The sequence below is a fragment of the Toxorhynchites rutilus genome, chromosome 2, assembly GCF_029784135.1.
Source record: "Toxorhynchites rutilus septentrionalis strain SRP chromosome 2, ASM2978413v1, whole genome shotgun sequence".
NCBI classification, from domain to species: domain Eukaryota; kingdom Metazoa; phylum Arthropoda; class Insecta; order Diptera; family Culicidae; genus Toxorhynchites; species Toxorhynchites rutilus.
The window spans coordinates 172,137,026-172,713,741 of record NC_073745.1 but is presented as its reverse complement, the minus strand read 5'-3'; the positions used below and the strand labels follow the sequence as shown (position 1 = coordinate 172,713,741).

At 40.3% G+C, this 576,716-nt stretch overlaps 2 protein-coding genes, 1 long non-coding RNA gene and 2 other non-coding genes across 8 annotated transcripts; 3 read left to right on the top strand and 2 right to left on the bottom strand.

Moving 5' to 3' along the window:
• Window positions 1–22,113: 22,113 nt before the first annotated feature.
• Window positions 22,114–22,268, top strand: LOC129772128 (5.8S ribosomal RNA). The gene has a single exon (XR_008742571.1). It is a non-coding gene; the product is annotated as a 5.8S ribosomal RNA (ribosomal RNA).
• Window positions 22,269–26,979: 4,711 nt separating this feature from the next.
• On the top strand, window positions 26,980–27,134 carry LOC129772116 (5.8S ribosomal RNA). Its single transcript, XR_008742570.1, has one exon. It is a non-coding gene; the product is annotated as a 5.8S ribosomal RNA (ribosomal RNA).
• A 4,905-nt stretch (window positions 27,135–32,039) lies between these two features.
• On the bottom strand, window positions 32,040–33,582 carry LOC129766395 (uncharacterized). The gene is made up of 2 exons (XM_055766920.1): window positions 32,098–33,582; window positions 32,040–32,048 (listed from the first exon to the last, which is right to left on the bottom strand). The coding sequence occupies exons 1-2, from the start codon at window positions 33,580–33,582 to the stop codon at window positions 32,040–32,042; spliced, it is 1,494 nt and encodes a 497-aa protein (XP_055622895.1).
• A 94,502-nt stretch (window positions 33,583–128,084) lies between these two features.
• LOC129771922 (organic cation transporter protein) lies at window positions 128,085–550,915 on the top strand. Of its 4 annotated transcripts, XM_055776067.1 has the most exons (12): window positions 128,193–128,210; window positions 234,964–235,076; window positions 250,734–250,888; window positions 292,386–292,540; window positions 293,324–293,454; window positions 419,524–419,636; window positions 484,006–484,131; window positions 484,191–484,359; window positions 484,418–484,743; window positions 484,798–484,932; window positions 549,609–549,766; window positions 549,845–550,912. In XM_055776067.1, the coding sequence occupies exons 3-12, from the start codon at window positions 250,750–250,752 to the stop codon at window positions 550,055–550,057; spliced, it is 1,665 nt and encodes a 554-aa protein (XP_055632042.1). In that variant the 5' UTR covers window positions 128,193–128,210; window positions 234,964–235,076; window positions 250,734–250,749; the 3' UTR covers window positions 550,058–550,912. The 4 variants fall into 4 exon arrangements, with proteins under 4 accessions (XP_055632044.1, XP_055632041.1, XP_055632042.1 ...); XM_055776069.1 differs by lacking the exon at window positions 234,964–235,076 and having other exon boundaries at window positions 128,085–128,210; window positions 292,389–292,540; window positions 549,845–550,915; XM_055776066.1 differs by lacking the exon at window positions 234,964–235,076 and having other exon boundaries at window positions 128,085–128,210.
• A 22,693-nt stretch (window positions 550,916–573,608) lies between these two features.
• Window positions 573,609–574,629, bottom strand: LOC129770290 (uncharacterized). Its single transcript, XR_008742086.1, has 3 exons — window positions 574,579–574,629; window positions 574,083–574,519; window positions 573,609–574,026 (listed from the first exon to the last, which is right to left on the bottom strand). It is a non-coding gene; the product is annotated as an uncharacterized LOC129770290 (long non-coding RNA).
• Between the last annotated feature and the right edge of the window lie 2,087 nt (window positions 574,630–576,716).

Sequence of the window (576,716 nt, the reverse complement as noted above, 5' to 3'; positions counted from 1 at the left end):
GTTAGGCAACGATGTTGTCTTGTCGATGTCCTCACGAAAAAAGAATGTGTCTCACCACCAGAATATCGCTTAAGTATGCTTTTTGTGTGTGATTGAATCGAGAGAAGGTGTGGTTTACGATGGCAATTTGGAAGGCAAACTAGAGGGGAATGAACTCTCTGAGCTCGGAACTTTCGGCGACTGAGCAATAATCGATTGCGGGCGCATACAATATTGGATACGGAAATATCCTACTGATGGGGAAGAATAATCTTCTGAAGCTATCCTGTTAATTGCGATTGATTGAAAAACCACAAAACCAAATGTATTTGGTCACAGTGTTACATGGATAGAAAACATTCAATTAAACTCTTTCACATGAATATATTTTGAAAATTCCCAGAGGAACTGGCAGATTATTTTCAGTAACGATTAGTTATTTCCATATTTCCTCGATACTGGAAGCCCACCAGTGGTTAATGCCAACTCGATAACCACCTGTTAATAGCACTTGATTGAAACATATTTGGTCACAGTGTTACATGGATAGAAAACATTCAATTAAACTCTTTCACATGAATATATTTTGAAAATTCCCAGAGGAACTGGCAGATTATTTTCAGTAACGATTAGTTATTTCCACATTTTCCTCGATACTGGAAGCCCACCAGTGGTTAATACCAACTCGATAACCACCTGTTAATAGCACTTGATTGAAACATATTTGGTCACAGTGTTACATGGATAGAAAACATTCAATTAAACTCTTTCACATGAATATATTTTGAAAATTCCCAAAGGAACTGGCAGATTATTTTCCAGCAATGATTAGATCTTTCCGGAACTTTCTCGATGCTGAATGGCATCCTAACGGAAAGAGTTCTGCGCGTGTATGTGTCGATCCTTCGCCGTCCACCTCCTCCAGCACGTTAGGCAACGATGTTGTCTTGTCGATGTCCTCACGAAAAATGAATGTGTCTCACCATCAGAATATCGCTTAAGTATGCTTTTTGTGTGTGATTGAATCGAGAAAAGGTGTGGTTTACGATGGCAATTTGGAAGGCAAACTAGAGGGGAATGAACTCTCTGAGCTCGGAACTTTCGGCGACTGAGCAATAATCGATTGCGGGCGCATACAATATTGGATACGGAAATATCCTACTGATGGGGAAGAATAATCTTCTGAAGCTATCCTGTTAATTGCGATTGATTGAAAAACCACAAAACCAAATGTATTTGGTCACAGTGTTACATGGATAGAAAACATTCAATTAAACTCTTTCACATGAATATATTTTGAAAATTCCCAGAGGAACTGGCAGATTATTTTCAGTAACGATTAGTTATTTCCACATTTTCCTCGATACTGGAAGCCCACCAGTGGTTAATGCCAACTCGATAACCACCTGTTAATAGCACTTGATTGAAACATATTTGGTCACAGTGTTACATGGATAGAAAACATTCAATTAAACTCTTTCACATGAATATATTTTGAAAATTCCTAAAGGAACTGGCAGATTATTTTCCAGCAATGATTAGATCTTTCCGGAACTTTCTCGATGCTGAATGGCATCCTAACGGAAAGAGTTCTGCGCGTGTATGTGTCGATCCTTCGCCGTCCACCTCCTCCAGCACGTTAGGCAACGATGTTGTCTTGTCGATGTCCTCACGAAAAATGAATGTGTCTCACCACCAGAATATCGCTTAAGTATGCTTTTTGTGTGTGATTGAATCGAGAGAAGGTGTGGTTTACGATGGCAATTTGGAAGGCAAACTAGAGGGGAATGAACTCTCTGAGCTCGGAACTTTCGGCGACTGAGTAATAATCGATTGCGGGCGCATACAATATTGGATACGGAAATATCCTACTGATGGGGAAGAATAATCTTCTGAAGCTATCCTGTTAATTGCGATTGATTGAAAAACCACAAAACCAAATGTATTTGGTCACAGTGTTACATGGATAGAAAACATTCAATTAAACTCTTTCACATGAATATATTTTGAAAATTCCCAGAGGAACTGGCAGATTATTTTCAGTAACAATTAAATATTTCCACATTTTCCTCGATACTGGAAGCCCACCAGTGGTTAATGCCAACTCGATAACCACCTGTTAATAGCCGCGCGTGTATGTGTGTGTAGCGATGTCTTCCCAGGGAACCGTTTGTGGCATCACTCTCCTCCTGATAGATTCCCTTCTGGCCTAGGGTGCACAAACAGGCTCTTGGTGACACCGTTCATCCGCGCTTTCATGATAAATAAAGAGCTTCACCGCAACAGCGACAACATGCTCCAATCGCTGTTCAATTAGAACTGAGTGGATTTCCGAGCGCCGCTCGCTTATATACCGATTGGTGATTTCAATAGCCTGTTTTGAAAGCAATTTTAAGACTATTGAAACAAGTTTTTGGATCAAAAAGTAACAAGTATATAACGCGTAAACATTTTATCTTTCGAATGAAGTGTTTATCATACCATTTCGTTCAGTTGTTTAGGAGCTATTAACGCTCAAAATCTCGGTCTCCGGCGTAACGCTTTCGTTTTCGAAACTTTGATTTTACACCCCGGTATAGAAATGAAAGACGTAGTCCTACGTCAAAAGTCTGTAGTGTGCGGGGGCATAATGCATAGACGTAAGTATGAGCTTCCCCATCTCACATTCTAATAAGATTAATGGGTTTCCAAGTGGGCGCGCTACATACGGATACGAATGATTTCAATAACCTGTTTTCGAAGCTATCATTAAGCTATTGAAACAATTTTTCGACTCAATAAATAGCAATCATATAACTCTTGGACATTTTATCTTTTGTATGAAATGATTATCATACTGTTCCGTTGATCCGAAGCATAATGAATCACGCTTAAAGAAGGAATGGATTTTTTCTTGGAATTTACTCTGCAAAAATAATACCCTTTCCCAACAATTGAAAACGACAAACGGTAAACAGTTTAATTTCTTCGATATGGGGATATATTCACTACATCATGTCATGCGCTTATCCGAGCTGCTTTCGTGGTGCCTTACCACTAGAGATGTGCCATCCGCTCATGAGCTGTTCCGAAGAATCGACTCTTTGAAGTGAGTTGACGCGGAACAGCTCGCAAAAAAAATCAAACAGCTTTTCAGCTCACTTTGATGATGATGAAGGAGAGAAAAGAGCTGTAGAATTGAAGAGAGTGTGTGAGCTGTAAGATTCAAATGAACTGACCGTCTCTCGCTCTTCGTGTTAAGACATCAGTTTAGTTTCATTTGTCCCTCGTCTTTTCAACTGTTATATTCGCGTTGACGGCATTGAGCTTTGTTTACCAGTTTAGAGGGCGCCAAAAATAATAATTGGCTCTCAGGCAGAATGAACACGTTTTTAAAATTCAAATTATTAATGAAAATTAACTTCTGTGTATCAAATGAGTATTCTATTTCAATGAAAAACACTTTGTTTGCAGGCGGTGCAAAAATCTCATAAGATTTTTTTTTTTTTGAAGAAAACTTTCTATTGTAATGTAAAGCCTCAGTAAAAATGTCGGAAATGTTGTACTCGCCGAGTCTGTTGTAAATAATAGTCTGGAATACGTGTTTCAAGTAATTAATTTTCATTTTATTTATTATATCAACAGGCCTTTACATTAGTGCCCTAATGATATCTAAATCTAATTTAAATCTAAGTCTAAATGAAGATTTTATTAATGTCTAAGAACTACGAGGAACATTTTTTTGAGAGTTGAGCGAGACAGGTGAAAATCGAACGATGAAAAACATCGGTTTAGCACTCGACACATACTCGCTACGGGCTCGTTGTGCCCGTAGTTTGTGCAGGAGTGAGGGAGACGAATAAAAGTGTAGTAGCGTAGGTTTCGATAGCAAATGTTGAAATTGATCGTTTGAAGAAGGTCGGGACAGTCGATATTCGTGAGAATCAGATCCGATATAAAAGTAGCCTTAGCTACGTCTCTACGTACGCTCAGTAGATCAAGTCCAATTAATTTACAGCGGTTCTCGTAGTGAGGAAGATTTGAGGGATCATTCCAGGGCAGATTACGTAAAGCGAAACGAACAAATTTACGCTGGATCGCTTCGATGCGCTGAATACCGTTTTGATAGTAAGGCGACCATGTTATGCAAGCATACTCGAGAATTGAGCGAACCAACGCACAATAGAGTGCCTTGATGCAATAAACGTCTTTGAATTGTTTCGTGACACGAAAAATGAATCCGAGAGTTCTAGAAGCTTTGGCGGTGACGTAAGATATATGATCCTTGAATGTGAGTTTACTGTCAATGATGACTCCTAGATCTTTGATTGCTACTACACGGCTTAAAATCACACTGCGCAATTTATATTCATAAACGACAGATGAACGTTTCCTCGAGAAGGATATAATGGAACATTTTTCAGGATTCAAAACCATTCTATTGTTATCACACCATTCAGCGAAAATTTCAAGCTGCTGCTGCAGGTACACTGCGTCATTAAGACAATTGACGGGCCAAAACAACTTGAAGTCATCGGCGTAAGAGAGTTTGTGGCACTCCAAGCAAAAGTTAACGTCGTTCAGGTACAGAAGAAAAATGTAAGGGCCAAGATGACTACCTTGAGGAACACCCGATGATACTGGAAACGGAGAAGATACAGTGTCACCTATTTTCACTGACATCACACGGCCAGTCAGGTATGAACGTAACCAGTTCAAGAAGTTGCCGTGGAATCCGAGACGTCGGAGTTTAGCGACCGCTATTTCGTGGTTTATTTTATCAAACGCAGCTGAGAAATCTGTATAAATTGCATCAATTTGTTGACGTGACTGTAGAGAGCGAGCGATGAATGAGGTGTACAGCACCAGATTTGTTGAGGTAGATCGCTTGGGAACGAAACCATGTTGTTGATGTGAGATGTAACTACTGCATGCATGGGAGATGAATTCCAAAACTATGAGTTCAAATAACTTAGACACCGAACAAAGGCTGGCGATTCCTCTGTAATTCTTGACATTTTTCCTGCAGCCTTTTTTGAATACTGGAAAAACGAAAGAATTTTTCCATGCTTTTGGAAAATTTCCACATTCCAGTGATCGAGAAAATAGCGAACTTAGTGGCGACGATAGACTACCAGAGCACTTCTTCAACACAATGGAGGGGATACCATCTGGCCCCGGATTTGTAGAATTTTTTATTTCGCGACAAGCTAATTGTACTCTGCTAGGGCTAATGGTAGTGAGGGCGCAGACAGATGGCAGATGAGTTACATTTCTTGTTGCTTTGAAAACTTGATCATTGTTGAGATTTTCGCTAACGAAAACACTGTTAAATTGTTCCCGAAACAGCGCACATATGCTTTCTCTGTTTGAGGCCTCAACATTATTGTGTGTCATCACAGAAGGTAGTCCGAGCTCCTTTCGCTGTTTATCTACATATTTCCAGAATTCCTTTGGACTGAGTCGTAGATTACTTTGAACGCGAGTCAAATTAGCACCAAATAAAATGTTGTTCAACCACTTGTAATTTTTGTTGGCGACAGAGTAGCGTTTTCTCCAAAAATCAGTTCGGTATTTTGAATATTTTTTCAAAGTAAGTCGTTTCTCTCTTCGAAGACGCTTCAAATGATAGTTTGTCCATGGAGGATGAGGAGGATCCTTAATAGTTTTCTTCGGAACAAACTGGTCAATTGCATAAAGAAGTACATGCGACAAGGACATTGCGGCTCCATCGATGTCGCGGTCGTTCAGAATGTCACTCCAGTCGATAGTTGAGAAGAAACGATTCATCATTGCGAAGTTTGATTTACGATAATTATAATATGTTGATTCGATTATGTCTGTAAAAACGAGCGGTGACGATTCATGTAATGAAACCAGCAGTGGTGGGTGATGATGACACAATTTAACAAGAGTAGATGGAGCTGAAGTTATTGTTGTATTGTGGACCATCTCTAAATTTACGAAGCATAGATCGAGAATGCGGTTGTTGTTGTTGTATATTCCGTTCATCTGATATAAACCAGCAGTACTATAACTGTCCAGTAGACGTTCTGTCATACGATGCATAGAATATGGTGTGAAAAATTTCATTTGAATTTTAACATTTTCAAACTGGCTTCGTGGCTATCGAGTTTGGGACCCAAATTGAAAGTTGGCACTGACAACTGAGCTGAAGAGCTGTTCATAAAGAACAGCTCATTTAGATGAGCTGATAGGATCAGAGCTGTTCATCATGATGAGCTGATTTGCACACCTCTACTTACCACCGAAAGACTAACGAGCTGTCTGCTTAGTCCCGATGAAACGAGTTCTCGCGGTGCGAGAGTAGAGTAAGAAATGAACGAAAGCAAGGGAAGCGACATTTTATAAAACATAAAAGTATCGAATGTAAACCCCACCCTCTTTATTATATGAGCTTACTGTATACTTACGAATATAATAAGGGTGGGGTTTAGATTCTATACTTTTATGGTTTATAAAATGACGCTTCCTTTGCTTTCGTTCATTTCTTACTCTACTCTCGCACCGTGAGGACTCGAGCTCGTTAGTCTTTGGCAGACAGCTCGTTAGTCTTTCGGTGGTAAGGCACAAGAAGCCACATCGCTATCGACCGGGAACTTTGCGTGAAATTCGTCGCTATCAGAAGTCGACCGAATTGCTGATCCGCAGCTACCTTTGCAGCATTTGGATCGTGGAATTGCTCAGGACTTCAAAACCGACTTGCGCTTCCAAAGTTCCGCGGTTATGACGCTGCAGGAGGCTTATTCGAAGATACCAATTTGTGTGCTATCCATGCAAAACGCGTCACATCATGCCCAAGGACATCCAGCTGGTCCATCGTATCCAAGGAGAGCATGCTATATTAGCTTAGCATATAATCAACGGCCCTTTTCAGGGCTCCAAATTTGATGGATTAGAGTTCACAAAAGTTTTTTACAGGCCGAACTGAAAGGAGCATTTAGCGAAAATCGTGGCTTCGATAATAATTCGTTACAGATAGGTGCCATGGATATGGATTTCATAATGAAGAATATGAAATACATGACATGATGTAGTGAATATATCCGAAGAAATCACTTTGGTGAAACTGCATTTTAAAATTATTTGTGTACGAATGCCGCAATCGATAGTCGACTCTAACTTGCGCTGGGTAATTTCCTCGGAGGACTCGATTCCTCCTTTGAGCATTAATAATCTCTTTCTTCTTCTTTCTTTGTTTTTAAGAGGCTTTAAACTTTGCAGTTCATTCGCCTCTACACATAATCTCTTTCTGGCAAAACGATGTGGTATGAATCACATTATTTGAATGAGAGAATGAAGAAGTTTTCTGCCAATTTCCTTCAACCTTCAAACATATCTTTCTCCCGTTTGTCGTTTTCGCGTTCGCTAATCCATTCTCACAACACCCATTTCTCGTTTGCGAAATTGTTGAGTAAACATTGCTTGCCAGTGCGCGTAGAGCGGGAAAGACGTGGTCTTACGTTGATCGCACTTGATTGAAAAAATCCAAAACGAAATGTATTTGGTCGCAGCATTATATGAGTAGAAAGCAAATAATCGCTCGAAAATGACTTGACGTTCATCAGCGCTTTCATGATAAACGAAATTAGCTTCACAACAACAGCGACAACATGCTCCAATTGCTGTTCAATCATAACTGAGTGGGTTTACGAGCGGCGCTAGCTTATATACCGATTGGTGATTTCAATAGCCTGTTTTGAAAGCAATTTTAAGACTATTGAAACAAGTTTTTGGATGAAAAAGTAACAAGTATATGACGCGTGGACATTTTATCTTTCGAATGAAGTTTTTATCATACCATTTCGTTCAGTTGTTTAAGAGCTATTAACGCTCAAAATCTCGGTCTCCGGCGTAACGCTTTCGTTTTCGAAACTTTGGTTTTACACCCCGGTATAGAAATGAAAGACGTAGTCCTACGTCAAAACTGTATCGACGATGAGCGGAGTAGGAGGTAAAACTTACCTCAGCCTTACGGCAGAGAAAAACGATGGAAAGATAACAAGAAACCCCTTCTTGATATCAAAAACGCTATCAAAACTAACAAAAGACATATTAGAAATAAAGTACATAAAAAGAGACACAAGCTTTCTGATTGTTCTAGAGAACAACATAAACGCAGAAAAGCTACTAATGCTTAAAAGCTTAGTAAACGGAGAAAAGATAAAAGTAGAATACCACAAGAACCTGAACATTTCAAAATGTGTGGTCTACAGCGAAGAAATGATGGAAATGGAAACGAAAGAGATACAAGTTGAGCTAGCAGACCAAGGTGTGCTAAACGTACACAGAATCACTAGGAAAAACGAAAAGAGAGAAACGGTTAACACGCCTCTTCTTATCATTACGATCAATAGATCAGAGCCTCCGGAGCATCTGAAATGTGGTCTACTAAGACTTAAAACTAGACACTATTTCCCGAAACCAATGCAATGTTTTAAATGCTACAAATATGGGCATACACAGAAAAAATGCCAAAGAGAAGAAGCAAGGTGCAAAAAATGCTCGAAAGACCATATCAACGCATCTTGTGAAGAACCACCATATTGCATCAATTGCAAAGGGAATCATGGGCCTGAAACTGCCCATTTTACAAACGAGAGAACGATATACTAAAAATTAAAGTATCAAGAAACATACCATATGGGGAAGCAAAAAGAACGTACGTAAACACACAAAGACAAACAAAAAGTTACGCTGATGTAGCCAAAAGCCAAGTTCAACAAAGATTGGTGGTAAACAATGAGGTCATAAACGAGAATAACGCTCTTAAGGCCCAGATCCAAGAACTGAAGCAACAGATAGAAGAATTGAAATCAATCATTACAGAGATGCAGAAGAACAACATGATAAACAAAATTGTTCAAAACGAAGCCGATCTGATAAAACCTTCAACCAGCCATAGCGCTTCTGAGGGCATGAGAACGAGCGAACCTAATAACAAAGCGAACAAAAAACAGAAAAAGAGGAAAGAGAAAAGATCCTCTGACTCCTCGCCTCCGTCAAGGAAAAACAAGAAAAGCGGAAACTTTTCCGATTCCGAAATGTCACAAAGTGACACAACGGAGCTATAGTGAAACTTTTAATATTCCATAATGAGCTATCACAAATTCACAAACGAAACACTAATACTACAATGGAACATCTTTGGCTTCCGAGGCAGACTACACGAGCTAAAGCTACTAGTAAACGAACACTATCCATCCATCATTGCACTTCAAAAAACAATGGTACCCAAAATACCGCAAAATGTACTAGGTGGTCAATATGACTGGAAAATATACAATGATCACAGTCACCCAAACAAAAACGGGGTTGCATTGGGAGTACTCCACGACGCACCTCATAAGTGGATAGATGTAAGTGGGATCGATAAGGTGCAAGTCGTAGCAGTAACTATACACCTCCCACTAAAACTTACGATCGCAAACATATACATATCGCCACACTATACAAACATATGAAAGGGCCATAATTGCAGAAATAACACACATTGCGAGACAACTCCCACAACCGTACATACTAGTGGGCGTTTTCAATGCTCACAACGAAAATTGGGGATCATACAAAAACGATACAAGAGGCAATCTCCTCCTTGAGGAGACAGATAAACATCGATGGAAAATACTAAACGAAGGTAATCCGACTAGGATGCCCCCAACCTCTGGTAAACCATCGGCAATAGACCTGATGATAGCCTCGCATAATTTGCCCAACAGCTATTTATGGAGAACTGACGCAGACACAAGAGGAAGCGACCACTTCCCTATTTTACTACAAAAACATGGCCAAACAGTAGTACACCCTACCAGAAGGCAGGATTACGCACACATTTCGACGAAATTGAAATCTTGGTATCCAACAAAAAACCGAAAATACTAATATTGGTTGAAACACACTTGACGGTTTCAACCGATCTAAATGGATTCAATGTAGCTGGGTATTCAATGGTAAATTGCTTGTCGAGATCTGTACATACTGGAGGTGTATCTATGTACATTTCGAACCTTATGAAATTTAAAGAAATCTATAATGATACATATGGGGACAATTGGTTTCTAGCTGTAGAAGGAGGATGGATGCAAAATGGCTGGGATATACGCTGGCATATACCATTCGCCTAGTAGTAGCGATAGGGACTTTTTAGAATTTCTGGAAGATTTGTGGCTGCAACACATTCAAATTCATGAACAAAAGAGAATAATCATTACTGGTGATTTTAATATTGATTGGGCCGAACGTAAGAAAATCTCATGAATTGAAAGCACACATGCCGCTGGATTCAAACAGAGAATTAATGATCACACCAGAATAACAAGGACAACTTCGACGACTATTGATTTAGTTTTTACTAATTTTGACGATGGTGTTATCGAGATTCTTCATGACAGCAAAATCTCGGATCATGAAACAATTGGTATGATCTATAACTTCTCTGATGTTGAGTTTATCGAAATAAAGGACAAGTTATATAAGTGCTGGAACAATTATTCGAAACGCAAATTGGAATCTGTTTTACAGAACAAAATAATGCCGATTGGAGAACACTCCTCTCTTCATGATGTTGCAAAAAATCTTGAGGAAGCACTTTGCTCTTCAATGAAAAAGATATTGACCCCTAGAGGATCGGGCATTCCAGCACAAAGACAGAGCGGAGACAAAGCTTGGTATACCACTACGCTAGCTTCCATCAGAAGAAAACGGGATCGTTACCTAATAATAGCTAAACGTACAAACAGTATTAAATATTGGGACATGTACAAAGTATGGAGAAATATTTATGTACGTGAACTAAAGAATTCCAAAAATAAATTAATTCAAAGTGAATTAATGGCAGTTCAACATGATCCAAAGAAGCTGTGGAAAAAAATAAAAGATTTGTGTAATCCATGCGGAAGTAAAGATATCGACATTGAATTTGACGGTAATACAGAATGTAATTTCATAACAGCTGAAAAATTGAACAAATTTTTCACGTCAAGTGTGGAGGAAATCCACAATGGTATTGTGCCTCCTACAAATCGACTAAATCTTGCTTTTCCTAGTTTGTCTTCACAATGGAGATGCTTTAGAACCATCAGTATGGAAACACTGAGGAAGGTTGTGATGGATTTAAGAAACTGTGCGGGTGTTGACGATATCAATAAAACGGTATTAGTAGATGCATTTGATTTAATCAAAGAGAATCTACTATATATAGTAAATGAGTCGATGATTCGAGGTGAATGCCCACATAGTTGGAAGAAATCCGTTGTCATACCGATTCCAAAAAATCCGAAATCGACCAAACCAGAAGACCGTAGACCAGTTAATATATTACCAATGTACGAAAAAATCCTAGAAATCGTTGTCAAAGATCAACTTCTGGAACATATAACGGAAAATGAAATACTGGTAGATGAACAGTCTGGATTTAGGAAAAACCACTCTTGTGAAACGGCTCTTAATTTGTTGCTTCTAAAATGGAAACAGGCTATAGAGGAGAAGAAAGTTATTTTGACGGTATTTATTGATTTGAAAAGGGCCTTCGAGACAGTAGACCGGTGTAAATTGATAAAACTACTTTCCAGTTATGATGTAACTGGACCTGTATTGACGTGGTTTGAAAACTACTTAAGCGGGCGAACACAAATCACTATTTATAGGGACAGTAAATCATCGGCGGGATCAGTGAATCTGGGTGTGCCTCAAGGAAGTGTTCTGGGGCCGTTACTTTTCTTGCTTTATATCAATGACATCAAACAGGTGTTAAATGACAGCGACGTGAATTTGTTCGCTGACGACACAGCTATATTTGTTGTGGCAGATACATTGCAAGACTGTTACAGAAAAATGAATCTTGAACTACAAAACTTAGATGACTGGTTAAAATGGAAAAAATTGAAATTAAATATAAGTAAAACGAAATACATGGTAGTGTCGACACGCAGTCTTGATAGTGGCAATCTAAGTATAAGTATAGATGGGCAACCCGTAGAAAGAGTATCATCAATCAAATATCTTGGCGTTATTCTAGACGAAACGCTGCTTTTTGAAGAGAACATTAATTATACTATAAAGAAGGCAGCTCAAAAATATGGAGTGCTTTGTAGAATAAATCGTTTCTTGACTTTTGAAAGCAAAATAACGATCTACAAAGCGCTGATCGCTCCACATTTTGATTATTGTGCATCTGTACTATTTCTTGCAAATAAGAGACAGATGCAAAGAATGCAAATGTTGCAAAACAAGGCTATGCGCCTGATATTGAGATGTGATCGACGAACTCCGCGGAGATTCATGCTAGAATGCCTACAATGGATGTCAGTCAGTCAGCGTATTAAATATTGCACGCTCACGTTTATATACAAAATGACTAATAATATGACGCCGAATTACCTACGAAACACTATAATGTATGGAAGAGACATGCATCGATATAATACAAGACAAGCAAGCGACCTCAGAACCATGAACTTCCGAATGTCGTGTACCCAAAATTCAATTTTTTATAAGGGATATCGACTGTATAATACCTTACCCAATGAGGCAAAGACAGCAACAAGCCTTCGAATGTTTCGTAGTATTTGTAAAGAGTTTTTGAAACATGATTTAAATTTTTGACCTGGTGTGTAATCAATGTTAGTATGTAAGATGACGAAGCTATAACGGATTAATTTTTTTTTTGTTGTGCTTTTGTCTTTTTTATCATTAGACTATGATGATGGTGGTATTTTATTTGTTTGTACTCGTTTTTAATTAATTAATTTTTTTTTTATACATTTCGAGTAGTCTACAACAGTTTGAGCATCGTGCACGTGAAACAGCATAGAGAAGCTTAACATTGAGCATTGGCTAAAAAAAATATTCTGTTTTTAAGAAAATCATATTCTAAGGGATTGACAGTGGAAATTGCGAACAAGCTAGGTATAGCTCAACCGGAATTCTTGTAAATTTTTCTTTTTTTTACAGATGATTGACGAGATCTTTCTGTGTTGTGGCAGATCTCATTGCAGATTCTGATTGAAGCGATTATACCCCAATTTGAATGAAGGGCCTGAAGTATCGGCTGGAATTAGGCTTAGGTTTGCTCAGCTGTCTGGTCTCGAAAACGATTAACAGATTCAAAGCTGGTATAGATATAGGTATTAGGTTCGATTCCTGATCGGTCAAGGGTCTTCCCGGATTGGAAATTCTCTTGACATGCCTTGGAATATCTAGCGTTCATATAATGCCTTTACTTGCTCTTTCGAGTGACAATCTATGTATATGCTCTTAACTAATATACTGGTTTTGTTTGTATTATAAAAGAAATCCATATATATATATATAGTTATCAAAAAAAATTCGTCCAGCTCAAATCGTTGTAAGAAAATAAAGTGGGACCGTCATCATTATTACATAATGAATAGAGTACTGTTTTAGGTGTAGGTGCATGTGTGTGTGTTTTTTTTATCTTTAGACTATGATGATGATGGTATGTTGTTTTTATTATTTTTTTTTTCTTCAATTTTTAATAATTTTAGTTATTAGATTAGTTTAAAAATAATTGTGAAGTCTACAAGAGTTTGAGCATCGCGCGCGTGAACCGGCATAGTAAAATTTGAAATTGAACATTGGCAAAAGTGATTTTTTTCTTTGTTTTTGTTTTGTTTAATAAGATCGATCCATTCCAAGGGATTGAAAGTGGAAACTGAAAAGAAGCTAGGGATAGCTCAACCGGAATACTTGTAAATTTATCCTTTTGACAGATGATTGACGAGATCTTTCTGTGTTGTGGCAGATCTCATTGCAGATTCAGATTGACGCGATTATACCCCAGGTTGAATGAAGGGCCTGAAGTATCGGCTGGAATTAGGCTTAGGTTTGCTCAGCTGTCTGGTCTCGAAAACGATTAACAGATCGTTGTCGGGTATCCAGTAAAGCGGGATTTCCTTTGTAAATTCAAGGCTGGTACTGACATAGGTATTAGGTTCAATTCCTGATCGGTCAAGGGTCTTCCCGGGTTGGAAATTCTCTTGACATGCCTTGGGAGAGTTACTGGGCCTGAAGTGTCGGCTAGAATTAGGCTCGGGGTTGCTCAGCTGTCTGGACTCGAAAGCGATCGCATTAGTAGATCGTTCTCGGGAATCTAGTAAAGCGGGAAATCCCTTGTAAATTCATGGCTAATTCTGATATAGGCATTGGGTTCGATTCCCGATCGGTCAAGTGTCTTCCCGGATTGGAAATTTTCTTGACATGCCATGGAATATTTAGCGTTTAGATAATGCCCTTACTTGTTCTTTTGATAAACAATCTATGCCAGTGGTACAACCGGACCGTTTTTTGTTTTTAACTAGCTTACTGGTTGATTTGATATTACAAAGAAACTCCAATTATCCACAAGATAACTCGTCCAGCTCAAACCTATGTAGGGGAAAGAGGTGGGACCATCATCATTTATATATAAGAAGGAAAAGATGGGTAACAGAAGCAGCTAACTGGAACAAATATGAGAGTGAAATCGAACGTGCCTTAACAGGTATAGAAAGTATAGACCCCACGGGACTAACAGATATCATAACAACTGCAGCTAGCAAAAGCATGAGGAAAACAACCGGCTACAAGCCAAAGAGAGAGGTCCCATGGTGGTCCAAAGAAATCTACCAGGTGATAAAAGACCGAAGAAAAGCCCTTAGAATACTCAGGAACTCCGATCCTTCCTCTGAAGAATATAGAGAATACCTGAAAAAGTACAAAACCGAGCGCTCAAGAGCAAGACACATGATAAAAGCAGCCAGAAAAAAGAGCTGGGATGAATACCTCGCTAGTATCTCTCCCAGCACAAGTAGCTCCAGCATGTGGGCAAAAGTACGTGCATGCAAAGGAGAACGCAGATCCGAAAGACTCATACTGAATGTGGGGCAAGAGATAACTGATGACTCCAGCATCATTACCAATGAATTTGCTAAACATTTCTCATATATGTCATCCAATGATATATACGAATCCACCTTTAAAACACTAAAAGAGCATAAGGAGAAAGTGGTGAACATCCAAATATGTGAGAGAAATGAAATATATAACAGAGACTTCAACATGAGCGAACTATTACTAGCTCTGAATAGTGCTACTGGCAAAGCCCCAGGAGCGGATAACATAACGTATACAATGCTACAAAACCTCACAATTTTAGGAAAAATAGCTCTCTTGCACACCTATAATAAAATATGGCAAACCGGCAGAATACCGAACGAACGGAAAAAAGGTTTAATCATACCAATTCCAAAACCTGAAAACAACTCAATGAGTACAGACGGATACCGACCCATCACCCTGCTAAGCTGCATGGGAAAAGTACTCGAAAAAATGGTAAATAGAAGGTTGATAGATGAACTAGAACAGAACAACCTATTAAGCGACAAACAACACGCTTTTAGGAAGGGCAAAAGTACCACCACATATCTAGCCCAATTAGAAAGAATAATTGATACTGCATGCAGAGAGAATGCCCACATAGATATGGTTTCACTAGACCTATCAAAGGCTTTTGATAGAACCTGGAGACTCCCTATTCTCAAACAACTAAAAGCATGGGGATTCGATGGCCGAATCTTAAATTTCGTGAAAAACTTCCTGGAAAACAGAAAAATACAAGTCTTCTGCAAAGGAGCATGGTCAACTACCAACAACCTCCAAAACGGTATCCCACAAGGGTCTGTCATGTCCACAACATTGTTCCTAATAGCAATGGAAAGCATCTTCGAAAGAATACCCGATAATGTGACACTAGCAGTGTATGCTGATGATATCACCCTAATCAGCTACGGCGATACACCTGGCTGGAACAGGAGAAGGACACAAAAGGCATTGAACACCATACAATGCTGGGCCAATGAGAGAGGCTTCACGATAAACCCCAGAAAGTCAAAACTGCTACACATATGCAAAAGAAGACATCACCGAAAAGCTCCAACACTATACTTGGAAGAAAGTCAAATCTTACTATAAATAAAATCGCTAAAAAATAAAGCGCGGTCGTCGTGAACAGTCGTAAACGGTCGTAAATGTTCGTATTCTTGACGTAAACACAAACATAGTGAGAGAGTGAGCAGTGAGCAGCTGCGATGCGTTTTTTGTGTGAGAGAGTGTGTGCGTCTGCGTGTGTTCGTTTGCGTGTACATTTGCGTGTACATTTGCGTGTTTGTGTGTGCGTGTGTGTGTTTGCATGTACGTGTGCGTGTGCGTTTGCGGGAGTGTGTGTTTTGGTTAGTTGATTGGTTGATGTAATCAAAAACAGTGTGAGAGAGTGAGCAGTCAGCAGCTGCGATGCGTTTTTTTGTGTGTGAGACTGTGCGCGTCTGCGTGTGTAAATGTGTTCATTTGTGCGTGCATGTGCGTGTATGTGTTTGTGTGTGCGTTTTTTTAGAGCAGCGAGTAGAGATTCCCCCTGGGAATAAGGCAACGAGTAGAGGGCTTGGTTTTTGTGGGTGCGATCCCCACTCGACGTCTGGGTTAACCCTTCCCAGATAAGGCTGGTAGAGCGTTCCTCACCCCTTTTTTTTATAGAGGTGAGGAACGCTCTACCAGCCTTATCTGGGAAGGGTTAACCCAGACGTCGAGTGGGGATCGCACCCACAAAAACCAAGCCCTCTACTCGTTGCCTTATTCCCAGGGGGAAGAGGGCTTGGTTTTTGTGGGTGCGATCCCCACTCGACGTCTGGGTTAACCCTTCCTAGATAAGGCTGGTAGAGCGTTCCTCACCTCTATAAAAAAAAAAAAAAAAAAAAAAAAAGGGAGAGTATGAGGAGTGAAGAGAGAGTAGAGAGAGTGGAGAGAGTAGAGAGTAAGGAGAGTAGAATGAGTAGAAAGAAGAGAGAATAGAGAGTAGAGAGAGCACAGAGTAGAGAGTAGAGATAGTAGAACTTGAGCTTGAGCTTGGGTAGACTGTACAATTCGTAGTTGCTCTCCGTGATTGACCTGATAGTAGAGAGTAGAAAGTAAAGAGAGTAGAGAGAGTAAAGAGTAGAGAGAGTAGAGAGTAGAGAGAGTAGAGAGTAGAGAGAGTAGAGAGTAGAGAGAGTAGAGAGTAGAGAGTAGAGAGTAGAGAGAGTAGAGAGAGCAGAGAGTAGGGAGAGTATGAGGAGTGAAGAGAGTGTAGAGAGAGTGGAGAGAGTAGAGAGTAAGGAGAGTAGAATGAGTAGAAAGTAGAGAGAATAGATAGTAGAGAGAGTAGAAAATAGAGAGAGTAGAGAGAGTAGAGAGATGAGAGAGTAGGGAGAGTAGAGAGAGCTCAGAGTAGAGAGTAGAGATAGTAGAGAGTAGAAAGTAAAGAGAGTAAAGAGTTGAGAGAGTAGAGAGTAGAGAGTAGAGAGAGTAGAGAGTAGAGAGAGTAGAGAGTAGAGAGAGTACAGAGTAGAGAATAGAGATAGTAAAGAGTAGAGAGAGTAGAAAGTAGGGAGGGTAGGAAGAGTAGAGAGTAGAGAGTAGAGAGTAGAGGGTAGGAAGAGTAGAGAGTAGAGAGTAGAGAGTAGGGAGTAGAGAGTAGAGAGTAGGGAGTAGAGAGTAGAGAGTAGAGAGTAGAGAGTAGAGAGAGAGAGTAGAGAGAGTACTGAGTAGAGAGTAGAGAGAGAGAGTAGAGAGAGTACTGAGTAGAGAGTAGAGATAGTAGAGAATAGAGAGAGTAGAGAGTAGGTAGAGTAGAGAGTAGAGAGTAGGAAGAGTAGAGAGTAGAAAGTAGAGAGTAGAGAGAGTAGAGAGAGTACAGAGTAGAGAGTAGAGATAGTAGAGAGTAGAGATTAGAGAGTGTAGAGAGTAGAGAGTAGAGAGAGTAGAAAGTAGAGAGTAGAGAGAGTAGAGAGAGTACAGAGTAGAGAGTAGAGAGAGTAGAGAGTAGAGATAGTAGAAAGTAGAGAGTGGAGAGAGTAGAGAGTAGAGAGAGTGAAGAGTAGAGAGAGTAGAGAGTAGAGACGGTACAGAGTAGAGAGTAGAGATAGTAGAGAGTAGGGAGAGTAGAGAGAGTAGAGAGAGTAGAGAGAGTAGAGAGTAAGGAGAATAGAGAGAGTAGAAAGTAGATAGAGTAGAAAGTAGATAAAGTAGATAGAGTAGATAGAGTAGAGAGAGTAGAGAGTAGAGAGTAGATAATAGAGAGAGTAGAGAGTAAAGAGATTAGAGAAAGTAGAGAGTAGAAAGAGTAGAGAGTAGAGAGTAGTGAGAGTGGAGAGAAAGTGGAAAGTTTAAAATAAAGAGCAGAGAGTAGAGAGAAGAGAGAACAAAGTATAGAGTAGATAGTAGGAAATGAAGAGTAGAGAGTTGAAATTCAAAGTCAAAATTGGAAGAGCAACAATTGATCGCAGAGAAAGAGTAGATGTTCGACACATAGAGATATTTGGACCAAAAAAGAAACATTGAATAAAAGAAAAGAAAATAAGTTGCGAGAGTCTGTTTGAGTGCAACAGCAAAGCTATTCCAATGACTTTGCGGTAAACTTATTAAAACATAGAATTGGGCCGCTAGTACCACAAGAAAGAAAGTTAAAACTGCTAGGTGTCACCATAGACTCCAAGCTCACGTTTAAACAACACTGCGCAGAAACCAAAAAGGCCACACAAAGCTACATAAAAGTGCTAAAAATAATAGCAGGGAGATTCAAAACTAGCAATCGAGTCACGCTATTAAAAGTTGTAAATGCAACTATACTCACCAAAATACTCCATGGAGCTGAGTTTTACACAAGAGGTGGAGAAAAGGTAATGAAAGCCTTAGAACCCATCTATAACAACGGCATAAAAATAGCATCTGGGGCTTTCTGCACCAGCCCAGTATCGTCAGTATACGCAGAGTGCGGAGAACTCCCCCTCAAATACCAAGTTGCAAAAAATATATGCATCAAGGCGACCCAACTGAAGGAAAAATTCAGCTTAGAATAATGGGAAAACCTCCCCCTGGTAGAAAAAGCCAAAAATAGCTTCAAAAGCCTCACCAAAAGAGAACTACCACAAGTTGCAACAACCACAACAACAGATCACAGAACATGGATACACCACTGTCCTATTATAGACTGGAAACTCAAAGCCAACGTTCGAGCGGGCTGTCCAAAAGACATTGCCAAGGCAAACTTCAGAAGTTACATACAAAACCACCAAGAAAAGAACTTTACCTACACAGATGGCTCAAAAACAGAAAGCGAAGTAGGATACGGTGTAGTGACACCTAGCACAGGCATAAGCATAAATGGCAGAATACCGAACCAATGCAGTATTTTCTCTGCAGAGGCGTATGCACTACTAAGAGCAACGCAAAATACCCATGAAAACGCAATAATATTCACAGACTCAGCAAGCTGCCTGGCAGCAATGGAAAATAGAGACTGCACACACCCTTGGCTGAAACAAGCCAAGTTAGAGGCTTTCAATAAAAGAATCCGATTTACTTGGATACCTGGGCATACAGGAATCCGAGGCAACGAGGAGGCTGATAGGCTAGCCAATGACGGAAGACACAAACAAATCGAGGAGCAGGCTATACCCAAAGAAGATGCCATAAGATGGATAAAGGAAGAAATTAAACAAGAATGGAACAGAGCATGGATTCAGTGTAGGGACCATAAGTTGAGAAAAATTAAAAGTTCCACTGAAAAATGGATAGAAGCAGAAAACCCGAGGGACCAAAAGATCATTACCAGACTAAGGATAGGTCACACTTGGATAACTCATAACACAATCATGAGCCAGAGACATCAGGATACACCCACGTGCGAAACCTGCGGTACCGACCTGACAGTAGAGCACATCCTAGTAGAATGCAGGAAATATGAAACAGAAAGAAGGAACCACAATCTAGAGGACAACATCCAAACGGTGCTAAGGAATAATGCTGAGAGCTTAAAAAGAACCATAAACTTCATTAAAGAGTGCAATCTAACAAAAATGATATAAATTACACAGAATAGAAGGTAGGTTCACCAAAAGAACACTCAAAAAATAAAAACGAGTATACAGAGCAAAAAACGCCCGCTCACTTGGTGATTAGGAGATTAGGGATGTAGGGAAAAATAAAAACAAAGAGAAACATAGGCGAATGACAAAGCAGAAGCTAGGTATTTTTCTGTAGCTTTCAATTTGTTAAAGCCTAATAAATATATATACACACACACACCTCGGTCCTAATATTCATTGGTTTGTAACCGGATCCGGAGGTAATGATTAACAGAAGTAGTTGGGGGCATTAGTACTACGGCGCGAGAGGTGAAATTCGTAGACCGTCGTAAGACTAACTAAAGCGAAAGCATTTGCCATGGATGCTTTCATTAATCAAGAACGAAAGTTAGAGGATCGAAGGCGATTAGATACCGCCCTAGTTCTAACCGTAAACTATGCCAATTAGCAATTGGGAGACGCTACTGTATGGTGCTCTCAGTGACTTCCGGGAAACCAAAATCAGGTTCCGGGGGAAGTATGGTTGCAAAGTTGAAACTTAAAGGAATTGACGGAAGGGCACCACCAGGAGTGGAGCCTGCGGCTTAATTTGACTCAACACGGGAAAACTTACCAGGTCCGAACTTATTGAGGTAAGACAGATTAATAGCTCTTTCTCAAAACTAAGGGTAGTGGTGCATGGCCGTTCTTAGTTCGTGGATTGATTTGTCTGGTTAATTCCGATAACGAACGTGACTCAATCAAATTAACTAGAACGCTATCAGCAGTCAGACGTAGAAGCTGTCGTCCGGTTGTGATGTGTGCGTGTGGGGTTGGCTTTCGGGTCGGCTTCCGCGCGCGCTCGCTGGCGCAGTGTAGTATGACCTGATGACACGTCAACTCATCGAGGTTGACTTCTGCTTAATGGAACAACTTGTGTTAAGCAATGTGAGATTGAGCGATAACAGGTCCGTGATGCCCTACGATGTTCTGGACTGCACGCGCGCTACAATGTGGGCAGCAGCGTGTACCCTATTCCGAGAGGAACGGGAAATCACTGAAATGCCCACGTAGTCGGGATTATGGACTGAAACGGTCCATATGAACTTGGAATTCCCAGTAAGTGCTGGTCACTAGCCAGCGTTGATTACGTCCCTGCCCTTTGTACACACCGCCCGACGCTACTACCGATGAATTATTAGGTGAGGCCTTTGGAGGCGAGTAATTTGCTGGCTCCTCGAGGGCTGCATTTGACACGCTGAAGTTGACCGAGCCTGGTTATTTAGAGGAAGTAAAAGTCGTAACAAGGTTTCCGTAGGTGAACCTGCGGAAGGATCATTATTACGTCTTATGATGACCTTTGTCAAACAGAAGACCGAACGCGTTGGGGTCTTGGTACATAGACACGCGTTACCCAGTGGTTGTTTTGCGAGGACTAGGAGTGGCGCCGTACTCGTACCTTTGTTGTGCGAACGTACGTTCCCATTAAAAATGCTCTCCTGGCGAGTCCGTTATGTTTCAATTCATACAACAAACCCTTTCATCTCGGTCTTCAGATCGATAAAAGGATTTACACTCCCTTACTGCACTAAAGGTATTACTACTTGGATGAAGGGCCGGGGCCTTCGAACTTTCATCCTATTGTAGGGGCCATACCTTGCAGTGTGTGCGCGGCTCGAAACTACTAGACCCGGCGTTATAGAAGGTCTCAAAATGAACGCCATCCTCTCATCTGTTGGACTAGGTGCGGTGTCTCGTACTTCGCATGTGCGCATATGAACGTACAGATGCCCCCTGGCGAGTCCCCATACTAGTGAGGTGGAAATGGAAGGAAAGGGTTGATCGTCTCGGTCTTTGGATCGATGATGGGATTCCCATTCCTTACTGCACTAAAGGTATTACTACTTGGATGAAGGGCCGGGGCCTTCGAACTTTCATCCTATTGTAGGGGCCATACCTTGCAGTGTGTGCGCGGCTCGAAACTACCAGACCAGTCGTGTGGGAAGGTCTCAAAACATAAGCCACACCGTAGCGGTTCGAAAAAGCTGAAGGTTAAGCCGATCACACCGTCTTTGGACCAATGATGACAAAAATACGTCCCAAGTGATGAAATCCGGCGTGATGTTCATTCTGCAAGTGCGATGAGTTCTAAGAACCCAGGAGTGGCCTGTACATCGTATGTTTACATGCGAACGTACTCTCCAAGTGTGTGTTTCAAATTTCAACCCGTGTTTCAATTTCAATAAATCCATATACAACAAACCCTAGGCAGGGGATCACTCGGCTCGTGGATCGATGAAGACCGCAGCAAATTGCGCGTCAGAATGTGAACTGCAGGACACATGAACACCGACAAGTTGAACGCATATTGCACATCGTACAATCATTGTGCGATGTACACATTTTTGAGTGCCTATATTTACCAATTTAACTATATGCGCTGCTTAGGTAGCGCATATGCGTAATGGTGTTTTTCGGCCTTCAGTGGTGGAAAAACATTGAAGATAGTCAAACGTGCAAAGGCCCCGGCGCACGGCTTGATGAACACACGTCCCAAGATGAAAGTCTTTGTGTGTTCCATCTTCTCCATACATGAGATAGTTCTTATAGGCCTCAAATGATGTGTGACTACCCCCTCAATTTAAGCATATTACTAAGGGGAGGAAAAGAAACTAACAAGGATTCCCTGAGTAGCTGCGAGCGAAAAGGGATGAGCCCAGCACGTAGAGGTGATGCGCGTTTGCGTGTCCACCGTGTTGCGTGGCACCTGGACACCTGAGACCTCCTACAAACGATAGGTTTACAGGCTGGGAGTTGCGAGTTGCAGAGAGGTGTACATTTCGATCCTCTCAGACTACCCTTGCTTGGAGGTTGGCCTTGTACGTGTACGGTTGTTGTGTTTAAAAGAGAAGTCCTACTGTAGCTTAGTGCTGCATGTGGTGACTTCTCTTTTTTTTATTTAAACATTTTCGGGCGCTTGAAGGTCCATGCCGAGTGTCGGAGATAGGCATGTGGATGGGGTACGTGTACGGTTGTTGTGGTTAGAAGAGAAGTCCTACTGCAGCTTAGTGCTGCATGTGGTGACTTCTCTTTTTGACGTAGGACTACGTCTAACCGGAAGATATAGGGGGTGAAATGGAAATCTAGGCACTGAACAAGTAGGAAAAATGCAAGATTTGGAACGCTTATAACTCGAGCATTTCTCAATAGATCGCAAAGGTTTTTGCATCAATTGATAGGAAATATATCTACGCATCTATCATTACGAATAACATTTCATTTTTCTTGAGATAAATAATTGAATAATTGTGAAATATCAAGCATTGTCAAAATGCACTATGTGCCCATTTTTGATTGGTCCATTTTGTGCTCCTCAAATCGTACCGACCAAACCGGGCAACCAGAGCAGCAACGAAATAGAATGAAGCACGATTGGAAAGGAAAAAGAAAAAATGAACGAAACATTGGTCGCAGTCTCACACATGTGTAATTCTCGAGCCAGCCAGCCAGCTTAAAAATCCCCGCTCCGCTGCCGTAACGATCATTCTCATTCAAACCGTACACCATATCGGTTCGCATCACAACACATCAACAAACCAACCCAAGCAGCCATGTCTGGACATGGTAAAGGAGGAAAAGTGAAGGGAAAGGCAAAATCCCGTTCGAACCGTGTTGATCTGGAGTTCCCCGCAAGGGTAGCTAGGCCGAGCGCGATAATACCAGAGCTCCAGTCCACCTAGCCGGCGTTATATAGTTTCGGCCGCTGAAGTGATCGAGTTGACTGACAAAGCTGCTCGTGACGATAAGAAAACCTGTATTCAGAACAGACCACATTCGGTTCGGTGGACATCAAGACAACAACAGGCAGTTGCAGCGAGTGGCTAACGCAATCGCAAAACGGCAGCATGTAGCAGAAGAAAAACGTTTGTTCTTTATACAAACTGCTTTGGTGGCAAATCCAGAACAAGGCGGCATCGATGGCGTTCGAAAAGGTTTTTTTCAAAACCACGAGTACAAAGTTTTCTAAATTGGAACCATTCCACAAAACAAGGCGCTTTTCAGGGCCATTAAACCTTCCAAAAAAGAGTTTAGGAAATACAGTTCAATGCTTTCTAAAACAATATCCAAAATAATAATAAAACACAAATTGATTTTTTCATAATTTATTTGCCAGGATATGATGAGTATGTGAATTTGGCAGTTGTTCTGAGCTTATTGATTTTCACCAATTCTTAAATTGCTTCTAGATTGATAGTACAGTAATTTACACTTATCTCGACATTTAGCTAATTGGACGGACCTACAGATGCGACATATTTAGTTGGACATTTTTGTAAACATAAAGTTCGGGGTCCAAATTATGATAAAAGAATCCGATTTACTTGGATACCTGGGCATACAGGAATCCGAGGCAACGAGGAGGCTGATAGGCTAGCCAATGACGGAAGACACAAACAAATCGAGGAGCAGGCTATACCCAAAGAAGATGCCATAAGATGGATAAAGGAAGAAATTAAACAAGAATGGAACAGAGCATGGATTCAGTGTAGGGACCATAAGTTGAGAAAAATTAAAAGTTCCACTGAAAAATGGATAGAAGCAGAAAACCCGAGGGACCAAAAGATCATTACCAGACTAAGGATAGGTCACACTTGGATAACTCATAACACAATCATGAGCCAGAGACATCAGGATACACCCACGTGCGAAACCTGCGGTACCGACCTGACAGTAGAGCACATCCTAGTAGAATGCAGGAAATATGAAACAGAAAGAAGGAACCACAATCTAGAGGACAACATCCAAACGGTGCTAAGGAATAATGCTGAGAGCTTAAAAAGAACCATAAACTTCATTAAAGAGTGCAATCTAACAAAAATGATATAAATTACACAGAATAGAAGGTAGGTTCACCAAAAGAACACTCAAAAAATAAAAACGAGTATACAGAGCAAAAAACGCCCGCTCACTTGGTGATTAGGAGATTAGGGATGTAGGGAAAAATAAAAACAAAGAGAAACATAGGCGAATGACAAAGCAGAAGCTAGGTATTTTTCTGTAGCTTTCAATTTGTTAAAGCCTAATAAATATATATACACACACACACCTCGGTCCTAATATTCATTGGTTTGTAACCGGATCCGGAGGTAATGATTAACAGAAGTAGTTGGGGGCATTAGTACTACGGCGCGAGAGGTGAAATTCGTAGACCGTCGTAAGACTAACTAAAGCGAAAGCATTTGCCATGGATGCTTTCATTAATCAAGAACGAAAGTTAGAGGATCGAAGGCGATTAGATACCGCCCTAGTTCTAACCGTAAACTATGCCAATTAGCAATTGGGAGACGCTACTGTATGGTGCTCTCAGTGACTTCCGGGAAACCAAAATCAGGTTCCGGGGGAAGTATGGTTGCAAAGTTGAAACTTAAAGGAATTGACGGAAGGGCACCACCAGGAGTGGAGCCTGCGGCTTAATTTGACTCAACACGGGAAAACTTACCAGGTCCGAACTTATTGAGGTAAGACAGATTAATAGCTCTTTCTCAAAACTAAGGGTAGTGGTGCATGGCCGTTCTTAGTTCGTGGATTGATTTGTCTGGTTAATTCCGATAACGAACGTGACTCAATCAAATTAACTAGAACGCTATCAGCAGTCAGACGTAGAAGCTGTCGTCCGGTTGTGATGTGTGCGTGTGGGGTTGGCTTTCGGGTCGGCTTCCGCGCGCGCTCGCTGGCGCAGTGTAGTATGACCTGATGACACGTCAACTCATCGAGGTTGACTTCTGCTTAATGGAACAACTTGTGTTAAGCAATGTGAGATTGAGCGATAACAGGTCCGTGATGCCCTACGATGTTCTGGACTGCACGCGCGCTACAATGTGGGCAGCAGCGTGTACCCTATTCCGAGAGGAACGGGAAATCACTGAAATGCCCACGTAGTCGGGATTATGGACTGAAACGGTCCATATGAACTTGGAATTCCCAGTAAGTGCTGGTCACTAGCCAGCGTTGATTACGTCCCTGCCCTTTGTACACACCGCCCGACGCTACTACCGATGAATTATTAGGTGAGGCCTTTGGAGGCGAGTAATTTGCTGGCTCCTCGAGGGCTGCATTTGACACGCTGAAGTTGACCGAGCCTGGTTATTTAGAGGAAGTAAAAGTCGTAACAAGGTTTCCGTAGGTGAACCTGCGGAAGGATCATTATTACGTCTTATGATGACCTTTGTCAAACAGAAGACCGAACGCGTTGGGGTCTTGGTACATAGACACGCGTTACCCAGTGGTTGTTTTGCGAGGACTAGGAGTGGCGCCGTACTCGTACCTTTGTTGTGCGAACGTACGTTCCCATTAAAAATGCTCTCCTGGCGAGTCCGTTATGTTTCAATTCATACAACAAACCCTTTCATCTCGGTCTTCAGATCGATAAAAGGATTTACACTCCCTTACTGCACTAAAGGTATTACTACTTGGATGAAGGGCCGGGGCCTTCGAACTTTCATCCTATTGTAGGGGCCATACCTTGCAGTGTGTGCGCGGCTCGAAACTACTAGACCCGGCGTTATAGAAGGTCTCAAAATGAACGCCATCCTCTCATCTGTTGGACTAGGTGCGGTGTCTCGTACTTCGCATGTGCGCATATGAACGTACAGATGCCCCCTGGCGAGTCCCCATACTAGTGAGGTGGAAATGGAAGGAAAGGGTTGATCGTCTCGGTCTTTGGATCGATGATGGGATTCCCATTCCTTACTGCACTAAAGGTATTACTACTTGGATGAAGGGCCGGGGCCTTCGAACTTTCATCCTATTGTAGGGGCCATACCTTGCAGTGTGTGCGCGGCTCGAAACTACCAGACCAGTCGTGTGGGAAGGTCTCAAAACATAAGCCACACCGTAGCGGTTCGAAAAAGCTGAAGGTTAAGCCGATCACACCGTCTTTGGACCAATGATGACAAAAATACGTCCCAAGTGATGAAATCCGGCGTGATGTTCATTCTGCAAGTGCGATGAGTTCTAAGAACCCAGGAGTGGCCTGTACATCGTATGTTTACATGCGAACGTACTCTCCAAGTGTGTGTTTCAAATTTCAACCCGTGTTTCAATTTCAATAAATCCATATACAACAAACCCTAGGCAGGGGATCACTCGGCTCGTGGATCGATGAAGACCGCAGCAAATTGCGCGTCAGAATGTGAACTGCAGGACACATGAACACCGACAAGTTGAACGCATATTGCACATCGTACAATCATTGTGCGATGTACACATTTTTGAGTGCCTATATTTACCAATTTAACTATATGCGCTGCTTAGGTAGCGCATATGCGTAATGGTGTTTTTCTTCGGCCTTCAGTGGTGGAAAAACATTGAAGATAGTCAAACGTGCAAAGGCCCCGGCGCACGGCTTGATGAACACACGTCCCAAGATGAAAGTCTTTGTGTGTTCCATCTTCTCCATACATGAGATAGTTCTTATAGGCCTCAAATGATGTGTGACTACCCCCTCAATTTAAGCATATTACTAAGGGGAGGAAAAGAAACTAACAAGGATTCCCTGAGTAGCTGCGAGCGAAAAGGGATGAGCCCAGCACGTAGAGGTGATGCGCGTTTGCGTGTCCACCGTGTTGCGTGGCACCTGGACACCTGAGACCTCCTACAAACGATAGGTTTACAGGCTGGGAGTTGCGAGTTGCAGAGAGGTGTACATTTCGATCCTCTCAGACTACCCTTGCTTGGAGGTTGGCCTTGTACGTGTACGGTTGTTGTGTTTAAAAGAGAAGTCCTACTGTAGCTTAGTGCTGCATGTGGTGACTTCTCTTTTTTTTATTTAAACATTTTCGGGCGCTTGAAGGTCCATGCCGAGTGTCGGAGATAGGCATGTGGATGGGGTACGTGTACGGTTGTTGTGGTTAGAAGAGAAGTCCTACTGCAGCTTAGTGCTGCATGTGGTGACTTCTCTTTTTGACGTAGGACTACGTCTAACCGGAAGATATAGGGGGTGAAATGGAAATCTAGGCACTGAACAAGTAGGAAAAATGCAAGATTTGGAACGCTTATAACTCGAGCATTTCTCAATAGATCGCAAAGGTTTTTGCATCAATTGATAGGAAATATATCTACGCATCTATCATTACGAATAACATTTCATTTTTCTTGAGATAAATAATTGAATAATTGTGAAATATCAAGCATTGTCAAAATGCACTATGTGCCCATTTTTGATTGGTCCATTTTGTGCTCCTCAAATCGTACCGACCAAACCGGGCAACCAGAGCAGCAACGAAATAGAATGAAGCACGATTGGAAAGGAAAAAGAAAAAATGAACGAAACATTGGTCGCAGTCTCACACATGTGTAATTCTCGAGCCAGCCAGCCAGCTTAAAAATCCCCGCTCCGCTGCCGTAACGATCATTCTCATTCAAACCGTACACCATATCGGTTCGCATCACAACACATCAACAAACCAACCCAAGCAGCCATGTCTGGACATGGTAAAGGAGGAAAAGTGAAGGGAAAGGCAAAATCCCGTTCGAACCGTGTTGATCTGGAGTTCCCCGCAAGGGTAGCTAGGCCGAGCGCGATAATACCAGAGCTCCAGTCCACCTAGCCGGCGTTATATAGTTTCGGCCGCTGAAGTGATCGAGTTGACTGACAAAGCTGCTCGTGACGATAAGAAAACCTGTATTCAGAACAGACCACATTCGGTTCGGTGGACATCAAGACAACAACAGGCAGTTGCAGCGAGTGGCTAACGCAATCGCAAAACGGCAGCATGTAGCAGAAGAAAAACGTTTGTTCTTTATACAAACTGCTTTGGTGGCAAATCCAGAACAAGGCGGCATCGATGGCGTTCGAAAAGGTTTTTTTCAAAACCACGAGTACAAAGTTTTCTAAATTGGAACCATTCCACAAAACAAGGCGCTTTTCAGGGCCATTAAACCTTCCAAAAAAGAGTTTAGGAAATACAGTTCAATGCTTTCTAAAACAATATCCAAAATAATAATAAAACACAAATTGATTTTTTCATAATTTATTTGCCAGGATATGATGAGTATGTGAATTTGGCAGTTGTTCTGAGCTTATTGATTTTCACCAATTCTTAAATTGCTTCTAGATTGATAGTACAGTAATTTACACTTATCTCGACATTTAGCTAATTGGACGGACCTACAGATGCGACATATTTAGTTGGACATTTTTGTAAACATAAAGTTCGGGGTCCAAATTATGACCCCACATTGAAAGTCAACACTGTACCACTATCATCGAAAATGTTCAATTACAGGTTAAAATTACCTCCAATCCGATACTGAGTGGTGGTAATGCGACGTGCCATTGAATGTAATTTACTGTAAAATATGTCAGAAGCTGGATGGGAAGAAATTTTCCAACTGTGAAAGCTGTGGCGAGTGGCAAATGCAATCGCTAAAAAGGAAGGTTTAGCCGAACAAGATGGGGATATCGAGTGACAACAAAACAATAAACTCTTTAGATTGAAGATAATTTTGTGATCCTGAAAAGGACCCTTTTAAGCCTGCATGTGAATCCAACGAGCGAACAAATCGTAATGAATGTATTTTTTTGCCATCGCTCCCTTTTAACGCTCATTCGTTCGTCTCGTTGGAGTCGCCCCTCTGGCTGAGTCTGCAGATTTGTCTCTATCCTGTGAGTGTGTACCGCTAGAGTATAAAACACGCGGACCCCAAAAAAATATCTTATTTTCTTTCAAACCGTAAACCCGTAAATCGGCATCGTGGACGTAACAAAGGAGGACAAGTTAAGGGAAAGGCAAAGTCTCACTCGAACCGTGCAGGTCTCCAGTTCCCTGTTGGTCGCATTCACTGATTGCTCCGCAAGGGTAACTAGGCCGAACGGATTGGTGCCGGAGCACCAGTATACCTAACAACGATTATAGAGTTTCGGCCGTCGGAGTGCTCGAGTTGGCTTGCAAAGCTGCTCACGACAATCAGAAAACCCGCATCAAGAACAGAGCAGCTTCGGTTCGGCGCTCATCAAGGCAACAATTAGTTTCAGTGAGTGGCAAAGTGTTTCTCCGACACGTCGTATTAAATGTAATTTACTGAACAGCATGTCACAAGCTGGATGGGAAGAAATTTTCCAAATTTGAAAGCTGTGGCGAGTGGCAAACGCAATAGCTAAACAGGAAGGTTTAACCGAACAAGATGGGAATATCGAGTGATAACAAAAACACAACACCAAAGGTTCTTTTCAGAACCATCAACATATTCATAAAGAGTAAACAGTAAACTAATCCATTTTTCAGGTAGATAGGTAGGTATTCACGTAGGAGAAGAAAATAAAACAATATATTTAAAATATATATTTAACAAAAGCTGTCCCCTTTGTATAGTCCTACGTCACTCCGGTTATGTCCCCGACATTACCCACCCGTCTTTTTTTTATTAAAAAAATTTCGGATGCCTGAAGGCATGTGGATGGGTCACATTCGACTGCAACGTGGTGCGTGAGCGATGATATGTGCGGGTAGTCACACTGATCGCGCATAGGATGGCTTCTATTGATTTGTTTCAAAAGAACCTTCCTCGAGGTGCACGAACTTTCTCAACACTTGAGATGCCGTATGATAGACTTAAGATAGGCATGTGGATGGGTCACATTCGACTGCAACGTGGTGCGTGAGCGATGATATGTGCGGGTAGTCACACTGATCGCGCATAGGATGGCTTCTATTCATTTGTTTCAAAAGAACCTTCCTCGAGGTGCATGAACTTTCTCAACACTTGAGATGCCTTATGCTAGACATAAGATAGGCATGTGGATGGGTGACATTCGACTGCAACGTGGTGCGTGAGCGATGATATGTGCGGATAGTCACACTGATCGCGTATAGGATGGCTTCTATTGATTTGTTTCAAAAGAACCTTCCTCGAGGTGCACGAACTTTCTCAACACTTGAGATGCCTTATGCTAGACATAAGATAGGCATGTGGATGGTGTGTGGTTCGATGGTGGACTGTATATGGTTGGGGAGGAGGCAAAGATGCTCGTGACCTTTCCTCGGTTTAACTGGATAGCTGGTGATGCCTCACGCATGCGACAATCACAATCGCCGGGAAGTAGCTGGCTGAAAAGCTACGTGCTGCGAAACTTTCCACTCGCTGATCTACGCTGACGACCACTCTCGTTGAATCAGCTGCTAGATAGAAACTCTCAAACACTGTGAAATTCAATACACGGAATGTTGTCTTTTATAATACACTTTATTTACATTGCCCTAACTTAATCTAAAATTATACTAACTTATTCTAGACTAAAAGAGAAACACTTGTAAAAATACTGTTCGAGCTAAAGACACTTTGGCACTGTAAGATAAAATTTGATGTGAGAGCGTCTCACTGGCTGAAACACCATATTTCGTTTTTCGCTATCGTACAGTTCCTAACATTGACTATGAAATCTTTATCTTGATGGATTGTAAGTAAGAAGCGCTCGTCATAAGGTAACAATTTTTGCAAGTTCATTCCGCTGGAATTGAGTCCATTTGGTTGTGTTTGAAATATATTCGCTTTTTCTGTATCATTGTAATCAAATAGGGTGTCGTTTATGTAAAAATTCCCTTCGATGACATTCGCTGGTAATGGATGCTTTTTCTTCCCTTTCATGTTCTTCAGAGATGATTGAAAAATGGAACGACTCTTCTCATATTCGTGATATGCTTTTGTAAAATGTAGCTTGCAATTTTCTTCTTCAACGGTAGAGTGCGTACACTGCTATCTCCTGGACTTTTTGTAAATTTTCTCCAAGAGAATCTGAGCTCACAGTAAGAGCGTGTAGTGTTATTATGTTGTGATTGTAATTATTAAATCGACCACCTACTAGCCATCCTAGTTGTGAGTCTTGAAGACTGGGAAGGTTGTCCGCTAGTCTAAGAAAGCCTGGTTTCATCAAATCATGGAACCAATCCATTCCGATAAGTAGGTCTATCTTATTTGATTGATTAAAGTAGGGATCTGCTAATTGGATTCCTGTGGGTATGTTCCAATTCTCAGTCGTGAAATGAATAGCCGGGATGTTGCCGGTAACCTTTGGCGTGATAAGTCAATCCAAATTGAACTCAAAATTAGTGCAATGTGATCGAATTTGAACAGAACACTTCTGCTTCACAAGCGACCTAACATTACCGATTCCAGCTATGGGAACATTCACTTCTTCTATGTTAAGATTTAAATTATTTTGGAGTGATTGCGAAATGAAACTCACCTGTGAGCCACAATCCAACAGGGCACGGCATTGATGTATTTGCTGATCTCGATCTAAAACTTTGACTAAAGCAGTGTATAACTCCACTTGGCTGACTGGGTTTGACCGTGTATTGGACAGGGCTGATGTTACTGTGGACTGGCATGCAGCATTCTCTTCAAAGGTTGTTGTCGGTTCCACTGCGACACTGGTTTGGGAAAGTTGTCTCTTATCAACATTGCTCTTCGGTACAGTTCCGTCGCTATGAAGCAAGGTGTGATGTTTCCGTTGACATTTGATGCACGTTCTTTTAGATGGACACTCTATTACTCGATGGCCTCGACGTAGGCAGTTAAAACAGCAATTCCTTTCCTTAACCTTCAGCAGACGTTGACTCAATGTAGAACTGTTGAATTCCGGACACTTGTAAGATGGATGGATGTTACTGCAGAAATCACATTGACTTTGTTGCACTGCAGGAGAATTCGCTGAGTTGAAACGCTGAATCGAAGGTTCTTCCGAGGACGGGTTCGAATAAATGCGCTGCTGCTTGAATTTAATTTCTTCGGTTGGCTGACATCTTTCCAAAATTGACACTCGATCTTTTAAAAATTGTACTGTTAAGTCAAAATTTGGTAGTTCACCTCGCCGTATGGTCGCCTCCCAAAGTTTCTTCGTCTCGTCATCAATGGATTGTGCTAACAGATAAACAGCAATTTGCTCTGAAACACCAGTAAATTCCTGTCCAAGGAACTTTAAATTCTCCACATGGTTGCTGAAAGTTTCAACTAATTTTTGCAGCTCACTATAATTTTCTTTCACTATTTTTCGCATGCTTAACAACCCGCGAATATGCAAATCGATCAATCGCCGCTTGTTCTCGTATCTCTCCTCTAGCAGTTGCCAGGCTCTGTCGTAGTTTCCTTCGTTTAGCGTCCTGGCGTCAATCAATTTGGCAACTTCTCCCACTAGAGCCTTCTCTAGATGATACAGCTTGATGCGAGGAGGCTCATTGCTTCGATCCACTACATCTCGGAACATTATTTTAAACTTCTCCCAGTGCTCATATCTGCCGTCGAATGTTGGTATGACACGTGGAAGCGATTGCTGAATCACTAATGGCGGCGGATTCATAATGGGTTGTGAAGCAGCTGGTTGTGTTTGTCGCTCTAGCAACATTTCTAATTTCACTGTCACTTCGTTGTATATTTCCTCGAATTGCACATATCGATGATCAATTTCTTCTTGCTCCGACGCTGGGCTTCCACTCACTATTTGCTGATGATAACCGTCAAAGTCGTTATTCGCTGCTTCAACTCGTTTCATCCACACTTTGACTTGTTGACTGGAAATTTCCTTTTGCTCCACTTCTGCTTGTTGAAGGAGATGCATGATCCTTGTTATTTTTCCTTGCGCTGCCCCGCAGAGCGCTGACAAAGCTTCGATGCTGCTAGCAACTTCTGCAGCTGTACTGTCGTTTTTCACTGGTGTTCTCTTCGTGGGCATTTTGCTCGTTGTTTGATTGTAAGTTTACTTCACAAATTGTTCAAATACTCTCACTCACTTTAGTCTATTAACGCTTCACTGTTTAAATTCCGTGTTTGATTTCACACTGGTAACTGATCTTCTTCTCGGAGTCTGCTTCTATCCGGTTCGAAGGACCAGTTTCTTATGTGTGGTTCGATGGTGGACTGTATATGGTTGGGGAGGAGGCAAAGATGCTCGTGACCTTTCCTCGGTTTAACTGGACAGCTGGTGATGCCTCACGCATGCGACAATCACAATCGCCGGGAAGTGGCTGGCTGAAAAGCTGCGTGCTGCGAAACTTTCCACTCGCTGATCTACGCTGACGACCACTCTCGTTGAATCAGCTGCTAGATAGTAACTCTTAAACACTGTGAAATTCAATACAGGGAATGTTGTCTTTTATAATACACTTTATTTACATTGCCCTAGCTTGATCTAAAATTATACTAACTTATTCTAGACTAAAAGAGAAACACTTGTAAAAAAACTGTTCGAGCTAAAGACACTTTGGCACTGTAAGATAAAATTTGATGTGAGAGCGTCTCACTGGCTGAAACGCATAGTTTTATTCAACGGTAATGCTGCAATAGCGATGGACAGCATTTTTATCTCTTGTGTTGTTGCCGTTATTGCGCTATGTAATGCACGTGCGCTGCTGGAAGGGGAATCAAAGAAAAGGGGCGTTTGTTCCTTATGAACATGTACAGACATGTTTTCTCTTGCGGTTTCTCTTTTCTTCAGTCGTGAGACTGAACAGATGGGTCACATTCGACTGCAACGTGGTGCGTGAGCGATGATATGTGCGGGTAGTTACACTGATCGCGCATAGGATGGCTTCTATTGATTTGTTTCAAAAGAACCTTCCTCGAGGTGCACGAACTTTCTCAACACTTGAGATTTCTTATGCTAGACATAAGATAATCATGTGGATGGGTCGTATTCGACTGCAACACGGTGCGTGAGCGATGATAGGTATGGGTGGACATATCATTCGCGTGTAGGATAGTAGATGCTGAGCAAATCATAAATTTTTGAAACAGCCCAATAGATTTTACCAAAGAAGTCGGTTTCTTTCAGAAACGCAATTAAATTGGTTTCTTGGGTCTCGTCTCTACTGAGGATATCTCGGAGACTCTGACCTATGTTGTGTCGGACTCGAGCATCTTTGGTATGTTGACATTCAAGTATAAGATGGCTAACGGAAACCGGAGCTTCGTTGCAAGCACATTGGGGTTTTTCGGCTCTGCAGAACAAGTGTGAGTGGGTGAAGTTAGTGTGCCCAATTCGAAGACGGGTAAGGACTTGCCTTTCCCTACTATTGAGACGGTCCTCCCAAGCGAGAGTGGAATTTTTGATTTTATGAAGATGAGTGGGACGGCTGTTTATCCAGCCTATGTCCCAACTTTCACGGACTTGCTGTTTTACCCAGCGGACAATGTCAGATGGAGGACAGGGCATGTCTGGGGGTTCCATTTTGCTGCCCTTGCCGGCCAATATGTCGGCGGCTCTGTTTCCGCGGATTCCTGAGTGACCAGGAACCCAGCAGAAGGAGATGTTTTTATCTGAAGCAGCCTCTTCTGTTTGCTTAATCCATGGGTGTTTGCTGTTTCCACTTAGAAGGTCATGGAGACAGCTAGCTGAGTCGGAAAATATTGTGGTAGGAAGGAAATCATGGGTGCATTCTTGGGTAGCTATTAAAACACCCTTAACACCCTGTCCCCTCCACGGCTGAAGGTGCCTATTCCGTAAAGGATTTGTGGGACTAACCAAACATTTACAACATTTAGCAGCGTCTTTCTATGACCAGAGGCTAGGTTGCCTGCGATAGCCTTGATGATGTTCAGTTTCTTTCTGGTGGCTATTTTGGTCTTTTGGGAATGTGATAGGAAGTTGAGTTTCTTGTCGAAAGTAACCCCTAGTATTTTCAATGTCCTCATTGTAGGGATCGGGATTTTGTTGAGCTGAAGATAGGTTCTCCTTCTGAGAGCTTTTCCAATATGTATGTGTTTGGATATCTCCGGGCAAAACTGGGCTCTAAAAAAAACCTGTTTTTAGAGCCCAGTTTTGGATGGAGTCTAAGGTTTTTTGAAGCCTCTTTCTCTGAATTAAGCCGAAGCAGCTCGTAGAGATAAGAGTGATGTCATCTGCATAGACTATGATCTTTATATGGTCCGGGATAATCTCGAATAGAGATTGCATGGCAATGTTGAAGAGGGTTGGTGAAAGTGCTGAGCCTTGTGGGAAGCCGTTTTCTGGGATTTTTAGAGAAGATTGGTGGTTGTTAATAACGGTTTTGAAAGACCGGTTTTCTAGAAAACTTTTAATGAAGAGACCTAATCTCCCACGAATCCCCCAGTCGAAGAGGCTTTTCAGCACTGGGTACCTCCATGCCCGATCGAAGGCCTTGGATAAATCCAGGGAAACAATATCAATGTGGTGTAGTTTTTCAGTTGCGTCGTCTAGGATTTTTTCGATTGCTACAAGGCAATCTTCTGTACCTTTTCCCGCACGGAATGCGAATTGTCTGGGATCAATCAGCTTATTTGACTCTAGAAAAGTCGTTAAGCGTCGATTGATCATTTTTCCATGACTTTCCCAACACAACTTAGAAGAGTGATTTGGCGGAAATTGTCAAGAAGATGGTTGTTCATGTCTGGTTTCGGGATACAGATCATTAAACCCTCTTTCCAGCAACTGGGGAGGGTTCCACTGTCCCAGACTTTGTTGAGGAGCTTCAGAAGTGCTTTTTTCCCGAGATGGGGTAGATTCTTAAGCATAGGGTAGCTGATGTCATCAGGTCCTGTGGATCCTTGTTTGACTTTGTTCAGTACCCAATCGAGCTCTTTGAGGGAGAGGTTTTTGTTGAAGTCAAATTCCACATCGGTATGAAAATCGATGGGAATTCTTTCGCATTCCGTTTTGTGAGTTAGAAAGGTATGGTCGTAGTTTTGATTGGAGGAGGCGGAAGCAAAGAAATCTCCAAACGCCTCGGCGATGATTTTCCGGTCATTGGTGTATTGACCGTTAATTAGAAGATTATATTCTTTGCTTCTTTTCTTTCCATGAAGCCTGCCAATCTTACTCCATAACTCCTTTGTTGACGCGTTGGGATTAATTTCGCTGACGAATTTAACCCAACTGTTGTGCTTGGCTGTGTTGATAGCAGTCTTAGCTTCTTTGCGAGCCCTTTGGAACTCTGTAAGCAGAGTGGGTCTCAGTGGGCTGTCCGGATGGGCCTTTCTTAATTTGCGTAGGGCCTTACGTCGACCTTTGATCGCTGCCTTCAGCTCAGGCGACCACCATGGGACACATTTCCTGCCAGGGATGCCACTGGTTCTGGGGATATGCACCATTGCAACTTCTAGGACAACTTTGGAGAATTCCTCGGCTGCCCAATCTCGTTTAGTGGAGAGGCGGTTTTCAATGTCAAACTGATAGCCAGCCCAGTCAGCGTATTCAAATTTCCATCTTGGCCTTGTTGAAAACTCTGGAGAAGTTTGGCCGAAGGAAGTGAAGATTGGAAAATGATCGCTTCCGCAAGTATCATCGTGGATGTTCCAAGAAAGTTTTGAAGAGATTTTGTCTGATACTATGGTGTGATCGATGGCTGACGTAGTACCAGAATAATGGATTCTGGTGTGTTGGCCGTTGTTAAGAAGGAGAAGAGAATGGTCCGATATGAAATCCTCAATGATAGATCCTTTTCGATCGAGGTATGCACCTCCCCAGGCGTATGAGTGGGCGTTGAAATCACCCATAAGCATGATTGGGGCGGGAAGTTGGGCGAACAGATGGTCCAGTTGTCCGCGTAGAGTGTTCGGATCGGAATCATTAGTGATGTAGATGCTAACGACGGTGATTGGAAAGGGGTGTTTAATGCGCACTACCACTGCCTGAAGGTCAAGAAGAAGATCATGTGGAGTGCCATCCTTGATTGCGATTGCAACTCCGTGTTTTGAGGGGTTGGGACCCTCTTTGAAGTATGTGATGAACTTTGGGATGAAGTGTTTGTTGAAATTGTTTGGTGTCATAGTTTCTTGAAGAGCTATGACTGTGGGATTAGAGCTCGAAATAAGAATTTTTAGTTCTAAAATATTTTGTCGGATACTTCTGATGTTCCATTGTATCCCGAATTTCTGTGTTGGAGTGAATGTGTTGGTGTTTTTAACTCTAATTCCTAAGTCTTAATTGTGTGTATGTTTGAACTATTCAAAGAGAATTAGTTCGATGGTCCTTTACCCTTGGAAAGAGAAGCTTTCTTTGAGGTATTGGTGTTGTTTTTGTTTGGTGTAGAAGTCTTTGGAGTGTTTGTTGCGTTTGTGTTGTTTTTTGTGTTATTTTCTTCTCCTACGTGAATACCTACTTATCTACCTGAAAAATGGATTAGTTTACTGTTTACTCTTTATGAACATGTTGGGGGTTCATAAAAGAACCTTTGGTGTTGTGTTTTTGCGTTTTTTTTTACAAACTTCTTTTGGCGTATGCACATATCGTACAATCAAAATGATGGCTGTGATAGGGAATGCATAGGTGGTCATCAGCTCATTCACTATCATATATTTCACTATTGAGCACATTACCGTACCTTAAACTGTGGTTTCGGAGACGAATGAATTGTAAGATTTGTAGTCTCCGCAAACAAAGTAAATAAAAATGAAAAAAAACTGTGGTTTTGGAGACGAACTCTACGATCTGTCGAGAAATAAACGAGCTATAAGCGTTCTGAAAAACCAACAGTAAATACAGGGACGGATGACCTTCGGATTAAAGTCATTTATATTAAGAACAGAGCAGCAGGAACTACATAGCTCATCATGTTGCTCCTTAGTTATTTTTCTATACAATGCAGATGTAACGTCAGTCAATTTTCAACATCAGTTATCAACCAAAGAAAGCAGTTCATGCTACCGAGAAAATTCGTTAATGCCATCCTGCATACAATGTGTTGTAATTTGAAGCCACTTTTAATTCGGAAACCATATATGGGTTTGTGAAAACTGAATGATCAATTTAAAAGACCCCAACCATCAATAAGTTCAAAAACACGCATAAACAAAATAATTCAGTTCATATTATATGTCATATTATGTCACTTTAGAATGCATTGGTATTGTAAATAACTTTTAATAACTCTTCTTTGAATGGTTTAATGGCCCTGAAAAGCGCCGTGTTTTACGGAGGCTGGTTTTGCCACCAAAGCAGGTTGTATAAACAAACTTTTTCCTTCTTCTACCAGCTGCCGTTTTGCGATTGCGTTTGCCACTCGCTGAAACTAGTTGTTGCCACCGAACCGAATGTGCTCAACTCGAGCACTCCGGCGGCAGAAATTCTATAACCGTTATTAGGTATACTGGTGCTACGGCACCAATCCGTTGATGCGGTGAGATGTGAAATGATGCCATACAACCACACTGATTTACGGTTTGAAAGAGAATGATATATTTTTCAGCGGATCCGCGCGTTTTGTACTTTGGCGGTACACGCTCACAGGATAGAGACAAATCGGCAGACTCAGCCAAAGGGGCGAGCCAACGAGACGAACGAATGAGCGTTAAAAGGCAGCGATGGCAAAAAAAAAATACATTCATAGAGGCGAATGAACTGAAAAGTTTAAACCCTCTTAAAGCCAAACAGAAGAAGAAGAAGAAAATACATTCATTACGATTTATTCGCTCGTTGGATTCAGATGCAGGCTAAAAAAGGTCCTTTTCAGGATCACAAAATTATCTTTAATCTAAAGAGTTTATTGTTTTGTTATCACTCGATATCCCCATCTTGTTCGGCTAAACCTTCCTGTTTAGCGATTGCGTTTGCCACTCGCCACAGCTTTCACAGTTAGAAAATATTTTCCTATCCAGCTTGTGACTGTGACTGTGAGTTACTGTACAACATAAATTATATTTAATGCGACGTGCCGAAACACCACTCAGTGTCGCATTGGAGGCGATTTTAACCTGTAATTGAACATTTGCGATGACAGTGGTACAGTGTCCACTTTTAATGTGGGGTCAAAATTTGGACCCCGAACTCTATATTTACAAAAATGTCCAAATAAATATGTCGCATTACAGGTCCGTCCAATTAGCTAAATGTCGAGCTAAATGTAAATGACTGTACTTTCTATCTAAAATCAATTTAAGAATGGGTGAAAATTGAATAATCGGGAAAGTCCCCAACCATCAATAAGCTCAAAACAACTGCCAAATTCTCATACTCAAACAAATTATCTCCTGGCAAACAAATTATGAAAAAATAAATTTGTGTTTTATTATTATTTGGGATATTGTTTCAGAAAGCATTGAACTGTATTTCGTAAACTCTTTTTTGGAAGGTTTAATGGCCCTGAAAAGCGCCATGTTTTATGGAATGGTTCCAATTTAGAAAACCTAGTACTCGTGGTTTTGAAAAAAAACCATTTCGAACGCCCTCGATGCCGCCTTGTTCTGGATTTGCCACCAAACTTTTTTGTATAAAGAACAAACTTTTTTCTTCTGCTACCTGCTGCCGTTTTGCGATTGCGTTTGCCACTCGCCACTCGCTGCAACTGCCTGTTGTTGTCTTGATGTCCACCGAACCGAATGTGTTCTGTTCTGAATGCGAGTTTTCTTATCGTCGCGAGCAGCTTTGCCAGCCAACTCGATCACTTCGGCGGCCGGAACTATATAACGGCGGCTAGGTGGACTGGTACTAACGCGCTCAGCCTAGCTACCCTTGTGGAGCAATTGGTGAATACACCTACGGGGAATTGCAAACCAACACGGTTCGAGCGGAATTTTGCCTTTCTCTTTACTTTTCCTCCTTTGCCATGTCCAGACATGGCTGCTTGTGTTGGTTTGTTGATGTGATGTGATGCGAAACGATGTGGTGTACGGTTTCTATGAGAATGATCGTTACGGCAGCGGAGCGGGGATTTTTAAGCTGACTGGCTGGCTCGAGAATTATGCATGTGTGAGACTGCGACCAATGTTTCGTTCATTTTTTGACGTGGGACTACGTCTAACCGGAATATATGGAGGGTAAAATGAAAACCTAAACACAGAACATGCAGGAAAAAATGAAAGATTTCGAATGCTTATAGCTCGAACATTTCGTACTGGATAGGAGAGATGTTTGCATCACTTGATAGGGAATATTTCTACGCATCTATCGCAACTAACAAAATGTTGTTTTGACGTATGACTACGTCTTTCATTTCTATACCGGGGTGTAAAACCAAAGTTTCGAGAACGAAAGCGTTACGCTGGAGACCGAGATTTTGAGCGTTAATAGCTCTTAAACAACTGAACGAAATGGTATGATAAACACTTCATTTGAAAGATAAAATGTCTACGCGTCATATACTTGTTACTTTTTGATCCAAAAACTTGTTTCAATAGTCTTAAAATTGCTTTCAAAACAGGCTATTGAAATCACCAATCGGTATATAAGCGAGCGCCGCTCGTAAACCCACTCAGTTATGATTGAACAGCGATTGGAGCATGTTGTCGCTGTTGTTGTGAAGCTAATTTCGTTTATCATGAAAACGCTGATGAACGGTTTCACCAAGAGCCTGTTTGTACACCTAAGGCCAAAAGGGAATCCATCAGGAGGAGAGTGATGCCACGGTTCCGCTTGAAACATCGGAGCAGCCGCCACACACACACACACACATACACGCGCGGAATTCTCGTTGCTATCATCGTTGCTGAAAAATAATCTGCCAGTTTCCCTGGGAATTGAAAAATACATTCATGCGAAAGAGTTTATTTTAATGCAACCAAATACATTTGGTTTTGTTATTTTTCAATCAATCGCAATTAACAGGAAAGCTTCTGAATATTTGTTTTCCCCATCAGTGGAAATTTTCGTATCCAATATTGGATGCATAACATGAAAAACGGAAAATGTTTCACATCGCGAAAATCAAGTCATTTTCGAGCGATTATTTGCTTTCTACTCATATAATGCTGCGACCAAATACATTTCGTTTTGGATTTTTTCAATCAAGTGCGATCAACGTAAGACCATGTCTTTCGGCAATTTATTAGAGGTGCAATGAATCTTTAGGAATTCCCGCTCTACGCGCACTGGCAAACAATGTTTACTCAACAATTTCTCAAACGAGAAATGGGTGTTGTGAGAAAGGATTAGCGAACGCGAAAACGACAAACGGGAGAAAGATACGTTTGGAGGTTGAAGGAAATTGGCAGAAAACTTCTTCATTCTATCATTCAAATAATGTGATTCATACCACATCGTTTTGCCAGAAAGAGATTATTAATGCTCAAAGGTGGAATCGAGTCCTTCGAGGAAATTGCCCAGCGCAAATTAGTGTCGACTATCGATTGCGGCATTCGTACACAAATAATTTTATAATGCAGTTTCACCAAAGTGATTTCTTCGGATATATTCACTACATCATATCATGTATTTCATATTCTTCGTTAAGAAATCCATATCCATGGCACCTATCGGTAACGAATTATTATCGAAACCACGATTTTCGCTAAATGCTCCTTTCAGTTCGGCCTGTAAAAAACTTTTCTGTACTCTAATCCATCAAATTTGGAGCCCTGAAAAGGGCCGTTGATTATATGCTAAGCTAATATAGCACCCTCTCCTTGGATTCGACGGGCCAGCTGAATGTCCTTGGGCATGATGTGACGCGTTTTACGTGGATAGCACACAAATTTGTATCTTCGAATAAGCCTCCTGCAGCGTCATAGCCGCGGAACTTTGGAAGCGCAAGTCGGTTTTGAAGCCCTGAGCAATTCCACGATCCAAATGCTGCAAAGGTAGCTGCGGATCAGCAATTCGGTCGACTTCTGATAGCGATGAATTTCACGCAAAGTTCCCGGTCGATAGCGATGTGGCTTCTCCACCTATCGTGCTACTGGTGCGCTTATCCGAGCTGACTTAATGTGCCTTACCACCGAATGACTAACGAGCTGTCTGCGAAAGACTAACGAGCTCGAGTCCTCACGGTGCGAGAGTAGAGTAAGAAATGAACGAAAGCAAAGGAAGCGTCATTTTATAAACCATAAAAGTATAGAATCTAAATCCCACCCTTATTATATTCGTGAGTATACAGTAAGCTTATACAATAAAGAGGGTGGGGTTTACATTCGATTCTTTTATGTTTTATAAAATGACACTTCCCTTGCTTTCGTTCATTTCACGGTGCTTCTGACATTCAACCGAGACGGTCATGTTTGTAGCGCCCCTTTGAAAAGAGTAGCGAAAATAGAAGTTTTCTCCTCATACAACTGGTTCTATGCTAAAGGAAATTCCTTGAGGCTCTAATCAGTCCTAAATAAAGTTTTCTCCCACAGGTGTACAAGACGAGGACAAGGAGGAGGCCACCGAATAGCCTAGACGGTTGGTGGCTTTCGATACCGTCAGTTTTCACTGCCCCTAGCGTCGGTCCCTGTTTTTGGCGCGTTTTTTTGACGTAGGACTACGTCTAACCGGAAGATATAGGGGGTGAAATGAAAATCTAGGCACTGAACAAGTAGGTAAAAATGCAAGATTTGGAACGCTTATAACTCGAGCATTTCTCAATAGATCGCAAAGGTTTTTGCATCAATTGATAGGAAATATATCTACGCATCTATCATAACGAATAACATTTCATTTTTCTTGAGATAAATAATTGAATAATTGTGAAATATCAAGCATTGTCCAAATGCACTATGTGCCCATTTTTGATTGGTGCATTTTGTGCTCCTCATATCGTACCGACCAAAACGGGCAACCAGAGCAGCAGCGAAATAGAATGAACCCGATTGGAAAGGAAAAGAAAAAATTAACGAAACATTGGTCGCAGTCTCACACATGCGTAATTCTCGAGCCAGCCAGTCAGCTTAAAAATCCCCGCTCCGCTGCCGTAACGATCATTCTCATCCAAATCATACACCACATCGTTTCGCATCACAACATATCAACAAACCAACACAAGCAGCCATGTCTGGACATGACAAAGGAGGAAAAGTGAAGGGAAAGGCAAAATCCCTATGCCGAGCGCGTTAGTACCAGTGCTCCAGTCCACCTAGTCGGCGTTATATAGTTTCGGCCGCCGAAGTGATCGAGTTGGCTGGCAAAGCTGTTCGCGACGATAAGAAAATCCGCATTCAGAACAGACCACATTCGGTTCGGTGGACATCTAGACAAGAATAGGCAGTTTCAGCGAGTGACGAGCAGAAGATAAAAGTTTGTTCTTCATACAAACTGCTTTGGTGGCAAATCCAGAACAAGGCAGCATCGATGGCGTTCGAAATGGTTTTTTTTTCAAAACCACGAGTACAAAGTTTTCTAAATTGGAACCATTCCATAAAACACGGCGCTTATCAGGGCCATTAAACCTTTCAAAAAAGAGTTTACGAAATACAGTTCAAGGCATTCTAAAATATTATCCAAAATAATAATAAAACACAAATTGATTTTTCATAATTTGTTTGCCAGGATATGAAGAGTATGAGAATTTTGCAGTTGTGCTGAGCTTATTGATGGTTGGGGACTTTCTCGATTATTCAATTTTCACCAATTCTTAAATTGCTTCCAGATTGAAAGTACAGTAATTTTAGTTCGATAATTAGCTAATTGGAGTTTTGTAAACTCTATGAGGGTCCAAATTATGACCCAACATGTCCCAAGCTGGATGGGAAGAAATTTTCCAACTGTGAAAGCTGTACCACTGTCATCGCAAATGTTCAATTACAGGTTAAAATCATCTCCAATGCGACACTGAGTGGTGCTTCGGCAAGTCGCATTAAATGTAATTTACAGTACAACATGTCCCAAGCTGGATGAGAAGAAATTTTCCAACTGTGGCGAGTGGCAAACGCACTCGCTAAACAGGAAGGTTTAACCGAACAAGATGGAGATATCGAGTGATAACAAAACAATAAACTCTTTAGATTAAAGATGATTTTGTGGACCTGAAAAGGACCCTTTTTAGCGTTTGCTTCCTTCTCCTTCTTCTTGTCGGTTTCCGAGATATTCTTCTGCGCCGTGCCGAACTTTTTGGCGGCTTTTCCACTATTCCACTAGTCTTCGGTGCCTTCGTGTTTGTTAGAAACACCTGCATGTGAATCCAACGAGCGAACAAATCGTAATGAATATATTTTTTTGCCATCGCTCCCTTTTAACGCTCATTCGTTCGTCTCGTTGGACTCTCCCCTTTGGCTGAGTCTGCTGATTTGTCTCTATCCTGTGAGCGTGTACCGCTAAAGTACAAAACGCGCGGATCCGCTGAAAAATATATCATTCTCTTTCAAACCGTAAATCAGTGTGGTTGTATGGCATCGTTTCACATCACATCGCATCAACAGATTGGTGCCGGAGCACCAGCATACCTAATAGCGGTTATAGAATTTCGGCCGCCGGAGTGCTCGAGTTGGCTTGCAAAGCTGCTCACGACAATAAGAAAACCCGCCTACAGAACAGAGCACATTCGGTTCGGTGGCAACAATCAGTTTCAGCGAGTGGCAAACGCAATCGCAAAACGGCAGCAGGTAGAAGAAGGTAAATGTTTGTTTATACAGACTGCTTTGGTGGCAAAACCAGCCACCGTAAAACACGGCGCCTTTCATGGCCATTAAGCCATTCAAAGAAAAGTTATTAAAAGTTATTCACAATACCAATGCATTCTAAAGTGACATAATATGACATATAATATGAACTGAATTATTTTGTTTATGCTTGTTTTTGAACTTATTGGTGGTTGAGGTCTTTTAAATTGATCATTCAGTTTTCACAAACCCATACATGGTCTCCGAATTAAAAGTGGCTCCAAATTACAACACATTGTATGCAGGATGGCATTAACGAATTTTCTCGGTAGCAAGAACTGCTTTCTTTAGTTGATAACTGATGTTGAAAATTGACTGACGTTACATCTGCATTGTATAGAAACATAACTAAGGAGCAATATGATGAGCTATGCATTTCCTGCTACTCTGTTCTTATTTTAAAGGACTTTAATTCGAAGGTCATCCGTCCCTGTATTCACATTGATTTTTCAGAACGTTTAAAGCTCGTCTATTCCTCGACAGATTGTAGAGTTCGTCTCCAAAACCTCAGTTCTTTTCATTTTTATTTATTTTGTTTGCGGAGACTACAAATATTACAATTCATTCGTCTCCGAAACCACAGTTTAAGGTACGGTAATGTGCTCAATGAACTGACGACCACCTATGCATTCCTTATCACAGCCATCATTTTGATTGTACGATATGTGCATACGCCGAAAAATGCCCGGCGTTGAACATTTAATGAGTACAAAGCCTTCGGAAAAAAAATCAAGAATCAAATATAAGACAGTGAGAAAAAAATGAGAAATTTTTTACAAAAAAGACGGGTGGGTAATGTCGGGGACATAACCGGAGTGACGTAGGACTATACAAAGGGGACAGCTTTTGTTAAATATATATTTTAAATATATTGTTTTATTTTCTTCTCCTACGTGAATACCTACCTATCTACCTGAAAAATGGATTAGTTTACTGTTTACTCTTTATGAATATGTTGATGGTTCTCAAAAGAACCTTTGGTGTTGTGTTTTTGTTATCACTCGATATTCCCATCTTGTTCGGTTAAACCTTCCTGTTTAGCTATTGCGTTTGCCACTCGCCACAGCTTTCACAGTTGGAAAATTTCTTCCCATCCAGCTTGTGACATATTGTTCAGTAAATTACATTTAATGTGACGTGCCGGAGAAATACTTTGCCACTCACTGAAACTAATTGTTGCCTTGATGAGCGCCGAACCGAAGCTGCTCTGTTCTTGATGCGTGTTTTCTGATTGTCATGAGCAGCTTTGCAAGCCAACTCGAGCACTCCGACGGCCGAAACTCTATAATCGCTGTTAGGTATACTGGTGCTCCGGCACCAATCCGTTCGGCCTAGTTACCCTTGCGGAGCAATCAGTGAATGCGGCCAACAGGGAACTGGAGATCTGCACGGTTCGAGTGAGACTTTGCCTTTCCCTTAACTTGTCCTCCTTTGTTACGTCCACGATGCCGATGCCGTACAACCACACGGGTTTACGGTTTGAAAGAAAATAAGATATTTTTTTGGGGTCCGCGTGTTTTATACTCTAGCGCAATTTAAGAATTGGTGAAAATCAATAAGCTCAGAACAACTGCCAAATTCACATACTCATCATATCCTGGCAAACAAATTATGAAAAAATCAATTTGTGTTTTATTATTATTTTGGATAATGTTTTAGAAAGCATTGAACTGTATTTCCTAAACTCTTATTTGGAAGATTTAATGGCCCTGAAAAGCGCCTTGTTTTATGGAATGGTTCCAATTTAGAAAACTTAGTACTCGTGGTTTTGAAAAAAACCATTTCGAACGCCCTCGATGCCGCCTTGTTCTGGATTTGCCACCAAAGCAGTTTGTATAAAGAACAAACTTTTTTCTTCTGCTACCTGATGCCGTTTTGCGATTGCGTTTGCCACTCGCCACTCGCTGCAACTGCCTGTTGTCTTGATGTCCACCGAACCGAATGTGTTCTGTTCCGAATGCGGGTTTTCTTATCGTCGCGAGCAGCTTTGCCAGCTAACTCGATCACTTCGGCGGCCGAAACTATATAACGCCGGCTAGGTGGACTGGTGCACTGGTACTAACGCGCTCGGCCTAGCTACCCTTGCGGGGAACTCCAGATCAACACGGTTCGAGCGGGATTTTGCCTTTCCCTTCACTTTTCCTCCTTTACCATGTCCAGACATGGCTGCTTGGGTTGGTTTGTTGATGTGTTGTGATGCGAACCGATGTGGTGTACGGTTTGAATGCGAATGACCGTTACGGAAGGAAGGTATTGTATTATAGAGACTTTAAACTTTTGCAGTTCATTCGTCTCTAGCCTTGAGAAAGGCCCTTTGAAAACTCTACTCTACTCTACTCCAGCGCTACCACCTCCGCCCTCTTGCCTTGAGAAAGGCACTCGATCCCTCGCCGTCCAGCTCGTCCAGCAACGATGTTGTCCAGTCGGTGTCCACACAAAGAATGATCGTTACGGCAGCGGAGCGGGGATTTTTAAGCTGACTGGCTGGCTCGAGAATTACGCATGTGTGAGACTGCGACCAATGTTTCGTTAATTTTTTCTTTTTCCTTTCCAATCGTGCTTCATTCTATTTCGCTGCTGCTCTGGTTGCCCGTTTTGGTCGGTACGATATGAGGAGCACAAAATGGACCAATCAAAAATGGGCACATAGTGCATTTGGACAATGCTTGATATTTGACAATTATTCAATTATTTATCTCAAGAAAAATGAAATGTTATTCGTTATGATAGATGCGTAGATATATTTCCTATCAATTGATGCAAAAACCTTTGCGATCTATTGAGAAATACTCGAGTTATAAGCGTTCCAAATCTTGCATTTTTTCCTACTTGTTCAGTGCCTAGATTTCCATTTCACCCCCTATATCTTCCGGTTAGACGTAGTCCTACGTCAAAAAACGCAAAAACACAACCAAAAGGTTCATTTCAGAACTCCCAACATGTTCATAAAGAGTAAACAGTAAGCTAATCCATATTTCAGGTAGAGAGGTAGGTATTCACGTAGGAGAAGACAATAAAACAACATATTTAAAATATATATTTAGAATAAGCTGTCCCCGTTGTATAGTCCTACGTCACTCCGGTTATGTCCCCGACATTACCCACCCGTCTTTTCAGCTCACTTATATATACCCCACATTATTATTACTGGTTACTTATCTCTGGTGGTGGTTTTCATTTTCAGCTGGTGTTTGATCCTGGATTGCAGAGTGGTGGTGTACCCGCACTACCGTTTCTCCGGTGCGGGGGCGCACCCCCCAGCAGCAGTACATAGTGTTAGTGATATTTTAACAGTTTTGACGTAGGACTACGTCTTTCATTTCTATACCGGGGTGTAAAATCAAAGTTTCGAAAACGAAAGCGTTACGCCGGAGACCGAGATTTTGAGCGTTAATAGCTCCTAAACAACTGAACGAAATGGTATGATAAACACTTCATTCGAAAGATAAAATGTCTACGCGTTATATACTTGTTACTTTTTGATCCAAAAACTTGTTTCAATAGTCTTAAAATTGCTTTCAAAACAGGCTATTGAAATCACCAATCGGTATATAAGCGAGCGGCGCTCGGAAATCCACTCAGTTCTAATTGAACAGCGATTGGAGCATGTTGTCGCTGTTGCGGTGAAGCTCTTTATTTATCATGAAAGCGCGGATGAACGGTGTCACCAAGAGCCAGAAGGGAATCTATCAGGAGGAGAGTGATGCCACAAACGGTTCCCTGGGAAGACATCGCTACACACACATACACGCGCGGCTATTAACAGGTGGTTATCGAGTTGGCATTAACCACTGGTGGGCTTCCAGTATCGAGGAAAATGTGGAAATATCTAATCGTTACTGAGAATAATCTGCCAGTTCCTCTGGGAATTTTCAAAATATATTCATGTGAAAGAGTTTAATTGAATGTTTTCTATCCATGTTACACTGTGACCAAATATGTTTCAATCAAGTGCTATTAACAGGTGGTTATCGAGTTGGCATTAACCACTGGTGGGCTTCCAGTATCGAGGAAAATGTGGAAATATCTAATCGTTACTGAAAATAATCTGCCAGTTCCTTTGGGAATTTTACAAAATATATTCATGTGAAAGAGTTTAATTGAATGTTTTCTATCCATGTTACACTGTGACCAAATATGTTTCAATCAAGTGCTATTAACAGGTGGTTATCGAGTTGGCATTAACCAATGGTGGGCTTCCAGTATCGAGGAAAATGTGGAAATATCTAATCGTTACTGAAAATAATCTGCCAGTTCCTTTGGGAATTTTCAAAATATATTCATGTGACAGAGTTTAATTGAATGTTTTCTATCCATGTAACACTGTGACCAAATACATTTGGTTTTGTGGTTTTTCAATCAATCGCAATTAACAGGATAGCTTCAGAAGATTATTCTTCCCCATCAGTAGGATATTTCCGTATCCAATATTGTATGCGCCCGCAATCGATTATTGCTCAGTCGCCGAAAGTTCCGAGCTCAGAGAGTTCATTCCCCTCTAGTTTGCCTTCCAAATTGCCATCGTAAACCACACCTTCTCTCGGTTCAATCACACACAAAAAGCATACTTAAGCGATATTCTGGTGGTGAGACACATTCATTTTTCGTGAGGACATCGACAAGACAACATCGTTGCCTAACGTGCTGGAGGAGGTGGACGGCGAAGGATCGACACATACACGCGCAGAACTCTTTCCGTTAGGATGCCATTCAGCATCGAGAAAGTTCCGAAAAGATCTAATCATTGCTGGAAAATAATCTGCCAGTTCCTTTGGGAATTTTCAAAATATATTCATGTGAAAGAGTTTAATTGAATGTTTTCTATCCATGTAACACTGTGACCAAATATGTTTCAATCAAGTGCTATTAACAGGTGGTTATCCAGTTGGCATTAACCACTGGTGGGCTTCCAGTATCGAGGAAAATGTGGAAATATCTAATCGTTACTGAAAATAATCTGCCAGTTCCTTTGGGAATTTTCAAAATATATTCATGTGAAAGAGTTTAATTGAATGTTTTCTATCCATGTAACACTGTGACCAAATATGTTTCAATCAAGTGCTATTAACAGGTGGTTATCGAGTTGGCATTAACCACTGGTGGGCTTCCAGTATCGAGGAAAATGTGGAAATATCTAATCGTTACTGAAAATAATCTGCCAGTTCCTTTGGGAATTTTCAAAATATATTCATGTGAAAGAGTTTAATTGAATGTTTTCTATCCATGTTACACTGTGACCAAATATGTTTCAATCAAGTGCTATTAACAGGTGGTTATCGAGTTGGCATTAACCAATGGTGGGCTTCCAGTATCGAGGAATATGTGGAAATAACTAATCGTTACTGAAAATAATCTGCCAGTTCATCCATGTAACACTGTGACCAAATACATTTGGTTTTGTGGTTTTTCAATCAATCGCAATTAACAGGATAGCTTCAGAAGATTATTCTTCCCCATCAGTAGGATATTTCCGTATCCAATATTGGATGCATAAAACCTTGTGCCTCCAACGTAACGCTCTCGTTTTCGAAGTTCTCCAAATATTCATTCATTCAGAATGAATTCAGATTCAACTTCATACAAATGATCTCTATATCAACGAGAGTCCTACGTCACCCTTGCGGTTATACCATAGATATAACCCACTTCCTGTTTTTCTTTAAACCTCATAGACATTATAGTAGTGTTTCATTGTATTAAAAGTAGTGTTTCTAGTGAAATTTAAAAAACTTTTTTGAAACAAGCTCCGAAACTGTTGAGCCTTTTCTTTTTTTTTTATTCTGCATTAGTGCCATTTTTAGTGTGTATCTCTACATCAACCCCCCTGGCTGTACCTCCCGGGTATAGCCAGCCTCTACCATGGCTTCCAGCAGTGCCGGTAAGTCAACAAACCTTTATAATGGCGTGCCCACCACACGCACCTCTCCTCTCTGGGCCGACCCCTTATGTGGGGAGCTCCAAATTTTATTGCTCAAAGCAACTGGCAAGAATACTCTACCATCAAACCCTTTCGTTGTTTCCAAAACCATCCAAGCTGTTACGGATCGCGATTTCAAGGACGCGAGACCACAGCGCGATGAGAACAATAATTTGCAATACGTGATCCATATTCGTAACAAGGAATATGTAGATGCGCTCCTGGGTATTAAGTCATTAATTGACAAAACCCCTGTGGAGATAACTTATCACCCTACCTTGAACCAGCGCAAATGCGTGGTATCCTGTAGGGATGTGATAGATATGGCAGAAGCTGTACTTTTAAAAGAGCTTGCTGACCAAAGAGTTATTGCGATCAAAAGAATTTCCCGTATGGACCCAACTAAGAAGGAATTAATTCCAACTCCAACCCTGATTTTGACCATCAGAGGTACTGTAATCCCGGAATATATTAACTTTGGCTTTATCCGCGCCCCCACGCGCAATTTTTATCCGAATCCTATGCAGTGCTTCGGCTGCTACAAATTCGGACATACTTCAAAAAAGTGTAGAACCAAGATCCAATTATGCCGAAACTGTGGACAAGCACACCCAGAACTAGGCAATGAAGAAACAGCCAAGAACTTCATTTGCAACGCTCCTGCCTTCTGTGTAAATTGCAGTGGCAACCACCCTTCTACGAATAGAAAATGCCCCGCATGGGTTGCAGAGAACAATATTACCAAAGTGAGGGTAGACCAAGGAATATCGTACAAGGAAGCCAAACAAAGCTACCAGACCAAAGTTAATGGATCCTCGTACGCAAGCAAAGTCCAAGAGAGACTTAACTTAATCCAAAGCACGGGATGCAATCGCTGTAAGTGCAACTGCACGCAGCCCAACCCTACCCCAATCATCCAAACGGTTTCCACACCGATAGTTAACCAGCCAGACACTGAATATACCATCTCCACTTCCGATTCCGAAACTGATCCAGAAATTCCCATGGAAACTGAATCAGCAAAATTAAATAAACGTAAAATCAAAAATTCAAAAACTTCAACTTCAGATGATTTGAAATCATCTGAAGATGAAAATTTCCGCGTTAATGATAAAACAAGGAAAAGATATAAAAACCAACAACCAGAAATCTCTCAACCGGCCGCCCCACAACAGGCCGACCCTCAACCATCCACTTCATACAAAACAGTACCCAATACGAATCGAACAATACCAAATTATTTAAAATTTGACCCTAGACTGAAGACCAAGACTTCCAAAGGTAACAAACAGTCAAAATAATTTCTGATATACCTCCTTCCAAATTAATTAAACCCTTCAAGAGCCTCCATAACATTTCTTAAAATTCAACACTCCACACAAAAACAGTAGACCTGTTGTCCAAGATTCAACATCCAACCGAAAACTTGCCATTCAATGGAATTTGCGTGGGCTTAGTAGGTCAATGGATGAAATTAAATTAATGTTAGCTGAGGAGAAACATCTCCCACTAACACTTGCATTCCAAGAAGCCAGAGTGACTAAGATTACACCCGATTTTAACCTTTCACTACAAGGTAAATACAAGTGGTACTTCCGTGAGGGACTTACCTCACGCCAGGGTGGAGTATGCCTCGCTGTTTTGAGCCATCTCCCACATACCCTCATCCAAATTTCATCACAGTTACAGATATGCGCAATCCAACTCACGGGACCGTTACGGTTAACCCTCGCTTCTATATACATTTCCCCAACGCATAGTAACAGTAATTTGGAAGCAGAAATGAACAATGCCATTCAACAATTACCACACCCTTTCATAATCATGGGTGATTTTAACGCCTACCATACTGTATGGGGTGGCCAAAGATGCAATTTAAGAGGTAAAATTATTTTAAAAATCGTTGAACAACTTAACCTCATCATCCTGAACGACTTCCAACATACTCGTATGGATGAACACTCTGGCTCTACTTCTTCAATTGATTTAACGATTACCTCATGGGACCTAGCGCCCAGAGTCAGATGGTGTGTCGATGATGATCTAAGAGGAAGTGATCATTTTCCCATTCACATCCGAACACTGACCAGTAATCCAAAAATCCTCCTGCGAAGGAGATGGTTGTACCAATTTGCCGACTGGGATGGTTTCGAATCAACCATTTCGCATCTGTTACCTGCACAGGGTAACTATTCAGTAGAGGAGTTTTCCCAAGCCGTTTTCGCAGCTGCGAAAGCTAATATACCCCGCACTAGTGGTATCTCCGGCCGGAAGGCAGTCCCATGGTGGAATAATGATGTCAAACAGGCCATTAAATCCAGAAGAAAAGCGCTGAGGAAGCTTAGAAGACAACTGGACGGTAGTGAGACAAAAGTACTTGCCCTAGCTGATTTTCATGATAGCTTTTGCCCTCAGACAACTTCTAGTGAACTGTGGAGCAAGGTTAATGCAATCAGTGGCAAAAAAAGATCGCGAGGCTATTCCATTATGATCAATGGTACCACTACCGATGATCCCGGAACCATTGCTGAACATTTAGCTGACCATTTTGCTAGTACTTCTGCCACCTCCAACTACAAAAGCGACTTCAAAGCTCGTAAAACTGCCGCGGAGACTACAGAGTTTCCCTCGGACTCAGGGGAACCTCATATTTACAATATCAGGTTCTCTATGAAAGAAATGTTGTGGTCCATTAGTAAGTCCAAAGGCAAATCAGCCGGACCAGACGAAATAGAATACAGCATGTTAAAAAAATTACCTTTCCACGTCAAAACGTCGCTGCTCCAAATTTATAATAACCTTTGGGCTAGCAAATGTTTCCCCGACTCATGGAAGGAAGGGCTAGTCATCCCCATCCCTAAACCGATGGAGAAAAAACCACTAGCCACTAGTTTTCGTCCCATCACCCTTCTCAATTGCCTAGGTAAGGTCTTCGAGAGAATGATCAAACGGAGATTGATGACGAACCTTGAAGAACGTCATCTCCTGGATCCTCGACAACATGCTTTTCGTCAAGGCAATGGTACCAACACGTATTTCAGCCAACTTGATCAACACCTTCACGTGATCACGCGAGACCACCTCCACGGGGAACTCGCTCTTTTGGACATATCCAAAGCCTACGATACAACCTGGAGATATAATATCTTGGAACAACTCCATCAATGGGGTATCGAAGGTAATTTGTTCGAGATAATTCGCAGTTTTCTACAAAATCGTAGCTTCAAAGTTCTTCTCGGAGGAGTCACCTCCACCAGTAAACTGCAAGAAAATGGAGTGCCACAGGGTTCTGTGCTATCGGTTGCTCTTTTCCTGATAGCGATGCAATCATTATTTGATGCCATACCCCAAAATATTGACGCTTTGCTATACGCAGATGATATTCTGCTAATTTCAAAAAACCCATTCCCAGTACTAGCAAGAAGAAGACTTCAGGAAGGAATTTCGTCTGTTAATAACTGGGCGAATTCCGTGGGATTTAGGATCTCAGCTGAAAAATCTCTAGTTCTTCATTGCTGCAACAATAAGCGTCACAGGAAAAAACTACGTTCTTATCTTCTGAACGGTAGTTCCATTAAACGAGTCAATTCTGCACGAATTCTCGGTGTAATGGTGGACAAAAAACTCACGTTCAATAAACATATAAAGAGTACAATATCGGACATTAAAAACCGCCTTAACTTAGTTAGCGTTATAAGCGGTCGAAGCCGAACAGGATCCCGCAAAACTATCTTCAACATTGGAAGAAGCTTAGTCTATTCCAAACTTACTTACGGTATTGAACTCTTCAGCCGTGCCACCTGGAAAACGCTTGAAGAACTGAGGCCTAGCTATCAAAAGATAATAAGACTAGCTTCAGGGGCCTTTAGAACTAGCCCAAGTAAAGCGTTACTCGCTGAGTCAGGCAATTTACCCTTCAAATTGTTCCTCACGAGATTCTACAGCACGCGCGCGATACGAACGCTCGAGAAACATCCAACATTTGAATCCTCTCTTGTGAGAGTGAATAACTGGTTGCAGGATACATGCCGAACCACTCTTCCAACGATTGCACCAATTCCCATTATTAACCTTCGACCATGGTATAAACGGGAACCTCAGATTGATTGGTCAATTAAAAACTCTGTGCGAGCTGGTGAAAACAGCAGTATAGTTTTGGCCATTTTCAACAACCACATCCACAGTAAATACCTTTTTCACCACAAGATCTTTACAGATGGATCCTTTGATGGTTTACAAGTAGGTATAGGCATTTTTGCTAATAACCTGCAAGTTAAGTTCCAACTCCCAAATATCTGTTCGGTATTTTCAGCTGAATTAGCGGCACTTCTTATCGCTACATCAAAGTGCGAACACAACAGAAAGACGGTTATTTTCACCGATTCTGCTAGCGCGCTTCTTGCTCTTGAGAGCGGAAGTAGCAAACATCCATGGGTACTCGCAATTGAAGAGAAAACTGCCCAAAATGATATCACCTTCTGCTGGATCCCAGGTCACTGTGGAATCCGCGGTAACGAAGAGGCTGATCGCCTAGCCAAAGAAGGGAGAACATCCGAACTATGGAGCACAAGCGTCCCATCTGATGATATAACCAGATGGGTTAACTCATCTCTGATGACGTGCTGGGAGAACGAATGGAACATCTGCAGAGATACTTTTTTGAGAAAAATTAAAAACACTACCCATCCTTGGATGGATAGAAACCAAAGATCTTTTCAAGTATGTCTAACACGTCTTCGTATTGGACATACCAAATTAACGCACAGGTTCTTGGTTGAAAAAACCGAACCACCCATTTGTAATACCTGTAACGTCAGGCTGACCGTAGAACATTTTCTACTTGTCTGCCCACGTTACAACCTTATGAGAACTAAGTTTCAGATAGCTGACAACCCAAGGACAGCCCTAGCAAGAGATAACTTGGAGGAGGACAAATTACTGCATTTCCTGAAGGAGACGGATCTTTTGGAGCTTATTTAACCACTATACAATTATTTACTATATGTTACAGACATAACCACATCATTCATACTAACACCTAATGCTTGTGAGCTAATATATGTGTTACCAACGTATTACATATGTTAGGTCACACACATTTTATTTATAAAAAAAAAAAAAAAAAAAAAAAATTAATATATATATATAAAAAAGTACATTGGTGGGCTTCCAGTATCGAGGAAAATGTGGAAATATCTAATCGTTACTGAAAATAATCTGCCAGTTCCTTTGGGAATTTTCAAAATATATTCATGTGAAAGAGTTTAATTGAATGTTTTCTATCCATGTTACACTGTGACCAAATATGTTTCAATCAAGTGCTATTAACAGGTGGTTATCGAGTTGGCATTAACCAATGGTGGGCTTCCAGTATCGAGGAATATGTGGAAATAACTAATCGTTACTGAAAATAATCTGCCAGTGAAAAAATTAATATATATATATAAAAAAATGTAAAAAATTTATAATTCTCAAATGGGGATCAACACTAGGGTAGGAGCCTACCTGTTGGTCTCAAATGTTCCTATCTCACGCCTCCACGAAGATCATATGACGACATTTTTAGATCGGGCGTGAACTGGAAACACACACCTGGTCTTGGCTCCGAGAACGGGTGTCGAAAGTGGCTAAGTGAGGGGGTGCGAGCGAGTCAGAGCGCTATATCTCTCCCGGGGAAGGCCTCCCGGGTCATGGAGGCCTTGCCAACCCGCTGTCTCCCGGGCAAACGAGATACACCCAGACAATGGAGCTAAGGTCAAGACGAATACTACGAATGCGATCACCCGAGGAGGGTCCCCGAACTGGAGCTGGTCCTGGAACGGGCGTAAGAGCGAGCGGCCAGCGGCTGGAGGGCGATGTGCAAGAGCGGGCCACCAGCCGGGTTCAACCCGAAGAGCTACCGCCACACGGAAACAGCAGCCATCGACATCACCAACGAAACGCTGCGCCTACGAGGCGTGTTGCGACTGTCAGACGACAGTCGTCCACACTTGTGGGTACTACTAGGCGACGGATCATGTGGACACACGAAATGAACGAATTCGTGATCCGCGCCTATTACATCTGCACTGCTTTGGAGACGGACATGAGCGGTCGCCCTCGAATACTCGCAATGTTCGAGGAAGCGTATCCAGAGTTCGTCGGGAGGCTTGACCAAAACGCGATGAACGCGAGGCGTAGAGCGATTGTACGCAACAATATGCTCTCCCAAACGCAAGTCGACGAGATCAAGCAGCAGGTGCAGAGAGAACTAAGCTCCAGAACAAGCAGAGCAAGCGATGTGTCGAGACTAAAAAAAAAAACAAAAAACAAAACAAAAAAATTAGTTAGATATGTAGTTAGATATCACAAACCAAACACACCCACACACACACTTAGACACACACTCACAACAAAATACACAGATTTTAATTTTTTGTAAAAAAAAGGCTCCTTTCCGACATACGAATTCAAATTTTGCGTGGATGGCACACAAGTCAATTAACATCTTTTAATTACCATATAATTCACTTTCAGCTTCCTGGGCTAGACATCATTTCTCATTTTATTTTCTTTCAGCGTGTTTGATATAATTATTTCTTATTTCTACTACCAGGTGACCAAATATGCCTCCCATTACTAACGTACTTCTCTTCCAGCATATGTTATACAATTATTACATTATATACATGATTTACCGGAAACGAGAGCAGAGGAAGCATGCGCGAAATTTGATTAAAAAAAACAGGAAGTGGGTTATATCTATGGTATAACCGCAAGGGTGACGTAGGACTATCGTTGATTTAGAGATCATTTGTTTGAAGTTGAATCTGAATTCATTCTGAATGAATGAATAAATGAATATTTGGAGTCCTTCGAAAACGAGAGCGTTACGTTGGAGACACAAGGTTTTATGCATCCAATATTGGATACGGAAATATCCTACTGATGGGGAAGAATAATTTTCAGAAGCTATCCTGTTAATTGCGATTGATTGAAAAATCACAAAACCAAATGTATTTGGTCACAGTGTTACATGGATAGAAAACATTAAAATAAACTCTTTCACATGAATGTATTTTTAAATTCCCAGAGGAACTGGCAGATTATTTTCAGTAACGATTAGATATCTCCACATTTTCCTCGATACTGGAAGCCCACCAGTGGTTTATGCTAACTCGATAACCATCTGTTAATAGCACTTGATGCAAACATATTTGGTCACAGTGTTACATGGATAGAAAACATCAAAATAAACTCTTTCACATGAATGTAATTTTAAATTCCCAGAGGAACTGACAGATTATTTTCAGTAACGATTAGATATCTCCACATTTTCCTCGATACTGGAAGCCCACCAGTGGTTTATGCTAACTCGATAACCATCTGTTAAAAGCACTTGATTGAAACATATTTGATCACAGTAATACATGGATAGAAAACATCAAAATAAATTCTTTCACATGAATGTATTTTTAAATTCCCAGAGGAACTGACAGATTATTTTCAGTAACAATTAGATATTTCCACAGTTTCCTCGATACTGGAAGCCCACCAGTGGTTTACGCTAACTCGATAACCACCTGTTAATATCACTTGATTGAAACATATTTGGTCACAGTGTTACATGGATAGAAAACATTCAAATAAACTCTTTCACATGAATGTATTTTTAAATTCCTAGAGGAACTGGCAGATTATTTACCGGATCATTCTCGATGCTGAATGGCATCCAAACGGAAAGAATTCCGTGCGTGTATGTGTGTGTGTAGCGGCTGCTTCGATGGTCACTTTCTCTTCTCCTGAAGGATCGGCTTCTCTGTGCTCCTCACAGTTTCAAATAAACTGCTTGCGTTTCAGGGCAGATCTCGATCCTTCGCCATCCAGCACCCTCAGCAACGATGTTGTCTTGTCGATGACCTCACGAAAAATGAATGCGTCTCACCATCAGAATATCGCTTAAGTATGCTTTTGGTGCGTGATTGAATCGAGCGAAGGTGTGGTTTACGATGGCAATTTGGAAGGCAAACTAGAGGGAAATGAACTCTCTGAGCTCGGAACTTTCGGCGACTGAGCAATAATCGATTGCGGGCGCATACAATATTGGATACGGAAATATCCTACTGATGGAGAAGAATAATCTTTAGAAGCTATCCTGTTAATTGCGATTGATTGAAAAATCACAAAACCAAATGTATTTGGTCACAGTGTTACATGGATAGAAAACATCAAAATAAACTCTTTCACATGAATGTATTTTTAAATTCCCAGAGGAACTGACGATTATTTTCAGTAACGATTAGATATCTCCACATTTTCCTCGATACTGGAAGCCCACCAGTGGTTTATGCTAACTCGATAACCATCTGTTAATAGCACTTGATTGAAACATATTTGGTCACAGTGTTACATGGATAGAAAACATTCAAATAAACTCTTTCACATGAATGAATTTTTAAATTCCTAGAGGAACTGGCAGATTATTTTCCGGATCTTTCTCGATGCTGAATGGCATCCAAACGGGAGGGAAGGAAGGAAGGTCTTGTATTAGAGAGACTTTAAACTTTTGCAGTTCATTCGTCTCTAGCCTTGAGAAAAGCCTTTTGAAAACTCTACTCTATTTAATCCAGCGCTACCACCTCCACCCTCTTGCCTTGAGAAAGGCACTCGATCCCTCGCCGTCCAGCTCGTCCAGCAACGATGTTGTCCAGTCGGTGTCCACACAAAGAATGCCAAACGGAAAGAATTCCGCGCGTGTATGTGTGTGTGTGTGTGTGTGTGTGTGTAGCGGCTGCTTCGAGATCTTCCCGGGGAACCGTTTGTGGCATCACTCTCCTCCTAATGGATTCCCTTCTGGCCTAAGGTGCACAAACAGGCTCTTGGTGACACCGTTCATCCGCGCTTTCATGATGAATGAAGAGCTTCACCATAACAGCGACAACATGCTCCAATCGCTGTTCAATTAGAACTGAGTGGATTTCCGAGCGGCGCTCGCTTATATACCGATTGGTGATTTCAATAGCCTGTTTTGAAAGCAAATTTAAGACTATTGAAACAAGTTTTTGGATGAGAAAGTAACAAGTATAGAACGCGTAGACATTTTATCTTTCGAATGAAGTGTTTATCATACCATTTCGTTCAGTTGTTTAGGAGCTATTAACACTCAAAATCTCGGTGTCAAGCGTAACGCTTTCGTTTTCGAAACTTTGATTTTACACCCCGGTATAGAAATGAAAGACGTAGTCCTACGTCAAAAAACCCAAGGCCTTTCTCAAGGCTAGAGGCGAATGAACTGAAAAGTTTAAAGCCTCTTTAATTCAACATCATCATCATCATTTCGTTCATTTCTTACTCTACTCTCGCACCGTGAGGACTCGTTTCATCGGGACTAAGCAGACAGCTCGTTAGTCCTTCGGTGGTAAGGCACCACGAAAGCAGCTCGGATAAGCGCACCAGTAGCAGGATAGGTGGAGAAGCCACATCGCTATCGACCGGGAACTTCGCATGAAATTCGTCGCTATCAGAAGTCGACCGAATTGCTGATCCGCAAGCTACCTTTGCAGCATTTGGTTCGTGGAATTGCTCAGGACTTCAAAACCGACTTGCGCTTCCAAAGTTCCGCGGTTATGACGCTGCAGGAGGCTTATTCGATGATACCAATTTGTGTGCTATCCATGCAAAACGCGTCACATCATGCCCAAGGACATCCAGCTGGCCCATCGTATCCGAGGAGAGCGTGCTATATTAGCTTAGCATATAATCAACAGCCCTTTTCAGGGCTCCAAATTTGATGGATTAGAGTTCAGAAAAGTTTTTTGCAGGCCGAACTGAAAGGAGCATTTAGCGAAAATCGCGGTGTCGATGATAATTCGATACCGATAGGTGCCATGGATATGGATTTCATAATGAAGAATATGAAATACATGACATGATGTAGTGAATATATCCCCATATCGAAGAAATCACTTTGATGAAACTGTTTACCGTTTGTCGTTTTTAAGTGTTGGGAAAGGGCATTATTTTTGCTGAGTAAATTCCAAGAAAAAATCCATTCCTTCTTTAAGCGTGATTCATTCTGCTTCGGATCAACGGAACAGTGATAATCATTTCATACAAAAGATAAAATGTCCAAGAGTTATATGATTGCTATTTATTGAGTCGGAAAATTGTTTCAATAGCTTAATGATAGCTTCGAAAACAGGTTATAAAATGACGCTTCCTTTGCTTTCGTTCATTTCTTACTCTACTCTCGCACCGTGACGACTCGTTTGTTTGGGACCAAGCAGATAGCAGGTTAGTCTTTCAGTGGTAAGGCACACGAAAGCAGCTCGGATAAGCGCACCAGCCGCAGGATAGGTGAAGAAGCCACATCGCTATCGACCGGGAACTTTGCGTGAAATTCATCGCTATCGGAAGTCGGCCGAATTGCTGATCCGCAAGCTACCTTTGCAGCTTTTGGTTCGTGGAATTGCTCAGGACTTCAAAACCGACTTGCGCTTCCAAAGTTCCGCGGATATGACGCTGCAGGAGGCTTATTCGAAGATACAAATTTGTGTGCTATTCACGTAATACGCGTCACATCATGCCCAAGGACATTCAGCTTGCCCGTCGAATCCAAGGAGAGGGTGCTTTATTAGCTTAGCATATAATCAACGGCCCTTTTCAGGGCTCCAAATTTGATGGATTAGAGTTCAGAAAAGTTTTTTGCAGGCCAAACTGAAATGAGAATTTTCGTTTGGATGCCATACAGCATCGAGAAAATTCCGGAAAGATCTAATCGTTGCTGAAAAATAATCTGCCAGTTCCCTGGGAATTGAAGAATACATCCATGCGAAAGAGTTTATTTTAATGTTTTCTAATTATATGGCGAACACAGCGACCAAATACATTTGATTTCGTAATTTTTCAATCAAGTGTAATTAGCTGGAAAGCTTCTGAAGATTATTCTTTCCCATCAGTAGGATATTTTCGTATCCAATAATGGATGCATAACATGAAAAACGGAAAATGTTTCGTATCGCCAAAATTATATAATTTTCAATCGATTATTGCTCAGTCGCCGAAATTTTCATACTCAGAGAGTTCATTCTCCTCTAGTTTGCCTTCCAAATTGCCATCGTAAACCACACCTTCTCTCGATTCAATCACGCACGAAAAGCATACTGAAATGATATTCTGGTGGTGAAACCCATTCATTTTTCGTGAGGCGTCGTGCACAAATTACGTAACGCGATAAGGGGAGAGGGGTTAGATGTTGCGTTACTTTCTGTTTATTAGAGATAGGAAATTGCGTTACGAAAGGGGGGGGAGGTTCAAAATCCGGATTTTTGCGTTACGTAATTTGTGCACGACGCCTGAGGACATCGACAAGACAACATCGTTACTGAACGAGCTGAACGGCGAGGGATCGAGGTATTCATTACCTGGCTTGACCTGACCTGAAATGCAATCAGTTTGTTTTAACTGTGAGGGAGCGCAGAAAGGCCGATCGATCAGAAGGAGAAGAGAAGGTGACCAAGAGAGTATCAGCATCGAAATACGGTTCCTCGGGAAGACATAGAAGCAGCCGCCACACACACACACACATACACGCAACTCTTTTCGTTTGCTGGTTATCGAGAGGAAACCTGGAAAGAAATGATCGTTGCTGAAAAATAATCTGCCAGTTCCCCTTGGAATTGAAAATTACATTCAAGCGAGTTTATTTTAATGTTTTCTATCCATATAATACTGCGACCACATACATTTGGTTTTGTGATTTGTCAATCAAGTGCAGTTAACAGGAAAGCTTCTGAAGATTATTCTTCAGAACAAGGTTTTTTGTATCCAATATTGGATGCATAAAACCTTGAGTCTTCAAAGTAACACTCTCGTTTTTGAAGTCACCCAAATATTTATTTATTCATTCATTCAGGATGGATTTAGATTCAACTTCAAACAAATGATCTCTAAATCAACGATAGTCCTACGTCACTCTTGCGGTTATACCATAGATATAACCCACTTCCTGTTTTTGTGTGTGATTGAATCGAGAGAAGGTGTGGTTTACGATGGCAATTTGGAAGGCAAACTAGAGGGGAATGAACTCTCTGAGCTCGGAACTTTCGGCGACTGAGCAATAATCGATTGCGGGCGCATACATTATTGGATACGGAAATATCCTACTGATGGGGAAGAATAATTTTCTGAAGCTATCCTGTTAATTGCGATTGATTGAAAAACCACAAAACCAAATGTATTTGGTCACAGTGTTACATGGATAGAAAACATTCAATTAAACTCTTTCACATGAATATATTTTGAAAATTCCCAAAGGAACTGGCAGATTATTTTCAGTAACGATTAGATATTTCCACATTTTCCTCGATACTGGAAGCCCACCAGTGGTTAATGCCAACTCGATAACCACCTGTTAATAGCACTTGATTGAAACATATTTGGTCACAGTGTAACATGGATAGAAAACATTCAATTAAACTCTTTCACATGAATATATTTTGAAAATTCCCAGAGGAACTGGCAGATTATTTTCCAGCAATGATTAGAACTCTTCCGGAACTTTCCCGATGCTGAATGGCATCCTAACGGAAAGCGTTCTGCGCGTGTATGTGTCGATCCTTCGCCGTCCACCTCCTCCAGCACGTTAGGCAACGATGTTGTCTTGTCGATGTTCTCACGAAAAATGAATGTGTCTCACCACCAGAATATCGCTTAAGTATGCTTTTTGTGTGTGATTGAATCGAGAGAAGGTGTGGTTTACGATGGCAATTTGGAAGGCAAACTAGAGGGGAATGAACTCTCTGAGCTCGGAACTTTCGGCGACTGAGCAATAATCGATTGCGGGCGCATACAATATTGGATACGGAAATATCCTACTGATGGGGAAGAATAATCTTCTGAAGCTATCCTGTTAATTGCGATTGATTGAAAAACCACAAAACCAAATGTATTTGGTCACAGTGTTACATGGATAGAAAACATTCAATTAAACTCTTTCACATGAATATATTTTGAAAATTCCCAAAGGAACTGGCAGATTATTTTCAGTAACGATTAGATATTTCCACATTTTCCTCGATACTGGAAGCCCACCAGTGGTTAATGCCAACTCGATAACCACCTGTTAATAGCACTTGATTGAAACATATTTGGTCACAGTGTAACATGGATAGAAAACTTCAATTAAACTCTTTCACATGAATATATTTTGAAAATTCCCAAAGGAACTGCCAGATTATTTTCCAGCAATGATTAGATCTTTCCGGAACTTTCTCGATGCCGAATGGCATCCTAACGGAAAGAGTTCTGCGCGTGTATGTGTCGATCCTTCGCCGTCCACCTCCTCCAGCACGTTAGGCAACGATGTTGTCTTGTCGATGTCCTCACGAAAAATGAATGTGTCTCACCACCAGAATATCGCTTAAGTATGCTTTTTGTGTGTGATTGAATCGAGAGAAGGTGTGGTTTACGATGGCAATTTGGAAGGCAAACTAGAGGGGAATGAACTCTCTGAGCTTGGAACTTTCGGCGACTGAGCAATAATCGATTGCGGGCGCATACAATATTGTATACGGAAATATCCTACTGATGGGGAAGAATAATCTTCTGAAGCTATCCTGTTAATTGCGATTGATTGAAAAACCACAAAACCAAATGTATTTGGTCACAGTGTTACATAGATAGAAAACATTCAATTAAACTCTTTCACATGAATATATTTTGAAAATTCCCAAAGGAACTGGCAGATTATTTTCAGTAACGATTAGATATTTCCACATTTTCCTCGATACTGGAAGCCCACCAGTGGTTAATGCCAACTCGATAACCACCTGTTAATAGCACTTGATTGAAACATATTTGGTCACAGTGTAACATGGATAGAAAACATTCAATTAAACTCTTTCACATGAATATATTTTGAAAATTCCCAAAGGAACTGGCAGATTATTCTCAGTAACGATTAGATATTTCCACATTTTCCTCGATACTGGAAGCCCACCAGTGGTTAATGCCAACTCGATAACCACCTGTTAATAGCCGCGCGTGTATGTGTGTGTAGCGATGTCTTCCCAGGGAACCGTTTGTGGCATCACTCTCCTCCTGATAGATTCCCTTCTGGCCTAGGGTGCACAAACAGGCTCTTGGTGACACCGTTCATCCGCGCTTTCATGATAAATAAAGAGCTTCACCGCAACAGCGACAACATGCTCCAATCGCTGTTCAATTAGAACTGAGTGGATTTCCGAGCGCCGCTCGCTTATATACCGATTGGTGATTTCAATAGCCTTTGAAAGCAATTTTAAGACTATTGAAACAAGTTTTTGGATCAAAAAGTAACAAGTATATAACGCGTAGATCTTTCTTTTTTATCTTTCGAATGAAGTGTTTATCATACCATTTCGTTCAGTTGTTTAGGAGCTATTAACGCTCAAAATCTCGGTCTCCGGCGTAACGTTTTCGTTTTCGAAACTTTGATTTTACACCCCGGTATAGAAATGAAAGACGTAGTCCTACGTCAAAAAATTATCAAACGATTATTTTATTTTACATTTCCCTCTGAAGTTTACATCCCAAAAGTGTACATACTTCTCGAATCTCGAATTTGCTTGAAACTGGGAAGTTCATTCGCTTCTGTGGCTGCACGATTTTCCCAGGTTCCTAAGTTTAGAAGATGATGTTAGGACAGACATATTCCACTCTGCACAAAGGCAAGCGAGGACAAAAGTACTCGCAGTTTGCATTTATTTGCAGAGCCGATTTCCCCAGAAACCACGGTTTTGAAGTCTGTGTTAGGGAAACACATTTCAATCGGAACAAAAATACCCCCGATTTGTATGAATTCGCAATGCCGATTTCCCCACGCTTCATGGATTTGAAGTCTGTGTTAGGGAAACACATTCCAGTCGGAACAAAAATACCCCCGACTTGCATGAATTTGAAATACCGATTTCTCCAGGCACCTTGGTTTAGAAATCTCTATTAGGGAACACATTTCGGTGGGAACAAAAGCTCCCCCTACTTTCGTGTGTTCTTTTTCTTCTTTTTGGCTTTAAGAGGGTTTCAACTTTTCAGTTCACTCGCCTCTAGGCTCTTCGTGTGCTTGCAATGCCGATTTCGCTGCTTGGTTTAAAAGTCTGTGTTAGGGAACATTTTTCGATGAGAACAAAAGTCCCCCTACTTTCATGTATTTGCAATGCCGATTTCCCCAAGGCTGCTTGGTTTTGATGGCTGTGTTAGGGAAACCGTAAATCGGGCCAATCAAAACCATTCAGTTAGGGCGTTTAGATAACGCCTAATATTTTACAGTTATTCAATTGTTTATCTAATGAAAAACAGGAAGTGGGTTATATCTATGGTATAACCGCAAGAGTGACGTAGGACTATCGTTGATTTAGAGATCATTTGTTTGAAGTTGAATCTAAATCCATCCTGAATGAATGAATAAATAAATATTTGGGTGACTTCAAAAACGAGAGTGTTACTTTGAAGACTCAAGGTTTTATGCATCCAATATTGGATACAAAAAACCTTGTTCTGAAGAATAATCTTCAGAAGCTTTCCTGTTAACTGCACTTGATTGACAAATCACAAAACCAAATGTATGTGGTCGCAGTATTATATGGATAGAAAACATTAAAATAAACTCGCTTGAATGTAATTTTCAATTCCAAGGGGAACTGGCAGATTATTTTTCAGCAACGATCATTTCTTTCCAGGTTTCCTCTCGATAACCAGCAAACGAAAAGAGTTGCGTGTATGTGTGTGTGTGTGTGTGTGGCGGCTGCTTCTATGTCTTCCCGAGGAACCGTATTTCGATGCTGATACTCTCTTGGTCACCTTCTCTTCTCCTTCTGATCGATCGGCCTTTCTGCGCTCCCTCACAGTTAAAACAAACTGATTGCATTTCAGGTCAGGTCAAGTCAGGTAATGAATACCTCGATCCCTCGCCGTTCAGCTCGTTCAGTAACGATGTTGTCTTGTCGATGTCCTCAGGCGTCGTGCACAAATTACGTAACGCAAAAATCCGGATTTTGAACCTCCCCCCCCTTTCGTAACGCAATTTCCTATCTCTAATAAACAGAAAGTAACGCAACATCTAACCCCTCTCCCCTTATCGCGTTACGTAATTTGTGCACGACGCCTCACGAAAAATGAATGGGTTTCACCACCAGAATATCATTTCAGTATGCTTTTCGTGCGTGATTGAATCGAGAGAAGGTGTGGTTTACGATGGCAATTTGGAAGGCAAACTAGAGGAGAATGAACTCTCTGAGTATGAAAATTTCGGCGACTGAGCAATAATCGATTGAAAATTATATAATTTTGGCGATACGAAACATTTTCCGTTTTTCATGTTATGCATCCATTATTGGATACGAAAATATCCTACTGATGGGAAAGAATAATCTTCAGAAGCTTTCCAGCTAATTACACTTGATTGAAAAATTACGAAATCAAATGTATTTGGTCGCTGTGTTCGCCATATAATTAGAAAACATTAAAATAAACTCTTTCGCATGGATGTATTCTTCAATTCCCAGGGAACTGGCAGATTATTTTTCAGCAACGATTAGATCTTTCCGGAATTTTCTCGATGCTGTATGGCATCCAAACGAAAATTCTCATTTCAGTTTGGCCTGCAAAAAACTTTTCTGAACTCTAATCCATCAAATTTGGAGCCCTGAAAAGGGCCGTTGATTATATGCTAAGCTAATACAGCACCCTCTCCTTGGATTCGACGGGCCAGCTGAATGTCCTTGGGCATGATGTGACGCGTTTTACGTGGATAGCACACAAATTGGTATCTTCGAATAAGCCTCCTGCAGCGTCATAACCGCGGAACTTTGGAAGCGCAAGTCGGTTTTGAAGTCCTGAGCAATTCCACGAACCAAAAGCTGCAAAGGTAGCTTGCGGATCAGCAATTCGGCCGACTTCCGATAGCGATGAATTTCACGCAAAGTTCCCGGTCGATAGCGATGTGGCTTCTTCACCTATCCTGCGGCTGGTGCGCTTATCCGAGCTGCTTTCGTGTGCCTTACCACTGAAAGACTAACCTGCTATCTGCTTGGTCCCAAACAAACGAGTCGTCACGGTGCGGGAGTAGAGTAAGAAATGAACGAAAGCAAAGGAAGCGTCATGTTATAACCTGTTTTCGAAGCTATCATTAAGCTATTGAAACAATTTTCCGACTCAATAAATAGCAATCATATAACTCTTGGACATTTTATCTTTTGTATGAAATGATTATCACTGTTCCGTTGATCCGAAGCAGAATGAATCACGCTTAAAGAAGGAATGGATTTTTTCTTGGAATTTACTCAGCAAAAATAATGCCCTTTCCCAACACTTAAAAACGACAAACGGTAAACAGTTTCATCAAAGTGATTTCTTCGATATGGGGATATATTCACTACATCATGTCATGTATTTCATATTCTTCATTATGAAATCCATATCCATGGCACCTATCGGTATCGAATTATCATCGACACCGCGATTTTCGCTAAATGCTCCTTTCAGTTCGGCCTGTAAAAAACTTTTCTGAACTCTAATCCATCAAATTTGGAGCCCTGAAAAGGGCTGTTGATTATATGCTAAGCTAATATAGCACGCTCTCCTCGGATACGATGGGCCAGCTGGATGTCCTTGGGCATGATGTGACGCGTTTTGCATGGATAGCACACAAATTGGTATCATCGAATAAGCCTCCTGCAGCATCATAACCGCGGAACTTTGGAAGCGCAAGTCGGTTTTGAAGTCCTGAGCAATTCCACGAACCAAATGCTGCAAAGGTAGCTTGCGGATCAGCAATTCGGTCGACTTCTGATAGCGACGAATTTCATGCGAAGTTCCCGGTCGATAGCGATGTGGCTTCTCCACCTATCCTGCTACTGGTGCGCTTATCCGAGCTGCTTTCGTGGTGCCTTACCACCGAAGGACTAACGAGCTGTCTGCTTAGTCCCGATGAAACGAGTCCTCACGGTGCGAGAGTAGAGTAAGAAATGAACGAAAGCAAGGGAAGTGTCATTTTATAAAACATAAAAGAATCGAATGTAAACCCCACCCTCTTTATTGTATAAGCTTACTGTATACTCACGAATATAATAAGGGTGGGATTTAGATTCTATACTTTTATGGTTTATAAAATGACGCTTCCTTTGCTTTCGTTCAATTTAGAGGCGAATGAACTGAAAAGTTTAAAGCCTCTTTAATTCAACATCATCATCATCATTTCGTTCAATGGTGCTACTGACACTCGACCGCAACGGTTATGTTTTAGCGCCATTCTAAAAGAGAATAATAACTATAGAAGTTTTCTCCTACAACCGAATGTATAGCTTTTTTCAAAACTGATTTCGGTCCTAAATATAGCGTTTTTTTCAGCAACAGTTGTCCGGATACCAGGAAAGGAGGAAGCAGCCGAGAAGCCCCCAACGGCCATTCAGGAAGTTGGTTCGGTCGGATTGGCCACTTTGACCGGCAGTTTTCACTGCCCCCTGCGTGTCCCGCTGTTTGTGCCCGTCTCATCAGCTACGTTTTTCCTGCCAGTGACGCGCGATTTTGGCGCAATTTCTACTCATCAATCATCAGCAGCTCAGGAGGTGTGAAAAGAGGTTTTCTTCGCTTCGTCGCTTCGAACCGCTGCGGCGATTGCCCTGCCGTCGGCGGTATCCGGTCCCTTCCCCGCTACCCCACTACCATTTGGTGGTGTATTAGGAGTGGTTCTTCAACACGATCGGTGAGTGACCAAACCTTTCTTAATACCAGGAGTTAGTGAGAGATAGGACGCCCAAAGGGTATAGGTTAAAAATTTTTTTTACTACATATCCCAAATTGATTTTAATTTAACTGACATTTAAAAAGTGATTTTTTCCAAGTGTTTTTAAAAAAATAGTGTTTTTCCGCCAAGTGATTTCGGTGTTTGTTCTTGTGACTGCGTTGGCATTGTCCCCCGCCGTTACTGTCCTCCGCCGTTTTCGTCCCCCGTCGCACGTCGTATGGTCTACTTTGGTTAGTGAATATTTTACGACTTTTTCGCCGGCTACACCTGGGTGTAGCTAGGCAACAAAAATGGCTTCCAGTAGTTCCGGACCTCCAGGAGGCCGGGCTACAAACCGTTACCGTGGAAGACCAACCCAACGGACCAGTCCATTTTGGGCTGACCCACTGAGTGGTGATCTTGAAATTCTTCTATTACGGGCCACAGGGGAAGATACCCTCCCCTCGAACCCCTTTCTTGTAAGCAAGACAGTTGCCAAGGCAGGATCCTTAGAAAGTGCAAGACCACAACGAGACGATAAAAACCGAATTCAATATGTACTCTCAGTAAGAGAAAAGGATGTTATCGAAAATTTACTTTCAATTAACAAGCTAATTGATGACACCCCAATAGAAATTATTTACCATCCGACTCTAAATCAACGCAAATGCGTTGTCACCTGTCGTGAAGTTCTAGATTTAAAGGAAGACGAATTGTTAAAAGAACTAGCCGATCAAAAAGTGATCGAGGTAAAGCGTATCACCAGGAAAGAAAATGATTTGATTATAGCCACACCAACATTAATTCTGACCATTCGTGGAACTGTTGTTCCTGAATATATAAATTTTGGATTTCTTCGAGCAGGGACTAGGAATTATTATCCAAACCCCATGCAATGTTTTAAGTGTTACCGCTTTGGGCACACAACAAAACGGTGCAGACGAAATACTCCACTCTGCAAAAACTGTGGAAAAGAACACAAAATAAATATTTCCGGAAACAAAATTTGTAAATCCCCTGAATTTTGCGTCAACTGTAAGGGTGATCATACCTCATCCAACAGGACGTGCCCAATATGGGTAAGAGAAAACAACATAACCAGAATAAGAGTAGATGAGGGAATATCTCACAACGAAGCTAGGAAAAAGTATGACCTCCAGAACAATGGAATAACCTATTCCAGTGTGCTGCAGGACAGACTTAATACCATTCAAACAACAGTAGATGGCTGCACTCAATGCAAATGCCAATGTAATTCCGCTAGACCCAATCAGGATAATAGCCAATCCATTACTTCAGGCAATGAAACGGAAAGCTCGGTAGATGAATCTGAAGAAGATTCCGAAGAATCAGAAGAAGAAGAAATGGAAGAACCAAAGAATATAGAATCTGAAGAGGATAGACAGGACATGCAAACCGAAGAGGAATCAGATAATCCAATGGAATACATTGAAATTAGGAATAAAAATAAAAGGAAAATCTCGAACAAAGGAATATCTTCTGAAGAACATAAGTCTTCTGATGAGGAAAACAAGCAAACCAAAGAAGTCCAACGAAAACGGACAAGGAACGAACAAACAAATCAAATAAATGGAAGAAACAACACACACACACACACCAACAATAAACACCCACATAACAACAATCAACAATCACATGCTAACACTCTATACCACTCCACTCCAAATAAAAATAACACTAACACAAATAACACACACACCAGGAAAGTTTCCAGCCCTCCAAAGGGTAATAATAAAAACAAATAAATTATTACTTCTATTACATAATTTTAACCTTTAATCTGCAGTATTTTTATATCAATCAACATTATTTTAGTTAAACCGAACGGCCCGGAGTTGCCGTCCACCTTATTCTTGAGGGAGGTAGGATGGACGGCGGCTCCAGCCCTCGATCTCTTGATACTATTTACCATACTTTTCATAAAATAATTCATTAATCGAAAGACCTGGAGTCACCTTCCGCCTTATTCAAGAGGGATGGGACGGAGGGCGGTCTTCAGGCTTTCACTTATTCATATTATATTTAATCGGATTATTTCTTTAAATAACTTTCATAATCGTAGGACCGGAAACCGACTCTCACCTTATTTTTGAGATGGTAGGGTGAGCGGCGGTTCCTAGTCTAATATTATATTTTCTCTAAAGGTCGGGAGTTGTCCTCCATTTCACTCAGTGGGATTGATGGCGAAGACTCACGGTGGAACACATATTAATCACATGCCCTAAATTTAATGCTTCAAGAATAAAGTTTCAGGTTGCAGACACCATAAGGACAGCACTATCGGACGACGCCGTCGAGCAAAAAAGGACCATCGAGTTCCTAAAGGATACAGGTTTATTCGATCAGATCTAATGTCAAATTACTAAATCTACCTATACTGATAAAACTACGTTTGTTTTCTCTTCTAATTTCAGCAAAAGATGAGCAGGTTTTTTACGCCCTTTTTAGAAGCGAGCTCGTCAAGCACACTAAAAGGGGCTTTTTCCCTGCTCCATTTGTTTGGTTGTGTTTTTGGCCCCAGAGCCGTGTAGGGTGCGGCGTTACGACATACATCCATAGCGGTTACTAGGACTGAGTCGAGCGAGAATAACGAATTTTGCAATAGTTTTTCTTAGTTTTCCTTTAGTTAAATTTCCCGCCCTCAAGGGCAAGAGACGAATGAACTCTCAGAGTTTAAAGTCTCTCTAATTCAATACCTTCCTTCCTTCCTGCTTTCGTTCATTTCTTACTCTACTCTCCGCACCGTGAGGACTCGAGCTCGTTAGTCTTTCGCAGACAGCTCGTTAGTCATTCGGTGGTAAGGCACATTAAGTCAGCTCGGATAAGCGCACCAGTAGCACGATAGGTGGAGAAGCCACATCGCTATCGACCGGGAACTTTGCGTGAAATTCATCGCTATCAGAAGTCGACCGAATTGCTGATCCGCAGCTACCTTTGCAGCATTTGGATCGTGGAATTGCTCAGGGCTTCAAAACCGACTTGCGCTTCCAAAGTTCCGCGGCTATGATGCTGCAGGAGGCTTATTCGAAGATACAAAGTTGTGTGCTATCCACGTAAAACGCGTCACATCATGCCCAAGGACATTCAGCTGGCCCGTCGAATCCAAGGAGAGGGTGCTATATTAGCTTAGCATATAATCAACGGCCCTTTTCAGGGCTCCAAATTTGATGGATTAGAGTTCAGAAAAGTTTTTTACAGGCCGAACTGAAAGGAGCATTTAGCGAAAATCGTGGTTTCGATAATAATTCGTTACCGATAGGTGCCATGGATATGGATTTCTTAACGAAGAATATGAAATACATGACATGATGTAGTGAATATATCCGAAGAAATCACTTTGGTGAAACTGCATTATAAAATTATTTGTGTACGAATGCCGCAATCGATAGTCGACACTAATTTGCGCTGGGCAATTTCCTCGAAGGACTTGATTCCACCTTTGAGCATTAATAATCTCTTTCTGGCAAAACGATGTGGTATGAATCACATTATTTGAATGATAGAATGAAGAAGTTTTCTGCCAATTTCCTTCAACCTCCAAACGTATCTTTCTCCCGTTTGTCGTTTTCGCGTTCGCTAATCCTTTCTCACAACACCCATTTCTCGTTTGAGAAATTGTTGAGTAAACATTGTTTGCCAGTGCGCGTAGAGCGGGAATTCCTAAAGATTCATTGCACCTCTAATAAATTGCCGAAAGACATGGTCTTACGTTGATCGCACTTGATTGAAAAAATCCAAAACGAAATGTATTTGGTCGCAGCATTATATGAGTAGAAAGCAAATAATCGCTCGAAAATGACTTGATTTTCGCGATGTGAAACATTTTCCGTTTTTCATGTTATGCATCCAATATTGGATACGAAAATTTCCACTGATGGGGAAAACAAATATTCAGAAGCTTTCCTGTTAATTGCGATTGATTGAAAAATAACAAAACCAAATGTATTTGGTTGCAGTGTTATATGGATAGAAAACATTAAAATAAACTCTTTCGCATGAATGTATTTTTCAATTCCCAGGGGAACTGGCAGATTATTTTTCAGCAACGATGATAGCAACGAGAATTCCGCGCGTGTATGTGTGTGTGTGTGTGTGTGTGGCGGCTGCTCCGATGTTTCAAGCGGAACCGTGGCATCACTCTCCTCCTGATGGATTCCCTTTTGGCCTTAGGTGTACAAACAGGCTCTTGGTGAAACCGTTCATCAGCGTTTTCATGATAAACGAAATTAGCTTCACAACAACAGCGACAACATGCTCCAATCGCTGTTCAATCATAACTGAGTGGGTTTACGAGCGGCGCTCGCTTATATACCGATTGGTGATTTCAATAGCCTGTTTTGAAAGCAATTTTAAGACTATTGAAACAAGTTTTTGGATCAAAAAGACGGGTGGGTAATGTCGGGGACATAACCGGAGTGACGTAGGACTATACAAAGGGGACAGCTTTTGTTAAATATATATTTTAAATATATTGTTTTATTTTCTTCTCCTACGTGAATACCTACCTATCTACCTTAAAAATGGATTAGTTTACTGTTTACTCTTCATGAATATGTTGATGGTTCTGAAAAGAACCTTTGGTGTTGTGTTTTTTTTATCACTCGATATTCCCATCTTGTTCGGTTAAACCTTCCTGTTTAGCTATTGCGTTTGCCACTCGCCACAGCTTTCACAGTTGGAATATTTCTTCCCACCCAGCTTGTGACATGTTGTTCAGTAAATTACATTTGATGCGACGTGCCGGAGAAACACTTGCCACTCACTGAAACTAATCGTTGCCTTGATGAGCGCCGAACCGAAGCTGCTCTGTTCTTGATGCGGGTTTTCTGATTGTCGTGAGCAGCTTTGCAAGCCAACTCGAACACTCCGACGGCCGAAACTCTATAATCGCTGTTAGGTATACTGGTACTCCGGCACCAATCCGTTCGGCCTAGTTACCCTTGCGGAGCAATCAGTGAATGCGACCAACAGGGAACTGGAGACTTGCACGGTTCGAGTGAGACTTTGCCTTTCCCTTAACTTGTCCTCCTTTGTTACGTCCACGATGCCGATGCCGTACAACCACACGGGTTTACGGTTTGAAAGAAAATAAGATATTTATGATGATGATGTTGAATTAAAGAGGCTTTAAACTTTTCAGTTCATTCGCCTCTAATAAGATATTTATTTGGGGTCCGCGTATTTTATACTCTAGCGGTACACACTCACAGGATAGAGACAAATCGGCAGACTCAGCCAGAGGGGCGAGTCCAACGAGACGAACGAATGAGCGTTAAAAGGGAGCGATGGCAAAAAAATACATTCATTAAATCTAACAAATAAATTGGCGTATGTATGTGTATGCATCTATAAACATATAACATACAAAAATATTAAAACAAATAAAAATATATAAACATAAACATCTTCCATATATAACTCACAAATTAACTTTTTCCAGCATATGCAGCAGTACTACATAATCAAACAGCATACCTTTTAAACATATTATTGTTTTGTTTACTAAATTCTAACCACACTAATTCATACTTATCCAGCATTTTACTAACACCATTAAATTCAACTACATTTATAAATCATCCAACATCACATCATTCCTTCCCACTCTATCCCACCCCTTTTCCTTACCTTTCCTTTCCTTATCCTCCCCACCTCCCCCTCCCCCTACATTTCCTTTTGATCTAGAGCTAGGTTCTACGATGCTTTGTCGCTGCTTTGGTACTCAATAATAACAATACAATTACGTTACAGCTCATATTAAACATCTTATATGGCATAGGATCCTTTCCTACCTTCGCCCGGTTTTACATCTGAGCAGACAGGTCCGCTGAATATGGTTTTTTTTCTTTTTCACCAGCCTCCTCAAGACTGGTGCTCAATGGCTCTTCTCAGAGCTAGAGGCGAATGAACTGAAAAGTTTAAACCCTTCTTGAAAGGCGTTAACGTTCCCTGTGGAACTTTTGCCGTCTCAACATATGCATTAACTAGCATCATTCATTAATACTTAGTTGAGATCTCTTAAGCCAAATAACACGCCTTGAATGTATTCCGAGGGGCAAGCTCTAGAATACGCGTGACCACAGTGCAAGTCGGAGGAAATTTCATTGACGAAAAATCCTCCGGCCAGAACGGGAATCGAACCCGAACACCCGGCATGATAATGTGAGACGCTAACCACTCGGCCACGGGTGCACCTAGTTTAAACCCTCTTAAAGCCAAAAAGAAGAAGAAGAAGAAAATACATTCATTACGATTTGTTCGCTCGTTGGATTCACATGCAGGCTAAAAAGGGTCCTTTTCAGGATCACAAAATTATCTTCAATCTAAAGAGTTTATTATTTTGTTATTACTCGATATCCCCATCTTGTTCGGCTAAACCTTGCTGTTCAGCGATTGCATTTGCCACTCGCCACAGCTTTCACAGTTGGAAAATTTCATCCCATCCAGCTTGTGACATATTTTACAGTAAATTACATTCAATGGCACGTCGCATTACCACCACTCAGTATCGGATTGGAGGTAATTTTAACCTGTAATTGAACATTTGCGATGACAGTGGTACAGTGTCGACCTTCAATGTGGGGTCATAATTTGGACCCCGAACTCTATGTTTACAAAAATGTCCAACTAAATATGTCGCATTACTGGTCCGTCCAATTAGCTAAATGTCGAGATAAGTGTAAATTACTGTACTTTCAATCTAGAAGCAATTTAAGAATTGGTGAAAATCAATAAGCTCAGAACAACTGCCAAATTCACATACTCATCATATCCTGGCAAACAAATTATGAAAAAATCAATTTGTGTTTTATTATTATTTTGGATATTGTTTTTGGAAGCATTGAACTGTATTTCCTAAACTCTTTTTTGGAAGGTTTAATGGCCCTGAAAAGCGCCTTGTTTTAAGGAATGGTTCCAATTTAGAAAACTTAGTACTCGTGGTTTTGAAAAAAAAACCATTTCGAACGCCCTCGATGCTGCCTTGTTCTGGATTAGCCACCAAAGCAGATTGTATAAAGAACAAACTTTTTTCTTCTGCTACCTGATGTCGTTTTGCGATTGCGTTTGCCACTCGCCACTCGCTGCAACTGCCTGTTGTCTTGATGTCCACAGAACCGAATGTGTTCTTTTCCGAATGCGGGTTTTCTTATCGTCGCGAGCAGCTTTACCAGCTAACTCGATCACTTCGGCGGCCGAAACTATATAACGCCGGCTAGGTGGACTGGTGCACTGGTACTAACGCGCTCGGCCTAGCTACCCTTGCGGGGAACTCCAGATCAACACGGTTCGAGCGGGATTTTGCCTTTCCCTTCACTTTTCCTCTTTTACCATGTCCGGACATGGCTGCTTGGGTTGGTTTGTTGATGTGTTGTGATGCGAACCGATGTGGTGTACGGTTTGAATGAGAATGATCGTTACGGCAGCGGAGCGAGGATTTTTAAGCTGACTGGCTGGCTCGAGAATTACGCATGTGTGAGACTGCGACCAATGTTTCGTTCATTTTTTTCTTTTTCCTTTCCAATCGTGGTTCATTCTATTTCGCTGCTGCTCTAGTTGCTCGTTTTGGTCGGTTCAATTTGAGGAGCACAAAATGGACCAATCAAAAATGGGCACATAGTGCATTTTGACATTGCTTGATATTTCACAATTATTCAATTATTTATCTCAAGAAAAATGAAATGTTATTCGTTATGATAGACGCGTAGATATTTTTCCTATCAATTGATGCAAAAACCTTTGCGATCTATTGAGAAATGCTCGAGTTATAAGCGTTCCAAATCTTGCATTTTTTCCTACTTGTCAGTGCCTAGTTTTCCATTTCACCCCCTATATCTTCCGGTTAGACGTAGTCCTACGTCAAAAGTAACAAGTATATGACGCGTAGACATTTTATCTTTCAAATGAAGTGTTTATCATACCATTTCGTTCAGTTGTTTAAGAGCTATTAACGCTCAAAATCTCGGTCTCCAGCGTAACGCTTTCGTTCTCGAAACTTTGGTTTTACACCCCGGTATAGAAATGAAAGACGTAGTCCTACGTCAAAAGCATACTTAAGCGATATTCTGGTGGTGAGACACATTCATTTTTCGTGAGAACATCGACAAGACAACATCGTTGCCTAACGTGCTGGAGGAGGTGGACGGCGAAGGATCGAAACATACACGCGCAGAACGCTTTCCGTTAGGATGCCATTCAGCATCGGGAAAGTTCCGGAAGAGTTCTAATCGTTGCTGGAAAATAATCTGCCAGTTCCTCTGGGAATTTTCAAAATATATTCATGTGAAAGAGTTTAATTGAATGTTTTCTATCCATGTTACATTGTGACCAAATATGTTTCAATCAAGTGCTTTTAACAGGTGGTTATCGAGTTGGCATTAACCACTGGTGGGCTTCCAGTATCGAGGAAAATGTGGAAATATCTAATCGTTACTGAAAATAATCTGCCAGTTCCTTTGGGAATTTTCAAAATATATTCATGTGAAAGAGTTTAATTGAATGTTTTCTATCCATGTAACACTGTGACCAAATACATTTGGTTTTGTGGTTTTTCAATCAATCGCAATTAACAGGATAGCTTCAGAAGATTATTCTTCCCCATCAGTAGGATATTTCCGTATCCAATATTGTATGCGCCCGCAATCGATTATTGCTCAGTCGCCGAAAGTTCCGAGCTCAGAGAGTTCATTCCCCTCTAGTTTGCCTTCCAAATTGCCATTGTAAACCACACCTTCTCTCGATTCAATCACACACAAAAAGCATACTTAAGCGATATTCTGGTGGTGAGACACATTCATTTTTCGTGAGGACATTGACAAGACAACATCGTTGCCTAACGTGCTGGAGGAGGTGGACGGCGAAGGATCGACACATACACGCGCAGAACTCTTTCCGTTAGGATGCCATTCAGCATCGAGAAAGTTCCGGAAAGATCTAATCATTGCTGGAAAATAATCTGCCAGTTCCTTTGGGAATTTTCAAAATATATTCATGTGAAAGAGTTTAATTGAATGTTTTCTATCCATGTAACACTGTGACCAAATATGTTTCAATCAAGTGCTATTAACAGGTGGTTATCGAGTTGGCATTAACCACTGGTGGGCTTCCAGTATCGAGGAAAATGTGGAAATATCTAATCGTTACTGAAAATAATCTGCCAGTTCCTTTGGGAATTTTCAAAATATATTCATGTGAATGAATTTAATTGAATGTTTTCTATCCATGTAACACTGTGACCAAATATGTTTCAATCAAGTGCTATTAACAGGTGGTTATCGAGTTGGCATTAACCACTGGTGGGCTTCCAGTATCGAGGAAAATGTGGAAATAACTAATCGTTACTGAAAATAATCTGCCAGTTCCTCTGGGAATTTTCAAAATATATTCATGTGAAAGAGTTTAATTGAATGTTTTCTATCCATGTAACACTGTGACCAAATATGTTTCAATCAAGTGCTATTAACAGGTGGTTATCGAGTTGGCATTAACCACTGGTGGGCTTCCAGTATCGAGGAAAATGTGGAAATATCTAATCGTTACTGAAAATAATCTGCCAGTTCCTTTGGGAATTTTCAAAATATATTCATGTGAATGAATTTAATTGAATGTTTTCTATCCATGTAACACTGTGACCAAATATGTTTCAATCAAGTGCTATTAACAGGTGGTTATCGAGTTGGCATTAACCACTGGTGGGCTTCCAGTATCGAGGAAAATGTGGAAATAACTAATCGTTACTGAAAATAATCTGCCAGTTCCTCTGGGAATTTTCAAAATATATTCATGTGAAAGAGTTTAATTGAATGTTTTCTATCCATGTTACACTGTGACCAAATATGTTTCAATCAAGTGCTATTAACAGGTGGTTATCGAGTTGGCATTAACCACTGGTGGGCTTCCAGTATCGAGGAAAATGTGGAAATATCTAATCGTTACTGAAAATAATCTGCCAGTTCCTTTGGGAATTTTCAAAATATATTCATGTGAAAGAGTTCATTTGAATGTTTTCTATCCATGTAACACTGTGACCAAATACATTTGGTTTTGTGGTTTTTCAATCAATCGCAATTAACAGGATAGCTTCTCAAGATTATTCTTCCCATCAGTAGGATATTTCCGTATCCAATATTGTATGCGCCCGCAATCGATTGTTGCTCAGTCGCCGAAAGTTCCGAGCTCAGAGAGTTCATTCCCCTCTAGTTTGCCTTCCAAATTGCCATTGTAAACCACACCTTCTCTCGATTCAATCACACACAAAAAGCATACTTAAGCGATATTCTGGTGGTGAGACACATTCATTTTTCGTGAGGACATCGACAAGACAACATCGTTGCCTAACGTGCTGGAGGAGGTGGACGGCGAAGGATCGACACATACACACGCAGAATTCTTTCCGTTTGGATGTCATTCAGCATCGAGAAAGTTCCGGAATGATCTAATCATTGCTGGGAAATAATCAGCCAGTTCCTCTGGGAATTTAAAAATACATTCATATGAAAGATTTGCAATTAATTTTTGGTGTTGTGTTTTTGTTATCACTCGATATTCCCATCTTGTTCGGTTAAACCTTCCTGTTTAGCTATTGCGTTTGCCACTCGCCACAGCTTTCACAGTTGGAAAATTTATTCCCATCCAGCTTGTGGCATATTGTTCAGTAAATTACATTTAATGCGACGTGCCGGAGAAACACTTTGCCACTCACTGAAACTAATTGTTGCCTTGATGAGCGCCGAACCGAAGCTGCTCTGTTCTTGATGCGGGTTTTCTGATTGTCGTGAGCAGCTTTGCAGGCCAACTCGAGCACTCCGACGGCCGAAACTCTATAATCGCTGTTAGGTATACTGGTGCTCCGGCACCAATCCGTTCGGTCTAGTTACCCTTGCGGAGCAATCAGTGAATGCGACCAACAGGGAACTGGAGACCTGCAAGGTTCGAGTGAGACTTTGCCTCTCCTTAACTTGTCCTCCTTTGTTACGTCCACGATGCCGATGCCGTACAACCACACGGGTTTACGGTTTGAAAGAAAATAAGATATTTTTTTGGGGTCCGCGTGTTTTATACTCTAGCGGTACACACTCACAGGATAGAGACAAATCGGCAGACTCAGCCAGAGGGGCGAGTCCAACGAGACGAACGAATAGCGTTAAAAGGGAGCGATTGCAAAAAAATACATCATACTGATTTTAACCTCCGACCGAGAAGGTCGATTTATCTTTCAGCAGCTCGGAGTTTTGGCGTTTCTGGACAGCGGACTGGGACGTTCCCCCTGGCGATTGTGGAAGGAGATTTGTTGCAATAAGTTTTAAGGTGACAGCAGAAGGAGAGCGGGAAAAGGCAATAGCTCGCTTCGACCGTGGAGAGCGGGCGCTCACCGGCTTGCCGGAAAAAGCGCGCGCTTTTTCGGCGTCACCGAAGCCACGCCCCCTTTTTCTTTCGGGCAGTGTTGCCAGTTTTATTGTAGTGTAGTGAATCTTTATTATTAAATAAAATCTAAAAAGAAAAACACGCATACAAACAAGTGAAGTGACGGAAGCAATTATTACATTAAGTGTGATTTGCAATTTTTCCGCAGCTATTGGTGGCTTTTCAAAGTGCTTTATTAGAACAAAGTTTAATTTTCTGGGAAAATACCCCTTAGTGAAAATCCCCCAATAAGGAATTTCAGTGATTTGATATTCGTACCTGCTGACTATAACCTAGGTATAGTCAAGCAGAAGCATGGCTTCAAGTAGCTCCGGGCCTCCGGGAGGCCGGGCTACAAATCTCTATGAGGGCAGGCCCACCGAAGCCACCGCTCCACTATGGGCGGACCCCTCGAACGGTAATCTCCAAATACTGCTTCTGAGAGCTACAGGAGACAAGGTGCTTCCAACAAACCCCTTTACCGTTAGCAACACAATCAAGGCAACGGTAAAAAAATTCAACAGCGCAAAACCGCAGCGAGATGACCAAAAGAAACTACAGTACATCTTGACAACTAGGGACGAGGATACAGTCGGTAAGTTACTTTCTATTACCAAACTGATCGACAATACCCCTGTAGAAGTGATCTTCCATCCAACACTAAACCAACGCAAATGCGTTGTTACCTGCCGCGAAGTTATCGACCTTCCTGAATCCGAACTGGTGAAAGAACTCACCGCTCAAGGTGCGATCGGCGTAAAACGCATCACCAGAAAGGACAACAACATTGTTGTGCCAACGGCAACTCTAATTTTGATCATTTGTGGAACGGTTGTTCCCGATTTCATTTATTTCGGGTTCATTCGAGTCGGGACTAGAAATTTTTATCCCAATCCCATGCAATGCTACAAGTGTTACAAATTTGGATATACGAACAAGCGATGCAAGCGCGAAAATCCGCTTTGCAGAAACTGCGGCCAAGAACACCCGGAACAACAAACAGAAGCAAACAAAGTATGCAATGCTTCAGCTTTTTGTGTCAACTGCCAAGGGAACCACTCCTCTTCCAGTAGGAATTGTCCCGTATGGCAAAATGAAAATAAAATTACCAGAATCAGAATCGATAATGGAATTTCACACAAAGAGGCAAAGGAACAGTTTCAACTTCAAAACAATGGCTCTTCATTCGCAAGTGTTCTGCAAAACAGACTCACCAACTTGCAAAAGCCAGCACCCACATGTAACTGCAAATGTAACTGCGCCTCGGCCGCTTCGGCCACTTCTAGTCGCGAAAGCACCCCCCCAATTGACACTACATTCGATACAACCATGACAGATTCAACAACTGGTAGTTCATCAACTGAATCCGAAAGCGAATCAGTCATTTCTATGGATACGTCTGATGTTCCAAACAGATCAAAAATCTGAAGATGAGACCCAAACAAACAAGGACAAGAAAAGAACTAAGAATGAACAAAGACAGACACCAACAACAAATAACAATACAACCCCAACAGAAAACAACAACAACAACAACAACAACACACATCAAACAAAAAACAACAATAACAACAACAGCAACGCACATTCAACAAAAAACAACACAAACACAACAAACACTCCAAAGACTTCTACACCAAACAAAAACAACACCAATACCTCAAAGAAAGCTTCTCTTTCCAAGGGTAAAGGACCATCGAACTAATTCTCTTTGAATAGTTCAAACATACACACAATTAAGACTTAGGAATTAGAGTTAAAAACACCAACACATTCACTCCAACACAGAAATTCGGGATACAATGGAACATCAGAAGTATCCGACGAAATATTCTAGAATTGAAAATGCTTATTTCAAACTCTAATCCCACAGTCATAGCCCTTCAAGAAACTATGACACCAAACAACTTCAATAAACACTTCATCTCAAAATATATCACATATTTCAAAGAGGGTCCCAACCCCTCAAAAAACGGAGTTGCAATCGCAATCAAAGATGGCACTCCACATGATCTTCTTCCCATTACCACTGATCTTCAGGCAGTGGTAGTGCGCATTAAACACCCCTTTCCAATCACCGTCGTTAGCATCTACATCACTAATGATTCCGATCCGAACACTCTACGCGGACAACTGGACCATCTGTTCGCCCAACTTCCCGCCCCAATCATGCTTATGGGTGATTTCAACGCCCACTCATACGCCTGGGGAGGTGCATACCTCGATCGAAAAGGATCCATCATTGAGGATTTCATATCCGACCATTCTCTTCTCCTTCTTAACAACGGCCAATACACCAGAACCCATTATTCTGGTACTACTTCAGCCATCAATCTCACTATAGTATCAGACAAACTATCTTTAAAACTTTCTTGGAACATCCACGATGATACTTGCGGAAGCGATCATTTTCCAATCTTCACTTCCTTCGGCCAAACTTCTCCAGAGTTTTCAACAAGGCCAAGATGGAAATTTGAATACGCTGACTGGGCTGGCTATCAGTTTGACATTGAAAACCGCCTCTCCGCTAAACGAGATTGGACAGCCGAGGAATTCTCCAAAGTTGTCCTAGAAGTTGCAATGGTGCACATCCCCAGAACCAGTGGCATCCCTGGCAGGAAATGTGTCCCATGGTGGTCGCCTGAGCTGAAGGCAGCGATCAAAGGTCGACGTAAGGCCCTACGCAAATTAAGAAAGGCCCATCCGGACAGCCCACTGAGACCCACTCTGCTTACAGAGTTCCAAAGGGCTCGCAAAGAAGCTAAGACTGCTATCAACACAGCCAAGCACAACAGTTGGGTTAAATTCGTCAGCGAAATTAATCCCAACGCGTCAACAAAGGAGTTATGGAGTAAGATTGGCAGGCTTCATGGAAAGAAAAGAAGCAAAGAATATAATCTTCTAATTAACGGTCAATACACCAATGACCGGAAAATCATCGCCGAGGCGTTTGGAGATTTCTTTGCTTCCGCCTCCTCCAATCAAAACTACGACCATACCTTTCTAACTCACAAAACGGAATGCGAAAGAATTCCCATCGATTTTCATACCGATGTGGAATTTGACTTCAACAAAAACCTCTCCCTCAAAGAGCTCGATAGGGTACTGAACAAAGTCAAACAAGGATCCACAGGACCTGATGACATCAGCTACCCTATGCTTAAGAATCTACCCCATCTCGGGAAAAAAGCACTTCTGAAGCTCCTCAACAAAGTCTGGGACAGTGGAACCCTCCCCAGTTGCTGGAAAGAGGGTTTAATGATCTGTATCCCGAAACCAGACATGAACAATCATCTTCTTGACAATTTCCGCCCCATCACTCTCCTAAGTTGTGTTGGGAAAGTCTTGGAAAAAATGATCAATCGACGCTTAACGACTTTTCTAGAGTCAAATAAGCTGATTGATCCCAGACAATTCGCCTTCCGTGCGGGAAAAGGTACAGAAGATTGCCTTGTAGCAATCGAAAAAATCCTAGACGACGCAACTGAAAAACTACACCACATTGATATTGTTTCCCTGGATTTATCCAAGGCCTTCGATCGGGCATGGAGGTACCCAGTGCTGAAAAGCCTCTTCGACTGGGGGATTCGTGGGAGATTAGGTCTCTTCATTAAAAGTTTTCTAGAAAACCGGTCTTTCAAAACCGTTATTAACAACCACCAATCTTCTCTAAAAATCCCAGAAAACGGCTTCCCACAAGGCTCAGCACTTTCACCAACCCTCTTCAACATTGCCATGCAATCTCTATTCGAGATTATCCCGGACCATATAAAGATCATAGTCTATGCAGATGACATCACTCTTATCTCTACGAGCTGCTTCGGCTTAATTCAGAGAAAGAGGCTTCAAAAAACCTTAGACTCCATCCAAAACTGGGCTCTAAAAACAGGTTTTTTTTAGAGCCCAGTTTTGCCCGGAGATATCCAAACACATACATATTGGAAAAGCTCTCAGAAGGAGAACCTATCTTCAGCTCAACAAAATCCCGATCCCTACAATGAGGACATTGAAAATACTAGGGGTTACTTTCGACAAGAAACTCAACTTCCTATCACATTCCCAAAAGACCAAAATAGCCACCAGAAAGAAACTGAACATCATCAAGGCTATCGCAGGCAACCTAGCCTCTGGTCATAGAAAGACGCTGCTAAATGTTGTAAATGTTTGGTTAGTCCCACAAATCCTTTACGGAATAGGCACCTTCAGCCGTGGAGGGGACAGGGTGTTAAACACCATTCAACCAATTTACAATAAAGCAATTAGGCTCGCAATTGGCGCTTTTCCCTCCAGTCCTACTCTTGCTGTAATGGCAGAAAGTGGGCAACTTCCCTTCACCCACCTGGTAACAAAAGCCATCACCAATAAAGCCATCCGTCACTTGTCACTCCCCGAAAGCGACCACAATGTCCCATTAATACATAGGGCTAAAACATGGTTCAAAAATCTCACGAACAAAGATCTTCCCGATATATGTGAACGTTCATCTGCGACGGGAAGAAATTGGAACATCAAACCGCCGAACATTAACCTTGAACTTCTCAAGGCAGTTCGGGCGGGAGACCCTTCTCCAAAAGTCAAAGCCTGCTTCAATAACCTCGTTGCATCCAATTTTCAAATTAATCACCAGGTATACACAGATGGTTCAGTCAATGCCGATGGAGTTGGATGTGGAATTTTTGAGAGTAGATACACTGGTAGCTTTTCTCTTCCACCGCAATGCTCCATCTTCAGTGCGGAAGCTTTCGCCCTTTTAATAGCTACCCAAGAATGCACCCATGATTTCCTTCCTACCACAATATTCTCCGACTCAGCTAGCTGTCTCCACGATCTTCTGAGTGGAAACAGCAAACACCCTTGGATTAAACAAACAGAAGAGACTGCTTCAAATAAAAACATCTCCTTCTGCTGGGTTCCTGGTCACTCAGGAATCCGCGGAAACACAGCCGCCGACATACTGGCCGGCAAGGGCAGCAAAATAGAACCCCCAGACATGCCCTGTCCTCCATCTAACATTGTCCGCTGGGTAAAACAGCAAGTCCGTGAAAGCTGGGACATAGGCTAGATAAACAGCCGTCCCACTCATCTTCATAAAATTAAAAATTCCACTCTCCCTTGGGATGACCGCCTCAATAGTAGGGAAAGGCAAGTCCTTACCCGTTTTCGAATTGGGCACACTAACTTCACCCACTCACACTTGTTCTGCAGAGCCGAAGAACCCCAATGTGCTTGCAACGAAGCTCCGGTTTCCGTTAGCCATCTTTTACTTGAATGTCAACATACCAAAGATGCTCGAATCCGACACAACATAGGTCAGAGTCTCCGAGATATCCTCAGTAGAGACGAGACCCAAGAAACCAATTTAATTGCGTTTCTGAAAGAAACCTACTTCTTTAAAATCTAAATCGAAATACTAAATACCTTGGAAATTGCTTATTAAAGTTCGCCACTTTACAGTCATGTATGCGTGTTTATGTGTGTATACACATGTATGTACGGGTCGGAAGGAAGGAATTCATACATGTATATACACGCATTCAATAATAATAAATAACAAATAATATAATATATACTTTCATACCCACATCTATCTTCCATCCATTACATTATACTTTAATCAACTTCCTATTCCTACAGCCACACTCACCAAGGAGGATAAATTCATTAAATAAACCTCTCCATTTTTCAGCTCTACTATATACCATTAAATTCAAAACCACTATATTTTATTATCTATTCAAACTGTATTTCATTTCATTTCACCCCACCCCACACCCACTCCTCCCCTCTTTCCTTCCCATACCACTCCCACCCCCTTACACACCACTAATCCCTCCCAAATCCTTTCCACTCCTTTCCTTCCTATCCTCCTGAGAAGGGCCTTTCTGTTTTTGACGTAGGACTACGTCTTTCATTTCTATACCGGGGTGTAAAATCAAAGTTTCGAAAACGAAAGCGTTACGCCGGAGACCGAGATTTTGAGCGTTAATAGCTCCTAAACAACTGAACGAAATGGTATGATAAACACTTCATTCGATAGATAAAATGTCTACGCGTTCTATACTTGTTACTTTCTGATCCAAAAACTTGTTTCAATAGTCTTAAAATTGCTTTCAATACAGGCTATTGAAATCACCAATCGGTATATAAGCGAGCGCCGCTCGGAAATCCACTCAGTTCTAATTGAACAGCGATTGGAGCATGTTGTCGCTGTTGTGTGAAGCTCTTCGTTTATCATGAAAGCGCGAATGAACGGTGTCACCAAGAGCCTGTTTGTGCACCTTAGGCCAGAAGGGAATCCATCAGGAGGAGAGTGATGCCACAAACTCTTCCCCGGGAAGATCTCGAAGCAGCCGCTACACACACACACACACACACACACACACACACACACACATACACACACATTTGGTATTTGTGGTATTTGTGTGTCCCAGGTTCACCGCAAGACGCGAGGGGCTGCCTGCCCTTCATGCCGGGAACATAGTAGAGAAAATGTGTCGCGACGAGGGCACCTGGAACGCTGTGAACAGTGTAATCATACACATCATGTCCGAGCTACAGCGGAAGTGGAGGGCCGACCAGCGTAGTAATAACCCCTGACCATAGAAGAGGAACAAATGCGAGGGCTGTTACAAAGTGTAGTACCCCACGAGAATCGTTGTGACGGAGTGCGCGTTATGTTGGAGGGCACTGCCTAATCGGCGCTCCGTTGGGAAGAGAAATCCTGCGAGGGTGGCTGTGACGGGGCGCGCGTCAAGTTGGAGGGCGCTTCCTAATCGGTTCACGTCTCGACAGGTGAGAAACCCCGCGAGGGTGACTGTGACGGGTTGCGCGTCAAGCTGGAGGGCAATTCCTAATCGGTACACGTCTCGACGGATAAGCGGAATCTGGAGAGCAGGGTCAAGAAAATGCTGGCAATGCCTGTTGGTGGATTGAGAGAGGAACATTGCGAGGGTCGTTTCGGCGGAGCGAGAGCCTAGGAGAGCATCATCAAATCGGTGGGTACCCCCACGAGAGTTGCTGTGACGGAGTGCGCGTTATGTTGGAGGGCACTGCCTAATCGGCGCTCCGTTGGGAAGAGAAATCCTGCGAGGGTGGCTGTGACGGGGCGCGCGTCAAGATGGAGGGCGCTTCCTAATCGGTTCACGTCTCGACAGGTGAGAAACCCCGCGAGGGTGACTGTGACGGGTTGCGCGTCAAGTTGGAGGGCAATTCCTAATCGGTACACGTCTCGACGGGTAAAAGGAAGCCTGTGCTGCGGATGTGCGTGGCGGAGTACAACGGAAACGTAAATGAGATGTATAGAGAAAAAGGGAAGGATCAACGCTAGTTAGCGTTGAAAACTCGTGAAGTGCATGAGCACAGCCGCCCCCTGAAGTAGTCGCCTAGATGTGGTCCCGGGGGGAATGAGGCTACGAGTAGAGGGCTTGGTTTTTGTGGGTGCGATCCCCACTCGACGTCTGGGTTATCCCTTCCCAGATAAGGCTGGAAGAGCGTTCCTCACCTCTATAAAAAAAAAAAAAAAAAAAAAAAAAAAAAAAAAAACACATACACACACATGGCCGTGGAGTTGCCGGCCTAGAATAGCACTTCGGGTCTTGGTCCCTGTCCCTGTCGTATGAGGCGACTAATCGGGTGACAACGCGAGTAAGGGCGCGGTAAAGCCTATTGGAGATTGCACGGGGGAAATACCGTGTACAGGAGCCACGAAAGGAGTGCCAAGCACATCAGGATTGACGCCAGTAAGATCCTGATTACGACATACTGGTTACGACATAGAAAACGGACACGATACGGAAACGATTTCAACACGACGCTAAAGGCTGACAGTCGTACTATCCTGTTCCCTGAGTAAGGAAGGGTGACACCGTCCTGAAATGGCGTTTGGGCTAATAGTGCGGTTGCCCCCGTCCCGGTAATAACTTGGCAAGTCTTCGGGTACGTTCGATGCTCGTCTAGGCCCAGGCACTAGGTACTAGGCGTCAGATGTCACATTCCTGACTTGCGCTGATCTGGCTCTGAACACGGTCCCCATGAAGGACCGTGTCAACCCCTGCATGGCCTCACTGCTTGCATAGATAACCATGGGATCACTGGTAGCGACTATGTACAACGAGCGGAGATAGCGGCCCGAAGTTGGGACCCAGAAAAATATGAATAGTTGCAATAACACACCAACAAACGATGGAGAGGAGAATGTGTTCGCGAGAAGCGGACGAATGCTGAGGTCACCTGTCACTCGAGTAGCCACAACGAGTACAAGCAACACAAAACCACAAGAAGTGTTTGCCGCCCAAGCATTCCAAGGAGATCTTGGCTCCGTACAGAGCCAGTTGTTTACGCTGACCTCAAGCGCATCCCAAGAAGGGCAACTTGGGAGGCTCAGCATCACGGACGTTAGGAAAAAGGTCAACGAACTTTACGAGTTCGTAAAGGACAAAAACAATGTCCACTTAAAAATAAAACATCTGGTGACGAGCATCAGATCGGTCGTCATGGTTGCTGAACGCGAGCATAAGGAGCTGCAGATGAGAGCAGAGGGTGCTGAAAAGGCTCTGCTCGAGGCGAATGAGAAACCCGTCGAGATACTTGAGACGCCGAAGGGTCCTCTGAACACACGATCGGACAAGCGAAGGAGGGACACCCCAGGAGAAGAAGAAGAGCTGAAAAAGGCCAAGAACGATCTGAGTAACGCGAAAGGAGGTGAAAGCAGTGAATGGCGTACTGTCGATAACCAGGCAGAAAAAAAGACGGGTGGGTAATGTCGGGGACATAACCGGAGTGACGTAGGACTATACAAAGGGGACAGCTTTTGTTAAATATATATTTTAAATATATTGTTTTATTTTCTTCTCCTACGTGAATACCTACCTATCTACCTGAAAAATGGATTAGTTTACTGTTTACTCTTTATGAATATGTTGATGGTTCTGAAAAGAACCTTTGGTGTTGTGTTTTTGTTATCACTCGATATTCCCATCTTGTTCGGTTAAACCTTCCTGTTTAGCTATTGCGTTTGCCACTCGCCACAGCTTTCACAGTTGGAAAATTTCTTGCTATCCAGCTTGTGACATGTTGTTCAGTAAATTACATTTAATGCGACGTGCCGGAGAAACACTTTGCCACTCACTGAAACTAATTGTTGCCTTGATGAGCGCCGAACCGAAGCTACTCTGTTCTTTATGCGGGTTTTCTGATTGTCGTGAGCAGCTTTGCAAGCCAACTCGAGCACTCCGACGGCCGAAACTCTATAATCGCTGTTAGGTATACTGGTGCTCCGGCACCAATCCGTTCAGCCTAGTTACCCTTGCGGAGCAATCAGTGAATGCGACCAACAGGGAACTGGAGACCTGCACGGTTCGAGTGAGACTTTGCCTTTCGCTTAACTTGTCCTCCTTTGTTACGTCCACGATGCCGATGCCGTACAACCACACGGGTTTACGGTTTGAAAGAAAATAAGATATTTTTTTGGGGTCCGCGTGTTTTATACTCTAGCGGTACACACTCACAGGATAGAGACAAATCGGCAGACTCAGCCAGAGGGGCGAGTCCAACGAGACGAACGAATGAGCGTTAAAAGGGAGCGATGGCAAAAAATACATTCATAGAGGCGAATGAACTGAAAAGTTTAAACCCTCTTAAAGCCAAAAAGAAGAAGTAGAAGAAAATACATTCATTACGATTTGTTCGCTCGTTGGATTCACATGCAGGCTAAAAAGGGTCCTTTTCAGGATCACAAAATTATCTTCAATCTAAAAAGTTTATTGTTTTGTTATCACTCGATATCCCTATCTTGTTCGGCTAAACCTTTCTGTTTAGCGATTGCATTTGCCACTCGCCACAGCTTTCACAGTTGGAAAATTTCTTCCCATCCAGCTTGTGACATATTTTACAGTAAATTACATTCAATGGCACGTCGCATTACCACCACTCAGTATCGGATTGGAGGTAATTTTAACCTGTAATTGAACATTTGCGATGACAGTGGTACAGTGTCAACTTTCAATGTGGGGTCATAATTTGGACCCCGAACTCTATGTTTACAAAAGTGTCCAACTAAATATGTCGCATTACATGTCCGTCCAATTAGTTAAATGTCGAGATAAGTGTAAATTACTGTACTTTCAATCTAGAAGCAATTTAAGAATTGGTGAAAATCAATAAGCTCAGAACAACTGCCAAATTCACATACTCATCATATCCTGGCAAACAAATTATGAAAAAATCAATTTGTGTTTTATTATTATTTTGGATATTGTTTTAGAAAGCATTGAACTGTATTTCCTAAACTCTTTTTTGGAAGGTTTAATGGCCCTGAAAAGCGCCTTGTTTTATGGAATGGTTCCAATTTAGAAAACTTAGTACTCGTGGTTTTGAAAAAAACCATTTCGAACGCCCTCGATGCCGCCTTGTTCTGGATTTGCCACCAAAGCAGTTTGTATAAAGAACAAACTTTTTTCTTCTGTTACCTGATGCCGTTTTGCGATTGCGTTTGCCACTCGCCACTCGCTGCAACTGCCTGTTGTCTTGATGTCCACCGAACCGAATGTGGTCTGTTCCGAATGCGGGTTTTCTTATTGTCGCGAGCAGCTTTGCCAGCTAACTCGATCACTTCGGCGGCCGAAACTATATAACGCCGGCTAGGTGGACTGCTGCACTGGTACTAACGTGATCGGCCTAGCCACCCTTGCGGGGAACTCCAGATCAACACGGTTCGAGCGGGATTTTGCCTTTCCCTTCACTTTTCCTCCTTTATCATGTCCAGACATGGCTGCTTGGATTGGTTTGTTGATGTGTTGTGATGCGAACCGATGTGGTGTACGGTTTGAATGAGAATGATCGTTACGGCAGCGGAGCGGGGATTTTTAAGCTGACTGGCTGGCTCGAGAATTACGCATGTGTGAGACTGCGACCAATGTTTCGTTAATTTTTTTCTTCTTCCTTTCCAATCGTGCTTCATTCTATTTTGCTGCTGCTCTGGTTGCCCGTTTTGGTCGGTACGATTTGAGGAGCACAAAATGGACCAATCAAAAATGGGCACATAGTGTATTTTGACAATGCTTGATATTTCACAATTATTCAATTATTTATCTCCAGAAAAATGAAATGTTATTCGTTATGATAGATGCGTAGATATATTTCCTATCAATTGTTGCAAAAACCTTTGCGATCTATTGAGAAATGCTCGAGTTATAAGCGTTCCAAATCTTGCATTTTTTCCTACTTGTTCAGTGCCTAGATTTCCATTTCACCCCCTATATCTTCCGGTTAGACGTAGTCCTACGTCAAAACGCAAAAAACAGAAGGAGAAGAAGAAAAAAGTTGAGCAGGAAAAGAAGAAACTCGGACCTCGAGTGGAGCGAATCAAGGGCGATGCTTTGATCGTTGAAGTGTCAGCAGGAGTATCGTATGCAGCTATCCTTCGGAAAGTGAGAGACGATCCGGAGTTGCAGACACTGGGCGAGAACGTCGTGAAAACTAGGCGCACGCAGAAAGGCGAGATGCTCTTCGAGCTTAAAAAAGATCCAGCGGTTAAGAGCTCCGCTTTCAAACAACTCATTGAGAAGTCACTAGGGGAGGAGGCGAAGGTGAGAGCTCTCTCTCAGGAATCAACCATCGAGTGCCGGTATCTGGACGAGATCACGACTGTTGAGGAATTGAGAACTGCGTTACAGTCACAATGTGACCTTGGCGATGTGCCAATGACAATCCGGCTGAGAAAGGCATACGGTGGGACACAAACGGCCTCGATACGGCTCTCGAAACAAGCTGCGAATAAACTGGTGGAGAAGGGTAAAATAAAAGTGGGGTGGTCCGTGTGCCCGATGAAAGCTCCCCCTCGTATGGCCAAGCAAATGGAGAGATGCTTTCAATGCATGGGCTTCGGTCACCAGGCGAAAAACTGCGGTGGTCCTGACAGATCGAAATTGTGCAGGAAGTGCGGGACGGAAGGTCACGTTGCTAGAGACTGCACCAAGCAACCGAGGTGCATGTTGTGCAAGGAGGAGGACGGAAACGACCACGTCACAGGTAGCTTCAAATGTCCGGCGTACAAAAAGGCGATTGCGGGTTCGCAGTAATGGAGGTTACCCAGCTCAACCTCAATCATTGCGACATAGCACAGCAATTGTTGTGGCAGTCAACAACTGAAACTAAATGCGACGTTGCAATGATCGCAGAACCGTACCGAGTTCCTCGCGATAACGGAAAATGGGTGGTGGATAAAGCAGGGATGGCTGCAATACTAGTGATGGGAAGGTACCCCATCCAAGAAGTGGTGGAAAGCTCACAGGAAGGTTTCGTGATCGTCAAAATCAACGGAATCTTCATGTGTAGTTGCTATGCACCCTCAAGATGGTCAGCGGAGCAGTTTCACGAGATGTTGGACGTACTCACGGATAAGGTCAGCGGCCGCAAACCAGTCATCATCGGAGGAGACTTCAACGCCTGGGCTGAGGAGTGGGGAAGCAGATGCACCAACGCCAGGGGGTACAGCCTACTAGAAGCCTTCGCAAAACTAGACGTCACACTTCTGAACGAAGGCACTAGCAGCACCTTTCGAAGGGACGGCCGCGAATCCATCATCGATGTAACTTTCTGCAGTCCATCACTGGCGGCTAATACGAAGTGGAGAGTGTCGGAGGGATACACACACAGCGACCACCAGGCAATCCTGTATAGTGTCGGCCAACGGAATCCCGCAGCGGTACGGAATACAAAAACCTTTGAGCGGAAGTGGAGGACAAAGGTTTTTGACAAGGAGCTTTTCGTCGAAGCACTACGCATAGACAGCAGAACTCTTAATCTGAGCGCCGACGGGCTGACAGGAACATTGGTGAGGGCATGCGATACAGCGATGCCGAGAAGACTGAACCCGACGAATGAACGACGTCCAGCCTACTGGTGGAACGAGACACTCAGCATCCTCCGCGCTAACTGTCTACGAGCCAGAAGAAGAGTCCAGAGGGCACGAACCGATGTAGAGAGAGTGGAGCACCGCGCGTCTTTCCGAGCGACCAGAGCCGCCTTGAAACGAGAGATACGTAGGAGCAAATCGAACTGCTATAGGGAGCTGTGTCGAGACGTCGACGCAAATCCTTGGGGTGAAGCATATCGAATCGTGATGGCGAAATTCCGTAGTTCAACGACTCCCATGGAATTATGTCCGGAAAAACTCGAGGTCATTGTGAATGGACTCTTTCCGCAGCACGACCCACCGACGTGGCCACCCACACTGTACGGTGAGGACGAAGCAGAGAACGCACAAGTCACCAACGAAGAACTCATCGCGGTGGCAAAAGGTCTAAAGTTGAAAAAAGCACCCGGCCCCGACGGAATCCCCAATGTGGCCCTGAAATCGGCGATCCTTGCTTTCCCCGACATGTTCAGGGTGGTGCTGCAGAAATGCCTGGATGACGGTCTCTTCCCTGCGGAATGGAAGATACAAAAGTTGGTGCTGCTCCCGAAACCAGGAAAGCCACCTGGAGATCCAGCGTCGTATAGGCCTATTTGTTTGTTGGATACTTTGGGAAAGCTCTTGGAAAGGGTTATTCTCAACAGACTGGTGAAATGCACGGAGGATGACCACGGATTGTCGAAAATGCAGTTCGGGTTCCGGAAAGGAAAGTCGACAGTGGACGCTATTCGGACAGTTATCGAGAAAGCTCAGGTCTCGCTTAAACAAAAACGAAGAGGCGACCGTTACTGCGCGGTGATTTTGATTGACGTGAAGAACGCCTTCAATAGTGCCAGCTGGGAGGCCATCGCCGAGGCGCTACACAGATTGAAGGTTCCTAGCTACCTGTACAGGATACTGAGGAGTTATTTCCAGAATCGGATCCTGGTATACAACACAGACAGGGGACAGATAGTGAAGAATATCTCGGCGGGAGTTCCACAAGGCTCCATCCTAGGTCCTACGCTTTGGAACACGATGTACGACGGTGTTCTAAGGCTGAAGCTACCCAGAGGTGTGGAGATCGTGGGCTTCGCGGACGACATCGTAACAACGGTAATCGGCGAGACGCTTCAGGAGGTGGAAATGTTGGCGACTGAGGCTGTAGACATGATCGGTAGTTGGATGGACAGCGTAAAGCTCCAGATGGCACATCACAAAACCGAGGTGCTGTTAGTGAGCAATTGTAAGGCAGTGCTGCGGGCAGAGGTATCGGTCGGAGGACATACCATCGTTTCGAAGCGGGCGGTGAAGTACCTCGGAGTCATGATCGACGACCGGCTGAACTTCAACCAGCACGTCGACTATGCATGTGGGAAGGCGTCAAAGGCCATCAACGTGGTGGCGAGGATCATGCCAAATAGCTTTGGCCCAAGCAGCAGCAAGAGGCGTCTCTTGGCAAGTGTATCTTCGTCGATACTGAGGTATGGTGGCCCTGCCTGGTTGGCGGCTCTGGAAACCCACCGAAATCGGAGGAAGCTGAACAGCACATTCCGACTCATGGCCATGCGAGTCGTAAGTGCTTATAGGACCATTTCGACAGAAGCTGTGTGTGTAATCGCCGGAATGATTCCCATCTGCATCAATCTGGCGGAAGATAGCGAGTGCTACAAGCGACGGGAAAGCAGAGGTATCCGGAAATTGATGAGAGCGGAGTCGTTGGACAAATGGCAGTATGAATGGGATACGGCAGAAAATGGTAGATGGACGTACAGGCTGATACCGGTACTTTCGACCTGGTTGAACAGGAAACACGGTGAAGTTAACTTTTACTTGACGCAGTTTCTGTCTGGGCATGGCTGTTTCAGGCAATATCTACACCGGTTCGGGCACGCAGTTTCACCCCTCTGTCCGGAGTGTGGAGATATGGAGGAAACACCGGAGCACGTCGTTTTTGTCTGTCCCAGGTTCACCGAAAGGCGCGAGGGGCTGCCTGCACTTCATGTCGAGAATATTGTGGAGGAGATGTGTCGCGACGAGATGATCTGGAATGCCGTGAGCAGTGCAATCACACAAATCATGTCGGAGCTGCAGCGAAGGTGGAGGGCTGACCAAAGTGCTGACAACGTCCGACGGTGAAAGGTGAACAACGGCGACGGCTGTTGCAAGAGATGGTACCTCACGAGAGTAGCTGTGACGGGGTGCGCGTTGTGTTGGAGGGCACCACCTAATCGGCTCTCCGCTGGGAAGAGAAATCCTGCGAGGGTGACTGTGACGGGGCGCGCGTCAAGTTGGAGGGCGCTTCCTAATCGGTGCACGTCTCGACAGGTAAACGGATACTGCCGCGGAGAACAGCAAAAGGCCTACCTGACAACGCCTGATCGTGGCCTGGATGGAGGAACACCGCGAACATTTCGAAGGAACGAGCATCAAGGATGAAGCCACGATCAAAATGGTGAATACCCCACGAGAGTAGCTGTGACGGAGTGCGCGTCAGGTTGGAGGGCACTGCCTAATCGGCGCTCCGTTGGGAAGAGAAATCCTGCGAGGGTGACTGTGACGGGGCGCGCGTCAAGTTGGAGGGCGCTTCCTAATCGCTTCCTGTTGGTCTCAAATGTTCCTATCTCACGCCTCCACGAAGATCATATGACGACATTTTTAGATCGGGCGTGAACTGGAAACACACACCTGGTCTTGGCTCCGAGAACGGGTGTCGAAAGTGGCTAAGTGAGGGGGTGCGAGCGAGTCAGAGCGCTATATCTCTCCCGGGGAAGGCCTCCCGGGTCATGGAGGCCTTGCCAACCCGCTGTCTCCCGGGCAAAGGAGATACACCCAATAAAATGGAGCTACGATCACGAAGAATAATTAGAATGCGATCACCCGAGGAGGGTCCCCGAACTGGAGCTGGTCCTGGAACGGGCGTAAGAGCGAGCGGCCAGCGGCTGGAGGGCGATGTGCAAGAGCGGGCCACCAGCCGGGTTCAACCCGAAGAGCTACCGCCACACGGAAACAGCAGCCATCGACATCACCCAAGAAACGCTGCGCCTACGAGGCGTGTTGTGACTGCCAGACGGCAGTCGTCCACACTCGTGGGTACCACTAGGCGCCGGATCATGTGGACACACGAAATTAATGAATTCGTGATCCGCGCCTATTACATCTGCACTGCTTTGGAGACGGACATGAGTGGTCGCCCTCGAATACTAACAATGTTCGAGGAAGCGTATCCAGAGTTCGTTGGGAGGCTTGATCAGAACGCGATGAACGCGAGGCGTAGAGCGATAGTACGCAACAACATGCTCTCCCAAACGCAAATCGACGAGATCAAGCAGCAGGTGCAGAGAGAAATAAGCTCCAGGAACAACAGAGCAAGCGATGTGTCGAGACGAAGTTCAGTACGGCTGAGCAATTCATTCGCGAGTGGGGCACGCGAATCAGCACCAGTGGAGGCCACAGTACAACAACCCCCTGAGCCGGAAGACCCACAGCCAGATCAACAACTACTACGCGATCTGGTCTTCCACTACGACGAGGCGATCTCACAGTTCCGCGACACAGACCCATTGTCGCGCCCCAGGATCCCGAAGTTGCAGCATTCCCGCAGGCTGACAAGTGCAGTAAAGCTCATGAACGAGCACGTTCTTCCGCTGCACTTGGTTGATGCTGAGAACATGGAGGAGTTGCAACTGAAAGTTTACTGCGCTGCTGTGGCGACCGCCAAAAGTTTAGGATACCGTAATAGGCCAAGAGGCGGACTGCTCCAACATCTCCGTGAAAGGCGTGAGCCTCCATGGCGAAGGAGATTGGAGCAACGGATCCTAAACAAGCGCGCCGCAATTGGAAGACTGATGGCGTACAAAAGAGGCAGCAGATCGGTGAAATTATGTCGCCAAGTTGCTGTGATCGTGCGGCCTACTGAACTTCGCCAGCTGGGAGCTCACCAGCTGACGGAAAAACTCGACACACTGGTACAGCAATTGAGCGTCCTTACAAAACGGCTGAAACGTTACTCTGACTCTGCAAAGCGCCAGGAACAAAATCGGATGTTCAGAGATAACGAGAAAGCGTTCTACGACCACATTAGCGACGAGAAGCCCGACTACCGCGAAGGTTTGCCAGATATTAGCGATGTGACGAACTTCTGGGCTGGTATTTGGAAGACCCCAGTAGAACATCGCGACGGGCAAATGTGGTTAAGACGGGAGGAGGAGAGTTGTGGTGAAATTGGAGAGATGCCAGCTATCATCGTCGGAGAGAACGATGTCCGCGAAGCCTCGCGGTACCTGAGGAACTGGGCAGCACCGGGCCCCGATGGTGTTCAGAACTTCTGGCACAAGAAGCTGACCGTCGCACATCCAAAGATAGCTGAGTGCTTCAACAAGGTGCTACGTGACCCACACAACCTTCCTGAATTCGCCACCCGTGGCGTCACCTTCCTCCTCCCGAAAGACAGCAACACATTGAACCCATCAAAGTACAGACCGATAACGTGCCTATCGAGTCTGTACAAAATACTGAGCAGCATAATTACCGCCAAAGTTTCTGCTCACTGCGAACAGCATCACATCATCGCAGAAGAGCAGAAAGGATGCAGGAAAAATACGCATGGCTGCAAAGACCAGGCCATCATCGACGCAGCCATAGTCGGCCAGGCGGTTTATAACCAGCGGAACCTAAGCATGGCCTATATCGATTACAGGAAGGCTTATGACTCCATACCTCACTCGTTTCTTGTCCGGGTATTGGAGCTCTACAAAATTGATCCCTTCGTCGTTAGGTTCCTGCAGCATGCGATGAGGCAGTGGAGTACGTCTCTGCACCTCAGTGATGGGGAAAATGTGTTGCAGTCTAGAACGCTGCAGATAAAGAGGGGGATATTCCAAGGCGACTCTTTCAGCCCGCTTTGGTTTTGTCTGGCATTGAACCCCCTCAGTAGGACGCTCAATAGAAACGGTCATGGCTATAAAATAAGGTATGGCGACGGCGCCCACGAAGAAGTGACCCATACCTTCTACATGGATGATCTCAAGGTCTACGCTGATTCACGTCAGCGTCTAGGTGTAGCTATCCGGGTTGTCGAAGACATAAGCAGGGACATTTGCATGGAGTTCGGCCTCGACAAGTGCCGCTGTGTCCATCTGCTGAAAGGGCAGCTTACCGAATCCGGAGGTTACGAGGTCTATGACGGCGAGTTCATAAGAGACATGGTTCGTGGCGAATCCTATAAATATCTTGGATTCCGACAGCTCACCGGGATTCGCCACTCCGACATCAAGACGGAGCTGCGAGACAAGTTCTTGAGTCGAGTGAACTGTGTCCTGAGGACTTTCCTCAACGCGGGGAACAAGGTACGCGCGATCAACACATTCGCGGTTCCCCTGCTGACCTTCAGTTTTGGTGTAGTCAAATGGAGCAAAACTGACCTAGAGGACCTTGAGAGGAGGATGAGGAAAGCATTTAAAGAGGCCGGAATGCACCATCCTCAATCGGCACTGGAGAGAGTTTCACTGCCACGCAAAGAAGGGGGACTTGGAATAGTCGACATATCTGCACTGTGTGTTGCCCAGGTACGACAACTGCGCGAGTACTTCGCAGAACGCGCCAACCAAAACGCGCTATACCGGGCTGTCTGCGCCGCCGACAGAGGATACAGCGCTCTGCACTTGGTGCAAGCGGAGTACCAACTCAACTGCAATCTGCAGACAGTGGAGGAGAAGATTGCAGCTTGGAAGCAGAAGGCAGTGCATGGTGCCCACCCCCATCAACTGGACCGGCCACACGTCGACAAGGCCGCATCTAATCTGTGGCTAACGCGTGGTGAACTCTCTTCAGTAGTAGAAGCCGACATGATAGCCATCCAGGACAGGATAATGCCGACGAGAAACTGCAGGCGGTACGTCTGGCATCAAGACGTTGATGACATTTGCCGGATGTGTCATCAACCAGGTGAAAACATAGAGCACATTATGGGAGGCTGTCCCGTTTTGGCCAACGCAGCCTACACCGAGCGCCACAACAACGTGGCCCGTATTGTTCATCGACAACTGGCGCTCCAATGTGCTCTACTGGAAGACAACGTACCAAACTACCGGTACCTGCCTGCACCTGTCCTGGAAAATGACCGTTTCAAGCTGTACTGGGATCGCACTGTTCTGACCGACCTCTCGATCCACCACAACCGGCCAGATATAATGGTTTACGACAAGAGCGACCGCAAAGTCACCATCATCGATGTCGCTATTCCACTGAACCAGAATCTGGAGGAGACCCACGGTCGCAAAATCTGCAAGTACCGACCATTGGCAGTGGAGCTCAAGGAACTGTGGGGGCTAAGGGAGGTCCCAAGAATTGTTCCAGTCGTTCTCTCTGGAACTGGAATTGTCCCGAAGACACTTCTGGAAGCGCTAAAGGTGTTGAATATGGAGAAGGAATTGGCCGGCATCCAAAAGTCGGTCATCCTTAGCACCTGCGCGATTGTCCGACAATTTCTCGGTCAGGACTGAAACAGCACGAGCATGCAGATACGTGCATTCCGCAGAGCCTAGTCCCCCTTTGGCATTCAGAAGCCCGGGGGCAGGTGAAAATTCTGGCTAGGTTCGCCTAGTTAAGAAGTGAGATAAGTCTGCCAAAAAAAAAAAAAACACACACACATACACGCGCGGAATTCTTTCCGTTTGATGCCATTCAGCATCGAGAAAGATCCGGAAAATAATTTGCCAGTTCCTCTGGGAATTTTCAAAATATAATCATGTGAAAGAGTTTAATTGAATGTTTTCTATCCATGTTACACTGTGACCAAATATGTTTCAATCAAGTGCTATTAACAGGTGGTTATCGAGTTGGCATTAACCACTGGTGGGCTTCCAGTATCGAGGAAAATGTGGAAATATCTAATCGTTACTGAAAATAATCTGCCAGTTCCTTTGGGAATTTTCAAAATATATTCATGTGAAAGAGTTTAATTGAATGTTTTCTATCCATGTTACACTGTGACCAAATATGTTTCAATCAAGTGCTATTAACAGGTGGTTATCGAGTTGGCATTAACCACTGGTGGGCTTCCAGTATCGAGGAAAATGTGGAAATATCTAATCGTTGCTGAAAATAATCTGCCAGTTCCTCTGGGAATTTTCAAAATATATTCATGTTAAAGAGTTTAATTGAATGTTTTCTATCCATGTTACACTGTGACCAAATATGTTTCAATCAAGTGCTATTAACAGGTGGTTATCGAGTTGGCATTAACCACTGGTGGGCTTCCAGTATCGAGGAAAATGTGGAAATATCTAATCGTTGCTGAAAAGAATCTGCCAGTTCCTCTGGGAATTTTCAAAATATATTCATGTTAAAGAGTTTATTTGAATGTTTTCTTTCCATGTAACACTGTGATCAAATACATCTGGTTTTGTGGTTTTTCAATCAATCGCAAATAACAGGATAGCTTCAGAAGATTATTCTTCCCCATCAGTAGGATATTTCCGTATCCAATATTGTATGCGCCCGCAATCGATTATTGCTCAGTCGCCGAAAGTTCCGAGCTCAGAGAGTTCATTCCCCTCTAGTTTGCCTTCCAAATTGCCATCATAAACCACACCTTCTCTCGATTCAATCACACACAAAAAGCATACTTAAGCGATATTCTGGTGGTGAGACACATTCATTTTTCGTGAGGACATCGACAAGAAAACATCGTTGCCTAACGTGCTGGAGGAGGTGGACGGCGAAGGATCGATACATACACGCGCAGAACTCTTTCCGTTAGGATGCCATTCAGCATCGAGAAAGTTCCGGAAAGATCTAATCATTGCTGGAAAATAATCTGCCAGTTCCTTTGGGAATTTTCAAAATATATTCATGTGAAAGAGTTTAATTGAATGTTTTCTATCCATGTTACACTGTGACCAAATATGTTTCAATCAAGTGCTATTAACCGGTGGTTATCGAGTTGGCATTAACCACTGGTGGGCTTCCAGTATCGAGGAAAATGTGGAAATAACTAATCGTTACTGAAAATAATCTGCCAGTTCCTCTGGGAATTTTCAAAATATATTCATGTGAAAGAGTTTAATTGAATGTTTTCTATCCATGTTACACTGTGACCAAATATGTTTCAATCAAGTGCTATTAACAGGTGGTTATCGAGTTGGCATTAACCACTGGTGGGCTTCCAGTATCGAGGAAAATGTGGAAATAACTAATCGTTACTGAAAATAATCTGCCAGTTCCTCTGGGAATTTTCAAAATATATTCATGTGAAAGAGTTTAATTGAATGTTTTCTATCCATGTAACACTGTGACCAAATATGTTTCAATCAAGTGCTATTAACAGGTGGTTATCGAGTTGGCATTAACCACTGGTGGGCTTCCAGTATCGAGGAAAATGTGGAAATAACTAATCGTTACTGAAAATAATCTGCCAGTTCCTCTGGGAATTTTCAAAATATATTCATGTGAAAGAGTTTAATTGAATGTTTTCTATCCATGTTACACTGTGACCAAATATGTTTCAATCAAGTGCTATTAACAGGTGGTTATCGAGTTGGCATTAACCACTGGTGGGCTTCCAGTATCGAGGAAAATGTGGAAATATCTAATCGTTACTGAAAATAATCTGCCAGTTCCTTTGGGAATTTTCAAAATATATTCATGTGAAAGAGTTTAATGGAAAAGAGGAAAATGTGGAAATATCTAATCGTTACTGAAAATAATCTGCCAGTTCCTTTGGGAATTTTCAAAATATATTCATGTGAAAGAGTTTAATTGAATGTTTTCTATCCATGTAACACTGTGACCAAATACATTTGGTTTTGTGGTTTTTAAATCAATCGCAATTAACAGGATAGCTTCAGAAGATTATTCTTCCCCATCAGTAGGATATTTCCGTATCCAATATTGTATGCGCCCGCAATCGATTATTGCTCAGTCGCCGAAAGTTCCGAGCTCAGAGAGTTCATTCCCCTCTAGTTTGCCTTCCAAATTGCCATTGTAAACCACACCTTCTCTCGATTCAATCACACACAAAAAGCATATTTAAGCGATATTCTGGTGGTGAGACACATTCATTTTTCGTGAGGACATCGACAAGACAACATCGTTGCCTAACGTGCTGGAGGAGGTGGACGGCGAAGGAGAACACATACACGCGCAGAACTCTTTTCGTTAGGATGCCATTCAGCATCGAGAAAGTTCCGGAAAGATCTAATCATTGCTGGAAAATAATCTGCCAGTTCCTTTGGGAATTTTCAAAATATATTTATGTGAAAGAATTTAATTGAATGTTTTCTATCCATGTAACACTGTGACCAAATATGTTTCAATCAAGTATTGTATGCGCCCGCAATCGATTATTGCTCAGTCGCCGAAAGTTCCGAGCTCAGAGAGTTCATTCCCCTCTAGTTTGCCTTCCAAATTGCCATTGTAAACCACACCTTCTCTCGATTCAATCACACACAAAAAGCATATTTAAGCGATATTCTGGTGGTGAGACACATTCATTTTTCGTGAGGACATCGACAAGACAACATCGTTGCCTAACGTGCTGGAGGAGGTGGACGGCGAAGGAGAACACATACACGCGCAGAACTCTTTTCGTTAGGATGCCATTCAGCATCGAGAAAGTTCCGGAAAGATCTAATCATTGCTGGAAAATAATCTGCCAGTTCCTTTGGGAATTTTCAAAATATATTTATGTGAAAGAATTTAATTGAATGTTTTCTATCCATGTAACACTGTGACCAAATATGTTTCAATCAAGTGCTATTAACAGGTGGTTATCGAGTTGGCATTAACCACTGGTGGGCTTCCAGTATCGAGGAAAATGTGGAAATAACTAATCGTTACTGAAAATAATCTGCCAGTTCCTCTGGGAATTTTCAAAATATATTCATGTGAAAGAGTTTAATTGAATGTTTTCTATCCATGTAACACTGTGACCAAATATGTTTCAATCAAGTGCTATTAACAGATGGTTATCAAGTTGGCATTAACCACTGGTGGGCTTCCAGTATCGAGGAAAATGTGGAAATATCTAATCGTTACTGAAAATAATCTGCCAGTTCCTTTGGGAATTTTCAAAATATATTCATGTGAAAGAGTTTAATTGAATGTTTCCTATCCATGTAACACTGTGACCAAATACATTTGGTTTTGTGGTTTTTCAATCAATCGCAATCAACAGGATAGCTTCTGAAGATTATTCTTCCCCATCAGTAGGATATTTCCGTATCCAATATTGGATGCATAAAACCTTGTGCCTCCAACGTAACGCTCTCGTTTTCGAAGTTCTCCAAATATTCATTCATTCAGAATGAATTCAGATTCAACTTCATACAAATGATCTCTATATCAACGAGAGTCCTACGTCACCCTTGCGGTTATACCATAGATATAACCCACTTCCAGTTTTTTTTCTTTTTCCTTTCCAATCGTGCTTCATTCTATTTCGCTGCTGCTCTGGTTGCCCGTTTTGGTCGGTACGATTTGAGGAGCACAAAATGGACCAATCAAAAATGGGCACATAGTGCATTTGGACAATGCTTGATATTTCACAATTATTCAATTATTTATCTCAAGAAAAACGAAATGTTATTCATTATGATAGATGCGTAGATATATTTCCTATCGATTGATGCAAAAAACCTTTGCGATCTATTGAGAAATGCTCGAGTTATAAGCGTTCCAAATCTTGCATTTTTTCCTACTTGTTCAGTGCCTCTATTCACCCTCTATATCTTCCGGTTAAACGTAGTTCTACGTCAAAATCGCCTCCAATGCGACACTGAGTGGTGATTCGGCATGTCGCATTAAATGTAATTTACAGTACAACATGTCCCAAGCTGGATGGGAAGAAATTTTCCAACTGTGGAAGCTGTGGCGAGTGGCAAACGCAATCGCTAAACAGGAAGGTTTAGCCTAACGAGATGGGGATATCGGGCGATAACAAAACAATAAACTCTTTAGATTGAAGATGATTTTGTGGTCCTGAAAAGTACCCTTTTTGACGTAGGACTACGTCTAACCGGAAGATATAGGGGGTGAAATGGAAATCTAGGCACTGAACAAGTAGGAAAAAATGCAAGATTTGGAACGCTTATAACTCGAGCATTTCTCAATAGATCGCAAAGGTTTTTGCATCAATTGATAGGAAATATATCTACGCATCTATCATAACGAATAACATTTCATTTTTCTTGAGATAAATAATTGAATAATTGTGAAATATCAAGCATTGTCCAAATACACTATGTGCCTATTTTTGATTGGTCCATTTTGTGCTCCTCAAATCGTACCGACCAAAACGGGCAACCAGAGCAGCAGCGAAATAGAATGAAGCACGATTGGAAAGGAAAAAGAAAAAAATGAGGGAAACATTGGTCGCAGTCTCACACATGCGTAATTCTCGAGCCAGCCAGTCAGCTTAAAATCCCCTCTCCGCTGCCGTAACGATCATTCTCATCCGAACCGTACACCACATCGTTTCGCATCACCTCACATCAACAAACCAACACAAGCAGCCATGGTTGGATATGGCAAAGGAGGAAAAGTGAAGGGAAAGGCAAAATCCCGCTCGAACCTTGATCTGGAGTTCCCACTCGTGTTGATCTGGAGTTCCCCGCAAGGGTAGCTAGGTAGCTAGGTGCACCAGTCCACCTAGCCGGCGTTATATAGCTTCGGCCGCCGAAGTGATCGAGTTAGCTGGCAAAGCTGCTCGCGACGATAAGAAAACCTGCATTCGGAACAGAATACATTCGGTTCGGCGGACATCAAGACAACAGGCAGTTGCAGCGAATGGCGAGTGGCAAACGCAATCGCAAAACGGCATCAGGTAGCAGAAGAAAAAAGTTTGTTCTTTATACAAACTGCTTTGGCGGCAAATCCAGAACAAGGCGGCATCGAGGGCGTTCGAAATGGTTTTTTTCAAAACCACGAGTACTAAGTTTTCTACATTGGAACCATTCCATAAAACAAGGCGCTTTTCAGGGCCATTAAACCTTCCAAAAAAGAGTTTAGGAAATAAAGTTCAATGCTTTCTAAAACATTATCCAAAATAATAATAAAACACAAATTGATGTTTTCGCATTACATGTCCGTCCAATTAGCTAAATGTCGAACTAATTATAGATTACTGTACTTTAAATCTGGAAACAATTTAAGAATTGGTGAAAATTGAATAATCAGGAAAGTCCCTAACTATCAATAAGCTCAGAACAACTGCCAAATTCACATACTCATCAAATCCTGGCAAACAAATTATGAAAACATCAATTTGTGTTTTATTATTATTTTGGATAATGTTTTAGAAAGCATTGAACTTTATTTCCTAAACTCTTTTTTGGAAGGTTTAATGGCCCTGAAAAGCGCCTTGTTTTATGGAATGGTTCCAATGTAGAAAACTTAGTACTCGTGGTTTTGAAAAAAACCATTTCGAACGCCCTCGATGCCGCCTTGTTCTGGATTTGCCGCCAAAGCAGTTTGTATAAAGAACAAACTTTTTTCTTCTGCTACCTGATGCCGTTTTGCGATTGCGTTTGCCACTCGCCATTCGCTGCAACTGCCTGTTGTCTTGATGTCCGCCGAACCGAATGTATTCTGTTCCGAATGCAGGTTTTCTTATCGTCGCGAGCAGCTTTGCCAGCTAACTCGATCACTTCGGCGGCCGAAGCTATATAACGCCGGCTAGGTGGACTGGTGCACCTAGCTACCTAGCTACCCTTGCGGGGAACTCCAGATCAACACGAGTGGGAACTCCAGATCAAGGTTCGAGCGGGATTTTGCCTTTCCCTTCACTTTTCCTCCTTTGCCATATCCAACCATGGCTGCTTGTGTTGGTTTGTTGATGTGAGGTGATGCGAAACGATGTGGTGTACGGTTCGGATGAGAATGATCGTTACGGCAGCGGAGAGGGGATTTTAAGCTGACTGGCTGGCTCGAGAATTACGCATGTGTGAGACTGCGACCAATGTTTCCCTCATTTTTTTCTTTTTCCTTTCCAATCGTGCTTCATTCTATTTCGCTGCTGCTCTGGTTGCCCGTTTTGGTCGGTACGATTTGAGGAGCACAAAATGGACCAATCAAAAATAGGCACATAGTGTATTTGGACAATGCTTGATATTTCACAATTATTCAATTATTTATCTCAAGAAAAATGAAATGTTATTCGTTATGATAGATGCGTAGATATATTTCCTATCAATTGATGCAAAAACCTTTGCGATCTATTGAGAAATGCTCGAGTTATAAGCGTTCCAAATCTTGCATTTTTTCCTACTTGTTCAGTGCCTAGATTTCCATTTCACCCCCTATATCTTCCGGTTAGACGTAGTCCTACGTCAAAAAGGGTACTTTTCAGGACCACAAAATCATCTTCAATCTAAAGAGTTTATTGTTTTGTTATCGCCCGATATCCCCATCTCGTTAGGCTAAACCTTCCTGTTTAGCGATTGCGTTTGCCACTCGCCACAGCTTCCACAGTTGGAAAATTTCTTCCCATCCAGCTTGGGACATGTTGTACTGTAAATTACATTTAATGCGACATGCCGAATCACCACTCAGTGTCGCATTGGAGGCGATTTTGACGTAGAACTACGTTTAACCGGAAGATAAACATTTTCTTTCTAAAAACTTTCTAAAACATTATCCAAAATAATAATAAAACACAAATTGATGTTTTCATAATTTGTTTGCCAGGATTTGATGAGTATGTGAATTTGGCAGTTGTTCTGAGCTTATTGATAGTTAGGGACTTTCCTGATTATTCAATTTTCACCAATTCTTAAATTGTTTCCAGATTTAAAGTACAGTAATCTATAATTAGTTCGACATTTAGCTAATTGGACGGACATGTAATGCGACTTATTTAGTTGGACATTTTTGTAAACATAGAGATCCAAATTATGACCCCACATTGAAAGTCGATACTGTACCACTGTCATCGCAAATGTTCAATTACAGGTTAAAATTACCTCCAATCCGGCACTGAGTGGTGGTAATGCGACGTGCCATTGAATGTAATTTACTGTAAAATATGTCACAAGCTGGATGGGAAGAAATTTTCCAACTGTGAAAGCTGTGGCGAGTGACAACAAATCGCTAAACAGGAAGGTTTAGCCGAACAAGATGGGGATATCGAGTGATAACAAAACAATAAACTCTTTAGACTTTTTGTGATCCTGAAAAGGACCCTTTTTAGTCTGTATGTGAATCCAACGAGCGAACAAATCGTAATGAATGTATTTTTTTGCCATCGCTCCCTTTTAACGCTCATTCGTTCGTCTCGTTGGACCCGCCCCTTTGGCTGAGTCTGCCGATTTGTCTCTATCCTGTGAGTGTGTACCGCTAGAGTATAAAACACGCGGACCCCAAAAAAATATCTTATTTTCTTTCAAACCGTAAACCCGTGTGGTTGTACGGCATCGGCATCGTGTACTCATCAAAGGAGGAAAAGAGAAGGGAAAGGCAAAATCCCGCTCGAACCGTGGTGGTCTGCAATTTCCCGTAGGTGTATCCGCCAATTGCACCGGAAAAGGTTGCTAGGTCGAGCGCGTTAGTACCTGTGTACCAGTCCACCTAGCCGGCGTTATATAGTTTCGGCCGCCGGAGTAATCGAGTTAGCTGGCTTAGGTGCTCGCGACGATAAGAAAACCTGCATTCGGAACAGAACACATTCGGTTCGGCGGACATCAAGACAACAGGCAGTTGCAGCGAATGGCGAGTGGCAAACGCAATCGCAAAACGGCATCAGGTAGCAGAAGAAAAAAGTTTGTTCTTTATACAAACTGCTTTGGCGGCAAATCCAGAACAAGGCGGCATCGAGGGCGTTCGAAATGGTTTTTTTCAAAACCACGAGTACTAAGTTTTCTAAATTGGAACCATTCCATAAAACAAGGCGCTTTTCAGGGCCATTAAACCTTCCAAAAAAGAGTTTAGGAAATAAAGTTCAATGCTTTCTAAAACATTATCCAAAATAATAATAAAACACAAATTGATGTTTTCATAATTTGTTTGCCAGGATTTGATGAGTATGTGAATTTGGCAGTTGTTCTGAGCTTATTGATAGTTAGGGACTTTCCTGATTATTCAATTTTCACCAATTCCTAAATTGTTTCCAGATTTAAAGTACAGTAATCTATAATTAGTTCGATATTTAGCTAATTGGACGGACATGTAATGCGACTTATTTAGTTGGACATTTTTGTAAACATAGAGATCCAAATTATGACCCCACATTGAAAGTCGACACTGTACCACTGTCATCGCAAATGTTCAATTACAGGTTAAAATTACCTCCAATCCGGCACTGAGTGGTGGTAATGCGACGTGCCATTGAATGTAATTTACTGTAAAATATGTCACAAGCTGGATGGGAAGAAATTTTCCAACTGTGAAAGCTGTGGCGAGTGACAACAAATCGCTAAGCAGGAAGTTTTAGCCGAACAAGATGGGGATATCGAGTGATAACAAAACAATAAACTCTTTAGACTTTTTGTGATCCTGAAAAGGACCCTTTTTAGTCTGTATGTGAATCCAACGAGCGAACAAATCGTAATGAATGTATTTTTTTGCCATCGCTCCCTTTTAACGCTCATTCGTTCGTCTCGTTGGACCCGCCCCTTTGGCTGAATCTGCCGATTTGTCTCTATCCTGTGAGTGTGTACCGCTAGAGTATGAAAGCTGTCCCCTTTGTATAGTCCTACGTCACTCCGGTTATGTCCCCGACATTACCCACCCGTCTTTTATGGTTTGCTTCCGAATCAGCAGTCGGAAAACGTTCTTTATTTGGAGTTGGTATACTTCTTCACCGCTTTGGTACCTTCGGAAACCGCATGTAAGTTCACCGGGCAGCAACAGACTGATTGCGATCTGAATTTCCCACGCCTTAATGGTTGACCGCTTATTGTAGTGGATCAGAAGCGGGGCTTCCGCTATGATACGCTCAAAGATGCATTGACGAAGCTAATGACGCTCATCGCCTTCGATGAGAAACCGGTGTCGGAATGATCCTGATTCAGCACCTTATGATGTAGATAGCATATGATTCCTTCTCCTTCTTCTTGTCGGTTTTCGAGATATTCTTCTGCGCCGTGCCGAACTTTTTGGCGGCTTTTCCACTATTCCACTAGTCTTCGGTGCCTTCGTTGTTTGTTAGAAACAACTGCATGTGAATCCAACGAGCGAACAAATCGTAATGAATGTATTTTTTTGCCATCGCTGCCTTTTAACGCTCATTCGTTCGTCTCGTTGAACTCGCCCCTTTGGCTGAGTCTGCCGATTTGTCTCTATCCTGTGAGCGTGTACCGCTAAAGTACAAAACGCACGGACCCGCTGAAAAATATCTCATTCTCATTCAAACTGTAAATCAATGTGGTTGTATGGCATCGTTACACATCGCATCGTATCACATCAACAAAGCAACACAAGCAGCAACGTGGACGTGTGGACGTGACAAAGGAGGACAAGTTAAAGGAAAGGCAAAGTCCCACTCGAACCGTGCAGGTTTGCAGTTCTCTGTTGGTCGCATTCACTGATTGCTCCGCAAGGGTAACTAGGCCGAATGGATTGGTACCGGAGCAGCAGTATACCTAACAGCGGTTATAGAGGAAACTCTGTGGAAAACCGCTGTGAGAAATATATTTCGGCCGCCGGAGTGCTCGAGTTGGCTTGTAAAGCTGTTCACGACAATAAGAAAACCCGCCTACAGAACATACCACATTCGGTCCTACTCCGGTTATGTCCCCGACATTACCCACCCGTCTTTTGACGTAGGACTACGTCTTTCATTTCTATACCGGGGTGTAAAATCAAAGTTTCGAAAACGAAAGCGTTACGCCGGAGACCGAGATTTTGAGTGTTAATAGCTCCTAAACAACTGAACGAAATGGTATGATAAACACTTCATTCGAAAGATAAAATGTCTACGCGTTCTATACTTGTTACTTTCTGATCCAAAAACTTGTTTCAATAGTCTTAAATTTGCTTTCAAAATAGGCTATTGAAATCACCAATCGGTATATAAGCGAGCGCCGCTCGGAAATCCACTCAGTTCTAATTGAACAGCGATTGGAGCATGTTGTCGCTGTTGTGGTGAAGCTCTTCATTTATCATGAAAGCGCGGATGAACGGTGTCACCAAGAGCATGTTTGTGCACCTTAGGCCAGAAGGGAATCCATCAGGAGGAGAGTGATGCTACAAACGGTTCCCCGGGAAGATCTCGAAGCAGCCGCTACACACACACACATACACGCACGGAATTCTTTCCGTTTGGATCGAGAAAGATCCGGAAAATAATCTGCCAGTTCCTCTAGGAATTTAAAAATACATTCATGTGAAAGAGTTTATTTGAATGTTTTCGATCCATGTAACACTGTGACCAAATATGTTTCAAACAAGTGCTATTAACAGATGGTTATCGAGTTAGCATTAACCACTGGTGGGCTTCCAGTATCGAGGAAAATGTGGAAATATCTAATCGTTACTGAAAATAATCTGCCAGTTCCTCTGGGAATTTAAAATTACATTCATATGAAAGAGTTTATTTTAATGTTTTCTATCCATGTAACACTGTGACCAAATACATTAGGTTTTGTGATTTTTCAATCAATCGCAATCAACAGGATAGCTTCTGAAGATTATTCTTCCCCATCAGTAGGATATTTCCGTATCCAATATTGGATGCATAAAACCTTGTGCCTCCAACGTAACGCTCTCGTTTTCGAAGTTCTCCAAATATTCATTCATTCAGAATGTATTCAGATTCAACTTCATACAAACGATCTCTAAATCAACGATAGTCCTACGTCACCCTTGCGGTTATACCATAGATATATCCCACTTCCTGTTTTTTTCAATCAAGTACTATTAACAGGTGGTTATCGAGTTAGTATTAACCACTGGTGGGCTTCCAGTATCGAGGAAAATGTGGAAATATCTATATAATACATTTGGGTTTGTGATTTGTGAATCAAGTACAGTTAGCAGGTTAGCTTCTGAAGATTATTCTTCAGAACAAGGTTTTGCATAGGACTACGTCTTTCATTTCTATACCGGGGTGTAAAATCAAAGTTCAGCGATTGGAGCATGTTGTCGCTGCTGCGGTGAAGCTCTTTATTTATCATGAAAGCGCGGATGAACGGTGCCACCAAGAGCCTGTTTGTGCACTCTAGGCCAGAAGGGAATCTATCAGGAGGAGAGTGATGCCACAAACGGTTCCCTGGGAAGACATCGCTACACACACATACACGCGCGGCTATTAACAGGTGGTTATCGAGTTGGCATTAACCACTGGTGGGCTTCCAGTATCGAGGATAATGTGGAAATATCTAATCGTTACTGAAAATAATCTGCCAGTTCCTCTGGGAATTTTCAAAATATATTCATGTGAAAGAGTTTAATTGAATGTTTTCTATCCATGTAACACTGTGACCAAATATGTTTCAATCAAGTGCTATTAACAGGTGGTTATCGAGTTGGCATTAACCACTGGTGGGCTTCCAGTATCGAGGAAAATGTGGAAATATCTAATCGTTACTGAAAATAATCTGCCAGTTCCTTTGGGAATTTTCAAAATATATTCATGTGAAAGAGTTTAATTGAATGTTTTCTATCCATGTTACACTGTGACCAAATATGTTTCAATCAAGTGCTATTAACAGGTGGTTATCGAGTTGGCATTAACCAATGGTGGGCTTCCAGTATCGAGGAAAATGTGGAAATATCTAATCGTTACTGAAAATAATCTGCCAGTTCCTTTGGGAATTTTCAAAATATATTCATGTGAAAGAGTTTAATTGAATGTTTTCTATCCATGTAACACTGTGACCAAATACATTTGGTTTTGTGGTTTTTCAATCAATCGCAATTAACAGGATAGCTTCAGAAGATTATTCTTCCCCATCAGTAGGATATTTCCGTATCCAATATTGTATGCGCCCGCAATCGATTATTGCTCAGTCGCCGAAAGTTCCGAGCTCAGAGAGTTCATTCCCCTCTAGTTTGCCTTCCAAATTGCCATTGTAAACCACACCTTCTCTCGATTCAATCACACACAAAAAGCATACTTAAGCGATATTCTGGTGGTGAGACACATTCATTTTTCGTGAGGACATCGACAAGACAACATCGTTGCCTAACGTGCTGGACATACTGATTTTAACCTCCGACCGACAAGGTCGCGTTTTCTTTCAGCTCGGCAGTTTGGCGTTTTGGACAGCGGACTAGGACGTCTCCCCCTGGCGATTCCGAAGGAGTTAACTTTAATTATTTTTAAGTGGCAGCAGAAGGAGAAGCAGATAGCAACGGCTAGTTTCGACCGTTAGGAGCGGGCGCTTGCCGGCAAACCGGAAAAGCGCGCGCTTTTGCGGCGTCACCGACGCCACGCCCCCTTTTCCCTTTGGGCAGTGGTGCCAGTTTCTCTTCTAGTATCGTAGTGATTTTTAACATAAACAAAAAAACTAAAAAGAAAACACGCATTACGGACGGTGAAGTGACTGAAGGAAAACAAATTCAAAAGTTTATTCCCCTAAATTGTTCGCGATTATTGGTGGTTTTTGTAAGAGCTCTATAAAAAAAGTGACAGTGTTTTTCTAGATAATATCCCAAAGTGAAAAGCCCTCATAAGTGTTCTCTCCTTTAAATAATAAATCGATCTGTCGGCTATACCTAGGGGGTAGCCGACAACAGCATGGCTTCCAGTAGCTCCGGGCCTCCGGGAGGCCGGGCTACAAATTTGTACGAGGGTAAACCTACCCAACGTACTGCTCCAAGGTGGGCCGACCCACTGAACGGCGACCTACAGATCCTGTTACTTCGTGCCACAGGAGAGAACGTGATCCCGACTAACCCGTTCGTCGTGAGTAAGACGATCGCCAACGCTGTAGGAAAGAAATACTACACAGCGCGACCGCAACGGGACGACAAAAAGAGGACGCAGTATATCCTTACGGCCAAGGACGAGGATATAATTGGTAAGCTCCTTTTAATCAACAAATTGATCGATGAAACCCCTATCGAAGTAATTTACCACCCTACTCTAAATCAACGTAAATGCGTTGTTACTTGCCGTGATGCCATTGACATCAAAGAACCTGAACTAATTACAGAGCTTTCCGATCAAGGTGTGATCGATGTCAAGCGAATCACCAGGAAGGAGAATAACATTGTTATCCCAACCGCTACTCTCATTTTGACAATTCGTGGAACTGTTGTTCCCGATTTTATTAACTTCGGATTTATTCGGGCTGGGACTAGAAATTTCTATCCCAACCCAATGCAATGTTTCAAATGCTATAAATTTGGACATACGAGCAAGCGATGCAAACGCGAGAACCCGCTTTGCGAAATTGTGGACAGGAACATCCAGAACAAAAGGATGGAATTAAAACCTGCAACGCTTCAGCATTTTGCTTGAATTGCCAAGGGGACCATTCCTCTTCGAACAGGAAATGCCCCGTATGGCAATCTGAAAACAATATAACCAAAATCAGAATCGACTATAGTATCTCCTATAAAGAGGCGAAAGAAAAGTTCAACGGTCAAAATAACGGACCAACTTTTGCAAGTGTTCTGCAAGACAGACTCTCCAACTTGCAAAAGCCCACACCCAGCTGCAATTGCAAATGTAACTGCGCCTCGGCCGCTTCGGCCTCTTCTAGCCGCGAAAGCACACCCCCAATTGACACTACAATCGATACCTCAATGACAGAGTCGACAACTGATAGCTCAACAACTGAATCCGAAAACGAATCAGTCATTTCAATGGACACTTCTGATGTTCCAAACAAAAATAAAAACAAAAGAAAAATAACTAAAGGATCATCCTCAGAGTCAGATCAAAAATCTGAAGATGAGACCCAAACAAACAAGGACAAGAAAAGAACTAAGAATGAACAAAGACAGACACCAACAACAAATAAAAATACAACCCCAACAGAAAACAACAACAACAACAACACACATCAAACAAAAAACAACAATAACAACAACAGCAACGCACATTCAACAAAAAACAACACAAACACAACAAACACTCCAAAGACTTCTACACCAAACAAAAACAACACCAATACCTCAAAGAAAGCTTCTCTTTCCAAGGGTAAAGGACCATCGAACTAATTCTCTTTGAATAGTTCAAACACACACACAATTAAGACTTAGGAATTAGAGTTAAAAACACCAACACATTCACTCCAACACAGAAATTCGGGATACAATGGAACATCAGAAGTATCCGACGAAATATTCTGAAATTGAAAATGCTTATTTCAAACTCTAATCCCACAGTCATAGCCCTTCAAGAAACTATGACACCAAACAACTTCAATAAACACTTCATCTCAAAATATATCACATATTTCAAAGAGGGTCCCAACCCCTTAAAAAACGGAGTTGCAATCGCAATCAAAGATGGCACTCCACATGATCTTCTTCCCATTACCACTGATCTTCAGGCAGTGGTAGTGCGCATTAAACACCCCTTTCCAATCACCGTCGTTAGCATCTACATCACTAATGATTCCGATCCGAACACTCTACGCGGACAACTGGACCATCTGTTCGCCCAACTTCCCGCCCCAATCATGCTTATGGGTGATTTCAACGCCCACTCATACGCCTGGGGAGGTGCATACCTCGATCGAAAAGGATCCATCATTGAGGATTTCATATCCGACCATTCTCTTCTCCTTCTTAACAACGGCCAACACACCAGAACCCATTATTCTGGTACTACTTCAGCCATCGATCTCACTATAGTATCAGACAAACTATCTTCAAAACTTTCTTGGAACATCCACGATGATACTTGCGGAAGCGATCATTTTCCAATCTTCACTTCCTTCGGCCAAACTTCTCCAGAGTTTTCAACAAGGCCAAGATGGAAATTTGAATACGCTGACTGGGCTGGCTATCAGTTTGACATTGAAAACCGCCTCTCCGCTAAACGAGTTTGGACAGCCGAGGAATTCTCCAAAGTTGTCCTAGAAGTTGGAATGGTGCACATCCCCAGAACCAGTGGCATCCCTGGCAGGAAATGTGTCCTATGGTGGTCGCCTGAGCTGAAGGCAGCGATCAAAGGTCGACGTAAGGCCCTACGCAAATTAAGAAAGGCCCATCCGGACAGCCCACTGAGACCCACTCTGCTTACAGAGTTCCAAAGGGCTCGCAAAGAAGCTAAGACTGCTATCAACACAGCCAAGCACAACAGTTGGGTTAAATTCGTCAGCGAAATTAGCGTCAACAAAGGAGTTATGGAGTAAGATTGGCAGGCTTCATGGAAAGAAAAGAAGCAAAGAATATAATCTTCTAATTAACGGTCAATACACCAATGACCGGAAAATCATCGCCGAGGCGTTTGGAGATTTCTTTGCTTCCGCCTCCTCCAATCAAAACTACGACCAAACCTTTCTAACCCACAAAACGGAAATCGAAAGAATTCCCATCGATCGCAATGCTCCATCTTCAGTGCGGAAGCTTTCGCCCTTTTAATAGCTACCCAAGAATGCACCCATGATTTCCTTCCTACCATAATATTCTCCGACTCAGCTAGCTGTCTCCACGATCTTCTGAGTGGAAACAGCAAACACCCATGGATTAAACAAACAGAAGAGGCTGCTTCAAATAAAAACATCTCCTTCTGCTGGGTTCCTGGTCACTCAGGAATCCGCGGAAACACAGCCGCCGACATACTGGCCGGCAAGGGCAGCAAAATAGAACCCCCAGACATGCCCTGTCCTCCATCTGACATTGTCCGCTGGGTAAAACAGCAAGTCCGTGAAAGTTGGGACATAGGTTGGATAAACAGCCGTCCCACTCATCTTCATAAAATCAAAAATTCCACTCTCCCTTGGGAGGACCGTCTCAATAGTAGGGAAAGGCAAGTCCTTACCCGTCTTCGAATTGGGCACACTAACTTCACCCACTCACACTTGTTCTGCAGAGCCGAAGAACCCCAATGTGCTTGCAACGAAGCTCCGGTTTCCGTTAGCCATCTTTTACTTGAATGTCAACATACCAAAGATGCTCGAGTCCGACACAACATAGGTCAGAGTCTCCGAGATATCCTCAGTAGAGACGAGACCCAAGAAACCAATTTAATTGCGTTTCTGAAAGAAACCGACTTCTTTGGTAAAATCTAAACCGAAATACTAAATACCTTGGAAATTGCTTATTAAAGTTCGCCACAGTCATGTATGCGTGTTTATGTGTGTATACACATGTATGTACGGGTCGGAAGGAAGGTATTCATACATGTATATACACGCATTCAATAATAATAAATAACAAATAATATAATATATACTTTCATACCCACATCTATCTTCTATCCATTACATTATACTTTAATCAACTTCCTATTCCTACAGCCACACTCACCAAGGAGGATAAATTCATTAAATAAACCTCTCCATTTTTCAGCTATACTATATACCATTAAATTCAAAACCACTATATTTTATTATCTATTCAAACTGTATTTCATTTCATTTCCAGTATCGAGAAAGTTCCGGAAAGATCTAATCATTGCTGGAAAATAATCTGCCAGTTCCTTTGGGAATTTTCAAAATATATTCATGTGAAAGAGTTTAATTGAATGTTTTGACGTAGGACTACGTCTAACCGGAAGATATAGGGGGTGAAATGGAAATCTAGGCACTGAACAAGTACGAAAAAATGCAAGATTTGGAACGCTTATAACTCGAGCATTTCTCAATAGATCGCAAAGGTTTTTGCATCAATTGATAGGAAATATATCTACGCATCTATCATAACGAATAACATTTCATTTTTCTTGAGATAAATAATTGAATAATTGTGAAATATCAAGCATTGTCCAAATGCACTATGTGCCCATTTTTGATTGGTCCATTTTGTGCTCCTCAAATCGTACCGACCAAAACGGGCAACCAGAGCAGCAGCGAAATAGAATGAAGCACGATTGGAAAGGAAAAAGAAAAAAATGAACGAAACATTGGTCGCAGTCTCACACATGCGTAATTCTCGAGGCAGCCAGTCAGCTTAAAAATCCCCGCTCCGCTGCCGTAACGATCATTCTCATTCAAACCGTACACCACATCGGTTCGCATCACAACACATCAACAAACCAACCCAAGCACCCATGTCTGGACATGGTAAAGGAGGAAAAGTGAAGGGAAAGGCAAAGTCCCGCTCGAACCGTGTTGATATGGAGTTCCCCGCAAGGGTAGCTAGGTCGAGCGCGTTAATACCAGTGCACCAGTCGCCGCCGTTATATAGTTTCGGCCGCCGAAGTGATCGAGTTGGCTGGTAAAGCTGCTCGCGACGATAAGAAAAACCGCATTCAGAACAGAACACATCAAGACAACAACAGGCAGTTGCAGCGAGTGGCGAGTGGCAAACGCAATCGCAAAACGGCAGCAGGTAGCAGAAGAAAAAAGTTTGTTCTTTTTACAATCTGCTTTGGTGGCAAATCCAGAACAAGGCGGCTTCGAGGGCGTTCGAAATGGTTTTTTTTTTCAAAACCACGAGTACTAAGTTTTCTAAATTGGAACCATTCCATAAAACAAGGCGCTTTTCAGGGCCATTAAACCTTCCAAAAAAAGAGTTTAGGAAATAAAGTTCAATGCGTTCTAAAACATTATCCAAAATAATAATAAAACACAAATTGATGTTTTCATAATTTGTTTGCCAGGATCTGATGAGTATGTGAATTTGGCAGTAGTTCTGAGCTTATTGATAGTTGGGGACTTTCAAGATTATTCAATTTTCACCAACTCTTAAATTGTTTCCAGATTGAAAGTACAGTAATTTACAATTAGTTCGACATTTAGCTAATTGGACGGACATGTAATGCGACTTATTTAGTTGGACATTTTTGTGAACATAGAGATCCAAATTATGACCGCACATTGAAAGTCGACACTGTACCACTGTCATCGCAAATGTTCAATTACAGGTTCAAATCGCCTCCAATGCGACACTGAGTGGCGCTTCGGTACGTTGCATTGAATGTAATTTACTGTAAAATATGTCACAAGCTGGATGGGAAGAAATTTTCCAACTGTGAAAGATGAGGCGAGTGGCAAATGCAATCGCTAAACAGAAAGGTTTAGCCGAACAAGATGGGGATATCGAGTGACAACAAAACAATAAACTCTTTAGATTGAAGATAATTTTGTGATCCTGAAAAGGACCCTTTTCAGCCTGCATGTGAATCCAACGAGCGAACAAATCGTAATGAATGTATTTTTTTTTTGCCATCGCTCCCTTTTAACGCTCATTCGTTCGTCTCGTTGGACTCGCCCCTCTGGCTGAGTCTGCCGATTTGTCTCTATCCTGTGAGTGTGTACCGCTAGAGTATAAAACACGCGGACCCCAAAAAAATATCTTATTTTCTTTCAAACCGTAAACCCCTTGTGGTTGTACGGCATCGGCACCGTGGACGTAACAAAGGAGGACAAGTTAAGGAAAAGGCAAAGTCTCACTCGAACCGTGCAGGTCTCCAGTTCTCTGTTGGTCGCATTCACTGATTGCTCCGCAAGGGTAACTAGGCCGAACGGATTGGTGCCGGAGCACCAGTATACCTAACAGCGATTATAGAGTTTCGGCCGTCGGAGTGCTCGAGTTTGCTTGCAAAGCTGCTCACGACAATCAGAAAACCCGCATCAAGAACAGAGCAGCTTCGGTTCGGCGCTCATCAAGGCAACAATTAGTTTCAGTGAGTGGCAAACTGCTTCTCCGGCACGTCGCATTAAATGTAATTTACTGAACAATATGTCACAAGCTGGATAGGAAGAAATTTTCCAACTGTGAAAGCTGTGGCGAGTGGCAAACGTAATAGCTAAACAGGAAGGTTTAACCGAACAAGATGGGAATATCGAGTGATAACAAAAACACAACACCAAAGGTTCTTTTCAACCCTCAACATATTCATAAAGAGTAAACAGTAAACTAATCCATTTTTCAGGTAGATAGGTAGGTATTCACGTAGGAGAAGAAAATAAAACAATATATTTAAAATATATATTTAACAAAAGCTGTCCCCTTTGTATAGTCCTACGTCACTCCGGTTATGTCCCTGACATTACCCACCCGTCTTTTCTATCCAGGTTACACTGTGACCAAATTTGTTTCAACCAAGTGCTATTAACAGGTGGTTATCGAGTTGGTATTAACCACTGGTGGGCTTCCAGTATCGAGGAAAATGTGGAAATATCTAATCGTTACTGAAAATAATCTGCCAGTTCCTCTAGGAATTTTCAAAATATATTCATGTGAAAGAGTTTAATTGAATGTTTTCTATCCATGTAACACTGTGACCAAATATGTTTCAATCAAGTGCTATTAACAGGTGGTTATCGAGTTAGCATTAACCACTGGTGGGCTTCCAGTATCGAGGAAAATGTGGAAATATCTAATCGTTACTGAAAATAATCTGCCAGTTCCTTTGGGAATTTTCAAAATATATTCATGTGAAAGAGTTTAATTGAATGTTTTCTATCCATGTAACACTGTGACCAAATATGTTTCAATCAAGTGCTATTAACAGGTGGTTATCGAGTTGGCATTAACCACTGGTGGGCTTCCAGTATCGAGGAAAATGTGGAAATATCTAATCGTTACTGAAAATAATCTGCCAGTTCCTCTGGGAATTTTCAAAATATATTCATGTGAAAGAGTTTAATTGAATGTTTTCTATCCATGTAACACTGTGACCAAATATGTTTCAATCAAGTGCTATTAACAGGTGGTTATCGAGTTGGCATTAACCACTGGTGGGCTTCCAGTATCGAGGAAAATGTGGAAATATCTAATCGTTATTGAAAATAATCTGCCAGTTCCTTTGGGAATTTTCAAAATATATTCATGTAAATGAATTTAATTGAATGTTTTCTATCCATGTAACACTGTGACCAAATATGTTTCAATCAAGTGCTATTAACAGGTGGTTATCGAGTTGGCATTAACCACTGGTGGGCTTCCAGTATCGAGGAAAATGTGGAAATAACTAATCGTTACTGAAAATAATCTGCCAGTTCCTCTGGGAATTTTCAAAATATATTCATGTGAAAGAGTTTAATTGAATGTTTTCTATCCATGTAACACTGTGACCAAATATGTTTCAATCAAGTGCTATTAACAGGTGGTTATCGAGTTGGCATTAACCACTGGTGGGCTTCCAGTATCGAGGAAAATGTGGAAATAACTAATCGTTACTGAAAATAATCTGCCAGTTCCTCTGGGAATTTTCAAAATGTATTCATGTGAAAGAGTTTAATTGAATGTTTTCTATCCATGTAACACTGTGACCAAATATGTTTCAATCAAGTGCTATTAACAGGTGGTTATCGAGTTGGCATTAATCACTGGTGGGCTTCCAGTATCGAGGAAAATGTGGAAATATCTAATCGTTACTGAAAATAATCTGCCAGTTCCTTTGGGAATTTTCAAAATATATTCATGTGAAAGAGTTTAATTGAATGTTTTCTATCCATGTAACACTGTGACCAAATACATTTGGTTTTGTGGTTTTTCAATCAATCGCAATCAACAGGATAGCTTCTGAAGATTATTCTTCCCCATCAGTAGGATATTTCCGTATCCAATATTGGATGCATAAAACCTTGTGCCTCCAACGTAACGCTCTCGTTTTCGATGTTCTCCAAATATTCATTCATTCAGAATGAATTCAGATTCAACTTCATACAAATGATCTCTAAATCAACGATAGTCCTAGGTCACCCTTGCGGTTATACCATAGATATAACCCACTTCCTGTTTTTCGTATCCTATATTGGATGCATGAAAACTTGAGCCTCCAACGTAACGCTCTCGTTTTTGAAGTCCCCCAAATATTCATTTATTCTTTCATTCAGAACGGATTTAGATTCAACTTCAAACAAATGATCTATAAATCAATGATAGTCCTACGTCACCCTTGCGGTTATACCATAGATGTAACCCACTTCCTGTTTTTTATTGGTATAGATAGAAGAAGATATAGGAGTGTGTTCCATTTCCAGTTGCGAATAAAGATCAATTTCGATAGCGCAAACATCAAATGGACTAACAGCACTTGTCACTATGTAATTGTGAAACATATGGGAATTGATTTTCCGAATTTTCCCTTTTTGCTTCAGAGTTTTCCGAAAATTTTCAATTGTCATTTCAAACTCACATCCCAAATTGTGCTTGATTAGTTCTCGGATTATGCAGAAGTTTGCGTTTCGTTCGTATGGCAGCTTCTCTTAGAGAGGGAGGAGGAGTGTATTCACCATAGAAACGTTTCGTGCCCCGTAAAGCCTTCACATGCCAAATTTGGTTTCATTTGCTTGATAAATTCTTGAGTAATGCATAAATTTGTGTTTCATTTGTATAGCAGTATAGGGGGGTGGAGAGTCCAACCACCATAGAAACATTTACTGCATCCTAAAACCTTCAAATGCCAAATTTGGTTTCATTTTCTTTGTCTAATTCTCGAGTAATGCAAAAAAAAAATATTTCATTTATATGGCAGTCCACTCTTAGAGAGGGGGGTGGAGAATCTAACCACCATAGAATCATTTATTGCACCCTAAAACCTTCATATGCCAAAATTCGTCTCAGTTGCTTGATTAATTTTCGAGTAATGTAGAAATTTGTGTATCATTTGTATGACAGTGCCCCCCCCCTCTTAGAGGGGGAGAGGGGTCACAAACTATCACGAAAACCTTCCCCGGCCCCAAAAACCCCTACATACCAATTTTCATGTAGATCGGTTCAGTAGTTTCTGAGTCCACAAGAATCAGACAGACAGACAGACAGAAATCCATTTTTATGTATATAGATTCATTCGAAAATTCATGACTTTAAAACGAAAAAAAATACATCTCTGATTTATGGATATGTTATTGTAAAAAATCCTCAAAATATAAAAACTAGAAGTGAGTTATATCTTTGATATAACCGCAAGGTGGACGTAGGACTAACGTTGACTTAGCAATAAATAAGTAACAAGCATATAAATCTTAGACATTTCATCTTACGAATAAAGTGATTATCATACCACTTCGTTTAGCCGTAAAAGAATTATTAACGCCCAAAGAAGGAATCGATTCCTCCTTAGAAATACCCAGCGCAAATAGTACCCACTCCCCAAGCCCCGACAGTTGGAATCATCGTTGATCCGGGGCAGGATTATTAACCCTTGAGAAGGAATGGATTCCTCGGAATCACACAGTAAAAATAAGACCCCCTTTCCAACTTCCCAATAACGGCGATCGATTGCAGCATTCGTAAACAAATATTGATATGTAATATAATATCCTTCATTATCAAATCATAGTCAATGGCACCCATCGGTATCGAATTGTCATCGATACCGCGGTTTTGCTAAATGCTCCGTTAGGTCCGACTGCAGAGGAGAAATGTATTTGGAAAACGACAAACGGAGAAAGAGATGTTGGAGGTTGAAAAGAGATTGACAGGAAACTTCTGCATTTTATCTTTCGAATAATGTGATTATCATACCACTTCGTTTTGCCAGAAAGAGATTATTAATGCTTAAAGGAGGAATCGAGTCCTCCGAGAAATACCCATCGCAAATTAGAATCGACTATCGATTGCGGCATTCGTACACAAATAATTTTATAACGCAGCTTTCATAAAAGTAATTTCTTCGATATGGTATAATATCCACTATCATATACTTCGTATTCGTCATTATCAAATCCATAGTCAATGGCGTCCATCGGTATCGAATTATCATCGACATCACCATTTTCGCTGGGCTGTAGCGTAGTCCGTGGCTGTAGCGTAGTCTCGTGGTGCAGCCTGGGTAACGCTAAATGGACTATTCGGGCCCCTAATTCCTCGGTGTGCAGTAACCGTGCCAATGGATGAATGGCGGAGGGGGCGATATAAGTACGGAGTCGTTAACGGTACCTGTGGGGTACTAAGGCACCCCCCACAGTAATGTTGCCCTTACTGTGTTACTGCAGGGCTCTGGCACAGCGGACCGGTGTTTCCCTAGCGACTCGTGGGTCCTTGTATGAGTTCAGCCAAACCAAAACCTAAATTCAATAAGAAGAAGACTATCTATCCCCACATGGTAGATAGTAGTAGTGCGTTAACAAGTTTGGTGTGCGGTACCACCTTTCTGGTCCTAGAGGCCAAGAATGAGGAAGGGCTTCCTCGGAATCCTTTCACAATAAGTAAGTCCACTTCCCAATCGCGGCGAAATGCTTGCTACTGCAAGTATATAACGATATATGGATGCGTGGCACCATCCCTAGAGTGTGGAAGACTGGAATCGTAATACCTTTACACAAGTCCAATGAGAAAACATCTAGTGTCAGTGGCTATAGACCCATAACGTTACTCAGCTGCGTGGGAAAGGTGATGGAAAAGATGGTTAACAGAAAACTGACCGAGGCGCTGGAAAGGGAGAAGCTCTTGGACGAACGGCAGTTTGGATTCCGCTCTGGTAAGGGAGTCGAAAGCTATCTAGTAAACTTGAAGTATGCCTCCATTAGCATTTCAAGCCCTCACATTTTAGCACCTGTGCTCTCTTAGACATTACTAAAGCTTACGACCAGGTGTGGCGACGCCATATTCTGGCAACGCTTGCGAACTGGAGTTTTGCGAGAAGAATGATGGCATACCTTGCTAGCTTTCTAACCGAGAGAACTTCCAAAGTAGCAGTTGGGGATTGCCTCTCCAGCGAGAAAATTGCCGAAAACGGAGTTCCCCAAGGTGCAATCCTATCGGTCACTCTTTTCCTGGTAGCAATGAATTCGATTTCATTCCTGATGGAGTGAAGGTTATCCTCTATGCAGATGACATACTTCTAATATCATCAGGCTTAGTACCGAAATCCAGCAATCGATTGCAAAGCGCAGTCAAAAGTGTATCGATGTGGGCAGAGGAAGTTGTTCACGATTTCTAGTGAGAAATCAAGTATTTTGTCAATAAGACGACGGGCTAAGGGTGCACAAAGAGCTCCTATTTTTATGAATGGCAAAGCTATCCCAGAGGAATACAACGCTACACTCCTCGGAGTTACTGTTGATAGAAACTTGAATTTCAAGCTCAATGCAAAACTGGTCAAGAACTGGCGGATCACCTGAACGTTTTAAAAACGAATCAAGGAAGGCTGAAGGCAGCCCACGAGACTCCCTCTTGAATATTTCCAAAAGCTGGACTATCCCACGACTGGTGTACGGTATCATCCTCGCTAGTAAAGCGGATAAATATTTTTAAATGCTGGAATCAGCCTATAACAGCGGAATTCGCATAATCACGAATGCGTTTTACAGTAGTCCTATTAAGAGTTTACTAGCTGAAATAGATTCGAGATGGTATGTGTGCAGAGGATGGTCCATGCGCTAGTCAGGTGGAAAGAGTGCCCAGCCAACCTATCGCTTGATACCCCATACGGGGTAAGTGCCAGGCAAAAATATCAAACCCTAACGGGGGAGATACTGCCTCGCCCCATGCGGTTAAGTCGATGCTATCCTAGAGCCTGGGATGCCGTTCCTCCCACCATTAGCTGGAGGATAAAACGGTTCGTTACGGCTGGGGATTACTCCCAAAAGGTGCAAGCAGTGGTGAACGAGGCCCTACGTACCGACTTTGCTAACAAACGCATTGTCTATACTGAAGGGTCCATCACCGATGACGCCTCAGTCATTACTCCTTACTCGCCTTACGCTTTATTCAACGGTAATACTTAGATTAGCATGAGAGTTCCCAATGAGTTTAGCATCTTCTCGTGCGAAGCTCTCGCAATTAAGTTGGCATTAGAGAGCGTCACCGATGCTAATAGCGTCGTTGTTTGTTCGGATTCGGCGAGCGTCCTCAAAGCTGTAGAGGGTGGTAATATCAAACACCCCATCATTCAAGAAATTGAAGAGCAGCTGAGAGGAAGTAGTTCGATCCTATGTTGGATTCCGGGTCACACCGGGACCCGGGGAACGAGGAAGCCAATCGGCTTGCTAACGAAGGGCAGAGAGGTTCCATTACCAGTATGGGTATACCTGGTAAGGACCTCATTAGAAGGGCGAACCTTTTCATTCTCCTCACTTGGAAGGCGGAATGGAATTGTGAAAGGAACCTGCAGTTTCGTAGAATCAAAGCATCAACCGGCAAATGGAAGGACAAAGCCAACACGTATCAACAGCGAATTCTCTCGCGTCTTCGCATCGGGCATACGTGGTTGACTCATAACTTCCTAGCAAAGAAAGAAGAGCCCCCTACCTTGCGGCACCCGCCTGACAGTGGGGCATATTCTAACGGAATGCATGCGGACTGTGGACCCTCGTAGGAGGTACGGCTTAACCGGTGGCCTAGATGTCGTTTTGCAAAACGACTCACGGAAAGAAAGAGACACTCTGGATTTCCTTAAAGAGGCTAACCTGATTCAGTACATTTGACCCGGCAATCAAACTTGAACGCATACACCCTGGTAGCATGTACCAGGGTAATCAAAAAGAGGCGCCTGCGCCCACCTGAAATGATTACCTACAAGTACTGTGTAACTTTGAGTTGTTGCTCCGGTGTGTAAAGGGGGAATAAAGAGATGAACGACTGTCATACAGCTCAAAGTCTCTATAATTCAAAACAACAACAACAACCATTTTCGCTAAATGCTTCTTTCAATTCGGCCTGCAAATTTTTTTCTGAACTCTAATCCATCCAATTTGGTGTCCCTGAAAAAGGCCGTTGATTATATGCTGAGGTACTAAGATAATAGTGATGAAAGCGAAAGCGCGGCTGTTTAAGCACGCTCTCTTCGGATACGACGGGCCAGCTGGATGTCCTTGGGCATGATGTGACGCGTTTTGCGTGGCATAGCACACGAATTGGTATCTTCGAATAGGCCGACTAAATATGTCTCGCTTGCCTCCTGCAATGCCATGGCGGCGGAAGTCCTGGGCAATTTCACGAACCAAACGCTGCAAAGGTAGTTGGCGGATCCGCAATTCGGTCGATTTCTGATAGCGACGAATTTCACGCAAAGTGACGGTTCCCGGTCGGTAGAGATGTGGCTTCTTCACATCGCTTTTTCAAGCTACTTTCGTGGTGCCTTACCACCGGTAGATTTACGAGCTGTCTGCTTGGTCCCAATGAAACCAGTTCTCACTGTACGAGAGTAGAGAGTAGAGAGTAGAGTAGAGGTAGAACTGAACGAAAGCAAAGGAAGCGTCATGTTTTATACCTATTCGTTCGGTTCAACTGCAGAAGAGAAATGGAATTGGAAAAGAAGACCATAATGCTGGAGAAGAGGTATTAACGTTCAAAACCTTGAAACCAGCGTCACTCTCTCGTTTTCGAAACTTTGAACTTACAACCCGGTACAGAAATAATAGACGTAGTCCTACGTTAAAAACTAGTTCAAAGTCATGAATACAACAAAAAACAAATACAATCAATTATTATAAAAGCAAAATCTTCTCAAAAAAAAAACTAATTGGCTTCAGATTGGCTTCGGTACAGAAATAAAAGACGTAGTCCTACGTCAAAAACTATAGCGCCCTCTAGTTCAAAGTCATGAATACAACAAAAAACAAATACAATCAATTATTATAAAAGCAAAATCTTCTCAAAAAAAAAAATTATATGTAAATCGATTTAAATTGGTCCAGTGGTTCAAAAGTTATGAATTTTCAAAAAAGATAATTTTTGGGAAACAGGCGAAAAAATGGATTTTTCGAACCACTCTAAAATGGAAATTGGCACCCTATTGAAAAAATGAAAAACTGCGGGTTTAATATTTTGCGATAAAGAACAAATCTGCAATGTATATAATATATATACATGAGTTGAATATAGTGAACTCGGTTACTCGTCGAAAAATTCTCATTGCGTAGTTTAATTTTCAGAATTTGACCTTCATTTTCCAAAAAACATGGCATTAAGTTCTACGTCAATGAATTTTAATGCTACACCACATTGGCTCCCGAATAAAGTCAGCAAAGGTTTACTTTAATTATCACCTTATTCCGTATTAACCGTCAACAGAGTTTATTTGATTTTCCTATTTGCAGTTCTGTATATTCGTTGACTGAATTTATTTATTTACAAGCACTTTTCAAGCGATTGTAGTCTTCGATAGGTTTTTTCGAGAAGAGGTTGATAAAAGTAAGTGCTGAACATTCTACAATCATCATATCTCTCAATATTCCTATTCTAAATATATATTTTTTATTTTATATTTATTTGTGTTTAGTCATAACAGTAAATTGTTATCGAGGCATTATGATTTATTTGTTCAAAGAAGGCTAGTTTAGTGAATGTTTTAAGGAAGTAGCTTACAGCTGTTTGTATCAAATTTACTTGACATAAATCACACTTTCGAAGTACATACGTACGAAGTGGAAACGTAACTTTTTATCGTCGTCGTGTGAAGAAGAAGCATTTGTGGATCATCAGAAGATTCTTTGGTGTCGGATTTGTCTCAATATGCACATTTGTTGAAACTCATCCACTAACTATTTTCCAATTCATCAATTTCAATTGCATGTAATGCAAATGGTAAGAGAAACGATTAGCATGATTAAAGAATTGTATGTATTGAGCAATCATGAAAAGCGATTTAGAAAACCACACTAAAAATTGTATGTGTTCAACTTGTGCATACTAAGTATCACATTACCACAAATGTTTGACGTGGAATTTGCAGTGTTCTCTGTTAGTGAATATTATTGCCCATTTTCCTTTGTCATGCTACTTTGGTTGTTGTGATATCTATTGGATTATTTAAAAAAAAATAGAAAATATATATATTTAAACAATATCAATATTTGGATTAAACTTTCTATAGTAAAAATCAATCATGCATAGAGAGCAATTCTACGCCAAACCAGCAGAAAAACAGCAAATTTTGATGCTACCCTCTTATATTTTATTGAAACTTGGTACATATGATTTAAGCTACTTAAAATTACAATTTTTATTATCATATGATCAATTTTAAATCGTATTTAAATAAAATACGATATTTGACAAAGTTTTTGGGAAACTAATCAACTATGTAGGAAAAATAATATTTGTTAACTGTTAAAACTGCTCAAAAATCTAACTCAAAAATTTAAATATTTTTAAATTCGATATTTTTAAAATATATTTTTATTGTTAAACCCTTCCAATTTAACAAACATTTTTGACATACTGTGGCGCCGTGGTAAACTCACTAAAATGGAGATATGTAATCGTGAAATTCTGACCATTTAAGAAAAGTAACGCAAAAAACGGAATTTACATGCGATTTTACATGTCCTTCTTTGTTTTTAAGAGGCTTTAAACTTTGTTCCTAGGACAACCGTTATGGTTCGTTCTATCATACGCAGGCAACCCGGTATTCTATCGATGCACGAGCCGAGGCCGTCATGCTTACGAGACTCCTCCACCTTGCGTTCCACCATCCGGTGAGTGCATCACATGCACCCTTTATTGGTGTTATCGTACCTCACTTACGCAGGCAACTCGGCACACTATCATATGCCCCTCTTGCCCTGATACATTTTTGAAGCAAATTTCATATTGATGCATTTTTATATGAAATTCATTCCATTTTCCTTAGAGATGAATTTGCCTTTGGCTGAAAATCTCTTTAATAAAGAAAGAAAAAAAAAACAGGAAGTGGGATATATCTATGGTATAACCGCAAGGGTGACGTAGGACTATCGTTGATTTAGAGATCATTTGTTCGAAGTTGAATCTAAATCCATTCTGAATGAATGAATAAATGAATATTTGGGGGACTTCGAAAACGAGAGCGTTGCGTTGGAGGCACAAGGTTTAACGCATCCAATATAGGATACGAAAAACCTTGTTCTGAAGAATAATTTTCAGAAGCTAACCTGCTAACTGTACTTGATTGACAAATAACAAACCCAAATGTATTATATGGATATTTTATGGATAGAAAACATTAAAATAAACTCTTTCGCTTGAATGTAATTTTCAATTCCAAGGGGAACTGGCAGATTATTTTCCAGCAACGATTAGATATTTCCACATTTTCCTCGATACTGGAAGCCCACCAGTGGTTAATACTAACTCGATAACCACCTGTTAATAGTACTTGATTGAAAAATATTTGGTCACAGTGTTACACGGATAGAAAACATTCAAATAAACTCTTTCACATGAATGTATTTTTGAATTCCCAGAGGAACTGGCAGATTATTTTCCAGCAATGATTAGATCTTTCCGGAACTTTCTCGATGCTGAATGGCATCCAAACGGAAAGAATTCTGCGCGTGTATGTGTCGATCCTTCGCCGTCCACCTCCTCCAGCACGTTAGGCAACGATGTTGTCTTGTCGATGTCCTCACGAAAAATGAATGTGTCTCAAAAAAGGAAGGTCTTGTATTATAGAGACTTTAAACTTTTGCAGTTCATTCGTCTCTAGCCTTGAGAAAGGCCCTTTGAAAACTCTACTCTACTCCAGCGCTACCACCTCCACCCTCTTGCCTTGAGATAGGCACTCGATCCCTCGCCGTCCAGCCCGTCCAGCAACGATGTTGTCCAGTCGGTGTCCACACAAAGAATGCCTGAAAATGAATTTGTCTCACCACCAGAATATCGCTTAGGTATGTTTTTTGTGTGTGATTGAATCGAGAGAAGGTGTGGTTTACGATGGCAGTTTGGAAGGCAAACTAGAGGGGAATGAACTCTCTGAGCTCGGAACTTTCGGCGACTGAGCAATAATCGATTGCGGGCGCATACAATATTGGATACGGAAATATCCTACTGATGGGGAGGAATAATCTTCTGAAGCTATCCTGTTAATTGCGATTGATTTAAAAATCTCAAAACCAAATGTATTTGGTCACAGTGTTACATGGATAGAAAACATTCAAATAAATTCTTTCACATGAATGTATTTTTAAATTCCCAGAGGAACTGGCAGATTATTTTCAGTAACGATTAGATATTTCTACATTTTCCTCGATACTGGAAGCCCTCCAGTGGTTAATGCTAATTCGATAACTATCTGTTAATAGCACTTGATTGAAACATATTTGGTCACAGTGTTACATGGATAGAAAACATTAAAATAAACTTTTTCACATGAATGTATTTTTAAATTCCAAGAGGAACTAGCAGATTATTTTCAGTAACGATTAGATATTTCCACATTTTCCTCGATACTGGAAGCCCACCAGTGGTTAATGCTAATTCGATAACCATCTGTTAATAGTACTTGATTGAAAAATATTTGGTCACAGTGTTACATGGATAGAAAACATTCAAATAAATTCTTTCACATGAATGTATTTTTAAATTCCCAGAGGAACTGGCAGATTATTTTCAGTAACGATTAGATATTTCTACATTTTCCTCGATACTGGAAGCCCTCCTGTGGTTAATGCTAATTCGATAACTATCTGTTAATAGCACTTGATTGAAACATATTTGGTCACAGTGTTACATGGATAGAAAACATTAAAATAAACTTTTTCACATGAATGTATTTTTAAATTCCAAGAGGAACTAGCAGATTATTTTCAGTAACGATTAGATATTTCCACATTTTCCTCGATACTGGAAGCCCACCAGTGGTTAATGCTAATTCGATAACCATCTGTTAATAGTACTTGATTGAAAAATATTTGGTCACAGTGTTACATGGATAGAAAACATTAAAATAAACTCTTTCACATGAATGTATTTTTAAATTCCAAGAGGAACTGGCAGATTATTTTCAGTAACGATTAGATATTTCCACATTTTCCTCGATACTGGAAGCCCACCAGTGGTTAATACTAACTCGATAACCACCTGTTAATAGTACTTGATTGAAAAATATTTGGTCACAGTGTTACATGGATAGAAAACATTAAAATAAACTCTTTCACATGAATGTATTTTTAAATTCCCAGAGGAACTGGCAGATTATTTTCAGTAACGATTAGATATTTCCACATTTTCCTCGATACTGGAAGCCCACCAGTGGTTAATACTAACTCGATAACCACCTGTTAATAGTACTTGATTGAAAAATATTTGGTCACAGTGTTACATGGATAGAAAACATTCAAATAAACTCTTTCACATGAATGTATTTTTAAATTCCCAGAGGAACTGGCAGATCATTTTCCAGCAATGATTAGATCTTTCCGGAACTTTCTCGATGCTGAATGGCATCCAAACGGAAAGAATTCTGCGCGTGTATGTGTCGATCCTTCGCCGTCCACCTCCTCCAGCACGTTAGGCAACGATGTTGTCTTGTCGATGTCCTCACGAAAAATGAATGTGTCTCACCACCAGAATATCGCTTAAGTATGCTTTTTGTGTGTGATTGAATCGAGAGAAGGTGTGGTTTACGATGGCAATTTGGAAGGCAAACTAGAGGGGAATGAACTCTCTGAGCTCGGAACTTTCGGCGACTGAGCAATAATCGATTGCGGGCGCATACAATATTGGATACGGAAATATCCTACTGATGGGAAAGAATAATCTTCTGAAGCTATCCTGTTAATTGCGATTGATTGAAAAATCACAAAACCAAATGTATTTGGTCACAGTGTTACATGGATAGATAACATTCAAATAAACTCTTTCACATGAATGTATTTTTAAATTCCCAGAGGAACTGGCAGATTATTTTCCAGAAAAGATTAGATCTTTCCGGAACTTTCTCAATGCTGAATGGCATCCAAACGGAAAGAATTCCGCGCGTGTATGTGTGTGTAGCGATGTCTTCCCGGGGAACCGTTTGTGGCATCACTCTCCTCCTGATGGATTCCCTTCTGGCCTAGGGTGCACAAACAGGCTCTTGGTGACACCGTTCATCCGCGCTTTCATGATAAACGAAGAGCTTCACCACAACAGCGACAACATGCTCCAATCGCTGTTCAATTAGAACTGAGTGGATTTCCGAGCGGCGCTCGCTTATATACCGATTGGTGATTTCAATAGCCTGTTTTGAAAGCAATTTTAAGACTATTGAAACAAGTTTTTGGATCATTTATTATTTTTTTTTATTTGGATGGTTATATCTATGATACAACCGCAAGGTTGACGTGGGACTACCTTAGGTTAGCAATCATTCGTTTCAATTCTTGATTGAATGAAACAGTTTCCAAATTCAATTGAATTCAATGCTTTGTGAGTAAAAAGATTGTATATTGCCATGTAAGGTCAATCATGCATTGTGATAGATTATGTTCTTCGTTACAAGTAAATTTAATGTCATACCTTTTACGTTTGGTATGATGCCTAGGACAAAATATATGTACGGAAGAACTATCAAACGATTATTTTATTTTACATTTCCCTCTAAATTTTACATCTCTCAAGTGTACGTACTTCTCAAATCGCGAATTTGCTTGAAACTGGAAAGTTCATTCGCTTCTAGTGTCTGCACGATTTTCCCAGGTTCCTAAGTTTAGAAGGTCGTGTTAGGACAGATATATTCCAGTCTGCAGAAGGCAAGCGAGGACAAAAGTACTCGCAGTTTGCATTTATTTGCAGAGCCGATTTCCCCAGAAACATTGGTTTTGAAGTCTGTGTTAGGGAAACACATTTCAATCGGAACAGAAATACCCCCGACTTGTATGAATTCGCAATGCCGATTTCCCCACGCTCCATGGATTTGAAGTCTGTGTTAGGGAAACACATTTCAGTCGGAACAAAAATACCTCCGACTTGCATGAATTTGAAATGCCGATTTCCTCCAGAACACATTTCGGTGGGAACAAAAGCTCCCCCTACTTTCATGTGTTTGCAATGCCGATTTCTCCATCGCTGCTTGGGTTTGAAGTCTGTGTTAGGGAACATTTTTCGTTGAGAACAAAAGTCCCCCTACTTTCATGTATTTGCAATGCCGATTCCCCCAAGGCTGCTTGGTTTAGATGGCTGTGTTAGGGAAATCGTAAATCGAGCCAATCAAAACGAGGCAGTTAGGGCGTTTAGATACCGCCTAATATTTTACAGTTATTCAATTGTTTATCTAATGAAAAATAACATTTTGTTAGTTGCGATAGATGCGTAGAAATATTCCCTATCAACTGATGCTAACATCTTTCCGATCCAGTGAGATATGTTCGAGTTATAGGCATTCGAAATCTTGCATTTTTTCCTGCATGTTCTGTGTTCAGGTTTTCATTTTACCCTCCATATATTCCGGTTAGACGTAGTCCCACGTCAAAAGTAACAAGTATAGAACGCGTAGACATTTTATCTTTCGAATGAAGTGTTTATCATACCATTTCGTTCAGTTGTTTAGGAGCTATTAACGCTCAAAATCTCGGTCTCCGACGTAACGCTTTCGTTTTCGAAACTTTGATTTTACACCCCGGTATAGAAATGAAAGACGTAGTCCTACGTCAAAACCCTTTCTAAATCCGTAATCGCAGAAGCCTCCTTGATGACGGAATCATCAACGGAGTCGGAGACGGAGTCACAAGCAACACTTTCATTTAAATTTTGCGACATTTTTCGAAACACTGCACGTTCGTATGGGACACAAACAATTGGTTGAAAATGGATTTCAACAGCACAGTTTGTAAACATCACTATCCTCGGCTAGGTCTGCGTCGTTATTTGGATCATCATAAATCACTTCCGGCCGGCCAAATGCAATGCCTTTATCTCATTCGCTGCCATTGTTCCATTGCATTCTACGTAGAGTTCTCTCCATGCTATCCACCTTCTTCCTACGGTCGAAGAATCTCTTATTTCGAATGGCTGAATACATTTTACATTCGTTTACTGGATGTCTGCATTTGAATTAAACATTTTAAGGACCGGGAAGAAATCTGTAAGACATACGCCTGGGACCGCACTGTTTTTCCAAATTGTTTACAAGCCTTACAACTCAATCGCAGAAGCTTTGTGGAGCCGCTAATTCAGTTTTGTTTACATTACTTGATCTATGGTTAGAAGGATTTGACCGATTACTCGCGGTTTACTCGAGGTTAAGGGACTTGTGTGAAGTTGCTTGCTTTGCTTGCAAGTTTTGAAGAGGCTTTAAAGTTTTCAGTTCATTCGCCTCTATGTGTGAAGTTAGTGGATGAAAGTTCAGTGGATAAAGGTTTTTGTTGCGTGCAAGTTTGTGTTCAACGTCTGGCTGGATTCAATGAATAATGAATTATTTCAGTTGAAATAAATTTATTGTTTTTCAAATAACAACCTTCAAAATCATGCTCATTAGATAGAGAATTGAATCATTCATCTTTCCACATATTTTTGACGTAGGACTACGTCTTTCATTTCTATACCGGGGTGTAAAATCAAAGTTTCGAAATCGAAAGCGTTACGCCGGAGACCGAGATTTTGAGCGTTAATAGCTCCTAAACAACTGAACGAAATGGTATGATAAACACTTCATTCGATAGATAAAATGTCTACGCGTTCTATACTTGTTACTTTCTGATCCAAAAACTTGTTTCAATAGTCTTAAAATTTCTTTCAAAACAGGCTATTGAAATCACCAATCGGTATATAAGCGAGCGCCGCTCGGAAATCCACTCAGTTCTAATTGAACAGCGATTGGAGCATGTTGTCGCTGTTGTGTGAAGCTCTTCGTTTATCATGAAAGCGCGAATGAACGGTGTCACCAAGAGCCTGTTTGTGCACCTTAGCCCAGAAGGGAATCCATCAGGAGGAGAGATATGCCACAAACTGTTCCCCGGGAAGATCTCGAAGCAGCCGCTACACACACACACACACACACACACACACACATACACGCGCGGAATTCTTTCCGTTTGGATGCCATTCAGCATCGAGAAAGATTCGGAAAATAATCTGCCAGTTCCTCTGGGAATTTAAAAATACATTCATGTGAAAGAGTTTATTTGAATGTTTTCTATGCATGTAACACTGTGACCAAATATGTTTCAATCAAGTGCTATTAACAGATGGTTATCGAGTTAGCATTAACCACTGGTGGGCTTCCAGTATCGAGGAAAATGTGGAAATATCTAATCGTTACTGAAAGTAATCTGCCAATTCCTCTGGGAATTTAAAAATACATTCATGTGAAAGAGTTTATTTGAATGTTTTCTATCCATGTAACACTGTGACCAAATACATTTGGTTTTGTGATTTTTCGATCAATCGCAATTAACAGAATAGCTTCTGAAGATTATTCTTCCCCATCAGTAGAATATTTCCGTATCCAATATTGGATGCATAAAACCTTGTGCATCCAACGTAACACTCTCGTTTTTCGAAGTCCCCCAAATATTCATTCATTCAGAATGAATTCAGATTCAACTTTAAACAAATGATCTCTAAATCAACGATAGTCCTACGTCACCCTTGCGGTTATACCATAGATATAACCCACTTCCTGTTTTTTTTTGACGTAGAACTACGTTTTTCAGGAAGGGTGCCAAATCAGAAAACCGGTCACGTTTTTATGAAATAAAGTTAACGTTAATAACTATTTTCACTGTGAACGAATTCTCATGACTTGTAATCCAATCGAATCGGAAATTTTCTAAGATTTGTTTGATATGCTATAAATTACAATTCGCTAATCTCTAAACGGTTTAAATTCATGAAAACTGGAAGAACTTCCTTTTTTCCCATAACGATTCTGCCGATTTGTGTGCTAACCCTACCCGTATTTCGAATGCTTATAACTCGAACATTTCTTAACAGATCGGAAAGATGTTTGCATCAATTGATAGGAAATATTTCTACGCGTCTATCACGATAAATAAAATATTATTTTTCATGAGATGAACAATTTAATAACTGTAAAACGTCAAGCGTTATCTAAACGCCCTAACTGCCAAGTTTTGATTGGCCCGATTTACGGTTTCCCCAACACAGACTTCAAAATCGATGTACCTTTGGAAAACCCCTCTGCAAATATATATGCAAGTTGCGGGTATTTTTGTTCCCACCGAGCTGTGTTTCTCTAACACGGACTTCAAAATTAATGTGCCTCGGGGAACACTTCGATTTTAATGTATTTTGATGTTTTTAAACGTAGAATTAGGAATATTAGGTAGTATTTAAGATTTGTCAGTCTGTGAGACGTTTTTTTTTATTTTTTATTTATTTATTTACCATCTTTGGTCACAGACCACACAGACTATTTAGACATTCTTAATTCTATCATTAAAAACTAGTCTACTTATGTTGAAATCAAAAATATCGTGCACATCGTTAAAAAGCCTACAGCATCTATCTAGCGGATTGTTATATCCGTATGTAGTACGGTGCCCTTGAACTCTGAGAAAGGAAGTGCTTCGGAGTTGGCGGTTCGGAACGTGAATATTAATATTTTGCAGTATGCTGCCGCAGTCGATGTTGTTGCTTAGTACGTCGTAGATGAACAGCCTTTGCAGAAAACTACGCCGGCTCGACAGAGTTTGGAGTCCGATGAGCGCGCATCGATGTTCGTAAGGCGGTAGATTGTCGGGATTTGTCCATGGGAGCCGCCGTAATGCACTTCTTATAAAACGTTTCTGGATTTTTTCGATACGTGTTACGTGCACACTGTGATACGGGGCCCAGATCTGCACTCCATACTCTAATACGCTGCGAACCAGAGAACAGTACAGTGACTTCATGGCATGTACGTCGTCAAATTGCGCTGTATTTCTTCTCAGGAAGCCAAGCATGGAGTTTGCTTTAGTGACTGTCATCGATATGTGCTCGTTGAATCTCAATTTCCTGTCTAAAAGTAGCCCAAGGTCCTTGATAGAGCATACTCTCACAAGCGGTGACTCATTCATCGAATATTCGAACGTGACCGGTGTTCGACTTCGGCTGAAGGTGATGATTTTGCATTTGGCTGGGTTTGCCAACATTCCGTTCATCTTACACCACGATGACAAGCGTTCAATATCAGCTTGCAGAGCCAGGCAATCAACCGTCGTCTTGATAATGCGGTAGAGTTTTAGGTCATCTGCATACAAGAGCTTGCAGCAGCTTAGGTGGTCGCATACATCGTTTAAAAAAAGTATAAAGATGAGAGGACCAAGGTGACTACCCTGAGGAACCCCGGACGGTAGTTGAAACGCATTCGATGTGGCATCGTGAACCTTCACGAAAGCTTTCCTGGACGAAAGGTACGATTCTATCCAGCGAACAATCCACGAAGGAAGACCGAGGCGGCTCAGTTTTGTGATAGCGAGACCATGCGGAACTTTGTCGAACGCCTTGGAGAAATCGATATACACGGCATCAACTTGACGACGCTTCTCGATGGCACCAACCAGAGTGTTAGTGAAGGTCATCAGATTGGTAATGGTGGAGCGTTTCTTCATAAACCCGTGCTGAAATTCCGAGATTAACGATCGGACTGCCGTGTACAGCTTATCGTGTAGCAGTCTTTCCAGGACTTTCGCCAAACAGTCCAGTATCGAGATTGGACGGTAGTTTTCCACGCTGTGAATGTTTCCAGATTTGAAGATCGGGGTTATGGATGCTAGCTTCCATGACTCAGGGAAGACGCCGCCAAGAAGTGATCGATTGAAAATAAACTTCACAGGGATGGTCAATGATGCAGCACAATTCCTAATGAAGGAAGGTGGAATTCGATCCGGACCAGGACCTTTCGAGGCGTCAACAGAAGAGAGGGCTTTGAAAATATCGTCGTGGCTGAAGGTGATTTGCTGTAGACGAATATCAAAACTCGGCAAGTTATCGATGTATTCCTGCGGAGTCGGAGCCTGATCGACTTCGTAAACGGTTTAAATCTAAGACGAAGTGAAATAAATAATAAACTGGCACTGGTGGACTGGAACTGGATTCGTCGCCATCACGGATGTAGCACTGGCACTGGGAGGACTGGAATTGAATTCGTCGCCACCACGGATGTAGTAGCTAAGCTGGCAATGGAGGGTTGGAACTGGACTCGTCGCCACAACGGATGTAGTAGTTAGCTGGCACTGGGAGGGCTGGAACTGGACTTGTTGCCACCACGATTGTAGTAGCTAGTTGGTATTTTGAGGGCTGGAACTGGACTCATCGCCACCACGGATGTAGTAGCTAGCTGGCACTGGGAAGGCTGGAACTGGACTTTTCGTCACCACGGGATGTGGCAGCTAAACTGGCACTGGGAGGGTTGGGACTGGATTCGTCGCCACCAAGGATGTAATAGCTAAGTAAATTACTATTACTAAAATTACTGTACTTTCAATCTAGAGGTAATTTAAGAATTGGTGAAAATCAATAAGCTCAGAACAACTGCCAAATTCACATACTCATCATATCCTGGCAAACAAATTATGAAAAAATCAATTTGTGTTTTATTATTATTTTGGATATTGTTGTAGAAAGCATTGAACTGTATTTCCTAAACTCTTTTTTGGAAGGTTTAATGGCCCTGAAAAGCGCCTTTTTTTATGGAATGGTTCCAATTTAGAAAACTTTGTACTCGTGGTTTTGAAAAAAAAAACCATTTCGAACGCCCTCGATTCTGCCTTGTTCTGGATTTGCCACCAAAGCAGATTGTAAAAAGAACAAACTTTTGACGTAGGACTACGTCTTTCATTTCTATACCGGGGTGTAAAATCAAAGTTTCGAAAACGAAAGCGTTACGCCGGAGACCGAGATTTTGAGTGTTAATAGCTCCTAAACAACTGAACAAAATGGTATGATAAACACTTCATTCGAAAGATAAAATGTCTACGCGTTCTATACTTGTTACTTTCGGATCCAAAAACTTGTTTCAATAGTCTTAAATTTGCTTTCAAAACAGGCTATTGAAATCACCAATCGGTATATAAGCGAGCGCCGCTCGGAAATCCACTCAGTTCTAATTGAACAGCGATTGGAGCATGTTGTCGCTGTTGTGGTGAAGCTCTTCATTTATCATGAAAGCGCGGATGAACGGTGCCACCAAGAGCCTGTTTGTGCACCTTAGGCCAGAAGGGAATCCATCAGGAGGAGAGTGATGCCACAAACGGTTTCCCGGGAAGATCTCGAAGCAGCCGCTACACACACACATACACGCGCGGAATTCTTTCCGTTTGGATGCCATTCAGCATCGAGAAAGATCCGGAAAATAATCTGCCAGTTCCTCTAGGAATTTAAAAATACATTCATGTGAAAGAGTTTATTTGAATGTTTTTTATCCATGTAACACTGTGACCAAATATGTTTCAATCAAGTGCTATTAACAGATGGTTATCGAGTTAGCATAAACCACTGGTGGGCTTCCAGTATCAAGGAAAATGTGGAAATATCCAATCGTTACTGAAAATAATACGCCAGTTTCTCTGGGAATTTAAAATTACATTCATGTGAAAGAGTTTATTTTAATGTTTTCTATTCATGTAACACTGTGACCAAATACATTTGGTTTTGTGATTTTTCAATCAATCGCAATTAACAGGATAGCTTCTGAAGATTATTCTTCCCCATCAGTAGGATATTTCCGTATCCAATATTGTATGCGCCCGCAATCGATTATTGCTCAGTCGCCGAAAGTTCCGAGCTCAGAGAGTTCATTCCCCTCTAGTTTGCCTTCCAAATTGCCATCGTTAACCACGCCTTATCTCGATTCAATCACGCACAAAAAGCATACTTAAGCGATATTCTGGTGGTGAGACGCATTCATTTTTCGTGAGGACATCGACAAGACAACATCGTTGCTGAGGGTGCTGGACGGCGAAGGATCGAGGTCTGCCCTGAAACGCAAGCAGTTTGTTTGAAACAGTGAGGAGCACAGAGAAGCCGATCCTTCAGGAGAAGAGAAGGTGACCATCGAAGCAGCCGCTACACTACACATACACGCACGGAATTCTTTCCGTTTGGATGCCGTTCAGCATCGAGAAAAATCCTGAAAATAATCTGCCAGTTCCTCTAGGAATTTAAAAATACATTTATGTGAAAGAGTTTATTTTAATGTTTTCTATCCATGTAACACTATGACCAAATACATTTGGTTTTGCGATTTTTCAATCAATCGCAATTAACAGGATAGCTTTGGAGGATTATTCTCCCCCATCAGTAGGATATTTCCGTATCCAATATTGGATGCATAAAACCTTGTGCCTCCAACGTAACGCTCTCGTTATCGAAGTTCTCCAAATATTTTGACGTAGGACTACGTCTAACCGGAAGATATAGGGGGTGAAATGGAAATCTAGGCACTGAACAAGTAGGAAAAAATGCAAGATTTGGAACGTTTATAACTCGAGCATTTCTCAATAGATCGCAAAGGTTTCTGCATCAATTGATAGGAAATATATCTACGCATCTATCATAACGAATAACATTTCATTTTTCTTGAGATAAATAATTGAATAATTGTGAAATATCAAGCATTGTCCAAATGCACTATGTGCCCATTTTTGATTGGTCCATTTTGTGCTCCTCAAATCGTACCGACCAAAACGGGCAACCAGAGCAGCAGCGAAATAGAATGAAGCACGATTAGAAAGGAAAAAGAAAAAAAAAGAACGAAAAAACATTGGTCGCAGTCTCACACATGCGTAATTCTCGAGCCAGCCAGTCAGCTTAAAAATCCCCGCTCCGCTGCCGTAACGATCATTCTCATTCAAACCGTACACCACATCAGTTCGCATCACAACACATCAACAAACCAAACCAAGCAGCCAAATCTGGACATGGCAAAGGAGGAAAAATTAAGGGAAAGGCAAAACCCGCTCGAATCGTGTCGGTCTGGAGTTCCCCGCAAGGGTAGCTAGGCCGAGCGCATTAGTACCAGTGCACCAGTCCACCAAGCCGGCGTTATATAGTTTCGGCCGCCGAAGTGATCGAGTTAGCTGCCAAAGCTGCTCGCGCCGAAAACAAAACCCGCATTCGGAACAGAACACATTCGGTTCGGTGGACATCAAGTCAACAGGCAGTTGCAGCGAGTGGTGAGTGGCAAACGCAATCGCAAAACGGCAGCTGGTAGCAGAAGAAAATAGTTTGTTCTTTATACAATCTGCTTTGGTGGCAAGTCCAGAACAAGGCGGCATCGAGGGCGTTCGAAATGGTTTTTTTCAAAACCACGAGTACAAAGTTTTCTAAATTGGAACCATTCCATAAAACAAGGCGCTTATCAGGGCCATTAAACCTTTCAAAAAAGAGTTTACGAAATATAGTTCAATGCTTTCTAAAATAATATCCAAAATAATAATAAAAAACAATTTGATTTTTTCATAATTTGTTTGCCAGGATCTGCTGAGTATGTGAATTTGGCAGTTGTTCTGAGCTTATTGATAGTTGGGGACTTTCCTGATTATTCAATTTACACCAATTCTTAAATTGTTTCCAGATTGAAAGTACAGTAATTTACAATTAGTTCGACATTTAGCTAATTGGACGGACATGTAATGCGACATAATTAGTTGGACATTTTTGTAAACATAGAGATCCAAATTATGACCCCACATTGAAAGTCGACACTGTACCACTGTCATCGCAAATGTTCAATTACAGGTTAAAATCGTTTCCAATGCGACACTGAGTGGTGCTTCGGCACGTCGCATTGAATGTAATTTACTGTACAACATGTCACAAAGCTGGATGGGAAGAAATTTTCCAACTGTGAAAGCTGTGGCGAGTGACAACAAATCGCTAAACAGGAAGGTTTAGCCGAACAAGATGGGGATATCGAGTGATAACAAAACAATAAACTCTTTAGAATGAAGATAATTTTGTGATCCTGAAAAGGACCCTTTTTAGCCTGCATGTGAATCCAACGAGCGAACAAATCATAATGAATGTATTTTTTTGCCATCGCTGCCTTTTAACGCTCATTCGTTCGTCTCGTTGGACTCGTCCCTTTGGCTGAGTCTGCCGATTGGTCTCTATCCTGTGAGCGTGTACCGCTAGAGTATAAAGCGCGCGGATCCAAAAAAAATATCTCATTTTCTTTCAAACCGTAAACCAGTGTGGTTGTACGGCATCGTTTAGCATCGCATCGCATCACATCATAAAAAGAAAACAAGCAGCAACGTGGACGTGTTGACGTAACAAAGGAGGACAAGTTAAGGGAAAGGCAAAGTCTCACTCGAACCGTGCATGTTTCCAGTTCCCTGTTGGTCGCATTCATTGATTGCTCCGCAAGGGTAACTAGGCCGAACGGATTGGTGGCGGAGCACCAGTATACCTAACAGCGGTTATAGAGTTTCGACCGTCGGAGTGCTCGAGTTGGCTTGCAAAGCTGCTCACGACAATCAGAAAACACGCATCAAGAACAGAGCAGCTTCGGTTCGGCGCTCGTCAAGGCAACAACTAGTTTCAGCGAGTGGCAAACGCAATCGCAAAACGGCAGCAGGTAGAAGAAAGAAAAAGTTTGTTTATACAGACCGCTTTGGTGGCAAAACCAGCCACCGTAAAACACGGCGCTTTACAGGGCCATTAAACCATTCAAAAAAGAGTTATTAAAAGTTTTTCACAATACCAATGCATTCTAAAGTGACATAATATGACATATAATATAAACTGTTTTGTTTTGTTTATGCTTGTTCTTGAACTGGTTGGGGTTTTCACGTAGGACTACGTCTAACCGGAAGATATAGGGGGTGAAATGGAAATCTAGGCACTGAACAAGTAGGAAAAAATGCAAGATTTGGAACGCTTATAACTCGAGCATTTCTCAATAGATCGCAAAGGTTTTTGCATCAATTGATAGGAAATATATCTACGCATCTATCATAACGAATAACATTTCATTTTTCTTGAGATAAATAATTGAATAATTGTGAAATATCAAGCATTGTCCAAATACACTATGTGCCCATTTTTGATTGGTCCATTTTGTGCTCCTCAAATCGTACCGACCAAAACGGGCAACCAGAGCAGCAGCGAAATAGAATGAAGCACGATTGGAAAGGAAAAAGAAAAAACAGGAAGTGGGTTATATCTATGGTATAACCGCAAGGGTGACGTAGGACTATCGTTGATTTAGAGATCATTTGTTTGAAGTTGAATCTGAATTCATTCTGAATGAATGAATATTTGGAGAACTTCGAAAACGAGAGCGTTACGTTGGAGCCACAAGGTTTTATGCATCCAATATTGGATACGGAAATATCCTACTGATGGGGAAGAATAATCTTCAGAAGCTATCCTGTTAATTGCGATTGATTGAAAAATCACAAAACCAAATGTATTTGGTCACAGTGTTTCATGGATAGAAAACATTAAAATAAACTCTTTCACATGAATGTAATTTTAAATTCCCAGAGGAACTGGCAGATTATTTTCAGTAACGATTAGATATTTCCACATTTTCCTCGATACTGGAAGCCCACCAGTGGTTAATGCTAACTCGATAACCATCTGTTAATAGCACTTGATTGAAACATATTTGGTCACAGTGTTACATGGATAGAAAACATTCAATTAAACTCTTTCACATGAATATATTTTGAAAATTCCCAGAGGAACTGGCAGATTATTTTCAGTAACGATTAGTTATTTCCACATTTTCCTCGATACTGGAAGCCCACCAGTGGTTAATGCCAACTCGATAACCACCTGTTAATAGCACATGATTGAAATATATTTGGTCACAGTGTTACATGGATAGAAAACATTCAATTAAACTCTTTCACATGAATATATTTTGAAAATTCCCAGAGGAACTGGCAGATTATTTTCCAGCAATGATTAGATCTTTCCGGAACTTTCCCGATGCTGAATGGCATCCTAACGGAAAGAGTTATGCGCGTGTATGTGTCGATCCTTCGCCGTCCACCTCCTCCAGCACGTTAGGCAACGATGTTGTCTTGTCGATGTCCTCACGAAAAATGAATGTGTCTCACCACCAGAATATCGCTTAAGTATGCTTTTTGTGTGTGATTGAATCGAGAGAAGGTGTGGTTTACGATGGCAATTTGGAAGGCAAACTAGAGGGGAATGAACTCTCTGAGCTCGGAACTTTCGGCGACTGAGCAATAATCGATTGCGGGCGCATACAATATTGGATACGGAAATATCCTACTGATGGAGAAGAATAATCTTCTGAAGCTATCCTGTTAATTGCGATTGATTGAAAAACCACAAAACCAAATGTATTTGGTCACAGTGTTACATGGATAGAAAACATTCAATTAAACTCTTTCACATGAATATATTTTGAAAATTCCCAAAGGAACTGGCAGATTATTTTCAGTAACGATTAGATATTTCCACATTTTCCTCGATACTGGAAGCCCACCAGTGGTTAATGCCAACTCGATAACCACCTGTTAATAGCACATGATTGAAATATATTTGGTCACAGTGTTACATGGATAGAAAACATTCAATTAAACTCTTTCACATGAATATATTTCGAAAATTCCCAGAGGAACTGGCAGATTATTTTCCAGCAATGATTAGATCTTTCCGGAACTTTCCCGATGCTGAATGGCATCCTAACGGAAAGAGTTCTGTGCGTGTATGTGTCGATCCTTCGCCGTCCACCTCCTCCAGCACGTTAGGCAACGATGTTGTCTTGTCGATGTCCTCACGAAAAATGAATGTGTCTCACCACCAGAATATCGCTTAAGTATGCTTTTTGTGTGTGATTGAATCGAGAGAAGGTGTGGTTTACGATGGCAATTTGGAAGGCAAACTAGAGGGGAATGAACTCTCTGAGCTCGGAACTTTCGGCGACTGAGCAATAATCGATTGCGGGCGCATACAATATTGGATACGGAAATATCCTACTGATGGGAAAGAATAATCTTCTGAAGCTATCCTGTTAATTGCGATTGATTGAAAAACCAGAAAACCAAATGTATTTGGTCACAGTGTTACATGGATAGAAAACATTCAATTAAACTCTTTCACATGAATATATTTTGAAAATTCCCAAAGGAACTGGCAGATTATTTTCAGTAACGATTAGATATTTCCACATTTTCCTCGATACTGGAAGCCCACCAGTGGTTAATGCCAACTCGATAACCACCTGTTAATAGCACATGATTGAAACATATTTGGTCACAGTGTAACATGGATAGAAAACATTCAATTAAACTCTTTCACATGAATATATTTTGAAAATTCCCAGAGGAACTGGCAGATTATTTTCCAGCAATGATTAGATCTTTCCGGAACTTTCCCGATGCTGAATGGCATCCTAACGGAAAGAGTTCTGCGCGTGTATGTGTCGATCCTTCGCCGTCCACCTCCTCCAGCACGTTAGGCAACGATGTTGTCTTGTCGATGTCCTCACGAAAAATGAATGTGTCTCACCACCAGAATATCGCTTAAGTATGCTTTTTGTGTGTGATTGAATCGAGAGAAGGTGTGGTTTACGATGGCAATTTGGAAGGCAAACTAGAGGGGAATGAACTCTCTGAGCTCGGAACTTTCGGCGACTGAGCAATAATCGATTGCGGGCGCATACAATATTGGATACGGAAATATCCTACTGATGGGGAAGAATAATCTTCTGAAGCTATCCTGTTAATTGCGATTGATTGAAAAACCACAAAACCAAATGTATTTGGTCACAGTGTTACATGGATAGAAAACATTCAATTAAACTCTTTCACATGAATATATTTTGAAAATTCCCAAAGGAACTGGCAGATTATTTTCAGTAACGATTAGATATTTCCACATTTTCCTCGATACTGGAAGCCCACCAGTGGTTAATGCCAACTCGATAACCACCTGTTAATAGCACTTGATTGAAACATATTTGGTCACAGTGTAACATGGATAGAAAACATTCAATTAAACTCTTTCACATGAATATATTTTGAAAATTCCCAGAGGAACTGGCAGATTATTTTCCAGCAATGATTAGATCTTTCCGGAACTTTCCCGATGCTGAATGGCATCCTAACGGAAAGAGTTCTGCGCGTGTATGTGTCGATCCTTCGCCGTCCACCTCCTCCAGCACGTTAGGCAACGATGTTGTCTTGTCGATGTCCTCACGAAAAATGAATGTGTCTCACCACCAGAATATCGCTTAAGTATGCTTTTTGTGTGTGATTGAATCGAGAGAAGGTGTGGTTTACGATGGCAATTTGGAAGGCAAACTAGAGGGGAATGAACTCTCTGAGCTCGGAACTTTCGGCGACTGAGCAATAATCGATTGCGGGCGCATACAATATTGGATACGGAAATATCCTACTGATGGGGAAGAATAATCTTCTGAAGCTATCCTGTTAATTGCGATTGATTGAAAAACCACAAAACCAAATGTATTTGGTCACAGTGTTACATGGATAGAAAACATTCAATTAAACTCTTTCACATGAATATATTTTGAAAATTCCCAAAGGAACTGGCAGATTATTTTCAGTAACGATTAGTTATTTCCACATTTTCCTCGATACTGGAAGCCCACCAGTGGTTAATGCCAACTCGATAACCACCTGTTAATAGCACTTGATTGAAACATATTTGGTCACAGTGTAACATGGATAGAAAACATTCAATTAAACTCTTTCACATGAATATATTTTGAAAATTCCCAAAGGAACTGGCAGATTATTTTCAGTAACGATTAGATATTTCCACATTTTCCTCGATACTGGAAGCCCACCAGTGGTTAATGCCAACTCGATAACCACCTGTTAATAGCACTTGATTGAAACATATTTGGTCACAGTGTAACATGGATAGAAAACATTCAATTAAACTCTTTCACATGAATATATTTTGAAAATTCCCAGAGGAACTGGCAGATTATTTTCCAGCAATGATTAGATCTTTCCGGAACTTTCCCGATGCTGAATGGCATCCTAACGGAAAGAGTTCTGCGCGTGTATGTGTCGATCCTTCGCCGTCCACCTCCTCCAGCACGTTAGGCAACGATGTTGTCTTGTCGATGTCCTCACGAAAAATGAATGTGTCTCACCACCAGAATATCGCTTAAGTATGCTTTTTGTGTGTGATTGAATCGAGAGAAGGTGTGGTTTACGATGGCAATTTGGAAGGCAAACTAGAGGGGAATGAACTCTCTGAGCTCGGAACTTTCGGCGACTGAGCAATAATCGATTGCGGGCGCATACAATATTGGATACGGAAATATCCTACTGATGGGGAAGAATAATCTTCTGAAGCTATCCTGTTAATTGCGATTGATTGAAAAACCACAAAACCAAATGTATTTGGTCACAGTGTTACATGGATAGAAAACATTCAATTAAACTCTTTCACATGAATATATTTTGAAAATTCCCAAAGGAACTGGCAGATTATTTTCAGTAACGATTAGATATTTCCACATTTTCCTCGATACTGGAAGCCCACCAGTGGTTAATGCCAACTCGATAACCACCTGTTAATAGCACTTGATTGAAACATATTTGGTCACAGTGTTACATGGATAGAAAACATTCAATTAAACTCTTTCACATGAATATATTTTGAAAATTCCCAAAGGAACTGGCAGATTATTTTCAGTAACGATTAGATATTTCCACATTTTCCTCGATACTGGAAGCCCACCAGTGGTTAATGCCAACTCGATAACCACCTGTTAATAGCCGCGCGTGTATGTGTGTGTAGCGATGTCTTCCCAGGGAACCGTTTGTGGCATCACTCTCCTCCTGATAGATTCCCTTCTGGCCTAGGGTGCACAAACAGGCTCTTGGTGACACCGTTCATCCGCGCTTTCATGATAAATAAAGAGCTTCACCGCAACAGCGACAACATGCTCCAATCGCTGTTCAATTAGAACTGAGTGGATTTCCGAGCGCCGCTCGCTTATATACCGATTGGTGATTTCAATAGCCTGTTTTGAAAGCAATTTTAAGACTATTGAAACAAGTTTTTGGATCAAATAGTAACAAGTATATAACGCGTAGACATTTTATCTTTCGAATGAAGTGTTTATCATACCATTTCGTTCAGTTGTTTAGGAGCTATTAACGCTCAAAATCTCGGTCTCCGGCGTAACGCTTTCGTTTTCGAAACTTTGATTTTACACCCCGGTATAGAAATGAAAGACGTAGTCCTACGTCAAAAATGAGGGAAACATTGGTCGCAGTCTCACACATGCGTAATTCTCGAGCCAGCCAGTCAGCTTAAAAATCCCCTCTCCGCTGCCGTAACGATCATTCTCATCCGAACCGTACACCACATCGTTTCGCATCACCTCACATCAACAAACCAACACAAGCAGCCATGGTTGGATATGGCAAAGGAGGAAAAGTGAAGGGAAAGGCAAAATCCCGCTCGAACCGTGGTGGTCTGCAATTTCCCGTAGGTGTATCCGCCAATTGCACCGGAAAAGGTAGCTAGGTCGAGCGCGTTAGTACCTGTGTACCAGTCCACCTAGCCGGCGTTATATAGTTTCGGCCGCCGGAGTGATCGAGTTGGCTGGCAAAGCTGCTCGCGACGATAAGAAAACCTGCATTCGGAACATAACACATTCGGTTCGGCGGACATCAAGACAACAGGCAGTTGCAGCGAATGGCGAGTGGCAAACGCAATCGCAAAACGGCATCAGGTAGCAGAAGAAAAAAGTTTGTTCTTTATACAAACTGCTTTGGTGGCAAATCCAGAACAAGGCGGCATCGAGGGCGTTCGAAATGGTTTTTTTTCAAAACCACGAGTACTAAGTTTTCTAAATTGGAACCATTCCATAAAACAAGGCGCTTTTCAGGGCCATTAATCCTTCCAAAAAAGAGTTTAGGAAATAAAGTTCAATGCTTTCTAAAACATTATCCAAAATAATAATAAAACACAAATTGATGCTTTCATAATTTGTTTGCCAGGATTTGATGAGTATGTGAATTTGGCAGTTGTTCTGAGCTTATTGATAGTTGGGGACTTTCCTGATTATTCAATTTTCACCAATTCTTAAATTGTTTCCAGATTGAAAGTACAGTAATCTACAATTAGTTCGACATTTAGCTTATTGGACGGACATGTAATGTGACTTATTTAGTTGGACATTTTTGTAAACATAGAGATCCAAATTATGATCCCACATTAAAAGTCGACACTGTACCACTGTCATCGACAATGTTCAATTACAGGTTAAAATTACCTCCAATCCGACACTGAGTAGTGGTAATGCGACGTGTCATTGAATGTAATATACTGTAAAATATGTCACAAGCTGGATGGGAAGAAATTTTCCAACTGTGAAAGCTGTGGCGAGTGACAACAAATCGCTAAACAGGAAGGTTTAGCCGAACAAGATGGGGATATCGAGTGATAACAAAACAATAAACTCTTTAGACTTTTTGTGATCCTGAAAAGGACCCTTTTTAGTCTGTATGTGAATCCAACGAGCGAACAAATCGTAATGAATGTATTTTTTTGCCATCGCTCCCTTTTAACGCTCATTCGTTCGTCTCGTTGGACCCGTCCCTTTGGCTGAGTCTGCCGATTGGTCTCTATCCTGTGAGTGTGTACCGCTAGAGTATAAAACACGCGGACCCCAAAAAAATATCTTATTTTCTTTTAAACCGTAAACCCGTGTGGTTGTACGGCATCGGCATCGTGTACTCAACAAAGGAGGAAAATAGAAGGGAAAGGCAAAATCTCGCTCGAACCGTGGTGGTCTGCAATTTCCCGTAGGTGTATCCGCCAATTGCACCGGAAAAGGTAGCTAGGTCGAGCGCGTTAGTACCTGTGTACCAGTCCACCTAGCCGGCGTTATATAGTTTCGGCCGCCGGAGTGATCGAGTTAGCTGGCAAAGCTGCTCGCGACGATAAGAAAACCTGCATTCGGAACATAACACATTCGGTTCGGCGGACATCAAGACAACAGGCAGTTGCAGCGAATGGCGAGTGGCAAACGCAATCGCAAAACGGCATCAGGTAGCAGAAGAAAAAAGTTTGTTCTTTATACAAACTGCTTTGGTGGCAAATCCAGAACAAGGCGGCATCGAGGGCGTTCGAAATGGTTTTTTTCAAAACCACGAGTACTAAGTTTTCTAAGATGGAACCATTCCATAAAACAAGGCGCTTTTCAGGGCCATTAAACCTTCCAAAAAAGAGTTTAGGAAATAAAGTTCAATGCTTTCTAAAACATTATCCAAGATAAAAATAAAACACAAATTGATGTTTTCATAATTTGTTTGCAGGGATTTGATGAGTATGTGAATTTGGCAGTTGTTCTGAGCTTATTGATAGTTGGGGACTTTCCTGATTATTCAATTTTCACCAATTCTTAAATTGTTTCCAGATTGAAGGTACAGTAATCTACAATTAGTTCGACATTTAGCTTATTGGACGGACATGTAATGTGACTTATTTAGTTGGACATTTTTGTAAACATAGAGATCCAAATTATGATCCCACATTGAAAGTCGACACTGTACCACTGTCAACGCAAATGTTCAATTACAGGTTAAAATTACCTCCAATCCGGCACTGAGTGGTGGTAATGCGACGTGCCATTGAATGTAATTTACTGTAAAATATGTCACAAGCTGGATGGGAAGAAATTTTCCAACTGTGAAAGCTGTGGCGAGTGACAACAAATCGCTAAACAGGAAGGTTTAGCCGAACAAGATGGGAATATCGAGTGATAACAAAAACACAACACCAAAGGTTCTTTTCAGAACCATTAACATATTCATAAAGAGTAAACAGTAAACTAATCCATTTTTCAGGTAGATAGGTAGGTATTCACGTAGGTGAAGAAAATAAAACAATATATTTAAAATATATATTTAACAAAAGCTGTCCCCTTTGCATAGTCCTACGTCACTCCGGTTATGTCCCCGACATTACCCACCCGTCTTTTTGACCTAGGACTACGTCTAACCGGAAGATATAGGGGGTGAAATGGAAATCTAGGCACTGAACAAGTAGGAAAACTGGAAGTGGGTTATATCTATGGTATAACCGCAAGGGTGACGTAGGACTCTCGTTGATATAGAGATCATTTGTATGAAGTTGAATCTGAATTCATTCTGAATGAATGAATATTTGGAGAACTTCGAAAACGAGAGCGTTACGTTGGAGGCACAAGGTTTTATGCATCCAATATTGGATACGGAAATATCCTACTGATGGGGAAGAATAATCTTCAGAAGCTATCCTGTTGATTGCGATTGATTGAAAAACCACAAAACCAAATGTATTTGGTCACAGTGTTACATGGATAGAAAACATTCAATTAAACTCTTTCACATGAATATATTTTGAAAATTCCCAAAGGAACTGGCAGATTATTTTCAGTAACGATTAGTTATTTCCACATTTTCCTCGATACTGGAAGCCCACCAGTGGTTAATGCCAACTCGATAACCACCTGTTAATAGCACTTGATTGAAACATATTTGGTCACAGTGTTACATGGATAGAAAACATTCAATTAAATTCTTTCACATGAATATATTTTGAAAATTCCCAAAGGAACTGGCAGATTATTTTCAGTAACGATTAGATATTTCCACATTTTCCTCGATACTGGAAGCCCACCAGTGGTTAATACCAACTCGATAACCACCTGTTAATAGCACTTGATTGAAACATATTTGGTCACAGTGTTACATGGATAGAAAACATTCAATTAAATTCTTTCACATAAATATATTTTGAAAATTCCCAAAGGAACTGGCAGATTATTTTCCAGCAATGATTAGATCTTTCCGGAACTTTCTCGATGCTGAATGGCATCCTAACGAAAAGAGTTCTGCGCGTGTATGTGTTCTCCTTCGCCGTCCACCTCCTCCAGCACGTTAGGCAACGATGTTGTCTTGTCGATGTCCTCACGAAAAATGAATGTGTCTCACCACCAGAATATCGCTTAAATATGCTTTTTGTGTGTGATTGAATCGAGAGAAGGTGTGGTTTACAATGGCAATTTGGAAGGCAAACTAGAGGGGAATGAACTCTCTGAGCTCGGAACTTTCGGCGACTGAGCAATAATCGATTGCGGGCGCATACAATATTGGATACGGAAATATCCTACTGATGGGGAAGAATAATCTTCTGAAGCTATCCTGTTAATTGCGATTGATTTAAAAACCACAAAACCAAATGTATTTGGTCACAGTGTTACATGGATAGAAAACATTCAATTAAACTCTTTCACATGAATATATTTTGAAAATTCCCAAAGGAACTGGCAGATTATTTTCAGTAACGATTAGATATTTCCACATTTTCCTCGATACTGGAAGCCCACCAGTGGTTAATGCCAACTCGATAACCACCTGTTAATAGCACTTGATTGAAACATATTTGGTCACAGTGTAACATGGATAGCGCGTGTATGTGTGTGTAGCGATGTCTTCCCAGGGAACCGTTTGTGGCATCACTCTCCTCCTGATAGATTCCCTTCTGGCCTAGGGTGCTCAAACAGGCTCTTGGTGACACCGTTCATCCGCGCTTTCATGATAAATAAAGAGCTTCACCGCAACAGCGACAACATGCTCCAATCGCTGTTCAATTAGAACTGAGTGGATTTCCGAGCGTCGCTCGCTTATATACCGATTGGTGATTTCAATAGCCTGTTTTGAAAGCAATTTTACGACTATTGAAACAAGTTTTTGGAACAAAAAGTAACAAGTATATAACGCGTAGACATTTTATCTTTCGAATGAAGTGTTTATCATACCATTTCGTTCAGTTGTTTAGGAGCTATTAACGCTCAAAATCTCGGTCTCCGGCGTAACGCTTTCGTTTTCGAAACTTTGATTTTACACCCCGGTATAGAAATGAAAGACGTAGTCCTACGTCAAAAAGATTGTTCTTTATACAAACTGCTTTGGTGGCAAATCCAGAACAAGGCGGCATCGAGGGCGTTCGGAATGGTTTTTTTCAAAACCACGAGTACTAAGTTTTCTAAATTGGAACCATTCCATAAAACAAGGCGCTTTTCAGGGCCATTAAACCTTCCAAAAAAGAGTTTAGGAAATAAAGTTCAATGCTTTCTAAAACATTATCCAAAATAATAATAAAACACAAATTGATGTTTTCATAATTTGTTTGCCAGGATCTGACGAGTATGTGAATTTGGCAGTTGTTCTGAGCTTATTGATAGTTGGGGACTTTCCTGATTATTCAATTTTCACCAATTCTTAAATTGTTTCCAGATTGAAAGTACAGTAATTTACAATTAGTTCGACATTTAGCTAATTGAACGGACATGTAATGCGACTTATTTAGTTGGACATTTTTGTAAACATAGAGATCCAAATTATGACCCCACATTGAAAGTCGACACTGTACCACTGTCATCGCAAATGTTCAATTAGAGGTTAAAATCGCCTCCAATGCGACTCTGAGTGGCGCGTCGGCACGTCGCATTGAATGTAATTTACTATACAACATGTCACAAAGCTGGATGGGAAGAAATTTTCCAACTGTGAAAGCTGTGGCGAGTACGTCAATCTATCTAGCGGGGCAAAGTGCATCGATCTGAACCATATTATGCTTTTTGGAAAGCTTATGCAACGTACCATAGCGTACCTCCGTGGATTTTTAACGTACCTCAATAGTTTCGGAGTTATATAACTTTTTAAGTGCGCGCTGGAGTAAATTTTGATCGTCCATAACTTCTTAACGGCTTGACACAGAAACACCGAAATAGCAAATATCGAATGTACCAAAATTGTACTTTAAGAAAATGTGTGGGTTTTGTAACTTATTTCAAAAATTAACATACTTCTCTTATTAAAAATTCTGAAAAATCTTCATATGCGTTATATGACTACAGATTCGGATTCCTTGTCAAATTCTAACCGGATTTCATGTATATATGTCTATACTTAAGTGAAAGTAACAGTATTCATGATTAAAATATGTTGTACTCTTGAAATATTTCAATTAGGCAATTGAATTAATCTAATTTGTAATGTTTTTAATCGACACGCTCACAAGACGTTAGATTAGATCAATTCTAATGATTTTCATCCTGTTCTGTGCAATATCTCCGAATTCGTCGAAAAAATATTTTTAGAGACCCGTTTCGACATTACAATTTCATTCTGGAGACCAATTGGTATTTATATGATACACTCAAGAAAAGCTCATTGAACTGCACATTCGAAGCAGGAAAACTAACGATAGATTATCCGCAAACAGAATTGATATGTCACGTACAACGTACCTTCCTAGTTTTCGCAGAAATGTGTATGCGAACTTAAAGATTATTCATGAAATATTTCCATCAAATATACCATCTAGTATTTCATACTGAGTTGTTAGAAAAAAGCTCATCAATTTTTATGTTCGAGGCATAGAAATTTACGTTAGATCATCCCCAATCAGAATTGGTATGTCACATGCAACGTACCTCGCTAGTTTATGGTGAAATTTTTTATTGAACTTATAGAATTTCTATGAAATTTTTCCACCAAATATATCATCTAGTTTTTCATATCGAGTTGTTAGAAAAAAGCTTCTCGATTTATATGTTCAAAGCATAGAAATTTACGTTAGATCCTCTACAATCAGAATTGGTATGTCACATGCAACGTACCTCGCTAGTTTTTGGTGAAATTTTTTTTTGAACTTATAGAATTTCTATGAAATTTTTCCACCAAATATATCATCTAGTTTTTCATATCGAGTTGTTAGAAAAAAGCTTCTCGATTTATATGTTCAAAGCATATAAATTTACGTTAGATCCTCCCCAATCAGAATTGGTATGTCACATGCAACGTACCTCGCTAGTTTTTGGTGAAATTTTTATTTGAACTTATAGAATTTCTATGAAATTTTTCCACCAAATATATCATCTAGTTTTTCATATCGAGTTGTTAGAAAAAAGCTACTCGATTTATATGTTCAAAGCATATAAATTTACGTTAGATCCTCCCCAATCAGAATTGGTATGTCACATGCAACGTACCTCGCTAGTTTTTGGTGAAATTTTTTTTTGAACTTATAGAATTTCTATGAAATTTTTCCACCAAATATATCATCTAGTTTTTCATATCGAGTTGTTAGAAAAAAGCTTCTCGATTTATATGTTCAAAGCATAGAAATTTACAATAGATCTTCCCCAATCAGAATTGGTATGTCACATGCAACGTACCTCGCTAGTATTTTTATTTGAACTTATAGAATTTCTATGAAATTTTTCCACCAAATATATCATCTAGTTTTTCATATCGAGTTGTTAGAAAAAAGCTTCTCGATTTATATGTTCAAAGCATAGAAATTTACAATAGATCTTCCCCAACCAGAATTGGTATGTCACATGCAACGTACCTCGCTAGTTTTTGGTGAAATTTTTATTTCAACTTATAGAATTTCAATGAAAATTTTCCACCAAATATATCATCTAGTTTTTCATATCGAGTTGTTAGAAAAAAGCTTCTCGATTTATATGTTCAAAGCACAGAAATTTACATTAGATCTTCCCCAATCAGAATTGGTATGTTACATGCAACGTACCTCGCTAGTTTTTGGTGAAATTTTTATTTGAACTTATAGAATTTCAATGAAATTTTTCCACCAAATATATCATCTAGTTTTTCATATCGAGTTGTTAGAAAAAAAACTTCTCGATTTATATGTTCAAAGCATAGAAATTTACGTTAGATCCTCCCCAATCAGAATTGGTATGTCACATGCAACGTACCTCGCTAGTTTTTGGTGAAATTTTTATTTGAACTTATAGAATTTCAATGAAATTTTTCCACCAAATATATCATCTAGTTTTTCATATCGAGTTGTTAGAAAAAAGCTTCTCGATTTATATGTTCAAAGCATAGAAATTTACAATAGATCTTCCCCAATCAGAATTGGTATGTCACATGCAACGTACCTCGCTAGTATTTTTATTTGAACTAATAGAATTTCTATGAAATTTTTCCACCAAATATATCATCTAGTTTTTCATATCGAGTTGTTAGAAAAAAGCTTCTCGATTTATATGTTCAAAGCATAGAAATTTACAATAGATCTTCCCCAATCAGAATTGGTATGTCACATGCAACGTACCTCGCTAGTTTTTGGTGAAATTTTTATTTGAACTTATAGAATTTCAATGAAATTTTTCCACCAAATATATCATCTAGTTTTTCATATCGAGTTGTTAGAAAAAAGCTTCTCGATTTATATGTTCAAAGCATAGAAATTTACATTAGATCTTCCCCAATCAGAATTGGTATGTCACATGCAACGTACCTCGCTAGTTTTTGGTGAAATTTTTATTTGAACTTATAGAATTTCAATGAAATTTTTCCACCAAATATATCATCTAGTTTTTCATATCGAGTTGTTAGAAAAAAGCTTCTCGATTTATATGTTCAAAGCATAGAAATTTAAGTTAGATCATCCCCAATCAGAATTGGTATGTCACATGCAACGTACCTCGCTAGTTTTTGGTGAAATTTTTTTTTGAACTTATAGAATTTCTATGAAATTTTTCCACCAAATATATCATCTAGTTTTTCATATCGAGTTGTTAGAAAAAAGCTTCTCGATTTATATGTTCAAAGCATAGAAATTTAAGTTAGATCATCCCCAATCAGAATTGGTATGTCACATGCAACGTACCTCGCTAGTTTTTGGTGAATTTTTTTTTTGAACTTATAGAATTTCTATGAAATTTTTCCACCAAATATATCATCTAGTTTTTCATATCGAGTTGTTAGAAAAAAGCTTCTCGATTTATATGTTCAAAGCATAGAAATTTACATTAGATCTTCCCCAATCAGAATTGGTATGTCACATGCAACGTACCTCGCTAGTTTTTGGTGAAATTTTTATTTGAACTTATAGAATTTCAATGAAATTTTTCCACCAAATATATCATCTAGTTTTTCATATCGAGTTGTTAGAAAAAAGCTTCTCGATTTATATGTTCAAAGCATATAAATTTACAATAGATCTTCCCCAATCAGAATTGGTATGTCACATGCAACGTACCTCGCTAGTTTTTGGTGAAATTTTTATTTGAACTTATAGAATTTCATTGAAATTTTTCCACCAAATATATCATCTAGTTTTTCATATCGAGTTGTTAGAAAAAAGCTTCTCGATTTATATGTTCAAAGCATAGAAATTTACATTAGATCTTCCCCAATCAGAATTGGTATGTCACATGCAATGTACCTCGCTAGTTTTTGGTGAAATTTTTATTTGAACTTATAGAATTTCAATGAAATTTTTCCACCAAATATATCATCTAGTTTTTCATATCGAGTTGTTAGAAAAAAGCTTCTCGATTTATATGTTCAAAGCATAGAAATTTACGTTAGATCCTCCCCAATCAGAATTGGTATGTCACATGCAACGTACCTCGCTAGTTTTTGGTGAAATTTTTTTTTGAACTTATAGAATTTCTATGAAATTTTTCCACCAAATATATCATCTATTTTTTCATATCGAGTTGTTAGAAAAAAGCTTCTCGATTTATATGTTCAAAGCATAGAAATTTACAATAGATCTTCCCCAATCAGAATTGGTATGTCACATGCAACGTACCTCGCTAGTTTTGACGTAGGACTACGTCTTTCATTTCTATACCGAGGTGTAAAATCAAAGTTTCGAAAACGAAAGCGTTACGCCGGAGACCGAGATTTTGAGTGTTAATAGCTCCTAAACAACTGAACGAAATGGTATGATAAACACTTCATTCGAAAGATAAAATGTCTACGCGTTCTATACTTGTTACTTTCTGATCCAAAAACTTGTTTCAATAGTCTTAAATTTGCTTTCAAAATAGGCTATTGAAATCACCAATCGGTATATAAGCGAGCGCCGCTCGGAAATCCACTCAGTTCTAATTGAACAGCGATTGGAGCATGTTGTCGCTGTTGTGGTGAAGCTCTTCATTTATCATGAAAGCGCGGATGAACGGTGTCACCAAGAGCCTGTTTGTGCACCTTAGGCCAGAAGGGAATCCATCAGGAGGAGAGTGATGCTACAAACGGTTCCCCGGGAAGATCTCGAAGCAGCCGCTACACACACACACATACACGCACGGAATTCTTTCCGTTTGGATCGAGAAAGATCCGGAAAATAATCTGCCAGTTCCTCTAGGAATTTAAAAATACATTCATGTGAAAGAGTTTATTTGAATGTTTTCTATCCATGTAACACTGTGACCAAATATGTTTCAATCAAGTGCTATTAACAGATGGTTATCGAGTTAGCATTAACCACTGGTGGGCTTCCAGTATCGAGGAAAATGTGGAAATATCTAATCGTTACTGAAAATAATCTGCCAGTTCCTCTGGGAATTTAAAATTACATTCATATGAAAGAGTTTATTTTAATGTTTTCTATCCATGTAACACTGTGACCAAATACATTAGGTTTTGTGATTTTTCAATCAATCGCAATCAACAGGATAGCTTCTGAAGATTGTTCTTCCCCATCAGTAGGATATTTCCGTATCCAATATTGGATGCATAAAACTTTGTGCCTCCAACGTAACGCTCTCGTTTTCGAAGTTCTCCAAATATTCATTCATTCAGAATGAATTCAGATTCAACTTCATACAAATGATCTCTAAATCAACGATAGTCCTACGTCACCCTTGCGGTTATACCATAGATATAACCCACTTCCTGTTTTTTTTGGTGAAATTTTTATTTGAACTTATAGAATTTCTATGAAATTTTTCCACCAAATATATCATCTAGTTTTTCATATCGAGTTGTTAGAAAAAAGCTTCTCGATTTATATGTTCAAAGCATATAAATTTACGTTAGATCCTCCCCAATCAGAATTGGTATGTCACATGCAACGTACCTCGCTAGTTTTTGGTGAATTTTTTTGACGTAGGACTACGTCTAACCGGAAGATATAGGGGGTGAAATGGAAATCTAGGCACTGAACAAGTAGGAAAAAATGCATGATTTGGAACGCTTATAACTCGAGCATTTCTCAATAGATCGCAAAGGTTTTTGCATCAATTGATAGGAAATATATCTACGCATCTATCATAATGAATAACATTTCATTTTTCTTGAGATAAATAATTGAATAATTGTGAAATATCAAGCATTGTCCAAATGCACTATGTGCCCATTTTTGATTGGTCCATTCTGTGCTCCTCAAATCGTACCGACCAAAACGGGCAACCAGAGCAGCAGCGAAATAGAATGAAGCACGATTGGAAAGGAAAAAGAAAAAAATGAACGAAACATTGGTCGCAGTCTCACACATGCGTAATTCTCGAGCCAGTCAGTCAGCTTAAAAATCCCCGCTCCGCTGCCGTACCGATTGTCGCGACCGTCAATATTATCCATTGTGATCAATGGATAGGCTTCAAATATGAAGCCTCAGTCCAGAAGTTTCTTTGCTAGCTACAGCGGGGAAAACTCTTTAAAACCCTTTCTGCAGCTAGCTAAAACGTGGGTGCCAATCACGTAATGCGATGTTGATTCTCTTCCACACTGCGACACTCTCCCGGCTCAATGGAAGCGCGTTCTCAAGCTATCAGCGGAGAGAGAGTGCCATGTCCAATGTTCAGCTCGTGATGTTACTGCTGCTGCTACCGAAGTAGACCGATGCGAGGCTAAGCTCGATTGTTGGTTGTCCGGATAAACTTCGATGTCCGCTGCTACTGCTGCTCCTGCTGCTCCTGCTGCTGCTGCTGCTATTGAAGCAGACCGATGCGACACCTAGCTCGATTATCGGCTGCTCGGGTTAGCTCCGTTGTTCACTGCTGCCACTGATGCTGGTATTTCTTCCTGATGTTGCTCGTATCACGTCCGTTGTAAGAATGCCTGCTGCGCGGAGGCGCTCGCGCTTTTATAGCCTGGCTCATCTTTTTCTTACATATGATTGGTCTATAGTTCTCATGGCATGCTTCTTATGTTTCTTTATTGTTATTGTTATTATTATTTATTCACTCTATTCTGTACTCTACAATCCTTCTCACCCCTACTCTTCCATAAATCAAATATTATTATATTTTTATTTATTGGAATTTGTTTTGTTTGTTTAAAGAAATGCAACTGTAATATGCTAACAAATTGAAATCATTCCAAGTTTTCCAGCATAAGCCATATCATTGCACTCATATATCTCATTTCAAGATATTCCTAAATGCGTGTAAGAGAAAATTGTCGTACCTTATTATGCATGTGAAAATATTTCTTTACGAAAATTAAAGTGAAGAAAATATTTCTTTACGAAAATTTTCAATTCGTATTGTTCAATTTAAAGACTAAAAGTAGATTTATTCTTCTTCTATTTATTATAAAATTCTTGTTCTTCCACAACAGGAACTTTTTGAAACAAATCTGACTACAATCTTCTTTTGCTCATACAGCCCAAATTTGTCAAGATTTAAATCACTGAATCTCCAAATTACTCTAAACTTCTCCACAATATAAAATTCGCATTCCCCATTTACCTGATTCTGATCTTCACGATTGTTGAAGCATTGGAAACTCAAAATCTTGATTCCAGCAAAAAACCGAAGTTTCGTCAATGAGTGACAAAATTTCCAGTCCAAGAAAACTTTTGTTGTTTTTTTTACTCCCACTCAAAACTCTCGGCAGTCGCAAAACAGGCCGACACTCGTTGATAAATCCTTCCGCATTTCCAGCAATTCGAAGTGAAATCGCAATTGGTACTGCTGCTGCCAATGTTTCGCATCGACCATGAACCTTGCGAAACTTTTCCTCGTTTCTCTTTTTAATTTCCCGGTGTCGTATTTCTACATATAAGAACCATCATCGTTTCTTGCTTCACCCAGTTAATGTGGGTTAAAACTCTTGTTCCTTCACAAGAGGAACTTCTCGAAACAACTCTGACTGCAATCTTCTTTTCCTCATACAGCCCAAATTTGCCAAGATTTAAATCACTGAATAGCTAGTTGCAATATTCAATCCCTAAATTGCTCTAACTGCTCCACAATATAAAATTTGCATTTCCCATTTACCTGATTCTGATCTTCGCAATTGTTGAATTATTCTTTGTGTCTAATAAGAAGTAAAATCGCGACGTTGGTTCTCTGAAGAATCCTGTTCCTTCTTTTTTGATACAATGGTCCCGATAAAAAATACAATGGCTCGGTTATCTGTCTTTTTTCGTGGAATTCTATCTAATCTTTGTGAACTCTATTTGATGCTGTTGTTGTCAATGCCTGTCCTTGACCATGAACCATTTTGGAACCCTTCCTCGTTGCTTTTCCAATTTCTTGGTCCCGCACTAAACCTATTAAATAATTCGTTATACCTTGTTTCAATCAGTAGGTTGAAACTATCATTCTTCCATAGCAGGGGCGTTTTGATCTGGCTACAACCTTCATTTCTCATCCTGCTTATATCTGTCAATATCTGTCAATCACTGAATAGCTAATTGCAGTATTGGATCTTAAACATCGTCACAATGCTCTAAACATCTGCACAATATACGACGCTTGGTAATAAATCCTTCCGCACCTTCCAGCGATTATAAGTAAAATCACGACGCTGATTTTCTGTGAAGAAAACTCTTTCTTCTCTTTCAATAACATGGTTCATGGAATGCTATCTAATCATTGTGGAATATATTTGATACTCCTGCTATCAATGCCTCTCATCGACTATTAATCGTTTGAAGCTCATTCTCGTCGGTTTTCCACTTCCTTCATACCGTACTAAATCTGTTAAATCACTAGCTGACCCGACGAACTTCATCGCACTTGATGATTTTTGATATGAGTGTATATTCGAACATTCATTCACATCTTGGGTATATTCCCAGTACTATTCATTAATATATCTTGGCAATTATACAATCTTCTCTTTTTATAAACTTTCTAATACTTCTACCAACATCCGTTATTATAATTCTTGCATTTGCAAAAAAATAGCTTTACTGGGATAAATATATGATACGGAAAAATACATTTTCGTTCATAATTTTTCTTCAAAGTGCGTTATTTCGCCTGAAATCATTTTCGTAAATACGAATTTCAATTGGTCTACATAATGTTACTTCAGAAGAAATTAATTTTTCTCATTTCAGAGTTTTCCGAAAATTTTCGATTTTTCACTCAGTAACAATGTACAATGTAAGGGCAGTGATGAACATAAAAGTCAACAAAATGAAAGCAAAATCGATCGATTTCTTCCTCAAGTTTTGCGTTTAACAACACATTTGGCGATCTACTTTATTTATATACTATCTGACCCGAAAATGATTTTTTTTATGAATTCTTTCGAACATTCACGTTTTCTTACCAAGCGAACGGTCGTTGGTTCAATCGCAGAACTCTCCCTTGATTGATCTTTACAATTTACATACACTATAAATTTCCTATTACTTCTACCAAAATTCGTCATTATAATATAAATTCTTTTTCAGACGAAACTTAATTAGACTAAGCTCAATGTCATTGTGGAACATCTCAGAATTAATTTTTCAAACATTCTCTCGAAGCTTTTAAAAATTCAAAACTTTTCTCACCATAACATTGATCTCTGGACAGAGACGAATACAACAAAAAAGACGGCTCAAATCGAACCATTCCTTCTTCAGGTTTTGCGCTAACAACACATTTGGCCTTCCATTTTTATTTATATATATTTATATATATATTTATAAGACCATTTATACCTTCGAACAAAGATCAATTTCGTTAGCGCAAACATCGAATGGATCAACAACGATTATCATGATGTAATTTTCGAACATAAGGGTATTCAATTTTCCAATTTTCGACCTTCCTACGAGGTTTTCCGGAAAATATTCGATTTTTCTCTCCACTATATTGATCTATGGGCCGATACAAATGCAACAAAATAAAGACGGCTCAAACCGGTCCATTTCTTCGTCGGCTTTTACGCCGCAACATATTTGGCCTTTCATTTTTGTTTATATAGATATAGAAGTTATGAGAGTTCGTTGGTTCATCTGTAAATCCATTCCCACTTTCGAACAAAGATCATTTTCGTTAACGCAAACATCGAATGGCTGACAACGCTTATCACGATGTAATTGTAAAACATATGTGAATTCAATTTTCTATTTTCCTTCAGAGTTTTCCGAAAACAGACAGAGACGAATACAACAAAATAAAAACGGCTCAAATCGGGGGATTCATTTCTCGGGTTTTACGTTTAACATCCCATTCGACGACTCATTTTCATTTATATAGGTTCCTTGGTCTCGTTTCCCAGTTCCAATGTGCTAAAACTCTAATTCTTTCATAACTGGAATCTTTTAGAACATATCTGACTACAGCCTCCATTTCCTTATCCAGTTTATTAATTCAATGTTTCGGCGCAGAAGCCAAAGCTGAACCAATGTGAAGCTGCTTTCAGAGGTGCTTTGATTATTCCCATCATCATATACAGAATTTTACTAATACAATAGAGCGATTTTCCATCGGATCATCCTAGTGTGGACGTAGCTTCGCCGGAGCTCCGTCTGCAGCGATAATAAGCTTTAATTATGATACGAGTATTTTTTTCTAATACTTCAATGCTCGCTTGTCAAAGTAAGTATATCTGTATACTGAGGAATCCATCATAACGTCGCAGTTACATGAAAACAAATAGTCTTTTTCTTTCTATTTTCTTTATTCGTCTTCTTGAAACTCCGTCCATTTCCATCGGAGCTCAACTTCAAATAAATTAACTTAAAATACTCATAGAAATTCGTCCATCTCCACCGAATTTTTGTTTCTTCCTCTTGGAACTCCGCCTATTTCCATCGGAGCTCAACATCAAATAAATTAACGTACTTTTCGGGAGCTAAAAGTCCGTCCAATTTTGCGCCATTGTCGCGACCGTCAATATTATCCATTGTGATCAATGGATAGGCTTCAAATATGAAGCCTCAGTCCAGAAGTTTCTTTGCTAGCTACAGCGGGGAAAACTCTTTAAAACCCTTTCTGCAGCTAGCTAAAACGTGGGTGCCAATCACGTAATGCGATGTTGATTCTCTTCCACACTGCGACACTCTCCCGGCTCAATGGAAGCGCGTTCTCAAGCTATCAGCGGAGAGAGAGTGCCATGTCCAATGTTCAGCTCGTGATGTTACTGCTGCTGCTACCGAAGTAGACCGATGCGAGGCTAAGCTCGATTGTTGGTTGTCCGGATAAACTTCGATGTCCGCTGCTACTGCTGCTCCTGCTGCTCCTGCTGCTGCTGCTGCTATTGAAGCAGACCGATGCGACACCTAGCTCGATTATCGGCTGCTCGGGTTAGCTCCGTTGTTCACTGCTGCCACTGATGCTGGTATTTCTTCCTGATGTTGCTCGTATCACGTCTGTTGTAAGAATGCCTGCTGCGCGGAGGCGCTCGCGCTTTTATAGCCTGGCTCATCTTTTTCTTACATATGATTGGTCTATAGTTCTCATGGCATGCTTCTTATGTTTCTTTATTGTTATTGTTATTATTATTTATTCACTCTATTCTGTACTCTACACCGATCATTCTCATTCAAACCGTACACCACATCGGTTCGCATCACAACACATCAACAAACCAAGCCAAGCAGCCATGTCTGGACATGGTAAAGGAGGAAAAGTGAAGGGAAAGGCAAAATCCCGCTCGAACCGTATTGATCTGGAGTTCCCCGCAAGGGTAGCTAGGCCGAGCGCGATAGTACCAGAGCACCAGTCCACCTAGCCGGCGTTATATAGTTTCGGCCCCCGAAGTGATCGAGTTAGCAGGCAAAGCTGCTCGCGACGATAAGAAAACCCGCATTCAGAACAGAACACATTCGGTTCGGTGGACATCAAGACAACAGGCAGTTGCAGCGATTGGCGAGTGGCAAACGCAATCGCAAAACGGCATCAGGTAGCAGAAGAAAAAAGTTTGTTCTTTATACAAACTGCTTTGGTGGCAAATCCAGAACAAGGCGGCATCGAGGGCGTTCGGAATGGTTTTTTTCAAAACCACGAGTACTAAGTTTTCTAAATTGGAACCATTCCATAAAACAAGGCGCTTTTCAGAGCCATTAAACCTTCCAAAAAAGAGTTTAGGAAATAAAGTTCAATGCTTTCTAAAACATTATCCAAAATAATAATAAAACACAAATTGATGTTTTCATAATTTGTTTGCCAGGATCTGACGAGTATGTGAATTTGGCAGTTGTTCTGAGCTTATTGATAGTTGGGGACTTTCCTGATTATTCAATTTTCACCAATTCTTAAATTGTTTCCAGATTGAAAGTACAGTAATTTACAATTAGTTCGACATTTAGCTAATTGAACGGACATGTAATGCGACTTATTTAGTTGGACATTTTTGTAAACATAGAGATCCAAATTATGACCCCACATTGAAAGTCGACACTGTACCACTGTCATCGCAAATGTTCAATTACAGGTTAAAATCGCCTCCAATGCGACACTGAGTGGCGCTTCGGCATGTCGCATTGAATGTAATTTACTGTACAACATGTCACAAAGCTGGATGGGAAGAAATTTTCCAACTGTGAAAGCTGTGGCGAGTGGCAACAAATCGCTAAACAGGAAGGTTTAGCCGAACAAGATGGGAATATCGAGTGATAACAAAACAATAAACTCTTTACATTGAAGATAATTTTGTGATCCTGAAAAGGACCCTTTTTAGCCTGCATGTGAATCCAACGAGCGAACAAATCGTAATGAATGTATTTTCTTCTTCTTCTTCTTTTTGGTTTTAAGAGGGTTTAAACTTTTCAGTTCATTCGCCTCTAGCTCTGAGAAGAGCCATTGAGCACCAGTCTTGAGGAGACTGGTGGAAAAAGAAGAAAAAACCATATTCAGCGGACCTGTCTGCTCAGATGTAAAACCGGACGAAGGCAGGAAAGGATCCTATGCCATATAAGATGTTTAATATAAGCTGTAACGTAATTGTATTGTTATTAATTAGTACCAAAGCGGCGACGAAGCATCGTAGAACCAAGCTCTAGAACAAAGGGAAAGGGACGGAGTGGGGGGGGGGGGTGAAAAAGGAAAGGAATGGTAAGGAGAAGAGGTGGGATGGAGTGGGAAGGAATGATGTGATGTTGGGTGATTTATAAATGTAGTTAGTTTAATGGTGTTATTAAAATGCTGGATAAGTATGAATTAGTGTGGTTAGAATTGAGTAAATAAAATAATAATATGTTTGAAAGGTATGCTGTTTGATTATATAGTACTGCTGCATATGCTGGAAAAAGTTAATTTGTGAGTTATATATGGAAGATGTTTATGTTTATGTATTTTTATTTGTTTTAGTATTTTTGTATGTTATATGTTTATAGATGCATACACATACATACGCCATTTTTGTTAGATTTGTAATTTTGTACATAAACCTGTGCATGCATGCGCATGTACATGCATACATATATATATACATTTTATTTACTTATATCTACATGTATATGCATACGCGGCGGTGAAGTGACTAACTGAAATAAGAGTGTATTTTAGATTTTACCAAAGAAGCCGGTTTCTTTCAGAAACGCAATCAAATTGGTTTCCTGTGTCTCGTCTCTACTGAGAATGTCTCGGAGACTCTGACCTATATTGTGTCGGACACGAGCATCTTTGGTGTGTTGGCATTCTAGTAGAAGATGCCTAACTGAAACTTGGGCTGAGTTACATGCGCAAAGTGGTCTTTCGGTTTTCTTCATTAGGTGTGAGTGTGTGAAAAAAGTGTGTCCAATTCGAAGACGGGTTAGCACCCGTCTTTCTTTGCTGTTGTTTTGATCAAACCAAGGAAGCGTGGTATTTTTGATTTGATGGAGATGGGTGGGAGGGCTATTTAACCAGCCTATGTTCCAGCTTTCGCGAATTTGCTGTTTGACCCAGCGAACTATATCAGTTCGAGGACAGGGTATAACTGGTGGTTCCATTTTGCTACCCTTACCGGCCAGTTTGTCTGCGGCTGTGTTTCCGAGGATTCCGGAATGACCAGGAACCCAACAGTAGGAGATGTTTTTTTCTGAAGCAGCCTCTTCTGTCTGTATTATCCATGGGTGTTTACTGTTTCCACTGAGCAGGTCTTGAAGACAGCTGGCTGAATCGGAGAAAATTACCGTAGGAAGGTGATCATGGGTACACTCTTGTGTAGCTATTAATAGAGCAAAAGCTTCCGCACTGAAGATGGAGCATTGCGGTGGAAGAGAAAAGCTACCGGTGTATCTGTTCTCGAAAATTCCACACCCAACTCCATCGGAGTTAACAGAACCGTCTGTGTAGACCTGGTGTTTGTTTTGAAAGTGAGTAGCCGTGAGATGGTTGAAGCAGGCTTTAATTTTTGGTGGAGGGTCGCCTGCACGGACAGTCTTGAGAAGATCAAGATTCACGTTCGGCGGTATGACGTTCCATTTTCTTCCCGTGGCAGTTGAAAGTGCACATATATCGGGAAGGTCTTGGTTCGTGAGGTCTTTGAACCAATTTATAGCTCGAATTACTGATGGTGCATTGGGGTCATTGTCAGGAAGTGAAAGTTGTCGGATGGCTTTGCCTGTGATGATTCTTGTTACAAGGTGTTTGAAAGGCAGATGACCACTTTCCGCCATAACAGCAAGAGTGGGGCTTGTGGTGAAGGCTCCTGTTGCTAGCTTTATTGCTTTGTTGTAGATGGGTTCAATGGCGTTGAGTACTCTGTCCCCACCACGGCTGAAGATGCCTACTCCGTAAAGGATTTGGGGGATCAACCAGATATTGATGATTTTAAGCAGTGTTTCTCTGTGTCCAGAGGATAAACTTCCTGTAATGGATTTGAGGATATTCATTTTCCTGCTGGCGGCTTTTTTGACCAATTGAGCATGATGTAAAAAGTTAAGCCTGGTATCGAAGGTTACGCCCAGTATTCTTAGTGTTCTCTTCTGAGGGATTTCGGTTTGATTAAGCTTTAGGGCGGATTTCTTTTTGAGTGTTTTGCCAATGTGAATGAATCGGGATTTTTCTGGCGAAAATTGGAATCCTATGTGTTGGGCCCAGTTTTGTATGGAATCAATTGTACTTTGAAGTCTCTTTCTCTGTGCTAGCCCAAAGCCACTGACAGAGACAAGAGTGATATCATCAGCATAAACAAAAATGTTTATACTGTCGGGAATTAATTCAAAAATAGGTTGCATGGCAACATTGAAGAGTGTTGGAGAAAGGACTGAACCTTGGGGAAACCCGTTTTCAAGAATTTTCAATGAAGACTTGTGATTGTTGATGATTGTTTTAAAGGTTCTGTTTTCCAGAAACCCTTTGATGAAGAAGCCTAATCTACCACGAACCCCCCAGTTGAAAAGATTTTTCAGAACTGGGTACCTCCATGCTCGATCGAAGGCCTTGCTAAGATCGAGTGATACAACATCTGCGTGCAGATTACTTTCAGCGGCGTCGTCTAGGACTTTTTCGAGAGCTACGAGGCAGTCTTCTGTACTTTTACCCGCGCGGAAGGCAAATTGTCTAGGGTCGAGCAGCTTGTTTGACTCTAAAAAGGTCGTTAAGCGCCGGTTGATAATTTTTTCCATGATTTTACCGACGCAACTCAGAAGGGTAATGGGACGGAAGTTGTCCAGCAGGTGATTATTCTTGTCTGGTTTAGGCAGAGAGACCATTAGGCCCTCTTTCCAGCAATTTGGGAAAATTCCACTGTTCCATACATTGTTGTAAAGTTTTAAAAGAACTTTTTTCCCAAGATAGGGTAGGTTTTTCAGCATTGGGTAGCTGATGTCATCTGGTCCAGTGGAGCCGCGTGTTGTTTTGTTTAAGGCCCATTCTAGTTCTTTGAGGGAAATAGTTTTGTTGAAGTCAAAATTTGCGTCGGTGTTAAAATCAATGGGGATTTTTTCGCATTCTGCCTTGCGGGTTTGGAAGGTGGTATCGAAGCTTTGGTTGGATGAGGTGGAGGCAAAGAAATCTCCGAAAGCCTCTGCTATAGTTTTCCGATCATTTGTATAATGACCGGCAATTAGAAGGTTGTATTCATTGTTCCTTTTTTTGCCATGAAGCCTGCCAATTTTGCTCCATAATTCCTTTGACGACGTGTTAGGATTAATATCATTGACGAATTTAATCCAGCTGTTATGCTTGGCTGTTTTAATAATAGCTCTAGCATTGTTGCGAGCCCTTTGGAATTTCTCTAGCAGAGTGTGCTTAGATGGGTTATCCGGGTGGGCCTTTCTTAGCTTGCGTAAGGCTTTTCTTCTGTCTTTGATGGCTGTATTTACTTCAGGTGTCCACCATGGGACGCATTTTCTACCAGGATTTCCGCTGGTTCTAGGAATGTGTCGTATTGCAACCTCAAGGACGGCTTGGGAAAAGTCCTCGGGTGTCCAATCTTGTTTGGCTGAGAGGCAGCTTTCAATGTCACATTGATAGCCAGCCCAGTTTGCATATTCAAATTTCCATCTAGGCCTTGTTGAAACTTCTGGAGAAGGTTGGCCAAGGGAAATACATATTGGGAGATGATCGCTGTTGCAGCAATCATCGTGAGTGTTCCATGAAAGCTTTGAACAAAGTTGAGGGGATATGATGGTGAGATCTATGGCCGAAGAAGAGCCAGAAGCAGAATTGATTCTGGTGTGTTGGCCGTTGTTCAGAAAAGTGAGAGTATTATCGGAGAGAAAATCCTCTAAAATGGACCCTCTTCGATTGAGGTATGAGCATCCCCAGGCATACGAGTGAGCATTGAAATCACCCATAAGGAGAACTGGGGAGGGAAGTTGGTTGAGAAGATGTTCCAGTTGACCCCGTAGAGGAGCCACATCGGACGTAGGAGAAATGTATATGCTGGCTACTGTGATTGGAAACGGAAGGTTTATGCGTATTGCCACTGCTTGTAGAGCGGTGTTAACGGGGAGAAAATTGTGGGGGGTGCCGATTTTTATTGAAGTTGCAACCCCGTTGAATGAAGGGTTGGGTCCTTCTTTGAAATAAGTGGTGTAACCTTTGATAGAATCTTTGTGAAAATTTTTCTGCGTCATAGTCTCTTGAAGAGCTATGATTGTGGGATTATATTTATAAATTAATGTTTGTAATTCCGGAAAATTTCTTTGGAGACTTCGAATGTTCCATTGAATAGCTAGTTTGCTCGTTGAAGTGAATGTATTGACGAGTAAGGTGGTTCTTATTTCCCCTTTGAAGGGGTGCTGTTCTTTCCGGATTTCTTGTCATTTTTGTTTGGGGTGGAGGAAGTTAGTGTTTTTGTCGTTTTCTTGTTGTTGTTTTGTGTGTTGTTGTTTTGTGTATTGTTATTGTGTGTGTTGTTGTTTTGTGTGTTGGTGTTTTGTGTGTTTTGGTTTTGTGTGTTATTTTGTGTGTTGTTTTTTTGTGGTGTGGTTTCCGTTGATTTCTGATTGTTTCGTGTCTTCTTTCTTTGTTTCTCTTTATTTTGTCGAAGTTCATCTTCCGAGGTTTTTAGCTCCTCTGAAGATGTGTCTTTGGAAGATATCTTCCTTTTGGTTTTCCTTGGAGCCTCAGAGATTGCCATAGAAACATCGGAATCATATTCTGATTCGGTGGTCGAGGTATCAGATTCGGACATAGTAGTGTCAACTGTGGATGGAGTACTTTCGCGACTTGTTGCCGGACTGTTTTCAGCTGAAACGCAACTACATTTGCACTTGTTGCAGCTAGCAGTCGGTTTTTGAATAATATTTAGCCTGTCTTGTAGGACACTTGAATATGAAGGTCCATTATTTTTAATGTTGTAAAGATCCTTGGCTTGTTTATATGAAATGCCTTGATCTATTCTAATCTTGGTTATTCCGTTTTCTTTTAGCCATGTTGGGCACTTCCTGCTTGAAGAGGAGTGGTCCCCTTGGCAATTAATGCAGTGGGCGACATCGTTACATATTTTAATTTCTGTGCCATGTTCTTTGCCGCAATTTCGACAGAGTGGATTCTCGCGTTGGCATCGTTTCGACGTATGTCCAAAGCGGAAGCACTTGAAACATTGCATCGGGTTCGGGTAAAAATTCCGAGTTCCGATGCGAAGGAATCCAAATAAAATTACTTCTGGGATCACTGTCCCACGAATGGTAAGAATAAGGGTAGCTGTGGGGATAACTATATTGTTTTCCTTCCTAGTGATCCGCTTAACTTCGATCACTTGTTGGTCGGCAAGTTCAGTGAGAATTACTGATTCAGGTATTTCAATCACTTCACGGCATGTGACAACGCATTTGCGTTGATTTAATGTTGGGTGATATATTACCTCAACAGGTGTTTTATCGATGAGTTCATTTATTAAGAGGAGCTTACCGATGGTGTCCTCGTCTCTGGCCGTTAAGATGTACTGCGTTCTCTTCTTATCGTCCTTTGATGGTCGGGCGTTGTTTTTATCAAAATCTTTCACGAAATTGGCGATGGTTTTGCTCACAACAAATGGGTTGGATGGTAACACATGATCTCCTGTAGCACGCAAGAGTAAAATTTGAAGATTACCGTTCAGAGGGTCAACCCACTCTGGAGCGGTACGTTGAGTCGGCTTTCCTTGGTAAAAATTTGTAGCCCGGCCTCCCGGAGGCCCGGAGCTACTGGACGCCATGATATTGCCTAGCTACACCCTGGGTATAGCCGGCAGAATGGTTTCGGTTTACACAAACCTCACAAAACACTATTCGGATGTGTGCGATAAAACGTTTAACACACTCAATGGAGAAAAACGAAATAGCCCAAAACTGATTAACTGTAACGCGAAAATTTGGAAAAAACGTACTAAAATTTTTCAGTCGTATACACTTTCAGTTCAATCACTTCACCGTTGTAATTCGTTTGCGTATATTCACGCTATGTATTATTTGGTTCTAAACACTAAAAGAGGCACTATGAGGGTAGCGTCAGTGACGCCACGAAAGCGCGCGCTTTTTCCGGCAAGCCGGTGAGCGCCCGCTTTCCACGGTCGAAACGAGCTGATGCCTTCTCCTATTCGCCTTCTGCTTCCACGCCAAATGAATCCGCTTCAAAATCGCCAACGGGAGACGTCCCAGTCTGCTGTCCAAAACGCCAAAACGCCGAGCTGAAAAAGACGACCTTCTCGGTCGGAGGTAAAAATCAGTATGATGAATGTATTTTTTTGCCATCGCTCCCTTTTAACGCTCATTCGTTCGTCTCGTTGGACCCGCCCCTTTGGCTGAGTCTGCCGATTTGTCTCTATCCTGTGAGTGTGTACCGCTAGAGTATAAAACACGCGGACCCCAAAAAAATATCTTATTTTCTTTCAAACCGTAAACCCGTGTGGTTGTACGGCATCGGCATCGTGTACTCAACAAAGGAGGAAAAGAGAAGGGAAAGGCAAAATCCCGCTCGAACCGTGGTGGTCTGCAATTTCCCGTAGGTGTATCCACCAATTGCACCGGAAAAGGTTGCTAGGTCGAGTGCGTTAGTACCTGTGTACCAGTCCACCTAGCCGGCGTTATATAGTTTCGGCCCCCGAAGTGATCGAGTTAGCAGGCAAAGCTGCTCGCGACGATAAGAAAACCCGCATTCAGAACAGAACACATTCGGTTCGGTGGACATCAAGACAACAGGCAGTTGCAGCGAGTGGCGAGTGGCAAACGCAATCGCAAAACGGCATCAGGTAGCAGAAGAAAAAAGTTTGTTCTTTATACAAACTGCTTTGGTGGCAAATCCAGAACAAGGCGGCATCGAGGGCGTTCGGAATGGTTTTTTTCAAAACCACGAGTACTAAGTTTTCTAAATTGGAACCATTCCATAAAACAAGGCGCTTTTCAGGGCCATTAAACCTTCCAAAAAAGAGTTTAGGAAATACAGTTCAATGCTTTCTAAAACATTATCCAAAATAATAATAAAACACAAATTGATTTTTTCATAATTTATTTGCCAGGATCTGGTGAGTATGTGAATTTGGCAGTTGTTCTGAGCTTATTGATAGTTGGGGACTTTCCTGATTATTCAATTTTCACCAATTCCTAAATTGTTTCCAGATTGAAAGTACAGTAATTTACAATTAGTTCGACATTTAGCTAATTGGACGGACATGTAATGCGACTTATTTAGTTGGACATTTTTGTAAACATAGAGATCCAAATTATGACCCCACATTGAAAGTCGACACTGTACCACTGTCATCGCAAATGTTCAATTACAGGTTAAAATCGCCTCCAATGCGACACTGAGTGGCGCTTCGGTATGTCGCATTGAATGTAATTTACTGTACAACATGTCACAAAGCTGGATGAGAAGAAATTTTCCAACTGTGAAAGCTGTGGCGAGTGGCAAACGCAATAACTAAACAGGAAGGTTTAACCGAACAAGATTGGAATATCGAGTGATAACAAAAACACAACACCAAAGGTTCTTTTCAGAACCATCAACATATTCGTAAAGAGTAAACAGTAAACTAATCCATTTTTCAGGTAGATAGGTAGGTATTCACGTAGGCGAAGAAAATAAAACAATATATTAAAAATATATATTTAACAAAAGCTGTCCCCTTTGTATAGTCCTACGTCACTCCGGTTATGTCCCCGACATCACCCACCCGTCTTTTTTTTAAACTTATAGAATTTCTATTAATTTTTTCCACCAAATATATCATCTAGTTTTTCATATCGAGTTGTTAGAAAAAAGCTTCTCGATTTATATGTTCAAAGCATAGAAATTTACAATAGATCTTCCCCAATCAGAATTGGTATGTCAAATGCAACGTACCTCGCTAGTTTTTGATGAAATTTTTATTTGAACTTATAGAATTTCTATGAAATTTTTCCACCAAATATATCATCTAGTTTTTCATATCAAGTTGTTAGAAAAAAGCTTCTCGATTTATATGTTCAAAGCATAGAAATTTACGTTAGATCCTCCCCAATCAGAATTGGTACGTCACATGCAACGTACCTCGCTAGTTTTTGGTGAAATTTTTTTTTGAACTTATAGAATTTCTATGAAATTTTTCCACCAAATATATCATCTAGTTTTTCATATCGAGTTGTTAGAAAAAAGCTTCTCGATTTTTATTGTTCAAAGCATAGAAATTTAAGTTAGATCCTCCCCAATCAGAATTGGCATGTCACATGCAACGTACCTCGCTAGTTTTTGGTGAATTTTTTTTTTGAACTTATAGAATTTCTATGAAATTTTTCCACCAAATATATCATCTAGTTTTTCATATCGAGTTGTTAGAAAAAAGCTTCTCGATTTATATGTTCAAAGCATAGAAATTTACGTTAGATCCTCCCCAATCAGAATTGGTATGTCACATGCAACGTACCTCGCTAGTTTTTGGTGAAATTTTTTTTTGAACTTATAGAATTTCTATGAAATTTTTCCACCAAATATATCATCTAGTTTTTCATATCGAGTTGTTAGAAAAAAGCTTCTCGATTTATATGTTCAAAGCATAGAAATTTACAATAGATCTTCCCCAATCAGAATTGGTATGTCACATGCAACGTACCTCGCTAGTTTTTGATGAAATTTTTATTTGAACTTATAGAATTTCTATGAAATTTTTCCACCAAATATATCATCTAGTTTTTCATATCAAGTTGTTAGAAAAAAGCTTATCAATTTTAATGTTCGAGGCATAGAAATTTACGTTAGATCATCCCCAATCAGAATTGGTATGTCACATGCAACGTACCTCGCTAGTTTTTGGTGAAATTTTTATTTGAACTTATAGAATTTCAATGAAAATTTTCCACCAAATATATCATCTAGTTTTTCATATCGAGTTGTTAGAAAAAAGCTTCTCGATTTATATGTTCAAAGCATAGAAATTTACATTAGATCTTCCCCAATCAGAATTGGTATGTCACATGCAACGTACCTCGCTAGTTTTTGGTGAAATTTTTATTTGAACTTATAGAATTTCAATGAAAATTTTCCACCAAATATATCATCTAGTTTTTCATATCGAGTTGTTAGAAAAAAGCTTCTCGATTTATATGTTCAAAGCATAGAAATTTACAATAGATCTTCCCCAATCAGAATTGGTATGTCACATGCAACGTACCTCGCTAGTTTTTGATGAAATTTTTATTTGAACTTATAGAATTTCTATGAAATTTTTCCACCAAATATATCATCTAGATTTTCATATCAAGTTGTTAGAAAAAAGCTTATCAATTTTTATGTTCGAGGCATAGAAATTTACGTTAGATCATCCCCAATCAGAATTGGTATGTCACATGCAACGTACCTCGCTAGTTTTTGGTGAAATTTTTATTTGAACTTATAGAATTTCAATGAAAATTTTCCACCAAATATATCATCTAGTTTTTCATATCGAGTTGTTAGAAAAAAGCTTCTCGATTTATATGTTCAAAGCATAGAAATTTACATTAGATCTTCCCCAATCAGAATTGGTATGTCACATGCAACGTACCTCGCTAGTTTTTGGTGAAATTTTTATTTGAACTTATAGAATTTCAATGAAATTTTTCCACCAAATATATCATCTAGTTTTTCATATCGAGTTGTTAGAAAAAAGCTTCTCGATTTATATGTTCAAAGCATAGAAATTTACATTAGATCTTCCCCAATCAGAATTGGTATGTCACATGCAACGTACCTCGCTAGTTTTTGGTGAAATTTTTATTTGAACTAATAGAATTTCAATGAAATTTTTCCACCAAATATATCATCTAGTTTTTCATATCGAGTTGTTAGAAAAAAGCTTCTCGATTTATATGTTCAAAGCACAGAAATTTACAATAGATCTTCCCCAATCAGAATTGGTATGTCACATGCAACGTACCTCGCTAGTTTTTGGTGAAATTTTTATTTGAACTTATAGAATTTCTATGAAATTTTTCCACCAAATATATCATCTAGTTTTTCATATCAAGTTGTTAGAAAAAAGCTTCTCGTTTTATATGTTCAAAGCATAGAAATTAACAATAGATCTTCCCCAACCAGAATTGGTATGTCACATGCAACGTACCTCGCTAGTTTTTGGTGAAATTTTTATTTGAACTTATAGAATTTCAATGAAAATTTTCCACCAAATATATCATCTAGGTTTTCATATCGAGTTGTTAGAAAAAAGCTTCTCGATTTATATGTTCAAAGCTCAGAAATTTACATCAGATCTTCCCCAATCAGAATTGGTATGTCACATGCAACGTACCTCGCTAGTTTTTGGTGAAATTTTTATTTGAACTTATAGAATTTCTATGAAAATTTTCCACCAAATATATCATCTAGTTTTTCATATCGAGTTGTTAGAAAAAAGCTTCTCGATTTATATGTTCAAAGCATAGAAATTTACATTAGATCTTCCCCAATCAGAATTGGTATGTCACATGCAACGTACCTCGCTAGTTTTTGGTGAAATTTTTATTTGAACTTATAGAATTTCAATGAAATTTTTCCACCAAATATATCATCTAGTTTTTCATATCGAGTTGTTAGAAAAAAGCTTCTCGATTTATATGTTCAAAGCACAGAAATTTACAATAGATCTTCCCCAATCAGAATTGGTATGTCACATGCAACGTACCTCGCTAGTTTTTGGTGAAATTTTTATTTGAACTTATAGAATTTCTATGAAATTTTTCCACCAAATATATCATCTAGTTTTTCATATCGAGTTGTTAGAAAAAAGCTTCTCGATTTATATGTTCAAAGCATAGAAATTTACATTAGATCCTCTGCAATCAGAATTGATTAGTCACATGCAACGTACCTCGCTAGTTTTTGGTGAAATTTTTATTTGAACTTATAGAATTTCAATGAAATTTTTCCACCAAATATATCATCTAGTTTTTCATATCGAGTTGTTAGAAAAAAGCTTCTCGATTTATATGTTCAAAGCATAGAAATTTACGTTAGATCCTCCCCAATCAGAATTGGTATGTCACATGCAACGTACCTCGCTAGTTTTTGGTGAAATTTTTTTTTGAACTTATAGAATTTCTATGAAATTTTTCCACCAAATATATCATCTAGTTTTTCATATCGAGTTGTTAGAAAAAAGCTTCTCGATTTATATGTTCAAAGCATAGCAATTTACATTAGATCCTCTACAATCAGAATTGATTAGTCACATGCAACGTACCTCGCTAGTTTTTGGTGAAATTTTTATTTGAACTTATAGAATTTCAATGAAATTTTTCCACCAAATATATCATCTAGTTTTTCATATCGAGTTGTTAGAAAAAAGCTTCTCGATTTATATGTTCAAAGCATAGAAATTTACGTTAGATCCTCCCCAATCAGAATTGGTATGTCACATGCAACGTTTTTGGAGAAATTTTTATTTGAACTTATAGAATTTCTATGAAATTTTTCCACCAAATATATCATCTAGTTTTTCATATCGAGTTGTTAGAAAAAAGCTTCTCGATTTATATGTTCAAAGCATAGAAATTTACAATAGATCTTCCCCAATCAGAATTGGTATGTCACATGCAACGTACCTCGCTAGTTTTTGGTGAAATTTTTATTTCAACTTATAGAATTTCAATGAAATTTTTCCACCAAATATATCATCTAGTTTTTCATATCGAGTTGTTAGAAAAAAGCTTCTCGATTTATATGTTCAAAGCATAGAAATTTACATTAGATCTTCCCCAATCAGAATTGGTATGTCACATGCAACGTACCTCGCTAGTTTTTGGTGAAATTTTTATTTGAACTTATAGAATTTCAATGAAATTTTTCCACCAAATATATCATCTAGTTTTTCATATCGAGTTGTTAGAAAAAAGCTTCTCGATTTATATGTTCAAAGCATATAAATTTACGTTAGATCCTCCCCAATCAGAATTGGTATGTCACATGCAACGTACCTCGCTAGTTTTTGGTGAAATTTTTATTTGAACTTATAGAATTTCTATGAAATTTTTCCACCAAATATATCATCTAGTTTTGACGTAGGACTACGTCTCTCATTTCTATACCGGGGTGTAAAACCAAAGTTTCGAGAACGAAAGCGTTACGCTGGAGACCGAGATTTTTTTCATATCGAGTTGTTAGAAAAAAGCTTCTCGATTTATATGTTCTAAGCATAGAAATTTACGTTAGATCCTCTCCAATCAGAATTGGTATGTCACATGCAACGTACCTCGCTAGTTTTTGGTGAAATTTTTTTTTGAACTTATAGAATTTCTATGAAATTTTTCCACCAAATATATCATCTAGTTTTTCATATCGAGTTGTTAGAAAAAAGCTTCTCGATTTATATGTTCAAAGCATAGAAATTTACAATAGATCTTCCCCAACCAGAATTGGTATGTCACATGCAACGTACCTCGCTAGTTTTTGGTGAAATTTTTATTTCAACTTATAGAATTTCAATGAAAATTTTCCACCAAATATATCATCTAGTTTTTCATATTGAGTTGTTAGAAAAAAGCTTCTCGATTTATATGTTCAAAGCACAGAAATTTACATTAGATCTTCCCCAATCAGAATTGGTATGTCACATGCAACGTACCTCGCTAGTTTTTGGTGAAATTTTTATTTGAACTTATAGAATATCAATGAAATTTTTCCACCAAATATATCATCTAGTTTTTCATATCGAGTTGTTAGAAAAAAGCTTCTCGATTTATATGTTCAAAGCATAGAAATTTACGTTAGATCCTCCCCAATCAGAATTGGTATGTCACATGCAACGTACCTCGCTAGTTTTTGGTGAAATTTTTATTTGAACTTATAGAATTTCTATGAAATTTTTCCACCAAATATATCATCTAGTTTTTCATATCGAGTTGTTAGAAAAAAGCTTCTCGATTTATATGTTCAAAGCATAGAAATTTACGTTAGATCATCCCCAATCAGAATTGGTATGTCACATGCAACGTACTTCGCTAGTTTTTGGTGAAATTTTGTTTTGAACTTATAGAATTTCTATGAATTTTTTTCACCAAATAGATCATCTAGTTTTTCATATCGAGTTGTTAGAAAAAAGCTTCTCGATTTATATGTTCAAAGCATAGAAATTTACGTTAGATCCTCCCCAATCAGAATTGGTATGTCACATGCAACGTACCTCGCTAGTTTTTGGTGAAATTTTTTTTTGAACTTATAGAATTTCTATGAAATTTTTCCACCAAATATATCATCTAGTTTTTCATATCGAGTTGTTAGAAAAAAGCTTCTCGATTTATATGTTCAAAGCATAGAAATTTACGTTAGATCATCCCCAATCAGAATTGGTATGTCACATGCAACGTACCTCGCTAGTTTTTGGTGAAATTTTTTTTTGAACTTATAGAATTTCTATGAAATTTTTCCACCAAATATATCATCTAGTTTTTCATATCGAGTTGTTAGAAAAAAGCTTCTCGATTTATATGTTCAAAGCATAGAAATTTAAGTTAGATCATCCCCAATCAGAATTGGTATGTCACATGCAACGTACCTCGCTAGTTTTTGGTGAAATTTTTTTTTGAACTTATAGAATTTCTATGAAATTTTTCCACCAAATATATCATCTAGTTTTTCATATCGAGTTGTTAGAAAAAAGCTTCTCGATTTATATGTTCAAAGCATAGAAATTTACATTAGATCTTCCCCAATCAGAATTGGTATGTCACATGCAACGTTCCTCGCTAGTTTTTGGTGAAATTTTTATTTGAACTTATAGAATTTCAATGAAATTTTTCCACCAAATATATCATCTAGTTTTTCATATCGAGTTGTTAGAAAAAAGCTTCTCGATTTATATGTTCAAAGCATAGAAATTTACAATAGATCTTCCCCAATCAGAATTGGTATGTCACATGCAACGTACCTCGCTAGTTTTTGGTGAAATTTTTATTTGAACTTATAGAATTTCATTGAAATGTTTCCACCAAATATATCATCTAGTTTTTCATATCGAGTTGTTAGAAAAAAGCTTCTCGATTTATATGTTCAAAGCATAGAAATTTACATTAGATCTTCCCCAATCAGAATTGGTATGTCACATGCAACGTACCTCGCTAGTTTTTGGTGAAATTTTTTTTTGAACTTATAGAATTTCTATGAAATTTTTCCACCAAATATATCATCTAGTTTTTCATATCGAGTTGTTAGAAAAAAGCTTCTCGATTTATATGTTCAAAGCATAGAAATTTACAATAGATCTTCCCCAATCAGAATTGGTATGTCACATGCAACGTACCTCGCTAGTTTTGACGTAGGACTACGTCTTTCATTTCTATACCGGGGTGTAAAATCAAAGTTTCGAAAACGAAAGCGTTACGCCGGAGACCGAGATTTTGAGTGTTAATAGCTCCTAAACAACTGAACGAAATGGTATGATAAACACTTCATTCGAAAGATAAAATGTCTACGCGTTCTATACTTGTTACTTTCTGATCCAAAAACTTGTTTCAATAGTCTTAAATTTGCTTTCAAAATAGGCTATTGAAATCACCAATCGGTATATAAGCGAGCGCCGCTCGGAAATCCACTCAGTTCTAATTGAACAGCGATTGGAGCATGTTGTCGCTGTTGTGGTGAAGCTCTTCATTTATCATGAAAGCGCGGATGAACGGTGTCACCAAGAGCCTGTTTGTGCACCTTAGGCCAGAAGGGAATCCATCAGGAGGAGAGTGATGCTACAAACGGTTCCCCGGGAAGATCTCGAAGCAGCCGCTACACACACACATACACGCACGGAATTCTTTCCGTTTGGATCGAGAAAGATCCGGAAAATAATCTGCCAGTTCCTCTAGGAATTTAAAAATACATTCATGTGAAAGAGTTTATTTGAATGTTTTCTATCCATGTAACACTGTGACCAAATATGTTTCAATCAAGTGCTATTAACAGATGGTTATCGAGTTAGCATTAACCACTGGTGGGCTCCCAGTATCGAGGAAAATGTGGAAATATCTAATCGTTACTGAAAATAATCTGCCAGTTCCTCTGGGAATTTAAAATTACATTCATATGAAAAAGTTTATTTTAATGTTTTCTATCCATGTAACACTGTGACCAAATACATTAGGTTTTGTGATTTTTCAATCAATCGCAATCAACAGGATAGCTTCTGAAGATTATTCTTCCCCATCAGTAGGATATTTCCGTATCCAATATTGGATGCATAAAACCTTGTGCCTCCAACGTAACGCTCTCGTTTTCGAAGTTCTCCAAATATTCATTCATTCAGAATGAATTCAGATTCAACTTCATACAAATGATCTCTAAATCAACGATAGTCCTACGTCACCCTTGCGGTTATACCATAGATATAACCCACTTCCTGTTTTTTTTGGTGAAATTTTTATTTGAACTTATAGAATTTCTATGAAATTTTTCCACCAAATATATCATCTAGTTTTTCATATCGAGTTGTTAGAAAAAAGCTTCTTGATTTATATGTTCAAAGCATATAAATTTACGTTAGATCCATGCAACGTACCTCGCTAGTTTTTGGTGAATTTTTTTTTAAACTTATAGAATTTCTATTAATTTTTTCCACCAAATATATCATCTAGTTTTTCATATCGAGTTGTTAGAAAAAAGCTTCTCGATTTATATGTTCAAAGCATAGAAATTTACAATAGATCTTCCCCAATCAGAATTGGTATGTCACATGCAACGTACCTCGCTAGTTTTTGATGAAATTTTTATTTGAACTTATAGAATTTCTATGAAATTTTTCCACCAAATATATCATCTAGTTTTTCATATCAAGTTGTTAGAAAAAAGCTTCTCGATTTATATGTTCAAAGCATAGAAATTTACGTTAGATCCTCCCCAATCAGAATTGGTATGTCACATGCAACGTACCTCGCTAGTTTTTGGTGAAATTTTTTTTTGAACTTATAGAATTTCATTGAAATTTTTCCACCAAATATATCATCTAGTTTTTCATATCGAGTTGTTAGAAAAAAGCTTCTCGATTTTTATTGTTCAAAGCATAGAAATTTACGTTAGATCCTCCCCAATCAGAATTGGTATATCACATGCAACGTACCTCGCTAGTTTTTGGTGAAATTTTTTTTTTAACTTATAGAATTTCTATGAAATTTTTCCACCAAATATATCATCTAGTTTTTCATATCGAGTTGTTAGAAAAAAGCTTCTCGATTTATATGTTCAAAGCATAGAAATTTACAATAGATCTTCCCCAATCAGAATTGGTATGTCACATGCAACGTACCTCGCTAGTTTTTGGTGAAATTTTTATTTGAACTTATAGAATTTCAATGAAATTTTTCCACCAAATATATCATCTAGTTTTTCATATCGAGTTGTTAGAAAAACGCTTCTCGATTTATATGTTCAAAGCATAGAAATGTACATTAGATCTTCCCCAATCAGAATTGGTATGTCACATGCAACGTACCTCGCTAGTTTTTGGTGAAATTTTTATTTGAACTTATAGAATTTCTATGAAATTTTTCCACCAAATATATCATCTAGTTTTTCATATCGAGTTGTTAGAAAAAAGCTTCTCGATTTATATGTTCAAAGCATAGAAATTTAAGTTAGATCATCCCCAATCAGAATTGGTATGTCACATGCAACGTACCTCGCTAGTTTTTGGTGAAATTTTTTTTTGAACTTATAGAATTTCTATGAAATTTTTCCACCAAATATATCATCTAGTTTTTCATATCGAGTTGTTAGAAAAAAGCTTCTCGATTTATATGTTCAAAGCATAGAAATTTACATTAGATCTTCCCCAATCAGAATTGGTATGTCACATGCAACGTACCTCGCTAGTTTTTGGTGAAATTTTTATTTGAACTTATAGAATTTCAATGAAATTTTTCCACCAAATATATCATCTAGTTTTTCATATCGAGTTGTTAGAAAATAGCTTCTCGATTTATATGTTCAAAGCATAGAAATTTACAATAGATCTTCCCCAATCAGAATTGGTATGTCACATGCAACGTACCTCGCTAGTTTTTGGTGAAATTTTTATTTGAACTTATAGAATTTCATTGAAATGTTTCCACCAAATATATCATCTAGTTTTTCATATCGAGTTGTTAGAAAAAAGCTTCTCGATTTATATGTTCAAAGCATATAAATTTACATTAGATCTTCCCCAATCAGAATTGGTATGTCACATGCAACGTACCTCGCTAGTTTTTGGTGAAATTTTTATTTGAACTTATAGAATTTCAATGAAATTTTTCCACCAAATATATCATCTAGTTTTTCATATCGAGTTGCTAGAAAAAAGCTTCTCGATTTATATGTTCAAAGCATAGAAATTTACGTTAGATCCTCCCCAATCAGAATTGGTATGTCACATGCAACGTACCTCGCTAGTATTTTTATTTGAACTTATAGAATTTCTATGAAATTTTTCCACCAAATATATCATCCAGTTTTTCATATCGAGTTGTTAGAAAAAAGCTTCTCGATTTATATGTTCAAAGCATAGAAATTTACAATAGATCTTCCCCAATCAGAATTGGTATGTCACATGCAACGTACCTCGCTAGTTTTTGGTGAAATTTTTATTTGAACTTATAGAATTTCAATGAAATTTTTCCACCAAATATATCATCTAGTTTTTCATATCGAGTTGTTAGAAAAAAGCTTCTCGATTTATATGTTCAAAGCATAGAAATGTACATTAGATCTTCCCCAATCAGAATTGGTATGTCACATGCAACGTACCTCGCTAGTTTTTGGTGAAATTTTTATTTGAACTTATAGAATTTCAATGAAATTTTTCCACCAAATATATCATCTAGTTTTTCATTTTGAGTTGTTAGAAAAAAGCTTCTCGATTTATATGTTCAAAGCATAGAAATTTAAGTTAGATCATCCCCAATCAGAATTGGTATGTCACATGCAACGTACCTCGCTAGTTTTTGGTGAAATTTTTTTTTGAACTTATAGAATTTCTATGAAATTTTTCCACCAAATATATCATCTAGTTTTTCATATCGAGTTGTTAGAAAAAAGCTTCTCGATTTATATGTTCAAAGCATAGAAATTTACATTAGATCTTCCCCAATCAGAATTGGTATGTCACATGCAACGTACCTCGCTAGTTTTTGGTGAAATTTTTATTTGAACTTATAGAATTTCAATGAAATTTTTCCACCAAATATATCATCTAGTTTTTCATATCGAGTTGTTAGAAAAAAGCTTCTCGATTTATATGTTCAAAGCATAGAAATTTACAATAGATCTTCCCCAATCAGAATTGGTATGTCACATGCAACGTACCTCGCTAGTTTTTGGTGAAATTTTTATTTGAACTTATAGAATTTCATTGAAATGTTTCCACCAAATATATCATCTAGTTTTTCATATCGAGTTGTTAGAAAAAAGCTTCTCGATTTATATGTTCAAAGCATAGAAATTTACATTAGATCTTCCCCAATCAGAATTGGTATGTCACATGCAACGTACCTCGCTAGTTTTTGGTGAAATTTTTATTTGAACTTATAGAATTTCTATGAAATTTTTCCACCAAATATATCATCTAGTTTTTCATATCGAGTTGTTAGAAAAAAGCTTCTCGATTTATATGTTCAAAGCATAGACATTTACAATAGATCTTCCCCAATCAGAATTGGTATGTCACATGCAACGTACCTCGCTAGTTTTGACGTAGGACTACGTCTTTCATTTCTATACCGGGGTGTAAAATCAAAGTTTCGAAAACGAAAGCGTTACGCCGGAGACCGAGATTTTGAGTGTTAATAGCTCCTAAACAACTGAACGAAATGGTATGATAAACACTTCATTCGAAAGATAAAATGTCTACGCGTTCTATACTTGTTACTTTCTGATCCAAAAACTTGTTTCAATAGTCTTAAATTTGCTTTCAAAATAGGCTATTGAAATCACCAATCAGTATATAAGCGAGCGCCGCTCGGAAATCCACTCAGTTCTAATTGAACAGCGATTGGAGCATGTTGTCGCTGTTGTGGTAAAGCTCTTCATTTATCATGAAAGCGCGGATGAACGGTGTCACCAAGAGCCTGTTTGTGCACCTTAGGCCAGAAGGGAATCCATCAGGAGGAGAGTGATGCTACAAACGGTTCCCCGGGAAGATCTCGAAGCAGCCGCTACACACACACACATACACGCACGGAATTCTTTCCGTTTGGATCGAGAAAGATCCGGAAAATAATCTGCCAGTTCCTCTAGGAATTTAAAAATACATTCATGTGAAAGAGTTTATTTGAATGTTTTCTATCCATGTAACACTGTGACCAAATATGTTTCAATCAAGTGCTATTAACAGATGGTTATCGAGTTAGCATTAACCACTGGTGGGCTTCCAGTATCGAGGAAAATGTGGAAATATCTAATCGTTACTGAAAATAATCTGCCAGTTCCTCTGGGAATTTAAAATTACATTCATATGAAAGAGTTTATTTTAATGTTTTCTATCCATGTAACACTGTGACCAAATACATTAGGTTTTGTGATTTTTCAATCAATCGCAATCAACAGGATAGCTTCTGAAGATTATTCTTCCCCATCAGTAGGATATTTCCGTATCCAATATTGGATGCATAAAACCTTGTGCCTCCAACGTAACGCTCTCGTTTTCGAAGTTCTCCAAATATTCATTCATTCAGAATGAATTCAGATTCAACTTCATACAAATGATCTCTAAATCAACGATAGTCCTACGTCACCCTTGCGGTTATACCATAGATATAACCCACTTCCTGTTTTTTTTGGTGAAATTTTTTTTTGAACTTATAGAATTTCTATGAAATTTTTCCACCAAATATATCATCTAGTTTTTCATATCGAGTTGTTAGAAAAAAGCTTCTCGATTTATATGTTCAAAGCATAGAAATTTACGTTAGATCCTCCCCAATCAGAATTGGTATGTCACATGCAACGTACCTCGCTAGTTTTTGGTGAAATTTTTTTTTGAACTTATAGAATTTCTATGAAATTTTTCCACCAAATATATCATTTAGTTTTTCATATCGAGTTGTTAGAAAAAAGCTTCTCGATTTATATGTTCAAAGCATAGAAATTTACAATAGATCTTCCCCAATCAGAATTGGTATGTCACATGCAACGTACCTCGCTAGTTTTTGATGAAATTTTTATTTGAACTTATAGAATTTCTATGAAATTTTTCCACCAAATATATCATCTAGTTTTTTATATCAAGTTGTTAGAAAAAAGCTTATCAATTTTTATGTTCGAGGCATAGAAATTTACGTTAGATCATCCCCAATCAGAATTGGCATGTCACATGCAACGTACCTCGCTAGTATATGGTGAATTTTTTTATTGAACTTATAGAATTTCTATGAAATTTTTCCACCAACTATATCATCTAGTTTTTCATATCGAGTTGTTAGAAAAAAGCTTCTCGATTTATATGTTCAAAGCATAGAAATTTACAATAGATCTTCCCCAACCAGAATTGGTATGTCACATGCAACGTACCTCGCTAGTTTCTGGTGAAATTTTTATTTGAACTTATAGAATTTCAATGAAAATTTTCCACCAAATATATCATCTAGTTTTTCATATCGAGTTGTTAGAAAAAAGCTTCTCGATTTACATGTTCAAAGCATAGAAATTTACAATAGATCTTCCCCAACCAGAATTGGTATGTCACATGCAACGTACCTCGCTAGTTTTTGGTGAAATTTTTATTTGAACTTATAGAATTTCAATGAAAATTTTCCACCAAATATATCATCTAGTTTTTCATATCGAGTTGTTAGAAAAAAGCTTCTCGATTTATATGTTCAAAGCACAGAAATTTACATCAGATCTTCCCCAATCAGAATTGGTATGTCACATGCAACGTACCTCGCTAGTTTTTGGTGAAATTTTTTTTTGAACTTATAGAATTTCAATGAAAATTTTCCACCAAATATATCATCTAGTTTTTCATATCGAGTTGTTAGAAAAAAGCTTCTCGATTTATATGTTCAAAGCATAGAAATTTACATTAGATCTTCCCCAATCAGAATTGGTATGTCACATGCAACGTACCTCGCTAGTTTTTGGTGAAATTTTTATTTGAACTTATAGAATTTCAATGAAATTTTTCCACCAAATATATCATCTAGTTTTTCATATCGAGTTGTTAGAAAAAAGCTGCTCGATTTATATGTTCAAAGCACAGAAATTTACAATAGATCTTCCCCAATCAGAATTGGTATGTCACATGCAACGTACCTCGCTAGTTTTTGGTGAAATTTTTATTTGAACTTATAGAATTTCAATGAAATTTTTCCACCAAATATATCATCTTGTTTTTCATATCGAGTTGTTAGAAAAAAGCCTTCTCGATTTATATGTTCAAAGCATAGAAATTTACGTTAGATCCTCCCCAATCAGAATTGGTATGTCACATGCAACGTACCTCGCTAGTTTTTGGTGAAATTTTTATTTGAACTTATGGAATTTCAATGAAATTTTTTCATCAAATATATCATCTAGTTTTTCATATCGAGTTGTTAGAAAAAAGCTTCTCGATTTATATGTTCAAAGCATAGAAATTTACAATAGATCTTCCCCAACCAGAATTGGTATGTCACATGCAACGTACCTCGCTAGTTTTTGGTGAAATTTTTATTTCAACTTATAGAATTTCAATGAAAATTTTCCACCAAATATATCATCTAGTTTTTCATATCGAGTTGTTAGAAAAAAGCTTCTCGATTTATATGTTCAAAGCATAGAAATTTACATTAGATCCTCTACAATCAGAATTGATTAGTCAAATGCAACGTACCTCGCTAGTTTTTGGTGAAATTTTTATTTGAACTTATAGAATTTCAATGAAATTTTTCCACCAAATATATCATCTAGTTTTTCATATCGAGTTGTTAGAAAAAAGCTTCTCGATTTATATGTTCAAAGCATAGAAATTTACGTTAGATCCTCCCCAATCAGAATTGGTATGTCACATGCAACGTTTTTGGTGAAATTTTTATTTGAACTTATGGAATTTCAATGAAATTTTTTCATCAAATATATCATCTAGTTTTTCATATCGAGTTGTTAGAAAAAAGCTTCTCGATTTATATGTTCAAAGCATAGAAATTTACAATAGATCTTCCCCAACCAGAATTGGTATGTCACATGCAACGTACCTCGCTAGTTTTTGGTGAAATTTTTATTTCAACTTATATAATTTCAATGAAAATTTTCCACCAAATATATCATCTAGTTTTTCATATCGAGTTGTTAGAAAAAAGCTTCTCGATTTATATGTTCAAAGCATAGAAATTTACATTAGATCCTCTACAATCAGAATTGATTAGACACATGCAACGTACCTCGCTAGTTTTTGGTGAAATTTTTATTTGAACTTATAGAATTTCAATGAAATTTTTCCACCAAATATATCATCTAGTTTTTCATATCGAGTTGTTAGAAAAAAGCTTCTCGATTTATATGTTCAAAGCATAGAAATTTAAGTTAGATCATCCCCAATCAGAATTGGTATGTCACATGCAACGTACCTCGCTAGTTTTTGGTGAAATTTTTTTTTGAACTTATAGAATTTCAATGAAATTTTTCCATCAAATATATCATCTAGTTTTTCATATCGAGTTGTTAGAAAAAAGCTTCTCGATTTATATGTTCAAAGCATAGAAATTTAAGTTAGATCATCCCCAATCAGAATTGGTATGTCACATGCAACGTACCTCGCTAGTTTTTGGTGAAATTTTTTTTTGAACTTATAGAATTTCTATGAAATTTTTCCATCTAGTTTTTCATATCGAGTTGTTAGAAAAAAGCTTCTCGATTTATATGTTCAAAGCATAGAAATTTACATTAGATCTTCCCCAATCAGAATTGGTATGTCACATGCAACGTACCTCGCTAGTTTTTGGTGAAATTTTTATTTGAACTTATAGAATTTCATTGAAATTTTTCCACCAAATATATCATCTAGTTTTTCATATCGAGTTGTTAGAAAAAAGCTTCTCGATTTATATGTTCAAAGCATAGAAATTTATAATAGATCTTCCCCAATCAGAATTGGTATGTCACATGCAACGTACCTCGCTAGTTTTTGGTGAAATTTTTATTTGAACTTATAGAATTTCATTGAAATGTTTCCACCAAATATATCATCTAGTTTTTCATATCGAGTTGTTAGAAAAAAGCTTCTCGATTTATATGTTCAAAGCATAGAAATTTACATTAGATCTTCCCCAATCAGAATTGGTATGTCACATGCAACGTACCTCGCTAGTTTTTGGTGAAATTTTTATTTGAACTTATAGAATTTCAATGAAATTTTTCCACCAAATATATCATCTAGTTTTTCATATCGAGTTGTTAGAAAAAAGCTTCTCGATTTATATGTTCAAAGCATAGAAATTTACAATAGATCTTCCCCAATCAGAATTGGTATGTCACATGCAACGTACCTCGCTAGTTTTTGGTGAAATTTTTATTTGAACTTATAGAATTTCTATGAAATTTTTCCACCAAATATATCATCTAGTTTTTCATATCGAGTTGTTAGAAAAAAGCTTCTCGATTTATATGTTCAAAGCATATAAATTTACGTTAGATCCTCCCCAATCAGAATTGGTATGTCACATGCAACGTACCTCGCTAGTTTTTGGTGAAATTTTTTTTGAACTTATAGAATTTCTATGAAATTTTTCCACCAAATATATCATCTAGTTTTTCATATCGAGTTGTTAGAAAAAAGCTTCTCGATTTATATGTTCAAAGCATAGACATTTACAATAGATCTTCCCCAATCAGAATTGGTATGTCACATGCAACGTACCTCGCTAGTTTTGACGTAGGACTACGTCTTTCATTTCTATACCGGGGTGTAAAATCAAAGTTTCGAAAACGAAAGCGTTACGCCGGAGACCGAGATTTTGAGTGTTAATAGCTCCTAAACAACTGAACGAAATGGTATGATAAACACTTCATTCGAAAGATAAAATGTCTACGCGTTCTATACTTGTTACTTTCTGATCCAAAAACTTGTTTCAATAGTCTTAAATTTGCTTTCAAAATAGGCTATTGAAATCACCAATCAGTATATAAGCGAGCGCCGCTCTGAAATCCACTCAGTTCTAATTGAACAGCGATTGGAGCATGTTGTCGCTGTTGTGGTAAAGCTCTTCATTTATCATGAAAGCGCGGATGAACGGTGTCACCAAGAGCCTGTTTGTGCACCTTAGGCCAGAAGGGAATCCATCAGGAGGAGAGTGATGCTACAAACGGTTCCCCGGGAAGATCTCGAAGCAGCCGCTACACACACACACATACACGCACGGAATTCTTTCCGTTTGGATCGAGAAAGATCCGGAAAATAATCTGCCAGTTCCTCTAGGAATTTAAAAATACATTCATGTGAAAGAGTTTATTTGAATGTTTTCTATCCATGTAACACTGTGACCAAATATGTTTCAATCAAGTGCTATTAACAGATGGTTATCGAGTTAGCATTAACCACTGGTGGGCTTCCAGTATCGAGGAAAATGTGGAAATATCTAATCGTTACTGAAAATAATCTGCCAGTTCCTCTGGGAATTTAAAATTACATTCATATGAAAGAGTTTATTTTAATGTTTTCTATCCATGTAACACTGTGACCAAATACATTAGGTTTTGTGATTTTTCAATCAATCGCAATCAACAGGATAGCTTCTGAAGATTATTCTTCCCCATCAGTAGGATATTTCCGTATCCAATATTGGATGCATAAAACCTTGTGCCTCCAACGTAACGCTCTCGTTTTCGAAGTTCTCCAAATATTCATTCATTCAGAATGAATTCAGATTCAACTTCATACAAATGATCTCTAAATCAACGATAGTCCTACGTCACCCTTGCGGTTATACCATAGATATAACCCACTTCCTGTTTTTTTTGGTGAAATTTTTTTTTGAACTTATAGAATTTCTATGAAATTTTTCCACCAAATATATCATCTAGTTTTTCATATCGAGTTGTTAGAAAAAAGCTTCTCGATTTATATGTTCAAAGCATAGAAATTTACGTTAGATCCTCCCCAATCAGAATTGGTATGTCACATGCAACGTACCTCGCTAGTTTTTGGTGAAATTTTTTTTTGAACTTATAGAATTTCTATGAAATTTTTCCACCAAATATATCATTTAGTTTTTCATATCGAGTTGTTAGAAAAAAGCTTCTCGATTTATATGTTCAAAGCATAGAAATTTACAATAGATCTTCCCCAATCAGAATTGGTATGTCACATGCAACGTACCTCGCTAGTTTTTGATGAAATTTTTATTTGAACTTATAGAATTTCTATGAAATTTTTCCACCAAATATATCATCTAGTTTTTTATATCAAGTTGTTAGAAAAAAGCTTATCAATTTTTATGTTCGAGGCATAGAAATTTACGTTAGATCATCCCCAATCAGAATTGGCATGTCACATGCAACGTACCTCGCTAGTATATGGTGAATTTTTTTATTGAACTTATAGAATTTCTATGAAATTTTTCCACCAACTATATCATCTAGTTTTTCATATCGAGTTGTTAGAAAAAAGCTTCTCGATTTATATGTTCAAAGCATAGAAATTTACAATAGATCTTCCCCAACCAGAATTGGTATGTCACATGCAACGTACCTCGCTAGTTTCTGGTGAAATTTTTATTTGAACTTATAGAATTTCAATGAAAATTTTCCACCAAATATATCATCTAGTTTTTCATATCGAGTTGTTAGAAAAAAGCTTCTCGATTTACATGTTCAAAGCATAGAAATTTACAATAGATCTTCCCCAACCAGAATTGGTATGTCACATGCAACGTACCTCGCTAGTTTTTGGTGAAATTTTTATTTGAACTTATAGAATTTCAATGAAAATTTTCCACCAAATATATCATCTAGTTTTTCATATCGAGTTGTTAGAAAAAAGCTTCTCGATTTATATGTTCAAAGCACAGAAATTTACATCAGATCTTCCCCAATCAGAATTGGTATGTCACATGCAACGTACCTCGCTAGTTTTTGGTGAAATTTTTTTTTGAACTTATAGAATTTCAATGAAAATTTTCCACCAAATATATCATCTAGTTTTTCATATCGAGTTGTTAGAAAAAAGCTTCTCGATTTATATGTTCAAAGCATAGAAATTTACATTAGATCTTCCCCAATCAGAATTGGTATGTCACATGCAACGTACCTCGCTAGTTTTTGGTGAAATTTTTATTTGAACTTATAGAATTTCAATGAAATTTTTCCACCAAATATATCATCTAGTTTTTCATATCGAGTTGTTAGAAAAAAGCTGCTCGATTTATATGTTCAAAGCACAGAAATTTACAATAGATCTTCCCCAATCAGAATTGGTATGTCACATGCAACGTACCTCGCTAGTTTTTGGTGAAATTTTTATTTGAACTTATAGAATTTCAATGAAATTTTTCCACCAAATATATCATCTAGTTTTTCATATCGAGTTGTTAGAAAAAAGCCTTCTCGATTTATATGTTCAAAGCATAGAAATTTACGTTAGATCCTCCCCAATCAGAATTGGTATGTCACATGCAACGTACCTCGCTAGTTTTTGGTGAAATTTTTATTTGAACTTATGGAATTTCAATGAAATTTTTTCATCAAATATATCATCTAGTTTTTCATATCGAGTTGTTAGAAAAAAGCTTCTCGATTTATATGTTCAAAGCATAGAAATTTACAATAGATCTTCCCCAACCAGAATTGGTATGTCACATGCAACGTACCTCGCTAGTTTTTGGTGAAATTTTTATTTCAACTTATAGAATTTCAATGAAAATTTTCCACCAAATATATCATCTAGTTTTTCATATCGAGTTGTTAGAAAAAAGCTTCTCGATTTATATGTTCAAAGCATAGAAATTTACATTAGATCCTCTACAATCAGAATTGATTAGTCAAATGCAACGTACCTCGCTAGTTTTTGGTGAAATTTTTATTTGAACTTATAGAATTTCAATGAAATTTTTCCACCAAATATATCATCTAGTTTTTCATATCGAGTTGTTAGAAAAAAGCTTCTCGATTTATATGTTCAAAGCATAGAAATTTACGTTAGATCCTCCCCAATCAGAATTGGTATGTCACATGCAACGTTTTTGGTGAAATTTTTATTTGAACTTATGGAATTTCAATGAAATTTTTTCATCAAATATATCATCTAGTTTTTCATATCGAGTTGTTAGAAAAAAGCTTCTCGATTTATATGTTCAAAGCATAGAAATTTACAATAGATCTTCCCCAACCAGAATTGGTATGTCACATGCAACGTACCTCGCTAGTTTTTGGTGAAATTTTTATTTCAACTTATATAATTTCAATGAAAATTTTCCACCAAATATATCATCTAGTTTTTCATATCGAGTTGTTAGAAAAAAGCTTCTCGATTTATATGTTCAAAGCATAGAAATTTACATTAGATCCTCTACAATCAGAATTGATTAGACACATGCAACGTACCTCGCTAGTTTTTGGTGAAATTTTTATTTGAACTTATAGAATTTCAATGAAATTTTTCCACCAAATATATCATCTAGTTTTTCATATCGAGTTGTTAGAAAAAAGCTTCTCGATTTATATGTTCAAAGCATAGAAATTTACAATAGATCTTCCCCAATCAGAATTGGTATGTCACATGCAACGTACCTCGCTAGTTTTTGGTGAAATTTTTATTTGAACTTATAGAATTTCATTGAAATGTTTCCACCAAATATATCATCTAGTTTTTCATATCGAGTTGTTAGAAAAAAGCTTCTCGATTTATATGTTCAAAGCATAGAAATTTACATTAGATCTTCCCCAATCAGAATTGGTATGTCACATGCAACGTACCTCGCTAGTTTTTGGTGAAATTTTTATTTGAACTTATAGAATTTCTATGAAATTTTTCCACCAAATATATCATCTAGTTTTTCATATCGAGTTGTTAGAAAAAAGCTTCTCGATTTATATGTTCAAAGCATAGAAATTTACATCAGATCTTCCCCAATCAGAATTGGTATGTCACATGCAACGTACCTCGCTAGTTTTTGGTGAAATTTTTATTTGAACTTATAGAATTTCAATGAAATTTTTCCACCAAATATATCATCTAGTTTTTCATATCGAGTTGTTAGAAAAAAGCTTCTCGATTTATATGTTCAAAGCATAGAAATTTACATTAGATCTTCCCCAATCAGAATTGGTATGCCGCATGCAACGTACCTCGCTAGTTTTTGGTGAAATTTTTATTTGAACTTATAGAATTTCAATGAAATTTTTCCACCAAATATATCATCTAGTTTTTCATATCGAGTTGTTAGAAAAAAGCTTCTCGAATTATATGTTCAAAGCATAGAAATTTACATTAGATCTTCCCCAATCAGAATTGGTTTGTCACATGCAACGTACCTCGCTAGTTTTTGGTGAAATTTTTATTTGAATTTATAGAATTTCAATGAAATTTTTCCACCGAATATATCATCTAGTTTTTCATATCGAGTTGTTAGAAAAAAGCTTCTCGATTTATATGTTCAAAGCATATAAATTTACGTTAGATCCTCCCCAATCAGAATTGGTATGTCACATGCAACGTACCTCGCTAGTTTTTGGTGAAATTTTTATTTGAACTTATAGAATTTCTATGATATTTTTCCACCAAATATATCATCTAGTTTTTCATATCGAGTTGTTAGAAAAAAGCTTCTCGATTTATATGTTCAAAGCATAGAAATTTACGTTTGATCCTCCCCAATCAGAATTGGTATGTCACATGCAACGTACCTCGCTAGTTTTTGGTGAAATTTTTATTTGAACTTATAGAATTTATATGAAATTTTTCCACCAAATATATCATCTAGTTTTCCATATCGAGTTGTTAGAAAAAAGCTTCTCGATTTATATGTTCAAAGCATAGAAATTTACGTTAGATCCTCCCCAATCAGAATTGGTATGTCACATGCAACGTACCTCGCTAGTTTTTGGTGAATTTTTTTTTGAACTTATAGAATTTCTATGAAATTCTTCCACCAAATATATCATCTAGTTTTTCATATCGAGTTGTTAGAAAAAAGCTTCTCGATTTATATGTTCAAAGCATAGAAATTTACAATAGATCTTCCCCAACCAGAATTGGTATGTCACATGCAACGTACCTCGCTAGTTTTTGGTGAAATTTTTATTTCAACTTATATAATTTCAATGAAAATTTTCCACCAAATATATCATCTAGTTTTTCATATCGAGTTGTTAGAAAAAAGCTTCTCGATTTATATGTTCAAAGCATAGAAATTTACATTAGATCCTCTACAATCAGAATTGATTAGACACATGCAACGTACCTCGCTAGTTTTTGGTGAAATTTTTATTTGAACTTATAGAATTTCAATGAAATTTTTCCACCAAATATATCATCTAGTTTTTCATATCGAGTTGTTAGAAAAAAGCTTCTCGATTTATATGTTCAAAGCATAGAAATTTACAATAGATCTTCCCCAATCAGAATTGGTATGTCACATGCAACGTACCTCGCTAGTTTTTGGTGAAATTTTTATTTGAACTTATAGAATTTCATTGAAATGTTTCCACCAAATATATCATCTAGTTTTTCATATCGAGTTGTTAGAAAAAAGCTTCTCGATTTATATGTTCAAAGCATAGAAATTTACATTAGATCTTCCCCAATCAGAATTGGTATGTCACATGCAACGTACCTCGCTAGTTTTTGGTGAAATTTTTATTTGAACTTATAGAATTTCTATGAAATTTTTCCACCAAATATATCATCTAGTTTTTCATATCGAGTTGTTAGAAAAAAGCTTCTCGATTTATATGTTCAAAGCATAGAAATTTACATCAGATCTTCCCCAATCAGAATTGGTATGTCACATGCAACGTACCTCGCTAGTTTTTGGTGAAATTTTTATTTGAACTTATAGAATTTCAATGAAATTTTTCCACCAAATATATCATCTAGTTTTTCATATCGAGTTGTTAGAAAAAAGCTTCTCGATTTATATGTTCAAAGCATAGAAATTTACATTAGATCTTCCCCAATCAGAATTGGTATGCCGCATGCAACGTACCTCGCTAGTTTTTGGTGAAATTTTTATTTGAACTTATAGAATTTCAATGAAATTTTTCCACCAAATATATCATCTAGTTTTTCATATCGAGTTGTTAGAAAAAAGCTTCTCGAATTATATGTTCAAAGCATAGAAATTTACATTAGATCTTCCCCAATCAGAATTGGTTTGTCACATGCAACGTACCTCGCTAGTTTTTGGTGAAATTTTTATTTGAATTTATAGAATTTCAATGAAATTTTTCCACCGAATATATCATCTAGTTTTTCATATCGAGTTGTTAGAAAAAAGCTTCTCGATTTATATGTTCAAAGCATATAAATTTACGTTAGATCCTCCCCAATCAGAATTGGTATGTCACATGCAACGTACCTCGCTAGTTTTTGGTGAAATTTTTATTTGAACTTATAGAATTTCTATGATATTTTTCCACCAAATATATCATCTAGTTTTTCATATCGAGTTGTTAGAAAAAAGCTTCTCGATTTATATGTTCAAAGCACAGAAATTTACGTTTGATCCTCCCCAATCAGAATTGGTATGTCACATGCAACGTACCTCGCTAGTTTTTGGTGAAATTTTTATTTGAACTTATAGAATTTCTATGAAATTTTTCCACCAAATATATCATCTAGTTTTCCATATCGAGTTGTTAGAAAAAAGCTTCTCGATTTATATGTTCAAAGCATAGAAATTTACGTTAGATCCTCCCCAATCAGAATTGGTATGTCACATGCAACGTACCTCGCTAGTTTTTGGTGAATTTTTTTTTTGAACTTATAGAATTTCTATGAAATTTTTCCACCAAATATATCATCTAGTTTTTCATATCGAGTTGTTAGAAAAAATCTTCTCGATTTATATGTTCAAAGCATAGAAATTTACAATAGATCTTCCCCAATCAGAATTGGTATGTCACATGCAACGTACCTCGCTAGTTTTTGGTGAAATTTTTATTTGAAGTTATAGAATTTCATTGAAATTTTTCCACCAAATATATCATCTAGTTTTTCATATCGAGTTGTTAGAAAAAAGCTTCTCGATTTATATGTTCAAAGCATAGAAATTTACGTTAGATCCTCCCCAATCAGAATTGGTATGTCACATGCAACGTACCTCGCTAGTTTTTGGTGAAATTTTTTTTTTGAACTTATAGAATTTCTATGAAATTTTTCCACCAAATATATCATCTAGTTTTTCATATCGAGTTGTTAGAAAAAAGCTACTCGATTTATATGTTCAAAGCATAGAAATTTACAATAGATCTTCCCCAACCAGAATTGGTATGTCACATGCAACGTACCTCGCTAGTTTTTGGTGAAATTTTTATTTCAACTTATAGAATTTCAATGAAAATTTTCCACCAAATATATCATCTAGTTTTTCATATCGAGTTGTTAGAAAAAAGCTTCTCGATTTATATGTTCAAAGCACAGAAATTTACATTAGATCTTCCCCAATCAGAATTGGTATGTCACATGCAACGTACCTCGCTAGTTTTTGGTGAATTTTTTTTTTGAACTTATAGAATTTCTATGAAATTTTTCCACCAAATATATCATCTAGTTTTTCATATCGAGTTGTTAGAAAAAAGCTTCTCGATTTATATGTTCAAAGTATAGAAATTTACAATAGATCTTCCCCAATCAGAATTGGTATGTCACATGCAACGTACCTCGCTAGTTTTTGGTGAAATTTTTATTTGAACTTATAGAATTTCATTGAAATTTTTCCACCAAATATATCATCTAGTTTTTCATATCGAGTTGTTAGAAAAAAGCTTCTCGATTTATATGTTCAAAGCATAGAAATTTACGTTAGATCCTCCCCAATCAGAATTGGTATGTCACATGCAACGTACCTCGCTAGTTTTTGGTGAAATTTTTTTTTGAACTTATAGAATTTCTATGAAATTTTTCCACCAAATATATCATCTAGTTTTTCATATCGAGTTGTTAGAAAAAAGCTTCTCGATTTATATGTTCAAAGCATAGAAATTTACAATAGATCTTCCCCAACCAGAATTGGTATGTCACATGCAACGTACCTCGCTAGTTTTTGGTGAAATTTTTATTTCAACTTATAGAATTTCAATGAAAATTTTCCACCAAATATATCATCTAGTTTTTCATATCGAGTTGTTAGAAAAAAGCTTCTCGATTTATATGTTCAAAGCACAGAAATTTACATTAGATCTTCCCCAATCAGAATTGGTATGTCACATGCAACGTACCTCGCTAGTTTTTGGTGAAATTTTTATTTGAACTTATAGAATTTCAATGAAATTTTTCCACCAAATATATCATCTAGTTTTTCATATCGAGTTGTTAGAAAAAAGCTTCTCGATTTATATGTTCAAAGCATAGAAATTTACAATAGATCTTCCCCAATCAGAATTGGTATGTCACATGCAACGTACCTCGCTAGTTTTTGGTGAAATTTTTATTTGAACTTATAGAATTTCATTGAAATGTTTCCACCAAATATATCATCTAGTTTTTCATATCGAGTTGTTAGAAAAAAGCTTCTCGATTTATATGTTCAAAGCATAGAAATTTACATTAGATCTTCCCCAATCAGAATTGGTATGTCACATGCAACGTACCTCGCTAGTTTTTGGTGAAATTTTTATTTGAACTTATAGAATTTCTATGAAATTTTTCCACCAAATATATCATCTAGTTTTTCATATCGAGTTGTTAGAAAAAAGCTTCTCGATTTATATGTTCAAAGCATAGAAATTTACATCAGATCTTCCCCAATCAGAATTGGTATGTCACATGCAACGTACCTCGCTAGTTTTTGGTGAAATTTTTATTTGAACTTATAGAATTTCAATGAAATTTTTCCACCAAATATATCATCTAGTTTTTCATATCGAGTTGTTAGAAAAAAGCTTCTCGATTTATATGTTCAAAGCATAGAAATTTACATTAGATCTTCCCCAATCAGAATTGGTATGCCGCATGCAACGTACCTCGCTAGTTTTTGGTGAAATTTTTATTTGAACTTATAGAATTTCAATGAAATTTTTCCACCAAATATATCATCTAGTTTTTCATATCGAGTTGTTAGAAAAAAGCTTCTCGAATTATATGTTCAAAGCATAGAAATTTACATTAGATCTTCCCCAATCAGAATTGGTTTGTCACATGCAACGTACCTCGCTAGTTTTTGGTGAAATTTTTATTTGAATTTATAGAATTTCAATGAAATTTTTCCACCGAATATATCATCTAGTTTTTCATATCGAGTTGTTAGAAAAAAGCTTCTCGATTTATATGTTCAAAGCATAGAAATTTACGTTAGATCCTCCCCAATCAGAATTGGTATGTCACATGCAACGTACCTCGCTAGTTTTTGGTGAAATTTTTATTTGAACTTATAGAATTTCTATGATATTTTTCCACCAAATATATCATCTAGTTTTTCATATCGAGTTGTTAGAAAAAAGCTTCTCGATTTATATGTTCAAAGCACAGAAATTTACGTTTGATCCTCCCCAATCAGAATTGGTATGTCACATGCAACGTACCTCGCTAGTTTTTGGTGAAATTTTTATTTGAACTTATAGAATTTCTATGAAATTTTTCCACCAAATATATCATCTAGTTTTCCATATCGAGTTGTTAGAAAAAAGCTTCTCGATTTATATGTTCAAAGCATAGAAATTTACGTTAGATCCTCCCCAATCAGAATTGGTATGTCACATGCAACGTACCTCGCTAGTTTTTGGTGAATTTTTTTTTTGAACTTATAGAATTTCTATGAAATTTTTCCACCAAATATATCATCTAGTTTTTCATATCGAGTTGTTAGAAAAAAGCTTCTCGATTTATATGTTCAAAGCATAGAAATTTACAATAGATCTTCCCCAATCAGAATTGGTATGTCACATGCAACGTACCTCGCTAGTTTTTGGTGAAATTTTTATTTGAACTTATATAATTTCATTGAAATTTTTCCACCAAATATATCATCTAGTTTTTCATATCGAGTTGTTAGAAAAAAGCTTCTCGATTTATATGTTCAAAGCATAGAAATTTACGTTAGATCCTCCCCAATCAGAATTGGTATGTCACATGCAACGTACCTCGCTAGTTTTTGGTGAAATTTTTTTTTGAACTTATAGAATTTCTATGAAATTTTTCCACCAAATATATCATCTAGTTTTTCATATCGAGTTGTTAGAAAAAAGCTTCTCGATTTATATGTTCAAAGCATAGAAATTTACAATAGATCTTCCCCAACCAGAATTGGTATGTCACATGCAACGTACCTCGCTAGTTTTTGGTGAAATTTTTATTTCAACTTATAGAATTTCAATGAAAATTTTCCACCAAATATATCATCTAGTTTTTCATATCGAGTTGTTAGAAAAAAGCTTCTCGATTTATATGTTCAAAGCACAGAAATTTACATTAGATCTTCCCCAATCAGAATTGGTATGTCACATGCAACGTACCTCGCTAGTTTTTGGTGAAATTTTTATTTGAACTTATAGAATTTCAATGAAATTTTTCCACCAAATATATCATCTAGTTTTTCATATCGAGTTGTTAGAAAAAAGCTTCTCGATTTATATGTTCAAAGCATAGAAATTTACGTTTGATCCTCCCCAATCAGAATTGGTATGTCACATGCAACGTACCTCGCTAGTTTTTGGTGAAATTTTTATTTGAACTTATAGAATTTCTATGAAATTTTTCCACCAAATATATCATCTAGTTTTCCATATCGAGTTGTTAGAAAAAAGCTTCTCGATTTATATGTTCAAAGCATAGAAATTTACGTTAGATCCTCTACAATCAGAATTGATTAGTCACATGCAACGTACCTCGCTAGTTTTTGGTGAAATTTTTATTTGAACTTATAGAATTTCAATGAAATTTTTCCACCAAATATATCATCTAGTTTTTCATATCGAGTTGTTAGAAAAAAGCTTCTCGATTTATATGTTCAAAGCATAGAAATTTACGTTAGATCCTCCCCAATCAGAATTGGTATGCCACATGCAACGTACCTCGCTAGTTTTTGGTGAATTTTTTTTTGAACTTATAGAATTTCTATGAAATTTTTCCACCAAATATATCATCTAGTTTTTCATATCGAGTTGTTAGAAAAAAGCTTCTCGATTTATATGTTCAAAGCATAGAAATTTACAATAGATCTTCCCCAATCAGAATTGGTATGTCACATGCAACGTACCTCGCTAGTTTTTGGTGAAATTTTTATTTGAACTTATAGAATTTCATTGAAATTTTTCCACCAAATATATCATCTAGTTTTTCATATCGAGTTGTTAGAAAAAAGCTTCTCGATTTATATGTTCAAAGCATAGAAATTTACGTTAGATCCTCCCCAATCAGAATTGGTATGTCACATGCAACGTACCTCGCTAGTTTTTGGTGAAATTTTTTTTTGAACTTATAGAATTTCTATGAAATTTTTCCACCAAATATATCATCTAGTTTTTCATATCGAGTTGTTAGAAAAAAGCTTCTCGATTTATATGTTCAAAGCATAGAAATTTACAATAGATCTTCCCCAACCAGAATTGGTATGTCACATGCAACGTACCTCGCTAGTTTTTGGTGAAATTTTTATTTCAACTTATAGAATTTCAATGAAAATTTTCCACCAAATATATCATCTAGTTTTTCATATCGAGTTGTTAGAAAAAAGCTTCTCGATTTATATGTTCAAAGCACAGAAATTTACATTAGATCTTCCCCAATCAGAATTGGTATGTCACATGCAACGTACCTCGCTAGTTTTTGGTGAAATTTTTATTTGAACTTATAGAATTTCAATGAAATTTTTCCACCAAATATATCATCTAGTTTTTCATATCGAGTTGTTAGAAAAAAGCTTCTCGATTTATATGTTCAAAGCATAGAAATTTACGTTTGATCCTCCCCAATCAGAATTGGTATGTCACATGCAACGTACCTCGCTAGTTTTTGGTGAAATTTTTATTTGAACTTATAGAATTTCTATGAAATTTTTCCACCAAATATATCATCTAGTTTTCCATATCGAGTTGTTAGAAAAAAGCTTCTCGATTTATATGTTCAAAGCATAGAAATTTACGTTAGATCCTCTACAATCAGAATTGATTAGTCACATGCAACGTACCTCGCTAGTTTTTGGTGAAATTTTTATTTGAACTTATAGAATTTCAATGAAATTTTTCCACCAAATATATCATCTAGTTTTTCATATCGAGTTGTTAGAAAAAAGCTTCTCGATTTATATGTTCAAAGCATAGAAATTTACGTTAGATCCTCCCCAATCAGAATTGGTATGCCACATGCAACGTACCTCGCTAGTTTTTGGTGAATTTTTTTTTGAACTTATAGAATTTCTATGAAATTTTTCCACCAAATATATCATCTAGTTTTTCATATCGAGTTGTTAGAAAAAAGCTTCTCGATTTATATGTTCAAAGCATAGAAATTTACAATAGATCTTCCCCAATCAGAATTGGTATGTCACATGCAACGTACCTCGCTAGTTTTTGGTGAAATTTTTATTTGAACTTATAGAATTTCATTGAAATTTTTCCACCAAATATATCATCTAGTTTTTCATATCGAGTTGTTAGAAAAAAGCTTCTCGATTTATATGTTCAAAGCATAGAAATTTACGTTAGATCCTCCCCAATCAGAATTGGTATGTCACATGCAACGTACCTCGCTAGTTTTTGGTGAAATTTTTTTTTGAACTTATAGAATTTCTATGAAATTTTTCCACCAAATATATCATCTAGTTTTTCATATCGAGTTGTTAGAAAAAAGCTTCTCGATTTATATGTTCAAAGCATATAAATTTACATTAGATCTTCCCCAATCAGAATTGGTATGTCACATGCAACGTACCTCGCTAGTTTTTGGTGAAATTTTTATTTGAACTTATAGAATTTCTATGAAATTTTTCCACCAAATATATCATCTAGTTTTTCATATCGAGTTGTTAGAAAAAAGCTTCTCGATTTATATGTTCAAAGCATAGAAATTTACAGTAGATCTTCCCCAATCAGAATTGGTATGTCACATGCAAAGTACCTCGCTAGTTTTTGGTGAAATTTTTATTTGAACTTATAGAATTTCATTGAAATTTTTCCACCAAATATATCATCTAGTTTTTCATATCGAGTTGTTAGAAAAAAGCTTCTCGATTTATATGTTCAAAGCATAGAAATTTACGTTAGATCCTCCCCAATCAGAATTGGTATGTCACATGCAACGTACCTCGCTAGTTTTTGGTGAAAATTTTTTTTGAACTTATAGAATTTCTATGAAATTTTTCCACCAAATATATCATCTAGTTTTTCATATCGAGTTGTTAGAAAAAAGCTTCTCGATTTATATGTTCAAAGCATAGAAATTTACATTAGATCCTCTACAATCAGAATTGATTAGTCACATGCAACGTACCTCGCTAGTTTTTGGTGAAATTTTTATTTGAACTTATAGAATTTCAATGAAATTTTTCCACCAAATATATCATCTAGTTTTTCATATCGAGTTGTTAGAAAAAAGCTTCTCGATTTATATGTTCAAAGCATAGAAATTTACAATAGATCTTCCCCAATCAGAATTGGTATGTCACATGCAACGTACCTCGCTAGTTTTTGGTGAAATTTTTATTTGAACTTATAGAATTTCATTGAAATTTTTCCACCAAATATATCATCTAGTTTTTCATATCGAGTTGTTAGAAAACAGCTTCTCGATTTATATGTTCAAAGCATAGAAATTTACATTAGATCTTCCTCAATCAGAATTGTTATGTCACATGCAACGTACCTCGCTAGTTTTTGGTGAAATTTTTATTTGAACTTATAGAATTTCAATGAAATTTTTCCACCAAATATATCATCTAGTTTTTCATATCGAGTTGTTAGAAAAAAGCTTCTCGATTTATATGTTCAAAGCATATAAATTTACATTAGATCTTCCCCAATCAGAATTGGTATGTCACATGCAACGTACCTCGCTAGTTTTTGATGAAATTTTTATTTGAACTTATAGAATTTCTATGAAATTTTTCCACCAAATATATCATCTAGTTTTTCATATCGAGTTGTTAGAAAAAAGCTTCTCGATTTATATGTTCAAAGCATAGAAATTTACATTAGATCCTCTACAATCAGAATTGATTAGTCACATGCAACGTACCTCGCTAGTTTTTGGTGAAATTTTTATTTGAACTTATAGAATTTCTATGAAATTTTTCCACCAAATATATCATCTAGTTTTTCATATCGAGTTGTTAGAAAAAAGCCTTCTCGATTTATATGTTCAAAGCATAGAAATTTACGTTAGATCCTCCCCAATCAGAATTGGTATGTCACATGCAACGTACCTCGCTAGTTTTTGGTGAAATTTTTATTTGAACTTATAGAATTTCTATGAAATTTTTCCACCAAATATATCATCTAGTTTTTCATATCGAGTTGTTAGAAAAAAGCTTCTCGATTTATATGTTCAAAGCATAGAAATTTACATTAGATCCTCTACAATCAGAATTGATTAGTCACATGCAACGTACCTCGCTAGTTTTTGGTGAAATTTTTATTTGAACTTATAGAATTTCTATGAAATTTTTCCACCAAATATATCATCTAGTTTTTCATATCGAGTTGTTAGAAAAAAGCCTTCTCGATTTATATGTTCAAAGCATAGAAATTTACGTTAGATCCTCCCCAATCAGAATTGGTATGTCACATGCAACGTACCTCGCTAGTTTTTGGTGAAATTTTTATTTGAACTTATGGAATTTCAATGAAATTTTTTCATCAAATATACCATCTAGTTTTCCATATCGAGTTGTTAGGAAAAAGCTTCTCGATTTATATGTTCAAAGCATAGAAATTTACGATAGATCCTCCCCAATCAGAATTGATATGTCACATGCAACGTACCTCGTTATTTTGTGGTGAAATTTGTATTTGAACTTATAGAATTTCTATGAAATTTTTCCACCAAATATATCATCTAGTTTTTCATATCGAGTTGTTAGAAAAAAGCTTCTCGATTTATATGTTCAAAGCATAGAAATTTACGTTAGATCATCCCCAATCAGAATTGGTATGTCACATGCAACGTACCTCGCTGGTTTTGATGAAATTAGCAAAGTGCTTTGGATTTCCAATATTCATCAGCGCCGAAGATTTTACGTAGAAATCCAAAATCTCTACGACAAACTCAACGATATATAGACGACGCAGATCTGATCAGCCGTTCTCCTGTGGTGATGATATGTTATACGTACGTGGGAAGAAACTTGTTTTATAAATAAAGATAAAAGATTTTTTGGGTCAATAAACTTATTTATTTCAATCTGTTAAAATATAATTAAATCCTAAAGCTAAAAAGCACTTACAAATAACTATTATACTAAAGTAGAACTACGATGAGGATTATAATAACTTAATGCTAAAATTAACTAGTTCCTGATAACTAAAACAGTAAATTAATTGAGCTACACTAAAAATATGAGCTAGAAGGATAGAGTGATTCGCTAATGTCATTCAATGGTTCTTTATACTAAAGTATACGAAAGATTTTAAGGTGATTGTATATCAGTAAAATTATTTGACTTGCTCTGAAGTAATCATAACTAAAATAAAAAATAAAAGAAACTAATATAACAATAAAACCTGATAATATAAATAATAATAGAAACATTAAAAAAAAGAAAAAAGAAAAAAAAACACTGATTCACCTTTATTGAGTGAATCAAAGGAATAGAGATTTATTATTTGAACGAAAATAATCTCAAAGTGTTACTATTAACTTTGAAATGTAACTTACGGAAATTTGAAAATCTCCTTTATTTTATAAATTTCTAGTATATATGAGCAGAGCAGGGTTAATATTTTTGAATGTTCGTGAAGGTTTTTTCCGCAAGTCATCAAACACTTCCCACTTTCCATTCGGTCTTGCTAAGAATGAAATATAATGTCCAATTTCATTCTTTTGCATTGGTAAATCAAAATGGACGACACCCCGTAATTTGAAGAGATTATCGCAAAGCACAACTTCTGATTGAATATCGTTAATGGTGATATCCTTATAAGAATTCATTGAATCAGGTTTTGACAATCCACAAATAATACATTGTTACAGAAAACATGTGCTTCCATGTGAGCCTTACATTCATTACAAGTTTTTTCAGGAATTGAAATAAAATTACTTATATTTGTTAAATTACGATCTTCATCAAACACTTTTATAAATATTGGAAGAAATTTCAAATCTATACTTTGCTCAAAGTGACATTTGAAATGCACAGATATTGAGGGACTCATCTTTATTTTCTCTGCCAAATAACAAACATTAGTCGCACAGGATACTTGTGTGAGAAAGGGCCTGGCCGGGTAAGGGAGTAAAAAGTGCCCCCAAACCAAATCACTAGCTGTATGGCAAATATAGTAAAGGATATTAAATAAGAAATTTTGGTGGTTTATTTGAACCCCTATGTGGTTTGACGTAGGATCTATAGTGAAAAACGTACTTTTCGTTAATTTCACGCCATCCTCAAAAGATCCGAGATAAAAATTTGAAAAAAATACTGAATGTGCATCTTACTACGATGTATCAAAAAAAATTATCAAAAAAAAATTTCATCAAAAATTTTAGTACTAAAAAAAATAATGAAATCTTGAAAATTTTTTTTTTGGGATTTAGAGATTCAGTACTACTCTAATTCATATTTTAATGTGTTTCTACGGCTTTTCTAGATATGTGTGATTTTTTTCAGATTTTTTTCAGTGTTGCGCGGTATCAAAAAATTTTTTTTTTATGTTTCCAAAGAGTGGTTAGGTAAGGGAGTAAAAAGTGCCCCCAAACCAAATCACTAGCTGTATGGCAAATATTGTAAAGGATATTAAATAAGAAATTTTGGCGGTTTATTTGAACCCCTATGTGGTTTGACGTAGGATCTATAGTGACAAACGTACTTTTTCGTGCATTTCACGCCATCCTCAATAGATCCGAGATAAAAATTTGAAAAAAATACTGAATGTGCATCTTACCACGGTGTATCAAGAAAAATTATCAAAAAAATAATTCATCAAAAATTTTAGTATTAAAAAAAAATTATGAAAATTTGAAAATTTTTTTTTGGGATTTAGAGATTCAATACTACTCTAATTCATATTTAAATGTGCTCTTACGGCTTTTCTAGATTGATAAATATCGTCAAGCTGTTTTTTTTTAAATATCTAATAATAAAAATAAAATAATAAAAAAGAAAAATACACAGTACAAAAAAATGTTATAGATTTTCTGGCATTTCGAAATTTTGAAAAAAAATATAACTTTGAGACCACAAATTCGATTTGTTTTTTTATTTTAATCTTTCAATTGAAAACCACGAATACAATAAAATAATCGATTTCAAAAAAATAAAAATAATAATGCAGACGATGAAGAAAATTATTTTGTGTCACACAATGCTCTTAAAAATTCAGGAAAAATTACGCCACATGTAGAAAAAAGACACATACGAACGCATTTAAATAAAAATTTGAGCAGGAGTGGGTCTCAAAGTTATATTTTTTTTTTCAAAATTTCGAAATGCCAGAAAATCTATAACATTTTTTTGTACTGTGTATTTTTTTTCATTTTATTTTTAGTATTAGATATTTGAAAAAAAAAAACAGTTTGAAGATATTTATAAATCTAGAAAAGCCGTAAGAGTACATTTGAATATGAATTAGAGTAGTACTGAATCTCTAAATCCAAAAAAAAAATTTTCAAAATTTTAATATTTTTTTAGTACAAAAATTTTTGATGAAATTTTTTTTGATAATTTTTCTTGATACACCATGGTAGGATGTACATTCAGTATTTTTTTCAAATTTTTATCTCAGATCTATTGAGGATGGCGTGAAATAAACGAAAAAGTACGTTTGTCACTATAGATCCTACGTCAAACCACATAGGGGTTCAAATAAACCGCCAAAATTTCTTATTTAATATCCTTTACAATATTTGCCATACAGCTAGTGATTTGGTTTGGGGGCACTTTTTACTCCCTTACCTAACCACTCTTTGGAAACATAAAAAAAAAATTTTTTGATACCGCGCAACACTGAAAAAAATCTGAAAAAAATCACACATATCTAGAAAAGCCGTAGAAACACATTAAAATATGAATTAGAGTAGTACTGAATCTCTAAATCCCAAAAAAAAAATTTTCAAGATTTCATTATTTTTTTTAGTACTAAAATTTTTGATGAAATTTTTTTTTGATAATTTTTTTTGATACATCGTAGTAAGATGCACATTCAGTATTTTTTTCAAATTTTTATCTCGGATCTTTTGAGGATGGCGTGAAATTAACGAAAAGTACGTTTTTCACTATAGATCCTACGTCAAACCAGATAGGGGTTCAAATAAACCGCCAAAATTTCTTATTTAATATCCTTTACAATATTTGCCATACGGCTAGTGATTTGGTTTGGGGGCACTTTTTACTTCCTTACCCGGCCAGGCCCTTTATTCGATTCAGCGTTTTGTTTATGTAAATCAAGCAGAACTTCATTACGAAGTTTTCTAGCAGGGGCTTTGAAATCATTTTCTTTTATGAATAAGAGTAATTCTGCAACCGGTATAATTAACTCATTATGCATATTGATATCCCAATCAATCATCAATGATAAAAGTATTTGCGCTAATGAATCGAATGCGCAAGTGTTGCTAGTTAAAATAACCTTATTTTTATGTGATGTTTTGCCGCCATTTGTAAGAAACGGGATATCTAATAGTTTCTCTGGCCCATGATACAGATTCTGTGGCTCTAGAATACTGTAAGCACTTCTACGTCGTCTGCCTCCATCAATCTCTGCCCTCCCTCTCCAGTTTTCAACAGATTCCATTTCTTCGAATCCGATTTCTGCTGTTGCTCCTGTAACATTATCCACAATCTTGCATTTGTCTGGGGACATATGTTTATCACAAACATTTTCTGAACCTTTATTCGTAGACTCCGAGTCACGTGATTCAAATACTTCTGAAGATGCTTTCAATTATTAAAGCGGATGAAAAGTCAACTACTATTTCATGATTATGTATTTATGTTTTGACTAGAAGCTAAGAAAATACGATCAGTAAAAAAGCAGTAATTTCGGAAACACACTAACTCGTAGCAAATTCAAAACGAGTATGAAGATTTCTTCTGAACATGCCATGCTTAAATATAAACGAAACGGTTGAAAAATAAATAGAAAACAAAAGAATACTGAACAGGTCAAATTTCACAAATGAATCGGGAATTCCTATATGAATGAATGGAATTTATTTGTCGCCTTTTACATAGCTGCAAAAAAGAACGGCAATATCCGGTTTTACCCTTTACAGGTAGATTAAGTTATACCCTTATTGGTGCATTGGATCTAATCAATTGGTATGGCATTTACCTGGTTCCAGATAAACACATTTATTAACTTCTCGTCGATATCCTAAAAATGTATTCAATGTGTGGTTTAAAAGGAAGTATAAGTTTTCTGTAATATCATGGATTGGATGGATTGCCAATAAAATGATTAATTTTGTTTGACTAGAGTTGATGCTTTTAAATTTTAGAAATTACATGTCTTCAAATGCTTCTCACTTCCCATTAGCAATGAGAAGTGAGAAGCATTTGAAGACATGCAATTTCTAAAATTTAAAAGCATCAACTCTAGTCAAACAAAATTAATCATTTTATTGGCAATCCATCCAATCCATGATATTACAGAAAACTTATACTTCCTTTTAAACCACACATTGAATACATTTTTAGGGTATCGACGAGAAGTTAATAAATGTGTTTATCTGGAACCAGGTAAATGCCATACCAATTGATTAGATCCAATGCACCAATAAGGGTATAACTTAATCTACCTGTAAAGGGTAAAACCGGATATTGCCGTTCTTTTTTGCAGCTATGTAAAAGGCGACAAATAAATTCCATTCATTCATATAGGAATTCCCGATTCATTTGTGAAATTTGACCTGTTCAGTATTCTTTTGTTTTCTATTTATTTTTCAACCGTTTCGTTTATATTTAAGCATGGCATGTTCAGAAGAAATCTTCATACTCGTTTTGAATTTGCTACGAGTTAGTGTGTTTCCGAAATTACTGCTTTTTTACTGATCGTATTTTCTTTGCTTCCAGAAAATAAGCTCAACGTAAATTAGATTTTTATATCATATTTTCTTTGCTTCCAGAAAATAAGCTCAAGGTAAATTAAATTTCAATACTACAAAAATGAAGGGTTTTAAATGGAATGAAGTGTATGCAATTTTCCAAAACTTCAAAAAAGACACGTCAATCTATCCAGCGGGGCAAAGTTTATCGATCTGAACCATATTATGCTTTTTGGAAAGCTTATGCAACGTACCATAGCGTACCTCCGGGGATTTTTAACGTACCTCAATAGATTCGGAGTTATATAACTTTTTAAGTGCGCGCTGAAGTAAATTTTGATCGTCCATAACTTCTTAACGGCTTGACACATAAACATCGAAATAGCAAATATCGAATGTACCAAAATTGTACTTTAAGAAAATGTATGGGTTTTTTAATTTACTACAAAAATTAACATACCTCTCTTATTAAAAATTCTCAAAATTCTTCATATGCGTTATATGACAACAGGTTCGGATTCCTTGTCGAATTCTAACCGGATTTCATGTATATATGTCTATACTTAAGTGAAAGTAACAGTATTCATGATTAAAATATGTTGTACTCTTGAAATATTTCAATGAGGCAATTGATTTAATCTAATTTGTAATTTTTTTTAAATCGACACACTCACAAGACGTTAGATTAGATCAATTCTAATGATTTTCATCCTGTTCTGTGCAATATCTCCGAAATCGCCGAAAAAATCTTTTGAAAGACCCGTTTCGACATTACTATTTCATTCTGAAGACCAATTGGTTTTTATATGATACATTCAAGAAAAGCTCATTGAACTGCACATGCGAAGCATGAAAACTAACGACAGATTATCCGCAAACAGAATTGGTATGTCACGTACAACGTACCTTCCTAGTTTTGGCTGAAATTTGTATGCGAACTTATAGATTTTTCATGAAATATTTCCATCAAATATCAAATATCAAAGCTAATCAATTTTTATGTTCGAGGCATAGAAATTTACGTTAGATCATCCCCAATCAGAATTGGTATGTCACATGCAACGTACCTCGTTAGTTTTTGGTGAAATTTTTATTTGAACTTATGGAATTTCTATGAAATTTTTTCATCAAATATACCATCTAGTTTTCCATACTAAGTTGTTAGAAAAAAGCTCATCGATTTTTATGTTCAAGGCATAGAAATTTACGTTAGATCATCCCCAATCAGAATTGGTATGTCGCATGCAACGTACCTCGTTAGTTTTTGGTGATTTTTTAATTGAACTTATGGAATTTCTATGAAATTTTTTCATCAAATATACCATCTAGTTTTCCATACTGAGTTGTTAGAACAAAGCTCATCGATTTTTATGTTCTAGACATAGAAATTTACGTTAGATCATCCCCAATCAGAATTAATATGTCACATGCAACGTACCTCGTTAGTTTTTGGTGAAATTTTTAATTGAACTTATGGAATTTCTATGAAATTTTTTCATCAAATATACCATCTAGTTTTCCATACTATGTTGTTAGAAAAAAGCTCATCGATTTTTATGTTCAAAGCATAGAAATTTACGTTAGATCATCCCCAATCAGAATTGATATGTCACATGCAACGTACCTCGTTAGTTTTTGGTGAAATTTTTAATTGAACTTAAGGAATTTCTATGAATTTTTTTCATCAAATATACCATCTAGTTTTCCATACTAAGTTGTTATAAAAAAGCTCATCGATTTTTATGTTCAAGGCATATAAATTTACGTTAGATCATCCCCAATCAGAATTGATATGTCGCATGCAACGTACCTCGTTAATTTTTGGTGATTTTTTTACTTGAACTTGTGGAATTTCTATGAAATTTTTTCATCAAATATACCATCTAGTTTTCCATACTAAGTTGTTAGAAAAAAGCTCATCGATTTTTATGTTCAAGGCACAGAAATTTACGTTAGATCATCCCCAATCAGAATTGATATGTCACATGCAACGTACCTTGTTAGTTTTTGTTGAATTTTTTATTTGAACTTATGGAATTTCTATGAAATTTTTTCATCAAATATATCATCTAGTTTTCCATACTAAGTTGTTAGAAAAAACAGGAAGTGGGTTATATCTATGGTATAACCGCAAGGGTGACGTAGGACTATCGTTGATTTAGGGATCATTTGTTTGAAGTTGAATCTAAATCCATCCTGAATGAATGAATAAATAAATATTTGGGTGGCTTCAAAAACGAGAGCATTACGTTGGAGGCTCAAGGTTATATGCATTCAATATTGGATACAAAAACAGGAAGTGGGTTATATCTATGGTATAACCGCAAGGGTGACGTAGGACTATCGTTGATTTAGAGATCATTTGTTCGAAGTTGAATCTAAATCCATTCTGAATGAATGAATAAATGAATATTTGGGGGACTTCGAAAACGAGAGCGTTACGTTGGAGACACAAGGTTTTATGCATCCAATATAGGATACGAAAAACCTTGTTCTGAAGAATAATCTTCAGAAGCTAACCTGCTAACTGTACTTGATTGACAAATCACAAACCCAAATGTATTATATGTAAAAACTCTCTCTTTAATGTAATTTTCAATTCCAAGGGGAACTGGCAGATTACTTTCCAGCAACGATTAGATATTTCCACATTTTCCTCGATACTGGAAGCCCACCAGTGGTTAATGCTAATTCGATAACCACCTGTTAATAGCACTTGATTGAAACATATTTGGTCACAGTGTTACATGGATAGAAAACATTCAAACAAACTCTTTCACATGAATGTATTTTTAAATTCCCAGAGGAACTGGCAGATTATTTTCAGTAACGATTAGATATTTCCACATTTTCCTCGATACTGGAAGCCCACCAGTGGTTAATGCTAATTCGATAACCACCTGTTAATAGCACTTGATTGAAACATATTTGGTCACAGTGTTACACGGATAGAAAACATTCAAATAAACTCTTTCACATGAATGTATTTTTGAATTCCCAGTGGAACTGGCAGATTATTTTCCAGCAATGATTAGATCTTTCCGGAACTTTCTCGATGCTGAATGGCATCCAAACGGAAAGAATTCTGCGCGTGTATGTGTCGATCCTTCGCCGTCCACCTCCTCCAGCACGTTAGGCAACGATGTTGTCTTGTCGATGTCCTCTCGAAAAATGAATGTGTCTCACCACCAGAATATCGCTTAAGTATGCTTTTTGTGTGTGATTGAATCGAGAGAAGGTGTGGTTTACGATGGCAATTTGGAAGGCAAACTAGAGGGGAATGAACTCTCTGAGCTCGGAACTTTCGGCGACTGAGCAATAATCGATTGCGGGCGCATACAATATTGGATACCGAAATATCCTACTGATGGGGAAGAATAATCTTCTGAAGCTATCCTGTTAATTGCGATTGATTGAAAAATCACAAAACCAAATGTATTTGGTCACAGTGTTACATGGATAGAAAACATTCAAATAAACTTTTTCACATGAATGTATTTTTAAATTCCAAGAGGAACTAGCAGATTATTTTCAGTAACGATTAGATATTTCCACATTTTCCTCGATACTGGAAGCCCACCAGTGGTTAATACTAACACGATAACAACCTGTTAATAGTACTTGATTGAAAAATATTTGGTCACAGTGTTACATGGATAGAAAACATTAAAATAAACTCTTTCACATGAATGTATTTTTAAATTCCCAGAGGAACTGGCAGATTATTTTCCGGATCTTTCTCGATACTGAATGGCATCCAAACGGAAAGAATTCCGCGCGTGTATGTGTGTGTGTAGCGGCTGCTTCGAGATCTTCCCGGGGAACCGTTTGTGGCATCACTCTCCTCCTGATGGATTCCCTTCTGGCCTAAGGTGCACAAACAGGCTCTTGGTGACACCATTCATCCGCGCTTTCATGATAAACGAAGAGCTTCACCACAACAGCGACAACATGCTCCAATCGCTGTTCAATTTGAACTGAGTGGATTTCCGAGCGGCGCTCGCTTATATACCGATTGGTGATTTCAATAGCCTGTTTTGAAAGCAATTTTAAGACTATTGAAAAAAGTTTTTGGATCAGAAAGTAACAAGTATAGAACGCGTAGACATTTTATCTTTCGAATGAAGTGTTTATCATACCATTTCGTTCAGTTGTTTAGGAGCTATTAACGCTCAAAATCTCGGTCTCCGGCGTAACGCTTTCGTTTTCGAAACTTTGATTTTACACCCCGGTATAGAAATGAAAGACGTAGTCCTACGTCAAAAACCTTGTTCTGAAGAATAATCTTCAGAAGCTTTCCTTACTGCACTTGATTGAATAACCAGCAAACGAAAAGAGTTGCGCGCGTGTATGTGTGTGTGTGTGGCGGCTGCTTCAATGTCTTCCCGAGGAACCGTATTTCGATGCTCTCTTGGTCACCTTCTCTTTTCCTTCTGATCGATCGGCTTTTCTGCGCTCCCTCACAGTTAAAACAAACTGATTGCATTTCAGGTCAGGTCAGGCCAGGTAATGAATCCCTCGATCCCTCGCCGTTCAGCTCGTTCAGTAACGATGTTGTCTTGTCGATGTCCTCAGGCGTCGTGCACAAATTACGTAACGCTAAAAATTCGGATCTTGAACCCCCTCCCCCCCTTACGTAACGCAATTTCCTATCTCTAATAAACAGAAAGTAACGCAACATCTACCCCCTCCCCCCTTATCGCGTTACGTAATTTGTGTACGACGCCTCACGAAAAATGAATGGGTTTCACCACCAGAATATCATTTAAGTATGCTTTTCGTGCGTGATTGAATCGAGAGAAGGTGTGGTTTACGATGGCAATTTGGAAGGCAAACTAGAGGAGAATAAACTCTCTGAGTATGAAAATTTCGGCGACTGAGCAATATCGATTGAAAATTATATAATTTTCGCGATACGAAACAATTTCCGTTGCGCGCGCATACAATATTAGATACGAAAATATCCTACTGATGGGAAAGAATAATCTTCCGAAGCTTTCCAGCTAATTACACTTGATTGAAAAATTACGAAATCAAATGTATTTGGTCGCTGTGTTATATGGTTAGAAAACATTAAAATAAACTCTTTCGCATGAATGTATTTTTCAATTCCGAGGGAACTGGCAGATTGTTTTTCAGCAACGATTAGATCTTTCCGGAATTTTCTCGATGCTGTATGGCATCCAAACGAAAATTCTCGTTTCAGTTTGGCCTGCAAAAAACTTTTCTGAACTCTAATCCATCAAATTGGGAGCCCTAAAAAGGGCCGTTGATTATATGCTACGCTAATATAGCACGCTCTCCTCGGATACGATGGGCCAGCTGGATGTTCTTGCGCATGATGTGACGCGTTTTGCATGGATAGCACACAAATAGGTATCTTCGAATAGGACTCCTGCAGCGTCATAACCGCGGAACTTTGGAAGCGCAAGTCGGTTTTGAAATCCTGAGCAATTCAACGAACCAAATGCTGCAAAGGTAGCTTGCGGATCACCAATTCGGTCGACTTCTGATAGCGACGAATTTCGGTCGGCTTCTTAATCAGTACGGAGAGGTATGCATGTGCGCACATTACACCGATTCCGTTGGGTCGGTGTTTGCACCAGTAGCCGATCCGACCAAACTGTCGGCTGAAGAAAAGTCTGTAGTGTGCGGGGGCTCTAATTGAAGTGTACAGCATAATGCATAGACGTAAGTATGAGCTTCCCCATCTCACATTCCAATAAGATTAATGGGCTTCCAAGTGGGCGCGCTACATACGGATACGAATGATTTCAATAACCTGTTTTCGAAGCTATCATTAAGCTATTGAAACAATTTTTCGACTCAATAAATAGCAATCATATAACTCTTGGACATTTTATCTTTTGTATGAAATTATTATCATACTGTTCCGTTGATCCGAAGCAGAATGAATCACGCTTAAAGAAGGAATGGATTTTTTCTTGGAATTTACACAGCAAAAATAATGCCCTTTCCCAACAATTAAAAACGACAAACGGTAAACAGTTTCATCAAAATGATTTCTTCGATATGGGGATATATTCACTACATCATGTCATATATTTCATATTCTTCATTATGATATCCATATCCATGGCACCTATCGGTATCGAATTATCATCGACACCACGAATTTCGCTAAATGCTCCTTTCAGTTCGTCCTGTAAAAATCTTTTCTGAACTCTAATCCATCAAATTGGGATCCCTGAAAAGGGCCGTTGATTATATGCTAAGCTAATATAGCACGCTCTCCTCGGATACAATGGGCCAGCTGGATGTCCTTGGGCATGATGTGACGCGTTTTGCATGGATAACACACAAATTGGTATCTTCGAATAAGCCTCCTGCAGCGTCATAACTGCGGAACTTTGGAAGCGCAAGTCGGTTTTGAAGTCCTGAGCAATTCCACGATCCAAATGCTGCAAAGGTAGCTGCGGATCACCAATTCGGTCGACTTCTGATAGCGACGAATTTCACGCAAAGTTCCCGGTCGATAGCGATGTGGCTTCTTCACCTATCCTGCTGCTGGTGCGCTTATCCGAGCTGCTTTCATGTGCCTTACCACCGAAAGACTAACGAGCTATCTGCGAAAGACTAACGAGATCGAGTCCTCACGGTGCGAGAGTAAAGTAAGAAATGAACGAAAGCAAAGGAAGCGTCGTTTTATAAACCATAAAAGTATAGAATCTAAATCCCACCCTTATTATATTCGTGAGTATACAGTAAGCTTATATAATAAAGAGGGTGGGGTTTACATTCGATACTTTTATGTTTTATAAAATGACACTTCCCTTGCTTTCGTTCATTTCTTACTCTACTCTTGCACCGTGAGGACTCGAGCTCGTTAGTCTTTCGGTGGTAAGGCACATGAAAGCAGCTCGGATAAGCGCACCAGCAGCAAGATAGGTGAAGAAGCCACATCGCTATCGACCGGGAACTTTGCGTGAAATTCGTCGCTATCAGAAGTCGACCGAATTGGTGATCCGCAGCTACCTTTGCAGCATTTGGATCGTGGAATTGCTCAGGACTTCAAAACCGACTTGCGCTTCCAAAGTTCCGCAGTTATGACGCTGCAGGAGGCTTATTCGAATATACCAATTTGTGTGTTATCCATGCAAAACGCGTCACATCATGCCCAAGGACATCCAGCTGGCCCATCGTATCCGAGGAGAGCGTGCTATATTAGCTTAGCATATAATCAACGGCCCTTTTCAGGGCTCCCAATTTGATGGATTAGAGTTCAGAAAAGTTTTTTACAGGCCGAACTGAAAGGAGCATTTAGCGAAAATCGTGGTTTCGATAATAATTCGTTACCGATAGGTGCCATGGATATGGATTTCTTAATGAAGAATATGAAATACATGACATGATGTAGTGAATATATCCGAAGAAATCACTTTGGTGAAACTGCATTATAAAATTATTTGTGTACGAATGCCGCAATCGATAGTCGACTCTAATTTGCGCTGGGTAATTTCCTCGGAGGACTCAATTCCTCCTTTGAGCATTAAGAAACTCTTTCTGGTAAAACGAAGTGGTATGAATCACATTATTTGAATGATAGAATGAAGAAGTTTTCTGCCAATTTCCTTCAACCTCCAAACATATCTTTCTCCCGTTTGTCGTTTTCGCGTTCGCTAATCTTTTCTCACAACACCCATTTCTCGTTTGAGAAATTGTTGAGTAAACATTGTTTGCCAGTGCGCGTAGAGTGGGAATTCCTAAAGATTCATTGCACCTCTAATAAATTGCCGAAAGACATGGTCTTACGTTGATCGCACTTGATTGAAAAAATCCAAAACGAAATGTATTTGGTCGCAGCATTATATGGGTATAAAGCAAATAATCGCTCGAAAATGACTTGATTTTAGCGATGATGTTTCACGTTTTTCATGTTAAGCATCCAATATTGGATACGAAAGTTTTCCACTGATGGGAAAAAAAATATTCAGAAGCTTTCCTATTAATTGCGATTGATTGAAAAATCACAAAACCAAATGTATTTGGTTGCAGTGTTATATGGATAGAAAACATTAAAATAAACTCTTTCGCATGAATGTATTTTTCAATTCCCAGGGGAACTGGCAGATTATTTTTCAGCAACGAGAATTCCGCGCGTGTATATGTGTGTGTGGCGGCCGATGTTTCAAGCGGAACCGTGGCATCACTCTCCTCCTGATGGATTCCCTTCTGGCCTTAGGTACACATACAGGCTCTTGGTGACACCGTTCATTAGCGCTTTCATGATAAACGAAAATAGCTTCACAACACAGCGACAACATGCTCCAATCGCTGTTCAATCATAACTGAGGGGGTTTACGAGCAGCGCTCGCTTATATACCGATTGGTGATTTCAATAGCCTGTTTTGAAAGCAATTTTAAGACTATTGAAACAAGTTTTTGGATGAAAAAGTAACAAGTATATGACGCGTAGACCTTTTATCTTTCGAATGAAGTGTCTATCATACCATTTCGTTCAGTTGTTTAAGAGCTATTAACGCTCAAAATCTCGGTCTCCGGCGTAACGCTTTCATTTTCGAAACTTTGGTTTTACACCCCGGTATAGAAATGAAAGACGTAGTCCTACGTCAAAAAACAAAAAGGCCCTTCTCAGGAGGATAGGAAGGAAAGGAGTGGAAAGGATTTGGGTGTGATTAGTGGTGTGGAAGGGGGTGGGAGTGGTATGGGAAGGAAAGAGAGGAGGAGTGGGTGTGGGGTGGGGTGAAATGAAATGAAATACAGTTTGAATAGATAATAAAATATAGTGGTTTTGAATTTAATGGTATATAGTAGAGCTGAAAAATGGAGAGGTTTATTTAATGAATTTATCCTCCTTGGTGAGTGTGGCTGTAGGAATAGGAAGTTGATTAAAGTATAATGTAATGGATAGAAGATAGATGTGGGTATGAAAGTATATATTATATTATTTGTTATTTATTATTATTGAATGCGTGTATATACATGTATGAATTCCTTCCTTCCGACCCGTACATACATGTGTATACACACATAAACACGCATACATGACTGTGAAGTGGCGAACTTTAATAAGCAATTTCCAAGGTATTTAGTATTTCGATTTAGATTTTACCAAAGAAGTCGGTTTCTTTCAGAAACGCAATTAAATTGGTTTCTTGGGTCTCGTCTCTACTGAGGATATCTCGGAGACTCTGACCTATGTTGTGTTGGACTCGAGCATCTTTGGTATGTTGACATTCAAGTAAAAGATGGCTAACGGAAACCGGAGCTTCGTTTTTGGGGTTTTTCGGCTCTGCAGAACAAGTGTGAGTGGGTGAAGTTAGTGTGCCCAATTCGAAGACGGGTAAGGACTTGCCTTTCCCTACTATTGAGACGGTCCTCCCAAGGGAGAGTGGAATTTTTAATTTTATGAAGATGAGTGGGACGGCTGTTTATCCAACCTATGTCCCAACTTTCACGGACTTGCTGTTTTACCCAGCGGACAATGTCAGATGGAGGACAGGGCATGTCTGGGGGTTCTATTTTGCTGCCCTTGCCGGCCAGTATGTCGGCGGCTGTATTTCCGCGGATTCCTGAGTGACCAGGAACCCAGCAGAAGGAGATGTTTTTATTTGAAGCAGACTCTTCTGTTTGCTTAATCCATGGGTGTTTGCTGTTTCCACTTAGAAGATCGTGGAGACAGCTAGCTGAGTCTGAGAATATTGTGGTAGGAAGAAAATCATGGGTGCATTCTTGGGTAGCTATTAAAAGGGCGAAAGCTTCCGCACTGAAGATGGAGCATTGCGGTGGAAGAGAAAAGCTACCAGTGTATCTACTCTCAAAGATTCCACATCCAACTCCATCGGCACTGACTGAACCATCTGTGTATACCTGGTGGTTGATTTGAAAATTGGATGTAACGAGGTTATTGAAGCAGGCTTTGACTTTTGGAGAAGGGTCTCCCGCCCGAACTGCCTTGAGAAGTTCAAGGTTAATGTTCGGCGGTTTGACGTTCCAATTTCTTCCCGTCGCAGATGAACGTTCACATATATCGGGAAGATCTTTGTTCGTGAGATTTTTGAACCATGTTTTAGCCCTATGTATTAATGGGACATTGTGGTCGCTTTCGGGGAGTGACAAGTGACGGATGGCTTTATTAGTGATGGCTTTTGTTACCAGGTGGGTGAAGGGAAGCGCCAATTGCGAGCCGAATTGCTTTATTGTAAATTGGTTGGATGGTGTTTAACACCCTGTCCCCTCCACGGCTGAAGGTGCCTATTCCGTAAAGGATTTGTGGGACCAACCAAACATTTACAACATTTAGCAGCGTCTTTCTATGGCCAGAGGCTAGGTTGCCTGCGATAGCCTTGATGATGTTTGTGTCTCATCACCAGAATATCGCTTAAGTATGCTTTTTGTGTGTGATTGAATCGAGAGAAGGTGTGGTTTACGATGGCAATTTGGAAGGCAAACTAGAGGGGAATGAACTCTCTGAGCTCGGAACTTTCGGCGACTGAGCAATAATCAATTGCGGGCGCATACAATATTGGATACGGAAATATCCTACTGATGGGGAAGAATAATCTTCTGAAGCTATCCTGTTAATTGCGATTGATTTAAAAACCACAAAACCAAATGTATTTGGTCACAGTGTTACATGGATAGAAAACATTCAATTAAACTCTTTCACATGAATATATTTTGAAAATTCCCAAAGGAACTGGCAGATTATTTTCAGTAACGATTAGATATTTCCACATTTTCCTCGATACTGGAAGCCCACCAGTGGTTAATGCCAACTCGATAACCACCTGTTAATAGCACTTGATTGAAACATATTTGGTCACAGTGTAACATGGACAGAAAACATTCAATTAAACTCTTTCACATGAATATATTTTGAAAATTCCCAGAGGAACTGGCAGATTATTTTCAGTAACGATTAGTTATTTCCACATTTTCCTCGATACTGGAAGCCCACCAGTGGTTAATGCCAACTCGATAACCACCTGTTAATAGCACTTGATTGAAACATATTTGGTCACAGTGTTACATGGATAGAAAACATTCAATTAAACTCTTTCACATGAATATATTTTGAAAATTCCCAGAGGAACTGGCAGATTATTTTCAGTAACGATTAGTTATTTCCACATTTTCCTCGATACTGGAAGCCCACCAGTGGTTAATGCCAACTCGATAACCACCTGTTAATAGCACTTGATTGAAACATATTTGGTCACAGTGTTACATGGATAGAAAACATTCAATTAAACTCTTTCACATGAATATATTTTGAAAATTCCCAGAGGAACTGGCAGATTATTTTCAGTAACGATTAGATATTTCCACATTTTCCTCGATACTGGAAGCCCACCAGTGGTTAATGCCAACTCGATAACCACCTGTTAATAGCACTTGGTTGAAACATATTTGGTCACAGTGTAACATGGATAGAAAACATTCAATTAAACTCTTTCACATGAATATATTTTGAAAATTCCCAAAGGAACTGGCAGATTATTTTCCAGCAATGATTAGATCTTTCCGGAACTTTCTCGATGCTGAATGGCATCCTAACGGAAAGAGTTCTGCGCGTGTATGTGTCGATCCTTCGCCGTCCACCTCCTCCAGCACGTTAGGCAACGATGTTGTCTTGTCGATGTCCTCACGAAAAATGAATGTGTCTCACCACCAGAATATCGCTTAAGTATGCTTTTTGTGTGTGATTGAACCGAGAGAAGGTGTGGTTTACGATGGCAATTTGGAAGGCAAACTAGAGGGGAATGAACTCTCTGAGCTCGGAACTTTCGGCGACTGAGCAATAATCGATTGCGGGCGCATACAATATTGGATACGGAAATATCCTACTGATGGGGAAGAATAATCTTCTGAAGCTATCCTGTTAATTGCGATTGATTGAAAAACCACAAAACCAAATGTATTTGGTCACAGTGTTACATGGATAGAAAACATTCAATTAAACTCTTTCACATGAATATATTTTTAAAATTCCCAAAGGAACTGGCAGATTATTTTCAGTAACGATTAGATATTTCCACATTTTCCTCGATACTGGAAGCCCACCAGTGGTTAATGCCAACTCGATAACCACCTGTTAATAGCACTTGATTGAAACATATTTGGTCACAGTGTAACATGGATAGAAAACATTCAATTAAACTCTTTCACATGAATATATTTTGAAAATTCCCAAAGGAACTGGCAGATTATTTTCAGTAACGATTAGTTATTTCCACATTTTCCTCGATACTGGAAGCCCACCAGTGGTTAATGCCAACTCAATAACCACCTGTTAATAGCACTTGATTGAAACATATTTGGTCACAGTGTTACATGGATAGAAAACATTCAATTAAACTCTTTCACATGAATATATTTTGAAAATTCCCAAAGGAACTGGCAGATTATTTTAAGTAACGATTAGATATTTCCACATTTTCCTCGATACTGGAAGCCCACCAGTGGTTAATGCCAACTCGATAACCACCTGTTAATAGCACTTGATTGAAACATATTTGGTCACAGTGTAACATGGATAGAAAACATTCAATTAAACTCTTTCACATGAATATATTTTTAAAATTCCCAAAGGAACTGGCAGATTATTTTCAGTAACGATTAGATATTTCCACATTTTCCTCGATACTGGAAGCCCACCAGTGGTTAATGCCAACTCGATAACCACCTGTTAATAGCACTTGATTGAAACATATTTGGTCACAGTGTAACATGGATAGAAAACATTCAATTAAACTCTTTCACATGAATATATTTTGAAAATTCCCAAAGGAACTGGCAGATTATTTTCAGTAACGATTAGTTATTTCCACATTTTCCTCGATACTGGAAGCCCACCAGTGGTTAATGCCAACTCAATAACCACCTGTTAATAGCACTTGATTGAAACATATTTGGTCACAGTGTTACATGGATAGAAAACATTCAATTAAACTCTTTCACATGAATATATTTTGAAAATTCCCAAAGGAACTGGCAGATTATTTTAAGTAACGATTAGATATTTCCACATTTTCCTCGATACTGGAAGCCCACCAGTGGTTAATGCCAACTCGATAACCACCTGTTAATAGCACTTGATTGAAACATATTTGGTCACAGTGTAACATGGATAGAAAACATTCAATTAAACTCTTTCACATGAATATATTTTGAAAATTCCCAGAGGAACTGGCAGATTATTCTCAGTAACGATTAGATATTTCCACATTTTCCTCGATACTGGAAGCCCACCAGTGGTTAATGCCAACTCGATAACCACCTGTTAATAGCCGCGCGTGTATGTGTGTGTAGCGATGTCTTCCCAGGGAACCGTTTGTGGCATCACTCTCCTCCTGATAGATTCCCTTCTGGCCTAGGGTGCTCAAACAGGCTCTTGGTGACACCGTTCATCCGCGCTTTCATGATAAATAAAGAGCTTCACCGCAACAGCGACAACATGCTCCAATCGCTGTTCAATTAGAACTGAGTGGATTTCCGAGCGTCGCTCGCTTATATACCGATTGGTGATTTCAATAGCCTGTTTTGAAAGCAATTTTACGACTATTGAAACAAGTTTTTGGATCAAAAAGTAACAAGTATATAACGCGTAGACATTTTATCTTTCGAATGAAGTGTTTATCATACCATTTCGTTCAGTTGTTTAGGAGCTATTAACGCTCAAAATCTCGGTCTCCGGCGTAACGCTTTCGTTTTCGAAACTTTGATTTTACACCCCGGTATAGAAATGAAAGACGTAGTCCTACGTCAAAAAACGAGTGGGTAATGTCGGTGACATAACCGGAGTGACGTAGGACTATACAAAGGGGACAGCTTTTGCTAAATATATATTTTAAATATATTGTTTTATTTTCTTCTCCTACGTGAATACCTACCTATCTAACTGAAAAATGGATTAGTTTACTGTTTACTCTTTATGAACATGTTGGAGGTTCTGAAAAGAACATTTGGTGTTGTGTTTTTTCGTTTTTTTACAAACTTTCTCAATTTTTTCTCACTATCTTATAGTTGCTTCTTGATATTTTTCTGAAGGCTTTGTACTTATTAAATGTTCAACTCCGGTCATCTTTTGGCGTATGCACATATCGTACAATCAAAATGATGGCTATGATAGGGAATGCATAGTGGTGCTCAGCTCGTTCACTATCATATATTTCACTATTGAACACATTACCGTACCTTAAACTGTGGTTCCGGAAACGAATGAATTGTAAGATTTGTAGCCTCCGCAAACAATGTAAATAAAAATGAAAAAGAACTGAGGTTTTGGCGACGAACTCTGCGATCTGTCGAGAAATAGACGAGCTATAAGCGTTCTGAAAAACCAACAGTGAACAAAGGGACGGATGACCTTTAAAATTAGAACAGAGCAGCAGGAAATACATACTAGAGGCGAATGAATTGAAAAATTTAAACCCTCTTGAAGCCAAAAAGAAGAAGAAGAAGAAAGAAATACATAGCTCATCATGTTGCTCCTTAGTTATGTTTCTATACAATGCAGATGTAACGTCAGTTAATTTTCAACATCAGTTATCAACCAAAGAAAGCAGTTCTTGCTACCGAGAAAATTCGAGAATGCCATCCTGCATACAATGTGTTGTAATTTGAAGCCACTTTCAATTCGGGAACCATGCATGGGTTTGTGAAAACTGAATGATCAATTTAAAAGACCCCAACCACCAATAAGTTAAAAAACAAGCATAAACAAAATAAATCAGTTCATATTATATGCCATATTATGTCACTTTAGAATGCATTGGTATTGTGAATAACTTTTAATAACTTTTCTTTAAAAGGTTTAATGGCCATGAAAAGCGTCGTGTTTTACGGTGGCTGGTTTTGCCACCAAAGCAATCTGTATAAACTTTTTCCTTCTTCTATCTGCTGCCGTTTTGGGATTGCGTTTGCCACTCGCTGAAACTAGTTGTTGCTACCGAACCGAATGTGTTCTGTTCTGTAGGCGGGTTTTCTTCCTATCCTCCTGAGAAGGGCCGTTTTTTTGGGTTTCGGAACACACCATTCGCTTGAAATCTAGGTCACTTGTGCTTCGTTACCGCTTTGGTCCTCGGATCAGTAAATATTTACTTTCCTTTACAGCATATATTAAATGAGGGGCTTAGAATGAAAGGGGTGTAAGTGATTTGATCGATTTCTCTACATCGACTCTCTCTTTCCCACATTCCGTTTTGCCTGCCAAGATCGGGTCGATGAAATGTCAACAATCGACCTCAAATGCTGCCACCTTGCAATCGAGTTATCAACCTTTCATATGCATTCATCGAACAACTTGACGCCACTTTTTCGCCAACATGTGCAAGGCGTCGACCTGCTTGCAGCGCTGCTTCCAGCACTGCTTGCTGCATGTTTGTATTGGTTTGTTATTGAAAATGAAAAGGAAATACATTGATCGATTTTAATCATTTTATTGAAAAATAATAATAAAGATCCATGTATAATAAAAATAAGGTATATAATGGAATCGGTGCATCCGGGTTGTCTGGATTGACGATTCAAATCCGACTGAGTACATTGATGAATACCTCCTTGCCCATGATGACACAGATATGTGGCTGAGGAGGATTCTTCAATGTGCGTGAAGCACGAGATCTCCGATGGGGAAAATTGCTCGAAATACTATCGATGGCCAGGTCCTGCTGCTGTTGCTGTTCCCCGGAATAGCACCCTGGACTTAAAGTATACTGCTGCGGGAAAGCTGATGCTGTTGGCTGGTGTGACAGAAGTGGAAATAAGCAATGTGGTGATGAGGGAAATCATCTTTCTCATTCGCCGATTGATTGAGTCGGATGTATTCATAGCTGAAACAAAATAAAATGATTAGTACGTGAAAAGCAGAAATGAATTCCCTACTCACCAGTTGTATGATCCGAATAAAAATGCGAACATTAAAATATCATGCGATTACGTTCGCTAACCTCGCCTATTTTCATTCTACTATACTACGGAATCAGTGCATTCGGGTTCCTCCGGGGTGGTAATTCAGCTGAGCAAGTTGATAAATATCTCCTTGTCGTTGAGTTTTCGTATCTGAAGAGGATTTTTGAATGTGCGCGAAGCACGGAACCTCTAATGGGGAAAGTTCTTCGCGATACCATACCATGGTAAAATTCTGCTGTTGCTGAAAATCGAGCGGACAGATCTGATGGGTGATTTTTTGTTTTTGGTTTCCCTTTTGCCAGTCCCCTCTGGTTTTATTGTGGCTCTTCACTGGGCTAGAGGCGAATGAACTGCAAAGTTTAAAGCCTCTCAAAAACAAAGAAGAAGAAGAAGAAGAAGAAAATACATTCATTACGATTTGTTCGCTCGTTGGATTCACATGCAGGCTAAAAAGGGGCCTTTTCAGGATCACAAAATTATCTTTAATATAAAGAGTTTATTGTTTTGTTATCACTCGATATCCCCATCTTGTTCGGCTAAACCTTCCTGTTTAGCGATTGCGTTTGCCACTCGCCACAGCTTTCACAGTTGAAAAATTTCTTCCCATCCAGCTTGTGACATGTTGTATAGTAAATTACATTTAATGCGACGTGCCGAAGCACCACTCAGTGTCGCATTGGAGGCGATTATAATCTGTAATTGAACATTTGCGATGACAGTGGTACACTGTCGACTTTCAATGTGGGGTCATAATTTGGACCCCGAACTCTATGTTTACAAAAATGTCCAACTAAATATGTCGCATTACTGGTCCGTCAAATTAGCTAAATGTCGAGCTAAATGTAAATTACTGTACTTTCAATCTAGAAGCAATTCGAGAATTGATGAAAATTGAATAATCGGGAAAGTCCCCAACCATCAATAAGCTCAGAACAACTGCCAAATGCACATACTCATCATCCTGGCAAACAAATCATGAAAAAATCAATTTGTGTTTTATTATTATTTTGGATACTGTTTTAGAAAGCATTGAACTGTATTTCCTAAACTCTTTTTTGGAAGGGTTAGTGGCCCTGAAAAGCGCCTTGTTTTATGGAATGGTTCCAATTTAGAAAACTTAGTACTTAGGTTTTGAAAAAAAACCATTTCGAACGCCCTCGATGCCGCCTTGTTCTGGATTTGCCACCAAAGCAGATTGTATAAAGAACAAACTTTTTATTCTGCTATCTGCTGTCGTTTTGCGATTGCGTTTGCCACTCGCCACTAGCTACAACTGCCTGTTGTCTTGATGTCCACCGAACCGAATGTGTTCTGTTCTGAATGCTTTTCTTATCGTCGCGAGCAGCTTTGCCAGCCAACTCGATCACTTCGGCGGCCGAAACTATATAACGGCGGCTAGGTGGATTGGTGCACTGGTACTAACGCGCTCGGCCTAGCTACCCTTGTGGAGCAATTGGCGAATACACCTACGCGGAACTAAAGACCAACACGGTTCGAGTGGGATTTTGCCTTTCCCTTCACTTTTCCTCCTTTGTCATGTCCAGACATGGCTGCTTGTGTTGGTTTGTTGATGTGATGTGATGCGAAACGATGTGGCGTACGGTTTGGATGAGAATGATCGTTACGGCAGCGGAGCGGGGATTTTTAATCTGACTGGTTGGCTCGAGAATTACGCATGTGTGAGACTGCGACCAATGTTTCGTTCATTTTATTTCTTTTTCCTTTCCAGTCTTGCTTCATTGTATTTCGCTGCTGCTCTAGTTGCCCGTTTTGGTCGGTACGATTTGAGGAGCACAAAATGGACCAATCAAAAATGGGCACATAGTGCATTTGGACAATGCTTGATATTTCACAATTATTCAATTATTTATCTCAAGAAAAATGAAATGTTATTCGTTATGATAGATGCATAGATATATTTCCTATCAATTGATACAAAAACAGGAAGTGGGTTATATCTATGGTAAAACCGCAAGGGTGACGTAGCACTATCGTTGATTTAGAGATCATTTGTTTGAAGTTGAATCTAAATCCATTCTGAATGAATGAATAAATGAATATTTGGGAAACTTCGAAAACGAGAGCGTTACGTTGGAGGCACAAGGTTTTATGCATCCAATATAGGATACGAAAAACCTTGTTCTGAAGAATAATCTTCAGAAGCTAACCTGCTAACTGTACTTGATTGACAAATCACAAACCCAAATGTATTATATGGATATTTTATGGATAGAAAACATTCAATTAAACTCTTTCACATGAATATATTTTGAAAATTCCCAGAGGAACTGGCAGATTATTTTCAGTAACGATTAGTTATTTCCACATTTTCCTCGATACTGGAAGCCCACCAGTGGTTAATACCAACTCGATAACCACCTGTTAATAGCACTTGATTGAAACATATTTGGTCACAGTGTTACATGGATAGAAAACATTCAATTAAACTCTTTCACATGAATATATTTTGAAAATTCCCAAAGGAACTGGCAGATTATTTTCAGTGACGATTAGATATTTCCACATTTTCCTCGATACTGGAAGCCCACCAGTGGTTAATGCCAACTTGATAACCACCTGTTAATAGCACTTGATTGAAACATATTTGGTCACAGTGTTACATGGATAGAAAAAATTCAATTAAACTCTTTCACATGAATATATTTTGAAAATTCCCAAAGGAACTGGCAGATTATTTTCCAGCAATGATTAGATCTTTCCGGAACTTTCTCGATGCTGAATGGCATCCTAACGGAAAGAGTTCTGCGCGTGTATGTGTCGATCCTTCGCCGTCCACCTCCTCCAGCACGTTAGGCAACGATGTTGTCTTGTCGATGTCCTCACGAAAAATGAATGTGTCTCACCACCAGAATATCGCCTTAGTATGCTTTTTGTGTGTGATTGAATCGAGAGAAGGTGTGGTTTACGATGGCAATTTGGAAGGCAAACTAGAGGGGAATGAACTCTCTGAGCTCGGAACTTTCGGCGACTGAGCAATAATCGATTGCGGACGCATACAATATTGGATACGGAAATATCCTACTGATGGGGAAGAATAATCTTCTGAAGCTATCCTGTTAATTGCGATTGATTGAAAAACCACAAAACCAAATGTATTTGATCACAGTGTTACATGGATAGAAAACATTCAATTAAACTCTTTCACATGAATATATTTTGAAAATTCCCAAAGGAACTGGCAGATTATTTTCAGTAACGATTAGATATTTCCACATTTTCCTCGATACTGGAAGCCCACCAGTGGTTAATGCCAACTCGATAACCACCTGTTAATAGCACTTGATTGAAACATATTTGGTCACAGTGTAACATGGATAGAAAACATTCAAATAAACTCTTTAACATGAATATATTTTGAAAATTCCCAGAGGAACTGGCAGATTATTTTCAGCAACGATTAGATATTTCCACATTTTCCTCGATACTGGAAGCCCACCAGTGGTTAATGCCAACTCGATAACCACCTGTTAATAGCACTTGATTGAAACATATTTGGTCACAGTGTTACATGGATAGAAAACATTCAATTAAACTCTTTCACATGAATATATTTTGAAAATTCCCAAAGGAACTGGCAGATTATTTTCCAGCAATGATTAGATCTTTCCGGAACTTTCTCGATGCTGAATGGCATCCTAACGGAAAGAGTTCTGCGCGTGTATGTGTCGATCCTTCGCCGTCCACCTCCTCCAGCACGTTAGGCAACGATGTTGTCTTGTCGATGTCCTCACGAAAAATGAATGTGTCTCACCACCAGAATATCGCTTAAGTATGCTTTTTGTGTGTGATTGAATCGAGAGAAGGTGTGGTTTACGATGGCAATTTGGAAGGCAAACTAGAGGGGAATGAACTCTCTGAGCTCGGAACTTTCGGCGACTGAGCAATAATCGATTGCGGGTGCATACAATATTGGATACGGAAATATCCTACTGATGGGGAAGAATAATCTTCTGAAGCTATCCTGTTAATTGCGATTGACTGAAAAACCACAAAACCAAATGTATTTGATCACAGTGTTACATGGAAAGAAAACATTCAAATAAACTCTTTAACATGAATATATTTTGAAAATTCCCAGAGGAACTGGCAGATTATTTTCAGCAACGATTAGATATTTCCACATTTTCCTCGATACTGGAAGCCCACCAGTGGTTAATGCCAACTCGATAACCACCTGTTAATAGCACTTGATTGAAACATATTTGGTCACAGTGTAACATGGATAGAAAACATTCAATTAAACTCTTTCACATGATTATATTTTGAAAATTCCTAGAGGAACTGGCAAATTATTTTCCGGATCTTTCTCGATGCTGAATGGCATCCAAACGGAAAGAATTCCGCGCGTGTATGTGTGTGTGTGTAGCGGCTGCTTCGAGATCCTCCCGGGGAAGAGTTTGTGGCATCACTCTCCTCCTGATGGATTCCCTTCTGGCCTAAGGTGCACAAACAGGCTCTTGGTGACACCGTTCATTCGCGCTTTCATGATAAACGAAGAGCTTCACCACAACAGCGACAACATGCTCCAATCGCTGTTCAATTAGAACTGAGTGGATTTCCGAGCGGCGCTCGCTTATATACCGATTGGTGATTTCAATAGCCTGTTTTGAAAGCAATTTTAAGACTATTGAAACAAGTTTTTGGATCAGAAAGTAACAAGTATAGAACGCGTAGACATTTTATCTATCGAATGAAGTGTTTATCATACCATTTCGTTCAGTTGTTTAGGAGCTATTAACGCTCAAAATCTCGGTCTCCGGCGTAACGCTTTCGTTTTCGAAACTTTGATTTTACACCCCGGTATAGAAATGAAAGACGTAGTCCTACGTCAAAACCTTTGCGATCTATTGAGAAATGCTCGAGTTATAAGCGTTCCAAATCTTGCATTTTGTCCTACTTGTCAGTGCCTAGATTTTCATTTCACCCCCTATATCTTCCGGTTAGACGTAGTCCTACGTCAACAGACGGGTGGTAATGTCGGTGACATAACCGGAGTGTCCACACAGGGACAGCTTTTGCTAAATATATATTTTGAATATATTGTTTTATTTTCTTCTCCTACGTGAATTCCTACCTATCTACCTGAAAAATGGATTAGTTTACTGTTTACTCTTCATGATCATGTTGGGGGTTCTGAAAAGAACCTTTGGTGTTGTGTTTTTGCGTTTTTTTACAAACTTGATTCTTGATTTTTTTCTGAAGGCTTTGTACTTATTAAATGTTCAACGTCGGGCATCTTTCGGCGTATACACATATCGTACAATCACAATTATGGCTGTGATAGGGAATGCACAGGTGGTCATCAGCTCGTTCACTATCATATATTTCACTATTGAGCACATTACCGTACATTAAGCTGTGGTTTCGGAGACGAATGAATTGTAAGATTTGTAGTCTCCGCAAACAAAGTAAATAAATATGAAAGAGAACTGAGTTTTTGGAGACGAACTCTACGATCTGTCGAGAAATAAACGAGCTATAAGCGTTCTGAAAAACCAACAGTAAATACAGGGACGGATGACCTTCGGATTAAAGTCGAAACGAAACATTAAAGTATGAAAAAATCAATTTGTGTTTTATTATTATTTTGGATATTATTTTAGAAAGCATTGAACTGTATTTCGTAAACTCTTGTTTGAAAGGTTTAATGGCCCTGATAAGCGCCTTGTTTTATGGAATGGTTCCAATTTAGAAAACATTGTACTCGTGGTTTTGGAAAAAAAATAGTGGGTTATATCTATGATATAACCGCAAGGTTCACGTGGAACTACCTTAGCTTAGCAATCATTCGTTTGTATTGATTAAATTCTTGATTGAATGAAACAGTTTCCAAATTCAATTGAGTTCAATATATTTGCTCTGTGAGTGAAAAAAATGAACAAATGCCGTGTAAAGTCAATTCATTTATTGTGATTGATTGTTCTTCGTTACAAGTAAATTTAATGACGGACCTTTTACGTTTGGTATGATGACTAGAACAAAATATATGTACGGAAGAATTATCAAACGTTTGATGAACCAGCCTAAGGCTGAAAATCTTTCAAATAAAGACAAAAAAAAATTATCAAACGATTATTTTATTTTACATTTCCCTCTGAAGTTTACATCCCAAAAGTGTACATACTTCTCGAATCTCGAATTTGCTTGAAACTGGGAAGTTCATTCGCTTCTAGTGTCTGCACGATTTTCCCAGGTTCCTAAGTTTAGAAGATCATGTTAGGACAGACATATTCCACTCTGCACAAAGGCAAGCGAGGACAAAAGTACTCGCAGTTTGCATTTATTTGCAGAGCCGATTTCCCCAGAAACCTCGGTTTTGAAGTCTGTGTTAGGGAAACACATTTCAATCGGAACAAAAATACCCCCGATTTGTATGAATTTGCAATGCCGATTTCCCCTAGGCTGCTTGGTTTTGATGGCTGTGTTAGGGAAACCGTAAATAGGGCCAATCAAAACGATGCAGTTAGGGCGTTTAGATAACGCCTAATATTATACAGTTATTCAATTGTTTATCTAATGAAAAACAACATTTTGTTAGTTGCGATAGATGCGTAGAAATATTCCCTATCAAGTGATGCAAACATCTCTCCTATCCAGTACGAAATGTTCGAGCTATAAGCATTCGAAATCTTTCATTTTTTCCTGCATGTTCTGTGTTTAGGTTTTCATTTTACCCTCCATATATTCCGGTTAGACGTAGTCCCACGTCAAAAAACCATTTCGAACGCCCTCGATGCCGCCTTCTTCTGGATTTGCCACCAAAGCAGATTGTATAAAGAACAAACTTTTTTCTTCTGCTACCAGCTGCCGTTTTGCGATTGCGTTGTCCACTCGCCACTCGCTGCGACTGCCTGTTGTTGTCTTGATGTTCACCGAACCGAATGTGTTCTGTTCCGAATGCGGGTTTTCTTATCGTCGCGAGCAGCTTTGCCAGCTAACTCGATCACTTCGGCGGCCGAAACTATATAACGCCGGCTAGGTGGACTGGTGCACTGGTACTAACGCGCTCGGCCTAGCTACCCTTGCGGGGAATTCCAGATCAACACGGTTCGAGCGGGATTTTGCCTTTCCCTTCACTTTTCCTCCTTTACCATGTCCAGACATGGCTGCTTGGGTTGGTTTGTTTATGTGTTGTGATGCGAACCGATGTGGTGTACGGTTTGAATGAGAATGATCGTCCGGCATACATACATACATAAAATATAAATTTATTTCCATATTCAATTTACAGATATTTGTTTTACATTTTAAGAGATTTATCACGTGACATTCCACCTTTATTTCTCTGCCTAATTGATTTGTTCGAAATTTTATAAACCATTTGGTTTCGTCATTCTTGAGAATACTATCTCTGTCAATTTGCTAAATCCTAACTAACCTAACTAACCTAATTATATATGTTTCTGATTATCTCAAACTCAGATAACTGGGTTTTCGCTTTAAATATTTCTGTGATTTTTATTATTCTGTCCGGAAGTGGAACTATCTTAGCTTTTTCATGAATTTCTGTTGTACTTGTTCTCATTGGCAGATTTAGAGCCATTTTGATTATTTTATTTTCTAAGCGTTTGAGTTTTAGTTTGTGTGTAAATGCACATATGCTCCAAACTGGAGCGGCGTAATCGATTAACGGAATAAAGACTTGTTTGACTATCAATATTTTGTTTGCTGTATTGAGTTTTGATTTTCTGTTGATCGAAGGATAGAGTCTTTTGATAAGAATATCGCATTTATGTCTCAGCTCATCAACATGTTTGTTGAACAATAATTTTGAGTCTATTCTTCTTCTTCAATGGCACTAACGTTCCTAGAGGAACTTCGCCGTCTCAACGTAGTATTACTTGCGTCATTTTTATTAGTACTTAGTTAAGATTTCTATGCCAAATAACACGCCTTGAATGCATTCTGAGTGGCAAGCTCTAGAATACGCGTGATCACAGTGCAAGTCGGAGGAAATTTCTTTGACGAAAAATTCCCCCGACCAGAACGGGAATCGAACCCGAACACCCGGCATGTTAGTTATGACGCTAACCACTCAGCCACGGGTGCACATTTTGAGTCTATTATTAGTCCTAAATATTTCACAACATTAGACCATTCTAATACAACGTTGTTAATTATAATTCTTTCTTCTGGTTTAGGATATAATCTCGGGGATGGTCTGTATGGGAATATAATAACTTGTGTTTTGTTCGCATTAATCTTTATCTTCCAGCTTTCCAGGTATTCACAGAATATTTCCATACCTTTTTGGAGTTTCTTAATTATTGGCTTTGTTATTCTTCCCTTGCACAGTATAGTCATCTGCATACATTGAGAGTTCACACTCAGGTAGAGGTGGAATATCCGCGGTGAATAGTGAGTACAGCACCGGGCCCAGCACACTTCCCTGAGGTACTCCTGCCGTTACTCGGTATGAATCTGATAGTTTTCCATGTATTATTACTTTAAAACTTCTACCTGATATATAGTTTTCAATTATTTTCGTCAAGTATAGTGGAAAGTTCATCATCATCAATTTGTGTACTAAACCCTGATGCCACACATTGTCAAATGCTTTTTCTATGTCAACTAGTACCATTGCTGTAGTTTTTGATAGTGACTTGTTTCTCTTCATTATATTTGTCACTCTAACCAGTTGATGAACTGTTGAGTGGCCTCTTTTAAAACCGAATTGTTCTGCTCTTATAATATTATTTATTTCAATGTACTCCGTCATTCGCTTCAAGATGATTTTTTCTAGGATTTTGCTGATGTTAGAAAGTAGACTAATAGGTCTATAACTTTTTTCTGATGACGGATCTTTACCCAGCTTAATAATAGGAATCACTTTGGCCTCTTTCCAGTTCTTAGGAAAGTATCCTAGGTTGAGGCAAGAGTTGAATATTGCAGCTAATACTTTATACATTTTTTCGCTTATCTTTTTCAATACAATGTTGAATATTCCGTCAAAGCCTGGTGCTTTCATATTTCTAGTGGATTTTATAATTTTTTTGACTTCATCTGCAGTTACTTTCTGATTTAGTGGTAGGTTACTGTTTGTACGTTTTAAGGTGTTTATTGATTCTATCACTAATCCTTCATAAGGGCTGAAAAAACTTTCGCCGAGTTTGTGAGAATTACATATATGATTCGCTATAGCATTGGCCTTTTCATAGGGAGTCACTAACGTTAGATTTCCTGTAATTAATGGTGGAATTTGCTGGGGCTTGTTTTTCATTATTTTTGTCAATTTCCAGAATGGGTTGGAGCTTTTCTTCAGGGTAGCTACTGTGTTTGCAAATTTATCATTTCTAATGTTATTCATACGGACATAAACAATCTCTCGGAGCCTATTAACTAGTTGTTTGTATTTATTATTTCGGGTTCTTTGAAATAGTCTTTGATATGCATTTCTTTTTCCGATTAACAATTTTGTAAACCTGTCAATTTCAACGTACCTCGCCGTTACTGGAACCTGCCTTGTGTATCTTATCACCGCATTCTGGAGCGTCGTTTGGATGATGTTAAGCGCCTCTTCAATGTCTTCAGTCGTTTCGGGGTTGATCTCCTCATGAATGCAGTTATCTACGTATCTTTGAAACTGCACCCAGTTAACGTGATGAAAATCTCTCCGGAATTTTACGTCTCGTGTATTTACTGCTTCGCCCAACATCACCACCACAGGATAGTGATCTGAGCCTAGGGCTACGATTGATTCTGGATCACTTACTGGACACGTCAGGTTGGACAGGAATATATCGAGCGTAGTTGCGAATCCTTTTGACGACACGTATGTCGGTGTTGGAGAGTGGAGCACTATGTAATGTCCTTTATCTATTTCTTCTTGCAGCAGTTTGCCATTTGTGTTATTTCGCGTATTTCCCCAATTAACATGCCTGGCATTAAGGTCTCCCCCAACAATAAAGTTACCTCCTCCTGTAGTTATCTTCCTCAAGTCCTGCTTCAGGATTCTTTTTTCCCCATTTCTCAAAATTGCTTGCTTGTTACAGTAAACAGTGACTATTTTCATTCTTCCATTGCTGGTATTAACGGTTATTCCAAGAGCTTCAATCAGAGTGGTTTGAAAGTGAGGTAACATTTCGTATGAAATTGTATTTTCAATTACTATAGCCACGCCCCCACCTATGGCATGCATTCTATCAAGTCTCAGTACGATGTAGTCGGGAATCATAAATTTTTCATTTGGTTTAAGGTGGGTTTCTGTCACCAACGCTATTTGTATCTTATGCTCTTTAAGGAAGTGTGCGAACTCTATCGTTTTCGATCGAATCGATCGAGCGTTCCATGTGACTATTCGGAACAGATTATCGTCCATATTTAATGATGAACATTCCTAGTGTTTCAATTTGTTCTAGTTTGGTTTTGCACCCACCTAGTTTCTGTGACATTTCTAGGAAAATTTTCACTAGTTCTTCTGGGGAAAAGAGGCTTGTACCCGCTTGGTGATTCCCAGCCCAGTTTGATGGTTGTGCACCACTCTGATTATTATTTCCACTCACCTGGAATCCCGGTATCGTTGTCATTGTTCGTGGAAGATGGGGGAAGTCATTCGTCTCCAAATTTGGTGCCTTCGCGTGTTTGCCAGGTTGGCCATTAATTGAAGCTGCTTTCCTGATGTTGATGTATTCCTCTCGTTTCTTACACATTTTGTCTGTCGCCTTATGGTTTTCACCGCAGTTTGCACACTTGGGTGATTTCGTGCACCCATCCTGCCGGTGTGATCCACCACAATTCGTACACTTTGTTTTCATGAAACAATTTCTTCCACCATGTCCAAAATCCCCACAGTTCAGGCACTGAGTGACATTATTTCTTGCCCGGTAGGGCTCCCATTTAATTATCACTTGGAACAGAGCTTTCAATTCACGAAGGGACTGCATATTAATTGTTCCACTTTTAATATGAACAAGGTACAGTGTATCCTTATACATTCTGACTTCTTTCGCGTGTCTGGTCATTTTGTAAACCTTAATCACTTCCAGCTCATATCTTTTCAGTTCATTCTCAATTTCTTCTACCTTCATGTCTGGGAGCCCTCGGAGCACTACTTTATAAGGTTTCTCTGATGCACGATCATGTGTATAGTATTCAGCTTTTAACGCACCGAGATACTGCCTCACTTTGTTATATTGGCTGTCATTCTCAACAATAATTTTTGTGCCCACTCGCGTGATTTTAAACATTGCAATGATGTCCATGTCCAACAAATCACTTCTTATTTTTCCCATCGACACATTCTTCACCATAATTGGTGGTAGCTTCACTATCTTCTCTACAATTTCCGGAGCATTCTGGAGCTCGTTGAAGGGGTTCGATTCAATTACGTCATCCGCAGCCGGCTGTTCGCTGCCTTTCCGCGCCGCATTGCGTGTTCGAGTCATGCTAACTGTTTCACTGTACACGATGCAGTTGCCACAATTTGCCCGAAATCCAGAGCCTTGAGAAATGCTTTTACTGTTGTTTCCACTACTGCAGGAGCTTATATCCGAGCCGTCCGAACTGGTTGAGTACCGCCAACAGAATGCATGATCGTTACGGCAGCGGAGCGGGGATTTTTAAGCTGACTGGCTGGCTCGAGAATTACGCATGTGTGAGACTGCGACCAATGTTTCGTTCTTTTTTTTTCTTTTTCCTTTCCAATCGTGCTTCATTCTATTTCGCTGCTGCTCTGGTTGCCCGTTTTGGTCGGTACGATTTGAGGAGCACAAAATGGACCAATCAAAAATGGGCACATAGTGCATTTGGACAATGCTTGATATTTCACAATTATTCAATTATTTATCTCAAGAAAAATGAAATGTTATTCGTTATGATAGATGCGTAGATATATTTCCTATCAATTGATGCAGAAACCTTTGCGATCTATTGAGACGTCGAGTTATAAACGTTCCAAATCTTGCATTTTTTCCTACTTGTTCAGTGCCTAGATTTCCATTTCACCCCCTATATCTTCCGGTTAGACGTAGTCCTACGTCAATAAAACACAAATTGATTTTTTCATAATTTGTTTGCCAGGATTATGAGTATGTGCATTTGGCAGTTGTTCTGAGCTTATTGATGGTTGGGTACTTTCCCGATTATTCAATTTTCATCAATTCTCGAATTGCTTCTAGATTGAAAGTACAGTAATTTACATTTAGCTCGACATTTAGCTAATTTGACGGACCAGTAATGCGACATATTTAGTTGGACATTTTTGTAAACATAGAGTTCGGGGTCCAAATTATGACCCCACATTGAAAGTCGACACTGTACCACTGTCATCGCAAATGTTTAATTACAGATTAAAATCGCCTCCAATGCGACACTGAGTGGTGCTTCGGCACGTCGCATTAAATGTAATTTACTATACAACATGTCACAAGCTGGATGGGAAGAAATTTTCCAACTGTGAAAGCTGTGACGAGTGGCAAACGCAATCGCGAAACAGGAAGCCGAACAAGATGAGGATATCGAGTGATAACAAAACAATAAACTCTTTAGATTAAAGATAATTTTGTGATCCTGAAAAGGACCCTTTTTAGCCTGCATGTGAATCCAACGAGCGAACAAATCGTAATGAATGTATTTTCTTCTTCTTCTTCTTTGTTGTTGAGAGGCTTTAAACTTTGCAGTTCATTCGCCTCTAGCCCAGTGAAGAGCCACAATAAAACCATAGGGGACTGGCAAAAGGGAAACCAAAAACATAAAAATCACCCATCAGATCTGTCCGCTCGATTTTCGATTCAAGAAGAAGGTAGGAAGGAATCCTATGCTTCATAAGATATTTGAGGAGCTTAGAATGCAAGGGGTGTAAGTGACTTGATCGATTTCTCTTCAGCAACTTTTTATTCAACTGCAAAAACGTTCCAATTTAAGTTTGCTATAGAATCCGATAGATGAGGTTCTGACCTACATTGTGAAAAACAGTTGGGAATGTATTTGCTGCGGAGTTATGACCAAAAGAGAGAGTCGATGTAGAGAAATCGATCAAATCACTTACACCCCTTTCATTCTAAGCCCCTCATTTAATATATGCTGTAAAGGAAAGTAAATATTTACTGATCCGAGGACCAAAGCGGTAACGAATCACAAGTGACCTAGATTTCAAGCGAATGGTGTGTTCCGAAACCCAAAAAAACGGCCCTTCTCAGGAGGATAGGAAGAAAACCCGCCTACAGAACAGAACACATTCGGTTCGGTAGCAACAACTAGTTTCAGCGAGTGGCAAACGCAATCCCAAAACGGCAGCAGATAGAAGAAGGAAAAAGTTTATACAGATTGCTTTGGTGGCAAAACCAGCCACCGTAAAACACGACGCTTTTCATGGCCATTAAACCTTTTAAAGAAGAGTTATTAAAAGTTATTCACAATACCAATGCATTCTAAAGTGACATAATATGGTATATAATATGAACTGATTTATTTTGTTTATGCTTGTTTTTGAACTTATTGGTGGTTGGGGTCTTTTAAATTGATCATTCAGTTTTCAGTTTTCATTCAGCATGGTTCCCGAATTGAAAGTGGCTTCAAATTACAACACATTGTATGCAGGATGGCATTCTCGAATTTTCTCGGTAGCAAGAACTGCTTTCTTTGGTTGATAACTGATGTTGAAAATTGACTGACGTTACATCTGCATTGTATAGAAACATAACTAAGGAGCAACATGATGAGCTATGTATTTCTTTCTTCTTCTTCTTCTTTTTGGCTTCAAGAGGGTTTAAATTTTTCAATTCATTCGCCTCTAGTATGTATTTCCTGCTGCTCTGTTCTTATTTTAAAGGTCATCCGTCCCTTTATTCACTGTTGGTTTTTCAGAACGCTTATAGCTCGTCTATTTCTCGACAGATCGCAGAGTTCATCGCCAAAACCTCAGTTCTTTTTCATTTTTATTTACATTGTTTGCGGAGACTACAAATCTTACAATTCATTCGTTTCCGAAACCACAGTTTAAGGTACGGTAATGTGTTCAATAGTGAAATATATGATAGTGAACGAGCTGAGCACCACTATGCATTCCCTATCATAAAGGGTGTGTCAAATCAAATTGCATCACGGAAAAAACGCTGTAGAAATTCGCCCAGTAGACCGATCCTTTTGAAAATTTTAGACAGTAAAATAAAACCTATTAAACAACTTTTGGCATTTTCTTTTTATTCATACTTCGAGCCCAAGCCCGTATGCTCGCACCTTCCTCTTTACCCCGTCCATAAGGTTCTGTACAACGTCAGGTTGTAGTTTTTTTTGAACAGAAATCCATTTTCTCTTGAAGTCCGCCTCCGATTTGACAACTTTTGGGTTCTTCCGGAGGACCTGCTTCATAATCGCCCAATATTTCTCTATTGGGCGAAGCTCCGGCGCGTTGGGCGGGTTCATTTCCTTTGGCACGAAGGTGACCTCGTTGGCTTCGTACCACTCCAACACGTCCTTTGAATAGTGGCACGAAGCGAGATCCGGCCAGAAGATGGTCGGGCCCTCGTGCTGCTTCAATAGTGGTAGTAAGCGCTTTTGTAGGCACTCCTTAAGGTAAACCTGCCCGTTTACCGTGCCGGTCATCACGAAGGGGGCGCTCCGCTTTCCGCAAGAGCAGATCGCTTGCCACACCATGTACTTTTTGGCAAACTTGGATAGTTTCTGCTTGCGAATCTCCTCCGGAACGCTGAATTTGTCCTCTGCGGAGAAGAACAACAGGCTCGGCAGCTGACGAAAGTCCGCTTTGACGTAGGTTTCGTCGTCCATTACCAGGCAATGCGGCTTCGTCAGCATTGCGGTGTACAGCTTCCGGGCTCGCGTCTTCCCCACCATGTTTTGCCTTTCGTCACGGTTAGGAGCCTTCTGAACCTTGTATGTACGCAGGCCCTCCCGCTGCTTGGTCCGCTGGACGAATGAACTTGACAAATTCAGCTTATTGGCGACATCCCGGACCGAACTTCTCGGATCACGTCTAAATTGCTTAACTACGCACTTGTGATCTTTTTCACTGACGGAGCATCCATTTTTGCCGTTTTTCACCTTCCGGTCGATGGTTAGGTTCTCGAAGTATCGTTTTAGTACTCTGCTGACCGTGGAATGGACGATTCCTAGCATCTTACCAATGTCCCGATGTGACAACTCCGGATTCTCGAAATGAGTGCACAGGATTAATTCATGACGCTCTTTTTCGTTCGACGACATTTTTCCAAATTTACGAAAAAATGACAGTGAAGCATGGCCAACGTGATCTATACACTCTTATCTGATTATAAGCGAAAGCTGAAGATATAATTCCTAAAAAATAAAAATTTCTACAGCGTTTTTTCCGTGATGCAATTTGATGTGACACACCCTTTAGCCATCGTTTTGATTGTACGATATGTGCATACGCCAAAAGATGACCGGAGTTGAACATTTAATAAGTACAAAGCCTTCAGAAAAATATCAAGAAGCAACTATAAGATAGTGAGAAAAAATTGAGAAAGTTTGTAAAAAAACGAAACAACACAACATCAAATGTTCTTTTCAGAACCTCCAACATGTTCATAAAGAGTAAACAGTAAACTAATCCATTTTTCAGTTAGATAGGTAGGTATTCACGAAGGAGAAGAAAATAAAACAATATATTTAAAATATATATTTAGCAAAAGCTGTCCCCTTTGTATAGTCCTACGTCACTCCGGTTATGTTTTTTCAGTAACGATTAGATATTTCCACATTTTCCTCGATACTGGAAGCCCACCAGTGGTTAATGCTGATTCGATAACCATCTGTTAATAGTACTTGATTGAAACATATTTGGTCACAGTTTTACATGGAAAGAAAACATTCAAATAAACTCTTTCACATGAATGTATTTTTAAATTCCCAGAGGAACTGGCAGATTATTTTCCGGATCTTTCTCGATCCAAACGGAAAGAATTCCGTGCGTGTATGTGTGTGTGTGTAGCGGCTGCTTCGAGATCTTCCCGGGGAACCGTTTGTAGCATCACTCTCCTCCTGATGGATTCCCTTCTGGCCTAAGGTGCACAAACAGGGTCTTGGTGACACCGTTCATCCGCGCTTTCATGATAAATGAAGAGCTTCACCACAACAGCGACAACATGCTCCAATCGCTGTTCAATTAGAACTGAGTGGATTTCCGAGCGGCGCTCGCTTATATACCGATTGGTGATTTCAATAGCCTATTTTGAAAGCAAATTTAAGACTATTGAAACAAGTTTTTGGATCAGAAAGTAACAAGTATAGAACGCATTCCTCGTCGATTATTTGCAAGAGACGGACACACATTGTCCGTCCTCCGCTACAATATCGAAGCTGGAAAGTTTTTTTTTTCCCCCTCCGCCAAAGTGATTTTTGGTTGTTGTTTTTTTTTTCTTTCGCCCATTGGTGACAAGTTAAGTGCCAACGCATCCGGAACAGCGAGGAAGCAGCACCTCTCCAGCGACGCTGGACCGGTGTTCTGTGAATTGGTTCCATTGAGCGTCACATTTGTATCTTCACCAAACATCAAACAGAGAAGTACAATAGAATAGTTTTTGCCGTCTCGCTATTGTGCTTATACCGTAGCGTGCAGCGTTGTATAGCTCCCTGAATAGGGTTGTTCAAGTTGTTCGAACTCATCAGACTAAATTTTTTTATTGAGTTTTATTTATTAAAATTTTTTTTTTTACGAAATTATTGGTTTTTTTTTGAAGAAGATTTTTGATTTGAGCTAGTTTTTAGTTTAAGTTAGTTTTTAGTCTAAGTTAGTTTTAAGTTGAGTTTTTACGCGAGTGTGTGCGTGTGAGTTGTGTGTGTGCGTGCGAGTTTTTTTTCGTTTTCATAGGCGGTTGCGCACCGTCTGCGCAACCGTTATGACATCTGCTGATGCCAATGTTGCGCGGCAATGATTAGATCTTTCCGGAACTTTCTCGATGCTGAATGGCATCCTAACGGAAAGAGTTCTGCGCGTGTATGTGTCGATCCTTCGCCGTCCACCTCCTCCAGCACGTTAGGCAACGATGTTGTCTTGTCGATGTCCTCACGAAAAATGAATGTGTCTCACCACCAGAATATCGCTTAAGTATGCTTTTTGTGTGTGATTGAATCGAGAGAAGGTGTGGTTTACGATGGCAATTTGGAAGGCAAACTAGAGGGGAATGAACTCTCTGAGCTCGAAACTTTCGGCGACTGAGCAATAATCGATTGCGGGCGCATACAATATTGGATACGGAAATATCCTACTGATGGGGAAGAATAATCTTCTGAAGCTATCCTGTTAATTGCGATTGATTGAAAAACCACAAAACCAAATGTATTTGGTCACAGTGTTACATGGATAGAAAACATTCAATTAAACTCTTTCACATGAATATATTTTGAAAATTCCCAAAGGAACTGGCAGATTATTTTCAGTAACGATTAGATATTTCCACATTTTCCTCGATACTGGAAGCCCACCAGTGGTTAATGCCAACTCGATAACCACCTGTTAATAGCACTTGATTGAAACATATTTGGTCACAGTGTAACATGGATAGGAAACATTCAATTAAACTCTTTCACATGAATATATTTTGAAAATTCCCAAAGGAACTGGCAGATTATTTTAAGTAACGATTAGATATTTCCACATTTTCCTCGATACTGGAAGCCCACCAGTGGTTAATGCCAACTCGATAACCACCTGTTAATAGCACTTGATTGAAACATATTTGGTCACAGTGTTACATGGATAGAAAACATTCAATTAAACTCTTTCACATGAATATATTTTGAAAATTCCCAAAGGAACTGGCAGATTATTTTCAGTAACGATTAGATATTTCCACATTTTCCTCGATACTGGAAGCCCACCAGTGGTTAATGCCAACTCGATAACCACCTGTTAATAGCACTTGATTGAAACATATTTGGTCACAGTGTTACATGGATAGAAGACATTCAATTAAACTCTTTCACATGAATATATTTTGAAAATTCCCAAAGGAACTGGCAGATTATTTTCAGTAACGATTAGATATTTCCACATTTTCCTCGATACTGGAAGTCCACCAGTGGTTAATGCCAACTCGATAACCACCTGTTAATAGCACTTGATTGAAACATATTTGGTCACAGTGTTACATGGATAGAAAACATTCAATTGAACTCTTTCACATGAATATATTTTGAAAATTCCCAAAGGAACTGGCAGATTATTTTCCAGCAATGATTAGATCTTTCCGGAACTTTCTCGATGCTGAATGGCATCCTAACGGAAAGAGTTCTGCGCGTGTATGTGTCGATCCTTCGCCGTCCACCTCCTCCAGCACGTTAGGCAACGATGTTGTCTTGTCGATGTCCTCACGAAAAATGAATGTGTCTCACCACCAGAATATCGCTTAAGTATGCTTTTTGTGTGTGATTGAACCGAGGGAAGGTGTGGTTTACGATGGCAATTTGGAAGGCAAACTAGAGGGGAATGAGCTCTCTGAGCTCGGAACTTTCGGCGACTGAGCAATAATCGATTGCGGGCGCATACAATATTGGATACGGAAATATCCTACTGATGGGGAAGAATAATCTTCTGAAGCTTGGTCACAGTATTACATGGATAGAAAACATTCAATTAAACTCTTTCACATGAATATATTTTGAAAATTCCCAAAGGAACTGGCAGATTATTTTCAGTAACGATTTTAGATATTTCCACATTTTCCTCGATACTGGAAGCCCACCATTGGTTAATGCCAACTCGATAACCACCTGTTAATAGCACTTGATTGAAACATATTTGGTCACAGTGTAACATGGATAGAAAACGTTCAATTAAACTCTTTCACATGAATATATTTTGAAAATTCCCAAAGGAACTGGCAGATTATTTTCAGTAACGATTAGATATTTCCACATTTTCCTCGATACTGGAAGCCCACCAGTGGTTAATGCCAACTCGATAACCACCTGTTAATAGCACTTGATTGAAACATATTTGGTCACAGTGTTACATGGATAGAAAACATTCAATTAAACTCTTTCACATGAATATATTTTGAAAATTCCCAAAGGAACTGGCAGATTATTTTAAGTAACGATTAGATATTTCCACATTTTCCTCGATACTAGAAGCCCACCAGTGGTTAATGCCAACTCGATAACCACCTGTTAATAGCACTTGATTGAAACATATTTGGTCACAGTGTAACATGGATAGAAAACATTCAATTAAACTCTTTCACATGAATATATTTTGAAAATTCGCAGAGGAACTGGCAGATTATTCTCAGTAACGATTAGATATTTCCACATTTTCCTCGATACTGGAAGCCCACCAGTGGTTAATGCCAACTCGATAACCACCTGTTAATAGCCGCGCGTGTATGTGTGTGTAGCGATGTCTTTCCAGGGAACCGTTTGTGGCATCACTCTCCTCCTGATAGATTCCCTTCTGGCCTAGGGTGCACTTACAGGCTCTTGGTGACACCGTTCATCCGCGCTTTCATGATAAATAAAGAGCTTCACCGCAACAGCGACAACATGCTCCAATCGCTGTTCAATTAGAACTGAGTGGATTTCCGAGCGTCGCTCGCTTATATACCGATTGGTGATTTCAATAGCCTGTTTTGAAAGCAATTTTAAGACTATTGAAACAAGTTTTTGGATCAAAAAGTAACAAGTATATAACGCGTAGACATTTTATCTTTCGAATGAAGTGTTTATCATACCATACCGTTCAGTTGTTTAGGAGCTATTAACGCTCAAAATCTCGGTCTCCGGCGTAACGCTTTCGTTTTCGAAACTTTGATTTTACACCCCGGTATAGAAATGAAAGACGTAGTCCTACGTCAAAATCATTTCAGAGATTATTCTACTAAGCAGTTGTTTCTAAAATTTAACAGCATTATAGAATAATATGCATTGATGCATTCTCAAAGGCACCAACGAAGCCCTTATCCCATCGATGCGAATTTGCTAATGAGTTTGTCAAGAGCGATCGCCTTCACCACCAGCGGGGGGAGCTTAATTTTGGTTGCGTTTACATTTTCGACCGACGCGCCGAAATCGCCTAATTCGCTGTTGTTCGGTGCGGTGTCACATTTGCGAAGGCTCGGTTCCTCTTCTTCTTGCTCATCGCACACTACGCGAAGCGTCCAATTTATGACGCGGAAAGAAGAACACACGATACGAACAACGCGAAAAACGAACAGAAAAATCAAACGACGATTTCCAAGTTGGATTACCACTGGTGGGGTCCAATCTTAGATCGAAGCGCAGCGAAAGCAAAATGAACTGGATTACTCAACAGTCCGATGCCGAATGAAACTTTGTCATAGCGAGATCCACTGTTTATACTCTAGGCAAGTATTCCCCTCCTTTCTTCTCCTCTTCCTTTGTTCACGGAGACTTTAAATCCTACGATTTCCCCTCCGTTGGTCGTCGATAAGTTGCTCGTTATTGATATCTCTGTTCGGGAAAGCACTCAAATGGACAGAACAAATGTATGGGAAAATAGAAACACTTTAAGTTTTCATGAATTTTAACCATTTACTAACCAGGGGATTCTATTGTATGGCATATTAAACAAATCTTACGGAATTTCCGATTCGTTTAGTATGTCAATCGCCAAAATCCGTTCGCGACAAAAATAGTTATTAACGTTAACTTTATTTCATAAAAACGTGACCTGTTTTCTGATTTGACACCCTCAATGAAAGACGTAGTTCTACGTCAAAAATACATTCATTACGATTTGTTCGCTCGTTGGATTCACATGCAGGCTAAAAAGACGGGTGGGTAATGTCGGGGACATAACCGGAGTGACGTAGGACTATACAAAGGGGGCGGCTTTTGCTCAATATATATTTTAAATATATTGTTTTATTTTCTTCTCCTACGCGAATACCTAACTATCTAACTGAAAAATGGATTAGTTTACTGTTTACTCTCAATGAACATGTTGGAGGTTCTGAAAAGAACCTTTGATGTTGTGTTTTGCGTTTTTTTACAAACATTCTCAATTTTTTCTCACTATCTTATAGTTGCTTCTTGATATTTTTCTGAAGGCTTTGTACTTGTTCAACGCCGGTCATCTTTTGGCGTATGCACATATCGTACAATCAAAATGATGGCTATGATACGAAATGCATAGTGGTCCTCAGCTCATTTCTCATTTCTATACAATGCAGATGTAACCTTAGTCAATTTTGCTATAACTTTTTTGGGCGCAAACAGTAACTTTCTCCTTTTCTAACCCAATATCACCCTTATGACCCATTCTCACCCCCATCGACGGTATGTTATTCTTGTGTTACTGCAGGGTACTGGTACAGTAGAATGTTCCCCAACAACTAGAGAAATGCAATTGACGGAAAATGTGCAAAGCACTAACAAAAGATTGGAAAGGGAGAGTGAAAATAGAACATTAATTGTTCTAGTCGAAAAATTGGAGCTTGTTCAGCTACTATCAATTCCTGAGGTAGCTGAAAGACCGCGGCATAAAACGATCTCATCTCAGATGACAGCAATGTTAACCAACGTCGTCTAGTGATTTCCTAATTTTTGTTGCTCAAAATACAAGAGTTGGTTGGTTGACATGTGGCCAAATGCCACAAAGCACAATCCACGAAATTCATTTTGCGCAATGGATTTGCAATTCATCTGTTGTGGCATGTAGCCAAATACCACAAAGCACAAGACACGAAATTCATGTTGTACAATGGATTTGCAATTCATCTGTTGTTTTGAACCAGTGAATTGATTGCCTTGATCGTGCAATTTGACACAGTAGTACTAGTTTTTGCGGGAGTATGGATAGAGGAAAGGACTTAAAACAGCTGTTTGGGCTCGATAGGGCTGTGATTATTCAACATAACAGTTCTGCTGAAAAGATTATAAGGTAACACAGTAAAACAATTTTGACGTGGGACTACGTCTAACCGGAATATATGGAGGGTAAAATGAAAACCTAAACACAGAGCATGCAGGAAAAAATGAAAGATTTCGAATGCTTATAGCTCGAACATTTCGTACTGGATAGGAGAGATGTTTGCATCACTTGATAGGGAATATTTCTACGCATCTATCGCAACTAACAAAATGTTGTTTTTCATTAGATAAACAATTGAATAACTGTAAAATTTTAGGCGTTATCTAAACGCCCTAACTGCATCGTTTTGATTGGCCCGATTTACGGTTTCCCTAACACAGCCATCAAAACCAAGCAGCCTTGGGGAAATCGGCATTGCAAATACATGAAAGTAGGGGGACTTTTGTTCTCATCGAAAAATGTTCCCTAACACAGACTTTAAAACCAAGCAGCGAAATCGGCATTGCAAGCACACGAAAGAGCCTAGAGGCGAGTGAACTGAAAAGTTTAAACCCTCTTAAAGCCAAAAAGAAGAAAAAGAACACACGAAAGTAGGGGGAGCTTTTGTTCCCACCGAAATGTGTTCCCTAATAGAGATTTCTAAACCAAGTTGCCTGGAGAAATCGGTATTTCAAATTCATGCAAGTCGGGGGTATTTTTGTTCCGACTGGAATGTGTTTCCCTAACACAGACTTCAAATCCATGAAGCGTGGGGAAATCGGCATTGCGAATTCATACAAATCGGGGGTATTTTTGTTCCGATTGAAATGTGTTTCCCTAACACAGACTTCAAAACCGTGGTTTCTGGGGAAATCGGCTCTGCAAATAAATGCAAACTGCGAGTACTTTTGTCCTCGCTTGCCTTTGTGCAGAGTGGATTATGTCTGTCCTAACATGATCTTCTAAACTTAGGAACCTGGGAAAATCGTGCAGCCACTAGAAGCGAATGAACTTCCCAGTTTCAAGCAAATTCGAGATTCGAGAAGTATGTACACTTTTGGGATGTAAACTTCAGAGGGAAATGTAAAATAAAATAATCGTTTGATAATTTTTTTTTGTCTTTATTGGAAAGATTTTCAGCCTTAGGCTGGTTCATCAAACGTTTGATAATTCTTCCGTACATATATTTTGTTCTAGTCATCATACCAAACGTAAAAGGTCCGTCATTAAATTTACTTGTAACGAAGAACAATCAATCACAATAAATGAATTGACTTTACACGGCATTTGTTCATTTTTTTCACTCACAGAGCAAATATATTGAACTCAATTGAATTTGGAAACTGTTTCATTCAATCAAGAATTTAATCAATACAAACGAATGATTGCTCAGCTAAGGTAGTTCCACGTGAACCTTGCGGTTATACCATAGATATAACCCACTAATTTTTTTTTTTTTGCAAAATTCAATTTCATTTTTCAACACAATTACCTTCAAAGGCATAATTACCATAATTACCTGCGATTATAGCGACCTTGCAACTTTCCGATACCATTTTTATAATACTCAAAATAGGCCTCAGTTTCGGTAATCACTTCATCATCGATCTTAAATTTCTTGCCAGCGAGCATTCTCTCCAGGTCTGCGAACAGAAAATAGTCGCTGGGGGCCAGATCTGGAGAATACGGCGGATGCGGAAGCCCAATTCATGCAATTTTGCCGTCGTTTTCATTGATTTGGGATTTTTCCATTTTTTTCACAATAACAAAAGTTGCCTCTCTCTCAATGCTGTAACTCACGAACCAATCGACCGATTGCTGTAAAATTTTGACACGTATCCATTGAAAGATGGAGCTTTTTGATAGTCAAGTAGGTTTTTGCAAGAGGCACCATCTAGATATCAACCTTATGAACTTTCAGCCGAACTGTTATGTATGCTACCAAGGCGCCTCTATATATACCAGGTGAAACAATCATATGAAATGCACTTTCAGCCATATTAGAATTGCTGTCGGTATTGTTTACAAACAGCATCAGAACGCTGCCGGCGGCTCTCTAGAAACTGCTACGATGCTTATTCGAACGATGCCTACTATGTACGGCTTTCGCGAATTTATATGAAAAAGAAGGGATGATTTTGTAGAATTTCATTCTCTTTTCCACTACTCTCGCATGTAAAAATGCAAAAATGGAACCCCCGCTCCACAAACCGTAATCCCCTTCTTATTGAAGTGATGATGTTGCTTCACCTGTTCTACATTGATATAAGCGCCTTGGTATGCTACAATATTAATAATGAAATATCTAATTTCTTAATTCTCTATATCATTCATTTCATATAGAATTTCATAAAACAAAATGGTGGATTTGCTATCTTCAATCATGGGCGATTTTGGAAAATGGCAATGTCGGGCAATATTCCTAATTTATCTCTGCAAAATACCATCATCGTGGTTCATGGCATGCCTAATATTCACTGCACCCGCTCCAAAACGTGGTAAGTAAATCGTGTAAGTAAATAATAGAAAGTAAACAGTCAATAAATTCCTAAATAATATAACTAACATCAGGCTGTTATCGGACAAAAGTAACAAATAGAAGAAACATTTTAAAACAATTATACAGGGTTTTCCAACTTTAAATTCCGAAAGTAAATTGAAATAAAACCCACTAAGAATTCGAATTTCGATGAAACTTTTATTTCAAATTAAAGTTTGGTTTATGCCATTATGTGTGAAATACAACATCATTCAAATGTCCACCTAGGGCTTCCTCGCACACCTTTATTCGGAACAGGTAATTTTCGATGACTTTTCGGCACATATGGGGCGGTATCTCGGTCATAACTTCACGAATGTTGTCTTTCAAATGTTCAAGAGTTTGTGGAGGGTTGGCATAGACACGGTCTTTCGCATAACCCCACAAAAAAAGTCTAGCGGGTTCAAATCGCATGATCTGGACGGCCAATTGGCATCACCAAAACACGTAATTATGCGTCCCTCAAATTTCGTTCGCTTCAATTTGTGGCAAAAAAAATCGATTATATGCGGCCATAGCGCTCATCAGTTACCGCCTCGCCGTCCTCATTTTCAAAGAAATACGGCCCGATGACTCCACCAGACCATAATGCGCACCAACTAGTGACTTTTGGCGGACGCAATGGCCTCTCAACAATCACGTGTGGATTTTCTGAGCCCCATATACGGAAATTTTGGGTGTTCACATAGCCACCGAGCTCGAAATGTGCCTCATCGCTGGAGAAAATTTGATGCGAAAATTCAGCATTTTGCTGCTGTTGTTCGTTCACCCAATTCACTCGTTCACCACGCTCAAATTTTTGTACCAGTTGGACTTTATATGGATGTAGGTGCAAGTCCAAATGCAAAATTCGCCACAATGAAGTGTTTAACAAGCCCAATTGCTGAGCACGCCGTGGAATCGAAACATTCGGGTCATCCTCCACACTGGCAGCAACAGCAGCAATATTTTCGGCCGAACGCACATTACGATGAAGCACAGTTTTCACAATATCCGCTACGGATCCAGTTTGTTCGAATTTACGCACTACATTAGCGATTGTGTGCTCTGTAGGCCGTCCATGACGACCAAAATCCGTCCATAATGCTCGATAAACATTTGCCAGTTTTTCATCATTTTTATAGTATAATTTAACTAAATTAACTTGTTGTGCGATGCTAAAACGATCCATATTGTAAAATGGCAGACATTCAACTAACGATATGACGCTTTGGTTGACAGCTATGTCAAACGGTTGTCAGCGCAGGGCTGTATACTTTCGAAAGCCTGAAATGGAAAACCCTGTAGATGGCTGTGTCCATACGACTGCATTGTTGACGTAAGAATTCGAAATTATTCTATCAGGTTCGCTTGTTTATCACTTCGGATATTATTAACAATGCAACGAAATTTTGAAAATATAATGAAATTGCCTTTTAAGCGCCTGGTATCATGCTGACACCATACACACCACCTTAATGCTTCTCACGCAAAAGAGATGCTCCATCATGCAACAGTTTTTATATCTGACATCTACTGTGTCGTTCAGTACAGAGTCATTGCGCCCATCATGCGTTCGCTCAAACATGGAGGCATATGGAGGCTGACGAGACGGTGCTCCGTCTTGCACCTACTATGGATTCGTTCGGACACCTCATAAGCAGGTTGACGAGACTTGATTTTGCCACTCGGTGAACGCTCTGGTAGCACCCATCATGCGTTCGCTCGTACGGAACCACCAAAACACAGATAGGTAAAAACATTTGTAACGCACTGATACTTTTAAAAAACTAAAAAAAATGTTAAAATCAGCTCCCTACATATACTTGATGTGTTTCCGGTACCGCTGACGTTGGATGTAAAACCGTTGACTTGAGAATGTTGCATTGTTGACGAACTTATTTAATTTAATTCGCCTGTCAATCACTCCGAATACTGCATAAAACGAAATAATATATTCAGACGAAAACTAATCGACTGAGTGTTAGGAGTCCATGAATTCGCATGAAGTATGAACCTACTGCTTCCTATATAAATGCAAATATTGTATTTATATAAAATTTAAATAAAAACAGGAAGTGGGTTATATCTATGGTATAACCGCAAGGGTGACGTAGGACTAGCGTTGATTTAGAGATCATTTGTTTGAAGTTGAATCTAAATCCATCCTGAATGAATGGATAAATAAATATTTGGGTGACTTCAAAAACGAGAGCGTTACGTTGGAGGCTCAAGGTTTTTCATGTTATGCATCCAATATTGGAAACGAAAATTTTCTACTGATGGGGAAGAATAATTTTCAGAAGCTTTCCTGTTAATTGCGATTGATTGAAAAATCACAAAACCAAATGTATTTGATTGCAGTGTTATATGGATAGAAAACATTAGAATAAACTATTTCGCTTCAATGTATTTTTCAATTCCCAGGGGAACTGGCAGAGTATTTTTCAGCAACAATTAATTCTTTTCAGATTTTCCTCGATACTCGAAACCCACCAGTGGTTAATACTAACTCGATAACCACCTGTTAGTAGCATTTGATTGAAAAATATTTGGTCGCAGTGTTACACGGATAGAAAACATTAAAATAAATTCTTTCACATGAATGTATTTTTCAATTCCCAGGGGAATTGGCAGATTATTTTTCAGCAATGATTAGTTCTTTCCAGCCCTCCAGTGGTTATTGCTAACTTGATAACCACCTGTTAATAGCACTTGATTGAAAAATATTTGGTCGCTGTGTTATATGGTTAGAAAACATTAAAATAAACTCTTTCGCATGAATGTATTTTTCAATTCCCAGGGAACTGGTAGATTATTTTTCAGCAACGATTAGATCTTTCCGGAATTTTCTCGATGCTGAATGGCATCCAAACGAAAATATTCCTTTCAGTTTGGTCTGTAAAAACCTTTTCTGAACTCTTATCCATCAAATTTGGAGCCCTGAAAAGGGCAGTTGATTTTATGCTAAGCTAATAGCACGCTCTCCTCGGATACAATGGGCCAGCTGGATGTCCTTGGGCATGATGTGACGTGTTTTGCATGGACAGCACACAAATTGTTATTTTCGAATAGGCCTCCTGCAGCATCATAACCGCGGAACTTTGGAAGCGCAAATCGGTTTTGAAGTCCTGAGCAATTCCACGAATCAAATGCTGCAAAGGTAGATGGCAGATCAGCAATTCGGTCGACTTCTGATAGCGACGAATTTCACGCAAAGTTCGCGGTCGATAGCGATGTGGTCACACTCCTCGCGGCTGGTGCACTTATCCGAGCTGCTTTCGTGGTGCCTTACCACCGAAAGACTAACGAGCTGTGTGCTTGGTCCCACACAAACGAGTCCTCACGGTGCGAGAGTAGAGTAAGAAATGAACGAAAGCAAAGGAAGCGTCATTTTATAAACCATAAAAGTATAGAATCTAAACCCCACCCTTATTATTAATTAGTAAGCTTATATAATAAAGAGGGTGGGGTTTACATTCGATACTTTTATGTTTTATAAAATGACACTTCCCTTGCTTTCGTTCACCATGGTGCTACTGACACTCGACCGCAACGGTTATGTTTTTGGCGCCATTCTAAAAGAGAATCATAGAAATAAAAGTTTTCTCCTACAACCGGATGCAAAGCTTTTTTCAAAGCTGTGTTCGGTCCTTAATATAGCGTTTCTTTTAGCAACAGTTGTCCGGACATCAGGAAAGGAGGAAGCAGCCGAGAAGCCCCCAACGGCCATTCAGGAAGTTGGTTCGGTCGGATTGGCCACTTTGACCGGCAGTTTTCACTGCTCCTTGCGTGTCCCGCTGTTTGTGCCCGTCTCATCAGCAACGTTTTTCCTGCCAGTGACGCGCGATTTTGGCGCAATTTCTACTCATCAATCATCAGCAGCTCAGGAGGTGTGAAAAGAGGTTTTCTTCGCTTCGTCGCTTCGAACCGCTGCGGCGATTGCCCTGCCGTCGGCGGTATCCGGTCCCTTCCCCGCTACCCCACTACCATTTGGTGGTGTATTAGGAGTGGTTCTTCAACACGATCGGTGAGTGACCAAACCTTTCTTAATACCAGGAGTTAGTGAGAGATAGGACGCCCAAAGGGTATAGGTTTAAAAAAACAATTTTTTTTTACTACATATCCCAAATTGATTTTAATTTAACTGACATTTAAAAAGTGATTTTTTCCAAGTGTTTTTAAAAATAGTGTTTTTCCGCCAAGTGATTTCGGTGTTTGTTCTTGTAACTGCGTTGGCATTGTCCCCCGCCGTTACTGTCCTCCGCCGTTTTCGTCCCCCGTCGCACGTCGTATAGTCTACTTTGGTTCGTGAATATTTTTCCGCGCCTGGCTGTATTTCGATATAGCCAGGCCCCGATCATGGCTTCCAGCAGCTCCGGCGCCGGAAGGCCAACCAATATTTACAGAGGTGTTACCACCACTCGTACCTTGCCCAGATGGGCTGATCCTTTTGGTGGCAACTTGCAAATATTACTGTTGAGAGCCACTGAAGGTAACATTCTTCCACCGAATCCTTTCACCGTTTCCAAATCGATCCAAGGAGTGATCGGTACGGAATTTAAAGACGCGAAACCTCAACGCGACGATAAAAATCGCCTGCAATATGCGCTACATCTACGAGATGAAAAACTCGTTCAATTGCTTCTGGGTACAAAGTCGCTGATCGACGAAACACCCATTGAAATTTTATACCATCCCACCTTGAACCAACGCAAATGCGTTGTGTCCTGTCGTGACGTAATGTTCTTAAACGAAGACGTCCTCCTAACTGAACTAGCCGACCAAAATGTGATCGGCGTTAAAAAAATCCTACGATTTGACCCAGTCTTGAAGGAAAGAGTTCCTACTTCAACAATGATCCTTACCATTAACGGAACAGTTATCCCTGAAGCAATTAACTTCGGATTCCTCCGTGCTTCAACCAGGAATTTTTATCCAAACCCGATGCAATGCTTCGGATGCTTCGCTTTCGGCCACACTTCCAAAAAATGCGCCAAAAAAATCCAACTTTGTCGTAACTGCGGTGTAGCCCACCCTGAACTTAACACAAATAGTAATGATAAGGACAAAATTAAAAATTTTATCTGCAATGCACCTGCCTCTTGTGTGAACTGCAAGGGAAATCACGCCTCTACCAGTAGGAAGTGCCCAGCGTGGATCGCAGAGGATAACATCACCAGAGTCCGAATTGACCAAGGTGTGTCTTATAAGGAAGCTAAATCCATTTTTGAAAACAAAAATGGTCCTTCCTTTGCAAGTAAGCTGCAAGAGAGACTAGTCAAAAGTCAAAATACAGGCTGTTCTCAATGCAAATGCAACTGCAATCAGGCTAAGCAAACTTCTTCAGAAAAAGCAGTTCCAATCCCGTCCAGTAATCCACATGAATCGGAACTCAGCACCTCCTCGTCAGATTCAGAATCCGACCCAGAAATTTCTATGGAAATTGAAACTACCCCCTCCAACAAGAGGAAAAATACAAACAAAAGGTCAACCTCAGATGAATTCAAATCATCAGAAGAGGAAATTTTTAGAGGAAAAGAATCCAATAGGAAGAAATCCAAAAACCAAAAATTCAACTCAACCCAACCAGCCAACGAATCCAAACCATCCACTTCCCTCCAACCATCCACTTCCCCCCAACCATCCACTTCATTCCAACCAACCACCGCATCCAAAACTAAAACCTCCAACCAATCCAACCATTCAAACAAACCCACCCCACCTGGCAACAAAACAAATGCCAACGTTTCCAAAAATGATCCTAGACTGAAGAACATATCCAGAAAATCTACCCATTCCTAATCTCATACCCTTCTCCCATCTTCGAACCCCTATTTACTTACCTCAGCCCACTTACCTTTTTCTCTTTTTTAAAATTCACTCCTATAGCTATTAACAGCAACCCTTCGTCCCGTAACCAAACACCCAACCGAAAACTTGCTATTCAATGGAACTTGCGTGGGCTATCCACTTCCATGAATGAAATTAAGCTAATGTTAGCTGAGGAACAACATCTCCCACTAACACTGGCTTTTCAAGAAGCTAAAAAAATCAATGTATCGCTCTTAGAGCGGTCATTTAGCGGCAAATTTTCTTGGTATTTTAAGGAAGGACCATCCTCGGGGCTTTTTGGAGCCTGTCTCGCTGTCCTGAGTGACCTTCCTCATACCGTCATCCCCATAACATCATCATTACAAATATGTGCTATACAACTGAAGGGACCTCTACAGGTAACCCTTGCTTCCATTTATATTCCCCCATTGCACAGTAATGACATTGAAACTCAACTTACGGATGCCATCAAACAGTTACCGCACCCATTCGTCCTGATGGGTGACTTTAACGCCTCCCACTCTTCATGGGGAGGAAACAAATGTGACAAAAGAGGTAAAACAATTTTGGGAATCGTCCAAAAACTAAACCTCATCATACTTAACGATCACCGTCATACCAGGATAGATATCCATCACGGATCATCATCGGCCATTGACATCACGATTGCTTCCTGGGACCTCGCCCCCAGGTTGAGCTGGACAGTTGATAGTGACCTCAGAGGTAGTGATCATTTCCCCATCCACATCCGAACCCTGTCAAGAAACCCAAACATTCGTTTGCGCAGGAAGTGGATATACCAGTCGGCCGACTGGGAAGGCTTCGAATCCACAATCAACAGCTTACTTTCCGAACATGAAAGCTGCTCCGTGGAAGAATTTACCCACGCCATCTTTTTGGCGGCTGAACAAAATATCCACCGTACCAGTGGGAAACCCGGCCGAAAGGCTGTCCCATGGTGGAACGATGCAGTTGCACAGGCCATCAAAAGGAGAAGGAAATCCCTCCGTATCCTACGACGCCTTCCTGATGGAAGCGCTTGCAAAATGATTGCCCTAACCAACTTCCAAACGGCTAGAGCTCTAGCCAGGAAGGTAATAACCGAAGCCAAGCAAAACAGTTGGATGGAATTTCTCGACTGCATCAACCCTAATACTTCGACATCTGAACTTTGGAACAAGGTCAACTTACTTAGTGGCAAGAAAGCTTCAAATTGCTATTCCTTCGTGATTAATGGCACCTTCACCGAAGATCCAGGCATCATAGCCGACCACCTAGCCGAACACTTTGCCACTATTTCAGCCACCTCCAACTACACCAACGAATTCAAGGCTATTAAGGCGAAGGCGGAACTTAAAGTTTTTCCTCCTGCTTCGGAACAGGTCCACAAATACAACGATAAGTTCTCTTTGGACGAGTTGTTATGGGCAATAAAAATATCCAAAAGCAAATCAGCTGGCCCTGACGGAATCGAATATCCGATGATCAAGCATCTACCTCTTCATGCAAAAATTCTACTCCTCCAGATATACAACGAATGTTGGGCTAACAGCTATTTCCCAGATACATGGAAAACGGGCTTGGTAATACCTATCCCAAAGGTGAAGGAGAGTAAACGGACCGCGAACAACTTCCGTCCCATAACCCTTCTCAACTGCTTAGGGAAAGTCTTCGAAAGAATGATCAATCGAAGACTTAGGACGGCCCTTGAAGAATGCCAACTATTAGACCCAAGACAGCATGGCTTCCGCCGAGGTAAAGGTACGGGCACCTACTTCAGTCAACTCGATCATTTCCTTCAAGAAACTATCGAAAAGGGCCAACATAGCTTCACTCGATCTAGCCAAAGCCTACGATACCACATGGCGTCATAACATTATCGATCAACTCCACCGATGGGGTTTTGAAGGCTCCCTCTTCAACATTCTTCGCTGTTTCCTCACCAATCGAGGTTTTCAAGTTTACTTCGGAGGAGTACTTTCGGATCACCGTTGCCTAGAAAACGGAGTACCACAAGGTTCGGTTCTATCAGTTTCCCTCTTCCTCGTTGCTATGCAGTCGGTTCTAGAGGTTATCCCTAAAAACACCGAGGTACTGGCCTATGCAGACGATCTACTGCTGATGGCAAGAAATGCTTTCCCAGAAATGGCCCGCAGAAGACTGCAGGAAGGAATCTCGGCGGTTAGTAACTGGGCAAATTCCATCGGGTTTAAGTTTTCGGCAGAGAAGTCTAATATAATGCACTGCTGCAAACGTAAAGGTCATAGGAAAAGGTTTAGAACATGTCTAATCAATGGCAGGCCTATTAAGAGAGTCAGCTCTGTCCGAATTCTCGGAGTGCTAGTTGACAGTAAACTATCTTTCGGACAACACCTCAGAAATGCTAAAGCTAGTATGAAGTGCCGCCTGCGGCTGGTGAATGCTCTAGGTGGCCGATGCCGCTTGAGTTCTCGTAAAACCATCTACAACATAGGCAAAAGCATTATCTTCTCTAAAATTTGTTACGGCATCGAACTTTTCAGCCGTGCCTCTTGGGATCACTTGAATTACTTAAAGCCTGTCTACCATAATGTGATTAGATATGCATCAGGAGCCCTTCAGACCAGCCCAATAAACGCTCTGCTTGTGGAGGCCGGCGTAGTTCCTTTCGAACACTTCCTCACAAATATCCTAGCCACTAAAGCCATCCGGACGTCCGAGAAAGACCCGGATCTTCTATCCATTTACTCCAGAGCCAACATTTGGCTGCAAAATATTAGCCAAGTCACCCTCCCGACTATTGCCCCATTAAGCAGAGTCGGTCAACGCCCATGGCATGCACATCCGCCAAAGATCGACTGGTCAATCAAAAATGCTGTCAGGGCTGGGGAAGCCAGCAGCATTGTTACGGCCTGTTTTAATAACCACCTGCATAACAAGTATCACACCCACCACAAAATCATCACAGATGGGTCTTTTGATGGAAACCTAACAGGGTTTGGAGTTTTTGCCAATAACACGGAGCTAAAATTCCAACTGCCTTCCATATGTTCGGTATACTCCGCGGAAATTGCCGCTCTCCTTGTCGCGACATCACTCTGTGATAACGACAGTAAAGTGGTGATCTTCTCGGATTCCTATAGTGCATTACGGGCGCTACAAAGCGACGATAGTAAACACCCTTGGATTCAAAGCATTGAGGAAAAAATTACAGGGAAGGACATCACTTTCTGCTGGGTCCCAGGGCACTGCGGAATCCAGGGTAATGAACAGGCTGATCGTCTCGCCAAGGAGGGTAGGCTCTCCGAACTATGGACCACCTCCCACCCAGCAAATGACACCATCAAATGGGTCATGCAATCCCTCAGATAGAGCTGGGAGAACAGTTGGTTTTTTTTCCGTGACCTCTTCTTAAGAAGGATCAAGAATACTACCCTTCCCTGGAAGGATAGTATTCTCCGATCTACTCAAGTATGTCTGACACGTTTACGTATCGGGCATACATCTTTAACACACAAATTTATGATGCGTAGATTGGAACCAACACTATGTGAGTCGTGCCATGTAAGACTCACGGTGGAACACATATTAATCACATGCCCTAAATTTAATGCTTCAAGAATAAAGTTTCAGGTTGCAGACACCATAAGGACAGCACTATCGGACGACGCCGTCGAGCAAAAAAGGACCATCGAGTTCCTAAAGGATACAGGTTTATTCGATCAGATCTAATGTCAAATTACTAAATCTACCTATACTGATAAAACTACGTTTGTTTTCTCTTCTAATTTCAGCAAAAGATGAGCAGGTTTTTTACGCCCTTTTTAGAAGCGAGCTTGTCAAGCACACTAAAAGGGGCTTTTTCCCTGCTCCATTTGTTTGGTTGTGTTTTTGGCCCCAGAGCCGTGTAGGGTGCGGCGATACGACATACATCCATAGCGGTTACTAGGACTGAGTCGAGCGAGAATAACGAATTTTGCAATAGTTTTTCTTATTTTTCCTTCAGTTAAATTTCCCGCCCTCAAGGGCAAGAGACGAATGAACTCTCAGAGTTTAAAGTCTCTCTAATTCATTACCATTACCATTTCGTTCATTTCTTACTCTACTCTTGCACCGTGAGGACTCGAGCTCGTTAGTCTTTCGCAGACAGCTCGTTAGTCTTTCGGTGGTAAGGCACATGAAAGCAGCTCGGATAAGCGCACCAGCAGCAGCCACATCGCTATCGACCGGGAACTTTGCGTGATTCGTCGCTATCAGAAGTCGACCGAATTGGTGATCCGCAGCTACCTTTGCAGCATTTGGATCGTGGAATTGCTCAGGACTTCAAAACCGACTTGCGCTTCCAAAGTTCCGCAGTTATGACGCTGCAGGAGGCTTATTCGAAGATACCAATTTGTGTGTTATCCATGCAAAACGCGTCACATCATGCCCAAGGACATCCAGCTGGCCCATCGTATCCGAGGAGAGCGTGCTATATTAGCTTAGCATATAATCAACGGCCCTTTTCAGGGCTCCCAATTTGATGGATTAGAGTTCAGAAAAGTTTTTTACAGGACGAACTGAAAGGAGCATTTAGCGAAAATCGTGGTGTCGATGATAATTCGATACCGATAGGTGCCATGGATATGGATTTCATAATGAAGAATATGAAATACATGACATGATGTAGTGAATATATCCGAAGAAATCACTTTGGTGAAACTGCATTTTAAAATTATTTGTGTACGAATGCCGCAATCGATAGTCGACTCTAACTTGCGCTGGGTAATTTCCTCGGAGGACTCAATTCCTCCTTTGAGCATTAAGAAACTCTTTCTGGTAAAACGAAGTGGTATGAATCACATTATTTGAATGATAGAATGAAGAAGTTTTCTGCCAATTTCCTTCAACCTCCAAACACATCTTTCTCCCGTTTGTCGTTTTCGCGTTCTAATCCTTTCTCACAACACCCATTTCTCGTTTGAGAAATTGTTGAGTAAACATTGTTTGCCAGTGCGCGTAGAGCGGGAATTCCTAAAGATTCATTGCACCTCTAATAAATTGCAGAAAGACGTGGTCTTAGGTTGATCGCACTTGATTGAAAAAATCCAAAACGAAATGTATTTGGCCGCAGCATTATATGAGTAGAAAGCAAATAATCGCTCGAAAATGACTTGATTTTTGCGATGATGTTTCACGTTTTTCATGTTATGCATCCAATATTGGATACGAAAGTTTTCCACTGATGGGAAAAAAAATATTCAGAAGCTTTCCTATTAATTGCGATTGATTGAAAAATCACAAAACCAAATGTATTTGGTTGCAGTGTTATATGGATAGAAAACATTAAAATAAACTCTTTCGCATGAATGTATTTTTCAATTCCCAGGGGAACTGGCAGATTATTTTTCAGCAACGATGATAGCAACGAGAATTCCGCGCGTGTATATGTGTGTGTGTGGCGGCCGATGTTTCAAGCGGAACCGTGGCATCACTCTCCTCCTGATGGATTCCCTTCTGGCCTTAGGTGCACATACAGGCTCTTGGTGACACCGTTCATTAGCGCTTTCATGATAAACGAAAATAGCTTCACAACACAGCGACAACATGCTCCAATCGCTGTTCAATCATAACTGAGGGGGTTTACGAGCGGCGCTCTCTTATATACCGATTGGTGATTTCAATAGCCTGTTTTGAAAGCAATTTTCAGACTATTGAAACAAGTTTTTGGATGAAAAAGTAACAAGTATATGACGCGTAGACCTTTTATCTTTCGAATGAAGTGTTTATCATACCATTTCGTTCAGTTGTTTAAGAGCTATTAACGCTCAAAATCTCGGTCTCCGGCGTAACGCTTTCATTTTCGAAACTTTGGTTTTACACCCCGGTATAGAAATGAAAGACGTAGTCCTACGTCAAAAAGAAAAATATATCATTCTCTTTCAAACCGTAAATCAGTGTGGTTGTATGGCATCGTTTCACATCACATCGCATCAACGGATTGGTGCCGGAGCACCAGTATACCTAATAGCGGTTATAGAATTTCGGCCGCCGGAGTGCTCGAGTTGGCTTGCAAAGCTGCTCACAACAATAAGAAAACCCGCCTACAGAACAGAGCACATTCGGTTCGGTGGCAACAACTAGTTTCAGCGAGTGGCAAACGCAATCGCAAAACGGAAGCAGGTAGAAGAAGGAAAAAGTTTGTTTATACAGACTGCTTTGGTGGCAAAACCAGCCACCGTAAAACGTTCATAAAGAGTAAACAGTAAACTAATCCATTTTCCAGGTAGATAGTTAGGTATTCACGTAGGAGAAGAAAATAAAACAATATATTTAAAATATATATTTAGCAAAAGCTGTCCCCTTTGTATAGTCCTACGTCACTCCGGTTATGTCACCGCATTACCCACCCGTCTTTTTTTTATTGGTTCATGCGATAGAGATGCATGCAGATTGTATTCACATAAATTCGACATGAATCGGTTTAGTAGAACTTGAGATATGGTGTAAGTTAGTTTGAAAATACTAGTTTCGAGAAAAACGCGTTCATTGTTATGATCGTACTAGGTTAGATACCGCTTCAATAAAATGGCTATGGCTCGGTAAATAATGGGATCTTAAGAAAAGTCCTTTCTAGGGTACATTCTGGAAGGCCTAAGCTTCAGATTTTTTGTTGACGTAGGACTACGTCTCTCATTTCTATACCGGGGTGTAAAATCAAAGTTTCAAAAACGAAAGCGTTACGCCGGAGACCGAGATTTTGAGCGTTAATAGCTCCTAAACAACTGAACGAAATGGTATGATAAACACTTCATTCGAAAGATAAAATGTCTACGCGTTATATACTTGTTACTTTTTGATCCAAAAACTTATTTCAATAGTCTTAAAATTGCTTTCAAAACAGGCTATTGAAATCACCAATCGGTATATAAGCGAGCGGCGCTCGGAAATCCACTCAGTTCTAATTGAACAGCGATTGGAGCATGTTGTCACTGTTGCAGTGAAGCTCTTTATTTATCATGAAAGCGCGGATGAACGGTGTCACCAAGAGCCTGTTTGTGCACCCTAGGCCAGAAGGGAATCTATCAGGAGGAGAGTGATGCCACAAACGGTTCCCTGGGAAGACATCGCTACACACACATACACGCGCGGCTATTAACAGGTGGTTATCGAGTTGGCATTAACCACTGGTGGGCTTCCAGTATCGAGGAAAATGTGGAAATATCTAATTGTTACTGAGAATAATCTGCCAGTTCCTTTGGGAATTTTCTAAATATATTCATGTGAAAGAGTTTAATTGAATGTTTTCTATCCATGTTACACTGTGACCAAATATGTTTCAATCAAGTGCTATTAACAGGTGGTTATCGAGTTGGCATTAACCACTGGTGGGCTTCCAGTATCGAGGAAAATGTGGAAATAACTAATCGTTATTGAAAATAATCTGCCAGTTCCTTTGGGAATTTTCAAAATATATTCATGTGAAAGAGTTTAATTGAATGTTTTCTATCCATGTAACACTGTGACTAAATATGTTTCAATCAAGTGCTATTAACAGGTGTTTATCGAGTTGGCATTAACCACTGGTGGGCTTCCAGTATCGAGGAAAATGTGGAAATATCCAATCGTTACTGAAAATAATCTGCCAGTTCCTTTGGGAATTTTCAAAATATATTCATGTGAAAGAGTTTAATTGAATGTTTTCTATCCATGTTACACTGTGACCAAATATGTTTCAATCAAGTGCTATTAACAGGTGGTTATCGAGTTGGCATTAACCACTGGTGGGCTTCCAGTATCGAGGAAAATGTGGAAATATCTAATCGTTACTGAAAATAATCTGTCAGTTCCTCTGGGAATTTAAAAATACATTCATGGGAAAAAGTTTATTTGAATGTTTTCTATCCATGTAACATTGTGACTAAATATGTTTCAAGCAAGTGCTATTAACAGATGGTTATCGAATTAGCATTAACCACAGGTGGGCTTCCAGTATCGAGGAAAATGTGGAAATATCTAATCGTTACTGAAAATAATCTGAAAGTTCCTCTGGGAATTTAAAAATACATTCATGTGAAAGAGTTTATTTGAATGTTTTCTATCCATGTAACACTGTGACTAAATATGTTTCAATCAAGTGCTATTAACAGGTGGTTATCGAATTAGCATTAACCACTGGTGGGCTTCCAGTATCGAGGAAAATGTGGAAATATCTAATCGTTACTGAAAATAATCTGCCAGTTCCTTTGGGAATTTTCAAAATATATTCATGTGAAAGAGTTTAATTGAACGTTTTCTATCCATGTTACACTGTGACCAAATATGTTTCAATCAAGTGCTATTAACAGGTGGTTATCGAGTTGGCATTAACCAATGGTGGGCTTCCAGTATCGAGGAAAATGTGGAAATATCTAAAATCGTTACTGAAAATAATCTGCCAGTTCCTTTGGGAATTTTCAAAATATATTCATGTGAAAGAGTTTAATTGAATGTTTTCTATCCATTTAATACTGTGACCAAATATGTTTCAATCAAGTGCTATTAACAGGTGGTTATCGAGTTGGCATCCAGTATCGAGGAAAATGTGGAAATATCTAATCGTTACTGAAAATAATCTGCCAGTTCCTTTGGGAATTTTCAAAATATATTCATGTGAAAGAGTTTAATTGAATCTTTTCTATCCATGTAACACTGTGACCAAATATGTTTCAAGCAAGTGCTATTAACAGATGGTTATCGAATTAGCATTAACCACAGGTGGGCTTCCAGTATCGAGGAAAATGTGGAAATATCTAATCGTTACTGAAAATAATCTGTCAGTTCCTCTGGGAATTTAAAAATACATTCATGTGAAAGAGTTTATTTGAATGTTTTCTATCCATGTAACACTGTGACTAAATTTGTTTCAATCAAGTGCTATTAACAGGTGGTTATCGAATTAGCATTAACCACTGGTGGGCTTCCAGTATCGAGGAAAATGTGGAAATATCTAATCGTTACTGAAAATAATCTGCCAGTTCCTTTGGGAATTTTCAAAATATATTCATGTGAAAGAGTTTAATTGAATGTTTTCTATCCATGTAACACTGTGACCAAATATGTTTCAAGCAAGTGCTATTAACAGATGGTTATCGAATTAGCATTAACCACAGGTGGGCTTCCAGTATCGAGGAAAATATGGAAATATCTAATCGTTACTGAAAATAATCTGTCAGTTCCTCTGGGAATTTAAAAATACATTCATGGGAAAAAGTTTATTTGAATGTTTTTTATCCATGTAACACTGTGACTAAATATGTTTCAAGCAAGTGTTATTAACAGATGGTTATCGAATTAGCATTAACCACAGGTGGGCTTCCAGTATCGAGGAAAATGTGGAAAGATCTAATCGTTACTGAAAATAATCAGTCAGTTCCTCTGGGAATTTAAAAATACATTCATGTGAAAGAGTTTATTTGAATGTTTTCTATCCTTGTAACACTGTGACCAAATACATTTGGTTTTGTGGTTTTTCAATCAATCGCAATTAACAGGATAGCTTCAGAAGATTATTCTTCCCTATCAGTAGGATATTTCCGTATCCAATATTGTATGCGCCCGCAATCGATTATTGCTCAGTCGCCGAAAGTTCCGAGCTCAGAGAGTTCATTCCCCTCTAGTTTGCCTTCCAAATTGCCATCGTAAACCACACCTTCTCTCGATTCAATTACACACAAAAAGCATACTTAAGCGATATTCTGGTGGTGAGACACACAAAACATACTGATTTTAACCTCCGACCGAGAAGGTCACGTTTTTTTCAGCTCGGCAGTTTGGCGTTTTGGACAGCGGACTAGGACGTCTCCCCCTGGCGATTCCGAAGGAGTTATTTTTAATTATCTTTAAGTGGCAGCAGAAGGAGAGCGGGAAAAGGCAATAGCTCGTTTCGACCGTGGAGAGCGGGCGCTTACCGGCAAACCGGAAAAGCGCGCGCTTTTTACGGCGTCACTGACGCCACGCCCCCTTTTTCCGGGGAGTGTTGCCAATTATTTTGTAGTGATTGTAGTGATCTCTAGTTATAATTAAAAAAAAAAAAAAAAAAGAAATAACACGCGCATACAGACAGTGAAGTGACAGTAGGAAAAACAGTTTTAAAATAATTTTGGAAGTTTATTCGCGATAATTGGTGGTTCTGTGCTCTTGCTAAAAAAGTGCGAATTTCTGGACACATATCCCCAAGTGTAAAGACCCAACAAAATTTCTCAGTGTTTTCATCTGAAGATTAACCCACTTGTCGGCTATACCTAGGGGATAGCCTGACAACAGCATGGCTTCCAGTAGCTCCGGGCCTCCGGGAGGCCGGGCTACAAATTTGTACGAGGGTAAACCTACCCAACGTACTGCTCCAAGATGGGCCGATCCACTGAACGGCAACCTACAGATCCTGTTACTACGTGCCACAGGAGAGAACGTGATTCCGACTAACCCGTTCGTCGTGAGTAAGACGATCGCCAACGCTGTAGGAAAGAAGTACTACACAGCGCGACCGCAACGAGACGACAAGAAGAGGACGCAATATATCCTTACGGCCAAGGACGAAGATATCATTGGTAAGCTCCTCTTAATCAACAAATTAATTGATGAAACCCCTATTGAAGTGATTTACCACCCAACCCTTAACCAACGCAAATGTGTTGTTACTTGTCGTGATGTCATGGACATCAAAGAATCCGAACTGGTGACAGAGCTTTCCGATCAAGGTGTGATCGATGTCAAGCGCATCACCAGAAAGGAGAACAATATTGTTGTACCAACTGCCACTCTTATTTTGACGATTCGTGGAACTGTTGTTCCCGATTTCATTAATTTTGGATTTATTCGGGCTGGGACTAGAAATTTCTACCCCAACCCAATGCAATGCTTTAAGTGTTACAAATTTGGACATACTAGCAAACGATGCAAACGCGAGAACCCGCTTTGCCGAAATTGTGGACAGGAACATCCAGAACAAAAGGATGGAATTAAAACCTGCAACGCTTCAGCATTTTGCTTGAATTGCCAAGGGGACCATTCCTCTTCGAATAGGAAATGCCCCGTATGGCAAACCGAGAACAACATCACAAAAATCAGAATCGATTATGGTATCTCCTACAAAGAGGCGAAAGAAAAACACAACGGTCAAAATAATGGACCAACTTTTGCAAGTGTTCTGCAAGACAGACTCTCCAACTTGCAAAAGCCAACACCCAGCTGCAACTGCAAATGTAACTGCGCCTCGGCCGCTTCGGCCTCTTCTAGCCGCGAAAGCACTCCCCCAATTGACACTACAATCGATACTTCCATGACAGAGTCGACAACCGACAGCTCAACAACGGAATCTGAAAACGAATCAGTCATTTCAATGGACACTTCTGATGTTCCAAACAAAAATAAAAATAAAAGAAAAATGGCGAAAGGATCATCTTCAGATTCAGATCAAAAATCCGAAGATGAAATCCAAACAAACAAGGACAAGAAAAGAACTAAGAATGAACAAAGAACTACACCACCAACAAATAACAACACAACACCAACAGAAAACAACAACACACATCAAACAAAAAACAACAATAACAACAACAGCAACGCACATTCAACAAAAAACAACACAAACACAACAAACACTCCAAAGACTTCTACACCAAACAAAAACAACACCAATACCTCAAAGAAAGCTTCTCTTTCCAAGGGTAAAGGACCATCGAACTAATTCTCTTTGAATAGTTCAAACATACACACAATTAAGACTTAGGAATTAGAGTTAAAAACACCAACACATTCACTCCAACACAGAAATTCGGGATACAATGGAACATCAGAAGTATCCGACGAAATATTCTAGAACTGAAAATGCTTATTTCAAACTCTAATCCCACAGTCATAGCCCTTCAAGAAACTATGACTCCAAACAACTTCGATAAACACTTCATCTCAAAATATATCACATATTTCAAAGAGGGTCCCAACCCCTCAAAAAACGGAGTTGCAATCGCAATCAAAGATGGCACTCCACATGATCTTCTTCCCATTACCACTGATCTTCAGGCAGTGGTAGTGCGCATTAAACACCCCTTTCCAATCACCGTCGTTAGCATCTACATCACTAATGATTCCGATCCGAACACTCTACGCGGCCAACTGGACCATCTGTTCGCCCAACTTCCCGCCCCAATCATGCTTATGGGTGATTTCAACGCCCACTCATACGCCTGGGGAGGTGCATACCTCGATCGAAAAGGATCCATCATTGAGGATTTCATATCCGACCATTCTCTTCTCCTTCTTAACAACGGCCAACACACCAGAATCCATTATTCTGGTACTACTTCAGCCATCGATCTCACTATAGTATCAGACAAACTATCTTCAAAACTTTCTTGGAACATCCACGATGATACTTGCGGAAGCGATCATTTTCCAATCTTCACTTCCTTCGGCCAAACTTCTCCAGAGTTTTCAACAAGGCCAAGATGGAAATTTGAATACGCTGACTGGGCTGGCTATCAGTTTGACATTGAAAACCGCCTCTCCGCTAAACGAGATTGGACAGCCAAGGAATTCTCCAAAGTTGTCCTAGAAGTTGCAATGGTGCACATCCCCAGAACCAGTGGCATCCCTGGCAGGAAATGTGTCCCATGGTGGTCGCCTGAGCTGAAGGCAGCGATCAAAGGTCGACGTAAGGCCCTACGCAAATTAAGAAAGGCCCATCCGGACAGCCCACTGAGACCCACTCTGCTTGCAGAGTTCCAAAGGGCTCGCAAAGAAGCTAAGACTGCTATCAACACAGCCAAGCACAACAGTTGGGTTAAATTCGTCAGCGAAATTAATCCCAACGCGTCAACAAAGGATTTATGGAGTAAGATTGGCAGGCTTCATGGAAAGAAAAGAAGCAAAGAATATAATCTTCTAATTAACGGTCAATACACCAATGACCGGAAAATCATCGCCGAGGCGTTTGGAGATTTCTTTGCTTCCGCCTCCTCCAATCAAAACTACGACCAAACCTTTCTAACCCACAAAACGGAATGCGAAAGAATTCCCATCGATTTTCATACCGATGTGGAATTTGACTTCAACAAAAACCTCTCCCTCAAAGAGCTCGATTGGGTACTGAACAAAGTCAAACAAGGATCCACAGGACCTGATGACATTAGCTACCCTATGCTTAAGAATCTACCCCATCTCGGGAAAAAAGCACTTCTGAAGCTCCTCAACAAAGTCTGGGACAGTGGAACCCTCCCCAGTTGCTGGAAAGAGGGTTTAATGATCTGTATCCCGAAACCAGACATGAACAACCATCTTCTTGACAATTTCCGCCCCATCACTCTCCTAAGTTGTGTTGGGAAAGTCTTGGAAAAAATGGTCAATCGACGCTTAACGACTTTTCTAGAGTCAAATAAGCTGATTGATCCCAGACAATTCGCCTTCCGTGCGGGAAAAGGTACAGAAGATTGCCTTGTAGCAATCGAAAAAATCCTAGACGACGCAACTGAAAAATTACACCACATTGATATTGTTTCCCTGGATTTATCCAAGGCCTTCGATCGAGCATGGAGGTACCCAGTGCTGAAAAGCCTTTTCGACTGGGGGATTCGTGGGAGATTAGGTCTCTTCGTTAAAAGTTTTCTAGAAAACCGGTCTTTCAAAACCGTTATTAACAACCACCAATCTTCTCTAAAAATCCCAGAAAACGGCTTCCCACAAGGCTCAGCACTTTCACCAACCCTCTTCAACATTGCCATGCAATCTCTATTCGAGATAATCCCGGACCATATAAAGGTCATAGTCTATGCAGATGACATCACTCTTATCTCTACGAGCTGCTTCGGCTTAATTCAGAGAAAGAGGCTTCAAAAAACCTTAGACTCCATCCAAAACTGGGCTCTAAAAACAGGTTTTAAAATTTCCCCGGAGAAATCCAAACACATACATATCGGAAAAGCTCTCAGAAGGAGAACCTATCTTCAGCTCAACAAAATCCCGATCCCTACAATGAGGACATTGAAAATACTAGGGGTTACTTTCGACAAGAAACTCAACTTCCTATCACATTCCCAAAAGACCAAAATAGCCACCAGAAAGAAATTGAACATCATCAAGTCTATCGCAGGCAACCTAGCCTCTGGTCATAGAAAGACGTTGCTAAATGTTGTAAATGTTTGGTTGGTCCCACAAATCCTTTACGGAATAGGCACCTTCAGCCGTGGAGGGGACAGGGTGTTAAACACCATTCAACCAATTTACAATAAAGCAATTAGGCTCGCAATTGGCGCTTTTCCCACCAGTCCCACTCTTGCTGTAATGGCAGAAAGTGGGCAACTTCCCTTCACCCACCTGGTAACAAAAGCCATCACCAATAAAGCCATCCGTCACTTGTCACTCCCCGAAAGCGACCACAATGTCCCATTAATACATAGAGCTAAAACATGGTTCAAAAATCTCACGAACAAAGATCTTCCCGATATATGTGAACGTTCATCTGCGACGGGAAGAAATTGGAACGTCAAACCGCCGAACATTAACCTTGAACTTCTCAAGACAGTTCGAGCGGGAGACCCTTCTCCAAAAGTCAAAGCCTGCTTCAATAACCTCGTTGCATCCAATTTTCAAATCAACCACCAGGTATACACAGATGGTTCAGTCAGTGCCGATGGAGTTGGATGTGGAGTCTTTGAGAGTAGATACACTGGTAGCTTTTCTCTTCCACCGCAATGCTCCATCTTCAGTGCGGAAGCTTTCGCCCTTTTAATAGCTACCCAAGAATGCACCCATGAGTTTCTTCCTACCACAATATTCTCAGACTCAGCTAGCTGTCTCCACGATCTTCTGAGTGGAAACAGCAAACACCCATGGATTAAGCAAACAGAAGAGGCTGCTTCAAATAAAAACATCTCCTTCTGCTGGGTTCCTGGTCACTCAGGAATCCGTGGAAACACAGCCGCCGACATACTGGCCGGCAAGGGCAGCAAAATAGATCCCCCAGACATGCCCTGTCCTCCATCTGACATTGTCCGCTGGGTAAAACAGCAAGTCCGTGAAAGCTGGGACATAGGCTGGATAAACAGCCGTCCCACCCATCTTCATAAAATTAAAAATTCCACTCTCCCTTGGGATGACCGCCTCAATAGTAGGGAAAGGCAAGTCCTTACCCGTCTTCGAATTGGGCACACTAACTTCACCCACTCACACTTGTTCTGCAGAGCCGAAAAACCCCAATGTGCTTGCAACGAAGCTCCGGTTTCCGTTAGCCATCTTTTACTTGAATGTCAACATACCAAAGATGCTCGAGTCCGACACAACATAGGTCAGAGTCTCCGAGATATCCTCAGTAGAGACGAGACCCAAGAAACCAATTTAATTGCGTTTCTGAAAGAAACCGACTTCTTTGGTAAAATCTAAACCGAAATACTAAATACCTTGGAAAGTGCTTATTAAAGTTCGCCACTTCACAGTCATGTATGCGTGTTTATGTGTGTATACACATGTATGTACGGGTTGGAAGGAAGGTATTCATACATGTATATACACGCATTCAATAATATTAAATAACAAATAATATAATATATACTTTCATACCCACATCTATCTTCTATCCATTACATTATACTTTAATCAACTTCCTATTCCTACAGCCACACTCACCAAGGAGAATAAATTCATTAAATAAACCTCTCCATTTTTCAGCTATACTATATACCATCAAATTCAAAACCACTATATTTTATTATCTATTCAAACTGTATTTCATTTCATTTCACCCCACCCCACACCTACTCCTCCCCTCTTTCCTTCCCATACCACTCCCACCCCCTCCCAATCCACTAATCCCACCCAAATCCTTTCCACTCCTTTCCTTCCTATCCTCCTGAGAGGGGCCGTTTTGTTTTTTGGCTTTGGAACACTCCCTTCGCTGGGTCACTTGTGCTTCGTTACTGCTTTGGTCCTCGGATCAGTAAATTTTTACTTTTCTTTACAGCATATATTAAATATCTTATGAAGCATAGGATCCCTTCCTACCTTCTTCTTTAACCGAGAGTCGAGCGGACGGGTCTGATGAGTGATTTTGTTGGTTTCCCTTTCGCCAGTCCCCTCTGGACTGGTTTTATTGTGGCTCTTCACTGGGCTGGAGGCGAATGAACTGCAAAGTTTAAAGCCTCTTAAAAACAAAGAAACATGAAACGTGAGACACATTCATTTTTCGTGAGGACATCGACAAGACAACATCGTTACCTAACGTGCTGGAGGAGGTGGACGGCGAAGGATCGACACATACACGCGCAGAACTCTTTCCGTTAGGATGTCATTCAGCATCGAGAAAGTTCCGGAAAGATCTAATCATTGCTGGAAAATAATCTGCCAGTTCCTTTGGGAATTTTCAAAATATATTCATGTGAAAGAGTTTAATTGAATGTTTTCTATCCATGTAACACTGTGACTAAATATGTTTCAATCAAGTGCTATTAACAGGTGGTTATCGAGTTGGCATTAACCACTGGTGGGCTTCCAGTATCGAGGAAAATGTGGAAATATCTAATCGTTACTGAAAATAATCTGTCAGTTCCTCTGGGAATTTAAAAATACATTCATGGGAAAAAGTTTATTTGAATGTTTTCTATCCATGTAACATTGTGACTAAATATGTTTCAAGCAAGTGCTAATAACAGATGGTTATCGAATTAGCATTAACCACAGGTGGGCTTCCAGTATCGAGGAAAATGTGGAAATATCTAATCGTTACTGAAAATAATCTGAAAGTTCCTCTGGGAATTTTCAAAATATATTCATGTGAAAGAGTTTAATTGAATGTTTTCTATCCATGTAACACTGTGACCAAATATGTTTCAAGCAAGTGCTATTAACAGGTGGTTATCGAATTAGCATTAACCACAGGTGGGCTTCCAGTATCGAGGAAAATGTGGAAATATCTAGTCGTTACTGAAAATGATCTGTCAGTTCCTCTGGGAATTTAAAAATACATTCATGGGAAAAAGTTTATTTGAATGTTTTCTATGGTGGTTATCGAGTTAGTATTAACCATTGGTGGGCTTCCAGTAACGAGGAAAATGTGGAAATAACTAATCGTTACTGAAAATAATCTGCCAGTTCTTCTGGGAATTTTCAAAATATATTCATGTGAAAGAGTTTAATTGAATGTTTTCTATCCATTTAATACTGTGACCAAATATGTTTCAATCAAGTGCTATTAACAGGTGGTTATCGAGTTGGCATCCAGTATCGAGGAAAATGTGGAAATATCTAATCGTTACTGAAAATAATCTGCCAGTTCCTTTGGGAATTTTCAAAATATATTCATGTGAAAGAGTTTAATTGAATGTTTTCTATCCATGTAACACTGTGACCAAATATGTTTCAAGCAAGTGCTATTAACAGATGGTTATCGAATTAGCATTAACCACAGGTGGGCTTCCAGTATCGAGGAAAATATGGAAATATCTAATCGTTACTGAAAATAATCTGTCAGTTCCTCTGGGAATTTAAAAATACATTCATGGGAAAAAGTTTATTTGAATGTTTTCTATCCATGTAACACTGTGACTAAATATGTTTCAAGCAAGTGTTATTAACAGATGGTTATCGAATTAGCATTAACCACAGGTGGGCTTCCAGTATCGAGGAAAATGTGGAAAGATCTAATCGTTACTGAAAATAATCAGTCAGTTCCTCTGGGAATTTAAAAATACATTCATATGAAAGAGTTTATTTGAATGTTTTCTATCCTTGTAACACTGTGACCAAATACATTTGGTTTTGTGGTTTTTCAATCAATCGCAATTAACAGGATAGCTTCAGAAGATTATTCTTCCCCATCAGTAGGATATTTCCGTATCCAATATTGTATGCGCCCGCAATCGATTATTGCTCAGTCGCCGAAAGTTCCGAGCTCAGAGAGTTCATTCCCCTCTAGTTTGCCTTCCAAATTGCCATCGTAAACCACACCTTCTCTCGATTCAATTACACACAAAAAGCATACTTAAGCGATATTCTGGTGGTGAGACACATTCATTTTTCGTGAGGACATCGACAAGACAACATCGTTGCCTAACGTGCTGGAGGAGGTGGACGGCGAAGGATCGACACATACACGCGCAGAACTCTTTCCGTTAGGATGCCATTCAGCATCGAGAAAGTTCCGGAAAGATCTATTCATTGCTGGAAAATAATCTGCCAGTTCCTTTGGCAATTTTCAAAATATATTCATGTGAAAGAGTTTAATTGAATGTTTTCTATCCATGTAACACTGTGACCAAATATGTTTCAATCAAGTGCTATTAACAGGTGGTTATCAAGTTGGCATTAACCACTGGTGGGCTTCCAGTATCGAGGAAAATGTGGAAATATCTAATCGTTACTGAAAATAATCTGTCAGTTCCTCTGGGAATTTAAAAATACATTCATGGGAAAAAATTTATTTGAATGTTTTCTATCCATGTAACACTGTGACCAAATACATTAGGTTTTGTGATTTTTTAATCAATCGCAATCAACAGGATAACTTCTGAAGATTATTCTTCCCCATCAGTAGGATATTTCCGTATCCAATATTGGATGCATAAAACCTTGTGCCTCCAACGTAACGCTCTCGTTTTCGAAGTTCTCCAAATATTCATTCATTCAGAATGAATTCAGATTCAACTTCATACAAATGATCTCTAAATCAACGATAGTCCTACGTCACCCTTGCGGTTATACCATAGATATAACCCACTTCCTGTTTTTTAATTTTTTTTCAAATTTCTCGACTAGAATACTGCCTTAACAAAATTCGAAGTACAGTGGTGCCGTATCGGACTCAACAAAATGAAGATATAAATTTTTGAAAAATTCATGAAATTTTAATACTTTGTGAAATCTAAATAATTTAAGCAAAGTAACATGAAAAATAGAATCTACATGTGATTTCACTTGAAACACTAAGTTGATCTTCCATCATAAGTACCAAGTTTAAAAAAAAACAGGAAGTGGGTTATATCTATGGTTTAACCGCAAGGGTGACGTAGGACCCTTGTTGTAGGATCGTTGATTTAGAGATCATTTGTTTGAAGTTGAATCTAAATCTATCCTGAATGAATGTATAAATAAATATTTGGGTGACTTCAAAAACGAGAGCGTTACGTTGGAGACTCAAGGTTTTATGCACCCAATATTGGATACAAAAAACCTTGTTCTGAAGAATAATCTTCAGAAGCTTTCCTGCTAACTGCACTTGATTGACAAATCACAAAACCAAATGTATGTGGTCGCAGTATTATATGGATAGAAAACATTAAAATAAACTCGCTTGAATGTAATTTTCAATTCCAAGGGGAACTGGCAGATTATTTTTCAGCAACGATCATTTCTTTCCAGGTTTCTTCTCGATAACCAGCAAACGAAAAGAGTTGCGCGCGTGTATGTGTGTGTGTGGCAGCTGCTTGGATGTCTTCCCGAGGAACCGTATTTCGATGCTGATACACTCTTGGTCACCTTCTCTTCTCCTTCTGATCGATCGGCTTTTCTGCCCTCCTTCACAGTTAAAACAAACTGATTGCATTTCAGGTCAGGTCAGGCCAGGTAATGAATCCCTCGATCCCTCGCCGTTCAGCTCGTTCAGTAACGATGTTGTCTTGTCGATGTTCTCAGGCGTCGTGCACAAATTACGTAACGCTAAAAATCCGGATTTTGAACCCCCTCCCCCCCTTTCGTTACGCAATTTCCTATCTCTAATAAACAGAAAGTAACGCAACATCTACCCCCTCCCCCCTTATCGCGTTACGTAATTTGTGCACGACGCCTCACGAAAGATTAATGGGTTTCACCACCAGAATATCATTTAAGTATGCTTTTCGTGCGTGATTGAATCGAGAGAAGGTGTGGTTCACGATGGCAATTTGGAAGGCAAACTAGAGGAGAATGAACTCTCTGAGTATGAAAATTTCGGCGACTGAGCAATAATCGATTGAAAATTATATAATTTTCGCGATACGAAACATTTTCCGTTTTTCATGTAATGCATCTAATATTGGATACGAAAATATCCTACTGATGGGAAAGAATAATCTTCAGAAGCTTACCAGCTAATTACACTTGATTGAAAAATTAAGAAATCAAATGTATTTGGTCGCTGTGTTATATGGTTAGAAAACATTAAAATAAACTCTTTCGCATGGATGTATTTTTTAATTCCCAGGGAACTGGCAGATTATTTTTCAGCAACGATTAGATCTTTCCGGAATTTTCTCGATGCTGTATGGCATCCAAACGAAAATTCTCGTTTAAGTTTGGCCTGCAAAAAAACTTTTCTGAACTCTAATCCATCAAATTTGGAGCCCTGAAAAGGGCCGTTGATTATATGCTAAGCTAATATAGCACCCTCTCCTTGGATCCGATGGGCCAGCTGAATGTCCTTGGGCATGATGTGACGCGTTTTGCGTGAATAGCACACAAATTTGTATCTTCGAATAAGCCACCTGCAGCGTCATAACCGCGGAACTTTGGAAGCGCAAGTCGGTTTTGAAGTCATGAGCAATTTCGGTCGACTTCCGATAGCGATGAATTTCACGCAAAGTTCCCGGTCGATAGCGATGTAGCTTCTTCACGCTTATCCGAGCTGCTTTCGTGTGAGTTATCTGCTTGGTCCAAAACAAACGAGTCGTCACGGTGCGAGAGTAGAGTAAGAAATGAACGAAATGGTATGGTATGGTATGGTATGGTATTGTATTATAGAGACTTTAAACTTTTACAGTTCATTCGTCTCTAGCCTTGAGAAAGGCCCTTTGAAAACTCTACTCTACTCCAGCGCTACCACCTCCACCCTCTTGCCTTGAGAAAGGCACTCGATCCCTCGCCGTCCAGCTCGTCCAGCAACGATATTGTCCAGTCGGTGTCCACACAAAGAAAGCGAAATGGACGAAACGAACGAACGTGATGAATTATAGAGGTTTTAAACTTTTCAGTTCATTCGCCTCTAGCCTTGAGAAAGGCCAATGGGTTTTTCTTTGAATCGTTCCAAGCCATCGCATCCTCTAGTCTCGTTTCCGGAAAACATAGTAGTATAATTATTTAGTATAAGCTGGAAGGAAAGTTTCGTTAGTAATGGGAGGCATATTTGGTCGTCTGATAGCTAAATTTGGGATGAAAAGAATAATTAAGAAATAAACAAATTCATTGAGAGAACCAACCTGGGTGCCATCCACGAAAGTTTTGTTTATTCGCGATTGAAGGATAATGATTGTCGTGTTACGCCATTTTTTTAAAAATTCATACATGTGTGTGTGTGTGTGTGTGTGTGTTAATTTATTTTGAGAATATGAGTAAATATGTGCGGCCTGACGTACATTGAACGTGAATTCAATGTACATCACCTCGCATTGATTCAGGAATATTAAATATTTATAAATATGTGTTAGTATATATGTTATATTTTGTTAGTATTAGTATTATATTTTATTGTATTAGTATTATATTTATTGTTAGTATTTTTTTTGTTTTTTGGCAGACTTATCTCACTTCTTAACTAGGCGAACCTAGCCAGAATTTTCACCTGCCCCCGGGCTTCTGAATGCCAAAGGAGGACTAGGCTCTGCGGAATGCACGTATCTGCATGCTCGTGCTGTTTTAGTCCTGACCGAGGAATTGTCGGACAATCGCGCAGGTGCTAAGGATGACCGACTTTTGGATGCCGGCCAATTCCTTCTCGATGTTCAACACCTTTAGCGCTTCCAGAAGTGTCTTCGGGATAATTCCAGTTCCAGAGAGAACGACTGGAACAATTCTTGGGACCTCCCTTAGCCCCCACAGTTCCTTGAGCTCCACGGCCAATGGTTGGTACTTGCAGATTTTGCGACCGTGGGTCTCCTCCAGATTCTGGTTCAGTGGAATAGCGACATCGATGATGGTGACTTTGCGGTCGCTCTTGTCGTAAACCATTATATCTGGGCGGTTGTGGTGGATCGAGAGGTCGGTCAGAACAGTGCGATCCCAGTACAGCTTGAAACGGTCATTTTCCAGGACAGGTGCAGGCAGGTACCGGTAGTTTGGTACGTTGTCTTCCAGTAGAGCACATTGGAGGGCCAGTTGTCGATGAACAATACGGGCCACGTTGTTGTGGCGCTCGGTGTAGGCTGCGTTGGCCAAAACGGGACAGCCTCCCATAATGTGCTCTATGTTTTCACCTGGTTGATGGCACATCCGGCAAATGTCATCAACGTCTTGATGCCAGACGTACCGCCTGCAGTTTCTCGTCGGCATTATCCTGTCCTGGATGGCTATCATGTCGGCTTCTACTACTGAAGAGAGTTCACCATCCGTTAGCCACAGATTAGATGCGGCCTTGTCGACGTGTGCCGTTCCAGTTGATGGGGGTGGGCACCATGCACTGCCTTCTGCTTCCAAGCTGCAATCTTCTCCTCCACTGTCTGCAGATTGCAGTTGAGTTGGTACTCCGCTTGCGCCAAGTGCAGAGCGCTGTATCCTCTGTCGGCGGCGCAGACAGCCCGGTATAGCGCGTTTTGGTTGGCGCGTTCTGCGAAGTACTCGCGCAGTTGTCGTACCTGGGCAACACACAGTGCAGATATGTCGACTATTCCAAGTCCCCCTTCTTTTCGTGGCAGTGAAACTCTCTCCAGTGCCGATTGAGGATGGTGCATTCCGGCCTCTTTAAATGCTTTCCTCATCCTCCTCTCAAGGTCCTCTAGATCAGTTTTGCTCCATTTGACTACACCAAAACTGAAGGTCAGCAGGGGAACCGCGAATGTGTTGATCGCGCGTACCTTGTTCCCCGCGTTGAGGAAAGTCCTCAGGACACAGTTCACTCGACTCAAGAACTTGTCTCGCAGCTCCGTCTTGATGTCGGAGTGGCGAATCCCGGTGAGCTGTCGGAATCCAAGATATTTATAGGATTCGCCACGAACCATGTCTCTTATGAACTCGCCGTCATAGACCTCGTAATCTCCCGATTCGGTAAGCTGCCCTTTCAGCAGATGGACACAGCGGCACTTGTCGAGGCCGAACTCCATGCAGATGTCCCTGCTTATGTCTTCGACAACCCGGATAGCTACACCTAGACGCTGACGTGAATCAGCGTAGACCTTGAGATCATCCATGTAGAAGGTATGGGTCACTTATTCGTGGGCGCCGTCGCCATACCTTATTTTATAGCCATGACCGTTTCTATTGAGCGTCCTACTGAGGGGGTTCAGTTCCAGACAAAACCAAAGCGGGCTGAAAGAGTCGCCTTGGAATATCCCCCTCTTTATCTGCAGCGTTCTAGACTGCAACACATTTTCCCCATCACTGAGGTGCAGAGACGTGCTCCACTGCCTCATCGCATGCTGCAGGAACCTAACGACGACGGGATCAATTTTGTAGAGCTCCAATACCCGGACGAGAAACGAGTGAGGTATGGAGTCATAAGCCTTCCTGTAATCGATGTAGGCCATACTTAGGTTCCGCTGGTTATATACCGCCTGGCCGACTATGGCTGCGTCGATGATGGCCTGGTCTTTGCAGCCATGCGTATTTTTCCTGCATCCTTTCTGCTCTTCTGCGATGATGTGATGCTGTTCGCAGTGAGCAGAAACTTTGGCGGTAATTATGCTGCTCAGTATTTTGTACAGACTCGATAGGCACGTTATCGGTCTGTACTTTGATGGGTTCAATGTGTTGCTGTCTTTCGGGAGGAGGAAGGTGACGCCACGGGTGGCGAATTCAGGAAGGTTGTGTGGGTCACGTAGCACCTTGTTGAAGCACTCAGCTATCTTTGGATGTGCGACGGTCAGCTTCTTGTGCCAAAAGTTCTGGACACCATCGGGGCCCGGTGCTGCCCAGTTCCTCAGGTACCGCGAGGCTTCGCGGACATCGTTCTTTCCGACGATGATAGCTGGCATCTCTCCAATTTCACCACAACTCTCCTCCTCCCGTCTTAACCACATTTGCCCGTCGCGATGTTCTACTGGGGTCTCCCAAATACCAGCCCAGAAGTTCGTCACATCGCTAATATCTGGCAAACCTTCGCGGTAGTCGGGCTTCTCGTCGCTAATGTGGTCGTAGAACGCTTTCTCGTTATCTCTGAACATCCGATTTTGTTCCTGGCGCTTTGCAGAGTCAGAGTAACGTTTCAGCCGTTTTGTAAGGACGCTCAATTGCTGTACCAGTGTGTCGAGTTTTTCCGTCAGCTGGTGAGCTCCCAGCTGGCGAAGTTCAGTAGGCCGCACGATCACAGCAACTTGGCGACATAATTTCGCCGATCTGCTGCCTCTTTTGTACGCCATCAGTCTTCCAATTGCGGCGCGCTTGTTTAGGATCCGTTGCTCCAATCTCCTTCGCCATGGAGGCTCACGCCTTTCACGGAGATGTTGGAGCAGTCTGCCTCTTGGCCTAATACGGTATCCTAAACTTTTGGCGGTCGCCACAGCAGCACAGTAAACTTTCAGTTGCAGCTCCTCCATGTTCTCAGCATCAACCAAGTGCAGGGGAAGAACGTGCTCGTTCATGAGCTTTACTGCACTTGTCAGCCTGCGGGAATGCTGCAACTTCGGGATCCTGGGGCGCGACAAAGGGTCCGTGTCGCGGAACTGTGAGATCGCCTCGTCGTAATGGAAGACCAGATCGCGTAGTAGTTGTTGATCTGGCTGTGGGTCTTCCGGCTCAGGGGGTTGTTGTACTGTGGCCTCCACTGGTGCTGATTCGCGTGCCCCACTCGCGAATGAATTGCTCAGCCGTACTGAACTTCGTCTCGACACATCGCTTGCTCTGCTTGTTCTGGAGCTTAGTTCTCTCTGCACCTGCTGCTTGATCTCGTCGACTTGCGTTTGGGAGAGCATATTGTTGCGTACAATCGCTCTACGCCTCGCGTTCATCGCGTTTTGGTCAAGCCTCCCGACGAACTCTGGATACGCTTCCTCGAACATTGCGAGTATTCGAGGGCGACCGCTCATGTCCGTCTCCAAAGCAGTGCAGATGTAATAGGCGCGGATCACGAATTCGTTCATTTCGTGTGTCCACATGATCCGTCGCCTAGTAGTACCCACAAGTGTGGACGACTGTCGTCTGACAGTCGCAACACGCCTCGTAGGCGCAGCGTTTCGTTGGTGATGTCGATGGCTGCTGTTTCCGTGTGGCGGTAGCTCTTCGGGTTGAACCCGGCTGGTGGCCCGCTCTTGCACCTCGCCCTCCAGCCGCTGGCCGCTCGCTCTTACTCCCGTTCCAGGACCAGCTCCAGTTCGGGGACCCTCCTCGGGCGATCGCATTCTAAGTATTCTTCGTGAACGTAGCTCCATTTTCTGGGTGTATCTCCTTTGCCCGGGAGACAGCGGGTTGGCAAGGCCTCCATGACCCGGGAGGCCTTCCCCGGGAGAGATATAGCGCTCTGACTCGCTCGCTTAGCCACTTTCGACACCCGTTATCGGAGCCAAGACCAGGTGTGTGTTTCCAGTTCACGCCCGATCTAAAATGTCGTCATATGATCTTTGTGGAGGCGTGAGATAGGAACATTTGAGACCAACAGGTAGGCTCCTACCCTAGTGTTGATCCCCATTTGAGAACCGTTTCTTTTTTTTTAATTTTTTTTTTTCCGAGAATATGTGTGAGTGTGTGGCCTGATGCAAACTGTACTTTAATACGATTTGCTTCAGCCCGCACGAATTCAATTATAGTGTATATATGACGGCATAATGTATGTATGATTAATAGGGTTATTTAGTATTGCTGAAAAAGTAATATTGTTAGAAGAGTGAGTGTTCAATTCCGTATAAGCATATAGTGGTTATATAAGATTTATTAGATCTGTCTCTTTTAAAAATTTCATTAGTTTGTCCTCCTCTATGTTGTCCCTTGCGAGGGCTGTCCTTGGGTTGTCTGCAATCTGAAATTTGATTCTTGCTCTGTTATGTAGGGGGCAAACTAGTAGAACGTGTTCTAGAGTGACCCTAACGTTGCAAGTGCTACAAATAGGTGGTTCAGTTCTTTCCATAAGAAACCTGTGGGTTAATTTGGTATGCCCAATACGAAGTCGTGTTAGGCATACTTGGAAGGGTCTTTGTTTACTATCCGTCCATGGGTGGGTAGTGTTCTTTATTTTTCGTAGAAAAAGGTCTCTACAGTTGTTCCACTCGTTCTCCCAGTTTATCATTAGGGCAGAGTTAACCCATCTGATTATGTCGTCGGCTGGAGAATTTGTACTCCATAGTTCGGATGTTCTTCCTTCCTTGGCGAGACGGTCAGCCTCTTCGTTACCACGGATTCCACAGTGACCTGGAATCCAGCAGAAGGTGATGTCGTTTTGGGCAATTTTCTCTTCAATTGAGAGTACCCATGGATGTTTTCTGTTTCTGCTCTCAAGAGCCGTAAGCGCACTAGCAGAATCGGTGAATATAACCGTTTTCCTGTTGTCTTCGCAATTCGATGTTGCGATGAGGAGTGCAGCTAACTCAGCTGAAAAACCCGAACAGATGTTTGGGAGTTGGATCTTTTTCTGCATATTGCTTGCAAAAAGGCCAATTCCTACTTGATTACCGTCGAACGAACCATCAGTATAAATTTTATGATGGAGAGGAAATTGGTTGTGGATGTGGTTGTTGAAAATGGTCAAGACTATGCTGCTGTTTTCACCGGCTTGCACAGAGTTTTTAATTGACCAATCAATTTGAGGTTCCCGTTTATACCATGGTTATATTATAGCGGAAGCTAAGCAAAACAGCTGGCTCGAATTTCTCGACGGCATTAGCCCCCAATCAACCTCCAGCGAACTGTGGAGAAAGGTCAATGCACTCAGTGGCAAGAGAAGAACGCACGGTTATTCCATCGAGATCAATGGTACCTTTACAGATGATCCCGGAACCGTAGCTGAACATTTAGCGAATCACTTCGCCAGTGCTTCCGCCACCTCTAACTACTCAGACAATTTTAAGACTCAGAAAGCTGCTGCGGAATCTACAGAATTTCCATCAGACTCAGGGGAATTTCATATTTTCAATATTAAGTTCTCTATGAAGGAATTGATGTGGTCCATCAACAAGTCCAAAGGCAAATCCGCCGGACCTGATGAGATCGAGTACAGCATGATAAAGCACCTACCTTTTCACGTCAAAAGCTCGTTGCTCCAGATTTACAACAACTGCTGGACTAGCAAATGCTTCCCTGACTCATGGAAGGAAGGCCTGGTCATCCCCATCCCTAAACCGATGGAGAAGAAATCAGAAGCCTCTAGCTTCCGTCCCATCACTCTTCTCAACTGCCTTGGTAAGGTATTTGAGAGGATGGTCAATCGGAGATTATTGACGAACCTTGAAGAACGTCATCTCCTGGACCCCCGCCAGTATGCTTTCCGTCACGGTAAAGGTGCCAATTCCTACTTCGGACTACTCAATCAACATTTTCATGAGATCATACAAGATCGCCTTCATGGGGAACTCGCGCTACTGGACTTATCAAAAGCCTATGACACCACGTGGAGATACAATATCTTGGACCAACTCCACCAATGGGGTATTGAAGGCAATCTGTTTGAAATCATTCGCAGCTTTCTACACAATTGTAGCTTCAAAGTGCTTCTCGGAGGAGTTATTTCCACTAGTAAACTCCAAGAAAATGGAGTACCGCAGGGTTCGGTGCTATCAGTAACATTATTCCTGATAGCCATGCAATCGATATTCGATGCCATCCCTCAAAATATTGACGCGTTGATTTACGCAGACGATATCTTGCTAATATCCAAAAGTACCTTTCCTGAATTAGCAAGAAGAAGACTCCAAGAAGGAATCTCGTCAGTCAATAACTGGGCAAAATCAGTGGGATTTAGCTTCTCAACTGATAAATCCCAAATTCTTCATTGCTGCAGTAATAGGCGCCACAGAAAAAAAAACTGCGTACATGCCTGATGAACGGTAAACCCATTAAACGAGTCAATTCTGCAAGAATTCTCGGCATAACAGTGGACAAACAACTTACTTTCAGCAAACATACTAATAGTCTGATATCAGATATTAAAAACCGCCTCAATTTGGTTAAAGTTATCAGCGGTCGAAGCCGACTAAGCTCCCGTAAAACCATTTTCAACATCGGAAGAAGCCTAGTCTATTCCAAACTGACATATGGTATCGAACTTTTTAGTCGTGCAACTTGGGAAACGCTCGAAAAACTAAGGCCTAGCTACCATAAGGTTATAAGACTAGCGTCTGGGGATTTTAGTACTAGCCCAATTAAAGCGTTACTTGCCGAATCAGGCAATCTACCTTTCAAACTGTTCCTTACAAGCAATTTCACCAAGTGTGCGATACGTACGCTTGAGAAAAATCACACAATTGTATCCTCTCTAGAAAGAGCGAACAACTGGCTGCAGGAAACCTGCCAAACCATTCTGCCAGCGATTGCACCAATTCCCATTTTAAAATGGGAATTGGTGCAATCGCTGGCAGAATGGTTTGGCAAGTTTTTCTTCGCATCGGGACCAGGAATTTTTACCCTAACCCGATGCAATGTTTCAAATGCTTCCGCTTTGGTCATACATCGAAACGCTGCCAACTAGAAAATCCACTTTGTCGGAATTGCGGCCAAGAACACAGTGCAAACACTGTAACGTGCAATAACCCAGTACATGGCAATAATTGCCAGGGGGATCACTCCTCTTGTAGCAGGAAGTGCCCTTTATGGCTTAAAGAAAATGATATTACCAGAATCAGAATAGATCAAGGCATTTCCTATAAAGAAGCCAAGGATCTATACATGATTAAAAATAAAGTACCAACTTATGCGAGTATCCTGCAAGACAGGTTGAGTGCACTCCAAAAACCTACTGCCAGCTGCAACAAGTGTAAGTGCAGTTGCGTTTCAGCTAACACAAGTCCAGAAATAAGTCGCGATAGTACCCCATCTGTAGTTGTATCCAACATCTCCGAATCGGACAACTCATCAACCGAATCAGATGATTCCGATGTGTCCATGGTAGCCTCGGAAGCCCCGAGAAAAACTAAAAGGAAGATTACAGCCAACAGCACATCTTCTGAAGATTCGAAAACCTCGGAAGATGAACTCATAAGTTGTGTTGGGAAAGTCTTGGAAAAAATGATCAATCGACGCTTAACGACTTTTCTAGAGTCAAATAAGCTGATTGATCCCAGACAATTCGCATTCCGTGCGGGAAAAGGTACAGAAGATTGCCTTGTAGCAATCGAAAAAATCCTAGACGACGCAACTGAAAAATTACACCACATTGATATTGTTTCCCTGGATTTATCCAAGGCCTTCGATCGGGCATGGAGGTACCCAGTGCTGAAAAGCCTTTTCGACTGGGGGATTCGTGGGAGATTAGGTCTCTTCGTTAAAAGTTTTCTAGAAAACCGGTCTTTCAAAACCGTTATTAACAACCACCAATCTTCTCTAAAAATCCCAGAAAACGGCTTCCCACAAGGCTCAGCACTTTCACCAACCCTCTTCAACATTGCCATGCAATCTCTATTCGAGATTATCCCGGACCATATAAAGGTCATAGTCTATGCAGATGACATCACTCTTATCTCTACGAGCTGCTTCGGCTTAATCCAGAGAAAGAGGCTTCAAAAAACCTTAGACTCCATCCAAAACTGGGCTCTAAAAACAGGTTTCAAACTTTCCCCGGAGAAATCCAAACACATACATATCGGAAAAGCTCTCAGAAGGAGAACCTATCTTCAGCTCAACAAAATCCCGATCCCTACAATGAGGACATTGAAAATACTAGGGGTTACTTTCGACAAGAAACTCAACTTCCTATCACATTCCCAAAAGACCAAAATAGCCACCAGAAAGAAATTGAACATCATCAAGGCTATCGCAGGCAACCTAGCCTCTGGCCATAGAAAGACGCTGCTAAATGTTGTAAATGTTTGGTTGGTCCCACAAATCCTTTACGGAATAGGCACCTTCAGCCGTGGAGGGGACAGGGTGTTAAACACCATTCAACCAATTTACAATAAAGCAATTCGGCTCGCAATTGGCGCTTTTCCCACCAGTCCTACTCTTGCTGTAATGGCAGAAAGTGGGCAACTTCCCTTCACCCACCTGGTAACAAAAGCCATCACGAATAAAGCCATCCGTCACTTGTCACTCCCCGAAAGCGACCACAATGTCCCATTAATACATAGAGCTAAAACATGGTTCAAAAATCTCACGAACAAAGATCTTCCCGATATATGTGAACGTTCATCTGCGACGGGAAGAAATTGGAACGTCAAACCGCCGAACATTAACCTTGAACTTCTCAAGACAGTTCGAGCGGGAGACCCTTCTCCAAAAGTCAAAGCCTGCTTCAATAACCTCGTTGCATCCAATTTTCAAATCAACCACCAGGTATACACAGATGGTTCAGTCAGTGCCGATGGAGTTGGATGTGGAGTCTTTGAGAGTAGATACACTGGTAGCTTTTCTCTTCCACCGCAATGCTCCATCTTCAGTGCGGAAGCTTTCGCCCTTCTAATAGCTACCCAAGAATGCACCCATGATTTTCTTCCTACCACAATATTTTCCGACTCAGCTAGCTGTCTCCACGATCTTCTAAGTGGAAACAGCAAACACCCATGGATTAAGCAAACAGAAGAGGCTGCTTCAAATAAAAACATCTCCTTCTGCTGGGTTCCTGGTCACTCAGGAATCCGTGGAAACACAGCCGCCGACATACTGGCCGGCAAGGGCAGCAAAATAGATCCCCCAGACATGCCCTGTCCTCCATCTGACATTGTCCGCTGGGTAAAACAGCAAGTCCGTGAAAGCTGGGACATAGGCTGGATAAACAGCCGTCCCACTCATCTTCATAAAATTAAAAATTCCACTCTCCCTTGGGATGACCGCCTCAATAGTAGGGAAAGGCAAGTCCTTACCCGTCTTCGAATTGGGCACACTAACTTCACCCACTCACACTTGTTCTGCAGAGCCGAAAAACCCCAATGTGCTTGCAACGAAGCTCCGGTTTCCGTTAGCCATCTTTTACTTGAATGTCAACATACCAAAGATGCTCGAGTCCGACACAACATAGGTCAGAGTCTCCGAGATATCCTCAGTAGAGACGAGACCCAAGAAACCAATTTAATTGCGTTTCTGAAAGAAACCGACTTCTTTGGTAAAATCTAAACCGAAATACTAAATACCTTGGAAAGTGCTTATTAAAGTTCGCCACTTCACAGTCATGTATGCGTGTTTATGTGTGTATACACATGTATGTACGGGTCGGAAGGAAGGTATTCATACATGTATATACACGCATTCAATAATATTAAATAACAAATAATATAATATATACTTTCATACCCACATCTATCTTCTATCCATTACATTATACTTTAATCAACTTCCTATTCCTACAGCCACACTCACCAAGGAGAATAAATTCATTAAATAAACCTCTCCATTTTTCAGCTATACTATATACCATTAAATTCAAAACCACTATATTTTATTATCTATTCAAACTGTATTTCATTTCATTTCACCCCACCCCACACCTACTCCTCCCCTCTTTCCTTCCCATACCACTCCCACCCCCTCCCAATCCACTAATCCCACCCAAATCCTTTCCACTCCTTTCCTTCCTATCCTCCTGAGAGGGGCCGTTTTGTTTTTTGACTTTGGAACACGCCTTTCGCTAGGTCACTTGTGCTTCGTTACTGCTTTGGTCCTCGGATCAGTAAATTTTTACTTTTCTTTACAGCATATATTAAATATCTTATGAAGCATAGGATCCCTTCCTACCTTCTTCTTTAACAGAGAGTCGAGCGGACAGGTCTGATGAGTGATTTTGTTGGTTTCCCTTTCGCCAGTCCCCTCTGGACTGGTTTTATTGTGGCTCTTCACTGGGCTGGAGGCGAATGAACTGCAAAGTTTAAAGCCTCTTAAAAACAAAGAAACGAAACGCTTCCTTTGCTTTCGTTCATTTCTTACTCTACTCTCGCACCGTGAGGACTCGAGCTCGTTAGTCTTTGGCAGACAGCTCGTTAGTCTTTCGGTGGTAAGGCACAAGAAGCCACATCGCTATCGACCGGGAACTTTGCGTGAAATTCGTCGCTATCAGAAGTCGACCGAATTGCTGATCCGCAGCTACCTTTGCAGCATTTGGATCGTGGAATTGCTCAGGACTTCAAAACCGACTTGCGCTTTCAAAGTTCCGCGAATTATGACGCTGCAGGAGGCTTATTAGAAGATACCAATTTGTGTGCTATCCATGCAAAACGCGTCACATCATGCCCAAGGACATCCAGCTGGTCCATCGTATCCAAGGAGAGCGTGCTATATTAGCTTAGCATATAATCAACGGACCTTTTCAGGGCTCCAAATTTGATGGATTAGAGTTCACAAAAGTTTTTTACAGGCCGAACTGAAAGGAGCATTTAGCGAAAATCGTGGCTTCGATAATAATTCGCTACAGATAGGTGCCATGGATATGGATTTCATAATGAAGAATATGAAATACATGACATGATGTAGTGAATATATCCGAAGAAATCACTTTGGTGAAACTGCATTTTAAAATTATTTGTGTACGAATGCCGCAATCGATAGTCGACTCTAACTTGCGCTGGGTAATTTCCTCGGAGGACTCGATTCCTCCTTTGAGCATTAATAATCTCTTTCTGGCAAAACGATGTGGTATGAATCACATTATTTGAATGATAGAATGAAGAAGTTTTCTGCCAATTTCCTTCAACCTTCAAACATATCTTTCTCCCGTTTGTCGTTTTCGCGTTCGCTAATCCATTCTCACAACACCCATTTCTCGTTTGCGAAATTGTTGAGTAAACATTTCCTGCCAGTGCGCGTAGAGCGGGAATTCCTAAAGATTCATTGCACCTCTAAAAAACAGAAAGTGGGTTATATCTATGGTATAACCGATTCTTTGTTTGAAGTTGAATCTGAATCCATTCTGAATGAATGAATAAATGAATATTTGGGGGACTTCGAAAACGAGAGCGTTACGTTGGAGATACAAGGTTTTATGCATCCAATATTGGATACGGAAATATCCTACTGATGGGGAAGAATAATCTTCAGAAGCTATCCTGTTAATTGCGATTGATTAAAAAATCACAAAACCAAATGTATTTGGTCACAGTGTTACATGGATAGAAAACATTAAAATAAACTCTTTCTCATGAATGTATTTTTAAATTCCCAGAGGAACTGGCAGATTATTTTCAGTAACGATTAGATATTTCCACATTTTCCTCGATACTGGAAGCCCACCAGTGGTTAATGCTTATTCGATATCCACCTGTTAATAGCACTTGATTGAAAAACATTTGGTCACAGTGTTACATGGATAGAAAACATCAAAATAAACTCTTTCACATGAATGTAATTTTAAATTCCCAGAGGAACTAGCAGATTATTTTCCGGATCTTTCTCGATGCTGAACGGCATCCAAACGGAAAGAATTCCGTGCGTGTATGTGTATGTGTAGCGGCTGCTTCGATGGTCACCTTCTCTTCTCCTGAAGGATCGGCTTCTCTGTGCTCCCTCACAGTTTCAAACAAACTGCTTGCGTTTCAGGGCAGATCTCAATCCTTCGCCGTCCAGCATCCTCAGCAACGATGTTGTCTTGTCGATGTCCTCACGAAAAATGAATGCGTCTCACCACCAGAATATCGCTTAAGTATGCTTTTTGTGCGTGATTGAATCGAGAGAAGGCGTGGTTTACGATGGCAATATGGAAGGCAAACTAGAGGGGAATGAACTCTTTGAGTTTGGAACTTTCGGCGACTGAGCAATAATCGATTGCGGGCGCATACAATATTGGATACGGAAATATCCTACTGATGGGGAAGAATAATCTTCAGAAGCTATTTTGTTAATTGCGATTGATTGAAAAATCACAAAACCAAATGTATTTGGTCACAGTGTTACATGGATAGAAAACATTCAGATAAACTCTTTCACATGAATGTATTTTCAAATTCCCAGAGGAACTGGCAGATTATTTTCCGGATCTTTCTCGATGCTGAATGGCATCCAAACGGAAAGAATTCCGCGCGTGTATATGTGTGTGTGTAGCGGCTGCTTCGATATTTTCCCGGGGAACCGTTTGTGGCAACACTCTCCTCCTGATGGATTCATGTCTGGCCTAAGGTGCACAAACAGGCTCTTGGTGACACCGTTCATCCGCGCTTTCATGATAAACGAAGAGCTTCACCACAACAGCGACAACATGCTCCAATCGCTGGTCAATTAGAACTGAGTGGATTTCCGAGCAGCGCTCGCTTATATACCAATTGGTGATTTCAATAGCCTGTTTTGAAAGCAATTTTAAGACTATTGAAACAAGTTTTTGGATCAAAAAGTAACAAGTATAGAACGCGTAGACATTTTATCTTTCGAATGAAGTGTTTATCATACCATTTCGTTCAGTTGTTTAGGAGCTATTAACGCTCAAAATCTCGGTCTCCGGCGTAACGCTTTCGTTTTCGAAACTTTGATTTTACACCCCGGTATAGAAATGAAAGACGTAGTCCTACGTCAAAATTGCCGAAAGACGTGGTCTTACGTTGATCGCACTTGATTGAAAAAATCCAAAACGAAATGTATTTAGTCGCAGCATTATATGAGTAGAAAGCAAATAATCGCTCGAAAATGACTTGATTTTCGCGATGTGAAACATTTTCCGTTTTTCATGTTATGCATCCAATATTGGATACGAAAATTTCCACTGATGTGGAAAAAAATATTCCGAAGCTTTCCTGTTAATTGCGATTGATTGAAAAATAACAAAACCAAATGTATTTGGTTGCAGTGTTATATGGACAGAAAACATTAAAATAAACTCTTTCGCATGAATGTATTTTTCAATTCCCAGAGGAACTGGCAGATTATTTTTCAGCAACGATGATAGCAACGAGAATTCCGCGCGTGTATGTGTGTGTGTGGCGGCTGCTCCGATGTTTCAAGCGGAACCGTGGCATCACTCTTCTCCCGATGGATTCCCTTCTGGCCTAAGGTGCACAAACAGGCTCTTGGTGACACCGTTCATCAGCGCTTTCATGATAAACGAAATTAGCTTCACAACAACAGCGACAACATGCTCCAATCGCTGTTCAATCATAACTGAGTGGGTTTACGAGCGGCGCTAGCTTATATACCGATTGGTGATTTCAATAGCCTGTTTTGAAAGCAATTTTAAGACTATTGAAACAAGTTTTTGGATGAAAAAGTAACAAGTATATGACGCGTGGACATTTTATCTTTCGAATGAAGTGTTTATCATACCATTTCGTTCAGTTGTTTAGGAGCTATTAACGCTCAAAACTCGGTCTCCGGCGTAACGCTTTCGTTTTCGAAACTTTGGTTTTACACCCCGGTATAGAAATGAAAGACGTAGTCCTACGTCAAAATCGGAGTGAGGCGGATTTTTTTTTTTTTTTCTTTATTTTTGAGACTTTCAGCCTCCTGGGCTGGTTCGTCTCAGGGAGTGAGGCGGAGAAATTTGATGTTTTTGGTCGATTTGGCATGAAATTGCTCTATTGGTAAAAACTTTTGCAGCACAATAATACAATGTAGGTCAGTTTTGTTGAAGGCTTCGTCACGAAAAAAGTAAGAGATTCTAATTATTAGATTCAGCACAGATTATATCCCGTAACAATATTTGAATGAATTAAACAATGAAAACAAAAAGGCACGTATAAAATAATTCCGTTTTTTCTTTGTCTTTTCAGGAGAATTCTTTTGCAAACCTCCTGTACCTGTGCCATTATTGAACGCAACAGAATGGATCAAAATTTCACATCCTGTTATTGAAGAAGTAAATGATGAAGAGTTCGCTATTGATTACTGCAATGTATTCGAGGACGCAATGGAACATAGCGTACAGGTAAATTGTTTTATTAGGTTATTTAAAAAGTTCTTACCATCAATGGCAAATCGTCACACGAAGAACCTGTGCCCATCATACGGTCTACTTAAGCTGATGAGACAGTGCTTTGCCTTGCTTCCACCACTCGATGAACGCTCCACATGCGTTCTCGTGTACATCTCTTACGCAGGCTGACGAGATTGTGCTTCTTTCTGATAAAAACGTGATGTAACAACGGTTGAAATACCATCATTTTCACACTCTCGCAACTCACATATCGAGGGAATATGACCATTTTCACATTCCATCAATTCTCATACGGAGGGTATGGCCTACCTAACGTGTGACACCACCTTCTTCACACTCCAGTGTCTCTCGCACGGTACTATCCCATAGAAGGCACATCTTCAGTGCTACAGATATCTACTGGAATAGATACAAGCAGTGGTACCTTGAGTTATCACCTCATAATTGAAATTCAGTTCTTAATAATGTAAAACATAACATCGCCAACGTTTACTCGCATGGCTATTTTAGCTCACTGCTATCGCTAGCCTACCTTGTTCGATCGGGAAACTTTGACTTATCAGAATCGGCAGTAGTGTCCGTCGAGGACCAGCGTTCAACGTAATGATGTGCTGCATACTACTAGGCGCAGGAGGGAATAACAAATGGGAATTTAACTCAAAACACATTTGGTTCGCTAATTTAAACTAGAATTTTTTTTAATGTAGATTATGCAACTCGATAATAGCTCTCGGCTAATAATAATAATAATAACAATAATAACTTTTTTTGCAGTATTTCAAAACGACTGAAGTAAAGCCGTGGATTCAGCCTAAAAATGATAGCAAGATAATTCCATGTGAAGCATTCGAGCATCATGCCGCATATAATTCGATTATTACTCAATTCGATTTGGTTTGCTCCAGGTAAATTGATTATTATTTACATAGTTTCCGATTTCGAGAAAAAAGGTATTTCGAGGTTTTGTCCGAAACACGACCACATAGTTGACGTAGGATTAAGTTAGGCTATTTGTTTCATACTGATTTTGTAGATATTTGAAAAAACACTTTAATAATTTTGTGGTCTGAAATGGGCCGTTGTTAGGTTTTTGTTCTGCCCATCAATGTTACAATCGAGTGACGACGACAAAAGCATGGTTATTAGACATTGGATGGTGCAAATCATTTTACTTCAAACCAATAGAACACGATACTAAATACATCAACGCCAACGTTTCATTGAACTAACAACGACTACTACGATCTCACGGCAGAGCATATAAGCAGTGTTGCCACATTTACATCTCCCTCTGAACTTACACAACACATTCCGGTCTGCACAACAAGCGAGTACAAAAGTACTCAACATCAAAAAATACCCCCGACTTGCATATATTTGCAAAGCGGATTCCCCCAGGCACATTGATTTTGAAGACCGTGTTAGGGAAACACAGTTGTGTGGGAACAAAAATATCACCGATTTGCATGTATATTTGCAAAGCGGATCTCCACAGGTACATCGATTTTGAAGTCTGTGTTGGGGAAACCGTAAAGCAGGCCAATCGAAACATGGCAGTTAGGGCGTTTCAATAACGCTTGACATTTTACAGTTATTCAATTGTTCATCTCATGAAATATAAAATTTTATTAATTGTGATAGACGCGTAGAAATATTTCCTATCAATTGATGTAAGCATCTTTCCGATCTGTTAAGAAATGTTCGTGTTATAAGCATTCGAAATAAGAGTAGGGTTAGCACACAAATCGCCAGAACAAATGTATGGAATAAAAGTAATTTCTTCCAGTTTTCATAAATTTAAACCGTTTAGAGATTAGAGTATGGTAGTGTGTAGCATATTAAACAAATCTTAGAGAATTTCCGATTCGATTGGTGTGCAAATCATGAGAATTCTTTGACAGTGAAAATAGTTATTAACGTCAACTTTATTCCATAAAAACGTGACCTGTTTTCTGATATGGCACCCTTCCTGAAAGACGTAGTTCTATTTCAAAAACACTCTTTCCACTTTTTCCATTTTCTATACGAATGCTCAGGTAGTGACACTTAAACAACTTAAGTTAGTGAACAAATGAACGAAATGTCATGAAACTTCACACATAAACTAGTGACAGATAAACATCTGGAAAAGAATTTTGTACATTTTTTCAGTGGCGTCATATGTTGAAAAATTCCGGGACATTTCAGCCCAAGTAGTACTTTGGCGTAAATTTGACGTAAACGTCAAACATCAAACAATTTACAATTTATAGAACCATAAAAAAACATATACATGTACACTAGGGTGGCAGCGAAAATGGTCATGTCAAATTTCAAAAACCGAACGTAAATGTTTTGTTTATTGGGCCAAAAAAAATGACATATGCAGAATTTCAGCTCAATCGGACATGATTTAGGGGTACCTAAAAGCTCTCAAAGTTTTGAGTTTTTGATCCTCAAAAATCTTCCAAGGGGGGAGGAAATTTAGAAAATCGATTGCCAAATGACGCATATATATGCATAATATGCATTTATTGAAAACAAAAATTTTTGGAAATCGACTTTTTGGGACTTAGCCTGAGTGGCCAAAAAATCAAAACTTTGAGTACTTTGAGGCACCCCTAACTCATGTCCAATTGAGCTGAAATTTTGCACAGGTCATTTTTAGGACCAATAAACAAAATGTACATGGTCGGTTCTTTAAATCTGATAATTATTTTTTTTCCATACCTTCATTGCCTCTCAGGTAATATTCGTGTGCCATTGGCACGTATATGGTACGCCATGCCATGGGCACGGCAAATTTTGACGTAGGACTACGTCTAACCGGAAGATATAAGGGGTGGAACGGAAATCTAGGCACTGAACAAGTAGGAAAAAATGCAAGATTTTGAACGCTTATAACTCGAGCATTTCTCAATAGATCGCAAAGGTTTTTGCATCAATTGATAGGGAATATATCTACGCATCTATCATAACGAATAACATTTCATTTTTCTTGAGATAAAGAATTAAATAATTGTGGAATATCAAGCATTGTCCAAATGCACTATGTACCCATTTTTGATTGGTCCATTTTGTGCTACTCCAATCGTACCGAACAAAACGGGCAACCAGAGCAGCAGCGAAATAGAATGAAGCACGATTGGAAAGGAAAAAGAAAAAACAGGAAGTGGGTTATATCTATGGTATAACCGCAAGGGTGACGTAGCACTATCGTTGATTTAGAGATCATTTGTTTGAAGTTGAATCTAAATCCATTCTGAATGAATGAATAAATAAATATTTGGGAGACTTCGAAAACGAGAGCGTTACGTTGGAGGCACAAGGTTTTATGCATCCAATATAGGATACGAAAAACCTTGTTCTGAAGAATAATCTTCAGAAGCTAACCTGCTAACTGTACTTGATTGACAAATCACAAACCCAAATGTATTATATGGATATTTTATGGATAGAAAACATTCAATTAAACTCTTTCACATGAATATATTTTGAAAATTCCCAGAGATTGGCAGATTATTTTCAGTAACGATTAGTTATTTCCACATTTTCCTCGATACTGGAAGCCCACCAGTGGTTAATACCAACTCGATAACCACCTGTTAATAGCACTTGATTGAAACATATTTGGTCACAGTGTTACATGGATAGAAAACATTCAATTAAACTCTTTCACATGAATATATTTTGAAAATTCCCAAAGGAACTGGCAGATTATTTTCAGTAACGATTAGATATTTCCACATTTTCCTCGATACTGGAAGCCCACCAGTGGTTAATGCCAACTTGATAACCACCTGTTAATAGCACTTGATTGAAACATATTTGGTCACAGTGTTACATGGATAGAAAACATTCAATTAAACTCTTTCACATGAATATATTTTGAAAATTCCCAAAGGAACTGGCAGATTATTTTCCAGCAATGATTAGATCTTTCCGGAACTTTCTCGATGCTGAATGGCATCCTAACGGAAAGAGTTCTGCGCGTGTATGTGTCGATCCTTCGTCGTCCACCTCCTCCAGCACGTTAGGCAACGATGTTGTCTTGTCGATGTCCTCACGAAAAATGAATGTGTCTCACCACCAGAATATCGCTTAAGTATGCTTTTTGTGTGTGATTGAATCGAGAGAAGGTGTGGTTTACGATGGCAATTTGGAAGGCAAACTAGAGGGGAATGAACTCTCTGAGCTCGGAACTTTCGGCGACTGAGCAATAATCGATTGCGGACGCATACAATATTGGATACGGAAATATCCTACTGATGGGGAAGAATAATCTTCTGAAGCTATCCTGTTAATTGCGATTGATTGAAAAACCACAAAACCAAATGTATTTGGTCACAGTGTTACATGGATAGAAAACATTCAATTAAACTCTTTCACATGAATATATTTTGAAAATTCCCAAAGGAACTGGCAGATTATTTTCAGTAACGATTAGATATTTCCACATTTTCCTCGATACTGGAAGCCCACCAGTGGTTAATGCCAACTCGATAACCACCTGTTAATAGCACTTGATTGAAACATATTTGGTCACAGTGTAACATGGATAGAAAACATTCAATTAAACTCTTTCACATGAATATATTTTGAAAATTCCCAGAGGAACTGGCAGATTATTTTCAGTAACGATTAGATATTTCCACATTTTCCTCGATACTGGAAGCCCACCAGTGGTTAATGCCAACTCGATAACCACCTGTTAATAGCACTTGATTGAAACATATTTGGTCACAGTGTTACATGGATAGAAAACATTCAATTAAACTCTTTCACATGAATATATTTTGAAAATTCCCTAAGGAACTGGCAGATTATTTTCCAGCAATGATTAGATCTTTCCGGAACTTTCTCGATGCTGAATGGCATCCTAACGGAAAGAGTTCTGCGCGTGTATGTGTCGATCCTTCGCCGTCCAACTCCTCCAGCACGTTAGGCAACGATGTTGTCTTGTCGATGTCCTCACGAAAAATGAATGTGTCTCACCACCAGAATATCGCTTAAGTATGCTTTTTGTGTGTGATTGAATCGAGAGAAGGTGTGGTTTACGATGGCAATTTGGAAGGCAAACTAGAGGGGAATGAACTCTCTGAGCTCGGAACTTTCGGCGACTGAGCAATAATCGATTGCGGGTGCATACAATATTGGATACGGAAATATCCTACTGATGGGGAAGAATAATCTTCTGAAGCTATCCTGTTAATTGCGATTGATTGAAAAACCACAAAACCAAATGTATTTGATCACAGTGTTACATGGAAAGAAAACATTCAAATAAACTCTTTAACATGAATATATTTTGAAAATTCCCAGAGGAACTGGCAGATTATTTTCAGCAACGATTAGATATTTCCACATTTTCCTCGATACTGGAAGCCCACCAGTGGTTAATGCCAACTCGATAACCACCTGTTAATAGCACTTGATTGAAACATATTTGGTCACAGTGTAACATGGATAGAAAACATTCAATTAAACTCTTTCACATGATTATATTTTGAAAATTCCCAGAGGAACTGGCAGATTATTTTCAGTAACGATTAGATATTTCCACATTTTCCTCGATACTGGAAGCCCACCAGTGGTTAATTTTTTTTTTTTTTTTCCCAATTCGTTTATTTGTAAGGCTCAATCGCATAAGCTTTGCGGAGCCGCTAACTCAAGTTTAGTTTATACAAAAATTTCATCTTAAATCTATGTTTAGTAGGTTTCGACCGATTACTCGCGGTTTACTCGAGGTTAGAGGGGCAACAATTTTTGTGGGACGGGTCAGGTTAGGGATATGGATATGAGGTATCATTGTCTCAACCGAGGGTTGCCGCACGCACTGTAGCATTGTGCATAATGACCAGGGATAGCATCTGGTGTTCGACTAGCTGTCGAGGGTGGGCGACGGTGAGATGAGGGGACAATACAAACAAACTAATAACGAAAAAGAAAAAAAACACAAAAGCATTAAATTCTTATACTAGACCGTTTCACAAACATATAGATCAACTGCATATAGCAGATGTCGCGAGTTCCCAGCACGTCTCTAACAGGAACATAGGGTTGTCTTCCTTGGACCTCAAGGGCATTCAAAAGGTACTCTCTGGCTGCGTAATTATCCGTACATTGCCAAACTGCGTGATCGATGTCATCGTAACCGTTTCCACACCGACAGACATTGTTTTGAACAAGATTTATTCTGTGGAGGTGCACATCTAGCGAGTAGTGGTTGGACATAAGTCTACTCATTACACGAATGAAGTCACGACTTACGTCCAAACCTTTGAACCACGCTCTCGAAGAAACCTTTGGAATAATTGAATATAACCACCGCCCAAGACTTCCAGTGTCCCAATCGGTTTGCCAACTCAAGAGGGAACTCTGACGCAGTAATTGGAAAAATTCATCGTATGAAATCTGTCTATCAAACAATTCGCCTTCCTGGGCACTCACCTTTGCTAGAGTGTCCGCCTTCTCATTGCCAGGAATTGAGCAATGAGAGGGGACCCATACAAAGGTTATCTTATAAGATCTTTCGATCAGTGCACTCATCTGCAGCCTCACTTTTGTAAGGAAATAAGATGGGTGCCTACTAGTTCTCATCGACTGGAGAGCCTCAAGCGAACTGAGACTATCCGAGAAAATGAAGTAATGGTCTGCAGGCTTGTTGGAGATCATCCCCAATGCGAAGTCGATTGCTGTCAGCTCAGCAACATAAACGGAACAAGGTTCCTGCAGTTTACGGAAGGCGCTCGAATATTCATTGAAAACACCGAAGCCAGTGGATCCATTGAGGTGAGACCCATCAGTGAAGTATCTTTTCATGCAATTGACTTTTGAGTACTTTCGGTTAAAAATACGGGGAATGTAAGTTGATCGAAGCTGATCTGAGATTCCAAGTATTGCTTGTTTCATCGACAGATCGTATTCAATTGAGGAACTGCTGATGGTGAAGTGAGCACGGTCTGGAGTAAACGATGGAAGACAAATATCTGACGAAATATAGTGGTGGTAAATTCTCATAAACCGAGATTGTATATTTAGATGAAGAATTTTTTCAAAGTTTTCAATCAAAAGTGTGTTCGTGACTCCGCATTTCACCAGTATTCTGAGAGAAAGTTCCCAGAATCGGTTCTGTAGAGGAGTTACTCCTGCCAGAACCTCGAGACTCATGTTATGCGTTGAGTGCATACAGCCAAGAGCTATACGCAGACAATGATATTGAATTCGTTCCAGTTTTAGAAGGTGACTTTTAGCTGCTGAGAGAAAGCAAAAAGAGCCATACTCCAGAATGGATAGAATAGTTGTTTTATAAAGTGTTATGAGATCTCCCGGATTAGCTCCCCACCACGTGCCGCAAATCGAGCGGAGGAAGTTGACCCTCTTTTGACATTTTTGCTTCAAATACGTAATGTGGGTATTCCAAGTGCATTTTGAATCAAACCAGACACCAAGGTACTTGAAAGTCAATGATTGGGTAATGCTTCTGCCCAAAAGCTTAAGTTGCAATTGGGCTGGGAACCGCTTTCGAGTAAACACTACCAGTTCGGTTTTCTGCGGCGAGAATTCGATCCCTAAGTTCCTTGCCCAAGAAGACAAGTTATCTAAGGAATTTTGCAATGGTCTTTGCAAATTTTCGGCATGGAGACCTCTGACGGAAACCACACCATCATCTGCAAGCTGTCTAAGCGTGCATTGTTCTGCCAAACAACTGTCAATATCTTTCACATAAAAATTATAAAGAAGGGGGCTCAGACATGAGCCTTGGGGTAGACCCATATAACTATTTCTGGAAGTTGTCAGTTGTCCAAGGGTGAAGTTCATTCGCTTTTCTGACAACAAATTGTACAAAAAGTTATTCAAAATTCCAGGAAGTCCACATCTGTCCAGATTGTCTGACAGAATTTCTATGGTAACCGAATCAAAAGCTCCCTTAATATCCAAGAATACTGAAGCCAATTGCTCCTTGTGCGCAAAGGCCAGTTGAATATCTGTAGAAAGCAACGCTAGACAATCGTTTGTTCCTTTGCTCTTGCGAAACCCAAATTGTGTACTTGATAGCAAATTATTTGTCTCGATCCATTGATCGAGTCTTCGAAGGATCATTTTCTCCAACAATTTTCTAATGCACGAGAGCATAGCAATCGGACGGTATGAGTTATGGTCAGACGCTGGTTTGCCAGGCTTTTGAATTGCTATTACTTTGACCTGTCTCCATTCGGGTGGCACAATGTTGTTTTCTAGTAGGGTATTGAATAAGTCTAGCAAGCGTCTTTTCGCGATATCGGGAAGATTTTTTAGAAGAACGAATTTAATCATATCGCTTCCGGGTGAAGAGTTGTTCGATGAAAGAAGAGCCATAGAAAATTCCAGCATTGAGAATGGTCCGTCCAGAGGTCCACTGCTCGGAGACGTTTCTCGAAGAGTATGTTGGGCTGGAACTGAGTCTGGACAGACCTTTTTCGCGAAATCGAATATCCATCGGTTGGAGTATTCTTCACTCTCGTTGGTAGATGAGCGGTTACGCATGTTGCGAGCTACCCTCCACAAGGTACGTATTGAGGTTTCACGAGAAAGACCTTCAATGAAATTGCGCCAGTAACCGCGTTTTTTTGCTTTAATTAATTGTTTCAGCTGTATTTCAAGCTTTGAATATTCCTCGAAGTGTGTGGATGTTCCATGTCTACGAAAAGCTTTGAAAGCATCAGATTTTTTCAAATACAATTTTGTGCATTCATCGTCCCAGCCAGGAGTGGCTGGTTTTCTTTTAAACGGAGCACTTGGAACTTTTCTTTTTTGTGCTTCCAGTGAGCTTTTATACATCAAATCGACAAAGAATCGATATTCTTCCAATGGTGGAAGTATATCTATTGATTCGACACCGATTGTTACCGCCGTTGCAAATTTTTGCCAGTCGATGTTCCTTGTTAGATCAAATGGAACTCGAGATGGTTCAGTGGATTGCGGGCTACACTTGATTGATATACTGATTGGCAAGTGATCGCTACCATGGGGATCATTGATGACCTTCCACTGGCAATCCAATGATAACGAGCTTGAGCAAAAAGAAAGGTCGAGACGACTTTCTCGAGCCGGAGGTTTTGGAATTCGTGTCGCTTCACCAGTGTTCAAGATAGTCAAGTTGAAATCGTCACATAAATCGTAAAAAATAGCCGCTCTGGCGTCATCATAAGGATCACCCCACCCAGTACCATGAGAGTTCATATCACCCAGAATTAGAACTGGGGATGAGAGAATCGAGACTAGATTCCAAAGATGACTACGGCTAATGTTAGTATTTGGAGGAACGTATACTGAAGCTATGCAAAGTTCTTTACTCTTTGCAGTTATTTGACACGCGACAATTTCGACGTCTGATAGAGCTGGGAGAGGAATTTTATAGAAAGAGTAGCACTTTTTGATCCCCAAAAGTACTCCTCCATAAGAATCATTTCTATCCAGGCGAATAATGTTAAAATCGTGGAAGTTGAGTTCAGTGTCAGAAGAAAGCCATGTTTCAGAGAGGGCAAATATATCACAATCATAATTTTGAAGTAAAAATTTGAACGAATCTAGTTTTGGCACTAGACTACGGCAGTTCCATTGTAGCACATTGATCATATCTTCTACTACGCTAGGGGAATTATCCATCGAATGATATGATTGATGCAAGGAGGGGCCATGAAGCAGTCAATTGCTTAAGATAAGACTTTAAAGATGGAAGCAAGGCAGAAATAAAGCTTCTGAGGGGGTCTTGAATTTTTAACGTGTTTAGTATGAAGTCCACAATGTCCGAAAAACCTATCAATCCTCGATTAGACGCGAATTTTCTACGAGAAGTTCGAGGAGCAGCGTTTTTATTTCTCTCTTCTCTGGGTAATGAAGTAAAATCCTTGCTGCAACCAGGAACTGGCTGAGAAGGAGCCTTCGGATTCGTTTTTTTATTACTATTACCCTTGGAATTAGACAATCTTCCGAGGGTCACTTTAGGTTTCTTACGGTGCACCGTTGGTGAAGAGAGCTTTCTTTTTGATGATTCATCCTTTATTGAAGATTCTGGTGCAGCCGTAATATGACCCTCATCAGAATCAGAGTCCGATTCTTGAGATGACAAAACCGAAAATTGGTTTTCATCTTGAGCGGTCTTTAGCATTTCAGCATAAGTCCGCTTGGAGCGTCCAGCGATAGAACGCTTCACTTTATCGGAGTGCTGTTTGTACCTCGGGCACTCCTGTAGAGGGTGAGGATTCTCGCCACAGTGGATACATTTTTCCACTGTTTGTGTGCAAGAATCCTCACTATGTTTCTCGCCACATTTACCGCAACGAAATTTGTTGCCGCAGTGGCTAAACGAGTGTCCCAACTTTTTACAGTTGGTACAATTATAAACCCGTGGTACAAACAGGCGCACTGGGAAAAAAATATTTTCTACTTTCACATAGTTTGGGAGAACAGAACCTGCGAAAGTAATCCAAAAAGAGTGCGAGGGCTTATAAACTTTTTTGTTTTCTTCCAAAGATGCTGAATGCAGGTTTCTAACATCCAGGATCTTTACAAGATCACCTATCATCGAGTTTTTGAAAGAACCCGAAGCTTTTTTCAATTCATCGACACTCAGACTCGCGTCGGTTACTACGCCTTCTATCTCCACCTCTCGAGAAGGGATGTAGATGTGATATTCCCTTCGTGGTCAACAATCTTGTTGGCCACATCAAAAGTCAGTGCTTCTACACGCAGTTTATCCGGTCTCTCTTTATGTATCGAGACGCCCGAAAATTGACGCAGCAAATCTCTTGAAATATCAAGAGTTCTCAACGATTTTCCCTTGGGCCGAAAGAAAACAACCCATGGTCCCTTTGAGGTCGATTGATAATAGCGCGTCCGCGCAACAATGGCATCGGTAGATGTCATAACGGTTGCGCAAACGGTGCGCAACCGTCTATGAAAAAAAAAACACACACACACGCACGCGCGCTCAAAAACTCAACTTAAAACTAACTTAGACTAATAATTAACTTAAATTTAAGAAAAATATATAAATATATATATATCTCAAAAAAAAAAAAATCTTCCAAAAAAAAAAAAAAACAAAATACTAATTTGCGGTGTCCGAACAACCTTGAACACCCGTATTCGAAACTATACAACACCGCACGCTACGAGGTAAACACAATAGCGTGACGGCAAAAGTTGTTGTTGATTATACTTCTCTATGATGAAATCGATGCCGCTGGAACCAATTCACAGGTCGCCGGTCCGGCGTTGCCGGAGAGGTGCTGCTTCCTCGCTGTTCCGGGTATTAACGGCACTTATCTTGCCACGAACGGTCAAAGAAAAAAAAAACCAAAGGCACTTTGGCGGAGGGGAAAAAAAAACTTCACCAGCTTCGATTTGTAGCAGAGACGCGAACAATAAGCGTCCGGCTCTTTCAACTATCGATTGAGGAATGACCAGTGGTTAATGCCAACTCGATAACCACCTGTTAATAGCACTTGATTGAAACATATTTGGTCACAGTGTAACATGGATAGAAAACATTCAATTAAACTCTTTCACATGAATATATTTTGAAAATTCCCAGAGGAACTGGCAGATTATTTTCAGTAACGATTAGATATTTCCACATTTTCCTCGATACTGGAAGCCCACCAGTGGTTAATGCCAACTCGATAACCACCTGTTAATAGCACTTGATTGAAACATATTTGGTCACAGTGTTACATGGATAGAAAACATTCAATTAAACTCTTTCACATGAATATATTTTGAAAATTCCCAAAGGGACTGGCAGATTATTTTCCAGCAATGATTAGATCTTTCCGGAACTTTCTCGATGCTGAATGGCATCCTAACGGAAAGAGTTCTGCGCGTGTATGTGTCGATCCTTCGCCGTCCACCTCCTCCAGCACGTTAGGCAACGATGTTGTCTTGTCGATGTCCTCACGAAAAATGAATGTGTCTCACCACCAGAATATCGCTTAAGTATGCTTTTTGTGTGTGATTGAATCGAGAGAAGGTGTGGTTTACGATGGCAATTTGGAAGGCAAACTAGAGGGGAATGAACTCTCTGAGCTCGGAACTTTCGGCGATTGAGCAATAATCGATTGCGGGCGCATACAATATTGGATACGGAAATATCCTACTGATGGGGAAGAATAATCTTCTGAAGCTATCCTGTTAATTGCGATTGATTGAAAAACCACAAAACCAAATGTATTTGATCACAGTGTTACATGGAAAGAAAACATTCAAATAAACTCTTTAACATGAATATATTTTGAAAATTCCCAAAGGAACTAGCAGATTATTTGCAGCAACGATTAGATGTTTCCACATTTTCCTCGATACTGGAAGCCCACCAGTGGTTAATGCCAACTCGATAACCACCTGTTAATAGCACTTGATTGAAACATATTTGGTCACAGTGTAACATGGATAGAAAACATTCAATTAAACTCTTTCACATGAATATATTTTGAAAATTCCCAAAGGAACTGGCAGATTATTTTCAGTAACGATTAGATATTTCCACATTTTCCTCGATACTGGAAGCCCACCAGTGGTTAATGCCAACTCGATAACCACCTGTTAATAGCACTTGATTGAAACATATTTGGTCACAGTGTAACATGGATAGAAAACATTCAATTAAACTCTTTCACATGATTATATTTTGAAAATTCCCAGAGGAACTGGCAAATTATTTTCCGGATCTTTCTCGATGCTGAATGGCATCCAAACGGAAAGAATTCCGCGCGTGTATGTGTGTGTGTGTGTGTGTGTGTGTAGCGGCTGCTTCGTGATCTTCCCGGGGAAGAGTTTGTGGCATCACTCTCCTCCTGATGGATTCCCTTCTGGCCTAAGGTGCACAAACAGGCTCTTGGTGACACCGTTCATTCGCGCTTTCATGATAAACGAAGAGCTTCACCACAACAGCGACAACATGCTCGCTGTTCAATTAGAACTGAGTGGATTTCCGAGCGGCGCTCGCTTATATACCGATTGGTGATTTCAATAGCCTGTTTTGAAAGCAATTTTAAGACTATTGAAACAAGTTTTTGGATCAGAATGTAACAAGTATAGAACGCGTAGACATTTTATCTATCGAATGAAGTGTTTATCATACCATTTCGTTCAGTTGTTTAGGAGCTACTAACGCTCAAAATCTCGGTCTCCGGCGTAACGCTTTCGTTTTCGAAACTTTGATTTTACACCCCGGTATAGAAATGAAAGACGTAGTCCTATGTCAATATCTCATTTTCTTTCAAACCGTAAACCAGTGTGGTTGTACGGCATCGTTTAACATCGCATCGCATCACATCATAAAAAGAAAACAAGCAGCAACGTGGACGTGTGGACGTAACAAAGGAGGACATGTTAAGGGAAAGGCAAAGTCTCACTCGAACCGTGCAGGTCTCCAGTTCCCTGTTGGTCTCATTCACTGATTGCTCCGCAAGGGTAACTAGGCCGAACGGATTAGTGCCAGTATACCTAACAGCGATTATAGAGATAACTGATGATAACTGATGTTGAAAATTGACTGACGTTACATCTGCATTGCATAGAGAAATAACTAAGGAGCAACACGATGAGCTATGTATTTCCTGCTGCTCTGTTCTTATTTTAAAGGACTTTAATCCGAAGATCATCCGTCCCTGTATTTACTGTTGTTTTTTCAGAACGCTTATAGCTCGTTTATTTCTCGACAGATCGTAGAGTTCGTCTCCAAAATCTCAGTTCTCTTTCATATTTATTTACTTTGTTTGCGGAGACTACAAATCTTACAATTCATTCGTCTCCGAAACCACAGCTTAATTTACGGTAATGTGCTCAATAGTGAAATATATGATAGTGAACGAGCTGATGACCACCTGTGCATTCCCTATCACAGCCATCATTTTGATTGTACGATATGTGTATACGCCGAAAGATGCCCGACGTTGAACATTTAATAAGTACAAAGCCTTCAGAAAAAACAGGAAGTGGGTTATATCTATGGTATAACCGCAAGGGTGACGTAGGACTATCGTTGATTTAGAGATCATTTGTTTGAAGTTGTATCTAAATCCATCCTGAATGAATGAATAAATAAATATTTGGGTGACTTCAAAAACGAGAGTGTTACGTTGGAGACTCAAGGTTTTATGCATCCAATATTGGATACAAAAAACCTTGTTCTGAAGAATAATCTTCAGAAGCTTTCCTGCTAACTGCACTTGATTGACAAATCACAAAACCAAATGTATGTGGTCGCAGTATCATATGGATAGAAAACATTAAAATAAACTCGCTTGAATGTAATTTTCAATTCCAAGGGGAACTGGCAGATTATTTTTCAGCAACGATCTTTTTTTTCCAGGTTTCCTCTCGATAACCAGCAAACGAAAAGAGTTGCGCGCGTGTATGTGTGTGTGTGGCGGCTGCTTCTATGTCTTCCCGAGGAACCGTATTTCGATACTCTCTTGGTCACGAGAGTATCAGCATCGGCTTTTCTGCGCTCCCTCACAGTTAAAACAAACTGATTGCATTTCAGGTCAGGTCAGGCCAGGTAATGAATCCCTCGATCCCTCGCCGTTCAGCTCGTTCAGTAACGATGTTGTCTTGTCGATGTCCTCAGGCGTCGTGCACAAATTACGTAACGCTAAAAATCCAAATTTTGAACCACCTCTCCCCCCCCCTTTCGTAACGCAATTTCCTATCTCTAATAAACAGAAAGTAACGCAACATCTACCCCCCCCCACCCTCCCCCTTATCGCGTTACGTAATTTGTGCACGACGCCTCACGAAAAATGAATCGGTTTCACCACCAGAATATCATTTCAGTATGCTTTTCGTGCGTGATTGAATCGAGAGAAGGTGTGGTTTACGATGGCAATTTGGAAGGCAAACTAGAGGAGAATGAACTCTCTGAGTATGAAAATTTCGGCGACTGAGCAATAATCGATTGAAAATTATATAATTTTCGCGATACGAAACATTTTCCGTTTTTCATGTTATGCATCCAATATTGGATACGAAAATATCCTACTGATGGGAAAGAATAATCTTCAGAAGCTTTCCAGCTAATTACACTTGATTGAAAAATTACGAAATCAAATGTATTTGGTCGCTGTGTTCGCCATATAATTAGAAAACATTAAAATAAACTCTTTCGCATGGATGTATTCTTCAATTCCCAGGGAACTGGCAGATTATTTTTCAGCAACGATTAGATCTTTCCGGAATTTTCTCGATGCTGTATGGCATCCAAACGAAAATTCTCGTTTCAGTTTGGCCTGCAAAAAACTTTTCTAAACTCTAATCCATCAAATTTGGAGCCCTGAAAAGGGCCGATGATTATATGCTAAGCTAATATAGCATCCTCTCCTTGGATTCGATGGGCCAGATGAATGTCCTGTCCTGTCCTGTATCTTCGAATAAGCCTGAATGAATGTCCTGTCCTGTCCTGTATCTTCGAATAAGCCTCCTGCAGCGTCATAACCGCGGAACTTTGGAAGCGCAAGTCGGTTTTGAAGTCCTGAGCAATTCCACGATCCAAAAGCTGCAAAGGTAGCTTGCGGATCAGCAATTCGGTCGACTTCCGATAGCGATGAATTTCACGCAAAGTTCCCGGTAGATAGCGATGTGGCTTCTTCACCTATCCTGCGGCTGGTGCGCTTATCCGAGCTGCTTTCGTGTGCCTTACCACTGAAAGACTAACTATCTATCTGCTTGGTCCCAAACAAACGAGTCGTCACGGTGCGAGAGTAGAGTAAGAAATGAACGAAAGCAAAGGAAGCGTCATTTTATAAACCATAAAAGTAAGGAAACTAAACCCCACCCTTATTATATTCGTTGCTTACCCTGAGAGAGAAACGAATAACATCGAAGTAAGTATACAGTAATGTATTTGAATCCGGACACTTTGCGTTACATTTAATACCATACCGCAGCCACAACATTTTCTGCATGTTGAATTAATGCGATTGATAAGTAACTATCAAGAAACTATCAGTAACTATATTAGCAACTATTAATCGCATAAAATCAACATGAAATAAATGTTATGGCTGTGGTATGATATTGAATGTAATGCAAAGTGTCCGGATTCAAAAGCATTACTGTAAAAAAGAGTTAACTCGACTGAAATTTTTTCGGTTCGGCCTGCAAAAACGAAATTAAGAGCCCCCGCCGACTGCAGACTGACTTGTCGACCGATAGTTCGGTCGGCTTCTTAATCAGTACGGAGAAAAAAAGTCTGTAGTGTACAGCATAATGCATAGACGTAAGTATGAGCTTCCCCATCTCACATTCCAATAAGATTAATGGGTTTCCAAGTGGGCGCGCTACATACGGATACGAATGATTTCAATAACCTGTTTTCGAAGTTATCATTAAGCTATTGAAACAATTTTTTGACTCAATAAATAGCAATCATATAACTCTTGGACATTTTATCTTTTGTATGAAATGATTATCATACTGTTCCGTTGATCCGAAGCAGAATGAATCACGCTTAAAGAAGGAATGGATTTTTTCTTGGAATTTAGTCAGCAGAGATAATGCCCTTTCCCAACAATTAAAAACGACAAATGGTAAACAGTTTCATCAAAGTGATTTCTTCGATATGGGGATATATTCACTACATCATGTCATATATTTCATATTTTTCATTATGAAATCCATATCCATGGCACCTATCGGTATCGAATTATCATCGACACCACGATTTTCGCTAAATGCTCCTTTCAGTTCGGCCTGTAAAAAACTTTTCTGAACTCTAATCCATCAAATTTGGAGCCCTGAAAAGGGCTGTTGATTATATGCTAAGCTAATATAGCACGCTCTCCTCGGATACGATGGGCCAGCTGGATGTCCTTGGGCATGATGTGACGCGTTTTGCATAGATAGCACACAAATTGGTATCTTCGAATAAGCCTCCTGCAGCGTCATAACCGCGGAACTTTGGAAGCGCAAGTCGGTTTTGAAGTCCTGAGCAATTCCACGAACGAAATGCTGCAAAGGTAGCTTGCGGATCAGCAATTCGGTCGACTTCTGATAGCGACGAATTTCATGCGAAGTTCCCGGTCGATAGCGATGTGGCTTCTTCATGCTTCCTGCGGCTGATTCGCTTATCCGAGCTGCTTTCGTGGTGCCTTACCACCGAAAGACTAACGAGCTGTCTGCTTAGTCCCGATGAAACGAGTCCTCACGGTGCGAGAGTAGAGTAAGAAATGAACGAAAGCAAGGGAAGTGTCATTTTATAAAACATAAAAGAATCGAATGTAAACCCCACCCTCTTTATTGTATAAGCTTACTGTATACTCACGAATATAATAAGGGTGGGATTTAGATTCTATACTTTTATGGTTTATAAAATGACGCTTCCTTTGCTTTCGTTCATTTCTTACTCTACTCTCGCACCGTGAGGACTCGAGCTCGTTAGTCTTTCGCAGACAGCTCGTTAGTCATTCGGTGGTAAGGCACACGAAGTCAGCTCGGATAAGCGCACCAGTAGCAGGATAGGTGGAGAAGCCACATCGCTATCGACCGGGAACTTCGCATGAAATTCGTCGCTATCAGATATCGACCGAATTGCTGATCCGCAAGCTACCTTTGCAGCATTTGGTTCGTGGAAATGCTCAGGACTTCAAAACCGACTTGCGCTTCCAAAGTTCCGCGGTTATGACGCTGCAGGAGGCTTATTCGAAGATACCAATTTGTGTGCTATCCATGCAAAACGCGTCACATCATGCCCAAGGACATCCAGCTGGCCCATCGTATCCGAGGAGAGCGTGCTGTATTAGCTTAGCATATAATCAACGGCCCTTTTCAGGGCTCCAAATTTGATGGATTAGAGTACAGAAAAGTTTTTTACAGGCCGAACTGAAAGGAGCATTTAGCGAAAATCGTGGTTTCGATAATAATTCGTTACCGATAGGTGCCATGGATATGGATTTCCTTATGAAGAATATGAAATACATGACATGATGTAGTGAATATATCCGAAGAAATCACTTTGGTGAAACTGCATTATAAAACTATTTGTGTACGAATGCCGCAATCGATAGTCGACTCTAATTTGCGCTGGGTAATTTCCTCGGAGGACTCGATTCCTCCTTTGAGCATTAATAATCTCTTTCTGGCAAAACGATGTGGTATGAATCACATTATTTGAATGATAGAATGAAGAAGTTTTCTGCCAATTTCCTTCAACCTCCAAACGTATCTTTCTCCCGTTTGTCGTTTTCGCGTTCGCTAATCCTTTCTCACAACACCCATTTCTCGTTTGAGAAATTGTTGAGTAAACATTGTTTGCCAGTGCGCGTAAAGCGGGAATTCCTAAAGATTCATTGCACCTCTAATAAATTGCCGAAAGACGTGGTCTTACGTTGATCGTACTTGATTGAAAAAATCCAAAACGAAATGTATTTGGTCGAAGCATTATATGAGTAGAAAGCAAATAATCGCTCGAAAATGACTTGATTTTCGCGATGTGAAACATTTTCCGTTTTTCATGTTATGCATCCAATATTGGATACGAAAATTTCCACTGATGGGGAAAAAAATATTCAGAAGCTTTCCTGTTAATTGCGATTGATTGAAAAATAACAAAACCAAATGTATTTGGTTGCAGTGTTATATGGATAGAAAACATTAAAATAAACTATTACGCATGAATGTATTTTTCAATTCCCAGGGGAACTGGCAGATTATTTTTCAGCAACGATGATAGCAACTAGAATTCCGCGCGTGTATGTGTGTGTGTGTGGCGGCTGCTCCGATGTTTCAAGCGGAACCGTGGCATCACTCTCCTCCTGATGGATTCCCTTTTGGCCTTAGGTGCACAAACAGGCTCTTGGTGACACCGTTCATCAGCGCATTCATGATAAACGAAATTAGCTTCACAACAACAGCGACAACATGCTCCAATCGCTGTTCAATCATAACTGAGTGGGTTTACGAGCGGCGCTCGCTTATATACCGATTTTTGATTTCAATAGCCTGTTTTGAAAGCAATTTTAAGACTATTGAAACAAGTTTTTGGATGAAAAAGTAACAAGTATATGACGCGTAGACATTTTATCTTTCAAATGAAGTGTTTATCATACCATTTCGTTCAGTTATTTAAGAGCTATTAACGCTCAAAATCTCGGTCTCCAGCGTAACGCTTTCGTTCTCGAAACTTTGGTTTTACACCCCGGTATAGAAATGAAAGACGTAGTCCTACGTCAAAAATCAAGAATCAAGTTTGTAAAAAAACGCAAAAACACAAAACCAAAGGTTCTTTTCAGAACCCCCAACATGTTCATGAAGAGTAAACAGTAAACTAATCCATTTTTCAGGTAGATAGGTAGGAATTCACGTAGGAGAAGAAAATAAAACAATATATTCAAAATATATATTTAGCAAAAGCTGTCCGCTTTGTCCTACGTCACTCCGGTTATGTCACCGACATTACCCACCCGTCTTTTTTTACAATGGTACGGCACAGAGCTGGGCCATGGTACACTTGGCACGGTTGGCATAGCTGGCACAGTTGGCACCTGTCTTCAGAATGCAACTCGGTGCTGATGCGCAACAAGATTTTTGTACCCAGTTGAGTTCCCACTCCTTGCGCAAACATGCGCTCTGGCGAATGAGCACGCTCCGAAACACAGATGAAAGTTTGGTTGTCAGTGCCGTTCTTACGCAGAGATTTGCGCCCAGTGTTAAGCTTAGTTTTACACTGAAATTTGCACTGAGCTTGCGCCGTATTTCTATACTGCTCTCTCTGTTGAGATATATTTCTTCACACAAGCGTATACCGTTCAAATAGGGGCGCGCTGTTGTTTTTATGCTTTGCTTAGAACGAACGAAGACATTTTTTTTTTGCATTAAATTCATATTTATTTAACAGTACACTTAGTCTTTCCTATTATTTACATAGCAAGTGATATAATGATTTTTCACTTTTCATCTTTGTTAAACATTGGTATTTACATATTTGTATGAGGTTTATGTTTTGCCGAATGCATGTTGACGTAGGACTACGTCTTTCATTTCTATACCGGGGTGTAAAATCAAAGTTTCGAAAACGAAAGCGTTACGCCGGAGACCGAGATTTTGAGCGTTAATAGCTCCTAAACAACTGAACGAAATGGTATGATAAACACTTCATTCGAAAGATAAAATGTCTACGCGTTCTATACTTGTTACTTTTTGATCCAAAAACTTGTTTCAATAGTCTTAAAATTGCTTTCAAAACAGGCTATTGAAATCACCAATCGGTATATAAGCGAGCGGCGCTCGGAAATCCACTCAGTTCTAATTGAACAGCGATTGGAGCATGTTGTCGCTGTTGCGGTGAAGCTCTTTATTTATCATGAAAGCGCGGATGAACGGTGTCACCAAGAGCCTGTTTGTGCACCCTAGGCCAGAAGGGAATCTATCAGGAGGAGAGTGATGCCACAAACGGTTCCCTGGGAAGACATCGCTAAACACACATACTCGCGCGGTTATTAACAGGTGGTTATCGAGTTGGCATCAACCACTGGTGGGCTTCCAGTATCGAGGAAAATGTGGAAATATCTAATCGTTATTGAAAATAATCTGCCAGTTCCTTTGGGAATTTTCAAAATATATTCATGTGAAAGAGTTTAATTGAATGTTTTCTATCCATGTAACACTGTGACCAAATATGTTTCAATCAAGTGCTATTAACAGGTGGTTATCGAGTTGGCATTAACCACTGGTGGGCTTCCAGTATCGAGGAAAATGTGGAAATATCTAATCGTTACTGAAAATAATCTGCCAGTTCCTCTGGGAATTTTCAAAATATATTCATGTGAAAGAGTTTAATTGAATGTTTTCTATCCATGTTACACTGTGACCAAATACATTTGGTTTTGTGGTTTTTCAATCAATCGCAATTAACAGGATAGCTTCAGAAGATTATTCTTCCCCATCAGTAGGATATTTCCGTATCCAATATTGTATGCGCCCGCAATCGATTATTGCTCAGTCGCCGAAAGTTCCGAGCTCAGAGAGTTCATTCCCCTCTAGTTTGCCTTCCAAATTGCCATCGTAAACCACACCTTCTCTCGGTTCAATCACACACAAAAAGCATACTTAAGCGATATTCTGGTGGTGAGACACATTCATTTTTCGTGAGGACATCGACAAGACAACATCGTTGCCTAACGTGCTGGAGGAGGTGGACGGCGAAGGATCGACACATACACGCGCAGAACTCTTTCCGTTAGGATGCCATTCAGCATCGAGAAAGTTCCGGAAAGATCTAATCATTGCTGGAAAATAATCTGCCAGTTCCTTTGGGAATTTTCAAAATATATTCATGTGAAAGAGTTTAATTGAATGTTTTCTATCCATGTAACACTGTGACCAAATATGTTTCAATCAAGTGCTATTAACAGGTGGTTATCGAGTTGGCATTAACCACTGGTGGGCTTCCAGTATCGAGGAAAATGTGGAAATATCTAATCGTTACTGAAAATAATCTGCCAGTTCCTTTGGGAATTTTCAAAATATATTCATGTGAAAGAGTTTAATTGAATGTTTTCTATCCATGTTACACTGTGACCAAATATGTTTCAATCAAGTGCTATTAACAGGTGGTTATCGAGTTGGCATTAACCACTGGTGGGCTTCCAGTATCGAGGAAAATGTGGAAATATCTAATCGTTACTGAAAATAATCTGCCAGTTCCTCTGGGAATTTTCAAAATATATTCATGTGAAAGAGTTTAATTGAATGTTTTCTATCCATGTAACACTGTGACCAAATATGTTTTTCAATCAAGTGCTATTAACAGGTGGTTATCGAGTTGGCATTAACCACTGGTGGGCTTCCAGTATCGAGGAAAATGTGGAAATAACTAATCGTTACTGAAAATAATCTGCCAGTTCCTCTGGGAATTTTCAAAATATATTCATGTGAAAGAGTTTAATTGAATGTTTTCTATCCATGTAACACTGTGACCAAATATGTTTCAATCAAGTGCTATTAACAGGTGGTTATCGAGTTGGCATTAACCACTGGTGGGCTTCCAGTATCGAGGAAAATGTGGAAATAACTAATCGTTACTGAAAATAATCTGCCAGTTCCTTTGGGAATTTTCAAAATATATTCATGTGAAAGAGTTTAATTGAATGTTTTCTATCCATGTAACACTGTGACCAAATATGTTTCAATCAAGTGCTATTAACAGGTGGTTATCGAGTTGGCATTAACCACTGGTGGGCTTCCAGTATCGAGGAAAATGTGGAAATATCTAATCGTTACTGAAAATAATCTGCCAGTTCCTCTGGGAATTTTCAAAATATAATCATGTGAAAGAGTTTAATTGAATGTTTTCTATCCATGTAACACTGTGACCAAATACATTTGGTTTTGTGGTTTTTCAATCAATCGCAATCAACAGGATAGCTTCTGAAGATTATTCTTCCCCATCAGTAGGATATTTCCGTATCCAATATTGGATGCATAAAACCTTGTGCCTCCAACGTAACGCTCTCGTTTTCGAAGTTCTCCAAATATTCATTCATTCAGAATGAATTCAGATTCAACTTCATACAAATGATCTCTATATCAACGAGAGTCCTACGTCACCCTTGCGGTTATACCATAGATATAACCCACTTCCTGTTTTTTACAAAGCGCTAATTACATAGTTTTTTTTTTGGTTTTGAATTTGATAACCTACCTAACCTAAAATTCCAAATGCTACTTAACACTAGTCTACCTATACAGGTTATTTATCACTTGATGTTCCGAGTGTAAGCAGCCCTCTCGAAATTTGTTTAATTTGACAGCGAACCAGTCTTCCAGTGTATCGATTCCAGCCAGGTCATGGGTCTCAGATGTTCTTGACCAGGGAGGTAGATTGAGGATCATTTTAAGGATTTTATTCTGGATTCGCTGGAGCTTGAGCCGATGCGTCTGGGCACAGCTATTCCAAATCGGCATGCCGTATTCAATCACCGGGAAGATGATTTGTTTGTAGACAGCAAGCTTGTTATTCAGACACAGAGCAGACTTTCTGTTCAGGAGTGGATATAATGATCTGATCATTATACCGCACTTAGTCACAATTTTATCGATATGTTGTCTGAATAACAGCCTACTGTCTAGTGTAACACCGAGATATGTTACCTCCTTGGACCAGCCTAAGGAAGTATTTCCTAAACTGGTCCTGAGGTCATCAGACGGAACAAGTCGGGGGGATTTTGAATAGGGAAAAAGGATAGTCTGGGTTTTCGCCGCATTCACCCGAATCTTCCAGGTGTTGTAGTATTCAGACAGGACATTAAGGCCCCGCTGAAGTTTTTCCGTCAGAGCACGTGTTATTCGTCCCTTATAGATAATAGCCGTATCATCTGCGAACAGAGATAATTGGACATCACCTGGTAAGGGAGGAATATCTGACGTGTATATGTTGAACAGCAGGGGTCCCAGGATGCTGCCTTGGGGCACCCCTGCAATGATGTTCAGTTCCCCTGAACAGACATTATTCAGCGATACCCTGAATGTTCTGCCTGAAAGGTAGTCTCTGATAATTTTTATCAGAAAACCTGGAAAACGTCGCTGATGCAGCTTAAACACCAGACCATCATGCCAGACATTGTCGAACGCCTTTTCGACGTCCAACAATGCCATTGCAGTTGTTTTGGAGACTGTTTTGTTCCGTCTGATGTTGTTCGTTACTCTGACGAGTTGATGAATTGTGGATCGACCACTCCGAAAACCAAACTGCTCGTCAGGGAGAATATTATTTTCGGTCGCGAAATCCGCAAGCCTGGAGTTGATCAGTTTCTCAAAAACTTTGGAGAGAGCAGAGAGTAAGCTGATAGGGCGATAGCTTCCAGATGATGTTGGATCTTTCCCCGGCTTCAGGATAGGAACAACTTTAGCTAACTTCTACTTCGAGGGGAAGTAGCCAAGTTGTAAGCATCGATTAAAAATCGATGCTAGATGTTCATATAACCTGGGACTTAGATGTTTCATTTCCAGGTTGAAAATGTTATCAAAGCCGGGGGCCTTCATATTTTTGGAGGATTTTATTTTAGCTTCCACCTCATCAGCAGTTACTCGCTGCTCATCACTCAAAGCTAATGGAACCCGATCCACTTCAGCTACAGCTTCCGCGACATCAGCTTCCCGGGGACTTGACATAGCCTGCCCAATGCTATGCGAGCTGTAGAAGTGCTGTCCCAATGCATCCGCTTTCTCAGCGGGGGTTATTAAAATATCAGGACTTGGGGAACTGGGGATTAAAGGTGGGATAGGTTTAGGCTTGGTTTTAAGGATTTTCGTCAGCCTCCAGAAGGGGCGGGAATAGGATGGGAGCTGGCTCAATTTTCTTGAAAAATTTCTGTTTTTGAGATCCAAGATCCTGGCCTGGATCACTCTGGAAAGTTGGTTCACTGCCAATTTCTTTTCCAGAAGGCGAGTTCGTTGGAACTGCCTCCGAAAAATGTTTCGCAAACGGATGAATTTTTTTGTTTCATTATCAATTTCAAGAAGGCTACTCACACTTGGAACTTGTTGGACATGCTGCTCTCGGGCGACTCGCAGTGCGTCTTCCACGCTACCCAGCGCGTTGTTGATGTCCTCTGGAGTCTGAAGGTGATGATCAAAACGTACCTCCGCGTCTACCGTTTGCTGAAATGCCGACCAGTTGACCCGATGATAATTTCGACGCTGCAATCTTCTAGTTTCCGCTTGTTCACCGAGAATCAACATCAATGGATAATGGTCGCTGCTCAGATCGTGCACCACCGATGGCTGCTGAACGTTCGCCATGTTGGTGACGAAGATGTCGAGAATAGAGGGGACCCCGGCAGGTGAATAATACGTTGCTTCCTCAGGGCTCAGGATGTTGTAGTGCCCGCAAGGAAGATCGCTGAAAATAACTGTGCCGTTCATATTCCGCCGGTGATTCCCCCAGGATTCGTGCTTTGCGTTGAGGTCTCCAGCTAGGATGAATTTTCCACGGTTTCTTGTGAGCGCGACTAGATCTCTGCGTAGTAGCAAACAGGAACCATCTATTTCCCTCACTTGACGGGGACAATACACTGCGATGATGTTAATTGGCCCTATTGATGTTAACAGCTCGATGCCGATGGCCTCAACGATTTTAAGGTTGAAGCTCTTCAACGAAAGGAACTTCAAACCTCTTCTCACTGCTACAGCGACTCCGCCCCCGCGTGAGCTGGTACGATCCAGTCGGACGATTGTATGTTCTGGAAGACTGAAGCTGATAGTTGGTTTCAGGTGAGTTTCCGTGATTGCTGCAACGTCGATCTTGTGGTTCCTGAGGAATTCTGCAAGTTCAACCTGTTTCTTTGCGAGGGAGCATGCGTTCCATGTAATAATTCTAAGGTTGGATGGATGGTCTGCCATATTGGTATAAGAAATTCATCATCGTGGTGACTTGGTCCTGTTTGGTTTTACAGGCACTTAATAGTCGCGAGAATTCGACGCAGAGGGCACTCATCTCCGCCCATGAATACAGATCATCTGTGTCTGCTGTTGTTTGATTGGCACCTGCTACTACCTGGGCGAAACTCATCACTCCAGGGGGATGTTGTACCTCACGCGATGTTGACTGAACCGGCGTATTTTTTGTTAGACTCGTTGGATTAACCGATTCGTTCATCCTCGATGTGGGAAGAGGGAGAGGCGCCAGGATTGGAATGGATCTCCTAATTTGATTGTGCGGTGAGACCGGTTGCTGAATCTGTAGACTTCTCTTGCTTGATTTCATATTCAACGATGCATTTCTGCGTTTTTCAATAAATTCTGCCCGCTTAGGGCATTGACGGCTGGTTGACGGATGTTCTTCATCGCAGTATATGCATTGTGTGGTTACATCCTCTTTGATACATTCACTAGTACGATGACTTCCTCTGCAAGAATTGCAACGGCTGCTAATATGGCAATTTTTAGCACCATGCCCGAAATTCAGGCAGTTTGTGCACTGGGTGACATCTCGATGGATGGGATTATATCGCTCCCATTTAATTATAAAATGATCAAACGAATCGATTTCCTTCAGTCCGACCATGTTGATGGATCCACGTACAAGGTGTATCAGGTACAGTTGATCACGATACCTGATTTTTTTATTCCGTCGGTTCATTTTATGCACAGCCATCACTTTTAAATTTAGTTCGGTCAATCCATCCTGCACCTCTTTTATTTCCATGTCCGGGAGCCCCCGAAGCACAACCTTGAATGGCTTGTCAGCTGCCATATCGTGGGTGAAATACTCCACACCTTTTCTTTTTAAGTATTCTTGGACGGCTTTATAATGGTTCAGCGCGGGAACCATAATTTTATAGCCGTCAGTGCACAGGCTAAATTTCACTTGTAGCCCCCTCGAGATGAGCAGCTTCATTTCCTCACGAAACTTGTCCGGGAAACCTTTCGTATAAAATGGCGGCATTTTTTCTTTCCTTGTTGTATTTCCGCTATCCTCCACCGGGAGCGCTGCAAATTTATTGTTTGCAAGCAGCTGTTGCTGTACTTCAGCCGGTTCATCACCTAATTCCGCTTCAGAACGGGTCCGCTTCGCAGCAGTTGATTGCCCTTTATTAGAGCGTGGTTTCCCCATATCTTGGGTGAATGCACTTGCCGAATGCAACGTGCCACGAACGAATTTAACTTTGTCAAAAAACACGAGCTCTCCAAAAATGCGACCGATCAGCACGGGAGCAGATACTCGAATGCGAACGAAGACAAAGCGGGCGCTAGAATTTGATGTGCTCCCTTGGCCGAGTGGTTAGCGTCATAACTAACATGCCGGGTGTTCGGGTTCGATTCCCGTTCTGGTCGGGGGAATTTTTTGTCAAAGAAATTTCCTCCGACTTGCACTGTGATCACGCGTATTCTAGAGCATGCCACTCAGAATGCATTCAAGGCGTGTTATTTGGCATAGAAATCTCAACTAAGTACTAATAAAAATGACGCAAGTAATACTACGTTGAGACGGCGAAGTTCCTCTAGGAACGTTAGTGCCATTGAAGAATATAGAATGAGTATAGTATGTATAGAATGAGACGCGCATCACACAAGTGAGAAGAAATGTTAATATCTGAGTTCTGCGCCGGGTACATTTTGCGCTGTCGTGCTTATGAATTTTGTGCTCTTCGCACCAAAATAGAATAAGAGTATTCTTTGAGCGCGCGCTGATGAACATTAAACTCAAGCGCAGCGCTGCGTTTGTTTTCTAAAGAGTGGTTGGCACACTTTGGCACAGCTGGCACAGTTGGCACATTTTGGCACAGCTGGCACAGATTGGGACAAATGGCATAAATGGCACGAATGGCACATTGGCACAAATGGCACAAATGGCACAAATGGCACGAATGGCACAAATGGCACAAATGGCACAAATGGTCCAAATGGTACAAATGACAAAAATGGCACATTTGGTACACTTAAATACTACGAATGGTATGTTTCAGTGCACAGATTCAAATTCCTATTTCTACTAAACAGTTCTGTTGCTTGCCCTGTTTGTATGTTTGTATACAGGGGATCGATCCAGTGCTGGTTTTTCAAAAGTAAAAATAATTATTGTTTCCCGGTTATTTCTCTGATTACTAGCGTACCGACAGACTATTTGGGCCCCGCAAGAAAAACATCCGAATCGCGCTTGGTAACGAACCTAATAATAGAAATTTTACCCCGTTCTTGTCAACACAAGTTTATCTCTGCTATCATTATAAAACTGCGTATTCCATTGTCTTGAGAACCTAAAATCCCATCAATATGGGTATCAAATGAAAGGGCTTGACTAGTAGAACACAGTTATTTATGAAGAATGCAAATCCAAAATGGCCGCCACCACACAATGGCGCCATAAATATATTTTTTTAAAACTCCATCAATATGAGTATCGAGTGAAAGTCTTCGAATATACAGTATATACAGACACTGGAACACCTCCGACTTCGAGTTTGTCTTGATAGAGGTAACTCAGCGCCAATAATATTGCAGCACGACAACGCTCGTTCACACACTTCGCGTGCCCCGTATTCTCCCGACCTTGCGTTTTTTTGACGTAGAACTACGTCTTTCATTAAGGGTGCCAAATCAGAAAACAGGTCACGTTTTTATGAAATAAAGTTAACGTTAATAACTATTTTTGCCGCGAACGGATTTTGGCGATTTACATGCCTAACGAATCGATAATTCCCTAAGATTTGTTTGATATGCTATACATTACAATCCCATGGTATGTAAACGATTAAAATTCCAAAAAACTATAAGCGTTTCCATTTTCCCATACATTTGTTCTGTCCATTTGTGTGCTTTCTTGAACATAGCTGTCAATAACGGGCAACTTATCGTCGAGCAACGAAGGGGAAATCGTAAGACCTAAAGTCTCCGTGAACAAAGGAAAAGAAGAAGAACGAAGGGGAATATTTGCCTAGATTATAAACAGTGGATCTCGTTGAGGCAATACTGACTGTGGGAATACTGACTGAACAACATCGTTGCTGGGCGATCTGGACGGTGAGGGATCGAATACCTTTCTCAAGGCAATGGGGGTGGAGAAGTAATACGAGGAAAAAGTAAAGTTTTCTAAGGGCCTTTTTGAAGGTTAGAGACACAGTAGCTGAGAGCGAGCAGTATGGAACCGAAAAAGAGAAAAATACATGTAATGTGTAATTTTGAATCTAAAATTAGGATTGTCAAAATTATGATTTTCACTATTGCAATTAAACTATGTTTTCATCGAGGATGTAAATTTTCAACTTAGTGCCTTTTTTTCCAATTCATGTGTAATATTTTTATATTTTCTGTTTATCAGAAAAAATACGGAGTGACGGAGTTGTGACAATGCATGGATTGGGTAAACAAAAGTGGGAAAGCAAAAAGAAAAAAAAAATTTCGTTGCCTTCAATCCATTGCTTGGCCTATCGCATGTAGGTGTTATCGTTATAGTCATTACCGGATTATTATAAAAAATAAAAAAATAGGGTTATGGGATTTTTTTTCTGATTGAACTATTGTTAAATATTATTTTTCATGGAACGTTGGTTGATTCTCAACAGAAAATATGCCAAAATTGCACGAATCAAATTATAACATACAGCATTGTCGAGCGTGAAATATGTTTAGCCATACAATTTGCGACTTTTAAAGAAGAAGCACATATTCTTTCCACAGTATTGGAAAAAAAATCATACAAATTAGAAAATGTCCTATCTGATCTAGCCACCATCAATGTCAGGACATGAATAGCAGTGAAGTTCCTATATTTGTTGAATTCCAGTTTGGTTTACTAATATTAAAGATAATAATAAAGTTCAAGAAGGTACTAGAAAAGTGTCGCTCCTTTTCTTTCTCAGCAAAATCAAGTGACAAACGAAAACAGGCGAACGATCGATTTATATTTCTGTACGGACAAAATATTTTTCCAGGGTAACCATTTGGAGTATTGAATGAGTTAAATTAACGGATTTCAAAAAACACAATTCAAAAGTAGTTGTTCCCAATAATCAAAGTCCTACGTCAAGCTTTCGTTTGTGCCTCAATGCAAAGATCCTTCTACTTTTTAAGTTGGATTTCTAGTGTCATTCTGACGATTTTTATGTTGAAAAAATTTATCTATGTGAAGAGCTTGACAAGCATAATTAATTGATGCAATTGATGTTTGATAAGTGTTGACTAATAATCCTAAAACTTCGATTGAAGTGTGTGAATTTTTACCGTACAACGCGAACGAGCAGTGGGCTGCAGATATCTCAACACAGGCTGACCTACAGGTCAGCGGCCGAGAAGACGATGTCATCGACCGTGCAGTGTGGTGTTTGCACGGAAGCGATAAAGGAAGAAAGCGCAAAGTGTTTTGGGTCGTGTGGTTTGATAAAGCATTTAAAATGCTCGGAAGAAATAGATAGGCATGGGTAGGAAGCAATGTCCTGGAAAAATGTAATGAAGATGGTAGAGTTTCGAGCGACACAGCATGCGCTGCCATAACTATTTCTCAAATAGTGACGTCAGTCGTTGTGTTTATCTTTGATTGCCCACCGCATCCATGTGAAAATGCTATTTTCAGAAAGTAATTTATCAATTTAAAAAGTACATTTTGACGTAGGACTACGTCTTTCATTTCTATACCGGGGTGTAAAACCAAAGTTTCGAGAACGAAAGCGTTACGCCGGAGACCGAGATTTTGAGCGTTAATAGGTCTTAAACAACTGAACGAAATGGTATGATAAACACTTCATTTGAAAGATAAAATGTCTACGCGTCATATACTTGTTACTTTTTCATCCAAAAACTTGTTTCAATAGTCTTGTTTTTTTGCCTTCAAAACAGGCTATTGAAATCAAAAATCGGTATATAAGCGAGCGCCGCTCGTAAACCCACTCAGTTATGATTGAATAGCGATTGGAGCATGTTGTCGCTGTTGTTGTGAAGCTAATTTCGTTTATCATGAAAACGCTGATGAACGGTGTCACCAAGAGCCTGTTTGTGCACCATAGGCCAAAAGGGAATCCATCAGGAGGAGAGTGATGCCACGGTTCCGCTTGAAACATCGGAGCAGCCACCACACACATACACACACACACACACACACACACATACACGCGCGGAATTCTCGTTGCTATCATCGTTGCTGAAGCCGAAAAAGAGTATGGAACCGAAAAAGAGAAAAATACATGTAATGTGTAATTTTGAATCTAAAATTAGGATTGTCAAAATTATGATTTTCACTATTGCAATTAAACTATGTTTTCATCGAGGATGTAAATTTTCAACTTAGTGCCTTTTTTTCCAATTCATGTGTAATATTTTTATATTTTCTGTTTATCAGAAAAAATACGGAGTGACGGAGTTGTGACAATGCATGGATTGGGTAAACAAAAGTGGGAAAGCAAAAAGAAAAAAAAAATTCGTTGCCTTCAATCCATTGCTTGGCCTATCGCATGTAGGTGTTATCGTTATAGTCATTACCGGATTATTATAAAAAATAAAAAAATAGGGTTATGGGATTTTTTTTCTGATTGAACTATTGTTAAATATTATTTTTCATGGAACGTTGGTTGATTCTCAACAGAAAATATGCCAAAATTGCACGAATCAAATTATAACATACAGCATTGTCGAGCGTGAAATATGTTTAGCCATACAATTTGCGACTTTTAAAGAAGAAGCACATATTCTTTCCACAGTATTGGAAAAAAAATCATACAAATTAGAAAATGTCCTATCTGATCTAGCCACCATCAATGTCAGGACATGAATAGCAGTGAAGTTCCTATATTTGTTGAATTCCAGTTTGGTTTACTAATATTAAAGATAATAATAAAGTTCAAGAAGGTACTAGAAAAGTGTCGCTCCTTTTCTTTCTCAGCAAAATCAAGTGACAAACGAAAACAGGCGAACGATCGATTTATATTTCTGTACGGACAAAATATTTTTCCAGGGTAACCATTTGGAGTATTGAATGAGTTAAATTAACGGATTTCAAAAAACACAATTCAAAAGTAGTTGTTCCCAATAATCAAAGTCCTACGTCAAGCTTTCGTTTGTGCCTCAATGCAAAGATCCTTCTACTTTTTAAGTTGGATTTCTAGTGTCATTCTGACGATTTTTATGTTGAAAAAATTTATCTATGTGAAGAGCTTGACAAGCATAATTAATTGATGCAATTGATGTTTGATAAGTGTTGACTAATAATCCTAAAACTTCGATTGAAGTGTGTGAATTTTTACCGTACAACGCGAACGAGCAGTGGGCTGCAGATATCTCAACACAGGCTGACCTACAGGTCAGCGGCCGAGAAGACGATGTCATCGACCGTGCAGTGTGGTGTTTGCACGGAAGCGATAAAGGAAGAAAGCGCAAAGTGTTTTGGGTCGTGTGGTTTGATAAAGCATTTAAAATGCTCGGAAGAAATAGATAGGCATGGGTAGGAAGCAATGTCCTGGAAAAATGTAATGAAGATGGTAGAGTTTCGAGCGACACAGCATGCGCTGCCATAACTATTTCTCAAATAGTGACGTCAGTCGTTGTGTTTATCTTTGATTGCCCACCGCATCCATGTGAAAATGCTATTTTCAGAAAGTAATTTATCAATTTAAAAAGTACATTTTGACGTAGGACTACGTCTTTCATTTCTATACCGGGGTGTAAAACCAAAGTTTCGAGAACGAAAGCGTTACGCCGGAGACCGAGATTTTGAGCGTTAATAGGTCTTAAACAACTGAACGAAATGGTATGATAAACACTTCATTTGAAAGATAAAATGTCTACGCGTCATATACTTGTTACTTTTTCATCCAAAAACTTGTTTCAATAGTCTTGTTTTTTTGCCTTCAAAACAGGCTATTGAAATCAAAAATCGGTATATAAGCGAGCGCCGCTCGTAAACCCACTCAGTTATGATTGAATAGCGATTGGAGCATGTTGTCGCTGTTGTTGTGAAGCTAATTTCGTTTATCATGAAAACGCTGATGAACGGTGTCACCAAGAGCCTGTTTGTGCACCATAGGCCAAAAGGGAATCCATCAGGAGGAGAGTGATGCCACGGTTCCGCTTGAAACATCGGAGCAGCCACCACACACACACACACACACACACACACACACACATACACGCGCGGAATTCTCGTTGCTATCATCGTTGCTGAAAAATAATCTGCCAGTTCCCCTGGGAATTGAAAAATACATTCATGCGAAATAGTTTATTTTAATGTTTTCTATCCAAATACATTTGGTTTTGTTATTTTTCAATCAATCGCAATTAACAGGAAAGCTTCTGAATATTTTTTTCCCCATCAGTGGAAATTTTCGTATCCAATATTGGATGCATAACATGAAAAACGGAAAATGTTTCACATCTCGAAAATCAAGTCATTTTCGAGCGATTATTTGCTTTCTACTCATATAATGCTGCGACCAAATACATTTCGTTTTTGATTTTTTCAATCAAGTGCGATCAACGTAAGACCACGTCTTTCGGCAATTTATTAGAGGTGCAATGAATCTTTAGGAATTCCCGCTCTACGCGCACTGACAAACAATGTTTACTCAACAATTTCTCAAACTAGAAATGGGTGTTGTGAGAAAGGATTAGCGAACGCGAAAACGACAAACGGAAGAAAGATACGTTTGGAGGTTGAAGGAAATTGGCAGAAAACTACTTCATTCTATCATTCAAATAATGTGATTAATACCACATCGTTTTGCTAGAAAGAGATTATTAATGCTCAAAGGAGGAATCGAGTCCTCCGAGGAAATTACCCAGCGCAAATTAGAGTCGACTATCGATAGCGGCATTCGTACACAAATCATTTTATAATGCAGTTTCACCAAAGTGATTTCTTCGATATGGGGATATATTCACTACATCATGTCATGTATTTCATATTCTTCATTAAGAAATCCATATCCATGGCACCTACCGGTAACGAATTATTATCGAAACCACGATTTTCGCTAAATGCTCCTTTCAGTTCGACCTGTAAAAAACTTTTCTGTACTCTAATCCATCAAATTTGGAGCCCTGAAAAGGGCCGTTGATTATATGCTAAGCTAATATAGCACGCTCTCCTCGGATACGATGGGCCAGCTGGATGTCCTTGGGCATGATGTGACGCGTTAGTCTTTCGGTGGTAAGGCACCACGAAAGCAGCTCGGATAAGCGCATCAGCCGCAGGAAGCGTGAAGAAGCCACATCGCTATCGACCGGGAACTTCGCATGAAATTCGTCGCTATCAGAAGTCGACCGAATTGCTGATCCGCAAGATACCTTTGCAGCATTTGGTTCGTGGAATTGCTTAGGACTTCAAAACCGACTTGCGCTTCCAAAGTTCCGCGGCTATGACGCTGCAGGAGGCTTACTCGAAGATACCAATTTGTGTGCTATCCATGCAAAACGCGTCACATCATGCCCAAGGACATCCAGCTGGCCCATCGTATCCGAGGAGAGCGTGCTATATTAGCTTAGCATATAATCAACAGCCCTTTTCAGGGCTCCAAATTTGATGGATTAGAGTTCAGAAAAGTTTTTTATAGGCCGAACTGAAAGGAGCAACTTTTTTCGTTTGCTGGTTATCGAGAGGAAACCTGGAAAGAAATTATCGTTGCTGAAAAATAATCTGCCAGTTCCCCTTGGAATTGAAAATTACATTCAAGCGAGTTTATTTTAATGTTTTCTATCCATATAATACTGCGACCACATACATTTGGTTTTGTGATTTGTCAATCAAGTGCAGTTAACAGGAAAGCTTCTGAAGATTATTCTTCAGAACAAGGTTTTTTGTATCCAATATTGGATGCATAAAACCTTGAGTCTCCAACGTAACACTCTCGTTTTTGAAGTCACCCAAATATTTATTTATTCATTCATTCAAGATGGATTTAGATTCAACTTCAAACAAATGATCTCTAAATCAACGATAGGCTTACGTCACACTTGCGGTTATACCATAGATATAACCCGCTTCCTGTTTTTTTCCCGCTTGAATATGAGGCTAATGTGATAGTGCGCAGTGAATGTTTGTGAAATCACATCGAAAAAGACGGATAAAAGAGATATTTCCATGTGCCATTTTCACTTCCCCACGTTCATAGATATAAACGAAGTTTCATTATTTTAACGTTATGCAGTGTATGTTTCCAAGGCTCTCAGTGTCGGTGTGTATGTTGTGAGAGAATAATCGCCAGTTAATCAAAATTTCACCGAAAATGTTACTGATTTCAAGAACTAAGCATATGATTGTTCTCTGGACCTGTTTACCACATAAATTATCGAAATAAGCCACGATATAATGGTCATCTGTCAAAAAACATACAGTTGAATGATTTCATGGAAATTGTGGCTCAAATTATCATGCAACCGTGAGTACTTTCAACATTGTTTTGTTTCTTCCATATACATTCCTTATTGAATGCAAATAATTACGACACGATATTTTGCTTGCCAATACAGATATACTTCGCCTACTGCTCCACCTCTATATGTACCTCATTGGGTTGGAAGCAATGAAAACAAATCGTGGTTTGAAATATATGTGTCATGAGTGCCGCAAGCAGCAAGTTAGCTACAATGATGTGATGAAAAAAAATCCAATGACATTCTTGGAAAATTCAATGAAAGTGTGCCAAAATGGGAAGAAAAATTGGACAGAAGAATGAAAGATATGGAAACGTGTGTGAGTTTAAAAATTGAAACGGAAGTTGGAAAATTATCGAAGGAAATTAGTAGTATGGTAGAATAAAATAAGGAGAAATTTAATCAATTGGAAAAGAATGGGAGAGAACAAGAAATCAAACAAATGAGCCAGTAGTTGATATTGTTACTCCGTCTGGACCAAGTAGCCATCTTCGATCGCGGAAGAGACCTATAATTGAGGACCTTCATGTTCCTATTCCTGGGGAAAATAAGGTAAATGAGGCAAAACGCACAACTTATGCTGATATGCTGAGGAGCAAGAGATCAACTCCAAACCAATGGAAAAACAGAGAGCCTGTAGTGAAAGTTCGATCGAAGGATGTGAAACAATCGGCGAAAACCACGAAGCAGAGTTTGAAAGAAAAATTCGATCGTTCCGTAAATCAAATTAATGCTGTACGTGAGGGGCGGGATGGCTCTGTCATTCTGAATGTGAAAACAGGGGAAAATGTGAATTCGGTGAAAGAGAAATGTGGGGGAGAATAAGACGTCGTTGTCCCAAAACCAATGCGATAAGGACTCACCTTTCCCTACTATTGAGGCGGTCCTCCCAAGGGAGAGTGGAGTTTTTGATTTTATGAAGATGAGTGGGACGGCTGTTTATCCAGCCTATGTCCCACCTTTCACGGACTTGCTGTTTTACTCAGCGGACAATGTCAGATGGAGGACAGAGCATGTCTGGGGGTTCGATTTTGTTGCCCTTGCCGGCCAGTGTTTCCGCGGATTCCTGAGTGACCAGGAACCCAGCAGAAGGAGATGTTTTTATCTGAAGCAGCCTCTCCTGTTTGTTTCATCCATGGGTGTTTGCTGTTTCCACTCAGAAGATCGTGGAGACAGCTAGCTGAGTCGGAGAATATTGTGGTAGGATGGAAATCATGGGTGCAATCTTGGGTAGCTATTAAAAGGGCGAAAGCTTCTGCACTGAAGATGGAACATTGCGGTGGAAGAGAAAAGCTACCTGTGTATCTACTCTCGAAAATTCCACATCCAACCCCATCGGCACTGATTGAACCATCTGTTTATACCTGGTGATTGATTTGAAAATTGATTGCAATGAGGTTATTAAAGCAGGCTTTGATTTTTGGAGAAGGGTTTCCCGCACGAACCACCTTGAGAAGATCAAGGTTAATGTTCGGCGATTTGACGTTCTTCCCGTAACAGATGAACGTTCACATATATCGGGAAGATCTTCGTGAGATTTTTTAACCATGTTTTAGCCCTATGTATTAATGGGACATTGTGGTCGCTTTCGGGGAGTGACATGTGACGGATGCCTTTTTTTTCCAAAATATATAGTTTTATCAAGGCTCATATGGCGTTAGCCTCACGGGGCCGGGAGTTTAATACTTTGACAATTTTTCTTGTTATCTATGTTAGTAATATGTAACCGATTACTCGCGGTTGGCTCGAGGTTAGTATTACAAGTGTTTTCGAAATTCGGATGTTGCTGTCTCCAATGCTCTGTACGTGTGCCCGACACGGGATACTTCCTATTGGGATGCAGCTGACCCTTAATCAGCATCGCCCCCCTAGTCTGTACCTCATATCTAGCGTGGTGCGTCTTTCTCGACTCGAGGAATCCAGGATAGAATGGTCACTAACCGGCGCAATCATCAGTTCGTGTAGAGTTGTCATGAGCGGTACAACCTTTGGCTCTTGTTGAATGATCAGTGGACTGCACAACCTTTGGCCCGTGTATCTGTAAAGAGTGTGTGTATGTATTGCCGCGACTAAGTAAAAGTTTATCGATCGGATAGAAGGGATATAAAACGGGGACACAACGAAGGAAACATCATTAAACGTTGACATCGGCGTTTCTGAGGAACAGGTATAGATGAAGCAGAAGATCAGGATCACGGCTACCTAAGATATCCCGGACGGGGATCTCCGATTGTCTGCCTTGTGCTCTCAGTGCTCTAGAGAGCTGAGAGCGAGCAGTATGGAACCGGATACACGACCAGACAACATGCTCGATGTCGTGGTAGCCATCGCCACAATCACAAAGATTGTTTGCTGCGAGCCCAATGCGATAGAGATGCGCGTTTAGGTTGTAGTGATTGGACATAAGCCGAGATATCACGCGAATGAAATCACGATCTACATTCAATCCCTTGAACCATGCACTCGTCGAGACCTTAGGGATAATCGTGTGTATCCAACGACCGAACTCATCTCCACTCCACATGCGCTGCCAACTCACGAGCGTGTACTGACGAGGAAGGAAGGAAGGTCTTGAATTATAGAGACTTTAAACTTTTGCAGTTCATTCGTCTCTAGCCTTGAGAAAGGCCTTGGGTTTTTTTTTATCAAATTTCGCGCATGCTTCCTCTGCTCTCGTTTCCGTTACATCATGTATATAGTGTAATAATCGTATAACATATGCTGGAAGAGAAGTACGTTAGTGATGGGAGGCATATTTGGTCACCTGGTAGTAGGAATAAGAAGTAATTATATCAAACACGCTGAAAAAAATGATAAATTATGTTTATCCCGGGAAGCTGAAAGTGAATTATATGGTGATTAAAAGATATTACTTGACTTGTGTGCCATCCCCGCAAAAATTGTATTCGAATGTCGGAAAAGAGCCTTTTTTTTACAAAAAACAGGAAGTGGGTTATATCTATGGTATAACCGCAAGGGTGACGTAGGACTATCGTTGATTTAGAGATCATTTGTTTGAAGTTGAATCTGAATTCATTCTGAATGAATGAATATTTGGAGAACTTCGAAAACGAGAGCGTTACGTTGGAGCCACAAGGTTTTATGCATCCAATAATGGATACGGAAATATCCTACTGATGGGGAAGATTAATCTTCAGAAGCTATCCTGTTAATTGCGATTGATTGAAAAATCACAAAACCAAATGTATTTGGTCACAGTGTTTCATGGATAGAAAACATTAAAATAAACTCTTTCACATGAATGTAATTTTAAATTCCCAGAGGAACTGGCAGATTATTTTCAGTAACGATTAGATATTTCCACATTTTCCTCGATACTGGAAGCCCACCAGTGGTTAATGCTAACTCGATAACCATCTGTTAATAGCACTTGATTGAAACATATTTGGTCACAGTGTTACATGGATAGAAAACATTCAATTAAACTCTTTCACATGAATATATTTTGAAAATTCCCAAAGGAACTGGCAGATTATTTTCAGTAACGATTAGATATTTCCACATTTTCCTCGATACTGGAAACCCACCAGTGGTTAATGGCAACTCGATAACCACCTGTTAATAGCACTTGATTGAAACATATTTGGTCACAGTGTAACATGGATAGAAAACATTCAATTAAACTCTTTCACATGAATATATTTTGAAAATTCCCAGAGGAACTGGCAGATTATTTTCCAGCAATGATTAGATCTTTCCGGAACTTTCCCGATGCTGAATGGCATCCTAACGGAAAGAGTTCTGCGCGTGTATGTGTCGATCCTTTGCCGTCCACCTCCTCCAGCACGTTAGACAACGATGTTGTCTTGTCGATGTCCTCACGAAAAATGAATGTGTCTCACCACCAGAATATCGCTTAAGTATGCTTTTTGTGTGTGATTGAATCGAGAGAAGGTGTGGTTTACGATGGCAATTTGGAAGGCAAACTAGAGGGGAATGAACTCTCTGAGCTCGGAACTTTCGGCGACAGAGCAAGAATCGATTGCGGGCGCATACAATATTGGATACGGAAATATCCTACTGATGGGGAAGAATAATCTTCTGAAGCTATCCTGTTAATTGCGATTGATTGAAAAACCACAAAACCAAATGTATTTGGTCACAGTGTTACATGGATAGAAAACATTCAATTAAACTCTTTCACATGAATATATTTTGAAAATTCCCAAAGGAACTGGCAGATTATTTTCAGTAACGATTAGATATTTCCACATTTTCCTCGATACTGGAAGCCCACCAGTGGTTAATGCCAACTCGATAACCACCTGTTAATAGCACTTGATTGAAACATATTTGGTCACAGTGTAACATGCATAGAAAACATTCAATTAAACTCTTTCACATGAATATATTTTGAAAATTCCCAGAGGAACTGGCAGATTATTTTCCAGCAACGATTAGAACTCTTCCGGAACATTCCCGATGCTGAATGGCATCCTAACGGAAAGCGTTCTGCGCGTGTATGTGTCGATCCTTCGCCGTCCACCTCCTCCAGCACGTTAGGCAACGATGTTGTCTTGTCGATGTTCTCACGAAAAATGAATGTGTCTCACCACCAGAATATCGCTTAAGTATGCTTTTTGTGTGTGATTGAATCGAGAGAAGGTGTGGTTTACGATGGCAATTTGGAAGGCAAACTAGAGGGGAATGAACTCTCTGAGCTCGGAACTTTCGGCGACTGAGTAATAATCGATTGCGGGCGCATACAATATTGGATACGGAAATATCCTACTGATGGGGAAGAATAATCTTCTGAAGCTATCCTGTTAATTGCGATTGATTGAAAAACCACAAAACCAAATGTATTTGGTCACAGTGTTACATGGATAGAAAACATTCAATTAAACTCTTTCACATGAATATATTTTGAAAATTCCCAAAGGAACTGGCAGATTATTTTCAGTAACGATTAGATATTTCCACATTTTCCTCGATACTGGAAACCCACCAGTGGTTAATGGCAACTCGATAACCACCTGTTAATAGCACTTGATTGAAACATATTTGGTCACAGTGTAACATGGATAGAAAACATTCAATTAAACTCTTTCACATGAATATATTTTGAAAATTCCCAGAGGAACTGGCAGATTATTCTCCAGCAATGATTAGAACTCTTCCGGAACTTTACCGATGCTGAATGGCATCCTAACGGAAAGCGTTCTGCGCGTGTATGTGTCGATCCTTCGCCGTCCACCTCCTCCAGCACGTTAGGCAACGATGTTGTATTGTCGATGTTCTCACGAAAAATGAATGTGTCTCACCACCAGAATATCGCTTAAGTATGCTTTTTGTGTGTGATTGAATCGAGAGAAGGCGTGGTTTACGATGGCAATTTGGAAGGCAAACTAGAGGGGAATGAACTCTCTGAGCTCGGAACTTTCGGCGACTGAGCAATAATCGATTCCGGGCGCATACAATATTGGATACGGAAATATCCTACTGATGGGGAAGAATAATCTTCTGAAGCTATCCTGTTAATTGCGATTGATTGAAAAACCACAAAACCAAATGTATTTGGTCACAGTGTTACATGGATAGAAAACATTCAATTAAACTCTTTCACATGAATATATTTTGAAAATTCCCAAAGGAACTGGCAGATTATTTTCAGTAACGATTAGATATTTCCACATTTTCCTCGATACTGGAAGCCCACCAGTGGTTAATGCCAACTCGATAACCACCTGTTAATAGCACTTGATTGAAACATATTTGGTCACAGTGTAACATGCATAGAAAACATTCAATTAAACTCTTTCACATGAATATATTTTGAAAATTCCCAGAGGAACTGGCAGATTATTTTCCAGCAACGATTAGAACTCTTCCGGAACATTCCCGATGCTGAATGGCATCCTAACGGAAAGCGTTCTGCGCGTGTATGTGTCGATCCTTCGCCGTCCACCTCCTCCAGCACGTTAGGCAACGATGTTGTCTTGTCGATGTTCTCACGAAAAATGAATGTGTCTCACCACCAGAATATCGCTTAAGTATGCTTTTTGTGTGTGATTGAATCGAGAGAAGGTGTGGTTTACGATGGCAATTTGGAAGGCAAACTAGAGGGGAATGAACTCTCTGAGCTCGGAACTTTCGGCGACTGAGTAATAATCGATTGCGGGCGCATACAATATTGGATACGGAAATATCCTACTGATGGGGAAGAATAATCTTCTGAAGCTATCCTGTTAATTGCGATTGATTGAAAAACCACAAAACCAAATGTATTTGGTCACAGTGTTACATGGATAGAAAACATTCAATTAAACTCTTTCACATGAATATATTTTGAAAATTCCCAAAGGAACTGGCAGATTATTTTCAGTAACGATTAGATATTTCCACATTTTCCTCGATACTGGAAACCCACCAGTGGTTAATGGCAACTCGATAACCACCTGTTAATAGCACTTGATTGAAACATATTTGGTCACAGTGTAACATGGATAGAAAACATTCAATTAAACTCTTTCACATGAATATATTTTGAAAATTCCCAGAGGAACTGGCAGATTATTTTCCAGCAATGATTAGAACTCTTCCGGAACTTTACCGATGCTGAATGGCATCCTAACGGAAAGCGTTCTGCGCGTGTATGTGTCGATCCTTCGCCGTCCACCTCCTCCAGCACGTTAGGCAACGATGTTGTATTGTCGATGTTCTCACGAAAAATGAATGTGTCTCACCACCAGAATATCGCTTAAGTATGCTTTTTGTGTGTGATTGAATCGAGAGAAGGTGTGGTTTACGATGGCAATTTGGAAGGCAAACTAGAGGGGAATGAACTCTCTGAGCTCGGAACTTTCGGCGACTGAGTAATAATCGATTGCGGGCGCATACAATATTGGATACGGAAATATCCTACTGATGGGGAAGAATAATCTTCTGAAGCTATCCTGTTAATTGCGATTGATTGAAAAACCACAAAACCAAATGTATTTGGTCACAGTGTTACATGGATAGAAAACATTCAATTAAACTCTTTCACATGAATATATTTTGAAAATTCCCAAAGGAACTGGCAGATTATTTTCAGTAACGATTAGATATTTCCACATTTTCCTCGATACTGGAAACCCACCAGTGGTTAATGGCAACTCGATAACCACCTGTTAATAGCACTTGATTGAAACATATTTGGTCACAGTGTAACATGGATAGAAAACATTCAATTAAACTCTTTCACATGAATATATTTTGAAAATTCCCAGAGGAACTGGCAGATTATTTTCCAGCAATGATTAGAACTCTTCCGGAACTTTACCGATGCTGAATGGCATCCTAACGGAAAGCGTTCTGCGCGTGTATGTGTCGATCCTTCGCCGTCCACCTCCTCCAGCACGTTAGGCAACGATGTTGTATTGTCGATGTTCTCACGAAAAATGAATGTGTCTCACCACCAGAATATCGCTTAAGTATGCTTTTTGTGTGTGATTGAATCGAGAGAAGGTGTGGTTTACGATGGCAATTTGGAAGGCAAACTAGAGGGGAATGAACTCTCTGAGCTCGGAACTTTCGGCGACTGAGCAATAATCGATTGCGGGCGCATACAATATTGGATACGGAAATATCCTACTGATGGGGAAGAATAATCTTCTGAAGCTATCCTGTTAATTGCGATTGATTGAAAAACCACAAAACCAAATGTATTTGGTCACAGTGTTACATGGATAGAAAACATTCAATTAAACTCTTTCACATGAATATATTTTGAAAATTCCCAAAGGAACTGGCAGATTATTTTCAGTAACGATTAGATATTTCCACATTTTCCTCGATACTGGAAGCCCACCAGTGGTTAACGCCAACTCGATAACCACCTGTTAATAGCACTTGATTGAAACATATTTGGTCACAGTGTAACATGGATAGAAAACATTCAATTAAACTCTTTCACATGAATATATTTTGAAAATTCCCAAAGGAACTGCCAGATTATTTTCCAGCAATGATTAGATCTTTCCGGAACTTTCTCGATGCTGAATGGCATCCTAACGGAAAGAGTTCTGCGCGTGTATGTGTCGATCCTTCGCCGTCCACCTCCTCCAGCACGTTAGGCAACGATGTTGTCTTGTCGATGTTCTCACGAAAAATGAATGTGTCTCACCACCAGAATATCGCTTAAGTATGCTTTTTGTGTGTGATTGAATCGAGAGAAGGTGTGGTTTACGATGGCAATTTGGAAGGCAAACTAGAGGGGAATGAACTCTCTGAGCTTGGAACTTTCGGCGACTGAGCAATAATCGATTGCGGGCGCATACAATATTGGATACGGAAATATCCTACTGATGGGGAAGAATAATCTTCTGGAGCTATCCTGTTAATTGCGATTGATTGAAAAACCACAAAACCAAATGTATTTGGTCACAGTGTTACATGGATAGAAAACATTCAATTAAACTCTTTCACATGAATATATTTTGAAAATTCCCAAAGGAACTGGCAGATTATTTTCAGTAACGATTAGATATTTCCACATTTTCCTCGATACTGGAAGCCCACCAGTGGTTAATGCCAACTCGATAACCACCTGTTAAAAGCACTTGATTGAAACATATTTGGTCACAGTGTTACATGAATAGAAAACATTCAATTAAACTCTTTCACATGAATATATTTTGAAAATTCCCAAAGGAACTGGCAGATTATTCTCAGTAACGATTAGATATTTCCACATTTTCCTCGATACTGGAAGCCCACCAGTGGTTAATGCCAACTCGATAACCACCTGTTAATAGCCGCGCGTGTATGTGTGTGTAGCGATGTCTTCCCAGGGAACCGTTTGTGGCATCACTCTCCTCCTGATAGATTCCCTTCTGGCCTAGGGTGCACAAACAGGCTCTTGGTGACACCGTTCATCCGCGCTTTCATGAAAAATAAAGAGCTTCACCGCAACAGCGACAACATGCTCCAATCGCTGTTCAATTAGAACTGAGTGGATTTCCGAGCGCCGCTCGCTTATATACCGATTGGTGATTTCAATAGCCTGTTTTGAAAGCAATTTTAAGACTATTGAAACAAGTTTTTGGATCAAAAAGTAACAAGTATATAACGCGTAGACATTTTATCTTTCGAATGAAGTGTTTATCATACCATTTCGTTCAGTTGTTTAGGAGCTATTAACGCTCAAAATCTCGGTCTCCGGCGTAACGCTTTCGTTTTCGAAACTTTGATTTTACACCCCGGTATAGAAATGAAAGACGTAGTCCTACGTCAAAATCAAAATCTGTGTATTTTGTTGTGAGTGTGTGTCTAAGTGTGTGTGTGGGTGTGTTTGATTTGTGATATCTAACTAATTTTTTTTTGTTTTTTGTTTTTTTTTGTTTTGTATTTTATATATTTATTTATTTATTTTTTGACGTGGGACTACGACTAACCGGAGTATATGGGGGTGAAATGAAAACCTAAACACCGAACATGCAGGAAAAAATGAAAGATTCTGATTGCCTATAACTCGAACATTTCTTAATAAATCGGAAAGATGTTTGCATCAATTGGTTACAAATATTTCTACGCGTCTATCACAATATAGAAAATTATTATTTCTTTCAAATAAACAATTGAATAATTGTAAAATGTCAGGCATTATCCAAACGCTTTATGTCCCCGGTTTTGATTGGTCCAAATTGTGCTCCTCAAATGGTACCGACCAAAACAGGCAACTAGAGTATAGAGTACAGAATAGGGTGATATAATAATTATAAATAATAAATAAGAAACGCGAGACACTTGCCACACGCCAAAATTATGAACCAATCACATGAAAGGAAACCATAGCCAGGCTATAAAAGCGCGAGCCATTCGGCAGAGCTTGCATTCTAACAACGGACATGACGCGGACAAGAGCTAGTGCGAAATACCGGCAGCAACGGCAGCAGCGAAATCGAAGCAAACCTGAGCAGCCTGTAATCGAGCTGGACGTCGCATCGGCCTGCTTCAATAACAGCAGCAGCATCGGACAGAGAAGTTAACCCAAGCAACCATTGAGCTGAGGGTCGCATCGGTCTGCTTCGGTAGCAGCGAACATCGAAGCTAAGCCGAGCAACCCGCAATCGAGCTTGGCGTCGGACTGCTGCAATAGCAACAACAGCAACAGCAGCGGCAGCGAACATCGCAATTAATCCGATGCGATTCTCTTGCCAACCAACATGGATACAATGCGCTCTCCACTCTGAAACAATCATCATTTGGCATTAGGTAGTCAAACGAGAAGGATCGTCCGATTCCGCTTTGTAAAGAGTTTATTACAAAGTTTTCCGTTATATTATACTGATTGCTATCGAAGGGCCTTTATCAGGGCTAATTATATGTACTAATCAATTCCAATTTTCAGATTCAGCAGAAAAATGAATTATCCATCCATCGTTTTCATCGGTGCTTTCCGTGCATCTGTAAAAAAGACGCGCTCCATGGCGTCCCCGACGCTACTTTTCATCAGTTGGCGAATAATTCTCACTGCATCGGTCTAAGTTGTGTTAAGTGCTTGCAGTGCTCTCTACTTTTCCCGAGTGCAGTAGAATCAAAGATCGCTAATCGGGATGTTTGCCAGTGTTTTTTATGTTTCCAGGTGAAATATACGTGAAGGAAGTGAAATAAAACGTGGCGGCTATGGGCTTTCATGTTTTCGTTCAGTATTGTTTGAGTGTTTTACCCGACCAGTGTGTTTCTAATGATTCCCGGTCGTATAGAAGGAGTGAAAAATCTTCAAGAGTGCTGTGGAAATATTCGCATCGAAAGCGAAAATCGAAAAATGCGCCATTTTTTAAGCGTTTAACCGATTGGTGAGTTTTTTTCATAGGTGGGCTCTACAACAAGTGTTAGCGAATTCCAGGAATATATCCCAAAAGTGAAAAGCCTCAAACAGGAAGCTTTGGCGAGGAAAGCGATCGTTTAGCATCACCATCGAGACAGCACTCAAGTTATGATCCAGCAACACAAGAGCCAATGGCAACACCAAAGGATCTTTTCAGAACCATCAAAAGTTTCTTAAAGAGTAAATTCTTCGAGCCAACTAATCCATTCCCCGAGTAACTTCACGTGCACGTAACTTTATCTTAGTAAATTTAAATTGACAGCCGTTGGGTTAGTCCCACGTCATTCCGGTTATGTCCCCGACATTACCCCCCATATTTTTTTAATAAATAAAATGTGTGTGACCTAACATATGTAATACGTTGGTAACCCATATATTAGCTCACAAGCATTAGGTGTTAGTATGTATGATGTGATTAAGTCGGTAACATATAGCAAATAATCGTATAGTGGTTAAATAAGCTCCAAAAGATTCGTCTCCTTCAGGAAATGCAGTAATTTGTCCTCCTCCAAGTTATCTCTTGCTAGGGCTGTCCTTGGGTTGTCAGCTATCTGAAACTTTGTTCTCATAAGGTTGTAACGTGGACAGACAAGTAGAAAATGTTCTACGGTCAGCCTGACGTTACAGGTACTACAAATGGGTGGTTAGGTTTTTTCAAACAAGAACCTGTGCGTTAATTTGTATGCCCAATACGAAGACGTGTTAGACATACTTGAAAAGATCTTTGGTTTCTATCCATCCAAGGATGGGTAGTGTTTTTAATTTTTCTCAAAAAAGTATCTCTGCAGATGTTCCATTCGTTCTCCCAGCATGTCATCATAGATCATAGATCTGATTATATCATCAGATGGGACGCTTGTGCTCCATAGTTCGGATGTTCTCCCTTCTTTGGCTAGGCGATCAGCCTCTTCGTTACCGCGGATTCCACAGTGACCTGAGATCCAGCAGAAGGTGATATCATTTTGGGCAGTTTTCTCTTCAATTGCGAGTACCCATGGATGTTTGCTACTTCCGCTCTCAAGAGCAAGAAGCGCGCTAGCAGAATCGGTGAAAATAACCGTCTTCCTGTTGTGTTCGCACTTTGATGTAGCGATAAGAAGTGCCGCTCATTCAGCTGAAAATACCGAACAGATACTTGGGAGTTGGAACTTAACTTGCAGGTTATTAACAAAAATGCCGATACCTACTTGTAAACCATGAAAGGATCCATCTGTAAAGATCTTGTGGTGAATAAAGTATTTACTGTGGATGTGGTCGTTGAAAAAGGCCAAAACTATGCTGCTGTTTTCACCAGCTCGCACAGAGTTTTTAATTGACCAATCAATCTGAGGTTCCCTTTTATACCACGGTCGAAGGTTAATAATGGGAATTGATACAATCGTTGGAAGAGTGGTTCGGCATGTATCCTGCAACCAGTTATTCACTCTCACAAGAGAGGATTCAACTGTTGGATGTTTCTCAAGCGTTCGTATCGCGCGCGTGCTGTAGAATCTCGTGAGGAACAATTTGAAGGGTAAATTGCCTGACTCAGCGAGCCTGATGCTAGTCTTATTATCTTTTGATAGCTAGGCCTCAGTTCTTCAAGCGTTTTCCATGTGGCACGGCTGAAGAGTTCAATACCGTAAGTAAGTTTGGAATAGACTAAGCTTCTTCCAATGTTGAAGATAGTTTTGCGGGATCCTGTTCGGCTTCGACCGCTTATAACGCTAACTAAATTAAGGCGGTTTTTAATGTCCGATATTGTACTCTTAATATGTTTATTGAACGTGAGTTTTTTGTCCACCATTACACCGAGAATTCGTGCAGAATTGACTCGTTTAATGGAACTACCGTTCAGAAGATAAGAACGTAGTTTTTTCCTGTGACGCTTATTGTTGCAGCAATGAAGAACTTGAGATTTTTCAGCTGAGATCCTAAATCCCACGGAATTCGCCCAGTTATTAACAGATGAGATTCCTTCCTGAAGTCTTCTTCTTGCTAGTTCTGGGAATGAGTTTTTTGAAATTAGCAGAATATCATCTGCGTATAGCAAAGTGTCAATATTTTGGGGTATGGCATCAAATAATGATTGCATCGCTATCAGGAAAAGAGCAACCGATAGCACAGAACCCTGTGGCACTCCATTTTCTTGCAGTTTACTGGTGGAGGTGGCTCCTCCGAGAAGAACTTTGAAACTACGATTTTGTAGAAAACTGCGAATTATCTCGAACAAATTACCTTCGATACCCCATTGATGGAGTTGGTCCAAGATATTATATCTCCAGGTTGTATCGTAGGCTTTGGATATGTCCAACAGAGCGAGTTCCCCGTGGAGGTGGTCTCGCGTGATCACGTGAAGGTGTTGATCAAGTTGGCTGAAGTACGTATTGGTACCATTGCCTTGACGAAAAGCATGTTGTCGAGGATCCAGGAGGTGACGTTCTTCAAGGTTCGTCATCAATCTCCGTTTGATCATTCTCTCGAAGACCTTACCTAGGCAATTGAGAAGGGTGATGGGACGAAAACTAGTTGCTAGTGGTTCTTTCTCCATCGGTTTAGGGATGGGAATGACTAGGCCTTCCTTCCATGAGTCGGGGAAACATTTGCTAGCCCAAAGGTTATTATAAATTTGGAGCAGCGACGTTTTGACGTGGAAAGGTAAATGTTTTAACATGCTATATTCTATTTCGTCTGGTCCGGCTGATTTGCCTTTGGACTTACTAATGGACCACAACATTTCTTTCATAGAGAACCTGATATTGTAAATATGAGGTTCCCCAGAGTCCGAGGGATACTTTGTAATCTCCGCGGCAGTTTTACGAGCTTTGAAGTCGCTTTTGTAGTTGGAGGTGGCAGAAGTACTAGCAAAATGGTCAGCTAAATGTTCAGCAATGGTTCCGGGCTCATCGGTAGTGGTACCATTGATCGTAATGGAATAGCCTCGCGATCTTCTTTTGCCACTGATTGCATTAACCTTGCTCCACAGTTCACTAGAAGTTGTCTGAGGGCAAAAGCTATCAAGAAATTTAAGCCAGCTATTTTGTTTAGCTTCCGCTATAATTTTCTTTGCTCTAGCTCTAGCAGATTGAAAATCAGCTAGGGCAAGTACTTTTGTCTCACTACCGTCCAGTTGTCTTCTAAGCTTCCTTAGCGCTTTTCTTCTGGATTTAATGGCCAGTTTGACATCATTATTCCACCATGGGACTGCCTTCCGGCCGGAGATACCACTAGTGCGGGGTATATTAGCTTTCGCAGCTGCGAAAACGACTTGGGAAAACTCCTCTACTGAATAGTTACCCTGTGCAGGTAACAGATGCGAAATGGTTGATTCGAAACCATCCCAGTCGGCAAATTGGTACAACCATCTCCTTCGCAGGAGGATTTTTGGAATACTGGTCAGTGTTCAGATGTGAATGGGAAAGAGATCACTTCCTCTTAGATCATCATCGACACACCATCTGACTCTGGGCGCAAGGTCCCATGAGGTAATCGTTAAATCAATTGCAGAAGTAGAGCCAGAGTGTTCATTCATACGAGTATGTTGGAAGTCGTTCAGGATGATGAGGTTAAGTTGTTCAACGATTTTTAAAATAATTTTACCTCTTAAATTGCATCTTTGGCCATCCCATACAGTATGGTAGGCGTTAAAATCACCCATGATTATGAAAGGGTGTGGTAATTGTTGGATGGCATTGTTCATTTCTGCTTCCAAATTACTGTTACTATGCGTTGGGGAAATGTATATAGAAGCGAGGGTTAACCGTAACGGTCCCGTGAGTTGGATTGCGCATATCTGTAACTGTGATGAAATTTGGATGAGGGTATGTGGGAGATGGCTCAAAACAGCAAGGCATACTCCACCCTGGCGTGAGGTAAGTCCCTCACAGAAGTACCACTTGTATTTACCTTGTAGTGAAAGGTTAAAATCGGATGTAATCTTAGTCACTCTGGCTTCTTGGAATGCAAGTGTTAGTGGGAGATGTTTCTCCTCAGCTGACATTAATTTTATTTCATCCATTGACCTACTAAGCCCACGCAAATTCCATTGAATGGCAAGTTTTCGGTTGGATGTTGAATCTTGGACAACAAGTGTACTGTTTTTGTGTGGAGTGTTGAACTTGAAAAAATATTATGGAGACTCTTGAACGGTTTAATTAATGTGGAAGGAGGTATAACTGAAATTATTTTGACTGTTTGTTACCTTTGGAAGTCTTGGTCTTCAGTCTAGGGTCAAATTTTAAATAATTTGGTATTGTTCGATTCGTACTGGGTACTGTTTTGTATGAAGTAGGGTGGCCGGTTGAGAGATTTCTGGTTGTTGGTTTTTATATCTTTTCCTTGTTTTATCATTAACGCGGAAATTTTCATCTTCAGATGATTTCAAATCATCTGAAGTTGAAGTTTTTGAATTTTTGACGTAGGACTACGTCTAACCGGAAGATATAGGGGGTGAAATGGAAATCTAGGCACTGAACAAGTAGGAAAAAATGCAAGATTGAGAAATGCTCGAGTTATAAGCGTTCCAACTTATAACTCGAGCATTTCTCAATAGATCGCAATTGATAGGAAATATATCTACGCATCTATCATAATGAATAACATTTCATTTTTCTTGAGATAAATAATTGAATAATTGTGAAATATCAAGCATTGTCCAAATGCACTATGTGCCCATTTTTGATTGGTCCATTTTGTGCTCTTCAAATCGTACCGACCAAAACGGGCAACCAGAGCAGCAGCGAAATAGAATGAACCACGATTGGAAAGGAAAAAGAAAAAAATGAACGAAACATTGGTCGCAGTCTCACACATGCGTAATTCTCGAGCCAGCCAGTCAGCTTAAAAATCCCCGCTCCGCTGCCGTAACGATCATTCTCATTCAAACCGTACACCACATCGGTTCGCATCAAAACACTTCAACAAACCAACCCAAGCAGCCATGTCTGGACATGGCAAAGAAGGAAAAGAGTAGCTAGGCCGAGCGCGTTAGTACCAGTGCACCAGCCCACCTAGCCGGCGTTATATAGTTTCGGCCGTCGAAGTGATCGAGTTGGCTGGTAAAGCTGCTCGCGACGATAAGAAAACCCGCATTCAGAACAGAACACATTCGGTTCGGTGGACATCAAGACAACAACAGGCAGTTGCAGCGAGTGGCAAACGCAATCGCAAAACGGCAGCTGTTAGCAGAAGAAAAAACAGGAAGTGGGTTATATCTATGGTATAACCGCAAGGGTGACGTAGGACTATCGTTGATTTAGAGATCATTTGTTTGAAGTTGAATCTAAATCCATTCTGAATGAATGAATAAATGAATATTTGGGAGACTTCGAAAACGAGAGCGTTACGTTGGAGGCACAAGGTTTTATGCATCCAATATAGGATACGAAAAACCTTGTTCTGAAGAATAATCTTCAGAAGCTAACCTGCTAACTGTACTTGATTGACAAATCACAAACCCAAATGTATTATATGGATATTTTATGGATAGAAAACATTAAAATAAACTCTTTCACATGAATGTAATTTTAAATTCCCAGAGGAACGGGCAGATTATTTCCCAGCAATGATTAGATCTTTCCGGAACTTTCTCGATGCTGAATGGCATCCAAACGGAAAGAATTCTGCGCGTGTATGTGTCGATCCTTCGCCGTGCACCTCCTCCAGCACGTTAGGCAACGATGTTGTCTTGTCGATGTCCTCACGAAAAATGAATGTGTCTCACCACCAGAATATCGCTTAACTATGCTTTTTGTGTGTGATTGAATCGAGAGAAGGTGTGGTTTACGATGGCAATTTGGAAGGCAAACTAGAGGGGAATGAACTATCTGAGCTCGGAACTTTCGGCGACAGAGCAAGAATCGATTGCGGGCGCATACAATATTGGATACGGAAATATCCTACAGATGGGGAAAAATAATCTTCTGAAGCTATCCTGTTAATTGCGATTGATTGAAAAATCACAAAACCAAATGTATTTGGTCACAGTGTTACATGGATAGAAAACATTAAAATAAACTCTTTCACATGAATGTAATTTTAAATTCCCAGAGGAACTGGCAGATTATTTTCAGTAACGATTAGATATTTCCACATTTTCCTCGATACTGGAAGCCCACCAGTGGTTAATACTAATTCGATAACCACCTGTTAATAGCACTTGATTGAAACATATTTGGTCACAGTGTTACATGGATAGAAAACATTAAAATAAACTCTTTCACATGAATGTAATTTTAAATTCCCAGAGGAACTGGCAGATTATTTTCAGTAACGATTAGATATTTCCACATTTTCCTCGATACTGGAAGCCCACCAGTGGTTTATGCTAACTCGATAACCATCTGTTAAGAAAGGGTGTGTCACATCAAATTGCATCACGGAAAAAACGCTGTAGAAATTCGCCCAGTAGACCGATCCTTTTGAAAATTTTAGACAATAAAATAAAAACTATTAAACAATTTTTGGCATTTTCTTTTTATTCATACTTCGAGCCCAAGCCCGTATGCTCGCACCTTCCTCTTTACCCCGTCCATAAGGTTCTGTACAACGTCAGGTTGTAGTTTTTTTTGAACAGAAATCCATTTTCTCTTGAAGTCCGCCTCCGATTTGACAACTTTTGGGTTCTTCCGGAGGGCCTGCTTCATAATCGCCCAATATTTCTCTATTGGGCGAAGCTCCGGCGCGTTGGGCGGGTTCATTTCCTTTGGCACGAAGGTGACCCCGTTGGCTTCGTACCACTCCAACACGTCCTTTGAATAGTGGCACGAAGCGAGATCCGGCCAGAAGATGGTCGGGCCCTCGTGCTGCTTCAATAGTGGTAGTAAGCGCTTCTGTAGGCACTCCTTAAGGTGAACCTGCTCGTTTACCGTGCCGGTCATCACGAAGGGGGCACTCCGCTTTCCGCAAGAGCAGATCGCTTGCCACACCATGTACTTTTTGGCAAACTTGGATAGTTTCTGCTTGCGAATCTCCTCCGGAACGCTGAATTTGTCCTCTGCGGAGAAGAACAACAGGCCCGGCAGCTTACGAAAGTCCGCTTTGACGTAGGTTTCGTCGTCCATTACTAGGCAATGCGGCTTCGTCAGCATTTCGGTGTACAGCTTCCGGGCTCGCGTCTTCCCCACCATGTTTTGCCTTTCGTCGCGGTTAGGAGCCTTCTGAACCTTGTATGTACGCAGGCCCTCCCGCTGCTTGGTCCGCTGGACGAATGAACTTGACAAATTCAGCTTATTGGCGACATCCCGGACCGAACATCTCGGATCACGTCTAAACTGCTTAACTACGCGCTTGTGATCTTTTTCACTGACGGAGCATCCATTTTTGCCGTTCTTCATCTTCTGGTCGATGGTTAGGTTCTCGAAGTATCGTTTTAGTACTCTGCTGACCGTGGATTGGACGAATCCCAGTGACAACTCCGGATTCTCGAAATGAGTGCGCAGGATTAATTCACGACGCTCTTTTTCGTTCGACGACATTTTTCCAAATTTACGAAAAATTGACAGTGAAGCATGGCCAACGTGATCTATACACTCTTATCTGATTATAAGCGAAAGCTGAAGATATAATTCCTAAAAATTAAATTTCTACAGCGTTTTTTCCGTGATGCAATTTGATGTGACACCCTTTAGTACTTGATTGAAACATATTTGATCACAGTGTTACATGGATAGAAAACATTAAAATAAACTCTTTCACATGAATGTATTTTTAAATTCCCAGAGGAACTGGTAGATTATTTTCAGTAACGATTAGATATATCCACATTTTCCTCGATACTGGAAGCCCACCAGTGGTTAGTACTAATTCGATAACCACCTGTTAATAGCACTTGATTGAAACATATTTGGTCACAGTGTTACATGGATAGAAAACATTAAAATAAACTTTTTCACATGAATGTATTTTTAAATTCCCAGAGGAACTGGAAGATTATTATCCGGATCTTTCTCGATGCTGAATGGCATCCAAACGGAAAGAATTCCGCGCGTGTATGTAGCGGAATTCCGGAAAGAATTCCGCGCGTGTAGCGGCTGCTTCGAGATCTTCCCGGGGAACCGTTTGTGGCATCACTCTCCTGATGGATTCATGTCTAGCAAACAGGCTCTTGGTGACACCGTTCATCAGCGCTTTCATGATAAACGAAGAGCTTCACCACAACAGCGATAACATGCTCCAATCGCTGTTCAATTAGAACTGAGTGGATTTCTTTTTTTTTTTACAACTTAAATGCATTTTTATTCAGATGTTTTGCTATTTGCATACATATTTTACAGTTCAAGTGACACAGTCTGGGCTTTACATCTTTGGTTCAGCTTTTGGATTTAAAATCATACTGTTGAGCAAAAGTTCCTTATTTTTAATTTGACAGTTGTTCACCATTTTAATGGTATAGTTTGAAATCTGAGTGGATTTCCGAGCGGCGCTCGCTTATATACCGATTGGTGATTTCAATAGCCTGTTTTGAAGGCAAAAAAACAAGACTATTGAAACAAGTTTTTGGATGAAAAAGTAACAAGTATATGACGCGTAGACATTTTATCTTTCAAATGAAGTGTTTATCATACCATTTCGTTCAGTTGTTTAGGAGCTTTTAACGCTCAAAATCTCGGTCTCCGGCGTAACGCTTTCGTTTTCGAAACTTTGATTTTACACCCCGGTATAGAAATGAAAGACGTAGTCCTACGTCAAAAGTTTGTTCTTTGGTGGCAAATCCAGAATAAGGCGGCATCGAGGGCGTTCGAAATGGTTTTTTTTCAAAACCACGAGTACTAAGTTTTCTAAAATTCCATAAAACACGCCGCTTATCAGGGCCATTAAAACTTTCAAAAATGAGTTTACGAAATACATTTCAATGCTTTCTAAAATAATATCCAAAATAATAATAAAACACAAATTGATTTTTTCATAATTTGTTTGCCAGTATATGATGAGTATGTGAATTTGGCAGTTGTTCTGAGCTTATTTATGGTTGGGGACTTTCCCGATTATTCAATATTCATTAATTTTTAAATTGCTTCTAGATTGAAAGTACAGTAATTTACATTTAGCTCGACATTCAGCTAATTGGACGGACCTGTAATGCGACATATTTAGTTGGACATTTTTGTAAACATAAAGTTCGAGGTCCAAATTATGACCCCACATCGAAAGTCGACACTGTACCACTGTCATCGCAAATGTTCAATTACAGGATAAAATCGCCTCCAATGCGAAACTGAGTGGTGTTTCGGCACGCCGCATTAAATGTAATTTACTGTACAACATGTCACAAGCTGGATGGGGAGAAATTTTCCAACTGTGAAAGCTGTGGCGAGTGGCAAACGCAATCGCTAAACAGGAAGGTTTAGCCGAACAAGATGGGGATATCGAGTGATAACAAAACAATAAACTCTTTAGATTAAAGATAATTTTGTGATACTGAAAAGGACCCTTTTTAGCCTGCATGTGAATCCAACGAGCGAACAAATCGTAATGAATGTATTTTTTTGCCATAGCTGCCTTTTCTTCTTCTTCTTTTTGGCTTTAAGAGGGTTTAAACTTTTCAGTTCATTCGCCTCTATCGCTGCCTTTTAAAGCTCTTTCGTTCGTCTCGTTGGACTCGCCCCTTTGGCTGAGTCTGCTGATTTGTCTCTATCCTGTGAGTGTGTACCGCTAGAGTACAAAAGGCGCGGATCCGCTGAAAAATATTCTCTTTCAAACCGTAAATCAGTGTGGTTGTGTGGCATCGTTTCACATCACATCGCATCAACGGATTGGTGCCGCAGTACCAGTATACCTGATAGCGGTTACAGAATTTCGGCCGCCGGAGTGCTCGAGTTGGCTTGCAAAGCTGCTCACAACAATAAAAAAAAACCCGCAAAACCGAACAGAACAGAGCACATTCGGTTCGGTGGCAACAACTAGTTTCAGCGAGTGGCAAACGCAATCGCAAAACGGAAGCAGGTAGAAGAAGGAAAAAGTTTGTTTATACAGACTGCTTTGGTGGCAAAACCAGCCACCGTAAAACACGGCGCTTTTCAGGGCCATTAAACCTTTCAAAGAAGAATTATTGAAAGTTTTTCACAATACCAATGCATTCTAAAGAGACATAATATGACATATAATAAAACTGATTTATTTTGTTTATCTTGTTCTTGAACTTATTGGTGGTTGGGTCTTTTAAATTGATCATTCAGTTTTCACAAACCCATGCATGGTTTCCGAATTAAAAATGGCTTCAAATTACAACACATTGTATGCAGGATGGCATTAACGAATTTTCTCGGTAGCAAGAACTGCTTTCTTTGGTTGATAACTGATGTTGAAAAATGAATGACGTTACATCTGCATTGTATAGAAAAATAACTAAGGAGCAACATGATGAGCTATGTATTTCCTTATTCTTCTTTCTTTGTTTTTAAGAGGCTTTGAACTTTGCAGTTTATTCGCCTCTATGTATTTCCTGCTGCTCTGTTCTTATTTTAAAGGGCTTTAATCCGAAGGTCATTCGTCCATGTATTTACTGTTGGTTTTTCAGAACGCTTATAGCTCGTTTATTTCTCGACAGATCGTAGAGTTCGTCTCCAAAACCTCAGTTCTTTTTCATTTTTATTTACTTTGTTTGCGGAAACTACAAATCTTACAATTCATTCGTCTCCGAAACACGGAAACAGTTTAAGGTACGGTAATGTGCTCAATAGTGAAATATATGATAGTGAATGAGCTGATGACCACCTGTGCATCCCCTATCACAGCCATCATTTTGATTGTACGATATGTGCATACGTCGAAAGATGCCCGGCGTTGAACATTTAATAAGTACAAAGCCTTCGGAAAAAAATCAAGAATTAACTATAAGACAGCGAAAAAAAATTGAGAAAGTTTGTAAAAAAAACGCAAAAACACAACACCAAAGGTTCTTTTCAGAACCCCCAACATGTTCATGAAGAGTAAACAGTAAACTAATCCATTTTTCAGGTAGATAGGTAGGTATTCACGTAGCAGAAGAAAATAAAACAATATATTTAAAATATATATTTAGCAAAAGCTGTCCCCATTGTATAGTCCTACGTCACTCCGGTTATGTCCCCGACATTACCCACCCGTCTTTTTATCTTACGCTTATTTAATTTAGCTGATTCAGTTTCCATGGGAATTTCTGAATCAGTTTCGGAATCGGAAGTGGAGATGGTATATTCAATGTCTGGCTGGTTAACTATCGATGTGGAAACCGTTTGGATGATTGGGGTAGGGTTGGGCTGCGTGCAGTTGCACTTGCAGCGATTGCATCCTGTGCTTTGGGCTACATTAAGTCTCTCTTGGACTTTGCTTGCGTAAGAGGATCTATTTACCTTGGCCTGGTAACTTAGTTTGGCTTCCTTGTAGGATATGCCTTGGTCAACTCTCACTTTGGCGATGTTGTTTTCCATGACCCATGCTGGGCATTTTCTATTAGTAGAAGGGTGGTTGCCACTGCAATTTACACAGAAGGCAGGAGCGTTGCAAATAAAGCTCTTGGCAGTTTCTTCATTGCCTAGTTCTGGGTGTGCTTGTCCACAGTTTCGGCATAATTGGACCTTGGTCCTACATTTTTTAGAAGTATGTCCGAATTTGTAGCAGCCGAAGCACTGCATCGGATTCGGATAAACATTGCGAGTGGGGGCGCGGATAAAGCCAAAATTGATGTATTCAGGAATAACAGTACCTCTGATGGTCAAAATCAGGATTGGAGTTGGAATTAATTCCTTCTTGGTTGGGTCCATACGGGAAATTCGTTTGATCGCAATAACTCTTTGGTCAGTAAGCTCTTTCAAAAGTACAGCTTACAGATACACACAGATACACACTAAAAATGGCACTAATGCAGAATAAAATAAAAGAAAAGGCTCAACAGTTTCGGAGCTTGTTTCAAAAAAGTTTTTAAATTTCACTAGAAACACTACTTTCAATGCAATGAAACACTACTATAATGTCTATGAGGTTTAAATAAAAACTGTTATAAATATCACTAACACTATGTACTGCTGCTGGGGGGTGGGGTGCGCCCCCGCACCGGAGAATCCGTAGTGTGGGTACACCACCACTCTGCAATCCAGGATCAAAAACCAGCTGAAAATAAAAACCACCACCAGAGATAAGTAACCAGTAATAATAATGTGGGGTATATATAAGTGAGCTGCAAAAAAACGCGCCAAAAACAGGGACCGACGCTAGGGGCAGTGAAAACTGCCGGTATCGAAAGCCACCAACCGTCTAGGCTATTCGGTGGCATCCTCCTTGTCCTCGTCTTGTACACCTGCGAGAAAAAACTTTATTTAGGACTGATTAGAGCCTCAAGGAATTTCCTTTAGCATAGAACCAGTTGTGTGAGGAGAAAACTTCTATTTTTCGCTACTCTTTTCAAAGGGGCGCTAAAAACATGACCGTCTCGGTTGAATGTCAGAAGCACCGTGGACTGACGAGGGATGTGGAAAAATTCATTATAAGCAATTTGCCTTTCAATAAGAGTGCCGTCTAAAGCGCCCACCTTAGCTAGCGAGTCCGCTTTCTCATTCCCCGGAATCGAGCAATGAGAGGGAACCCATGCTAAGGTAATCTTGAATAATTTTTCGACCAAAACACTCAATAGTTGCCTTATTCTTGTTAGGAAATAAGATGAGCGTTTATCAACCTTCATTGAGCGGATTGCCTCTATTGAGCTGAGACTGTCTGAAAAAATAAAATAGTGGTCGATGGGCAATGTTTCAATGATCTCCAGTGCGTAGTATATCGCACCCAGTTCAGCGACATTCACGTAACAAGGATCTTTGAGTTTGAAAGAGGCACTGGAATTTTCATTGAAGATGCCGAAGCCAGTGGACCCGTTTATGAATGAACCGTCAGTAAAGAACATTTTATCAGATCTAACTATGCCCCCATATTCTGCCGAAAATATCGGATGGCTTTGTTTGTGATGGTTTTTGTCACCAGGTGGGTGAAGGGGAGTGCCCAGTTTTGGATGGAGTCTAAGGTTTTTTGAAGCCTCTTTCTCTGGATTAAGCCGAAGCAGCTCGTAGAGATAAGAGTGATGTCGTCTGCATAGACTATGATTTTTGTGTGGTCGGGGATAACCTCGAAGATAGATTGCATGGCAATGTGCTGGGCCTTGGGGGAAACCGTTTTCTGGGATTTTTAGAGAAGATCGGTGGTTGTTAATTACGGTTTTGAAAGACTGGTTTTCTAGAAAACTTTTTATGAAGAGGCCTAACCTCCTCCAAATCTCCCAGTTGAAAAAGCTTTTCAGCACTGGGTACCTCCATGCCCGATCGAAGGCCTTCGATAAATCGAGGGAGACAATATCTATGTGATGTAATTTTTCAGTTGCGTCGTCTAGGATTTTTTCGATTGCTACGAGGCAATCTTCTGTACCTGTACGGAATGCGAATTGTCTGGAATCAATCAACTTTTTTGACTCTAGAAACGGCGTCAAGCGTCGATTGATCATTTTTTCCATGACTTTCCCAACACAGCTTAGGAGAGTGATGGGGCGGAAATTGTCGAGAAGATGGTTGTTCTTGCCTGGTTTCGGAATACAGATCATTAAACCCTCTTTCCAGCAGCTGGGGAGGGTTCCACTGTCCCAGACTTTGTTAAGTAGCTTCAAAAGTGCTTTTTTTCGATATGGGGTAGATTCTTTAGCATAGGGGAGCTGATGTCATCGGGTCCTGTGGATCCTTGTTTGACTTTGTTCAGTACCCATTCGAGCTCTTTAAGGGAGAGGTTTTTGTTTATTAAGTTTATTAAGGGAAAGGGAAAAATTATCAGAAGTAGTGAGTTTAAGAAACTTCCACTACAAGATCTGCTAATAACATTCGTACGGCATCATTTCTGTTAGCAATCACTCAGAATTCACTGTTCTACAAAGGAATAAGGCTCTATAATATGCTACCGGTACAAATGAAAGAAGCTAGTGTGAATGAGTTCAAGCGGAATTGTGTGTGATATTTGTCAGAACAAATGTAGCTTTGTAAATAAGTGGTTGTGTTTGCGTTTGAACTGTTTCGTTAAAATGTAAAAATATGATGACGCAGAAAAAAAAATTTAAAATAGTTTTTGATGGACGTACATAGGAATCAAAGACAATGCAAGGACATTAGCTTTCACAGGAATTAATTTAAAATTATCTTTTTAGATAAATTTGCCCTAACATACAAATTTCCATGTACGGGGTAAGTGGAGGGCCATCATATATAATAATATAATACTCCTCGAACCTTGATTTTATGAAATTTAGGCACTCAATTTTGATTTGGACATGTAAGTTGAGTGCATATTTTTCAATCGACGTTATCGACGTTATTGCAACAAATTGTTATCAACATTTTACCAAACGGTATACGTAGAAGTTCAGTGAGCTGATGGTCTTCCAATGCAGTCTTGAATAACCGTTGAATAAGGTTCAGGATGCCAATGAAAATGGTCATCTCGATTTTCATACGGGACTCCCAGTTAAATGTTGATTTGCACGACAAAATATCCTATGCAAAATTTCAGCTCAATCGGACTTCATTTACTAGTGTCATAAATATGTCTTTGTAACCCAAAAAATCATTCAAAGAGGGGCTACATAAAATCGGGGTTGTTAAAACAGATGGGTGGGTAATGTTGAGGAAAAAACCGGAGTGACGTAGGACTATACAAAGGGGACAGCTTTTGCTAAATATGTATTTTAAATATATTGTTTTATTTTCTTCTCCTACGTGAATACCTACCTATCTACCTGAAAAAAGGATTAGTTTACTGTTTAGTCTTTATGAACATGTTGGGGGTTCTGAAAAGAACCTTTGGTCTTGTGTTTTTGCTTTTTTTTAAAAACTTTCTCAATTTTTTCTCACTATCTTATAGTTGATTCTTGATTTTTGACGTAGGACTATGTCCAACCGGAAGATATAGGGGGTGAAATGGAAATCTAGGCACTGAACAAGTAGGAAAAAATGCAAGATTTGGAACGCTTATAACTCGAGCATTTCTCAATAGATCGCAAAGGTTTTTGCATCAATTGATAGGAAATATATCTACGCATCTATCATAACGAATAACATTTCATTTTTCTAGAGATAAATAATTGAATAATTGTGAAATATCAAGCATTGTCCAAAAGCACTATGTGCCCATTTTTGATTGGTCCATTTTGTGCTCCTCAAATCGTACCGACCAAAACGGGCAACCAGAGCAGCAGCGAAATAGAATGAAGCACGATTGGAAAGGAAAAATAAAACGACGAGTGGGTAATGTCGGGGACATAACCGGAGTGACGTAGGACTTTACAAAGGGGACAGCTTTTGCTAAATATATATTTTAAATATATTGTTTTATTTTCTTCTCCTACGTGAATACCTACCTACCTAACTGAAAAATGGATAAGTTTACTGTTTACTCTTTATGAATATGTTGAAGGTTCTGAACAGAACCTTTGATGTTGTGTTTTTGCGTTTTTTTTACAAACATTCTCAATTTTGACGTAGGACTACGTCTTTCATTTCTATACCGGGGTGTAAAATCAAAGTTTCGAAAACGAAAGCGTTACGCCGGAGACCGAGATTTTGAGCGTTAATAGCTCCTAAACAACTGAACGAAATGGTATGATAAACACTTCATTCGAACGGTAAAATGTCTACGCGTTCTATACTTGTTACTTTTTGATCCAAAAACTTGTTTCAATAGTCTTAAAATTGCTTTCAAAACAGGCTATTGAAATCACCAATCGGTATATAAGCGAGCACCGCTCGGAAATCCACTCAGTTCTAATTGAACAGCGATTGGAGCATGTTGTCGCTATTGTGGTGAAGCTTTTCGTTTATCCATGATGAACGGTGTCACCAAGAGCCTGTTTGTGCACCTTAGGCCAGACATGAATCCATCAGGAGGATAGTGATGCCAAAAACGGTTCCCCGGGAAGATCTCGAAGCAGCCGCTACACATACACACATACACGCGTGGAATTCTTTACGTTTGGATGCCATTCGGTATCGAGAAAGATCCGGAAAACAATCTGCCAGTTCCTCTGGGAATTTAAAAATACATTTATGTGAAAGAGTTTATTTGAATGTTTTCTATCCATGTAACACTGTGACCAAATATGTTTCAATCAAGTGCTATTAACAGATGGTTATCGAGTTAGCATAACCCCCGGTGGGCTTCCAGTATCGAGGAAAATGTGGAAATATCTAATCGTTACTGAAAATAATCTGCCAGCTCCTTTGGGAATTTAAAAATACTTCATGAGAAAGAGTTTATTTTAATGTTTTCTATCCATGTAACACTGTGACCAAATACATTTGGTTTTGTGATTTTTCAATCAATCGCAATTAACAGGATAGCTTCTGAAGATTATTCTTCCCCATCAGTAGGATATTTCCGTATCCAATATTGTATGCGCCCGCAATCGATTATTGCTCAGTCGCCGAAAGTTCCAAGCTCAGAGAGTTCAATCCCCTCTAGTTTGCCTTCCAAATTGCCATCATAAACCACGCCTTCTCTCGATTCAATCACGCACAAAAAGCATACTTAAGCGATGTTCTGGTGGTGAGACGCATTCATTTTTCGTGAGGACATCGACAAGACAACATCGTTGCTGAGGATGCTAGACGGCGAAGGGTATGGACACCGACTGGACAACATTGTTGCTGGACGAGCTGGACGGCAAGGGATCGAGTGTCTTCCTCAAGGCAAGAGGGTGGAGGTGGTAGCGCTGGAGTAGAGTAGAGTTTTCAAAGGGCCTTTCTCAAGGCTAGAGACGAATGAACTGCAAAAGTTTAAAGTCTCTATAATACAATACCATACCATACCTGGACGGCGAAGGATCGAGATCTGCCCTGAAACGCAAGCAGTTTGTTTGGAACTGTGAGGGAGCACAGGGAAGCCGATCCTTCAGGAGAAGAGAAGGTGACCATCGAAGCAGCCGCTACACACACGTGTATGTGTGTGTAGCGGCTGCACGGAATTCTTTCCTTTTGGATGCCATTCAGCATCGAGAAAGATCCGGAAATAATCTGCCAGTTCATATGGGAATTTTAATATACATTCATGTGAAAGAGTTTATTTTGATGTTTTCTATCCATGTAACACTGTCACCAAATATGTTTCAATCAAGTGCTATTAGCAGATGGTTATCGAGTTAGCATTAACCACTGGTGGGCTTCCAGTATCGAGGAAAATGTGGAAATATCTAATCGTTCCTCTGGGAATTTAAAAATACATTCATGTGAAAGAGTTTATTTGAATGCTTTCTATCCGTGTAACACTGTGACCAAATACAGTTGGTTTTGTGATTTTTCAATCAATCGCAATTAACAGGATAGCTTCTGAAGATTATTCTTCCCCATCAGTAGGATATTTTCGTATCCATTATTGGATGCATAAAACCTTGTACCTCCAACGTAACGCTCTCGTTTTCGAAGTCCCCCAAATATTCATTTATTCATTCATTCAGCATGGATTCAGATTCAACTTCAAACAAAGGATCACTGAATCAACGATAGTCCTACGTCACCATTGCGGTTATACCATAGATATAACCCACTTTCTGTTTTTTCTCACTATTATATAGTTGCTTCTTGATATTTTTCTGAAGGCTTTGTACTTATTCAATGTTCAACGCCGGGCATCTTTTGGCGTATGCACATATCGTACAATCAAAATGATGGCTATGATAGGGAATGCATAGTGGTCCTCAGCTCATTCACTATCATATATTTCACTATTGAGCACATTAACGTACCTTAAACTGTGGTTTCGTAAACGAATGAATTGTAAGATTTGTAGTCTCCGCAAACAATGTAAATAAAAATGAAATGGAGACGAACTCTACGATCTGTCGAGAAATAGATGAGCTATAAGCGTTCTGAAAAACCAACAGTGAATACCGGGACGGATGACCTTCGGATTAAAGTCCTTTAAAATAAGAACAGAGCAGCAGGAAATACATAGCTCATCATGTTGCTCCTTAGTTATGTTTCTATACAATGCAGATGTAACCTCAGTCAATTTTCAACATCAGTTATCAACCAAAGAAAGCAGTTCTTGCTACCGAGAAAATCGTGAATGCCATCCTGCATGAAGCCACTTTCAATTCGGGAACCATGCATGGGTTTGTGAGAACTGAATGATCAACTTAAAAGACCCCAACCACCAAGAAGTTCAAAAACAAGCATAAACAAAATAAATCAGTTCATATTATATATCATATTATGTCACTTCAGAATGCATTGGTATTGTGAATAACTTTTAATAACTCTTCTTTAAAAGGTTTAATGGCCCTGAAAAGCGCCGTGTTTTACGGTGGCTGGTTTTGCCACCAAAGCAGTCTGTATAAACAATTTTTTTCCTTCTCCTACCTGCTGCCGTTTTGCGATTGCGTTTGCCACTCGCTGAAACTAGTTGTTGCCACCGAACCAAATGTGCTCTGTTCTGTAGGCGGGTTTTCTTATTGTCGTGAGCAGCATTGCAAGCCAACTCGAGCACTCCGCCGGCCGAAATTCTATAACCGCTATTAGGTATACTGGTGCTCCGGAACCAATCCGTTGATGCGATGTGATGTGAAACGATGCCATATAACCACACTGATTTACGGTTTGAAGGAGAATGATATATTTTTCAGCGGATCCGCGCGTTTTGTACTTTAGCGGTACACGCTCACAGGATAGAGAAAAATCGGCAGACTCAGCCAAAGGGGCGAGTCCAACGAGACGAACGAATGAGCGTTATAAGGCAGCGATGGCAAAAAAATACATTCATTACGATTTGTTTGCTCGTTGGATTCACATGCAGGCTAAAAAGGGTCCTTTTCAAGATCACAAAATTATCTTTAATCTAAAGAGCTTATTGTTTTGTTATCACTCGATATCCCCATCTTGTTCGGCTAAACCTTTCTGTTTAGCGATTGCGTTTGCCACTCGCCACAGCTTTCACAGTTGGAAAATTTCTTCCCATCCTGCTTGTGACATGTTGTACAGTAAATTACATTTAACGCGACGTGCGGAAGCACCGCTCAGTGTCGCATTGGAGGCGATTTTAACCTGTAATTGAACATTTACGATGACAGTGGTACAGTGTCGACTTTCAATGTGGGGTCATAATTTGGACCCCGAACTCTATGTTTACAAAAATGTCCAACTAAATAGGTCGCATTACAGGTCCGTCAAACTAGCTATATGTCGAGCTAAATGTAGATTACTGTACTTTCAATCTGGAAGCAATTTAAGAATTCTTGAAAATTGAATAATCGAGAAAGTCCCCAACCATCAATAAGTTCAGCACAACTGCCAAATTCTCATACTCATCATATCTTGGCAAACAAATTATGAAAAAAACAGGAAGTGGGTTATATCTGTGGTATAACCGCAAAGGTGACGTAGGACTATGTTTGATTTATTGATCATTTGTTTTTAGTTGGTTCTGAATAAATTCTGAATGAATGAATAAATGAATATCTGGAGACTTTGAAAACGAGAGCGTTACGTTGAAGGCACAATATTCAGCAAAAAAAAGCAATCACACGAAAGTTGTATAATACTTAATACATTGTTTGTATTGTGATATGATTTGTATTCCATTTCCAATAGACAAAATAACTGTTGCATCAAATCAGTCTACATATTTTTTGCGTTCGCTCATCCTTTCTCACAACATCCATTTCTCGTTTGAGAAATTGTTGAGCAAACATCGTTTGCCAGTGCGCGTAGAACGGGAATTACTTCTTAGGATTCATTGCAGCTCTAATAAATTGCCGAAAGACGTGGTCTTACGTTGATCGCACTTGATTGAAAAATCACAAAACCAAATGTATTTGGTCGCAGTATTATATGGATAGAAAACATAATAAACTTTTTCGCTTGAATGTAATTTTCAATTCCAAGGGAATGAATGAATGCGTTTCAGGTCAAGTCATGCCAGGTAGTGAATCCCTCGATCCCTCGCCATTCAGCTCGTTCAGTAACGATGTTGGCTTGTCGATGTCCTCACGAAAAATGAATGCGTCTCACCACCAGAATATCGCTTAAGTATGCTTTTTGTACGTGATTGAATCGAGAGAAGGTGTGGTTTACGATGGCAAATTGGAAGGCAAACTAGAGGGGAATGAACTCTCTGAGTTTGGAACTTTCAGCGACTGAGCAATCGATTGAAAATTATATAATTTTCGCGATACGAAACATTTTCCGTTGCGCGTACATACAATATTGGATACGAAAATTTTCTACTGATGGGAAAGATTAATTTTTAGAAGCTTTGCTGTTAATTGCGATTGATTGAAAAATCACAAAACCAAATGTATTTGGTTGCAGTGTTATATGGATAGAAAACATTACAATAAACTCTTTCGCATCAATGTATTTTTCAATTCCCAGGGGAACTGACAGAGTATTTTTCAGCAACGATTAGTTCTTTCCCGATTTTCCTCGATATTCGAAGCCCACCAGTGGTTAATACTAAGACGATAACCACCTGTTAATAGCATTTGATTGAAAAATATTTGATCGCAGTGTTATATGGTTAGAAAACATTAAAATAAACTCTTTCGCATGAATGTATTTTTCAATTCCCAGGGAACTGGCAGATTATTTTTTTTCAGCAACGATTAGATCTTTCCGAAATTTTCTCGATGATGAATGGCATCCAAACGAATATACTCCTTTCAGTTTGGCCTGTAAAAAACCTTTCCGAACTCTAATCCATCAAATTTGGAGCCCTGAAAAGAGCCGTTGATTATATGCTAAGCTCATATAGCACGCTCTCCTTGGATTCGACGGGCCAGCTGAATGTCCTTGGGCATGATATGACGCGTTTTGCGTGGATAGCACACAAATTGGTATCTTCGAATAGGCTTCCTGCAGCGTCATTACCGCGGAACTTTGGAAGCGCAAATCGGTTTTGAAGTCCTGAGCAATTACACGAACCAAATGCTGCAAAGGTAGCTTGCGGATCAGTAATTCGGTCGACTTCTGATAGCGACGAATTTCACGCAAAGTTCCCGGTCGATAGCGATGTGGCTTTTTAACACACTTCCTGCGACTGGTGCGCTTATTCGAGCTGCTTTCGTGGTGCCTTACCACCGAAACAGACAGCTCTGTTTGGTCCCTCAACAAACGTGTCCTCACTATCAGGAATCGCAATTAGCGAAAATTGTGATGTCGATTATAATTCGATACCGATAGGTGCCATGGGTATGGATTTCATAATGAAGAATATGAAATATATGACATGATGTAGTGAATATATCCCCATATCGAAGAAATCACTTTGATGAAACTGTTTGCCGTTTGTCGTTTTTAATTGTTTGGAAAGGGCATTATTTTTGCTGAGTAAATTCCAAGAAAAAATCCATTCCTTCTTTAAGCGTGATTCATTCTGCTTCGGATCAACGGAACAGTATGATATTCATTTCATACAAAAGATAAAGTGTGCAAGAGTTATACAGGGTGGGCCATTTAAAGTGGAAGCATCTGGCAACCCCATAACTTTTGACAGAGATGTCAGATTAACAAATGTCATACCGCGTTGGAAGCGTCATTTCAGTACAATTTTAACCATGGAACAATACACACCTAAACAACGCGCTGAAATTGTTCAGCTGTACATTCAAAATAACTTCTCAATTGTGTTAACTAAACGTGCGTGGAAAAATAAAAATAAATTTAAAACATCGCCTGGAGACAACACTATACGTCGATTATATACCAAATTTATATCGTCTGGTAGTGTTGGTAATGCCAGTCATCTGTCCAGACAACGACCAAGACGTTTCGACGAGAATATTGATGCCGTTCGAGCCAGTGTTGCAGAGACTGGGGAGCGTTATCGGACAATGATTTTTTAATGTCATTTGTTCGTGAAAATGAATTGGACAATTACTGGTTCCAACAGGACGGCGATACATGCCATACAGCGGCTGCCACGACCAAATTATTGCGCGAAATGTTCCCCGGAAGATTAATATCGAAAAACGGCGATTATGACTGGCCACCGAGATCACCTGATTTGACGCCTCCTGACTTTTTTTTTATGGGGATATTTAAAATCCAAGGTATACACTGGTAAACCAAGGACCCTGGCTGCGCTGAAAGACAATATCCGACAAGAAATTGCTGCCATATCGGCCGAAACATTGGGCAAAGTGATGGAAAATGCCGAAAAAAGGGCACATTTTGCGGTCAAGGCCAGAGGCGGTCATTTACGAGATATCATAATCAAAAAGTAGTTAGAACAAATCTCCTTGGGCCAAAATAAATGATTTTAAAAAAAAAATTTTAAAATTCCACTTCTTTACTTTGCTATTGCAAAAACAAATCCTCCCACTTTAAATGGCCCACCCTGTATATTGGCTCGAAAAATTGTTTCAATAGCTTAATAATAGCTTCGAAAACAGGTTATTGAAATCATTCGTATCCGTATGTAGCGCGCCCTCTTGGAAACCCATTAATCTTGTTGGAATGTGAGATGGGGAAGCTCATATTCACGTCTATGCATTATGCTCTACTCTTCCAATTAATTTCGTTTTTGCAGGCCGAACTGAAAAATTTTCAGTCGAGTTAGTTCTCTTTTACAGTAATGTTTTTGAATCCGAACGCTTTTTAATCCGGACACTGTGCATTACATTCAATATCATATCACAGCCATAACATTTTTTCATGTTGAATTTATGCGATTAATAGTTACTAATATAGTTACTGATAGTTACTTGATAGTTACTTATCAATCGTATTCATTCAACATTCACAAAATGTTGTGGCTGCGGTATGATATTAAATGTAACGCAAAGTGTCCGGATTCAAATACATTACTGTATGCTTACTTCGATGTTATTCGTTTCTCTCTCAGGCCAAGCTACGAATATAATAAAGAGAGTGGGGTTTGGGCCAAAATAAATGAATTTCAAAAAAAAACAGGAAGTGGGTTATATCTATGGTATAACCGCAAGGATGACGTAGGACTCTCGTTGATATAGAGATCATTTGTATGAAGTTGAATCTGAATTCATTCTGAATGAATGAATATTTGGAGAACTTCGAAAACGAGAGCGTTACGTTGGAGGCACAAGGTTTTATGCATCCAATATTGGATACGGAAATATCCTACTGATGGGGAAGAATAATCTTCAGAAGCTATCCTGTTGATTGCGATTGATTGAAAAACCACAAAACCAAATGTATTTGGTCACAGTGTTACATGGATAGAAAATATTCAATTAAACTTTTTCACATGAATATATTTTGAAAATTCCCAGAGATTGGCAGATTATTTTCAGTAACGATTAGTTATTTCCACATTTTCCTCGATACTGGAGGCCCACCAGTGGTTAATACCAACTCGATAACCACCTGTTAATAGCACTTGATTGAAACATATTTGGTCACAGTGTTACATGGATAGAAAACATTCAATTAAACTCTATCACATGAATATATTTTGAAAATTCCCAAAGGAACTGGCAGATTATTTTCAGTAACGATTAGATATTTCCACATTTTCCTCGATACTGGAAGCCCACCAGTGGTTAATGCCAACTTGATAACCACCTGTTAATAGCACTTGATTGAAACATATTTGGTCACAGTGTAACATGGATAGAAAACATTCAATTAAACTCTTTCACATGAATATATTTTGAAAATTCCCAGAGGAACTGGCAGATTATTTTCAGTAACGATTAGTTATTTCCACATTTTCCTCGATACTGGAAGCCCACCAGTGGTTAATGCCAACTCGATAACCACCTGTTAATAGCACTTGATTGAAACATATTTGGTCACAGTGTTACATGGATAGAAAACATTCAATTAAACTCTTTCACATGAATATATTTTGAAAATTCCCAGAGGAACTGGCAGATTATTTTCAGTAACGATTAATTATTTCCACATTTTCCTCGATACTGGAAGCCCACCAGTGGTTAATGCCAACTTGATAACCACCTGTTAATAGCACTTGATTGAAACATATTTGGTCACAGTGTAACATGGATAGAAAACATTCAATTAAACTCTTTCACATGAATATATTTTGAAAATTCCCAGAGGAACTGGCAGATTATTTTCAGTAACGATTAGTTATTTCCACATTTTCCTCGATACTGGAAGCCCACCAGTGGTTAATGCCAACTCGATAACCACCTGTTAATAGCACTTGATTGAAACATATTTGGTCACAGTGTTACATGGATAGAAAACATTCAATTAAACTCTTTCACATGAATATATTTTGAAAATTCCCAGAGGAACTGGCAGATTATTTTCAGTAACGATTAGTTATTTCCACATTTTCCTCGATACTGGAAGCCCACCAGTGGTTAATGCCAACTCGATAACCACCTGTTAATAGCACTTGATTGAAACATATTTGGTCACAGTGTTACATGGATAGAAAACATTCAAATAAACTCTTTCACATGAATATATTTTGAAAATTCCCAGAGGAACTGGCAGATTATTTTCAGTAACGATTAGATATTTCCACATTTTCCTCGATACTGGAAGCCCACCAGTGGTTAATGCCAACTCGATAACCACCTGTTAATAGCACTTGGTTGAAACATATTTGGTCACAGTGTAACATGGATAGAAAACATTCAATTAAACTCTTTCACATGAATATATTTCGAAAATTCCCAAAGGAACTGGCAGATTATTTTCCAGCAATGATTAGATCTTTCCGGAACTTTCTCGATGCTGAATGGCATCCTAACGGAAAGAGTTCTGCGCGTGTATGTGTCGATCCTTCGCCGTCCACCTCCTCCAGCACGTTAGGCAACGATGTTGTCTTGTCGATGTCCTCACGAAAAATGAATGTGTCTCACCACCAGAATATCGCTTAAGTATGCTTTTTGTGTGTAATTGAATCGAGAGAAGGTGTGGTTTACGATGGCAATTTGGAAGGCAAACTAGAGGGGAATGAACTCTCTGAGCTCGGAACTTTCGGCGACTGAGCAATAATCGATTGCGGGCGCATACAATATTGGATACGGAAATATCCTACTGATGGGGAAGAATAATCTTCTGAAGCTATCCTGTTAATTGCGATTGATTGAAAAACCACAAAACCAAATGTATTTGGTCACAGTGTTACATGGATAGAAAACATTCAATTAAACTCTTTCACATGAATATATTTTGAAAATTCCCAGAGGAACTGGCAGATTATTCTCAGTAACGATTAGATATTTCCACATTTTCCTCGATACTGGAAGCCCACCAGTGGTTAATGCCAACTCGATAACCACCTGTTAATAGCCGCGCGTGTATGTGTGTGTAGCGATGTCTTCCCAGGGAACCGTTTGTGGCATCACTCTCCTCCTGATAGATTCCCTTCTGGCCTAGGGTGCACAAACAGGCTCTTGGTGACACCGTTCATCCGCGCTTTCATGATAAATAAAGAGCTTCACCGCAACAGCGACAACATGCTCCAATCGCTGTTCAATTAGAACTGAGTGGATTTCCGAGCGGCGCTCGCTTATATACCGATTGGTGATTTCAATAGCCTGTTTTGAAAGCAATTTTAAGACTATTGAAACAAGTTTTTGGATCAGAAGGTAACAAGTATAGAACGCGTAGACATTTTATCTATCGAATGAAGTGTTTATCATACCATTTCGTTCAGTTGTTTAGGAGCTATTAACGATCAAAATCTCGGTCTCCGGCGTAACGCTTTCGTTTTCGAAACTTTGATTTTACACCCCGGTATAGAAATGAAAGACGTAGTCCTTCGTCAAAACATATTTATTGTTCAATCGTATTCCACAAAAAAAAACTTAATTTCATTTCTAGCGATGTATACACATTTTATACAAAAAAAAAGGAAGTTGTGCCCAAGATACGACCGCATTGTTGACGTAGAACTACGCTGTTATTTTATATAAGTCGCTTGTTTATACCTTCGGATATTATTCTATAATGCTGTGAAATTTTAGAAACAACTGCTTAGTAAACAACAACAATGACAACACTTGCAAGTATCAAATATCATGCTATATGTTATTTAGTATTGCCTCGAAGGAATCGCACCTCTAGGCATCGTTCGAGACCAGCGCCGCTGTCATCCTTAGTGGAGACTATCATGCTACTGTCAAGCGAAACCAAATCACATACAAAATTCCAGAACGACATTTACTTCCTTGGTGACTCAATAAATGAAATGAACTTTTTCTGTTAACCACAATAACCTCGAAAAGAGAAGCATTGCTTCATTGTGATGGAGATTAGCGCAATTGCAATCCTAGTTGAAGGCATTTTTGCGACTGGCACGCGAACCCAAATAACTTATAACATTCCAGTAAGACACTCAAAATACTTGGTATTTTCCAAATAATTTTTTGGCGCACAACCTTAACGGCTGATTCGTCATAACGTCAGTTTAATGCATTGATTCATTCTCAAAGGCACCAATGAAGCCCTTATGATGACGGAAAACAATCAATGTTTACTGCTTGAAAAAAGACTGAATTATGCCACACAGCTTGTACTCTGCTGTAACACCCATCGATGCGAATTCGCTGATGAATATGTCAAGAGCGACCGCCTTCACCACTAGCGTGGGGAGCGTGATTTTGATTGCTGCTTGGGTAACGGGATTTACATCGTGATATAGTAAAATATATCCGCTCCTGTCCTCTTCCACGGTCACGATTGGAATGAAAGATTATAATTTTCGGTCCTCAGATCAGCGGGACATTCTTCGAAACCGGAAATACGTAATTGTTAGCGAACAATTCCGTAGTTATTCCGAAGTTCTTCTGTGCTAGCTTCTATCTCGCTTTTAAACATTCATGAAATTGTCTTCCGACAATGTAGCCCGAGCGTAGTTGAGCGCAGTTGAAGTCGATTCGCTTCCCGGGGTTTGAGACGAAAAAACCCCACCGAGAGATTTGCGGAAAAGTGTTCATAACGAAAATGGACAAGGTGTATTTGATGATTTCGGGTTTCAATTAGCGTCCTGGCTTAATTGAGCCGCCGAGTCACATCTGGCACTCAAACTGGATAGCCGCCCAAATGTAAAAAAAGAGTGACACTCGCATTGCCGTCCATCCAAGACACACACTTCTGAACAGAAGAACTCAGATTCACACAACTGAGTTGTGTTGGACGTGGATTTCAAATATAAGAAACAAGGGGATCTACAATATTGGAATATGTGGTACCATGCTACAAAGTAAATTTAATGACAGTCCTTTTACGTTTGGTATGATGCCTAGGACAAAATATGTGGACGGAAGAATTATCAAACGATTATTTTGTTTCACCATTTCCTCTGAAGTCTGCATCTCTCAAGTGTACGTTTTTCTCGAACCACAAATTTATTTGATTTGATGAACTTCAGGCACTCAGTTTCGATTTTGACATGTATGTCGAACGCATATTATTAAATCAATAGGCGTTATCCCAGCAAATGGTTATCAACATTTTGCCTAATCATCAAATGGTATGCGTAGATATTCAGTGAGCAAAAGATATGAAAGCATATCCTTCAATGCAATCTTGGATAACCGAGCCAAAGCGTTGTATTCGTACCCGCTTTTGTAATCCGTGTTAGGAAAACACTTTTCGGAGTGCAAAAAAAACATGCAGAAGTACCTCCGGCTTTGCACGAATCAACAACTTTAACTTCTACTTTTTATACTATAGAGGCTTTAAACTTGAAAGTTCATTCGCCTCTAGTGTCTGCACGATTTTCCCAGGTCTTACGTTTAGAAGACCATGTTAGGGAAACATGCAGTCTGTGTTAGGCGAACACATTTCGGTCGGAACAAAAATACTCCCGATTCCCTTGTATTTGCAATGCCGATTTCCCCCAGGCACCTTGATTTTGAAGTCTGTGTTAGGGAACACATCTCGGTGAGAACAAAAGTCCCCTACTTTCATGTATTTGCAATGCCGATTTCCCCAAGGCTGCTTGGTTTCGATGGCTGTGTAGGGGAAATCGTGAATCGGGCCAATCAAAACGAGGTAGTTAGGGCGTTTAGATAACGCTTAACATTTTACAGTCATTTAATTGTTTATTTAATGAAAATTAACATTTTATTATTTGCGATAGTTGCGTTGAAATATTCCCTATCAATTGATGCAAACATCTTTTCGATCCAGTAAGAAATGTTCGTGTTATAAGCATTCGGAATCTTTCATTTTTTGCTGCATGTTCTGTGTTTAGGTTTTCATTTTACCCTCCATATATTCCGGTTAGACGTAGACCCACGTCAATAAATCAGTTCATATTAAATGTCATACTAGCTGACCCGAAGAACTTCGTCCCGCCCAAAATAGATTTTTTTATTCCAATACTTTCAAGCATCCACGTTTTCTTACTAAGTGAACGTTAGTGAGTCCAATTACTGAACCCCTTCATTGATTGATTACCCTTTGACCCTTTACAAATTCATTTTACTATAAATTGTCTAGTATTTATACAAAAATTCGTAATATAAAATTATTTTCAGACATTTCTGATTTTCTCGTTCAAGATTCTTCAAGCATTTGGAATTAACATGTTTCTCCGTTGCATGGAATACATCTTTGATACAGAGAGTATTACAAAATAAAGACAGCTCAAATCGGACCATTCCTTCCTCGGGTTTAGGGCACACCAACATATTTGGCCTTCCATTTTTGTTTATATGAATAGAAGATATAGGAATGCGTTATTCCGTCTGAAAATCCTTTTCCATTTTCGAACAAAAATCAATTTCGTTAGCGCCAACATCAAATGGACTAACAACGCTATGGGAAGCTATGGGAAGAGACGTATACAACGAAATACAGGAGGCTAAAATCGGACAATCCCTTCTTTGGGTTTTCCGCTTACCAACAGATTTTGCCTTACATTTTTATTTATATAGATATAAGATATGGGAATGCGTTCTTTCGCCTGAAAATCCATTTCCACTTACGAACAAAGATCAATTTCGATAGCGCAAACATCGAATGGACTAACAACGCTTATTATGATGTTTTTTTTCGAGAATGTGGGAATTTAATTTTCCGAATTTTCCGACCATCCTTCAGAGTTTTCCGAAAATTTTCCGATTTTTCTCTCCACTATATTGATCTACGGGAAGAGACGAATACAAAATAAAGAAGGCTAAAATCGGACCAAAATCGGATTCTTTGGGTTTTCCGCATACCAACAGATTTTGCCTTACATTTTTATTTATATAGATGATATAAGATATGGAAATGCGTTATTTCACCTGAAAATCCATTTCCACTTACGAACAAAGATCAATTTCAATAGCGCAAACATCGAATGGACTAACAGCGCTTATTATGATGTAATTTTTGAACATGTCGGGTTTTCTTGTTGTCGTGAGCAGCTTTGTAAGCTAACTCGAGCACTCCGACGGCCGAAACTCTATAACCGCTGTTAGGTATACTGGTGCTCCGGCACCAGTCCGTTCAGCCTAGTTACCCTTACGGAGCAAGGAGTGAATGCGACCAACAGGGAACTGCAGACATGCACGGTTCGAGTGGGACTTTGCCTTTCCCTTAAATTGTCCTCCTTTGTCACGTCCACATGTCCACGTTGCTGCTTGTGTTGCTTTGTTGATGTGATGCGATGCGATGTGAAACGATGCCATACAACCACACTGATTTACGGTTTGAAAGAGAATGATATATTTTTCTTTTAGCTTAAAGTTCATTTATTTGAGGATTTTTTTAAATTACTAATTTGGTTTACAGATCAATTTCTCAGCCTTAGGGGCCCGGCATCTTTGGTACATTTTGGATTTACTAATTGTTTGAAATTTTTGGTTGTGAGCCTAGTTTACATATGATCCCGTAAAGAGGGATGTATTAATTATTAATTTGAAAAATTTGATAACCTACCTAACTAAAATCTAATTAAAAATTTGAAAACTATGGGACCAGTTCCCGGATGATTGCGTGCGGAGACTGCTGGCAGGACCCCCTGAACCTAGACAGGATTTGAGATTTTCGTTCTTCCAGCACCTGAAGACCAGACAGACGGTGGATCTCAGTATTTCGGGTCCTTGGTGGACTATCCAGGATCATCCGAAGGATCTTGTTCTGGATGATCTGCAGCTTCTGATGATGGCAATTTGCACATCCCTCCCAGATTGGCAAACCATATTCGATCGCCGGTAGAATGATCTGTTTATGTATCGCAAGCTTGTTTCTTTGCGACAGAGTGGATTTTCGCGTGATGAGCGGGTATAGCGACTTAATGAGTTTGGAACACTTCGTGGATATTTTTTTCACATGGGATGCAAAGTTCAAATGCCTGTCCAGGGTGAGACCAAGGTAGACAACCTCACTCGACCAATTGATGGGAGTGTTGCTGAGGTGGACGTTCACATCATCAGGTGGAACAAGTCGTGGTGATTTTGAGTGCGGAAATATAATGGTCTGTGTTTTCGCCGCGTTGATGCGAATCTTCCAGGATGTTAAGTAGTCGGACAGGACATCCAGGCCTCTCTGTAATCTCCTGACTAGCGGACGTATCACTCGACCCCTGTAGATGATGGCGGTGTCATCAGCGAACATCGACAGCACACCATCATCAGGTAGGGGAGGAACTCCCGCGATAACGTTGAACGTATCGGAGAGCGCGTTGTTCAGAGAGACCTGAAAAGTTCTATCCGAAAGATAGTTACCGATTATCTTGACTAGAAAGATCGGAAAGTTGAAACGGTGTAGCTTGAACACAAGACCATTGTGCCAGACATTGTCAAACGCCTTTTCGACGACCAACAATGCCATGGCAGATGTTTTGGATACGGACTTGTTCCGCCTGATGATGATGTTCGTGACTCGTGCAAGCTGGTGGAGTGTGGAATAACCTTTCCTAAAACCAAACTGTTCACGGAGGAAGATGTTGTTCTGGTTTGCGAAATCCAGCAAACGACTGAGAATCAGCTTTTCAAATAACTTCGAGATGGACGACAAGAGGCTGATGGGGCGATAGCTTTTGGCGCTGGTATGGTCTTTACCAGGCTTATGTATGGAAATTACTTTGGCCAACTTTCAGCGAGAAGGGAAGTAACCAAGTTCAAAGAATTTGTTAAAAATCGTGGCCAAGTGCGCAAAGAAGCGAACGCTCAAGTTTTTCAACTCGAGGTTGAGCGCACTGTCAAACCCGGTAGCCTTCATATTTCTCGTGTTACGTACCGCAGCTATCGCCTCATCAGCCGTTATTCTCGATTCCTCGGGTAGAACGATGGGGATTTCAGCGACACTAGCCACAACCTTCTCGAGATAGGCTCGTGGGGACTCACCATGGAGCGACCGATATTATGAGATTCCACGAAGTGTTGACCAAGCGCATTCGCCTTTTCGGCAGATGTAATAAGCAGAGACGAAAACGAATCCGATGATCTGAGTGGAGGAACAGGTCGCGGTTTGTTTTTTAGGATCTTGGCAGTTTTCCAAAAAGGTTTAGCGTAATCTGGGAGGGAGCGAAGATGATTTGAGAAATGTTCGTTTTTGAGATTTTCTTGAGACGGTTGCAGTTGGTCTTCAGGTGTGGAAGGCCAGTACGTTGGTACTGGCGTCTGATGGTGTTGCGGAGTCTAATTAAATTTTTAGTTATCCTGTCAAGGTTCAGGGGATTACTCACCAGTCTTAAAGTCGGAACGTGCCGGTCTCTAGCCCTGGAGATTGCCACGTCGATGGTCTGAAGACACTGATCGATGTCGTCGGTTGACTCAGGTACGAAGTCGTAGTCGTGGTAGTTGCGTCGCGAAACCTGGAATCTGTTGGCGGAGGAGCCCACTTCAATCACCACCGGGTAGTGGTCAGAACTGAGTTCTTGATGGACGACAGGCTCCGAGATGTTAATCGTGTTTGTGATGAATATGTCAATGGTCGCATGAACACCGGACCGGCTCAGCCGAGTGGGACCGTCCGGACTCAGAATGGTGTACTGTGCTTCTTGTAGATCGTTGTGCAGGATCAAACCGTTCTGGTTACTACGGCTGTTGCCCCACGCATGATGCTTCGCATTTAAGTCGCCACCGATGATGAACTGCTGTCGCCGCCGGGTCAGTTTGATGATGTCACTTCGAAGAATTGCTGCCGAGCCGTCCCGTGAATATGATTGTCTGGGGCAGTAAGCTGCTACTATGGTGAGGGGACCGACGGGGGTAGAGACTTCCACCCCTACGGCCTCGATGATTTTCAGCTCAAAGGTTGGAAGCAGCTGACAGCAAATATTTCGCCTTAGTGCGATGGCCACGCCACCACCCCTGGAGCTGGTCCTATCAAGCCTCACGAGCCGGAAATCTGGTAGGAAGACGTTTATACCGGGCTTAAGGTGCGTTTCCGTGATAATTATAACGTCTATCTTGTGCTCGTTGAGAAAGTCAACGAGCTCAATGGCTTTGCTCTTGAGCGAGCAAGCGTTCCAGTTAGCTATACGTAGGATGTTACGGTCCATACTTGGAGACGAGGGCAAGAACAGCCTCAAGCTGTTCATTCAAAGTCTTGCATGTGCGTTGAATCCTGATGACCTCGGAGACTAGCAGAACAAGCTCCTTATCATTCAAAGGTGCGCCCTCAGCGGTCGTGTCGGATGTAACACGCGAGTACGACAGACCCGGGAGGGGGGTTTGATTCTGCTGAGATGCTGCGTCCATGAGCCGATGCTGCACTGAGGAGCCGCTAGGAACCACTTGGTTGCTTGCGGTGGGGGCGGTGGGCTCGCTACGGTTCCGTACATTGTTGAGTGGAAGAGGGGGCAGATTTGGAGCTGCACGGCGTTGTTGAAGTGCGGAAAATTGCGCATCGTTGACTGCTGGTGGACGTGGGTTGCGCTTTCGTTCTGGTTGGTTTTTGACGGAGGCACGCTTTCGGATCTCAATATACTCCGCCCTCTTCGGACACGTACTGCTGGTGGGTTTGTGACCGGCTCCGCAGTTCGCGCAGACAGGGACACCTTCCTTCATGTGTTGACAAGCATCAGCATCGTGGGTTTTGCCGCAATTAATGCAGCGGGATGCCATGTGGCAGTTTCGTGTGCCATGCCCAAACATGAAACAATTCGAGCATTAGGTAACGTCTCTGTGGTCCGGTTTGTAGCGATCCCACACAACTGCGATATAGAAGAGCTCCCGAATATTCTGAAGGTCCTTCAGGCATGTCGAGTTCTTGGCGAAATGAACGAGATAAAGTTGGTCACGGTACGTCCGGGTCTGGTCGTGCCGCTTCATTTTAAAAATCTGAACTGGCTTGAGCCCGTTTTTCTCGAGTTCAGCCGATAATTCCTTGGAGTCCATATCGTGGAGACCGCAGAGCACCACCTTGAGCGGTTTCTCAGCCTCGATGTCGTGAGAGAAATATTCACAATTCCGCTGTTTCAGTATCTCCAGCACGGCCTTGTAGTGACTCATGCCTGGGACCATCAACTTGAAGCCCTCCGTGCTACGGCGGATGGTGCACATCAAACCCTTCTCGATGAAAAAGGCAATTCGAGCATGAAGCCCCTCCGGGAAGCCTTTCACATAGATCGGCGGCAGTTTCTCCTTTTTTTTCCAATTTCGGTTCGTCACCATTCTCGAGAACAGCATATCGATTGTTCGCCAGCAGCTTCTTAGCCGACGGATCAGGAGATTCCTCCGATAGTTCGGCGACTTGCGCCAGCGCGCGTTTTGCCTGCGGCTTGATTCATGAGGACTTCGACGTCCAGCGCGAGGAAACTAACACCTAACACTTTTACTTTTCTTTGTTTTTTTTTTTTTACTAGACACACGAGCAAGCTAAAACACATCGTTACTGCTCAACACAACAGCAGAGAGTCCTGTGTCTGATATATTTTTCAGCGGGTCCGCGCGTTTTGTACTTTAACGGTACACGCTCACAGGATAGAGACAAATCGGCAGACTCAGCCAAAGGGGCGAGTCCAACGAGACGAACGAATGAGCGTTAAAAGGCTGCGAAGGTAAAAAGACGGGTGGGTAATGTCGGGGACATAACCGGAGTGACGTAGGACTATACAAATGGGACAGCTTTTGTTAAATATATTGTTTTATTTTCTTCTCCTACGTGAATACCTACCTATGTACCTTAAAAATGGATTAGTTTACTGTTTACTCTTCATGAATATGTTGATGGTTCTGAAAAGAACCTTTGGTGTTGTGTTTTTGTTATCACTCGATATTCCCATCTTGTTCGGTTAAATCTTCCTGTTTAGCTATTGCGTTTGCCACTCGCCACAGCTTTCACAGTTGGAAAATTTCATCCCATCCAGCTTGTGACATGTTGTTCAGCAAATTACATTTGATGCGACGTGCCGGAGAAACACTTTGCCACTCACTGAAACTAATTGTTGCCTTGATGAGCGCCGAACCGAAGCTGCTCTGTTCTTGATGCGGGTTTTCTGATTGTCGTGAGCAGCTTTGCAAGCCAACTCGAGTACTCCGACGGCCGAAACTCTATAATCGCTGTTAGGTATACTGGTGCTCCGGCACCAATCCGTTCGGCCTAGTTACCCTTGCGGAGCAATCAATGAATGCGACCAACAGGGAACTGGAGACTTGCACGGTTCGAGTGAGACTTTGCCTTTCCCTTAACTTGTCCTCCTTTGTTACGTCCACGATGCTGATGCCGTACAACCACACGGGTTTACGGTTTGAAGGAAAATAAGATATTGTTTGGGGTCCGCGTGTTTTATACTCTAGCGGTACACACTCACAGGATAGAGAAAAATCGGCGGACTCAGCCAGAGGGGCGAGTCCAACGAGACGAACGAATGAGCGTTAAAAGGGAGCGATGGCAAAAAAATACATTCATTACGATTTGTTCGCTCGTTGGATTCACATGCAGGCTAAAAAGGGTCCTTTTCAGGATCACAAAATTATCTTCAATCTAAAGAGTTTATTGTTTTGTTATCACTCGACATCCCCATCTTGTTCGGCTAAACCTTGCTGTTTAGCGATTGCATTTGCCACTCGCCACAGCTTTCACAGTTGGAAAATTTCTTCCCATCCAGCTTGTGACATATTTTACAGTAAATTACATTCAATGGCACGTCGCATTACCACCACTCAGTATCGGATTGGAGGTAATTTTAACCTGTAATTGAACATTTGCGATGACAGTGGTACAGTGTCGACCTTCAATGTGGGGTCATAATTTGGACCCCGAACTCTATGTTTACAAAAATGTCCAACTAAATATGTCGCATTACTGGTCCGTCCAATTAGCTAAATGTCGAGATAAGTGTAAATTACTGTACTTTCAATCTAGAAGCAATTTAAGAATTGGTGAAAATCAATAAGCTCAGAACAACTGCCAAATTCACATACTCATCATATCCTGGCAAACAAATTATGAAAAAATCAATTTGCCATGCCCAAACATGAAACAATTCGAGCATTAGGTAACGTCTCTGTGGTCCGGTTTGTAGCGATCCCACACAACTGCGATATAGAAGAGCTCCCGAATATTCTGAAGGTCCTTCAGGCATGTCGAGTTCTTGGCGAAATGAACGAGATAAAGTTGGTCACGGTACGTCCGGGTCTGGTCGTGCCGCTTCATTTTAAAAATCTGAACTGGCTTGAGCCCGTTTTTCTCGAGTTCAGCCGATAATTCCTTGGAGTCCATATCGTGGAGACCGCAGAGCACCACCTTGAGCGGTTTCTCAGCCTCGATGTCGTGAGAGAAATATTCACAATTCCGCTGTTTCAGTATCTCCAGCACGGCCTTGTAGTGACTCATGCCTGGGACCATCAACTTGAAGCCCTCCGTGCTACGGCGGATGGTGCACATCAAACCCTTCTCGATGAAAAAGGCAATTCGAGCATGAAGCCCCTCCGGGAAGCCTTTCACATAGATCGGCGGCAGTTTCTCCTTTTTTTTCCAATTTCGGTTCGTCACCATTCTAGAGAACAGCATATCGATTGTTCGCCAGCAGCTTCTTAGCCGACGGATCAGGAGATTCCTCCGATAGTTCGGCGACTTGCGCCAGCGCGCGTTTTGCCTGCGGCTTGATTCATGAGGACTTCGACGTCCAGCGCGAGGAAACTAACACCTAACACTTTTACTTTTCTTTGTTTTTTTTTTTTTTTACTAGACACACGAGCAAGCTAAAACACATCGTTACTGCTCAACACAACAGCAGAGAGTCCTGTGTCTGATATATTTTTCAGCGGGTCCGCGCGTTTTGTACTTTAACGGTACACGCTCACAGGATAGAGACAAATCGGCAGACTCAGCCAAAGGGGCGAGTCCAACGAGACGAACGAATGAGCGTTAAAAGGCTGCGAAGGTAAAAAGACGGGTGGGTAATGTCGGGGACATAACCGGAGTGACGTAGGACTATACAAATGGGACAGCTTTTGTTAAATATATATTTTAAATATATTGTTTTATTTTCTTCTCCTACGTGAATACCTACCTATGTACCTTAAAAATGGATTAGTTTACTGTTTACTCTTCATGAATATGTTGATGGTTCTGAAAAGAACCTTTGGTGTTGTGTTTTTGTTATCACTCGATATTCCCATCTTGTTCGGTTAAATCTTCCTGTTTAGCTATTGCGTTTGCCACTCGCCACAGCTTTCACAGTTGGAAAATTTCTTCCCATCCAGCTTGTGACATGTTGTTCAGCAAATTACATTTGATGCGACGTGCCGGAGAAACACTTTGCCACTCACTGAAACTAATTGTTGCCTTGATGAGCGCCGAACCGAAGCTGCTCTGTTCTTGATGCGGGTTTTCTGATTGTCGTGAGCAGCTTTGCAAGCCAACTCGAGTACTCCGACGGCCGAAACTCTATAATCGCTGTTAGGTATACTGGTGCTCCGGCACCAATCCGTTCGGCCTAGTTACCCTTGCGGAGCAATCAATGAATGCGACCAACAGGGAACTGGAGACTTGCACGGTTCGAGTGAGACTTTGCCTTTCCCTTAACTTGTCCTCCTTTGTTACGTCCACGATGCTGATGCCGTACAACCACACGGGTTTACGGTTTGAAGGAGAATAAGATATTGTTTGGGGTCCGCGTGTTTTATACTCTAGCGGTACACACTCACAGGATAGAGAAAAATCGGCGGACTCAGCCAGAGGGGCGAGTCCAACGAGACGAACGAATGAGCGTTAAAAGGGAGCGATGGCAAAAAAATACATTCATTACGATTTGTTCGCTCGTTGGATTCACATGCAGGCTAAAAAGGGTCCTTTTCAGGATCACAAAATTATCTTCAATCTAAAGAGTTTATTGTTTTGTTATCACTCGACATCCCCATCTTGTTCGGCTAAACCTTGCTGTTTAGCGATTGCATTTGCCACTCGCCACAGCTTTCACAGTTGGAAAATTTCTTCCCATCCAGCTTGTGACATATTTTACAGTAAATTACATTCAATGGCACGTCGCATTACCACCACTCAGTATCGGATTGGAGGTAATTTTAACCTGTAATTGAACATTTGCGATGACAGTGGTACAGTGTCGACCTTCAATGTGGGGTCATAATTTGGACCCCGAACTCTATGTTTACAAAAATGTCCAACTAAATATGTCGCATTACTGGTCCGTCCAATTAGCTAAATGTCGAGATAAGTGTAAATTACTGTACTTTCAATCTAGAAGCAATTTAAGAATTGGTGAAAATCAATAAGCTCAGAACAACTGCCAAATTCACATACTCATCATATCCTGGCAAACAAATTATGAAAAAATCAATTTGTGTTTTATTATTATTTTGGATATTGTTTTAGAAAGCATTGAACTGTATTTCCTAAACTCTTTTTTGGAAGGTTTAATGGCACTGAAAAGCGCCTTGTTTTATGGAATGGTTCCAATTTAGAAAACTTAGTACTCGTGGTTTTGAAAACGCCTGGTTTTCGAACGCCCTCGATGCCGCCTTGTTCTGGATTTGCCACCAAAGCAGTTTGTATAAAGAACAAACTTTTTTCTTCTGCTACCTGATGCCGTTTTACGATTGCGTTTGCCACTCGCCACTTATCGTCGCGAGCAGCTTTACCAGCTAACTCGATCACTTCGGCGGCCGAAACTATATAACGCCGGCTAGGTGAACTGGTGCACTGGTACTAACGAGCTCGGCCTAGGTACCCTTGCGGGGAACTCCAGATCAACACGGTTCGAGCGAGATTTTGCCTTTCCCTTCACTTTTCCTCCTTCACCATGTCCAGACATGGCTGCTTGGGTTGGTTTGTTGATGTGTTGTGATGCGAACCGATGTGGTGTACGGTTTGAATGAGAATGATCGTTACGGCAGCGGAGCGGGGATTTTTAAGCTGACTGGCTGGCTCGAGAATTACGCATGTGTGAGACTGCGACCAATGTTTCGTTCATTTTTTTCTTTTTCCTTTCCAATCGTGGTTCATTCTATTTCGCTGCTGCTCTGGTTGCCCGTTTTGGTCGGTTCGATTTGAGGAGCACAAAATGGACCAATAAAAAATGGGCACATAGTGCATTTTGACAATGCTTGATATTTCACAATTATTCAATTATTTATCTCAAGAAAAATTAAATGTTATTCGTTATGATAGATGCGTAGATATATTTCCTATCAATTGATGCAAAAACCTTTGCGATCTATTGAGAAATGCTCGAGTTATAAGCGTTCCAAATCTTGCATTTTTTCCTACTTGTTCAGTGCCTAGATTTCCATTTCACCCCCTATATCTTCCGGTTAGACGTAGTCCTACGTCAAAAAATACATTCATTGCGATTTGTTCGCTCGTTGGATTCAAGACTAGTGGAATAGTGGTAAAGCCGCCAAAAGTTCGGCACGGCGCAGAAGAATATCTCGGAAATCGAGAAGAAGAAAGAGAAGGAATCATATGCTATCTACACCAGGTTCATTCCGACACCGGTTTCTCATCGAAGACGATGAGCGTCATAAGCTTCGTCAATGCATCTTTGAGCGTATCGTAGCGGAAGCCCCGTGTCTGACCCATTACAATGAGCGGTCAACCATTACGGCGTAGGAAATTCAGATCGCAATCAGTCTGTTGCTGCCCGGTGAACTTACATGCGGTTTCCGAAGGTACCAAAGCGGTGTAGAAGTATACCAACTCCAAATAAAGAGCGTTTTCCGACTGCTGATTCGGAAGCAAACCCTAAAAAGGGTCCTTTTCAGGACCACGAAATCATCTTTAATCTAAAGAGTTTATTGTTTTGTTATCACTCGATATCCCCATCTTGTTCGGCTAAACCTTCCTGTTTAGCGATTGCGTTTGCCACTCGCCACAGCTTTCACAGTTGGAAAATTTCTTCCCATCCAGCTTGGGACATGTGGTACTGTAAATTACATTTAATGCGACATGCCGAAGCACCACTCAGTGTTGCATTTGAGGCGATTTTAACCTGTAATTCAATATTTGCGATGACAGCTTTCACAGTTGGAAAATTTCTTCCCATCCAGATTGGGACATGTTGGGTCATAATTTGGACCCCGAACTCTATGTTTACAAAAATGTCCAACTAAATATGTCGCATTACATGTCCGTCCAATTAGCTAAATGTCGAACTAAATGTAAATTACTGTACTTTAAATCTGGAAGCAATTTAAGAATTCTTGAAAATTGAATAATCGAGAAAGTCCCCAACCATCAATAAGCTCAGCACAACTGCCAAATTCTCATACTCATCATATCCTGGCAAACTAATTATGAAAAAATCAATTTGTGTTTTATTATTATTTTGGATAATATTTTAGAATGCATTGAACTGTATTTCGTAAACTCTTTTTTGGAAGGTTTGATGGCCCTGATAAGTGCCGTGTTTTATGGAATGGTTCCAATTTAGAAAACTTGTTCTGGATTTGCCACCAAAGCAGTTTGTATAAAGAACAAACTTTTTTCTTCTGCTACCTGCTGCCGTTTTGCGATTGCGTTTGCCACTCGCCACTCGTTGCAACTGCCTGTTGTTGTTTTTTTTTATCCCATCCGTTTATTAGGCTCATTTAGCAATTCAGCTGCCACAGAGTCGAATTTATTCGTATACATTTTTATGTTAAGATAACTATTGTATCCATCGATAAACATTTGTTTTTTTATGTATAACACAGTAGCTGTTTAGGCCTAAGAATATTCCAATTCTATCGATACACAACACATGCCGAGTATTCCATTTCTATCGATACACAACACATGCCACCTTTTTCGGCGTTAGAATATTCCTATTTTTCGAATGTTCACAGTTGGACTGTTTACAACGGGACTGCTGATATGAGGCTTCCATTGCTGTGTTAGAATTAGCACCAATTACCGATGCAGCAGATCGTAATGTGAGCGGTAAGGGACTGGGATTACCGACACATGATGATTGTTGCGTGGACGTAGTAGCTAGAATAACACACAAAGATGGTCAGTTTAGGGGCCCTGAGTTATTAGCTCATGATCGTTCGCTTAGTAGCGGACACGCAACCAATTAGGCTACGAAGACCCCCACCTGTAGTTGTTGTCTTGATGTTCACCGAACGGAATGTGTTCTGTTCTGAATGCGGGTTTATTATCGTCGCGAGCAGCTTTGCCAGCCAACTCGATCACTTCGGCGGCCGAAACTATATAACGGCGGCTAAGTGGATTGGTGCACTGTTACTAACGCGCTCGGCCTAGCTACTCTTGCGGAACAATTGCGAATACACCTACGGGGGACTGCAGACCAACACGGTTCGAGCGGGATTCTGCCTTTCCCTTCACTTTTCCTCCTCTGCCATGTCCAGACATGGCTGCTTGGGTTGGTTTGTTGATGTGTTGTGATGCGAAACGATGTGGTGTACGGTTTGAATTAGAGATGGGCAAAACGTTCACGAACGGTACGAAAGAACTAGTTCGACGAAAAGAGTGAACGAATGGTCATTCTTTTGCGAGTGAACTGTATGGGAAAGAACTGTTTGAGAACGAAGTGCTTACGGGCGAACTGTTTGCGAACGAACGAGTGCAGCTGAACTGATTTGCGCTGGACGGAATGGATAAATATAACGAGAACGCTTTTAAGAAAAATAAAACGATGTTGTCATTTATGAGCAAAATGCATGTAACGCAGGGTTTATTTTGTTAATGTATACTCAATATTGAGTGAAAAATTAAATTAAATTTTCGTAGTTTTAAAGGTAAAACTCTATATTTTCGATTTCATGTATTCTTTCAATTCCGCGTAACATTCCTGATTATCAGGAAAAAATCTGCGGGAAGCTGGGGTGATTCATGAATTAGGTAAACACAAAATGTTATAGTGAAGGCAAGTTGAGAAAATTTTTTTTTCGTTGTTTCAATCTATTGTTTGGCCTATTTCGTGTACGTGTTATCGTGATTGTTTGTATGATTGATTGTTAGTGAAAATCGCTGCCGGCACATATTTTGTGCGCATAAAATTATTACATATACTTCTGTCGGCCGATGAACGACTTTTAAAGAAGAAGCAGCCACTAAATTTCAAAACTATAAATCCCACCCCTACACTATCTAATCCAACGATATCAATTAATAGCTGTCTATTGATGTTGGGTTCCAGCTAACATTCAATGTTGTTCTTAATACCGCTGAACGAAAGAGCGAAAGAACGGATCAAAAGAACTGATTCACTTAGATGAACGGTTAGTGACTAAACCGTTCATCAAAGTGAACTGTTTTGCCCATCTCTAGTTTGGATAAGAATGATCGTTACAGCAGCGGAGCGGGGATTTTTATGCTGACTGGCTGGCTCGAGAATTACGTGTTAGACTACGACCAATGTTTCGTTCATTTTTTTCCTTTTCCTTTCCAATCGTGCTTCATTGTATTTCGCTGCTGATCTGGTTGGCCGTTTTGGTCGGTACGCTTTGAGGAGCACAAAATGGACCAATCAAAAATGGGCACATAGTGCATTTGGACAATGCTTGATATTTCACAATTATTCAATTGTTTATCTCAAGAAAAATGAAATGTTATTCGTTATGATAGATGCGTAGATATATTTCCTATCAATTGATGCAAACACCTTTGTGATCTATTGAGAAATGCTCTAGTTATAAGCGTTCCAAATCTTGTATTTTTCCTACTTGTTCAGTGCCTAGATTTTTATTTCACCCCCTATATCTTCCGTTTAGACGTAGTCCTACGTCAAGAAAATATGCCATATATTTTAAAAATTGTAGGAAACGTTTGGATTTCTCTAAGATTTTTTTTGACGTAGGACTACGTCTCTCATTTCTATACCGGGGTGTAAAATCAAAGTTTCGAAAACGAAAGCGTTACACCGGAGACCTAGATTTTGAGCTTTAATAGCTCCTAAACAACTGAACGAAATGGTATGATAAACACTTCATTCGAAAGATAAAATGTCTACGCGTTATATACTTGTTACTTTTTGATCCAAAAAGACGGGTGGGTAATGTCGGGCACATAACCGGAGTGACGTAGGACTATACAAAGGGGACAGCTTTTGTTAAATATATATTTTAAATATATTGTTTTAACGTAGGACTACGTCTAACCGGAAGATATAGGGGGGTGAAATGGAAATCTAGGCACTGAACAAGTAGGAAAAAATGCAAGATTTGGAACGCTTATAACTCGAGCATTTCTCAATAGATCGCAAAGGTTTTTGCATCAATTGATAGGAAATATATCCACGCATCTATCATAACGAATAACATTTCATTTTTCTTGAGATAAATAATTGAATAATTGTGAAATATCAAGCATTGTCCAATTGCATTATGTGCCCATTTTTGATTGGTCCATTTTGTGCTCCTCAAATCGTACCGACCAAAACGGGCAACCAGAGCAGTAGCGAAATAGAATGAAGCACGATTGGAAAGGAAAAAGAAAAAAAAAAGGAACGAAACATTGGTCGCAGTCTCACACATGAGTAATTCTCGAGCCAGCCAATCAGCTTAAAAATCCCCGCTCCGCTGCCTTAACGATCTTTCAGCCCTCTTTTTCAGCCATTCTTTGTGTGGACACCGACTGGACAACATCGTTGCTGGACGAGCTGGACGGCGAGGGATCGAGTGCCTTTCTCAAGGCAAGTGGGCGGAGGTGGTAGCGCTGGAGTAGAGTAGAGTAGAGTTTTCAAAGGGCCTTTCTCAAGGCTAGAGACGAATGAACTGCAAAAGTTTAAAGTCTCTATAATACAAGACCTTCCTTCCTTCCGTAACGATCATTCTCATCCGAACCGTACACCACATCGGTTCGCATCACAACACATCAACAAACCAACCCAAGCAGCCATGTCTGGACATGGTAAAGGAGGAAAAGTGAAGGGAAAGGCAAAATCCCACTCGAACCGTGTTGATCTGGAGTTCCCCGCAAGGGTAGCTAGGCCGAGCGCGTTAGTACCAGTGCACCAGTCCACCTAGCCGGCGTTATATAGTTTCGGCCGCCGAAGTGATCGAGTTAGCTGTCAAAGCTGCTCGCGACGATAAGAAAACCCGCATTCGGAACAGAACACATTCGGTTCGGTGGACATCAAGACAACAGGCCGTTGCAGCGAATGGCGAGTGGCAAACGCAATCGCAAAACGGCAGCTGGTAGCAGAAAAAAAAAGTTTGTTCTTTATACAAACTGCTTTGGTGGCAAATCCAGAACAAGGCGGCATCGAGGGCGTTCGAAATGGTTTTTTTCAAAACCACGAGTACTAAGTTTTCTGAATTGGAACCATTCCATAAAACACGGCGCTTATCAGGGCCATAAAACCTTTCAAAAAAGAGTTTATGAAATACAGTTCAATGCTTTCTAAAATAATATCCAAAATAATAATAAAACACAAATTGATTTTTTCATAATTTGTTTGCCAGGATCTGATGAGTATGTGAATTTGGCAGTTGTTCTGAGCTTATTGATAGTTGGGGACTTTCCTGATTATTCAATTTTCACCAATTCTTAAATTGTTTCCAGATTGAAAGTACAGTAATTTACAATTAGTTCGACATTTAACTAATAGGACGGACATGTAATGCGACATATTTAGTTGGAGATTTTTGTAAACATAGAGATCCAAATTATGACCCCACATTGAAAGTCGACACTGTACCACTGTCATCGCAAATGTTCAATTACAGGTTAAAATATCCTCCAATGCGACACTGAGTGGTGCTACGGCACGTCGCGTTGAATGTAATTTACTATACAACATGTCACAAAGCTGGATGGGAAGAAATTTTACACCTGTGAAAGCTGTGGCGAGTGGCAACAAATCGCTAAATAGAAAGGTTTAGCCGAACAAGATGGGGATATCGAGTGATAAGTGAGTGAGTGCATGTGAATTCAACGAGCGAACAAATCGTAATGAATATATTTTTCTTTCTTTCTTTCTTTGTTTTTAAGAGGCTTTAAACTTTGAAGTTCATTCGCCTCTAGCCCAGTGGAGAGCCACAATAAAACCAGCCCAGAGGGGACTGTCGAAAGGGAAACCAAAAAACGCAAAAAACACAACACCAAAGGTTCTTTTCAGAACCCCCAACATGTTCATGAAGAGTAAACAGTAAACTAATCCATTTTTCAGGTAGATAGGTAGGTATTGACGTAGGAGAAGAAAATAAAACAATATATTTAAAATATATATTTAACAAGAGCTGTCCCCTTTGTATAGTCCTACGTCACTCCAGTTATGTCCCCGACATTACTCACCCGTCTTTTATTTTCTTCTCCTACGTGAATATCTACCTATCTACCTGAAAATGGATTAGTTTACTGTTTACTCTTAATGAATATGTTGATGGTTCTCAAAAGAACCTTTGGTGTTGTGTTTTTGTTATCAGTCGATATTCCCATCTTGTTCGGTTAAACCTTCCCTGTTTAGCTATTGCGTTTGCCACTCGCCACAGCTTTCACAGTTGGAAAATTTCTTCCCATCCAGCTTGTGACATGTTGTTCAGTAAATTACATTTAATACGACGTGCCGGAGAAACACTTTGCCACTCACTGAAACTAATTGTTGCCTCGATGAGCGCCGAACCGAAGCTGCTCTGTTCTTGATGCGAATTTTCTGATTGTCGTGAGCAGCTTTGCAAGCCAACTCGAGTACTCCGACGGCCGAAATCTATAATCGCTGTTAGGTATACTGGTGCTCCGGCACCAATCCGTTCGGCCTAGTTACCCTTGCGGAGCAATCAGTGAATGCGACCAACAGGGAACTGGAGACCTGCACGGTTCGAGTGAGACTTTGCCTTTCCCTTAACTTGTCCTCCTTTGTTACGTCCACGATGCCGATGCCGTACAACCACACGGGTTTAAGGTTTGAAAGAAAATAAGATAATTTTTTGGGGTCCGCGTGTTTTATACTCTAGCGGTACACACTCACAGGATAGAGACAAATCGGCAGACTCAGCCAGAGGGGCGAGTCCAACGAGACGAACGAATGAGAGTTAAAAGGGAACGATGGCAAAAAAATGCATCAAAGTGCTACTGACATTCAACCGATTCGGACGTGTTTTTAGCGCCCTTGTTAAAGAGTACGGAAAAATAAGAGTTTTCTCGCACAACTAATCAAATGCTTAGAGCAGCCTTTCTGAAGGGTTGATTAGTCCTAAATACACCTTGTTATTCAGCATTGCAACCCGAGGATAGCAGAAGAGAACATCAGCAAACGTGGTGGCGGTGCTCACCGGTTCGCCGGAAAAAGCGCGCGCTTTTTCGGCATCACGCCCCTTTCTATATCGGCGGAAGCCGTTCGAAGGGCATAAGCTGTGATAGTGACTAGTTTTTGGTAGTGATAATTACTAATGAAATTAAAATATATATATAAATATATATATATATATATATATATATATATATATATATATATATATATATCCGCATACTGACGGTTAAGTGAAGAAAAATTCTGAAATTTTTATAGTGAATCGCTCACATTCTTTCGAGCACATTGATGGTTCTTATAAGTGCTTTCAAAAACATAGTGCGAATTTCTTGGTACATATCCGCAAGTGATTAGCCCAATATTCAATCATTCATAAAGTGCTCTGCAATAGAAAAATCTTTTCTCCGGCTATACCTAAGGTGTAGCCGACAACCAACATGGCTTCCAGTAGCTCAGGGCCTCCGAGAGGCCGGGCTACAAACCTCTATGAAGGTAAGCCAACCGAAGCCACCGCTCCACTTTGGGCGGACCCATCGAATGGCAACCTGCAGATACTGCTCTTGAGGGCTACAGGAGACAAGGCTCTCCCATCCAACCCTTCGTAGTCAGCAATCGTCGGCAATCAAAAACTTCAAAAACTTCAACAGTGCCAAACCACAGAGAGACGAAAAAAAGAACCTTCAATATATTCTTACCACCAGGGACGAGGAATCAGTAGGTAAGCTTCTCCAAATTAACAAACTTATTGACAACACACCTGTAGAGATTATTTTCCACCCCACCCTAAACCAACGCAAATGCGTGGTAACATGCAGAGACGTGATTGATATAACCGAAACCGTATTGCTGAAAGAGCTTTCCGATCAGAAAGTGATCGATGTCAAGCGAATCACCAGAAAGGAAGGAGAAGAGATTATCCCCACAGCTACACTGATCATAACAATTCGTGGAACCGTTGTCCCCGAATTCATTTATTTCGGCTTCATTCGCGCTGGGACTCGGAATTACTATCCAAATCCAAGGCAGTGCTTCAAATTTTTCAACTTCGGACACACCAGCAAAAGATGCAAGCGTGAGAATCCGCTTTGCAGAAATTGCAGCAAAGAGCACCCCAAAGATTTTGATTTTAAATTGTGTAGTACACCAGCACTATGCATTAATTGCCAAGGAAACCACTCCTCTTCCAGCAGGAAGTGCCCAGTATGGCTAAAAGAAAATGAAATCACAAAAGAAAAAATCGATCGTGGTATCTCTTACAAAGAAGCAAAAAGCATTTCCAACACCCAAAATGGTCCAACTTTTTCGAGCGTCTTGCAAGACAGGCTCAACATTCGGGAACCAGTAGCTGGCTGCAAGTGCAAATGCAGTTGCGCCTCGGCCGTTTCGGCCGCTTCTAGTCGCGAAAGCACCCCCTCAATCATAGACACAACCATGACAGAATCGTCTACCGAAAGTTCAACAACCGAATCCGATAGTGAATCGGTAATTTCTATGGATACCTCTGAAGGCCCGAAAAAAACAAAAGAAAAATTTCGAAAGGTTCATCCTCAGATTCAGATCTAAAATCCGAAGATGAAACCCAAACTAACAAAGACAAGAAAAGAACACTAGACACTAGCAACAAATAACAATACAAGCCCAACAAAAAACAACAACAACGCGCACCAAACAATAAACAACAACAACGCACATTCAACAAAAAAGAACAACAACACACACACAACAAACACTCCAAAAACATCTACACCAAACAAGAACGACACCAACACCCCGAAGAAAGCTTCTCTTTCCAAGGGTAAAAGATCATCGAACTAATCCTCTTTGGATAGTTCAAGCATACACACAATTAAGACTTAGGAATTAGAGTTAAAAACACCAACACATTCACTCCAACACAGAAATTCGGGATACAATGGAACATCAGAAGTATCCGACAAAATATTTTAGAACTAAAAATTCTTATTTCAAGCTCTAATCCCACAGTCATAGCCCTTCAAGAAACTATGACACCAAACAATTTCAACAAACACTTCATCCCAAAGTACATCACATACTTCAAAGAGGGTCCCAACCCCTCAAAACACGGAGTTGCAATCGCAATCAAGGATTGCACTCCACATGATCTTCTTGCAATTACCACCGACCTTCAGGCAGTGGTAGTACGCATTAAACACCCCTTTCCAATCACTGTCGTCAGCATCTACATTACTAATAATTCTAATCCGGCCACTCTACGAGGCCAACTGGACCATCTGTTCTCCCAACTTCCCGCCCCAATCATACTTATGGGTGATTTCAACGCCCACTCATACGCCTGGGGAGGCGCATACCTCGATCAAAAAGGATCTATAATCGAAGATTTTATCTCCGACCATTCCCTACTCCTTCTAAACAACGGCCAACACACCAGAATTCATCATACTGGTACTACTTCGGCCATCGATCTTACTATGGTATCACACAAACTCTCTTCAAAACTTTCTTGGAACATTCACGATGATACCTGCGGCAGCGATCATTTTCCAATTCTCATCTCCTCCGGCCAATCTTCTCCAGAGCTTCCAACAAGGTCAAGATGGAAATTTGAATATGCTGACTGGGCTGGCTATCAATTTGATATTGAAAACCGCCTTTCCGCTAAACAAGACTGGACAGCCGAGGAATTCTCCAAAGTTGTCCTTGAGGTTGCAATGTTGCACATCCCTAGAACCAGTGGCATCCCTGGCAGGAAATGCGTCACATGGTGGTCGCCTGAGGGGAAGGCAGCGATCAAAGGTCGACGTAAGGCCTTACGCAAACTCAGAAAGGCCCATCCGGATAACCCCCATAAGCCCACTCTGCTCACAGAGTTCCAAAGGGCTCGCAACGAAGCTCGAACTGCCATTAATTCAGCCAAACACAATAGTTGGGCTAAATTCGTCAGCAAAATTAACCCTAACGCGTCGACAAAGGAGTTATGGAGTAAGATTGGTAGGCTTCATGGCAAGAAAAGAAGCAAAGTGTATAATCTTCTTATTAACGGTCAATACACCAATGACCGGAAAATAATCGCCGAGGCGTTCGGAGATTTTTTTGCATCTGCCTCCTCCAATCAAAATTACCTTTCAAACCCACAAAACGGAATGCGAAAAAATTCCCATCGATTTTCATACCGATGTGGAATTTGACTTCAACAAAAACCTCTCCCTCAAAGAGCTCGATTGGGTACTGAACAAAGTCAAACAAGGATCCACCGGACCCGACGACATCAGCTACCCGATGCTAAAGAAACTACCCCATCTCGGGAAAAAAGCACTTCTGAAGCTCCTCAACAAAGTCTGGGACAGTGGAACCCTCCCCAGTTGCTGGAAAGAGGGTTTAATGATCTGTATCCCGAAACCAGACATGAACAATCATCTTCTCGACAATTTCCGCCCCATCACTCTTCTAAGTTGTGTTGGGAAAGTCATGGAAAAAATAATAAATCGACGCTTAACGACCTTTCTAGAGTCAAATAAGCTGATTGATTCCAGACAATTCGCATTCCGCCCGGGAAAAGGTACAGAAGATTGCCTCGTAGCAATCGAAAAAATCCTAGACGACGCAACTGAGAAATTACAGAACATAGATATCGTTTCACTTGACCTATCCAAGGCCTTCGATCGGGCATGGAGATCCCAGTGCTGAAAAGCCTTTTCAACTGGGGGATTCGTGGGAGGTTAGGCCTCTTCATAAAAAGTTTCCTTGAAAACCGGTCTTTCAAAACCATCATCAACAACCATAGGTCTTCTTTAAAAATCCCTGAAAACGGTTTCCCCCAAGGCTCAGCACTTTCACCTACCCTTTTCAACATTGCTATGCAATCCATCTTCGAACTAATTCCCGATCACATAAAGATCATAGTCTATGCAGATGACATGACTCTTATCTCTACGAGCTGCTTCGGCTTAAATCAGAGAAAGAGGCTTCAAAAAACCTTAGACTCCATCCAAAACTGGGCTCTAAAAACAGGTTTTAAAATTTCCCCGGAGAAATCCAAGCACATGTACATTGGAAAACATCTCAGTTGGAGAACCTATCTTCAACTTAACAAAATCCAAGCACATGTACATTGGAAAACATCTCAGTAGGAGAACCTATCTTCAACTTAACAAAATCCCGATCCCCACAACGAGGACATTGAAAATACTAGGAGTTACTTTTGATAAGAAACTCAACTTCTTACCACATTTCCAAAAGACCAAAATAGCCACCAGAAAGAAACTGAACATCATAAAGGCTATTTCAGGCAACCTAGCCTCTGGTCACAGAAAGATACTGCTGAATATTGTAAACGTTTGGTTGGTCCCAAAAATCCTATACGGAATAGGCACCTTCAGCCGCGGAGGGGACAGGGTGTTAAACACCATTCAACCAGTTTACAATAAAGCAATCAGGATTGCAATCGGAGCTTTTCCCACTATCCCCACTCTTGCCGTAATGGCTGAAAGTGATCAACTTCCCCTCAAACACCTGGCGACAAAAGCCATCACAAATAAAGCCATCCGTCACCTGTCACTTCCCGACAGTTACCACAATGTCCCACTAATACGCAGGGCCAAAACATTATTCAACAACCTCACAAACAAAGACCTCCCCAATATTTGTGAACGGCCATCTGCTACGGGAAGAAATTGGAACGTCAACATTAACCTTGATCTTCTTAAGGCTGTCCGAGCGGAAGACCCTTCTCCAAAAATCAAAGCTTGCCTCAATAACCTCATTGCATCCAATTTTCAAATTAATCACCAGGTATATACAGATGGTTCAGTCAATGCCGATGAGTTGGATGTGGAATTTTTGAGAGTAGATACATAGGTAGCTTTTCTCTTCCACCGCAATGCTCCATCTTCAGTGCGGAAGCTTTCGCTCTTTTAATAGCTACCCAAGAATGCACCCATGATTTCCTTCCTACCACAATATTTTCCGACTCAGCTAGCTGTCTCCATGACCTTCTAAGTGGAAACAGCAAACAACCATGACAAACAAACAGAAGAGGCTGCTTCAGATAAAAAGACGGGTGGGTAATGTCGGGGACATAACCGGAGTGACGTAGGACTATACAAAGGGGACAGCTTTTGTTAAATATATATTTTAAATATATTGTTTTATTTTCATCTCCTACGTGAATACCTACCTATCTAACTGAAAAATGGATTAGTTTACTGTTTACTCTTTATGAATATGTTGAGGGTTGAAAAGAACCTTTGGTGTTGTGTTTTTGTTATCACTCGATATTCCCATCTTGTTCGGTTAAACCTTCCTGTTTAGCTATTGCGTTTGCCACTCGCCACAGCTTTCACAGTTGGAAAATTTCTTCGTATCCAGCTTGTGACATATTGTTCAGTAAATTACATTTAATGCGACGTGCCGGAGAAGCACTTTGTCACTCACTGAAACTAATTGTTGCCTTGATGAGCGCCGAACCGAAGCTGCTCTGTTCTTGAGGCGGGTTTTCTGATTGTCGTGAGCAGCTTTGCAAGCCAACTCGAGCACTCCGACGGCCGAAACTCTATAATCGCTGTTAGGTATACTGGTGCTCCGGCACCAATCCGTTCGGCCTAGTTACCCTTGCGGAGCAATCAGTGAATGCGACCAACAGCGAACTGGAGACCTGCACGGTTCGAGTGAGACTTTGCCTTTCCCTTAACTTGTCCTCCTTTGTTACGTCCACGATGCCGATGCCGTACAACCACACGGGTTTACGGTTTGAAAGAAAATAAGATATTTTTTTGGGGTCCGCGTATTTTATACTCTAGCGGTACACACTCACAGGATAGAGTCAAATCGGCAGACTCAGCCAGAAGGGGGAGTCCAACGAGACGAACGAATGAGCGTTAAAATGGAGCGATGGCAAAAAAAATACATTCATTACGATTTGTTCGCTCGTTGGATTCACATGCAGGCTAAAAAGGGCCCTTTTCAGGATCACAAAATTATCTTCAATCTAAAGAGTTTATTGTTTTGTTATCACTCGATATTCCCATCTTGTTCGGCTAAACCTTCCTGTTTAGCGATTTGTTGTCACTCGCCACAGCTTTCACAGTTGGAAAATTTCTTCCCATCCAGCTTGTGACATATTTTACAGTAAATTACATTCAATGCAACGTACCGAAGCGCCACTCAGTGTCGCATTGGAGGCGATTTTAACCTGTAATTGAACATTTGCGATGACAGTGGTACAGTGTCGACTTTCAATGTGCGGTCATAATTTGGATCTCTATGTTTACAAAAATGTCCAACTAAATAAGTCGCATTACATTTCCGTCCAATTAGCTAAATGTCGAACTAATTGTAAATTACTGTACTTTCAATCTGGAAACAATTTAAGAGTTGGTGAAAATTGAATAATCTTGAAAGTCCCCAACTATCAATAAGCTCAGAACTACTGCCAAATTCACATACTCATCAGATCCTGGCAAACAAATTATGAAAACATCAATTTGTGTTTTATTATTATTTTGGATAATGTTTTAGAACGCATTGAACTTTATTTCCTAAACTCTTTTTTGGAAGGTTTAATGGCCCTGAAAAGCGCCTTGTTTTATGGAATGGTTCCAGTTTAGAAAACTTAGTACTCGTGGTTTTGAAAAAAAAACCATTTCGAACGCCCTCGATGCCGCCTTGTTCTGGATTTGCCACCAAAGCAGATTGTAAAAAGAACAAACTTTTTTCTTCTGCTACCTGCTGCCGTTTTGCGATTGCGTTTGCCACTCGCCACTCGCTGCAACTGCCTGTTGTTGTCTTGATGTGTTCTGTTCTGAATGCGGTTTTTCTTATCGTCGCGAGCAGCTTTACCAGCCAACTCGATCACTTCGGCGGCCGAAACTATATAACGACGGCTAGGTGGACTGGTGCACTGGTACTAACGCGCTCGGCCTAGCTACCCTTGCGGGGAACTCCATATCAACACGGTTCGAGCGGGATTTTGCCTTTCCCTTCACTTTTCCTCCTTTACCATGTCCAGACATGGGTGCTTGGGTTGGTTTGTTGATGTGTTGTGATGCGAACCGATGTGGTGTACGGTTTGAATGAGAATGATCGTTACGGCAGCGGAGCGGGGATTTTTAAGCTGACTGGCTGGCTCGAGAATTACGCATGTGTGAGACTGCGACCAATGTTTCGTTCATTTTTTTCTTTTTCCTTTCCAATCGTGCTTCATTCTATTTCGCTGCTGCTCTGGTTGCCCGTTTTGGTCGGTACGATTTGAGGAGCACAAAATGAACCAATCAAAAATGGGCACATAGTGAATTTTGAGAATGCTTGATATTTCACAATTATTCAATTATTTATCTCAAGAAAAATGAAATGTTATTCGTTCTGATAGATGCGTAGATATATTTCCTATCAATTGATGCAAAAACCTTTGCGATCTATTGAGAAATGCTCGAGTTATAAGCGTTCCAAATCTTGCATTTTTTCCTACTTGTTCAGTGCCTAGATTTCCATTTCACCCCCTATATCTTCCGGTTAGACGTAGTCCTACGTCAAAAAAAACTATTGATGGGTTATACCTATGATATAACCGCAAGGTTGACGTAGGACTTACGTTGGCCTAGTAATCATTTGTGTTTCTTCAATTAGCAATAATCGCACCTCGAATTTTCCTTATTGGTTACGTTATCGCCGCAGCGCAGAGCTATCTTTTGTGTGTATTGATTAAACTAGAGAATTAATTAAACAATTTACGAATTTAATTGCAAACAAATCCTAATTTAGGTCAATTCATGCATTATGGTACTAGTTATCGCAGCAAATAGTTATCAACATTTTGCCTAATCATCGAACAGTATGCGCAGAAACTCAGTGAGCTGGCGACATGAAGAGATATCTTCCAATGCCGTCTTAAATAACCGAGCCAAAGCGTTGCATTTGTACCCGCTTTTGTAGACTAACACGGTCTATGAATTGAATTCAAATGAATTGCAAATTAATTCCGGAGTGTAAAAATGTATGGGAGAATAAAACTACTATCGACTTGCATGTATCTGCATTGCCGATTTTCCCAACTTCTTGGTTTCGGAATCTGTATTGGGAAAAAACATTCCGGTTTGCAAGAATGCAAGCGAGTACAAAGGTACCCGCAACTTGCATCTATTTTGCAATGCCGATTTCGCTAGGCTCCATGGGTTTGAAATCTGTGTTAGGGAAACATTTCGATTTGCAGAAGGGCAAGCGAGTACAAAAGTACCCACAGCTTGCATCTATTTTGCAATACCGATTTCTCCAGGCTCCATGGTTATGAAATCTGTGTTAGGGAAACATTTCGATTTGCAGAAATGCAAGCGAGTACAAAAGTACCCGCTGCTTGGATCTATTCTACAATGCCGATTTTCCCATGCTCTACGGTTTTGAAGTATGTGTTAGGGAAACATCTGAAACAACACTGAGTGGATTTCTGATCATCGCTCGTTTATATACCGATTGGTGATTTCAATAGCCTGCTGTGAAACCAATTTCAAGGCTATTGAAACAAATTTTCGGATCAAAAAGTAACACGTATATAACGCGTAGACATTTTATCTTTCGAATGAAGTGTTTATCATACTATTTTGTTCAGTTGTTTAGGAGCTATTAGCGCTCAAAATTTCGGTCTCCAGCGTAACGCTTCCGCTTTCTAAACTTTGATTTTACACCCCGGTATAAAAATGAAAGACGTAGTCTTACGTCAAAATGAAGCTACTCGTTTGGAGGTTGAACTTCGACTATAATCTAGCTTACCAACTATTTTATGAACTAGCTCAACCTTTTCCATATTTGTTACTCGTCGACCCAATCCTAGTGGGGTTTTCTTGTGATGGTCAACATCTGTTCGTTACCATCAACACGTGTTGTCGTGCTGCATTCTTGCAGACGCGAGTATATGAATAATAATTATGCGCGCGAGTACATGAGGGTTAAATGAGGTATGAACGGAAATGTTAGCATCTGGGTAAAATCAGTATACAAATAAAAAAGTCACAAGAAGGTTGTGTCCGAGACACGACCGAATAGTTGAGGTAGGATTCCGTTAGGTTATCTGTTGGTTTTAGATATGTTTGAAGAATTACATCGTTAAACTAACTTTTAATAATGATAATGATTTGGTTTTAATGCCTCTGTTAGGGAACACGTTTCGGTAGGAACAAAAGTTCCCCTACTTTCATGTATTTGCAATGCCGATTTCCCCCAGGAAACATGGTTTTAATGTCTCTGTTAGGAGATACATTTCGGTAGGAACAAAAGTTTCCGCTACTTCCATGTATTTGCAATGCCGATTTCCCCCAGCCAGCTTGGTTTTGATGTCTCTGTTAGGGACCCGCCGAATGTGTCGTCAATTTCGACCAATCAAAAGTGAGTATTTCCGTTAGGATAGGGGTTGACATTTTTCAATTGTTCGATAGTTAGTTTCATGACAAATATTATTTTCTTCAATATTAAAAATTGTTATGGAGTGCCGGAATCGATTGACGCAAAAATTTCATCAATCCATCATGAAATGACTGAGCAATAAGCGTTTGACAATTTCCACGATGTGCTTGATTTTAGATTTTCAATTTGTACCCCAATATGTTCCCGAAAGACGTAATCCTACGTCAAAAACATCTCCTTCTGCCGGGTCACTCAGGAATCCGCGGAAACACAGCCGCCGACATACTGGCCGGCAAGGGCAGCAAAATGGAACCCCCAGACATGCCCTGTCCTCCATCTGACATTGTCCGCTGGGTAAAACAGCAAGTCCGTGAATGTTGGGACATAGGCTGGATAAACAGCCGTCCCACTCATCTTCATAAAATCAAAAATTCCACTCTCCCTTGGGAGGACCGTCTCAATAGTAGGGAAAGGCGAGTCCTTACCCGTCTTCGAATTGGGCACACTAACTTCACCCACTCACACTTGTTCTACAGAGCCGAAAAACCCCAATGTGCTTGCAACGTAGCACCCGTTTCCGTTAGCCATCTTCTATTAGAATGCCAACATACCAAAGATGCTCGAGCCCGACACAATATAGGTCAGAGTCTCCGAGATATCCTCGGTAGAGACGAGACCCAAGAAACCAATCTTATTGCGTTTCTGAAAGAAACCGACTTCTTTGGTAAAATCTAAATCGAAACATTAAATACTTTTGAAATTGTTTATTTATTACAGTTCGCCACTTCACGGTCATGTATGCGTGTTCATGTGTATGTACCTACATATATATATATATATATATATATATATATATATATATATATATATATATATATATATATATATATATATATATATATATATATATATATATATATATTAGGCTGTCAAAAAAGTCCTGTGGTATTTCCGCGAGGTGTCGTTGTAAGTGCGTAGTTCTAGTTATATTCATTGTATCGAGTCATACTATAGCTTGTTGGAAAGGTATTTTTGCGCGCTATAATATAGTCCTTGACAATGTTTTGTTTGGTTAAGTCGTTCGTGAGTTATAGTGTCGCAAATATGGAGCAAAATAAAGAGAATATCCGACATATTTTACAGTACTACTATGACAAAGGCAAAATTGCATCTCAAGCTGCCAATAAAATTTGTGCAGTTTATGGACCCGATACAGTTTCCATTTCCACCGCACAACGATGGTTTCAACGTTTTCGTTCTGGTGTTGAGGTCGTCGTAGATGCGCCACGCTCCGGAAGGCCTCTCGTCGAAAATTGCGACAAAATCGCTGAATTAGCCGAGAAAGACCGGCATAGTAGCTGCCGTAGCATCGGCCAAGAGCTGGGGATAAGTCATCAAACCGTTATTAACCATTTGAAGAAGCTTGGATTCACAAAGAAGCTCGATGTATGGGTGCCACACACGTTGACGCAAAAAAACATCTTTGACCGTATCGACGCATGTGAATCGCCGCTGAATCGCAACAAAATCGACCCGTTTCTGAAGCGGATGGTGACTGGCGATGAAAAGTGGGTCACTTACGACAACGTGAAGCGCAAACGGTCGTGGTGGACGCCCGCTGAAGCGGCTCAGACGGTGGCCAAGCCCTCATTAACGGCCAGGAAGGTTCTGCAGTGTGTTTGGTGGGATTGGCAAGGAATAATCTATTATGAGCTGCTTCCCTATGGCCAAACGCTCAATTCGGACCTGTACTGCCAACAACTGGACCGCTTGAAGGTAGCACTCATGAAGAAGAACCCATCTTTGATAAACAGAGGCCGCATTGTCTTCCATCAAGACAACGCCAGGCCACACACTTCTTTGGTGACGCGCCAGATGCTCCGGGAGCTCGGATGGCAGGTTCTTTTGCATCCGCCGTATAGTCCGGACCTTGCACCAAGTGACTACCACCTGTTTTTGTCCATGGCGAACGAGCTAGGTAGTCAGAAATTAGCCACAAAAGAGGCCTGTGAAAATTGACTATCCGAGTTATTTGCCAATAAGGAAGCGAGCTTCTATAACAGGGGTATTATGAAGTTGGCATCTCGTTGGGAACAAGTCATCGAAACGGCGCATATTTGACTTAAAACAGATGATTGTAACTAATTTTATGAACAAATGAAAATTAAAAAAAAAAACCGCAGGACTTTTTTGACAGCCTAATATATATATATATATATATATATATATATATATATATATATATATATATATATATATATATATATATATATATATATATACGCATCTATTAATACATATTCTCACATCTATATTCCATTTATTACATTAATTAACTGATTTCCTAACTTTACAGCCACACTCACCAATAAGGATAAATACATTAAATAAACCTATCCATTTTTCAGCTCTACTATATACCATTAAATTCAAAACCACTATATTTTATTATCTATTCAAAATGTATTTCATTTCATTTCACCCCACCCCGTCGAATTAGCTAAATGTCGAGATAAGTGTAAATTACTGTACTTTCAATCTAGAAACAATTTAAGAATTGGTGAAAATCAACAAGCTCAGAACAACTGCCAAATTCACATACTCATCATATCCTGGCAAACAAATTATGAAAAAATCAATATTATTTTGAATATTGTTTTAGAAAGCATTGAACTGTATATCCTAAACTCTTTTTTGAAAGGTTTAATGGGCCTGAAAAGCGCCTTGTTTTATGGAATGGTTCCAATTTAGAAAACATAGTACTCGTGGTTTTGAAAAAAACCATTTCGAACGCCCACGATGCCGCCTTGTTCTGGATTTGCCACCAAAGCAGTTTGTATAAAGAACAAACTTTTTTCTTCTGCTACCTGATGCCGTTTTGCGATTGCGTTTGCCACTCGACACTCGCTGCAACTACCTGTTGTTGTCTTGATGTGTTCTGTTCTGAATGCGGTTTTTCTTATCGTCGCAAGCAGCTTTACCAGCCAACTCGATCACTTCGGCAGCCGAAACTATACAACGCCGGCAAGGTGGACTGATGCACTGGTACTAACGCGCTCGGCCTAGCTACCCTTGCTGAGCAATTGGCGGATACACCTACGGGGAACTGCAAACATACACAGTTCGAGTGGGACTTTGCCTTTCCCTTAACTTGTCCACCTTTGTTACGTCCACGATGCCGATGCCGTACAACCACACGGGTTTACGGTTTAAAGGAAATTAGATATTTTTTTTTTCACTTAAGTTCTTTTTATTTCTTAATTTGGTTTACATTATAATAAAGTACTACATATCAAGTGATCAACCTAGGGTTCTGCATCTTTAAGTTGCAATGTCAAGTTTTGTAATGATTTGTATCATACACATTATTCGATTGTTTCATATTCCTATTGTAAAATCATGCCTAAACTTTTCTAGTTTTTTGTTACCTTTTTTTTCACCTAAATCTAACTTATAAGATACCCTCCCCAAATTATTTACATTATCCCAACTTACACTACTTATCTAACTGGAAATAAATATATCTACCCAAACCCAAAGCCGTTACCTTGAAAGGTAACGACTATAAAGTCAGGTAGCATAATCATACAGATCTTGTATTATTCCGTGTGTTGAGAGAGCGCAACTCTGTTCAAATTTCATACAATTGTTATTGATAATTTCATCCAAGGTTTTAATCCCGGCCAGCTGATGTATCTCCGAATTTCGCGTTCTGGGAGGAGAGTTTAGAATCATACGAAGAATTTTGTTTTGTATGCGTTGATGTTTTAATTTGTGTGTTGGAGCACAGCACTCCCAAACGGACATCGCATATGCGATAACTGGAAATATTGACGTGGGACTACGTCTAACCGGAATATATGGAGGGTAAAATAAAAACCTAAACACAGAACATGCAGGAAAAAATGAAAGATTTCGAATGCTTATAGCTCGAACATTTCGTACTGGATAGGAGAGATGTTTGCATCACTTGATAGGGAATATTTCTACGCATCTATCGCAACTAACAAAATGTTGTTTTTCATTAGATAAACAATTGAATAACTGTAAAATATTAGGCGTTATCTAAACGCCCTAACTGCATCGTTTTGATTGGCCCGATTTACGGTTTCCCTAACACAGCCATCAAAACCAAGCAGCCTTGGGGAAATCGGCATTGCAAATACATGAAAGTAGGGGGACTTTTGTTCTCATCGAAAAATGTTCCCTAACACAGACTTTAAAACCAAGCAGCGAAATCGGCACACACGAAAGAGCCTACTAGAGGCGAATGAACTGAAAAGTTTAAACCCTCTTAAAGCCAAAAAGAAGAAGAAGAAGAAAGAGCCTAGAGGCGAGTGAACTGAAAAGTTTAAACCCTCTTAAAGCCAAAAAGAAGAAGAAGTACACACGAAAGTAGGGGGAGCTTTTGTTCCTACCGAAATGTGTTCCCTAATAGAGATTTCTAAACCAAGGTGCCTGGAGAAATCAGTATTTCAAATTCATACAAGTCGGGGGTATTTTTGTTCCGACTGGAATGTGTTTCCCTAACACAGACTTCAAATCCATGAAGCGTGGGGAAATCGGTATTGCGAATTCATACAAATCGGGGGTATTTTTGTTCCGATTGAAATGTGTTTCCCTAACACAGACTTCAAAACCGAGGTTTCTGGGGAAATCGGCTCTGCAAATAAATGCAAACTGCGAGTACTTCTGTCCTCGCTTGCCTTTGTGCAGAGTGGAATATGTCTGTCCTAACATGATCTTCTAAACTTAGGAACCTGGGAAAATCGTGCAGCCACTAGAAGCGAATGAACTTCCCAGTTTCAAGCAAATTCGAGATTCGAGAAGTATGTACACTTTTGGGATGTAAACTTCAGAGGGAAATGTAAAATAAAATAATCGTTTGATAATTTTTTTTTTGTCTTTATTGGAAAGATTTTCAGCCTTAGGCTGGTTCATCAAACGTTAGATAATTCTTCCGTACATATATTTTGTTCTAGCCATCATACCAAACGTAAAAGGTCCGTCATTAAATTTACTTGTAACGAAGAACAATCAATCACAATAAATGAATTGACTTTACACGGCATTTGTTCATTTTTTTCACTCACAGAGTAAATATATTGAACTCAATTGAATTTGGAAACTGTTTCATTCAATCAAGAATTTAATCAATACAAACGAATGATTGCTAAGCTAAGGTAGTTCCACGTCAACCTTGCGGTTAAATCATAGATATAACCCACTCATTTTTTATTTGTTTGTATACTGCAAGTTTATTCGTTAGAGATATTCGAGAGTATCTATTGATCAGGGGATACAATGACCTGATTAAAATGTTGCATCTTGTGTCTGTTTTGTCAATGTGTGCTCTGAAGGTAAGCATTCGATCGAAAGTTAGACCCAGATACACTACTTCTGAAGACCATTCAATACTATTGCCATTAAGACTGACTGTCATATTTTGAGGAGGAACAAGCTTTGGAGTGTTCTTGTGGGGAAACAATATAACTTGTGTCTTTGCGGCATTTATGCATATTTTCCAATTATTGAAATATCCAGACAAAGCGTCTAACCCTCTTTGAAGTTTAGATCTTAGTTCTGTGATACTTCTGCCCTTGTAAATGATGGCAGTGTCATCTGCAAATAGTGACAGTTTCCCATCAGATGGAAGTGCGGGAATATCTGAAGTGTAAATATTGAAAAGAATTGGTCCCAAGATGGATGGAACTTGAGGAACACCTGCATTCACAATGAATTTCTCCGATGAAATATTGTTTATAGAAACATTGAACGCTCTATCAGAAAGATAATTTTTGATAATTTTTATCAAGTATGTAGGAAAACCAAAGTTCTGAAGCTTGTAAATGAGACCATTATGCCAAACATTATCAAATGCTTTTTCAACATCAAGAAGTGCCATGGCAGATGATTTTGAAACTGGCTTGTTTCGTTTGATTATGTTTGATTATACGAAGCTGGTGAATGGCCTTTTCGGAATCCAAACTGCTCATCCAAAAATATATTGTGCTCATCTGCAAAAGCAAGAATGCGAGTTAATATAATTTTTTCGAATACTTTCGAAAATGCTGGGAGAAGGCTAATTGGTCGATAGCTCTTTGAAGAAGAAGGATCTTTTCCGGGTTTTAGTATCGGGATCACTTTTGCCAACTTCCAACTCGAGGGGAAGTAGCCAAGTGATAGACATCTGTTGAAGACAGAAGTCATAATTTCATATAAGTTGTTACTAAGATGTTTCAACTCAATGTTAAATATACTATCGAAGCCGGGGGCCTTCATATTCTTCAACGAGCGTATAACCGAGATAACCTATGCAGTCGAGATGATTTCATTCTCTTGAGGTACAGAATGGATATTGTCAATAACCCTTACAGTATCATTCGCCGAAGCTTCAAATGGACTTGTAATGTTCTGGCCAAGATTGTGTGAACTAGCGAAATGGTTGCCAATTGCATTAGCCTTTTCGGCAGGTGTTATCAATCGTTCTGAATTGTCAGGTTGTAGAAGAGGAGGAATAGGATTAGACTTGGTCTTGAGAATTTCAGCGAGCCTCCAAAATGGCTTGGAGTTATTCGGAAGTTTACTTATATCTTTTGCGAATTTTTTGTTACGGAGATCAATCATTCTGGTCTGGATAACCTTGGTTAACTGATTATACTGTCGTTTTCTCTCTCGAATACCAGTACGTTGGTACTGTCTTCGATAGAGGTTCCGAAGTCTAATCAAATGTTTAGTAATTGGATCAATTTGAACAGAGTCACTCACCTGAATCGTTTCTGGGATGTGGTTTTGGCGAGCCTCAATAACTGCAGTTTGAATATAGCTGACTGTTGTTTCGATATCTTCGGGAGATTCAAGAGGCTGATCGAGATCAATATTGTTGTCGATAAGCTGCTGGAATTCCACCCAATTCGCACGATGATAGTCTCGTCTACATTGTGGCCTCCTGACTACGACATTCACTCCCAATTCAACCATCACTGGGAAGTGATCCGAACTCAACTCGTTAAGGGCAATAGGATCACCGATGTGGCGATCCATGTTGGTAATGAAGAAATCAATGATGGAATGTACTCCAGAACGAGAAATTCGAGTGGGGGTTGCTGGACTAAGAATCCTTTAGTGCCCACACTGTAGATCATCGTTTAGAGTCACTCCATTTTGATTCCTCCTTTGGTTTCCCCAGGACTGATGTCGAGCATTAATGTCCCCGCCGATAACGTATTTCGACTGCCTTCGTGTTAGCTTGATGATATCGTTTTTAAGAAGCAACGCCGAGCCATCTCTGATTGACGTCTGCTTGGGATAGTAGACCGCAATCACGATAATAGGCCCAATCGATGTTGTGATTTCCGCTCCTATAGCTTCGATGATGTTGAGTTTCAGGTACGGCAAAAGTCGATATCTGATGTTATTTCTGATGGCTAGGGCAACACCTCCTCCACCAGAACTAGTACGATCCATTCTCAATAGACGATAATTCGGAACCCGAAGGTTAACATTCGGTTTAAGATGCGTCTCGGTAATGATAGCTACGTCGATGCTGTTTGTCACTAAGTAGTCAGTGAATTCGATGACCTTACTCTTGAGAGAGCAGGCATTCCAATTAATTAGCCTGAGAGATGACCGATCCATGGTTATAAAAAAAGTGTAGCATGACTTGCACTTGTTCCTGTTGGTTGCGACAACTTCTAGTCTGTCGATCTAGTTCAAGAAACAGGGTTGCAAGTTCCTGCATGCTATAAAGCTCCTCAGTAGAAGAGGAATGAGGTGAAGGTTTTGGTGTAGGTGGTAAACCAATAGCTCCAACCTTACTATAGCTCGGTTGCTCCTTTTTTGGCTTTTCGCTAGAAGAGGCCGTTTGGGGACGACCTGTAAGAAGTGGAAGAGGAGGAAGAACAGGAATCGTGCGAGAAACCATTGGAGGGAACTCCTTGTTAGTAAGTTCTGGAACCTTCTTCCTATTCTGTGTTTTATCAGTAGCTTGCTTCCGGATACGTTTAAAATCCGTACGTTTTGTGCAGCTACGGCTGGTGGCTTGGTGACTTTCGCCACAGTTAACGCACTTGCGAGGTTCTTCCTCTGGAAGGCTGCAAGTGCTTGTTAAGTGGTCAGCAGCTCACTTGCCACTCGCCACAGCTTTCACAGTTGGAAAATTTCTTCCCATCCAGCTTGTGACATGTTGTATAGTAAATTACATTTAATGCGACGTGCCGAAGCACCACTCATTGTCGCATTGGAGGCGATTTTAACCTGTAATTGAACATTTGCGATGACAGTGGTACAGTGTCGACTTTCAATGTGGGGTCATAATTTGGATCTCTATGTTTACAAAAATGTCCAACTAAATAAGTCGCATTACATGTCCGTCCAATTAGCTAAATGTCGAACTAATTGTAAATTACTATACTTTCAATCTGGAAACAATTTAAGAATTGGTGAAAATTTAATAATCAGGAAAGTCCCCAACTATCAATAAGCTCAGAACAACTGCCAAATTCACATACTCATCAGATCCTGGCAAACAAATTATGAAAAAATCAATTTGTATATTATTATTATTTTGGATAATGTTTTAGAAAGCATTGAACTGTATTTCCTAAACTCTTTTTTGGAAGGTTTAATGGCCCTGAAAAGCGCCTTGTTTTATGGAATGGTTCCAATTTAGAAAACTTAGTACTCGTGGTTTTGAAAAAAACCATTTCGAACGCCCTCGATGCCGCCTTGTTCTGGATTTGCCACCAAAGCAGTTTGTATAAAGAACAAACTTTTTTCTTCTGCTACCAGCTGCCGTTTTGACGTAGGACTACGTCTTTCATTTCTATACCGGGGTGTAAAATCAAAGTTTCGAAAACGAAAGCGTTACGCCGGAGACCGAGATTTTGAGCGTTAATAGCTCCTAAACAACTGAACGAAATGGTATGATAAACACTTCATTCGAAAGATAAAATGTCTACGCGTTATATACTTGTTACTTTTTGATCCAAAAACTTATTTCAATAGTCTTAAAATTGCTTTCAAAACAGGCTATTGAAATCACCAATCGGTATATAAGCGAGCGGCGCTCGGAAATCCACTCAGTTCTAATTGAACAGCGATTGGAGCATGTTGTCGCTGTTGCGGTGAAGCTCTTTATTTATCATGAAAGCGCGGATGAACGGTGTCACCAAGAGCCTGTTTGTGCACCCTAGGTCAGAAGGGAATCTATCAGGAGGAGAGTGATGCCACAAACGGTTCCCTGGGAAGACATCGCTACACACACATACACGCGCGGCTATTAACAGGTGGTTATCGAGTTGGGATTAAACACTGGTGGGCTTCCAGTATCGAGGAAAATGTGGAAATATCTAATTGTAACTGAAAATAATCTGCCAGTTCCTTTGGGAATTTTCTAAATATATTCATGTGAAAGAGTTTAATTGAATGTTTTCTATCCATGTAACACTGTGACTAAATATGTTTCAATCAAGTGCTATTAACAGGTGGTTATCGAGTTGGCATTAACCACTGGTGGGCTTCCAGTATCGAGGAAAATGTGGAAATATCTAATCGTTACTGAAAATAATCTGCCAGTTCCTTTGGGAATTTTCAAAATATATTCATGTGAAAGAGTTTAATTGAATGTTTTCTATCCATGTTACACTGTGACCAAATATGTTTCAATCAAGTGCTATTAACAGGTGGTTATCGAGTTGGCATTAACCACTGGCGGGTTTCCAGTATCGAGGAAAATGTGGAAATAACTAATCGTTACTGAAAATAATCTGCCAGTTCCTTTGGGAATTTTCAAAATATATTCATGTGAAAGAGTTTAATTGAATGTTTTCTATCCATGTAACACTGTGACTAAATATGTTTCAATCAAGTGCTATTAACAGGTGGTTATCGAGTTGGCATTAACCACTGGTGGGCTTCCAGTATCGAGGAAAATGTGGAAATATCTAATCGTTACTGAAAATAATCTGTCAGTTCCTCTGGGAATTTAAAAATACATTCATGGGAAAAAGTTTATTTGAATGTTTTCTATCCATGTAACACTGTGACTAAATATGTTTCAAGCAAGTGCTATTAACAGATGGTTATCGAATTAGCATTAACCACAGGTGGGCTTCCAGTATGGAGGAAAATGTGGAAATATCTAATCGTTACTGAAAATAATCTGTCAGTTTCTCTGGGAATTTAAAAATACATTCATGGGAAAAAGTTTATTTGAATGTTTTCTATCCATGTAACACTGTGACTAAATATGTTTCAAGCAAGTGCTATTAACAGGTGGTTATCGAATTAGCATTAACCACTGGTGTATCGAGTATAGTGTGGAAATATCTAATCGTTACTGAAAATAATCTGCCAGTTCCTTTGGGAATTTTCAAAATATATTCATGTGAAAGAGTTTAATTGAATGTTTTCGATCCATGTAACACTGTGACCAAATATGTTTCAAGCAAGTGCTATTAACAGATGGTTATCGAATTAGCATTAACCACAGGTGGGCTTCCAGTATCGAGGAAAATGTGGAAATATCTAATCGTTACTGAAAATAATCTGTCAGTTCCTCTGGGAATTTAAAAATACATTCATGGGAAAAAGTTTATTTGAATGTTTTCTATGGTGGTTATCGAGTTAGTATTAACCACTGGTGGGCTTCCAGTAACGAGGAAAATGTGGAAATAACTAATCGTTACTGAAAATAATCTGCCAGTTCCTCTGGGAATTTTCAAAATATATTCATGTGAAAGAGTTTAATTGAATGTTTTCTATCCATTTAATACTGTGACCAAATATGTTTCAATCAAGTGCTATTAACCAGTGGTTATCGAGTTGGCATTAACCACTGGTGGGCTTCCAGTATCGAGGAAAATGTGGAAATATCTAATCGTTACTGAAAATAATCTGCCAGTTCCTTTGGGAATTTTCAAAATATATTCATGTGAAAGAGTTTAATTGAATGTTTTCTATCCATGTAACACTGTGACTAAATATGTTTCAATCAAGTGCTATTAACAGGTGGTTATCGAATTAGCATTAACCACAGGTGGGCTTCCAGTATCGAGGAAAATGTGGAAATATCTAATCGTTACTGAAAATAATCTGTCAGTTCCTCTGGGAATTTAAAAATACATTCATGGGAAAAAGTTTATTTGAATGTTTTCTATGGTGGTTATCGAGTTAGTATTAACCACTGGTGGGCTTCCAGTAACGAGGAAAATGTGGAAATAACTAATCGTTACTGAAAATAATCTGCCAGTTCCTCTGGGAATTTTCAAAATATATTCATGTGAAAGAGTTTAATTGAATGTTTTCTATCCATTTAATACTGTGACCAAATATGTTTCAATCAAGTGCTATTAACAGGTGGTTATCGAGTTGGCATTAACCACTGGTGGGCTTCCAGTATCGAGGAAAATGTGGAAATATCTAATCGTTACTGAAAATAATCTGCCACTTCCTTTGGGAATTTTCAAAATATATTCATGTGAAAGAGTTTAATTGAATGTTTTCTATCCATGTAACACTGTGACCAAATATGTTTCAAGCAAGTGCTATTAACAGATGGTTATCGAATTAGCATTAACCACAGGTGGGCTTCCAGTATCGAGGAAAATGTGGAAATATCTAATCGTTACTGAAAATAATCTGCCAGTTCCTTTGGGAATTTTCAAAATATATTCATGTGAAAGAGTTTAATTGAATGTTTTCTATCCATGTAACACTGTGACCAAATATGTTTCAAGCAAGTGCTATTAACAGATGGTTATCGAATTAGCATTAACCACAGGTGGGCTTCCAGTATCGAGGAAAATGTGGAAATATCTAATCGTTACTGAAAATAATCTGTCAGTTCCTCTGGGAATTTAAAAATACATTCATGTGAAAGAGTTTATTTGAATGTTTTCTATCCATGTAACACTGTGACTAAATATGTTTCAATCAAGTGCTAGTAACAGGTGGTTATCGAATTAGCATTAACCACTGGTGGGCTTCCAGTATCGAGGAAAATGTGGAAATATCTAATCGTTACTGAAAATAATCTGCCAGTTCCTTTGGGAATTTTCAAAATATATTCATGTGAAAGAGTTTAATTGAATGTTTTCGATCCATGTAACACTGTGACCAAATATGTTTCAAGCAAGTGCTATTAACAGATGGTTATCGAATTAGCATTAACCACAGGTGGGCTTCCAGTATCGAGGAAAATGTGGAAATATCTAATCGTTACTGAAAATAATCTGTCAGTTCCTCTGGGAATTTAAAAATACATTCATGGGAAAAAGTTTATTTGAATGTTTTCTATGGTGGTTATCGAGTTAGTATTAACCACTGGTGGGCTTCCAGTAACGAGGAAAATGTGGAAATATCTAATCGTTACTGAAAATAATCTGCCAGTTCCTTTGGGAATTTTCAAAATATATTCATGTGAAAGAGTTTAATTGAATGTTTTCTATCCATTTAACACTGTGACCAAATATGTTTCAAGCAAGTGCTATTAACAGATGGTTATCGAATTAGCATTAACCACAGGTGGGCTTCCAGTATCGAGGAAAATGTGGAAATATCTAATCGTTACTGAAAATAATCTGCCAGTTCCTTTGGGAATTTTCAAAATATATTCATGTGAAAGAGTTTAATTGAATGTTTTCTATCCTAGTAACACTGTGACCAAATATGTTTCAAGCAAGTGCTATTAACAGATGGTTATCGAATTAGCATTAACCACAGGTGGGCTTCCAGTATCGAGGAAAATGTGGAAATATCTAATCGTTACTGAAAATAATCTGTCAGTTCCTCTGGGAATTTAAAAATACATTCATGTGAAAGAGTTTATTTGAATGTTTTCTATCCATGTAACACTGTGACTAAATATGTTTCAATCAAGTGCTATTAACAGGTGGTTATCGAATTAGCATTAACCACAGGTGGGCTTCCAGTATCGAGGAAAATGTGGAAATATCTAATCGTTACTGAAAATAATCTGCCAGTTCCTTTGGGAATTTTCAAAATATATTCATGTGAAAGAGTTTAATTGAATGTTTTCTATCCATGTAACACTGTGACCAAATATGTTTCAAGCAAGTGCTATTAACAGATGGTTATCGAATTAGCATTAACCACAGGTGGGCTTCCAGTATCGAGGAAAATGTGGAAATATCTAATCGTTACTGAAAATAATCTGTCAGTTCCTCTGGGAATTTAAAAATACATTCATGGGAAAAAGTTTATTTGAATGTTTTCTATCCACGTAACACTGTGACTAAATATGTTTCAAGCAAGTGTTATTAACAGATGGTTATCGAATTAGCATTAATCACAGGTGGGCTTCCAGTATCGAGGAAAATGTGGAAATATCTAATCGTTACTGAAAATAATCAGTCAGTTCCTCTGGGAATTTAAAAATACATTCATGTGAAAGAGTTTATTTGAATGTTTTCTATCCATGTAAAAGTGACCAAATACATTTGGTTTTGTGGTTTTTCAATCAATCGCAATTAACAGGATAGCTTCAGAAGATTATTCTTCCCCATCAGTAGGATATTTCCGTTTCCTTCCCCATCAGTAGGATTTTTAGTATCCAATATTGTATGCGCCCGCAATCGATTATTGCTCAGTCGCCGAAAGTTCCGAGCTCAGAGAATTCATTCCCCTCTAGTTTGCCTTCCAAATTGCCATCGTAAACTACACCTTCTCTCGGTTCAATCACACACAAAAAGCATACTTAAGCGATATTCTGGTGGTGAGACACATTCATTTTTCGTGAGGACATCGACAAGACAACATCGTTGCCTAACGTGCTGGAGGAGGTGGACGGCGAAGGATCGACACATACACGCGCAGAACTCTTTCCGTTAGGATGCCATTCAGCATCGAGAAAGTTCCGGAAAGATCTAATCATTGCTGGAAAATAATCTGCCAGTTCCTTTGGGAATTTTCAAAATATATTCATGTGAAAGAGTTTAATTGAATGTTTTCTATCCATGTAACACTGTGACCAAATATATTTCAATCAAGTGCTATTAACAGGTGGTTATCGAGTTGGCATTAACCACTGGTGGGCTTCCAGTATCGAGGAAAATGTGGAAATAACTAATCGTTACTGAAAATAATCTGCCAGTTCCTCTGGGAATTTTCAAAATATATTCATGTGAATGAGTTTAATTGAATGTTTTCTATCCATGTAACACTGTGACCAAATACATTAGGTTTTGTGATTTTTTAATCAATCGCAATCAACAGGATAGCTTCTGAAGATTATTCTTCCCCATCAGTAGGATATTTCCGTATCCAATATTGGATGCATAAAACCTTGTGCCTCTAACGTAACGCTCTCGTTTTCGAAGTTCTCCAAATATTCATTCATTCAGAATGAATTCAGATTCAACTTCATACAAATGATCTCTAAATCAACGATAGTCCTACGTCACCCTTGCGGTTATACACATAGATATAACCCACTTCCTGTTTTGCGATTGCGTTTGCCACTCGCCACTCGCTGCAACTGCCTGTTGTCTTGATGTCCACCGAACCGAATGTGTTCTGTTCCGAATGCGGGTTTTCTTATCGTCTCGAGCAGCTTTGCCAGCTAACTCGATCACTTAAGCGGCCGAAACTATATAACGCCGGCTAGGTGGACTGGTGCACTGGTACTAACGCGCTCGGCCTAGCTACCCTTGCGGGGAACTCCAGATCAACACGGTTCGAGCGGGATTTTGCCTTTCCCTTCACTTTTCCTCCTTTACCATGTCCAGACATGGCTGCTTGGGTTGGTTTGTTGATGTGTTGTGATGCGAACCGATGTGGTGTACGGTTTGAATGAAAATGATCGTTACGGAAGGAAGGAAGGTCTTGTATTATAGAGACTTTAAACTTTTGCAGTTCATTCGTCTCTAGCCTTGAGAAAGGCCCTTTGAAAACTCTACTCTACTCTACTCTACTCCAGCGCTACCACCTCCACCCTCCTGCATTGAGAAAGGCACTCGATCCCACGCCGTCCAGCTCGTCCAGCAACGATGTTGTCCAGTCGGTGTCCACACAAAGAATGTGATCGTTACGGCAGCGGAGCGGGGACTTTTATGCTGACTGGCTGGCTCGAGAATTACGCATGTGTGAGACTGCGACCAATGTTTCGTTCATTTTTTTCTTTTTCCTTTCCAATCGTGCTTCATTCTATTTCGCTGCTGCTCTGGTTGCCCGTTTTGGTCGGTACGATTTGAGGAGCACAAAATGGACCAATCAAAAATGGGCACATAGTGCATTTTGACAATGCTTGATATTTCACAATTATTCAATTATTTATCTCAAGAATAATGAAATGATATTCGTTATGATAGATGCGTTGCGTATTGCGTATTTCCTATCAATTGATGCAAAAACCGATCTATTGAGAAATGATCTATTGAGAAATGCTCGAGTTATAAGCGTTCCAAATCTTGCATTTTTATCTACTTGTTCAGTGTCTAGATTTCCATTTCACCCCCTATATCTTCCGGTTAGACGTAGCCCTACGTCAAAACTTGTTTCAGCAGTCTTAAAATTGCTTTCAAAACAGGCTATTGAAATCACCAATCGGTATATAAGCGAGCGCCGCTCGGAAATCCACTCATTTATAATTAAACAGCGATTGGAGCATGTTGTCGCTGTTGTGGTGAAGCTCTTCGTTTATCATGAAAGCGCGGATGAACGGTGTCATCATGAGCCAAGAGCCGAGAAAATTCCGGAAAGATCAAATCGCTGCTGAAAAATAATCTGCCAGTTTCCCTGGGAATTGAAAAATACTTTCATGTGAAAGTGTTTATTTTAATGTTTTCTATCAATGTAACACTGCGACCAAATATTGACGTAGGACTACGTCTTTCATTTCTATACCGGGGTGTAAAATCAAAGTTTCGAAAACGAAAGCGTTACGCCGGAGACCGAGATTTTGAGCGTTAATAGCTCCTAAACAACTGAACGAAATGGTATGATAAACACTTCATTCGAAAGATAAAATGTCTACGCGTTATATACTTGTTACTATTTGATCCAAAAACTTGTTTCAATAGTCTTAAAATTGCTTTCAAAACAGGCTATTGAAATCACCAATCGGTATATAAGCGAGCGGCGCTCGGAAATCCACTCAGTTCTAATTGAACAGCGATTGGAGCATGTTGTCGCTGTTGCGGTGAAGCTCTTTATTTATCATGAAAGCGCGGATGAACGGTGTCACCAAGAGCCTGTTTGTGCACCCTAGGCCAGAAGGGAATCTATCAGGAGGAGAGTGATGCCACAAACGGTTCCCTGGGAAGACATCGCTACACACACATACACGCGCGGCTATTAACAGGTGGTTATCGAGTTGGCATTAACCACTGGTGGGCTTCCAGTATCGAGGAAAATGTGGAAATATCTAATCGTTACTGAAAATAATCTGCCAGTTCCTTTGGGAATTTTCAAAATATATTCATGTGAAAGAGTTTAATTGAATGTTTTCTATCCATGTAACACTGTGACCAAATATGTTTCAATCAAGTGCTATTAACAGGTGGTTATCGAGTTGGCATTAACCACTGGTGGGCTTCCAGTATCGAGGAAAATGTGGAAATATCTAATCGTTACTGAAAATAATCTGCCAGTTCCTTTGGGAATTTTCAAAATATATTCATGTGAAAGAGTTTAATTGAATGTTTTCTATCCATGTAACACTGTGACCAAATACATTTGGTTTTGTGGTTTTTCAATCAATCGCAATTAACAGGATAGCTTCAGAAGATTATTCTTCCCCATCAGTAGGATATTTCCGTATCCAATATTGTATGCGCCCGCAATCGATTATTGCTCAGTCGCCGAAAGTTCCGAGCTCAGAGAGTTCATTCCCCTCTAGTTTGCCTTCCAAATTGCCATCGTAAACCACACCTTCTCTCGATTCAATCACACACAAAAAGCATACTTAAGCGATATTCTGGTGGTGAGACACACTCATTTTTCGTGAGGACATCGACAAGACAACATCGTTGCCTAACGTGCTGGAGGAGGTGGACGGCGAAGGATCGACACATACACGCGCAGAACTCTTTCCGTTAGGATGCCATTCAGCATCGGGAAAGTTCCGGAAAGATCTAATCATTGCTGGAAAATAATCTGCCAGTTCCTCTGGGAATTTTCAAAATATATTCATGTGAAAGAGTTTAATTGAATGTTTTCTATCCATGTTACACTGTGACCAAATATGTTTCAATCAAGTGCTATTAACAGGTGGTTATCGAGTTGGCATTAACCACTGGTGGGCTTCCAGTATCGAGGAAAATGTGGAAATATCTAATCGTTACTGAAAATAATCTGCCAGTTCCTTTGGGAATTTTCAAAATATATTCATGTGAAAGAGTTTAATTGAATGTTTTCTATCCATGTTACACTGTGACCAAATATGTTTCAATCAAGTGCTATTAACAGGTGGTTATCGAGTTGGCATTAACCACTGGTGGGCTTCCAGTATCGAGGAAAATGTGGAAATAACTAATCGTTACTGAAAATAATCTGCCAGTTCCTTTGGGAATTTTCAAAATATATTCATGTGAAAGAGTTTAATTGAATGTTTTCTATCCATGTAACACTGTGACCAAATACATTTGGTTTTGTGGTTTTTCAATCAATCGCAATTAACAGGATAGCTTCAGAAGATTATTCTTCCCCATCAGTAGGATATTTCCGTATCCAATATTGTATGCGCCCGCAATCGATTATTGCTCAGTCGCCGAAAGTTCCGAGCTCAGAGAGTTCATTCCCCTCTAGTTTGCCTTCCAAATTGCCATCGTAAACCACACCTTCTCTCGATTCAATCACACACAAAAAGCATACTTAAGCGATATTCTGGTGGTGAGACACATTCATTTTTCGTGAGGACATCGACAAGACAACATCGTTGCCTAACGTGCTGGAGGAGGTGGACGGCGAAGGATCGACACATACACGCGCAGAACTCTTTCCGTTAGGATGCCATTCAGCATCGGGAAAGTTCCGGAAAGATCTAATCATTGCTGGAAAATAATCTGCCAGTTCCTCTGGGAATTTTCAAAATATATTCATGTGAAAGAGTTTAATTGAATGTTTTCTATCCATGTTACACTGTGACCAAATATGTTTCAATCAAGTGCTATTAACAGGTGGTTATCGAGTTGGCATTAACCACTGGTGGGCTTCCAGTATCGAGGAAAATGTGGAAATATCTAATCGTTACTGAAAATAATCTGCCAGTTCCTTTGGGAATTTTCAAAATATATTCATGTGAAAGAGTTTAATTGAATGTTTTCTATCCATGTAACACTGTGACCAAATACATTTGGTTTTGTGGTTTTTCAATCAATCGCAATTAACAGGATAGCTTCAGAAGATTATTCTTCCCCATCAGTAGGATATTTCCGTATCCAATATTGTATGCGCCCGCAATCGATTATTGCTCAGTCGCCGAAAGTTCCGAGCTCAGAGAGTTCATTCCCCTCTAGTTTGCCTTCCAAATTGCCATCGTAAACCACACCTTCTCTCGATTCAATCACACACAAAAAGCATACTTAAGCGATATTCTGGTGGTGAGACACATTCATTTTTCGTGAGGACATCGACAAGACAACATCGTTGCCTAACGTGCTGGAGGAGGTGGACGGCGAAGGATCGACACATACACGCGCAGAACTCTTTCCGTTAGGATGCCATTCAGCATCGGGAAAGTTCCGGAAAGATCTAATCATTGCTGGAAAATAATCTGCCAGTTCCTCTGGGAATTTTCAAAATATATTCATGTGAAAGAGTTTAATTGAATGTTTTCTATCCATGTTACACTGTGACCAAATATGTTTCAATCATGTGCTATTAACAGGTGGTTATCGAGTTGGCATTAACCACTGGTGGGCTTCCAGTATCGAGGAAAATGTGGAAATATCTAATCGTTACTGAAAATAATCTGCCAGTTCCTTTGGGAATTTTCAAAATATATTCATGTGAAAGAGTTTAATTGAATGTTTTCTATCCATGTAACACTGTGACCAAATACATTTGGTTTTCTGGTTTTTCAATCAATCGCAATTAACAGGATAGCTTCAGAAGATTATTCTTTCCCATCAGTAGGATATTTCCGTATCCAATATTGTATGCGCCCGCAATCGATTATTGCTCAGTCGCCGAAAGTTCCGAGCTCAGAGAGTTCATTCCCCTCTAGTTTGCCTTCCAAATTGCCATCGTAAACCACACCTTCTCTCGATTCAATCACACACAAAAAGCATACTTAAGCGATATTCTGGTGGTGAGACACATTCATTTTTCGTGAGGACATCGACAAGACAACATCGTTGCCTAACGTGCTGGAGGAGGTGGACGGCGAAGGATCGACACATACACGCACAGAACTCTTTCCGTTAGGATGCCATTCAGCATCGGGAAAGTTCCGGAAAGATCTAATCATTGCTGGAAAATAATCTGCCAGTTCCTCTGGGAATTTTCGAAATATATTCATGTGAAAGAGTTTAATTGAATGTTTTCTATCCATGTAACACTGTGACCAAATATATTTCAATCATGTGCTATTAACAGGTGGTTATCGAGTTGGCATTAACCACTGGTGGGCTTCCAGTATCGAGGAAAATGTGGAAATATCTAATCGTTACTGAAAATAATCTGCCAGTTCCTTTGGGAATTTTCAAAATATATTCATGTGAAAGAGTTTAATTGAATGTTTTCTATCCATGTAACACTGTGACCAAATACATTTGGTTTTGTGGTTTTTCAATCAATCGCAATTAACAGGATAGCTTCAGAAGATTATTCTTCTCCATCAGTAGGATATTTCCGTATCCAATATTGTATGCGCCCGCAATCGATTATTGCTCAGTCGCCGAAAGTTCCGAGCTCAGAGAGTTCATTCCCCTCTAGTTTGCCTTCCAAATTGCCATCGTAAACCACACCTTCTCTCGATTCAATCACACACAAAAAGCATACTTAAGCGATATTCTGGTGGTGAGACACATTCATTTTTCGTGAGGACATCGACAAGACAACATCGTTGCCTAACGTGCTGGAGGAGGTGGACGGCGAAGGATCGACACATACACGCGCATAACTCTTTCCGTTAGGATGCCATTCAGCATCGGGAAAGTTCCGGAAAGATCTAATCATTGCTGGAAAATAATCTGCCAGTTCCTCTGGGAATTTTCAAAATATATTCATGTGAAAGAGTTTAATTGAATGTTTTCTATCCATGTAACACTGTGACCAAATATATTTCAATCATGTGCTATTAACAGGTGGTTATCGAGTTGGCATTAACCACTGGTGGGCTTCCAGTATCGAGGAAAATGTGGAAATAACTAATCGTTACTGAAAATAATCTGCCAGTTCCTCTGGGAATTTTCAAAATATATTCATGTGAAAGAGTTTAATTGAATGTTTTCTATCCATGTAACACTGTGACCAAATATGTTTCAATCAAGTGCTATTAACAGATGGTTATCGAGTTAGCATTAACCACTGGTGGGCTTCCAGTATCGAGGAAAATGTGGAAATATCTAATCGTTACTGAAAATAATCTGCCAGTTCCTCTGGGAATTTAAAATTACATTCATGTGAAAGAGTTTATTTTAATGTTTTCTATCCATGAAACACTGTGACCAAATACATTTGGTTTTGTGATTTTTCAATCAATCGCAATTAACAGGATAGCTTCTGAAGATTATTCTTCCCCATCAGTAGGATATTTCCGTATCCAATATTGGATGCATAAAACCTTGTGGCTCCAACGTAACGCTCTCGTTTTCGAAGTTCTCCAAATATTCATTCATTCAGAATGAATTCAGATTCAACTTCAAACAAATGATCTCTAAATCAACGATAGTCCTACGTCACCCTTGCGGTTATACCATAGATATAACCCACTTCCTGTTTTTTTCAATGAAGTGCTATTAACAGGTGGTTATCGAGTTGGCATTAACCACTGGTAGGCTTCGAGTATTGAGGAAAATCTGGAAAAATCTAATCGATGCTGAAAAATAATCTGCCAGTTCCCTGGGAATTGAAGAATACATTCATGCGAAAGAGTTTATTTTAATGTTTTCTAACCATATAACACAGCGACCAAATACATTTGATTCTGTAATTTTTCAATCAAGTGTAATTAGCAGGAAAGCTTCTGAAGATTGTTCTTCCCCATCAGTAGGATATTTTCGTATCCAATATTGTATGCGCGCGCAGCGGAAAATGTTTCGCATCGCGAAAATTATATAATTTTCAGTCAATTATTGCTCAGTCGCCGAAAGTTTCGAACTCAGTTCATTCCCCTCTAGTTTGCCTTCCAAATTGCCATCGTAAACCACACCTTCTCTCGATTCAATCACGCACAAAAAGCATACTTAAGCGATATTCTGGTGGTGAAACGCATTCATTTTTCGTGAGGACATCGACAAGGCAACATCGTAATTAAACGAGCTGAACGTGCTGGACGGCGAGGGATCAAGAGATTCATTACCTGACCTGACCTGACTTGAAACGCATACAGTTTGTTTGGAACTGTGGGGGAGCGCAGAAAAGCTGATCCATCAGAAGAAGTGAAGACGACGGAGAGAGTATCAGCACCGAAAAACGGTTCCGTTTGAGACATCGAAGCTGCCGCCACACACACATATATACGTGCGGAACTTCTTTCGTTTAAATGCCATCCAGCATCGAGAAGATTCCGGAAGAATATTATCGTTGCTGAAAAACATTGGGAATTGAAAAATACATTCATGCGAAAGAGTTTTTTTAATGTTTTCTAACATATAGCGCTGCGACCAAATACATTTGGTTTTGAGATTTTTCAATCAAATGCAATTAATTAGCAGGAAAGCTTCTGAAGATTATTCTCCCCCATCAGTAGAATATTTTCGTATCGAATACAAGATGCGCGCGCAATGGAAAATGTTTCGCATCGCGAAAATCATATAATTTTCAATCAATTATTGCTCAGTTGCCGAAAGTTGCAAACTCAAAGAGTTCATTCGCCTCTTGTTTGCCTTCCAAATAGCCATCGTAAACCACACCTTCTTTCGATTCAACCGAACAAAATACCGAACAAAAAGCATACTTAAGCGATATTCAGGTGGTGAAACGCATTCATTTTTCGTGAGGACATCGACAAGACAACATCGTTACTGAACGAGCTGGACGAGCTGGATGGTGAGGGATCAAGGGATTCATTACCTGGTCTGACCTAACCTGAAACACATTCAGTTTGTTTGGGACTGTGACAGAGCGCAGAAAAGCCGATCCATCAGAAAGAGAAGAGAAGACGACCTAGAGAATATCAGCATCGATAATTGGTTCCGCTTGAGACATCGGAGCAACCGCCACACACACATACACGCGCGAAATTCTTTACGTTTGCTGGTTATCGAGAAGAATCCGGAAAGAAGTGTTCGTTGCTGCAAAATAATCTGCCAGTTCCCTTTGGAATTGAACATTACATTCAAGCGAAAGAGTTTATTTTAACGTCTTTTATCCATATTATACTGCGACCAAATACTTTTGGTTCTGTGATTTTTCAATCAAGTGCAATTAGCAGGAAAGCTTCAGAAGATTATTCTTCCCCATCAGTAGGATATTTTCGTATCCAATATTGGATGCATAAAACCTTGTACCTCCAAACAAATGATCTCTAAATCAACGATAGTCCTACGTCACCATTGCAGTTATACCATAGATATAACCCTGTTTTTTTGTCAAAAATTGAGTTCTTTTTTTTTACGTAGGACTACGTCTTTCATTTCTATACCGGGGTGTAAAATCAAAGTTTCGAAAACGAAAGCGTTACGCCGGAGACCGAGATTTTGAGCGTTAATAGCTCCTAAACAACTGAACGAAATGGTATGATAAACACTTCATTCGAAAGATAAAATGTCTACGCGTTATATACTTGTTACTTTTTGATCCAAAAACTTGTTTCAATAGTCTTAAAATTGCTTTCAAAACAGGCTATTGAAATCACCAATCGGTATATAAGCGAGCGGCGCTCGGAAATCCACTCAGTTCTAATTGAACAGCGATTGGAGCATGTTGTCGCTGTTGCGGTGAAGCTCTTTATTTATCATGAAAGCGCGGATGAACGGTGTCACCAAGAGCCTGTTTGTGCACCCTAGGCCAGAAGGGAATCTATCAGGAGGAGAGTGATGCCACAAACGGTTCCCTGGGAAGACATCGCTACACACACATACACGCGCGGCTATTAACAGGTGGTTATCGAGTTGGCATTAACCACTGGTGGGCTTCCAGTATCGAGGAAAATGTGGAAATATCTAATCGTTACTGAGAATAATCTGCCAGTTCCTTTGGGAATTTTCAAAATATATTCATGTGAAAGAGTTTAATTGAATGTTTTCTATCCATGTTACACTGTGACCAAATATGTTTCAATCAAGTGCTATTAACAGGTGGTTATCGAGTTGGCATTAACCACTGGTGGGCTTCCAGTATCGAGGAAAATGTGGAAATATCTAATCGTTACTGAAAATAATCTGCCAGTTCCTTTGGGAATTTTCAAAATATATTCATGTGAAAGAGTTTAATTGAATGTTTTCTATCCATGTTACACTGTGACCAAATATGTTTCAATCAAGTGCTATTAACAGGTGGTTATCGAGTTGGCATTAACCAATGGTGGGCTTCCAGTATCGAGGAAAATGTGGAAATATCTAATCGTTACTGAAAATAATCTGCCAGTTCCTTTGGGAATTTTAAAAATATATTCATGTGAAAGAGTTTAATTGAATGTTTTCTATCCATGTAACACTGTGACCAAATACATCTGGTTTTGTGGTTTTTCAATCAATCGCAATTAACAGGATAGTTTCAGAAGATTATTCTTCCCCATCAGTAGGATATTTCCGTATCCAATATTGGATGCATAAAACCTTGTGCCTCCAACGTAACGTTCTCGTTTTCGAAGTTCTCCAAATATTCATTCATTCAGAATGAATTCAGATTCAACTTCATACAAATGATCTCTATATCAACGAGAGTCCTACGTCACCCTTGCGGTTATACCATAGATATAACCCACTTCCTGTTTTTTTTTATCCAAAATATATATTTTATTAAGGCTCATATGGCGTCAGCCTAACGGGGCCGGGAGTTCAATATTTCGACAATGTTTGCTTAGACTATGTTAGTAATATGTAACCGATTACTCGCGGTTGGCTCGAGGTTAGTATTACAAGTGTTTTCGAAATTCGGATGTTGCTGTCTCCAATGCTCTGTACGTGTGCCCGACACGGGATACTTCCTATTGGGATGCAGCTGACCATTAATCAGCAACGCCCCCCTATTCTGTACCCCATATCTAGCGTGGTGCGTCTGTCTCGACTCGAGGAATCCAGGATAGAATGGTCACTAGCTGGCGCAAACATCAGCTCGTGTAGAGTTGTCATGAGCGGTACAACCTTTGGCTCTTGTTGAATGATCAGTGGACTGCACAACCTTCGGCCCGTGCATCTGTAAAGAGTGTGTGTATGTATTGCCGCGACTAAGTAAAAGTTTATCGATCGGATAGGAGGGATATGAAACGGGGACACAACGAAGGAAACATCATTAAACGTTGACATCGGTGTTTCTGAGGAACAGGTATAGATGAAGCAGAAGATCAGGATCCTGGCTACCTAAGATATCCCGGACGGGGATATCCGATTGTCTGCCTTGTGCTCTCAGTGCTCTAGAGAGCTGTGAGCGAGCAGCATGGAACCGGATACACGACCAGACCACATGCTCGATGTCGTGGTAGCCATCGCCTCAATCACAAAGATTGTTTGCTGCGAGCCCAATGCGATAGAGATGCGCGTTTAGGTTGTAGTGATTGGACATAAGCCGAGATATCACGCGAATGAAATCACGACCTACATTCAATCCCTTGAACCATGCACTCGTCGAGACCTTAGGGATAATCGTGTGTAACCAACGACCTACAACGAGTTCTTGTTATCGGTCTTTTTCCGTTTGAAAATTCAATTTTTGACAATTTCTTTCACATGACAGTCTGTGCAATGCTTGTACTGTTGTTTCTGCAGTGTTGTTTTTGTGTTAATTTTTGACGTAGGACTACGTCTTTCATTTCTACCGAGAGGTAAAATTAATGTTACGAGCACGAAAGCGTTACGCCGGAGACCGAGATTTTGAGCGTTAATAGCTCTTAAACAACTGGACGAAATGGTATGATAAATATTTCATTCGAAAGATAAAATGTCTACGCGTTATATACTTGTTACTTTTTGATCCAAAAACTTGTTTCAGTAGCCTTAAAATTGGTTTCAAAACAGGCTATTGAAATCACCAATCGGTATATAAGCGAGCGCCGCTCGGAAATCCACTCAGTTATGATTGAACAGCGATTGAGGTACCATCGCAGGATTGAATGGATGTTTCCCTAACACAGACTTCGAAACCATGGAGCCTGGGGAAATCGGCATTGCAAAATGGATACAAGCAGCGGGTACTTTTGTACTCGTTTGCGCTTTTGTAAATCGGAATATTTCCCTAACACAGACTTCAAAACCATGGAGCCTGGGGAAATCGGCATTGCAAAATAGATGCAAGCTGCTGGTACTTTTGTACTCGTTTGCGCTTTTGCAAATTTGAATGTTTCTCTAACACAGACTTAAAAACCATGGAGCCAAGGGAAATCGGCATTTTAAAATAGATGCAAACGGGTACTTTTGTACTCGTTTGCGTTTTTGCAAATCGGAATGCTTCCTTAACACAGGCTTCAAAACCATGGAGCCTGGAGAAATCGGCATTGCAAAATAGATGCAAGCTGCGAGTACTTTTGTACTCGCTTGCGTTTTTGCAAACCGGAATGTGTTTTCCCAATACAGATTCCGAAACCAATAAATTGGGAAAATCGGCATTCCAGATCTCGGCAGTACTTTTTATACCCCCATGCATTTTTACACTCCGGAATGCGTTTTGCTAACACGGTCTACAAAAGCAGGTACAAATGCAACGCTTTGGCTCGGTTATTCAAGACTGCATGCCCCTTCATGTCGCCAGCTTACTGAACTGAACTGAAAAACACAAATGATTACTAAGCCAACGGTAGTCCTACGTCAACCTTGCGGTTATATCATAGGTTTAAGCCATCCATAGTTTTATCACAGATGTAAGAAAAGCATAGAATGCCAAGTTTCAATTGGATCTTGAAAATAATTGGTTGCTCTGAAAAGGGCCGATAGTACCCTTTTCAGAGCAACCAATTATTTTCAAGATCCAATTCTCAAACATTGATCCAAAATAATAACTTCGGTAGTAAGCATGTGAATTGAATGAAACAATTTCTTAGTCCTACCTCAAAAATGCGATCGTCCTGGGCATCACTTTTTTTCTCAATGTCATAAAGTTAAGAAAGATTGTGATTTGAAATAACAAAACTGATTCATTTTCAGTTCGTAATTTTTAGAAACATTTATTTGACAAATATGTTGAAATCATTTTTATTTCTCTGTAGGGATATACTGGTGGCAACAACACAATTCTTTCATTTATTTGGCGTACTTCTTGGAGGAATAATCACTACGAAGCTTTTGGAAACAATTAGTCCAAAGAACACGATGCTGCTTGGTACGTAAACAAATCAATTTCAAAAGTTCAAAAAAATATATAAAATTAAATATTCGGCAAAAATTTATGTACGCTTGATTGGATTTTAACTTGATGTAATCGGGTAAGGTACAGCAGAGCAAGTTTAAACGGGTTTTTCGAAGTTCAACTAGAAAGTTATCTTAAAAAGACGAGTGGGTAATGTCGGGGACATAACCGGAGTGACGTAGGACTATACAAAGGGGACAGCTTTTGCTAAATATATATATTTTAAATATATTGTTTTATTTTCTTCTCCTACGTGAATACCTACCTATCTAACTGAAAAATGGATAAGTTTACTGTTTACTCTTTATGAATATGTTGAAGGTTCTGAACAGAACCTTTGATGTTGTGTTTTTGCGTTTTCTTACAAACATTTTCAATTTTTTCTCACTATCTTATAGTTGCTTCTTGATATTTTTCTGAAGGCTTTGTACTTATTCAATGTTCAACGCCGGGCATCTTTTGGCGTATGCACATATCGTACAATCAAAATGATGGCTATGAAAGGGAATGCATAGTGGTCCTCAGCTCATTCACTATCATATATTTCACTATTGAGCACATTACCGTACCTTAAACTGTGGTTTCGTAAACGAATGAATTGTAAGATTTGTAGTCTCCGCAAACAATGTAAATAAAAATGAAATGGAGACGAACTTTACGATCTGCCGAGAAATAGATGAGCTATAAACGTTCTGAAAAACCAACAGTGAATACAGGGACGGATGACCTTCGGATTAAAGTCCTTTAAAATAAGAACAGAGCAGCAGGAAATACATAGCTTATCATGTTGCTCCTTAGTTATGTTTCTATACAATGCAGATGTAACCTCAGTCAATTTTCAACATCAGTTATCAACCAAAGAAAGCAGTTCTTGCTACCGAGAAAATCGTGAATGCCATCCTGCATGAAGCCACTTTCAATTCGGGAACCATGCATGGGTTTGTGAGAACTGAATGATCAACTTAAAAGACCCCAACCACCAAGAAGTTCAAAAACAAGCATAAACAAAATAAATCAGTTTATATTATATATCATATTATGTCACTTCAGAATGCATTGGTATTGTGAATAACTTTTAATAACTCTTCTTTAAAAGGTTTAATGGCCCTGAAAAGCGCCGTGTTTTACGGTGGCTGGTTTTGCCACCAAAGCAGTCTGTATAAACAAACTTTTTCCTTTTTCTACCTGCTGCCGTTTTGCGATTGCGTTTGCCACTCGCTGAAACTAGTTGTTGCCACCGAACAAAATGTGCTCTGTTCTGTAGGCGGGTTTTCTTATTGTCGTGAGCAGCATTGCAAGCCAACTCGAGCACTCCGCCGGCCGAAATTCTATAACCGCTATTAGGTATACTGGTGTTCCGGAACCAATCCGTTGATGCGATGTGATGTGAAACGATGCCATACAACCACACTGATTTACGGTTTGAAAGAGAATGATATATTTTTTTTTTCACTTAAATTCTTTTTATTTCTTAATTTGGTTTACATTATAATAAATTGACGGCGCCAGTGGTTGTATGGTTAGCGTAACAGCCTCACAATCCGATCGGCCTGGGTTCAATCCCAGCTGGCGTCGTTGGGATTTTCTGAGGCGAAAAATCTCTGGTTACGTCTTCCTTCGGAGCGGAAGTAAAAGAAGTTGGCCCGGCTCATGAGTTGTTGAGTCTGATAGGTAGGAACAGGTGGAGTCGCCTCCCTGATGTCGGTGATTGGCACTAAAAGTGGCGGAAATAGGCCGACGAAAAATAAGCGAAGATAAAAAAAATAATAAAAAAATACATTATAATAAAGTACTACATATCAAGTGATCAACCTAGGGTTCTACATCTTTAAGTTGCAATGTCAAGTTTTGTAATGATTTGTATCATACACATTATTCGATTGTTTCATATTCCTATTGTAAAATCATGCCTAAACTTTTCTAGTTTTTTGTTACCTTTTTTTTTTAACTAAATCTAACTTATAAGATACCCTCCCCAAATTATTTACATTATCCCAACTTACACTACTTATCTAACTGGAAATAAATATATCTACCCAAACCCAAAGCCGTTACCTTGAAAGGTAACCACTATGAAGTCAGGTAGCATACTCATACAGATTTTGTATTATTCCGTGTGTTGAGAGAGCGCAACTCTGTTCAAACTTCATACAATTGTTATTGATAATTTCATCCAAGGTTTTAATCCCGGCCAGCTGATGTATCTCCGAATTTCGCGTTCTGGGTGGAGAGTTTAGAATCATACGAAGAATTTTGTTTCGTATGCGTTGAAGTTTTAATTTGTGAGTTGGACCACAGCACTCCCAAGTGGGCATCGCATATGCGATAACTGGAAATATTATTTGTTTGTATACTGCAAGTTTATTCGTTAGAGATAATCGAGAGTATCTATTGATCAGGGGATACAATGACCTGATTAAAATGTTGCATCTTGTGTCTGTTTTGTCAATGTGTGCTCTGAAGGTAAGCATTCGATCGAAAGTTAGACCCAGATACACTACTTCTGAAGACCATTCAATACTATTGCCATTAAGACTGACTGTCATATTTTGAGGAGGAACAAGCTTTGGAGTGTTCTTGTGGGGAAACAATATAACTTGTGTCTTTGCGGCATTTATGCATATTTTCCAATTATTGAAATATCCAGACAAAGCGTCTAACCCTCTTTGAAGTTTAGATCTTAGTTCTGTGATACTTCTGCCCTTGTAAATGAAGGCAGTGTCATCTGCAAATAGTGACAGTTTCCCATCAGATGGAAGTGCGGGAATATCTGAAGTGTAAATATTGAAAAGAATTGGTCCCAAGATGGATGGAACTTGAGGAACACCTGCATTCACAATGAATTTCTCCGATGAAATATTGTTTATAGAAACATTGAACGCACTATCAGAAAGATAATTTTTATCAAGTATGTAGGAAAACCAAAGTTCTGAAGCTTGTAAATGAGACCATTATGCCAAACATTATCAAATGCTTTTTCAACATCAAGAAGTGCCATGGCAGATGATTTTGAAACTGACTTGTTTCGTATACTCTACGAAGCTGGTGAATGGTAGAGTGGCCTTCTTGGAATCCAAACTGCTCATCCAAAAATATATTGTGCTCATCTGCAAAAGCAAGAATGCGCGTTAATATAATTTTTTCGAATACTTTCGAAAATGCTGGGAGAAGGCTAGTTGGTCGATAGCTCTTTGAAGAAGAAGGATCTTTTCCGGGTTTTAGTATCGGGATCACTTTTGCCAACTTCCAACTCGAGGGGAAGTAGCCAAGTGATAGACATCTGTTGAAGACAGAAGTCATAATTTCATATAAGTTGTTACTAAGATGTTTCAACTCAATGTTAAATATACTATCGAAGCCGGGGGCCTTCATATTCTTCAACGAGCGTATAACCGAGATAACCTATGCAGTCGAGATGATTTCATTCTCTTGAGGTACAGAATGGATATTGTCAATAACCCTTACAGTATCATTCGCCGAAGCTTCAAATGGACTTGTAATGTTCTGGCCAAGATTGTGTGAACTAGCGAAATGGTTGCCAATTGCATTAGCCTTTTCGGCAGGTGTTATCAATCGTTCTGAATTGTCAGGTTGTAGAAGAGGAGGAATAGGATTAGACTTGGTCTTGAGAATTTTAGCGAGCCTTCAAAATGGCTTGGAGTTATTCGGAAGTTTACTTATATCTTTTGCGAATTTTTTGTTACGGAGATCAATCATTCTGGTCTGGATAACCTTGGTTAACTGATTATACTGTCGTTTTCTCTCTCGAATACCAGTACGTTGGTACTGTCTTCGATAGAGGTTCCGAAGTCTAATCAAATGTTTAGTAATTGGATCAATTTGAACAGAGTCACTCACCTGAATCGTTTCTGGGATGTGGTTTTGGCGAGCCTCAATAACTGCAGTTTGAATATAGCTGACTGTTGTTTCGATATCTTCGGGAGATTCAAGAGGCTGATCGAGATCAATATTGTTGTCGATAAGCTGCTGGAATTCCACCCAATTCGCACGATGATAGTCTCGTCTACATTGTGGCCTCCTGACTACGACATTCACTCCCAATTCAACCATCACTGGGAAGTGATCCGAACTCAACTCGTTAAGGGCAATAGGATCACCGATGTGGCGATCCATGTTGGTAATGAAGAAATCAATGATGGAATGTACTCCAGAACGAGAAATTCGAGTGGGGGTTGCTGGACTAAGAATCCTGTAGTGCCCACACTGTAGATCATCGTTTAGAGTCACTCCATTTTGATTCTTCCTTTGGTTTCCCCAGCACTGATGTCGAGCATAAATGTCCCCGCCGATAACGTATTTCGACTGCCTTCGTGTTAGCTTGATGATATCGTTTTTAAGAAGCAACGCCGAGCCATCTCTGATTGACGTCTGCTTGGGATAGTAGACCGCAATCACGATAATAGGCCCAATCGATGTTGTGATTTCCGCTCCTATAGCTTCGATGATGTTGAGTTTCAGTCACGACAAAAGTCGATATCTGATGTTATTTCTGATGGCTAGGGCAACACCTCCTCCACCAGAACTAGTACGATCCATTCTCAATAGACGATAATTCGGAACCCGAAGGTTAACATTCGGTTTAAGATGCGTCTCGGTAATGATAGCTACGTCGATGCTGTTTGTCACTAAGAAGTCAGTGAATTCAATGACCTTACTCTTGAGAGAGCAGGCATTCCAATTAATTAGCCTGAGAGATGACCGATCCATGGTTATAAGAAAAGTGTAGCATGACTTGCACTTGTTCCTGTTGGTTGCGACAACTTCTAGTCTGTCGATCTAGTTCAAGAAACAGGGTTGCAAGTTCCTGCATGCTATAAAGCTCCTCAGTAGAAGAGGAATGAGGTGAAGGTTTTGGTGTAGGTGGTAAACCAATAGCTGCAACCTTACTATAGCTCGGTTGCTCCTTTTTTGGCTTTTCGCTAGAAGAGGCCGTTTGGGGACGATCTGTAGGAAGTGGAAGAGGAGGAAGAACAGGAATCGTGCGAGAAACCATTGGAGGGAACTCCTTGTCAGTAAGTTCTGGAACCTTCTTCCTATTCTGTGTTTTATCAGTAGCTTGCTTCCGGATACGTTTAAAATCCGCACGTTTTGTGCAGCTACGGCTGGTGGCTTGGTGACTTTCACCACAGTTAACGCACTTGCGAGGTTCTTCCTCTGGAAGGCTGCAAGTGCTTGTTAAGTGGTCAGCAGCACACTTGCCACAACGAGTTTTCATGTGACAGTTTCTTGTTCCGTGTCCAAAACCAAGGCAATTTGAACATTGCGTTACATCCCGATGTTGAGGTTTGTATCGGTCCCATTGTACCGAGATGTTGAAGATCTCACTGATTTCTCTTAGGCGAGTTATGTTGGCTGATCCTTTCTTGAAGTGGATCAGGTACAAAACATTGGAATACCCATTGTCTGGTGTCTTATGCCGAGTCATCCGATATACAGCCAACGGCTGAATATTGTATGATTGTTCCAAATCTTTTGACGTAGGACTACGTCTAACCGGAAGATATAGGGGGTGAAATGGAAATCTAGGCACTGAACAAGTAGGAAAAAATGCAAGATTTGGAACGTTTATAACTCGAGCATTTCTCAATAGATCGCAAAGGTTTCTGCATCAATTGATAGGAAATATATCTACGCATCTATCATAACGAATAACATTTCATTTTTCTTGAGATAAATAATTGAATAATTGTGAAATATCAAGCATTGTCCAAATGCACTATGTGCCCATTTTTGATTGGTCCATTTTGTGCTCCTCAAATCGTACCGACCAAAACGGGCAACCAGAGCAGCAGCGAAATAGAATGAAGCACGATTAGAAAGGAAAAAGAAAAAAAAAGAACGAAAAAACATTGGTCGCAGTCTCACACATGCGTAATTCTCGAGCCAGCCAGTCAGCTTAAAAATCCCCGCTCCGCTGCCGTAACGATCATTCTCATTCAAACCGTACACCACATCAGTTCGCATCACAACACATCAACAAACCAAACCAAGCAGCCAAATCTGGACATGGCAAAGGAGGAAAAATTAAGGGAAAGGCAAAACCCGCTCGAATCGTGTCGGTCTGGAGTTCCCCGCAAGGGTAGCTAGGCCGAGCGCATTAGTACCAGTGCACCAGTCCACCAAGCCGGCGTTATATAGTTTCGGCCGCCGAAGTGATCGAGTTAGCTGCCAAAGCTGCTCGCGCCGAAAACAAAACCCGCATTCGGAACAGAACACATTCGGTTCGGTGGACATCAAGTCAACAGGCAGTTGCAGCGAGTGGTGAGTGGCAAACGCAATCGCAAAACGGCAGCTGGTAGCAGAAGAAAATAGTTTGTTCTTTATACAATCTGCTTTGGTGGCAAGTCCAGAACAAGGCGGCATCGAGGGCGTTCGAAATGGTTTTTTTCAAAACCACGAGTACAAAGTTTTCTAAATTGGAACCATTCCATAAAACAAGGCGCTTATCAGGGCCATTAAACCTTTCAAAAAAGAGTTTACGAAATATAGTTCAATGCTTTCTAAAATAATATCCAAAATAATAATAAAAAACAATTTGATTTTTTCATAATTTGTTTGCCAGGATCTGCTGAGTATGTGAATTTGGCAGTTGTTCTGAGCTTATTGATAGTTGGGGACTTTCCTGATTATTCAATTTACACCAATTCTTAAATTGTTTCCAGATTGAAAGTACAGTAATTTACAATTAGTTCGACATTTAGCTAATTGGACGGACATGTAATGCGACATAATTAGTTGGACATTTTTGTAAACATAGAGATCCAAATTATGACCCCACATTGAAAGTCGACACTGTACCACTGTCATCGCAAATGTTCAATTACAGGTTAAAATCGTTTCCAATGCGACACTGAGTGGTGCTTCGGCACGTCGCATTGAATGTAATTTACTGTACAACATGTCACAAAGCTGGATGGGAAGAAATTTTCCAACTGTGAAAGCTGTGGCGAGTGACAACAAATCGCTAAACAGGAAGGTTTAGCCGAACAAGATGGGGATATCGAGTGATAACAAAACAATAAACTCTTTAGAATGAAGATAATTTTGTGATCCTGAAAAGGACCCTTTTTAGCCTGCATGTGAATCCAACGAGCGAACAAATCATAATGAATGTATTTTTTTGCCATCGCTGCCTTTTAACGCTCATTCGTTCGTCTCGTTGGACTCGTCCCTTTGGCTGAGTCTGCCGATTGGTCTCTATCCTGTGAGCGTGTACCGCTAGAGTATAAAGCGCGCGGATCCAAAAAAAATATCTCATTTTCTTTCAAACCGTAAACCAGTGTGGTTGTACGGCATCGTTTAGCATCGCATCGCATCACATCATAAAAAGAAAACAAGCAGCAACGTGGACGTGTTGACGTAACAAAGGAGGACAAGTTAAGGGAAAGGCAAAGTCTCACTCGAACCGTGCATGTTTCCAGTTCCCTGTTGGTCGCATTCATTGATTGCTCCGCAAGGGTAACTAGGCCGAACGGATTGGTGGCGGAGCACCAGTATACCTAACAGCGGTTATAGAGTTTCGACCGTCGGAGTGCTCGAGTTGGCTTGCAAAGCTGCTCACGACAATCAGAAAACACGCATCAAGAACAGAGCAGCTTCGGTTCGGCGCTCGTCAAGGCAACAACTAGTTTCAGCGAGTGGCAAACGCAATCGCAAAACGGCAGCAGGTAGAAGAAAGAAAAAGTTTGTTTATACAGACCGCTTTGGTGGCAAAACCAGCCACCGTAAAACACGGCGCTTTACAGGGCCATTAAACCATTCAAAAAAGAGTTATTAAAAGTTTTTCACAATACCAATGCATTCTAAAGTGACATAATATGACATATAATATAAACTGTTTTGTTTTGTTTATGCTTGTTCTTGAACTGGTTGGGGTTTTCACGTAGGACTACGTCTAACCGGAAGATATAGGGGGTGAAATGGAAATCTAGGCACTGAACAAGTAGGAAAAAATGCAAGATTTGGAACGCTTATAACTCGAGCATTTCTCAATAGATCGCAAAGGTTTTTGCATCAATTGATAGGAAATATATCTACGCATCTATCATAACGAATAACATTTCATTTTTCTTGAGATAAATAATTGAATAATTGTGAAATATCAAGCATTGTCCAAATACACTATGTGCCCATTTTTGATTGGTCCATTTTGTGCTCCTCAAATCGTACCGACCAAAACGGGCAACCAGAGCAGCAGCGAAATAGAATGAAGCACGATTGGAAAGGAAAAAGAAAAAACAGGAAGTGGGTTATATCTATGGTATAACCGCAAGGGTGACGTAGGACTATCGTTGATTTAGAGATCATTTGTTTGAAGTTGAATCTGAATTCATTCTGAATGAATGAATATTTGGAGAACTTCGAAAACGAGAGCGTTACGTTGGAGCCACAAGGTTTTATGCATCCAATATTGGATACGGAAATATCCTACTGATGGGGAAGAATAATCTTCAGAAGCTATCCTGTTAATTGCGATTGATTGAAAAATCACAAAACCAAATGTATTTGGTCACAGTGTTTCATGGATAGAAAACATTAAAATAAACTCTTTCACATGAATGTAATTTTAAATTCCCAGAGGAACTGGCAGATTATTTTCAGTAACGATTAGATATTTCCACATTTTCCTCGATACTGGAAGCCCACCAGTGGTTAATGCTAACTCGATAACCATCTGTTAATAGCACTTGATTGAAACATATTTGGTCACAGTGTTACATGGATAGAAAACATTCAATTAAACTCTTTCACATGAATATATTTTGAAAATTCCCAGAGGAACTGGCAGATTATTTTCAGTAACGATTAGTTATTTCCACATTTTCCTCGATACTGGAAGCCCACCAGTGGTTAATGCCAACTCGATAACCACCTGTTAATAGCACATGATTGAAATATATTTGGTCACAGTGTTACATGGATAGAAAACATTCAATTAAACTCTTTCACATGAATATATTTTGAAAATTCCCAGAGGAACTGGCAGATTATTTTCCAGCAATGATTAGATCTTTCCGGAACTTTCCCGATGCTGAATGGCATCCTAACGGAAAGAGTTATGCGCGTGTATGTGTCGATCCTTCGCCGTCCACCTCCTCCAGCACGTTAGGCAACGATGTTGTCTTGTCGATGTCCTCACGAAAAATGAATGTGTCTCACCACCAGAATATCGCTTAAGTATGCTTTTTGTGTGTGATTGAATCGAGAGAAGGTGTGGTTTACGATGGCAATTTGGAAGGCAAACTAGAGGGGAATGAACTCTCTGAGCTCGGAACTTTCGGCGACTGAGCAATAATCGATTGCGGGCGCATACAATATTGGATACGGAAATATCCTACTGATGGAGAAGAATAATCTTCTGAAGCTATCCTGTTAATTGCGATTGATTGAAAAACCACAAAACCAAATGTATTTGGTCACAGTGTTACATGGATAGAAAACATTCAATTAAACTCTTTCACATGAATATATTTTGAAAATTCCCAAAGGAACTGGCAGATTATTTTCAGTAACGATTAGATATTTCCACATTTTCCTCGATACTGGAAGCCCACCAGTGGTTAATGCCAACTCGATAACCACCTGTTAATAGCACATGATTGAAATATATTTGGTCACAGTGTTACATGGATAGAAAACATTCAATTAAACTCTTTCACATGAATATATTTCGAAAATTCCCAGAGGAACTGGCAGATTATTTTCCAGCAATGATTAGATCTTTCCGGAACTTTCCCGATGCTGAATGGCATCCTAACGGAAAGAGTTCTGTGCGTGTATGTGTCGATCCTTCGCCGTCCACCTCCTCCAGCACGTTAGGCAACGATGTTGTCTTGTCGATGTCCTCACGAAAAATGAATGTGTCTCACCACCAGAATATCGCTTAAGTATGCTTTTTGTGTGTGATTGAATCGAGAGAAGGTGTGGTTTACGATGGCAATTTGGAAGGCAAACTAGAGGGGAATGAACTCTCTGAGCTCGGAACTTTCGGCGACTGAGCAATAATCGATTGCGGGCGCATACAATATTGGATACGGAAATATCCTACTGATGGGAAAGAATAATCTTCTGAAGCTATCCTGTTAATTGCGATTGATTGAAAAACCAGAAAACCAAATGTATTTGGTCACAGTGTTACATGGATAGAAAACATTCAATTAAACTCTTTCACATGAATATATTTTGAAAATTCCCAAAGGAACTGGCAGATTATTTTCAGTAACGATTAGATATTTCCACATTTTCCTCGATACTGGAAGCCCACCAGTGGTTAATGCCAACTCGATAACCACCTGTTAATAGCACATGATTGAAACATATTTGGTCACAGTGTAACATGGATAGAAAACATTCAATTAAACTCTTTCACATGAATATATTTTGAAAATTCCCAGAGGAACTGGCAGATTATTTTCCAGCAATGATTAGATCTTTCCGGAACTTTCCCGATGCTGAATGGCATCCTAACGGAAAGAGTTCTGCGCGTGTATGTGTCGATCCTTCGCCGTCCACCTCCTCCAGCACGTTAGGCAACGATGTTGTCTTGTCGATGTCCTCACGAAAAATGAATGTGTCTCACCACCAGAATATCGCTTAAGTATGCTTTTTGTGTGTGATTGAATCGAGAGAAGGTGTGGTTTACGATGGCAATTTGGAAGGCAAACTAGAGGGGAATGAACTCTCTGAGCTCGGAACTTTCGGCGACTGAGCAATAATCGATTGCGGGCGCATACAATATTGGATACGGAAATATCCTACTGATGGGGAAGAATAATCTTCTGAAGCTATCCTGTTAATTGCGATTGATTGAAAAACCACAAAACCAAATGTATTTGGTCACAGTGTTACATGGATAGAAAACATTCAATTAAACTCTTTCACATGAATATATTTTGAAAATTCCCAAAGGAACTGGCAGATTATTTTCAGTAACGATTAGATATTTCCACATTTTCCTCGATACTGGAAGCCCACCAGTGGTTAATGCCAACTCGATAACCACCTGTTAATAGCACTTGATTGAAACATATTTGGTCACAGTGTAACATGGATAGAAAACATTCAATTAAACTCTTTCACATGAATATATTTTGAAAATTCCCAGAGGAACTGGCAGATTATTTTCCAGCAATGATTAGATCTTTCCGGAACTTTCCCGATGCTGAATGGCATCCTAACGGAAAGAGTTCTGCGCGTGTATGTGTCGATCCTTCGCCGTCCACCTCCTCCAGCACGTTAGGCAACGATGTTGTCTTGTCGATGTCCTCACGAAAAATGAATGTGTCTCACCACCAGAATATCGCTTAAGTATGCTTTTTGTGTGTGATTGAATCGAGAGAAGGTGTGGTTTACGATGGCAATTTGGAAGGCAAACTAGAGGGGAATGAACTCTCTGAGCTCGGAACTTTCGGCGACTGAGCAATAATCGATTGCGGGCGCATACAATATTGGATACGGAAATATCCTACTGATGGGGAAGAATAATCTTCTGAAGCTATCCTGTTAATTGCGATTGATTGAAAAACCACAAAACCAAATGTATTTGGTCACAGTGTTACATGGATAGAAAACATTCAATTAAACTCTTTCACATGAATATATTTTGAAAATTCCCAAAGGAACTGGCAGATTATTTTCAGTAACGATTAGTTATTTCCACATTTTCCTCGATACTGGAAGCCCACCAGTGGTTAATGCCAACTCGATAACCACCTGTTAATAGCACTTGATTGAAACATATTTGGTCACAGTGTAACATGGATAGAAAACATTCAATTAAACTCTTTCACATGAATATATTTTGAAAATTCCCAAAGGAACTGGCAGATTATTTTCAGTAACGATTAGATATTTCCACATTTTCCTCGATACTGGAAGCCCACCAGTGGTTAATGCCAACTCGATAACCACCTGTTAATAGCACTTGATTGAAACATATTTGGTCACAGTGTAACATGGATAGAAAACATTCAATTAAACTCTTTCACATGAATATATTTTGAAAATTCCCAGAGGAACTGGCAGATTATTTTCCAGCAATGATTAGATCTTTCCGGAACTTTCCCGATGCTGAATGGCATCCTAACGGAAAGAGTTCTGCGCGTGTATGTGTCGATCCTTCGCCGTCCACCTCCTCCAGCACGTTAGGCAACGATGTTGTCTTGTCGATGTCCTCACGAAAAATGAATGTGTCTCACCACCAGAATATCGCTTAAGTATGCTTTTTGTGTGTGATTGAATCGAGAGAAGGTGTGGTTTACGATGGCAATTTGGAAGGCAAACTAGAGGGGAATGAACTCTCTGAGCTCGGAACTTTCGGCGACTGAGCAATAATCGATTGCGGGCGCATACAATATTGGATACGGAAATATCCTACTGATGGGGAAGAATAATCTTCTGAAGCTATCCTGTTAATTGCGATTGATTGAAAAACCACAAAACCAAATGTATTTGGTCACAGTGTTACATGGATAGAAAACATTCAATTAAACTCTTTCACATGAATATATTTTGAAAATTCCCAAAGGAACTGGCAGATTATTTTCAGTAACGATTAGATATTTCCACATTTTCCTCGATACTGGAAGCCCACCAGTGGTTAATGCCAACTCGATAACCACCTGTTAATAGCACTTGATTGAAACATATTTGGTCACAGTGTTACATGGATAGAAAACATTCAATTAAACTCTTTCACATGAATATATTTTGAAAATTCCCAAAGGAACTGGCAGATTATTTTCAGTAACGATTAGATATTTCCACATTTTCCTCGATACTGGAAGCCCACCAGTGGTTAATGCCAACTCGATAACCACCTGTTAATAGCCGCGCGTGTATGTGTGTGTAGCGATGTCTTCCCAGGGAACCGTTTGTGGCATCACTCTCCTCCTGATAGATTCCCTTCTGGCCTAGGGTGCACAAACAGGCTCTTGGTGACACCGTTCATCCGCGCTTTCATGATAAATAAAGAGCTTCACCGCAACAGCGACAACATGCTCCAATCGCTGTTCAATTAGAACTGAGTGGATTTCCGAGCGCCGCTCGCTTATATACCGATTGGTGATTTCAATAGCCTGTTTTGAAAGCAATTTTAAGACTATTGAAACAAGTTTTTGGATCAAATAGTAACAAGTATATAACGCGTAGAAATTTTATCTTTCGAATGAAGTGTTTATCATACCATTTCGTTCAGTTGTTTAGGAGCTATTAACGCTCAAAATCTCGGTCTCCGGCGTAACGCTTTCGTTTTCGAAACTTTGATTTTACACCCCGGTATAGAAATGAAAGACGTAGTCCTACGTCAAAAATGAGGGAAACATTGGTCGCAGTCTCACACATGCGTAATTCTCGAGCCAGCCAGTCAGCTTAAAAATCCCCTCTCCGCTGCCGTAACGATCATTCTCATCCGAACCGTACACCACATCGTTTCGCATCACCTCACATCAACAAACCAACACAAGCAGCCATGGTTGGATATGGCAAAGGAGGAAAAGTGAAGGGAAAGGCAAAATCCCGCTCGAACCGTGGTGGTCTGCAATTTCCCGTAGGTGTATCCGCCAATTGCACCGGAAAAGGTAGCTAGGTCGAGCGCGTTAGTACCTGTGTACCAGTCCACCTAGCCGGCGTTATATAGTTTCGGCCGCCGGAGTGATCGAGTTGGCTGGCAAAGCTGCTCGCGACGATAAGAAAACCTGCATTCGGAACATAACACATTCGGTTCGGCGGACATCAAGACAACAGGCAGTTGCAGCGAATGGCGAGTGGCAAACGCAATCGCAAAACGGCATCAGGTAGCAGAAGAAAAAAGTTTGTTCTTTATACAAACTGCTTTGGTGGCAAATCCAGAACAAGGCGGCATCGAGGGCGTTCGAAATGGTTTTTTTTCAAAACCACGAGTACTAAGTTTTCTAAATTGGAACCATTCCATAAAACAAGGCGCTTTTCAGGGCCATTAATCCTTCCAAAAAAGAGTTTAGGAAATAAAGTTCAATGCTTTCTAAAACATTATCCAAAATAATAATAAAACACAAATTGATGCTTTCATAATTTGTTTGCCAGGATTTGATGAGTATGTGAATTTGGCAGTTGTTCTGAGCTTATTGATAGTTGGGGACTTTCCTGATTATTCAATTTTCACCAATTCTTAAATTGTTTCCAGATTGAAAGTACAGTAATCTACAATTAGTTCGACATTTAGCTTATTGGACGGACATGTAATGTGACTTATTTAGTTGGACATTTTTGTAAACATAGAGATCCAAATTATGATCCCACATTAAAAGTCGACACTGTACCACTGTCATCGACAATGTTCAATTACAGGTTAAAATTACCTCCAATCCGACACTGAGTAGTGGTAATGCGACGTGTCATTGAATGTAATATACTGTAAAATATGTCACAAGCTGGATGGGAAGAAATTTTCCAACTGTGAAAGCTGTGGCGAGTGACAACAAATCGCTAAACAGGAAGGTTTAGCCGAACAAGATGGGGATATCGAGTGATAACAAAACAATAAACTCTTTAGACTTTTTGTGATCCTGAAAAGGACCCTTTTTAGTCTGTATGTGAATCCAACGAGCGAACAAATCGTAATGAATGTATTTTTTTGCCATCGCTCCCTTTTAACGCTCATTCGTTCGTCTCGTTGGACCCGTCCCTTTGGCTGAGTCTGCCGATTGGTCTCTATCCTGTGAGTGTGTACCGCTAGAGTATAAAACACGCGGACCCCAAAAAAATATCTTATTTTCTTTTAAACCGTAAACCCGTGTGGTTGTACGGCATCGGCATCGTGTACTCAACAAAGGAGGAAAATAGAAGGGAAAGGCAAAATCTCGCTCGAACCGTGGTGGTCTGCAATTTCCCGTAGGTGTATCCGCCAATTGCACCGGAAAAGGTAGCTAGGTCGAGCGCGTTAGTACCTGTGTACCAGTCCACCTAGCCGGCGTTATATAGTTTCGGCCGCCGGAGTGATCGAGTTAGCTGGCAAAGCTGCTCGCGACGATAAGAAAACCTGCATTCGGAACATAACACATTCGGTTCGGCGGACATCAAGACAACAGGCAGTTGCAGCGAATGGCGAGTGGCAAACGCAATCGCAAAACGGCATCAGGTAGCAGAAGAAAAAAGTTTGTTCTTTATACAAACTGCTTTGGTGGCAAATCCAGAACAAGGCGGCATCGAGGGCGTTCGAAATGGTTTTTTTCAAAACCACGAGTACTAAGTTTTCTAAGATGGAACCATTCCATAAAACAAGGCGCTTTTCAGGGCCATTAAACCTTCCAAAAAAGAGTTTAGGAAATAAAGTTCAATGCTTTCTAAAACATTATCCAAGATAAAAATAAAACACAAATTGATGTTTTCATAATTTGTTTGCAGGGATTTGATGAGTATGTGAATTTGGCAGTTGTTCTGAGCTTATTGATAGTTGGGGACTTTCCTGATTATTCAATTTTCACCAATTCTTAAATTGTTTCCAGATTGAAGGTACAGTAATCTACAATTAGTTCGACATTTAGCTTATTGGACGGACATGTAATGTGACTTATTTAGTTGGACATTTTTGTAAACATAGAGATCCAAATTATGATCCCACATTGAAAGTCGACACTGTACCACTGTCAACGCAAATGTTCAATTACAGGTTAAAATTACCTCCAATCCGGCACTGAGTGGTGGTAATGCGACGTGCCATTGAATGTAATTTACTGTAAAATATGTCACAAGCTGGATGGGAAGAAATTTTCCAACTGTGAAAGCTGTGGCGAGTGACAACAAATCGCTAAACAGGAAGGTTTAGCCGAACAAGATGGGAATATCGAGTGATAACAAAAACACAACACCAAAGGTTCTTTTCAGAACCATTAACATATTCATAAAGAGTAAACAGTAAACTAATCCATTTTTCAGGTAGATAGGTAGGTATTCACGTAGGTGAAGAAAATAAAACAATATATTTAAAATATATATTTAACAAAAGCTGTCCCCTTTGCATAGTCCTACGTCACTCCGGTTATGTCCCCGACATTACCCACCCGTCTTTTTTAAATTGATCATTCAGTTTTCACAAACCCATGTACAGTTTCCGAATTAAAAGTGGCTTCAAATTACAACACATTGTATGCAGGATGGCATTAACGAATTTTCTCGGTAGCAAGAACTGCTTTCTTTGGTTGACTGACTGACGTTACATCTGCATTGTATAGGAAAATAACTAAGGAGCAACATGATGAGCTATGTATTTCCTGCTGCTCTGTTCTTATTTTAAGTTCTTATAGTTCGTTTATTTTTCAACAGATCGTCTCCAAAACCTCAGTTCTTTTTTATTTTTATTTACTTTGTTTACGGATACTACAAATCTTACAATTCATTCGTCTCTGAAACCACAGTTTAAGGTACGGTAATGTGCTCAATAATGAAATATATGATAGTGAATGAGTTGATGACTACCTATGCATTCCCTATCACAGCCATCATTTTGATTGTACGATATATGCATACGCCGAAAGATGCCCGGCGTTGAGCATTTAATAAGTACAAAGCCTTTAGAAAAAAATCAAGAATCAAGTTTGTAAAAAAAAACGCAAAAACACAACACCAAAGGTTCTTTTCAGACCCCCCAACATGTTCATAAAAAGTAAACAGTAAAGTAATTCATTTTTCAGGTAGATAGGTAGGTAGAAGAAAATAAAACAATATAATTAAAATATATATTTAGCAAAAGCTGTCCCCTTTGTATAGTCCTACGTCACTCCGGTTATGTCCCCGACATTACCCACCCGTCTTTTTTAATATCCTCCAACTCAATAGCAGGAAGACCTCGCAACACCACCTTAAATGGTTTTTCAGACGGCGTATCGTGAGTGTAAAACTCATGATTTTTTGATTTCAGGTATGATCCAATTATTTTATATTGCTCCAGGTTGGGACTAGTGATTTTAATCCCGATGCTGCATATTTTAAAAACTGGCTGCAATTTCAGCGCCAGCAGTTCAGACCTCAAAGTTCCTATATCTCTCGATGTTGTAAAATAAGGTGGTACTTTCACCTTTTTCTCAACATTTACTTTCCTGGTAATTGGTTCCTCCTCGGTATGGCCATCCAATAAAGCATAGCGGTTCCTTTCTAATATTGGCTCCTTGCCGGTGTCCGATCGATGTCGTTTGTTGGTGCCATGTGGTATGCCTGGGTCGGTTGACCGGGTTTTCCCCATTGTTGTAGTCCTCAAGGGCAGACAGGTAGTTGATGAATCGCAGGTAGACAATTTGAAAAGAGAGAAATTAATTGCTTTTTTAAAAATCAGGTAATGAATGGAGCTCCAAACACGTCCGTCTCTGTCGACGGTCGGAGTGGAATCATATATTTTTCAGCGGATCCGCGCGATTTGTACTTTAGCGGTACACACTCACAGGATAGAGAAAAATCGGCAGACTCAGCCAAAGGGGCGAGTCCAACGAGACGAACGAATGAGCGTTATAAGGCAGCGATGGCAAAAAAATACATTCATTACGATTTGTTCGCTCGTTGGATTCACATGCAGGCTAAAAAGGGTCCTTTTCAAGATCGCAAAATTATCTTTAATCTAAAGAGCTTATTGTTTTGTTATCACTCGATATCACCATCTTGTTCGGCTAAACCTTTCTGTTTAGCGATTGCGTTTGCCACTCGCCACAGCTTTCACAGTTGGAAAATTTCTTCCCATCCTGATTGTGACATATTGTACAGTAAATTACATTTAACGCGACGTGCCGAAGCACCGCTCAGTGTCGCATTGGAGGCGATTTTAACCTGTAATTGAACATTTGCGATGACAGTGGTACAGTGTCGACTTTCAATGTGGGGTCATAATTTGGATCTCTATGTTTACAAAAATGTCGAACTAAATAAGTCGCATTACATGTCTGTCCAATTAGCTAAATGTCGAACTAATTGTAAATTACTGTACTTTCAATCTGGAAACAATTTAAGAATTGGGGGGAATTGAATAATCAGGAAAGTCCCCAACTATCAATAAGCTCAGAACAACTGCCAAATTCACATACTCATCAGATCCTGGCAAACAAATTATGAAAACATCAATTTGTGTTTTATTATTATTTTGGATAATGTTTTAGAAAGCATTAACTGTATTTTGTGGCTCTTTTTTGGAAGGTTTAATGGCCCTGAAAAGCGCCTTGATTTATGGAATGGTTCCAAATTAGAAAACTTTAATTTAAATCTGAACATTAATTTGAATCTGAACATTTGCGATGACAGTGGAACAGTGTCGACTTTCAATGTGGGGTCATAATTTGGACCCCGAACTCTATGTTTACAAAAATGTCCAACTAAATATGTCGCATTACAGGTCCGTCCAATTAGCTAAATGTCGAGATAAGTGTAAATTACTGTACTTTCAATCTAGAAGCAGTTTAAGAAATGGTGAAAATCAACAAGCTCAGAACAACTGCCAAATTCACATACTCATCATATCCTGGCAAACAAATTATGAAAAAATCAATTTGTGTTTTATTATTATTTTGGATATTGTTTTAGAAAACATTGAACTGTATTTCCTAAACTATTTTTTGGAAGGTTTAATGGCCCTGAAAAGCGCCTTGTTTTATGGAATGGTTCCAATTTAGAAAACTTAGTACTCGTGGTTTTGAAAAAAACCATTTCGAACGCCCTCGATGCCGCCTTGTTCTGGATTTGCCACCAAAGCAGTTTGTATAAAGAACAAACTTTTTTTTTCTGCTACCTGATGCCGTTTTGCGATTGCGTTTGCTACTCGCCACTCGCTGCAACTGCCTGTTGTCTTGATGTCCACCGAACCGAATGTGTTCTGTTCCGAATGCGGGTTTTCTTATCGTCGCGAGCAGCTTTGCCAGCTAGCTCGATCACTTCGGCGGCCGAAACTATATAACGCCGGCTAAGTGGACTGGTGCACTGGTACTAACGCGCTCGGCCTAGTTACCCTTGCGGTGCAATTGGTGGATACACCTATGGGAAATTGCAGACCAACACGGTTCGAGCGGAATTTTGCCTTTCCCTTCTCTTTTCCTCCTTTGTTACGTCCACGATGCCGATGCCGTACAACCACACGGGTTTACGGTTTGAAAGAAAATAAGATATTTTTTTGGGGTCCGCGTGTTTTATACTCTAGCGGTACACACTCACAGGATAGAGACAAATCGGCAGACTCAGCCAGAGGGGCAAGTCCAACGAGACGAACGAATGGGCGTTAAAAGGGAGCGATGGCAAAAAAATACATCATACTGATTTTAACCTCCGACCGAGAAGGTCGATTTTTCTTTCAGCAGCTCGGAGTTTTGGCGTTTCTGGACAGCGGACTGGGACGTTCCCCCTGGCGATTGTGGAAGGAGATTTGTTACAATAAGTTTTAAGGTGACAGCAGAAGGAGAGCGGGAAAAGGCAATAGCTCGCTTCGACCGTGGAGAGCGGGCGCTCACCGGCTTGCCGGAAAAAGCGCGCGCTTTTTCGGCGTCACCGACGCCACGCCCCCTTTTTCTTTCGGGCAGTGTTGCCAGTTATATTGTAGTGTAGTGAATCTTTATTATTAAATAAAATCTAAAAAGAAAAAAAGACGGGTGGGTAATGTCGGGGACATAACCGAAGTGACGTAGGACTATACAAAGGGGACAGCTTTTGTTAAATATGTATTTTAAATATATTGTTTTATTTTCTTCTCCTACGTGAATACCTACCTATCTACCTGAAAAATGGGTTAGTTTACTGTTTACTCTTTATGAATATGTTGATGGTTCTGAAAAGAACCTTTGGTGTTGTGTTTTTGTTATCACTCGATATTCCCATCTTGTTCGGTTAAACCTTCCTGTTTAGCTATTGCGTTTGCCACTCGCCACAGCTTTCACAGTTGGAAAATTTCTTCCCATCCAGCTTGTGACATGTTGTTCAGTAAATTACATTTAATGCGACGTGCCGGAGAAACACTTTGTCACTCACTGATTGTTGCCTTGATGAGCGCCGAACCGAAGCTGCTCTGTTCTTGATGCGGGTTTTCTGATTGTCGTAAGCAGCTTTGCAAGCCAACTCGAGCACTCCGACGGCCGAAACTCTATAATCGCTGTTAGGTATACTGGTGCTCCGGCACCAATCCGTTCGGCCTAGTTACCCTTGCGGAGCAATCAGTGAATGCGACCAACAGGGAACTGGAGACCTGTACGGTTCGAGTGAGACTTTGCCTTTCCCTTAACTTGTCCTCCTTTGTAACATCCACGATGCCGATACCGTACAACCACACGGGTTTACGGTTTGAAAGAAAATAAGATATTTTTTTGTGGTCCGCGTGTTTTATACTCTAGCGGTACACACTCACAGGATAGAGACAAATCGGCAGACTCAGCCAGAGGGGCGAATCAAACGAGACGAACGAATGAGCGTTAAAAGGGAGCGATGGCAAAAAAATACATTCATTACGATTTGTTCGCTCGTTGGATTCACATGCAGGCTAAAAAGGGTCCTTTTCAGGATCACAAAATTATCTTCAATCTAAAGAGTTTATTGTTTGTTATCACTCGATATCCCCATCTTGTTCGGCTAAACCTTTCTGTTTAGCGATTGCATTTGCCACTCGCCACAGCTTTCACAGTTGGAAAATTTCTTCCCATCCAGCTTGTGACATATTTTACAGTAAATTACATTCAATGGCACGTCGCATTACCACCACTCAGTGTCGGATTGGAGGTAATTTTAACCTGTAATTGAACATTTGCGATGACAGTGGTACAGTGTCGACTTTCAATGTGGGGTCATAATTTGGATCTCTATGTTTACAAAAATGTCCAACTAAATAAGTCGCATTACATGTCCGTCCAATTAGCTAATTGTCGAACTAATTGTAAATTACTGTACTTTCAATATGGAAACAACTTAAGAATTGGTGAAAATTGAATAATCAGGAAAGTCCCCAACTATCAATAAGCTCAGAACAACTGCCAAATTCACATACTCATCAGATCCTGGCAAACAAATTATGAAAAAATCAATTTGTGTTTTATTATTATTTTGGATAATGTCTTAGAAAGCATTGAACTGTATTTCCTAAACACTTTTTTGGAAGGTTTAATGGCCCTGAAAAGCGCCTTGTTTTATGGAAAGGTTCCAATTTAGTAAACTTTGTACTCGTGGTTTTGAAAAAAACCATTTCGAACGCCCTCGATGCCGCCTTGTTCTGGATTTGCCACCAAAGCAGTTTGTATAAAGAACAAACTTTTTTTCTTCTGCTACCTGATGCCGTTTTGCGATTGCGTTTGCCACTCGCCACTCGCTGCAACTGCCTGTTGTCTTGATGTCCACCGAACCGAATGTGTTCTGTTCCGAATGCGGGTTTTCTTATCGTCGCGAGCAGCTAACTCGATCACTTCGGCGGCCGAAACTATATAACGCCGGCTAGGTGGACTGGTGCACTGGTACTAACGCGCTCGGCCTAGCAACCCCTGCGAGGAACTCCAGATCAACACGGTTCGAGCGGGATTTTGCCTTTTCCTTCACTTTTCCTCCTTTACCATGTCCAGACATGGCTGCTTGGGTTGGTTTGTTGATGGGTTGTGATGCGAACCGATGTGGTGTACGGTTTGAATGAGAATGATCGTTACGGCAGCGGAGCGGGGATTTTTAAGCTGACTGGCTGGCTCGAGAATTACGCATGTGTGAGACTGCGACCAATGTTTCTTTCTTTTTTTCCTTTTTCCTTTCCAATCGTGCTTCATTCTATTTCGCTGCTGCTCTGGTTGCCCGTTTTGGTCGGTACGATTTGAGGAGCACAAAATGAACCAATCAAAAATGGGCACATAGTGCATTTTGGCAATGCTTGATATTTCACAATTATTCAATTATTTATCTCATGAAAAATGAAATGTTATTCGTTATGATAGATGCGTAGATATATTTCCTATCAATTGATGCAAAAACCTTTGCGATCTATTGAGAAATGCTCGAGATATAAGCGTTCCATATCTTGCATTTTTTCCTTCTTGTTCAGTGCCTAGATTTCCATTTCACCCCCTATATCTTCCGGTTAGACGTAGTCCTACGTCAAAACACGCATACAAGCAAGTGAAGTGACGGAAGCAATTATTATATTAAGTGTGATTTGCAATTTTCCGCACCCATTGGTGGCTTTTCAAAGTGCTTTACTAGAACAAAGTGTAATTTTCTGGGAACATACCCCTTAGTGAATATCTCCCAATAAGGAATTTTAGTGATTTCATATCCGTACCTGCTGACTATAACCTAGGTATAGTCAAGCAGAAGCATGGCTTCAAGTAGCTCCGGGCCTCCGGGAGGCCGGGCTACAAATTTCTATGAGGGCAGGCCCACCGAAGCCACCGCTCCACTATGGGCGGACCCCTCGAACGGTAATCTCCAGATACTGCTTCTGAGAGCCACAGGAGACAAGGTGCTTCCAACAAACCCCTTCACAGTCAGCAATACCATCAAGGCAGTTGTAAAAAAATTCAACAGCGCCAAACCACAGCGAGATGATAAAAAGAAACTCCAGTACATCTTGACAACCAGGGATGAGGATACAGTCGGTAAGTTACTTTCGATTACCAAACTGATTGATAATACTCCTGTAGAAGTGATCTTCCACCCAACTTTAAACCAACGCAAATGCGTTGTGACTTGCCGCGAAGTTATCGACCTTCCGGAATCCGAACTGGTGAAAGAACTCACCGCTCAAGGTGTGATCGGCGTCAAACGCATCACCAGAAAGGACAACAACATTGTTGTGCCAACGGCCACTTTAATATTAACCATTCGCGGAACTGTCGTTCCCAATTTCATTTACTTTGGGTTCATTCGAGCCGGGACTAGAAATTTTTATCCCAATCCCATGCAATGCTACAAGTGCTACAAATTTGGGCATACGAACAAGCGATGCAAACGCGAAAATCCGCTTTGCAGAAACTGCGGCCATGAACATCTGGAACAACAAACAGACGCAAACAAAGTATGCGATGCTTCAGCTTTTTGTGTCAACTGCCAAGGGAACCACTCCTCTTCTAGTAGGAATTGTCCCGTATGGCAAACCGAAAATAAAATCACCAGAATAAGAATCGACAATGGAATCTCATACAAAGAGGCAAAGGAACAGCTGCAACTTCAAAACAATGCTCCAACATTCGCAAGTGTTCTGCAAGACACAACAACAACAACACACATCAAACAAAAAACAACAATAACAACAACAGCAACGCACATTCAACAAAAAACAACACAAACACAACAAACACTCCAAAGACTTCTACACCAAACAAAAACAACATCAATACCTCAAAGAAAGCTTCTCTTTCCAAGGGTAAAGGACCATCGAACTAATTCTCTTTGAATAGTTCAAACATACACACAATTAAGACTTAGGAATTAGAGTTAAAAACACCAACACATTCACTCCAACACAGAAATTCGGGATACAATGGAACATCAGAAGTATCCGACGAAATATTCTAGAACTGAAAATGCTTATTTCAAACTCTAATCCCACAGTCATAGCCCTTCAAGAAACTATGACTCCAAACAACTTCGATAAACACTTCATCTCAAAATATATCACATATTTCAAAGAGGGTCCCAACCCCTCAAAAAACGGAGTTGCAATCGCAATCAAAGATGGCACTCCACATGATCTTCTTCCCATTACCACTGATCTTCAGGCAGTGGTAGTGCGCATTAAACACCCCTTTCCAATCACCGTCGTTAGCATCTACATCACTAATGATTCCGATCCGAACACTCTACGCGGACAACTGGACCATCTGTTCGCCCAACTTCCCGCCCCAATCATGCTTATGGGTGATTTCAACGCCCACTCATACGCCTGGGGAGGTGCATACCTCGATCGAAAAGGATCCATCATTGAGGATTTCATATCCGACCATTCTCTTCTCCTTCTTAACAACGGCCAACACACCAGAACCCATTATTCTGGTACTACTTCAGCCATCGATCTCACTATAGTATCAGACAAACTATCTTCAAAACTTTCTTGGAACATCCACGATGATACTTGCGGAAGCGATCATTTTCCAATCTTCACCTCCTTCGGCCAAACTTCTCCAGAGTTTTCAACAAGGCCAAGATGGAAATTTGAATACGCTGACTGGGCTGGCTATCAGTTTGACATTGAAAACCGCCTCTCCGCTAAACGAGATTGGACAGCCGAGGAATTCTCCAAAGTTGTCCTAGAAGTTGCAATGGTGCACATCCCCAGAACCAGTGGCATCCCTGGCAGGAAATGTGTCCCATGGTGGTCGCCTGAGCTGAAGGCAGCGATCAAAGGTCGACGTAAGGCCCTACGCAAATTAAGAAAGGCCCACCCGGACAGCCCACTGAGACCCACTCTGCTTACAGAGTTCCAAAGGGCTCGCAAAGAAGCTAAGATGGCTGTCAACACAGCCAAGCACAACAGTTGGGTTAAATTCGTCAGCGAAATTAATCCCAACGCGTCAACAAAGGAGTTATGGAGTAAGATTGGCAGGCTTCATGGAAAGAAAAGAAGCAAAGAATATAATCTTCTAATTAACGGTCAATACACCAATGACCGGAAAATCATCGCCGAGGCGTTTGGAGATTTCTTTGCTTCCGCCTCCTCCAATCAAAACTACGACCAAACCTTTCTAACCCACAAAACGGAATGCGAAAGAATTCCCATCGATTTTCATACCGATGTGGAATTTGACTTCAACAAAAACCTCTCCCTCAAAGAGCTCGATTGGGTACTGAACAAAGTCAAACAAGGATCCACAGGACCTGATGACATCAGCTACCCTATGCTTAAGAATCTACCCCATCTCGGGAAAAAAGCACTTCTGAAGCTCCTCAACAAAGTCTGGGACAGTGGAACCCTCCCCAGTTGCTGGAAAGAGGGTTTAATGATCTGTATCCCGAAACCAGACATGAACAATCATCTTCTTGACAATTTCCGCCCCATCACTCTCCTAAGTTGTGTTGGGAAAGTCTTGGAAAAAATGGTCAATCGACGCTTAACGACTTTTCTAGAGTCAAATAAGCTGATTGATCCCAGACAATTCGCCTTCCGTGCGGGAAAAGGTACAGAAGATTGCCTTGTAGCAATCGAAAAAATCCTAGACGACGCAACTGAAAAATTACACCACATTGATATTGTTTCCCTGGATTTATCCAAGGCCTTCGATCGGGCATGGAGGTACCCAGTGCTGAAAAGCCTTTTCGACTGGGGGATTCGTGGGAGATTAGGTCTCTTCGTTAAAAGTTTTCTAGAAAACCGGTCTTTCAAACCCGTTATTAACAACCACCAATCTTCTCTAAAAATCCCAGAAAACGGCTTCCCACAAGGCTCAGCACTTTCACCAACCCTCTTCAACATTGCCATGCAATCTCTATTCGAGATTATCCCGGACCATATAAAGGTCATAGTCTATGCAGATGACATCACTCTTATCTCTACGAGCTGCTTCGGCTTAATTCAGAGAAAGAGGCTTCAAAAAACCTTAGACTCCATCCAAAACTGGGCTCTAAAAACAGGTTTTAAAATTTCCCCGGAGAAATCCAAACACATACATATCGGAAAAGCTCTCAGAAGGAGAACCTATCTTCAGCTCAACAAAATCCCGATCCCTACAATGAGGACATTGAAAATACTAGGGGTTACTTTCGACAAGAAACTCAACTTCCTATCACATTCCCAAAAGACCAAAATAGCCACCAGAAAGAAACTGAACATCATCAAGGCTATCGCAGGCAACCTAGCCTCTGGTCATAGAAAGACGCTGCTAAATGTTGTAAATGTTTGGTTGGTCCCACAAATCCTTTACGGAATAGGCACCTTCAGCCGTGGAGGGGACAGGGTGTTAAACACCATTCAACCAATTTACAATAAAGCAATTAGGCTCGCAATTGGCGCTTTTCCCTCCAGTCCTACTCTTGCTGTAATGGCAGAAAGTGGGCAACTTCCCTTCACCCACCTGGTAACAAAAGCCATCACCAATAAAGCCATCCGTCACTTGTCACTCCCCGAAAACGACCACAATGTCCCATTAATACATAGGACTAAAACATGGTTCAAAAATCTCACGAACAAAGATCTTCCCGATATATGTGAACGTTCATCTGCGACGGGAAGAAATTGGAACGTCAAACCGCCGCACATTAACCTTGAACTTCTCAAGGCAGTTCGGGCGGGAGACCCTTCTCCAAAAGTCAAAGCCTGCTTCAATAACCTCGTTGCATCCAATTTTCAAATCAACCACCAGGTATACACAGATGGTTCAGTCAGTGCCGATGGAGTTGGATGTGGAATCTTTGAGAGTAGATACACTGGTAGCTTTTCTCTTCCACCGCAATGCTCCATCTTCAGTGCGGAAGCTTTCGCCCTTTTAATAGCTACCCAAGAATGCACCCATGAGTTTCTTCCTACCACAATATTCTCAGACTCAGCTAGCTGTCTCCACGATCTTCTGAGTGGAAACAGCAAACACCCATGGATCAAGCAAACAGAAGAGGCTGCTTCAAATAAAAACATCTCCTTCTGCTGGGTTCCTGGTCACTCAGGAATCCGCGGAAACACAGCCGCCGTCATACTGGCCGGCAAGGGCAGCAGAATAGAACCCCCAGACATGCCCTGTCCTCCATCTGACATTGTCCGCTGGGTAAAACAGCAAGTCCGTGAAAGTTGGGACATAGGTTGGATAAACAGCCGTCCCACTCATCTTCATAAAATCAAAAATTCCACTCTCCCTTGGGAGGACCGTCTCAATAGTAGGGAAAGGCAAGTCCTTACCCGTCTTCGAATTGGGCACACTAACTTCACCCACTCACACTTGTTCTGCAGAGCCGAAAAACCCCAATGTGCTTGCAACGAAGCTCCGGTTTCCGTTAGCCATCTTTTAATTGAATGTCAACATACCAAAGATGCTCGAGTCCGACACAACATAGGTCAGAGTCTCCGAGATATCCTCAGTAGAGACGAGACCCAAGAAACCAATTTAATTGCGTTTCTGAAAGAAACCGACTTCTTTGGTAAAATCTAAACCGAAATACTAAATACCTTGGAAATTGCTTATTAAAGTTCGCCACTTCACAGTCATGTATGCGTGTTTATGTGTGTATACACATGTATGTACGGGTCGGAAGGAAGGTTTTCATACATGTATATACACGCATTCAATAATAATAAATAACAAATAATATAATATATAATTTCATACCCACATCTATCTTCTATCCATTACATTATACTTTAATCAACTTCCTATTCCTACAGCCACACTCACCAAGGAGGATAAATTCATTAAATAAACCTCTCCATTTTTCAGCTCTACTATATACCATTAAATTCAAAACCACTATATTTTATTATCTATTCAAACTGTATTTCATTTCATTTCACCCCACCCCACACCTACTCCTCCCCTCTTTCCTTCCCATACCACTCCCACCCCCTCCCACTCCACTAATCCCACCCAAATCCTTTCCACTCCTTTCCTTCCTATCCTCCTGAGAAGGGCCTTTTTGTTTTTTGGCTTTGGAACACGCCTTTCACTGGGTCACTTGTGCTTCGTTACTGCTTTGGTCCTCGGATCAGTAAATTTTTACTTTTCTTTACAGCATATATTAAATATCTTATGAAGCATAGGATCCCTTCCTACCTTCTTCTTTAACCGAGAGTCGAGCGGACGGGTCTGATGAGTGATTTTGTTGGTTTCCCTTTCGCCAGTCCCCTCTGGGCTGGTTTTATTGTGGCTCTTCACTGGGCTAGAGGCGAATGAACTGCAAAGTTTAAAGCCTCTTAAAAACAAAGAAAGAAAGAAAGAAGAAAAATACATTCATTACGATTTGTTCGCTCGTTGGATTCACATGCAGGCTGAAAAGGGTCCTTTTCAGGATCACAAAATTATCTTCAATCTAAAGAGTTTATTGTTTTGTTATCACTCGATATCCCCATCTTGTTCGGCTAAACCTTTCTGTTTAGCGATTGCGTTTGCCACTCACCACAGCTTTCACAGTTGGAAAATTTCTTCCCATCCAGGTTTGTGACATGTTGTACAGTAAATTACATTCAATGCGACGTGCCGAAGCGCCACTCAGTGTCGCATTGGAGGCGATTTTAACCTGTAATTGAACATTTGCGATGACAGTGGTACAGTGTCGACTTTCAATGTGGGGTCATAATTTGGATCTCTATGTTTACAAAAATGTCGAACTAAATAAGTCGCATTACATGTCTGTCCAATTAGCTAAATGTCGAACTAATTGTAAATTACTGTACTTTCAATCTGGAAACAATTTAAGAATTGGTGAGAATTGAATAATCAGGAAAGTCCCCAACTATCAATAAGCTCAGAACAACTGCCAAATTCACATACTCATCAGATCCTGGCAAACAAATTATGAAAACATCAATTTGTGTTTTATTATTATTTTGGATAATGTTGACGTAGGACTACGTCTAACCGGAAGATATAGGGGGTGAAATGGAAATCTAGGCACTGAACAAGTAGGAAAAAATGCAAGATTTGGAACGCTTATAACTCGAGCATTTCTCAATAGATCGCAAAGGTTTTTGCATCAATTGATAGGAAATATATCTACGCATCTATCATAACGAATAACATTTCATTTTTCTTGAGATAAATAATTGAATAATTGTGAAATATCAAGCATTGTCAAAATGCACTATGTGCCCATTTTTGATTGGTCCATTTTGTGCTCCTCAAATCGTACCGACCAAAACGGGCAACCAGAGCAGCAGCGAAATAGAATGAAGCACGATTGGAAAGGAAAAAGAAAAAATATGAACGAAACATTGGTCGCAGTCTCACACATGCGTAATTCTCGAGCCAGCCAGTCAGCTTAAAAATCCCCGCTCCGCTGCCGTAACGATCATTCTCATTCAAACCGTACACCACATCGGTTCGCATCACAACACATCAACAAACTAACACAAGCAGCCATGTCTGGATATGGCAAAGGAGGAAAAGTGAAGAGAAAGGCAAAATTCCGCTCGAACCATTTTGGACTGTAGTTTCCCGTAGGTGTATTCGCCAATTGCTCCGCAAGGGTAGCTAGGCCGAGCGCGTTACTACCAGTGCACCAGTCCACCTAGCCGCCGTTAGTTTCGGCTGCCGAAGTGATCGCTAAACAGGAAGGTTTAGCCGAACAAGATGGGGATATCGAGTGACAACAAAACAATAAACGCTTTAGATTGAAGATAATTTTGTGATCCTGAAAAGGACCCTTTTTAGCCTGTATGTGAATCCAACGAGCGAACAAATCGTAATGAATGTATTTTTTTGCCATCGCTCCCTTTTAACGCTCATTCGTTCGTCTCGTTGGACTCGCCCCTCTGGCTGAGTCTGCCGATTTGTCTCTATCCTGTGAGTGTGTACCGCTAGAGTATAAAACACGCGAACCCCAAAAAAATATCTTATTTTCTTTCAAACCGTAAACCCGTGTGGTTGTACGGCTTGGCATCGTGGACGTAACAAAGGAGGACAAGTTAAGGGAAAGGCAAAGTCTCACTCGAACCGTGCAGGTCTCCAGTTCCCTGTTGGTCGCATTCACTGATTGCTCCGCAAGGGTAACTAGGCCGAACGGATTGGTGCCGGAGCACCAGTATACCGAACAGCGATTATAGAGTTTCGGCCGTCGGAGTGCTCGAGTTGGCTTGCAAAGCTGCTCACGACAATCAGAAAACCCGCATCAAGAACAGAGCAGATTCGGTTCGGCGCTCATCAAGACAACAATTAGTTTCAGTGAGTGGCAAAGTGTTTCTCCGGCACGTCGCATTAAATGTAATTTACTGAACAATATGTCACAAGCTGGATGGGAAGAAATTTTCCAACTGTGAAAGCTGTGGCGAGTGGTAAACGCAACAGCTAAACAGGAATGTTTAACCGAACAAGATGAGAATATCGAGTGATAACAAAAACACAACACCAAAGGTTCTTTTCAGAACCATCAACATATTCATAAAGAGTAAACAGTATACTAATCCATTTTTCATGTAGATAGGTAGGTATTCACGTAGAAGAAGAAAATAAAACAATATATTTAAAATATATATTTAACAAAAGCTGTCCCCTTTGTATAGTCCTACGTCACTCCGGTTATGTCCCCGACATTACCCACCCGTCTTTTTTAGAAAGCATTAACTGTATTTTGTGGCTCTTTTTTGGAAGGTTTAATGGCCCTGAAAAGCGCCTTGATTTATGGAATGGTTCCAAATTAGAAAACTTAGTACTCGTGGTTTTGAAAAAAAACCATTTCGAACGCCCTCGATGCCGCCTTGTTCTGGATTTGCCACCAAAGCAGTTTGTTTAAAGAACAAACTTTTTTCTTCTGCTACCTGATGCCGCTTTGCGATTGCGTTTGCCACTCGCCACTCGCTGTAACTGCCTGTTGTCTTGATGTCCACCGAACCGAATGTGGTCTGTTCCGAATGCGGGTTTTCTTATCGTCGCGAGCAGCTTTGCCAGCTAGGTGGACTGGTGCACTGGTACTAACGCGCTCGGCCTAGCTATCCTTGCGGGGAACTCCAGATCAACACGGTTCGAGCGGGATTTTGCCTTTCCCTTCACTTTTCCTCCTTTACCATGTCCAGACATGGCTGCTTGGGTTGGTTTGTTGATGTGTTGTGATGCGAACCGATGTGGTGTACGGTTTGAATGAGAATGATCGTTACGGCAGCGGAGCGGGGATTTTTAAGCTGAATGGCTGGCTCGAGAATTACGCATGTGTGAGACTGCGACCAATGTTTCGTTCATTTTTTTTCTTTTTCCTTTCCAATCGTGCTTCATTCTATTTCGCTGCTGCTCTGGTTGCCCGTTTTGGTCGGTACGATTTGAGGAGCACAAAATGGACCAATCAAAAATGGGCACATAGTGCATTTTGACAATGCTTGATATTTCACAATCATTCAATTATTTATCTTAAAAAAAATGAAATGTTATTCGTTATGATAGATGCGTAGATATATTTCCTATCAATTGATGCAAAAACCTTTGCGATCTATTGAGAAATGCTCGAGTTATAAGCGTTCCAAATCTTGCATTCTTCCTACTTGTTCAGTGCCTAGATTTCCATTGCACCCCCTATATCTTCCGGTTAGACGTAGTCCTACGTCAAAAGTTTGTTCTTTATACAAACTGCTTTGGTGGCAAATCCAGAACAAGGCGGCATCGAGGGCGTTCGAAATGGTTTTTTTTCAAAACCACGAGTACTAAGTTTTCTAAATTGGAACCATTCCATAAAACAAGGTGCTTTTCAGGGCCATTAAACCTTCCAAAAAATAGTTTAGGAAATACAGTTCAATGTTTTCTAAAACAATATCCAAAATAATAATAAAACACAAATTGATTTTTTCATAATTTGTTTGCCAGGATATGATGAGTATGTGAATTTGGCAGTTGTTCTGAGCTTGTTGATTTTTACCATTTCTTAAACTGCTTCTAGATTGAAAGTACAGTAATTTACACTTATCTCGACATTTAGCTAATTGGACGGACCTGTAATGCGACATATTTAGTTGGACATTTTTGTAAACATAGAGTTCGGGGTCCAAATTATGACCCCACATTGAAAGTCGACACTGTTCCACTGTCATCGCAAATGTTCAATTACAGATTTAAATTACCTCCAATCCGACACTGAGTGGTGGTAATGCGACGTGCCATTGAATATAATTTACTGTACAATATGTCACAAGCTGGATGGGAAGAAATTTTCCAACTGTGAAAGCTGTGGCGAGTGGCAAACGCAATCGCTAAACAGAAAGGTTTAGCGAACAAGATGGGGATATCGAGTGATAACAAAACAATAAACTCTTTAGATTGAAGATAATTTTGTGATCCTGAAAAGGACCCTTTTTAGCCTGCATGTGAATCCAACGAGCGAACAAATCGTAATTAATGTATTTTTTTGCCATCGCTGCCTTTTAACGCTCATTCGTTCGTCTCGTTGGACTCGCCCCTCTGGCTGAGTCTGCCGATTTGTCTCTATCCTGTGAGTGTGTACCGCTAGAGTACAAATCACGCGGACCCCAAAAAAATATCTTATTTTCTTTCAAACCGTAAACCCGTGTGGTTGTACGGCATCGTTTAACATCGCTTCGCATCAATGGATTGGTGCCGGAGCATCAGTATACCTAATAGCGGTTATAGAATTTTGGCCGCCGGAGTGCTCGAGTTGGCTTGCAAAGCTGCTCACGACAATAAGAAAACCCGCCTGCAGAACAGAGCCCATTTGGTTCGGTGGCATTAACTAGTTTCAGCGAGTGGCAAACGCAATCGCAAAACGGCAGCAGGCAGAAGAAAGAAAAAGTTTGTTTATACAGACTGATTTGGTGGCAAAACCAGCGATTTTCAGGGCCATTAAACCATTCAAAGAAGAGTTATTAAAAGTTTTTCACAATACCAATGCATTCTAAAGTGACATAATATGACATATAATATAAACGGTTTTTGTTGTTTATGCTTGTTCTTGAACTTATTGGTGGTTGGGGTTTTTTAAATTGATCATTCAGTTTTCACAAACCAATGCATGGTTCCCGAATTGAAAGTGGCTTCAAATTACAACACATTGTATGCAGGATGGCATTAACGAATTTTCTCGGTAGCAAGAACTGCTTTCTTTAGTTGATAACTGATGTTGAAAATTGATTGACGTTACATCTGCATTGTATAGAAACATAACTAAGGAGCAACATGATGAGCTATGTATTTCCTGCTGATCTGTTCTTATTTGAAAGGACTTTAATCCGAAGGTCATCCGTCCCTGTATTTACTGTTGGTTTTTCAGAACGCTTATAGCTCGTTTATTTCTCGACAGATCGTAGAGTTCGTCTCAGTTCAACTCCTGAATGAAATCTGTCCCCTTTTTTTATAGTCCTACGTCACTCCGGTTATGTCCCCGACATTATCCACCCGTCTTTTTCCTTTCCAATCATGCTTCATTGTATTTCGCTGCTGCTCTGGTTGCCCGTTTTGGTCGGTACGATTTGAGGAGCACAAAATGGACCAATCAAAAATGGGCACATAGTGCATTTGGACAATGCTTGATATTTCACAATTATTCAATGATTTATCTCAAGAAAAATGAAATGTTATTCGTTATGATAGATGCGTAGATATATTTCCTATCAATTGATGCAAAAAGACGGGTGGGTAATGTCGGGGACATAACCGGAGTGACGTAGGACTATACAAAGGGGACAGCTTTTGTTAAATATATATTTTAAATACAGTCAACTCTCCCTAACTCGATATCCAAAGGGACCATCGAGTTAGGGAGGTATCGAGATACAGTACATTTTTTCCTAATTTTTTTTATGTCTCAAATTGTCATATATTAGGGTAAGTGTCCCAATTATGGTATGAATTTGAATTTTTGATTCATTCCCTTAAAGTGAAAAAACACCTTTCTCATATAAAAAAAATATTTTTTCCAGAATCTTTCAGGAGGTGATAGACGGTTATATTTCACGAAAAAAATCCTTCTACGCATATGTTAGAATTTCAACGATGACAGACTTATAGAACTTTTTCTTTGTTTCAGATTCTGTCTGATTCTGATTCTGGCTCAAACTGACTCTACATTGAAAAGTATGCTACGTAATCCGATTTTGTTGCTTTCATTTGAAAGATGAGAAAATTTAGTACAGGATATAGTAGTGGAACATCTAAATTAGTGGATTAAACATTTTTGAAGTGGAAAATTTAATAGTTTTTTTTTTATTTGTAATTATTAATGTATGTATGAATCAACAGATTCATACTAAACTTGATTGTTTCTAGCTCTCTAACCTCTCTACAATTTGTTCTTTGACGCCCAACTTCTATCTCTCTTAATTTCGCTGCAATATCGATATAAACAATTCCTGATGAAGATTCAATCAAAATCTTCAAAAATCGCGATTTTTAACCCACTGTACTTATAAAAGCCACTTAAATTTCACCTCAATGCTGAAAGGTTAATTTTTTTTCTTGAAATTATTCATATTTGAATTATAAAAAAAAACTTTTTTTTTCAAACTGTATACAATCGAGTCCTAAATTTTACATAATCGAATCATATATAATCGAGTTTGTATATAATCGAGTCCGACTTGCATGAGGCACTAGATTAACAAAGAAAATATTGATTAAGTATGTTACTCAAACTGAATTGTAACGATCACGCAGGAACTGTTCAATCACAAAGAAATGTTCGAATAGTTTCACAGGAACATTTTCAGTTGATTTCAATATTCCGGACATATTCTTCAGGTTTGATTAAACGTTCGAATTAACATCTCAATAAAACTACTATCTTCAGCGTTTTTCTCAGGTTTTTCAACACTTTCCAGTATATCGGTATCTGGCATCAGATCACAGCAAATCACGTTTTGGTCCTTTTTGCACTAATTATTAAAATACATTGAGCAATCGAACGGTATTGTACCGTCGACATCGCTCACGACACATTAATTATGCCAGCGGAATATCACTCCCGTCCATGTTGGTTGTGCTTTAAAGTTAGGATTTCCCAGTTTCTGGACCATATCCCGAAGAATAGAAGAGGGGTAAATTATTTTGTCTAGCTTGACAAGACAAAAATTCATTGACCGCTCCAGCTTCTCGATTCTGACCAACCTTATATGCTTTTGGTCTAGATACAATTTTCCATTCCGATTCCATTTTTACTTTAGTTTGAGTAGTGTTGATACCGCACTTTGTGCAATACTGAAATTATTTGCAGCTTCAAACCCCTTCCGTCCATATTTTTCGACCTGCTCGATGATGCTCAAACCTTGCGCAATGGTTAGCGTTTTGATTGTTCGCTTGAAAGGTTTCTCGTGGTTTTCCATACTTGAAAAGAAACTGTTTGATGACACGAACACTCCGTCTTCACTTTCAAGGGCAATTGAAATCTGAGGTAATAACGCACAAAAACATGAACGCGAAAATCAATCGAGTTAGGGAGGTGAAAATCCATGGAAAAATGAATCAAACCACATCGAGTAAGAGAGGCATCGAGTTAGGGAGGTATCGTATTATGTAGAGAAGAATGCTTGTAAAATCGAAGGTGCCATGAAATCTATCGAGTTAGGGAAAATATCGAAATACAGAACATCGAGTTAGGGAGAGTTGACCGTATATTGTTTTATTTTCTTCTCCTACGTGAATACCTACCTATCTTCCTGAAAAATGGATTAGTTTACTGTTTACTCTTTATGAATATGTTGATGGTTCTGAAAAGAACCTTTGGTGTTGTATTTTTGTTATCACTCGATATTCCCATCTTGTTCGGTTAAACCTTCCTGTTTAGCTATTGCGTTTGCCACTCGCCACAGCTTTCACAGTTGGAAAATTTCTTCCCATCCAGCTAGTGACATGTTGTTCAGTAAATTACATTTAATGCGACGTGCCGGAGAAACATTTTGCCACTCACTGAAACTAATTGTTGCCTTGATGAGCGCCGAACCGAAGCTGCTCTGTTCTTGATGCGGGTTTTCTGATTGTCGTGAGCAGCTTTGCAAGCCAACTCGAGCACTCCGACGGCCGAAGCTCTATAATCGCTGTTAGGTGTACTAGTGCTCCGGGACCTAGTTACGGCCTAGTTACCCTTGCGGAGCAATCAGTGAATGCGACCAACAGGGAATTGGAGAACTGCACGGTTCGAGTGAGACTTTGCCTTTTCCTTAACTTGTCCTCCTTTGTTACGTCCACGATGCCGATGCCGTACAACCACACGGGTTTACGGTTTAAAAGAAAATAAGATCTTTTTTTGGGATCCGCGTGTTTTATACTCTAGCGGTACACACTCACAGGATAGAGACAAATCGGCAGACTCAGCCAGAGGGGCGAGTCCAACGAGACGAACAAATGAGCGTTAAAAGGGAGCGATGGCAAAAAAAATCGTTCCCAACGAAATGCCAACTTCATAATACCCCTGTTATAGAAGCTCGCTTCCTTATTGGCAAACTCGGATAGTCAATTTTCACAGGCCTCTTTTGTGGCTAACTTCTGACTACCTAGCTCGTTCGCCATGGACAAAAACAGGTGGTAGTCACTTGGTACAAGGTCCGGACTATACGGCGGATGCAAAAGAACCTCCCATCCGAGCTCCCGGAGCTTCTGGCGCGTCACCAAAGAAGTGTGTGGCCTGGCGTTGTCCTGATGGAAGACAATGCGGCCTCTGTTTATCAAAGATGGCCTCTTCTTCATGAGTGCTACCTTCAAGCGGTCCAGTTGTTGGCAGTACAGGTCCGAATTGAGCGTTTGGCCATAGGGAAGCAGCTCATAATAGATTATTCCTTGACAATCCCACCAAACACACAGCAGAACCTTCCTGGCCGTTAATGAGGGCTTGGCCACCGTCTGAGCCGCTTCAGCGGGCTTCGACCACGACCGTTTGCGCTTCACGTTGTCGTAAGTGACCCACTTTTCATCGCCAGTCACCATCCGCTTCAGAAACGGGTCGATTTTGTTGCGATTCACATGCGTCGATACGGTCAAAGATGTTTTTTTTGCGTCAACGTGTGTGGCACCCATACATCGAGCTTCTTTGTGAATCCAAGCTTCTTCAAATTGTTAATAACGGTTTGATGACTTATCCCCAGCTCTTGGCCGATGCTACGGCTGCTACTATGCTGATCTTTCTCGGCTAATTCAGCGATTTTGTCGACGACAGGCCTTCCGGGGCGTGGCGCATCTTCGACGACCTCTACACCAGAACGAAAACGTTGAAACCATCGTTGTGCGGTGGAAATGGAAACTGTATCGGGTCCATAAACTGCACAAATTTTATTGGCAGCTTGAGATGCATTTTTGCCTTTATCGAAGTAGTACTGTAAAATATGTAAACATGTTTTCTCTTGATTTTGCTCCATATTTGCGACGAACGACTTAACCAAACAAAACACTGTCAAGGACTATATTATAGCGCAAAAATACCTTTCCAACAAGCTGTAGTATGACTCGATACAATGAATACAACTAGAACTACGCGCTTACAACGACACCTCGCGGAAATACCGCAGGACTTTTTTGACAGCCTAAGTTGATCCTAGTTGATCCGGCAAACCTTGCTCTGCCATATAAATTACTCTTCTAGTGAATATTTGGCTGTTGAATAAAAAATAACTAATGTATTGCAATACATGTGTGTTCAAATGTTTTAACGATCTGTAAAATTAATTGATTATGATCGATGAAGGATAGATTCCACGTGGATATCGAGCAGATACGTGAAGATTTGACCGTGTATTGCAATGGAACGTGGGAAAATGGACTTCCCGAACCTGAGTGTGATGTGAAGATGGAGATGAGATCTATGATGTACAGAGAAATGGACCGGATCGATCGGATCTCAGGATTCGTTATTTGCAATCAGAAATCTGATCATTCGTGCTATGAAATGTAGCAACCTTGCCTCGACGCAAAATAAACTTCAAAATAAGTAATCCGTATTTGTGAACCAATTTAATCTGTATCAGATTAGCAAACACGACCATAATTTTAAACTGCTTAAATTTGGATGAAAAACATTACTCGATGTTGTTTAAAAAAAGACGGGTGGGTAATATCGGGGACATAACCGGAGTGACGTAGGACTATACAAAGGGGACAGCTTTTGTTAAATATATATTTTAAATTTATCGTTTTATTTTCTTCTCCTACGTGAATACCTACCTATCTACTAGAAAAATGGATTAGTTTACTGTTTACTCTTTACGAACATGTTGATGGTTCTGAAAAGAACCTTTGTTGTTGTGTTTTCGTTATCACTCGATATTCCTATCTTGTTCGGTTAAACCTTCCTGTTTAGCTATTGCGTTTGCCACTCGCCACAGCTTTCACTGTTGGAAAATTTCTTCCCATCCAGCTTGTGACATATTGTACAGTAAATCACATTCAATGGCACGTCGCATTACTACCACTCAGTGTCGGATTGGAGGTAATTTTAACCTGTAATTGAACATTTGTGATGATAGTGGTACAGTGTCGACTTTCAATGTGGGGTCATAATTTGGACCCCGAACTCTATGTTTACAAAAATGTCCAACTAAATATGTCGTATTACTGGTCCGTCCAATTAGCTAAATGTCGAGATAAGTGGAAATTACTGTATTTTCAATCTAGAAGCAATTTAAGAATTGGTGAAAATCAATAAGCTCAGAACAACTGCCAAATTCACATACTCATCATATCTTGGCGAACAAATTATGAAAAAATCAATTTGTGTTTTATTATTATTTTGGATATTGTTTTAGAAAGTTGAACTGTATTTCCTAAACTCTTTTGACGTAGGACTACGTCTAACCGGAAGATATAGGGGGTGAAATGGAAATCTAGGCACTGAAAAAGTAGGAAAAAATGCAAGATTTGGAACGCTTATAACTCGAGTTCTCAATAGATCGCAAAGGTTTTTGCATCAATTGATAGGAAATATATCTACGCATCTATCATAACGAATAACATTTCATTTTTCTTGAGAAAAATAATTGAATAATTGTGAAATATCAAGCATTGTCAAAATGCACTATGTGCCCATTTTTGATTGGTCCATTTTGTGCTCCTCAAATCGTACCGACCAAAACGGGCAACCAGAGCAGCAGCGAAATAGAATGAAGCACGATTGGAAAGGAAAAAGAAAAAAATGAACGAAACATTGGTCGCAGTCTCACACATGCGTAACTCTCGAGCCAGCCAGTCAGCTTAAAAATCCCCGCTCCGCTGCCGTAACGATCATTCTCATTCAAACCGTACACCACATCGGTTCGCATCACAGCACATAAACAAACCAACCCAAGCAGCCATGTCTGGACATGGTAAAGGAGGAAAAGTGAAGGGAAAGGCAAAATCCCGCTCGAACCGTGTTGATCTGGAGTTCCCTGCAAGGGTAGCTAGGCCGAGCGCGTTAGTACCAGTGCACCAGTCCACCTAGCCGGCGTTATATAGTTTCGGCCGCCGAAGTGATCGAGTTAGCTGGCAAAGCTGCTCGCGACGATAGGAAAACCCGCATTCGGAACAGAACACATTCGGTTCGGTGGACATCAAGACAACAGGCAGTTGCAGCGAGTGGCGAATGGCAAACGCAATCGCAAAACGGCATCAGGTAGCAGAAGAAAAAAGTTTGTTCTTTATACAAACTGCTTTGGTGGCAAATCCAGAACAAGGCGGCATCGAGGGCGATCGAAATGGTTTTCTGCAATACCACGAGTACTAAGTTTTCTAAATTGGAACCATTCCATAAAACAAGGCGCTTTTTAGGGCCATTAAACCTTCCAAAAAAGAGTTTAGGAAATACAGTTCAATGCTTTCTAAAACATTATCCAAAATAATAATAAAACACAAATTGATTTTTTCATAATTTGTTTGCCAGGATCTGATGAGTATGTGAATTTGACAGTTGTTTTGAGCTTATTGATAGTTGGGGACTTTCCAGATTATTCAATTTTCACCAATTCTTAAATTGTTTCCAGATTGAAAGTACAGTAATTTACAATTAGTTCGACATTAAGCTAATTGGACGGACATGTAATGCGACTTATTTAGTTGGAAATTTTTGTAAACATGGAGATCCAAATTATGACCCCACATTGAAAGTCGACACTGTACCACTGTCATCGCAAATGTTCAATTACAGGTTAAAATCGCCTCCAATGCGATACTGAGTGGCGCTTCGGCACGTCGCATTGAATGTAATTTACTGTACAACATGTGACAAAGCTGGATGGGAAGAAATTTTCCAACTGTGAAAGCTGTGGCGAGTGGCAACAAATCTCTAAACAGGAAGGTTTAGCCGAACAAGATGAGGATATCGAGTGATAACAAAACAATAAACTCTTTAGATTGAAGATAATTTTGTGATCCTGAAAAGGACCCTTTTTAGCCTGCATGTGAATCCAACGAGCGAACAAATCGCAATGAATGTATTTTTTTGCCATCGCTCCCTTTTAACGCACATTCGTTCGCCTTGTTGGACTCGTCCCTCTGGCTAAGTCTACCGATTTGTCTCTATCCTGTGAGTGTGTACCGCTAGAGTATAAAACACGCGGACCCCAAAAAATATCTTATTTTCTTTCAAACCGTAAACCCGTGTGGTTGTACGGCATCGGCATCGTGGACGTAACAAAGGAGGACAAGTTAAGGGAAAGGCAAAGTCTCACTCGAACCGTGCAGGTCTCCAGTTCCCTGTTGGTCGCATTCACTGATTGCTCCGCAAGGGTAACTAGGCCGAACGGATTGGTGCCGGAGCACCAGTATACCTAACAGCGATTATAGAGTTTCGGCCGTCGGAGTGCTCGAGTTGGCTTGCAAAGCTGCTCACGACAATCAGAAAACCCGCATCAAGAACAGAGCAGCTTCGATTCGGCGCTCATCAAGGCAACAATTAGTTTCAGTGAGTGGCAAAGTGTTTCTCCGGCACGTCGCATTAAATGTAATTTACTGAACAACATGTCACAAGCTGGATGGGAAGAAATTTTCCAACTGTGAAAGCTGTGGCGAGTGGCAAACGCAATAGCTAAACAGGAAGGTTTAACCGAACAAGATGGGAATATCGAGTGATAACAAAAACACAACACCAAAGGTTCTTTTCAGAACCATCAACATATTCATAAAGAGTAAACAGTAAACTAATCCATTTTTCAGGTAGATAGGTAGGTTTTCACGTAGGAGAAGAAAATAAAACAATATATTTAAAATATATATTTAACAAAAGCTGTCCCCTGTGTATAGTCCTACGTCACTCCGGTTATGTCCCCGACATTACCCACCCGTCTTTTTTTTTTTGGAAGGTTTGATGGCCCTGAAAAGCGCCTTGTTTTATGGAATGATTCCAATTTAGAAAACTTAGTACTCGTGGTTTTGAAAAAAACAATTTCGAACGCCCTCGATGCCGCCTTGTTCTGGATTTGCCACCAAAGCAGTTTGTATAAAGAACAAACTTTTTTCTTCTGCTACTTGATGCCGTTTTGCGATTGCGTTTGCCACTCGCCACTCGCTGCAACTGCCTGTTGTTGTCTTGATGTGTTCTGTTCTGAATGCGGTTTTTCTTATCGTCGCGAGCAGCTTTACCAGCCAACTCGATCACTTTGGCGGCCGAAACTATATAACGCCGGCTGGTGCACTGATGCTAACGTGCTCGGCCTAGCTACCATTGCTAAGCAATTGGCGGATACACCTACGAAGAACTGCACACCTGCACGGTTCGAGTGGGACTTTGCCTTTCCCTTAATTTGTCCTCCTTTGTTACGTCTACGATGCCGATGCCGTACAACCACATGGGTTTACGGTTTGAAAGAAAATAAGATATTTTTTTGGGGTCCGCGCGTTTTATACTCTAGCGGTACACACTCACAGGATAGAGACAAATCGGCAGACTCAGCCAGAGGGGCGAGTCCAACGAGACGAACGAATGAGCGTTAAAAGGGAGCGATGGCAAAAAAATACATTCATTACGATTAGTTGGCTCGTTGGATTCACATGCAAGCTAAAAAGGGTCCTTTTCAGGATCACAAAATTATATTCAATCTAAAGAGTTTATTGTTTTGTTATCTCTCGATATCCCCATCTTGTTCAGCTAAACCTTTCTGTTTAGCGATTGCGTTTGCCACTTGCCACAGCTTTCACAGTTGGAAAATTTCTTCCCATCCAGCTTTGTGACATGTTGTACAGTAAATTACATTCAATGCGACGAGCCGAAGCTCCACTCAAAGTCGCATTGGAGGCGATTTTAACCTGTAATTGAACATTTGCGATGACAGTGGTACAGTGTCGACTTTCAATGTGGGGTCATAATTTGGATCTCTATGTTTACAAAAATGTCCAACTAAATAAGTCGCATTACATGTCCGTCCAATTAGCTAAATGTCGAACTAATAGTAAATTACTGTACTTTCAATAATCAGGAAAGTCCCCAACTATCAATAAGCTCAGAACAACTGCCAAATTCACATACTCATCAGATCCTGGCAAACAAATTATGAAAAAATCAATTTGTGTTTTATTATTATTTTGGATAATGTTTTAGAAAGCATTAAACTGTATTTCCTAAACTCTTTTTTGAAAGGTTTAATGGCCCTGAAAAGCGCCTTGTTTTATGGAATGGTTCCAATTTAGAAAACTTAGTACTCGTGGTTTTGAAAAAAAAACCATTTCGAACGCCCTCGATGCCGCCTTGTTCTGGATTTGCCACCAAAGCAGTTTGTATAAAGAACAAACTTTTGACGTAGGACTACGTCTAACCGGAAGATATAGGGGGTGAAATGGAAATCTAGGCACTGAACAAGTAGGAAAAAATGCAAGATTTGGAACGCTTATAACTCGAGCATTTCTCAATAGATCGCAAAGGTTTTTGCATCAATTGATAGGAAATATATCTACGCATCTATCATAACGAATAACATTTCATTTTTCTTGAGATAAATAATTGAATAATTGTGAAATATCAAGCATTGTCAAAATGCACTATGTGCCCATTTTTGATTGGTCCATTTTGTGCTCCTCAAATCGTACCGACCAAAACGGGCAACCAGAGCAGCAGCGAAATAGAATGAAGCACGATTGGAAAGGAAAAAGAAAAAATATGAACGAAACATTGGTCGCAGTCTCACACATGCGTAATTCTCGAGCCAGCCAGTCAGCTTAAAAATCCCCGCTCCGCTGCCGTAACGATCATTCTCATTCAAACCGTACACCACATCGGTTCGCATCACAACACATCAACTAACTAACACAAGCAGCCATGTCTGGATATGGCAAAGGAGGAAAAGTGAAGAGAATGGCAAAATTCCGCTCGAACCATTTTGGACTGTAGTTTCCCGTAGGTGTATTCGCCAATTGCTCCGCAAGGGTAGCTAGGCCGAGCGCGTTACTACCAGTGCACCAGTCCACCTAGCCGCCGTTAGTTTCGGCTGCCGAAGTGATCGCTAAACAGGAAGGTTTAGCCGAACAAGATGGGGATATCGAGTGACAACAAAACAATAAACGCTTTAGATTGAAGATAATTTTGTGATCCTGAAAAGGACCCTTTTTAGCCTGTATGTGAATCCAACGAGCGAACAAATCGTAATGAATGTATTTTTTTGCCATCGCTCCCTTTTAACGCTCATTCGTTCGTCTCGTTGGACTCGCCCCTCTGGCTGAGTCTGCCGATTTGTCTCTATCCTGTGAGTGTGTACCGCTAGAGTATAAAACACGCGAACCCCAAAAAAATATCTTATTTTCTTTCAAACCGTAAACCCGTGTGGTTGTACGGCTTGGCATCGTGGACGTAACAAAGGAGGACAAGTTAAGGGAAAGGCAAAGTCTCACTCGAACCGTGCAGGTCTCCAGTTCCCTGTTGGTCGCATTCACTGATTGCTCCGCAAGGGTAACTAGGCCGAACGGATTGGTGCCGGAGCACCAGTATACCGAACAGCGATTATAGAGTTTCGGCCGTCGGAGTGCTCGAGTTGGCTTGCAAAGCTGCTCACGACAATCAGAAAACCCGCATCAAGAACAGAGCAGATTCGGTTCGGCGCTCATCAAGACAACAATTAGTTTCAGTGAGTGGCAAAGTGTTTCTCCGGCACGTCGCATTAAATGTAATTTACTGAACAATATGTCACAAGCTGGATGGGAAGAAATTTTCCAACTGTGAAAGCTGTGGCGAGTGGTAAACGCAACAGCTAAACAGGAATGTTTAACCGAACAAGATGAGAATATCGAGTGATAACAAAAACACAACACCAAAGGTTCTTTTCAGAACCATCAACATATTCATAAAGAGTAAACAGTATACTAATCCATTTTTCATGTAGATAGGTAGGTATTCACGTAGAAGAAGAAAATAAAACAATATATTTAAAATATATATTTAACAAAAGCTGTCCCCTTTGTATAGTCCTACGTCACTCCGGTTATGTCCCCGACATTACCCACCCGTCTTTTTTGCCATCGCTCCCTTTTAACGCTCATTCGTTCGTCTCGTTGGACTCACCCCTCTGGCTGAGTCTTCCGATTTGTCTCTATCCTGTGAGTGTGTACCGCTAGAGTATAAAACACGCGGACCCCAAAAAATATCTTATTTTCTTTCAAACCGTAAACCCGTGTGGTTGTACGTCTTGGCATCGTGGACGTAACAAAGGAGGACAAGTTAAGGGAAAGGCAAAGTCTCACTCGAACCGTGCAGGTCTCCAGTTCCCTGTTGGTCGCATTCACTGATTGCTCCGCAAGGGTAGCTAGGCCGAACGGATTGGTGCCGGAGCACCAGTATACCGAACAGCGATTATAGAGTTTCGGCCGTCGGAGTGCTCGAGTTGGCTTGCAAAGCTGCTCACGACAATCAGAAAACCCGCATCAAGAACAGAGCAGATTCGGTTCGGCGCTCATCAAGACAACAATTAGTTTCAGTGAGTGGCAAAGTGTTTCTCCGGCACGTCGCATTAAATGTAATTTACTGAACAATATGTCACAAGCTGGATGGGAAGAAATTTTCCAACTGTGAAAGCTGTGGCGAGTGGTAAACGCAACAGCTAAACAGGAATGTTTAACCGAACAAGATGAGAATATCGAGTGATAACAAAAACACAACACCAAAGGTTCTTTTCAGAACCATCAACATATTCATAAAGAGTAAACAGTAAACTAATCCATTTTTCATGTAGATAGGTAGGTATTCACGTAGAAGAAGAAAATAAAACAATATATTTAAAATATATATTTAACAAAAGCTGTCCCCTTTGTATAGTCCTACGTCACTCCGGTTATGTCCCCGACATTACCCACCCGTCTTTTTTTCTTCTGCTACCTGATGCCGTTTTGCGATTGCGTTTGCCACTCGCCACTCGCTGAAACTGCCTGTTGTCTTGATGTCCACCGAACCGAATGTGTTCTGTTCCGAATGTGGGTTTTCTTATCGTCGCGAGCAGCTTTGCCGGCTAAGTCGATCACTTCGGCGGCCGAAGCTATATTACGCCGGCTAGGTGGACTGGTGCACTGGTACTAACGCGCTCGGCCTAGCTACTCTTGCGGGGAACTCCAGAACGACACGGTTCGAGCGGGATTTTGCCTTTCCCTTCACTTTTCCTTCTTTGCCATGTCCAGACATGGCTGCTTGGGTTGGTTTGTTGATGTGTTGTGATGCGAACCGATTTGGTGTACGGTTTGAATGGGAATGATCGTTACGGCAGCGGAGCTGGGGATTTTTAAGCTGACTGGCTGGCTCGAGAATTACGCATGTGTGAGACTGCGACCAATGTTTCGTTCATTTTTTTCTTTTTCCTTTCCAATCGTGCTTCACGATTTTTCTATTTCACTGCTGCTCTGGTTGCCCGTTTTGGTCGGTACGATTTGAGGAGCACAAAATGGACCAATCAAAAATGGGTACATAGTGCATTTTGACAATGCTTGATATTTCACAATTATTCAATTATTTATCTCAAGGAAAATTAAATGTTATTCGTTATGATAGATGCGTAGATATATTTCCTATCAATTGATGCAAAAACCTTCGCGATCTATTGAGAAATGCTCGAGTTATAAGCGTTCCAAATCTTGCATTTTTTCCTACTTGTTCAGTGCCTAGATTGCCATTTCACCCCCTATATCTTCCGGTTAGACGTAGTCCTACGTCAATACTTAGAAAACAGTCCGAACTTAACGATTCTTCTATAAATCTCTTTGCATTTCCGTCAAAACTTTATCCATAATATAAAATTAGTATCAGAGATAATTTTCGTTAAATATTTTTCCCCACTTGCAGAGAATGTGTTACCTTGTTAACAAAGCACATATTATAGACTACTTGCATGTTGCACTTGCAGTGTTTTTCTCTTTTTCATTTATAATTTTTGTCCTAAGAGCGTGTTCATTTCACCCGAAAATTCATTACCATTATCGCTTCACAGAAATAGTTCAATGTCGAATTGCACAACTCTATTGAACTTGAGTTGCGATTCGTTCAGGTAGTTCTGATTCGATCGGATTTCAGAATAAAGGGAAATAGTTGATCAGTAGATAAATCTTGAATTTCCGAGGAAATTACTCGATCCTTTTGCTCAGAGTGTATTTTGTCGACTAACCAAGCAAAAAACAGGAAGTGGGTTATATCTATAGTATAACCGCAAGGGTGACGTAGGACAATCGTTGATTTAGAGATCATTTGTTTGAAGTTGAATCTGAATTCATTCTGAATGAATGAATATTTGGAGAACTTCGTAAACGAGAGCGTTACGTTGGAGGCACAAGGTTTTATGCATCCAATATTCGATACGGAAATATCCTACTGATGGGGAAGAATAATCTTCAGAAGCTATCCTGTTAATTGCGATTGATTGAAAAATCACAAAACCAAATGTATTTGGTCACAGTGTTACATGGATAGAAAACATTAAAATAAACTCTTTCACATGAATGTAATTTTAAATTCCCAGAGGAACTGGCCGATTATTTTCCGGATCTTTCTCGATGCTGAACGGCATCCAAACGGAAAGAATTCCGTGCGTGTATGTGTATGTGTAGCGTCTGCTTCGATGGTCACCTTCTCTTCTCCTGAAGGATCGGCTTCTCTGTGCTCCCTCGCAGTTTCAAACAAACTGCTTGCGTCTCAGGGCAGATCTCGATCCTTCGCCGTCCAGCATCCTCAGCAACGATGTTGTCTTGTCGATGTCCTCACGAAAAATGAATGCGTCTCACCACCAGAATATCGCTTAGGTATGCTTTTTGTGCGTGATTGAATCGAGAGAAGGCGTGGTTTACGATGGCAATTTGGAAGGCAAACTAGAGGGGAATGAACTCTCAGAGCTCGAAACTTTCGGCGACTGAGCAATAATCGATTGCGGGCGCATACAATATTGAATACGGAAATATCCTACTGATGGAGAAGAATAATCTTCAGAAGCTATCCTGTTAATTGCGATTGATTGAAAAATCACAAAACTAAATGTATTTGGTCACAGTGTTACATGGATAGAAAACATTAAAATAAATTCTTTCACATGAATGTAATTTTAAATTCCCAGAGGAACTGGCAGATTATTTTCAGTAACGATTGGATATTTCCACATTTTCCTCGATACTGGAAGCCCACCAGTGGCTTATGCTAACTCGATAACCATCTGTTAATAGCACTTGATTGAAACATATTTGGTCACAGTGTTACATGGATAGAAAACATTAAAATAAACTCTTTCACATGAATGTATTTTTGAATTCCCAGAGGAACTGGCAGATTATTTTCCGGATCTTTCTCGATGCTGAATGGCATCCAAACGGAAAGAATTCCGCGCGTGTATGTGTGTGTGTGTGTAGCGGCTGCTTCGAGATCTTCCCAGGGAACCGTTTGTGGCATCACTCTCCTCCTGATGGATTCCCTTCTGGCTTAAGGTGCACAAACAGGCTCTTGGTGACACCGTTCATCCGCGCTTTCATGATAAATGAAGAGCTTCACTACAACAGCGACAACATGCTCCAATCGCTGTTCAATTAGAACTGAGTGGATTTCCGAGCGGCGCTCGCTTATATACCGATTGGTGATTTCAATAGCCTGTTTTGAAAGCAAATTTAAGACTATTGAAACAAGTTTTTGGATCAGAAAGTAACAAGTATAGAACGCGTAGACATTTTATCTTTCGAATGAAGTGTTTATCATACCATTTCGTTCAGTTGTTTAGGAACTATTAACACTCAAAATCTCGGTCTCCGGCGTAACGCTTTCGTTTTCGAAACTTTGATTTTACACCCCGGTATAGAAATGAAAGACGTAGTCCTACGTCAAAATGTGCGTATAAGGCCATCCTCGCTTTAGTCATTCAATTATATACATCCAGCAACATGTTGGACGAAATACTTGTAATTTTCTAATGGAGCCCATTAAAGACTGTATTTCTTTTGTTTGAACACACGTGCTGTCATTTGAACAAAGGCTGTGTAGATGTTACTCATGATAGCGTCTCGCTATCATTCCTCGAACCGCTTCTGTTGATTGTGTCATAAGAATCGCAGCCGTTCGCTCTCTACCTTTGCGAATATGTTGACCATGGATTATTGGCACAGCTCAAGACATCCTAGAATGACTTTGTCCTGACTGCGCCAATTCATCAAACGACACACATAAGAATCCATCGAGGGCACTAATTTGTTTGTTTCGTCTCCTCCAACCACATAATATTAAAATATTAATTCAAAATGAGTAATGATGTTTCTAATAATTAAAGTAACTGTGGCGTGCTCTTCAGTCGGTTTTTTATCAGGATTGACGACAGTAGCGTGACTGTTATTTTGCATTCCGACCATGTGTGTGATTAGAATAATTTCAATAATTCATTGTGCTCATCCAAAAACGCTTCCAGCTCGCCGATGATATTTCTAGTTTTAGTCGAACTGAGGTTACCTGCGTATGTGTAGGGTGAAATTCGATGAAGAGGACGAAGTGCTCTGGCATTAAACAACGTAAATAAATTCGTCCTGTTTAAAAAACGAACGACGAATTAATTATTTTGTATCGTTTATATAAAAATACAAATATCGTGATAAAAAATGAGGCAGTAAGGGCGTTCAGATAACGCTTAACATTTTACAGTTATTCAATTGTTTATCTCACGAAAAATAACATTCAATTAATTGCGATAGAAGCGTAGAAATATTCCCTATCAATTGATGCAAACATCTTTCCGATCCAGTAAGAAATGTTCGAGTTATAAGCTTTTGGAATCTTTCATTTTTTCCTGCATGTTATGTGTTTAGGTTTTCATTTTACCCCCCATATACTCCGGTTAGACGTAGTCCCACGTCAAAAGGAGATGAGGATGAAAATTGATTATATATGGTTATAAGTTTTTATTCAAGCCAAATTTATGCAAAAAAAACAGGAAGTGGGTTATATATATGGTATAACCGCAAGGGTGACGTAGGACTATCGTTGATTTAGAGATCATTTGTTTGAAGTTGAATCTGAATTCATTCTGAATGAATGAATATTTGGAGAACTTCGAAAACGAGAGCGTTACGTTGGAGGCACAAGGTTTTATGCATCCAATATTGGATACGGAAATATCCTACTGATGGGGAAGAATAATCTTCAGAAGCTATCCTGTTAATTGCGATTGATTGAAAAATCACAAAACCAAATGTATTTGGTCACAGTGTTTCATGGATAGAAAACATTAAAATAAACTCTTTCACATGAATGTAATTTTAAATTCCCAGAGGAACTGGCAGATTATTTTCAGTAACGATTAGATATTTCCTCATTTTCCTCGATACTGGAAGCCCACCAGTGGTTAATGCCAACTCGATAACCACCTGTTAATAGCACTTGATTGAAATATATTTGGTCACAGTGTTACATGGATAGAAAACATTCAATTAAACTCTTTCACATGAATATATTTTGAAAATTCCCAAAGGAACTGGCAGATTATTTTCCAGCAATGATTAGATCTTTCCGGAACTTTCTCGATGCTGAATGGCATCCTAACGGAAAGAATTCTGCGCGTGTATGTGTCGATCCTTCGCCGTCCACCTCCTCCAGCACGTTAGGCAACGATGTTGTCTTGTCGATGTCCTCACGAAAAATGAATGTGTCTCACCACCAGAATATCGCTTAAGTATGCTTTTTGTGTGTGATTGAATCGAGAGAATGTGTGGTTTACGATGGCAATTTGGAAGGCAAACTAGAGGGGAATGAATTCTCTGAGCTCGGAACTTTCGGCGACTGAGCAATAATCGATTGCGGGCGCATACAATATTGGATACGGAAATATCCTACTGATGGGGAAGAATAATCTTCTGAAGCTATCCTATTAATTGCGATTGATTGAAAAACCACAAAACCAAATGTATTTGGTCACAGTGTTACATGGATAGAAAACATTCAATTAAACTCTTTCACGTGAATATATTTTGAAAATTCCCAAAGGAACTGGCAGATTATTTTCAGTAACGATTAGATATTTCCACATTTTCCTCGATACTGGAAGCCCACCAGTGGTTAATGCCAACTCGATAACCACCTGTTAATAGCACTTGATTGAAACATATTTGGTCACAGTGTAACATGGATAGAAAACATTCAATTAAACTCTTTCACATGAATATATTTTGAAAATTCCCAAAGGAACTGGCAGATTATTTTCAGTAACGATTAGATATTTCCACATTTTCCTCGATACTGGAAGCCCACCAGTGGTTAATGCCAACTCGATAACCACCTGTTAATAGCCGCGCGTGTATGTGTGTGTAGCGATGTCTTCCCAGGGAACCGTTTGTGGCATCACTCTCCTCCTGATAGATTCCCTTCTGGCCTAGGGTGCACAAACAGGCTCTTGGTGACACCGTTCATCCGCGCTTTCATGATAAATAAAGAGCTTCACCGCAACAGCGACAACATGCTCCAATCGCTGTTCAATTAGAACTGAGTGGATTTCCGAGCGCCGCTCGCTTATATACCGATTGGTGATTTCAATAGCCTGTTTTGAAAGCAATTTTAAGACTATTGAAACAAGTTTTTGGATCAAAAAGTAACAAGTATATAACGCGTAGACATTTTATCTTTCGAATGAAGTGTTTATCATACCATTTCGTTCAGTTGTTTAGGAGCTATTAACGCTCAAAATCTCGGTCTCCGGCGTAACGCTTTCGTTTTCGAAACATTGATTTTACACCCCGGTATAGAAATGAAAGACGTAGTCCTACGTCAAAAAACGAAAACAAAGTTATTCAGATTTTATTTGCATGGGACCACCCTAATCGGTACCAAATATAAAGTAATCGGTATCCTTGCGGTATCATATATAGTTTATGACCTATTCTCATGCCTACCAAGTTTTATGAGTATAATATCATTAAAATCGGTAGAGCCGTTTCGGAGAAGTTCGACCACGAACATCGTGACACGAGATTTTTATATATATTAATATACATCACTAGACATCGAGCTTCATTTAGGAAAAGCATAAATTCATACTAGGCTGAGTAAAATATAGGATTAGCATGGTTTTTTGCTGTATTGGCTGAGAGCAGACAAAAGACCACAAAAAATTGAACCTCTGCTTGATCGAACATCATCTACTGGAATTGAAACAACCAGTGGGACGTCGTGTAATCGACCCATTATTCAAACTCAGCTCTTAACCCTTTCATTACAGTGTGCTCCGCCAAAGTGCTACCCCTGTACGGAGCACTGCGCCGAAAACTATGCACATAGCGCTGGTGCTGGAATGCTCCGGATGAGGGCTGACAGAGCGTGGACCGTGTTTGGTGGAACGTAAGTGGGAGCACCGTCTCGTCAGATCATATTTGAAATACGTGGCGGATCTGCCACCGGACTGAATGGTGGTTAATAAGTCGGTGCTCGGAAATCCAATGATTTGCACTTGGTTTTTCTGAGGTAGAATCGATTTCTGATTGAGCGTTAATAATTCAAGATTGCTTCCTTTCATTGAACTTGATACCAGTGTCGGGGTATGACTGTCGATGCCGATGAGAGTTGCTTTACGCACTGGATACTGGGTGACTCTCCTCCAAATCCGGTGTTGCTTATTTTCAATAGTCACGAATGCAATGCTGTACTGCATACATTGAGGCAGAATGAATAATTAAAATTTAAAAAAATATAGGAGGTTGTGTCCAAGACACGACCGCATTGTTGACGTAGAACTACGCTGTAGTTTAATTTAAGTCGCTTGTTTATAACTGCGATTATTATTTTATAATGCTACGAAGTTTGGTCGCACTGAAATATGTTTTTCTTGTAGTTATTATTGATGATTATTGTTTGATGATTCATTTTGATTCCAGAACGACATTTACTTTCTTGATGAGTAAATAAACTGAATAAACTATTTCTGTTAATCTCAGCAACCTCGAAAAGAGTAGCACTGCTTCATTATGATCAAGATTAGCGCAAATGCAATCCTAGTTGAAGGGAACCCAAATAAATTAATAACTTATTATAACTCATTGGATAACTTGGTATTCTCAAATATTTTTTTGGCGCACAACCTTAACACATGCTTCATTATTGCAATGTCAAAGGTACCAACGAAGCCTTTATGATGACAAAAAAAAAGACGGGTGGGTAATGTCGGGGACATAACCGGAGTGACGTAGGACTATACAAAGGGGACAGCTTTTGCTAAATATATATTTCAAATATATTGTTTTATTTTCTTCTCCTTCGTGAATACCTACCTATATACCTGAAAAATGGATTAGTTTACTGTTTACTCTTTATGAACATGTTGGGGGTTCTGAAAAGAACCTTTGGTGTTGTGTTTTTGCGTTTTTTGTTACAAACTTGATTCTTGATTTTTTTATGAAGGCTTTGTACTTATTAAATGTTCAACGCCGAGCATCTTTCGGCGTATGCACATATCGTACAATCAAAATGATGGCTGTGACAGGGAATGCATAGGTGGTCATCAGCTCATTCACTATCGTATATTTCACTATTGAGCATATTATCGTACCTTAAACTGTGGTTTCGGAGACGAATGAATTGTAAGATTTGTAGTCTCCGCAAACAAAATAAATAAAAATGAAAAGTAAATACACAGACATAAATGACAGTAAATACAGGGACGGATGACCTTTGGATTAAAGTCCCTTAAAATAAGAACAGAGCAGCAGGAAATACATAGCTCATCATGTTGCTCCTTAGTTATTTTTCTATACAATGCAGATGTAACGTCCGTCAATTTTCAACATCAGTTATCAACCAAAGAAAGCAGTTCTTGCTACCGAGAAATTTCGTTAATGCCATCCTGCATACAATGTGTTGTAATTTGAAGCCACTTTTAATTCGGAAACCATGTATGGGTTTGTGAAAACTGAATGATCAATTTAAAAGACCTCAGCCACCAATAAGCTCAAGAACAAGCATAAACAAAATAAATCGGTTTATATTATATGTCATATTATGTCACTTTAGAATGCATTTTGAAATATATTGTGAAAAACTTTTAATAACTCTTCTTTGAAAGGTTTAATGGCCCTGAAAAAGGCCGTGTTTTACGGTGGCTGGTTTTGCCACCAAAGCAGTCTGTATAAACAAACTTTTTCCTTTTTCTACATGCTGCCGTTTTGCGATTGCGTTTGCCACTCGCTGAAACTAGTTGTTGCCACCGAACCGAATGTGCTCTGTTCTGTAGGCGGGTTTTCGTATTGTCGTGAGCAGCTTTGAAAGCCAACTCGAGTACTCCGGCGGGCGAAATTCTATAACCGCTATAAGGTATACTGGTGCTCCGGCACCAATCCGTTGATGCGATGTGATGTGAAACGATGCCATACAATCAAACTGATTTACGGTTTGAAAGAGAATGATATATTTTTCTGCGGGTCCGCGCGTTTTGTACTTTGGCGGTACACGCTCACAGGATAGAGATAAATCAGCAGACTCAGCCAAAGGGGCGAGTCCAACGAGACGAACGAATGAGCGTTAAAAGGCAGCGATGGCAAAAAAATACATTCATTACGATTTGTTCGCTCGTTGGATTCACATGCAGTTGTTTCTAACAAACACGAAGGTACCGAAGACTAGTGGAATAATGGAAAAGCCGCCAAAAAGTTCGGCACGGCGCAGAAGAATATCTCGGAAACCGACAAGAGGGAGAAGAAGGAATCATATGCTATCTACATCATAAGGTGCTGAATCAGGATCATTCCGACACCGGTTTCTCATCGAAGGCGATGAGCGTCATGAGCTTCGTCAATGCATCCTTGAGCGTATCGTAGCGGAAGCCTCACGTCTGACCCACTACAATAAGCGGTTAACCATTACGGCGTGGGAAATTCAGATCGCAATCAGTCTGTTGCTGCCCGGTGAACTTGCATGCCGTTTCCGAAGGTACCAAAGCGGTGAAGAAGTATACCAGCTCCAAATAAAGAGCGTTTTCCGACTGCTGATTCGGAAGCAAACACTAAAAAGGGTCCTTTTCAGGACCACACAATCATCTTTTAATCTAAAGAGTTTATTGTTTTGTTATCACTCGATGTACCCATCATGTTCGGCTAAACCTTCCTGTTTAGCGATTGCGTTTGCCACTCGCCACAGCTTTCACAGTTGGAAAATTTCTTCCCATCCAGCTTGAGACATGTTGGGTCATAACTTGGACCCCGAACTCCATGTTTACAAAAATGTCCAACTAAATATGTCGCATTACAGGTCCGTCCAATTAGCTAAATGTCGAACTAAATGTAAATTAATGTACTTTCAATCTGGAAGCAATTTAAGAATTTGTGAAAATTGAATAATCCTGAAAGTCTCCAACCATCAATAAGCTGAGCACAACTGCCAAATTCTCAAACTCATCATATTCTGGCAAACAAATTATGAAAAAATCAATTTGTATCTAATTATTATTTTGGATAGTATTTTAGAATGCATTGAACTGTATTTCGTAAACTCTTTTGAAAGGTTTAATGGCCCTGATAAGCGCCGTGTTTTATGGAATGGTTCCAATTTAGAAAACTTTGTACTCGTGGTTTTGAAAAAAAAACCATTGCCGCCTTGTTCTGGTTTTGCCACCAAAGCAGTTTGTATAAAAAACAAACTTTTTTCTTCCGCTACCTGCTGTCGTTTTGCGATTGCGTTTGCCACTCGCCACTCGCTGCAACTGCCTGTTGTTGTCTTGATGTCCACCGAACCGAATGTGGTCTGTTCATAATGCGTGTTTTGTTATCGTCGTGAGCTGCTTTGTCAGCCAACTCGATCACTTTGGCGGCCGAAACTATATAACGCCGGCTAGGTGGACTGGTGCACTGGTACTAACGCGCTCGGCCTTGCTACCCTTGTGGGGAACTCCAGACGGTTCGAGCGGGGTTTTGCCTTTCCCTTAATTTTCCCTCCTTTACCATGTCCAGACATGGCTGCTTGGGTTGGTTTGTTGATGTGTTGTGATGCGAACCGATGTGGTGTACGGTTTGGATGAGAATGATCGTTACGGCAGCGTAGCGGGGATTTTTAAGCTGACTGGCTGGCACGAGAATTATGCATGTGTGAGACTGCGACCAATGTTTCGTTCAATTTTTTCTTTTTCCTTTCCAATCGTGCTTCATTCTATTTCGCTGCTGCTCTGGTTGCCCGTTTTGGTTGGTACGATTTGAGGAGTACAAAATGGACCAATCAAAAATGGGCACATAGTGCATTTGGACAATGCTTGTTATTTCACAATTATTCAATTATTTATCTCCAGAAAAATTAAATTTGATTCGTTATGATAGATGCGTATATATATTTCCTATCAATTGATGCAAAAACCTTTGCGATCTATTGAGAAATTCTCGAGTTATAAGCGTTCCAAATCTTGCAATTTTTCCTACTTGTTCAGTGCCTAGATTTTCATTTCACCCCCTATATCTTCCGGTTAGACGTAGTCCTACGTCAAAACAAACAATGTTAACTGCTTGGAAAATGGTTGAAAATTTGCCTCAGCAGAGATTCATTACTAATACCCTAGTGCAAATATTTTCCTCCCGCTATCTCCCCTCCTTGTCGCCACGTTCGGATCGAACGTGGATGTTCACCCGCAACAGCGCAATCCATTGAAACGCACGCACGTACACACTCAAATATCCATATACCGATGGCTTGAAGCAATTAAAAATGCACACACTTATCTCCGTTTTGCGTTCTTCTCAACAGAAGCCCTTTTTGTTAATAAAGGGTGTGCACATCAAATTGCATCACGGAAAAAACGCTGTAGAATTTTAATTTTTAGGAATTATATCTTCAGCTTTCGCTTATAATCAGATAAGAGTGTATAGATCACGTTGGCCATGCTTCACTGTCAATTTATCGTAAATTTGGAAAAATGTCGTCGAACGAAAAAGAGCGTCGTGAATTAATCCTGCGCACTTATTTCGAGAATCCGGATTTTTTTTTTTTTTTGACGTAGGACTACGTCTAACCGGAAGATATAGGGGGTGAAATGGAAATCTAGGCACTGAACAAGTAGGAAAAAATGCAAGATTTGGAACGCTTATAACTCGAGCATTTCTCAATAGATCGCAAAGGTTTTTGCATCAATTGATAGGAAATATATCTACGCATCTATCATAACGAATAACATTTCATTTTTCTTGAGATAAATAATTGAATAATTGTGAAATATCAAGCATTGTCCAAATACACTATGTGCCCATTTTTGATTGGTCCATTTTGTGCTCCTCAAATCGTACCGACCAAAACGGGCAACCAGAGCAGCAGCGAAATAGAATGAAGCACGATTGGAAAGGAAAAAGAAAAAAATGAGGGAAACATTGGTCGCAGTCTCACACATGCGTAATTCTCTCCGCTGCCGTAACGATCATTCTCATCCGAACCGTACACCACATCGTTTCGCATCACCTCACATCAACAAACCAACATAAGCAGCCATGGTTGGATATGGCAAAGGAGGAAAAGTGAAGGGAAAGGCAAAATCCCGCTCGAACCTTGATCTGGAGTTCCCGCTCGTGTTGATCTGGAGTTCCCCGCAAGGGTAGCTAGGTAGCTAGGTGCACCAGTCCACCTAGCCGGCGTTATATAGCTTCGGCCGCCGAAGTGATCGAGTTAGCTGGCAAAGCTGCTCGCGACGATAAGAAAACATGCATTCGGAACAGAACACATTCGGTTCGGTGGACATCAAGACAGCAGGCAGTTGCAGCGAGTGGCGAGTGGCAAACGCAATCGCAAAACGGCATCAGGTAGCAGAACAAAAAAGTTTGTTCTTTATACAAACTGCTTTGGTGGCAAATCCAGAACAAGGCGGCTTCGAGGGCGTTCGAAATGGTTTTTTTCAAAACCACGAGTACTAAGTTTTCTAAATTGGAACCATTCCATAAAACAAGGCGCTTTTCAGGGCCATTAAACCTTCCAAAAAAGAGTTTAGGAAATAAAGTTCAATGCTTTCTAAAACATTATCCAAAATAATAATAAAACACAAATTGATGTTTTCATAATTTGTTTGCCAGGATCTGATGAGTATGTGAATTTGGCAGTTGTTCTGAGCTTATTGATAGTTGGGGACTTTCCTGATTATTCAATTTTCACCAATTCTTAAATTGTTTCCAGATTTAAAGTACAGTAATCTACAATTAGTTCGACATTTAGCTAATTGGACGGACATGTAATGCGACTTATTTAGTTGGACATTTTTGTAAACATAGAGATCCAAATTATGATCCCACATTGAAAGTCGACACTGTACCACTGTCATCGCAAATGTTCAATTACAGGTTAAAATTACCTCCAATCCGGCACTGAGTGGTGGTAATGCGACGTGCCATTGAATGTAATTTACTGTAAAATATGTCACAAGCTGGATGGGAAGAAATTTTCCAACTGTGAAAGCTGTGGCGAGTGACAACAAATCGCTAAACAGGAAGGTTTAGCCGAACAAGATGGGGATATCGAGTGATAACAAAACAATAAACTCTTTAGACTTTTTGTGATCCTGAAAAGGACCCTTTTTAGTCTGTATGTGAATCCAACGAGCGAACAAATCGTAATGAATGTATTTTTTTGCCATCGCTCCCTTTTAACGCTCATTCGTTCGTCTCGTTGGACCCGCCCCTTTGGCTGAGTCTGCCGATTTGTCTCTATCCTGTGAGTGTGTACCGCTAGAGTATAAAACACGCGGACCCCAAAAAAATATCTTATTTTCTTTCAAACCGTAAACCCGTGTGGTTGTACGGCATCGGCATCGTGTACTCAACAAAGGAGGAAAAGAGAAGGGAAAGGCAAAATCCCGCTCGAACCGTGGTGGTCTGCAATTTCCCGTAGGTGTATCCGCCAATTGCACCGGAAAAGGTTGCTAGGTCGAGCGCGTTAGTACCTGTGTACCAGTCCACCTAGCCGGCGTTATATAGTTTCGGCCGCCGGAGTGATCGAGTTAGCTGGCTTAGGTGCTCGCGACGATAAGAAAACCTGCATTCGGAACAGAACACATTCGGTTCGGCGGACATCAAGACAACAGGCAGTTGCAGCGAATGGCGAGTGGCAAACGCAATCGCAAAACGGCATCAGGTAGCAGAAGAAAAAAGTTTGTTCTTTATACAAACTGCTTTGGCGGCAAATCCAGAACAAGGCGGCATCGAGGGCGTTCGAAATGGTTTTTTTCAAAACCACGAGTACTAAGTTTTCTAAATTGGAACCATTCCATGAAACAAGGCGCTTTTCAGGGCCATTAAACCTTCCAAAAAAGAGTTTAGGAAATAAAGTTCAATGCTTTCTAAAACATTATCCAAAATAATAATAAAACACAAATTGATGTTTTCATAATTTGTTTGCCAGGATTTGATGAGTATGTGAATTTGGCAGTTGTTCTGAGCTTATTGATAGTTAGGGACTTTCCTGATTATTCAATTTTCACCAATTCTTAAATTGTTTCCAGATTTAAAGTACAGTAATCTACAATTAGTTCGACATTTAGCTAATTGGACGGACATGTAATGCGACTTATTTAGTTGGACATTTTTGTAAACATAGAGATCCAAATTATGACCCCACATTGAAAGTCGACACTGTACCACTGTCATCGCAAATGTTCAATTACAGGTTAAAATTACCTCCAATCCGGCACTGAGTGGTGGTAATGCGACGTGCCATTGAATGTAATTTACTGTAAAATATGTCACAAGCTGGATGGGAAGAAATTTTCCAACTGTGAAAGCTGTGGCGAGTGACAAAAAATCGCTAAACAGGAAGGTTTAGCCGAACAAGATGGGGATATCGAGTGATAACAAAACAATAAACTCTTTAGACTTTTTGTGATCCTGAAAAGGACCCTTTTTAGTCTGTATGTGAATCCAACGAGCGAACAAATCGTAATGAATGTATTTTTTTGCCATCGCTCCCTTTTAACGCTCATTCGTTCGTCTCGTTGGACCCGCCCCTTTGGCTGAGTCTGCCGATTTGTCTCTATCCTGTGAGTGTGTACTGCTAGAGTATAAAAGCTGTCCCCTTTGTATAGTCCTACGTCACTCCGGTTATGTCCCCGACATTACCCACCCGTCTTTTTTTTCTTTCTTTATTAAAGTGATTTTCAGCCAAAGGCTGGTTCATCTCTAAGGATCCGGAGTTGTCACATCGGACATCGGTAAGATGCTGGGAATCGTCCAATCCACGGTCAGCAGAGTACTAAAACGATACTTCGAGAACCGAACCATCGACCGGAAGGTGAAGAACGGCAAAAATGGATGCTCCGTCAGTGAAAAAGATCACAAGCGCGTAGTTAAGCAGTTAAGACGTGATCCGAGAAGTTCGGTCCGGGATGTCGCCAATAAGCTGAATTTGACAGGTTCTTCGTCCAGCGGACCAAGCAGCGGGAGGGCCTGCGTACATACAAGGTTCAGAAGGCTCCTAACCGCGACGAAAGGCAAAACATGGTGGGGAAGACGCGAGCCAGGAAGCTGTACACCGAAATGCTGACGAAGCCGCATTGCCTGGTAATGGACGATGAAACCTACTTCAAAGCGGACTTTCGTCAGCTGCCGGGCCTGTTGGTCTTCTCCGCAGAGGACAAATTCAGCGTTCCGGAGGAGATTCGCAAGCAGAAACTATCCAAGTTTGCCAAAAAGTACATGGTGTGGCAAGCGATCTGCTCTTGCGGAAAGCGGAGCGGCCCCTTCGTGATGACCGGCACGGTAAACGGGCATGTTTACCTTAAGGAGTGCCTACAGAAGCGCCTACTATTGAAGCAGCACGAGGGCCCGACCATCTTCTGGCCGGATCTCGCTTCGTGCCACTATTCAAAGAACGTGTTGGAGTGGTACGAAGCCAACGGGGTCACCTTCGTGCCAAAGGAAATGAACCCGCCCAACGCGCCGGAGCTTCGCCCAATAGAGAAATATTGGGCGATTATGAAGCAGGCCCTCCGGAAGAACCTAAAAGTTGTCAAATCGGAGGCGGACTTCAAGAGCAAATGGATTTCTGTTCAAAAAAAAAACTACAATCTGACGTTGTACAGAACCTTATGGACGGGGTAAAGAGGAAGGTGCGAGCATACGGACTTGGGCTCGAAGTATGAATAAAAAGAAAATGCCAAAAGTTGTTTAATAGTTTTTATTTTACTGTCTAAAATTTTCAAAAGGATCGGTCTACTGGGCGAATTTCTACAGCGTTTTTTCCGTGATGCAATTTGATGTGACACACCCTTTATTGCCAGTCTTGATCAGCTTAGCTGTCTTCCTTTGTGGAGAGAGTTTTGCTACCGTTATACGAAACCAAATCACAGACAAAATTCCAGAACATTTATTTTCTTGGTGAGCCGACGTCAAGCAAGGCAGATGATTCCCCACACAATTGTGTAGCTCAGAATCCTAATGCAATGGCGTCAGTTTGATGCAATTATTGCAATGCTAGAGTCATCAGCGAGTGAGTAATTTGGTCGCGTCCACAGCTCAATCCGATACTAAGACATGTGAGACTTTAAACTTCTTTAGTTCGTTCGTCTGTAACCTTCAAAAAGGCTCTTAGAAAACTTTACTTTTTCTTCGTATTACTCCTCCACTTCTCTCCGTCCAGCTCGCCCAGAAACGATGTTGTTCAGTCGGTGTCCTCACGAAGAATGAAAGTTTGCCTTCTTTCTTTCTTTCTTTGTTTTTAAGAGGCTTTAAACTTTGCAGTTCATTCGCCTCTAAGCAAGTTTGCCTCAGCGAGATTCACTGTTTATACTCTAGGCAAATATACCCCTTTGTTCTTCTTCTTTTCCTTTGTTCACGGAGACTTTAGGTCTTACGATTTCCCCTTCGTTGCTCGTCCATAAGTTGCTCGTTATTGACAGCTCTGTTCGGGAAAGCACACAAATTGACAAAACAAATGTATGGGAAAATTAAAACGCTTATAGTTTTCATGAATTTTAACCATTTACACACCATGGGATTGTAATGTAAAGCATATCAAACAAATCTTAGGGAATTTCCGATTCGTTTGGAATGTCAATCGCCAAAATCCGTTCGCGGCAAAAATTCTAGGTAGTTCTACGTCAAAAGCGACTTAGTAAAGACGATTATTTCTGCACTTTTCATGAGCCTTTTTTGTTTCTTTTCTTTCATGTCCTATTCCTATCATCCAGCACTTTTGTTCCTACGACATTAATAAGTTTTGTAATAAGTTTATTGCTGCAACGTAACTCCACCTAATCTTGATCTGGTCTATTCCCCTAGTAAAGAATGGATCTGACAATCTGCTACTCCATAAGAAAGTCCATTACCTCCTGCTTAGATCTAAATTTCTACATTCCTCATACGATTGTGCATAAATCTGAACAAGGGATAATCTGTTAAGAATCGGGCGGGTACGGAAGATGATCTATCAATTTAAAACCCTCATGTCTGGCCTTTCGTTACTGTCTATGTGGTATTCTGTATGCAAGGGCGCATGATCCTACAACAAAGGTACGGTGTTTTTAGCAGCTGTGATATGGCCGTTATACTAAACTGATGCTGATATCGATGTCGATCGACTGTCTCGCGTGTATCTAATAACATGCAGTGGATCACGCCGAAATACGCATTGTGGATCTTTTTTGTAATAGTTTACGATGGTATATCTTTTCTTATGCAGTGGAGTCTTTTGTATTGGACATAGGTCGAAATTACAAAACTGGAAAACAAGTTATCACACTCGCTTCTATCCAGCATAACTTGAAGGAGCTCAACCTGTATCTGTAAAGATTCTCACGTCTGCCTTAAATGAGTGATAGTCTATTCTGCGAAATGCGTAACCATGGGAATGAAGCGTTCTAGTTACAGTAGAAGATGAACACCAATATCTTCTAGTCAAAGACTTCGTTGACTGCTTTGAATTATCCCAAACGTCATCACGGACCTGCTGAACATTTTCGATGACATGTAGACGGTCTGACCGGGCAATTAGGGGTCTTTTCGTAACCTATTTTGCTACTTTCTGTATATTTTGATATTAACAACTGGCCCATAACAATTGCGGATCATAGAGACGGCTTTGCTTGCCGTATGTCCCAAATCAAAATGGTATAACGATTCCTAATTAATTTCTGGTCGAACTAGGCCGCAAATATGTGTTCGGGTGGTCGATCTGGGCTTGCGGATCGACAGTTCCTCGATCTAGTTGCTCTAGGACTACTTGAAGTTCTGCTAGTAGCTGTATAGAAAACGATTTCTAGGGCCTGATCTATTCATCTATCTATGTATGTATTCCAACACATCAGTTCTTAAAAACTTGACAGAAATTGCGTGGTTCATTGAACAGGGATATTAGACATTGGACTTTTCAGTTCGTTCACCAGATCCAAGCCCAATCAAGAACATTCCTTGATACTAGTGTCGGGGTGGTGGGGTTCACAATCATCCTGTACACTTCGCACCACATGGCAAATGTCAGCGTCAGCTTAACATTGAATCATTGTCACCATTGACAATTTATGGCACTCAATCATGAAATTAATGTCATTCAGGGATAACATGAAAATATATGCGATAAGGTGACTTCCTTGGGAAACGCCTAATGTAACCCGAAAAGGGTTTGGATATGGCGTTGCCATTTTCTACTGACACTTGTCAGCCAATACGATACACACGACTGAAGAAAAGAAGCTACTGAATCCGAGACGCTGAAAATTAACATTGTTATCTGGTTGTTTGAATTGATTCTATCGAACGCTGCTGGGAAATTTGTGTATACCGCATCGATATGATGATTGACGTAACTGTAAAGCAATGTAAGCAATGAATGGAGTGTGTGGCTGTATATCTATTAAAAATATTGCTTTCTATTGAAATCCACGTTGCTGTCCAACTATGTAGCCTTTGCAGACATGATGCAATCCGAAACCAGAAACATATCTACCCAAAGTACAGGGTTTTCCATTTCGGGCTTCCGAAAGTATATAGCCCTGCGCTGACAACCGTTTGACATAGCTGTCAACCAAAGCGTCACATCGTTAGTTGAATATCTGCCATTTTACAATATGGATCGTTTTAGCATCGCACAACGTGTTAATTTTGTTAAATTATACTATAAAAATGATGAAAAACCGGCAAATGTTTTTCGAGCATTATGGACGGATTTTGGTCGTCATGGACGGCCTACAGAGCACACAATCGCTAATGTAGTGCGTAAATTCGAACAAACTGGATCCGTAGCGGATATTGTGAAACCTGTGCATCATCGTCATGTGCGTTCGGCCGAAAATATTGCTGCTGTTGCTGCCAGTGTGGAGGATGACCCGAATGTTTCGATTCCACGGCGTGCTCAGCAATTGGGCTTGTCAAACACATCATTGTGGCGAATTTTGCATTTGGACTTGCACCTACATCCATATAAAGTCCAACTGGTACAAAAATTAGAGCGTGGTGACCATGGAATGCGTCGGGCATACGTCGATTGGGTGAACGAACAACACCAGCAAAATGCTGAATTTTCGCATCAAATTTTCTTCAGCGATGAGGCACATTTCGAGCTCGGTGGCTATGTGAACACCCAAATTTCCGTATATGGGGCTCAGAAAATCCACACGTGATTGTTGAGAGGCAATTGCATCCGCCAAAAGTCACTGTTTGGTGCGCATTATGGTCTGGTGGAGTCATCGGGCCGTATTTCTTTGAAAATGAGGACGGCGAGACGGTAACTGTGAATGGTGAGCGCTATGGCCGCATGTTAACCGATTTTTTTGCCACAAATTGAAGATATGGATACGGATGACATGTGGTTTCAAAAGGACGGCGCCACGTGCCACACAACACGACCGAACATGGCTATATTGCGAACGAAATTTGAGGGACGCATAATTTCGCGTTTTGGTGATGCCAATTGGCCGTCCAGATCATGCGATTTGAACCCGCTAGACTTTTTTTGTGGGGTTATGCGAAAGACCGTGTCTATGCCAACTCTCCGCAAACTCTTGAACATTTGAAAGACAACATTCGTGAAGTTATGAAAGAGATACCGCCCCATATGTGCCGAAAAGTCATCGAAAATTACCTGTTCCGAATAAAGGTGTGCGAAGAAGCCCTAGGTGGACATTTGAATGATGTTGTATTTCACACATAATGGCATAAACCACACTTTAATTTGAAATAAAAGTTTCATCGAAATTCGAATTCTTAGTGTGTTTTATTTCAATTTACTTACGGAATTTAAAGTTGGAAAACCCTGTACATTCACCTGAATGTAGCAAATACCCGAATGATGTCTACTCGAATGTAACAAATACCCGTTCTAAATCTAAATAAACATTGAATTTGGATTAACGTAATATAAATATCAAATATCAGTAATTTAAGAAAATTATTCTGATACTTTCTGGGACTGAGATTTCTCTTTTACGTTCTGCTATATTTAAACATAATCAAAAATACATAATCATATATGCTTTCGCTTTTTTAAGGGATGTATACGCAAATTGTATGTGGCTGTATAACCGGATTAGTGAATGTTTTTGAGTTGCATATGCTTTTTAGATGTCTAAGTGCAATTTGCTGTGGCTTGATGTATACTGCTGGAGGTATGATAAGTAAGTGAAACTGCAACATGATTGAATGGACTGTATAATTTTTTATAATATCATTGAAGTAAGTGACATTGCGGCCGATAAATACAGAACAGCATCAATATGCTTTTTCGAACAATTTTGGTCAGTTGGAGTTATGATTTTACCAGGAATTGCCAGCTTCTGGAGCAATTGGTCACACCTCTATTTAGCGATTTCTTTGCCAACATTCTTATTAATCATTCTACATAGGTAATAATAACAATTGAATAGATATTCTTCCAATTCTATTAATAATTGTACTTCACAGGTGGATACCAGATTCTCCACGATGGCTGCTTCATAGAAATCGTGTTGAAGAGGCTAAGGCAATATTAATGGAATGCGCAGAAATCAATGGGAGCACCAATTACATCTCTAATGATTTTGACATACAGTTGAAAAGCATATCTGAAACTTTCATATCGAAACCAAATCCTGATCCATGGTGGAGTATATGGAAGGAAAAACTAGCTACAAAAAATCTTGTTTGTGTACATTTAGCATGGTCAATTTTCATAGTGGTATACTACGGAATGCTTCTGAATATTAGAGCATTTGGAACAGATCATTTACGAGTCAATACAGTAATTGCAGGTTTGTTTGATATGAAAACGAATTAGTGGAATTCGTTTCAAATTTATGTTATAGGTGCATCCGAGATGTTGGGAACCTTTGTAGGGTTTTTTCTAATTATGAGTACAGAGAAAAAATGGTTTTGGACCGGTTTATTGAACATTGTTGGTGGTTTATCAACATATCTTGCTTGGATAATTCCAACAATTGGTGAGTATAAAGGTTTAATTTATTCAATAGAAAACGACAATATTTTACTAAGCGATAAGCCAAGATTATATCAGAGCCAAACACTGATATTATTTTGAATTTTAATTGTTTCACATTATGGTATTCAGCGTATCACTTGGATTGGGCATAAACTCTGCTTTTTGCATCGACGGAATAGTCCAAATGACAATCTTATTCCCAACAAGGAAATGGATTATTATATTTTAACACTAGACACTAGTTTAGAAAACAAATGACAATATGACTAATTATAATGCCATTCAAATTAACGATCTAACATAAACAAAAGTACAATTTTCTAAGGATTGAGAGAAATAAATTAAAAGCAAATACAGTAGAACCCCGATAATCCGCGAGCAGACGATCCACGATCAGAGATGCAATCCATCACCGTCAATGTCACAAAAAAGCTGACCATAGTCACTCAATTCCTCTCACTCTGTTTACAACTTTACGTTACGAGAGCGGTGGTTGTGGCGTATGATGGTAGTAGAAATGTGAGTGATCAGACAGTTCCAATCATTTTTGACAATCGCGACGGTTGTTTAGATTCGTTTGTTGAAGTAGAAGCTGTTGTTGTTGTTAGAGATGTCTAAATTTTTCGTTTATTCGATTAATCGTGGGGCCAATATTCGATTCATTTGAACAATTGTCTTTCAGTATTCGATTAATCGAGTGAATATTTATTTCTTGTAGTTAACATGAACAGACATATAAAATAAAATATATTATGGTGTCAATTTTAAAAGTTACATTGAATATAATTTTCAAATGAACATGGTGCAGCATAATGGTTTTTGAATGAAATGGTATTTAAGTATATTGATAAATTTACCATTTCATAATTATTTTTCGGATCATGAAAACGATCCGATTGAAAACCGACAATGCGTGTTTTTTTTTATTTTGAATTAATCATTACCAGAACTATTGAAGTTTAGTTAATAAACGTGTGATGAACACAAACATTTTATTTTTTCATAAAACGAAAGAAAATTGCGATCTCAAAGAATCGCTCAAAAATCATCCACTTGCATTGAGGCTTTATTGAGAAACTTCTTATACCGTGCCATTAACTGCGCCACGAACAATTCCAGATGGAATATATGTTTGCTTCCTTGCTGCATCCGGTGTTCATAGTACCCGACAAAATTCAACGTTTGCGTCTTCAGACTCGTCGCAATTTTTAACCAGATTCGGTACCAATCCACAGATTATAACATTCGATAGAACGCCTTGGGATAGCAGTTCGTATAGCTGTTTCCTCACCACTTCCAGCTTCTGTGGACTTTGTTCGAGGACAATCTGATTGGGTTTCTCGAAGGAATATTTGCCTGTCGATTTACGGCACCTCTTAGTTGACCGTGAACGGTTACAGTTGTACCTTGCAAGCTTGCAAGGATAGCGTAATTCTTTTCGTTAGCTCCGAAGGAATGTGCTGAAATGCAAATAGTGTTGTTACATTCAAGAAACAAACAAATGACAATCTTACATACAAAATTTTAAGAATATCCTCCTAAAATAGAGCCGGCACTCTTACTCAAGCAACGACTCCTAACCGCGGGGATAACTCGCGAAGTAGAATTGGCGCACAAAATCAATCTGCACGTAGACAAATACTTTTCAATGGTTCTTCTCAGCGCATCCTGGGTATCTTTGGTCAGCTAATCCACTTCGGACAAGACGAGTCTCATATTCCCTCTACCCACTGGGATCAATTTGCTTGATCAAATTCGACACGACCACCCTGTTATATTAGGCTGTCAAAAAAGTCCGGCGGTATTTTTTTTGAATTTTGACGTGGGACTACGTCTAACCGGAATATATGGAGGGTAAAATGAAAACCTAAACACAGAACATGCAGGAAAAAATGAAAGATTTCGAATGCTTATAGCTCGAACATTTCGTATTGGATAGGAGAGATGTTTGCATCACTTGATAGGGAATGTTTCTACGCATCTATCGCAACTAACAAAATGTTGTTTTTCATTAGATAAACAATTGAATAACTGTAAAATATTAGGCGTTATCTAAACGCCCTAACTGCATCGTTTTGATTGGCCCGATTTACGGTTTCCCTAACACAGCCATCAAAACCAAGCAGCCTTGGGGAAATCGGCATTGCAAATACATGAAAGTAGGGGGACTTTTGTTCTCATCGAAAAATGTTCCCTAACACAGACTTTAAAACCAAGCAGCGAAATCGGCATTGCAAGCACACGAAAGAGCCTAGAGGCGAGTGAACTGAAAAGTTTAAACCCTCTTAAAGCCAAAAAGAAGAAAAAGAACACACGAAAGTAGGGGGAGCTTTTGTTCCCACCGAAATGTGTTCCCTAATAGAGATTTCTAAACCAAGGTGCATGGAGAAATCGGTATTTCAAATTCATGCAAGTCGTGGGTATTTTTGTTCCGACTGGAATGTGTTTCCCTAACACTGACTTCAAATCCATGAAGCGTGGGGAAATCGGCATTGCGAATTCATACAAATCGGGGGTATTTTTGTTCCGATTGAAATGTGTTTCCCTAACACAGACTTCAAAACCGAGGTTTCTGGGGAAATCGGCTCTGCAAATAAATGCAAACTGCGAGTACTTTTGTCCTCGCTTGCCTTTGTGCAGAGTGGAATATGTCTGTCCTAACATGATCTTCTAAACTTAGGAACCTGGGAAAATCGTGCAGCCACTAGAAGCGAATGAACTTCCCAGTTTCAAGCAAATTCGAGATTCGAGAAGTATGTACACTTTTGGGATGTAAGCTTCAGAGGGAAATGTAAAATAAAATAATCGTTTGATAATTTTTTTTTGTCTTTATTGGAAAGATTTTCAGCCTTAGGCTGGTTCATCAAACGTTTGATAATTTTTCCGTACATATATTTTGTTCTAGTCATCATACCAAACGTAAAAGGTCCGTCATTAAATTTACTTGTAACGAAGAACAATCAATCACAATAAATGAATTGACTTTACACGGCATTTGTTCATTTGTTTCACTCACAGAGCAAATATATTGAACTCAATTGAATTTGGAAACTGTTTCATTCAATCAAGAATTTAATCAATACAAATGAATGATTGCTAAGCTAAGGTAGTTCCACGTGATCCTTGCGGTTATATCATAGATATAACCCACTAATTTTTTTTCATTTGTTCATAAAATTAGTTACAATTTATCTGTTTTAAGTCAAATGTCCGCCGTTTTGTTCGATGACTTGTTCCCAACGAGTTCCCAACGAGTAGAACATGCGGGAAGTCTCCCTGGGAGCAAATATTGATCAGATGCGTAACTTGCGTTTTGTGGTAGCCCAGTTTGGATAGCTGGCGCGGTCGGTAGCGGTCAACCCAGAGAGCCATTGTACACAAAAATATTTGATGTATAATGTATACAAAAATACTTGGTGACTTGTTGTTTTCGTGTTGACCTTTGTCAAAGTAAATGTCATCACCTCCAGAGATGCCGATGTTTTTTTTTAAAGTCTTCGACATATATTTTTGTAACCGCGAGAATAGCAAAGCAATGTATGAAAAAAGGGGTTATTAGCGCAGGGAATCGAGTCATAAAGAGTAGAAATACCATATCCCTGTAGCCTGCAACTGAAAATATAAGTCTGCAACAGGATAGGCAGGACATCAAACATCAGTAAAATTGCGAACATGTCTACAAATTTAGCATCGTTGCAATGATGAGAAACTAATTTGGTAAAAAAAATCGAAGTCGAACGGGTTTCAAAATGCATCATTTTGCTAAGTTCAAACCCGATCGGGATCCGCAATAGAGGGGATAATCAAGGCGTGTCATTCCACAAACCAAGCACTAATACAAATGACACGTGTAATACTACGTAGAGTCGGCGAAGAGCTACTAAAACATTAAGGCCATCTGAAAAGATGAAAAGAAAATACATGCCTGAAAATACAATATTCTATACAAATTGTATTTAAAATGAAACTGTATATTCACATCTGGCATCCCTGACCGTAAAGAACGAACACAAAGAGGCGAATGTTGTGAATATCGCCAAACACCAAACCATCAGCTAGACTTTTGAGTGTCGCACCATTCTGACATTTCAGCAACAGGACACTCACCAAATGGCTCGGATTTCTACTGTCAAGTAGAAGCTCACCATGTGTTAGTGTTGTGATAATACTCTTCTCACACCATTGAACTGGCTTTGAGATGGTCACCAAAGATAATCGTAGTACAAAATTTGTTGATTATCTTTGTGTGAGTGCCATCACTTGATTCTCACGACAAATCGCAGCTCTGTCCACGTGCGGTTTATCCGAGAAAGCGAGTTCCATAGTAATTCTATAGAGTTTCCCGAAATTTGTCAGCGAGAGGTGGGAGCTTGCTCTCTTATTTTGACGTAGGACTACGTCTTTCATTTCTATACCGGGGTGTAAAATCTAAGTTTCGAAAACGAAAGCGTTATGCCGGAGACCGAGATGAGCGTTAATAGCTCCTAAACAACTGAACGAAATGGTATGATAAACACTTCATTCGAAAGATAAAATGTCTACGCGTTATATACTTGTTACTTTTTCATTCAAAAACTTGTTTCAATAGCCTCAAAATTGCATTCAAAGCATCAAAGCAGGCTATTAAAATCACCAATCGGTATATAAGCGAGCGCCGCTCGTAAACCCACTCAGTTATAATTGAACAGCGATTGGAGCGTGTTGTCGCTGTTGTGATGAAGCTAACTTCGTTTATCATGAAAGCGCTGATGAACGGTGTCACCAAGAGCTTGTTTGTGCACCTTAGGCCAGAAGGGAATCCATCAGGAGGAGAGTGATGCCACGGTTCCGCTTGAAATATCGGATCAGCCACCACACAAACATACACGCGGGGAACCCTCGTAGCTATCATCGTTGCTGAAAATTAATCTACCAGTTCCCCTGGGAATTGAAAAATACATTCATGCGAAAGAGTTTATTTTAATGTTTTCTATCCATACAACACTGCAATCAAATACATTTGGTTTTGTGATTTTTCAATCAATCGCAATTGACAGGTAAGCTTCTGAATATAATATTATTTTTCTGCATCTCCAGATAATTTTCGTATCCAATATTGAATGCATAACATAAAAAACGGAAAATTTTTCACATCGCGAAAATCATATAATTTTCGAGCAATTATTTGCTTCCTACTCATATAATGCTGCGGCCAAATACATTTCGTTAGAGGCGAATGAACTTCAAAGTTTAAAGCCTCTTAAAAAGTCACAGGAGGGTTGTGTCCGAGACACGACCGCATAATTGACGTAGGATTCCGTTAGGTTATCTGTTGATTTTGGATAATTACATCGTTAAACTCTTTGATAATGATTAGGTGGACCTGAGAAGGGCCGTTTCGTTTGGTTGTTGGGTATTGTTTGTTCATTCCACCAGTGTTTAACGGGTGATGATGACAGAAGCATGATAAACAGTCGTTGGATGATGCGTATCAGATAAAGGATACCGAAGTGGAACGAGATATGATGAGAACCGCCCTCTATAATCCTAGACGAGATGCCTCTTGTGATATGTATTGATAAAATAAAGAAAAAAAATTCACCAATGTAATATGAGATAACTATTAATACCGAACACAATTATCAATTTTTCTTATCTGTAAAAAGTTGTAGGAGGTTGTGTTCTAGACACAACCGCATTGTTGACGTAAAACTACGCTGTAGTTTAATTCAAGTCGCTTGTTTATAACTGCGGATATTATTTTATAATGCTACGAAAATTTTGAAATAACCATTCTACCAGTTTGGTCGCCCTGAAATGTTTATTTTATTGCAGAATCATTTGACGATAATTGTTTGATGATTCATTCGTGTGCTGGCAGAACAATACATGCTCGAGATAAGCGCAGTCCTGTCATCCTTCGTGCAGAAAGTTTTGCTACTGGCAAGCGAAACCAAATCATATACATTTATTTTCTTGGTGAGCTGACGATAGCCTAGTTTGATTATTCCTCACACAATTGTGTAGTCCAGAACCTTAATGCAATGGCCTGGATGCAATGATTGCAATGTCAGAGACATCAGCGAGTGAGTAATTTGGTCGCGTCCGCAGCTCAATCCGAAACGAAGACATGTGATGACGCAAACCAAGGAAGAACAAGCGATATCAACTGCTTTGAATACAGAACGAGACTTAAAGTTTACCTTTTTTCCTTGCTTGTTGAATTAGATAGACTTTGAACTTCTTCAGTTCATTCGTCTCTAACCTTCGAAAAGGCTCTTGGAAAACTTTACTTTATCCATCATATTACTCCTCCTCCACCATTGCCTTGAGAAAAGTAGTCAATCCCTTGCCGTCCAGCTCGCCCAGCAACGATGTTATTCATTCGATTTCCTCGTGAATAATGAAAGTTTGCCTCAGCGAGATCAACCGTTCATACTCTAGGCAAATATTCCACTTCCTTCTTCTTCTTTTCCTTTGTTCACGGAGACTTTACACCCTATGGTTACCCCTTCGTTGCTCGTCAATAAGTTGCTCGTTATTGAGAGCTCTGTTCGGGAAAGCACACAAATGGATAGAACAAATGTATGAGGAAATGGGAATGCTTCCAAATTTCATCAATTTAAACCTAATACAGATTATGGGATTGTAATGTATAGCATATCAAACAAATCTTAGGGAATTTCCGATTAGTTTGGTATGTAACAATATCAGTTCGCTGCAAAAATAGTTATTAATATTAATATATAATTAATATTAATATATAATATAATTTTCATGAAATAAAGTTAATATGTAACTTTATTTCATGAAAACGTGACCTGTTTTCCGATTTGGTGCCCTTAATGAAAGACGTAGTTCTACGTCAAAACATGTTACTTTAATATAGCGAAAATATATTTGAAATGGGAAAGGTAATTTTCTTTTATAATTTTTACTTTCTGATTGTTTATTCAACCCAATGCGAATTTTAATTGGACTAACAATACCTAATACTATATGTACTATATGTAGTGAGACTCTATGTTGTACGGGAAAGGGTTAACACAACGGCTATCGTATACAATTTTACACCTACCCTTGTGCTAAATTTTTCACAATACACGATTGGACATTGATATGGAGTTTCACGAAGCAACCAACATTAAAGTTCCAAATTTAAATTTTATTTGCTAGAATTATTCGTATCACTCTTCTTATTTGCAATATAAAAATGCCCCCGACTTTCATGTATTTGAAATGCCGATTTCCATCAGGCAGCTTGATTTTGATGTCTCTGTTTGGGAACACAACTCGGCGGGAGCAAAAGCTCCCCCTACTTTCATGTATTTGCAATGCTGATTTCCTCTAGTTTTGATTTAGTTTTGATTAGATTTTCCCCTAGATTTGACGTCTCTGTTAGGGAACTGCCGCATGTGTCGTCAATTTCGACCAATCAGAAGTAGGTATTTCCGTAAGGATAGGGGTTAAGATTTTTCAATTGTTTGATAGTTAGTTTAATGATATATATTATTTTATTCAATATAAAAAAATGTTATGGAGTGCCGAAATCGATTGACGCAAAAATTTCATCAACCCGTTATGAAATGACTGAGAAATAAGCGTTTGAAATTGGACAATTTTCGCGATGTGCTCGATTCTCGATTTTCAATTTGTACCCCAATATGTTCCCGAAAGACGTAATCCTACGTCAAAACAAAGAAAGGAAGAAGAAACATTTAGTTTTGGATTTTTCAATCAAGTGCGATCAAAGTAAGACCACGTCTTTCGGCAATTTATTAGAGGTGCAATGAATCTTAAAGAATTCCCGCTCTACGCGCACTGGCAAACGATGTTCAATTGTACTCAACAATTTCTCAAACGAGAAATGGGTGTTATGAGAAAGGATTAGCGAACGCAAAAACAGGAAGTGGTGACGCAATGGTGACGTAGGACTATCGTTGATTTAGTGATCATTTGTTTGAAGTTGAATCTGAATTCATTCTGAATGAATGAATAAATGAATATTTGGGGGACTTCGAAAACGAGAGCGTTACGTTGGAGGTACAAGGTTTTATGCATCCAATATTGGATACGAAAATATCCTACTGATGGGGAAGAATAATCTTCAGAAGCTTTCCTGCTAATTACACTTGATTGAAAAATCACAGAACTAAATGTATTTGGTCGCAGTATTATATGTATAGAAAACATTAAAATAAATTCGTTCGCTTGCATGTAATTTTCAATTCCAAGGGGAACCAGCTGATTATTTTGCAGCAATGACATCTTTCCGGATTCTCCTCGATTCTTCTCGAATTCCACCAGTGGTTAATGCTAACTCGATAACCACCTGTTGATTGTACTTGATTGAAAAATCACACAATTAATTGTATTTGGTCGCAGTATTAAATGGATAGAAAACATTACAATAAACTCTTCCGCTTGAATGTAAGTTTCAAGTTCAAGTGGGACTGGCAGATTATTTTACAGCAACGATCACTTCATTCCGGATTCTTCTCGATAACCAGCGAATGTAAAGAGTTGCACGCGTGTATGCGTGTGGCAGTAGCTTCGATACCTCAAGCGGAACCAATTTTCGATGCTGGTATTCTCTCGGTCGTCTTCTCTTCTCCTTCTGATGGATCGGCATTTCAGCCCTCACTCACAGTTCCAAACAAACTGCATGTCTTTCAGGTCAGGTCAGGCCAGGTAATGAATCCCTCGATCCCTCGCCGTCCAGCTCGTCCAGCACGTTTCTTTCTTTCTTTCTTTGTTTTTAAGAGGCTTTAAACTTTGCAGTTCATTCGCCTCTACCAGCACGTTCAATTACAATGTTGTCTTGTCGATGTCCTCACGAAAAATGAATACGTTCACCACCAGAACATCGCTTAAGTATGCTTTTTGTCCGTGATTGAATCGAGAGAAGGTGTGGTCTACGATGGCAATTTGAAAGGCAAACTAGAGGGGAATGAACTCTCTGAGTTTGAAACTTTCGACGACTGAGCAATAATCGATTGAAAATTATATAATTTTCACGATGCGAAACATTTTCCGTTACGCGCATACAATATTGGATACGAAAGTATCCTACTGATGGGGAAGAATAATCAAAGAAAACAAAGAAAAAGTTCAGAAACTTTCCTGCTAATTACACTTGATTGAAAAATTACAAAATCAAATGTATTTGGTCGCTGTGTTTTAGAAAACATTAAAATAAACTCTTTCGCATGAATGTAACATTCAGTTCCCAGGGGAACTGGCAGATTATTTTTCAGCAACGATTGGATCTTTCCAGGTTTCTTCTCGATAACCAGCAAACGAAAATAATTCCGCGCGTGTATGTGTGTGTGGCGGCTGTTTCGATGTCTTCCCGGGGAACCGTTTTCCGATGCTGATACTCTCTTGGTTACCTTCTCTTCTCCTTCTGATCGATCGGCTTTTCTGCGCTCCCTCACAGTTAAAACAAACTGATTGCGTTTCAGATCAGGTCAGGCCAGGTAATGAATCCTTCGTCCCCTCGCCGTCCAGCTCGTCCAGCACATTCAACTCGTTCAGTAACGATGTTGTCTTGTCGATGTCCTCACGAAAAATGAATGCGTTTCACCACCAGAATATCGCTTAAGTATGCTTTTTGTGCGTGATTGAATCGAGAGAAGGCGTGGTTTACGATAGCAATTTGAAAGGCAAACTAGAGGGGAATGAACTCTCTGAGTTTGAAACTTTCGACGACTGAGCAATAACCGATTGAAAATTATATAATTTTCACGATGCGAAACATTTTCCGTTGCGTGCGCATACAATATTGGATACGAACATTTTCTACTTATGGGGGAGAATAATTATCAGAAGCTCTCCTGCTAATTACACTTGATTGAAAAATTACAAAGTCAAATGTATTTGGTCGCTGTGTTATATGTGTTATATAATGGCATCCAAACGAAAATAATTCCGCGCGTGTATGTGTGTGGCGGCTGCTTCGATGTCTTCCCGGGGAACAGTTTCTCGACGCTGATACTCTCTTGGTCACCTTCTCTTATCCTTCTGATCGATCGGCTTTTCTGCCCTCCCTCACAGTTCCAAACAAACTGCATGTCTTCCAGGTCAGGCCAGGTAATGAATCCCTCGATCCCTCGATCCCTCGCCATCCAGCTCATCCAGCTCGTTCAATTACGATGTTGCCTTATCGATGTCCTCACGAAAAATAAATGCGTTTCACCACCAGAATATCGCTTAAGTATGCTTTTTGTGCGTGATTGAATGGAGAGAAGGTGTGGTTTACGATGGCAATTCAGAAGGCAAACTAGAGGGGAATGAACTCTTTGAGTTTGAAACTTTCGGCAACTGAGTATTAATCGATTGAAAATTATATAATTTTCACGATGCGAAACATTTTCCGTTGCGTGCGCATACAATATCGGATAGAAAAAATTTCTACTAATGGGGAAGAATAATTTCAGAAGCTTTCCTGTTAATTGCGATTGATTGAAAAACCACAAAACCAAATGTATTTGGTTGCAGTGTTATATGGATAGAAAACATTAGATAAACTCTTTCGCATCAATGTATTTTTCAATTCCCAGGGGAACTGGTAGAGTATTTTTCAGCAACGATTAGTTCTTTCCTGATTTTCCTCGATACTCGAAGCCCACCAGTGGTTAATTCTAACTCGATAACCACCTGTTAATAGCACTTGATTGAAAAATATTTAGTCGCAGTGTTACATGGATAGAAAACATTAAAATGAACTTTTTTGCATGAATGTATTTTACAGTAACGATTGGATCTTTCCGGAATTTTCTCGATGCTGAATGGCATCCAAACGAAGAGTTCCGCACATGTATGTGTGTGTGTGCGGGCTGCTCCGATCTCTTCCCGGGGAACCGTTTGTGGCATCACTCTCCTCCTGATGGATTCTCTTCTGGCCTAAGGTGCACAAACAGGTTCTTGGTGACACCGTTCATCCGCGCTTTCATGATAAACGAAGAGCTTCACCACAATAGCGACAACATGCTCCAATCGCTGTTCAATTATAATTGAGTGGACTTCCAAGTGGCGCTCGTTTATATAGCCTGTTTTGAAAGCAATTTTAAAACAATTGAAACAAGTTTTTGGATGAAAAACAGGAAGTGGGTTATATCTATGGTATAACCGCAAGGGTGACGTAGGACTCTCGTTGATATAGAGATCATTTGTATGAAGTTGAATCTGAATTCATTCTGAATGAATGAATATTTGGAGAACTTCGAAAACGAGAGCGTTACGTTGGAGGCACAAGGTTTTATGCATCCAATATTGGATAAGGAAATATCCTACTGATGGGGAAGAATAATCTTCAGAAGCTATCCTGTTGATTGCGATTGATTGAAAAACCACAAAACCAAATGTATTTGGTCACAGTGTTACATGGATAGAAAACATTCAATTAAACTCTTTCACATGAATATATTTTGAAAATTCCCAGAGGAACTGGCAGATTATTTTCAGTAACGATTAGTTATTTCCACATTTTCCTCGATACTGGAAGCCCACCAGTGGTTAATTCCAACTCGATAACCACCTGTTAATAGCACTTGATTGAAACATATTTGGTCACAGTGTTACATGGATAGAAAACATTCAATTAAATTCTTTCACATGAATATATTTTGAAAATTCCCAGAGGAACTGGCAGATTATTTTCAGTAACGATTAGATATTTCCACATTTTCCTCGATACTGGAAGCCCACCAGTGGTTAATGCCAACTCGATAACCACCTGTTAATAATACTTGATTGAAACATATTTGGTCACAGTGTTACATGGATAGAAAACATTCAATTAAACTCTTTCACATGAATATATTTTGAAAATTCCCAGAGGAACTGGCAGATTATTTTCAGTAACGATTAGTTATTTCCACATTTTCCTCGATACTGGAAGCCCACCAGTGGTTAATACCAACTCGATAACCACCTGTTAATAGCACTTGATTGAAACATATTTGGTCACAGTGTAACATGGATAGAAAACATTCAATTAAACTCTTTCACATGAATATATTTTGAAAATTCCCAAAGGAACTGGCAGATTATTTTCCAGCAATGATTAGATCTTTCCGGAACTTTCTCGATGCTGAATTGCATCCTAACGAAAAGAGTTCTGCGCGTGTATGTGTCGATCCTTCGCCGTCCACCTCCTCCAGCACGTTAGGCAACGATGTTGTCTTGTCGATGTCCTCACGAAAAATGAATGTGTCTCACCACCAGAATATCGCTTAAGTATGCTTTTTGTGTGTGATTGAATCGAGAGAAGGTGTGGTTTACAATGGCAATTTGGAAGGCAAACTAGAGGGGAATGAACTCTCTGAGCTCGGAACTTTCGGCGACTGAGCAATAATCGATTGCGGGCGCATACAATATTGGATACGGAAATATCCTACTGATGGGGAAGAATAATCTTCTGAAGCTATCCTGTTAATTGCGATTGATTGAAAAACCACAAAACCAAATGTATTTGGTCACAGTGTTACAAGGATAGAAAACATTCAATTAAACTCTTTCACATGAATATATTTTGAAAATTCCCAAAGGAACTGGCAGATTATTTTCAGTAACGATTAGATATTCCCACATTTTCCTCGATACTGGAAGCCCACCAGTGGTTAATGCCAACTCGATAACCACCTGTTAATAGCACTTGATTGAAACATATTTGGTCACAGTGTAACATGGATAGAAAACATTCAATTAAACTCTTTCACATGAATATATTTTGAAAATTCCCAGAGGAACTGGCAGATTATTTTCAGTAACGATTAGTTATTTCCACATTTTCCTCGATACTGGAAGAAGCCCACCAGTGGTTAATGCCAACTCGATAACCACCTGTTAATAGCACTTGATTGAAACATATTTGGTCACAGTGTTACATGGATAGAAAACATTCAATTAAATTCTTTCACATGAATATATTTTGAAAATTCCCAAAGGAACTGGCAGATTATTTTCAGTAACGATTAGATATTTCCACATTTTCCTCGATACTGGAAGCCCACCAGTGGTTAATGCCAACTCGATAACCACCTGTTAATAGCACTTGATTGAAACATATTTGGTCACAGTGTAACATGGATAGAAAACATTCAATTAAACTCTTTCACATGAATATATTTTGAAAATTCCCAGAGGAACTGGCAGATTATTTTCAGTAACGATTAGATATTTCCACATTTTCCTCGATACTGGAAGCCCACCAGTGGTTAATGCCAACTCGATAACCACCTGTTAATAGCACTTGATTGAAACATATTTGGTCACAGTGTAACATGGATAGAAAACATTCAATTAAACTCTTTCACATGAATATATTTTGAAAATTCCCAGAGGAACTGGCAGATTATTTTCAGTAACGATTAGTTATTTCCACATTTTCCTCGATACTGGAAGAAGCCCACCAGTGGTTAATGCCAACTCGATAACCACCTGTTAATAGCACTTGATTGAAACATATTTGGTCACAGTGTTACATGGATAGAAAACATTCAATTAAATTCTTTCACATGAATATATTTTGAAAATTCCCAAAGGAACTGGCAGATTATTTTCAGTAACGATTAGATATTTCCACATTTTCCTCGATACTGGAAGCCCACCAGTGGTTAATGCCAACTCGATAACCACCTGTTAATAGCACTTGATTGAAACATATTTGGTCACAGTGTAACATGGATAGAAAACATTCAATTAAACTCTTTCACATGAATATATTTTGAAAATTCCCAGAGGAACTGGCAGATTATTTTCAGTAACGATTAGATATTTCCACATTTTCCTCGATACTGGAAGCCCACCAGTGGTTAATGCCAACTCGATAACCACCTGTTAATAGCACTTGATTGAAACATATTTGGTCACAGTGTTACATGGATAGAAAACATTCAATTAAACTCTTTCACATGAATATATTTTGAAAATTCCCAAAGGAACTGGCAGATTATTTTCCAGCAATGATTAGATCTTTCCGGAACTTTCTCGATGCTGAATGGCATCCTAACGAAAAGAGTTCTGCGCGTGTATGTGTCGATCCTTCGCCGTCCACCTCCTCCAGCACGTTAGGCAACGATGTTGTCTTGTCGATGTCCTCACGAAAAATGAATGTGTCTCACCACCAGAATATCGCTTAAGTATGCTTTTTGTGTGTGATTGAATCGAGAGAAGGTGTGGTTTACAATGGCAATTTGGAAGGCAAACTAGAGGGGAATGAACTCTCTGAGCTCGGAACTTTCGGCGACTGAGCAATAATCGATTGCGGGCGCATACAATATTGGATACGGAAATATCCTACTGATGGGGAAGAATAATCTTCTGAAGCTATCCTGTTAATTGCGATTGATTGAAAAACCACAAAACCAAATGTATTTGGTCACAGTGTTACATGGATAGAAAACATTCAATTAAACTCTTTCACATGAATATATTTTGAAAATTCCCAAAGGAACTGGCAGATTATTTTCAGTAACGATTAGATATTTCCACATTTTCCTCGATACTGGAAGCCCACCAGTGGTTAATGCCAACTCGATAACCACCTGTTAATAGCACTTGATTGAAACATATTTGGTCACAGTGTAACATGGATAGAAAACATTCAATTAAACTCTTTCACATGAATATATTTTGAAAATTCCCAGAGGAACTGGCAGATTATTTTCAGTAACGATTAGTTATTTCCACATTTTCCTCGATACTGGAAGAAGCCCACCAGTGGTTAATGCCAACTCGATAACCACCTGTTAATAGCACTTGATTGAAACATATTTGGTCACAGTGTTACATGGATAGAAAACATTCAATTAAATTCTTTCACATGAATATATTTTGAAAATTCCCAAAGGAACTGGCAGATTATTTTCAGTAACGATTAGATATTTCCACATTTTCCTCGATACTGGAAGCCCACCAGTGGTTAATGCCAACTCGATAACCACCTGTTAATAGCACTTGATTGAAACATATTTGGTCACAGTGTAACATGGATAGAAAACATTCAATTAAACTCTTTCACATGAATATATTTTGAAAATTCCCAGAGGAACTGGCAGATTATTTTCAGTAACGATTAGATATTTCCACATTTTCCTCGATACTGGAAGCCCACCAGTGGTTAATGCCAACTCGATAACCACCTGTTAATAGCACTTGGTTGAAACATATTTGTTCACAGTGTAACATGGATAGAAAACATTCAATTAAACTCTTTCACATGAATATATTTTGAAAATTCCCAAAGGAACTGGCAGATTATTTTCCAGCAATGATTAGATCTTTCCGGAACTTTCTCGATGCTGAATGGCATCCTAACGGAAAGAGTTCTGCGCGTGTATGTGTCGATCCTTCGCCGTCCACCTCCTCCAGCACGTTAGGCAACGATGTTGTCTTGTCGATGTCCTCACGAAAAATGAATGTATCTCACCACCAGAATATCGCTTAAGTATGCTTTTTGTGTGTGATTGAATCGAGAGAAGGTGTGGTTTACGATGGCAATTTGGAAGGCAAACTAGAGGGGAATGAACTCTCTGAGCTCGGAACTTTCGGCGACTGAGCAATAATCGATTGCGGGCGCATACAATATTGGATACGGAAATATCCTACTGATGTGGAAGAATAATCTTCTGAAGCTATCCTGTTAATTGCGATTGATTGAAAAACCACAAAACCAAATGTATTTGGTCACAGTGTTACATGGATAGAAACAGAAACATTCAATTGAACTCTTTCACATGAATATATTTTGAAAATTCCCAAAGGAACTGGCAGATTATTTTCAGTAACGATTAGATATTTCCACATTTTCCTCGATACTGGAAGCCCACCAGTGGTTAATGCCAACTCGATAACCACCTGTTAATAGCACTTGATTGAAACATATTTGGTCACAGTGTAACATGGATAGAAAACATTCAATTAAACTCTTTCACATGAATATATTTTGAAAATTCCCAGAGGAACTGGCAGATTATTTTCAGTAACGATTAGTTATTTCCACATTTTCCTCGATACTGGAAGCCCACCATTGGTTAATGCCAACTCGATAACCACCTGTTAATAGCACTTGATTGAAACATATTTGGTCACAATGTAACATGGATAGAAAACATTCAATTAAACTCTTTCACATGAATATATTTTGAAAATTCCCAAAGGAACTGGCAGATTATTTTCAGTAACGATTAGATATTTCCACATTTTCCTCGATACTGGAAGCCCACCAGTGGTTAATGCCAACTCGATAACCACCTGTTAATAGCACTTGATTGAAACATATTTGGTCACAGTGTTACATGGATAGAAAACATTCAATTAAACTCTTTCACATGAATATATTTTGAAAATTCCCAAAGGAACTGGCAGATTATTTTCCAGCAATGATTAGATCTTTCCGGAACTTTCTCGATGCTGAATGGCATCCTAACGGAAAGAGTTCTGCGCGTGTATGTGTCGATCCTTCGCCGTCCACCTCCTCCAGCACGTTAGGCAACGATGTTGTCTTGTCGATGTCCTCACGAAAAATGAATGTGTCTCACCACCAGTATATCGCTTAAGTATGCTTTTTGTGTGTGATTGAACCGAGAGAAGGTGTGGTTTACGATGGCAATTTGGAAGGCAAACTAGAGGGGAATGAACTCTCTGAGCTCGGAACTTTCGGCGACTGAGCAATAATCGATTGCGGGCGCATACAATATTGGATACGGAAATATCCTACTGATGGGGAAGAATAATCTTCTGAAGCTATCCTGTTAATTGCGATTGATTGAAAAGCCACAAAACCAAATGTATTTGGTCACAGTGTTACATGGATACAAAACATTCAATAAAACTCTTTCACATGAATATATTTTGAAAATTCCCAAAGGAACTGGCAGATTATTTTAAGTAACGATTAGATATTTCCACATTTTCCTCGATACTGGAAGCCCACCAGTGGTTAATGCCAACTCGATAACAACCTGTTAATAGCACTTGATTGAAACATATTTGGTCACAGTGTAACATGGATAGAAAACATTCAATTAAACTCTTTCACATGAATATATTTTGAAAATTCCCAGAGGAACTGGCAGATTATTCTCAGTAACGATTAGATATTTCCACATTTTCCTCGATACTGGAAGCCCACCAGTGGTTAATGCCAACTCGATAACCACCTGTTAATAGCCGCGCGTGTATGTGTGTGTAGCAATGTCTTCCCAGGGAACCGTTTGTGGCATCACTCTCCTCCTGATAGATTCCCTTCTGGCCTAGGGTGCACAAACAGGCTCTTGGTGACACCGTTCATCCGCGCTTTCATGATAAATAAAGAGCTTCACCGCAACAGCGACAACATGCTCCAATCGCTGTTCAATTAGAACTGAGTGGATTTCCGAGCGCCGCTCGCTTATATACCGATTGGTGATTTCAATAGCCTGTTTTGAAAGCAATTTTAAGACTATTGAAACAAGTTTTTGGATCAAAAAGTAACAAGTATATAACGCGTAGACATTTTATCTTTCGAATGAAGTGTTTATCATACCATTTCGTTCAGTTGTTTAGGAGCTATTAACGCTCAAAATCTCGGTCTCCGGCGTAACGCTTTCGTTTTCGAAACTTTGATTTTACACCCCGGTATAGAAATGAAAGACGTAGTCCTACGTCAAAAGTAACAAGTATATAACGCGTAGACATTTTATCTTTCGAATGAAGAGTTTATCATACCGGTTCGATCAGTTGTTTAGGAGCTATTAACGCTCAAAATCTCGGTCTCCGGCGTAACGCTTTCGTTTTCGAAACTTTGATTTTACACCCCGGTATAGAAATGAAAGACGTAGTCCTACGTCAAACCGACAAACGGGAGAAAGAGATGTTTGGAGGTTGAGGAAATTGGCAGAAAACATCTTCATTTTATTTTGACGTGGGACTACGTCTAACCGGAATATATGGAGGGTAAAATGAAAACCTAAACACAGAACATGCAGGAAAAAATGAAAGATTTCGAATGCTTATAGCTCGAACATTTCGTACTGGATAGGAGAGATGTTTGCATCACTTGATAGGGAATATTTCTACGCATCTATCGCAACTAACAAAGTGTTGTTTTTCATTAGATAAACAATTGAATAACTGTAAAATATTAGGCGTTATCTAAACGCCCTAACTGCATCGTTTTGATTGGCCCGATTTACGGTTTCCCTAACACAGCCATCAAAACCAAGCAGCCTTGGGGAAATCGGCATTGCAAATACATGAAAGTAGGGGGACTTTTGTTCTCATCGAAAAATGTTCCCTAACACAGACTTTAAAACCAAGCAGCGAAATCGGCATTGCAAGCACACGAAAGAGCCTAGAGACGAGTGAACTGAAAAGTTTAAACCCTCTTAAAGCCAAAAAGAAGAAAAAGAACACACGAAAGTAGGGGGAGCTTTTGTTCCCAAATAGAGATTTCTAAACCAAGGTGCCTGGAGAAATCGGTATTTCAAATTCATGCAAGTCGTGGGTATTTTTGTTCCGACTGGAATGTGTTTCCCTAACACAGACTTCAAATCCATGAAGCGTGGGGAAATCGGCATTGCGAATTCATACAAATCGGGGGTATTTTTGTTCCGATTGAAATGTGTTTCCCTAACACAGACTTCAAAACCGAGGGAAATCGGCTCTGCAATGCAAACTGCGAGTACTTTTGTCCTCGCTTGCCTTTGTGCAGAGTGGAATATGTCTGTCCTAACATGATCTTCTAAACTTAGGAACCTGGGAAAATCGTGCAGCCACTAGAAGCGAATGAACTTCCCAGTTTCAAGCAAATTCGAGATTCGAGAAGTATGTACACTTTTGGGATGTAAACTTCAGAGGGAAATGTAAAATAAAATAATCGTTTGATAATTTTTTTTGGTCTTTATTGGAAAGATTTTCAGCCTTAGGCTGGTTCATCAAACGTTTGATAATTCTTCCGTACATATATTTTGTTCTAGTCATCATACCAAACGTAAAAGGTCCGTCATTAAATTTACTTGTAACGAAGAACAATCAATCACAATAAATGAATTGACTTTACACGGCATTTGTTCATTTTTTTCACTCACAGAGCAAATATATTGAACTCAATTGAATTTGGAAACTGTTTCATTCAATCAAGAATTTAATCAATACAAACGAATGATTGCTCAGCTAAGGTAGTTCCACGTGAACCTTGTGGTTATATCATAGATATATCCCACTAATTTTTTTTCGAATAATGTGATTCATACCACTTCGTTTTGCCAGAAAGATATTATTAATTCTCAAAGGAGGAATCGAGTCCTCCGAGGAAATTACCCAGCGTAAAATAGAGTCGACTATCGATTGCGGCATTCGTACACAAATAATTTTATAACGCAGTTTCATCAAAGGGATTTCTTCGATATGAGGAAATATTCACTACAGCATGTCATGTATTTCATATTCTTCACTATCAAATCCATATCCATGGCCCCTATCGGTATCGAATTATCATCGACAACACAATTTTCGCTAAATACCCATTTCAGTTCGACCTGCAAAAAACTTTTCTAAACTTTAATCCATCAAATTTGTTGGGGCTGCGGTATGATATTAAATGTAACGCAAAGTGTCCGGATTCAAATACATTACTGTATACTTACTTCGATGTTATTCGTTTCTCTTTCAGGCTAAGCTACGAATATAATAAAGAGGGTGGGGTTTACATTTTATACTTTTATGGTTTATAATATGATGCTTCCTTTGCTTTCGTTCATTTCTTACCCTACTCTCGCACCGTGAGGGCTCGTTTCATCGGGACCAAGTCTTTCGGTGGTAGGGGACCACGAAAGCAGCTCGGATAAGCACACCAGTCGCAGGAAGTGTGTTAAAAAGCCACATCGCTATCGACCGGGAATTTTGCGTGAAATTCGTCGCTATCAGAAGTCGACCGAATTGCTGATCCGCATCTACCTTTGCAGCATTTGGTTCTTGGAATTGCTCAGGACTTCAAAACCGACTTGCGCTTCCAAAGTTCCGCGGTTATGAGCGTGCTATATGAGCTTAGCATATAATCAACGGCCCTTTTCAGGGCTCCAAATTTGATGGATTAGAGTTCAGAAAAGTGTTTTACAGGCCAACCTGAAAGGAGTATTTTCGTTTGGATGCCATTCAGCATCAAGAAAATTCCGGAAAGATCTAATCGTTGCTGAAAAATAATCTGCCAGTTCCCTGGGAATTGAAAAATACATTCATGCAACACAGCGACCAAATATTTTTCAATCAAGTGCTATTAATAGGTGGTTATCGAGTTAGCATTAACCACTGGGGGGCTTCGAGTATTGAGGAAAATCTGGGAAAATCTAATCGTTGCTGAAAATTAATCTGCCAGTTCCCTGGGAATTGAAAAATACAATCATGCGAAAGAGTTTATTTTAATATTTTCTAACCATATAACACAGCGACCAAATACATTTGATTTTGTAATTTTGTAATCAATCAAGTGTAATTAGCTGGAAGGCTTCTGAAGATTATTCTTCCCCATCAGTAGGATATTTTCGTATACAATATTGTATGCGCGCGCAACGGAAAATGTTTCGTATCGCGAAAATTATATAATTTTCAAGCGATTATTGCTCAGTCGCCTAAATTTTCATACTCAGAGAGTTCATTCCCCTCTGGTTTGCCTTCCAAATTGCCATCGTAAACCACACCTTCTCTCCATTCAATCACGCACAAAAAGCATACTTAAGCGATATTCTGGTGGTGAAACGCATTCATTTATCGTGAGGACATCGACAAGACAACATCGTTACTGAACGAGCTGAACGTGCTGGACGAGCTGGACGGCGAGGGATCGAGGGATTCATTACCTGGCCTGACCGGACCTGAAATGCAATCAGTTTGTTTTAACTGTGAGGGAGCGCAGAAAAGCCGATCGATCAGAAGGAGAAGAGAAGGTGACCAAGAGAGTATCAGCATCCAAAAACGGTTCCCCGGGAAGACATCGAAGCAGCCGCGGAATTCTTTTCGGCATCCAAACGAAACATCCCGTCTCCGAGAAACGATCGTGTACATAAAGGGTGTGTCACATCAAATTGCATCACGGAAAAAACGCTGTAGAAATTTAATTTTTAGGAATTATATCTTCAGCTTTCGCTTATAATCAGATAAGAGTGTATAGATCACGTTGGCCATGCTTCACTGTCAATTTTTCGTAAATTTGGAAAAACGTCGTCGAACGAAAAAGTGCGTCGTGAATTAATCCTGTGCACTCATTCCGAGAATCCGGAGTTGTCACATCGGGACATCGGTAAGATGCTGGGAATCGTCCAATCCACGGTCAGCAGAGTACTAAAACGATACTTCGGGAACCTAACCATCGACCGGAAGGTGAAGAACGGCAAAAATGGATGCTCCGTCAGAGAAAAAGATCACAAGCGCGTAGTTAAGCAGTTTAGACGTGATCCGAGAAGTTCGGTCCGGGATGTCGCCAATAAGCTGAATTTGTCAAGTTCATTGGTCCAGCGGACCAAGCAGCGGGAGGGCCTGCTTACATACAAGGTTCAGAAGGCTCCTAACCGCGACGAAAGGCAAAACATGGTAGGGAAGACGCGAGCCCGGAAGCTGTACACCGAAATGCTGACGAAGCCGCATTGCCTGGTAATGGACGACGAAACCTACGTCAAAGCGGACTTTCGTCAGCTGCCGGTCCTGTTGTTCTTCTCCGCAGAGGACAAATTCAGCGTTCCGAAGGAGATTCGCGAGCAGAAACTATCCAAGTTTGCCAAAAAGTACATGGTGTGGCAAGCGATCTGCTCTTGCGGAAAGCGGAGCGCCCCCTTCGTGATGACCGGCACGGTAAACGGGCAGGTTTACCTTAAGGAGTGCCTACAGAAGCACTTACTACCACTATTGAAGCAGCACGAGACGGGATGTTTCAGCATCGAGAAAATTCCGGAAAGATCTAATCGTTGCTGAAAAATAATCTGCCAGTTCCCCTAGTAATTGAAAAATACATTCATGCGAGTTTATTTTAATGTTTTCTATCCATATAATAATGCGACTACATACATTTGGTTTTGTGATTTGTCAATCAAGTGCAGTTAGCAGGAAAGCTTCTGAAGATTATTCTTCAGAACAATATTTTTTGTATCCAATACTGGATGCATAAAACCTTGAGCTTCCAACGTAACGCTCTCGTTTTCGAAATCCCCCAAATATTCATTTATTCATTCATTCAGAATGGATTTAGATTCAATTTCAAACAAATGATCTCTAAATCAACGATAGTCCTACGTTGTTTGAGACACGACAGCATAGTTGACGTAGGATTCCGTTAGATTATCTGTTACATGCTGATTTTGAATATGTTTGAAGAATTACATTGTTAAACTCTTCGATAGTGATTTAGTGGCCCTGAAAAGGGCCGTTTTGTCTGGTTGTTAGGTATTCTTGGTTCACTCCACCAATGTCCATAATCGAGTGATAATGATAGAAAGATGGTGATTAGTCATTTGATGGTGCGTATCACGATAGAACATGCCTAAGTGGAATGAGATATGATGAAAGCCGCCCTGTGGCCCTGGATTAGCTGGCTCCTGTGTTATGTATGGATGAAATAAAGAAAAAAAACTCATCAATGTAATATAAGATAATTATCGTGATCCAACACAATTATCAAGTTTTCTCACCAAAAAAAAGTGTTATTTTATTGAAGAGAAAATATATTTGAAATGAAAAAGGTAATTTGATTTAAAATTTTTATATTCTGAGTGTTTACTCAACCCATTTCCATTTTTGCTTTAAACCCAACGGAACACGATGCCACATGCCCCAATGCGAAATTCAATTGGACATTGATATCAGTCATTGATATGAAATTTCACGAAGCAATCAACATAAAAGTTTCAAATTAAAATTTTATTTATATTCTATCAAACATAAGTTCTATTCAGTTCATTGAAATATCATTCTTCAATTAATCCATCGAAAGATTCTTATTTGAACGAAAATATAAAAAAAACACTCATTCATCGCTCCCTACTAATTCTCCAGCACTTATGCAATCAGCAATGCCCACGCTAGTTACAATGATCACTATCCATTTGTGCGCGTCGCTAGTTAAACTATCGACCACGAGGGTATTTACATGCTGATTTCCCCCAGACACCTTGGATTTGAAATCTCTGTTAGGGAATACATTTCGGTGGGAACAAAAGCTCCCCCTACTTTCATGTATTTATAATGCCGATTTCCTCCAGGGAGCTTGGTTTTGATGTCTCTGTTAGGGAATACACATCGGTAGGAACAAAAGTTCCCTCTGCTTTGATGTGCCGATTTCTCCGTATCTTCAATTTCGACCAATCAGATCGAGGTATTTCCGTTTGGAGATTTTTTGATTGTTTGCTAGTTAGTTTCATATGATATATTATTTTATCAATTGTGATGAATTGTTATGTTCAGATCGATTGATGCAAATTTTTCGTAAATCCATCAGGAAATATCTGATCAATAATTGTAAGTACATGAGCCGCCGCATATGTCGTCAATTTCGACCAATCAAAAGAGGGTATTTCCGTTAGGATAGGGGTTGAGATTTTCCAATTATTCGATAGTTAGTTTCATGACATATATTATTTGATTCAATGTAAAAAATTGTTATGGAGTGCCGAAATTGATTGACGCAAAAATCTCATCAATCCATCATGAAACGACTGAGCAATAAGCGTTTGAAATTGGACAATTTTCACGATGTGCTCGATTTTCGATTTTCAATTTGTACCCCAATATATTCCTGAAAGACGTAATCCTACGTCAAAAATCCCCCGGCCAGAACGGGAATCGAACCCGAACCACCGGCATGATAATGAGGGACGCTAACCACTCGACCACGGGAGTACTTAAGAACTAAAGCCACTTGACCATAAGAAGCGCCGAAGCTTCTTCGATTGGACTCTGACGAATCTTGAAGAATATGATGATTTTCATGACATCTGCAGCGAAGCACATTTCTGGCTAAATAGCGACAAGCGAAATATGCGTTATTGGTCAGATGCAAACCTACATAAAATGTAACAGTTGAACTAAAATCAAAATAAATTTTAACTGAATATCTAAAAAAAACTGGGTTTTGACGTAGGACTACGTCTAACCGGAAGATATAGGGGGTGAAATGGAAATCTAGGCACTGAACAAGTAGGAAAAAATGCAAGATTTGGAACGCTTATAACTCGAGCATTTCTCAATAGATCGCAAAGGTTTTTTGCATCAATTGATAGGAAATATATCTACGCATCTATCATAATGAATAACATTTCATTTTTCTTGAGATAAATAATTGAATAATTGTGAAATATCAAGCATTGTCCAAATGCACTATGTGCCCATTTTTGATTGGTTCATTTTGTGCTCCTCAAATCGTACCGACCAAAACGGGCAACCAGAGCAGCAGCGAAATAGAATGAAGCACGATTGGAAAGGAAAAAGAAAAAAATGAACGAAACATTGGTCGCAATCACACACATGCGTAATTCTCGAGCCAGCCAGTCAGCTTAAAAATCCCCGCTCCGCTGCCGTAACGATCATTCTTTGTGTGGACACCGACTGGACAACATCGTTGCTGGACGGGCTGGACGGCGAGGGATCGAGTGCCTTTCTCAAGGCAAGAGGGCGGAGGTGGTAGCGCTGGAGTAGAATAGAGTAGAGTTTTCAAAGGGCCTTTCCCAAGGCTAGAGACGAATGAACTGCAAAAGTTTAAAGTCTCTAAATACAATACCTTCCTTCCTTCCGTAACGATCATTCTCATTCAAACCGTACACCACATCGGTTCGCATCACAACACATCAACAAACCAACCCAAGCAGCCATGTCTGGACATGGTAAAGGAGGAAAAGTGAAGGGAAAGGCAAAATCCCGCTCGAACCGTGTTGGTCTGGAGTTCCCCGCAAGGGTAGCTAGGCCGAGCGCGTTAGTACCAGTGCATCAGTCCACCTAGCCGGCGTTATATAGTTTCAGCCGCCGAAGTGATCGAGTTAGCTGGCTCGCGACGATAAGAAAACCCGCATTCGGAACAGAACACATTCAGTTCGGTGGACATCAAGACAACAGGCAGTTGCAGCGAGTGGCGAGTGGCAAACGCAATCGCAAAACGGCAGCATGTAGCAGAAGAAAAAATTTTGTTCTTTATACAATCTGCTTTGGTGGCAAATCCAGAACAAGGCGACATCGAGGGCGTTCGAAATGGTTTTTTTCAAAACCACGAGTACTAAGTTTTCTAAATTGGAACCATTCCATAAAACACGGCGCTTATCAGGGTCATTAAACCTTTCAAAAAAGACGGGTGGGTAATGTCGGGGACATAACCGGAGTGACGTAGGACTATACAAAGGGGACAGCTTTTGTTAAATATATATTTTAAATACATTGTTTTATTTTGAATACGTGAATACCTACCTATCTACCTGAAAAATGGATTAGTTTACTGTTTACTCTTTATGAATATGTTGATGGTTCTGAAAAGAACCTTTGGTGTTGTGTTTTTGTTATCACTCGATATTCCCATCTTGTTCGGTTAAACTCTTCGTGTTTAGCTATTGCGTTTGCCACTCGCCACAGCTTTCACAGTTGGAAAATTTCTTCCCATCCAGCTTGTGACATGTTGTTCAGTAAATTACATTTAATGCGACGTGCCGGAGAAACACTTTGCCACTCACTGAAACTAATTGTTGCCTTGATGAGCGCCGAACCGAAGCTGCTCTGTTCTTGATGCGGGTTTTCTGATTGTCGTGAGCAGCTTTGCAAGCCAACTCGAGCACTCCGACGGCCGAAACTCTATAATCGCTGTTAGGTATACTGGTGCTCCGGCACCAATCCGTTCGGCCTAGTTACCCTTGCGGAGCAATCAGTGAATGCGACCAACAGGGAACTGGAGACCTGCACGGTTCGAGTGAGACTTTGCCTTTCCCTTAACTTGTCCTCCTTTGTTACGTCCACGATGCCGATGCCGTACAACCTCAAGGGGTTTACGGTTTGAAAGAAAATAAGATATTTTGACGTAGGACTACGTCTTTCATTTCTATACCGGGGTGTAAAATCAAAGTTTCGAAAACGAAAGCGTTACGCCGGAGACCGAGATTTTCAGTGTTAATAGCTCCTAAACAACTGAACGAAATGGTATGATAAACACTTCATTCGAAAGATAAAATGTCTACGCGTTATATACTTGTTACTTTTTGATCCAAAAACTTGTTTCAATAGTCTTAAAATTGCTTTCAAAACAGGCTATTGAAATCACCAATCGGTATATAAGCGAGCGCCGCTCGGAAATCCACTCAGTTCTAATTGAACAGCGATTGGAGCATGTTGTCGCTGTTGCGGTGAAGCTCTTTATTTATCATGAAAGCGCGGATGAACGGTGTCACCAAGAGCCTGTTTGTGCACCCTAGGCCAGAAGGGAATCTATCAGGAGGAGAGTGATGCCACAAACGGTTCCCTGGGAAGACATCGCTACACACACATACACGCGCGGCTATTAACAGGTGGTTATCGAGTTGGCATTAACCACTGGTGGGCTTCCAGTATCGAGGAAAATGTGGAAATATCTAATCGTTACTGAAAATAATCTGCCAGTTCCTCTGGGAATTTTCAAAATATATTCATGTGAAAGAGTTTAATTGAATGTTTTCTATCCATGTTACACTGTGACCAAATATGTTTCAATCAAGTGCTATTAACAGGTGGTTATCGAGTTGGCATTAACCACTGGTGGGCTTCCAGTATCGAGGAAAATGTGGAAATATCTAATCGTTACTGAAAATAATCTGCCAGTTCCTCTGGGAATTTTCAAAATATATTCATGTGAAAGAGTTTAATTGAATGTTTTCTATCCATGTTACACTGTGACCAAATATGTTTCAATCAAGTGCTATTAACAGGTGGTTATCGAGTTGGCATTAACCACTGGTGGGCTTCCAGTATCGAGGAAAATGTGGAAATATCTAATCGTTACTGAAAATAATCTGCCAGTTCCTCTGGGAATTTTCAAAATATATTCATGTGAAAGAGTTTAATTGAATGTTTTCTATCCATGTTACACTGTGACCAAATATGTTTCAATCAAGTGCTATTAACAGGTGGTTATCGAGTTGGCATTAACCACTGGTGGGCTTCCAGTATCGAGGAAAATGTGGAAATATCTAATCGTTACTGAAAATAATCTGCCAGTTCCTTTGGGAATTTTCAAAATATATTCATGTGAAAGAGTTTAATTGAATGTTTTCTATCCATGTAACACTGTGACCAAATACATTTGGTTTTGTGGTTTTTCAATCAATCGCAATTAACAGGATAGCTTCAGAAGATTATTCTTCCCCATCAGTAGGATATTTCCGTATCCAATATTGTATGCGCCCGCAATCGATTATTGCTCAGTCGCCGAAAGTTCCGAGCTCAGAGAGTTCATTCCCCTCTAGTTTGCCTTCCAAATTGCCATCGTAAACCACACCTTCTCTCGATTCAATCACACACAAAAAGCATACTTAAGCGATATTCTGGTGGTGAGACACATTCATTTTTCGTGAGGACATCGACAAGACAACATCGTTGCCTAACGTGCTGGAGGAGGTGGACGGCGAAGGATCGACACATACACGCGCAGAACTCTTTCCGTTAGGATGCCATTCAGCATCGAGAAAGTTCCGGAAAGATCTAATCATTGCTGGAAAATAATCTGCCAGTTCCTTTGGGAATTTTCAAAATATATTCATGTGAAAGAGTTTATTTTAATGTTTTCTATCCATGTAACACTGTGACCAAATACATTAGGTTTTGTGATTTTTCAATCAATCGCAATCAACAGGATAGCTTCTGAAGATTATTCTTCCCCATCAGTAGGATATTTCCGTATCCAATATTGGATGCATAAAACCTTGTGCCTCCAACGTAACGCTCTCGTTTTCGAAGTTCTCCAAATATTCATTCATTCAGAATGAATTCAGATTCAACTTCATACAAATGATCTCTAAATCAACGATAGTCCTACGTCACCCCTGCGGTTATACCATAGATATAACCCACTTCCTGTTTTTTTGGGGTCCGCGTGTTTTATACTCTAGCGGTACACACTCACAGGATAGAGACAAATCGGCAGACTCAGCCAGAGGGGCGAGTCCAACGAGACGAACGAATGAGCGTTAAAAGGGAGCGATGGCAAAAAAATACATTCATTACGATTTGTTCGCTCGTTGGATTCACATGCAGGCTAAAAAGGGTCCTTTTCAGGGTCACAAAATTATCTTCAATCTAAAGAGTTTATTGTTTTGTTATCACTCGATATCCCCATCTTGTTCGGCTAAACCTTTCTGTTTAGCGATTGCATTTGCCACTCGCCACAGCTTTCACAGTTGGAAAATTTCTTCCCATCCAGCTTGTGACATATTTTACAGTAAATTACATTCAATGCGACGTGCCGAAGCGCCACTCAGTGTCGCATTGGAGGCGATTTCAACCTGTAATTGAATATTTACGATGACAGTGGTACAGTGTCGACTTTCAATTTGGGGTCATAATTTGGATCTCTATGTTTACAAAAATGTCCAACTAAATAAGTCGCATTACATGTCCGTCCAATTAGCTAAATGTCGAACTAATTGTAAATTACTGTACTTTCAATCTGGAAACAATTTAAGAATTGGTGAAAATTGAATAATCAGGAAAGTCCCCAACTATCAATAAGCTCAGAACAACTGCCAAATTCACATACTCATCAGATCCTGGTAAACAAATTATGAAAAAATCAATTTGTGTTTTATTATTATTTTGGATAATGTTTTAGAAAGCATTGTGCTGTATCTCCTAAACTCTTTTTTGGAAGGTTTAATGGCCCTGAAAAGCGCCTTGTTTTATGGAATGGTTCCAATTTAGAAAACTTAGTACTCGTGGTTTTGAAAAAAACCATATCGAACGCCCTCGATGCCGCCTTGTTCTGGATTTGCCACCAAAGCAGTTTGTATAAAGAACAAACTTTTTTCTTCTGCTACCTGATGCCGTTTTGCGATTGCGTTTGCCACTCGCTGCAACTGCCTGTTGTTGTCTTGATGTGTTCTGTTCTGAATGCGGTTTTTCTTATCGTCGCGAGCAGCTCTACCAGCCAACTCGATCACTTCGGCGGCCGAAACTATATAACGCCGGCTAGGTGGACTGGTGCACTGGTACTAACGCGCTCTGCCTAGCTACCCTTGCGGGGAACTCCAGATCAACACGGTTCGAGCGGGATTTTGCCTTTCCCTTCACTTTTCCTCCTTTACCATGTCCAGACATGGCTGCTTGGGTTGGTTTGTCGATGTGTTGTGATGCGAACCGATGTGGTGTACGGTTTGAATGAGAATGATCGTTACGGCAGCGGAGCGGGGATTTTTAAGCTGACTGGCTGGCTCGAGAATTACGCATGTGTTAGACTGCGACCAATGTTTCGATCATTTTTTTCTTTTTCCTTTCCAACCGTGCTTCATTCTATTTCGCTGCTGTTCTGGTTGCCCGTTTTGGACGGTACGATTTGAGGAGCACAAAATGGACCAATCAAAAATGGGCACATAGTGCATTTTGACAATGCTTGATATTTCACAATTATTCAATTATTTATCTCAAGAAAAATGAAATGTTATTCGTTATGATAGATGCGTAGATATATTTCCTATCAATTGATGCAAAAACCTTTGCGATCTATTGAGAAATGCTCGAGTTATAAGCGTTCCAAATCTTGCATTTGTTCCTACTTGTTCAGTGCCTGGATTTCCATTTCACCCCCTATATCTTCCGGTTAGACGTAGTCCTACGTCAAAACACGGCGCTTATCAGGGCCATTAATCCTTTCAAAAAAGAGTTTACGAAATACAGTTCAATGCATTCTAAAATATTATCCAAAATAATAATAAAACACAAATTGATTCTTTCATAATTTGTTTGCCAGAATATGATGAGTTTGAGAATTTGGCAGTTGTGCTGAGCTTATTGATGGTTGGAGACTCGATTATTCAATTTTCACCAATTTTTAAATAGCCTCCAGATTGAAAGTATATGAATTTACATTGAGTTCGACATTTAGCTAATTGGACGGACCTGTAATGCGACATATTTAGTTGGACATTTGTGTAAACATGGAGTTCGGGGTCCAAGTTATAACCCAACATGTCCCAAGCTGGATGGGAAGAAATTTTCCAACTGTGAATCCTGTGGCGAGTGGCAAACGTAATCGCTAAACAGGAAGGTTTAGCCGAACAAGATGGGTATATCGAGTGATAACCAAACAATAAACTTTTTAGATTAAAGATGATTTTGTGGTCCTGAAAAGGACCATTTCTAGTGTTTGCTTCCGAATCAGCAGTCGGAAAACGCTCTTTATTTGGAGCTGGTATACTTCTTCACCGCTTTGGTACCTTCGGAAACTTGTCGGTTTCCGAGATATTCTTCTGCGCCGTGCCGAACTTTTTGACGGCTTTTCCATTATTCCACTAGTCTTCGGTACCTTGTTAGAAACAACTGCATGTGAATCCAACGAGCGAACAAATCGTAATGAATGTATTTTTTTGCCATCACTGCTTTTTAACGCTCATTCGTTCGTCTCGTTGGACTCACCCCTTTGGCTGAGTCTGCCGATTTGTCTCTATCCTGTGAGCGTGTACCGCCAAAGTACAAAACGCGCGGACCCGCTGAAAAATATATCATGCTCTTTCAAACCGTAAATCAGTGTGGTTGTATGGCATCGTTTCACATCACATCGCATCAACGGATTGGTGCCGGAGCACCAGTATACCTTATAGCGGTTATAGAATTTCGGCCGCCGAGTTGGCTTACAAAGCTGCTCACGACAATAAGAAAACCCGCCTACAGAACAGAGTACATTCGGTTCGGTGGCAACTAGTTTCAGCGAGTGGCAAACGCAATCGCAAAACGGCAGCAGGTAGAAGAAGGAAAAAGTTTGTTTATACAGACTGCTTTGGTGGCAAAACCAGCCACCGTAAAACACGGCGCTTTTCAGGGGCATTAAACCTTTCAAAGAAGAGTTATTAAAAGTTTTTCACAATACATTTCACAATGCATTCTAAAGTGACATAATATGACATATAATATAAACCGATTTATTTTTTTTATGCTTGTTCTTGAGTTTATTGTTGGCTGAGGTCTTTTAAATTGATCATTCAGTTTTCACAAACCCATACATGGTTTCCGAATTAAAAGTGGCTTCAAATTACAACACATTATATGCAGGATGGCATTAACGAAATTTCTCGGTAGCAAGAACTGCTTTCTTTGGTTGATAACTGATGTTGAAAATTGACTGACGTTACATCTGCATTGTATAGAAACATAACTAAGGAGCAACATGATGAGCTATGTATTTCCTGCTGCTCTGTTCTTATTTTAAAGGTCTTTAATCCGAAGGTCATTCGTCCCTGTATTTACTGTTGGTTTTTCAGAACGCTTATAGCTCGTTTATTTCTCGACTGATCGTAGAGTTCGTCTCCAAAACCTCAGTTCTTTTTCATTTTTATTTATTTTGTTTGCGGAGACTACAAATCTTACAATTCACAGTTTAAGTTAATATGCTCAATAGTGAAATATATGATAGTGAATGAGCTGATCACCACCTATGCATTCCCTATCACAGCCATCATTTTGATTGTCCGATATGTGCATACGCATTTAAAAAGTACAAAGCCTTCAGAAAAATGGGTGGGTTATATGTATGATATAACCGCAAGGTTGACGTGGAACTACATTAGCCTAGCAATCATTGGTTTGTATTGATTAAATTTTTGATTGGATGAAACAACATTTTGCCTAATCATCAAATGGTATGTGTAGAAATTCAGTGAGCAGAAGATATGAAGGCATATCCTTCAATGCAATATTGAATAACCGTACCCACTTTTGTAATCCGTGTTAGGAAAGTACTTTTCGGAGTGCAAAAAAAACATGCAGATGTAGAAGTACTCCCGGCTTGCATGAATCAACAACTTCAACTTCTACTTTTTTATACTATAGAGGTTTCAAACTTGAAAGTTCATTCGCCTCTAGTATCTGCACGATTTTCCCAGGTGTCTATGTTTAGAAGACCGTGTTAGGGAAACAGATTCTGATCTGCACACAAGCAAGCGAATACAAAAGTACCCGCACTTTGCATTTTTTTTGCAAAGCCGATTTCCCCTTGGTTTTAAAGTCTGGATTTGGGGAACACATTTCAGTCGGAACAAAAATACTCCCGACCTGCGTGGATTTGCAATGCTAATTTTCCCAGACACCTTGGTTCTAAAGTCAGTGTTAGGGGAACACATTTCAGTCGGAACATAAACGCTGTCCTCGACTTACTTGTATTTGAAATGCCAATTTCCCCACACTCCATGGGTTTGAAGTCTGTGTTAGGGAAACACATTTCAGTCGGAACAAAAATCCCACCAACTTGCATGAATGCAATGCCGATTTCCTCCAGGCACCTTTCTTTTGAAATCTCTGTTAGGGAACACATTTCGGTAGAAACAAAAGCTCCCCCTACTTTCATGTATTTGCAAGGCCGATTTCTCCAACACTGCTTAGTTTTGAAGTCTGTGTTAGGGAACACATTTTGGTGAGAACAAAAATTCCTCTACTTTCATGTAATTGCAATGCTGATTTACCTAAGGTTACTTGGTTATGATGGCTGTGTTGGGGAAACCGTAAATTGGGCCAATCAAAACGAGGCATTTAGGGCGTTTAAGTAAAGCTTAACATTTTACAGTTATTCAATTGATTATCTAATGAAAAATAACATTTTATTAACTACGATAGATGCGTAGCAATTTTCCCTATCAATTGATACAAACATCTTTCTGATCCAGCAAGAAATGTCCGAGTTATAAGCATTCGAAATCTTTCTTTTTTCCTGCATGTTCTGTGTTTAGGTTTTCATTTTACCCCCCATATATTCCGGTTAGACGTAGTCCCACGTCAAAAAATCAAGAATCAAGTTTGTAAAAAAACGCAAAAACAGGAAGTGGGTTATATCTATGGTATAACCGCAAGGGTGACGTTGCAGTATCGTTGATTTAGAGATCATTTGTTTGAAGTTGAATCTAAATCCATTCTGAATGAATGAATAAATGAATATTTGGGAGACTTCGAAAACGAGAGCGTTACGTTGGAGGCACAGGGTTTTATGCATCCAATATAGGATACGAAAAACCTTGTTCTGAAGAATAATCTTCAGAAGCTAACCTGCTAACTGTACTTGATTGACAAATCACAAACCCAAATGTATTATATGGATATTTTATGGATAGAAAACATTCAATTAAACTCTTTCACATGAATATATTTTGAAAATTCCCAGAGGAACTGGCAGATTATTTTCAGTAACGATTAGTTATTTCCACATTTTCCTCGATACTGGAAGCCCACCAGTGGTTAATGCCAACTTGATAACCACCTGTTAATAGCACTTGATTGAAACATATTTGGTCACAGTGTTACATGGATAGAAAACATTCAATTAAACTCTTTCACATGAATATATTTTGAAAATTCCCTAAGGAACTGGCAGATTATTTTCCAGCAATGATTAGATCTTTCCGGAACTTTCTCGATGCTGAATGGCATCCTAACGAAAAGAGTTCTGCGCGTGTATGTGTTCTCCTTCGCCGTCCACCTCCTCCAGCACGTTAGGCAACGATGTTGTCTTGTAGATGTCCTCACGAAAAATGAATGTGTCTCACCACCAGAATATCGCTTAAGTATGCTTTTTGTGTGTGATTGAATCGAGAGAAGGTGTGGTTTACGATGGCAATTTGGAAGGCAAACTAGAGGGGAATGAACTCTCTGAGCTCGGAACTTTCGGCGACTGAGCAATAATCGATTGCGGGCGCATACAATATTGGATACGGAAATATCCTACTGATGGGGAAGAATAATCTTCTGAAGCTATCCTGTTAATTGCGATTGATTGAAAAACCACAAAACCAAATGTATTTGGTCACAGTGTTACATGGATAGAAAACATTCAATTAAACTCTTTCACATGAATATATTTTGAAAATTCCCAAAGGAACTGGCAGATTATTTTCAGTAACGATTAGATATTTCCACATTTTCCTCGATACTGGAAGCCCACCAGTGGTTAATGCCAACTCGATAACCACCTGTTAATAGCACTTGATTGAAACATATTTGGTCACAGTGTAACATGGATAGAAAACATTCAATTAAACTCTTTCACATGAATATATTTTGAAAATTCCCAAAGGAACTGGCAGATTATTTTCAGTAACGATTAGATATTTCCACATTTTCCTCGATACTGGAAGCCCACCAGTGGTTAATGCCAACTCGATAACCACCTGTTAATAGCACTTGATTGAAACATATTTGGTCACAGTGTTACATGGATAGAAAACATTCAATTAAACCCTTTCACATGAATATATTTTGAAAATTCCCAAAGGAATTGGCAGATTATTTTCCAGCAATGATTAGATCTTTCCGGAACTTTCTCGATGCTGAATGGCATCCTAACGGAAAGAGTTCTGCGCGTGTATGTGTCGATCCTTCGCCGTCCACCTCCTCCAGCACGTTAGGCAACGATGTTGTCTTGTCGATGTCCTCACGAAAAATGAATGTGTCTCACCACCAGAATATCGCTTAAGTATGCTTTTTGTGTGTGATTGAATCGAGAGAAGGTGTGGTTTACGATGGCAATTTGGAAGGCAAACTAGAGGGGAATGAACTCTCTGAGCTCGGAACTTTCGGCGACTGAGCAATAATCGATTGCGGGCGCATACAATATTGGATACGGAAATATCCTACTGATGGGGAAGAATAATCTTCTGAAGCTATCCTGTTAATTGCGATTGATTGAAAAACCACAAAACCAAATGTATTTGATCACAATGTTACATGGATAGGAAACATTCAATTAAACTCTTTCACATGAATATATTTTGAAAATTCCCAAAGGAACTGGCAGATTATTTTCAGTAACGATTAGATATTTCCACATTTTCCTCGATACTGGAAGCCCACCAGTGGTTAATGCCAACTCGATAACCACCTGTTAATAGCACTTGATTGAAACATATTTGGTCACAGTGTAACATGGATAGAAAACATTCAATTAAACTCTTTCACATGAATATATTTTGAAAATTCCCAGAGGAACTGGCAAATTATTTTCCGGATCTTTCTCGATGCTGAATGGCATCCAAACGGAAAGAATTCCGCGCGTGTATGTGTGTGTGTGTGTAGCGGCTGCTTCGAGATCTTCCCGGGGAAGAGTTTGTGGCATCACTCTCCTCCTGATGGATTCCCTTCTGGCCTAAGGTGCACAAACAGGCTCTTGGTGACACCGTTCATTCGCGCTTTCATGATAAACGAAGAGCTTCACCACAACAGCGACAACATGCTCCAATCGCTGTTCAATTAGAACTGAGTGGATTTCCGAGCGGCGCTCGCTTATATACCGATTGGTGATTTCAATAGCCTGTTTTGAAAGCAATTTTAAGACTATTGAAACAAGTTTTTGGATCAGAAAGTAACAAGTATAGAACGCGTAGACATTTTATCTATCGAATGAAGTGTTTATCATATCATTTCGTTCAGTTGTTTAGGAGCTATTAACGCTCAAAATCTCGGTCTCCGGCGTAACGCTTTCGTTTTCGAAACTTTGATTTTACACCCCGGTATAGAAATGAAAGACGTAGTCCTACGTCAAAACACAACACCAAAGGTTCTTTTCAGAACCCCCAACATGTTCATAAAGAGTAAACAGTAAACTAATCAAATTTTCTGGTAGATAGGTAGTAATTCACGAAGGAGAAGAAAATAAAACAATATATTTGAAATATATTTATAGCAAAAGCTGACCCCTTTGTATAGTCCTACGTCACTCCGGTTATGTCCCCGACATTACCCACCCGTCTTTATTCTTCTGCTACCTGCTGCCGTTTTGCGGTTGCGTTTGCCACTCGCCACCGAATATGGTCTGTTCTGAATGCGGGTTTTCTTATCGTCGTGAGCAGCTTTGCCAGCCAACTCAATCACTTCGGCGGCCGAAACTATATAACGCCGGCTAGGTGGACTGGTGCACTGGTACTAACACGCTCGGCCTAGCTACCCTTGTGGAGCAGTTGGCGCATACACCTACGGCGAACTGCACACCAACACGGTTCGAGTGGGATTTTGCCATTCCCTTCACTTTTCCTCCTTTACCATGTCCCGACAAGGCTGCTTGTGTTGGTTTGTTGATGTGTTGTGATGCTAAACGATGTGGTGTACGGTTTGGATGAGAATGATCGTTACGGCAGCAGAGCGGGGATTCTTAAGCTGACTGGCTGGCTCGAGAATTACGCATGTGTGAGACTGCGACCAATGTTTCGTTCATATTTTTTTCCTTTCCAATTGTATTTCGCTGTATTTCGCTGCTGCTCTGGTTGCATTGTATTTCGCTGCTGTTTTGGTTGCCCGTTTTGGTCGGAACGATTTGAGGAGCACAAAATGAACCAATCAAAAATGGGCACATAGTGCATTTAGACAATGCTTGATATTTCACAATTATTCAATTTATATCAAGAAAAATGAAATGTTATTCGTTATGATAGATGCGTAGATATATTTCCTATCAATTGATGCAAAAACCTTTGCGATCCTTTGAGAAATGCGTTCCAAATCTTGCATTTTTGCCTACTTGTTCAGTGCCTAGATTTTCATTTCACCCCCTATATCTTCCGATTAGACGTAGTCCTACGTCAAAAAATAGAAACAAGAAAATTCTCACTCCATGACGTCGACTTTGTTATCCTGGAACCACTTTTTGACGGTCTTGATGGTGTGCTTCGTATCGTTATCCTGCTTGAACTGCCATTTCAGGGGCATCTTCCACTCGGCGTGTGGTAGCATAACATCCAAAAGACGGGCAAACGCTCTATTTCACAAAATATTCACCCCAATGACAAAACATATACTTGCACTATACATATTAATTAAGAACGCTACGATAACTACACTTATTTTTGTAACTTACTTATCTTACGAAGGTGTATCGATCAAAATTTTCGCGCAATTTTAATTTTTTTACTAAAGAAAATTTAAAATTAATTTTTATTTAAATTTAAAATTATTTTTTATTATTTTGAGATTCAGTACTACTCTAGTTTGTATTCAAATTTCTACCTACAACTATTTTAGGTAACGGGTGTTAAATAAAAAATGAGAATTTTTTCAATACCTTTCAGTAACTCAAATAAAGAGCGTAAAATTTTCTTTCTCCAAGAAAATTGCTCTTTAGGCTCCCTAAAAACAGTAGGTGTGTTTGGTTTTGCTAGTTTGAATTTAGTCAAAGCAAAGATGGCGTCGAAACAGCACGTGCTCCGCGAACGCATTGTACGGTTCTACGAAACGCATTTCCAGCAAGGAAAAAAGTTCACGGTGGCACATTTTAAGGAAGAAAATGTACCTGTCAGTACGGTATATCGTATCCTGGGTTCCCTGAGCGTAGAGCGGAAGGTCGGAAGTGGTCGTCCGGTGACGATAATGACGAAGCAGAGGAAGACATCGTTAAAGAAGCTGTTTGACAACAAGGACGCAACCAGCCTGCGTGACGCCGGTCGGAAATATGGCTGCTCCCACGTATTGATCCATCGGACCCTCAAGATGGAAGGAATCGTCTGCAGGAAGAAGATGAGGTCGCCGGAGTACACGGAGGAGCAGATTGAGACGGTTAAATCACAGTGTCGGTGGATGACCAAAAAATACCGCGGGACGTCTTTCGTTCTGGACGACGAAAGCTATTTTCCGCTGTCCAAAACACATATTCCAGGAAGCGATAATTACTACTCCAGCGACAAGTCATCCACACCGCCTGAAGTGAAATACAAGTTCAAGCATAAGTTTGGAAAAAAGGTTATGTTGTACATCGCCATTTCCGACCGGGGCATTTAAAAGCCTTGGTTTAAGCCGAGCGGTCTGGCAATCAACCAACAAATCAATCGAGAAGAGTGCCTCGATAAAATCCTGCTGCGGTTCCTGAACGAGCATCACGCGGATGGGAAGTACATCTTCTGGCCGGACAAGGCGTCTTCCCATTACGCCAAGAAGACGCTGGCGTATCTTGAGGAGAAAAAGATACCGTTCGTGCCGAAAGATCGTAACCCAACAAACTTGCCCTAGTGTCGCCCAATAGAGAATTTCTTTGGCTCACTCAGTGCCCTAGTGTATAAAAACAATTGGAGGGCCAAGGACACGAAGCAACTGACTAGAAGAATCCGGAATTGTATCCGGAAAATGGACGTAAGTGCCGTACAACGTTCTTGTGAGAGCATCGCGACATAGTTGCGTCGAACAGCAGACCACGGCCCTTACTCAAACATTCACTGACATTTTCTTGAAGAAAATACATTATGTTATTAATAAAATATACTGAAATCGATGAAAAAAAATAAATAATTTTTTTATAGGTGATTGGAAAAATTCTCATTTTTTATTTAACACCCATTATATGTTTTTTTTTCAGAAATTTTAGAGTCTTTTTCGCGGTGCAAAAAATTATATATATTTTCAGGCATTTCGAAATTTGGAAAAAAAATTACTTTGAGACCCAATTTTACTCTAATTTTTATTTAAATGCGTTCGTATGTGTTGTTTTTTCCACATGTAGCGTATTTTTTTCTTGATTTCTTAAGAGGGTTGCGTGAATTTTTGGCCTTTGGGCATTTTTAATTTATTTTGAATTTAGAAACCCATGACTGCTCTAATATTTATTTGAATTTTGTTTTTCATATGTCTAAATTTTGTCGGTATATTTAGAGCATTGCGCTGTACAAAGATTTTTTTCTTGTATCTTAAAATATATGAGATTGTCTTTACATTGGATAGAGATGGTTTACCAAATTCATAGGAGCCAGCAGTACGATAGAGCTCTGTGAGAAAAAATTAAGTCCTTGTGGAAAGATCATTAGGATTTGTTGAAGTGTAGTCATCCAGTCTAAGCAACCTATGTTTATTTGTACCGACTACCATCCTAAGACCTCTAGCAACCTAGTTTGTTATTTTGTTTAAATGTTCACTTCACTAGTTTCACTCCTCAAGACTAGTCGTCTTTATTTCAAGCTTCCTGAAATCTTCCAAATCGTTACCACTCAAGAGGTTATGGGTACTTCAAGCAAGGATTCGGTGCACGAAATACCCCAGTTCAGCGGAGGTCCTGGATTTCACAACTGGAGTTTCCGGGTACGGATGTTTCTGGACGCGCAAGGAGTGGTCAAGACGTTGACAGATGATCCCCCAGCGGACACTGCGGAGGCCGCGGCGAAGACGAAATTTGACGAGACGGACAGAAAAGCGAAGTCATTGTTGATCGGTTTCCTTGGCGATGACTGCCTGGAAATCGTTCGAGATAAAACTTCTGCGAAAAAAATGTGACAAGCTCTCGAAAATTACTTTGCTAATTTTGCAGATTGGACGGTTGAGAATGAAGGAAGGCGATTCCATGCGTGGTCATCGTGTGGTTTTCGAAGACCTGATTCGGCAGCTCAAACAGGCAGGCGGAGAGTTAGCTGAAGCGGATTTGATCGTGACGCTGTTTGGGACTCTTCCGGAAGTTTTTGATTCGTTAATCACGGCGCTCGAAAACCTAGGCGATGAAGATTTGAAATTTGATACCGTCAAGCAACGGCTTCTGGCAGAGGAGGTGAAGCAGTGTGACCGGCACAATGATGTGGTGGAGTTTACTTCGGCGTTCATCGGCGAAAAAGGTAAAGTTAAACCGAAAACGTTCAAAAACAAGAGCCACAAATACGGCCGGAAGGGACACATGCAGAAAGATTGCCGCCAGAGGAACAACGGTGAGGCCAACGTAGCTTAAGGAAGCGGTTCTGTGAGCTTTATGGTCAACCGTGAAAAATCTGGCCGGCGGCAGAGCGAAAAGGTCACCTTCAAGTTAGACTCTGGATCAAGAGACCATTTGATTAATGATGCCAGGGTATTTTCGTCGTCTTCAAGACTGGCTGAGCCGATTGTTATTCAAGTTGCCAAGGACGGCGAAACACTCGTGGCGAGAACGAAGGGCGTGATCGATGGCTGCATCAACAAAGGTGTTCGGGTAAATATCAACGAGGTGCTCTATATCCCCGACCTACGGGATAACCTGATGTCCGTTAAACGACTGCCAATTGCTGGAATTTCGGTGCTGTTTGATGGTCGTCAAGCAGTGTTACGGAAGGAGAACCAAGTGATTGCCACGGCCCATTTGAAGGGCAGTCTGTACGAGCTGGAAATCAACGTGGATCCACCGGCAGCAAACATGTGCGATGCTGAGGTGAGCGGATTGTGGCATCGTCGACTTGGCCATCTCAATGAAAAGGCGATGGCAAAACTGGTGCAGCACAACATGGTAAATGGCATCAACGTGAAACCAAAGGCCATTGAGTTCTGCGATCCCTGTGTATACATGGCCGTTCCGGATGGAGTTCAAGCGAAGCCTGGTCAAGTTTGTCGATTGGTCAAGTCGTTGTATGGCCTAAAGCAATCCCCGAGATGTTGGAACGAGCGTTTCAACGAAGAGCTGCTGAAAATGGGCTTCATTCGGTCCAAGCACGACTATTGCCTCTACACGAAGCTGGTTCCCAATGATGAGCTGATCGTGATTCTATACGTGAATGACCTTCTGGTGGTGGGCCGGAATCTATCAACGATTGCGCAATTGAAGCGTGATCTGGCCAGGCTGTTCGAGATGTCCGATTGTGGTGACCTGCGCCATTTCTTAGGCATAAAAATCGACTACAACAATGAGGCTGGTGTAATGAAGCTGTCGCAGAACGGCTGATGAAACGCTTCGGGATGGATGGGTGGAGAAAGGCCTCTCACTGGAACCGACAGGCCAACGCACTGACGAACCATATCGCGAGCTATTGGGATCTCTGATGTATCTCATGCTGTGTATTCGACCTGACGTATGTTTTCCGGTTGGATATCTGGGTCGTTTCCAGCAAAACCCTACGACTCAACACTGGCAAGCACTGAAGCACGTTATCCGGTACATTCAAGGAACCATAGGTATGACGCTACTATTCCGGCGAGAGGAATTGAGCGTACCATTGGTCGGGTACGCAGATGCGGATTGGGTCTCCGATGGCACCGATAGGAAATCTGTCAGCGGTTACCTGTTCAAGGTGTTCGGATGTCTCGTCTCCTGGTGTAGCAAGAAGCAGCAGACAGTAACAACATCATCCAGCGATGCAGAATATGTAGCTCTGAGTCTGATGGCGACTAAAGCGAACGAAGTTCTGGAGGATCTGCAAGAAGCTAGCGCACCGGTTACCATCTACGAAGATAACAGGGGCTGCATCTGCATGGCGAAGAATTTGGAGATGAAGCGCACCAAGCATATCGACGTCAAGCATCACTTCCTCCGTGATCACGTGGCGTCTAGATCCCTGAAAATCGAACCTATCAAGACCGAAGATCAGATAGCGGATATATTTACCAAGCCGTTTGAGTCTACCCGTTTCAAGGCTCTACGGTCAAACCTAGGATTAACTGTTTGAGAGGGGGTGTTGAAGTGTAGTCATCCAGTCTAAGCAACCCTATGTTTATTTGTACCGACTACCAACTTTAGACCCCTAGCAACCTAGTTTGTTATTTTGTTTAAATGCTTTCCCGAACAGAGCTGTCAACAACGAGCAACTTATCGACGACTAACGAAGGGGAAATCGTAGGATTTGAAGTCTCCGTGAACAATGGAAAAGTAGAAGAATGAAGAGGAATACTTGCCTAGAGTATAAACAGTGGATCTCGCTGAGGCAAACTTTCATTCAGCATCGGACTGTTGAGCAATCCAGTTCACTTTGCTTTCGCTGCGCTTCCATCTATGATTGGACCCCACCAGTGGTAATCCAACTTGGATATCGTCGTTTGCTTTTTCTGTTCGTTATTCGTTATTCGAATCGTGTTTTTCTTCTCGCGTCATAAATTGGACGCTTCTCGTAGTGTGTGATGAGCAAGAAGAAGAGGAAGGCAGGCTCGAGCCCTGCAAAAAAGACGGGTGGGTATTGTCGGGGACATAACCGGAGTGACGTAGGACTATACAAAGGGGACAGCTTTTGTTAAATATATATTTTAAATATATTGTTTTATTTTCTTCTCCTACGTGAATACCTACCTATCTACCTGAAAAATGGATTAGTTTACTGTTTACTCTTTATGAATATGTTGATGGTTCTGAAAAGAACCTTTGGTGTTGTGTTTTTGTTATCACTCGATATTCCCATCTTGTTCGGTTAAACCTTCCTGTTTAGCTATTGCGTTTGCCACTCGCCATAGCTTTCACAGTTGGAAAATTTCTTCCCATCCAGCTTGTGACATATTGTTCAGTAAATTACATTTAATGCGACTTTGCCACTCACTGAAACTAATTGTTGCCTTGCCGAACCGAAGCTGCTCTGTTCTTGATGCGTGTTTTCTGATTGTCGTGAGCAGCTTTGCAAGCCAACTCGAGCACTCCGACGGCCGAAACTCTATAATCGCTGTTAGGTATACTGGTGCTCCGGCACCAATCCGTTCGGCCTAGTTACCCTTGCAGAGCAATCAGTGAATGCGGCCAACAGGGAACTGGAGACCTGCACGGTTCGAGTGAGACTTTGCCTTTCCCTTAACTTGTCCTCCTTTGTTACGTCCACGATGCCGATGCCGTACAACCACACGGGTTTACGGTTTGAAAGAAAATAAGATATTTTTTTGGGGTCCGCGTGTTTTATACTCTAGCGCAATTTAAGAATTGGTGAAAATCAATAAGCTCAGAACAACTGCCAAATTCACATACTCATTATATCCTGGCAAACAAATTATGAAAAAATCAATTTGTGTTTTATTATTATTTTGGATAATGTTTTAGAAAGCATTGAACTGTATTTCCTAAACTCTTTTTTGGAAGGTTTAATGGCCCTGAAAAGCGCCTTGTTTTATGGAATGGTTCCAATTTAGAAAACTTAGTACTCGTGGTTTTGAAAAAAAAACCATTTCGAACGCCCTCGATGCCGCCTTGTTCTGGATTTGCCACCAAAGCAATCTGTATAAAGAACAAACTTTTTTCTTCTGCTACCTGATGCCGTTTTGCGATTGCGTTTGCCACTCGCCACTCGCTGCAACTGCCTGTTGTCTTGATGTCCACCGAACCGAATGTGTTCTGTTCCGAATGCGGGTTTTCTTATCGTCGCGAGCAGCTTTGCCAGCTAACTCGATCACTTCGGCGGCCGAAACTATATAACGCCGGCTAGGTGGACTGGTGCACTGGTACTAACGCGCTCGGCCTAGCTACCCTTGCGGGGAACTCCAGATCAACACGGTTCGAGCGGGATTTTGCCTTTCCCTTCACTTTTCCTCCTTTACCATGTCCAGACATAGCTGCTTGGGTTGGTTTGTTGATGTGTTGTGATGCGAACCGATGTGGTGTACGGTTTGAATGAGAATGATCGTTACGGAAGGAAGGAAGGTATTGTATTATAGAGACTTTAAACTTTTGCAGTTCATTCGTCTCTAGCCTTGAGAAAGGCCCTTTGAAAACTCTACTCTACTCTACTCCAGCGCTACCACCTCCGCCCTCTTGCCTTGAGAAAGGCACTCGATCCCTCGCCGTCCAGCTCGTCCAGCAACGATGTTGTCCAGTCGGTGTCCACACAAAGAATGATCGTTACGGCAGCGGAGCGGGGATTTTTAAGCTGACTGGCTGGCTCGAGAATTACGCATGTGTGAGACTGCGACCAATGTTTCGTTCATTTTTTCTTTTTCCTTTCCAATCGTGCTTCATTCTATTTCGCTGCTGCTCTGGTTGCCCGTTTTGGTCGGTACGATTTGAGGAGCACAAAATGAACCAATCAAAAATGGGCACATAGTGCATTTTGACAATGCTTGATATTTGACAATTATTCAATTATTTATCTCAAGAAAAATGAAATGTTATTCGTTATGATAGATGCGTAGATATATTTCCTATCAATTGATGCAAAAACCTTTGCGATCTATTGAGAAATGCTCGAGTTATAAGCGTTCCAAATCTTGCATTTTTTCCTACTTGTTCAGTGCCTAGATTTCCATTTCACCCCCTATATCTTCCGGTTAGACGTAGTCCTACGTCAAAACAAACGCATTGCCAGGGGCAATGAAATTTCGAGGCAACCGTCATCTAATGATGCACGCGATTTTGGTACAGTGAAAAGCGCTCTCACTAAACCGAGCCTTCGCGATTGTGACACCGCATCGAACAACAGCGAAGTAGGCGATTTCGGCGCGTCGGTCGAAAATGTAAACGTAGTTACTCAGGCAGCAATTATAATCAAGCTCCCTCCGCTTGTGGTGAAGGACGTCGCTCTTGACAAACTCATCAGCGAATTCGCATCGATGGGTGTTACAGTAGAGTACAAGCTGTGTGGCATAATTCAGTCTTTTCCCAAGCAGTTAATATTGTTTCTTTTCCGAGTGACAGGAGCATCGGTTCGCGATAGACGTGCGCATTTACGCTCCTCTCTGTTTTCTGAATTTCGGTCGTAGAAAGTGGTCTTTGGTGCTAAAAAAAGACGGGTGGGTAATGTCGGGGACATAACTGAAGTGACGTAGGACTATACAAAGGGGACAGCTTTTGCTAAATATATATTTTAAATATATTGTTTTATTTTCTTCTCCTACGTGAATACCTATCTACCTGAAAAATGGATTAGTTTACTGTTTACTCTTTATGAACATGTTGGGGGTTCTGAAAAGAACCTTTGGTGTTTTGTTTTTGCGTTTTTTTAGAAACTTTCTCAATTTTTTCTCACTATCTTTTAGTTGATTCTTGATTTTTTTCTGAAGGCTTTGTACTTATTAAATGTTCAACGCCGGGCATCTTTCGGCGTATGCACATATCGTACAATCAAAATGATGGCTGTGATAGGGAATGCATAGGTGGTCATCAGCTCATTCACTATCATATATTTCACTATTGAGCACATTACCGTACCTTAAACTGTGGTTTCGGAGACCAATGAATTGTAAGATTTGTAGTCTCCGCAAACAAAGTAAATAAAAATGAAAAAGAACTGAGGTTCTGAAGACGAACTCTACGATCTGTCGAGAAATAAACGAGCTATAAGCGTTCTGAAAAACCAACAGTAAATACAGGGACGGATGACCTTCGGATTAAAGTCCTTTAAAATAAGAACAGATCAGCAGGAAATACATAGCTCATCATGTTGCTCCTTAGTTATTTTTTCTATACAATGCAGATGTAATGTCAGTCAATTTTCAACATCAGTTACCAACCAAAGAAAGTAGTTCTTGCTACCGAGAAAATTCGTTAATGCCATCCTGCATACAATGTGTTGTAATTTGAAGCCACTTTTAATTCGGAAACCATGCATGGGTTTGTGAAAACTGAATGATCATTTTAAAAGACCCCAACCACCAATAAGTTCAAGAACAAGTATAAAAAAAAATTAGTTTATATTATATGTCATATTATGTCACATTAGAATGCATTGGTATTGTGAAAAACTTTTAATAACTCTTTTTTGAAAGGTTTAATGACCCTGAAAAGCGCCGTGTTTTACGGTTTACGGTTGTGCCACCAAAGCAGTCTGTATAAACAAACTTTTTTCTTCTTCTACCTGCTGCCGTTTTGCGATTGTGTTTGCCACTCGCTGAAACTAGTTGTTGCCACCGAACCGAATGTGCTCTGTTCTGTAGGCGGGTTTTCTTATTGTCGTGAGCAGCTTTGCAAGCCAACTCGAGCACTTCGGTGGCCGAAACAATATAACGCCGACTAGGTGGACTGGTGCACTGGTACTAACGCGCTCGGCCTAGCTACCCTTGCGGAGCAATTGGCGGATACACCTACGGGGAACTGCAGTCTAACACGGTTCGAGCGGGATTTTGCTTTTCCCTTCACTTTTCCTCCTTTGTCATGTCCAGACATGGCTGCTTGTGTTGGTTTGTTGATGTGATGTGATGCGAAACGATGTGGTGTACGGTTTGGATGAGAATGATCGTTACGGAAGGAAGAAAGGTATTGTATTATAGAGACTTTAAACTTTTGCAGTTCATTCGTCTCTAGCCTTGGCCCTTTGTGTATAGTATATAGTTGTGTATAGAAAGGCCCTTTGAAAACTCTACTCTACTTTACTCCACCGCTACCACCTCCGCCCTCTTGCCTTGAGAAAGGTACTCGATCCCTCGCCGTCCAGCTCGTCCAGCAACGATGTTGTTCAGTCGGTGTCCACACAAAGAATGATCGTTACGGCAGCGGAGCGGGGATTTTTAAGCTGACTGGCTGGCTCTAGAATTACGCATGTGTGAGACTGCGACCAATGCTTCGTTCATTTTTTTCTTTTGCCTTTCCAATCGTGCTTCATTGTATTTCGCTGCTGCTCTGGTTGCCCGTTTTGGTTGGTACGATTTGAGGAGCACAAAATGAACCAATCAAAAATGGGCACATAGTGCATTTGGACAATGCTTCATATTTCAAAATTATTCAATTGTTTATCTCAAGAAAAATGAAATGTTATTCGTTATGATAGATGCGTAGATATATTTCCTATCAATTGATGCAAACACCATTGCAATCTACTTTCTTCTTTCTTTGTTTTTAAGAGGCTTTAAACTTTGCAGTTCATTCGCCTCTAGTGCAATCTACTGAGAAATGCTCGAGTTATAAGCGTTCCAAATCTTGCATTTTTTTTTCTTACTTATTCAGTGCCTAGATTTTCATTTCACCCCCTGTATCTTCCGGTTAGACGTAGTCCTACGTCAAAAGTGTGAAAGTTTAAAGGAACACGTTCGTTTGCCGCAGTGAATTCAGGTCTAACTCCGGATTCAATGGGAAGTGTGTAATTTTCATTCCATGAGTTCGACAAGGCTGAAGAAAGTATTGCTTCCTGGTGCTCCATTTTGTGCTGTTAGAGAGTGTAGTGGTGATAGCACGGCTTGTTCTGCTTCTGTGTTCATCTATTCCATTTTCTTTTCCACGCGTTTGTGTGTGTTTCGCTATAATCCATCAGCTAGTCAAACGCGAAGTGTGTGTGTGCCAGTGGTAGTGATTTTGTATGACCATTTGGCAGCATGATCACAGTTTGATACTTGTAGATGCATATATTTATGCAAGCTTGTATGCATTCAATCTTGTTCCACGGCGATGTGGATTATTCTGTGCAAGATTTTGCATTGATGAATAGAAAATCTACACTCGGATTATATATTGGTGAGATCGTTCTTTATTATCAAATAAATTAATTCTAGTAGATGGGGCGGAGGGTATATTTTTGTGTGTTTATTGGATGAGTTTTTTATTATTTTTCAAATTTATTCCAGAACTCTCTTTTTTCTCGTAGCTTAGTTGTGTGTAAATGTATATCCGTATGAATGTAACTTTTCGTTCGAAAAGTGTGGTCTGTTTTAAGTAGTAATAGTTTGCGCGTCGCGTAATATAATTGTGGTTGAAGCGTTCTCGTTCTCACTAAAATAGAAGTTTAACTGTCTCGTCGTGGGCTGTTAGAAAATGTTAAAACTTTAATCCTTTAAATGATTACTCCTATAATTCTACAGTTTTTTATTTATTTAATTCTTTAATTTCTTCTTTTTTCGCGATTTAAGTTTGATAAAAAATATTCTCGGTTACCTTCTCAGGTTTCTTAAACATAACTTTCCGAAGTCGCTATTGGAAATTGATAGGGTACGCTCGTTGAACAATGGAATATATCGGCGGTCAAATTGGTTTTAGAGAAGTTCCCTTGGTTACCTTCTCAGGTTTCCCAAAGGTAACTCTCCGCCGTCGCAATTGGAGCTCGATAAATAATACACGTAATGAATAACGATATATATCATAATAATTTGACAGAAGTTCCCTCGGTTACCTTGTCAGGTTTCCCACACTCAACTCTCCCCCGTCGCGATTGGATTTCTATGAAAAATACGTGTGATAAATAATAAAATATAACCAGTCCAATTGTTTTTACAGGTTCGCGTTAACATAATCACATCACTTACCTCAGTGAATCCTGATACTCACCTCACCCTACTAACAACTGTCCCTTCCATGATAATCGCTAGGGAACCACGCTATAGAGGCGACCCTTCTGGCCTTCGGGCGGCGATTATCATACTAACATTCCTTCCCTTCCCCTGGTGACTTTATTATCGTAAGGACGTGGCCGGCGTCGTTATTGACCATTTAAAGCTCGAATCACCGGAAATTGCACAACGAGAATGATTTGCTAGTCCCAAGCGTCATTCTGTGTGTTCTTTTTTGGTTGGTTCAGGTCAATCACGGAGAGCAACTACGAATTGTACAGTCTACCCAAGCTCAAGCTCAAGCAGTTAATATTGTTTCTTTTCCGTCATCATAAGGGCTTCGTTTGTGCCTTTGAGAATGTATCAATGCATTAAACTGACGAATGGCGAAGCTCCGAAAAAATTTTTGGGGAATTCCAAGCATCTTGAATGTCTTACAGGAATGTTATAAGTTATTTAGGTGCGCGTGCCAGTCGCAAAACTGCCTTCAACTAGGATTCCATTTGCGCTAATGAAACATTGCTACTATTTTCGAGGTTGTTTATTAAAGAGTTTATTTCGCTTGATTAGCCACCAACAAAGTAAATTTCGTTCTGGAATTTTGTATGTGATTAGGTTTCGCTTCCTCAACTAAGGGTTACAGCTGCGCTTCTCTCGAGCATGAGAAAGTAATGCAACTTTTTTTGAGCCCAGTAATATTAACAGAAGCGTTTTTTTTTTTTGAGAATAGCACAAAATGATGAGAAGTGTTCATATTCCTAGTAGTTTCAAGCCACCAATGTATGGCTCTGTTGCATGCTATGGCGAACGCTTGTTTGGCGCTTAGTTTACGTTGTACGAACGATGCCTAGAGGTGTGATTCCTTTGAGGCAATACTAAATAACATAGCATGATATTTGATACTTGCAAGTGTTGTCTTGTAATTGTTGTTGTTTCCTTGCGGCGCCAAAGATATATTGATGTAGTTATGAGATGTGGAATAATGGTGCTGGTGTAACATGTATATAATCGACTGTTGCCGAGTCTATGTCAATTGCGAAAAAGGCCACTGGAATAGCACTCGAGGTAAATTTTCAATGCATTGACATGATATAAATTGCGACATACGATCAGCTAGTGTATTGTTTTACGAGGGCAAGAATGAATCATCAATCAATTATCGTCAACTGATTCTACAATGAAAACACTATTTCAGAGATGATTCTACTAAGCAGTTGTTTCGAAAATTTCACAGAATTTTAGAATAATATCCGAAGGTATATACAAGCAACTTATATAAAATAACAGCGTAGTTCTACGTCAACAATGCGGTCGTATCTTGGACACAACCTCCTATATTTTTTTAAAATTTTAATCTTACAATTGAAAACCACGAATACAATAAAATAATCGATTTCAAGATAATAAAAATAATAATGCAGACGATGATGAAAACGATCCTGTGATAATAACGAGCTTCGTATCGTTATCCTGCTTGAACTGCCATTTCAGGGGCATCTTCCACTCGGCGTATGGTAGCATAACATCCAAAAGATGAGCAAATGCTCACATTTCACAAAATATTCACCCCAATGACAAAACATATACTTGCACTATACACATTAATTAAAAACACTACGATAACTACACTTATTTTTGTAACGCGAAACATTGAAGTCAAACACATCGTAGCATCTGTTGAAGATTCGGCACATCCTTCGCATGGGTTCGTTAAGCCGTAGTTGGTTCGTGAGGGACGAATATACAGGAAAATCTGTGAGCGTAAATTACGACAGCGAGTGTTTGTGTTAAGGCAACTGTTGGCGACACCTTTCGGAAAGTTCTCTCAGCAAACTCCTTTTCTGATTTTGAGTCAGCTTGAAGCTGTAAACTTCATTTTATTAATTTCATTGTATGATTCATATTCTCAACTTACAATTTAGTCTCCTTACTAGTGGCCAACAATATATATTTATGAGAGATTTAATTTATAAGCGATTTATAACTCAGCTTTCAATCGATATAGTTTTCAAAATGGTTCTTCCAATTAGTAAATATCAATCTACTACAATGAGGGGTAACATTTTTGGCTCAAATATTTTGGCTCACATTGGGTGAGGGGTCTTCGGTCGTCGTTTTGCCGCAACAGCAACCTAACAGCGAAGTGCAGTCGATGTTTCCCCGAATAAGATCACCGATGAAGCTTGTAATCGCAATGTTGCGTCTCGCCTCCAGTAGCTCCAGATGTATAAACATACAACGGCTTTCATATCTGGGCAAATTGTTGGTGTCATTCCGCGGAAGATGCCTCAGAGCGAAACGAATAAACTTCCGTTGAATAGCTTCGATACGATTCGTCTCGTTTTGGTAGTATGGACACCACACTACAGCCGAGTATTCTAAAAGAGGCCGCACCAATGAGCAATATAAAGCTTTTAAGCAATATACATTTTTGAAAGTTTTAGCGAAGCGAAATATGAACCGAGACGAGAGGAAGCTTTTGAATGTGAGCTTAGAGTCAATGAGTATTCCCAAATCCTTAACAGTTGGTTCCCGTTGCAAGCTAGTGCCCGATAGTACATAGTTATGATGAATCAATGCACGATGTTTGCCGAATGATATTACGGAGCATTTGAAAACATTGAGTACCATGCGGTTCAGTTGGCACCACTCGGCGAAAGCTTCCAATTGATCATGTAGAAACTAGCCTCGCCTGGTTTCCGTATCACCAAATACAGTTTTAGGTCGTCAGCGTACGGCAACTTAAGGCATTTCAGAATATTGTTTACAGTGTTCATACAGTGATAAACATTCGTTTAGCCGCACTTGGGAAAAACTTGAAATACTTACAAAACAACAGGGTATGTTCTTTTGACGTAGGACTACGTCTAACCGGAAGATATAGGGGGTGAAATGGAAATCTAGGCACTGAACAAGTAAGAAAAAATGCAAGATTTGGAACGCTTATAACTCGAGCATTTCTCAATAGATCGCAAAGGTTTTTGCATCAATTGATAGGAAATATATCTACGCATCTATCATAACGAATAACATTTCATTTTTCTTGAGATAAATAATTGAATAATTGTGAAATATCAAGCATTGTTAAAATGCACTATGTTCCCATTTTTGATTGGTCTATTTTGTGCTCCTCAAATCGTACCGACCAAAACGGGCAACCAGAGCAGCAGCGAAATAGAATGAAGCACGATTGGAAAGGAAAAAGAAAAAGACGGGTGGGTAATGTCGGGGACATAACTGGAGTGACGTAGGACTATACAAAGGGGACAGCTCTTGTTAAATATATATTTTAAATATATTGTTTTATTTTCTTCTCCTACGTCAATACCTACCTATCTACCTGAAAAATGGATTAGTGTACTGTTTACTCTTTATGAACATGTTGGTGGTTCTGAAAAGAACCTTTGGTGTTGTGTTTTTGCGTTTTTGGTTTCCCTTTCGACAGTCCCCTCTGGGCTGGTTTTATTGTGGCTCTCCACTGGGCTAGAGGCGAATGAACTTCAAAGTTTAAAGCCTCTTAAAAACAAAGAAAGAAAGAAAGAAAAATACATTCATTACGATTTGTTCGCTCGTTGGATTCACATGCACTCACTCATTTATCACTCGATATCCCCATCTTGTTCGGCTAAACCTTTCTGTTTAGCGATTTGTTGCCACTCGCTACAGCTTCCACAGTGGAAAATTTCTTCCCATCCAGCTTTGTGACATGTTGTACAGTAAATTACATTCAATGCGACGTGTCGAAGCACCACTCAGTGTCGCATTGGAGGCGATTTTAACCTGTTATTGAACATTTGCGATGACAGTGTTACAGTGTCGACTTTCAATGTGGGGTCATAATTTGGATCTCTATGTTTACAAAAATCTCCAACTAAATATGTCGCATTACATGTCCGTCCTATTAATTCAATGTCGAACTAATTGTAAATTACTGTACTTTCAATCTAGAAACAATTTAAGAATTGGTGAAAATTTAATTTTCAGGAAAGTCCTCAACTATTAATAAGCTCAGAACAACTGCCAAATTCACATACTCATCAGATCCTGGCAAACAAATTATGAAAAAATCAATTTGTGTTTTATTATTATTTTGGATATTATTTTAGAAGCATTGAACTGTATTTCATAAACTCTTTTTTGAATGGTTTTATGGCCCTGATAAGCGCCGTGTTTTATGGAATGGTTCCAATTCAGAAAACTTAGTACTCGTGGTTTTGAAAAAAACCGTTTCGAACGCCCTCGATGCCGCCTTGTTCTGGATTTGCCACCAAAGCAGTTTGTATAAAGAACAAACTTTTTTCTTCTGCTACCTGCTGCCGTTTTGCAACTGCCTGTTGTCTTGATGTCCACCGAACCGAATGTGTTCTGTTCCGAATGCGGGTTTTCTTATCGTCGCGAGCAGCTTTGACAGCTAACTCGATCACTTCGGCGGCCGAAACTATATAACGCCGGCTAGGTGGACTGGTGCACTGGTACTAACGCGCTCGGCCTAGCTACCCTTGCGGGGAACTTCAGATCAACACGGTTCGAGTGGGATTTTGCCTTTCCCTTCACTTTTCCTCCTTTACCATATCCAGACATGGCTGCTTGGGTTGGTTTGTTGATGTGTTGTGATGCGAACCGATGTGGTGTACGGTTTGGATGAGAATGATCGTTACGGCAGCGGAGCGGGGATTTTTAAGCTGACTGGCTGGCTCGAGAATTACGCATATGTGAGACTGCGACCAATGTTTCGTTCATTTTTTTCTTTTTCCTTTCCAATCGTGCGTCATTGTATTTCGCTGCTGCTCTGGTTGTTCGTTTTGGTCGATACGATTTGAGGAGCACAAAATGGACCAATCAAAAATGGGCACATAGTGCATTTGAACAATGCTTGATATTTCACAATACGCGTAGATATATTTCCTATCAATTGATGTAAAAACCTTGCGATCTATTGAGAAATGCTCGAGTTATAAGCGTTCCAAATCTTGCATTTTTTCCTACTTGTTCAGTGCTTAGATTTCCATTTCACCCCCTATATCTTCCGGTTAGACGTAGTCCTACGTCAAAAATTGCATATATTTAAGCGTTTCTGAAATGTTTCCCAAAAGAAAATATCAGCGACGCAAACCAAAACAAAATAATTCTCTGAAGATATGCAACAAGAGACCAAACAACTCGAAAAGTTTTGACACTTGCATCGATAGCTATCATTCGCTCGGTGCTATCGAATTGCTCGATTTCTATAATAGTAAAATAGAGCTAACGAGCAAAATTCTTATCGCCTCGATTTCTATAATAGGGCCCATTATCTTTTGAATGTTATCTGACGAAAGTCTACTACGTCTTTCATTGAAGACTTAGTACACATGGAACACATAGTATTTTTCAAAACAATTTCGTAGAGCCGCGGATAGATAGATTTCCTGTCTTTTCCCCAAAGCAAAGGGTCGCTTATTCTCAGCAAATGTGGCTCCGCTAAATATTCATCTACCTTAACTATTGCAGCAGCTTCTGGATCATGTGAGGCTTGAAAATTGCCAACCAATGCATTAAACTCCTTCCATACAGATTACCGCGCTTCATCACCAACGATTCGTGGTGGTTTCGCAGGTGGGGATGGATGACATTTTTAACGTTCTTATCAACGACTGGTGTGCATTGTTTTACTTTCCGTTATTCCCAAAACCTTGCTGCACCTTGCTGCTCGAAGCAAGGATCTAGTGGTATTGATTGGGCCACTAATTCGTCTGAGTTCAGATCAACAAATCGCTTTACTAGCTGCGACATCAATTCATTACAGAGCTTTTTGACGTGGGACTACGTCTAACCGGAATATATGGAGGGTAAAATGAAAACCTAAACACAGAACATGCAGGAAAAAATGAAAGATTTCGAATGCTTATAGCTCGAACATTTCGTACTGGATAGGAGAGATGTTTGCATCACTTGATAGGGAATATTTCTACGCATCTATCGCAACTAACAAAATGTTGTTTTTCATTAGATAAACAATTGAATAACTGTAAAATATTAGGCGTTATCTAAACGCCCTAACTGTATCGTTTTGATTGGCCCGATTTACGGTTTCCCTAACACAGCCATCAAAACCAAGCAGCCTTGGGGAAATCGGCATTGCAAATACATGAAAGTAGGGGGACTTTTGTTCTCATCGAAAAATGTTCCCTAACACAGACTTTAAAACCAAGCAGCGAAATCGGCATTGCAAGCACACGAAAGAGCCTAGAGGCGAGTGAACTGAAAAGTTTAAACCCTCTTAAAGCCAAAAAGAAGAAAAAGAACACACGAAAGTAGGGGGAGCTTTTGTTCCCACCGAAATGTTTTCCCTAATAGAGATTTCTAAACCAAGGTGCCTGGAGAAATCGGTATTTCAAATTCATGCAAGTTGGGGGTATTTTTGTTCCGACTGGAATGTGTTTCCCTAACACAGACTTCAAATCCATGAAACGTGGGGAAATCGGCATTGCGAATTCATACAAATCAGGGGTATTTTTGTTCCGATTGAAATGTGTTTCCCTAACACAGACTTCAAAACCGAGGTTTCTGGGGAAATCGGCTCTGCAAATAAATGCAAACTGCGAGTCTTTTTGTCCTCGCTTGCCTTTGTGCAGAGTGGAATATGTCTGTCCTAACATGATCTTCTAAACTTAGGAACCTGGGAAAATCGTGCAGCCACTAGAAGCGAATGAACTTCCCAGTTTCAAGCAAATTCGAGATTCGAGAAGTATGTACACTTTTGGGATGTAAACTTCAGAGGGAAATGTAAAATAAAATAATCGTTTGATAATTTTTGTTGTTGTCTTTATTGGAAAGATTTTCAGCCTTAGGCTGGTTCATCAAACGTTTGATAATTCTTCCGTACATATATTTTGTTCTAGTCATCATACCAAACGTAAAAGGTCCGTCATTAAATTTACTTGTAACGAAGAACAATCAATCACAATAAATGAATTGACTTTACACGGCATTTGTTCATTTTTTTCACTCACAGAGCAAATATATTGAACTCAATTGAATTTGGAAACTGTTTCATTCAATCAAGAATTTAATCAATACAAACGAATGATTGCTCAGCTAAGGTAGTTCCACGTGAACCTTGCGGTTATATCATAGATATAACCCACTAATTTTTTATAATCACTAAACCTGATTTCTCTTGCTCTATATAATTTTTGAACATGTCGGATCACCCACATGCGAGAGTTGCATGAAAAAAATAATTGGCCATCTTGGAGTTGGATTAATCATAAATAACTGTGCTCTACAAGTCAAGCCCTTTCATTTGATACCCATATTGATGAAGTTTTGAGAAAATATGTAGTTTGCCATTTTGTAACGGCCGCTAACTCGGATTTCCATTTTTCATAAATAACTGTGTTACTCGCCAAGTCCTTTCACATTGATGGGGTTTAACCCTTTCGCTACGAGCGTCGTCTATAAAAAACATCCGCGCGATGAACTTCTGGCTACCACGACATCGAGCATGTTGTCTGGTCGTGTATCCGGTTCCATACTGCTCGCTCTCAGCTCTCTAGAGCACTGAGAGCACAAGGCAGACAATCGGAGATCCCCGTCCGGGATATCTTAGGTAGCCGTGATCCTGATCTTCTGCTTCATCTATACCTGTTGCTCAGAAACGCCGATGTCAACGCCGATGATGTTTCCTTCGTTGTGTCCCCGTTTTATATCCCTCCTATCCGATCGATAAACTTTTACTTAGTCGCGGCAATACATACACACACTCATTCAACAAGAGCCAAAGGTTGTACCGCTCATGACAACTCTACATGAACTGATGATTGCGCCGGTTAGTGACCATTCTATCCTGGATTCCTCGAGTCGAGAAAGACGCACCACGCTAGATATGGGGTACAGACTAGGGGGGCGTTGCTGATTAAGGGTCAGCTGCATCCCAATAGGAAGTATCCCGTGTCGGGCACACGTACAGAGCATTGGAGACAGCAACATCCGAATTACGAAAACACTTGTAATACTAACCTCGAGCCAACCGCGAGTACTCGGTTACATATTACTAACATAGATAATAAGAAAAATTGTCAAAGTATTGAACTCCCGGCCCCGTGAGGCTAACGCCATATGAGCCTTGATAAAAATATATATTTTGGAAAAAAAAAGAGCTGTACGAGCGTCGTCTTTAGACGACATGAGAATGATACTGCACATCGATCACACTAGCGCGATGTCGTGGGCCGTGGAGTTGCCGGCCTAGAATAGCACTTCGGGTCTTGGTCCCTGTCCCTGTCGTATGAGGCGACTAATCGGGTGACAACGCGAGCCTAAAGCCTATTGGAGATTGCACGGGGGAAATACCGTGTACAGGAGCCACGAAAGGAGTGCCAAGCACATCAGGATTGACGCCAGTAAGATCCTGATTACGACATACTGGTTACGACATAGAAAACGGACACGATACGGAAACGATTTCAACACGACGCTAAAGGCTGACAGTCGTACTATCCTGTTCCCTGAGTAAGGAAGGGTGACACCGTCCTGAAATGGCGTTTGGGCTAATAGTGCGGTTGCCCCCGTCCCGGTAATAACTTGGCAAGTCTTCGGGTACGTTCGATGCTCGTCTAGGCCCAGGCACTAGGTACTAGGCGTCAGATGTAACATTCCTGACTTGCGCTGATCTGGCTCTGAACACGGTCCCCATGAAGGACCGTGTCAACCCCTGCATGGCCTCACTACTTGCATAGATAACCATGGGATCACTGGTAGCGACTATGTACAACGAGCGCAGATAGCGGCCCGAAGTTGGGACCCAGAAAAATATGAATAGTTGCAATAACACACCAACAAACGATGGAGAGGAGAATGTGTTCGCGAGAAGCGGACGAATGCTGAGGTCACCTGTCACTCGAGTAGCCACAACGAGTACAAGCAACACAAAACCACAAGAAGTGTTTGCTGCCCAAGCATTCCAAGGAGATCTTGGCTCCGTACAGAGCCAGTTGTTTACGCTGACCTCAAGCGCATCCCAAGAAGGGCAACTTGGGAGGCTCAGCATCACGGACGTTAGGAAAAAGGTCAACGAACTTTACGAGTTCGTAAAGGACAAAACCAATGTCCACTTAAAAATAAAACATCTGGTGACGAGCATCAGATCAGTCGTCATGGTTGCTGAACGCGAGCATAAGGAGCTGCAGATGAGAGCAGAGGGTGCTGAAAAGGCTCTGCTCGAGGTGAATGAGAAACCCGTCGAGATACTTGAGACGCCGAAGGGTCCTATGAACACACGATCGGACAAGAGAAGGAGGGACACCCCAGGAGAAGAAGAAGAGCTGAAAAAGGCCAAGAACGATCTGAGTAACGCGAAAGGAGGTGAAAGCAGTTAATGGCTTACTGTCGATAACCAGGCAGAAAAACCCAAAAAACAGAAGGAGAAGAAGAAAAACGTTGAGCAGGAAAAGAAGAAACTCGGGCCTCGAGTGGAGCGAATCAAGGGCGATGCTTTGATCGTTGAAGTGTCAGCAGGAGTATCGTATGCAGCTATCCTTCGGAAAGTGAGAGACGATCCGGAGTTGCAGACACTGGGCGAGAACGTCGTGAAAACTAGGCGCACGCAGAAAGGCGAGATGCTCTTCGAGCTTAAAAAAGATCCAGCGGTTAAGAGCTCTGCTTTCAAACAACTCATTGAGAAGTCACTAGGGGAGGAGGCGAAGGTGAGAGCTCTCTCTCAGGAATCAACCATCGAGTGCCGGTATCTGGACGAGATCACGACTGTTGAGGAATTGAGAACTGCGTTACAGTCACAATGTGACCTTGGCGATGTGCCAATGACAATCCGGCTGAGAAAGGCATACGGTGGGACACAAACGGCCCCGATACGGCTCTCGAAACAAGCTGCGAATAAACTGGTGGAGAAGGGTAAAATAAAAGTGGGGTGGTTCGTGTGCCCGATGAAAGCTACCCCTCGTATGGCCAAGCAAATGGAGAGATGCTTTCAATGCATGGGCTTCGGTCACCAGGCGAAAAACTGCGGTGATCCTGAAGATCGAAATTGTGCAGGAAGTGCGGGACGGAAGGTCACGTTGCTAGAGACTGCACAAAGCAACCGAGGTGCATGTTGTGCAAGGAGGAGGACGGAAACGACCACGTCACAGGTAACTTCAAATGTCCGGCGTACAAAAAGGCGATTGCAGGTTCGCAGTAATGGAGGTTACCCAGCTCAACCTCAATCATTGCGACATAGCACAGCAATTGAGGTGGCAGTCAACAACTGAAACTAAATGCGACGTTGCAACCGTCGGTGGTGGAAAGCTCACAGGAAGGTTTCGTGATCGTCAAAATCAACGGAATCTTCATGTGTAGTTGCTATGCACCCCCAAGATGGTCAGCGGAGCAGTTTCACGAGATGTTGGACGTACTCACGGATAAAGTCAGCGGCCGCAACCCAGTCATCATCGGAGGAGACTTCAACGCCTGGGCTGAGGAGTGGGGAAGCAGATGCACCAACGTCAGGGGGTACAGCCTACTAGAAGCCTTCGCAAAACTAGACGTCACACTTCTGAACGAAGGCACTAGCAGCACCTTTCGAAGGGACGGCCGCGAATCCATCATCGATGTAACTTTCTGCAATCCATCACTGGCGGCTAACACGAAGTGGACAGTGTCGGAGGGATACACACACAGCGACCACCAGGCAATCCTGTATAGTGTCGGCCAACGGAATCCCGCAGCGGTACGGAATACAAGAACCTTTGAGCGGAAGTGGAGGACAAAGGTGTTTGACAAGGAGCCTTTCGTCGAAGCACTACGCATAGACAGCAGAACTCTTAATCTGAGCGCCGACGGGCTGACAGGAACATTGGTGAGGGCATGCGATACAGCGATGCCGAGAAGACTGAACCCGACGAATGAACGACGTCCAGCCTACTGGTGGAACGAGACACTCAGCATCCTCCGCGCTAACTGTCTACGAGCCAGAAGAAGAGTCCAGAGGGCACGAACCGATGTAGAGAGAGAGGAGCACCGCGCGTATTTCCGAGCGACCAGCGCCGCCTTGAAACGAGAGATACATAGGAGCAAATCGAACTGCTATAGGGAGCTGTGTCGAGACGTCGACGCAAATCCTTGGAGTGAAGCATATCGAATCGTGATGGCGAAATTCCGTAGTTCAACGACTCCCATGGAATTATGTCCGGAAAAACTCGAGGTAATTGTGAATGGACTCTTTCGGCAGCACGACCCACCGACGTGGCCACCCACACTGTACGGTGAGGACGAAGCAGAGAACGCACAAGTCACCAACGAAGAACTCATCGCGGTGGCAAAAGGTCTAAAGTTGAAAAAAGCACCCGGCCCCGACGGAATCCCCAATGTGGCCCTGAAATCGGCGATCCTTGCTTTCCCCGACATGTTCAGGGTGGTGCTGCAGAAATGCCTGGATGACGGTCTCTTCCCTGCGGAATGGAAGATACAAAAGTTGGTGCTGCTCCCGAAACCAGGAAAGCCACCTGGAGATCCAGCGTCGTATAGGCCTATTTGTTTGTTGGATACTTTGGGAAAGCTCTTGGAAAGGGTTATTCTCAACAGACTGGTGAAATGCACGGAGGATGACCACGGATTGTCGAAAATGCAGTTCGGGTTCCGGAAAGGAAAGTCGACAGTGGACGCTATTCGGACAGTTATCGAGATAGCTCAGGTCTCGCTTAAACAAAAACGAAGAGGCGACCGTTACTGCGCGGTGATTTTGATTGACGTGAAGAACGCCTTCAATAGTGCCAGCTGGGAGGCCATCGCCGAGGTGCTACACAGATTGAAGGTCCCTGGCTACCTGTACAGGATACTGAGGAGTTATTTCCAGAATCGGATCCTGGTATACAACACAGACAGGGGACAGATAGTGAAGAATATCTCGGCGGGAGTTCCACAAGGTTCCATCCTAGGTCCCACGCTTTGGAACACGATGTACGACGGTGTTCTAAGGCTGAAGCTACCCAGAGGTGTGGAGATCGTGGGCTTCGCGGACGACATCGTAACAACGGTAATCGGCGAGACGCTTCAAGAGGTGGAAATGTTGGCGACTGAGGCTGTAGACATGATCGGTAGTTGGATGGACAGCGTAAAGCTCCAGATGGCACATCACAAAACCGAGGTGCTGTTAGTGAGCAATCGTAAGGCAGTGCTGCGGGCAGAGGTATCGGTCGGAAGACATACCATCGTTTCGAAGCGGGCGGTGAAGTACCTCTCGACGACCGGCTGAACTTCAACCAGCACGTCGACTATGCATGTGGGAAGGCGTCAAAGGCCATCAACGTGGTGGCGAGGATCATGCCAAATAGCTTTGGCCCAAGCAGCAGCAAGAGGTGTCTCTTGGCAAGTGTATCTTCGTCGATACTGAGGTATGGTGGCCCTGCCTGGTTGGCGGCTCTGGAAACCCACCGAAACTGAACAGCACATTCCGACTCATGGCCATGCGAGTCGTAAGTGCTTATAGGACCATTTCGACAGAAGCTGTGTGTGTAATCGCCGGAATGATTCCCATCTGCATCACTCTGGCGGAAGATAGCGAGTGCTACAAGCGACGGGAAAGCAAAGGTATCCGGAAATTGATGAGAGCGGAGTCGTTGGACAAATGGCAGTATGAATGGGATACGGCAGAAAATGGTAGATGGACGTACAGGCTGATACCGGTACTTTCGACCTGGTTGAACAGGAAACACGGTGAAGTTAACTTTTACTTGACGCAGTTTCTGTCTGGGCATGGCTGTTTCAGGCAATATCTACACCGGTTCGGGCACGCAGTTTCACCCCTCTGTCCGGAGTGTGGAGATATGGAGGAAACACCGGAGCACGTCGTTTTTGTCTGTCCCAGGTTCACCGAAAGGCGCGAGGGGCTGCCTGCACTTTATGTCGGGAATATTGTGGAGGAGATGTGTCGCGACGAGATGATCTGGAATGCCGTGAGCAGTGCAATCACACAAATCATGTCGGAGCTGCAGCGAAGGTTGAGGGCTGACCAAAATGCTGACAACGTCCGACGGTGAAAGGTGAACAACGGCGACGGCTGTTGCAAGAGATGGTACCTCACGAGAGTAGCTGTGACGGGGTGCGCGTTGTGTTGGAGGGCACCACCTAATCGGCTCTCCGCTGGGAAGAGAAATCCTGCGAGGGTGACTGTGATGGGGCGCGCGTCAAGTTGGAGGGCGCTTCCTAATCGGTGCACGTCTCGACAGGTAAACGGATGCCGATTTAATAACTGCGACGGAGTGAGTGTCAAGGAGGGCGTCTTCAAACTGGTGTATACCCCACGAGAGCTGCTGTGATGGAGTGCGCGTCTTGTTGGAGGGCACTACCTAATCGGTGCTCCGATGGGAAGACAAATTCTGCGAGGGTGACTGTGACGGGGCGCGCGTCAAGTTGGAGGGCGCTTCCTAATCGGTGCACGTCTCGACAGGTAAACGGATACTGCCGCGGAGAACAGCAAAAGGCCTGCCTGACAACGCCTGATCGTGGCCTGAATGGAGGAACACCGCGAACATTTCGAAGGAACGAGCATCAAGGATGAAGCCACGATCAAAATGGTGAATACCCCACGAGAGTAGCTGTGACGGAGTGCGCGTCAGGTTGGAGGGCACTGCCTAATCGGCGCTCCGTTGGGAAGAGAAATCCTGCGAGGGTGACTGTGACGGGGCGCGCGTCAAGTTGGAGGGCGCTTCCTAATCGGTTCACGTCTCGACAGGTGAGAGACCCCGCGAGGGTGGCTGTGACGGGTTGCGCGTCAAGTTGGAGGGCAATTCCTAATCGGTTCACGTCTCGACGGGTAAATGGTTGCCTGCGAAGAGGACATCAGCGCAGTGGAATTAATAACGAATAGAAAGAAAAAAAAGTCACAGGAGGGTTGTGTCCGAGACACGACCGCATAGTTGACGTAGGATTCCATTAGGCTATCTGTTGATTTTGGATATGTTAGAAGAATTACATCGTTAAACTCTTTAATAATGATTTGGTGACCAAACGACCCGTTCTCGAGCGGGAACACACTTTGGTTTTTATTTATGAAAATTGAAATTAATCGTTTCATATATCAAGTAATTTTCAACACAACTTCTACCATATATTTTACACTTACACTTGTGATAAATTTTTCACAATACACGATCAGTCATTGAAATGCAATTCCACGAAGCAACATTTCGGTGGGAGCAAAAGCTCCCCCTACTATCATGTATTTGCAAAGCCGATTTCCCCCAGGCAGCTTGGTTTTGATGTCTCTGTTAGCGACCCACCACACGTGTCATAAATTTCGACCAATCAGATGTGGTTATTTCCGTTAGGATAGGGGTTGAAATTTTTCAATAGTTCGATAGTTAGTTTCATGACAGATATTATTATCAACAATGTTTTATTGTTTTGGAGTGGCGAAATCGATTGACGCAAAAATTTCATCAATCCATCATGAAATGACTGAGCAATATGCGTTTGAAATTGGACAATTTTCACGATGTGCTCGATTTTCGATTTTCAATTTATACCCCAACATGTTCCCGAAAGACGTAATCCTGCGTCAAAAAAATAAAAACATTTAAATTTTATCAATTCAAAACTGCCTTCGGGCCTGCTAGTTCGATGGGAGATTAATCTGCCTCCCTAAATGAATATTGCTCATGGCGTCGCTTGGTGCCGCCGAAAGCAGACTCGTTTGCTGAGGAGTGCTGAGCGACAATGAAAATGTCTTTCTAAAGGTAGGTCGAGAAAGAGTTTTCTTCGCAAGGGCCCTTCTCAGTGCTAGAAACGAATGAACGTAAAGTTTAAAGTCTCTATAATTCAAAAGAAGAAAAATATTGCTACCAGATGTCACGAACTTCGAAATTTTTTGCTACTATGGTGCTACTCACCCGTGTAGTTGGCGCAAAGGCACAGCAAAAATATTATTTTTATTTTATAGAATTCCTTCATGCATTTGTCTGATACGGGCTGTGTATCGTTCGTTCTTGTTTTTGAAGGGACTTTAACCCAAAGGTCATTCGTCCCTAATGGGCTGTGTATGACTGGAGCGTTCCATTATATACATGCATGCATATGTCCTTCGCTTCTTTTGCCAAATCCAGTAAAAGGTGGTTGATGAAACTTATGTTTTTGACGTGATACGTTCCATGTTAGTTGTTAGTAGAAAATGTAAAAATAAACAGTGTTTTTGATCGGTTTTATATAGTTTTTGTGGTAAGTGAAAAACAGTAAAATAAACTCTTTTGTTTCAAAACAAATTGATAGTCCTGAGGACTGGAATGGTTTAATGGGTTGTACGGAATCTGCTGCGTTTCAGTCGGATGTAGCAGTTTAGTTTTGGGAGCGGTAGCTTTTACGGATTCGCTGATGCTTTCCTTGACTTTGGCGCCATCGGCTTCTGTGCGTCGATTTGCGAGGGTTTGATTGGCACCACCACGACGAGCTAAACGACGGATAGCGGGTGTGATACGATGCGATGCAATGCACTTCGCTCATCTGACTCCTTTGCCGCATCCAATTGTTGATGTTAAGAGGAGCGCACCAGCAATGCAAACTAGATTTAATTCGATGTTCTCCGCTGCTTCCTCTTCTTTGCTCCCTTCTCCGCATGGCATCCATCGTTGGTTGCCGATGGCTTCCTCTCCTTTGCCGCACCGTATGGTGTTGGTTGATTTGTAGAGCACTGCACACTAGAAGCCCAGATGTTTGCCGATCTGAGCGTTGAACGAGAATGAGAAATCGAAAAATGCTACCGTCCTTTTATATCAGTTGGTATGTGAGAAATAGGCGCCCCCCACTCGCTCGCCATGCAAATATTTGACTTATCGGGGAACGAAAGAAGCGAAGCAGGCGAAAAAGAAATGACGTAAATTTCGACCAATCAGTACCGTTTGGATAGAGGTTGAGATTTTTCAATTGTTCGATAGTTAATTACATGATATAAATTATTTTATTCAAGGTGAAAAATTGTTATAGAGTGCCGCAATGTTTTGATGTAAAAATCTCATCAATCCGTCATTAAATGACTGAGCAATAAGCGTTCGAAATTGGACATTTTTCACGATGCGATCGATATTCGTTTTTCAATTTGTACCCTAATATGTTCCCGAAAGACGTAATCCTACGTCAAAATATTGAGAAAAAGGGAAGGACAACGCTAGTTAGCGTTGAAAACTCGAGAAGTGTATGAGCACAGCCGCCCCCTGAAGTAGTCGCCTAGATGTGGTCCCAGGGAGAATAAGGCAACGAGTAGAGGGCTTGGTTTTTGTGGGTGCGATCCCCACTCGACGTCTGGGTTAACCCTTCCCAGGTAAGGCTGGTAGAGCGTTACTCACCTCTTTTAAAAAAAAAAAGAAAAATGAAACTAGCGCGATGTGCATACTTTTCGGCGCAGTACTCCGTACAGTGGTAGCACTCCGGCGGAGCACACTACCGTATTGAAAGGGTTAGGGCAACATGGGGTGAGTTGGTAGCGAAAGGGTTGAAAATGAAGCACGGTGCCTCGACGCTACGTTACTTGCTCGTTTTTGATAGAGCAACGGGGAGCACAGATTACTCGTGCAAATGGAGCAATCAGATCGAGATAGTTTCGTTTGAATAATAGTTGAAATTTTGCAATTGTTCAATAGTCTGTTTCGAAAACATCATAATTTTTTCATTCTAATTCAGTTTTCAATCATCAATTTTCAATTCACATTACAGAAGAAGGAAATGAGCGAGTGGCTCTGCTAATGCTGACAGCAATGGTGTCGAAAGCGAGCATTTCATGTTGCTTATCAGTATTAATAACATGTACAACCGAACTTGTTCCCGTTGAAAAAAAAATTGGTCTGTCGTATTCGTCCACGGTATGGGCAAGAGTAAGTTACTTTCTGTTGAACAATGTTGAACGAAATAATATATATGTATATGTTTTTATTTTGTGTTCATTATTGCAGATTTGGCTTTTAGGAGCGCCGTTTATAGGTGCAACGATTATTTTCGGGCAGTTGATACCACAGACGATTTTTGGATCACTGACAATCCTTGGAGGGATAATTGTAGGTAGCATTGACAGTCCAAAGACACATAAAAGTTTAACTAAATGCTCAATTCATCCCGAAAACATATACACAGAGAAACCAATATTCATGATTAATAAATTATCCTGATTCATTATTGTACCTCACAATTATGTTTTCTCTATAGCTTTTAGTGGAAAAAGGTGTTCATAAACTTTGGACTAATTATTAAAATTAACGTATTTGGATGAATGATTTGCGATTGTTCAAATTATACTGTTTTGTTTATGTTTTTTAACAAAATTAAATATTGTTCCACTTTCAAATTGAAATAAAATGACGTGTTTTTCTTTAAGAATATTCAGATGACCAGTTCGATTATTAGAAGATAAATTTAGTAAAAACCATTAATCCTAAAACCTGAGAATAATATCCGCCTGCTTGGCAACACAGTTTGCTAGGCATTACCTAGATCTTGAATTCCTCAAAATACTTTCATGCTGATACTGTATGAAAACTATGAATCTGAGATGAGACAGATGAGTCAACAGGGATGCCGTTCTACGCGAGATATTTTTAAATGATACATGGTATCTGAATGAATATCGATAAGATAGGAATGTTCTTACTTCAAAAAGTGTAATACTGTGTAATATACAACAAAAGTATCGTAGATAAAAATGTACACTGTAAACAATCTAAACGACAAAACAAACCCTAATTCACCACCGATAATATCACATTGGATAGCCGGGGGCCTGCCAGTGCGGAAGTCTTCGGAGAACCGGAACTGGCAGAAAACCCTCGACATCTAACGGAAACAAGTGAGACGGGTTTTACTCCCGTATTCCTCGCAGGACCGCGAGAGACATAAATAAACATACCAAAAGCGAGACAGACAAGAAGGTTAAACCCCCGTATTTCTCTCAGGGCAGCATGGGACAAAAAATACAGACGTAGCCCTGCGCAGTCGGAAGTTACAGATCAACCGGAACTGGGGTACACTCTCTACCGCCCGGCGGATTTTTCTGATTTCCTGAAAATGAGATCATTCCGACGTGTTCCCAGTGTTTGATGTACGAAGGATGTAACTACAGCATCTGTACGTCAGTTTTTATCGCTTCGAATAGAAATCCCTAGTTCATCGAAATCGATGTACATGTCAAATGACAAGTCTGACGGAGACCATACTGAGCATCATGGAGACCATAACGCTTCCGTTGACTCATTATAGAAAGGTCTTCGAGACGACGCATCCTTCTTTTTAACCTCTCTCTAACAACCGAAGAAGGTCAGCCTTTGAATTATTTAAGACGAAATTGAATAAAGTGAATTTGAAATTTTAATGAAGTGAAATTACTTACCAGAACATTATCGCGTCATGCTACTACAATAAAAATGTAAATGTAAATACTACAATAAAAATGAAAATGTAAAATGTAAAATGTAAATGTAAATCAAACAGCAACCATTTTTGTATCGACACACATTAAAAGTAAATCTGTTCATCCGTGAAGTATCGCATGTTTTAATTCATCCTTCCAAAGCAAATACGTGTTATCCACTTGCGATCTGTGAAAACTCTGTCCGCCCACAGGTTATGGGCTCAGAGAAAGTTCTGGAAGGTGAAAGTATTGGGAAAAGTTATTTTGTGGTTCAGTTGTGTGCAAAACGCGAGCATCTTTTGTGTTGTAAAAAAATGTCGGATTTTGGCAAACTTCCGTTTGCAAAATTGAACAACCAGAACTGGTCGAGCTGGAAATTCCGCATGGAAGTGTTGTTGATGCGAGAAGAAATCTGGTATGTTATCGCGTATGCCAAACCGATGCCGGTGACGATGCAGTGGAAGAAAGATGAGCAAAAGGCTCGGTCGACTATCGGACTGTGTATATTTAGAGGACAGTCAGTTTAGCCTAGTAAAAAATGCAAACGACGCGAGAGAATTTTGGGAGTTTTTGCGTGCGTATCACGAAAAATCAACGATGACTTCTCGCGTTTCGTTGTTGAAGAAAAAGACGGGTGGGTAATGTCGGGGACATAACCGGAGTGATGTAGGACTATACAAAGGGGACAGCTTTTGTGAAATATATATTTGAAATAAATTGTTTTATTTTCTTCTCCTACGTGAATACCTACCTATCTACCTGAAAATGGATTAGTAACTGTTTACTCTTTATGAATATGTTGATGGTTCTGAAAAGAACCTTTGGTGTTGTGTTTTTGTTATCACTCGATATTCCCATCTTGTTCAGTTGAACCTTCCTGTTTAGCTATTGCGTTTGCCACTCGCCACAGCTTTCACAGTTGGAAAATTTCTTCCCATCCAGCTTGTGACATGTTGTCCAGTAAATTACATTTAATGCGACGTGCCGGAGAAACACTTTGCAACTCACTGAAACTAATTGTTGCCTTGATGAGCGCCGAACCGAAGCTGCTCTGTTCTTGATGCGGGTTTTCTGATTGTCGTGAGCAGCTTTGCAAGCCAACTCGAGCACTCCGGCGGCCGAAACTCTATAATCGCTGTTAGGTATACTGGTGCTCCGGCACCAATCCGTTCGGCCTAGTTACTCTTGCGGAGCAATCAGTGAATGCGACCAACAGGGAACTGGAGACCTGCACGGTTCGAGTGAGACTTTGCCTTTCCCTTAACTTGTTCTCCTTTGTTACGTCCACGATGCCGATGCCGTACAACCACACTGGTTTACGGTTTGAAAGAAAATAAGATATTTTTTTGGGGTCCGCGTGTTTCATACTCTAGCGGTACACACTCACAGGATAGAGACAAATCGGCAGACTCAGCCAGAGGGGCGAGTCCAACGAGACGAACGAATGAGCGTTAAAAGGGAGCGATGGCAAAAAAATACATTCATTACGATTTGTTCGCTCGTTGGGTTAACATGCAGGCTAAAAAGGGCTCTTTTCAGGATCACAAAATTATCTTCAATCTAAAGAGTTTATTGTTTTGTTATCACTCGATATCCCCATCTTGTTCGGCTAAACCTTTCTGTTTAGCGATTACATTTGCCACTCGCCACAGCTTTCACAGTTGGAAAATTTCTTCCCATCCAGCTTGTGACATATTTTACAGTAAATTACATTCAATGGCACGTCGCATTACCACCACTCAGTATCGGATTGGAGGTAATTTTAACCTGTATTTGAACATTTGCGATGACAGTGGTACAGTGTCGACCTTCAATGTGGGGTCATAATTTGGACCCCGAACTCTATGTTTACAAAAATGTCCAACTAAATATGTCGCATTACAGGTCCGTCCAATTAGCTAAATGTCGAGATAAGTGTAAATTACTGTACTTTCAATCTAGAAGCAATTTAAGAGTTGGTGAAAATCAATAAGCTCAGAACAACTGCCAAATTCACATACTCATCATATCCTGGCAAACAAATTATGAAAAAATCAATTTGTGTTTTATTATTATTTTGGATATTATTTTAGAAAGCATTGAACTTTATTTCCTAAACTCTTTTTTGGAAGGTTTAATGGCCCTGAAAAGCGCCTTGTTTTATGGAATGGTTCCAATTTAGAAAACTTAGTACTCGTGGTTTTGAAAAAAAACCATTTCGAACGCCCTCGATGCCGCCTTGTTCTGGATTTGCCACCAAAGCAGTTTGTATAAAGAACAAACTTTTTTCTTCTGCTACCTGATGACGTTTTGCGATTGCGTTTGCCACTCGCCACTCGCTGCAAATGCATGTTGTTGTCTTGATGTGTACTGTTCTGAATGCGGTTTTTCTTATCATCGCGAGCAGCTTTACCAGCCAACTCGATCACTTTGGCGGCCGAAACTATATAACGCCGGCTAGGTGGACTGGTGCACTGGTACTAACGCGCTCGGCCTAGCTACCCTTGCTGAGCAATTGGCGGATACACCTACGGGGAACGGCACACCTGCACGGTTCGAGTGGGACTTTGCCTTTCCCTTAACTTGTCCTCCTTTGTTACGTCCACGATACCGATGCCGTACAACCACACGGGTTTACGGTTTGAAAGAAAATAAGATATTTTTTTGGGGTCCGCGTGTTTTATACTCTAGCGGTACACACTCACAGGATAGAGACAAATCGGCAGACTCAGCCAGAGGGGCGAATCCAACGAGACGAACGAATGAGCGTTAAAAGGGAGCGATGACAAAAAAATACATTCATTACGATTTGTTCGCTCGTTAGATTCACATGCAGGCTAAAAAGGGTCCTTTTCAGGATCACAAAATTATCTTCAATCTTCTTCTTCTTGAATGGCGTTAACGTTCCTTGTGGAACTTTTGCCGTCTCAACATATGCATTAACTAGCGTCATTCATTAATACTTAGTTGAGATCTCTTAAGCCAAATAACATGCCTTGAATGTATTCCGAGGGGCAAGCTCTAGAATACGCGTGACCACAGTGCAAGTCGGAGGAAATTTCTTTGACGAAAAACAGGAAGTGGGTTATATCTATGGTATAACCGCAAGGGTGACGTAGGACTCTCGTTGATATAGAGATCATTTGTATGAAGTTGAATCTGAATTCATTCTGAATGAATGAATATTTGGAGACTTCGAAAACGAGAGCGTTACGTTGGAGGCACAAGGTTTTATGCATCCAATATTGGATACGGAAATATCCTACTGATGGGGAAGAATAATCTTCAGAAGCTATCCTGTTGATTGCGATTGATTGAAAAACCACAAAACCAAATGTATTTGGTCACAGTGTTACATGGATAGAAAACATTCAATTAAACTCTTTCACATGAATATATTTTGAAAATTCCCAAAGGAACTGGCAGATTATTTTCAGTAACGATTAGATATTTCCACATTTTCCTCGATACTGGAAGCCCACCAGTGGTTAATGCCAACTCGATAACCACCTGTTAATAGCACTTGATTGAAACATATTTGGTCACAGTGTTACATGGATAGAAAACATTCAATTAAATTCTTTCACATGAATATATTTTGAAAATTCCCAAAGGAACTGGCAGATTATTTTCAGTAACGATTAGATATTTCCACATTTTCCTCGATACTGGAAGCCCACCAGTGGTTAACGCCAACTCGATAACCACCTGTTAATAGCACTTGGTTGAAACATATTTGGTCACAGTGTTACATGGATAGAAAACATTCAATTAAACTCTTTCACATGAATATATTTTGAAAATTCCCAAAGGAACTGGCAGATTATTTTCCAGCAATGATTAGATCTTTCCGGAACTTTCTCGATGCTGAATGGCATCCTAACGGAAAGAGTTCTGCGTGTGTATGTGTCGATCCTTCGCCGTCCACCTCCTCCAGCACGTTAGGCAACGATGTTGTCTTGTCGATGTCCTCACGAAAAATGAATGTGTCTCACCACCAGAATATCGCTTAAGTATGCTTTTTGTGTGTGATTGAATCGAGAGAAGGTGTGGTTTACGATGGCAATTTGGAAGGCAAACTAGAGGGGAATGAACTCTCTGAGCTCGGAACTTTCGGCGACTGAGCAATAATCGATTGCGGGCGCATACAATATTGGATACGGAAATATCCTATTGATGGGGAAGAATAATCTTCTGAAGCTATCCTGTTAATTGCGATTGATTGAAAAACCACAAAACCAAATGTATTTGGTCACAGTGTTACATGGATAGAAAACATTCAATTAAACTCTTTCACATGAATATATTTTGAAAATTCCCAAAGGAACTGGCAGATTATTTTCAGTAACGATAAGATATTTCCACATTTTCCTCGATACTGGAGCCCACCAGTGGTTAATGCCAACTCGATAACCACCTGTTAATAGCACTTGATTGAAACATATTTGGTCACAGTGTAACATGGATAGAAAACATTCAATTAAACTCTTTCACATGAATATATTTTGAAAATTTCCAGAGGAACTGGCAGATTATTTTCAGTAACGATTAGTTATTTCCACATTTTCCTCGATACTGGAAGCCCACCATTGGTTAATGCCAACTCGATAACCACCTGTTAATAGCACTTGATTGAAACATATTTGGTCACAGTGTAACATGGATAGAAAACATTCAATTAAACTCTTTCACATGAATATATTTTGAAAATTCCCAAAGGAACTGGCAGATTATTTTCCAGCAATGATTAGATCTTTCCGGAACTTTCTCGATGCTGAATGGCATCCTAACGGAAAGAGTTCGGCGCGTGTATGTGTCGATCCTTCGCCGTCCACCTCCTCCAGCACGTTAGGCAACGATGTTGTCTTGTCGATGTCCTCACGAAAAATGAATGTGTCTCACCACCAGAATATCGCTTAAGTATGCTTTTTGTGTGTGATTGAATCGAGAGATGGTGTGGTTTACGATGGCAATTTGGAAGGCAAACTAGAGGGGAATGAATTCTCTGAGCTCGGAACTTTCGGCGACTGAGCAATAATCGATTGCGGGCGCATACAATATTGGATACGGAAATATCCTACTGATGGGGAAGAATAATCTTCTGAAGCTATCCTGTTAATTGCGATTGATTGAAAAACCACAAAACCAAATGTATTTGGTCACAGTGTTACATGGATAGAAAACATTCAATTAAACTCTTTCACATGAATATATTTTGAAAATTCCCAAAGGAACTGGCAGATTATTTTCAGTAACGATAAGATATTTCCACATTTTCCTCGATACTGGAGCCCACCAGTGGTTAATGCCAACTCGATAACCACCTGTTAATAGCACTTGATTGAAACATATTTGGTCACAGTGTAACATGGATAGAAAACATTCAATTAAACTCTTTCACATGAATATATTTTGAAAATTTCCAGAGGAGCTGGCAGATTATTTTCAGTAACGATTAGTTATTTCCACATTTTCCTCGATACTGGAAGCCCACCATTGGTTAATGCCAACTCGATAACCACCTGTTAATAGCACTTGATTGAAACATATTTGGTCACAGTGTAACATGGATAGAAAACATTCAATTAAACTCTTTCACATGAATATATTTTGAAAATTCCCAAAGGAACTGGCAGATTACTTTTCAGTAACGATTAGATATTTCCACATTTTCCTCGATACTGGAAGCCCACCAGTGGTTAATGCCAACTCGATAACCACCTGTTAATAGCACTTGATTGAAACATATTTGGTCACAGTGTTACATGGATAGAAAACATTCAATTAAACTCTTTCACATGAATATATTTTGAAAATTCCCAAAGGAACTGGCAGATTATTTTCCAGCAATGATTAGATCTTTCCGGAACTTTCTCGATGCTGAATGGCATCCTACCGGAAAGAGTTCTGCGCGTGTATGTGTCGATCCTTCGCCGTCCACCTCCTCCAGCACGTTAGGCAACGATGTTGTCTTGTCGATGTCCTCACGAAAAATGAATGTGTCTCACCACCAGAATATCGCTTAAGTATGCTTTTTGTGTGTGATTGAATCGAGAGAAGGTGTGGTTTACGATTGCAATTTGGAAGGCAAACTAGAGTGGAATGAACTCTCTGAGTTCGGAACTTTCGGCGACTGAGCAATAATCGATTGCGGGCGCATACAATATTGGATACGGAAATATCCTACTGATGGGGAAGAATAATCTTCTGAAGCTATCCTGTTAATTGCGATTGATTGAAAAACCACAAAACCAAATGTATTTGGTCACAGTGTTACATGGATAGAAAACATTCAATTAAACTCTTTCACATGAATATATTTTGAAAATTCCCAAAGGAACTGGCAGATTATTTTCAGTAACGATTAGATATTTCCACATTTTCCTCGATACTGGAAGCCCACCATTGGTTAATGCCAACTCGATAACCACCTGTTAATAGCACTTGATTGAAACATATTTGGTCACAGTGTAACATGGATAGAAAACATTCAATTAAACTCTTTCACATGAATATATTTTGAAAATTCCCAAAGGAACTGGCAGATTATTTTCAGTAACGATTAGATATTTCCACATTTTCCTCGATACTGGAAGCCCACCAGTGGTTAATGCCAACTCGATAACCACCTGTTAATAGCACTTGATTGAAACATATTTGGTCACAGTGTTACATGGATAGAAAACATTCAATTAAACTCTTTCACATGAATATATTTTGAAAATTCCCAAAGGAACTGGCAGATTATTTTCAGTAACGATTAGATATTTCCACATTTTCCTCGATACTGGAAGCCCACCAGTGGTTAATGTCAACTCGATAACCACCTGTTAATAGCCGCGCGTGTATGTGTGTGTAGCGATGTCTTCTCAGGGAACCGTTTGTGGCATCACTCTCCTCCTGATAGATTCCCTTCTGGCCTAGGGTGCACAAACAGGCTCTTGGTGACACCGTTCATCCGCGCTTTCATGATAAATAAAGAGCTTCACCGCAACAGCGACAACATGCTCCAATCGCTGTTCAATTAGAACTGAGTGGAAATCCAGCGAGCGAGCGTCGCTCGCTTATATACCGATTGGTGATTTCAATAGCCTGTTTTGAAAGCAATTTTAAGACTATTGAAACAAGTTTTTGGATCAAAAAGTAACAAGTATATAACGCGTAGACATTTTATCTTTCGAATGAAGTGTTTATCATACCATTTCGTTCAGTTGTTTAGGAGCTATTAACGCTCAAAATCTCGGTCTCCGGCGTAACGCTTTCGTTTTCGAAACTTTGATTTTACACCCCGGTATAGAAATGAAAGATGTAGTCCTATGTCAAAATCCTCCGGCCAGAACGGGAATCGAACCCGAACACCCAGCATGGTAATGTGAGACGCTAACCACTCGGCCACGGGTGCACCCTATCTTCAATCTGAAGAGTTTATTGTTTTGTTATCACTCGATATCCCCATCTTGTTCGGCTAAACCTTCCTGTTTAGCGATTTGTTGCCACTCGCCACAGCTTTCACAGTTGGAAAATTTCTTCCCATCCAGCTTTGTGACATGTTGTACAGTAAATTACATTCAATGCGACGTGCCGAAGCGCCACTCAGTGTCGCATTGGAGGCGATTTTAACCTGTAATTGAACATTTGCGATGACAGTGGTACAGTGTCGACTTTCAATGTGGGGTCATAATTTGGATCTCTATGTTCACAAAAATGTCCAACTAAATAAGTCGCATTACATGTCCGTCCAATTAGCTAAATGTCGAACTAATTGTAAATTACTGTACTTTCAATCTGGAAACAATTTAAGAATTGGTGAAAATTGAATAATCAGGAAAGTCCCCAACTATCAATAAGCTCAGAACAACTGCCAAATTCACATACTCATAATATACTGGCAAACAAATTATGAAAAAATCAATTTGTGTTTTATTATTATTTTGGATACTGTTTTACAAAGCATTGAACTGTATTTCCTAAACTCTTTTTTGGAAGGTTTAATGGCCCTGAAAAGCGCCTTGTTTTATGGAATGATTCCAATTTAGAAAACTTAGTACTCGTGGTTTTGAAAAAAACCATTTCGAACGCCCTCGATGCCACCATGTTCTGGATTTGCCACCAAAACAGTTTGTATAAAGAAAAAACTTTTTTCTTCTGCTACCAGCTGCCGTTTTGCGATTGCGTTTGCCACTCGCCACTCGCTGCAACTGCCTGTTGTCTTGATGTCCACCGAACCGAATGTGTTCTGTTCCGAATGCGGGTTTTCTTATCGTCGCGAGCAGCTTTGCCAGCTAACTCGATCACTTCGGCGGCCGAAACTATATAACGCCGGCTAGGTGAACTGGTGCACTGGTACTAACGCCCTCGGCCTAGCTACCCTTGCGGGGAACTCCAGATCAACACGGTTCGAGCGGGATTTTGCCTTTCCCTTCACTTTTCCTCCTTTATCATGTCCAGACATGGCTGCTTGGGTTGGTTTGTTGATGTGTTGTGATGCGAACCGATGTGGTGTACGGTTTGAATGAGAATGATCGTTACGGAAGGAAGGAAGGTATTGTATTATAGAGACTTTAAACCTTTGCAGTTCATCCGTCTCTAGCCTTGAGAAAGGCCCTTTGAAAACTCTACTCTATTTTACTCCAGCGCTACCTCCGCCCTCTTGCCTTGAGAAAGGCACTCGATCCCTCGCCGTCCAGCTCGTCCAGCAACGATGTTGTCCAGTCGGTGTCCACACAAAGAATGATCGTTACGGCAGCGGAGCGGGGATTTTTAAGCTGACTGGCTGGCTCGAGAATTACGCATGTGTGAGACTGCGACCAATGTTTCGTTCATTTTTTGACGTTGGATTACGTCTTTCGGGAACATATTGGGGTACAAATTGAAAAACGAATATCGATCGCATCGTGAAAAATGTCCAATTTCAAACGCTTATTGCTCAGTCATTTAATGACGGATTGATGAGATTTTTACATCAAAAAGTCGGGTGGGTAATGTCGGGGACATAACCGGAGTGACGTAGGACTATACAAAGGGGACAGCTTTTGTTAAATATATATTTTAAATATATTGTTTTATTTCCTTCTCCTACGTGAATACCTACCTATCTACCTGAAAAATGGATTAGTTTACTGTTTACTCTTTATGAATATGTTGATGGTTCTGAAAAGAACCTTTGGTGTTGTGTTTTTGTTATCACTCGATATTCCCATCTTGTTCGGTTAAACCTTCCTGTTTAGCTATTGCGTTTGCCACTCGCCACAGCTTTCACAGTTGGAAAATTTATTCCCATCCAGCTTGTGACATATTGTTCAGTAAATTACATTTAATGCGACGTGCCGGAGAAACACTTTGCCACTCACTGAAACTAATTGTTGCCTTGATGAGCGCCGAACCGAAGCTGCTCTGTTCTTGATGCGGGTTTTCTGATTGTCGTGAGCAGCTTTGCAAGCCAACTCGAGCACTCCGACGACCGAAACTCTATAATCGCTGTTAGGTATACTGGTGCTCCGGCACCAATCCGTTCGGCCTAGTTACCCTTGCGGAGCAATCAGTGAATGCGACCAACAGGGAACTGGAGACCTGCACGGTTCGAGTGAGACTTTGCCTTTCCTTAACTTGTCCTCCTTTGTTACGTCCACGATGCCGATGCCGTACAATCACACGGGTTTACGGTTTGAAAGAAAATAAGATATTTTTTTGGGGTCCGCGTGTTTTATACTCTAGCGGTACACACTCACAGGATAGAGACAAATCGGCAGACTCAGCCAGAGGGGCGAGTCCAACGAGACGAACGAATGAGCGTTAAAAGGGAGCGATTGCAAAAAATACATTTATTACGATTTGTTCGCTCGTTGGATTCACATGCAGGCTAAAAAGGGTCCTTTTCAGGATCACAAAATTATCTTCAATCTAAAGAGTTTATTGTTTTGTTATCACTCGATATCCCCATCTTGTTCGGCTAAACCTTCCTGTTAAGCGATTTGTTGCCACTCGCCACAGCTTTCACAGTTGGAAAATTTCTTCCCATCCAGCTTTGTGACATGTTGTACAGTAAATTACATTCAATGCGACGTGCCGAAGCGCCACTCAGTGTCGCATTGGAGGCGATTTTAACCTGTAATGGAACATTTGCGATGACAGTGGACAGTGTCGACTTTCAATGTGGGGTCATAATTTGGATCTATATGTACACAAATGTCCAACTAAATAAGTCGCATTACATGTCCGTCCAATTAGCTAAATGTCGAACTAATTGTAAATTACTGTACTTTCAATCTGGAAACAATTTAAGAATTGGTGAAAATTGAATAATCAGGAAAGTCCCCAACTATCAATAAGCTCAGAACAACTGCCAAATTCACATACTCGTCAGATCCTGGCAAACAAATTAAGAAAAAATCAATTTGTGTTTTATTATTATTTTGGATAATGTTTTAGAAAGCATTGAACTGTATTCCCTAAACTCTTTTTTGGAAGGTTTAATGGCCCTGAAAAGCGCCTTGTTTTATGGAATGGTTCCAATTTAGAAAACTTTGTACTCGTGGTTTTGAAAAAAAACCATTTCGAACGCCCTCGATGCCGCCTTGTTCTGGATTTGCCACCAAAGCAGTTTGTATAAAGAACAAACTTTTTTCTTCTGCTACCTGATGCCGTTTTGCGATTGCGTTTGCCACTCGCCACTCGCTGCAACTGCCTGTTGTCTTGATGTCCACCGAACCGAATGTGTTCTGTTCCGAATGCGGGTTTTCTTATCGTCGCGAGCAGCTTTGCCAGCTAACTCGATCACTTCGGCGGCCGAAACTATATAACGCCGGCTAGGTGGACTGGTGCACTGGTACTAACGCGCTCGGCCTAGCTACCCTTGCGGGGAACTCCAGATCAACACGGTTCGAGCGGGATTTTGCCTTTCCCTTCACTTTTCCTCCTTTACCATGTCCAGACATGGCTGCTTGGGTTGGTTTGTTGATGTGTTGTGATGCGAACCGATGTGGTGTACGGTTTGAATGAGAATGATCGTTGCGGCAGCGGAGCGGGGATTTTTAAGCTGACTGGCTGGCTCGAGAATTACGCATGTGTGAGACTGCGACCAATGTTTCGTTCATTTTTTTTTTCCTTTCCAATCGTGCTTCATTCTATTTCGCTGCTGCTCTGGTTGCCCGTTTTGGTCGGTACGATTTGAGGAGCACAAAATGGACCAATCAAAAATGGGCACATAGTGCATTTTGACAATGCTTGATATTTCACAATTATTTAATTATTTATCTCAAGAAAAATGAAATGTTATTCGTTATGATAGATGCGTAGATATATTTCCTATCAATTGATGCAAAAACCTTTGCGATCTATTGAGAAATGCTCGAGTAATAAGCGTTACAAATCTTGCATTTTTTCCTACTTGTTCAGTGCCTAGAATTCCATTTCACCCCCTATATCTTCCGGTTAGACGTAGTCCTACGTCAAAACATTGCGGCACTCTATAACAATTTTTCACCTTGAATAAAATAATTTATATCATGTAATTAACTATCGAACAATTGAAAAATCTCAACCCCTATCCAAACGGTACTGATTGGTCGAAATTGACGTCATTTCTTTTTCGCCTGATTCGCTTCTTTCGTTCCCCGATAAGTCAAATATTTGCATGGCGAGCGAGTGGGGGGCGCCTATTTCTCACATACCAACTGATATAAAAGGACGGTAGCATTTTTGGATTTCTCATTCTCGTTCAACGCTCAGATCGGCAAACATCTGGGCTTCTAGTGTGCAGTGCTCAACAAATCAACCAACACCATACGGTGCGGCAAAGGAGAGGAAGCCATCGGCAACCAACGATGGATGCCATGCGGAGAAGGGAGCAAAGAAGAGGAAGCAGCGGAGAACATCGAATTAAATCTAGTGTGCATTGCTGGTGCGCTCCTCTTAACATCAACAATTGGATGCGGCAAAGGAGTCAGATGAGCGAAGTGCATTGCATCGCATCGTATCACACCCGCTATCCGTCGTTTAGCTCGTCGTGGTGGTGCCAATCAAACCCTCGCAAATCGACGCACAGAAGCCGATGGCGCCAAAGTCAAGGAAAGCATCAGCGAATCCGTAAAAGCTACCGCTCCCAAAACTAAACTGCTACATCCGACTGAAACGCAGCAGATTCCGTACAACCCATTAAACCATTCCAGTCCTCAGGACTATCAATTTGTTTTGAAACAAAAGAGTTTATTTTACTGTTTTTCACTTACCACAAAAACTATATAAAACCGATCAAAAACACTGTTTATTTTTACATTTTCTACTAACAACTAACATGGAACGTATCACGTCAAAAACATAAGTTTCATCAACCACCTTTTACTGGATTTGGCAAAAGAAGCGAAGGACATATGCATGCATGTATATAATGGAACGCTCCAGTCATACACAGCCCATTAGGGACGAATGACCTTTGGGTTAAAGTCCCTTCAAAAACAAGAACGAACGATACACAGCCCGTATCAGACAAATGCATGAAGGAATTCTATAAAATAAAAATAATATTTTTGCTGTGCCTTTGCGCCAACTACACGGGTGAGTAGCACCATAGTAGCAAAAAATTTCGAAGTTCGTGACATCTGGTAGCAATATTTTTCTTCTTTTGAATTATAGAGACTTTAAACTTTACGTTCATTCGTTTCTAGCACTGAGAAGGGCCCTTGCGAAGAAAACTCTTTCTCGACCTACCTTTAGAAAGACATTTTCATTGTCGCTCAGCACTCCTCAGCAAACGAGTCTGCTTTCGGCGGCACCAAGCGACGCCATGAGCAATATTCATTTAGGGAGGCAGATTAATCTCCCATCGAACTAGCAGGCCCGAAGGCAGTTTTGAATTGATGAAATTTAAATGTTTTTATTTTGACGTAGGACTACGTCTAACCGGAAGATATAGGGGGTGAAATGGAAATCTAGGCACTGAACAAGTACGAAAAAATGCAAGATTTGGAACGCTTATAACTCGAGCATTTCTCAATAGATCGCAAAGGTTTTTGCATCAATTGATAGGAAATATATCTACGCATCTATCATAACGAATAACATTTCATTTTTCTTGAGATAAATAATTGAATAATTGTGAAATATCAAGCATTGTCCAAATGCACTATGTGCCCATTTTTGATTGGTCCATTTTGTGCTCCTCAAATCGTACCGACCAAAACGGGCAACCAGAGCAGCAGCGAAATAGAATGAAGCACGATTGGAAAGGAAAAAGAAAAAAATGAACGAAACATTGGTCGCAGTCTCACACATGCGTAATTCTCGAGGCAGCCAGTCAGCTTAAAAATCCCCGCTCCGCTGCCGTAACGATCATTCTCATTCAAACCGTACACCACATCGGTTCGCATCACAACACATCAACAAACCAACCCAAGCACCCATGTCTGGACATGGTAAAGGAGGAAAAGTGAAGGGAAAGGCAAAGTCCCGCTCGAACCGTGTTGATATGGAGTTCCCCGCAAGGGTAGCTAGGTCGAGCGCGTTAATACCAGTGCACCAGTCGCCGCCGTTATATAGTTTCGGCCGCCGAAGTGATCGAGTTGGCTGGTAAAGCTGCTCGCGACGATAAGAAAAACCGCATTCAGAACAGAACACATCAAGACAACAACAGGCAGTTGCAGCGAGTGGCGAGTGGCAAACGCAATCGCAAAACGGCAGCAGGTAGCAGAAGAAAAAAGTTTGTTCTTTTTACAATCTGCTTTGGTGGCAAATCCAGAACAAGGCGGCTTCGAGGGCGTTCGAAATGGTTTTTTTTTTCAAAACCACGAGTACTAAGTTTTCTAAATTGGAACCATTCCATAAAACAAGGCGCTTTTCAGGGCCATTAAACCTTCCAAAAAAAGAGTTTAGGAAATAAAGTTCAATGCGTTCTAAAACATTATCCAAAATAATAATAAAACACAAATTGATGTTTTCATAATTTGTTTGCCAGGATCTGATGAGTATGTGAATTTGGCAGTAGTTCTGAGCTTATTGATAGTTGGGGACTTTCAAGATTATTCAATTTTCACCAACTCTTAAATTGTTTCCAGATTGAAAGTACAGTAATTTACAATTAGTTCGACATTTAGCTAATTGGACGGACATGTAATGCGACTTATTTAGTTGGACATTTTTGTGAACATAGAGATCCAAATTATGACCGCACATTGAAAGTCGACACTGTACCACTGTCATCGCAAATGTTCAATTACAGGTTCAAATCGCCTCCAATGCGACACTGAGTGGCGCTTCGGTACGTTGCATTGAATGTAATTTACTGTAAAATATGTCACAAGCTGGATGGGAAGAAATTTTCCAACTGTGAAAGATGAGGCGAGTGGCAAATGCAATCGCTAAACAGAAAGGTTTAGCCGAACAAGATGGGGATATCGAGTGACAACAAAACAATAAACTCTTTAGATTGAAGATAATTTTGTGATCCTGAAAAGGACCCTTTTCAGCCTGCATGTGAATCCAACGAGCGAACAAATCGTAATGAATGTATTTTTTTTTTGCCATCGCTCCCTTTTAACGCTCATTCGTTCGTCTCGTTGGACTCGCCCCTCTGGCTGAGTCTGCCGATTTGTCTCTATCCTGTGAGTGTGTACCGCTAGAGTATAAAACACGCGGACCCCAAAAAAATATCTTATTTTCTTTCAAACCGTAAACCCCTTGTGGTTGTACGGCATCGGCACCGTGGACGTAACAAAGGAGGACAAGTTAAGGAAAAGGCAAAGTCTCACTCGAACCGTGCAGGTCTCCAGTTCTCTGTTGGTCGCATTCACTGATTGCTCCGCAAGGGTAACTAGGCCGAACGGATTGGTGCCGGAGCACCAGTATACCTAACAGCGATTATAGAGTTTCGGCCGTCGGAGTGCTCGAGTTTGCTTGCAAAGCTGCTCACGACAATCAGAAAACCCGCATCAAGAACAGAGCAGCTTCGGTTCGGCGCTCATCAAGGCAACAATTAGTTTCAGTGAGTGGCAAACTGCTTCTCCGGCACGTCGCATTAAATGTAATTTACTGAACAATATGTCACAAGCTGGATAGGAAGAAATTTTCCAACTGTGAAAGCTGTGGCGAGTGGCAAACGTAATAGCTAAACAGGAAGGTTTAACCGAACAAGATGGGAATATCGAGTGATAACAAAAACACAACACCAAAGGTTCTTTTCAACCCTCAACATATTCATAAAGAGTAAACAGTAAACTAATCCATTTTTCAGGTAGATAGGTAGGTATTCACGTAGGAGAAGAAAATAAAACAATATATTTAAAATATATATTTAACAAAAGCTGTCCCCTTTGTATAGTCCTACGTCACTCCGGTTATGTCCCTGACATTACCCACCCGTCTTTTTTTGACGCAGGATTACGTCTTTCGGGAACATGTTGGGGTATAAATTGAAAATCGATAATCGAGCACATCGTGAAAATTGTCCAATTTCAAACGCATATTGCTCAGTCATTTCATGATGGATTGATGAAATTTTTGCGTCAATCGATTTCGCCACTCCAAAACAATAAAACATTGTTGATAATAATATATGTCATGAAACTAACTATCGAACTATTGAAAAATTTCAACCCCTATCCTAACGGAAATAACCACATCTGATTGGTCGAAATTTATGACACGTGTGGTGGGTCGCTAACAGAGACATCAAAACCAAGCTGCCTGGGGGAAATCGGCTTTGCAAATACATGATAGTAGGGGGAGCTTTTGCTCCCACCGAAATGTTGCTTCGTGGAATTGCATATCAATGACTGATCGTGTATTGTGAAAAATTTATCACAAGTGTAAGTGTAAAATATATGGTAGAAGTTGTGTTGAAAATTACTTGATATATGAAACGATTAATTTCAATTTTCATAAATAAAAACCAAAGTGTGTTCCCGCTCGAGAACGGGTCGTTTGGTCACCAAATCATTATCAAAGAGTTTAACGATGTTCAAACATATCCAAAATCAACAGATAGCCTAATGGAATCCTACGTCAACTATGCGGTCGTGTCTCGGACACAACCCTCCTGTGACTTTTTTTTCTTTTTCCTTTCCAATCGTGCTTCATTCTATTTTGCTGCTGCTCTGGTTGCCCGTTTTGGTCGGTACGATTTGAGGGGCACAAAATGGACTAATCAAAAATAGGCATATAGTGCATTTTGACGATGCTTGATATTTCACAATTATTCAATTATTTATCTCAAGAAAAATGAAATGTTATTCGTTATGATGGATGCGTAGATATATTTCCTATCAATTGATGCAAAAACCTTTGCGATCTATTGAGAAATGCTCGAGTTATAAGCGTTCCAAATCTTGCTTTTTTTCCTACTTGTTCAGTGCCTAGATTTCCATTTCACCCCCTATATCTTCCGGTTGGACGTAGTCCTACGTCAAAATGGATTTTTTTTTCATCTTCTGGGAATCGAAGAACTTTTCGATAGGCTGACGATCGCGGGGCAAGAGCTGCAAGAATCGCTTAAAATTGCGATGATCCTCAGAAGTTTACCCGACTCTTATAGTGCTCTGGTGACGGCTCTGGAAGGCCGGCCGGATGCCGATTTAACCATGCAGTTGGTAAAGTCGAAGCTGTTCGACGAGTATGAGCGAAGAAAGGAAAAGAGTGGTTCGAGAGGTGACGTCAACGCGATGAAAAGTGCAACGAAGCAGGGAAAGCAGATCAGTGCCGTAAAAGATCGGAAGTGTTTCCATTGTGGTAAAGCGGGTCATTTTCAGCGAGATTGTCGGTTGCTAGCAAAGCAGAACAAAGATGGCGGAGAGCGGAAGAGTTCCGATTTGAAACCAAATGCGAAGCAAGTCAAAAATAACTTCAGTGGTGTGTGTTTCATGGCGAGAAATGAGGCGGACAGCTCATGGTTTATTGATAGTGGTGCAAGCTGTCACATGACTTGCGATGAAAATTTTTTCTCGAAGCTCACGAAGAAAGTCGGTCCAAGTGTTTTTTTTGGCCGATGGCAAGGTGGCGAAAACTGCCGGATATGGTGAAGGTACAGTGCTCGGAATTAACGGAGATGATGAAGTGATCGACGTGAAACTTGTTGATGTCCTGTATGTGCCGTCGTTGACAAGCGGTCTTATATCCGTGGATAAGTTAACTGCGAAAGGTTTTACTGCCGTTTTCAAGGAGGATGGTTGTGAAATCCGTGACGCTGCTGGTACGGTGGCGGTCGTAGGTGAACGGTCTGACTGCCTGTACAAATTGAAGTTAGCGGAGTCATCGAGAAAAGCTGAGAGTAAGACACATAACAGTAATTGCCAGCATCAATGGCACCGACGTTTCGGGCATAGGGATCCTGCAGTAATTGGAAGAATTCGTGACGAGAAACTCGGTATAGGTATGAATGTTGTCGATTGTGGTATTCGAGAATGTTGTGAGCCGTGTCTGGAAGGGAAACTCGCTCAGAATCCGATACCAAAGGCAGCAGAGAAGAAGTCGAACAGGTACTGGATCTGGTACACACCGACTTGTGTGGACCAATGATCGACGACTTCTGTCGTTTCACAGTCGTCTATTTGCTCGCGAAGAAGTCGGATGCATCGGAGAAGATAAAGGAGTATGTTCGGTACGTAGAAAATTTATTTAATCGAAAACCACGTATAATTCGCTCGGATGGTGGAGGCGAGTATACCAACAAAGAGTTTCGGGATTTCTTCTCGCAGGAGGGAATTCAGGCACAATATTCCACAGCGTACACACTGCAGCAAAACAGTGTAGCCGAGCGGAAGAATTGGTCGCTACAGGAAATGGCGACGACAATGCTTCTTGATCACGTCACGATCGATCGACAAGACTCGTATGAGAAGTAGTATGGGAGGCAAGCAGTACTTAGTCATTTGAAAGTCTATGGTTGTCCTGCTTATGTTCATATCCCCGACGTTCAACGAGGAAAGTTTGACAGTAAGGCGAGCAAGTTGCGGTTCATCGGGTACTCTGACGTGCATAAGGGTTACCGTTTTGTTGATACGTTGACTAACAAGATCACAATAAACCGCGACGCAAAGTTTTTGGAGATGGGCAACGAATCATCTAGCAGATCGGATTTACAAGCGACATATAATGAAGAAGTGCCTTGTAGGGATATTGAGTGGCCTCTTCCAGAGGTTATTTCGAGAGAGCAAGCAGAAGAAGGGGAATTTTCTGGAACAGGTGAAGACGAAGAATCGTTCAATGAAAACGAAGAAGATAAAGTGAGTGTAGAATCTGAAAGCGTTAATCGTCAAAGCCGTCGTACTCGCGGCGTGTTACCGAATCGTTTGTCGGATTATGTGGTAGGTGTTGTAACGCAGAAAACCGAGGATCCGATGACGTTTCAGCAAGCAGTGTCCAGTTCAGATCGAGTTTCGTGGAAGGCAGCAATGGATAGCGAAATGCAGTCGCAAAAACAGAACGGAACGTGGAACTTGATGCCACTTCTGAAAGGCAAAAAGATTTCGTAAAGCACCAACATTTTGCAGAACAGTTGGGATTGGTGAAATCGACCGTAGGTTTTGGCGAGGATTAAAACGGTCTGGCTGCATTGAGGAGAAGTGAAGGGATATTCAATGTATTACCCCTCACCAAGTTTATTGAATAACAAATGGCCTTCCGGCAGAACTGTATATATTAGGCTGTCAAAAAAGTCCTGCGGTATTTCCGCGAGGTGTCGTTGTAAGCGCGTAGTTCTAGTTGTATTCATTGTATCGAGTCATACTATAGCTTGTTGGAAAGGTATTTTTGCGCGCTATAATATATTCCTTGACAGTGGTGTTTTGTTTGGTTAAGTCGTTCGTGAGTTATAGTGTCGCAAATATGGAGCAAAATAAAGAGAAAATCCGACATATTTTACAGTACTACTATGACGAAGGCAAAAATGCATCTCAAGCTGCCAATAAAATTTGTGCAGTTTATGGACCCGATACAGTTTCCATTTCCACCGCACAACGATGGTTTCAACGTTTTCGTTCTGGTGTAGAGGTCTTCGAAGATGCGCCACGCTCCGGAAGGCCTGTCGTCGAAAATTGCGACAAAATCGCTGAATTAGCCGAGAAAGACCGGCATAGTAGCAGCCGTAGCATCGGCCAAGAGCTGGGGATAAGTCATCAAACCGTTATTAACCATTTGAAGAAGCTTGGATTCACAAATAAAGCTCGATGTATGGGTGCCACACACGTTGACGCAAAAAAAAAACATCTTTGACCGTATCGACGCATGTGAATCGCCGCTGAATCGCAACAAAATCGACCCGTTTCTGAAGCGGATGGTGACTGGCGATGAAAAGTGGGTCACTTACGACAACGTGAAGCGCAAACGGTCGTGGTCGACGCCCGCTGAAGCGGCTCAGACGGTGGCCAAGCCCTCATTAACGGCCAGGAAGGTTCCGCTGTGTGTTTGGTGGGATTGTCAAGGAATAATCTATTATGAGCTGCTTCCCTATGGCCAAACGCTCAATTCGGACCTGTACTGCCAACAACTGGACCGCTTGAAGGTAGCACTCATGAAGAAGAGGCAATCTTTGATAATCAGAGGCCGCATTGTCTTCCATCAGGACAACGCCAGGCCACACACTTCTTTGGTGACGCGCCAGAAGCTCCGGGAGCTCGGATGGGAGGTTCTTTTGCATCCGCCGAATAGTCCCGACCTTGCACCAAGTGACTACCACCTGGTTTTGTCCATGGCGAACGAGCTAGGTAGTCAAAATTTAGCCACAAAAGAGGCCTGTGAAAATTGGCTATCCGAGTTTTTTGCCAATAAGGAAACGAGCTTCGATAACAGGGGTATTATGAAGTTGGCACAAGTCATCGAACAAAACGGCGCATATTTGACTTAAAACAGATGATTGTAACTAATTTTATGAACAAATGAAAATTTAAAAAAAAATACCGCAGGACTTTTTTGACAACCTAATATCAATGTAAATATGAAATCAAACAGCAACCATTTTTGTATCGACACACATTGAAAGTAAATCTGTTCTTCCGTGAAGTACCGTGAAGTGTTTTAATTCATCCTTCCAAAGCAAATACGTGTTATCCACTTGCGCTCTGTGAAAACTCTGTCCGCCCACAGAAATTGTGCCACTCTCATCGAAAATGCCCAATTACAGGTCAAAATCTCCTCCAATGCGACACTGAGTGGTGGCTCGGCATGACGCATTAAATTTAATTACTGTATTTCCAACCATCGCGTCTTGGTATTCGCCGAAAGCTGAAAAAAAGGTTTCTTACCTTGTAACAGCTCTGCTCTTCCTACTCCGTTGCTTCCGTAACAATCGCTACTCAGTATGACGAACCATTAGAAGCGAGACGGACAAGCAAGTTTCATCCCCGTATTCCTCGCACGACAGTGAGGGAAGTATCTATGAAAGCGAGACAGACAAGTGGGCCCCACAGTCGTATACCTCGCAGGACAAAGAGAGACACAGGAAGGACGCAGCCCTGGGCAGCTGGGTTCCACCAAGTGCGGAATTCATAGGCGAACCAGAACCATCCCCAGCGCTCGGCGGCTCTTCTCGAACCATCGAAAAGAAAAAAAATCGAGGGGTTGTATCCGAGACACGATCGCTTAGGACGTAGGACTACGCAATCTTTTTTTTCTAATTTTTTGGTTTTATCATTTCGGATATTATTTGTGAATACATCGAAGTTTCATAAATAACTCTTTAGTAAAAGGTTTCGGGGACCCTGAAAAGGTTCAGTGGTTTGCGTGGTTTTGTAGAATCATTCCGATAAGCAACGATTCTTTCTAGCCTTTGCGAGAACAATACACTAATTGGTCATATGTCGCAATTTGTTTCTTTATATCAATTCACGCATTGCCTGAGTATTTAACGACAGTCATCTTCCGTGCATTGCCATTCAACAAGTATCAAACACTCGTATAACAGATGCACACAGTTGCAGCGATAAAAATAAACATCGCGAGAATGGCCTTGTATGAAAATTCGTTCTCGACTCTCGGTCAAAACCGTCAACAAAGCTAGGAGCTTGTTGCATCAGAACCAGGCCCCGGTCAAGAGGATATGACCCGCGAGTCAAGATGTGTCGCAAATCTAGCTGTCATTGCCAAACTATTAAACTTCCTCGGTGAGCCCAAGATCTACGTAACAAGGTGCTCCCATTCGCTAATCATGTTTAACATGAAAAAATCGTCAATTGTGAAAATTTAAAGAAAGCAGTTTTGTAATTCTAAAATTTGAATGGAGATTCTTAAGTTATTCGATTACTTAAAACACGACGCTCTCTTAACCATTTGGCTATATATTTCACAACACACAACATTTACAAAATTTTGCCATTATAATATAAAATCATCATCAGACACAATTCCAGTTCTGGCTACCTGTACAAATTGAAGTTAGCGGAGTTGTCGAGAAAAGCTGAGAGTAAGACACATAACAGTGATTGCCAGCATCAATGGCACCGACGTTTCGGGCATAGGGATCCTGCAGTAATTGGAAGAATTCGTGACGAGAAACTATATATATATAGGTATGAATGTTGTCGATTGTGGTATCCGAGAATGTTGTGAGCCGTGTCTGGAAGGGAAACTCGCTCGGAATCCGATACCAAAGGCAGCAGAGAAGAAGTCGAAGCAGGTACTGGATCTGGTACACACCGACTTGTGTGGACCAATGAGGATGACGACGCCCGGAGGGAAGCGTTTTTTGATGACGATGATCGACGACTTCAGTCGTTTCACAGTCGTCTATTTGCTCGCGAAGAAGTCGGATGCATCGGAGAAGATAAAGGAGTATGTTCGATACGTAGAAAATTTATTTAATCGAAAACCACGTATAATTCGCTCGGATGGTGGAGGCGAGTATGCCAACAAAGGGTTGCGGAATTTCTTCTCGCAGGAGGGAATTCAGGCACAATATTCCACAGCGTACACACTGCAGCAAAACAGTGTAGCCGAGCGGAAGAATTGGTCGCTACAGGAAATGGCGACGACGATGCTTTTTGATGCAGACCTGGACAAGCGATATTGGGGTGAAGCCGTAGTAACGGCTGCTTATTTGCAGAACCGTCTTCCGTCACGATCGATCGACAAGACTCCGTATGAGAAGTAGTATGGGAGGCAACCAGTACTTACCCACAATCAATTTGCCTGCCAAGATCGGGTCGATGAAATGTCAACAATCGACCTCAAATGCTGCCACCTCCCACATTCCGTTTTGCCTACCAAGATCGGGTCGATGAAATGTCAACAATCGACCTCAAATGCTGCCACCTTGCAATCGAGTTATCGACCTTTCATATGCATTCATCGAACAACTTGACGCCACTTTTTCGCCAACATGTGCAAGGCGTCGACCTGCTGAAAAGGAAATACATTGATCGATTTTAATCATTTTATTGAAAAAAAATAATAAAAATCCATGTATAATAAAAATAAGGTATATAATGGAATCGGTGCATCCGGGTTGTCTGGATTGACGATTCAAATCCGACTGAGTACATTGATGAATACCTCCTTGCCCTTGATGACACAGATATGTGGCTGAGGAGGATTCTTCAATGTGCGTGAAGCACGGGATCTCCGATGGGGAAAATTGCTCGAAATACTATCGATGGCCAGGTCCTGCTGCTGTTGCTGTTGATGCTGTTCCCCGGAATAGCACCCTGGACTTAAAGGATACTGCTGCGGGAAAGCTGATGCTGTTGGCTGGTGTGACAGAAGTGGAAATAAGCAATGTGGTGATGAGGGAAATCATCTTTCTCATTCGCCGATTGATTGAGTCGGATGTATTCATAGCTGAAACAAAATAAAATGATTAGTAAGTGAAAAGCAGAAATGAATTCCCTACTCACCAGTTGTATGATCCGTATAAAAATGCGAACATTAAAATATCATGCGATTACGTTCGCTTACCTCGCCTATTTTCATTCTACTATACAACGGAATCAGTGCATTCGGGTTCCTGCGGGTGGTAATTCAGCTGAGCAAGTTGATAAATACCTCCTTGTCGTTGAGTTTTCGTGTCTGAAGAGGATTTTTGAATGTGCGCGAAGCACGGAACCTCTAATGGGGAAAGTTCTTCGCAATACCATACCATGGTCAAATTCTGCTGCTGCTGCTGTTAATGCTGTCCCCCGGCATTGCCAACAGGGGTTGGAGGTTACTGCTACAGGAAAACGGATGTTGTTGGCTGCTGTGATAGAAGTGGAAATCCGCACTGTGGTGATGGGAGAAATCATCTTTCTCACTTACCAATTGATGGAAGCAAACGAGTCGAATGTATTCATAGCTGATAAGATAAGATAAAATAATTAATAATTAAAAAGCCGAAATATATTTCATACTCACCAGTTGTATGATCCATTTGTTTTGACGTAGGACTAACCGGAAGATATAGGGGGTGAAATGGAAATCTAGGCACTGAACAAGTAGGAAAAAATGCAAGATTTGAAACGCTTATAACTCGAGCATTTCTCAATAGATCGCAAAGGTTTTTGCATCAATTGATAGGAAATATATCTACGCATCTATCATAACGAATAACATTTCATTTTTCTTGAGATAAATAATTGAATAATTGTGAAATATTAAGCATTGTCAAAATGCACTATGTGCCCATTTTTGATTGGTCCATTTTGTGCTCCCCAAATCGTACCGACAAAAACGGGCAACCAGAGCAGCAGCGAAATAGAATAAAGCACGATTGGAAAGGAAAAAGAAATAAAATGAACGAAACATTGGTCGCAGTCTCACACATGCGTAATTCTCGAGCCTGCCAGTCAGCTTAAAAATCCCCGCTCCGCTGCCGTAACGATCATTCTCATTCAAACCGTACACTACATCGGTTCGCATCACAACACATCAACAAACCAACCCAAGCAGCCATGTCTGGACATGGTAAAGGAGGAAAAGTGAAGGGAAAGGCAAAATCCCGCTCGAACCGTGTTGATCTGGAGTTCCCCGCAAGGGTAGCTAGGCCGAGCGCGTTAGTACCAGTGCACCAGTCCACCTAGCCGGCGTTATATAGTTTCGGCCGCCGAAGTGATCGAGTTAGCTGGTAAAGCTGCTCGCGACGATAAGAAAACCCGCATTCGGAACAGAACACATTCGGTTCTGTGGACATCAAGACAACAGGCAGTTGCAGCGAGTGGCGAGTGGCAAACGCAATCGCAAAACGGCATCAGGTAGCAGAAGAAAAAAGTTTGTCCTTTATACACACTGCTTTGGTGGCAAATCCAGAACAAGGCGGCATCGAGGGCGTTCGAAATGGTTTTTTTCAAAACCACGAGTACTAAGTTTTCTAAATTGGAACCATTCCATAAAACAAGGCGCTTTTCAGGGCCATTAAACCTTCCAAAAAAGAGTTTAGGAAATACAGTTCAATGCTTTCTAAAACAATATCCAAAATAATAATAAAACACAAATTGATTTTTTCATAATTTTTTTGACGTAGGACTACGTCTTTCATTTCTATACCGGGGTGTAAAATCAAAGTTTCGAAAACGAAAGCGTTACGCCGGAGACCGAGATTTTGAGCGTTAATAGCTCCTAAACAACTGAACGAAATGGTATGATAAACACTTCATTCGAAAGATAAAATGTCTACGCGTTATATACTTGTTACTTTTTGATCCAAAAACTTGTTTCAATAGTCTTAAAATTGCTTTCAAAACAGGCTATTGAAATCACCAATCGGTATATAAGCGAGCGGCGCTCGGAAATCCACTCAGTTCTAATTGAACAGCGATTGGAGCATGTTGTCGCTGTTGCGGTGAAGCTCTTTATTTATCATGAAAGCGCGGATGAACGGTGTCACCAAGAGCCTGTTTGTGCACCCTAGGCCAGAAGGGAATCTATCAGGAGGAGAGTGATGCCACAAACGGTTCCCTGGGAAGACATCGCTACACACACATACACGCGCGGCTATTAACAGGTGGTTATCGAGTTGGTATTAACCACTGGTGGGCTTCCAGTATCGAGGAAAATGTGGAAATATCTAATCGTTACTGAAAATAATCTGCCAGTTCCTCTGGGAATTTTCAAAATATATTCATGTGAAAGAGTTTAATTGAATGTTTTCTATCCATGTAACACTGTGACCAAATACATTTGGTTTTGTGGTTTTTCAATCAATCGCAATTAACAGGATAGCTTCAGAAGATTATTCTTCCCCATCAGTAGGATATTTCCGTATCCAATATTGTATGCGCCCGCAATCGATTATTGCTCAGTCGCCGAAAGTTTCGAGCTCAGAGAGTTCATTCCCCTCTAGTTTGCCTTCCAAATTGCCATCGTAAACCACACCATCTCTCGATTCAATCACACACAAAAAGCATACTTAAGCGATATTCTGGTGGTGAGACACATTCATTTTTCGTGAGGACATCGACAAGACAACATCGTTGCCTAACGTGCTGGAGGAGGTGGACGGCGAAGGATCGACACATACACGCGCAGAACTCTTTCCGTTAGGATGCCATTCAGCA

Bases quoted from the DNA above. Each gene is read 5' to 3' on its own strand.
- LOC129766395 (XM_055766920.1), bottom strand. From the start codon at position 33,582: ATGCCCACGAAGAGAACACCAGTGAAAAACGACAGTACAGCTGCAGAA.
- LOC129771922 (XM_055776066.1), top strand. From the start codon at position 250,750: ATGGTGGATTTGCTATCTTCAATCATGGGCGATTTTGGAAAATGGCAA. The intron at 250,889-292,385 runs GTAAGTAAATCG...TTGTCTTTTCAG, and splicing joins TGCACCCGCTCCAAAACGTG to GAGAATTCTTTTGCAAACCT. The intron at 484,360-484,417 runs GTAATAATAACA...TGTACTTCACAG, and splicing joins TTATTAATCATTCTACATAG to GTGGATACCAGATTCTCCAC.